The sequence below is a fragment of the Neopsephotus bourkii genome, unplaced genomic scaffold, assembly GCF_033783945.1.
Source record: "Neopsephotus bourkii isolate Nb327-2 ecotype Australia unplaced genomic scaffold, CSIRO-AGI_Nbou_v1 NB_1183, whole genome shotgun sequence".
Lineage (NCBI taxonomy): Eukaryota > Metazoa > Chordata > Aves > Psittaciformes > Psittacidae > Neopsephotus > Neopsephotus bourkii.
This window is the reverse complement of record NW_026901668.1, coordinates 1109482-1686197: the sequence shown is the minus strand read 5'-3', so window position 1 is coordinate 1686197 and position 576716 is coordinate 1109482. Positions and strand designations below refer to the sequence as shown.

The following is a 576716-nucleotide window of genomic DNA, read 5'->3' as shown; positions in this document are numbered from 1 at the left end:
TTTGTTTCTCTTCTCTGAACTCTCTCTAATTTGTCAATATGTTTTTGGTAATTAAGATTCCCGCAACTAAATGCAATGTTCCATATGTTTTCATGCCAGATCCCTACAGATTTTCAGGAGAGGTCACTGCTCACAGCTGGGGCCAGGTTTCCAAAAGCACTTTGAATGTTGAGTGCTTTTGAAAATATGGCTATAAAATATCATTATGGGAGCTTTTGGTTAAGGAGCATTTTGAAAGTCTTAGCTCTCATGTAGGTGTCTAAATGGAGTTGGAACTCTGTTAAAAATGTGGTACCATTAAAAATCTTGAGCATATGAATGTCTGTCTCCGATCTCTTTTGGAAATAGACTTACAGAGAATAACTTTTGTCTGCTTTTACATATCTTCTATTTCTGTTTCATGTTATTCAGATCAGTGATATCTGTTATGCTATATTCCTTTACATGATTTTAAGTAGTTTTCAAAATCTACTTAAATACATAATTTGTGAAATTGCATTAAAAGTAGTTAACAGCCATAGAAGAATGGTGCCCAAAGATGCCTACTTATAAGCTGTGCTAACTGTACCAGCTTGCCATGGGTTTTTTTGCATATCATAAAGAGTGCAGACATTGAGCAAAACCAAGTACATAAATCAGGCTGGATAGTTGGTTAACATTTTTTTCCTTCCTGTGAATTATCATCAATTTTACAAACCTGTTTTCTTAAGTATTTTCACAATGGAAAAAGGCAAAACTGTCTTTCTTCTATTGAATATACATCACTTAACCAACATTCTCTTGGCACTAAGATGCAGAGCTTCACACAGATGAGTTTAGTACTTAACTGGGTTCTTTGGGTCATTTGGGATTTTGTTTTTCTGCTTGGGATCAGAAGGAAAAACTATTCCAATCTCTTTTTCTAACTCTCCAGAGCACCCATATCATTGAAAGAATAGTTCGGATCACAAGTTTTTTAGAAATATACATTTACGAGTAAAAAGTGATTGATGTATGCTGTGGAACATGGTACTTCAACAATACTGTCCGTAGAAAAGTTCTTGTTTTACTTCCCTGTTACCTCTACTAAGCAAGTTTCATGCTGGACAGTACTGAGAGAATGGGAGGGAGGACAATTTTTCATTTTTGTTTGGGGACGGGGCTTAAAATGCAAAAGGACTGCAGCTGAAAAATGAACTACAGAAAGTTAAATAATATGGATCCACTTCTGTGCTGCAGTAAACATATTCACTAGACAGTTAAAAAATTGTTTATGATGTGCCTAATAGAGCTATTCTAGTTTATCAGTTCAATACGTATTCATAATTTTTAAAAGGAATATTATTTACCCAGAAGACCAGAACAGTTTCTAAAAGAGATTTTCCAGTCCATAATGTAAATATGTATTTAGGACAAGTGCTGTGTGTACAGTATTAAAAAAAAATCCTCTGAAAATCTCTTTGAAAAGTTATTACACATGTCCACTGCTGCAGCAAAGTTTTAAATATTCATATCTCAGCTGTTTCCTTTTTCAGACTTCTCAATTTGGTTTGCATACATTTTGGGTGAAGTGCTCTACAAGAGCTTCATTTGTTGAATGTTAACAGGCTTGTGTTCCAAAGGGCTGTTCATGTGTGTCAAGTTACATATGTGCTGGCCTTTACCAGATCACGGACTTCATTTTGTCAGGCTAACTTAAATATCACATTAATGTGTAAAGAACTGTCTTCCTTACACACTCACAAATCTCTGTCTCTCCCTCCCATTTTCCCTTTGGTGATTTATCTGCATACAACCTGTCCATTATTTGGACTCTGATGTACATAGGAAAGCTATCACTGCCTTACCAACCATCATCAGCCCTACATAAGGTGTTTCAGAGGTCTACAGCATACACTACTGGAAGATAACATGGGTGGGTGTAATAAGAGGTATGTATCTCTATCAAGATTTTGAGCTTGTTTTGTCCTTTCTCTGTGATACCAGTCATGTAGTGAACAGGCAAAACCAGGTGACAGGGAGAATTCTTGGAAGAGAGAAGGAAGGGAAATGACAGTGTCATAAATCCTCTTGGTGGCTGGCATAGGTACCAGAAAACTGTCTGTGGAGATCTACCATGTCTGGGTAGACATAAGAATTGATCAGGAAGATCACTGTCGTTTGCATAATTATGTTGGGGATCTGGAAGATGTTTCTACCTCTCTTTCACAATTAAAAAAAAAGAAAAAAAAAGAAAAAAAAAAGGGGGGGAATGAAAGCCCAGCCCTGTGTTTCTCAGTATGGACTTTGCATGTGTTTGCTAGAAAATCAGTTATGAAATAACAAAATTGTAGGGGATAAAAACGGGATTATCTCTGTGTTGCTTTGCATTTGTATTTGCGCTGTAAGAACAAAATGGGTGTACAGCAGTAACAAAACTGAGTTGGAGTATGTTGTATTAATTTAGCAGTGTTACATATGGTTATGCAATGTGACAGATTAATTAGAATATTGGTAGTGTAATATTGATTTATTTTTTCAGGTAACCACTCTAACATAGAATTGAATGCATCTTACATATATCTCCTTTCGTATGTGTCTGACCGTATGCCTGTGCAGAATAGCATTTACTATTAATTCCATTAATTGGAATTTTACATTTTTTTTCTCAATTTTACATCAATTTATATTTTCTTGTAGGTATTGCAGAGATTTAAGAATTAAGAGTTAATTTTTCTTGTTATTTTCATTATAAACTCATTTGAGTTTCTTTTTTCCTTTGGTAACATTGCAAATATTTGATTCTTCAGGTCATTGAAGCAAAGTTCCCATTGAATTCACCAGAATATTTGGCTTTCAATGATGACAAGGTTTTAACCAAAACAGCAAGCACAAATGCATTTAAATTTCAAAGATTTACATTTATAACAACATGGCAGATATAAAGAGAAAGCATGGAGTGTCTTAGCAAACATTTTGCATGTTTTCATTCTGTCACAATGCTTTAAAATACTGTTCAATTCTCAGTAAAGCAGGGTGGGATTTTAATATGAAAACTGACAGATGTCTTGAATTTAAAAAATGCAAATATAGATCCAAATTTTGAAACAGTCTGAAGTTCTTCCAATAAAATAAAAGTAGTAAAAAATTGCATGTGCTTTTGAAAAACAACTTTTTTTGAAAATGAATATATTTACGTACCGAATTCCTATCTTTTCCAAAATTCGTTGTGGAATCTGTCATGATATTTTTTGTCAACGTTTTTATAGAAATAGCTGTCAAGGCTTTTACTGAAAACAAAGTTTTAATTACATGATAAAGATGATAAATAAAAAATTTTATCTAAAATTCAAGTTAAAACACCTAAAATCATTTTTAGCATTATGTCAACGAGAAATCAGCATCTTCTTTACAACTGCTTTTCCATTTTACAGAAGGCCAGTTTCAGACTGGAATTTTCTTTGTTTTCTGTCTGTTTTTCTATCTGCCTTCTCCATATTTGACTGACCAGAGCTGCAATAAAAAAGGATCAGAAAATCCTCCACTATGTATCAGAGCTTATCTAATTACTTAATTGTTGCTACGGGTATAACTGGTTTGTGTAAGAGATTCTGTTTTCCAAATTTGATCTGAAGACTGGGAAATTGTTTAGGGTATTCATGTTTACTCCACCAATCTATCTTCCCTTTTTTAGAAGTCCATGGCCAGCAGCACCATCTGAATCTCTTCTGTGACTGCCAGTATACCTTCCTCATCATTCTGATTTATGCAGGTCAGAGGGAATACTGTGCTTTCAGTGAATATATGTAATAAGTTTTAAAGACGAATACGTATGTAAGGTGGTGGCTATATGCTGCAAGTTTAAGGCCTTCCAGTTAAAGGGGCGGAAAGGGGTTTATTAGCTAATATGAGCACTGTGATTGAATCTTGTTTGTTTTAGAAATGTTCCATTCACATACTTGCTTTTAAGTCACCTTTGACACATTGCATGGAGCTTTGTTTTAATGATTATCTTAATCATTAATTTTTAACCTGGATATTATTAATAATGCTACCAGCACCTCAGCATCTTGATATTTTTATGTCCCTTTAAAACTTTATCAGTGTTCTTATGTTTGATATTTCAACTCTCTCCCTCTCCTGTGGCTCTTGTCATGAGTTGGCTTTGTTCTTCCCCATTTTTCCCAAAGAGAGAATCTGCTTAGTTATTCCTAGGAGGTTGCTGAGCCTGCTTAAACACAAAGATATTGCCCTATTTAATCAGTTTCTTGATCTTGTATTTCTTGTTTTCTATTTGGTTTTGACTTTAGCACTTATTGCAAGTAGCCTGAGGAAATATTAAACTAGTAAAGCTCTTCTGCTTCTAAGACATTGGTTTTCATCTACATAAGGTTGATCACCATCAGATAGTAAATCCATACAGGAGGAAAGGTGATCTGTAACCAGTGGGTAGTGTGAATTTATATCTGTTAAAATACAGAGGTTGATTATAAGATATAAAGAGGTTACATTCACACTCATTGACTTTAATGACAAAACTTCATTTCTTCCACTGGGAGCAGGTTTGGACTTGACTCCTCAGATGACAAAAATTTTTTTCATTTTACATTCCTGGGAGTACCACATATTTTTAGTTTAATTCTTGCACAATACATAAAATTTAAAGAAAGTGCTCTTCTTCAAAGTCTGATTCTATTAACACCAGGCTTAACATTTTTCAGTTATTCTCTGTAAAACCTATAAATAAATCTATAAATGAAGTGTTTCTTTTTTTTTTTTTATTTTTAATTGCTAGTCTGACAAGCTCAGAGCTGTTCTTACCATTGCACAGCCTCTTCCCTATTAATAAGAAGGTTTTCTGTGCCAAATTAGACTGCTTACCGTGATAATTGTATTTCAGGATTCCTTACATGGCATATAGCACTAATGGCATGACTTCTTTCAGCATTTGATTTGGATAGACCTTATTGGAATGGATGCCATTCTGTTGCTATTTCTTAACACGGGGTAGAGTCTAGTCTGTTGGTATTAGCTAACTGTCCCTACAGAGGTAAGAGGGTACTATGAGTTTGTTTAATTTAATTAAGTCTGTAGAGTTTTTTTCTTTTCTTTTTTCACTGGAAAAACAAAGAAAGCTCACAAAGCTCCATGGCTTCTAAGACATATTTTGCTGTTGGTTTTGTGCTGTTACAGTCTTTTGCTGTTAATCAGATCAAGCCAGCTTGCTGCTGAGAAAGTAGCAGTAGTGCCACCAGACTGCAAACTGTCAAACTCCCAAAAAAACTTCCTTCAGTTTCTTTTGTAAGCTTACTGTCTCTTTACAGAGTCCCTGGGCTACATCACTGCTGCATCTTGATAAAAGTTCTCCTCACTCCCTGTGTAAATGTCAATAATTGCAGGAAAGCACAGAAATATCTTCTTGAGGGCTCCAGAAAGTGTCGTTGAGTGCAGGGCATTCTGCCACCTTTGTCAACCAACAAAAATAAAAGAGTTAATGACAGCTGTGAAAGAGTTCTTGAATGTGTGTGCTTTGCCCTTTGCCTCCTGGTAGCTGTTGCCTTATTTTCAACATAAAGCTGTGTGCTGAAGTTCAATATGACTGTCCCTAAGAAGTTCTCCCACATTTTACACTGCCAGTGTAAACAGTGGAGCTCAGTTTGTGCCATTTCAGCACTTTGGCTGCAGCACTGTCTCTTCAGAGAGAGCACTGGGAGGACTAAGTAAGGACTTACTTGAGCATCACAACATTTCATAACAATGGTGGCATCAAAGCATCTCATTTGCAGAAATATCATTCTTGTGATAATCTGCTTTCCCACTTCAACAAAGAACTTTTTATTCAATAGCTAATTTGACCTTGGGAAACCTGCAGAGCTGATTTTCTGCAGTTCAAAAAAAAGCCTTGGTCTTTTCTGTCTTGTTACTTAACAATCCCATACAATGTTTAAATTTTACTTCAGATGAAATATCTATTTCCATTACTTTAGTATATTCACTCCCCTATTTCTTATCACCTTTTTCAGCCAGGGGAATTTTGAATTGAATATATTCATATACACATACACAGAAGGATCTTTCTATTGGTTTTCAGGTATATGGAAAGTTAGTCAAATTATTTTTTTCACAGAAAATCGCAGCGAAGATAAAAACATACTTATTGTTAACACTTCTCCAAAAACGTTCTACTGGTTTGCTTTGTTTTTAAATAATGAAAATAAAACCGTTTTGGGTAAGGCCAGAATATTTTGATTCAGGAATGCCACTGCAGTTCCTCACAGTAGAATTCCATTTCAACACTTCTTATTGAGAGTCTAACATCTCAGTTTGCTACCTAGGGAACACATCTTAATGGAAATTCCATATTGTTATATATTATGGGAAAAGGCAGTGACCAGTCTTTGGACTGACATGGACTGTAGTTCTCTTGAAGTATTGTGATAATAAAAACCATTATTTTTAGATAGTAAGAAAAACAATGGTTTTGATGCAAATTAAAACTAATGCTTAAAGATTCATCTAGTTGAAAACATAATTTCACATAATAAAAAAAAGAAAGGAAAATGTAATTAATTTTAAAATAGACTTATTCATATTTTAGATGACCACAATGAGGATCTTACAAAATAATTTTACCCCTCTTTTAGAATGCAACAAAATTGAACTCTTCTTCCACCTCTACTTCTCCTTCACAGAAGAAATCTATACTGTGCCTTAACTCTCTATTCCTGACAAAAAAAAAAAAAACAGTAAAACAGTTTTGATTTTTCATCATGTTCTACTTTACTCCTTAAAAATTAACTTCTTTCAGTCATAGACTACAATAACAGTTATGTTCTTAGAATGGAAATTTCTACAAATATGCTAAGTTTCCACAAATGCTTAAGAATATCATAAAAGTACAAATACCTTTCTGAAAAAAAAAAAAAAGTTCCTCGCCATCCTACTTGCATAAAGGTGTATTATTCTCACTAGTTTATGCCAGTATGAATCTTACTGCACTTTGAAAATATTTGTGGCATAAAGAAGTGTCATATATCATTGGTGGGTTTTTCTGTAAACAGAAACACAATTTCATTTTTACAGGGTTTATATACATATATATATATATTCATGAATTAATCGAGGAACCCTTAATTCATTCTAGTGAGTGTTTATGCATTTTTGCACAAAAATAAGTACTTGAAAACTGAGAGAAGATTGCTTTCAGTGAAGATTAAAACAAAGGTATCTCACAAGTCTCTACGGTATGACCCTTACCAAGAGCAGAGTCCCCAGAACCTGGCAGTAGCAGAGACCTCCCATGAACTCATCTCTAAGTAGTCTAGCAACATAAGAACTACAATTCCAATGCATGAATATGACATATTTAGAATACATTTTGTGGTGTTGGCAATGCGGGTTTGAATTTTCTTGAGCTGATGAGGCCACCGGCTCCAACTATCACACTTTCAGGGAAGTTATCCAGTCAATGAGATATTAAAGGAAAGGGATGGTGACAATCCTCTCCACGCTTCTGAACAGATCTTTTTAATCATAGATGATCAAGTCATGTCTCCTACATTCAATATTGTCAGTATGAGTCAATGATTCTTGGCACATACTAAATAGAAAAGGCTTCACTGGACTCCTGAGTTGATGATCTGTGGTCCTCGGTGGCTTTATTTGATAGGGGATGTTCATGTAATCTGAGACATTCAGCTCAGCCAAGATGAGACAGCTTTGTTTTGTTCAGAAGAACTTCAGCAGTCTAAGTAAAAATTGATCCAGTTTAATAAAGCTATTAACCAAAACACAACTTCCTACCATTTCTCATACACCACACTGGAATACACAGAGGATTTGTGAACTCAAAACACTTTTTACCCAGGCAGAACAAATACTTTTCTTGGAACTAACCTACCCATCTCAGTTTCCCATCTGTAAAACAGCCATAACTGTGCCTTCCTGGCTTATATAGGTGTTATAAGGATAGCTATTTTAAGAAGGCATTTTGACATACCTCAGGAAGCAGAGCTTTGGGGCATACAAATTTTTAAGATATGATTTATCATGTTTTAATGTATAATAACACCTGTAGATTGTTCTAGAGGAAATTATTGTGTTCTGTGTTGCCAGAGCTTAGAGGCTATTGTAAGTAATTATATTTAGGTACAAAGATAATCAATTCACTTTGCTGCTGCATGTGATCTCTTGTATTGGTTTATTTAGGAGCCTCCAGGTGATAAGCACATTTCATTTTGCAGGAATCTCCTCAGGAAACAAAAGTATCTCAGGTGCTAAACCAACTGATAATACATTCATAGAACTAGTGACTCACAGGTGCATAGGCAAGAATTTGTTGTTCTGTATTTTATAAAAAAACCCTCAAAACAACCAACCTTTACAAAAAAGATTTAATAAAATAATTAGATGTAACAAATGGAACAACTAATACACCAACAGAAAAGGTGATTGACACTTCCACTGAGGTAAGAGATGCAATGCCATCTGACACCCGGTACTGTTTTCATTCTACAGAAGAACGGTAGCACTACTTTATAAAGACCAGTGTGGGAGCACAGCATATGCTACTGTTTCTCAACACAGTTGTTTGCTAAACAACCAAAAATAAATGCATAGTCCTAACTACTCTTTGACCATTCAAAAACACTGTAAGGATCTACACTCTTAAACGGCTCACAGAGAACAGGGTCACAAAAACCTTACAGGCCCTCAGCCCTCAGGCCATTTCATCTCATCCCCATGCTTTGCCTTCTGCTGTGTGTTTTTGGGGCTACTTCTGAACTGGGTCAGGGAACTCATTAGGTTACAAATAACCCAAAACCAACCCCAAACAGTTGCAAGAGCATTTAAGAGGGAGAGCATGTGCTAATGGTGGGCGGCAGGGTAGCTCAGAGGCTGTTTATCCTGACCTGTTGCTGTAAGAAATGCGCTTCAAACTACAACTTACGCTATCAGACTCTCTTCTGCCTCCTGCTCTGTACTCTTTCATCCTGTCTGCCATTAGTACCTCCTGCAGCTGTGGCTAAGCTTAAAAACTTCAGTTGTCCAACTGGAATCAGTAAGAACTCGAGTTTTCTTGGTAGTGGTGTTTGGCTTCGTTGGTTCTTTTTAAATTCAGTTTTCCCTAGTTGGCCTGTGGAATGTATTTCAACAGATGGTCATGGATTTTTAAGTGCTGTGAGTGGATTTTTAATAAGTCTGACTAATTTTATGATCATTGCAGTTCATGTGCACTCAACATTCCCACTGACTTCAGCAGGAAGGGTTGGATGTGCAAAAAACATGTCATATAGCACTCAGCCAATGTAACTCTGGCAGCATAGATAAATAAGGGAATTCTGGCCTCATGCTCTGGGCTGTAACAGTCAGGTTCAATTGTTTTCCTCCATTCAGTTGACTTAGATATATTATGGGTCTTTTTCCCTTCCCTTAGTAGCATCAGGTATCAGCCACAGCTGGAGGCAGAAGTTAGAGTAGTTGTCTGATCGGTGCTGACAAACACCATGTTTTTTAAAGTGGTGTGATTTGTGGGTAGCTTCAGCTTCTTCCTTCACTGCATAAAAAAACCCAACCATCACTGTTAAAAGCTCCTGTTCATTTTTCCTCTTTTCAATCTGAGAGTTTCTCCCCGCCTTCTTTAAATTCAATGAATGAGATCATGATGTCTCTTTGAAACCTTACCTGTTATTGTTTCTGTGCCAAAACACAATATGTCATGGAGAAATGGCCTACAGCTATGCCTTACAAAGCTGAAGGGGAAAAAGGTATTCTGCCCATTGTCAAATATACTTCCTGCCGTATTGCTACAGCAGAGATCCACTGTCCTCCTGCATTTTATTCCTGCTGACAAGTTCACATCTCAGACCATCTGTCCTGATTTGATAAAACGTTTGGTCATCCTGCAAGTCAGAGAGGATCAGCAGCACAATTCTCCCTGAACTGGCTGCTTAGAAAATTTCTATCAACAAGTTCACAAAGCAGGAAAATGTAATTGTTACCAAGAGAGTGCACCTTCACATTTCTTTTCTCCACGTTTGGTGGGGTTTTCTTGAGTTTTGTTTACTCCTGACAAGCCTAACTACACATTACAAACCCACTTTTGGCAGCCATAGGAATATATTTTAAACAGGTTTTGTTTGATATCTACAAGAAATCTCTGTTTGGTTTATGTAATAAGACAAATGTATGCAAATCTATCCTCCGATCCTGTAAATTAGATGCCTGGAATCAGTAAGCAATACAGTAAAAGCTCACTAAGTTGCATTTTACCTATTCACATAGCCCATAAAACTCACATGAAAAACAATGGTTCCTTCACTATTCTCAACAAATATTTGATACAGTATTTTGTAAGGTCTCACATTAGAGCAACTTTCTTTGTATGAAATATAGTGAGATTGATTATTTATAAAAAAAAGCCTGCATTTATTATTACTCTGCAGTGCAAGTACGAATAAATATTTTGAACTGTTACCAAGCAAATGTAGCTGTTGAGATAAATGCATTGGTTTTGTGTATTTCTTCATCTGCACTGCCATTTTTTACAATTCAGTAATTAACTGATAACTACTGAATTAATATTCAGTCTCTTAGAACATTTTCAAAAAGGGATATATGCCTAGGACTAGTTCTACAGCTCTCATTTAGGGCTAAATTCACAACAGATCACAATGCTGGTTGCTTCCAGCACCTCCAGTCTCAAATGCCTGCTTCCAGGAGAATGTACAACCCCAACTGGACGGTAAGCTGCTTAAGATGAGGAAAACTGGGTCTTAAAACTTGGGTCCAGAAAAGTGCATGTGAGTGTAAAGAAAGCTGGGTCATTCAAACTAGTCTTTTTAACCTGCTGTGGATGCAGATGTGTCAGACCCTGGTCCTTTTCCATACCTTGACCAACCCAGAGTCTTCTTGAGTTTGATGCCAGTGTCCACCCCACCTCCTAACACATATTGAAGAAAAAAACAATTCTGCCTTTTCTTTTGGGTCACATTGATAAATGCTCAGAGGACTTAAAGGAGCCAGTGGAAGACCTGGATTTGTATTCCTGCTTTGTGAAAATGGGTTTGAAACTGACCTACGTGAACCTGACAGCCAAAAGTGTGCTGCTGGGTGGATCTCTCACTGGCCCATCCATCCAAACCTGCTGTGATGGTCAAAAGACCCTTTTTGTGTTTGTCTCAAAAAAACTCAAAAGAAAGAATGACAGGTTGTTACCGCTTGGGCAAACAGAGCGGGGCAAAGCAGGAATCCACTCCACCAAGGTGGGCAGATGTTTCCCCGTGTTGTCTGCCTTGGAGCCATGAAGATCATCTGCCGTGGCAACAAACTGTCCGGAGACAGAGCGACAGACACCACGGCGCCTACCAGGATACAATGTTAACCTGGTCTAATGGCTTACCAGATTGCCTGGGAATGACTCTTTGCCTGTGGGAGGGCTTCAATAAACCATGGCCCTATGATAAGGTAGCCGTCGGGTTCACTGGCCACAGGTACCACAAGGACCACAAGAACCACAACTGAAAGAATTTCCACTCGCTGACCAAGAAGATGTCGATGAATCCACTGTGTGGTAAGCCTCTTTCTCTGTTTTCTTCTTTCTTCCTTTTGTTTCTCCTTTTCTCCTTCTACTTTGTATCTTTTATAAGAATAAGAACTTGACTTTTGTTCCACCTGACACCATTTGAGTGAAATTTACAATAAAATTAATGATGGTTTTGTTTTTCAAACTCTGGAGGGTCTGTTGCAGCCGAAATCACCTCCCCACGGACTCAGCAAGCAGGACAGGACATCTGCCTGTTAGAATCATAAAATCATAGAGTGGTTTGTGTTGAAAGGGACCTGACAAGACCATATAGTTCCAACCCTTCTGCGAAGAGCAGAGACATCTTCAACCAGATCAGGTTGCCCAGATCTGTTGTGAATGACAGCTAAGTGTTACAGAAACAGGCTGGGGGACAAAAACCAAGGATTGGCATGGTTCTTCTCTATTGGCAATAAGAGCTATTGGGAAGTAGGGAAACCTGAGGGCCACTCCCTATTCCAGTAAATACCACAGTATGTCTACAAATCTACACGTGTGTGTGGATGCACATAGACTTCTGTGAGTCTGCTAACCATTGGCTACAAAGTCTTGCTCTCGCATCGTTTCTCTCTATGGCCTAATGTATGTTTATTATTCCATACAAGGCTTCAACAAGAAGGACTGAGCAAGATCATCATTCCCGAATACCTGTTAGCATAATGGTTGGAGTTTTGCCCTGGAAGATGAAGGTTTGTTTATGCTCAAGAGAGAGAAAAGAATTGAACCCACATTTCCCATATGAATGCTCTAATCAGTGAACCCATTTAACAGAAGAATGGAGCCAATCTAGCAGGCATGCTCAGCGAATGAGTGCTGGGCAGGTCCTGCCAGCCAGATACACAGAACAGTGACTAGGTGTCTGCCTTCTACTGCTACTGAATGTGACCCTTATTCCATGCTTTGATCGGGGATCATTCCTTCCTTCACTGAATAAAGGTAAGAGTCTGTTTTGCAATTGCAGCATGTAAGAATTGACCCTACTTACAAGATTTTTCTTTGCTTCAGAGACTGCAAGGGTAGACTTAGAATCTGCTGCACACTGCGGCTTTTCCCTATTACTCCCTTCAGCATAATTATTTCAAAATAGTTGTAAGAATTAACATTATAGCTAGAGCCAGAATACTAGAGCTTGTCAACAATGGAATATCTTCCATTGTTCAAACGCTGTTTTGCCGAAACCAACATTAACATCAGTCAGTTTGATTGAAGAAATAAAACTAAAAAGGCTTCTGCTTTTCATAGACTTTTTTTGTTTGGTTTTAACAAAAGGTAAGGGTAATAGAGGCAAATAATTTAAAGTGGAGAAAAATGTGTTTCCTCACAACTACATAGGACTGCACATGACTGTGTCGTTCACCAGGTATATTTGTAGGGTGCCTTTTTCAGGGGCATCCTAAAGTAATTTGGGATTAGATACTCACATTTCTTGTCAAACTTCATTAAAAACAATTAGTTAGTTTTTCCCAACTACTTTTACTGGAACCTGTTCCAACAACTCCCACCAGATTTTTGTAGTTTTTCAGCTTAAGTTTTTTCAGGGACATTTAAGTGACTTTTTCTTTTCCTCTTGCCAGAATACTCTCAAACTTGAGAATTTTAACTCATCTTGCTCTTTGGTATTTACCCTTCCACTTCTGAATATAAAAAAATTCAAATCCTTTAACCATTGTGTTAGGCCAGTCAGGTTCAAAATTTTGGGAAACTTGTGTTCTCACATGTCAAGCTAATTGAGAAGTAACCAACTATAGTGGTGTAGTGTTTAGCCTAATGTACCCACCCTTATGGAAATACATCCTAGCTTGGTTTCACCACTGTATTTGTGGCTGCTGTGCTACAGAGCATCTTGGAGCCCAGACACACAGATTCTTAGAGCATTTTTTTATTTTCCCTTATGAAGTGAGGTCTCCCCCTCACTAGTACTTTGCTGTATCAGTTCCAACTTGCATTCATGTTTCTTGTATGAAAATAAGCTAAATTATATACAGCATTTCAGGTCTTACTAGGTATTGTATGCTTGTATGGTATCATTAATCACTTCTCCAGCTCCAATGTCTGTTATATCCTATGCCTGCTTCCTTGTCTTGCTGCATCACATAAATGGTTCACAGTCACTTTTCCTTCTCTTTGTCATGTTCAGTGCAGAGTGTGTAGAGCAATTGTTTGTTTGAGCTTCTAAAACCCTTGTACTTCTACTTGCTTGCTCATTTTTTTCTAGATGTCTTTCAAATCATGTTCCATCCTGTTCGTGTCTCCCGAATTCGCCATCATACTTCTCCAGTGTTTTATTTTTCTTTTTTTATGCTGGGTTCACCAATGAAAGCATGAAATTAAACCAACTTAAAGCACTCCTTACCAGAATAACCCACGGAAGTCTCATGATTAGCCACTACTCTTTGTACAGTACTATACTGGTAGAATGGCTTTCCAGTTCTATCTAAAAGGTACATTGCTCTTGTGTTCAAATCTGTGGGAAAGTCGGAGTGATCTCAGATCACTCAGTACATTACCTGTACTCAATACAGGTAGTAAATTCATTCTTTTATGTAAAAAAAAAAAAAAAAAAAAAGATGGTTTGCATTAATGTTCACTCCATGTACCAGCTTTGCTTCAGAGTCTGCCACAGGGATCCTCTGGTTCTCTTTACCTGAACATATCAACAACTTTAGCTTTGCTTGTGTGAGATACATTAAAATTTTCCTGCAAACCCTCAGCCACCCACTTTGCCCCTGCCTGCTCAGTGTTTTTACCATTACTGAGAGCTGATGTCAGTCTCTCACTTGGTTGATGGACTCATTTTAATTTTTTTTCACTGAAAAATTATATTTGTTTATTTTAGAATATCTGATTTTCCACAGAAAAAAAAGATTTAAAAAATTATCTTATAAAAATCTATGCGTTCAGAGGGAGGAAGGGCTGCTTGAAAATTAATAATTCCTCTTTCAGAAGTTTAGCAAAACTCAGGTTAGCACAATTTTGAGTACTATTCTGTGATCCAAACTTCTATGAAAACTTACAAAACAAACTGGAGAGGTAACCTGCTACCAAAATATGCAATGTTTGTATAGTTTTTAAGCAAACCAGGGAAGCATTCTATAGATACCTATTCTCTGGACTAACTTCTAGGAGATTTGATAATGAGCTGATCAGCTGACAACACCTACAGAAGACAGATGGTAACAATACTTGGTTACTTCCAGAAACCTATCAGCCCAGATTTGACAAGCTAAAGTTTTTGAAGTCAAATAACAGTCCCTGGAAACTTCTAGTACCCCTTTATATACTAGAAATGTTTTTGGCAGTTCCAAGAAGTGATATGGGAAATATTCAAATCATTGCACAGAGCTTCAGCTACATATCTTACATTGACTTCAGTGGGAAACACACAGTGAAATTCCCACTTATTGCTTTGAAAATGTACCCCTTAGTGTTTCATGTCATGCTGAGAGACAGAGCAATGATCCCAGGTCCAGATCCCCAGCAGGCAGCAGTACACATGATATGCTGGAATCCTGTAAAGCACCACTGTTTTAAAATATGCAGGCTGTAACTTAAAATGGCAAAAATCAAGGGCGTTCCAAATTAAAGTTCCTAAAAGCTTCCTCCCCCTTGTCCCATTCACTGACGGTCATACCTTTAAAGCTCTAATATGTAAAGTTATTTTTTCTTCTTCCTTTACTATTTTCTACCCTGCCCTCTATATGACCTCTCTCCTAATTGGAATATATCTTGTTTTTCGATAATAGAATTTCCCCAGGAGATAGTCAATTTTTAGAGCTGAAAATTAATTTACAGACCCTGCTTGATTGCATGCATCAGATATGTTTGTCTTTTACTACATAGTGACCTTCTCCTCCCCTCTCCCTTTACATCTTCATGGATAGGAATTCACTTTAGAGTCAGATAGCATGCCTTTTCAGTCTGTGAGCCAGCTATTTGTGTCGTGCTTTTCATGTGTTGATGTTTGCCTTCTGATAGTACTCTTGGGGAATTGTGTCCCAGTCAAAAGATCTGATTTTCTACTGTTTCTTGCACAGCAGCTTGCAGTACTGCAGCTTTCCTGATTTTGTAGTAGCTTCCACTTCAGGTATGTAGAAGTGCCCAGGACAGAGAATAGGGTCCATACCACTCAGAGACAGTTTTGACTCATAGTTTGGTACTTCAGCATGAATCTGAGGTTTCCTAGGACCTCTCTCCTGGGATGTTTGAATGAGCTTAAAAGAATAGGTCCATACAGTTTGTTGCCACATTGTGTGGATACAGGTTTGTGTGGATCTGTTTCCTTCCAGCCCCTCTAATATCTACCAAAAAAAAATAATAGATCTCTTCATACTGTTACATAAGAATGGTACCTGAATGTATTGAGGCATTTTATTTCACCGCTTAAGATTTCTATTATGCATTTTTAATCTTTATTAAGATTTCTAGTACGCTAGCATGTTTCCACAAAATATACTCCTATGCACAGCCAGTCTTTTATTCTGTTCAATTGATACACTGGAGTGCTCAATTTGAAATGAAAAGTTGAGCAAACACAGATGCTATTCAGAGCAGTGAGTTTGCTCATGCTTGGTGTTAAGGACACTTGTTCAATGTTCTTTTGACGAGTTTATTTAAGACAGCGAGTGTGGGATTCAGCTCACCTAGACTTAGATGGTCACAGCATAAATTTTTGCACCTCAGCCAGCCATCCTCAGTGCCCTTTCTAGCTGATAAAGAGGAATAGGCACATTGAACTCATAATTCGTCTGACCTATTTTAGACATTTCCAGTGAAAATAAAAGGAGTGTGAGTGGCTATATCAGATCTAGATGTCAGCAACTGATATGTTTCCCACTGGTTGAATGGATCCCACTCAAAGTTACATGGCAATGTCTTCCACAAAGTAAAGTCTGTGTGGAACCTTTGATTTTGAAAATTTGATCAGCCAATTATGTGGTGTCCATAAAAAGGTCTCTGCTGGGGCTCAGCTAAGAGCTAACGGTCTTTGGGTTAAAGAAGCTTTTCAGAACAATCTATAACAAATCTTATTTTAATGACTGTCTCCTCCTTACTTTCAAATGTTAATATGGTCACAGAGTCAGTCAATGAGCTTGTTCAGGTTACATATTGCTGTAAATTTGATCCTAGATTTTGCATACTTGTAGACACACCCATGCATACATGCACATACATGCACAGTAATTTGCAACTGTTAAGATCAGTAGGTCATCAAACAAGAGAAGTTTGCTCTTTAAATTAAATTATCTTGGCCTGTTTGAGTAGACACAGAATTTATGTCAGTATACCACATTGAAAGGAAAATCTTTGGGAGCAAGCAGACAAACTTTACAAATACCATAACAGAAATTTGTTAATGAGGTGAACTGGATAGCATCAATAGTCAAGTTGAAATAACACTGTAAACTCAAAGTGTAAGAAAATGAAGTAGTGTATATATATATATACATACATAGCCAAGAAAGATCTAACAGATCCAGGTTTCTAGGCCTTATTTTGGACATTTGTAGACCAGACCAGCCCTGTTCACTAACCAGAGACCTCTGCCAATTTGTGCCAGCTTAGAATCTTGTCCCTTGTTTTTATTCTGGAAGGAAGGAAGAAGAAATAGAAAAAAGAACCACAATAAAATCTCTCAGAGCAAACTTTTATCTGTTTACTGCAGGTGTGCCTAATCTTTTACAGTCCAAGAGCAAAGAAAATAAAATGTACAAAGTCAAAATGCTGCAAGCTTTTAAAAAGCACTTAAATTAGTATTTCACTGATATTTTTATTGGAATTACCACTAGAAGTAGACAATACAACATTAAATTTTGCTGACCTTCATTTGTCACAGACTTAACACTGATAAATATTTTAAAACTCATTTGTATAATGCTAGAATTTTATTTAATTTCTTTGTGGGTAACCAATTTCTATTGGGGAAAAATAGCAGTAACAAAATGTCAATGCCTTGCAAAATACATAGTAAATGTACAACTTTAGAACCAGTCTCCTGCCACAAGACCCTTATGTCTATTAACTCCACCCCAGGCACAAATTCCTGGCTTCCAGCTTTGGCAGGAGCCACAGCCTGCTGCTGTTTACGAGATATTACTGATCCCCTAAACTCGCCTGTCAGCAGCCCAGGGTGAGTTCAGAGTTCATCACCATAATGTGTCAGATGGCTTAGGTCCCATTTCACATTATCTCACTGGAACCATAGAAGAGCCTTTGTGAGAAATGAAGTGCTCATAAATATAAGAGCATACTGGAGAGGGATAAAATGGGTGAGTTATAATTTGGGTTGTTCTATGTTATCTACTATTTCACATCAGTTGTTATTAATGCTTTCTTCTCATTCAAGTGAAGCTCATAAGTAGGGGTGGAAGTAATTCAGCTCATAGTTTCTATAGTTTCTCCTGTGCAGGCTGAAAGAAACAGGGGAAGCTTCACAGGCATATTTATTAAGCTCCCAAGTAAAACCATAGCCTCTCTCAGTACCTCTAAAATCTCCACTGTGGTATTTCATCATCTGACATTTTCAGCACAGGTGATAAACTGTCTGTTATGCAAAAAAAGCGCTTCTACTTTTTCCTCACTTTCCCACCTGCTGTCTTCCCTTATGTCTGGGTTTTTTCTTGTCATAAATCTAGTTTTGCAATTCTGGCCCAAAGACTGTCTTCATTTGTAGACCACCTGGCATTATAGGGTCTTAATCTCTTGATTGCTAGTTCTCAAATGCTGCTATATTACAAAGAATTTATCAAACAATTTCAAAATAGCTGTCATTTGGAGAAATTACCTTGAGTGTGTTCAGATTCCAGTTTTCTTTTCTTTTTGTTGTTTTTTTTTTTTTTTTAAGTTCTTTAGAAATTCTTGTGGATAAAAATAAAATTAAAATTCAGTCCAAAAAGCTGATTTTACACAACTGAGTGTTAGAAAATATTTGCTTCTGGCTGACAATTTATATGCAAATGAAAACAACAGAGCTATAGCTGGTGCTCTCCTGTAACCTTCAGTGTTGTTCACTGGGTGCCTTTACAGTAAAGTGTGATGTTTTTGTCAGACTTTCCAACATTTTTAGAGAAGTAATTCTGAGTAGAATTAAAACAACCTTCTGCACCTTAAAAGAGCAATGAAAGGGGAGGAGAGGGAAAAGAGGAAGTAAATTGGTGCATTCTTGTTCATTATGAATATAACAATTTAAATCAGGCCACTCCACAGAGTGAGACATGAGCTAATACTTCGTTGCCAGTATTCTGAAAGCCGTGCTTCTCAAGGGGAAAAGCATTTCCTGAACAGCCGTTGCCTGAGTCCACTGTGACAGCATCTCTGTGCTATTTACAGAGAATTAGGTGTGGAGAACACGTACGCCTATAAATACCTAATTGTTCAGTTGTTAAACTGAATGCCCTTTACTTTGCACTGAAGACCACAAAGGTTCAAGACATTTTTTAACTCACAGGGGTTTGATCCTCAGGTGTCACCTTGCAGTAGTGAGTCTAGAAGTATCTGAGGGAAAATACATCATCCAAAATTTTCCTGGTGTGTACATCTCTTCCCTCAAAAGTGTCAGTGGCTGCTTCTTCCTTGTTTCATCCTACTGTATCCATTACTGACTTAGAGAAGACATACACTAGGATCCAGAAAAATATGTCTACAAGTTGTTATTAATGTTCATACTTCAAAACCAGCTGATACGTTTTTCCTAATGTTAATGGCTGGAGTGTGTTTCCTGTACCAGCTTCTATCTCACAACCAGCCAGACCGTTGTACCAATAACAGCAAGCTGGCAACCTTTAAAAAGACATACAGACCTAAATTATTTTGTTGTTTTTGTGGAATCCCAAAGAAAGATGAGTTCTTGAGGTTTAGGGGAGTTGAAGTCCAAATTAACAATGGATTACTCTGTATTGGTATAACAGCTAGTTGAACAGAGCAGGCTGTACATAGAGCAGAGTATTATCTGTGCCTGCTATTGAAATGCATTTAAAATAATTCGGTGAAAACTGTGCAAAACTTTCATATGGTTTAATGATAATCAAATTCTGCATTACACCGGAATGTTGATGTTCAAGAAAGACTTTGTCTTTCTGGAATTGAAATGCATGCTCCAGCATGCATTTCAATTATGATTTTGGCCTGATTTTGAGCTTTCTGCTAGCTGGCTAGCATCGAGTTAAGCCTATGGTCTGTTGTCAAAAACGGACTGAAAATCAGCTCTCAAAGGTAGCACACGATGAAGAAGAAGGACTAAGAGAGTTTTATTCTTCAGGCTGGGCTGAGTTATGTAGGGGACACTCGCCCATTCATGTTCCAGAGTGAAAAAGTTCTGCCCAGCATTTGCTTTTCAGCGTTGTTATGAATTTAGTGTGAATCGAGGTATTTTATGGAGAGGAGAAATTTGCCTTGCTTTTACATTCCTGCTGACACCCAGTGGCTTGCCAGCACAATTACACACTGCACTTCACACTGCGTAACCTCCTCAGTAGCAAGGAAATAATAAAAGTCCACAGTAACATTTCAGGGAGTTGCAGTGAATCTAACTGACATCGGCATCCTCCTCTTTTTCAGTCAGTTTTTAGAGGGAAAACCAGAGATAGGACAGACAAGAAACATGACTTGTTTTAAAACATGTTGCAGGACAGCACCCGGGCTGTGACAGTCCTGCTTCATCAGTGGGACTTGGATGCAGCTTTGGAAAACATAAATGGTCTTAGCAAAAAAAAAAACTCCAGGGGAGAAGCTCTGTCTGATTCTTGGCTTTTCATGCAAGAAGAGGAGAGGAATGGTTTTATGCAAAAGGCATTTGAGCATAAACTAATTTTTCACAGTACAATATTTCATCACCTCCAACCCCCAAAAGTTTTCATATACAGTTTGGGGAAAAGAAAAGGGAAAAAAACCTTCACAGAGCTTCAATTTTCTGTAAAATAAGGTGATTTCCTATAAAAACAAATTTCATACTCTGCCAAGTATGAGTACCAGCCCCTTGATATTGGTGGATATTTGATGTTTTCTTTCAGTTCCTCTCAGCCTTTGGTAAAAAAAGTCCCAAAATAAGGAGCCCTGCTAAGGACTGCTTAAGCTTGGCCTATTATTGCTTTCTTAACAACAGCCCTTTCTGCTCTGGGAGACAGCTGTCTTGTAACTTGTTCTGAGCAAAAGGGGAATGGGATTTGTATAAAATCCCAGGTATTTGTATAAAAACTCATTTATGTGCAGGATCCAGCTTTGTGAATGTAAACAGTAGGTAGAAACAGCCTTCATATTTTCTACTCCAGAAATATGGCAAAACAGCAGCCTTTATAAAACGTGGAATTCACTCAAACAAAATTGACCATCCAAGTGTATTAAAAGTAAAAAGAGTGAAATAATGAAGTAAAAGCAAAGTAGTATCAAAATCTAATATCAGTCCCCCCCAGTGGTAGTTCACAGGCTAAAAGAAGCAGTGGTGCAAAGAATGTGCAGGCAGGAGTGCACCCAGACATCATGCATTTTAAGGACTCGCCAGCTAATATTTCCTATCTTTTTCCAGAAGCCATACGGTAAACAGATAGCACTAACAAAGTCAAATATTAATAACCAAGAACTGCACATCTCCAAATCCCCTTCCCCCAACCAGCAAAACCCATAGAAATTTACACTGACCAAAGCAAATAGAAAATAAAAGTCAAAGCACTTACATGGTTGACATTTAGGGATAGAACCAAGTACCCTTTCCATCCTTTTGAATTTCCTAAGTTATAACATTAACAGAAAATAAATACACATTGAAATGGAGTAACTCATGATCATGACATATAGTCACTGAAAAGTTACAGTAATAAGGTCTTAAAACAGAACATCCCAAGAAGAAATCTTAAAATGTCTCCAGACAGCTCAGATCAATTTAGCGTTTTGTCACACTCTTAAGTGATCTGGTTGGCTTTGTCCACTCAGAGCAGGTTTCTCAGTGTAATTACTTTCTGGCATACAGTTCTTTCTTTTGAGAAGTGGCATATTTTCAGCTCTCTCAAGATTGATTTCTTGTGTGATAGAAAGAGATGGTTTGCAGAAGCATGAAAACAAATCTATGAAAATGCTGATGGAGGGGACATGACATAACCCTTTACCTAAAACCTGAATGATGTGTTAGGTGGTGGTGTAGAATTAATTTAGCAGGAGAAAAGAAGTTATTTCATATTTTATTGAAGTTTCTGAGACTTGTCCTGTTTCAGAAGCAGATACCCCAGAGCAATACATAGAAAACCTCAGCATCAAGAAACCACTCCTTCTAGCCCGTGTAACTAAGCAAATGACACTAAAAATGATCCCTGTACTTTCTTGGTTTTTCAAGAGTTAAAACCCACAAAGCCTGCTCACAAAAGTGGTTTTGACTACCAACAGCTATCTCAAATTCTTACACTTGAGTTGTTGAAGAGAGACTGACACTATGTGTTTCTTACCCTCCATTTTAACTCCTTCCTTCTTTTAATTGAAATACAAACTGTGTAATGTCTTGCAAACTTATTTCCCACTGAATGAAGATCAGTTCAGAATTCTCAGGCATTATTATTATTATTATTGATCCAACTAAGATTTTGTTAAGATGAAGGTTGGAGAAGGACTTGGGTGCCTCAGAGACTTGGTTCACTGTTCAGAAAGACGTAACTACCGTTTGCTAATATCTGGTGTTAGTTCAGGCAGACTAGAAGCCTTTTTGATAAAATAGATGAAAATATATGTGCCAAAAAAAACCACAAACTTTTTGTCTTAGTGGAGGTATTTACTTTGCTTCAACTATTTCCTCCCTGTTTGCTACTTTCTGTTATCCCATTCTATGAAGTACTTGTTTGAAAGGAGTAAATCTCAGCTTTTTACATCAAATGCAAGAGTAAATGGTGTAAGTATTTAGACAACAAAAAGTTACATGCTTTTATAAAAGAGATTTCAATCTTCAGAAGTTGTGAATTCTATAAGAACTTTCTGTTTGTTTCCTGTAGTGAAGGAGACTTTCCTGACTATTAGGTTAACTCTGCAATTGAACATAATCTTTTGTGTTTTATCCTGTGATAGGTTATACATTGCTAATCTTTGTCTGTGTGGTCTTGTGCAAAAAGGTTCATTTTGCCATCCATTAATTGTTAGAAAAGCAGTAACCTGGTGAATACACACACACAAAAATTAAGCATGAGAAATCCACACCTGAGAATGTGTCAGTGCTGCTCCTTGCTGCTATACGATACGTGCCAATCTCAGTAAAGAAACAGGGCCAGCCAGTAAAAAGATATTCGCACCATGGCTAAGCAAGATGTCTTCACACTGTCTCTTTTCTACCTTCTTGTTTATTACTATTACTGTTTTTCCCTCATTTAACATTGGTTCATTGCTTCATAATTGATTCCTTAGTTTGGATGGGATTGGTTCTACCTGAATAAATACCTTTTCAACCAGGAAAACAAGGCTGTAAAATAATAAGCACTCTTTTCTAGAGGAATACCAGATTATGCGGATGTGAGTGTTTACCCAGCAGAAACTGCTGTCAAGTCCAGGGACCCAGAGCAAGGTAAGTGGCACTGTGTAAGCTCTACTGAGTAGTAGACAGATGACTCATGTGAACTGAGAGTTGTGCTGCATCAACCAAAGGGCAACTGGTCCTCAGCTGAAGAGCAATTTAAGCCCCTAAGAATAACAGCTGACCATGCAACCATGTCAATAAACATTATTTGCTTGCAAATAACCAATACAAAGAAGTAGTCAAAATCAATACCATTTGTTAAAACACCATACCTAACTACTGGTGCACCATTTAGGTACTTCTAATGGTTTATGATCTATCAAATTCCTTGCTATATACAGGCATTAAGTATACTTTTTGTGCCCTTTGGCATTCCTGAAACCATGAAAATACCAAACAAGAAATTAAAAGAGAAATCCTGGACTCTACTGAAAATTTCGACTAAACTTGAAGAGTCTGTTTTTCTACTGAGCTTCTTTCTAATTTGCCCTTTACACTTGCAACTTTGCTCTCTCTCTGTGTACTTAGCTGTATTGGGGCAGTGCTTTCAAGTCGAAGTAATTCATGAGGACTTTTATCTGTGACCATAACTATGTAAAACCACACAAAAAATCACTATATGACTTCCAACATGAATATAAAATATTAAGTGGTGTATAGATACAGACACATAAGTGCAGAAAAGAGTAAGACTGCATAGTTGCATCATCCTTAAAATAAGGAAAAAAAAAAAAGCCCTGCTATGTCAGAATTTTCAGCATGCACTAAACATGTAGCTACCTTGACAGAATTCTGTCCTGCTCTCTGAAACTCCTAGGTTTCATGTAGTTTAAATGCCATTTTAAACTGTATTTGCCAAGTGAGGATTTTTTCTAGCATGTAGGACTTGTTTGGCCTAAACTGGAAATTAAGCCAAATATTGGTAAAAATTCGCCACAGATATAGTTGGCAGGTCATGTTGTGCTTATAGTTTTAGTATAAAGTATAAATTTCTTTGATAAACTTTTTTGGTATAGGAATCAAATTTTCTCCTGACAGAAGAATGATGGATGCCATCAATACTCAGCAAATTACGAGTAATTACATTCAAACTAACTCTGCTATCTTCAGTTAACCACACGTAGGAGATAGTAATAGTTTAGGGAAAATGTGTTTGATGTGGGCCCCATTTTAGGGAAAGAGTGTATGAAACTGCATCCAGTGTCTTAACAGGTGAATATATAAAGAGCCTGAGTAACTGCCTGCACAAATGAGACAGAACTACCCTGGCATTTTGTATATTGGACTATCTGCTTTTTTAAATCAAAACAACACAGCAGCAACATTAAAAAGTCCATGCATCCTTACATTCTTAAAGGACTAGAGAAATCTGTTGTCTCTGCTAAGCTGCTGTTGAATCTATTTGTCTGAATGTATTTGGCTAATATATTATAACAGATAGTGCTTTGCTTCTCATGACATGATTGAGATCTATAGCTGAACTGATTATGTATTATTTCAAAACCAAATAAATGGAAAGAATCTCTATTTCTGGGTGACAGTAGTCAGGCAGATAAGTAATAATAGGAGGAATGCATGTGCTCTAGAAATCCATTTGTTCAGAAAGATCCCATAGCACTTATTAGATTATTAAGAGAAATCACTTGCACAACCACTTTAACAGTAGCAATGTAACAATACTACTCAGGTGTCTGCAATGAGAAGAATGTCTTACCGTGGTGATTGTCCCACTGCAGTCTATAGATCATCAGTAACCCCTACAATAGTTACTGTTAGTAATTGGTTGTAAATACCTTTGTTAGAGCCTTAGACAACATATAGAAGATGAAGTATGTCAAAAGCTTGATCCAAAACTCCTTGGAGTAAGTATCCAGGGAGTCTCTTGGCTTCCTTTATTTCAGTGGGACTACTTGATTGCTAGAAGATAACTATTTTTTTCAGAGCAATACTGTTTGGATGTGTCATATAAACCATAGCTCAGAAATGTTTTGATTCAAAATAACAGTGGGAAGGAGGAATCATGTGGTTTCAACAGCAGAGTTGAAGTGACCTGGAATGTCAAAGCCCTGGCTGTAGCAGAGGATGATGCTCTTGAAACAGTGATAACACAGTAAGCAAAGTCAAATAAATCAAGAGCAGTATTTCCATAGGAGATAGATGCCAGGGGGGAGAGGTAGTATAATTCTTCCTTAACATAAGCAAATATTGGGGGTCTGCTGGTCATACGTATTTTTATTTTTCCTAAGGCTGTTTGTTACCCACTCCCAGCCAAAGGCTTTCATATCCCTTAATGCTAGAAGTAGAAACTGCATTCCCTGGAGTGCGTATATAGTTCAAGTACTAAAGACAGGAACTAGAAGCATATATGTGAATTAAAACTGTCACATTCTGGTTCCAATACATTGTTGTTTTCTAGAGAAAATGAACACAAATGCATAACTCATATGCGCCATTATCTTCCCTCTGAATCCCACTTAACTGCTTTACATTAAATCCTAGTTAGTATTTTTCTAGTACAGCATCAAGTCTAACAAATCTGAATGGTGACAGCGTTGCCTCAGTTGTATCATCCCACTGTGAGTACAGGCGCATATCAAAGGACTGTTAAATTATCAATGTCTCTCTGATGCCACTCTGATTTTAGAAGTTGGCATGCTCTAGAGGCAGTACAATAGTGTCAGAAAAAGACGTGAGCAAGGGCCCAGCTCCACTGTCCTTACTTGCATGCTGGGGAACTTATAGTGAACTGCTGATGCTGATTGTTGCACTCCCTCAGAGAGGATAACCTAGAGAGTCACCAGCCAGGTTTCCGAGCCTCTTTGTAGGAGAACCAGTGTTGGAGAGCAGCTTCCTCGCTCACCACACCTCATCTCGACAATCCATTCTCCACTTATGTGGTCTCTGTGTGGGGCATTCCTCCAGGTAGACATCCAGGTGGGTTTCTCAATCTGTAGGAGTGGTTGGAATCATGTTAAGATGTTTGGATGTCAATGAGACAAAGTAAGCAGCACTGAAGAAATTAAGTTAATTATCTATATAATATGTGATGGAGTAGAAGAGAATGTTGGTACTCTGTGCAAAAGATCCTGGAGACAATGGGGAAGGAATCATTCCAAGAAGTATGGAGTGATATGTAGATGAATTTGATCAAAATGTCCCTTGTAAATCAACTGACTATGTTAACGTTTCAGTAATGAATTTTGATTCTTTTGAGTGATTATAGCAGTTAAACGAACAGTGCTTCATTTAGCAGTGAATCAGCATTTCCATTTTCTTTCTTTTTCCCCCTTTCCAAACTTAAAAGAGTCTTGTGGAAAACAGTGAGACTACCAGAAAGCAAAGGCATGCATAGGTTATGCTGAAATGAATACACATTTGAAGCAGCTTTATCCATCCTTGCTTTTAATGGGTCCCTGAACTCCATAGAGACTGTTAGGTGCTTTTTGTAATACAGATTAACAGTAATACTAAAGTTCCTCCCATATCTCATTCCCCCAAAGAGAAACTTAGGCTAAGTTACTTTAAAGCTCTCCTTAGGCAGTTGTGAGTTCAGTGTGAAAATACATCCATTACCATCTCACGTTAACACTTATGGCTCTAGAAGCGGGGGCCTTTTGCTTTTACTGTAGCTTGTCAGATTATGGAATTGAAGGAACCATTGATCCCTGAAGGATAAAAATCAGCGGAAGGCTCCTTAAAAGAAAAATACAGTATATTCAAACAGTGTTAGAGGAAGTCCTCCCTTTGTAGTTTGAGATGTTGAAGGTCAAGGGGAAAAAAAAAAAAAAAAGGAGTCCTACATAAAAGTTAAGGGAAGAAAAAAAAATTTAAGGCAAAGCAGCTATTGGAAGCTAAAGTAGAAATAGAAGTAAAGGTTTTTCTAGTGTCTGTCCTTTGTTTTTACAGTGTTAGCTATTAAAAAACAAGAAGCCCTTTGCTTTCAAACTGCTGCTTTAAGGTGAGTAAATCAAGTATCTTATTTATTACTGAAGAGCAAAAATGTTGTATCCTTAAAAAAATAGAAAGAAAACATTACAAAAATAATTGTTCAGGAATTCTGGAGGATTTGGATACCTAACTGAAGAAAAATGACATCATATTTAATGGGAGCCATGTATCCACATTTCTCTAGAAAGAAGAGTGGCTTTAGAAACTTTAGCATTAAGCTGCACGTGTACTTAAGTTTTAATTGGGATAACACTTTGCAGTGGGAGTGAGGAAAGCCGGAGCATCTGGATGCTGCTGCTCAAGAGGTAATCTTATGAATTCCTCCTGTCTCCTACCTTGTGTTATATCCTAGTAAATGACATCAGTGAAGTAAAACTTGAGAATTTTACATCAGAGGCTTTGGTCCTGTCCCCCTGAAGGAAGATAAACCTCCCTCTGGCTCCAGTCTGTGCTGGATGAGGCTGGCCAGGTAGCATAGTTTGTGCCACAGTCATTGCACTTGGGGGATCCAGTGCAGAGAAAAAGAGGGTAAGGCACCCAGCAAAAACTACAAAACTCAAACAAGTGGGTTAGGACTCAAATGAGAGGTGGGGGGAAGAACCGAGTGAGATTTCACAGAAAAACGAGTTTTGTGTTGTTTGTGATACTTGCTATTTACCAAACTGGAAGTACACTTAAAACACAGAGCTAAAGCATTTTCTTTTGGTTTTCACATACTAACCTCTGGCTTTTTGCCATGCCCACAATATGCTCACTTTATGCCCATCAATTTAAATGAGTTGTGTTTTAATTTTTATATCAGATGAATTAATTTTGTGGTCTTCAAAAAGGCTAGGCAAAGAGTTTTCCAGAAACGTAGCATTTCCAAATAGCTTCTTCAAGTGGAATCAATTACTGCAATTTAAATATTCAAGCACTTTTGTTTCAAAGTTAATATTGTTTATAGGAAGCAAATGCAAATAAGTGGCAAAAACCTTTTGGAATTAGGTCATTAAAAATCTATTCTTGACTTCCTGCCCACAACTACATCTTTTTTCGGACCTGTCACCCATTTCATTTAAGCTCTTAGCTTTCTTCTAATGAATGAATTGGCATTTGATATTACCTTATTATCCTATAAAGCAAAATGCATACTCAATAACATTAATGGTAATTTCTCATAAGGACACATTATCGATCCGGGTGCTACCTGTAAGCATTGAAAATTGAAGCCTGCACACAGAGCTTTTCACATCTGGGCCTGAAGAATTAAGGAAAAATTAAATTTGACAGCAGTAAATTCACAGGCACAATCTAGGCACCAATTTATATGCAAAATGAAATGCTTTATGAAAATTTCCTCTATTTTCTCACGGAGATTTGGGAAAAAGATTTCACTAGATGCTTCTTTCTCTAATATCCCTCTACTTAAATATTATACTGCAGTCACTGCAGACTCCCTTTGATGTATAAATAATCAAGTTAAATTATGTGCAGCAAGGAGACTAGTGCTCTGCCATTCTTATTTTACAAAGTAATATCTACCCTAGAGGGTCAAATTTCCCTGACAAATTCTTAATTACTATGTTGCAACAGAAGCAGAATCTATTTGTGCATAAATCCTGGGCATTCCCATGTGGTAAGTAACTAATATTACCAACCATTTCACTTGGCCTGTTCACTGAACTCCATAATTAGATAATACTTTTGATGATGGTACATTTGAAGTCTTAATCCATTTAATTTTTTATGAGATTTTTTTTATTTTAATAGGGATATGTTAGTGACCGCTGCCTATTTAAAAATCATTAAAATTCTGTCCACAGCAGTAATAAAGATTAAAGATTACTAATATGGCATTCATAACCTTTCTGGTTTTCTAGAAATCTGGGGCTTAAGGTAAATGTTAAAGGTCATTTAATATGTTAGTCAGTAATTATAATCCTGGGTAATAGGCTCCTTTTCTAATTATCCTGGCATAAAAGTACTATTGTTTGGATCTGTTCTGATTTTCATATTTGGGTTTTTGGGGGAATGAGTAATCCTGGAATTAAGTTTCTGAACATTGATGAAAGTAGGTTATGCACAATGATTAACTGGATAAAAGCCATATGTTTGAATGCAGCATAATATCTTGCCTTGAAGTTACTTACAAAAGATGCAACATCCCTTTCCAGGAGACATAAAGCAGAAAGGTCACTGCAGAGATTAGTACCTTTTTTATTTTAATATCAAACATTGACAAATAAGATAAAGGCTTTGTGAGCAAGCTTGGAAGAAAGCAAGAGTGGTTAAACACTAGATGGGAGAAAATCTCAAATAATCTGCTGGTCATTTCAGAGGCAGGGAAAGGAAGCTTTCTCCTTGAGGCCCCCATTCAGGAAAACATTCCGGCATCTGTTTCATTGGATGCAGCACATTCTGCATGCTTTTCTGGGGTACAGCTTGGACATGCACGTGTCTATGCCCTGCGATGCAAGTAGATTTGCTAAGATTAGCTGAAGAAAATGTTCTTTTCCTTTTTGCTCATGCCAAAAATAATCTGGGTGATTTTGTTTTAGAAGTACTATCATTTTCTATGATATGGATATTCTGCAATGACTTTCTTCCCTTACCTGCACATAGATATATATCCATGATGCTTGTAGATTATGCATTAACAAAATTTACATACCGCAGCCTGAATTCTGGAGTGAGCATTTAAAATCACATCTAAGTACAAGGCATTTGATATTAAACACAGTCTTAAGCTCCCTTTAAGTTTAGTGTGTACTATAATGCTGTGTTATGTCACAGTGCTCTGCTGAATCAGCTCATCCCCTCCAAAGGGTCAAAAGAACAAAGGTGCACCTACAAAACCTGGGTTTCTGGCCAGACGTTTTCCTGCTGGCCTTGGATCTCATGCCACACACCGCAGCTGAGAGCCATCGTGCTCTCAGTGAAGGAGGAAAAATGTAAGAGAAAAGCAGAACAACAGTGAGGAAATGTCTTTGGGAGGTGACCTGGTCTTTATAGTGTTTTTCTATTTTAACACGATACAAATACATAATAGCATTAAAAAAAACCCGGTGTCACAAAGTCTAAATTCAGTGGTAATTATATCTCACTAGCTGGCCTTGGGTAAGTCACTGAGGTCACATTTGAAAAGCATCTGCAGGTCATGATTTTTCTCCATGGGCACTGAGCAGCTTGAACTACAGATTTGTGCTGGAGTTGATGTTCTGTACTTCTGAAAATCAGGCCCCAGTGTCTTAGTGTGGGAATAGAAAAAATGTTGACAAACATGAAAATTCTGGTCTTGGGATCTCCATTTTAAAGGGATGACAGTGTTATGGCCTGCTGAGGTGGTATGAAATTTAAATGGTCAGGTTTTATAAGGCACTTCCCTTTTCAAGGGAAAGACAACTGCTAGTACACGAGTTGATAAACCACTAAAAATCACAGCCCAAATCCTTTTCAGCAGTCCTTTTTATTTTTGAAGATGTACAAATTCACAGCCTCTTGTGCTTGGAGTTATTTCAAAGGAGCTAAAAAGCAGACTGATGAATGTAATTTAACTATGATTGGTGAATTTTCAAGAATGCTAAATCAGAATTGTATATAAACCCTTGATTAAGAAATTAATCTCTTACAAGCATTTCCTTCATACTGAAACCAAAGTAGCAAAATCTGAGGCTCTCTTGTAAAGAAGCAATAGCTGACTTGAGAAAAAGCTTAACTTCCTGATTTTATCAGTAAATCCATAAGAAAAGCAGCCTTCTTTCAGATCTTTTTTGAAATATAAGAGTGAAGACAGTATGTTAAAGCTCCTATTCTTTTCTACCTCTATTTTTTGCCTCTATTTTTTTGCTTTTTGTATCGCTGGAGCCTCCTAATGAGTCTTTCAAACCAAATACTACACAACATTCTTTTAAAGGAAAATTAAGACAGCAAGAGTTTTGTTTACACACTTGCACAAAATTCACCCATTCACCAATCTTATGCCAGATAAATTTCATGAGCGATTCTCATAGCTACATCTGATTTAAAGTGCCACCTGGATCCCAAATTAACAACCTTGGTTGAAATTAGTAATACCCTAGTTATTACAAATATTCATAAGAATCTCTGGATCAATTTCTACCTAAGTATCTGTAAGTGTCTAAGGAAAAATCACTGAAAAAGGAATGTGTTGTACATCACCAAATGGTCACTGAATGACAAGAGTCAGACTGTGCTTATCCTTTGGACCTGCATAGCACACCACCAGCACAACAGGCAGTCTCCAAGACATCTCGGCACCAGTCAGAGCTCTCCAGCCCTTCTCAAAAGTTGAAGCAGCTTCAAGACTTCATCTAATCTATATTTAGCTAAGATATTTTGTCTTCTCTTGGGTCAGAATGCTCTTCCTGTGCTTCCTTCCTACATCACATCTCCCATGGTAGTGATCAAATGTAACGACTTGATTTGCCTGTCCCGGATGTATTCTGTGGGCAGAGGACCCTTGTGAATAAACCACATCTTGCACAGCCACAGCTGTCTAAAGGCTGATGCAAAGTACCCCTGCAAAATGTAACAAAGATTTTGCTTATGGGATATTTATTTGTATTGTATTGAACTTTACTATGCTTCTTCAGAGAGCTATCCTAAAATACTTTCCATTATCCTGCAATGTGAATAAAAGGTGTAGGTAGAATATTTTATATTATTCAGTCATTTGCTGCTTAATCCTCACAACTGTGAAGAAGAGTGAGATTTCATGGGACTGGGGAGGAAAGATCCACAGTGAATAATGACTGAGTACAGTGGAAAACTGCAGTACTTTCAGCACCTTCTTTCCATTTCTAGCAGTGGGTGCAGCCATGTTGCAGATGAGTATTCACAGTAATTCCATCACCCCAAAAGCCAAACTGGTAAAAGCCTGTGGGTGACTATTAAGCATTAGTGGTGAACCACAAGTGGTATAGCTCCATGATACTTTCTTGCGTATTACTCCATTTCTGAATGCTGTTCTAGATACCAACAAACCCAAGAAGAAGTAAATTTCATCATAAGCAAGAGCTAACATTAGATTTCATCCAGTCATTTCCTTAGTACAATAAGAGATTAAATTTGTGGTCTAGGCCAGTAAATTTTTGTAACAGCTTTGTGCATTCAGTAAAAATTAACTTCATAGCATCTAAATATACCATGCCTGTCATTTCTAAGTTTAGAACTCTAAATGCTGATGTAAAGGGAGACCTGAGAGACTCAGAAATTATACAAAGCAATACTATAAAATTATTTTATGTGTTCTTATTTTCTCTCAAACATAGGTTCAAATTATTGAGGCAGAATGACAGGAAGGATAACATAATGTTTTAAGCAATGCTTTAGCACAAAGCTTTTTTAATATTAGAATTATTTTAGATCTATATATACCTTTTCACTGTTTGTTTCTTTGAAGAATTGTCAAAAGTTTTTCCCTATAAGCGTATAATATTTTACTGCACCTGCAAATATGCATAGTCTTAAGGCTTATAAAGCTATATAGGCATAACTTACAGTATAACCTGTCTTGCAGATCTGAGGGATAGTTCAACAGCACAGGGCAACATAATTGGAGTTATCAAACTGTTACTTTCTGTCACAGTTTTTTACTTGAAAATATTACAGAACAGAAAGGAGCAGATTCTAGTGCCCTATAGCCATGCTCAGAAACAGCAGAAGACAAATCTATATCTTTCATGAAAAATTCATGGAGATATATACAGGTTAGTCTGTTTTCTATCTGAAATTTAAATTCAGATTTGGCTCTGGTAGTTTTAACAAACAATATCATAATATATTATAAAATGGGCAATTTCCTGTTTTAAGCGGTGAATTACTCAAATAGGAAAAAAAATAGGACAAGATCACATTTAATTAAAAGTTTTCTTCTTTTCCTGCTTGAATTCCAAAATTAAAAAAAAAACAACACAACAAAACACATTTAATTTTAGTAAGTTGGTCTTTGATTTTCTTCTTAAGTTTTTTTTTTTTTTTTTAGTATATATAAATCTCCCCTTACAGTGACTGCTTACACTCTCAATCATCTTAGGCTAAATACTGAAACTAATTGCTAGAGCTGCATCTGGAAGGAGGAAAGCAGAGTGACATCTACCAGATACACAAACCTCCTGCTACTGCATGGTAGACTGTGATTCGGAGAAAACTCCAGGAACAAACTTGCCAACAAAGTTTTCAAGCTGACAAGCAGGTATTCTTTATTGCGGCGCCGGGAGACACGGGGGATAAATCCTCCTAACGTGTGTCTCTCTAATTGCCCCACAAGCTGTCCTTTTATAGCCCCTGGGCATACATACATATTCATGAGGCTACATATGGATTACATCATTTTCCAGAGAGTTCCCCGCATGCGTACAGATTTGTGGTGGTGGTCTCTGAGGGTCGTTTACTTCTTCCAACGATCTTCATCACTTCTGGCAGCCTTTGAAGCACGCGCAGTAGATGCTCATACCAGTTTAATTGGTTCGTTAGCACCAGAGACATAATAATCCTCCTATCCTCCTACTTATCAGTTAGTTTAACTGTAGCCCATCCTGGACACCTGCCATTCCCAGATACTCCTTATCCCTGTGTCCTGTTCTTCTAGACTGTTTTTCTTAAAACTAGGCCAACTATAACGATTTATCTTGTGAGAATTCTTAGTATGTTCTCTAGTTGTACTCTGTTTTTTTTCTCTATGTATCCTGCACCTCAGTAATTTTCCATTGCTACTGTTACAAAGCCATCAAACTTAACATTACTTAAAACTTCTTATAAAAGTTTCTATATCCCATTTTGTGATTTTGTGCCCCTTTGTCTCAACTGGTGTAGAATAACAAGGCTTGTTCCAGCAACAATAAACACTTGAGCTGGCTTGAGAAATGCAAAATTATGTTCCTTTAGTTAGCACTTAGCCTCTCCTCTGCTTCATGAGCCAGCCTGGGCTGTGATTACCTTTTTCTTTGTGGTTCTGGGGCAATAACTGGAGGAATACTGCAGGCTGCTCCTGAGCTCTGGCAAAGTATGCTGCCTTAGCAAACAGCTGGGACAAAGGACTTGGCTGGTGACACAAAGATCTCACTAAAATATATAATTCATGTTCTGAAATAATTTCGTGACTCTGGATACATCTGTCCTCTGTATGGATTTAGATAGAACTACGTTCATAATGTGATTTATTAATAGCAAATGGAGATGAATAGAGGTATCCAAGACATATCAGAACCCATAACACTGAATTAGGTGGTTTGGGGCTAGGATAGGAAACAGTAAACATTCTTAGTAGGAGAACTCCTTATTGCTGTTGAAAGGAATTGTTGAACAGAAAATTGTGTCTTAAATACCACCGGTCTTTGCGACTTGTGACAGATCTGGTAAGAGAGGATCATAGTGACAACTGAGATAAAGTAGGTAGGAATCACAATAAAAAATGCAAGATAAGTTACATGTAGAAATGCCAGATAAAAATAGGAAGAGACTCAGAGAGGCATAGGATGGAGGTACTGGAGTAGTGATAATGTAAAAAAAAAAAACCCAACATATTATATATATATATATATATGTATCTATATATACATATGCCTTTTGTTTGATAACTGAGTGAACTGCTTGCTATAACTGAATAGTCAAGGGATACCAGATAAGTGCTATTTTGCCTGCATTAGAAAAGTCATGGTTCTGCATTTCCTTTGTTTTCTACCTCTAATGTAATGCAAATAGCAGAAATGCAAATACCAGCCATCACCTTTGTATCATGTAAATGCCTTGTGTTTCTGGGGTTTGGGGTTTTTTTGGTATTGCAAGACCAATGGAAATTTACATCTTACTGTAAATTCATGTAGGTTATGCCTACGGAGATTGCTCTGTCTCTGTTATCACATCACAGTTGAGACCAGATTTTTGAATTTATTTTTTTTTTCTTTCTTTGCATCACAGTATTTAAAAATCACCTTTCAGACACTTTCTTAGTACCCAGGTTATAAAATGTTATGAGATTATTCAATTCAAATGAGGACAGAAAGGAAAAAACTTACTGATTAGAAGTTGGGATTCTCATCTAGAAGTGAAGTCATAAACTCCATCCAGTTTTTGATCATATGGTTGTGTACACATTTCACAATAGGGCACAATCCCTAATTGCCATGCTACATGATCTAATACAGTTACATTTGAGAGGTGTGGAAAGAACATTGCTTCTATACTGCTGCTATAATTAAAAATAATGCTTCCTGCATTGCTGGCTCTACTCTGGTGGCAGTATGGATATGTCTATATGAATATCAGTAGGTCTATATGCATATCAATAGGTTTGACTGGAGATCAGGTATTTAGCCACTGCTCACAACAATGACACCACAGGCCTTTGCTCTACTAGTCCCATGGTTCCTGTTTATCCTTCTGAGGATGGAAATTGCAGGTAAAACTTCTGAAACCCTTACTTTTAAAGATCCCTTCACTGCCCTGCATGAGCATCCAGTTTGATCATTGCCTCAGTTTCTGTCTGCTAATTAAAATGTAGCTACTTGTTGCACTGGAGTGTTATAAAGATTATTTCAATGGTTAGAAACTTCAGGAAATGTATACTAATAAGCATTATTTGTATGCCAGGACCTGAAAAAGAAGGTCTTTTGTATAATAGAGAGCTACTCTTTTGGATTTGTATGGATATCTGGAGTATATATATAAACTGAACTGGCGTATATATATAAATATATATATATATAAACTGAACACAGTTTAGAGAGCAAACTTTTAATAGTATATTGTGGTGCATGAAAAAAACACAGATGCATAGGTATATGCAGATGTGAAAGAATTAATAAACATTTAAAATAAAAGGGGAACCTCTGTGTTCAGAAATACCTGTACTCAAATATATAAATTTTATATAAGCATATTGCCATGTTCTCTTTCAACTAACCTTTTCATGAAAGAAACTTCTGCTGATGTAAGACAACCAGGAGGACATTAGCAACTGATATTGGTGCCTGTCGGGTGCTGTTGAGTTTGTCTCCCCACCACCAGGTTGGCTTCCCTCACTATTGCCACTGACCTTGCAAACAGCTCCGACAAAGGTCGGAATGGATTCATTGATCAGCCAGGCCAAGCATATGACAGTCTGTGCCTTAATTGAATCCCAGAAGGGGGCAGACTGGGTTTTTATTACAGAGGCCAGACGATAGCACTCATTAAAGCTCCACAGACTGTGTGGTTTACTAATTAGTTTATTATACAGACACCTTGACGATGGGCAAAGTTGTCATTTTGCCCTTTATCGCACAGGGGATGTTGTTAAAAGTTTAATCAGCTAACACTGACCAACTTAGCTTGGCAGGCTGTGGACAGTCATTACTGAGGTCACCCCTGCTGTAGCAATTCTGACAGGGTCACAGCATGAATCTCCAATAAAAGCACGTTACATAAGGTAAGAGTGCACCTGAAAGGGAACCAGGAAAAGAGATATGCTCAGCAGGGAGTAAGAAACAGATGGACTGTTAGGACAAGTGAAGGCTGTTACGGTTTCTCTTTGCTTACATTGTTTAACATATGCTTTTTGGAAATACGGGGAGCTCTGAGCTATTGCTGTGATATGTTCATTAGAACACAAGATAGCCTGAATCAAGTGGTGTGAGAACAGGCATTAAGTATCTCTGCTTTTGAGAAAGCAGAGATAATTTCACTGGTTAAGTAATGCCTAACACCCAGGTAATGCTCTGGTCCAGAGGTGTAGGAGAACTTGAACTGGGAAAACTGAAGAGTGAGACAACACAGGTTTCTCCCTAGCATTGCTTTTCCTTCAAACATACTCTGGGTCATTTCATAATGTACCCTAATATCTTTATTCCCTTCAGGTGTGGGTATGTGTAACAACTTAGAGAAACTTTTCATAAGGTCACTTTTATGTTTTATTACAGTGACATTTGGAAGTCTCAGCAGAGTTCAGGGCCTGCTAATATTCAGTCTTACACAAACAAATGCTCTGCATCAGCTCCATGTCAAAAGACAAGAGTATAACTACATATGTCAGATTAAGTCTGATATACAAAACAGCAGAAAAATGACAGAGGTTCTTGTTTTCTTTTCAGAATTCACTGACTAATCCATACTGCAACGTGAACTTTTTTTCTTAGGAAACTAGCTAAAAATAAAAATAGCTTGATCTGTCTGTTGGTCACACCTATAAGTCAAATCTAAGGGCCTCAGTTCCTTTAAGTCTTCTGGTAGTACTTTCCACAAATGCTGGTAGTTTACCATTTTTAATCATATTCTTGAGGGAAAGACAGGGAAAACAGCAGTCATCCCTCCTGTCTGGTCACAGCTGGCTGGCGTCTCAACTGGTCAATGTGACTAATGTACCAGATAGGCCATGGCCCTTGCTGTCTTTTATTGAGACACAAACAAACTCAGGTAGGGAACTCAAAGTGGATGGAGAATCTGTGATAGACCACATGGAGCAAGAGGGTATTTGAAGGCAGACTGGGGAAATATCACCTCACAGGAAGGAACTGGGGAAGTGGGTTAACACTGAGTTTAGTTTAACACATTAAACAAATTAGTTTAGAACAGGCTTTTAAGGATGGGAAAAAGTTAGTTTGTTGAGGCTCATACCTGTAGAGGATACAGATGTTTCTATAAAATGAGACTTTGATAACTCCTGCATATGGAACAAATAATTTCTTTCAGTGTAGAGCAGTGTGACATGAAAATCACTTTCCAATCCTTGAACAGGATCATGACAGAAACAAAGCAGAGATGACCCAAAAGGAAATCTCCTGAGCCTGAGTTTCAGTTTGCAGGGACAGGAGTACACCATTGTGTCATCCAGAACCTGGGAGTAACTGTTTCCAGATGCACACATTGCCAGAACTATCAACTAACAAAGATACCCATGATACTGGGTCACAACTACAGTGTGATAGAAAAAAATGTGTGGCAAATTTGAAGCATTTAATAATTGTAGTGACTTTATCGCCTTGATAGAGTGTTAGGATATTCTTGGCTCCAAGTCACATAGGACAGAATAAGCTGAACATGACTGCATTTTGGCATTGCCACAAAGCACCGTCTGTATTCTTTGTCTGACAAGTGGGCTAGGGTCTCCTGTTTCAAGCATAATTCACAACCAGCAGCTGTAACCCCAGAATATCAGAAAAAAATACTAGATATACAAGATGCGTTATCTTCTGGGAGCTAAAGCTAAATATTTATAATAAGATATATTTCATTTGTTTCACTTCTGATTTTAGCTTTTTTATTTGTAACCAGGTATCACCTGAAATTTTGGCTTTGATTTGTCAAGTGAGGGACTGGTTGGTGACTACAATAGAGAATATCACATGGAGTATCACTGCAGGTTTTTAAGTCTCACTTCCTCCAGCCATATGCCACTTATAGTTGCATCACATACCGAACGTAGGTGGGAAGTAGGAGACCAGTTTTCTAGTTTCACTTTAGCTTTTTCCAGTTCCAAATGTCCAGCATATCTACTTTAATATTCCATCATCATGGATGACATGAATGGCAGAGTCCATGTCAATCTTATTCAGTTCAGCATAAGCAAACCACTGTTACAGTCTCATTTAAACACAAAATGCAACCATGAAACAAATAGACTAGTATCTGTGTCTAGCTAAGGCATAAGCTGTGGTCCTGATTTTCCTACATGCAGGGTGAGAATTTTGTCAGACCACTCTGTAGCTCTGGCCCAGAAACCTTGGTTCCTCTGCCAAGAAAACAAGTTCTAATGAAAGGGAGCTTATATATATGAAAATCTTGTGCTGTTCTGGAGCTGAGATACGGAGATGGGCCTAGAAGGTTAGTGTCACCATTGTATTCCCAAATAAATGCATATGGGGATACAGGAAAGTAAGTCACAGACTGGTATACTTCAAAGTGTACTACTCATTTTCATTTGTACATCAGCATAAGGCACAGTGGCAGCAAATTTGTGTCTGTCATCATATAAAGATCAATGAGTGTGTACTTACAACATGTCCTTAGTGCAGTGCGTTGTGGGGTGTGCAATAAAGGAAATATGAGAGGAAGCCAATGCCATGACAAAGCACAACAGATGCTCTACAATTCACAACAACGTTACCTGAATGCTTAGGACAAAAATAAAAGAAGAATATTAGATAGACTATGAACCTGGTTTTGTCATCATAGTTCCCTTTAATTTTGACAAGCTGAGTTTGGCCCATGTCTCTATTCAGAATGTGGATCCACTCCTTTTTCTCATACAGGAACCTGTCCAGAATATATTGTAACACGGGAGAGAGCAACAGGTCATGTAAAATGGAGGTACCATTGCTAGTTAACATGTCTTGGTAGTCACTCCAGGAGCCTTCTCACAGTGACAGATTGCTCTGTTACAACCACACAGGCAAACGCTCCATCATTAACTCACTTTAAAAAAAGCTGCCTTAACTGTGAAACTAAAAGACTCCAACTTTTCCTTTTGCTGTAGCTCCCTCAGGCAATGAAGGAATTTGCGATGTGTGTCAATGAGACATTTGAAATCTCACACATTTAAATCGTTCCGACTTCAACAGCATTTTAAATACACTGAAACTAGCAGCATTTCTAAATTCAAACACTTACCAGTTTCCTTCCCACAAGCTTGCTCCTACGAGCCTCAAAGGCAGTAGAAAATGTTATTATGTGAACAAAGTGTCTCTTTGTAACTGAATTAAATATAAATCCATTAAAAAGATAGATAATATAATAATTAATACTTTGTACCACTGTATTACCTTTCTATTGCAGACTAAAGGTGTTAATTCAGCCTTAGTCCACCATTTCTCTTCCTATTTTATAAACAGAAAAATTGAGGCACAAAGGGTCAAAGTGATTTAATTAGGGACTCGAGGCAAATCAGTATTAGGACAGGTATAAAATCCTGAAAACCTGGTTCTCAGGGCCGCATCCACTGTTCTGGCACCAACTTAACCACATAGCAAAGATATAGTAGAAAAAAGGTACTTCCAGCAGCACTATCTGAAAATAGAAATAAAAATGACTACAATGAAAAACAGCAGTGAATCCTCAGTCCCCGAACCTCAGTCTCAGAAAGATGTATGGCCCAGTGGAAAGAAAGCTCTGAGTAGTGTGGCCATTGTTTCAAACAATCTACCACCTGCATTCAGGGCTGGGTAAATTACGATAACTTCCACCTCATCATGTGTAGTATTTCTCAGTGTACATGAAGAAAATCTCATAATCCTATCCTCCAGTCTTTCACCGTGCAAGTCAGTAAGGAGTTCCTATTAAGTTCAGCGGTGTGAGACTGCAATTAAGCAGTGATTAAGAGTCACACAATGCAGCCCACTGAAGGGATGAGCTGTGTTCTGGCTAACGCGATCGGCAAACAAACTCTTTTGAAGAGCTTAGACAGAGTGTGTTAGAGAAAGTACCCAGCACGAGGAATTACTGCTCTGCCCTCATGCAGACATGAATCCGAGCTTCACTCAGCCCTGTAGATGGATGGACCTGTTTATCCTCTAGAGGGACTTTACATGGCACCAGCAGGCTGCCCACAATGCAAAATCAGGCCTTTAATGATTGCTTGCGAGAACTGAGAACGACAAAGCATTTCATTAATCGTCCATTCCTCATCAGTCTCTTAATAGATCTATAAATGAATAAATACCCAAAGGAAATTGCTGCTTTAAAAAAGGAAGAAATTGGGTATCACTTCGAAAATTGGCAGACACAAGAGTTGCCTTTTAACTCTGGAGTCATTCAACTTTTGTTGGAGTGTTACATAAAAGCTTTTAATTTACTGAGTACCTTTTTGTGAGTCGAGGGGATCATTTGTGACTAATGAAGAGCAAAGAACATTTTAATAATAGTGACAACTGGCTTTGATATTAATATTGTCTCCAAAAAAGTCTCTTTTGAAGTTTCTGAGATTAGGAAAACCCTTTGTATTTTATCCAACTGTGTTAATAAAATTGCCTTGCCTACATAATGCTCTCTCCAAAGCGAAAGTAATTTTTCCCCATTTAGTTCCCTGTACTATCCTTCGGATATTTTTGTATATTTTTTTCTCTCTTATCATTTTCCTGTGCATCAACATTTCTAATTTTTTTATTAGTTTTCAGAAATCATATTTAAATGAAAACCCAAGTGTACTTCTTACAAGAACTTAAAGATATTTCATATCTTTAGAAATGGAAACCTTGTTGCACGTCATAGATATTTCTTAAGACTTTTTTAGGGCAGAAGTAGGACTATGTTCATGGTCCTTCAGTGTTCCTTAGAATTTCTGGAGTCTTATTAAAGGATCAAGAAAACCCAGGTCACCCAAGACCAATATCGTTAGGTGAAGGCCCCTTCACATGTTTGTGTAGGCAAAGAGATCCAGCTAATATCCAGAAATACAAAAATTTAATATGTTGCTGAAAATGGCATCATCAATTTAAACAAGACACCCTCCCTCTATAAATGCTGTAGGGATCACAACAAAAGCATAAATTAATAGTGGGCCTTTAGACTCTCCCTGTGTTCTAAGGAACATGGTTTTTCACACCCAGTAGTAGGCTTTCCGACTCCTGACCTCTTCTCATTTATTGTTTCCAAGATGAATTGCAGTACCAGTGTTACAGTTATTTGTTTCTTCAGATGCAAGGAATTACACTATACAATCTTTCTGAATTTTGCCACCGTAAAGTTTTCCTCCATGTCCCAACAAGGGCTTGTTCTCTCATCCTTTTCATGGCAAACTATTGTACATGTCTTTCAGTACATGCCATACTCTGCCCAGAACTGCATTTCAATTGTCTGTGTCACACAGGCAGGTATTTTTCCCTGTAGGAGTGCTGAATAGAAGTTTTCTTCAGGAATGTATCAGTTTTGCAGAAATTATGACAGAAGAGAAGGAAAACATTTGTCTAATTCTGTTCTAGGTTTGTTGTTCTATAAACAATTCCACATAGATGTTACTTACGCCATGACAGACCCTGAGATCATGCCATTCAGGTGAACACAGAGACGACCAAAGCTGAGAATGGGTTACTTCTGGTTTATGAGTTCTTTGTCCTTAAAAATTTTATTACATCTCACAGGCTTGTTTATGTCATAGTGAAACATGACATATTTCTGAACTGGAAGACACATTGATATTTAGTTCCACTGAAGGGGGTCAGCTATAAATGACTAATGTGAAAAAGTGTATCAAAAAAGGGTGAAAACAATACAATGGACTTAGTTCCTCTTGGCTTTGAATTCTGTCCGCAGTCTTTCTTTTTTGAATATTTTTTTGAATGAAACAGTACTCATTTTTCCCATAGTTTTCAGAGAGGGTTACAAGTTAAAGCAATACACTTGCTTAAGAATCTTGTTGAATCAGGACTGCATGTGATGTATTGCAAGTCGTGAATCATTTGAAGCATAAACCAGAAAAAAACTCTTTTTCTTCAGTTTCTTTCCTACTGCCCATGATGTATTCCCTCCAGCTCTTCCTTAATTAGGGAAGTTAAGACCAGTAATTTATCTCTAGTTGTTTCCTCCAGGCAGCAGCAGCAGTAGGGACAGTAGCATAGGCTGGGCTCCAGATGTTTTACCACGTGCTCTAATCATACTGGGTAAGTTTCCATCAGCCCCCAAAAGCATCAGTATTGCTTTTGGTATTTTTTCCAAAGAACAGACAGCACAGATAGTAGTCTACTCGGGATGCAAGCACAGAACAAAACACGTCTACAATCTTATGCTGGTTTCTGAAGATGCCCCATGTCCTTGATAAGTTAAATATGGCTTAGCTGTGTTTTATTCAGTGAGGGACAGAAGAGAGTGAACCACCTCTCTCTCCTTGGAGCAGCCCACCATAGCACATTTTTTAGTTAGTTCTGACCAAATCCAAGTTCAGGTTCCTATTTTGATTTTTACATATTATTAGCTACAGGAGAGACTGCAGGCTTTGTAACACCTTTTACCAGAAACTCTAGGCATGTGGTAAATATGTGTAGTTTTGACACAGAGAAATTTGCTACGAGGTAACTAAATGTAGGCCTACAGCTAATATTTATGGACAAGTTTCTAACAGAGGGATGGTAAGTCTAGGCTGCTGACTCAGCCTACACCATCTATATAGGGATGCTGTCACTAGAGTAAAGATAACTAGGAAGGTTACAAGGGGCCAGAGAGGTCCCTGTGATCTGCAGGAGCCAGGGTGCCCACAGAGACTCATTCACTTCTACTGCACCTCAAACTGGGAGAAAAAAAGGACCTTAGCGTTAGTTCAGATGAAGAAACCTTTTATGGGAGTTTCTATAATGCTTCATTTTGAATGACTATGTGGTAACTAGAGCTGGATGACTGCATAATAAGGCTCACTGGCTCTCTGATAGAAACTTTCATAAAGGAAAAAGTTCATGATGAAAGTGAACGGGATTTTGTGTGTGTGTTTCTTGTGCTGCTTGAGGTTTCATCTGGATTTCAGTGCCTGTAAAATGAGGGACAACAGGGGAGCAGGCCACAAACCTTAACTCCCTGTGCTCTCTTCCTGAAAGTAAAGGAAGAGCATCAAAGGGGATGAGAGTGACAGACTCTCGAACTGAAAGGCACTGTATATTCTTGCTTTAGGTCACAGCCATGGTTTGCATCACAGAGCAAAGTCTGTCTAATTTAACATTTATGAACTCCTCATTTTCAGGGTTGAGTCTTAAGTGGGCTTGAAAATGTAGGGTAATAGTGCACAGTTATAATTATGGTCTATTATTTGCTTTTTACTTTTGGCAAATTTTAAACTTTTCATTTATGCTCGGATGTTGGATGACTTCTTTATTACAGATCCTTTCCCTCCTTTTCCTTAGGCTCTCCTCTCAGAGAGCCTTTCATCAGGCTGAAAAAGTAAAAGCCCTACCACGTCACCAAGTTTATACCAACATTTTTACATATATACCTTCTTTGCTCATAAAAAGTACTAAAACTTTACATTGTACATGAATGTAGATAAACCAGCAATGAAGCATGTGTGCTCCACCAAATGCAAAGGATAACCTTTCCTAACTAATGTTTCTGCATTCATGTTAAATTCACTTTTGCATAGGGCTCAATAAATGAAAAAGTGTAGAAAGAAATGTGTGGAAAATATTATAATAGGTAGGGAACAACATGGCACAGAACTATAAGTACTGTATTTGTAGTGGTAAGATAAAGAATAAGCTATTTTTTTTCCAAGATGGTAAAAGGTGGTTTTGAAGTAGCTTTCAAGCAACTTCATCTTTTTGCTTATTTAACTTTTCAAGAGTTCAGTATGCAAATTGTTACATATATATTTATTTATAAGTGTGCTCATACCATAATCATGCCATCTCATTTATGAGATCAAATGGGCTCACTTGAGTAAGTGTTCACATTTGCAGTGCAATTGTGAACTGGTGTACTGTGAACATACTAAACTGGTGCTTCACTACTGTGTTCCTGTACCAGGCTTCAGCAATAAGGTGTCTTCTTTGAAATGCAAAATACCTTCTTTGTTTATACAGAAACAAAACAGGAAGATCAAATACACAAAGCTTTTCTAATCAGCTGACAGGATCGTTTGAAGGATAGAATTGATGTTAATAGAAAAAATAGTAAACTAAACCCCATGCCTTGTGTTAAATTGTTGGTGTGTGTTTTGGATAGATTCTGCCAGTTCTGATTCTGCCCAGTAGAGTATCCCGTTAGTTCCCTCAGTAGCTACTGGACTGATGATGTTCAAATTCCCAAGGAGTTTTTTCCCTATTCTTCACAAGTTCAGCTGTCCAGCACAAGGAAATAAGAGATTCATATAAGTAAAGAATAAATTAGAGATCATTTTGACAAATGTGAGCTTCTTCTGTTATTTCTGGATGGACTGAAGTAATCCAGAACAGGTCAATAGGAAAATGAGAGAATGTTCTGAAACCCAGAATACAGGAAATGAGCAATCATAGTATCTGATTTTTAAACTTGGAAAAATTGCAGATATATGAATTCTAGGCCAAATATATAAGGAGCAATGCTCAACCCACCTGTAAGCAAAGTATGTAAAAGCGATAACTGAGAACTGACAGATACATCAGACTAAGAATCTGTCAAACCAATCACATTTCCTTCAGTGGCAGGGTGACAGGATTCATGGAGTGAAGTAGTTGTGAGTCATGATCCGATTATAACACAATTTGAAAGATGTTACCATAAATAAACCAAGAAAATGCAGAACGGGCAAGTACTGTAAGAACATCAAGTTATAAAACTGAATATGTACATACACATATATACACCTATATGCATATATAAAGTTAGAAGGGGCTTTTTGCTAAACTGGAGCAATGCAGAAAAGGAGAAGAGTCATACTTTGACCTGTTCTGGTTTTCAGTAATGAAGGGTGGAATTGAGCATATATAATAATTTTCATGGATTGTACCTAACCAGTGTGAATCACAAGCCCCTTGGAGGACAGGATTAGAATTCAAAACAGTCTCGGTAAATTAGAACTGTAGTCTGGAAAAATAGGAGATGGTTTTATAAGGCACAATCAAAGGTGCTATGTTTATTTTGATTCTTCTTGACCAAACTCATGACTTCTGCACAAATACAAGATGAGGAAGAGCTGCCTATGCAGCAGTTTTGACAGAAATGGGTTTGGGTTTATAAAGGATCATAATCTGTACATAAATCAATAATTTTAACCCCTTGTACTAGGATGTATAAAAAGGAGTGTCACATATAAAGCATGGCAAGTAATCTCTTCAATCTTCTGGTAAAGCCCTCAACTCTCATCTGTTCAGGTTACTACATTTTAAGAGAGATGTGAAGAAAGCAGAGGCAGTCCAGAGGAAAGTGACAAAAATGATCAAAGACCTACAGAAAAATGTCTTGCAAGCAAAATTTTAGAGGACTGGGCTTGTTTAGTCTGAAGATCAGAAAACCAAAGGGAGAGGTAATAACAGTTTTCAAATTAGTTGATTCCTGTGAAGCGAATGGCAATTAGTAAACTTCAATGTACAGTGAAAGAAGAAGGGGAAGATGCTGAGGGTTATTAAGTGGACTGTCAGTGTCCTTTTCTCTCTATGATTTTCTGTGTCTTCTCAGAAAAAGGAAAGAATTCCCTTTCCTTTCCTATCTCTGTTCTTTCTAAATTAAAGTAATTCAGTAGATTTAAATCCTGGAGTCTAAGTCAGTATTTAGGCAGTTGTTAAATGAAAACTAAAAATAAAAAAAAAATCAAAAAACAATCTGGTCTGTTTTTATTAGAGATTTAATCATGTGACTATATTTAAGCCATTCAAGCCTTTTAATTACTGAAGTGATTGAAGTTGAGTGCTGTTTGTAGCATATCTGAACTTAATCTGAGTTTAGACTAATATTTGTCCCTTGCCAATTTAGTTCATCTATTGCTTAGGAATTTATACATATTTAAATAGAAAATTGATGCAGATGAACTGAGGTCTCAAATTTCTGAACACACATGCTCTAAGACCTTCATCTCTTTCCCTCTTCCCCTTGCCAGCAGGGGGTCTATACATCAAGATTTTGTGTTCTGACCTTATAGTTTGAAAGATATTGAGTGCTTTAGCCTCCAGTATTGAAATCATTGAATGTCTGTTGCTGACTCAGATGGAAACAAGGTTAAGCCTGTAAATAGTAACATTATTGAAAATCACTTTTAAAACTGCAATTTCCTGACTAACAGTGAGGCTCATTTTATCAAACCCCTCTCCTAAAATCATGTGTGAGGGCTTGTACACCTGCACAACTATTAACACGCTCTCGGAAAAGCAGTCAGCTTTGCCCACAGTTTTGGGAGAACAGTTCTGAACATGTAGCTATTAAAATAGTAATTTCTCTGTTACTCTGCAGCTGGGAGGTGATTGCAGCCCAGACCCACACTAACACAGCACACTTCAGGGGCCCAAAGCCACAGTTACCTAGGTTTTCTACAGAAATTCACACAAATGTGTTATTGCTTCTAATTCCTTCTTCCTTACTGAGAAGGGTGAATGGGTATAAAAGAATCACTGCATCCCAAGCCTTAGAAAATGCATGGAATATGTAGGTATGTGAGATAGTAGTTTGTAGGTATGTGAGATAGTAGTTAGGTGCATAATCTTTGTGAATCAAGTCCATGGAAAAAAGAGAATTCTAGGCAAATTCTAGAAAGCAGCTATTATAATTAACAATTCCTAAACGGTATTTGTTTTTTTAATCTTTAGCTCTGTAAATCTTGATGATAAATAACAACATATCCTAAATTACAGCAGTGGTAGAGAATCACATTCTCTACCTTGGGGTAAAGATCATTTTTCAATTAAAAAAAATCTGAAAAAAAACCCTAAAAAAAACAACAACAAAAAAACCCCAAACAATGCTGTATGCTTATGTATTGTTATAATTATTCACTTTAATACCTTTCTAATGGTTATTAAAAATATTTTGGTTCCTTTACACAAAAATGCATTGCAGCGCTCTCATTCTTCTATAGCATGAAACATGCATATGGCTTAAACCCAAGGTACGTTCTAAGTAGCAGAAATTGTTGTTCTTTGCCATTTTGGCATAATAATATTTGCTTTTGAGAACAAATATAGTGATGAAAAGGAAAGTTTGTTCCTTATTTGATATGAATCAGCTTTGTTCCAGTTGTTTCAGAGCAGTTATTGGAATTTGCACTTCCTGAAGCCAGTTACAGCTGCAGAAAACTACCTTTAAGAAGCTCTAGTCTCTGCTACTCAATGTAATGTTATGCAAAATCTCATGTTATACATATATTACAGTTCAAAATATGCCCACCAAATAGGAAAAATCTCTGGTAGACTCCACAGCTGTCAGCATAAATTGCGCAGTGTAAGGTTCAGGTAAAAACCTGGCTCTTGGGTTCCACCTGCCTGCAGCTGCCCAGCCCAAACTATTACCTTGAAACATTACTTATAGTCAGCTTTGGGAGCAGCTGATTGTAGGAAATGTTTTGGTGACATGTTGTGGAGAACCAAAAGTTGAAATGAACACTTCAATATCTGTATAATTTTGCCTATGGGAGGAATGTCTGATGATCTACAATGAGTTTACCTGTTCTTTCACTACTCACTACTGTCTCTTATAGTCATGCAGTTCATAGGCTGAATTTACACACAGTTTTGCACATATAAACAGATAACATTGATAAATCATAATAACAGAACTCAAGTTAATTATTTGCAAAGAGATCTGCCATACTTTTGTTTTGGTCTACTCTTTATTATTCTGAATTTTCTCCACTGGAGAAAAAAAACCCCGTGAGGTTTGGGTTTCTTTTAATTCATTACTTTTAAAAAATTCCCATTAATTGGATCTTTTTCTCTCTTACCTGACCTGGTCAAACAGATAAAGTCTGGTACTGAATGTCAGTAAATTCAAAAGCTGTTATGAATAGTGGTAGCATTGCACAGTGAATTTCCCAAGGTATTCCATAATAGAAACAAACATTTTCTTGCAGTACAATATTAAGACATACAGCATTTCAGCACTTTCTGTGCTTCCAACAATTAAATTACAGTCTACCATGCGCTGAGCTATAGGAGGAGGAGCAGAATTCTCTTCCCTTACGACTCTGTGGAGTATTAAACCTAGTTATTTTATTAACTAAAGGCTCTCTTGGGAAAGCCAACTAAAATTATCATATCCTCTCACACACATAATGTAATTAAGGCACCTATACAAAAAGGTACTTAAGCACATGCTTTACTTTAAGCACAAAGGTAGATGTCTTGATTCAATCAGGATTACTGCTGGGTTTAAAATTAAGTGCATGCGTAAGTACTTTGTACTGAGGTTCCTAACATCAGAATAGCTAGAGAGTTATCAGGAGATAAATTTGTCTTGTTATCCAGAACTGAAATGAATGAGCTATAATGCCTTTTTCCCTCAAATAACTCTTTATGCCTCCTCAGAACTTAATGCACAGTGAAACCTGCAGGATATCTTAGGTCTCATCTCAAAAAAAAAAAACCCCACACAATTAGGTTATCTTTGGTTTGCTGTGAGCACCACATCTTTATTTCCTTATTTGAGGCCTTTGGTTGGGACTTCATTGATTGCAAAGGCATTTAAAGGATATTATATATATTCATTGATTTTCTGAAATGACTGTCCTACATGAACAGCACTGAGAACGTGTAGCAATAATTGCTCTGGAAGTCAGCTTCTCAATACATAAATTTTTTTGCACGAGCTTTATATGGGCAGCACAAGGTAAGCCTCAGTCACCTAACACTGACAGAAATTTACATCACTTTCTTGTGAGACTGGAAGTGGGAGTATCCTTTCATATACTTGTGTCTACAAGCAATGGTAGTGTTCTTCCTCCAAATGAAAACTTCAGTCATACCTAGAAATAAGGCAGGAAACCTCAAATCAGGACTAAAGACAATACAACCAGTTCAGCAGCTGCTCTTAAATTACCTCTTCTGGATTTGAACTGTTCTGCTGCAAGGATGAAATAACCTCTAATCTGATGCTGGCATACTCAACCATGATTTTGTATCCATGTAGCAGTATATAGGAATGCATACCTGTGCTCTCCAACAGCATACATATAGACCTAGATGCTCCAAACCTGTGAGGTGATTGCAGCTGTGTCACAGTTGCCATTTCTTTGGTAGGGTTGTTTTGACAAATTCAGGAAATGAAAGCAATCATAACGCTAATATCCTTAGCAAGTTTCTTTAATTGCTTGGGTTTGGGGGTGGTTTTTTTTAAGATCATGGTACACCCACTATGGTAAGAGAAGACAAAAAGACCAACGGTCTGTGTTTGCTTCGTGCTCAATAGGAAAGTGCTGGAGATCAATTTAATATTAGCTTGGTAGCACTCTTTATACTTGTGACTTTCAAATGCCATGAAATGCCTGTAACCCAAACATTTCATTGCACTACAAACTTGGAGTAGCCAGGAGACTGCGCATGTCACCCCTCACTCCCCTCTTAAACACAACTGTAAGTGTCTGAGGTGTAATGGAAGTATTGCCATTCTCTGGTCATTCTCTGCTGGGTACCAGAAGTTTGCATCCAGTCAAATTTCCTAATGGTGATGACCTAGGGATGTTGTTGGTCATGTTTCACTTTACCTTTAGACATACCTGTTCTTCTGGGTTGTCAGAATGCTATATTCCTGGGCACTAATTTATGATAAAAATGTTGAAGAACCAACTAAATCCGTTATCTTTTGTTGCCTTTCCATCCACCTGCTTCTTCTCCCTTTACTCTTCAATCAGTCCTTACTGCATATTTCCTCTCTTGGCTGTTAAAGGTATCTTATGCTTAAACTATATGAGAAAATCCCCTAAGCCACAACGTCACATGTTCAATGCAATCAAAAGGACTTTGGCTTGTGTTAATTTAGGTGTGTTATATTGTATGCACCTGGGCGATGTGTGTGTATGTGCCATATTAAGAAACCATACATTACTTGTCTCTGAGCTGTAGCACAGAGAAATAAACAGCCATATGGCAAATTAACTTAATTTTTTATTGCTTTGTTTTATTTGTTTCAAAATAGCACAGTGCCACAAATCCAGAATATTAACAATGCTCCATCTGGAAAGTGGAAGGTTTTGCTGCTTTGCCATCCCAGCATGTTAGCTTTCTTGAAAAACTTCAGTTCCTTTCCCTGCCTCCCTGCCTCACACCTCAGGGATTTGCTGTACCCAGGGAGGTCAGTGAGAACAGAACATCTTTCTTTTGTCTTTGCTGGACTCATTAAAAACTCTGGTGCACAAAGCAGTATGTCATATCTGTAACAAAAGAGAATCAAGTTACATATATAGCTTGATGATTCCTTTACTCCGTGATTTCTCTTTCTTTTAAAAGAGAATGGAATGGTTTCTCATCCTGCGATTCTATGGCTGAAAGAGCTGTTGGAGAAAGTCAGTGACCAGCTCTATGCCTTTGTTATTCCAATATAAAATGGAGGGAGTTCATACTACTATAAATAAAAAGCAATGATTATTACAGGATGTAGCTATCATTAGTCATTATTCATATAGTGAAATGTACAGCTATATAACCAGACCTCCAAGGAACGTGTATGTATAATTTAACACGGTCTGGGTTACCAAACACTTTACTACTGTTTCTTTCCATGTCAGAAAAACTTTTTTCCATCTAAGTCACTTAAACTATTCTTGGCCTATATTTGTAACCATTATTACCTCTTGGGGGCATAAAGTCACAATGTCCATAATCACACAGTGATGTTCTGATGCACAGCCTGTTTTGTACAGTTTACAGGCTAACTTCCCTTATACATAATCCAGTTAACTTGTAATAGTGATTTACCCCTTGAGATACCTATAGGCAAGCTCCTAGCCAGTAACAAACATAATTGCTTCCTTTTCCAGATAAGTTTTTTTAAAGAATTTTTTTAATGTCTATTGTGACAGGCAAAAACTTTTCTATGGAAACTTGTGAAATTTTGGTTTTGAACTCTAAGTCAAGAGAAAAGTAGCAGTATCCCTCTTTAAAAGCAAAATTCCTCTTTAAAAACTAGGTATGGCCAAGAGGTATAAAAAACAAAGAGGAAGGTTGTTTGAAGATACTGATTGATATTTGCAAGTAAATTGGCTACAGTTTTTACCAGTTATCATTTGTAAGAGGAGCAGTGGCAACTGGCTGTGTGACTATACTAGTAATTGCGCATCTGCTGCAAACGCCTTGTACAGTTTAAAAGGAACTTCATGCTCAATATGCAAAAGGACCTGTGACAGGTCAGGAGCCAGCAAACAGTAACATTGCACAGAACACAAATAGAAACGTTTGTGTATGAAAATGCATCTGTCCATATGCTGGTTTTATGTTACTGAACACATTACCTAAGTTCAGATACCATCTCTCAACTCAAAGATCATTATTCTTTTCTTCTTCTTCTTCTTCTGTCCTTATCTCTCCTCTTTCCCTCAAATGGAACTTGCCGTTCCTTTCAGGTTTGGGGGGGGGGGGGGGGGGGGGGAATTACAGCTGTGTGTATTTGCATGTGTAGATTACATTTTCAGTGTTTTTAGTTCTTTTCATGGCAAGTCCATTTCATAGTTCTTTTCAGTGTCATGTTTCTTTTCATGGCTCAAGCCACAAGAGGTGTGAGTGAGTATATTAAAAATGTCTACAGTCCTGAACAATGTAGTTCTAATTATAGGGAAGTACCATACTGTAGTCAATCTCTCAGCAGTTCTAATTATAAGACATCATCAGATTAAATTAATAAATAATGAAAGCTAATTTAGAAGTTCTGCAAAAAATGTAAATGACATTTTTGCATACAAGTAGAATTTGTAGTTAAACTGAAAACTGCAGTACAACAACTTCATAGTTGTGTGCACAAATCTCTGAATTCTTTGCTTTGATCTTTTTCCTCAGATGTACTGCCGGATCATGTAGGCTGTCAAATGGACATGCTAATTATCCATTTACAAAATTTCCTGCACTCAATAACAGATATAAACTCAAATCAAACCATACCACAATCTATTCTAGACATGGACAGTGGAGCCGTGTCCTCTACCTCTGTACTCGTTCTGTCTGTTCACTTGTGGACTGTTTCACCTTTCTGTATTTTAAGAGTTACGTACCTTAATCTCACAAAAGAGATTTAAAATCTTTTTATTATGAAAGCAGACCTTTATAACACACAAATTACTATGCATTTTGTTTACCTCTCATCCAAACTTAGATGGTTTTCTTTATTCTTGGTTACTTGTCCTCTCCCAAAATCACCATGCACAGTTTTATTCTATTTTCATAATGATATTATGAAGTACAAGACATCTAATATACAAGACTTCTCTTTGGTGCCTGATTAGTTTGGTAATGTCATTCACTTTTTGTGTGGTTTCTCCTTTACCATATAGATTCCCGAAATCAGCTACTAGAAGGGAAAAGTAAAATGTTCAGAAATGACTAATGATCTGGGGAACCAGAAATTTTAGCTGTCCAATTTTATCTCCAGTGTTTCCTGGAAGTCAATTTCCTTTATTTATTTGGTGGCACTCAGATTTAAGATTTACTTCTCAAACTTGTGGTCAAACGGACTAAACATATTCTTATTTAAACATCATTGTCAAACAGGAGCTTTGCCTTTGGTTTTCATAGAAACAGGCATCAGGAAAACTTTTCACTTATAAAGGACTCGAGACTTCAGGCTGCCAAAATTCCTTAGCTTCAATTTACTGCAGCTTTTTCTGGGATCCATACTCATACTATTACAGTTGTCAGCAGCACAAGATATGAGCCTTCAGTTGATCACAGCCTCAGAAGAAGTGTTTAATGGTTTAATATAAAGGTATTAAATAAAAAGAATTTGTTTCTTATTTTTCTCCTTTAAAGTGGTGAAAGGAATAACAGTGAAACAATGGACAAAAATTTATAAAGTATGGCCTTGTATTAACTGCTTTACAATGGACAGCCTTGAAAAATATGTGCCTGTGGAATAACATTTTTTGAATATGGTTCTGTCCATGGCCAAGAATTCCCATGCTAACGACAGTGAAATCGAATAACCATGAGGAAATAACCACATTTATCTTCATCTCAATTTTAGCTACTCCTGTGTATTCTTAAAGCTCAACATCTAAAATCATGACAGATAGACTCTCTGCAACTGTTTACTGCTGTTGTCACCTCCATCACACAGTGAGATTAAAGTGGTCTTTTAGTTTCAAATAAACACTTTACTGTTCTAACATATTTTACAGAGATAATAAAAGAGACTCCACCTCCAGCTTTACTTTGCTCTTTCAGTGGCTTTTCTCTTAAAATTATAACTTGTGTCCTGGAGGTATTTTGTTTCTTTCCCAGCAAGCACCTTCTCTATTCCCACAGCTACTCAATTGTGTAACTGCCATGCTACACCTCCTCTTTCATCCGTAGCACAGGGTCCAACTGCTTCCAGAATAACACTTTGAATTTCAGGATATGGTGAACTCACTGGGAAATCTTATCTCTTGTCATGATTATGAAAAGCATCTCAAATAAGTGACTTAGCAAAAGCTGAAAATGCAAAAACTCGTAGAACTTGTTTTTCTAATGCCTAAACAAGTCAATGATTTCCATGGGGCCTAATTTATAGTCTCTGAAAACTTCGAACTGGCTATAGTATAAACAGCCAATAGTAAAACATTCATTCATTTGCATTAATAGTGAAGGATGCCTGATTGGCTCATTGTAAATTAACTGTAAGATTATCAAGCATTTTGCTGGATCTAATTTAATGCATAAACTAAGGAGAGCATGCGATGAGAAGCAGAGGATGGTGACATTTTTTTTCTTTTTCTTTAATAAGTACATATTATTACTATGAGAAACTTTCACACGTATTTTCAAGATTTATATGTAGTTGTTAGCATTTATATCTTTTTTGTAGAAGAAACCAAAACAGAAATTTGCAAGATAATTCAGAACACAAATCCCACAGTTGAAAAAATATCCCATGTTTTGAGTTTCAGTCTGGTGTTTTACTTACTGTGTCCCATGTAGGCTACATTACTTGAAATTATCACTATTTAAATTTAAATGAAGCTTACTCTGAAGATAGTTTTTCATGTGATTCAGATTATGCTGTGGAGCTCCACTATATACCAAAGACATAACATGAAATTAGATTAGAGTACCCTATACTTTTAAATGAATAGCTTTTCTTAATTTAATTACCTATAAAATGTGTGGGTTTACTTACCTTTTATTTGTTCCCTGCAAGATTTTGTTAATGAGTGTTTTTGGAAAGAGAGATTTGATCTTCTTAGGTTTCTATATCCTGCATGTTTGCCTGTTGTCTATAGAGTTACCAAGTATTTGTTTTAAGATTAGGGGCTTCATGACAGATTTGAGTTCTACCCTTTCATATACAGTTTTAGTTGAATAGCTTGACTTTCAAAACCATCTTGTAGGATTTCCTCACATCAGTCACATGCACAGGCTTTTGAAAGCTAAAGCTTCTATCACCAGCTTTGCTGAAGCCAAAAATGAACCAAACATGGTGCAACATAGAGCGGGTTTGGTTCTAGGTTGTCAGCAGACAGCAGTTTTAGACTACAACTATCATTCATGAAATGAAAATGTTTAAGAAAAAAATAGGTTAATTTTATAGAAGGTTGAAAAGTAAACAGTAAATTAAAGCAGAAATAAGCTTTTGTACTTAGTTCGTTCCTCCCTTTCTGCTGGGAATAATTTGGTATTTCTCCTGTGCGCATTGAATGCAAATTAATACTAACATCTACTTCTTTGTAAGTTTCCTAAAATTACTTTAACATACATTGTTTATCAAATGCATGCATTTTTTCTTTTGCTGTAATAATTACTGAAGAGTAAATCAGTGACAGTAAGTGCTAGCATAGGTGCTAATCTATTTCTTGAGAGTGTGCATTTGTGTGTATGTGTGTGAAATGCAGTTTGTAACCTAAACCTGGCAGGGGGAGCTGTAACACTTCAGTAATATTTGTGAGCCTAACTTGCTGAGATTTCAAGCCATATAGTTTGTTATTTCATAAAGAAAAAAAAAAAAGAAAAAAGAGTAAAATCAAGGCATCCAACACCCAAATATACTTTCCTTACCTCATACATCTTCCCTTCATGTTCCAAAAGGAAGCCTGTTCTCTCTGAGTGGGGATTCTTGTTTAATTTCTAGTCTTGTGGTTCAGCAAAATTAGAATTGTGTTTTCCTAGTGTTCGTTATATTCACATCTGGCCTCAGAGCAGCAGGTAAAAATCTACTCTGTACATTACCTGGTTTATTTCCTTTGGGTTATCAAAAGCAGAAAGTATTTGAAAGATAGATTTGTGTATGTGCCAGGATGAAGCTATATATGAAAATCAGAAATGGGATTTAATTTACAGGTATTGGTAAAAAATATGGTTCTTCCAAACACTAGGAAAATTAGAACTTGAACTTTGAGAATTCTGACTGTTTTGATAATAGTCCCTTGAACATGAATAACTTTAAGGCAAGATTTGCAGGGCGGATCGTATTTAACGTACATGCTACAATTCATGTAGGAATCAATACGTAACTGCTTACAAAGACAGAAACCCAGTGTGATTTCACTGGAGTCATAGTTTTTTTGTGGGAGCAAGAGAAGTCACAGAACACAAGATCAAACAAATGTTTAGAATTTGACTCCTGAACTTGATTTCTCTCATATTTTAAAACTTTTAAAATAGATTCAAACAATAACAGAAACAAAAGTTTTTAATGGATAAGGCTTATTTGTATATGCTAAATACACTTCACTATAGAAGCATAATAAACAAAACTATCCAGATTCAGATGGGTCCTTGCAGGAAAACACCAAGCAAAGTAGAAAATATATGAAGATATTCTTTGTTCCTCTTTCAATTGATTGTCTGCAGACCTTAACTTCTTTTCCTTCCTTTCTTTTCCTAGCCAGTCCTTACAAAATTAATAAGAGCAAGTTTTGCACATGTGACTTCTCATAAAGAATATTTTGGGATGTTTACTCTTGTCTTTATATTGCTTGTGCATTATATGAACAGCATTTTTTGGACTGCGTATTAAAAGACAGCCAAAAATCTTCCCCTCAATTGCTTAGGTTTCAAAAAGTGACTGTGTTGTAGTCCCACTAAAAGTGCAAGTGCATCAAAATTGCAAGATGAAAAATTGAACTGTACCCTCCATTTTACTTTTACAGCAATCTATGAGCATTACATGGAAAGGACAGCACTGGAAAGTTTGCTCGTATGCAGTATCAGGTGTGTTTTCACAACCTCTTAGACTATAGAAACATCCTGCATCCCACACATCTCACATGGCAAGAAAATAACGAGAATGGAGCAAATATGTACTAATGGGTAAATACGAATTTGCTCTGCCTATGCTTTAGGCCAGCAGGACACAGGCAAGTGGATCTGCAAAAATCTGAATAGTGGGACAGCTTGAGCTCTTACACCTTAGCAGGTGTTAGTAAAACAGGCTAAACAGCACTCTTACTTCGGAGCTGGTTTGTGTCTGGCTAATCTGGAGCACAGGAAGAACTAAACTGTGGCCTTCCATACACATTCTACATTTTAGAAACATTTCCTTAACTCTGAGAAAGTTACTTTTATTTTAGAAGAAAGTGAAGATCATCACCTAATCCCTTTACCACAGCTGCTGGAACTTTAAGAAGAACAACAAATATCACAACAGTCCCAAAGAAAACAGTGAGAGCTAGCGTTGCTGCTGTTGGCAATTTGAATTTACGAACAAAGTTCAGGCAAACTATTGGTTTTAGCCTCATTTAACATTCAGGGCAGTGTTGATTTTTGAGTACTTCTGTGGTTTGACCTAAACAGTTTTTACTATGCTAGTCAGGGTGACTATACCTTTGATGCAGGCTGTAGCCCTTGTGCTTTTGCACCCAGCTCAGTTTGGTTCCCTAAGATTCAGGTAAGAAAACATCATTTACCAATAATCACAATAATAATTTGTATATAACAAGCATACAAGCCTCTGTTGTCAAGTATGGTGGCTATACAAAGCCATAAATCTGACTGCATTTTTGCACTCAGATGAGACACAAATTTTAGACTCTCTCTGCTCAAAGTGCTTCTCTGTTTTCCAACAACTTTGATTAAAATTAAAGTTGCTTCTGTGATAAGGACACTAAACACTGATCAGAAGAACTTGCTTTTATTCCCAGTTCCATTATTGGCCTGAGAGGTAAATCTATTGGGGTAATTTTATTCTTTGCTACCATCTTTCTAGTCCAATTTTACTGATTTAAAATATAAATTGGAAATTATTGCTGACTCTAGACAAGGATGTACCCTTAGATCTAAGCACAGTAAATTAAGAAGTAGGTGTGCAAGGGAAATATTTATACAACTGGTTACCAAATATCTATACACAAATGCCATTTAAATTTGTGAATTCTGAGCTTTATTGACTGTTAGTCTATTAATTATTTTGTTTCTTATAAAAAATAATAGTGTCCTATGCTGCCATTTGGGTGCAAATTTCCTGCATGCTCCTGATTCTTTGAATAAAATATTGGCTTAAAAAATAATATTAATTTCCCATAAAAATATTAAGAATTTGAATATGCACATTATTATAGAGGATCTCAGCTGTGTATGTTGCCACAAAGTGTTGTTGACTTGGGAAATTATATAAAACAAAGGGAAAGACTGTCAGCAGAAGAGCTCAACAGTTTCTGTCATTCAATACAGAAAAAATAACAGTTTATAAAAAAAACCCAACACATTCCTTTAAGCATAAATGTTTCCTATTCATCTTTGCTAAAGAGAAGAAAACCTTCCCTCCACCCCCCTTTCAGGCTAATGCTTTACATTTGGGAGAGGTGGGTAGCTGTAACTTAAGTGGCTCCTTAGCAGCTGGAGTGCTAGCTGTGCTCTTTCACTCTTGTAAGTACTCTTAATTTTTTTATACTTCACCTTTTTATATCTTAACAGGGAATATATTGTCCCCAAAGGGAGAAGATACAAAGTCAGATTTTCAAGAACTGGAGTGACTTAGAAGTGTAAGGCCTCTTGAAAGGTATTACTGAGAGAAAAAACTTTCTTTTGTGTTTTGGATCTGTGATGGTTGTGTGGGATGAAAAGGCGGGACAAGCTATGGATGAGGTTGTTAGGGACAGCTGCTAAGATTGAAGGTTGAAGCTAAAAAATAAGGAAATAATGAGCAAAATGTGATATGAGTTCAAAACAGGGCAATTGTTTGTTGGGGGGAGGGTGGTGGTGCCACATTGAATTTAACTTATGCCTGCTTTATGAGTAAAGAAAATTAGTGCTGCTGAAAATATAGTCCCTTTCTAGGGCAGTATATAGTTTACCTTCAGTACCTTCAATGCTTGAAGTCCAAAGAGTTGGAATTTAGTCAGAGAGTAATTGAAGTAACTGTAATATTCAAAATATGAAGTGATTGTGTTAGCAACGGGATTGCAGGAGAGGAAAACTCAAGGGGAGGACAAATTCAGGCAGCTTTCTGGAAGTACCAATAAGCTTTTTCATACAGAAATGCTGTTTTTTTCTTTTCTTTTAAATTTGTTGGCAGCTTCCTTGTTAATTTATCTTCTCACTTGAGCCCTCTGCTAATACCATATAAACCAAAGTTTCTTGGGAAGGAGTGTCAGCAGCTCAATATGTTTCCCTAATTCTTGTCCTAAGCTGTTATGTGCTTTTGCAGTATGCTGTGAAACATGTACCAGTCTCCTGTGAGACAGTTGCATTTCAGTGATGGTTACAGTGATGATTACCCACGTGCTGGGGAAATCTGTGTATTGTGCTTCAGAGTTATTTGTAGGAAAAAATAAATCTTACATCTTTATGACTTTGACAAAAGTACCTCTAATCGAACTTACAAGCAATCATGAGAAACCCTAAACTTCCACTTTTTTTGTGTGTTTAGGGTTTTTTTTGGTTTTGCTTTTTTAAGTGAGGCCCCAAATCTAAAATTGATTTCCTTTGATAGGGAACCTTCCTACCTTGCAGGAAGGTTAATGATTAGTTTGGGACAAGCAAGCTGTTTGTGAATCAATAGTAACTAATTTACTACAATTAGAAATAAGGAACTTGTCATTACAGGAACAGAGATGCTCAGTGGCACATTTTAGCATCACCTCTTCGTGCATGGTGGCCCAATGTATGGGCTGTAAAAACGAGGTATGTTTGATTGATGATGACTGAGTTGAGTTCATCTAATGGCTCTTGAAGCTTACAATGTAACTATTATTTCCTGGTTAATGTCAGGCATCAAATTCACAGTTGCTAACTATGACCACCTATGCCAGGCTTTCTAGGTGCTGTGAGATGCAGGAAGTACTATTAGGTCCATTTAGATTGTATCAGCTTGAAGTGAGAATTATAGTTAGGTAATCAACTACCATGTGATCATTTTAACAGCTCTTGTGGATATTCTGGGTGGGTTGCCTAAAATTATGTGCCCAAGTTTGAGCAAGTCTCCTAAGGCTCCCTTAATAGTCATGGAAACACAATAGGTATCTCCAGAGTGTGATTTTTCTGACCTATTTTAGACACCCACATCTTGGGATAAGATAAATTGCTCTCTGGAGAGGCTGGTTTCTCTGTATTTATAGTAAAGGGAATGGAGGGTACCTGCCTCAGACCTTGGGCAGATGGTGCCTAAATTAGAGCAGATGAATCACACTCAGGAAAAGTAAAACAGGATTAGCTTCTTCATTTGGGTGGCAGAAAGGGAAGGAAGGAAAACAAGAACAGGGGTTTAATGTACCTCCAAATACAATGAGAGAGTTCCAACACTGTCAAATAAAAAGGTGAGTGGTTTATTTCACTTAAGAATCTGGTTAAGATTTCCAGATTAGCAATAGCTTAATCAGAAGAAGAAAAGTAAGGAGCAGTTGAGTGTGCAATTAAAGGCAAAAAAAAGTAATAGAAAGCAAACTCTTGCCCACAGACTTAATTTTCTTCCCAAGGCAAACATCAGTCATGTGAGAAAGAGAGCCCCTTAAGCTCTTTAATAACCCAAATTCATGATTATTTATTCTTACCTGGTGATTTTTGTACAAAACTCTCAAACCTTTTCAGAAATGGGGGTATTGCTGCCTTCAGTATATATTGGGAAAAACTAAGGTATAAGAGTGGATATAACATGTTATGTGGCTATAACATTATATGATTAAGAAGTATTGAATTTGAAATGGGAATTTGAATATTTTACTCCCAGTCATCGGACCTAAACTGGCTATTGCTGCTTTTGTATCTTTCTTCTATCTCCACTGTCAGATGCACAATATGTGCTTGTTCTCATGGAGTTTTTAAATAGCATTTTGGAATGACTCTGAAACTTTTTAAAGGCTCATGTACTTTTTTTGAGAAGGCCATGGAAAGAATTCAGCTTCTATGGGCAATAGGAGCTGCTAGTTGAAGGCAATCAAAGTATAAAATTGACTACTGAGAAAGTAGTGTGGAACCACTCCGAAGTGCAGCATTGGGCAGAGGAAAAGTTTCTGGAAAATTGTATTTGGGGGCATTTATTTTTTACCATCTTTTAGTTTTTTAAATAAGTCTACTGACACTTCATCAAGATGAGGTCCAAGATGTGTGTTGCTATTCTTTGTACTGCGAACAATTCTGTAACTGAAGACCTAGTCCTGTTCTTACAGATTTAGGCTAAAGGATGTTTTTAAGAACAAAATAAATTAAAAGTGGTTCACACAAGTGTCCACAAATGGCTGCAATTGGCATTTGGAATAATTCTGCAGGTAGCCCCCCTGATTTTAACAGTCATTTCCCCTCAGCTTAATGGGAGCACAACCAATCAAAATGACACTAAGAACTTCATATAGATTTCTACCACTCATGCCATAGTGGTTCATATGAGAAATGTGTGTGCATAGGCAAATTTCACTGTCCCAAGAGCAGAGCTCCTGCACTCTGAACTCAACATCTATTTGAGATCAGTGGTCACAGGATTGTTATTCTTTCTTTGTTTTCTTTTGCTTCCCAAAAAGACACCGACTCTCTGGTCCTGAAGGCAAGAGGAAGAGAAAGAAAACTGAAGTCAGGATATATTGTAGCAGCAAAACACTTTAATATGTGTGATTCCTAAACCTGTTGAGAGACCACAGCAAGATGTGCTCACAACAATATGTAAGAACCTGATTTTATGTTACGCAGCTTGTTCTAGCACTTCTATTTTTTTGAAGATGTATGAAAGTACTTAAAGGTACATCTGTAACTCAAAATTAAATTATGAAGCATGTGTTAGAAACACCAAATCTTAATTGAAACACAAATGTAATTAGAAGGGCAAGAACTTTGTAAAAGAAAATCTAGGAACTGCAAGTACTGTTGTCTCGAAAGAAATCCTTTCATTTCAAACTCCAAATACAAAATTTGGTAGAGCTATCAGAAATTTTGGAGGGGAGTATGTGTGAAGTGACACTTACCTGATCATTGTTTTTGGAGAGGAGGACTTTTCTGTAGCAGTTAGTGCTCCAGAAATAAAAACGAATGAAATGTCATGTTAAAATTAGAATGTTAAGTGGCCTGTAAAATCTGACAGAGGTCCTAAACAGAGACCTGAAATGGCATGTAGGCAGCAATGACACAAGAAGGTCTATAAAATTACTCTTGCAGAGCACCAGTGACTTCAATTCCATGTACTATAGACCTAGGGGTCTGTACGTGAGAAAATACGCCACAAAATGAGCAAGGACACCAGGACATCCAGGTCATCAAAGGGCAAACTCTCATGCACAGTGGTAATACATTGCTGGTCTGAGGCCTTGTTGGAATGTTTTGGAGGAATAGATGTTAAACCAGACAGGGTTTTCTTTATATAAAGAATTAATTTTTTTACAGCTCTGGAAGTCCCTGTTGGGTCACTTTCTAAACCAATGTACTGTTTATCCCCAAGTGCGTTAGTAGAAACAGCATTTTTGTGTTCTGATTCCATGAGATCCTGAGTTCCTTTCTACTCCTGTTGAAATCATTAAGTATGCTCAACATTTTTCAAAAAGGATTAAGCCTTTTATTTTATTATTTTCTATTTTATTTTTAGCTGGCATTATCTTCATAGAGAGAATTCTTAAAAACATCATCGTTTCCCTTGTGATAGTGAGGAAAACTTTTTTAAAGAGTTTTGATTTTCATTCTAAATTAAACATCAAACTGAGGAAAAAAAGGATCATGTTTTTATTTTTTTAAATAGACAGATGAAAGATTTTGTTATTAATAATTGACATGAAAGCCTTTCGTCTTGAACACTGGTGTATGTAAACCTCAATAAAATCCTAAAAGTGCTTTTGTAGAACAAGAACAGTCACAAAAATCTGAATAAAGCCACCTTTTCAAAGAACATGATGAGAAAGGGGAAAACTCTTAGATGTGCAGAGCAACACATTTTACATTCATGCCCTAGTTATTAGGAAGCTTTGAAGTATTCACTGTTATTGAATACAGTGTATACTGTAATTCATTTAGTGCCTTCATGTGGAGCTAAAAAGTTCTACCGAAAGTGCTTTGGCTATTTTTGTGAGTATGAGCATTTGGATGCAGGGATAAAAATGGTGTTCCAGTCTAAATCTCATGTAGTTCATAAGGCTTGACTATAGAAATTATCCTAGCAAAACTCACATGAAGCTAGAATAATAAATGCTGGGGGAGGGGGGGGGGGTGTTCAGGAGGTGGATTCTTTTGGGGTTTGGATTATGTTCTTGGTTCTTTATTGTAAAGCATAAGAAAATAACAGTTTACAGTGTGAAGCTAGCTTCCAGAAGATGATACAAAGTGAAGATCCTGTCTGTCTACAGAATAAAACAAAATCATGTTGTAATCTAGCACAACTACATTGAAATACAACTATTTAACTTTGCTCAGGGAAATTCTAGGGGTAGACTCCAGATTACACCCAGACCATAAACTAATACTGCCGTCATCTCAGTAAGATATGAAACATCTGGTATCTCTTAAACAACTTGTTCTTGATTGGTTGTTCTCATCTCCATAAGAAGTAAGGATGCTGCATTATAAAACATGAGAAAGCGACACTAAAACTCATTACTGACCCAAACCTGCTGTTTTCTCACATTCAGTGAACACCTGTAAAACTGCCCATGGGAACTTGATAAACATTGAGTAACTGTCCATTAGATGAACATTCCTTGGAGTTAGGGTCTACCTGTACCTGATAGTTTTTTTTCTTCAAACCCATTTCCTTACTATCCTCTAATGTATCCCAGACATGATCTACTTCAAGAGTTGACAACAGTATTTACTGCTCTGTCTCTATTCATCTCTTTATCTCTGAAGAAACCTTCTCCCTGCCAGGTTAGTTAGAATGCTTGCCAGTACGCAGTTGATGTGTGTATGTATTTGTGTGCACATACTTTCTGATATGCTGAGATTATGGCATATATTTTTTCCAATGTCATGAGATACAAACTCCATGTATTTTTGCTTGATTTCAGCTGGTGTCCCCAAGTAGGAATATGTGCAGTCCATAACAGGCCATTCAGATCTACCGATCAGGTCTGTTTTACTGGGTTTATTTCCTCCAGATTGCCTATGATTAATATGATATCAGTCTTTGTGTACTGCACTGTAAGCAGCTCCTATGGAAGTGAGTGTAATGGAGAAATCATTTGATTTCATGGGAACTGCAAGTAGCAGTAGGCTAAACCACAGAGAGAGCATAAAAGTCCGTTTCCACTAGATGCTGTGTGTCTCTAGTAGTGTAGAAGAAAAACAGCATATTCACTCTGCTCTGTCTCTTTAGCCTTGGATAACAAGACAGAAGGATTGGCTCACAGCTTGTTTTACTAAAATTCACTATTGACATTTTCAAGCCCCCTGTTGTAGAAGCAGCAACACACTTTTTGTTCACTCTGGGTTTTCCTGCATTTATTCAAAATAGTGAACAGAGAGATAAATTGTAAGGTGCAGCAACAGATTTGTTTTTTAACATCAGTTTAAATCTGGATTGTTTTAGACATAATAAAATAGCATTTTAGTAACTTCCTAGTTATTTCCCTAGTTATCCATAATAATTTCTCACGCAATGCCCCTGATTTGTTGCAAGCCTGGAAGGGAAGAAAGGGACACTTCAGCTTTGTTAATTTTTTTCTGGGAAATGGGGATATATTTCATTTTATTTTTTTTCCTTGACTGTGGCCTTAAACATATTATGCAAAATGAAGCATGTATTTTTAAAGCTGTTTGAATTATTGTGGTAAATAACTGAAACAACAGTGCTTCCTTTTAAGAGCATTGTGATTTCGAAACTGTTAGACTTCAAGCATAGGGAGTAACTAAATGCTTCCATAATATTGTTATAGAAGCATTTTATCAGAAAAACAAAGGACAAAGTTCTTCAGTACATCTGGCTCTACCTCTGGAAGCTTAAGGATATTTCCTGCCTAGGCCTTTAGTTCTCATCTGGCACTAAACACTAAAGTAGGAAGAAATGGGAGAGGAAAGGTTTATTTAGTTTGTAGAACTTTAGCTACTCTTTTGTTTTAGACGTTGAGTGCATATGTACATAACACAACCTTTTAGCAGTGAACTTGGATCGAAAAGTCCCTTCTTCTCACTCAACCTCTATCTTCCCCACTCACTCCTGTGTTGACCCTTCAGCTAGCTGATCCTGCACTGCTGACACAAGAATTGGAAACACCTTTTCCCCTCTGATTTATTTGTTTATTTATTTAAAAGGACTTTTCCTTCCACCCAGTTCTCTTCAGGGCAATACAGAAGGACCATCTCCATTATATGCAAGTAAGCTTGGTGCCAAAAGAAAACTTTGATGGATGGCTCTGCATATATGGAAAAGGTAAGCAACTTTAATGAGTAGGTAGCTATTTTGTATCTTTTTTTCTTTTGTTGACTATATGTACCTTCCAGATGGTAAATATTTTTAGTTCCTATTTTTTGTCTTTATTTCAAAAGAGATTTATAGATTTTGGAGGAAGCGTGTTCATTTTCCATTGTACCAGTTTAAAGTTTCTGATGAAGCTTGAGAGCAGAATTTGGCTCATAATACATAATTCTGTGTCTATGATACATATTACACACACCCCCACACAAACCAAGGAACTTCAGTAAATACACTTCTTGAACTACTTTGTCACTAACATATGGTGTTGGGCCCTTTTGTTTCTTCTACACTAGGAGGTTTCTGATAATTGTTGTTTACCACAGCATTTGTATAAATGAGAACTTAAATCATTAATTTATAAAATGGCATATGAATTCTTAATTTCTGATTGATCTAGCTCTCTCTGGATTTTTCCATGTCATCCAGTACTATAGCTTTTGAGCATAATGTAATTTAAATAGCTTAACATTCCACAATTCAGGGCAGATTTTGGAGAGATTTCCACCTGCTGAGTTCTTAACCAAGACTAAGGAATCAAAATAATTCCTTCTTAAATACCTTTCAATCATACTTAGAAAACAATAACTCTACCAGCTTAATTTGAATAGTTCATAATACTGGCTCTGAATGGATACTCTTTTGCAGACTGATTCCAGGGGCTTCGGAAAAACACAAGATTTCTACTACTGTTGCTAATGGAGTAGGACCACTAGGAGATGAAGGAAGGGGATGCGTGGCTGGGGAGGCGGCCTATGCTGATCCCTTTTAATTGTGCACCACATTTAACTGCCTTCCATTTCTCATATATGCAGGCCTTTCTTCTCCCCATCTCTCCGGTGGCATAAGGGCGTAGCAGTGTATTTTCAGCTTTTGGTTACATCTATGTTGTATTTTCTATCGGTGTGAGGTTTTTTTTGTTTTGCTATTGAAGGTTTGTTGCAGGTTTTTTTAACCCCAGAATCTGTTACTAAGATTTAGCATGGGCTATCAACCATTCCCAGATACCCAAACTGGGTCTTTGGTGGAAGATAGCAGGTGTGAACCTCTCTGAACCAGAAAATTTCACAAGTACCTCTCCTATGACGGGTGGAGACAGTCCTGGACCTCTCTGCTCAAGGAAAATAACCTCAAAACCCATCAGCATCTCAGGCAGGCATCTGCAGTCAGGAAGCCAACCAGCAGTGAAGTGATGCACAAGACACATTTGATCCATGCTCCATACAAAATAGAGTTGCCGTGCTCCTCACCTGAGTGGTCAACGGGAAAAGCTGAGTCTCCCTCCACAGCTGACATCTGTCCCAGGAGGCCAGAGCAGTGGCAGTGCCCCTCTCCATTCTCTTTCAAGAGGGCAAATGATAGTCTCTGTTAGACTAGGGCTGCTGGGTGCATCCTGTTGGGAGCTGAGCAGATGAGATGCAATTGTTCATTCAGTCCTGCTTGGAAGTGGTGGTTGAGAGATGCAGAGGGATGGAGAGGCCCTGGAACAGAGTATATAGTAGACCAAACTTAGGAGTTACATGTAGGCAATCGAAGGTGCAGGTGTGGGCTTTCGCTGGTAGTCTGCTCTGACATTCCCTCTCCTCACAGGCACATTTACTGTATTACATTTATGTTTCAAAATTCATCTTCTGATGAACCTCTTTTCCCCTCTGGCATTTCCAAATATGAAGGCTTTTTTCTTAATCTTAGATGTATGACCTGGAATTGTATACGTTACATATATTTTCTGCGAGTATAGTCCTCAAGGATACCACTGCTATGTCTGCATTAGCAAGTAGCACTGTGCAACAGGAGCAGATTCACCAAGTGAAACAGCTTGTGCTGAGGACTCCCATGCCCTAAGTCTTTGTGCTATGAAGTCAGAGGAGAACTGGCAGGAGGCCCAGACTGGCCCTGTGAAGCAAAGACCCATTATCAACTGGACTGCCTCTTCAAAGTTCACTTCAAGAGGGCAGTAAGTGCTCCAAATGAAAACACTAATGCGGACACAGTCCCACCTCCTGTTCAGTATTTTGATTCTTTTGTACATTGACAATATTTTCTGAATTCCTTGGTTCCAGGAAATTTCAGCAGGCCCCTTTATTGTGTGTAGGGGTATTGAATGAAAGTAAAGGTTGTTTCACAGTCATCTACTGAGAAAGTGTTTTCAGTTACCCTTGCCAGCCCTACTAATTTTTGTATTTCAGCCGCTTTCTATAGCTACTAGCTATATAGTCCTAACCCGTCTTCTCCCTTTTAACTAGAAATGCTATGTGTAACACAAAATCCACTGTTTTTCTCAATACCAAATAAATTAAGATCTGCCGCATTGCCCTTGTCTAGAAAATTTTGTCAAAGAAGGATGTCAAGTTTGTCAACTACTACCTTTAGCAAACCTGTGTTGCATTTTATCTTACTCTCTGCTTGTGTCACTGTTTTCTTTTCCTGCATTTCTCTTGTCAAAATTCTTTACTTTAGATTTCTTTCCTGAAGCTTTATGTACTATTAAGGTCAGATGATTCAGCAAGGGAAAGAGCTGCTCACTTCTTCCCCATGCTTTGAATACAGGTATGAAACCAGAGTTTCTAATGATGTCTCAGGCTCCCTGAATGTAAATACTTTTTAAACCCTTATGAAATAACTTGCTATTTCATGCCCTTGTTCTTTTCACGAAACTTGGGAAGACATTAGCTGGTGTTTTGACACAGATTCATCAAGCTCCTTTTTCTCCTACTTCAGATCTATGTAAGCTTACCCCTTTTGTTAGCTATCCTGCCTTTGACACCAGGTTTGGCAATATGACTTTTATTGAAAGCCAAAGTGTAGCTAATGAAAAATATCTAAATTATTTTCAGTTTCTGCTTCTCAGTCTTTACATAGCAGCAGCTTTTATTTTTTTTTTCTCCTTTTGATTTCATATGGACAAATAATCAGTTACTATTTATGTTCATTACTTTGCAAAGTCTGCTTGACTCAGGTCATTCTCACTTAATTCCTATTGTCAGTTACTCTCTGGTATAAATACCTTCTTTCACTTCTTGAAAGCTTTCTGTTTCATTTTAGTACTCTTTAAAACACTGTTACTAATCCTGTTGTGCTTGGAGTCCTTCTCAGTAATTCTTCTCTTGTGCAATATATAAATTCTACCTAATCTGTGTGCTTTGAGGGGATATCAAGTGGAGAAAGCTTAGGTAGACTGTCTGTAATTTCTTACCTGAAAAGGAAAGAACTGAAACACCTGAAAAGTCCAACTGGTTTTACTAACTGGTTCATCAACCTTCTCAGTCTTTTGAAACCAGAAGCCTTGGTTACAGATCAGTGAGGGAGGGGGGTTTACTTCTTCCATTCAATTTCAGTTTAATCAGCGTATTACCACTCAAGCCCCACTTACTTTCTGAAATGTTTTATAATTTATAACAGCAAAGTATAAATAGCATCACCTGCTGTTAGCTTTAGGGAATTTCTGGCTATCCAAGGGCTTCTGGAATTTTCTATAATTAGTCTAATTTCTAATTTAATCAGCACATTAATTTTATATCTTTTAAGGAAAACTAGTAGGTGCAACAGGTCCTCAGAAACAATTTCTTTTTTTTTTTTCCTAGTCAGATCCTGAGTGGTTTTGTGACCTGAAATGGCTCACTATTATTGCTGTCACTGGAGCAAATTTGCATAGATGCATCCACAGGCAATAGAAAAAGTTGTTCTGCCATTAAGAACAAATTATATTTAAAACTTTCCTGTGTTTTAGAGGCCTGAAAAATGGACCTAACAGGGAAAAAATGTGCAAAACTGTTGAAAAGCTGAAAACTATTTCAGTTGTGACCTGACAAGAAAACAAAAGTTAATTGGACTCCAATATTTGCATCAGTCTACCTAGAAACGTGGAAAAAAGATCTCTAAAAATGAAACAGATACATAATAAACTATATTTCATCAGATCTATAACAGTGTTTGAGACATATACATCACATAGTTGAGCAAGATAAATTGATGTGCTTTAAGCAGTGCATTTCAAGTAACTATTAAAAACCAGCTGACTTTCTTAAAGGAGCCTTGAGAGAATCCAAGACAGTGAAATGCAAAACCCATGTGCCTAAGACTCCTAACCATGTTCTAGATTCAGAGCTTTAGCACCCACGTTTCATTCTAACCTCAAAGCTGCACTAAGTGAAATAGAGCATCTGTTCAAGATCTGAGTGGTACAATCAGTGTTTTTTCTTGTTCTTGAATTGTTGAAAAGGGCATATTCCAAAACCTGATTGCAACCACAAGCTGACTACAAAGAAACTAGGAGGCAGTGGTTCAGTAAAATGCAAACAAGCTGAGCTTTATTGTTATTTATACTGTTATCTGTTTTTCCTTTTTTTTTCCTTTTTTTTTTTTTTTTCTGGTTGCATGAAGCCAGAGCAAGTTAAAAAAATATGGTGGGAAGTTATTGTGTTGGCAGTGGTAGACGTATTTTCTAAACCAAACAATTTAAAGGCCCATTAAACAAACATCTCTCATTCTTGACATAAGATCACAGTGCTGCTCTCTGCTTTTTAAAACCTGATTTACAACAGAAGGTGCAAGGTGGAATAAAAATGTGTGAGAAGCACCTGCTTAGTGCAGTTGTAAACATTCCCTCTGCCAAAGAGGTCTTTGTTTGTTTTTTTAATCTATAGGTAATGGGCAGGACCATGTTGTCTGCATGTTCTTTCAGTGGCATTATGCTATTCTGACCAGGATGTTAGAAATACAAGTTTGTTGCATTGTTTTCCTGTGATTACTGTATGAATAACTCTTGCTGCAGATTTGCACTCATCATTTCGCAGGTAATATTGGCAATGATCTTATTTATGACGCAGGAAACACTGTATTTGTGTGCATATATTCCATTTTATCTATTTATTGGTGACCCAACTGATTGCTGATGGCGCTATTGTAGCAGCTAAACAGTGGCAGGTGTTTACTTATGAGTCTGGAATACACTAATTTTAAGTCTTCCTGAATTTGTTCTTAACCACAGCAGTCTATTATTAACTCTCCTGCTTGCAGTCTTAGGTAAAAGGTATTAAGAATTGAAAAGTTTCACTGGTGGAGTACCAGTAGGGTAGTTACTTGAGGTCTGGGACCAGGACAGCTAGAGGGTATGAGACACTGGGGAGGGATTTGTAGGTACCTGTATCTTTACTTTTGCACCTTGACTGAGATTGCATACTCAGGGAGGCAGGGCATCCTCTGTGGTCTTGGTGACTCGACTGGAAAAAATTAAGCTCAGCACATCAGAAATCCAAGGCCATATTAAATAGCAGGCATATTTTAAGGGCATGCTCAGCTCCCTCACCAGCAGGTTATTCAGCTGTTTTTTCCAGACTCCTCTCTGGCCAAGGGAGGGCATGTTCACACTGCAGGTGAAGCCCAGATGATCCCCAGGTTTGAGGACTGAACTGCTTCCTGTTGACTTTGTTAAAACCAGATTTGAGTGCTCCTTTGCTCTGAGTTGTTCTGAAAATTGCTGTGCCCTCAGGAGTCAGCACAGTGAAGTGCCTATATGCAATGTAAATATACTTGAAAGGCTGGGTTTAGCCTTGCTCAGCCTGGGATAGCTTGGATCTTGGGTCATTACAGTTTATGAATTTCCCAATCCCCCACACTGCTGCTGTGGGAATCCCAGCCTCAGCAGTAGCCAGCTCCTGCTTCACGAGTTGTCAGATGATTGCTGAAGCACTAGAAAAATCACAAAGTCCCTGTAGAGTTTCACTTATTGTTAGCAGGTAGCTTAAAATTAGCCTGCCTACAACTATGCTGAACACAATGAAACATTAACACTATTAATTGCTTTTAAAAAAGATTGGGATGAGGGCTGGTAAGAATCACTGGGAGCTGTCATTAATCATTAAAAGAGAAATGCAGCACAACAGTGAAATTCCCCTCCACCCCACTATTGAAGTTGCATGGCTACCTTATGTAGCCATGCAACTTCAATAAATTTGGTGTGCTGTTATCCTGCTGCAGGAAGCCACCCCTATAACAGAGCCCTGGCAGGGGTGAGGAGGTTCCCACAAACTAATTAGTCTTTATCCATATTGGCTTTGCTACCCGGCATCTAAATGAATATGGAGATTTGTTGTGTTTCTTTGTGTTGGAAAGTGTCTGCAGAAGAAGGTCCTGATGAAGGTCACCAGTACATGTAGGGGGCATCCTCTGAGTTGATTTGGAGTCTGCAGTTAAGTCCCTGCCACAAGTTTTCTCCCTTTTTCTTTCTCACTTCATTTACTAGGGGTCTAACAGTTGTCAGTTGACTGGTGAGCAATGTAATTTTGCCATTTGCTACTTTAGGGGGTAATGCCTGTGGAGGAGTCCTGACCTGCTCATCATACCACTGGTCCTGCTCTCCACTCTGCATCTCTCCCCCTGCTCCTCCCAGTGTAGTGTTTCCCCTTTGCTTTTGCAGAGTGTTTCCCCTTTACTTTTGCAGCTACCATGGGTCTACAGTGCAAGCTGAACAAATTCACTGAGAAGTGAGGTTACTGTCCCATAGTATGCATTTGTAAATGCCGTCCAATAAGGAAGACTGGCTCTTCACTGATACTTGGGTACTAAAACCTGGTCTGCTTAATAATCAGAAACAGAATAGTTTTTTATCAACTTGCCTAACATTTAATCACAAGACAATATGGCACTTGACTTTTCCAGGAATTATTATTTTTTTTTTACCTACATTTTCATGCAAGCAAGGAATTTTCTCTTGCAATTCATGGGCTCTGTGTAGAAATAAATAAACACACTGACCTCCCCTTTTTCCTTTCATTCACAGAGCTGCTGGATCAGTAAATATAGGTGCACCCAAAAAGAACGTTGAAGGTTTATGTCAGAGACAGATCCTGTTTATCATGGTATAAATTCAACCATTAAAGCACAGTCCAAAGTGGATTGACTGCTAAAGATTAATTGGCCTGATTTTCCTTTCCCTATTTCCGCTTCCCTCAAGAATTTCAATAACAGTGCTCTCTTCATGATCACACACAAAATTTTAGACCAACACATATTTTGAATTGCTGCAGGCTTATAGCGTAAGTTATTTAGATAATTATATTTTCTCCCTCTTTGCCATTCCCTTTTTGCTTTTGGCTAGTCCAGTGCCTTTTCTAATGATACAACTTCAGCTCTTTTTCTTCTGTTTTAAATCAATAATAATTCAAGGAAAAGAACTTCTTCCCATCTCTCATTCTAAGATGTCTTGCTGTCAGGAGTTTATATCCAGTATTTATCTTCTGCGCACTTGTCTTAATGTGATCCCATTACTTACAGAAATAATCCAAGTAGTCATTTTCAATTTATTATTCACTCTACTAGAAATTCTGCAATCACCCTCATTCCAGTCCCCTAATATTAATGTTACTAAAGAGAATTTAAGTCCATACAAACAAAAGGATGTTGAATTTTGTTACTGGGCACGTAGTAAGGGAGACAGCAGAGGAAGAAATGACTGATAAGGTTGTTTATAAAGAATTGTCTGAGATTATTACTGACGAAAGAGAGAGTTAAGCAGTCAGATTTGTGTTGAAGTCTGTAATCCCCATTGCTTTATTTTGTTATTACTATTGTGGTTGTTGTTACTATTAGTAGTAGTAGTACCAGGAAGGGCAGGGGATTTTCTTGGTTTTGCTTTTTCCTCTAAATATGACTGTGCTGATGGACAAGGAAAAGAAGATAAGCTTGGATACCTTTGCCATTAATGCAAAGAGAAAATTGAAGGGATGGATGGTTTGGGTCTTTCTGTTAGGTTTTTGGTTTGTTTGTTTTATTTTTTTTGCCATGGAGCTTCTTTAGATTATAGCTCTACAGAGTTGCAGTGGTGGAGCTGAGTGGGTGGGGACTATGGGAACAGGATGAGCAGGAATAAGCAGTAGGGCTTGCTGTATGTTAGTCCAGACTAACTGGACTCTACGGGCACTCTATCCCTTATGAAGCCTTTCATCAATTTGTACATTTTGTATCCCCAGCCTCTTAAGCCAAACTGGTACTGATTTAAGTGATCAGACTATTTTTTCAGTGTACTACCACACCACTTTTCTGGAAAGGTGCACAGGAAAATGTGGTAATGACTGTGTATTCTAATCTCAGAGAAAAGGAAAACCTGAGGGGTACACTCAATTTTCTTTCATTTTGCAGCTTATTCTTCTCCATTCCACCAAGCACTTCTTCAATCTGAAGGCTAGAAATCCTTCCTCACTTCAAGGAGATCAAATCCTAAGGTGTGCAGGGCCACATACAAGAAGTAGGTTCCTCATGCTGCTGGATTTTGCTTCCTTTCTACCACCATGTCCTCGCAGACACTGAAAAACTAAGAACTAAGGTCACTCTTTCTGATGTCTTTAAGGCAGGGAAGGATACATGTTCTCTTCTTCAATCCAAATGCTAAAAAACAAAGTGGAAAGGCAGAGCAGGGTTCATTCATAGCTGCTGTGATTCAGTATTTTTCCTAAAGTATCTTTAATTTTTGAATTTGTTTTCAAGTGGCCTATTTTGCAGCTGTATTTTTCAGAGCCCCTTGGCCACACCCTGGATTTCAGTTCTTAATGTGGTGAAATCACCCAAAGGTCACCTCTCTAATGAGGCTTCATTGACTTTTGAACAACTGTGCTGCTCATAGGGACAACAGTGATGAATGTCTTGAAAAATGACTTCAAGTATACATTTCCCCCTGACTTAACAACCACTTCTGTCTCTTGAAAAGTTGTAACTGGTGTGTAATATTATAACATAATGTCAAGCCTTTATTTAAAGTGAGCAGTGTACATACAAGTGCTGTATGATGACTTTCAGACAGCCAGATACCTTTTTTGCTTTTTAGTACTAAAGTTGGTTCAAATTTCCTGAGCTATTAACAAGGGAAACAGAATGCTTGTATTTTTGTATCAGAGCATATGGTTGCTAGCTAGCCGTCTAATTTATCCGTCTGTCCTTGGTAGCTGACTAGAGGAGTGATTCTTATCATTGGGAATACATTTGATAAAAACCCACAATATTTGAAAACTTCACTTAAGTGCTCTTCCTCTGTACGGTGTTAGCAGAAGTGGTGCTGTTTACAGATGTTTAATGCTTGTCCATCTGAGCGTTAGTCCATGTTGGGTCACTGGATGTTCCAATGCAATTATTTAGCCATTGTTTTTAATGAAAAATTGGGGAAATAATGTAACCCCTCAAGAAGATGAAGTGTTAAGTGCTGAGCTTTGGTCTTTTTATATATTTTAATCCAATTAACGCATATAATAAGAACTGAACAGAGAACTAATTCACCTGTACAGATTTCACCCTTGATCCTATACCATAGCAAAAGATGACCCTCTTCTGTGCTAATGCATTCCGTATTCTGAGGTTTGCCTTGAGAACATAGTAATGAGTTCGTAGAGATTTAGGCACCACAGTGCTTCTGAAGTGCTTGCCCTTTTGCTGTCTTTCTGACAATCTCATTATAAATATCCTACATGTTAAGGGAAATAAATTGAATAATCTACAAAAGTACCTTTAATCACTAACATTTCATTAGAAGGTTCATAACAAAGATTGAGATATGAAAATTGAACAGAATACGAGTCTTTTTTTTTTTCACCTGTATGTCTGAATTTTGTCTGACTACAGGATCAGATCTTTGATTTCCTGCACACCAGACTCCAGCTGGATCTTGCTGGCAGGGATGTTTCTCATGATCTGATCTTATTTGAAGACCTGTGCTGTTTGGTTTTGTTTTTGAAAAGAAAAAAAAAATAAAAGAAGTGCAATACAATCTCCTCATAGTATATGCAGTTAGCAACTGACCCTGTGGTTATAGTAGTACCACAGCTATGTCTTATGCTGCCACCCCAAAGTCCCCCTGTTATGCTGACTGTCTAGATGCTTAGAGTCAATGTAGAACTGCTGCCATGTGTTCCTCCCCCCTCTGGGCATGGTTGGAAATCCACTGCAACAATTGGAGGACCTAAAGATTTCTGAGTCAGCTCTCTGTAGCCTAGCCTGATGAAACAGGGGGCTAGCACTCCTGCCAAACTGCAGCAGTTCCTTAATACTGCTGCTCCCTGCGGTGACTCAACAAACCATGAGATGAGGCTATTTCCCTTAACATGCAGTTACCAGGCCACATCATACTCCAAAACAAGTGACTGCTGAGCACACAACTGCCTATGTGAATTGATATCTGCATGTGGGAGGCCAGGGTTGTGTAATAGCCTTTCTCCTGCAGAGGTCCAGCAGATAGTCCAAGGCTGGGAACAAAAATTGATTTAAAAGATACATCCCACAGTAATCAATGTCTTTGATCTGTGTCTGTGCCTCAGTCTCTTCTATAGATAATATTCTCTTTCCTCATCCAGTTTCTATTTCCAACATGTAAAATGACTCAGCACTCAGCTTCCTGCTCATCCCCATATGATGGGTGATTGCTCCGATAACTGAGTCAATGCCAGAGAAGGTGCTTGACAAGTTAACTGTAGCCCTGTGATGATGAGCTAGGGCAGATGGTGGCTTACCTTTAGCCTGCAGCAAGAGGGAGGCTTTTCTGAATGTCTTCACTGCAGGTCTCTCTGTTCCAGACTCTCTTCCCTATTCCTCCTGTGGGATCTATCCAGTAAAGATAGATTCTGCATGGGTATCATGCATTCTTTACCAAAACATTTCTGGAGTGCCTTTTAGCCGAAGGACAGTATTTGCCTTTCTTGGTACTGCTTCAGTTTTGTTTCAATTTCTTTAGTTTAGTCTCATACCAAAATGTCTTAAGTTCAATACATACAAAGGTGTGATCCCCACATTCTCCTTCAGTGAGAGGATGAGGGCACAAGTCTGTTTGTGGGAATACCATCAGCTTTGCCTGACGTGTCCATGTGCTTTCACATGTTTCTGCTTCAATGGCAGGAGGACGCCTTAGAGTCAGGTAGAATGCAGGGTTGCTTTACAGAATACAGAAGGGCCAGTGGATTAAGGGTTTCTTGGCCACATTACTTTTGACAAAGGCTTTTTGATTGCAGTCAAGATCCTTACTAGGAAATTAGAGGATTTGAGAGAGAGATGTCTAATGCCTTCTGCATTCTAGTGTGCGGACCTCTAATTTAATTGACTAAAACCTGTATAGTATGGCTTTTCATTTCTTGTCCTCCTAAAATGTAAGAGGGTTTGAAGGAAGAAGGGTTGACTGATTGGTTTGTACTGCCCCTCAGATGGCTTTGAGAGGCACACACACAAAATAAGAGAGGATCTTTCTCTTGTTACAGACAAACCCAGGAGAGGGAGGGAAGGGCGGGGGGGGGGGGGGGGGGGCAGAGGGGAGTATTTTCTTTGTTTGAAAACTGTAGCAGATGTCTGTGGCAATAAAAAGGCAATTATACTCGTATTATCATGAGAATTTCCAGCAGGAAATCTTGACAAACTCGAAGTTTACTTAACTGAGATAAATACAGTAGATAAATAGCAAACTGAATTTAGTTTACTCTTGTACACAGGTGTACTACACATTTCCTCAAGCCATGATTCACAGCCATAACCTTTCCTAATCACAGGCACAGCAAGATATGTCAGGGGTAGGAATAGGCTCATGTTATAAAATACAGCTATAGACCCAAACTTTCTCCAAAGTTTTGGTATATTTGGAGCTGATAAACAAGCTTTGGCTTATTTCAGTATCCCTAAAGGGGAAGGACCAAAGGGCCCAATTCGTTTTTCAGGCTAGATGTTTTATGCTGCTCTGAGGATGCAAGTATTTGATTGAAAATATCTATAGAGTGTCTTCCACTGGCATAGAGCCCATGGCACAGCTAAGAATTTATTTCTTTCCCCTCTTACAGCAGCCTGGGAAGCAGCTACTCTCTAAGGCTGCTCTGATTTATACTGGGAGCAAGGTAGACCCTGGCAACACTTAGAATGTGGAAGGGCCATAGATAGCATGAGAGCAATAATATAAATAAGGGGTAATACTCTGGGAATTTGGAGAGTTCTTTTCAGGAAGAAAGGATGCCAAGCAGTACTTCAAGAAAAATTCTCTGTTCAATATTGTTTTCAGGCAGGCGAGCAAAAAATTTTGTAAAAGCCAGCTGTACTAGTCCTTTCACCTACAAAATCTCTAGATACCCGTCTATAGCACACCAGATTTGTTTCACAACTTTAGGTTTGTTGAATTAGTTCTTTTCACCTCAGTGAGACTGCATTTGTATATCAAAGGTAGACTTAGCTTGAAAAATCAAATTTGAAGAAACTCATCTAGGGTTCCCATTTTCTTTTTTATTGAACAGCAGCTCAGAAATGTGTATGCTGTTTACTGGTTATGCTGCTGTACTTGCTTACCCTCTGAATAATTGGAACCAGAAAAGCCAATTCACTTTAGGACCATTGCTGAATTATTGAATAATAGTTTTATTATTATGATCAACTACAGCAGAACTGTAGATGAACATCTAATCTTCTCGACTATCTTCTGATTCATCAAGTGGTATTCAAAAAGTGGAGACTTTTGATTAGATGGGGAAACCCCGACCATTTTATGGTAACTTAGAAGCTATAGCACTTTAATAAAATATGCAGACCACTGGAAGACCTGTTTTGTCAGCAGCTTAATCTTGTTTGAAATACCTCATGCTGTATTGCTTTAAAAGACTACAAATAGATTGACACCCTACCAGGAAGGATGGAACATTAAAACTGTCACTCAACATTTCTTCTCACTGTTCAGTATGTGTAAATGTATCTGCAGCTCTGTTCTTTAGGTCCTCAGATGCTGCCAAACCATGTGCAAGGATTTTAAGCCACCTCAATATTTGTGCTGTTCTCAAGGGAGATGTTTGGCTGTTGAAGTATAAATCAGAGCAATTTAAAGGCTATTATGTTTTCTGGCAACTGCTGTCAGCACTGTTTCTGTAATGTGGGGCAGCTAACCATGAAGATCTTCCTTCCATATACCATTTGCCTAGCTGAATGTCCTGTACCACCAACAAGGAGAAATATCAGAGGTGTCTTTATATCATGTTAGACTTCCCCTGCATGAGGAAAATCTCTAGATTGTCTTTTGAAGATGCCTTTTTCGAATACAGATAACAGTCCTGGAAGCAAACTTGAAGTCTGATCATCATCATCATGACCTGAGATGGGATCGGCTGAATATTGACTGTTGTTTGCCACATCCTAGCAAGAAGGAATGGTATATCCATACTTCTGTGAGATTGAATCACTCTGTTGAATGCCATTTTTCATATTTAGTTTAATTTCTTTGTTAGGTATCACACTCTTCTCAGATTGTGGCCATCTTTAAATTGCTGCGCTCAGTGGATCAAATAAACCTCCACTCAAGGTACTCCATCATAAGCAGAATTCATCCATGAAAGGCTGAAATAAAAAACAATTTTCAAATTGAGCTGTGAAAGTATTTAATGCATTCAGTCTTTCAGAGCTCTACACTGGAGTGTTCGTTATAGCACTTATGCTTGCCAACTCAGGGAAAAAGAGGTTACTTGTATAACTGCCATATGGAAAGAAACCTAGCGAACTATAGAGCAGTACAAGTAATTATATATACTATATATTTGTTATATGGTTTTTATTAAAATCTGTCAATAGACTGAAAAATGTGTGTTATGCTGTAACAATAAATATAGTTTATGAAATTTACATTTATTTATTGATGTTCTGTGTGTGATAACGAATGTATCATGTAACTCTTCATAAGCCCTTATTCACATAGAGCTGCAAAACCAGCAACAAAACCCAAATGGAACTTGTAAGTGTTGCTCCCTCTCAACTTGTATGTGCTTGCTCTTGTTTTTCTTGCTGTCATACGGACTGGGTAAAAAGTGTCAGTCTTGGTGCTTGTTGTCAAGGCCCACTTGCATGACTGAATCACGTATTCCACTCCTCTTATAGTGAAGAAGTTGTTGAACGCTTAATAAACTCTGTGGAAGGGAGGGAGAGCATTAATAAACTCTGTGGAAGGGAGGGAGAGCAGAGACACATAAGGTGTTGTTCACGCTTTCAAAAGGAATGAGCAAGAAGTGGGCACTAGGCAGAAAAACAAAAGTTGTGGCAAAGGTCATTCTTGTGCTACTGAAGCAGGAAAAGCAACAGGAAAGATCATGATAATTAGCAAAATTACAGTGAGTAATAGTAGGCTCTGTACCATGCTGAAAAAGACAAGCAAAACCCAACCAGACTAACTAAACCAACAACATTATTTAAACAAACGAACTAAACCTTTCTGCATCACCCACTGCTATGATCTGAGAAGGAATACTTCAATCCACTCTCCATACTCCAGTCAGTGTAATGTGAGATACAAATGGTACTTACTAACCAGGCACCTGAGAACTCTGATTCCCAAGGGATAATGGTGCATCCTGCAATTCTGATAGGGTGGTCTTTAGCAACAGGACTTTAGCTTTGTCCGCAGTTACGGTGCACATCGATCTGTGGGGGCTTCTGGTTTGTGTAGCAGAGGGGAAGGAATGGGAAAACTTTTGTGTGTGTACAGGTTTAATGCCCTACACAAGTAGAACAACCTTTGGACCAACTCTTTACCTACAGCACAGGTAGACATGAGATTTAAGCTGCTTCTCCTTTTTGTATTTCTGAGAGTCCCTTTTGGCTGCCCAAGTTTCCAATCTAACCCACGGCAACTTTAAAGCTGTTCTAGAGCACTTTGGTTGTCTCCAAGATGCTGCTGCTGTGCAGCGTGTGGAACAGCATGGTTCTGGCATCCCCACCCTGTGTTTGGGAAGAGGATGCTGCGGATTCAGCTTTACGAGCTAACTGCTGAGGCCTGAATTTGTGGTATTTGTACTCCACATAAACATGGCATAGACCAAAGTGTGACTCACAATTTATGTCTGAGTTTACCCACCATTACAACAAAGAAGTGTTTCCCCCCTGCTTTCCTAACTCTGGAGCCCAGTGGTGCTTAGAAGATGGGTGCACAGGTGTATTGCCTAAAGATCAAAACATGGCCCTATATTTTTCTTGGTGTGAGGCAAAACAGAAGGAAAGCCAGGAAAACTGTTGGGTAACAGATTGTAAAAGCATGTTTAATTTTGTTTGCAAGAGAAATAGTACTAGCTAAACCCCTGCAAGTTGTAATTTCTAGTACATTACCGCTAATTAGTAAATGTATTATAGCCTAATTTGATCTCTCAGAGAAGGCACCTTTCAAGAAAAGAGATACTTTCTGTGAGGTGATCAAGCAGGCAGGATGTTATTGTCAGGTTTTTTTTTCTTATTGCTGGCAAAGCACAGTGCTCTTTTACTGTGACTGGGCTTGTCCTCAGCTCTTTTCCTTTCAGAAAAAGTTGTTCTATGTTATTTTTTTATCTGCTGGTTCTCTGTTATTTTTTTATCTGCTGGTTCTCTTATTGTGCAAATAGCATATGCATAAGCCTGTTAATTCTGCTCTGTTGGAGGAGGTGATGGACGGTATACCAGGGAGAGGAGGAATTTTGAGCCATGCTGTAATTGCTCATTCCCAGTTTCATTGTGAAGTTCCATTTGTGAAGCTTCCCTCTCTTCTCTTCCATCCCTACTGAGGCTGTGCCTGGCTCTGTGCTTTCATCTCACTATTTGTGGGACTTTGCTGAATTAAGGCAACCAAGTCTGTGTTTGTTCCTGTATTGTTCCAATATTAGTTCATTCCTTACAACTGCCTCAGTGAAGTCACCATCTACCCAATGTGTACTTTTGTGTACCTTAATGTACACATGTACCTCAATGTATATCCCAATGTCATTCTTACCATACAATCCAATGTTGTTAATGTAGTTTCTTTGAGTGACTTCTCTACTTGAAAGTTTTCTAAGCCTCTTGCTTTACTGATCTGTGTTTGCAAATGACTGCTAAGCGAGAAAGACTGCCTTAATGATGTTTTGCTTTTGATCAGACAGCTGTTTAAGGCATTTCCAGAGACGCCATTTTTTTGTGCTGCCTTTTGGTGGAGACAAACCACTATCAATAAGTAATTTTTGTGTATTGATGTCATAGTTTAAGCCCAGCCAATAACTCAGAAGCGTGTTTTTTCCTTTTCTGCCTGAAGTGATTCTATCTGCACTTAAAATACACAAATGTATGTGTGTGTGGACACAAACAGCCCCAAGAAAAGCAAGAACCAAGAACTATATAGAAATTACTTGCTGTATATCTGTTTCACTAGAAGTAGATGATACAGGGTAACATTTTATCTGTGATTCAAATATTTTTTAATTCAGTGGGATTACTCACAAATGTGAGGTTGCTGAGGCATGGAAGCTTTTGTAGGTTTGGAGCTCGAGATTTGCTTTAGTTCAGTTTTTCCTTTGTAAAACACTTCTTTCTTTTAAAAAGAAAGTATGCAACAACCTGAAATATTAGAAAAAGTAGCATTATTGTTAGTCTTTTTGTGTTTATGGTTTTTAGCTGTATTGATTTATCTTGTAAAAGACTTCCTCTCATTTTAGACAGAACTGAAATCAAATCCCTCAGGCTTTACCTGAGAAGCTGGAGAAGCTTATTAGGATTTTTAACATTCCAAGTTGCCTTCTGAACAGATTGCACCAGCTAGTTGATGAAACTTGAGCTAATTATTCTAATGTTGACAAATGCACTAGCGCAAAGTCACATTTAAAATAATAGCAATAAAAAAATTCATCTCTTCAAGAAATGCTGGGTAGGTTCAGTGATTTGTGGGTGTAATGGAGATATTTTTGCAGATGTTTCTTTAGGAAGAAAAAAAAAGAGGGAAAAAACCCCACAACTAACCCAAACTACTTTTTATAAAGAACAAAATATGTCATGATTGATCATTTATGTTAATGAAAAATGCTTTTATACAATTGAAATAAATAAATCCAATAGTTGGTATGGTGAAAATCTTCTTTCACAAAGTTGTCTTGCTGTGTTAGGAGGTATTAAGAATTTCTACAGAGCTTTTTGGTCTGTAGCATCATATCCAGGAGAGTTGGGTCACCATCACTCAGGTGCAGTCACAAGCTCCGCAGGGCTCTCCTGTGTGTTAGTTGGTACTACATTGAGTTCCCTGAACTTCCATTACCAGAGACAGGTGAGCTTAGCTTATAGAATAAAGAGGAGCTGCTACCACTGTAATCCCCTCTGTGCTGCAGCAGCACACACACTATCACATCTATAGATTGGGTTAAATCCAATAACTATATTGGAATAACTATACTAAAATCTAGAGAGATCTGTAACTCCTGACATAAGGAAAAGTTCTGGCTTGTACTCATCAATTTTTTTTCTTTAATTTGTGTTTGACTACGTAGATGCAAACTCATGGATGGGGAAAAAAATAGTAAGTATATCATACTATATTACACTGGTTTTAAGGAAAAACTTTGCAAGAAAGAATGTGAATTTTTAATCGTTAATATGTGTGGAAGTAACTGAAATATGCTTAACCTTGCCCATATTTTACTTGTCAAAGAACAAACAAAAGTGCTTAACTAATTGCTAATATTGTCATTCAGTGTTCTTTTAGCTTAAACAAAAGCAGTGTGATGATGACATTAAGTCTTCCTGCCATTTAAGCTTACTGTGCCTCAGAGAGAAATGTGCCATCTTCTCTTTTTTTTCACTTTTATTATTTACTTAATAGTTTTGACCTTTCAGCCAATTGTCCTTATCCATCATTACAGTGCCTGATCAATCATTTCATGCCTTGTCATCTATAAAATACCATCAAGAGGGAAAACTTTTATGTTCTCTTTCCTTTTTGAGGTGTTTTTTTTGTCTTTTCTTTTGTTTTGTTTTTTATCAGAGTGTCTTCTGTTTGTTAGGAAGATGAAACAAGTACTTCAGGTTACACTGGTTTAATCAACTCCATGGACTTCATGAGTGCATGTTTAAAGGTTTAATCAACTCCATGGACTTAATGGATGAGTTTGTTGGAAGCTTATTGTTTTATTTGTTACTTTTGGTATCTGCTAATTGTCAGTACTTTAAAATGCTCCAAACAAGCCATGTTTCAAAACCCGCTTAGTAAGGTTCCATGCGATATAGCCCTAGAGGGCAGGAGGCCCAAGACTGTTGGTTGATGTTCAAGGATCACCTGCTACAAGCTCAGGAGTGTTGCATCCCAACTAGAAGGAAGTGCAGCAGGAGGGCCAGGAGACCTCCTTGGATGGATAAGGAGCTCCTGAGGAAAAGTCAAATGAAAAAAGAGGCTTATAAAAGATGGAAGCAAGGACAGGCGGCCTGGGAAGAGTACAGGGATGTTGTCTGGGAAGCTAGGGACCAGGTTAGGAAAGCCAGGGCCCAGTCAGAATTAAACTTCGCTAGGGATGTTAAGGATAACAGAAAGGGACTCTACAGGTACATAACAAATAAAAAACAGACTAGGGACAACGTAGGCTGCCTCAGGAAGCTCTCAGGTGAACTAGCTACACAGGATTTGGAGAAGGCTGAGGTTCTACATGACTTCTTTGACTAGGTCTTCACTTGCAAAAGCTCTGACCGCACCACGCAAGTCTTGGAAGGCAGACGCAGGGACTGTGAGAATGATGATCTTGGGCCCACTGTAGGAGACAATATGGTTTGAGACCACCTTAAGAAACTGAACATGCACAAGTCCATGGGTCCTGATGAAATCCATCAACGGGTCCTGAAGGAGCTGGCGAATGAAGTTGCTAAGCCACTGGCCATCATATTTGAAAAATCATGGCAATCAGGTAAAGTTCCCAACGACTGGAAAAAGGGAAATATAACCCCCATTTTCAAGAAGGGGAAAATGGATGACCCAGGGAATTACAGACCAGTCAGTCTCAACTCTGTGCCTGGCAAAATCTTGGAGCAGATTCTCCTGGAAGGCATGCTAAGGCACATGAAAAACAACAAGGTGCTTGGTGACAACCAGCATGGCTTCACTAAGGGGAAATCCTGCCTGACCACCTTGGTGGCCTTCTATGATGGGGCTACAGAGCTGATGGACAGGGGTAGAGCAGTTGATGTCATCTACAAGGACTTGTGTAAAGTGTTCAACACTGTCCCACACGACATCTTTGTCTCTTAATTGGAGAGACATCAATTTGATGGATTTACCACTCGGTGGATAAAGAACTGGCTGGATGGCCGCACACAAAGAGTTGTTGTCAATGGCTCAATGTCCAGCTGGAGACTAGTAACGAGTGGTGTCCCTGAGGGATTGGTGTTGGGACCGGTCTTGTGCAACATCTTTGTTGGTGCCATGGACAGTGGGATTGAGTGCGCCCTCAGCAAGTTTGCTGATGACACCAAGCTGTGTGGTTTGGTTGATACGCTGGAGGGAAGGAATGCCGTCCAGAGGGACCTTGACACGCTTGTGAGGTGGGCTGATGCCAACCTCATGAAGTTTAACCATGCCAAGTGCAAGGTCCTACACCTGGGTTGAAGCAATCCCAGGCACAGATACAGGCTGGGCAGAGAAGAGATTCAGAGCAGTCCTGCGGAGAAGGACTTAGGCGGGCTTTTCAATGAGCAAATGAACATAAGCCAGCTTCAGTGTGCGCTTGCAGCCCAGAAAGCCACCTGTATCCTGGGCTGCATCAAAAGGATCGTGACCAGCAGGTCGAGATGATCCTGCCCCTTTATTCTGCTCTTGTGAGCCCTCACCTGGAGTATTGTGTACAGTTCTGGTGTCCTCAACATAAGAAGGACATGGAACTGTTGGAATAAGTCCAGAGGAGGGCCACAAGGATGATCAGGGGACTGGAGTACCTCCCATATGAAGATAGGCTGAGAAAGTTGGGGCTGTTCAGTCTGGAGAAGAGAAGGCATGCTCATAGCAGCCTTCTAGTATCTGAAGGGGGCCTATAGGGATGCTAGGGCAGGACTCTTCATTAGGGACTGTAGTGACAGGACAAGGGGTAATGGGTTCAAACTTAAACAGGGGAAGTTTAGATTGGATATAAGGAGGAAATTCTTTCCTGTTAGGGTAGTGAGGCACTGGAATAGGTTGCCCAGGGAAGTTGTGAATGCTCCATCCCTGGCAGTGTTCAAAGCCAGGTTGGATGAAGCCTTGAGTGACATGGTTTAGCATGAAGTGTCCCTGCCCATGGCAGGGGGTTTGGAACTAGATGATCTTGAGGTCCTTTCCAATCCTAACTATTCTATGATTCTATTCTATGTTTGTATGTCACTAACTTTCTCCTGAATTTTTGAGCAATAAACAGAGGCAGAAGTGACCAGTGACTCTATATAGTTGTGCACAGATACACACATGTGTATGCGTATGCATGAACATGGTCTCTTTGCAGATGACCCTTCAGGTACGACAGCGCTTCAGGTTTCTGGAGATTGAAGTAACCTTCATTTCAACCAAGTCATGAAAAGGTAGAATTTTTCAGAAACCATTGTGTTGCAGGTGCCTGAATTGCATTTACAACCCCAAATATCACAGGGTATTTATAACAGGATATAAATATAACAGGACTTATCTGCTGCAGAAAGCCAGAATGGGGCAAGGATCATGAGGTAAGAATGCTGTAATACACTGTGACACTTCAAACATTTCAAAACATTTGAAATCAGTCTGCTGTTCTCAAAAAGGCTTCCCTGAATTAGGTATAGTCATATGTGAATATGTCTAATGTTTCTTTTTTCTAGAAAAATCCTGTAGGTTGCTCCCTGGAGAAGCACTCTGCTGTTTCCAGTGAGCAGTGTAGAAGAGGCTGCTGACTTATCATACTGTCCCTGGAGCACAGCACTACATTGCTTGTAATGAGGGTTAAGTGATTTAGGATCTGAAGTACTTTCCCAAACCATGCTATTTGCTTCTACTCTCTTCATTTTCATGATTGTAAACCAGACATAATAGCACTTCTTGACTTCCCATGAGGTATTCAGAAGATGAGTATGTGAAAGATTGAAAGCTGTAGATACTGCATGGTGACCCAGTAATGGGGTGCACCTGAAGTGTCTTTAGGTAAATAACTTCAGCATCCCTAACATCCACTTGTATCCCTAAACTGAAAAGTGTCAAATGTATGTTTAAAACTTCTCAAATGGGTTATAGGGTAGTGGATTTTTGCAGAGCAGGGAGTTTCTTTGTACTGTAATTTCAGGGAGGCAGAGTAGTCATGCAAATGATTTGGAGAGAATGAGAGAACTTGGGGGAATACACATCAGAGCGCAAGAAGGAAGGAAGCCAAGCTTGTAAAACTTCAGGCATGTATTATTTGTGTGATTATTTGGCATTCCTTCTTAACTGAAACAAGTTAGTCTCCCCAGTGCCTGTGAACACCAAGGACATCATTCATTATCTGAACCTTTAAAGTAAGTCGGTTTTATTTGGAATAATTGGAGTTGTTCTATCAACATTTTTTCTGTGATCCTAACACAGAGCATGAAAAGGATAATACAAAGAAAGGTGAAGATACAAACATGCTACTAAGGTTTGGGGCTTGTAAGGCAAGTTTTTGCACAGCTCTAGCTGTAATTCTTTAAAATATACATATGTCCCTTTGATGTTGTATCGAAGTAGAAGCTAGACATAATACTAGCAACTTAGCTGCTGTTCACTGCTGAAGCCAATGAGCAGTGGAGAAACAGGGCAGTGTGCTTTGAAGTGCTTAGTATTAGATGGGAAAATATGCACTTCAATGAGAATGTACCATGTGCAGGAGGCTGCCTTTGAGATGAGCTTTAAAGTCAAAAGAAGGGCAGGAGCCAGAAAGTTCACATTCAGGTTTGTATCTGAACCTTCTTGAAGCTTGTGGACATATTTATATCCTCCACCAGCAACACTGATAGAAAGGAGAAGAGTTTGAAGTTGAGGTCCAAAGCAAAACTTTTGTGGATGATGGATCTATGTCTGCAGTTCGCATCTGGTTTTGATCTCTAATACCTTGCTCTTCAATGGCTTTTCAGCAGTGCAGTTCAAAGGGCTCAGTCAAAAATGGAGGGGAAAACTGTATAATTAACTTTGTTTTGCAGAACAGAATCCAAGACAGAAAGCCATGTCCCAGGGAGGTGGTTTGTGCATGCAGCCCCCAGCCCTGCAGTGGGACAGGTAGATCTCCACCTCTCCTGTTCTAATCAGAAGGGCAGAGTATTGGTAAAGTCATTGTGTCTTACTGGGGTTAGTTCTCTTAAAGTGATTATACGGGTTATACAATGTATATTAAAAAGTCTAATGTATACTGAACACAGGAAAGAAATAGTCTAATAAACGCACAATGTTCATTGTTCACTGGTCAAAAGATCAAAACCATTTTTTAACTTCCTAATATTTGATAGCTCCTTCTCCAAGAAGAGTCACCCTTTATAGCTTTGTTCTAGCCTTTTATTAATGTTCCTGAACTCAAGTGTCTGATTCTATTATATTGTACTTCCTACTGTTGCTACTTACAGCACTGCGGCATGATACCAAATACAAACGTCTTTGACAAGGTGGGGCAACAAGCCTTTTGTGTAGTTTTCAAATGGTGTGTCACATCAGTTTGTGTATTGGAAGGTCTGAATAACTTGATGTTCCTTATGGGAGTGAGGTGCCCATAATTTTACAGTCTCTGTGTTATTAAATAGACCTTGCTCTAGAAAACACTTTCTCAATCTTCCTATCCTTCCCCTCCCAACGTCCAAGAACCATCAAGACCTTATAGCATTTGGCAGCTGGACATGGTCTTACTGACACATGCCTATTTTCATAGAACCCACATTTGGCAACCTTAAGAAAATGCACATGAGTATTTGGGAAGTTCATTTTTGGTGAAAACGGAGGCTCTCTCTGGCCCGGTGTTACACCCCTGGCAGTGGCCACAGATGACAAAGCACTTACTGATGTGTTTGAGGTTTTACATCTTTGTTTCAATAGCACCTGACTGATAATGACAAAAAGTTTAGAAGGGTTAAAAAAAAAAAAAAAACGAAAGAATAAAAAAAATACATAGAAAAGGAAACTTAAGTAATACACACATGCAATCCCCCCATGTCTAGTTCCAGTGAGCAGCTTGTTTTGTGGGGTGGGGCAAAAATAAAGGAAAAAGGAAAAAATAAAAAAACACCCTTTTTCTTCCTTCAGTCTTTTTAAGCTTAAACTGAGAAATTGTGAACAATCATCACCCAGACACTTTGTGATGTTTATTGCCTTCTTTCTGCTACCTCTTCCTTTATGAAGAATCCTATTAAATCTCTCCTTCAGCAGATGATGTGCAACATTTACTAGTTCTTATTTCCTTTCTGCCATGACTTTTATCAAATTTGATTATATCTTTGTTGAGAGAGAAGACTGGAACTACGCAGATGATTTGAGATGTGAATGCCCAGTGTCATGACAATGTTTTCTGGTTTGTTCACTGTTCCTCTCCTACTCATTCTTAACAATGCTTGTTTGATCACTAGTGAGCTCTGAGGTGACATATTTGCAGAACTAGCAAAAATATCTCCAAGATCTTGTTCCTAAATGGTAATAGCTAGCAGTCACTATGAGATGAGGAGATGGCTTATTTTTCACACTGTGCACAGAATTTAGTTTGCTACTTTATTATGTTTATATATTACTATTATGAAATTGTTTCACAAATCTTTACAACTGAAATTTGGTTTTGCTGTCTCTCAGTTCAGTACTGCCAGCAAGTCATTTTTGTGGTGAACACTCTTTGTTATCACCATTTGCCCCCACCTCCATTATCTCTTATGTGCCTTCTCCTCTCTCCACTGTATATAGTTGAACTCCAACCCAGAATGGCACAGGGAATAATGGAAAGGGAAAAGAGAGACTGTGGGGAGATCATGCTATCATCCTGCTGTACACTTAATCCTGTTTTGTAAGATGATAGTGCTCTGAAATAATGTATTTGCACAGGACCCCAGCTCGTCTTGGGCTTTCTCTCCCCTTAAAAACCTTGTATCTCCCCTTAGTCTAAAACCCTCAGTAATATGAGGTCTCCAGGAGTGACAGGATTTGGGAGTGATTTTTTTTTGTTGTCGTTGGTTGGTTCAATGGTTGTCTTTTGTTTGTTTGTTTGGGAATTTTTTTTAAAAAGCAGTTTCAAAATGGCTGCAGCTACCAAAAAAAGCTAACTTTCATTGAGATTTAATTTTAGTATAAGGCTATCGATGTAGACACACTGCAGAGATGAGTTCGAGTGGTAAAAGAAAGAATCTGCTTGTGCAGATAAATGAATTGGAGTGGGGAGGAGGGGAACTGTGACAAAGAAAGATTTGAATGGTGCAGCTGAGCTATGCCTGCTTGGCACACGGGAAGGAGATAAAAATAATTCCTTTCCCTAATAAGCAGTAACACAGTTCACTGTTACAAGCGGGAAAACTTTAACTCCTCCCAGTACAAACTGCTGTTTGATTTCCTCCTGGGTTTCAGGACCTTTTGTGATAGAATTAGCTTTCACAGACAACAACTGGTCCACCTCTTAGCTGTAATTTTAGACTTTCTGGCCTTTGATGCTTACCTCTGTTTTACATCAGGACCACCGATTCCTGCTCACTTAGTCTGTGAATAGTCATCAAGGAGTAAGGAGTTAATTTACATCTTAGCACAAGCGAAAGAGTGGGAATTTCTAAGGGGAGAATGGGAAACAATAATGATTTTCTGATCAGTTATTTCTTGTGCTTAGAAAGCAAAATGCACGTCTCTAGTCATGAAGGATTAGATGCTTTTACTTCTTAGGTTGTTCAGTTTTCATGCACCAGCAAACTACTATAATGCTTGTTTTTCAAAATGTATTTGTGTATTTATCTACTACAAGCATCTTTTTCTGGGAAGGAAAAAAGTAAAGAAAAAACAACAGGTCTTGAATTTGAAAGGGTTTCTTTTGGGACTAATTTACAATTCTACTTGTTAATCTGTTTAAGTAATGCACACAGATGGTGGAAGAACTATACAAAGATAATGGATAAAGTATGGGGGGGGCTGTTTTAAAAGAAAAGACAACCATAACATTTGTATCTAATCGATACATAAATTATAAGCCAGCTAAGCTTAGCCTTATGTCTCTAGCCAAGTGACTGAGCATAAGTGTATTTTTATATGGCTTTTTAATGTTAAGTGACAAGGAAAGGCAGCCACTTAAAAGTATTTGACATTCATAAGCATCCAAAAGACTTTCTGTCATCTTCTATTTATTCATTCGCTAGACTAGATGAAGCTATAGTGCTTTGTTTTTTTCCTTTCTTTCAGGGCAGCAGTCAATGAGTCTGTGTCAAACCTTAGCTCTTCTCATCTGTGCTTCATGGTGTCTATATCTTTTGCTTCTCTTTCTCTCTACTGTCACCAAACAGCTTTTGTGTGCCCATTAACAGCAAGGAGTGCCACATTTCGAATTTCCAACTCCCAGTCTGAAAGCATTAAAGGGGCACATCTGTGTGCTCCTGACCCTCCTGAAGTCAGCAGCGCTGTCTGGAAAAAATACCCATCTTAAGTGCCTTTATTTTATGCATCTGCTTTAAGTGTATTTTGGGTTCTTTTCTGACATAACACAGAAAGCTTTCAATTTGAAAAATACTGAGAGTGTTCTTCAACACCTGCAATTTTAGCTGCTTTGTATATTCAGCTTTGCGTGTGAAATATATTCACATTACCGGTAACATTCAAAGTAGAGTATAGGAAAGTTGTGGGGGTTTTAAAAATTAAAGCAAACACTTTCTTTTCTAAAAACATTGCATACACTCAGTTCTAATGTTTAATAAAGTCTGTCCAAGAGTATTTAGGCAGCTGAGTTACTAAGCTAATTGTGCTGGAAAAATTTCAAGTTTTTGCCATAAGAAAATAAAAATATATTATTTTGAAATTGAGAGTTAAAAAAGAAAAAAGGCAAATAGTATAACTGGCACACTAAAAAACCCCAACCCCAAACAACCTTGTGCTGTTACCCATAACCAAACTAAAAGGCTTCTGCAAGTCAGAACATTTTGACCCTTTTTAAGCTGATCTAAAAAACTTAGGCTTTTGGATTCCTATCTATCTGTCTGCCTGCCTCTGCTAATAACTACTGAACACACTGTCTAATTTTAACCATGTTTCAGTAAAGAACAGTTTTAAGGACACTTTTTGTCCCTACACATTTCAGGAGAGTGGACAGTGTCCCACAGGTGTGCCTCTCATGGAAAAACTGTAGTGGGAACTTCAGTTTTATTAGCTTGTAGAGATTTAGTACCTGAAAGTGTTGGAGGTGTTGCAGGGTCTTTAGAATCACTGTGCAATGATACAGTTAAGTGACTTGCTCCTGAGGTGGACAGGAGCTAATGCTTTGAGAGACAGAAAAGGAAAACTAATAGATGTTCTTCCAGTTTATGCAATGGAAGTGGGGAAGAAATTCCTTAGTACAATGATGCTTACTTTGGAATGACATATGTTAGTTAGCGTTTCAACTGTGAGGTTAATACTACAAGCAACATACTAACAACCGGGGTCACATTTACATTTCTTACCAACTTCTGCCTTGCAGTATTTACAATGTCAGTGACATCCCCTTTTGTAAGCACATAAAGCATAATATAGTAATATGCAGCAAGTTAGCTAAAACTCGCATAAACAAATTGTGTGAGCAGACAGAGTTTGTTTATAAAGCAAGCACCATGCGTGCTTGTAGCTAAATTCTTCCTTGTATATTTAATTCCAGCCTTAGTCTAAACATTCTGGTTTGGACCTGGGAAAAACAGGAGCTTAACAATGGAAGTGCTACTGATGACACTGTTGCAGTTGCAAATGATGCCATTTTAATACTTAGCTGATATTCAGGAGCTTTCAGTCTTGGGTTGAAGAGATCTGATTGAAAATCAGATACAGGCATATATGGAGAATTCCAGGTTCCCCAGTTGCCTTGAAGTTAAGTGGAGTGGGCACTTGATTATTATGAAGGTTAGAATTGGATTGAAGAATCATACTTAAAGGTGTAATAGAGCTCAGAAAGTGTCAGACCTTGGAAGTACCTAGCCCTTGATTGTAGCAGCTGGAAGTGATTTAACAAGTACTTGAGGTGACAGAATCAAATGCTTTATGTGATGAATGGGCTGTTTCAATATAGCAAATGATTTTGCTCTTTAAAAATCAGAATTAAACAGTTTGTTTTTTGTGAGGAGTGAGATCACGGAGCAATGAAGTATATGTGTGCACGTGCCCAGAAATACAGCATTTCATGTTTATCTTGTCTTTACAATAATAATATGTTCTTTTAGTTTTGAATTTATTGATATGCAGTGGTCCTTCTCTGGGGCAGGGCACGGAGTGAGTGTTTATTTTATTCCTGATGTTGTCCTAAGAAGCTGAAATAGCATGACCTAAGTGGAACCAGCTCTTTTCCTTAGTGACTTATAAGATGAAAAATATATTCGTTGGACAATGTTATCAACCAAAATCAAGAGGCAGATAACTTCAGATATCTGTCACATAACAATATTTGGCAATTGGGTATCCAGATGAATGTGTACAGAACTGGCTGCAGAGTAGGGAAGAGATTCCTTAGATTCACGCAAGAGGGCCTTTGTCCAAGTAGTGCTGCCCCATCTTAGATTCAGTCATATGGCTTGCTTAACACTGTGGCACCTATAATTCAGGCATCCCGTCTTAGAAGAAGTTCCATTCAACTTCATACTCCCACAGCATGAGAGTAAGATTAGTTCTTCCTTTCACTGTGGCCAAGACTTCAGTACTAATCTTCCCTTTTAGAGAAAAAGAAAATCCCACAGACCCAAACCTTCCTTAAAGAGGAAGTCAAACCTGATACTGCAGCTGTTCAGTGAGCAGAACAGTTAATTATAATGTTAATCTCTCTTGCACTTTTGTATAGGAAAAGTCCAGAGAGGAAATTTCATGTTTATTTTTGCTCTTTGTACCAATCAAAATTACCTGGGCTGTTACTGCTCTGCTATTCCTGAGGTGCAGTTTTGAATGTGCTGAGTAATGGACACAGCCAGGTTCAAAGGACAAACAGAAGAGAAATTGCTTTTTTAGGATCAGTGTTCTAACATAAAAACTCCAGGAACACCTTTGGATGTCAAGGTCGAATTTGTATTGAATTGGAACCACACATGCATGATTTATTCACTGCTCCTTGTGATTTGTGATCTGATGTGGGATCTATGAGGGTTGCAGAAAGCTGGAGGTTCTTGTAGAGAACATGACTGTGATTGTTTTAGAGATAACCAGTTGGCAGCAAATTATCTTAATGTCTCCTTTTGGTTCCCTTGTTAGTTATGAGACAGACACTGATCTTTGAGCAGATTCTAAGCTCTATCCAGCATTTAGATGGATCCTGCCTGGGCTCACAAATGCTTGATGTTGTGTTTCTCACTCACGTCTTTTTGGTTGTATATTGACTGCTGACCTGAGCATCACTGAGCAGAAACAGCAAATCTCTGCAGATTCAAGGTTTTTAGAGTCAGCGAAGAAATGCCTCTGATTTGACCGTTCCCTACATCAAGTGTATAGAGAAACAATATTCTTCTTTAAATCATGTACTATCTCTTGATCCTTTGTCTGCCATGCTCAGAACTCTCAAGTGCCACCTTCTTTTGCACATGAGACAACACCATATCTGTGCACAGATGGAGAGAAGTCTGGCACATCAGGTAGCATGGTATGGCAATTCCTGGAGCACCCCTACACACAACATCTTCCTCTTTTGCTAAAGAAGCCAACACAACTACTTCTCTTTTCTTATTTGGTTTCCCATCCCAAACATGCCTGGTATGTGAAGCTAGGACATATAATTACAACAGAAAGATAATACAGTTCCCAAAAGTGTAGATTCAAATACAGCCAAGTATCTCCTAAGTAGTGAGATACCACAGAATAATCAAGGATAGAAGCAGTTACACCAAGTCCAACCCCCACCTCAGGGGAAAGTGAACTTCAGTGTTAGGTCAAAGTTAGATTTAGGTATACAAAAAGGTTTGCCACACTGATGCAGGGAAACTGTTGTGTTTAAATTAATGAAATGTCATTAGTAGTGGTATGTTCATAGGTGCTATGTTTCAGTGTCTGAAAAACATGTGTTGTTATTACACTTCCTCCAGAACTAAAAAAACAGGTTTGAAATGAATTTTCTTTTTCTTCAGATATATTTGCATAATTACACAGAGAGTGAGTGTTAATGAAGAGCTAGTAATAAAACTGGATGAATTAGCATGACTGAGTGACTTAACGCAATCCTGTTGATCATAGAGTTTGGGGTGGCTTGCATTTTGCCAGACCTTTTTTTAGTAATCTCTTGCAATTGCACATTTGAATTTGAACTTTCATTAATTATAGCTTTATTTCATGAACATGAAACTTCATTGACTTAAGTGTTTACATCAGTAGAACACCTATTCTAAAATATGTGCACCTGAAAAAATTGTTAATGAACACCTCACCACCACCCCCAGCACGGGTACATTTTGGAGGCACTCCAGCTAAGGGAAGCAACATTTTCCTTTTTTAATACTTAGTATGCTTTTTTGTATGCTTTAAACGTACAAGCTAAACTCTTATTTCAAAATTAGAAATAGCAAAGCCTGTAATCTTGAGAAGAGAAAAATGCTGTAGAAGCAGGGTACCCCTACAGTAACTACGTTATCCCTCTTCCATCTCCTTGTCTCTCATTACTGTTTGTTACTGGTTTGCAGCTGAGCTGGCTACCTCACTTCGGAAACAGGTAGGTGAGGTGTGTAAGGACATTTAAGAACAGCTGAGAAAGATGAGCTGTAGCTAAGACAAACCTCTTTGTGTGGAAGATAAGACACTTGTGGGTTTTGTGCTTCTTACTCTGTTAGGGGTGTAATCACTAGAAGTTAGTAAATGCCAGATTTAGGGAGAGGTTAATGTCTCAATCTCAGCAAGAATATAGCTGTAAAATCAATTGAACACCTATTGCTTTGGTTTTTACATACATGTAAAATCCCTTGTTTTCAGTGGAGCTTGATCTTGGGGCCCATAATCTCACCAAAAGCCAGTGTTGTGTACCTTTACCTGCTTAAACATGACTGAAAATGTCACAAACCACCAATGTGTATTGTTAGATGATGAAATAACTTAGATTTCCTCTCCGTCCTCTCCGTCCTCAGTGCCCCAGGCTCCCCTACCACTTTGGGCAGGCTTGAAAAACTTACCCTTAAGCTAATAATTGCAGCTGGGACAGGGAAAAAATATTTCATTATGATATGTTGGATTTTTTTCTGTCATAATAATTTTGTTAGAGAAATGCTAGAAGTTTCAGTATCAAGTTTGTAGGAAGGACACCTTTGCTTAAAAAATTTGCATGTTATTTCAGTCAGAAATCATGGGTTTGGGTACGTTTTTTTTCTCTTTTCACATTTCTAAGATTCCTCATATTGTCCCAATTATAGGACCAGAATACTGAGATCATCAGTCCCTGAGGCTAGCTGCTAAGTATTCAAGCACAAAGAAAAATGCTGAAACTTAACAGTGAAAGCTTTCCTACCCTGTTCCCATTCTGCCTCCAAAGATGGAACAGGCAAGAAGATATACGTATCATCTTTGTGTTTCACTTATTAAGTGTCAATGACAATTTAACACTGAATATGCACACAAAATATATAATATAGAATCATAGAATCATACAATGGAAAGGACCCTAAGATCATCAAGTTCCAACCCCCCTGCCATGGGCGGGGACACCTCGCCCTAAACCATATTACCCAAGTCCTCGTCCAACCTGACCTTGAACACTGCCAGGGATGAAGCATTCACAACCTCCCTGGACAACCTATTCCAGGGCTTCACCACCCTAACAGGAAAGAATTTCCTCCTTAAATCCAATATTAATATTATATAATACATTGTGAATATATAAAAAGGTATAATTATTTAGTAAAACAAAAGACAGATTTTGGTAAAGGATGTGACCTGGTATAGGATTTCTTATAAAAATGTAGAAGATCAGTTTATAGCTCATGGATGATTTGAAGTGAAAACCTTCATAGGTGTATAGGAAGAAAATTGGAATTCACTCCGGAGTTTAACAGCCAGGAATATGTATATTACAGTACATACAGCTTGTGAGATTAATACTGTCAGAAAGTCACATGGAAGGGTGAAGCCAGCTTGAAGTGAAGTTGAAATAAAGTTGGCAGGCCATATATTTTTTTGACAGCTAAATAAATAAAACATTTTGTATGGTTAATGCACTGTAAAATAGCCAAGTCCATCCTGAATACCAGGAATTAAGAGATTCCTTTCTGCCTAGTCAAGTGTATCTGAACACTCATAGTGTTATTTGTAGAAATAGATGGGCTAAGCTGGTTTAGGAATATTCTGGTGCCTAAGAATATAGGTGAAGGGCACCCCAGCTCAAAGCAGGACATCCTCACTTAGAGCACTGCTAATCAACAACACAGGCAGAATTCTGCCCCAAAGCAGACACAGTACTCTCTACATTTAAAAATGGGACTTTCCCAGTATTGCCTTCTGGGGTTGTGAACCAAAATTCACATCTTAAAATCTATGCCAATAAATTACCATAATATTGCAATTCTTGAAGATGCTTGTGCCAGACATAAATACGGAAAGAACACAGAGCAGAGCGAGGAAATGGATTTAAAGTTTAAGAATTTATCAGAAGAGCATTGTTCTGTTTTAAAAATAGAAAACGTAAGCGTTTTCTCCTTTTTTCTCTCTGTGAACCTGTGCCTTTCTTAAGTTTATAACTTATTTCTAGAAAATAATTTTGATTGTTAATATGTAGATATAGCTTCATAGATTTTTCAACTGCTACTGCTTTTGCTACAGATTTATTATATACCTCAGTATTTCTATGCCCAGTTCAGTCTTTTTCCTACCCTTTCATTTTGTTAACTAATTAGTAATGCTCTTTTGACTTTTATTATTAAATGCACATAATGATCGGTAAGGAGTCTCTACAAACAATTAGCAAAATTCTTAAAATCATATTGTCTTGAAATGATATACCAGAAAAAGTTGAAAGGCACTAAAAAGAATGGCATTCCTATGGGTGCTCCTTCCCACTAAGGGCCAGGAGTTTTGCCTCTCAAAACTCTTGGTCTAGCCTTGTTCCCCCTCCCAGTATGGAGACTTCCACTGAAGTCTTGCAAGCATCATGTTAGCCAAAGAAAGCTTACACAAACAGTGACATTTTACAATGCTATTTACCTGAAATCTGGTGAGCTGGTAAAATGTCATTGATGTATCTGTGACAAAACAACAGCAACAAAAAAAGAAGGCTTTTGGTACGGGAATAGGATAGTACATAATAGGCAACAAGTGAAAATGCTGTATTTTAGAGGATGGAATAGGCCCTGAGTAACAGATTTGACAGGTTCATACATGAATTTCTTCACAGCTCTCTGAAATTCAGGCTGAGAGTTTTAGCGCATCTTTGGAGAACTGTTAATCTGAAAGCAACACTGCAGGACCTCTCCCTTCTTCTGTGCGTCAAAAACTCCTTTGCTACTTAGAGTTTTTGCCTAAATGCATTTCAATCTTTCAACCCTTGAATCTGGTCTTTCCGGTTGTGTTCCATAGGCTAAATTATAACCCTGCAGCTTATGGCTGGCAGGGATGCCAAATACCAGTCAGTTGTCTCCCACTGCTAGGTGTATCTAGTGTGGGAGCGGAATGAACGGAGACATTGGCGCTCTAAAGCACAGTGCCACCAGGAATGCCTGAAGAGACAGGTTAAGAGCACCTTTGGTTATCTGTACAAAAATGGCATGCTATCTTCTCTCATTCTTGCTGATTTGATCTCACAACAGTTGCAAATGAAGCACATGCAGCTAAGCACCTCTGGTGTTTCCTATAGTGCTTCCTGGTATTTGCCTTGATCAGCAAAAGGCAACTAGTTTAGTAAATTACCTGTCTCTAGTTAAGTTACACAGGGACAGCCATGTTTTATGGCATCTTGACTTCTGCTTTTCCATTTGAGAATTCAGCAGCTGTCATACTTGGTTTTTCCCCTTTAGCAAACCCAACATTGATCTTGCAGATCATGCACACTGCACTTTTAGACAAGATAGATAATGACTCGAACTGCAGCAAATGGGACTATATGACATCACACTTTTGTGAGCAGACAAATCTGTAATGTTATTTAGTTTGACAGGTATAAAGGGCATTTCAAAAACTATCTGCTGTGATTTTTAAGAAGGTCTGAGATATGACTGGAAAATCTTCACCCGACTTACTCCCCAAGGAACAAATTCTTCAAAAGAATAATGCAATACCACTTACTTGGGGCACTAAAATACACATTTAGCTTTTTTTTTTTTTTTAATATTGTGGAAAATATATAATATTACCCCTGTGAAGACTGGGTGAGACTGAGGTGCTACAGCTGAATCTCCATCAACTCTGGGGAGCTGGATCTGCAAACAAGCTTTGCAGATCAATGTGAAAGAAAGAGCTGAACATGAAAAACATCTGAACTGTTTAATGAAAATGTGGATCTGTGCTGATTTTGCAGATCCATCTCTTATTGTGAAAGCCCCATCGCCAGCTGGGGATAAGATTCATAAGCATTTTCTGAAGTTTCCATTAATAGTTCTACTAAGACCAGCTGTGACAAGACTTGTGCTGCAGCATCAGTCAAGGTCAATATATGTAACAGCACTTACCTGCAGTGCCCCACCTTTTGAGTGGGATGCACAGACCTCAGCTGTACCTTAATCTCACAGAAGAAGGCTTTTGTTAGCACCCATGCCTGCCCAGCTGTACCAGGGGAAAGGCTGGTGAAAGAAAATTGTGAAACCCAATCTCATCTTCCTGGAACTCAGATCTAAAACCCAGAGTTAGAAGCTGTGGGGCTGGGATTCACAAAGCCATTTCTGTACTTTAGATGTCAAAACTGCCACTTCATATGTGAATGCCACATTCAGTGTTTTTGTTTTCAAGCATAGCTGGCATAGTTGCCCATCATTTACAGAGGGGACTCTACCTCAGATAACTTGCACAGGCAGAACACCTTGGTTATAGAGAGCCAGGCCTGCTGCTGCCCGCATCCGACAAAGCTAGCCACCAGCACCTCCGTTCCTCTCTCTAGAGATATACCTCTGGGAAGGAGGCCAAAGCAAAGGCAGGCAAATAGAGAAAACGACTTCTGGCTGAGGGATGTGGGAATCCTAAAGACTGTCCTATGACACTAGGGGGTTTTACAGTTCAGGTAGGATTTGAGGCTAATCTCAGCCTTGCTCTTTAATCCTGTCGCTGAGCCACTCAAGTGCTTTTCTTTTTGCCCAGCCCAAAGCTGCTAGGAAGTGAGCCTCTGCTGGAAAATGAAAAAGTTTAATTTCTCACTCCATCTGCATCACAACACAGTTTTCTAAAGAGTAATACTGAGACAGCTTCTCAGTGAATTAAGCATGGCTTGCATGTTTTTCACCCTAGCTTTGTGAGACTTTTGTCATGGGAAGGTGACAACAGTTGTCAAGATGCCTCTGATGACAAAGGAGGATGTTTCTGCATAGTCCAAAGAAAACGTATTTAAATATATTTTTTTAGCAAGCCATAAACCATTAGAAAGTGCGGTCTGTCATACTGATAAATGCCTACATGTGTCTCTATGGCTGAAATGACAATCCTTTTATCTCTGGTTTCTGGTCAAATCTTTACAAATGCAATTTTATTGTAAATGTTTTTGTTAATTCCTCCCTTCTGGCTTTTGACATTAACTGTGTGCCCAGTTCTGCTCTCACTAGATAAATGGAAATACTTTTCTAATTATCTCAGTGAGGACAGAACTGTGTGAGGGTATGGCTTCCTAATTGTCATACTATGAATTTTAAGTCTGTGTACTGTGAATATTAGTGAACTGATAAACTTCCTATAAAAGAGATGCTTCTGGACTATATAATGCACCTTGAAATTGGGCTTGATTTTACACCGTTTGGGGTTTTGTCAGGTAGGGTTCTTTCTATTTTTCCTCTTGGTTTGTGCAGTCGGGACGTTCCTTAGGTGGGTCAGGCCCATATCCTTAAACATATTGTGCTGAAGAGCACTGCCTCTTAGCAGTCGCTCCTCATCTGAACAGCCTGGAAGCAAAGCAAAAGCAAAGCAAGTGTCACCTCTCTGCTGCAAAAGAACAGTTGGTGCTGCCAGAGTCCTGATGCAACATGTCTTCGACAGAAGGGTGTGATTCAGCTGCTGGCAGAAACAGTCTTGACAAGTAAGCTCTTAAGTTAGTCTCTGTATGACAGGGGTTGAAATATCAGTCCTTGAAGAGATGGACATGTATTTTGTTTGCCTAGTATTGCATGTTAGAATTGCTTTTAAACTGGGGGAGAGGAGGAGAAGAAATCAAGAAAACCAAACATAAAGACACCATGAAGAATATGTATGATGTCTTTAAGAAACTTCAGCTTTGAAAAACGTTAATTGCTGAAAGCTGTTCCCTGCAAATTCCCTCTTATTCTCATTATTTTGTAAGCTCTGAACAAGGGGTAGCTTTGAATGCACTTACTACTATATAGTTTGAAACATCCTAAGTCACTTGGTAATTGTAAAGGAAGAAACAAAGCATACATGTTGGTCTCTAACTATTTCACTACAATCTGATTTTTTTAGTGACTTTTAATTTTGGATAAGAGAAAGAGACTATGTATCTTAAAAATAAGAGTCTTTTTCTGCCCTTTAAAAAAATAAAAATCCCTATTAAGGGGATACACACACACAACATTACCTGTTATTACAAAAGGAAGTCTATAAAATGGACACTGAAAATCAAACCCCAAAAATAGTTTTAAACGTTAGTAGTGCCCCTTCTTGTGAGGGTAAATAACCTATTGTGTTAATACTAGCAATGAATAATCATATTAACATCCATATTAATTCTCCTTGACTTTATTCTGGCAAAAGCCTCTTGATTCCAGTAATACTTTTTATTTGGAAGGCAATTTAAGAACAGTCTGAATTATTTTACTGATCAAGTCTTAGGTATTTAGATGAGCAGAAGAGAGAAAAAATTGCCTTACCCATGGAAACTCAATGGTGTTTTCCAGCATTTGTGTGCGTTATGTGCACTTTATTTCAGACATTGAAATGAAGGTGCTAGCTAATATACCAGACAATACAAGGTCTTTAAAAGTTTGTCCTCAAATACTATAGTAATATTTGTAAATAATTTCATTTTATATGTATTTTATTTTTATTTCTCTTCTTCATTATCCCTTCATGGGTTTTATAATTATTTTTAAGCAAACCTGATCTTCTATGTCAAATTTCAAATAAAAATATTCTTATTTTAACTTAGTTATCCCTGGGTTTTATAACACAAGTGTATGGCCAATGGCTAATTTCTGATCAGCAGCCACTTATTAGTCTTTGTGGAGAAAGGGTTGTTTTGCCAACTCATTATTGATGTTGGAGGGCAGTCCTTGGTGCTGTATAAGCATATAACTGATGGGTTGATCTTCCAAAAGAAGATTCTGAACCCTGTTTTGTGGGTTTTCTTGGCGTTTTCTTTGGTTTGGGTTTTGGTTGCTGAGAATGTTTGTTTGTTGGGGGTGATATTTTTATGAATTGGGGGGCAGAGGGTGGGTGGGTTGGAGTTTTGGTGGTTGTTTAGGCTCTAGGCTATCCCTCAGCCCAGCCTATTTTACCCTTTAAAATTGCTTAGGTTTTCCAGAGTATTCCTGGAAGGGACTGAACTTCTACCAAAGAATTTTTAATTCCCTCAAAGCTTGTCAAGTGACACACTGTGACAACAGTACTTTTTGCTTCTGTGCTTTTTCTTTCCAAGTGTTAATAAAATAGTCCCCATGAGAAAGTCTCAGTTAACAGGCTTACATTGAAAAGATTTTAACATAAGTCTGTAGTCAAGCATGAATTTACTTTTTTTTAAAATCCACAAACATTTTGATCTAAAATAAGACAAACAGCTGTCCTACTTGTCTTCTTTTGCCCATCACTTCCTTGGTTCAGAAAATATGAATTAATTACTTTTCAGATTTACAAGTTATTTTGCAAGTCAACAGTCCCAGCAACTTCCTAAATCTATATGAAACTGGCTGTGTCTGGTTCTGGTAGAGGGCTTAACACAGTAAAACTGCATGGATATATAATATAATGGATCTAAACACTTTTTCCTTTGAAGCCCTTGATACAAAACCATGGCAGGCTTCTGATCTGTGTTCTCTGGATGACATGAGCTCCTTGTGATAATTCTCCATCTTTGACCTGTAAATCACTGAAGTCACTGTGTGGCGGAGACCAACATGTATGCTTAGTTTTACACCATGTACAGTGTTATGGCAATTGTGGGGACCTTTGCCCAAACCTTTGTAGGTACTGGACACAAAAGGAAAGATTCTTAAAACAATTAAGGGTGTGGAAACATGACAGAACACCAGGGAAAGACAGGAGCAAATAGGCTTGAGCCAAACTCCTTAAGAGTCTGGAGTCTGATACTCCTTACTTGCTTGAAAAGAAAGGAAAACCAAAGTTCTGGCTTTTACTGAGGGTGGTGAGGAGAGTGAAAGTTATTTCAGAGAACACTTTCCAACTTTCCAACTTGTCTTCTGTAAAAGTCTATTAAAGTCTCTTTGGAGCACCTGTCTGTTATGAAAATAATTCATTTTGTCATGCTCAGTAACACTTGTAGTTGCTTTATGAGAGCTTATGTAGCAGTTTCACCTCTAGCTTTACCCTCTGTTATACTACATCACAAACTCATTTAAATAGTGATATTAATGTTTTTAGAGATCACTACAAATGGTTGGCAGCATCATTGCAGTTAATGTCTCATGGGAGCTATACAAGGGAATTTTATCAGCTTGAGGCTGAGGCATTTGATGAAGTAATAACAAACTAGCTTTGAATTGTCTTTCATTACCCTTTATCTCTCCTAGAGAGAATATAATCTTATTCAAATTATAATGGCCTCTGTTATCAATGTGGTTTACTATTTATTTACCTGTACACAGACATGCAAATGTACATGCATTCTCCTCTTTTTACCGTACCTGTAATGAAATTCCTCCACTATCAGAATCGTGCCTGATCACAAATTACAAACTAGTTACTCAGAAGTGTAATTTCCTTAGCATTAAAAGCATTAAAAATAAAATTAAAATCCAACTTTTTTTCTTTCTTTTTCTTTTTTTTTTTTTTTAATAAAAGGACCTCGATAAGGAGTAAAATCCAATCATTAGACTTTAAATATACCTTTATTTATCTTTAAAACAAACATGATATTCTACCTCAGAAATACATTGGGTGCCTCATGCCTGGGCAAAGAAAAAGACAGGAAGGAACGTTGAAGTAGTGCTACAAGGGAAGGGAAGTCCTGGCACTGGATCAAAGAAAGAGATCTAAGTGAGATCACCTGAACCTTTCTGAGACGAGGCTTATATCAACCAAACAGGTCGGAATGTGAGGCATGTGTAGTATGATTGTATATTACTTTCATAGATAACTTGGTAGTTGTTGAAGACTCACCAGAAAAGGAATAAATAAGTGTAGAGTTAGGGCATGACTGTGAAGACAGGTGCAGGGAAAATATTTTGGTTTTGTAAATGGACAAAACTATTTTGTAAATAGGCAGCAAAACAACTGGATATATGCTGGTCCCCATCTGTGCTGTTTAGCTTAAGTATATAGTGAAAAAAAACCCAAAGCCTACAAACTTGCTCCACTGGCTGTATTGTTGAAAAGCAGTAAGTCAGACGCCAGATATCCAAACATTTTGTTACTCATTTTTCTCTTGAATCATTACTAGGGTAAAACCAGACAGGTGGCCTGTTAGGCATGCCTTTTTCTCTACTGTCAGTTCATCTTATTCATGTGCTTTTTTTTCCCTTTTTGTTAGTATTACAGAATCTAAATTCTTAGCTTCCAGTCACAGGCCACATGACAGCCTAAAAACTGGCTTTTTTGGCCTGATCTTAACTGATGCACTAGATTTTTCTCTGCCAGTTTGCCATAATGCCATTGATTCTGATCGATTACTAGTCAGTGTTTACTTACTGTCACTTTAATTAAAGCCAGGCAAAGGGAAGTGATTATTTAAGCCTGCCTTATCAGACTAGTGCTCAGAGTGAGGACAAACACTCTGCTGCAAATGACAGATATTTTTTACCATGTAGTCTTCAGGCTTATGTCACAGGCAAGTGCTAAATATGATTTCTATTCATTCTTTTCAACAGAACTAGATAGAAACCAGGCATGTAACTATAAACAATACCCGATAATATTTCTAGCAGTATCTATATTAAGCTTTCTTTGTAACATGAATAATTTGTTGTTGCAATGTATCTGAAACAACCAGATGTACATAAATACTGCATAGACAATAGGGATATTCAATCCTGAACAGATAAAAGGCTTACAGGGCAAAGTGGAACCAGAATTTAAGGGCAATACACGTACGCTTAAGTAGACTTAAAATGAGAAACACAGTTCAAAGTTTTGCTGAGTTACAGAGAAACAAAGATGCTCAGCAGAAAGCATAGAAATATCAAGTGCGTAAAAGCTCATTAAGCCAGATTTTTACTTAAATTCAAACTAGAAATAGTCAAGAATTGAGAGGTAGAGCTCATAAATTTTAACCACCTTGCCAGAAGATTAAAAAAATCTTTATTTTTTTCTTAATGAATAACAGAATAGTTATTCAAAATGGAAGCTAAGGTGAAGCTGGCTACCACACTGCTTAGAGGATAATTCTTTTCAGTTGTGAAGGCAGATAAGGTTCATCAAAATAGTGTTTGCCAGATCAGTAGATCAAATATTACCGGGGTGCCTGGGTTAAAGGCTGAGTAATAAAAGAAAGAAATGGTGATTTCCCACAACAAAACAAACACACTCAAAGGCTATGAGATATTCCATACAGCTCTTGATAATCTGGCACTTCATCCCCCTCCCTGATTTGGTAGGAAGGATATCCTCACAGCAATGGCAGATACAGGTTGGTGCTTTTTGTAGAGGGAAGAAGATTCTAGAGATACGACAACTTCCTCGAGAATGTCAGAGACGCTGGAACTCTGGAATAGATACCAATACAAAAAGGGCATAGGGCTTGTTGGGGGTTAGAGCTTTTTGGATACAGGATTAGACCCAAACCTTGAACAGTGCAAAGTAGCTCAGTGTATCCTTTTAGTACATTAAACAAAACGATGAAATCCTGCCTGTTGCTTTTGTTATATAAAATTTTCTTATTACTTGCAGAACAGGCATTTTAACCTTTCCAAAGTAATCCTGTGCAATCCTGTTTAATCACCCCTCTACTCTCAATTAAATTTGACATTGTAATTCCTATCCTGTTCTAAATTGTTGGGAATTGTTTCTGTGTGTGCTGAAGTACCCTCAGTATTATACTCGCCAGTGAAATTACCTTTATAAGTCTTACGCAAAGACTATAAAACAGCTTAGTAAATTTAATAAATATTATGTCTTGTCAAAGCATAATCAATTTTTCTAATACCAAGTGACAATTTTTAAAATTTATTCTCTAAGAATGGAGAGTTCACAAGCTGAACTTAGCTTGCTTTCTTGCTTTGCTTATTTACAGCATTATAGTCCTCACTGAATTTTCAGTATTCAGACATGGTACTTAGTGAGAACACTAATCGGGAAAATTTACACATTTAATGAATAATATAAACAATAAATAATAAATAAATTTAAATAAACATTAAATAATTTAATAAATCAATAAATAGCAAGAAAGATTCAAATCACAATTTGGAATTACTTGGCTCACTTGAGTTTCTTAACATTAGATCCTGAGCCAGATTTTTGCCTGGAGCCTTTCCTATAACCAGTTACAGTTTGTAAGCACTGCTCATTTTGTAAATACAAAGAATTTTAACTTTTACTTAACAAAAATGATATTCCTAATTAGATGTTCATGTTTGTAGTAAAAGCGTTATTAAACAGGTGGCAGGGAGCAAGAAGCAGCCAAACCTGCCCCCTGGAACTTATATTCCCTTCAGGCAGAAAAAAAATCCAAGTCTGTTGACCTTTCAAGATTACCTAGAGGCTTACGAATATACTCAAAACTTCTGGTGGTTAAAGAATACGGGATTTTGTCTTTTAGCCTTTCTTGGCATTTGTGATTTCTGAATACTGTGTGCACTCTTTTACAAAATGTTTACCTACTTACACATTTAACAAGAAAAGTCTTTCATAAATCAAGAGAATAAGCAAATAACCTTCTAGGTAGCCATAACATGAATGCATTCCAGGCAGTATGTCCCAAGACCAGAGTGTATCCAAAAATTTTTCTCCTAGTTCATCCTTCTACTAAAACACAGGTCATTTTTGTATTTGTTTCAAAGTGTTGTTTTCAACCTCAGCCTTCCTTGTGTACCAAAAGCAGATATTGTCTTTCTCCATTACAGTGTTGATCTCTTATCTCAGTTGATAGGTGAAGAACAAAAAGCATTATAACTTTTAGTAGATAAACTAGTTGAAAGATCAGTCTGAGCCCCAGTAGGGACTAATGGAGAGGAGGACTTTTTCTGTAGCTGTAACAACAGGTTTGGAGTAAGGTTCAGAATTTACATCCAGTCTTTAATTGAACTCACTGCTGTCTATGCTAGGGGGAGTGAACTTTATTGACCCTATTGTTCTACTTATTGGCAGTAGGTCTGTCCATGTCAGATGTATTTCACAGTTATTACAAATGTTCCTAATTATTGTGACAGTGTTGTTACTGTTAAACAGTGCAATGCAGAAATATATTTGGATTTAGAACAAATGTATAAAGTTCAAAAAAATTAGTTCAGATACTGAACTGTCTGGAATGCGGAGCATACATAAGCACGAATTTAGTTTGGATTTTTACAGAAAAAACTTCCAGTCAGGAAGTTCTGCTCTTTGTGAGGACATGCATTTTCCAAGTTTTGTGATGGACAGTAAGAGGATTTTATCTGACCTAGGTGCACAGACTGTTCCCAGTGAGGTGCTAGGCACTTCTTCACATAAGTTAAGGGTGGAACTAGTTTTGCTAGCTAGGGACTAGCAAAAATCCTTCAATTCAATAGGCATTATATTGTGAAAAAATGGGAAGTAACTGATCACTTTGAGGACTGACTGAAAGTTTCAGTGCTTTTCTTGCAAACTGCCCCTTAACACCCGTCCTAGTAGGTTTTTATCTTTGAAATTTTTTAAAGATCTATCACTGTGTATCTAATGCAGGCAGTGAGCTCTTGCTCAAAAGAGCACCCAGGGGCAGTGGCATTCAGCTCCAAACAACAACACTAGACCTTCTCTACCTCCTTTGCTTCTCAGTAAATACCTAGCCTGCGACAACAATGTTATGTGTTGAATTAGCTGTTCAGTTCTAGCCCAAGATATGAAGAATGCAAAGAAAATTGGTTTGGCCTCAGCTAATCTGGAATCATCATGGCCCATGTGCGTGCACTGATTCCCCTTCGTGTGAATGTGGTTCTGTGACTAACCTCATTAGGTGACAGTTATGGGAACTCCACTTCTTTTTCCACACATCTGAAACAAAATGTCTTTGTAAACCCAAATGCACACAAGGTCTGTAACCCTTCTTTCCAGCTAATCTTCTCCATCCCAGCAGTTTAGCTAGGAACTCTGGGAGGAGGTAATGACACACCTGTGCATGGCTACTGTTCCCATACTTCCTCTGGCAACATTAAGATCCCTCACCCGAATGGTAGGTGCAGCTTTCACTTTGAGCTCACCTCACAATAGCATATCCTAGTACCTAGTTCTTATTTATAGAAGATTATCATATGTAAGAGTTGGGGTTGTTCTGTCTGGAGAAGAGAAGGCTCAGGGCACACCTTAGAGCAGCTTTTCCGGTACCTAAAGGGGGCCTAAAACAAAGCTGGAGAGGGACTTTTTACGAGGACATGTTAGTGACAGGACAAGGTAGGATTGCTTCAAAGTGAAGGATGGTAGATTTATACTAGATATTAGGAGGAAATTCTTTCCTGTGAGGGTGGTGAGGCACCAGCACAGGTTGCCCAGACAAGCTGTGGCTGCCCCATCCCTGGCAGTGTTTAAGGCCAGGTTGGATGGAGCTTTGAGCAAGTAACCTGATCTAATGGAAGGTGTCCCTGCCTGTGGGTGAGGGGAGTGGGGCTGGAGCTATAGATGACCTTTAAGGTCTCTTCCAACACAAATAGTTTTGTGATTCTATGACATCATAGAATTAATCAGTACTCATGCAGCACAACTAATGAATTCTGCGGCTACATACCCAATGTCAGCAGTGAATTGTTTGTCACAGCAACATACTTGGTGGAGTAGTGGTGAATCACAGCTGAGTATCTCTAAAGAAACTGGCCATTTGGTATCGAGTGGCTCATTTTTAATTACTGAATTGAAATGAACCCACAAAAAGCTAGAGACTGCATGAGTATATACCACGAGTGGAATAGTTTCCTGCAGGTGTTTCATCTCAAAACTTGAATTTTCTGGCACTTCCTGTGCCCACCTAATTTCATCAAGTCAGTCCTATGAGGCATTCACTAAGGGGCATTCACTTCATTTGCAACATGAAGAATCATTCACCTGTGCAGTGTCTTCAGATGTAACTTATGAAACTCCCTGTGTTTATGTGCAGTTTGCTCAGACTGTGTTGCAGTTAAGAATAGAAATCATAGAATCATAGAATAGTTAGGGTAGGAAAGGACCTCAGGATTAGCAAGTTCCAATCCCCCTGCCATGGGCAGGGACACCTCGCTCTAAACCATATCACCCAAGGCTTTGTCCAACCCAGTCCTGAGCACTGCCAAGGACGGAGCATTCACAACCTCCCTGGGCAACCTATTCCAGTGCCTCACCACCTTAACAGGAAAGAATTTCCTCCTTATATCCAACCTAAACTTCCCCTGTTTAAGTTTTAACCGATTACCCCTTGTCCTACCACTACAGTCCCTAATGAAGAGTCCCTCCCCAGCATCCCTATAGGCCCCCTTCAGATACTGGAAGGCTGCTATGAGGTTTCCATGCAGCCTTCTCTTCTCCAGGCTGAACAGCTCCAAATTTCTCAGCCTATCTTCATACAGGAGGTGCTCCAGTCCCCTGATCATCATCGTGGCCCTCCTCTGGACTTGTTCCAACAGTTCCCTGTCCTTTTTATGTTCAGGACACCAGAACTGCACACAGTACTCTAGGTGAGGGCTCACAAGAGCACAGTAGTGGGGCAGGATCACCTCCTTTGACTTGCTGGTCACGATCCTTTTGATGCAGCCCAGGATACATTTGGCTTTCTGGACTGCAAGCACACACTTTAGCCATCTCATGTTCATTTTCTCATCGACCAGCACCCCCAGGTCCTTCTCCGCAGGGCTGCTCTGAATCTCTTCTATGCCCAGCCTGTAGCTGTGCCTGGGATTGCTCTAACCCAGGTGTAGGACCTTGCACTTGGCATGGTTAAACTTCATGAGGTTGGCATCAGCCCACCTCACAAGCGTGTCAAGGTCCCTCTGGATGGCATTCCTTCCCTCCAGAGCATGTCAACCGAACCACACAGCTTGGTGTCAGCAGCAAACTTGCTGAGGGCGCACTCAATCCCACTGTCCATGGCACCAACAAAGATGTTGCACAAGACCGGTCCCAACACCAATCCCTCAGGAACACCACTCGTTACTGGTCTCCAGCCAGACACTGAGCCATTGACCACAACTCTTTGTGTGCGGACATCCAGCCAGTTCTTTATCCACTGAATGGTAAATCCATCAAATTGATGTCTCTCCAATTTAGAGACAAGAATGTTGTGTGGGACAGTGTCGAACGCTTTGCACAAATCCAGGTAGATGACATCAACTGCTCTACCCCTGTCCATCAGCTCCGTAGCCCCATCATAGAAGGCCACCAAACTGGTCAGGCAGAATTTCCCCTTAGTGAAGCCATGCTGGTTGTCACCAAGCACCTTGTTGTTTTTCATGTGCCTTAGCATGCCTTCCAGGAGAATCTGCTCCAAGATTTTGCCAGGCACAGAGTTGAGACTGACTGGTCTGTAATTCCCTGGGTCATCCATTTTCCCCTTCTTGAAAATGGGGGTTATATTTACCTTTTTCCAGTCGTCGGGAACTTCACCTGACTGCCACGATTTTTCAAATATGATGGCCAGTGGCTTAGCAACTTCATTCCCCAACTCCTTCAGGACCCGTGGATGGATTTCATCAGGACCCATGGACCTGTGCATGTTCAGGTTCTTAAGATGATCTTGAACCAGATTCTCTCCTACAGTGGGCCCAAGGTCTTCATTCTCACAGTCTACCTTCCAAGACTTGGGTGGTGCGGTCAGAGCCTTTGCCAGTGAAGACCGAGGCAAAGAAGTCATTCAGAACCTCAGCCTTCTCCAAATCCTGTATAGCTAGTTCTCGCTTCACTATATTTTTTTCAAATGCTTCCAGTATCAGAGCTCAGTTTCTGCTGCAAAGTGGACTTTAATCATTTTTCTCAGAAAGAATTGAGCTGGGAGAGCAGATCTGTTTTGTCATCCATCTCAAACCGTTCCTGCCGATGAATGCACACTTCATTGTACTGCTGTGGAATGAATTAAAGGTTCATTAAAGCAATTATACTTGAATTTATAAATTATCACTGGAAATCTTCTAGTCATCCCTGTGGGAGGTTCTGGGATATTTGAATTGGTCTTGGAATACATCAGAATCACAAAACTAGGATCAGAAATCAAGACAGTTTCATTTTTGTACCTCACAGATGAAAGAATAACCCAAACCAAAACCAGCCTGACACTGGTTGGGCAAATATTCTGATGCAAAAAGGAGGAGAAAAATTCTCTGAAGCTCTGATGGAAAAGTGAGTAAAAAAACAATACTAGTTCTGTTATTAGAAAAATTTTATCACTTTCAAGTGCCCCCATAATGTTCAGCCTTATCAAAGGCATTAAGTTGTCATACCATCTGAAGCAAAAAAAAAAAAATCCCAAACCTCCACAGTATACCAATATAAGCGGTTTTGCAGAGACCACAAGCATGAAATGCAACTCTTCCTGTACACCACTGTTGCTTATTTTAATAATATAAATAAATATTTCATGCTGTTTTCCTTTCAGGATCCATTCACTGAGGGAGAGAGCCTGTGGTAGGTAGCATCTTTTCCTTTTACTCCTTAACCACAACAGAATTGTTTATTTATTTTCAATCATTCATCATCTAGAAAAATGGTTATGGTAACATAATTTCCAAAATGTTACACAATCTATTATTTTGTCTGCAGAATTTTTGTTACTTGTACTGCTATTAATATTTATATTATTATATAAATATTAATATTAAGAATAGTAATCCCTAATATTTAGGAATTTATAAGTTAACTAAGATTTTGCATGTTGTCCAAACAAGCACTTTCATTAAAGGACAAGTGTGTACACTAATGAGCATCTATACTACACTGATGTGTGAGATGTATTCTGTTGCTTTGTGTCTAAAGTTGGTAAAGCCAGCAATTGCCAAGGGTGTTTATTATAGACAGTGTTTATAACTTGCCCCATTTCAAAACAGCAGGATCAATGTATGATCTAATCTAACCACCAGCATAGCATAGATAGAGCCTCAATAAGGAGTTTCTACATTAAGCCCATAATTGCTGTGTATCTGTATAAAGTTAGTATGTCACAAATTTGGAAAGAACCAAAACCAGTTTGACACCAAGTTTGAGAAACATTTTACAGCATGATTTAATAAATATTGCATGATGACAAATTAAATGCTCAATGAGAGAGCAGATAGAGCTAGTGTTACTGAGCAATTTAGCATGGAAAAAAAGTGTTCGAATCCCTAAAAAAAACCCAATTCCCTCTCTTCAACAAGGAGAAAAGGAGCAGACACTGCAGCCTGCTGAGTGCCTGAAGTCAAGAGAATCTCCCATATGATGCTAAGTGACACCGACCCCTTCTTGTCTTTCACTACCAGAACTTTTAAACTCCTTCTTATCTCTACTGCCAGTGCAAAAAGGTAGAAACAGTGTTTTTCACTGGAAAATCTGGTGCATGTTAAAAAAAGAAAAGAAAAAGCAATATTAGTAGAGTACAAAATACTTTAAATATGTTACTTATTAAAAAGAGCCATATATATTCACTTTGCTACTGATTTCAATATTCACTTCAATACACCCTTCACTGAAATCTGTGGAATTTTTCTCGTGGAAGCTAGGAGCGCATGACAGAGTTCAGTGTTGAACTCTTCAGGATCCTCAGGCCTTAAAGCATGAATGTTTTCAAGTTGTTTTGTGTTTCCTCCTCCAGGATCCAACCAAAACACACCAAAACAAGAATTTCAGTGTACAAAGCTGTTTCCAGGGTTGAGGCCTTTTCCATTGATCTTTTTAAAGGCCTGGAGTAGACTTAGAAAACAAAGGTAGAGTAGTGAAAGATTTTTTTTTTGTTACTGTTATTATTAGATAAAACACAACCAGCGCAGTCATTATTGATCACACTCACCCTGTAGCAAGCTATCAGCCTAGCAATCATGTAATGGAGGTGGTCTTGCATGCAAATGAAAATCGTTTAATGACACAGAGGAAGACAATGAGAATCATTGTTTCCAGATAATTTATACAGCTATCGAAGCATTCTTTTTCTTTTTTTATGAATTGAGTTCACAGGAGATTTGTGAAAGTTGTCTGTCAGGTCAAAGGCTAGTGCTTTATCCACTTAATCATTCATCCCTGCTTGATTAATAGACTTTTTAAACAGAATCATATATTAATAATGTAGGCTTTAACTGGGCATCTTGATCAAAGAGCAGATTTTAGAAGTTGATTGGTTTGTATCCTCTAGGCCTGTGATAAATGTGTAGAGATTTCTTGTAGTCATTTTTTTCTTGTCATTTTTTCATTCTGATATTCAATTCTCTCTTCAACATTGTCACATGAATATTTAAAACAAGAAATATAACCAGTTCAGTGCTTTTTCTCCAGTGCCAGGATCATAAAGAGAATAACTGTCATTCAGTACAAAATCTCTTTATTACAATATTTAAGCACTGAATGTTTTACCTTGCTTGTTGGGAAGCATTAGCTGAAAATTTTATATGCATCAATAGGATTATGAATTGAAAGTTATTCTTCAGATTTAGGGTTAGGTGGGATCAAGGAGAAGAAAGACTATGGAGTTAATAATCAGAGGGGGGTAGAAAATTTTTAGCAAAACATTTATTGTTGGAAACAATTTGTCTCAACCACTGATGACTCTGAAATGTTTTCTGGGAATAGTTCAGTGTTCAGGAAATTCAGATACATTCAGTTAAATTAAACCAAAATGCACTTTTCTTTGTTCTGAAATGATTTTTTATTTCTAAACCTTAATTTCTTCAGAACTCAAAATCTGAGGTGGAATGGCTTCAATTGGAAGGAAATACTGTAACAAAGATAAATATTTTTGGAAACATTTTATGAACATTTTCATTTCTCTTAATTTTCATTATAATCTGGAACAAAATCAGTACTCTGAGTGAAAAAGTAGCCCCAGTTCCAAGCTTCCTGCAACATTCCCTTTAGCAGAAGTAATACATTTACTTAGGATGCAGGCCTAAACAAAACAGATCACACTTCTGATACCCTGATCTGCAAAGATCAGTGGAGGCTGGTATTATTCACATGTAAATAATAGCCCCTCATTTCTAATTCACAGTGTATGCCTCTGCTTCCAGTTCTGTACTTGTTGCATCTTTAAAAGTTCCAATGACAACAAAAGCATTTCCAAACAATTATCTCCCATGTAAGACAGATTTAGGGAGCTTGCCATGCTTTGCTGGCCCCAACCTGGCCGTTAATGACGGACACGGACCTGTTGGAACAAGTCCAGAGGAGGGCTGCTAGGATGATCAGGGGACTGGAGCACCTCCCGTATGAAGACAGGCTGAGAAAGTTGGGGCTGTTCAGTCTGGAGAAGAGAAGGCTGTGTGGAGACCTCATAGCAGCCTTCCAGTATCTGAAGGGGGCCTATAGGGATGCTGGGGAGGGACTCTTCATTAGGGACTGTAGTGGTAGGACAAGGGGTAATCGGTTAAAACTTAAACAGGGGAAGTTTAGATTGGATATAAGGAAGAAATTCTTTCCTGTTAAGGTGGTGAGGCACTGGAATAGGTTGCCCAGGGAGGTTGTGAATGCTCCATCCCTGGTGGTGTTCAAGGCCAGGTTGGACGAGGCCTTGGGTGATATGGTTTAGTGTGAGGTGTACCTGCCCATGGCAGGGGGGTTGGAACTCGATGATCTTAAGGTCCTTTCCAACCCTAACTATTCTATGATTCTATGATTCTATGACACTGAAAATGAAAATTTTTGGATAATGTCTTGATCAGGATTAGAAACTGGATTCTGCAAAATTGTATGGGCATGCTCTTCAGGAGCACTATTGCTCTTTACCAGCTTTTACGCTGCTGAGAACTTGGAGATCCATGTACTCACCAGAGTGAAGGACTTCCGGCAGGATCCAGTTACACAGCTACCAATCTTGGCTGTTATTTGCAGAATGCATTTCCAGCTTCAATTTAGCATAATGAAACTGGTAGGTTTTGATGCAGTTACTTTGTATTGTTGTAGGTGTTGTAGTGTCACCAGTTTCAGTAGGGGAGAGATGTTGCCATCTCCCTGCACAGTCTCCTTTCCTCACTCGCTCCATCTGCAAGTGGTAGTTGCTGCCTGGCCAGTGCAAACTATGGGATGTGTGACTCCTGAAGGGCCATGGTATCTGAGGCTTTTGATGTACGGAAAGATTTAAAGCTTTACCTTGTAGAAAAGTTCTGCATAGCTGCAAAGCAAGAAAGTCCCTCTTAGAAGTTCACCCTCTTCAGGTGTGGGATGAGAGCCACTCCAAGTACACCTCAGTCACGTCACAGTGCAGATGGAGATAAGGTATTCCAGACAGTGTCATGGAGTACTTCCTAGAAGTGCTAAAAGCTTCATCTAAATATCACAACTCTCTCGTTATTCCTGTGTGTGGTGCTTCTTGGCAGAAGAACAGTCGTTTACCTCAAAGTACTCATGGTGATGGCAACTGAGGGCTGCTTGATAAGTGCTCCTAATATACCCTGTGGACGAACTGTGCCATCCAAGTTGTTCCAGTCTTCCTGTAATGGCTTCTGCTGTTCATGTGCTGTTGGGGGGGGGAGTTTGGACCAGAAACTGTCAGGATAACTGACTCAAGTGGAGGGGTTTAAGACATGTGTGATTTGTTGTTTAAGAAGTTCTCTTCAGAGGTCAGAACGACTGAGTGTTTTGTATAGATATGCAAAAATAATAATATGTAGTAATACTGAGATCACAGGAAGCCTAAGCCCAAGTTTACTGTGGCTTAATCAGGAGCTGGGTATATATACACTGATATTAATGACAGCTTACTTACACTATAAAAGTTTCACCTCCATGAATATGGGTTGAGTACGTTGCTTCCTGGCTTCTTTTTTCATTTTAATTCATCAAACATAATGTCGCAAGGATGCAGTTATCCCACTTAATAATGGTAACTTGTAAACAACATTATGTTCACAAAGTTATCCATTCCTGTTCTATGTCCACCCACAGATTTCTGGTACAATCTTTCATCTGAACACTGCATGGTCCAGTTTGTTTAATTGTTCCTGAGGTTTTGATTATTTTAATGAGTTGGTTTGAGTTTAATGAAAATTAAATTAATGGGATGAAAAAAAACAACTATCCTTCTACTCTTTTCCTTATTTAACAGTCACAGTGGCAAAAGTAAGGTAATGTATTTTCCAACAATTCCATTACTTTGTGAAGAATAGATTTCCAAATACAGAAACAATTTTTAATTGTCCTCCAGATTTTCTTTTCTCATCTTCTGTTTTTCCCTTGCTTTTGGCTGTTCTGTTTCTGTGGGAAATGGATTTTTCATCTCTCCTCACACAAATACATGTTTTTTCTTTTCACCCTCAGTGAATGTTTCCTCCGGTCTTATGTCACACCAAGGACTGCCCTTTCTGTCCCATGCTAGCTTCACTTCCAATATTATTTCAGGGACCACAGTCTGTCTGTTCCATGAGATCTTTTTGTCCCATTAAATTCATCTTCCTCCCCCTAAGCTAGTTGCTTGGCAGCTGTGCTGCAAGACACACATAAGCCATTAAGATGGATGGTATTGACATCTTCTGCTTTCTTAGGGATTACAGCAAGCCTACCTTTCAATGATCCATAGTTAGCTTTGTTTTTTTCTACTAGTGCAATCCTGTGCTACTGAGAGTGCCACAGGCAGAGACTGTGGAGAGCAGAGTTTTGAAAGCCAAGGTGGCCAAACCAAACCTTATCCCTGGTACAGTATGTGCTTCTGCCAGAGGATAAATGGAGGAAAATATTAAGTAAAGTCACATGAGTCCTATCAAGTCTACAAAGATTGCAGTAATCATGAGAAAGGAGCCCAGGGCAAGATGTGAGAGACAGCACACAAAACACTGGATGCTGCCCTTCTGGGCTTCTTGGCTCCTAGTGCTGTTGAAGCTGCTGCTAATCCAGCAGCATTAGGATTTCTTTCAGATACTGCTAAAAGCAACAGAGTAGACACATTAACTTTCTTAATGGTACAGTGCTAATTGACAATTTCTGCTGAAACTGTGGGTAGTGGGTAATCTACTGTGTTTAGCACTTTGACAAGCAATACCCAAGGTGATATCGCAGCTAGATTCTCTTTTAGTTTCAATTTCTGTCACCTACGATGACAAGGAGTTAAAAAAAAAAGAAGTGTGTTCATGTGAGTGTGTACATATATGTGTGAGGTAAAGATGTGTTCTCTATTTCGCTTCTGCTCTGAGACAAAGGAGAATGAACAGCCTCTACATGGCTCTGTCAAGTCATTAGGGATGCATGAGGGTACCCATGTACCACAAGCTGTCAGAAGGGAGAACAGAGAAGGTTCTCCTTTCAGAGAGATGAGAGATATTTCCAGTCAGTAACTGGAATCCTGACTGGAATCATCCTAGATACTGAGATGGAGCATTAGGTTAAAATTCAAGTCCATGCCAACACCCATAAGCATTTATTTGTTTAAATTTCAGTGTAAAAAAAAAATAAGAATTACTAGTTAGGAGACTGAAAAAATCAGTTTTTAAAATTTTTAGACATTCATAGGACCTTTAGGTAAAATTACCTTTGTGGGGTTTTTTTCCTGATGATGTAATAGCAGAAACATGAGCAGATAATGTGGGAGCAGAAAAGCTTCCACTTCCCTGACTATGAGTCATATGTGGACTATGAGGTGGCAAAACTGCTTTTGTCCTGGGCCTTAAAGTAAAGCCCATAAAATATACATGTTGAGCTCCTGGAGACCTTCTTTGTATCAGGCAAATGCTTGTTCAGACTTAGATGTAAAAAAAAAATAAAAATAAGACAATTAAAGAAAAAAAAAAAAGAAAAGGCAAGGGATGGCAAGAGGGTTTCCACAAGGCAGTTTTTCAGCTGGTGAGCCTTCAATAAAGAGCACCTCGTCCCCACAGAAGATTTCAGGAATGTCCCTCAATGCAATGTCGAACAAAGTTCCACTGCTCATTTTGCAATGATACTTCGAAAATTCGATCTCCTTCACAGACAACTTCTATACTTCAACTAGATCTACTGTTTCGTGCTGAGGCACTGGAATGGGTTGCCCAGGGAGGCTGTGAATGCTCCATCCCTGGGAGTGTTCAAGACAAAGTTGGACGAGGCCTTGGGTGATACGGTTTAGAGTGAGGTGTCTCTGCCTATGGCAGGGGGGTTGGAACTTGATGATCTTAAGGTCCTTTCCAACCCTAACTATTCTGTGATTCTAAGATAATCTTCATGTTTCTTCCATGACATTAACCACACTGCAGCCACCATGAGTAAGCCTCTGGACCTAAGGAAAAACGTACAGGGCTTGGAGGGAGAGGAGAAACTAGTGGTTTTGTCTTCCAGTTTCACTTTAGATTTGACCCCTTTCTTTCCACTTCTAGGTGACCAAGCATATTGAATTATCTTCCTTTTTTAAAATTTTTTTAACATTCTCAGAGCCAGAGCAAAGCTTGATAGCCTATGCATTGAACAGTAAGAAACTAATCCCGGTTTATCTGAAATGTTTCTAATTCTCCATTGTATTTGTTATCATCTTAGTAGCTTTACATTCATTTGGGCATGGGACTATATACATGGTACCAACTTTGTTTGCAACTTAAAAACTAATTTACAGGAACACCCATTGCATAAACAAGTTTAAAAAAAAAAAAAAAAAAGACAGCTAAAAATTCAGAAGGATTTTTAAGCTTGTCAGAGCTCCTTAATGGAAGTCATTGCTATTTAGATGGAAAGGTATAATATGAGTTTAGCTATTAGGCATTTTCCAAGGCCTTTGGAGTAGAAAGCAAAAGCTGTCATAAGAAAGATGTCAGAGATGAAGGTGCTGCTAATGGAACATTTCTGTATTAAGAAAAAAAGACTTAAAAAGCTGTGAATTGTCCTCAGAAACAAATTGTCTAGTCATACAGACAAGTTTGAAAGACTTTAGCTTTTCACTAGAATTAAGAAAGTTCAAGTTCAGACAGTGTTGGGCTGTGCAAAGACTCTGTACTGAATTTATAGAAAGGCTGTATTTTCAAAATTTCATTTTGTCAAGAAGAAAGGAATTCTGTAAACTGTGTGAAACAATGCAGTTACAGAATTTTTCAGCTAAAACAAGCGGGTTTACTGTTCTAAACAAAATGGTGCATGTATGAAAAATGTGATAATATTTTCGAAGAGCAGAGCAGATACGACCAAGTGAGTGGTAGCTCATTTCCCAGATGAGCTATGAGATCACCCTCAGTTACAATGCTGCTGTTGGCAGCAGAGGAGGGAAGTGGAGGTTCAGTGAGCTCCTCCCTAGTGGCAGGACTGTCGGCTGCTGTTCTGCTGGTTCTGTGATGGACAGGATTTTCAGAAGCCATATGAAAGCTGGTGCCTCCTGCAGAGTGAAATCAGCAGGATGGCTCCTGTGCACCTGAAAGTTTAGTGGGTTGTCGCATTGAAGAAGCGGACTTCCAGGTTTTTTACTGACAAGTGGCACAAGATTAACACTTGAATTACCTATGTAACAGAAGTTTTACATAGCTTTGGTAGAGGCGGTTGTTTTTATCATCATTAACAGTAGCATTCCTAAATAATAAACTATAAGGATGTAGCCAAGTGATGAAGGTTTGCTTTGGAACTTTTTTCATTAAACTTTATCAGGATTACATAGGTGTTATTAGATTGATGCATGTCCTTTAAGAGTTAGTTTATATGTCTTTGGAAAATCAGGTAAGCACTGTTTCAAGGGTATTTTATGCAATATGTTAGCCATCAAGACCAGTTTCTGACTCTATATTAATAGAGCCCAAGATGTAGAATGTTTCTATTTTACTATTAATATTAGTAATGTTAAGGTCCCAAAGCTGAATTTTGCCCATAGTAGCAATGTCTATAAAAACTTTTTGAAACAAACACCTTATCAGTTATGGAACTGTCAGAGAGATCTTCAGTTAATTTTGAGAATAACTTTGTAGTCATTGCTGTATGCCAAGTAATGCTCAGAGTTACAAGATTATATTCAAAATAAAAGAAGAAACTTTAACTATTTTTCCCTGAGACACCAAAACATAACCAGTAATTATTCCACAGAATAGAAGCTTTAATTAAGGAAAAAATATGACACTTGAATGCTGGGGTTTTAAGCATAGTAGCATAACCGCTAAGTAAGTATTTACTAGGCAGTTGAAGGCCTTAATTCACAGAGTATTTTACTGCAAACACCAAACAGTTTTTTACTGCAAACACCAAAAAAAAACAAAACTGTAAATAGGAATCAGGATTGTGTTTTGATAGGAGTGTTAAGATTTATGAATAAAAAGCTTTGTAAGAGTTGTCAACTATTATTAGGATGTTCTTTTACTGTTTGAAGTTTTGCTCCATACAACATGGGACAAAATTCTGAAAGATGGCACCTGCTGTCATAAATCTTGGGGATTCCTTTAAGAGATGTTACCATAAAAAAATAAGAAGCTCACCTTACAAAGTCACTGCATCAAGAAAAAAATGATCAAAGTTCTTCATGACATTCAATCACTGTTTCTGTTTTATATGCCAGAACAAGAAGCAGAGATGACTGATAATTTCTATAATCATTCTTAATAATTCCAAAAGGCAGAAGAACAGATAATAATAATAATAATATGCATTCTTGTGCTAAGCTGCTCTTCCTCCTGTGCTTTTTAGATTTGGCCATTGTGCTCTGTCTATTGCAGATAATCTGTCAGGTCAACAATGTCAATAGTTTTTATTACAGAAAGCAGATGTTATCAGCATCCTATCTGTCCATTTAATTAGAAATGTGGTACTGCTGTTAAGCTAAGAACAATATGAAGAAAGAAAAAGAAAAAAAATACATTTCAGAGTTTTTAAAGAGGCCTAATATTTTCAAAAGGAAAAAAGTAACAACTTCTTTAAGAAGCCATGTACAAGCTAAACATATGGCTTGTGGCATACTATAATAATAGCTTAATGGCTATTTCATTCCCATGTGAGGTGACTGCAAATTGGTGTAGCTCGATTTACTTCAGGAGTATGAGCATTTTCAGCAGCTAAACTTTGTTTTTCTCCTACAAAGGCCTCTCATGACAACTAGTGCTCACAGGGTGGTTGAGGAGCGACTGGACAAACTTCAGACTTTGGGAATAGAGATTCCAGAAGTGTACAGAAATTAGCACCTTTCCCTTACACCTCCATTTTCACCCAATCCCATCATGCTGACTGCCAATGTCCAGCTTCCTGGTTGTGTTTGCTGCTCTTCCCCCTGCCTCCTACGCATTGCCTTGCATCACTAAATCCACTGTGGCCCCAAAACTGTAATTATTTCTGTTAATGCCTGGTTTATGTTCACTGAGCTGTCCTGGTGGACTTCATGCAACAGTGTGGCTTTTAGACTTATTTACTCTAGGATTCATGGGGTTTAAGTTCTTCCCTTCCCTTTGTCTGTATTGAATGCTCTGTCTTCGTTATCAAACTTTGTAACTAGTGCATTTTTGTTTTGTTTGGTTTTATTTTATTTTATTATTAATTTCATTTTCATGTGTGTGTGCTGTATCGCCTATGTGCATTCTGTGAACATGCAGGGGTGCTCTTGCTCCAACTCGGAAGTGTCCTATAAAAAAAACCCATTTATCATGATGTGAACAGAGTTACCTTGTAGCTTTATTTTCGTGCTGAACAGCAGCCCCAGAAGTGAGCAGTGGCATAGCTAGGTAACTTAAAGTCTTATGTGGATTCAGATTCAAAAAGAATACATTTTGGTGGATTTTAGCTTAGATCATCAGCACCCACAGATAAATGTCCAGGGGAAAAAGAGCCATTTGACCTGATGATCAGGGTTGATTGACTATGCTAAGAGATCTATATAAATTAACCCTGAATAAATTTAGCTTGGAAACAAGGGGAATGCGGCCGTAGAACAGACTTTCAAATGGATGGGAGGTGAAAAAAAAACCCTGAATTAAGTTTTTTTAAGTAAGAGAAAACAGTGACCTAGCGAATCACTCTGAATCTTGTCTTTAAAGGTATTAGATGTTTTTGTTTAAATCCTACCGAATCCCAAACCCTCTCCTAGGAATATCACTGTGCTGCAGTTTGTTTGATAGATTGAAATAAACCCCGTTGCAGTATTAGGTTTGACTGTTCTAGAAGGAGCACTGGCAATTTCTAAGGCTGGAGGGCTTTGAGTGTGTTTCAAATACTGATGAAGCAACTTGAAAGCATCCAGATATTTAGAACATACCATAAAGCTTTTCACCAACTTGGGGACATAAGGTGAAAAGTTCAGGTTTTGCCTGGTTTTTGCTCTAAAGGCAATAAGGTAGGTGATGGGAAAGATTCTGGGTATGACATGTTGGTCTGCAGGCTTAAATGATAACTGGAAGCAAACTAAGCCTTCTCTAGAGGGAAACTCTCCCACAAATGCACATTTGAGACAACATTATTTATGCCATCTCTGCTAGCAGCTGGATGTGTTTACAGTGAAATGGTGGTTAAACTATGGTGTATGATACCATTGCCCCTATTTCTCCAAGTTATATTTTCTTTTTATGTGAACGAATATTGAGTATCAGAAAAACTGTTGAGGTTTGTTGGAGCTTGGCTTTTACCTTTAGACAGACTAGGATATTTCTTATTTTTGTTGTGAAAGATACCCTTTGTTTTAGTTATCTGTGGTTCTGTGTACTGACACCTTTGAAAAAAAAGGTAAGCTGAACAATTTGGGGTTTTTTGCCTTGGTCTCTGACTGGAATCAATTCCCAAAGCAAAGCTGTTCCTCTGACTGGCATTAGCATTGTGCTGGGACTGCAAACAGAAAGAATTTCACTGTACAGTATCTAGTAACAGTGGATCCAAAATACTTCATGTGGTTGTCCAGTCTGTGCACAACCAATTCCTCCCACATAGCCAGGGGATCCAGCCTCAAGTCTGGGTACCATCCCTTTGAGAGGCAAATGTGGGAGTGCACCAGCATCACACACACATAGACATACTCCAGCACTCATGCAGAAACATTATTTTCAGGAATTTAGAAAAAGCTGTACTATAGCTCTACAACAAACAGGTTAGACCATTTCTAGCTCTCAGCAAGCTGACAGGTACAGCTATTCCCCCAGGCCTCACCATTAGTTTGTCTCTTAAAGGCAAGCATTTCTTTTGGTTTATGACCGCAGGGAGGGATTCAGCCAGTTTTATAGAGAAGCCTAAGGAGAGCAATAGCGAAATGATGATTTAGGTATTGCTTCACAAATATTCTTAGTGGAACCCAAAAGTAGGGTTTAAGTGGAACTCAAGACTGCTACCAGGTGAGTGCAGTCTACATTAAAAAAATGATCTCTTTACATTCTGAAAGTTCCACCATCCCATGATATTTTTGATAGTGTGTCCGTGCAAGTACAATGTTCCTTATGTAGCTGTTGCCAACATCGAATGCTCCAGAGGTGTCAGAAGAGTTTCTGCATTGTCTATCAAAACTGGGAGGCAGTAATTTCATAATTGCTGTTAAAATAAAATAAAATAAAAAATTGAAACAAGAAGCAAAAGCACCTCGTCTGAGGGAAAAAACACTTGTTGCTTAAAAATAAAATATAAGCCCCAGAAAATTCTCAAATGTTTCTTCAAATATTGATATTTTCCTCATTTCCTGTCCAAAAACAAAGAAACAAAAAAATCAACAAAAACCAACAAGAAACAACAAGAAATGAGCTTATGACTGAATAGGGAGCTCTGCTGCCATATATATCTTCTGCTATGGTAGATAGTTGTTCTCATCTTTCCCTAGCTTTTAATAGCTAATCCATAGTCATATTACTTAAACAATACTGTACCTTTTCTACAACTACCATACTATGAAATGTGTGCCCTTTGCAAACTGCATTAACACAGTGTTCTTTTAAGTCAATACAAAGACTGCAAAAGCAAAGACAATCCAGTTTCTGTAAAATTGCTTTCTATCAGTAACTCGTCTTGCTACACCAAGATATGGGCAGAGTTTTCAGAACAGTGTGTGATCCTGCATGCTATATGCATTGTATGATTTCCGAGCACAACAGGTGGTTTTTACAGCTGATGGGGAAAAGAAATGTAAAGCAAAACAGACTGTCAGTTTCTGTTTTTATTCTGGAAAAAAAATATATTACAGAAATCAAATGATTTGTTGCTTGTCATTACCATGGACAGATAATGTCGCTTTGGTCTTTGTTCGTAGTCTTGTGTATCTGGAACTGCCCACTGGAAACAGCTGTAGAGCATCAGCCACTTATTCCAGTGGCTCAGAATTAACAGGCTTTTTAAATTATCATAGCCATTTCAAATGCAGCTTGATCAAAATACTGCTATTAATTTACAGTCTCAAAACAGAGCCCGAACTCATCTGGTATGTCCTTGAAGGAGGCAAACTGGAGGGAAAAAGCCAGTGTTTTCAGTGCTAACAGCAGAGATGGGACTAATTAGTGAAATAATGACACTAGTTCTGTTGTGCTAGCAAAACCTACTTCAGCTTTAATATCACAGGACAAAGAAGAAAAACTCCAACCTATCTGCACATCTGAAGGAAAATGTTTTTAGATACTTGAGAACAAATACGTTTTCTTACCATTTCATTTAAGTGTCCTCTCACCTTCTATACCTTCCACATTAAAATACGTGTGCTCTATTTTACGTTTATTCAGAATGAATTCCAGTTACAAAGTGTTAGTTTACAAGGTCAGCCAAGGACCACTTAATGCTCCTTGTGCAGAGGCACAGATCTTGTGAGAGTCTCTGGCAGATTTCTATACCCCTTTCTGATTCTGCACTCACTCTTCACTGGTGTCAGCTTCCCATTATGCCTGGAAACTGTTCAGGCTTCCCCTAGCAGCTAGTGAGCATATGGGACTTTTCTGGCAAGAAGAATACAAGGACTGTTTTCTTACACTTTTCATCAGCTAGAAGAACTCCATATTAAAAATTAAAAGTTATTAATTTTTTGAGGTTTTTCTTCTCTTTTCTTTTTTTTTAAAGTCATCTTTCAATTAGTGTATTTTATATATAACTAGATTCTTCTTGTGAGGAACTTGTCAAAGGCTCAATTGATTATTTCAGTGCATATCTTCACTGCCATCCTGCTGATACAGATTTGAAGGACATGACTTACTTGTACAGAACTGTACAGAATACTGGCAATCAATCAATATATTTTCCAAGCGCTTTCCTTTGCAATTCTCTCTCATCGTTTCATCTAGTTTGGTTGATGCTAAAATTAATGATTGACTATTTGTTGTTCCTAAATTCTCACCTAAAATGACTTTATATCCTAGAAATGAAAATACTGAGTTCCCAAGTCTAAGAAGATTATTGGAAATACTTAGCTATGTCCTTGTAAAGCTGCTAAAAATAAAAGATGCAGGGATAGTAATCATGATTACAAAGATAAATGAAATATGGCTGAATTGAATGCATTCTATATTTTATTCTTTTTTTCTGAGCTTGTCCTGCAATAACACCATGTGTTTTCAGTAATGTTAGGACTTTATTATCTAATTCTGTAACATTTAGGAAATTACAGCCATCTTCTTTCTGAAGCACTTTTAAAATTTCTCTCATGAAGATGGTTTTATTATTGATAATTCATATTTGTACGTGTGTCTTCCAGCATATACATGCATCAAAATTTTGTTAACTCAGTATAATTTCCTAGCATTTTCAATATTAGAAGAGGTGTTTGTATGTAAATACCAAATAAAATGGATTCTGGGTTAGATTCACATAATACATAGCTTAAATACATTTGATCAAAAGAACAAAATAACCAGATACAAAATAATCTTTTGTGAATGAGCTGTAGTTGGAGAAAAGGTAGGCCAGTATTAGTGTCCTGAGAGGGGGCCTTTCTGATTCCAAAGCCAGGGACTAGACAAACCACACAAATAACCACTGGTGTGGTATGGACTATGGGGGCATGGCACCGGGTGAGTGGGTGTATGTGTTAATGTAGGGGGTGGAGGAAAGACTGCAAGACCTCATCCATGTTGGTTTCTTCATCATCATGCTTTGCAAATAGCCAGGCACTCCTCCAACCCTGTATTTGGAGTATCCAAGGTACTCTCAGGAATGCAAAGTCCTTGTATCAGATTGGAGTATGGATTTCACTTTCCCAGTTCATTCTCCTCATGCAAAATTCAGTTACTTTAGCTTCATGCAGTTTAAATTAATTTCCTTCCATCAGTATAAATAATGTCAGGGGGATATTACATAATACATCTGTGTCTTCACAGCCTGGGGAGATTGTAGGTTACCAGTTCTAGGGTAGCAGCTCTCGGAGCATCTGAATGTGTTCTGCAAAGGGGACTTTTTTATATGGCTACCCCAAATTGTTACTGAAGGCACCTCCAGGATCTCTTTCAGTTGAACCAGAATTGGGGTGAATAAACAGTGTGTGTGGGTGGACAGAGAAAGGGAGAGGAAAAGGAAATAACAGGATAAATCTGCCAAAGAATAAGGGCCCAAAGAGCCCTGCCACCAAGGAATTGTAAGTACTTAATCTTAAGCCTGCTATTTTATTCCTTGCTATCGGTTTACACCAGAAGCTACTGTAACACCTCTTTGAGGAGCACTGAATTGGTAGGGCTAATCATCTCAAGACAACTCAAGCTACAAACACAGGACATAAAAGTATTTCTTGTCAGAATTACTTTTGATGGATTTCCTGTTCAGAAGTCTGACCCACTAACTTGCCATCCATGGATAAGATTTTAGGAATCTCTGTCCTTTGGATTCATCCCTCTGACTACTCATTCCTTTACAACTTTTTATGATCAAACCATTTTTTATTCCTACTTCAAGATTCATGTTCAAAATAAACTTTTCATTTAAAAGTTAATAATTTTAATGACTTCTTTTAATACAACTTTCATGACTTATAAGACTATAAAATATTTTCCTTATTACATCTCTTAAGAGAAGTCAGACCATGCTATACTTAGATAAATAAAAGCCTAGAGACATAGATTGTCTAATGCACAGAGCCTAATTTTCTGATCTTGCAAATTGTTTCACATTTTCATCTTATAAAGTGCAAATCTAATTGGGATTTGGAGGGCAAGGGGGAGAGTATGGATGAGTGACTTTCATGAACCATGGGCAATTTGGAAGCCACAGCTGAACCTAGTGTTAACTTCTCCAAAGTTCATGTACTTTAGATTTGAATTCTATATTAGCAAAGTGAATCCAGTTGTGAAATTCAGAAAAAAAATTAAAATAAAGGAAATGGTCTCTTTCAATCTGCCATCTGCATTAAAAATTCTGAATAAAATAAATAAGGAATAAAGAAAAGTGAACAAACACCAGTGAATATATACAATTAAAATATAGTTAGATTAAGCTATAGATATCATGTCACTCTTCAAGTGGAATATGAGGTTCAGAACACAACCTAAGTATATCTTGTGTTTGTGGGGTTTTTAAATCATTACCCTACTAACACTGATATCAAGACAGGCAGTAATTCATCTCAATTCATCTTACTACTCTTGGTAGTTGTGAAGGAATTCTTCTGAGAATGACCAATATAGTCTTGATAGCCCCAGTCTTCTCACGCAGAAGTGAAAAAAATTATAGTGATATGCAAACTTGATGACTAAGAAATGCAAGCAGAGTTACGACCACTAGTGCTTTCACCTGTGGCAGCAAGAGAATCCCATCCTGAACATTTTTCCTTTCCAGTGGTGATGAGGTAGGACCATAGCATAACAGGAGACACCCATATAGTTACATGATATTGAGCTTTTAATTGCTTTAATCCACTTTCTGATGAAATGTATGTATTTCTCAATAGAGTTGGACCGAGGTGAATTTACTCTATACCATTTATAAGAAATACTTGTGTTCTAAGTGTTGTAGTGTGAATCTAAACCTGCCGTGCACTGAATTTAGAGAAGGCAATGCACAGCCCTATCCAACAAGATACTGAAGATGCAAAGCTCTTCTTTATGTTACAATTCAGGGCCCTAGTTACTGTAGCTGTAGAATATTTGTCATAAATTAGAATACCAATTACATTTATGTACTCTTCGTATCTGAGAAAATAGATTGGTTTCAATATATTTATTATTCTATATATGCTGTATTAGGACATAACCGTACTCTGCAACACTTCCAGAGTATTTGTTCAATAGACATTAGGCTGTAAAGGTTATTGAAAAAATTGTTGAAACATAAATCAAACAAGAACAGAGAGATTTCTGATGGCCTTGGGACAAAAAGTTTAGAGGATAAATAATATTTTCATAGGTGTAGGCCTTTCATGTTCTCCGTATAACAGGATGAAAGGCTTGGACTTCATTCCCAAGTTTGATTTCTCGCTCCATAATTTTTTCAGATGAATTTGTGCAATTTTCCCCTCTAGATCAGATACATAAAACCAGGATAGAAAAGATTTGGATTGAAGATGCAAAAGAAATAGCACGAGTTTTGTCTAAAACCATTGCTTAGTTACAAAGTAGTTTGTAATTTCTGTGTGTATTCCTACCATAGTGAATTATTTGATGGAAACATGACTGAAAGACATCAAAGAAAGTTTTGGGAATTCCTCATCTGTGGCATATCAATGTACATTATACCTCAGTGTAGCATCAGATAAAATTTTCAGTACCCTCTTAGGTGAATGGAAAAGCAAAATGAATGCATGTATTCCCTTAGATCATATTGCTGCATATATCCATTAAGTTTATCTAGACAGTTTTCAAAAGGCGTGATGATTCCTTGGTTACATCTTCAGTTTTTCACTGATGGCTATGGTCAGATCAATTATTTTAATAGTTTTGTACTGTTGCATAGCAAACTTTCACTTCTCCTAAATCAAGTTTCAGTTGAGCATCATGAATAAAGGCTGTGAAATATGAATCTCCATGTCTCATGACATGGAAGTAAGGCTTGTTTTAAAATTTTTAAAAGTAGGCAGGTGGCAAAGGATCTCAGAGTGTATTTGCATCACCCTAGATATATATATTAGAAATTCTAAGCTAGCTCTGAATGGGCTGGCCTGTTTGTATCAGGAAATGCATTACTGCACAAAGATATTAATTCAGATCCTGGCAGTAGCAGCACCAAGAGTGAATTTACAATGGGAGGAATCAAGAAGTTTGTGCTTTCCTTGACCCATTAACAGTGTCTGGTAGAATCTTCATTGCTATTCCTGTAATACAGTAAGATGTATGTATCTGCATGGCCACAAACCAATTCCATGCAGTTGGCACAATGTTTAGTTCTGCTTGTATGCAGGCTAACAGGAAACTGGGCTTAGGCAAATTAACCTTGACTCACAGCAAAGCAAAGTAGCTTTCTTCTGTCCCAGTTAGTGCTGCCAGTTCCAGAGCTAGTTAGTTCAAAACTCTCTGATACCACCTGTTTCTGCACAGTCTTGCGATGAACACAGTAAGTATACTTAACATCCTCTCATGTGGATTTAGGCACATAAATCACTGTGCAGCATCAGAAAAAATTATTCATGATGACCAAATAATTGTTAAATACTGTGATTAATTTTTTTTATTATCATTTTATTTCTAACTGCTGACCACCAATAAAAATTTCTGGAAAATGAATGCCCAATCCCACCCTCTTCTCTTTTGAAGGCTTTATCCAATAAAGCTACCACACCCCTGCCCAGATCCCTCATATTCACATCTAGATCTTGATAAATTAATAATTAGCTTAGGTTTACTTTAAAGCTAAGCATGTATGTGGCATTTCCTTGAACAGGCTCTCCAAGGATCTGATCTTCCATCACTTTGTACCTCCTGTATAGTTTTCCATATTTATGCCACTTTCAGTGGAGCAGAACTATGAAAGCAGCAAGATCTTCCTGCTTATTTTCTGAGTGCTGGATTGAGATTTCTGAGAATTTAAAAAGCATTGCATCAATCTAACAGTTCTTGATAAACTTGGACAAATCACAGGAAACAGCAAAAATTGTCCGTTAGCATTTGACCAGTTTTTGGACAGGGTAGGTGGAATTCTAGCTACTAGTTCCTGTGGAAGCAAAGAGAAGGCCAAGCATTGTTTCAGCCAAAGTTAGGATAGAAAATTTATGAAGTTTTAAAATCCCACAACTTACTCTCTTAGAAAAGTTTAGAGGTAGAAAAGGTTATTCTAGATATCCTGTAGATAAAGTGGCTCCAACAGATCTCCTTTTTTGAACTATGGTGAAAAATAGAGGCAATATGTCAAATATGAGAATTTATTAAAACAAATAAATCTTTTAATTCCATCAGTACAATTCTCTTTTAGTATGTGCAGTTTCTTCTTTTATTCTGTCATCCACAATTACAACATTTAGTTAAAATGAGCAAGGGCAGAAGGACAGGTCTGAGATCAACTCAGTTTCAGCATTTAAAAAGCTCTAAATTGCCCAGCTATTCTCAGTCTTACCGACAGACCAAACCAGGTCTTCATATCATAACATATCTGGGAATGTGGGGAAGTCCAGATTCATATGTTGTAAGCTTGTATCGTGTCATTGGAAGAGTTGCACACAATGGCTGCATTTGTTACGTTTATTGTATAAAACATCACACAATATTTTCAAAACCCTTTTCCATTAAGCCCTGGTTTTGATTTCTTCTGCAAATTCATGAAGAAGAGTTGAGTGAGATCACTTGGAATGTCTGAGAAGAATAGTCACCCAAAACACGAATTTTTTGGTGATATTCTATATGTCATTAATTAATTAATCTGGGAACTATATCTGAAATAACTTTTACATAGCTTAGAAAAGTGTTCTCCTGTTGCCAGCCTTCTACATGACTTCTTTACAGCCATATGAATCATGCATCAGAATCTCAGTGCAAAGTAATCAGTAGAACTTTAAAATAAAATAAAATGTACTAAAACTTCCACTGAATTCAGTTATTTGCAGGCAGAAATGGGTGATCTGTGTCCAAAGGACAGCCATAACTATTATAAATATTAGCATATCTCCATGGGAAAGGTGAAGCAAAAATTAGGAGTCAGCTGCTATCCTTTTTGGTGAGAAATAGCCTCTTAGTCTGCAGATTCCCTGGCACATTTCATAAGAGCAAAATGGTGTGTCTCAGGTGCCATCCCAACTCCTGCTTCACTCAGTGTACTTTTAATGCCTGAAAGTCAGGAGGTTTACAAAGGGTGAGCTGTTCATCCCCTCTCCTATGCTATTGTGTTTTGTTAAATTGCTGTGTTTTTCAAAGGCTGTTTTAGCATGCTTTCATTTACCCAGCTGAAATTATTCCAGTTTTGCAATTAGATTTATGAAGTTTTTCAAATGTACTAGGTCTATAGGATAAAAGATGTTTCATTAATGTAGCAATAAAGATTAACACAAAAATATTGTTAACATGGCTGTCCAAGTTAATGATTTTAGAAGCTTTACTGACTGGGAGTTAAGCACTCGGAGTTAAGTGCCGAGTTTTCTCACACTCCTCCATTCACATCAGCCCCTAGGAACAGAGTCTTGCCGCATATATTTTCAGCTTCTGCATGGTGGTTAACTGAAGTGTGGAGTTCTGCAGGTCCTCCTGTGATAGCAAGAGCTAATGAAGCTGCTCTATTTTAAAGAGCTTCTTAATCTATGTTAATACAGTGAAGATTATTATAGAAGCAATAATAATCATAGAGAAATTGATAATGACTAGAAATCAATGTCTGGCTTGTTAATTATAAAGCTTTTACTATAAAAAGAAATCATTTAGCAACTGCAATTAACCAGTTAGGAAGAATTTTTATTAGAAACTCCATTTAATAGGTCTTGTGGTTTTTAATGTACTGGCTGAACCATTGCTATTTTTACTCTAAGTCCCTTCACTATTTTGATGGTCAGGATGCAAAACCAAGTGAAGATTAAAATGTCTGTATTTTTGTCTTAACAGAGCATGCTTTCATGTACAGCCATTCACCAGGGCACATGGGTTGTCTTTTCTCTGCTTTGCAAAAGTACATGCATAGAGCTCATGTACAACAGGCATCCTTCCCTTCCTGAGGAGTTAGGATTCAGTGCTGCTGAAAACCCAACAGAAGGGGTTCAGGAGGCAGCCAAGGTCTCCAACCTCCCATAAAATAATTCAAATAAAGGAAATGGAGCTTGTTGTAGAGCCAGTTTATGCAAAAGTGTTTGAATTGCTGAGGTTTTTTCCCCTCCATTTTTGGTGAAGCAGAAATAGGCTGTTACTCTGCTTCAGTTCCAAAGAAGGGCTGAGTGTCCAAAAGTTGATCTCATTTTTCCAGCTGTTGAGTCTAATAAAATGTGTTCTCTGTCTTCAAGTTTTTCCTTTAAAAATATATGACTGGTTCTGCTATAAAACCAAAATGCTGGTCAGATTTGCTTGATTTCTGCAATTGTACGTATTGTTTAAATCACATCTCAGTCCCTTTTCCAAACTTCTTTGTTTATAATATTTACCCTGGAAAATTTCAGGTTTGACATGGGGTTTACATAAAATGATGACAAAACACAGAACTGTTGCTTTTCTTTTGGCTCCTCAGGTTTATTAAAGCCTCCAAGCTGACAAAACTGGACTGGTAGTAACCTTGTGTTGAAAATGTCTAAATGGGTCACAAAGAAACTGCCCTCCTATAGCATTGCTTGCATCATTTTGAATTATTACTGTGCTTTCTGCCCCAGCCACTTGCCTTGGATAAGTTAGGAGGTGGATCTAAGCTTGCCTGAAATTTTAGTTTGTTCCAGAATAATCTGTGAGATCTTGATGGAGGATGGAGCTACACTTCAAATACCTGACATCAAAGGCTTGGAAGCCTAGTCTCTCTAACAAACAACAGTGCTCTTGAACAGAGCCTGAATGTATCACAGCATAAACACTGCTGAAATGGATAATATACCTGACAGATAGCGTGCCCCCAAATCATCCAGCTGCAAAGTTTTAGTCTTCAAAGGCTTTGCTTGAACTTCTGTCTGGACTTGATTTTAAAGGTCTTTTCCAACCTAAACGATTTTGTGATTCTATCATGCTTCTGCTTTGTTCCTGCAGAGTTGTGAGGGGGTACAACCTTTTTCACATTCTAACTGAAGCTACTCATGCAACCTTGTTATCTCTTTAATTTAAAGCTTTGATTTGACACACACTGGATTCGGCTTGCAAATCTACTTGTAGCCTACTTCCCTATCTAACTTCAGTGTTTAGAAATACCCTGGGCACGCTTATGTTAAGCCAGCAAATACTGGGCTTCTGTTATATCACTCCAGGGCTCACTGCTTTAATAGTATAAGAGGTAAATTGCAACATCTATAAATAAAGACATTCTGCAACACAGACCAAAGCTCTATTCATAAAAGGCCATGTAAAATTTCCAGGTGTTTTATGACCTATTAATTTTTTCAAGGTTGGCTTTTTGTTCGTTTTTGCTTTTGTGGTTTTTGTGGGGTTTTTTTCTCCCCTGGAACTGCTAATCACTTTTATTTACCCAGGGGATTCATGTTAAGAATTGGTGTGTCAAAACTTAGTTTCCTGAAAGAGAGATGTATGAGAGAATCTGTGAGATTTCCACAGAAAAAGAAGTGGCAGTGTGTATGTAAGAGTCTGATTAAGAAAGCTAATGCTAAAGGGGTTCTTGCTGATCTACTGAAGCGATGACAAATGCTTATGATGAAACAAGAAGCTACATGAAACTTGTCCAAGTTTTCTTTTTCACCTGTAGTGTGAAACTGATAATGGGTCTGACAAAAGGTTCGTAAATCAATTAAGAATATTTAGTGTCAAGTGGCTTTTTTTTTTTAATTACCCTTTCTTATAGGAAAAAAACTCCAAACAAAATATTCAAGAAAGACATCTATATAATTATTATCTCATAGACAAAAAGGAAGACAAATATTGCTTTGGGGTCTTAGCCTCTGGTGTTCTTTTTTGGGGGGGGGGTTAATAATTAAGGATTGGTTATATTATCACAGGTATTTTCTTGGAATTATACCATAACATTGATACTTATTAATATATTCCTGTTTCAATTATTTGCCTCATGCTACAGCACAATTCTAAGTATAAATATTTGTCCCTTCATGAATCAGACATTTAGAATAAGTAGCTGAATTAAATATTTTAGGTAACATCAACAAAATGTGTGTTCATATATTTGCTCATTAAAATGATATTTATTTTTCAAAAAATGGGAATCTGACATACTCTTATTTTCTGCAAAATATTTGAAAATATTGGGCCAACAGCTTTAGCAAGGCTGCTTATAGCAACCCCAAGATGTATTTTGGTTCCTTGTCAGATTTCTTTTTCAGGTGGTTGTAATCTGCTATTCAGTACTTTTCAATTTTATTGTATGATTTTTTAAATCTGAAAACAGAACATGCAACCAAATCCTAAATGATCATGCAAATGATGATAATGATAACGTTCCTAACTTACAGTATTGAGAGCGCAAAAAAAGCTTAGCGTTTGTGTCTTTTTTCTCAGACACTGCTCCAAAGAAAGTATTGAGATAGCCTAGTCTTTCTGATGAATTTGGAGCTGTAATGGTTTATACAAACTGTATGATGGTATGCTTATGGGGATGTTTACTATCAAAATATTCTGCAGGATGCTGTCTGGAAAAACTGGTATGAAATTATTAAAATTGTTTCAAATCATGCATCTTTCAGAAACTCAGAAGCTTCTCTGTGTAGATGTCAAAATCTTAATGAATAATTTGTACCAATTTTCAGGGAGGATGCTGCTACATAATATGGAAGCAAAAGCAAAATAAGCACTGGGAATGAGGACCTGAAACAGAAATGCATTCATCTGGGTTGGAAGCAAATAGGATGATATCAAGTTAGTGTGACTAGATAATCTCCATCCCAAAATTGTACAGGAAATGGTGCATGACAAAGTAGGTCCAGTAGAAAACAGTTTTAATAAACCATTTGAGCCAGCAATGGTACCATCTGACTGGAAAACAGCAAATGTAATATTCATACTGGGAAGGATTATGAAGGGATAATGCCAGTATTATTATCTTTGAAGATTTTCCCTATCTCTGGCCAAACTATAAATCTGCTTTGGACCAGAGTAGGAGAAAGCCTGCCAGCAGAAAAGAACAGTAGACCATAATAGGACTAAAGGGACCATGATTCAAAAAAGAAGTTGTCTGAGACTCAGGTTCTCTTCAGGGAGAAGGTATCTGAAAAACAAACCTAGGGCCATCACTCATTGAGATATGCTAAGGTTTTGTAAATTAGGTATTTTTGACAAATGCTTTTTGTTTCTAAGTAAATTTATCACTACTACATTTTTTGCAAGACAAAAAAAATGAAAAAGAAATAAAAGAAATCATAAAATCCCAATCTCTTAGATTTTGGAGGACTCCTTTGACACTGTATATCGGTATTAAAACTCCCTGAAAGAAGGAAGAAGTATGGGTGTTGAGACTCTTTCAGTCATGCAGTATAAAAATAATAATCCTCAGAGTGCAGTAGCCCAATCCCTCTTCTTCACAGAGAGCTGTGAGCACCACTGCTCCAGACACCCGAGTAGGGACAGGAAAGGAAGCAGCAGTAAAAGCATCCCTGCTGCCTTGACAGTACTGGCATTCCAGCTTTCTACTGTGCTATGTCAGGTATGCTTAGAACAGATCCTGTGACACTGGCTTTATGGTTGTTATGATATACAAGATGTGCCAGTACATAGCAGGTTGTTCTCTATGGCTTCCCTCAGAAAACTGTGGATGCTATTGAGGTTTAGTGGTTGTGTTGAGGAATTTTCTAATATACTGATGCTGATATAATCCTCTCTGTGGATATCCTTGTTCTGATGTAGCAGTCTCCATTTGGAACCTTACCTGCTCATATAACTTCTAGACAAGACCATAGTCTGTAATGTGCCCCAGATGTCCATCTACAAAATGAAAATTATGGCACCTCCACCCCTCACAGAGATGTCATTAAGATTAAATGTGTTATAGATTATGAGGCACTCAGGTATTGTAATGTAGTCCTGGAAGTACGATAAGAAGTAAAAAATGCATGCCTCCATAAATCATAGCTCTAACAGTTGCATGTCAGGCTCATGGGAAGCAATCAGCTGAGCTCAGATCAAGGCTTGATCATTAGTGATCCAGTTTGTGTAGGATGTTTTCATGAGACTTTTTCCATCTTTGAATCCTTCTCCAGGGTTTGGATGGTGGGGGAATGAGGCAGAAACAGTTGGAATTGTCTTTCACTTGTACCTGATGCTTAAAGAGGGTGAACAAGAGTAGAAGATTTCCCTGTTAAATGGGTGGCCAGATGAACTATAAGGAACTGTAAACAACTGTCCAGAGGGATGCTCTAAGGATAAATTTAAGTCTTAGTGACTGAAAGGATTTCCAGTCCTTTGGATGCTGTAAAGTTACACACAGAAATTCTAGTAATTCAAGAAGCACAAGTTTAGAAGAGATACCATAGACCACAGCAATAACAGTGTGTATCCCTGGGGGCCGTGGCTGAGCAAGCCACTAACAAAGAGATCCAAAAGATAGTGAATGCCACCCTTCTGACAGTAAGAACATTGAAAGAGGAGAGATTTGGTTTTCTTTTTATGAGGTGAGACAACAGCTCGGGATCTAAAGATCTGAGGGGCCAGACAAAGAAAGGAAGAAGAAGGAAGAAACTTGACTTTGGAATAGCCAGAGGAGATCAGAAGAGATCAGAAGACTAACCTCATGTACTCATGTAACTCTCCAAAAGAAAAGAAGTGTTTGTTGCTGTATGCAAAGCCCTCACTATGACATACAACTCAGTTACCCCTAATTTTCTCACCTCTCAGAGACCTGAGTTTGGTAACTCAGTTTGGAGGTGAGTCAGATGAGCTGCCAAGATGATGGCTGATGGGCACTGAGTTTTGGGAAACAGTTTATCTACTGTGCCTTGATGTTGCAGAATGAAGCAATGCTTGACAGGGGTGTTGTGCTGCCACTTTAGGGTATGTAGTACTCCACCAGCCCACTTAAAACAACTGTTGAAAAAACGCTTCTTCAAAACTTGTAAAGCCTAGCTACCAGGGGGATGGTGGTATCTGTGAAAGAGTCCATGGTTCTAATCTGCATTACAAATCTAAAACTGGGATTATTGGAGACACATGAGAAAGCAGTAGCACATACTACTTTAATATAGACTATACTGGTTTCACTCCATGAGACTTCATCCAGATATGGGACTTTCTCCTTACCTTGTGGTTTTGGGGTGGTTGAAGGTGTGCTGGTTGAATTTGGTTTCAAATGTTAGAAATTATGAGCAAGAGCTATTAGAGAAAATAAAAATCTATGAAGCACTGACAAAACAGGAGAACATAAGTAATGTGTCCTTTGTTCTGTTCAGCAGTCTTAGTGGAACAAAAGCTGCAAAAGATGTAAACTTGCACTACAGAGAAGTGCATTTACAATCTTCCAGTCTGTTCTTCAAGCCTTATTTTCTTCAGCTGCCTGTTCCTATTTAGATACCTTCTCATCTAGTGCTGATCTGTGTAAATAAAAAATTCTGTCTTTGGCTTACCTCTCTTTATTGGTTTTATGAAAATGGAAAGTCCATTTAAATTCACTTCTTTGATAGATCTCAGCCCCTTGCTGGGGAAGCTGTATGCTAGGTGGGGCTCAGCACACCCTCCTGCCTTGAGCTCTGCAGGTAATCCTGTTAAACAGTGGTTTGAAGAGATGGACTTACTTTTAAAATGTTTTCAGTGGAGGCAGAAAGCATTTCCTGTCACAAACAAAGGGACCTGATCGTTGTTGGGAACAGCAGAGGCAGCACAAGGTTTGGCATCATTCTCCATCCCTCTTCAGTAGCAGTGTACAGTTGGCAATGGTCACTCCATTCTATACAGAGGTTTTGGCCCTAAAGTTCATCCTGGCTTGAAGTTCAACCAGGAAGGTTCAGTTTGGATAAGTGTAGGGGAAAACAGTTCCCATACTGGCTCTTCTGGAAGCTTTTCAGAACAAGTTGGCAAGTGTCTGCAAGGACCATTTGCAAGTGGCCAGATAATATGCCCTCTCTTGCTGCTCCTAAGCTTGTGTTGAAAGGTGAACCAATGCTTTATGCATTTTGCACATCAGAAGTGGTTTCCTTTCATATTATTGTGAAAAGATTTCAATAATTAGGTAGATACTTGAGTTAAAAGTGATATATTTTTCTATGCTTATTGTAAATGATACATAGGACAGCAAGCAAGAAGCTGTTCAGAAAGATGTTTACGTGAATGTGTGTGTTCATATGCTTCTGTGATTTGGCACTACTCAAGTACTGAAAATGGAAATATATTATAATAGAAGATATTTTAGCCTCTTAAAATTGATGCAATAATGTTAAGCTTGCTTTAAAGCTTCATTTATGAGCACACTGAGAAAAAAACTTTTATCCTGCTAAAACATACGCTCTGCAGCTCCAAATTAGAAAGAGAGACATATTAATAAGGTGAAACATTAACTCCAGAGTGTGAGAATCGCTACCCTTGGACATGTTTGTTCTTTTAAAACCAGTGTTTTTATTCTGTCAGCAGCAAAGAAGCTCTTCACCCATATTGTAATGCTGAGGATAGGAGAGTTCATTCAAATTAAGCAATGCTGGTTTTTAAAAGATGCTGTCAAGTGGGGGCAGAGGCCCTTTGATGCTATATTACGAGTTTTCCTATTTCTGTGTGAACTTAAGTGATAAAAAATACAAGAGAAGAGTATCGGGTGTTTTCTCTCTTCATAAAATTTCCTTGCTTTTGTGTCGTGACCCGTTTAGGAGGTCTCAGGAGGAGATGCATGCTGAAGCAGGGAAGGAAAAGCCTGCTTTCATCGAGCGTTTTAACCAGCCGCTTCCACAAGGAGGAAGGCCTGCGCGCCGTGGTGCCGCAGGGGGGCGCTTCGGATCCCGTTACAGAAGGGCCCCTCCATGGCTTCACCCAGCTCGGGACGAGGGGTGGGAGCGATGGCGTTACCTAAGGCTGTCATCTTCCCCTCTGGAATGACGAAGGGCATCCCAAACTGCATCCCTGAAATAATGCTAACTTTATCAGTTGTGAAGTCCACAAAAGTTTGCATTGGGTGTTTTTGCAACTAATTTACAGTAAATTTTGGTCTCCAGGGGTTCTTGCCTTCAAGCTTGCATTTAAATCAGGACCCCACTTCATGGAGTAAAGCAAAATGCATCTCCCCTAATAGCTCAATCTGTTAGGTTAAAACTATGCAGAACAACACAGCTATTAATCAGATTTGCTTCTACTGTCCCTCGCAAGCCTAAATGCACCATGAGAGTGCTGACACTGTGGCCAAGCACCGCCAGCCTTGGCCTGAGCCTTGGCCCTGCTTAGTTTCTGGATATAGACATACTGCCTGAGCCTCGTCATCCTCAATGAAGTTGCCTGTCATTTGTTGTGCAAACTGTAATGGTGGCTTTAATTAATGAAATATCTCAATGCTTTATCTCAGGAGAGTGATGAGAGTGTGCTTACTGTCTATACAGCCTGTGTATGATAAGAAAGGAAATACACGCTTCACCTGAAGCAGTTCCCCAACAGCACCATAAAACTCTTAACCTGGTCAGTTTCAGATGCCACTAGGCCTCCGAACTACTGGTTTTCATTCTATCTTGCTTCTCTAAAAGTTTGGGATGTTACTCTGCTGGCCTGCTAGGGGTGTTCTAGCACACAGTTAGGTGTGAGAGCAGAATCAGCCCCCTGGGCTTGTAAATGTTTTAGCTGTATATTCAGAATTCAACACAGTTATATAATTCAAAATAGTAGTGAGCATTTGCATGCGTGAAAAGTGCTAGGTGAGATGTCTCAGAGTGTACCAGACACTGTTTCATTTTATGTATGTCATGGAATAATTGAAAATGTCAGTGATGTGATGTACATAATGTGAGTAGCCAGGGCATGTAGGGAATAGCATCTTTTTCTAAAGGATGTGCATTTTTTTCAGCTAATCAACCTAGGCGTTGTGGATATACCTAATTTTTATTAGATTCCTTCCTCTTTAATTCTTTTGTTCTGCTATAATATTTTTATTTTTGGCAGGAGATATTTGATATGCATTATATGTAGACAAATGTGTATATAGTGGAAAGTGTGCATAAAAGTGATCAATATTTAAGCCTTTATATCTAAGAAGTAGGAAAAATATCCTTATCAATTTTACCAACATCATCCCCTCTTTCAATACCAGGTAAGAGGTTTTCAAAGTAGCCTGCAGGTGTTGTGCAAGCAGCTCCCAGAAGGCAATTCCTCTGGTAAGCTCAGGGAGTTCTGTCAGCTGCTGATCTTGCTTTTGCTTTTCATGTTTGTAGACCAAGTCATTTGGGCTGCCCAGCACTTTTATGTGCTGGGTGCAAACCACGTCCAATGTCTGTGTCTGTTTGGCTTTTTGTGTCCCCATGGCTTGGTTCAAAGTTTCACTTAGTAAGGAATGTATAGGCCCATTAAACTGTTTCTGAAGGACATAGTGATCTGTTTTCTATTCAGTTGTACAAACTGGGTTTTGTCAGGTTTGAAAATAAGAGACTGGCAGGCAGGCTTTTGTTGACTTGAATTTTTTTTTTATTTCAAGCCATGAATTGTTTGCATTTATATTAATTTTGAAGAATAAGCATGCTTTTTCTTTACAACATGGAAGTGTAGAATTCAAAATTATTTAACAACATCTAGTAAGTTACTAAAAAGACTGAAAGATTAAATACTAAAGGTATAATATACACAGGATTTACCCAAATATTTGGATTACTGTTTTGAGAAGCTCAGAGCCCCCATGGACTGCACTAAGAATACAAGTTATATAACTAGCATATTCCAACCTCCAAATGCCTTTCATGTCAGTATGAGAGATACCATCAGGCACTTTGAAAGCACCTACCTATTTATAAAGATACTATCAAAAAACCTGCCTGATGCAGCTGACTTATGAATCAATTATCTGGACTTCACCAGTGATATATCTGTTCTGAATTTTAGAGCCATATGTTTAGAGCAACACCGTACACAGGCAGGTTATTCAGCATCCCAACAGAGCTCTTATCTTCAAGTATAGGCTTGTCAAAAAGAGGGAGAAAAATATCCTAACTCTAGGACCTGTTTCCCGGAAACAGGTGGTTAAGGGGAGGGGCAGGGGGGAAGTTTGTGGATATCAAGTTATATATAACTGGAGGCAGAAAGAAAGGATTGATCAGGAGCAGTGTGTATAGGATTGGTGCCTATAGCAGACAATAAATGTAATTTATCTGAATACTGTTGAAGTTGATCAGTTAGATTTGTGGTTTTAAAAAAGCTTGTCTTGAGTGTTTGAATGACTTAACAGACAATGTTTTAGCACAGCATTTATACTGTTGTGGGAAAACATAATCCTACAAGCAAAGGGAAGCAAATAATTCTGCAAAGTTTTCTGTGGACATTAGAGTCTATAATGAGGAATTCCATAAAGTCACCATCTAAACTGTTACACCCTGGCTCTTTTCAGTTCAGGCACCTTCATCTCCTTGGGCTCAAATCCTCTTTCAGTTTCTAGATACATCTGTAAATTCAGTACCTTTATATTAGTATGCTTGTGCTCTGCTAGAGATTTGCTACTGCTTTGAAAAGTTAGGGAAAGCTGTATTGAAAAGGTAGATGAAGGGTGTTTATGTAACTCTCTGAGTGCAGGACCTTATTGCCACTTGTTCCTTCTTGGACTGTCCTTGCAGCCAGAGGCTCCAAGCTACGACCACCTAAACAGCTAAGCACCTTGTCCTAGGCTGCCTGCAGAATAGCCAGTGCGTCAGTTGAGGTGGGAAGTACAAAATGGCACAGGTTGCTGAAGCAACTTATCCAAGGTCACTATCTCTCTGTTTCATTTTAATTTGTTTACTTCTCTGAGGAGATTACGGTGTTGAGCTGTTAGACTGAGTATTAACATTTTCAGAGTTCTCATGGGAAGTCTGGGTTGTTACACACCGACAACTAGAAGTGACAAAGCTGGCACATCGTACCAGCCCACAGGAGTCCGCTCATATTCCTTCCTGTGAGACCCATATCTGCACTTAATCAGTCAGGAAAATATCCTGACGTGTTACATGGTGGTGTTACGTGGTGTTCTTCACTGATGACTAGAATAACTCAGAAGAAAATAGTGGGACTGTGTGGATAGTTGGCAAGTGAACTTAGGAAAATATGGCAAGTTTTAGATTGGAATTTCATATATGACACTGAGATGTATTTTTCTGAACTTACTGTTTCAGTTTGAGACAGTCTCAGAGAACAAGTGTTCAGTACTTTGGCAAATCAAGCCTCCTGAAAGGTGTAGCAAATGATGCATCAGCCTGCTTTTCCTCCTTACACTCCCCTTCTCCAAAATAGCAAGCACATGGAGGTTGTATCACCAGTTTTCTGAAGATCTGTGTTGCTAACCAGGTATAAGTGGCGACTTTTCCTCTCTTTTTATGATTGCTAATGGTATTTGGGATGGTAGAAGAAAAAATGGAAAAAAAAAAGGCTGCAAATCTTAATTTGTTTTGCTAATGTAACAGGTTGCTGCAGATTATAAAAGGGATATGGGCTTACATTTGTAAATATGAACACACTGATCATTTGAGGTAATTGATATTTGGGTATGGATTGGAAAATGTGGCTTGGGAAAAACTTGTTCTTTCTCATTAAGTAAATGATGTCAGATTCCTGGAAATACTGGTGATAATAGTGTCATAATCCCGCAAAAAATGTAAAAAGCAAGATGCCATATGGTCCTATCCATTCTGTTTCATTTACATGTAACTTTCTACAGGCAGGAACTTTAAAGAACCTCTGGCTAAAGAGAAAGTATGTCATCTAGTGACCTTATCAGCACATAGAATTCATCATTTATGTTGAAGATTCTTCCTTGTGGATGGAGCTTGTCCATTGCAAAATCTATGGAAATTGTGACTGTGATCTGAAATGGGTCCTAGGTCATGTCTTGAGCCTTTCTGCATGGGGTTAACTCTAAAATTTATTAATTAACTGGGATTTATAAATGGTGCATGTGTTGTATGAGACAGGTTGGGCACCTTCCATCTGCAAGGTGCTCTGTACCCAAGCTCCTTCCAGAGTCAGCAAGAGGCTGCAATAATGCACCTCTGCATTCTGCCCACTTAAGCATTAATGGATTTGAGGAATTAAACAGCATCAAGTATAGCAAATACTGACCTCTTCTTAGAAAATATTTACCATCTCATTTATTGTTGTATGTCCCCTGCACTTGGATAATATGTTGACATTAGCAGCTATGATTTGCTAGGTGCATTAATGTTCTAAATTGATAAACTCAGCTATTTACTTAAAGGCCCCCAAGATTGATTTCTAGATGTGTAGCTCACTGTAAAGGCACCTGTTCCAAGTTAAAATGTCACTTTGGTTTTAGATATTTATGGCTTTATAGCATCATTTTGAACCTCATTTATTTTATATTAACAACTTGCCAATCTTGTGAGTAATAATATGGCAAGTGTTCATATACATGAGGCATATTGTAAGATGAATGTTTCCAGGCCTTGTTTAAAGAAACATGTGAAGTAGCACACAAATTTTGCAAACTGGGAAAATGAGGCATACAGCTGTAAAGGAATCACTTTTCATAGGTTTTGCCAGAAGCTAATCCTCCTTTTCGTAGACGATGTAAGGCCTTACTCAGTCACTTGAAAAGTGGGCTTCCATGTAGTCAGGAGTTCTGAAACACTTATTTTCTATACAGAGCCCGGATCTATGATCCAGCTAGTGTACATTTCCTACATCTCTTTCTCTGCCTGTTGCTAGAGCTCGTAAATATTTCTTCTGTAGAAGAGTTAGAAAGCAGAAGAATATTCTTCCTGTGGTAACTGTTTGTTACCTGAACAGAAAAAGGTTTCTTCGATTAAACCTCTCCCAGTTGCCTTGAAAGCACCTGTTTTCTTTGTTAAAGAAGAGCTTTGAAAAAAGTGTTGAAGTAACCTAGAGACAGAATCACGCACAAGTTGGTACACAGTGTAATTATTGAGAGCACATGTTTTAATGGTGATGGCCTATTAATTTTTATAATCTGAAATCAGTGACATTTTCAATAATTATTATTAATAGCCCAGTTTCTTACTAGGCGTATGGAGCTCCATTTAAATGGAGCTTTATGGCTTAACTAACTAAAGTAATCAGCTTCCAACGGTGTATTATATTAGCCCAAATCATAGAACACTTGGGTTTTAAGATGTGCATTCTGTAGCTGTCTTTAAGTACTTATGCTGTAAATAACGTAAAAATAACTCTCAACACCTTGATTTACCTTAAATTACTCACAGGTCACTAATGGAAAGCCCCACTGAAACCCAGATGTAGCTCTCCAAAAAGTAGAAGGAAAGATTGTGGCTGTAACTCTTCATTGAACCTGATATTACGTGAGCTGATGCACAGCACCTTGATGCCAGTCAAGAGATTTTCAGTGATTCCAGCACCTTGGAATCAAATCTCTCACCACCTTAACCTTGTATAACACCTTCCCTTGATGTTGAGCCACATCTGTAGTGCTGACATCTTTCCTGTAAAGATTGCTTCTAGTCATTGAGAAAATAAATGAGATTCAAAGCAACAAGAATAACGCAGGTGAAACAGAGGCTTATGAAAAATGACTAAAGCAAAGGACAATTTAGAAAACTCCTCTCAGAAATGAGTGGTGGGCAGAAGTGGCTGTCATACCTGGCTAGGACTTGAGAACTTCACGTAGTTTTAAATTGTCTAAGGATCCTGCAAAAGCTCTTTTGATGCAGGAAGAGCCGATATGCTTTAGGGAGCTACTGAGAACAGCTTTTCTGATGAGAAAGTTGACACTTTAAGAGCTTTGTTTTTCTTTTTAAACTGTAATCATTCTTTTATCAAAGCCTTTCCTTAGAGACTGCTGTTGTGTTTCTTAATACCAATACAGACAGCATTAGCTGGTCTCTTTTAAATAGTTTAAATGTTAAATTCGAACTAAAAAGTTTTCTATTCTTTGGGAGTTTTGTTATGTTTGGGTTTTTTAAAGGACGTACAACATCCAGAACTCTTTTCCTAAAGCTATTGCTGGCTTAGATATAAGCAGAGACTATCCATTCAAAGAGAGAGAGCAGAACCTTTTGTAACAATAAGTGAAATAATTCTTAAGAGGTAAGAAACTAATAGACTCTTCAAAGACACTTTTCTCAAAGGAGTTAACAGCCACAGGATGCATGAAAACAGATTATGTTCTTTCTTCACCCTTACTAACCTGGTATCTCTTTATTTTTTAACTTGCCCATGTATGTGTTTTGCACCTAAGTGATTCAAAGGTGAGCAATTCACTGAAGTAATGCATTTTCTGTCTGGCCATTATCACTTGTTTTCTCAGTGTGTTTTGCAGATCCATCTACAGAATGGATTGTGTCATTGCAAAAATCAATTGGTGTGTAAGGTGGTCAGCATTTGTCAACAACAGATAGTTAGCACTGTAGTAAATACAGAGTGTAAAGAAGGTACTCAAAATATGTTTTTGTTGGTCTATATTTTGGTCTTTAAATGGTGCTTTGTGTTACAGGTAGTTGGTGAATGTCAAGATTTACATTCATTCTAGATATTGCTACAATGCCTGTTAGTAGCTGTCTGCCTTGCACATCTGTCAATTTTGTGTCTTGACCTCTGTGTCTCTTACAAAAAAAGTATGCTGTATGCCAAATATAAGCAGAGTGGGACAAGACTGTGTTTGGAAGACAAATGTCAGAGTTGAAGTGAAAGCACAGTTATCCTATCACAGTGGTTTTATAATATGTAATAATTGATATTCTAGTTAAGTCGTACTTAAGGCATACTAGTTTAGATAATTTTCATCTTTTCACCTTAGTTTTCATTCAGACTACACTGAAATTCTTTATAAATAAGCTTGCAAGAGGATATCACAGGGAGGAGGAAGTGTGTAGCTGCCGTATGATCAGACACATCTCCATGACTATTCTTAAGGACTTGCCAGTGACTGTCAGTATTGTCCAACCTGGTCCACAGAAAGTATCCTTCTAGATCACTGTCTTTCTCTTAGGCAGAATTTTGCCACTAGAGTGGAGCTTAGAAGCTGTGCCACCTCCACTGCAGCTTTGAGAGGTGAATAAAGGAAGGATTTATGTAACATATAGCTGATCAGGGTAGCTGGAATTCACCTAGTCCACTCCCTACTCCAATCAAGGGTAACTTTAGAGTTAGTTCAAGTTGCTCAGAGCATTTCACAATCGAGTTTTGAACATCTCGAAGGGCAGAGGGTTCGCTGTCCACTCTTACTGTTATTTCCTTATATCCAGTTGGAATTTCCCTTACTGTGATTTAACAGCTGTTGACCCATGTCCTTTTGCCCTGCACTTCAGAGAAGAGGCTGGTTCTGTGGTCTCTACAGACCTCTAGCAGGGCAATGAAATCCCATCTTATCTTTCTCTTTTCCAGGCTAAATAAACCCATCTCCTTGTGCCTCCACTTGCATGTAATATACTTATTATATTAACTTAACTATCTTCAAAGTCTTGAGTTGAACTGACTCCAGCCTGTTTCTCTTGCACTGGAGGGACAGAAATTGCAGTCTTCCAGAAGCAGCCACACAAGTGCCAAGTAGAGGGCAAAGTGCAGTTTCCTTAATCTGGTGACTGTTCTTACTAACACAGCTCAGGATGCAATTGGCCTTAACAGTGACAAGAGCACACTGCTGACCCACATCCACATTGTCCACTAGGATCACCAAACTCCGTTTCTGTGGACTTGCCCTCTAACCTGTTCAGTCCCCAGCTCATACTGTTGTATGGAGTTATTGCATCCTAGAAGTAGGGCTCCCTATTTGTTTTGCTCAACTTCATGAAAGCTCTTTGTTAGCCCAGTCCTACAGGTTGTCTCCTTCCAAGGGTCTCTCAAGCCTTGAAACACCTCAACCCTTCACCTGCACTTTGTGTCATTTACAAACTTGCTGAGGGTGCCTTCTCTCTTAGTGCAGGGGCTGTCAATGAAGATGCTACATAATAACAGACCCAGTGTCAGCCCCTGACAAATGCTTGTAGAAACAAACCCAGACAGATTTTGAACCACTGAACACTATACTCTGAGCCTGACTATCCAGCCAATTTTCCATAGTCCTCATGTCTAGTCCATCTGTACAATGTACTTTTGACTGTGTTAAAAGCCTTGTGAAATTCAAGGTGTAAATTACATCCACTGCTCTTCCTGCACCCACACAGACACCATTTTTCATCATAGAAAGTGATCATGTTGGACAGGAACAATTTTTTCCTTGGTAAATAAGTACTGGCTGTTCCTACGTGTGTTCTTATCACTTACGTGTCTGGAAATGGCTTCTTAGGGAGACTTGCTGCATAATCTTCCTAGGGACTGATGTGAGAATGGCCACCTCAGCCAGGTGTCCACCTTCCCGGTGCAGCTGTTACTGAGGAGAGCTGGGAGTTGGAGGAAAGTGGATTGGGATCTTAGAAGAGAATCTTGTAACTTCAGCTGCAACAAAAGTGCAAGAAGTATGAAAGCACATACAGTTAGCTAAGGTGGATTCAAGTGTGCAATTTCCTCATTAGTAAAGGAAATAGTCAAGATATACCCTAGATACGAAGTCAACTTTAGATAGTCATTTCAAATTGAAAAAGAAATATTTTCCGGGTTTACAGTCCATCTGATTTCTTTGATCACCTCTTTTCATGTACCTAGGGTGAAAATGGAAAACCTCGTGCATCAGGAATTGCGGGTTCAATTCCAAACCTGGCTTTTCTTGCTTACAGAAGTATCTGTATAAAATGGAGATCATTTTGTGACAGTGAAATGAAAGAAAGCTGAAAATTCTAATATTGGATAGTTAGAAAAATTGCCATCAACAACTGATTATTTCAGTAGAACATTTCTTTTTCATTGCTAAAAGTATTATTAATTTCTGCTGTATTTTTTTTCTCCCTTTGAAAAGTACAAAGCCCTTAAATAATTTGAGTTTTCCCTTATTCCTCAGAATTCCGGCATATGACTGATAACTGCCTTTAGAACTCCTAATAGCTAAATTACAATTATTATGCAAAGACCTACAATAGACAGTTATATGGATTGTTAAATGACTTTGCCTTTTTTGCAAACCATAATCATTTTCCTTTATTAGCTGAAGGATTTCATAATTTAAGGAAGATGAGAACCTATAAGTCACACTTTCAAATAAGGAACATGGATATTGCAAACATTAAATTCTCCCATAAAAATGTTAAGGCATCATTAAACTAGGATCAGATTAATACAATTCAGTCAACTCTAGATAGATATCTCCTGTAATAGGCTGAAACAATACCTAGTGATATAGGATGTATAAGATTTTACTACAACCAATTTATAAACCTATAAAACATACAGGTATCACTCAAAGTCATCATTAATTTTGCATGCTTTGTATTAAATCAAGTGAGTTTGGTAAGGAAAAATTCCCCTCCCTTACTGTATCTCCCTTTCTATTGTTAGCTGCTATCACAGCAACTTACTTCTACTGTGAGATGAGAGATGCCTTCTGGTAGAGGTTGACCTGAGAATCTGTGCTTGATTTATCCATCTGTTTATGTGTCTGAAAGACTTTAAAATGAGTTTTCAGGGCATAATTTAGTTCTCACTTTTACCACTGTAAATCTGGAGTCATTCTGGTTTTGTTCCAGAATAACAGCAAGCAGGATTTGACCTCAAGTTTAGTCAAATTAAAACCAAAGACCTTTATCTGTTTTACTCAGCTGGGCAAAGGAAGGGGGATTGCTGAGGAAAAAAAGCATTTGGACTAACGGCTCTGCTGTGTTCCTTACAAAGATACAAGGTAGCTCTGTAGGCCTGGAGAAACTGCAATTTCAGGCAAGCGGCAGAACCAGGGAGGCAAATGCTTTGTTAGTCAGTGCACTTTCCCAGTCCTTTGAGTGCATACCTGCTGTGAAGGGTGCAGTTGAGACTGGACTGGACTGCTTCTAATTTCTAACCTGCTCATTTGGATTTAGTTTAGGTCAGTTTTTCATGTGATTATCAACAGGGCCCATGTGGAATATGTCTGTGTTACTTGGGTGGTAATTTTGGCCCAAAGCATAACCTAGTGAGTAATTGGTACAAACACAATCCTTTCATTTGGATTCAATGGGAAGAAAACATATGGGTTAAGTGTTGCTGGCTACCATGTCTTCTTACTAACAATCTTCAGAACTTCTCTTACACCAGCATCTCTCTCTTTCTGTTTCCTGTTCTGCACGTAGGCATACATGCTCTGTGGAAGTGCAGTTCTGATACATGGTCTGTATTACCTATACATCCTGTGACTTGTGCCTGACAAGTGCTAGTATACACATTTAAAGTGCCCTACTTTGACCTCAGTTCAGGTATACCTGTATTTGAAAATGTTAGCATGGATTTATGAAAGCAGAAAAGATGTATCATATGTGCATTTGTGTATGCATATGGAAAAAGAAGAGAGGGAAACATTCCTTCCCTGTCTTCCACTTCCCCAGACATGAATCAGTGCATTCTGTTAAAAATAGATCAGGGCATGATAATAGGACGGACTATATCTATTCTATGGATTAGTAATCAGAGTATACATACCCTCTGCTATTAAATTCATCAGTAAGATCCAGAGGCTCAAGCTGGATTGAGAAGGCAACAACAAAAAGGAGAAAGAGTAACTTGTTGAGCTGAGCACAGCTGGTGTGGCTCCTAGAAACTTACAGCAGCAGTACAGACAAAATATTTTCAGGTCACTGTTTAATGGCTAGATGGGAAAAAAATCAGTTCAACTAGTTCTGTGAAGCCAAACTGGACCACTCAGGACAGGAAAACATGCTGGCTTTTTTGTTTTAACATAGGCTAAACTGCATACACTGTTGTATGCTCAGAAACACCTATATGCACAATAGTATTTGATTATAAAACTGTGTCCATGATCAAAGGTGCAAGCAAACAGAAAGAGATTTCAAACATTATAAAAGATAAGTATAGATAAGTTCTTTTGTAAAGCTTTCCATTTGCATCTAAGTTATGTGATTTAGCTCAGTATTTGCAGTATTCCCTAAGGTCTGTATAGGCCAGATCCCAGACTACCTCAGTAATTTACCGAATCATCTAATGCAATTGAACTCTGAGTGACAGCCAAAATTATATGTAGTTAGTAAAAAACGTTGTTGTATTTAATCATATAATTGTGCATCCATTTAGATCAGCCCAGCAATCACAAGAACCCTTACACACAAGTAGCTTTACTTATGTGACTTGTCATCAGTAAGTAGGAAAGCTTACTCAGAGAGTATTCTCATGCACAGAATTTGAAGAACTAGGCCTAACTATATGCTAGCAAGATACATTTCTAGTAATCCATTATTGTAGATGAGGATTGTGTTTAAATTAGGATTTTTTGCATGTAGGCATCTTGTTGCAAATTAGAAGATTCTACCCTGCTGATACCTCATGTGGAAGAAATTATGAAGGAATTTATCTTCTACAACTTAACTGTATAAGTAGAAAAAAAGTATAAAACAATATTACAGCTCAGACTCCAGACTAGAAACCCACTGAACCTTTTCTGAACTGCCCTTTCAGTATATTCTTCCACTAAGAATTTCTGAACCTGTTAGTAAATATCGGCCAAATATGAAGTTTCAAAATGCATTGTCTTCCTCTAAGATTAATGAAAGAGAAATCTCTGAATATAAGACAGCAACCAAAAATAGCACTCTTCAGTGAGAAAAAGGCATTTTACAATTCGTCTGCTGTATATACTCTGTAGTGGCAGCCATCTGGTCCATTAGCAACATGCATACCCCTGGGCTTCTCATACTGTTGTTTGGATACTGGAATGCTCTAATAGCTGGAGATGTGATGAGAAACTGGTGTGACTGTGGCCTCACATCAGTGGTCTAAAGGAAATAGCGCACTGGTTTATGAAATGTTTTAAGATTGGAGCTATTTGATGCAAAATCCTCCAGCTACAAAGAGGAAGACTTTCAACAGCAAATCAAGGCATATATGATGCAGAGATTTTATAGTGTCCATTTGCAGGTATAATGAGCTTGGTTCATTCATATGGCTGGTAATTGCTATCAGAATAAGTCACAAAGTGAGCTATTACCTTCGCTCACACACAGATTGTTGAAAAATATTTTCCAAGTCAGAGAACAACTGATCTGTTGAATCACTAGCTTTTGGGAGTCAAGAGACCTGATTTATCTTTCTGCTCCACTTTAGGCTTTTGGAGTTAGTGTAGACAAGCATTTAAAATATGGCTTTGCTGCAGACTGCAGTGAAACATCAAGGTCTGCTAGTTAGTTTCTAATGAGCTAGCTTGCAAGCAATCTATGGTGGTACTCACTTAACTTATCCTCAGCTTCATTTCCAGTCCATCCATTAATTTAACATGTGACAGTTGGATTTCAGGGTGTTTTGTGAAGTTCAGCAGGGATCAAATATAATCCAGCACCCTGATCAATCATATGAAATAAATTTAGCGTTAAATGACCCAATGGTCATCTCCAGTTAGATGTTAATTGTAGAACCATAGGGACTCAATTGACTTTGTAAAGTAGGACAGATGGGCTCTGTAGTGCTGAAGGTGAAGGGCAAAATAGCTAGCAAAGAGCCCCAAGAGGCCATATTTGGAACGTGATTCATCTCACCTAACTTTAGAGATCCCCAAATCTAATTACCTTTAAAGTTAGTGGAGAGTTTAATGACTTTTGGAGAGCGATTCATCTGCGTTATTTGAGGCATCACCTTGAGATAAGTTGTTTGGTAGAAAGGCATCTAGCTAAGATGGGAATCTAGAAGCAGACCTGCACTGGGCCAGATGAATGAAACTTGGCATCTTCCCAGTAAGTGACTTTGCTTATTTAAAGATTGAAGTAATGTATCTGTACTACAGCTTACAGACACAAGAAACAACACTCTTGCCTAACTCTGCTTTAGCTCTCTGCCATGTCTCCCTGTCATGTTCTGGGGATAATACTTTCAGGAAGCTGCAGAAAGACAAGGTGGAGGTCAGAGGTGTAGGTGGAAAAATGATAGAAGCTTTCAAGCCCTTCTTGAGGATATTAATATGCATGGATGGTATATTAACAGGAAAACTTTCAGCATCACAGATGAGATAGCTGAACTTTATTTCAGCGAAACAGCTGAGCTCAGGATTGTCAGCCGTGAGAAAAACCTTATCAACATTTGCAGTTTTATTACTAACAATAGTTTTAAATGCAGCCTATGAAATGTCATATTGTTAAGCTCAGCATAATCGATAGCAGAATTTTATGGTATTGGAAGGCAGAAGGGTTTTTACTTGTACTTTATGATCGACGTTCTTGGGTTTATTAGCATTGATATTTCAGCCTAAGGAGGAGAAGCCGAAAGGCTTTGCTGCTCGCCGAGATGAAGTGTGAGCAAAAGACCACGAGAGGGAGCTATAGGAAGCATAAAGCTGCCGGGTTCCTCCTCGTTGAGCAGCGTTCAACTTTCAGAGGCTCACAGCACCTTTAAAATAGTTTATTCTGGGAGGGAATTCACCTGAAAAGTTAGGAATCTATTCTGGGAAAAAAACCCTCAAACCCAACAAAACAAAAACAAAACCAATAATAACAAACAACAAACCTAAACAAACAAAATGCAAAAAAACTAAAATCACACAACCAAAATCTGCTGCAAAGCCTATTTAAAAAGTTGTGTTTATTAAAACTGAAATCTTCACTAGATACCCAAATGCCTACTATTTTAAGGTCAATTGTTTTAATTTCTGTCTCCTTTATATTTATTCCAAATAATAAGACTTATTATGTGGTGCCATTTTGATGCTGAATATGAGTTTGGGAGTGTACGAGAGGACAGACCTCAGATCACTTGGCTCAATCCCCACAATGAGAACCCCGTTCTCCACTTGTCTTGCTTGTAATACATATTTCTTTGTGCTGTTAGAGGCCTCCACTGTAAAAACTCTGGATGTTTTACAGAGCATTGCAGGAATTAAACACATATCTGAACTCCTAGCCAGTCTTAAAAATGAATGCAGCAGTAAATGGCTCAAGTCATGTCAAATATATAGGGCTAAACGTGGATATTAATTATGTAACCAGAGGGACTCAATTTACTTTGTAAAGCAATTAAAAGAAGGCAGAAATTTACAGTCTGTTTCTGGAAAAGAGTAATGTCTACCTAAAAATAGCTTCCTACCCAGAATAGCCTGCCTGTCTTGCATAATATCAACTGTCAGGAAAAAAAAACACAACCCAAGCCAAACACTTAGGCATTTACAGCTCTGCTTTTTTTAGAGCAATATCAAACCCACTTTTTAAAACAATAAAAGTTGGCAGTTAGGTGCCCAGACCCACATTTAGGCATGCAAACAAAGACTTTGCTTTTCAAACGGGCTGAATAGCCCATCAACATTTAGCTTCCTTGGTTTATTGCGCATGGGCAGGTTTAGGCTATTAAGAGGCCTGTGTTCCTGTGACCAGGTTTAAGGAGGTGTAGAGTGTTCATTTTTTTTAATATAGAGTACAGTTTCATGTTGCTCTGGATTATTCTAGTAGCCTGATAGTCTGGGTTTTGTTTGGTTGGTTTGTGTTCATTTTAAATTCTTTTTAATGTCTTTTTTGCCTCAGAGCAGATAGGCAAGGATTCCAGTCAAGCATAGTAATCAGAGCTGGAGTTTGTTCCTCTGTCTATAAGCAAAGTAGATCTATATGAAAACTTCATTAGCCTAAAGCACCTGCCCCAGCAGACACTCTGATAGAAAATTAGCTTATTCTTGGATACTTGCTACACTTTGGTATTACTTTGAATGGTATCCATAATGCCCTTTTCTTTATAGTGTGTCCTCTGAAAAAAAGCTATTAAGCGATCTGTATTCAGCTGTCAGTGAAATCATCATACTTGTTCAGTGTGATAGCCACAGTATCCATCCCTCTCCCTGCCTACTAGATGGACAGAATGCCAGGATCAGACATCTTCAGGTATCTACTGGTGCATCATCTTCAAAGCAATGTAGTCAGACAGACAGAAAGGAAAGCAACAAGATTGTTCCACATGACTCGCTAGGTCTTTGCACTTCAGTGTTCCCCCTTCCATGATTTTAGAAATCAACTTCTAGCAATGGGCTAAAAAACCTGCAGTAGTTTCTTTTGTCCTCAGAGTATATTACGGCATCAAAACTTCTGATCTGCCTTTTTTTGTTGCTATCCTGATTTAAATATATTAGAACCAGCATGTTTAGTTTGTCTACTCAATACTGTACCTAATTATTCCTTCTTCCAGGACTATCATGCTTTAAGTTTTACTGTGACATTTTCCCTTCTGCCCTGTTGTGAATGTGACTGTGGTGGGATTTACAAAAATAAGCGGTTTAATGCATAGATGTAAAAGCAGGAAAAGGAGCTGAGGTAGTATTTGTCTTGATTATTTCAAAACTGTAGTGAGAAAGAGCTTCAAAAAACACCTGAAAGCTCTTTGAGAGACAGCATTTGGGACCCAGGGGCTGTTACCTTTATACTTCAGTAGAACCTCTCTGCTTTTATGTCACTGTTTCTAAAGTAAAAACAAGCTGAAGACAGGGGGAAAAGAACATCAATTCTGAGTGCCTTTCTCAGGCAAAATTTTACTGAAACTAGAAAGTTCATATAAACAAGGACATCTAGATATGACAGCAGGAAACTTTTAACTCCTGTACAGCGATTTCAAAATCTTTTAGTGAGAAAGGATGGTATTATATGCTGAAGCAATCTGTGGCAAAATAAATAACTCCATTTCCACTCTTTTTAATGAGTTCAGTATGCTCTAGGTGATGTCACTGTCAAGGGTGAGCATCAGACACCACTTACACCGTTTACTTTGCTACATTTTCAAATGTGTCTGAGCAAGTAAGATATTACCTTTTGTGCTACAACTCCAAGAATACTTAGTAATATATCAGCAATCTCAGTCATTTAAGTATCTTACTTTTCTTTTAAAAGCCCTGTTAAAAAATGCTAACAAAACACACCTAGAAAGGGAGAACATTATCTATCTGCTTTAAAATTTAATTCCTTCTCAGATTCTGCACTCTTCTTCATCTGCATTTACTGGTAATAAAAGGCAAGCGAAATCCTGACCCTAAGAACATCAACTTGTGTCTATTCTGGGTGCTTTAGTACGCTCAAGTCCAAATGCATCCTGTAGTTGTTTCAGCTTGTTTCAGGTGAGGGCAGCCTGTCTTCTGGGCCAGAAAGTAGCTGGTCTGTGTTCCAACACTTACCCCATCTAGACAAAAAAGAAACTGTGGGGTATACTGAAGATTCTGCCTGTCTGGAAGTCCACATTCCCATAAATAGAAGCAAATCAAAACTAATTAGCTGCTGTTACTATCTCATTTTTAAAGGATAATGAATTTCTAGTAAAAATTACTAGTATTAGTATGTATTATCAGTATGTAGTACTACTAATACATTAGTATGTAGTACTACTAATGTACTACTATGTATATATAATATATATATTATGTATAATAATATATATAATATATATAATGTACTATGTAGTACTACTATGGAGTACTACTAATACATACGTTAGTATGTATTATTAGTATTAGTACTTGTATTAGTAAAAATTACTAGTACTAGTATGAATTTGTAGTAAAAATTACTATCTCAGTTTTAAAGGATAATGAATTTCTAAAAAGTTCTCTATTGTTCACTGGATAAAGGTACATGAAGGCTTCTTCACTGTGCACAGGAAACACAGCTAGAGGCTCTTTTCTGTGCAAGTGTCTGATTCCCAAATTTCTTTTTGTAATTTGAATTCCCGATCTGCATGGTGCTTCACTTTCACAGTAGCAGTCAAAACAGGAAGTCTGCAGCTTGATGCCACAGTAAAACAAAAAACAAAACAAAAAGAAAAAAAGAAAAAAAGGCATTAATACATTCGTCTTGCATCCAGTTTATTTAATACCATAGCAGTAAATACAGTTAAGAGTTCTCAAATCTGGTAATGGTAGAGCTGGCAAGATACAGCTACCTGACAGATCAACAGTCTTATCAGTAGTTCTGGAATTCCATGTGTGCTGGAAAGCTGAAGGGTATACATGAGTAGTTTTAAAATTCAACCTCACAGATATTGTTAACAGTTAAATATACTACTCCTGATATGGCAGAGCATCATATGCATAGAAATAAAGCAACACTGTGCCTGTCAACACTGAGAACTAAATTCCAATATTGGTAGTATTAAAACAAGTGAAATAAACAGTATCTTTTCCTTAAGAAACAGAAGTGATCTTTGGTCAACACTTATAAAATTAAAGCACATTTTAATAACAGTAATGCTAAGATTATATAGGTTTTTTGTATTATTTTAATGGGGTGGACATTTGAAAATTGGTATTCTGCTGTGACTGATAAAGTAATGCTACAAATTTCAATGCATGTAAAATTTCAGAGCACAGGTAGGCTTCAACTCTGCAGCTTCCAAAGACTGAATCTCAGCTGTCCTGTGAAATGGTTAGGAAGCAGTAATTCATCTTCAGATCACTCCCCTTTCATAATTTCTGTACAAGCACAGCATTTTCAAATGCCCTTATTTAGTTGCCTACAATAAGAGCTCTGTATGTCACCTGACTACATATTTAGATCCATCTGATGTTTAATATCCACATTTGAAAGGTGTAACTAACATACTCCTTAGTGCTCTCTCAAGTGGCATTTCAATACAATAGTGATGACTTGAAAGCCATTGGTCCTTAGAAAAACACTCTATGCAATTTAGGAGTGCAGGTCTTACCAGCAGGCTGACCTTTAAATCCAGGCAGACATTCTAAAGAACTTGTGCTCTTTACCAGTCCATGTGCTTTTCAAGCCTCCACTCCCATCTAAAACTGAGTAGGCACAGGAACATTTTTGCAGCCCATGAAAACCGGTCTCTGAAAGGGATCAGCACAAGATGTTACCCTGGCCTTAACGCTGGCCATAGCCATAAAATTATTTCACTAATGACCTTGCCAAAACAGTCTGATGCTCACTAACATTTCACTAACTTTTCAGTTCCCATCCTGCTCAACCTTCTCTACTTTCTTTCACCACTCAAAATGAAAAAAAACCCACCAAAAAAAAAACCAAACAAACCACCAAACCTGAAACAGAAGACAACAGTGCTTTGTTCTTCTGCTTTGCTACTTCTGGTGCCTTTGCAGGTAAATACCTCTTGTAGATTTGGTGTCTAAGCATTTAATTCGTATGAATTTTAGCAGGTGCTAGGCACCTTTAAGCACACAAGGATCCTACCCATCCTTCCTTCAGTTCAATATATTATTACATGAAGCAGCAGTATTTTGCTTTAGTATAAGTGTTCTTGCATAAAAAAACCCAACCACATCTCAGAATTCTGAAGTAATATTTTAATCAGCAAGGCTGAGTTTATTGGAAATAACTTTTCATTCTTCAGTTGCACCTAGAAGTCCTACCCAAGACCATGCTGGTGTTTAATAAATACAGACTAAAACTCTCCTCTGAGGAATTTAAGATAAAGGATGAGAGAAGCAGCTTAGTGACAAAGCCCTAACACAGTACATCTGTAGTAGAACTGGAAAAAGAAGGTCAGGTCTTCTAGGTCTAGACCATGTCCACTTGACTTTACTATATCCTGCCTTTGGTTTCTTCTGTCTTACTCCTCTAGACACTGACCTTTGGAGGAAACTGAATTCTTAAAACTGTCTGTGTTCCATTATTTCATCTTGTTCCTACCTCAAAAGTAACCCAAATTTTACACAGATTTCCTTCTCTTTCCAAACACATTGTTGATTAACTTGGCCATTGACTTTGATCCGCTTGGTCGTCTCTTTTCCTTCACTTTGAAATTTGATGTGATAGTCCTCAGGACTTTTGTGAACATTGCCACAACTTCCTGATAATGTTCTGCTGCAGACAGTTCACAGAATTGGCACTTGTTATCTATTGCCAGCTTCTGTCCTTCATCCCAGCCAACTTCCCTCATGTGGCATAAATCTTGTTTATTACCAACCAATAATACTGATGACTCAGCCATTCTGAAACAAAAAAAGCTCCAATTAAAGATATGTTACAATACTGTGCTGTATGCTGTGCTATATAGATTGTGTATGAAAAGTACGTGAGGATAATAGGCATTTGAAAAATCAACCAAACAAATGAGAACAAGCCAAATCCCTAGCCTTGCCAGGTGGAATTATAGTTTTCCATCTGCCATAGTCACATGTCAAGATTTTCCAGACAAGCTATTCTCCATTAGTAAGTTTTCATTCTGGTTCCTGTACTCAGTGTATTTATGTATTTTCAGCCACTGTAGTTTTCATACTCTGTACTGTTAGGTATATTGTCAGCTTCTGGACTTCATGAAGCAGCAAGCTGATCACTATCTCCATTTGTAGATAACAGAATATAGTCAAAGAGATGCATCAAGATGCACAAGAAAAGTTTTTTGATTTCTTTTCAATCAGCTTCTGATAAATGTGAAGGAAATCCTTTCTTTATATTTAGGAAGCACCTCAGCTGACACAGGAATAAGCACCACCACATGTACTCAGACTTGCAGTTTTGGTGGTTCTTTTTGAAAGTAAGTGGTTTGTTTCTAACTATATGGTCATCCATGTGCACAAATAATGTTGGGGTCACTGCTAAAGACAGTTTAGGAGACATTCATGGTATTAGATTAATTTATTGTGGGAAGAACTTCCTTCAGCCCCCACACTGGTGCATCCCTATTGGTAATTGAGTGGGTGAGTAAAAGCATAGACTGACTGTGCTGCTTTTTACCCCTCCATGTAAATCACAGCAGAGATTTATGGCAGTTATTTAAATAGTAGTGCTATAAGAAATAAGAACAAAAATCCCAATGTACTTGGCTTTGGATACAGTGAAATAGATTGCAGTTTGCAACAGTTTACCTTCCAGTACATTATTGTTGGTACTGTGTTACGCCACTTGGATGCTACTGGATTTTAATTGCTAGTAGGATGCCTACAGCTCACAGACAAGTTCTCAGCTTTCGTGTATGTTTGCCGAGGGAAAAAAATAAAAATAAAAATAAGGCCACTTACTTTTTACAAGCTCCTATGTGAGACTCTCGGATCCTGTACAGCAATGCTTTTGCAAATGCAAATGATGCTCTGTCACTGATGTCGTAAACAATGATAAATCCATCAGCCCAGTGGAGCTCATCTGTGAGGGAGAGCTTCCCCCGTTGTGGCTGAAAGATGTTCAAGTTCACATGCAAAAAGAATGTTACTGTTATCACTTCAGAGCATTTTCTTTTTACTCACTGTGAATGTAAGAATGATGTATCTTTTATTGCAAAAGATATTAATAGGTCTAGGTGCTGGCTTTGAATTCAGGTGAGTCCTGCTGCAAAAGCCTAAGAAATAACCAGCACTACAGATGGCACCTTCAATCACTGACAAGTTCATTACAAAAAAAGTTTGTTTAAGCATTAAAACTGCATAACCTGTACAGCCATCACTTATGCTGAGTATTTTGTAGTTATATGAGAATGAAACATACAGAAGCCATCAATATTTGTGCAGTTTCTTGTTATAGCTCAGTTTTGCATGTTCCTAACAGTCTGACTACAGTTACCTTTCATTTTGTTTGTTTCTTCATTCATTTTGTTTCTTTACTTTGTTCAAGTCTGAAAAACTGCTTCCCCATAGGATACATTTCTTAAGAGCTAAGAAAAAGATCTCCTTTCAATCTGCAGTTGACTTTAAGAACACTTGTGACAAGTCACTCAAGTGATAAGGGGGTTAATTGTCCAATCACCCCAAGGAGAAACTGTTGCACTTGTGATTTCTAGAAAAGAACAGCTGCAAACTGTCCCATTAAGCTAAGGAACGAAATTTCAAAACCATTTTAAAATAACCTATCCCTGCAGATAATTTGGCAATGCCTATAAAGACCATGTGACACAAGACAGGTAAAAAACTGGAAGTTTACCAAAATAAAAAAAAACCCAAACAACCCTTGACTTTTGTTCTGAAAACCCCACTTTGAATTGCAATTTGAACACCGTTTTAAGTTATTCTCTCACTAGTTTAGTGTTTTGCCATTTACAATGTATAATCTCCCTTGACATCCCACCCTAGTTGCCTTGATTAGCTCAGGATCTGAGCAGCACAGTAGCATCATAAGCTGGACAGGGAAGGCTTTAACTTCTCATGAGGGATGGAATGCTGGCAGTGAAAGGGAATGCATTAGAATGACGAGATGAAACAAGCTTCCAAAACAGTCTGAAGACTTCAGTATTTTGAATCCAACAGGGTTTTTTTTAAATGTTATGGTGACTGTGCAGCAGGTTTAGGGGCAGGAAAGATGACTTGTGTGTGTAACAGCTGTTTCACAGACAGATAAAAGGACAGTGAGCTTCGCAGAACAGGGATCCAGCTATTACAGAGAAACCACAGGGAGCAAGAAGACTTCAGGAAGCAGAAACAAAAATGGCAACTCTTCCTTCCGCAGTTTGGCCCCCCTGGGACCTGCTTTTCTTTCCCAGGTACCGTGGGATACAGGACCTCTGTACCCCATCCATCTCTTTCTAGAATCAGCAGTCGTATCAGACAAAAAGCAGTACTACACTCTTATTTGCTACCTACTCCTCTGCAGGCACTTAGAAGTCAGGAAGAAAGCAGCAAACAGCTAAAGTTAGGCCTCGTTCCTAAGGAAGAACTGTACAGGACAGCTCTAGAGTGCTGGCAACAGGGGTTGCCCTTAACACAACTGATCTCTGGTCTAATTGAAAGGAAAAAGGAGCCCAAACTATACCAACCAAAGCCTCTACCCGTAATGTCATCTAATCTGCTTTATACTAGCTGCCAGTCTCACTGTTTCAAGTATCTTAATAAAGAGTTGTTCATAGGCCACAAGATTTCGTATGTGTCATGATTTAAGCACAGCTTCCACAGTAAGGCTTAGGAAAGGGGACCAAGATAGGTGGAAGCAAATCTGCAGTACATTCTGACAGATTGTATGGCAAGGGAGGACTCCATAATGTTACATGGCACAGGGGCTATTTCAGGATCCCCAGTGCCCTGGGACAAGCAAACCTGTTGCTTGTCTCTGGGAAGGCCGACTGGTTTTGGTGGTTTATTTTACATGCTGTCTGGGTTGTTTTAAGTCCTTGAATTTAAGCCTGGGTCAAACTTTCAGTGCTTTGGCTTTAGCAGTCAGTAAGCTAGTTAATACAAGGCAATATCACTGCCCAGAAGGGAACCTCGCAATCTAATGTGATTAGTCAGATAGACCTACACAGGCCTGCACGTGTTACACAGTACCTAACTTTCTCTATTCCTCTTATAGCAAGAAAGAATACAAAAATCAAAGCTGTTTACTATGATCAAAGATAAGCTTTCAACACATGCAAGCCTGCATTAAGGCCTTCCTTGGATCAGTCCTGTGAATGCAAGCCTTACATCCAGGCCAGTCTGCTCTGACCATTTCTGCAGGCATTTAATAAATTGCTTGCTTTATAAGCTAAATTTCATCCTTTTAGGGTATTTGAGAAAACTGCACATAACCCTGTAACTTACTTCTGTGTTTACTTATATAAGGCAGAAGTGGGAAAAGCTATTTGCTAGTAGTATTTCAAAAAACAAAATCATTTACAGGAAAAATAAGCAATTAAGGGCTTCTTCCATGAAACAGGAAAGTACTCAGCAGTTCTGAGCCACAGCAACTATCAAACTTCATAGAATCACAATAGAATCATAGAATAGCTAGGGTTGGAAAGGACCTTAAGATCATCTAGTTCCAAGCCCCCTGCCATGGGCAGGAACACCTCACACTAAATGATGTCACCCAAGCCTCTGTCCAGCCTGGCCTTGAACACTGCCACTGATGGAGCATTCACAACCTCCCTGGACAACCTATTCCAGTGCCTCACCACCCTAACAGGAAAGAATTTCTTCCTTACATCCAATCTAAACTTCCCCTGTCCCCTGTTTAAGTTTTAACCCATTACCCCTTGTCCTATCACTACAGTCCCTAATGAAGAGTCCCTCCCCAGCATCCTCATAGGCTCCCTTGAGATACTGGAAGGCTGCTATGAGGTCTCCATGCAGCCTTCTCCAGGCTGAACAGCCCCAACTTTCTCAGCCTATCTTCATACAGGAGGTGCTCCAGTCCCCTGATCATCCTTGTGGCTCTCCTCTGGACTTGTTCCTACAGCTCCATGTCCTTTTTATGTTGAGGACACCAGAACTGCACACAATACTCCAAGTGAGGTCCCACAAGAGCAGAGTAGAGGGGCAGGATCACCTCCTTCAACCTTCTGGTCATGCTCCTTTTGATGCAGTCCAGGATACAGCTGGCTTTCTGAGCTGAGAGCGCACACTGAAGCCGGCTCATGTTAAGTTTCTCATCAACCAACACCCCCAAGTCCTTCTTCACAGGGCTGCTCTGAATCTCTTCTCTGACCAACCTGTAGCTGTGCCTGGGATTGCTCCGACTCAGGTGTAAGACCTTGCACATTTCAGTCTTTATCAAAAAAGCAATCAGGTATTCTAAGAACAGAGAAAAAGTTTGTAACACAGACATGCCCCTCCTGACACTTTTTGCCATTACATGGGTAAAATGACGAACAGCCTGTTTTTGCTCCTGAAAATTCTTACCTGTGAACAAGGGTCATAAATTTCCAAGTGTATCTGCCTCCCATCCAGGCATAAGTGTTTAGTGTAGATGCATTCTAAAAAACATATAGTATGCAAAGAAAACCAGCATTAGTGACTGGGAATGGTGGTGAAAAAGCAGCAAAAGTGAGACTGCGTAATACTGAAGGTTCCTTGAGTATTGTCTAGATTTTTAAGGAGTCTGGGTGGTTTTTGGTGGTTTATTTTTGGTGGTTTATTTATGGGGGGTTTTGTTTGGTGGTTTCCTTTCATTTTTGTTTGTTTGTTTGTTTGTTTGTTTTGTGGTGGCATTTTTTGTTAGGTTTGTTTCCAGTGTGTATTTAAAACAACTTCATTTGCAACACCTTAACTGCCCGGCCCCTTAAGCTGACCACCACCATTTCACTGTGGTGTTCCATCAAAATGTTGATGTAATGAGTATTTCAGATCCTAGTTTTCCTCTTCTAAAATCTAGGTAAACTGGAGGTACAACATTTATAATCAGCTAAATGCGGATGATTTCTCAGCTTGATACCAAGACTCAGTGTTATGAAAGTAGCAAGCAGGCTATGTGTAAGCTCTGATTCTGTACAAAAATCATCATTTAGTAATAATGTTTATTTACCATGAAATCTGGTGCTTTAAGAGTTTTCATAATAGGTAGCATTAAACCAATACTATTTACAGGATCATGTCCTTAGACCAGATCCTAAAATATTTCTGTAGTGTCACTTCTCAGATTTAGGACTTTGCAAGAGCACTAGCAACAATTGCAGAGCAAGCATAACCAACTTCTGTTCATGGAACTAGTCATCAATAGGCTGTCTACAGTATAATTTCTCAGAGTTACTGAACTACAAAGACAACTGGTTTTGGCACTACTGAAAATACACTTTAAACTGTGTATTAAGTGCACTGATAAGGTCTTCAGTCTCTGGATTTAGCATCTTCAGTACCATGCTCATCTTAAGCATTCTCCATGTGCATCGTAAGAGTTGATGGTGAGCTACCAGTTCAAATCATCTTAGGGTATTAAAATATGCAGCCTTTTGGTGGTTTCCATAATTAAATATTTAATACATACTTTGACTCCACTAACAATGAGAGGTTCTTTATCCCCATATTCCCACTTTACTCCCCCTTCCTCCTCTCTAGAAACAGATCTAAACTTATCTTACAACAACCATTTGCTAACAAATGAAAATGCTTTGGGGGTTTTACGTGCCTTTTCTGAGACTTGCAGTACTGGAGGATCAGAAGAAGGAAACCTGTTTTTAGTTTAGATTACTTAAAACACAGAAAGCACTACATAACTTCACAACGTACACATGACAGCTTAGAACTGGATAAGCCATCTGGGACACAAACTGCCCTTTCAGTCTGTGTTTGTGTAGTAACAAGTATCAGTAGAGCATTTATGCACAACTCCACTTTCAGAATAAGTTCATTTGGGTATTTTCAATTCATTTCAGCTTAGTACTTCTATTTTACATTTCATTTATTAACCTTGGGAAGCTACTCTTTTCGTAGAAAAATGGCTTTGGAAAGACCCCTCCGCTTTAGCAGGGAAAGTGAGGCAGGCAGCAATCTCCATGCCCTGTTAAGGTTTGGGATATCCCATGCCCTAGAAGCTGGAGTGGCAGACTTACAAAGGTGTATCAGTTAAATAGTACTTCCACCCAGGATGCGAAAGTTCAAATCCTGCTTTGACATCTCCAAAGACCTCAGAGGTGTCTTAAGAATCAGTGTATTTGTTCTGGCATGAATGAGAAATTCTATCCTCAGCATGGCAAGGCTTTCCACAAACCTGTCAAATCAGTCCACTCCTGCAAAAGCAGTGGGCTTTGCATTATGCTTTGATTAACCAGTAGTGCCTGATAAACAATCAGTTTCACCTCTCCTCTGGAGCTGAGAAGATATGCAATAGAACAGGGGGCTGTTTGGTTTTTTTTCCAGTCCATTTCTTTACTCTCTTCTTTATCTCCTCTCAGATTGAGTTTACTATAATCTACCCACACCTCGCACATGCAGCCTTGTTATCTTTCCTTCCTAAGCCCCTCCACAGTTGCTTTGTGACAAGCACCGCATCAGCTTGCTTGTACTCACTGGAGTTTTAAGTGATCTCTCTATAGATAGCTGGCTCGCCTTTTCCCGCCTTCAAGCTCACACTTCATTAGGAACTATCACCGATAAGCAAGCAGAAACTTAAACCTTTCCGAGAAGTTCTGTGGAACTGCGTTTCCACCCAATTCCTTGTTCAAGTGTTTGAAGCTCCGCATTTTGCCTTTCCCCCCACACGGCACCACCCGCTCTCGCCGCCCCATCCCCAGAGGCTCACCGGTGTTGGACGCGTACTCCCCGATGAACCGCCGCGTCAGAAACCGCACCGCCAGCGCTGCAGGAGGGAAAGAAGCACACACCACATTTAACGGGGTTCCTCCCGCTGGCCGCCCCCAAACCCAAGGTGCGGTCAGGCTGGGGCCGTCCTCCTCCCCGCCTTACCCGACTTGCCGGCTCCGCTGCCACCCAGCACGGCCAATTTCACTTCGGTCATACCGCCACCAGGACACTCACCGTCGCCTCCATTTCTTTATAGCCGCTGGGCCGAGCGCAGCTCCTCCGGTGACACCGCCCAACAGCCCGCCTTCACCCCGCTCCCCCCGTTATTCCCTGGCCGCTTTCCCCGCCCCGCCGGCGAGGCCGGTAGGTACAGCTGCTTGCGGGGGTTGGTGGTTTTCATCCTCTCCGACAAACATCCTCCTCCTACGTCCCACGGCCTTTTTCTACACCGCAGAAACTTTGTTCAGGCGGCCTTCCTGCTGCCAGGCCCGGTCCTTTGCAGGCTGGCGGGTCCCTCGGTTTCTCTTCTTTCCTGCTCTTCTTTCCGGCTTCTCTTCCTTCTCTTCTTTTCCCCCCTCCGCCCCAGGCCTCACAGTGCGCAAAGCATTTTTAGAAACTGGGGCAAAAGGGGAAAAGAAGGAAGAGACATTCCTTAGATGGGCGGTGTGTTTGTTTATTTATGCTGTAAGTTTGTTTGAATATTGCTCCAGCATCCAAGTTACACTTGTGTACTTACTCTGTTCATGTTTATTTTATTTGTTTATATAACTTGAATATTTAATTCTGGTATTTTTACTCTCTTCTGATGAAACTGTTGCACACTGTATAAATGGCTTCAATAAAGCACTACTTCAGTATGCTTGCTAGTGGGTATTACAGCTACAACAGGTTTACATGAGCTCAAAAAAAAATAGACAAGGTACTTGAACGTATGTTTGTTATAGCTGAAGGAAGTGCTTAGTGGAGGAAAATATATTTAATAAGAAACATGTAGGCACGGCTTGGCTCCAAGGCCCCTGACTTACAAATATCTAATGGATTTTTTGGTAGCTTTCTGCTGCTGCTCACTTACAAGAAAAGTTATGGTTTAACAAGAACTTTAGTTATTTTAGTTTAGTTTTTTTTTTTAGTTCTGCCCTTTTTTGGCTATTTTTACATTAGTTTTTGAAGTCGTGTGGTGCCGAGATCACTAGGCTGGAGTCAATATTGGTATAACTGGCACAATTTAGTATTTTACTATTTCATGTACATTGAAACCACTGCAACAAAAAATCTAAAACTTATCCATGTGCACCATTATCAATGCTGCAACTTTTGCAGGCAAATAAATGGCTCTGGTGTGATGTCTGAACCTGTCTCACAGCTTGGGAACATACTTTAGTTTCTGTTGGAGTACGTGCAGATGATGACTATGCTATGGAAAGGGTGATTAAGGCAGTTTTAACCCTGTAAACAGGCCATGGTACAGGAGAACAGAAGTTAACTCCTGAGGCGGATTTGGCTCAAGATGCGCTTCTCAGGTTGACTTTTTCTCCTCCCTCTTTTTTTTTGCACTGCTTATTCATGGCAATGTTGGGCCTCATTCCCGCCCTTGAGGCATGGTGGGCCAGCACAGCTCTTTGTGGTGTCTGTTGTGATACTGAATAGGGAAACAATTATATTGTTTCAGCTCAGCAAATTCTGTGGTACAGCCATAGTAGAAATTTCCCAGCAACTATGGGAAGACTCGGGTCTGTTTCAGATGCTCTTGCAGCCAAATGACTGCAAGTGAGATCAGAAGGTAAGAGACTTCACTGTACAGGAAGATTATGCATGAATATTAATGATATGGCAGCTTGTTCAAAATTAAATGCTGCAGTACTTGGGATGTAGGTCGTCCAAATAGAATCCAGCTCTCCTGTTCACTTTACAGGGACTTAACTACATGAACACTTCTCTCACCTAGACAGCAGATGTGATAACCAAATTAGGGTGTTGCCCATGTTAAAGAATATATTGCCTGGAACTTTTATTCTTTTAGTAATACAAAAAATTTCTTAAGAACACTGAGACAGTTTATTGTGTATATTCTGTATGTATATACATTAAAGCACTAGAGAAATCAAGCTTTAATTGCAGATGAAGCAACATGAATGTTTCTGTCCTGAAAGACTTTCTCCATTCAAATCCCCTCAGCCGCTTGCTTTCCTTCAGCATGACTGTCCTTACCTGCAACTTACACAATTGTCTTTTTCAGTTCCTTCCATTACTGACTCTGTGCTGGCCGTCCTTCTGTACTGGAACAGGTTTACTTTCATTACCTATGGGTGTAAATGTCTGTACAAGGGTAGAGGTGCATAGAAAACAGTTCAGCTCTCTAGTGAGAACAAGCTTACGTGTTAGTTTTGGGTTTGGTAGTCAAAACCGAGTCAGCTCTGTGCTGCTCAAGTTAGAAGTGATGAAACCTTCTTTACATACTACGAAAACAATAGGCTTCTAATAGATACACTGTAAATAAATCATTAACCAGATAAATTACTTTTGCAGTGAACATGGTGAAGGATTGATTTTGAATTGTTTAAGCTGAAAGTTTTCAGAAGTCTGAAGATCACTGGTGAGATGAGATCACTTTGCATTTCATTCCCAGTTTTGTAGATGAGAATTTCTGTGGCTTGATGCCAGTATACCTCTGGGAGTCAGAACTGCTTATAGGAAAAATTAGCATCAGAAAAACATTTACTTTCCTTTTAAGTGTTTTCTTTGGTGCATCTTAGCTGCTGGAAAGAAGGTGAAATTATGAGTATTTGGCTATCTGTACTCTGTGTGCAACCATAATGGTTTGATCCAGAAAGCACAATTAGAAGCTGCTGGCTGAAGCAGGTGCCAGCCGTTTGCTTTGTGTGGCACAGGATTTCTAAAGCTTGCTTAAGTTTGCATCCCTGTGGAATTAGACCCCTTTTGGCTTAGGAAGTAATGTTTTCCAAAGAGGACCTGTCTTTTAAAGCCCACTTTCCATCAGATCGTCAGGTAGAGCACTGTAAATTATGCATCTGGTGCTCTAATTGCTTCCGTAGCAAGTGAACTGGCCAACTAGAGGTCTGAAACCACAGCAAAACTAACAAAACTAGAAGGACAGGATTTTCAGGTAAATGTGATGTTTCCATCACCTATATACTTGGATACATTCCTCAGAGGGATACTCAGAGGACAGAAGACATAATTCAGCATAGTCTCAGTTACTTTGTGTTCTCTTTTCATGGCATAATGGAAAAAATGAAAATTGCCATTTTCCCCTTGAAAATAGCAAATTTTTCTTGGAGGCAAGTTGTGATATTCAGTGATTGAAATTTTACCTTGCTGACCATGAGAAAGTGTGGGGTGTTTTTATTTAACAGAAATTACAAATTTTGTCTGTGATAAAGTACCATTAGTACTCAATTGAATGAGTACTCAATTTTCATACTGGATGTGAAAAACAGGACTTTAGTTTCTCACAGCTTTCTCACAGACCCTGAAAGCACGTATCCCTCATGGCATCATGGAAGGATTCTGCACTTTCATGGAATGCTTCCTAGCTGATAACCATAAGGTAAAGACAGTATGACAGAGTTAGATCTGTTACAGCTGCTGTTACCCTACACCCGCCACGGCAGTACACACAGATGTTGAAGCACTTAAAGGACTCTGCTCCAGAGTTGGGACACCACATATTCTGGTGATAACAGCTTGTGGTTAGTGTTGTGGCAATGAAATCTAAGGCATCTAGACTTCAACATTTATATCATGTATCACCTATTGTTGATATAAATACATATCTTTTATTCATAGCATGAGAATTAGAGTCAGAATCTTAAAAAAAAAAAAAAAAAAAGAAAGGTTGTTTGATTCTTGAGTAAACAGTGTATACTGGGTTGTGGAAGTGCCACACCAGTGTTACATTACAGTAAGATAAATCGTCAAATTGATTTTCCATTTCTTATTTTAAGTACACAAATGGTCTATTTGTTTAACATCTGTTCTACAGAAACTTTGAGACACAGATTATCTTCTGAATAGGTAACTGTAAAGTAACTAGCACATGATAAAGCCCTCTATATTTTACTGTAATGCAAATATTAAAAATAGTCTCATCAAATGGCTTGGACTGCCATATGGAAGTTAGAAAAAAATTTTTTTGAGTAATTAAGTTGTTAATGACAAGAAGCAAAGGTTTTAAAATTATATTCATCTACCTTATGTAATTCTACTTTTAGACAGATTTTTTTTTTGGCATGAGTTTCATATAAGAGACTTTTCCCAGAAAACGGAAAATTTTCCTATGTAGTTAAATGTTAACCCAACTGCAGCAGCATCTGAGTTGCAAGGCTAAATGCTTGCAGAGGGTGCTTATATCTAAGTCCCAACATAAAGGTTACACTTTTTTGTATTTACTGCCTAGTGGAATGTTATCTTATGTAGAATTATTTGGGACAAAAACACAAAACACATCTTTAACTAAGGCCTGTACTCAAATTTAATTTCTGTAGTTTACATTAACAGACACTGTATGTAGAGGAAGTTATTAATAATCTCAGAAGAAGTAAACAAATTGAAATCTGTTTCTGAAATTATATTGGCCAATATTGGTTGTTGAAATAATGCAATGTTGAAGACTTTTCCCTTTTTTTAACATTGGAATCAAAATAGATACTCTCCAGAAATGCTCTGCAAGAGTTGTAAAGTAAGGCAGGGTATCATCCTAGAATAATTAAATAATCTGGTCATTGAAGAATATTTTTTAAGATTTAAAAAAATGTTCAAAGGCTGGAAATGACACCTAACCTATTTCTGCTGTGCTGGCAAATGCTTTTTAGTCGTCATTGATGTTTGTTCAGTCCATATTGTGATTAGAATCCTACTGAGAGTTCACAAATAACTTACAGGGAGATAAACTAGTGTTTGAATTTGCAGCATTTTAATAGTCTTGTAATAAAATGCCAACACATATGTTCTTATCTCAAGTAAATAGGTGAGATATGTTGATCTATAATGGAGGTAAAGTCTTTCTGTGTAGTACTTAAAGTGTTAGTGTTGAGCTATAATGTCTTAGTCTCTGCTTGGGGCCCTTCAAGTTTAATGTCAGCTCTTTCAATAATCAGCAGAGGCTTGAGATTGCTTCCATCGTTTTGGAGATGAAGCAGGACTCCAGCTGAGCGTGTTCCTTGTCATCTACAATTCTCCTAACTCTCAAAATCACATCTCCTGCCTTTTTTGATTGTAGATATGTTCTGCAAAAACCTGTGTGTTTGCACAGTGTATATGAAGCAGAGCAGAGGGCGGATTATTTTTTTTCCACAGTGAGGCTTATCTCTCTGTAAATCCATGACTTGAATCATTATGGGATGTGAGAAGGAGGAACACATTTCCTTTTAAAAGGTTTTATGTTTTAAGTATTTAGTATTTTTTCTCCTGTTTTCGTGTGCTATATATGTAGTAATGTTTGTCTGTGAGGTATATGCCACCTCATAACAGTATCTTCTGGATGAGGTTTTTATTAGATCACAACTTAAATAAGCAAATACTAAACTCCTAATTTCTACTATATTAGTACTGTGAAGTTCAGAGTGCTTTCAAGCTGAAGTTGTATTATGACCAACATGTATTAGAAGACTAAAATTGGAAATTAAAATAGTAACATTTATTCATAATGTGCAGTCTCCAATGAGCTAAGTGTATCAGTGTATCAGAAGCTAAACATTGCAAGAAGCTACAGCGCTTGGTGCTGGGTCCTGGTGGACAAGTTGAATATGAACCAGCAACATGTCCTTGGCAGCAAAGAAAGCCAACAACATCCTGGGCTGCGTTAGGAAGAGATTTTATCATCACCTGATGGGAGGGTGTAAAGAAATGGAGCCAAACTATCCTCAGTGGTGTACAGTGACAGGAAAAGTGGCAATGGCCACAAATTGAGGTACAAGGAATAAATTTAAGACATTTAGTTTTTTACGCTGAGAGTGACTGAAAACTGGAAGCGGTTGCCCAGAAAGGTTGTGGAGTCTTCATCCTTGGAGATACTAAAAACCCGACTGGAGAGAGTCCTGAGCAAGCTGCTCTAACTAACACTGCTTCAAGAGGGGAGTACTAGACAATTTCCAAAGGTTCCTTGCAACTGTGCCTAGGATTCCTGGCATCTAACAGTTCCTTCACTTATTCTATAATTATGTAAGATTTGTCTTTTTTAAAAAGTGTTTTGATAGACAATGGTGACAAATGCAAATGAAGTGCTCTTGCTTACAGTACAGGAACTCAGTTGACCTGATTACGTTTAACTTTGAGACTGTTTATAGATATTTAGTTTTGTAATGCTGTGTCTGTGTATAGAACTATGCTGGCTGGCCCTTTAAATCTAAACTGTGTTAAAAAAATAGAATGAGTTGGACCACAGGATGGTTAGTTTCACTCTCTTTTTTCAGGTAATATTATGGTACCTGGAATTCTAAAACTAGAAGACAGTCCAAAGAGAAACAGTAATATTTGCTTTAGTACAGTTTTTAATTGATGGTGAACATAGTTCAGTATCCCTCTAAGTTCATGCTCATCGCAGTTATGTTTGAGCCACAAAAAACATCTTTAAAAGACCTTGGAAGTTCTTTAAGGTACTGTTATTGCAAGATGTAATTCCTACGAAAAGGTGCTGAGCACTCCAGAACCTATCAGCCAGAATAGTCAAGTCATAATATTGCTATGTGATTTTGCTTATACTCTCTAATAGGCTTGTGCACTTTTAAAATAGTTCCAGAGAATTTGCAAGTAGAGTATAATTAGAATTATTTATTAGTGTGTTGCAGTGTGTCATTCTAGTGAGAACATTCCAGTGGCTCTCAGTAGAATTGCGCTTGGGTAACTAGCAGTTAAAGCCCTGTATTTTTTTAATAAGCCTTCTGTTACTAAAGCCTATAATTTGGTTTAAATTTTATGGTCAGTTTTTCTAATTTAATTAATCATATTTTCATTTCAGGCCACTTAATATTTTACTAAATGTAGTTTAACCAGAATGAGATGCTTATAGTCTAAGATAAGGGTTCAGACAGAGTTCTACTGCAGATCAAAATGGTAACAAGTAATTATTTTGGTTATGTTTTGTATATAGATAAAGACAGAGATTAATCTGATGTGATTTTTATGATCCAAGTTACTATTAATAATTATATTGTTTATGTAGTTTTTGAATTTTTCTCTGGGCAATGGAAACTGTTACAGTTTAGTATGGTCAGTATTACTTTCAAGTTCTCACTTAGGGGTTTTGTTTTGCTTGGTGCAGAAAAGAATAGAAGCATTTCAGGGCTAGAGTTACTAATTTAGAAGCATTACAGTTAGAGTTAAGACAAAAGTCACAGAATATTTTACTTGGTCTGAAATCTAGTAGGAGCTGGTCTGACTTAAAATTGACTTGACAGTGTCACATTAAAAGTGCATCTGAAGTGTATCACATTAAAAGATCTGAAAAGTATCTGTTTTCATTAAAACTTACTGAGCAGTAATGTACTGAAAACCACTTTTTTCTGTAGTGCATAGGAAATCTTGCAACATTGTTACTTAGAAATGACAAGTGGAAAACAGCATGTTCACAGAAAGCTTTTGGGTTTGGGCGACAATTGTGTTTTTTTTCTTGAGGGCAATGTGTAAATGTATTACTGAAACATATTTTTTACTTTATTTGACTGTGAGAAGTTCTTGCATGTAGACTCTCATGAGAAATTTATAAATGATTTTATTCTCATGCATATAGTGAGGATAATAGGAGGGAAAATTAATCAAAGGTAGCTGTAGGATTGTGGAACTCAGAAATAGAAACAAGCCCCAGGTATATAGCACTACAGAGCATATTGTAGAGGCACTAATGGGGCTTATGACTGTGAGGAAAAAATACCTCAGGATTTAACATCTGAATCTTGAATTGTTACAGATTCTTTGTATGCCCACAGCTGTTGACTGCTGCTGAAAGAAGCAGGAGGGAAAAGAAGACACATACATCAGCAGGTATCTGCATAATGTAAATACCTAGTTACAGCCAGTTTGTTTCATACTTAATTTGTTGGGGGTTTTAATTAGCTCAAGTTCTATATGAAGCTTTAATTAGTGTACAGAAAACTGTAACTTCTCGGAACAGTTGATACAGTGATGACAGCTGAGTGTGTGGGCTGGGAAGAATTTCTTTGTTTCAGAAGAGCTAGATAATGTGAAAAAGATGTACTAAAAGGCAGGAACAGACTGTTAACTGAGTGGATTTGCAAGAGCAGGCAAGCTAAAGAGGTGAAAAGACATCCATTTTGGCATGTTGTGCTGGGGACAACTTTCTGTAGTAAAATGTTTCAGTGAAGGTAATGATTTTTTAATTTGAAACTTAATAGGAATTGTCTACTTCTTTACTTGTCGTTTTGTTCTTTTTCCCTTTTGAGGCCTGTTGGTGTGTCAGAATCAATAGTTGCCTGAAGGGCAGTGAAATAGGAGAGCTTTAGTGGTCCTGTGGCTTGATTTGCATTACAATATTGCTGCTTCATTTAAAAGTCTCAAGTGTTTTCAATGTAGTGGGATTAGGGGTGGATAGTCTGGTAAACAGTTTGGTAAACAGTGTTGTGGCTACTTAAGCTAATTTAGAAGAAGGTAAGGAGTAGCCTGGAAGCACAGGTGGCACATCTTGACACATTTGCAGTCGAATGTTCATTTTTTTCTGTGAGCATTCTGATAAATGAAGAATTATGTTGACAGAAATGATCAGGTCAGGAGGAAAACTGAGTGTATTCCCTTGCAATTTATTAATTATTATGCATCACAACTAGCAAAACTGAATTTTCGTCTGTAAGGACCATGGAGCATCTAGGAAATTACTTAGGTTTAGAAATGGTTGCTGCAACATTACCTGTTAGATAGAAAAAGTATAATCACCGACTTTTCCATACACTTAGTTATGTAAGTTTCTTTATTTTTACAAAGTAACCTAAATAACTGATCTTGATTTTACATGTCTGAATTCTTTCTTAAAGGAAATAATGATCACATTTTGGTTCACATGAGAACAGCCAAGCCCCCTGCAGCCCACAGATCATAACCTTAATATCAGGAGTCATAAACTACTGCCTCACCTTTGGAGGGCAGGCGGGAATGGTGGTTTGAGAGCACTTTAGAAGAATGATATGAAAAGGAGTGTCACTGCTCTATCACTGAACAGGCTTGAGTATGGCTGTGCTGGGCATGTGAATGTTCCAGATTGACCTCGGCAATGTCTTCTGCATCACTGCTCCCACAGCCTTGAATTCAGATTGCCTAGAACCTGCAGGTCAGTGTAGACCCATTGCAGCTTACAAAATGCAGCCTCTGTCAGGGGGCTATGCTTGCCTGCTAAATATGCTTAACATCCAGAGATTTTCTACACTGTCGCAAAATTGATGTTCAGATTCCACCTGAGATAAAATAGGTTTGTTTTCTACCATACCCTTGGCTTGGTTTATAAAAAAATAGAAAAATAAAAATCATAAACCCTTCCATTTGTTGAAAAATATATGTAGGTCTCTAGTGATCTGAGTTGGGTCAACAGGGATGTTTTCTGTCTGTCTAAATCATACTGAGATTTTTTTTATGGTCATTTTGTGGGTTGTAAGGCTATCATTTATAAGCTAAGTGCTATCAAAAGCCTTATGCTGTTCTGTTGAAATCAATTGGTGTTTTTGCTATTGCTTTTCAACAGTAGTAGGATTGATGACTGAAACTGAGCAGCTGTTGAAAGGTTAGTTTTAAAGTAGAATTGTGGTCAGAAAAGCGAAGTGACCCTGTCAAACTGGCATGCTGGGAGCACTACATTTATTTTTTCTCAGTGACTTCCAGACCAAATCTTCTCAGTTTATGAGTCAAACATTTTTTATTGACTTCCAGAATTGCAAAGTCAGCCTCAGTCTGAAAAATCAAAACTGTTACTTCTGCTTCAGTCTGCAGAAAGCTCTTCATTTAGAACTTGGTTGACATGTCACTGATGCATGGCTCAATCCAGCGTGCCTTTCTATGTCTGTCCTAACTCTGTAAGGTGAAAGCTGCCACAGTAAAATTGTATTTGTTAGGAGAGTAAACAAATATGACTTCAGAGATAAGGAGATTTATAGCAGAAGTCAGGGCCATTTTTATATCTTTCTTCTTGTTCCATCTGCACTTTAATCCTTAACTTCAGCCATGATAACAATTTAATGTTTTCAGATTTCTTTAGTCTGAGACTAGGGAATCTAAACTGTCTTCATGCTAAAAGATATTTTCCAGAAGTGCTTAAGTTTTATGATCAAAGCAATGATTTTGAGATCGGTTTAAGACTTCAGAAACCACACCTGAATGAGGTGACTCCTCCCAGGTCGTGCAATTCCCTGTTTACTCTCAAGGGTTTGCCAGGTTACACAGGAATGTGTGTTGGAGAGCTAATTCAGTTTATTACTGAAGAGCTCTTAACACTATATAGTCACAGGAGGGGCTTCAGCAGATGCTCACCTGTCATAGCTGTGCCTTAATCTCACCCTGACCTAAGAATCTTGATGTGGCTCCTCAGGCAGCACATATATCATCTGATCTTAATTGCCTATTTGATTAATATACTATAGTTAAGATATATGCTCAGTTGTAAAGTTAAGGCCAAAGCACTTCCCTTCTGTCACAAGTGCTGCAAGGGCAAACAGATTCATTTAGAGTCCAGAGCAGAACATCTTTCTAATAAGGAGATTAACTAGAACTGTTGTTTCAGAGTTAAAAATGCAATGTTGTTTTAGAAGTTCCTCTGGATCTTTATTTTGTCAGTTATCAGAAACAACAGTAGTCATTCCTGTGCCAGAATGTTTGTGTGCACGCTTGCTTATGATTAAGTGCGTATGACAGATGCACAGTTTTTTAAGACATGCTGATTTCTACCATGCTTTTACACCACACATACTGTTTTGAGTAATGCTTTGTGGAACTTCAGTGTGTGGTCTGAAACAATAGCTATTTTTAAGGACAGCCAAGCATTAATGATTCTTCTGAAGTGTGAGCATATGCTAATTGAACTCCTTGGGTGCTACAAAAACTTGGCCAATTTTTACCATGGGAGATTTTTTCATCTTTTCTCTAGTTTGATTTTTTTTTTTTTTTTAATTCCTCAAATTCACGACCTGTGAAAGATCATAAAAGTGTTGGTGTTTGCCTTCATCTCTGGAGTTCTTCCTTTCTTCTGTAGATTGCAGAATTGTTTAGTGACTTTGTTAATCTACTGCAGGTGAGGCTTTTTTGTTCTAATGAGAATGTGATATAGGAGGAGCTGCCTGTTGATCTTTCTGCTTCCTTGGTTGCTAGTAAGCTTTTGAAGGGTAGAGGAAGATTGCGCCTCTCAGAGTAAGGCTGAGCATGTATAGATCAGAGAAATTTTTGTGAGCTCGGTGTTACAAAGAGTGGGATAGAGAAAGTAAGGAGTAGGGAGAAGGCTGGAGAGTAAGAAAGTGAAGTGAAGGAGGAAGCTTCTCTACAGGAGGGCTACAGCAATATTTTTGGAGGTGGTAGAAAGAAAGAAGCTCCCTTGAACATCTGGAGGGTTATTTCAGCCAGAAGCTGCCGAATGCGACTGCTGGAAAAGGTCCAGTCTTCAATATTATCGTCCTTGAAATGGAGGTTGGTTTCAAACCCAGATCTTTCTGTTTAGTGTCTTGCCCTGCAGATGTTTTGTCTTTTTGAGGCTTCTTCCCTCCATTCTTTCTTTTGGGTACACTCAGGAGAGTGTCAGAAATTCTGAGTGTTTGGTATTTGTTGATGTGCTTGCTTTTTAAAGAAGTTAGCAAGTTGCTCTTACTTTTCAAATTGTGGTATGATTATATTTTCAGATGGATCTAGTGTTCCCTTTGTATGGAGTTGTGTAATTTCTTCAGGAACTGGAACCATGATCTCTTTTCAGTTATGTAAAAAGCCTATGTGCAAACATATAGTAAAACTAAACCGTTTATGTATCCAAATAAATGCATTGAATCCATGATCCACTGTGTTCTACTTTGCTGTTTTGCTGTGTGGGCCTAGCTCAGGTTAGTCGTACAAGCAATGAAGTTCCTTTTCTAGAAATACCCACCTCTTTAAAACAAAAAACAAACAACAAACAAACAAAACCAAGAAACAGTCCAGCAGAAACAACAAAATCCTCTCCCCATCCTCATTTGGGTAAGCAAACAAACAAAACCACTAGAGTGATTTGAAGTACTCAAGTAAATGACATATTAACCTAAGCTCTGCCAAAGGTTCTTCTCTTTGGTAAAAGAGCTCCCACATCTTTTAAACAGCAGTGAGCTTATGGTTAAGAGGCAGCTTCATTGCAGGACGTTTTTGTGCTTGAGCTTATTGACTCAAACTTTTACCAGTCTTCAAAGAAAGGTAATGTATATTAGTTGTATGTAAGTGAAGATGATAGACTTGAGGTCTGTAGTACAAAAGTTGCATATGTCTTGTATGCTGTTTATAGAATTGGAGAAGCCCTAAGGAACTGGTTCAGGTGTCAAAAGATTTTATGCCTTAAGTTGTTCTGCAGAAGGCCCTTTTTTAGTAGTTTATAATGAAGTTCAAAACTGCATGATGCAGTTCATCCTCTTATATGTGCCATTAAACTTAGTATGTTTTTCAGGAAATGCTTATGAATAGGTACAATGAGGACAATATGGTCTTATGAGTTTCCTGATGAAATAATTTGGTTACAAATTACAGCAGGGACACTAAATTAGTAGAGCTGAAGTATTATCCTAGTTTAGGAGTGAAGATAGACATCCTCAAGTTTTCTGCAAGGGAGAGAATTAGAACTAAGAAGTTGGTGCCATTTTACTTTTCCATGAGTATGATATTCCTGTTTCTCATAATACATAGGTAGAGAGCTTGGGTTTGTTATTACGTTGCTGATGCACAAATTACGGATAAACACTGTTTATCTACACTTCTGGCTAACATTTTAACAATAATGCATTCTTCCTGTACACTATATAAATGAGTTTTCCTGATTTTTAGTTTACACCTGATTTAGGTCTTGGCTACTTTCAAAACTGAATACTGTTCTTAAGCTAGAACTTGAGAAAATGTGTATGAAAGTAACTGTATGGAAGTATGTGGGGGGGATGAGAATCCAGGTGAGAAGTTTACTGCACTAGTGAAAATCATATAGTTGTTACAAAAATGAAATAGTTTGGATTTAGGCCTGCTTGCATGTTGCCTCATTTCCCAAAAACATCAAGAATATGTAGTTCTGCTGGGTTGCTTTTTAAGTTGTGAAAGATTACCTCTGTGAAACTGTCACTCTTTTATACAGGTGTCTAAATAAACAGGTAAAAGCTGAATTTTGCTATCTTGAGAAAAGGGTTCTGTGCCCTCTCCATGTATATCTCCTTCATGCGTGATCTTTTTCAGTAATTCCTGCCAATACGTTCCGTACCATATGAATCAATGTAAATATTTTGTCATATATTATGGCTATTATGTGTACCTGTTGATGTAGCGTTTTCAATGTGTAATCTTGGTATATAAAGTTGCCTTAGGTTTAGTCAAGCAAAGCTATTCGTATCTTCCGGAAAGGCTTTCTGGCTTGGTTTTGAGATAGCCAGAAATGGTGATACTGAATTATTATGTGAATTAGATTTTTCATGTTAATACTTCTACTTTACAGTTTTAAAATACTAATGATTATTCATTTTGACTTCAGCTTCTAGCAGTCAATTCTGATGAGGATTTTGGTGCACCTGCAGTACCATGTCAGTTAAAATTGGGCATGCATTTTGAAAAAAAAGCCTTTGTTAAAAGTCAGCTTAGTACATAGTAACTTCTGTCTGTGAAAGTGTTTACATAGTGTGTTGTAGCATGGTGGTGATGATGATATCTTGGATGATCTAAAAAGATTGCAAGCTCTTTTGCTAAAAGTGGGGTTTTTTTGTTGGTTTTTTTTTTTGGAGGGAGTGTTGTTTTTTGTTTTTCAGTTCATGGTTTTTCTGAGAACAATTTTCTATTTCTTCAGAGTTATTTTAAAAGAAGTCTTTAAATTCATCTTAAAATAACTTTTAAATATTTTCGTTTTATTAAATATATTATTCTTTTATCAGAATCAGTACTGATCAGAATATCATGGGGTGCTAATTCTAATGTGATATGGAGGCAAAGGATATTCAGTTTAAATCATAGAACAGTTTGGATTAGATGGGACTTTTTAAAGTCATCTAGTGCAACCATGCTGCCATGAGCAGAAACATCTTCAACTAGGATTAGGTTGCTAAGAGCTCCATCCAACCTGGCCTTGAACACTTCTAGGGATGGGGCATCCACAAAATCTCTGGGCAACCTGTTCCAGTGTCTCACTATATTCTCGTAATGAAGAACTTCTTTCTAATAGCTAATCTAAACCTCCCCTCTGTCAGTTTAAAGCCACTGCTGCTTAACTTGTCACTATGCCATTATTTCTTTACTTTCTTGTAGGCCCCTTTTAGGCACTTGAAGGCTGCTGTAACATCTCCTGAGAGCCTTCTCTTCTCCAGGATGAACAACCCCACTTCTCTCAGCCTGCCTTCGTAGGAGAGGTGCTCCAGCCCCATGATCATCTTCATGGCTCTTCTCTGAATTCACTCCAATGGGCCCACGTTCCTTCCTGTGTTGGGGGTCCCAGAGCTGAACGCAGTGCTGCAGCTGGGGTTCTTGCGAGAGCAGAGGGGCAGGATCACCTCCTTCAAAAACCTTCTGGTCACACTCCTTTTGAAGCAGCCTAGCATGCATTTGGCTTTCTGGGCTGTGAGCACACACTGCCGGCTCATATCCAGCTATTCACCTACTTGTATAAATCTAGTCGTATATAAATCTAGTTGTGTAAAGCACAATGAAAACAGAACTACTTTTTTATTTCTTTCTGTAGGTCAACATAGCCTTCTTTTGACAGGAATATGGTGCCAATTATTTAAGTCTTAATTTATTGACCTCATTACCTTGTTTAGGATTGAAATTCAGCAGAGGAAGGTGGATTTATTTAGTGCAGGTATTATGCTCGCAACCAGGCTACTCTTTTGGAATATAGGTAGACTTTTAGGTTTGTTTCAATCATGGAAAATACAGTTTATGTCCTGAATACATTAGATTTGGATCAGGTAGGGCAGAGAAATCATCTGCAAATATATTTCAAATATTCGCTGGGGGTTATCTAAATATACTAATTCTGAGGGTGTTTATTTCTTGTAGATGTTGTTTAACATATTACTTAGTTACTAATGGACTGGAAAGTACTTCATCATCTTCTTGTGATACTAGCCTGTCATCCTGCTTCACTCCAAGCATACAAGAAAAATGTACCGACCCTTTTGCCGATTCTACTTCATTAAAAACATTCTGATCTTCACAAAGGTCTTTGTCTAACACTATGACTTCTTCTCGTTTTCCTCATTTAGTTCAGATTTGCCAGCCAAGTTATAGCAGCATAAGATTAGCTATTAAGAGTTCAGTTAAAATCTTTGTCTCCTCCTCAAGTTCCTGGTTAGCCTAAGACAATAAGTTTAGAGTCAGATTTTAAAGGCATTTAAGTTGCTACAGATTTGGGGTTTTATATATGCATATATTTTTTTTTCTTTGCTTAAACTTCTTGCAGTCTTCTGTTGTTTTTATTAAATAAAACCAACAGTATATTATTATGAGGGGAGAAACCACAATCTAAAAAAACTGTTAAGACTCTGACATGGACAACTTTTGCTAAGAATTTATTGTATTTGCCTAGAGCATAATTAAATAAAATTTGAGCTTGGTGTCACTGCAAATAGGAGAACAATAGTCCAAACTACTAGTGTTTGGGTTTGGTTGCTTAGGTTTTTTGCTGCTTTACTGAATAGGAATTGAGCAGGCTACCTTGTTTTTCTGCCGATGTAGCGCTTAGATGTATGTCTTGTATTCAGGCTGCAGCTACTTAGATGTACACTTGATGTTAAATTGATATTTCTCTTAGGTGTACACTTTGAAGTCTTGGGAGATCCTTGTTGACAACAGAACTCAAAATACTCATTCACCAAAGCTCTAATTTAGAGTAAAAATGTCGTGTTATTGATAAGTATTTTGAAAATTGGCTAGCAAGCATGCTATCCTTTTTAAAAATCTTTAGAAAAAAGTGGTTTCATTTGCGTCTGTGTAGTTCCTGGTTCTGAAGAAATGCTACAAACTGTGAGCCCATCCTACTTACAGCTGGCCTTTCTTTCTACAGTTAACAAAATTGACTGTGCCTCATTTTAAATACAACTTGGCTGCCTCCACTGTATTGTTCTTTTGTAAAGAGTGTTCTTGACTTCATTGACATTCAGTAATGTTGAGGCATGTTGCTAATTATTGCCGGCATGAATGCGTGCTTATAATTGCAATTTATGATGAATGCCTAAGATTTGTTAATGATTTTTTTAAGCATTTTTTTTAACTGTTTTTTAGTTGTTTGGTTTTCTGTGTTTTGTTGTTTGTGGTTTTTCTTTTTTTTGCCTCGGGTCTTGAGGGTTTTATTGTTTCTAAAGCTGCTGAATAACCTGCTGGTTTGAAAATAGCAGTTAATTCATACCACCTACTGGTAATAATTACATCAAAGCTTTTTGTTCCTTTTAGTGTGTTAATACTGTAGAGCTTTATGAATTATTTCCAGATGGAGAGCTCAGTTTTTCTTCAGTGCATCAAAGTTAAGACGAGATTTCTACCAGAAAGACTGACTTTCTTATATACCAATCAGTTGAATATGTTGCATCTAACCCCCCAAGAAGTTCCAAGGCACAGTAGAGGTATTCTCTGGCAATACAGTACCTACATAACCCACCTCTTAACATTACATAGGCAGTGAAGAGCCCTGAAACAGTTCTGTCAATGCCACAGCAGTACAAAGGAGATGGAAAAGTTGACGTCTCTAAACTAAATAGTGGCAATTTGCATGTGTGGTGGATATGTATCTGACTATGGGCTTTTTATGAGCTGGGCTTTCTTACAGCTTAGCTCAGGGCTGTGCTAGATCTGGTTTGGTTTGTTCAAGCTTATTCCTGGAGCAGTTACTAAAAACTTGCTTCCCTCAAGTTGTGCTCCATACTGTAGTTCTGCATTTCTCCTGGGATTAATTCCAATTTGGTGAGTGGCGCTGGAGTTTTGTGCCTGGAACTGATTGCACGTCACACATCCCTCCATATTTCTGGGTAGAAAATGTCCTGAGAGGGAAGTAGCAGCAAATAGAAATATTGTAAGTTCAGTTGATAAAGAGTAACTGTGTGTTTTAAACTGTAGACACTGAAAACAAAATTCCTTGACTATTTATTTGTAATATTGCTCTTGGACTTTCATTGGAATAAAGTACAATTCTCAAAGACTAACCAAAGGTATGGTTTGGAGAAACTACTTCAGGGTGTAGTTGCTGCTGGTAGTATGGTTAAGACTGTTACAGGTTTGACTTCCTCTGTTTTATAAGGTCCTCTTAATGCTACCCCTGAAGACCCTGGATCCTCAAGTACCTCCAGCTCATCAGAGCATGAAGTGCTTGCTCTTAGCATTAGGCAGTGGAATGCTGTAACAATGATTTTGTTATTTCAACGCAAGGTCCTTGGAAGACCCAGGCCAAATGTTGTGTGATATTGATGGGACCTGTCTGAATCAGAGGCTGTAGATGATGAGGAGCACAGATGGATGTGATCACTCCTAAGGGTGTCTGTTCTTAGCAACATCTGCTAATGTCTGCTGTTACAGCTGAATATAGTTTCAGTGCAAGTGGAACTGCTATGTGATGAGGCAGGTGGAAGTAATGGGTATCCCATTGACAGGTCTTTTCTGTACCAACCTAAATGCCACTTTATAAACCGAAAGTTAGACTTAAAAACAGTTATGATAAATACTCACTTCTAGAGGAGAAGAAAGCAAGAAGAAAATATTTGGGTAGGGCTTTATTAATCATTAAACTCTCAAATAATCCTATTACATGTTTTGGACTTGCTGCTAACTGCTGGATTCTTGATACTGCTAATTGAATTCAGGGCATAGGTTTTCAAAGAGCTTTAATTCTCATTATATTGTCTGTATTTGAAGTTGTGTGGGAGAGTCACTGAAATGTGCAAAGCAGAAAGGCATATAAAAAAGGGAATTTCGAGTGACTAGCCAGATTCAGAAAACAGTTATGAAGAGGAAAGACTCATTTGTACTCTGTAACTTCTTGTCACAGTGTAACTTCTTATCATGACTGTGACTTTGAAAGTGGCATTTCTACTGCCTGACTGTGAAAGCAGCTTCTTTTTCCCACGTGTGCTGATTAGAAAAAGAAGGGGTGGGATTTGCAGAGCAACCTTTGTGATGTTGAAACACATGTCTCCAATTAGTTTAAATACTTTAATGTAGTGTAAAAAAAGATGAGAAACTCTGCATGTTAATCTTGGGTTATGTGTTCCTTTGGAAAGGGATTTTTGGAGGGGTGGAACTGTACGAGTGATGGAAATATTTAGTATCTGAAGCTGTGTAAAATGTTGAGAAGTAGCTCCTGTCTAAAAGCCAAATGCTACTATTAGGATGAGTGACAGGAAACAAGAGACTGCCTACTAGCCGCCTAATCACTGCATGCTATGGAGTTACTGCCTGTGATTTACAGCATAGCTTGAGTACACCTAGACTCCATATTGATGAGCTCTTGCCCAGAAGGTCACAGGTGTGAAAGGCCTGGAGGAGCTGCTACTGTTTGATCTCCTGTAGAGAGATATAGGGCTCAGCTGTGAGGAGACTTGCAGAACTGAGCCATATTGTTGCCAGTCACTTCTGAAAAGACATTTGGAATATCAGCCATCTGAGCTTGTCTCTGTTCAGAGAAAAGGTGGTTTTCGTCTGTTTTACCTAAATAAAAGGTAGAGCAAATAGTATGAGATACTTTTCTTCTTTAAGATGCTTTGTGAATATTGGGGAGGAATGTGGGGTTTACTTTGTGCACAAATTGCTGATTATCTTGGGAACTGTAAGTTTATTTTGAATCAGTTAAAATAGCTGTAGTATGATCATCCTTTTTTAAATGAAAGCCCAGTTGAGACTGAAGGCGGGGTATAAGTTGTGGCTTTTTTACAGTTACGTTGAGGTGTCTTTTGCATTTCGATGGTGGTGTCCATTAGAACAAATGTCTTCCAGAGGGTACCTGCCCTCTGTGCAACTCAGAATAAAGTTGGATAAGCCTCTGTGCCTGTCCTGCTTCCAGAGCTGGCCATACAGTGTGTGGGCACAGGGAAGGAAATTGGGGTGGAGGGTCAGGAACTGATGTGCTAAGCATAGCACACACTTGCTGTGAGCTAGTGTCCCAAGCATGCCCAGAGCTGATCCTGTCCATGTTATGGACCAAGCATGCTCCTGAATGACTGTGCCACAAAAGTCATGCCAGAACTCCTTTTCCTCTTTTCATCTTCCTCCTGTTCCAGCTGCAATTTGATGGATGGAGGAAAATGAAACACAATACTAAGTGATTTATTTAGGGTCACAGGCAACCACAATACTTAAGCAGATTTATTGTTATCTTAAAAAAACAACCCCAAACCGCTGAAAACTGGACTAATTTTAGACCAGTCTGTCTGCTATTTTAATCCAATTTATATTTCTCTAAGAAAAGAAGGCCTAGGTTTTCCCAGAAATATGACCTTTATGTTTTGATATACTTGTGGTATCTGTAGAGGCTGAATGCAGACAAGTAAAGCAGTTAATACTGGCCTGTGTTGGTGTAAAACCTGTAGCGTCTTAGTAAGGAATAATTCATACGGCTAGGTGAAAACAGGGTCAAAACTTAAGAATCATGATCTCGGTGTTTTGAAGTGCTAAAGTAATTCTTGTTTTGCAGTTGTAATAAAAGGTTCAGGAGAATGTTAGTTTGTATAAGCTCAGTTTGACCAGGAAAAAATTATTCCCAGTTTTAAAAAATTTAAATAATAAAGAAGAAATGGTGTGTGCTTCTGTTAACACTTTGAAGTGATGGAAAAAGTTAGTCTGTAGTTCACTTAAGTTCCTGGGATAGGCAAAGGTGATCTTGGTGCTGTGGCTTGCTGCAATTATGTGTGACAGGAGATGGAGCAGGGAGGCTGTAGGTCCCCTTGCCTAGACTGCCATCATCAACTCTTCACACCAGTTAGCTCCAGGGCATGGAAGGGATTGTTGGCTGCTTATCAGCCTCTTGTGCCAGGGAGGGGTTTTAGTCAGAGCTCTAAATACAAGGCTGAGCCCTGTTAATTCAGGATTAGCTCCAGTAACAAAGTCTGGCATACATGTGTGGGTCATCTTTTGGTGACAAAGATAAGGGGAAGAGGTGCTTTGTCTGGGTCAGGACATAGCACCCAGCAAACCTCGTGGGCATATGGAGAGTTGGTTTCGGTTTTTTTTTTACCTCCAGCCACAGCCTGAGGAAGCAAGAGTCTAATTGAACTTCTTAATGCTGTTCAATCAGAGACTGCCAATCCTGACATGCCGTACACAGCTCTGTAGGGAAGACTGAGATGAAGTGGGGCTGATGGCTTTTACTTCTTGCCCTGCTCATACAGATATTGTATTCAGAAGCTTTCTGTTTTCTTTGGTAACAGCCATTGTATGTAGTTTAATTTCATCAAACTTATATTAAAAAAATAAATTAGTGCATTGTTTAATTTGTCATTAAAAATGTTCTCAAACAAGGAAAAAAAACCCAAACCACAAAACTTTTGCTGCTTTTGATGTCCTGCTGTTACTCCCCAGTGTTCATGTCTGACTTAAAGATTAATTAAAATAAATATCAAGTGCTACTGAAATAATTAATACATTATTTAATTTACATTCGATTGTAAGTGGAAGAATGTCTTACACTTCCCTTTAAAAAATCAGCATGGTTCCAGAAAGGAAGGAAGTATGCTAATTACAATGCCTCCATGAGACTTTACAATTCATGGATGAGAGTTGATCAGAAGATGCAAAGGAGGCAAAGCAAGCATTTTAATGTTTGATACTTCAGTGCTTCTAATCCCAGAGTTTGCTATTAAAGCACATAGCAAACTTTGTACTGCAGTTTGATATTTCCTGAACTTTTCTGTCTAGAAGCATTAGAGGCATTTAGGATTGGATGCTGATCCTGTGCTACTTTTGGCACTGACGTAACATGGCTGGAGTTTCTCCCAACTTAGACTGGTTAATGTGAAATCAGAATTAGTTTCTGTAGCTTTTTACAAAATATCCATATGTTTCATAGCACTTTCCTTAACATACATGCTATGGCCAGCATTTATGTACGTTTTCCTGCCACACAAGGGAAAAGAGTAGAAGTTCTGCCTTTGGTAGAAGCAACAAATACGATATGTTCAATGAACAGTCATAATATCTAGTGGTATTTATGTAATAATACGAAGATGTTAATGCATCTCTGAACATACTTGTTAATGTGGAAAGTACTAGTATCTGTTAACGGAACAGTGAAAGGAGGAAGGATGATAGAGAATTCTGTAACAGGGCTAGGTATAAAGGTATTTTCTTCTATTAATTATGAAGCTGTCTTAAATACGCAATAATGAGAACAGTTGTGCAGGGTCAGATTAAACATCTTGCTTGGAGGCCAGGAGATGATGCCCAAGAGACCAGTGGAGGAGCAATAGAGCAATACAAGCATGGTATTTTTTCTCATAGAGACTCTGGGTCTCCAGCCCTGTGGCTTCTGAAACCAGAAGGTATACTACCTTGTCTTTTCACTTAACCTTTGCATTGCCTCTCTCTTGCTTCCGTTTCTCTAGTGTCTTACCATTCTTCCTGTTCCTTTGTGATACTGAAGCAGTAGTACTGAGAATATAGTGGAAGCAGCCTGGTTGCTCATTTTTTTTTTTTCTACTAAATAACAGAGCCAGCTGCAGTGAAAATCCAGCTCAGTTTTTGGCTGATTAGTCTGTGCTCCACATGAGGAGCTGAGAGACTTGAACATGTGGGCTGCTGTGAGTTGCTGGAGATCAGAACAAGTCCTACAGTGAGAAGATGTAAGATTTTTAGGGTAGGGAGAGAAATGTAATTTTCTTCAGATGTGTAGGGAGTTTCATGGGAGCTATGGAAACTCTACATTTCTGAAGTAGAGGCCTTTGCTGTTTGCTGCCAACCTTCAAATCCCTTTTTAATAGAATGGCAGGTTTACAGCTCCCATTAAAATGTTTTCACTGGATGATTTTGGTGGTTGGTTTATTTTTACCCTCCTCATCTTATTACTTGAAACTGTGAAAGTATTTTAAGGGGAAAAAACCCAAAACAACTAAAGGGGGGAAGGCCAGGGGAATACTTGGGAAATATGAACTAAAATGGATAGTCCAGGAAAGTCTTACGAGTGGTGGAGTAAGGATTTTGTAACTGGAGATTTTGGGGTTAGTCCTGTAGGAGTAGTGCTGCATCTTCTGCTTTCTAGATGAGCCTAGGCAGAAGGTTTCAAACTTTCATCTCAAAAATAGCTTAAAGTACAGCAGTTAAATTCTATATCAGCATGACCCAGTGTCCTGTGCTAGTAAATAGCTTGCCTAATACAATCTGTGTTATAAATGCATGCTACAGTTAATACAGTAACAACTGACAGGAATTATTTTAAGATGATTGCTGTTGTATTTCTATAGAAAGGTTTCCTGGAAAAAATATAAATATTTAATTTAATTGTTGATGTTGTCTACGTGGACTTGTGCGAAGCGTTTGACACTGCCCCACACAACATCCTTGTCTCTGAATTGGAGAGACATCAATTTGATAGGTGGACCACTCAGTGGATAAAGAACTGGCTGGATGGCTTCACACAAAGAATTGCGGTCAATGGCTCAATGTCTGGCTGGAGACCAGTAACAAGTGGTGTCCCTCTGGGATCGGTGTTGGGACTGGTGTTGTTCAACATCTGTGTCGGTGACATGGACAGTGGGATTGAGTGCGCCCTCAGCAAGTTTGCCGATGACACCAAGCTGTGTCGTTTGGTTGATACACTGGAGGGAAGGAATGCCATCCAGAGGGACCTTGACACGCTTGTGAGGTGGGCTGATGCCAACCTCATGAAGTTTAACCATGCCAAGTGCAAGGTCCTACACCTGGGTCGGAGCAATGCCAGGCACAGCTACAGGTTGGGCAGAGAAGAGATTCAGAGCAGCCCTGCGGAGAAGGACTTGGGGGTGTTGGTCGATGAGAAAATGAACATGAGCTGGCTTCAGTGTGCGCTTGCAGCCCAGAAAGCCAACCGTATCCTGGGCTGCATCAAAAGCAGTGTGACCAGCAGGTCAAAGGAGGTGATCCTGCCCCTTTACTCTGCTCTTGTGAGACCTCACCTGGAGTACTGTGTGCAGTTCTGGTGTCCTCAACATAAAAAGGACATGGATCTATTGGAGCAAGTCCAGAGGAGGGCCACAAGGATGATCAGGGGACTGGAGCACCTCCCATATGAAGATCGGCTGAGAAAGTTGGGGCTGTTCAGCCTGGAGAAGAGAAGGCTGCATGGAGACCTCATAGCAGCCTTCCAGTATCCGAAGGGGGCCTATAAGGATGCTGGGGAGGGACTCTTCATTAGGGACTGTAGTGATAGGACAAGGGGTAATGGGTTAAAACTTAAACAGGGGACAGGGGAAGTTTAGATTGGATGTAAGGAGGAAATTCTTTCCTGTTAGGGTGGTGAGGCACTGGAATAGGTTGTCCAGGGAGGTTGTGAATGCTCCATCAGTGGCAGTGTTCAAGGCCAGGCTGGACAGAGCCTTGGGTGACATCATTTAGTGTGAGGTGTTCCTGCCCATGGCAGGGGGCTTGGAACTAGATGATCTTAAGGTCCTTTCCAACCCTAACCATTCTATGATTCTATGAATTAAAAAAAAACAAAACAAAAAAACAAAGAACAGCAAACACAAACCCTCAGACTAAAACACCAACACAAATCAGCATTTCTTTGTTACTGTGATGTGTGTTAGAGCAGGGAAGTGTATAGTTGCTCAGGACCACCTGGCCTCTTTAATAAATCTTGTTCCCTCCCCATTCCCCATAATTCAGTGCTCTAGAATGGTGAGATGCAAGTGAAAATAAAGTTGTGTTTGTGATGTAGGCATTTAACAAATAATCTCAGCAGATGTAGACAACCTACAGAAGTTCAATAAAGGGTGTGTCTGTAAATTTTGATGGTCATTAATATGTTGACTGCCCTGTCCTGGTTTTTGAGTTACCGGCTGGGCTTAAACCATGACATGTCCTGAACCGTGAGCTCTTGTAACTTGGTTTGTTACTGAAATCTAGGCATGTAGGCATTAAGTACTTATTTTACTTTCAGTGCATGTTTTTATCACATACCTCTCTTCCATTATAAACAGTATCTTTTCATTCTAGTTGCCAAGGTATTTTTTTGAGGCAGAAAAGTTTGTGCACTTCCAAAGTATAGAACGGGCTAACATCTTGATTATGGCTTGGAAGAATCACAACAATGCATTCATTGTTCCTGGTAAATAGGTATGTGATTTTACAGGGACTCTACAGTGTGTGTGTGTGTGTGTGTGTGTGTGTGTGTGTGTGTGTATAGCATTCATGCTCAGGAAAAGTATTCTCTTAAAAGGGTTTGTTTGGCTTGGTTTACTTTGGTGGTTGGTTTGTTTGTGATTTGTTTTAGTTTGGGGTTTTTTTTTTCCAATTTGGATTAAATTTTTTTCCTAGGGAAAAATGAAGAACACAACAACAACCATCAAAAAAAAAAAGTTTAATTTGATAATGCTGATGACTATTGGTTTTTGACCTAAAGACTCATTAACCTTTGTCCCCAAAAGATTATCTAAATAATCCATGATTTATACTGGGAGTGGAAGAGCAGAGGATGTAGTTTTTTGAACTTTTTTTGGAAGATCACTGGCTCTGCATTTAGAATAGATTTGACCTTTCTCAGGCCCAGGTCCTGGGTTCAGTGTTCACCAGACTTTCTCAATGGATTTGTTTTTTTTTTTTTTTTAGGAGGAAGTCAGCACTTGTCTGTCTTGAGAATGTTTCTAACAGAGGTTTTTAGCTTGTAAAACTAATACCTTCAGAAAACAGGATGCTTTAGCTGAATGTCACAGAAAGAAAATGTTCTGCTCCATAGATAATTTTGTGGAATATGCATTGTTTCTTGCATTCTGGGGGAAAGATGGATGATGTTGGTGCTTGTGAGACTTCTTTGAAATTATTTCACTGCATGCTTGCGTTCTGAAGAAAGGCAGAATAGCAAGATAAAATGCAGTGGAATATTTCTCTTCTGTCAGTTTTATAGTACTAAATGTCTGTCTTTACAGGCAGCAGCATAGCTGACAATTTCTTATCGCATTTCGTGAAGAGAAATGAACATATCCATGGTCACTTTTATTAGTCAAATGTATGTATGTAATGCATACACCATGCGGTTAATTTAGTTTGTTATATAATTTAATATTTTATCTTCACTTTCTTTAGGAATTGGTTCAAGTAAGGTAGCAAAGATTAATGTGTTAGAGGCTATTTGTTTCTATTCATTTCTCTAATGAAAATTTGCAAGGAATTTTCAGAAATGGAGAGCATTATAGGTTTTAAAATGGAAATTTGTGTCAGGAACAAATACCAACTCTCTTAAAATCCTCTAAAAACAGACAAAATAAAATTCAGGAGTAAGTTATGCAAAGGAGAGATTCTTATCTGGAGACTGAATTCAGTTCTATGCACAATTTAGAGGAAGTCTGGGAATTACAGATGTGTCAGAAAAGGACATTGTTAGTTTATTGCTATGAATTGCAAGATCAGTATAAAAAAAGCGAGCATCAAACTGACCATCTAAGGAAATAAATTCGGGCAGATTAGCCCTCACGGCATTAAATGTTGAACGTTTTCAAATTTCAAAACAAGTCATAAGAAAAGTGTTTCTTCTGTTAGGAAGTGTTAAGGAAATAAGCCTTAATTCTAAAAATTTAGATGGTGTTAGATGCTTTATGATTGGGTTTTGTTTGTTTCTTCTGTGGTGTTAATCACAATTTTGAGTTGTAAATATCTTGACCACTTGTAGCTGTGAAGAAGTGCTGGATCAAGCTACTACAAGTGACTGTCAAGACATCTACAGCACAGCTGAAAATGGGTGAAGTAACCCATCTGCCTGAATAGCCTAAATAGCAATTGATTACATATGTTTAAGTGCTTCCTTTTGGGGTAATTTCCAGGCTGAGATGCTCCAAGATCTTTTTAGAAATGCTGCACACTTGAATGTTTCAATTGAATGTCTGTAAACTGGGGGGGGGGGAATCATATGCAAGGGATAGCTGAGATGCGTCTTGACTGAACTTGTGATTCTGCTTTGTATTTTCCTGTAATGAAAGCAGAGGTTGGGTTCTCTGTGTGGTCAATGAACATGAGAGTGTGTTTTTGTTGGCATGCCAGGATTCCCATCCTAAACTGTCTGTTTCTTTCACTTGACTGAAGGAAGTCTAGACAACTAGATCTGACCAGGATGTAGTTGTCTGAAGCTAGCTCAGCTGAGTCCTATTTTCTATGCCTAACTTGAACTACTTAAAAGTGCGTAGCTCCAAAGTTGTTCTTTGATTTGTTTTAAATGTTTCCTTAGAATGGCTTACCATTGTCATAAGGATTCACTCAGATTAGTGAATAAAAGTAGTAGAACAGAAATGAGAACAAAGTGGTTGCTTTGACTAAATCAGCATCTTAGAGGTTTGTATTAATTTTAAGGAATGTTGATATATTTTTAATTATTTTTTTATAAATCTGTTCAAAATTAAAGCTCTGAAATTTCACAAAAAAAAAGGCTTCTCCCCTTGGCCTTGATGTCCTGTCCCCCCCCTTTTTTTTTTTACCTCCAGACAGAGAAGCTTAGCAGACAACTGCCATGTTGTGTTCATGAATGATTTCATAAAATAAGCAGATGAGTAACTGTTTGTAGTGTGAGACTTTGGGAGTTGAGGTTACAGCAAGAAATGCCAGGAAGTTCAGAAGAGCTTGTTCTTGTAGGATGAGATGGTGCCAAGCTTTCTGCCAGAGCAGTATATGTAGGGAGGAGCTCTTGCTGGAATTAGCCAGAAGAAGTGTTGTTGAGGAAAAAGACCACTTCTTGTCTAAATGTTTGAACTTTGTTGGTTAACCGGTGTTTGGTTTTCAGTGTAGGTTTTGGATTTAAGGGTTTTTCAACCTGTAAACAATTAAAGTGAATGCTATTTCCATTTGCAAAAGAAAGGGTTTATAATTGCAGGTCTGCAAGCATAAAGCTGGATATTGGAAAGCTGATGCATCTCTTGCTCTTCATGCTATGGATCTTTGCTAATGCTGCTTTGAAATTTGTAGATGAAAAAGTCTTATAGCAATGTAAATGACTTATTACTTTGATTTGTCATAACAACAGTAAGACTTCAGAGAAGCTGAGCACTACTCAAAATGCTTCACTGAGAAGCGCATATCAAAAGCTTTTTCTTCCTCCCTGCAGTGCACCTCTCTGGCATTTCCTGGTTGCACTGATGTGAGTTCTTGCCAGGCACAGAGATAATACATCTGTAGTCCTACAGTGTCGTGAGTTCAACTATAAGTTATTTTTCTCCTTCCTAGTGCCTGGTCCAGTGCCGTGTCTGAGAACCATGCTGCTTAGCATACCGGTGTTTTAGCTGTTGCTATGTAATGCTTACTTTGATCAAGGACTTTTCAGTCTTTCTGCCAGTGAGGAGAGGCACAAAAAGCCAAGAGGGAGCAGAGACAGGACACCTGATGCAAACTAGCCAAAGAGGTATTCCATACCACAGCACGTCATGGTCTGTATATAAACTGAGGGGAGTTACCTGGAAGGGCCCAATATCTGCTCAGGTCAGACTGGGTATTGGTCAGAGGGTGGTGAGCAATTACATTGTGCATCACTTGTGTTGTCTGAGCTTTAATTTCTTCTCTTATTGTTTCCTCTTATTATTGATGGTGGTGGTATTCTTTTTATTATCACTATTTTTATTTTGATTATTAAATAGTTCTTATCTCAATCTGTGGGGTTTGGATTCTTTCAGTTCTCCTCCCCATCCTGCCTTGGAGTGGGGTGGGCAAATGACTGCAAGGCAGTGGGTTACTGGCTGGGGTTAAACCACAACAAACAATCTCTGTAATTGCTTGGAACATTAATAAAATTCAACAACAGCATAGTTTTGTCGTTTAATTAAAAAAAACACTAGCTCACCCATACAGAATTAAAATCCATAAATCCTTGAAAGTATAGTTGAAATATACAGGCTGGGCAGAGAAGAAATTCAGAGTAGCCCTGCAGAGAAGGACTTGGGGGTGCTGGTCGATGAGAAAATGAACATGAGCCAGCAGCGTGCGCTTGCAGCCCAGAAAGCCAACCGTATCCTGGGCTGCATCAAAATTAGTGTGACCAGCAGGTCGAATGAGGTGATCCTGCCCCTTTATTCTGCTCTCGTGAGACCTCACCTGGAGTATTGTGTGCAGTTCTTGTGTCCTCAACATAAAAAGGACATGGAACTGTTGGAACAAGTCCAGAGGAGAGACACGAGGATGATCAGGGGACTGGAGCACCTCCCATATGAAGACAGGCTGAGAAAGTTGGGGCTGTTCAACCTGGAGAAGAGAAGACTACGTGGAGACCTCATAGCAGCCTTCCAGTATCCGAAGGGGGCCTATAAGGATGCTGGGGAGGGACTCTTCATTAGGGACTGTAGTGGTAGGACAAGGGGTAATGGGTTAAAACTTAAACAGGGGAAGTTTAGATTGGATATAAGGAGGAAAATCCTGTTAGGGTGGTGAGGCACTGGAATAGGTTGCCCAAGGAGGTTGTGAATGCTCCATCCCTGGCTGTGTTCAAGGCCAGGTTGGCCAAGGCCTTGGATGATATGGTTTAGAGCGAGGTGTCCCTGCCCATGGCAGGGGGTTGGAACTTGATGATCTTAAGGTCCTTTCCAACCCTAACCATTCTATGATTCTAATTACAGCAGAAGAGCTTCCCAATTAAAACAGTGATTTTTATTTTTTGCTGAGAGCAGTTTTAAGCCACTGAGTTGGTACTGTTCTCCAGTAGGGCAAACTGACAAGGATATAATTTCACTAGCTTCAGTTGTCTTTCTCTGTTGCAAGAAAGAAATTCATTGTTGCTGTAGAGAAGACATATTTTTTTTCCCCAAAGGAGACTTAAATTTAGCGCTTATTCCTTTAAGTCAAAGTTATACACAGACTGACCAAAATCGTGTGAACTGATACAACCAGAAAACAGACACAACAGGACTAGCTTCACTTCTTGAAGCTGTAGCAGAGGATCTATTTGTACTCTGTGCTGAATGTGAGCATGCAAAATATCCTGTGGAAGGCAGTTGAGGTAGTCTGTGCTCTTTTCTCCAAATGCACTGGGAGAACTCCTTGTAAATTGGCAGTTTAACAAAGTTAACTGTTTAAATTGTTGACTGTTGTTGTAACCAGGTTCTCAATGGCAACTTTTACATTTCTCTACCATGAAAGTCTGTCATTCCAAGTCTTTGAACTGACCTGCATGTTAGATTACATCTCTAGGAGCCTTGAATACCAGTTTTTCATAACACCCAGCCTTCCTCTGCTGTAGGTTAGAGAAGGAGAAGAAGGAGCTTGCTGTAGGAAATGTTGTCTTTGTATTTCTTGCTGTGTATTAAGTTGGATATGAATCAACTGTGTAGATGCTGTATAGTTACTAAAGTGGTCATTAACCGTGACTTATGGCTGGGAGATTACTGTGTTTCATTGTTGATGTTGGAAAACAGTTGTCATGGGGATTATTGGGTTTGCTCATCTTGATGGATGAATTGCCAATTCTTATCTTGGGACCATTAAAAGTACAAGGAAGAAGATTTCAACCTGAAATCTTCAACTTATTTCGAATGGGTTGCCACAATTTAATTTTTCAGTGTTAATTAATAGTCTGAAAAAAAGTTGTGATCTGTCTCCTATGAGACTGAATGTTAGCCTCATATAGAAGGACATGAGCACATGACACTGAAGACCTATGTAATGTTTATTAATATTGGAGTTACATTCTGATGGGCATGTGGTACCTGTGGTCCCCACAGTCAGTGAGGGAAGAAATAATAAATTTATAATGGAATTCTTAACCAAGAGTCTGAGTATGGAGCTGTTCCAGGTAGCCAGGAGGAAATGCCAAGCTTGATGATTTCGGGTAAATCCCCATTCAAGGACCCATATGGTCAACTCTGGACTACTGATATCTGCATGCTTTCACTATAGTGCTAAGCTCTAAACCTTCCCTAAAAGAAAGAAGTTAAAAATGTATGTTCTTTCAAAAATTACAGAATCTTGGGTTTGTCTTTTTTTCTTGCAGAGAACAGCTGAAAATGGAAGTCATATTCCTTCTTTCTAATGTTGTATTGTACGGTCCTTTCTAAGTCCTTTCCTCTTCCAGAGGATGCAAACCCATGCCAGTTTCTTCACAGGTCTCATCTTCTAACCCAACACTGAAAGAACTTGGAAGGTTGCACTGAGCAATTGCTGCACTGAATACCTAAAACACTTCTTGCAATACAAAGAAATAAATCCTCCTTCCAAAGAAGTAACCGGTAGGATAGAGAGATTCTTCCTTTTCTAACCCTGTGACTGTTTAATTATTCCATGTACAGCAGCACAGCACAGCTTGAAAAGCAGGCTGAAGGCTAGGTCCTTGGTCTCTGTGTTTGTCAGGAGTAACTTAATGTTGATTAAAATGTATCGGCAATTTTCTTCTCTCAGGTCAAATTCCAAACTTGATTGGAATTTTCCATATTCACATTATGTTCTTTAATGATTGTTGTGAAGTTGCTGTAGTACACTTTATTTTCCCAATCTTGCATAAACAGATGTGGAGGGTATGTTTTCCCTCATAGAGATCTGATTCCCTCTATCTCTGGTTAATGTGCTGTGTGTATAGCAGATATAAAATTCAGGGAAGAAAAGTTGCCTATCTTGCATATGCCTACAGTTCTTGGGGAAAAAGGTGATAAGATGCTCAGGTTAGCAGTACTGAGGTAGTTCTAAGCATTTGCAGGCAAACTTTGGGTCTAGTGATACTACCTGGTGGGAACAAAAATGCCTTTCCTTAGGTCCCTATAGAGACATCTGATGCTTGTTTAAATTCAGTGTCTCACTATAAAATTAACTGTTCCTTAAATGTTGGTGACTAGAAGGAAAGAAAAGCCTAATTGAAATTTCCTACACAATATCCTATTTCTTTGAGGTTTTGTTATATGTTATATGTTATATGTAACTTCATGTTTTTTCCTGGTGATGACCAGAACACCAGTACCTGACAGTTAGCAAAAGGTAATATTCAGTTATTCTGTCTCCATGTGTGTGTGAAATGTCTTTGCTTGCCAAATCATTGACAGAGTATACTTTTGTGAACTTTATATTTTAAAATCTTGAGTTGGTTCAGTTGAACTAATGGGGTTTTTGTTGGTTTTTTTTTTTCCTCTGTATATTTTGATAGCAAAGCTATGTTTTTAGTGAGCATAATTTATAATAATACAGGGTACATCATCTTAATTCTGGAAGACTGTCCCTTTCCAACAGGAACATTCCAGCACTATAACATAATCTCCCAACTTTTTGCTTCATGATTTTAACTGCCAGAATTATTTGGACTGTGATGTCTTCATTTGCCAGGTGCTTTTGCTGCCCTTCTGTGCCTGGAGGTGAAGATAGCTTTCAGGTCCCTGCATCTTCATCACCATCTCTGATCCACCCTCACTCTCCTACTTGTGATTGATTGATCTGCTTCCAAAACAGCAAATCATGAATGGCAGTGAAAAACAAGTTTTCTGTGTGTACATCTCTACTGCTTCCACTAGCTGAGGTATTAATCTTGAAACCAAGAAACATTACACCAGAAGCAAGATGCTGGTGACAGTAAACAGCACAATTTTTTCAGAAAGCATTAAATTTTTGTCCACTTCAATACAGATTTCCATATCTTCTTGGTCTGAATGACAAATGTAATCTGTAATAGCTAGGTCAAGGACCTATTGGAAGAAGAGTATTCATCTTTCAGGAACTATGCATTTCATAGCATCGTCTTTTAGTTTTGTGTCTAGCTTTACACTGTTTCAGCACAGATATAAAGAAACTAGAAAGTAATTGTTTTAGAGAACATAGGTCCTGTTTTTCTTGGAATAGTGCTGTTGCACTTTTCCCTGCTCAGTCAGTAATTTTAAAGAGAGCAGCTTTTAACTAACCTTCTGCATTCTACAGTGTTCCTCTGATCATTCCTTAGTTTCTGAGTGTTTATGGGTTTGAGTTTGGTTTGTTTGGGTTTTTGGTGTAATTATTATTATTATTACTACTTTTATTTTTGAAAATAATATGTTTGTTGCAACTTAGGGTATGTTTGTACCTAACATACTGAGACCTTGATTAATGTAATGTGACACAGTTGCTCAGTTGCTATTTCAATAACAGAAAATCCATTTCTGGAGTGCATCAGACTTTTGAGCAGTCTTAGCTATGTACAGGGTGCCAAGTTAAACAAACTTCTCAAAAGAAGTACTTTTTGGTCTGTATGGGAATGCAAAGAATATCTTTGTCTTTGCTTCATTATCATATATCTAAAATTTCTGTTTGCCTTCTCCCCAACTGCAGTGCAGAATCTGAGATTAGTTTTTCAGTGTGTTATACAATTCGGGTATGTTTTCTTTGAGTTTTGTTCCCCAAATGCTTTGAGTTTTTGCAGCTTTGCCTTTGTTTTCCTATTTTTTTTATTTATTTTTTTTTAAAGGGAACAATCATTAGGAACGATAGTTAATGAACTGAGTTGAGTCTAACAGTTTATTTCTTCAGATGAACCTGGTTTTAAAAGATTTCCTTAATAAAAACAAGGAGAAAGAAGTTGGAAAAAGAGCAAAAACAAAATGAAAGGGCATTATGGTCTTTATCTAAATGGCTTTTTGGAGCTTTTTGTTTTGGGGTTTTTTTTCGTTTGTTTTTTTTTAATACGTATCTGAAGGTTTTAAATTAAATTACTTATGTAAATACATGTTTGTAAAATTGGTTTAATACAGGCACACAGAGCAGAGAACTTGGTGGAGGGGATATTATAGGGGAGTCTAAATGGGTCTTGCACCAAATCTAAATGAGCAATACCTTATTTCTGTAAAAAAAAATATCATTCTAGGGTATGTAAATAGGAGTATAGCCTGAAAAGCAAGTGGTGCATTGTAGAAGTTTTATCTGGATCATTATGTCCACATTTAGGTGCTCTGCAGGTAGGACTTACTGAAGACACAGCAGAATACATGGGCAGAGATCTACTGGAATATCGAATGGGCCTCAAGTATGCTGGTTAGCTTTGAGCAGGCTGCAGAAGGAGGACAAAACAGTGTTCACCTATGCAAATAGCTGCTGGAGAAGAGAGCAAGAATAGTCTATATGCTGAATGGAACAGAAAATAATAGGTATTTCAGTAAAGATGAATTTAGAATAGAATCATAGAGTCACAGAATGGTTTGGGTTGGAAGGGACCTTAAAGATCATCTAGTTCCAACACCCCTGCTATGGGCAGTGACACCCCCCACTAGACCAGGTTGCTCAAAGCCCTGTCCAACCTGGTCTTGAACACTGCCAGGGATGGGGCATTAAGAGATCTTGTAAGAATTTTAATTTAAAAAAATGAAACTGCAAAGCCCCAAACCATAAACACCAAAAAACCCTCATTATTTGATCTCATGCCCTGAAAAAAGTGAGACCTTTAAGAACAAGTTAAACAAATGCCAGTCAAGAATTGCATGAAATTAATTGATCCATTGCTAGTCCAAGCAATGTATTAGATTATCTCCTGGGCTCCCTTTCAGATTTTTGATTTTATGATGATGAATTTATGGTGCAAACCATAGATTTTCAAATAGGGAAATAAAAATAAGATGGGAGCACAACAACTGGTGATAAAAAAAAAAAAAATCACCCAAGTGATTTCACCCAAGGGGAACTTAGGTTTAGTTAGTCATGTTTTCAGTGTTTGACTTCCATGAACCTGTGAATGAGTGAATTTTATTAGGATAAATGTTCACAGGAAATAAATTTTATATTTTCACACAGACCTCTTTCAGAAATCAAATCTCGAGTTTGCATGCATGTTCTATGTAATGGCAGCCTGTAAACAGAGTAAAAGCAGTGGCCTGCTAACTTTTTCTGACAAATAACCAGTAAAATGCATCTTGAATTTTGGCTGTCAAATAAACATAATCACTTACTTGTAAATTATTCACAGTTAAAAACTATAAAAGAGAGAGAAATTATTATCAATAAAGTCTGAAAGGGACAATTTATTTAATGAGCAGGAAAAAGCCAAATTATCAGCTAAAATGGATCATTCTCCTGTAAAGTATCAGTCTAGTATTTGAGAGTGATTATTTTCTTTTGGAAAGCTAAATTCTACTGAATAGTGACTAGAAGGAGCAAAGCTGGTAAAAAATGCTGGTATGAAAAGGAGCTTATAGGTTGTCTGAAACCTTGTAAAGCGGTCTTCACTTTAAGTATTCATGCTAATTTCTTAGCAGTGTGTATTTAACTATCAGTTAATCTGCACTATTCAGAATTGTTTGTGCCTCCTGTTTTCTGTAGCTGCTTATCCAGTACCTGAGTCAGGTTTGAAGAACTGATTTTGTAAATATGGCAGCTGGAAAAGACTGAACCTGCAATGTAAACAGGCCATGACTGACTTATTGATGTGAAGTTACTGCTGCTTTGTTTAGTTGCAGATCTCTGCAAGATGCGAACTTCTCATGCCTTCTTACAAATATTTTATATTGTTGGACATATTAAGCTCCTTTTGCATACGTTATCTATGCTGCAGTGTTGATGCCATGATGAGTAGCAGCAAAATAGCCAGATGGTTTTAGTTGTAACAATTCCAGTGCTATACCAGATTTCCTTACATTCGAGCTATCTTGAATGTGCAGCATTTTTTGCTTTTTAATTGTTTTTTTGTTTCTTGGGTTGTTGTTTGGTTGGTTTTTGTTTTTTTTTTTTTTTCTTTTTAATTTTTTTTTGTTTGTTTGTTTTGCTGGTCATCAAACCAGTAAATTTCTATGTACTGGACATAGTAAATCAACATCTAGAGAATTAAGTTAAATGTTTTAAATCAAATTCCTGCAGAATTTGTGATGATGGATCTGGATTCTTTTTTAACTAAAGAATTTAGTCACACTCTTGTGACCTTGCTACAATGAATTGGACAAAGCATTACCCTACAGCTTTGAAGAACATGCCCATCCTTGGCAATAGCTCCGCAGCTGCCGTTTGGACATGGCTGTAGTTTGCAATCATTGTTTTCTCTCAAAGCTGGCACAACATTGCTATCACAAGATGATGGCAGCTTCTGGAACTCTAAATCAAGCTGAGACTTTTATTATATTTGTACCCTTAGGTGTTTGTAAATCCTCAGTAATTTCAATATAGGCTTCCAAAGATAGATTTTATTATGTTGTTCTGCTATGTAAGATGCCAGCATCTGATAGCCTCTATTGTTGGTACAGTTCTGTAATTTGACAGCATAAGTAAAAAGTCCAATTTGACTCCAGTCTGAAGGAGGCATTTACTGTGTTGATATGGCTTTCCATGAGGAAAACTAGTTGTTTTTGTCTCTAAACTGAAGCTCTGATGCAGAAAGCTTTATGCTATGCCTGCTGATATATAGCTATTGTAAGGGTTATTGTCAGATATGCTGTATTAGCAATACTGTTATCTGGTTATGTGGTTACTGTGTTTAGCTATGGTATTTTATGAGGCTGTCTTTGAACAGTAGGAATCCACGTAGTACAATGTAGTTTGGTGGGGGAGTTGTTTTCCTCCTCTGTCACGGAAGTCAGATTGTTACTGCTTTACCTAATGGGGTGAGTGTGGTGGTGTGTTGGGGTTTTTTTTGTGTGGTTTGGTTGGTTGGTTGGGTTTTGTGGTGGTTTTTGGTTGGTGTTGTTTCTGTTGTGTGCGTTGTCATCTGCCCCCATCACAAATAAGGCTTTTTTTCTAGGCTTGAACTGTAGATAATTTAGGTTTTGTTAATTTGTACTTATATGCTGCTATTTATTCTTTAGCCACATCTTCTGTGATAGACCTTTCCAAAGGGAATCTCTGTTTCACCCATCATTGGCCGCTTTTAGGATGGCTTCAGAATGGCTTTTTCTTTTTTTTTTTCTTCTGATACTAATTATCACTGGAGTTGTCAGGCATCGCAATTAGTCAAAAGCCTTTGCATCAGCCACCAGCAAGTCCCTTCTAGCTTTTCCTTGGTTTGTTTACCACTTTCTCAGATCTGTAATGGAAGTTGTACATAAAGAAGAGAGAAACCTACTGCCTTTCACTGTCCATAGTGATCCTCCTACACCAGCATATTGTTAGGAGCTTGTGGCTATCAAGATTGCAGGACAAGAAAAAAAAACAATGGGAAACAATACTGGACAGATACAGGAAGTACAAGACCATAACTGCATAAGAAAGCATTGCTATGTTTATCTCTGAGTCTACAGTCTTGTGGTGTGAACAGGAAGTCTATTTCAGCTACTCTCTAATACTTGGTGCCTGCCACCAGGAAACTGACACCGCTGTGCTTTGACGGTTTTTTTGACATACATTTGCAAGATCTTTGAGACCTTGAAATCATCCAGAATAGGTTGTCAGTGGTAGATTTTGGTTTGGGGTGTGGGATCTCTATTTAAAACTGAAAAGCCGTGGAGAAGCAGCATAAATGTTTTTGTACTGCATCAGATGCTGGCATCTATCCATGTATGATTCTTAATACTTTATGGCATAATAGTTGAGTGCTGGTAGGTCTGCTAAGATCGCTGACTCGTGAAGGTCTGTGAAGCTGTATCTCCACTAGTCTCTGGGCTTGTTGTCATCCAAAACATTCTGGGCAGCATTCAAGATTCAGTGTTTTCTGAAACCATAGATGGGCATATAGTCCCAACTACTTCAGGCAACATGAGGGTCATAGAAACCAAATATATCAATGATGGATGTATTCTGGGACACTTAGAGGTACTCTTGTATCCCCTTCCTACTCTTTGGCAGCCACAGACATGCCAGGCATCAAGATGATTAACATGTATGGCTCAAAAGTTTATCCTTCCGTTTCCTTTTACTTTGTGTTTTCCAGTGTCTGTCTAGATCTTTTCTGACACACAGATCCTCCTTTTTTAGCTCTCCACTATAGCAGATTTTTGTGTTTGTTTGATGTCAATGGCAATGATCAGTATCTGGTTAAAAAGCTGGAAAACTTGTTGTCCTGTAGATGCTGGTTGCTTTTCACCTGCACCTAACTAACCAATGGAAACACATCACACAACAACCTATTTGGATGTCCTGGCTTAATGTCTGTGCCCAAGAGTCAGATTTCACAGGAGCGTATCCCATTCTGGAGTCCCCTGCTGTAGTGTAAGTGCAGGTACAGAAAAACATGGTTGCTCTGCTCTAGGAAGTAGAAAGAAATTTACATGGTGAAATAAAGTTTTAGTTGTGTTTGGGTTGGGCTGAAGAAAACAATGCTAACACTTGAAGAGGACAGTTTGATATGCACAATGCTGAAGTAGTTCTTAACTTTCCAAATGTTAAAATTTTATCGGTTGGTGCTGGCTGGCCACCTATAAGTAGTAGTAATAACAATCATTTTATTTATTGGGCACCCTTCCATTGTTAATGCCCTGTTAGATGGCTCACAAAAGATATAATCTACTGTTAATGTCCTACTTGGAGCCTCATAAAAGAAATAAAATAAAAAGGCAGTTATATGCTTAATGTTTTATGCTTTTTCTTTCATGTTGATGTAGAAGATTACAGTAAAAAGGCCAATTTTGTATCTTCATTGAAATTAATGGAGTTTCAGTGACTTATCTTCATGCTGAAATGGGTCCAGAATACATTAATGCTGGTTCTTTAGGTTCAGTCATCTGATGCTGGAACATTCCTGATTGATTTGCAAGGTACCTCAACTGGTTTAATTAGAGGAGAAAAATACTGTTTCCCCCTCTAAAATCTACTTCCTGCAAAACCCACTTGCTATAAAATGTCAAGTTAGGGAGGCTCCTTTTCCCCACCTTCTGACTAAATTGCCATTTCTTGTGCTCTTTCTTTTCATCTTTTATGTCGTTCATTAAAAATGTTACGTTTTATGCTCTGTATTGTTCACAGTCTACAAGTTTTTTATCACTTAGATAAAAGCAATCTGCTTGATGCACAGCTGGTCTCCAGAGTGATCTGATTGCTTTTGTGATAGGCCTTAGACACCTAATTCTGTGCAGAGCACTTCTATACTTTTCTCAAATAACTAAGTTAAATTACTTGCAAATGAACTTGTTTTATAACAACAAATTCGAAGAAGATTTTGGGGTTTATGGCTGGTCTTTGTCATGCCTTCTTACATTTAGTAGCGTTGTTTTCTTCGAGTGGTCCCCCTGATTTCTTGAGGAACAAGGTACAACTCAGCTTAAATATGACTTTCTTTTTCTCACTCCTCTGGTGGAGCGGGAGGAGGGAGGAAAGCTTCCCACCTGTGGAGAGGAGTCACAGCTGTAACTCTTCAGAGGAAATGCATGCTTCCCTGTTAGTGTGGACTTGGATGTGGAATTAGTTAATTACCAAAAGTTGATGTTGGGCCTCCTCACTGAATATCATATAGCCTGGCCCACATACTTCTGTGAATCCTCTTTTTAAGGTCCCTGATTTTCTGCATGTCTCTGAGACACTGGCCACTGCAGACTCAGCTTAGGATTTCAGTGGATAACAGGGCACCTTGCTATTGGGTATTGGAGTATGATGCCTAAGTTTTCTTTGCTGATTTAGCCTGAAGACAGTTGGCATCCTTCTTCTCTCCAGCATGATTCTGCTTTAACTGTATGGAACCTACTGGCTCTGAAACAAACAAAAAACTTCTTACAGTAAGTTACTACTTTTGCCCCATCCTGCAACATGTTTTCCTATAGTCTCAGCTTATAGTAAAGCAAACAAGAGGTTTTTAAGGAAACCCCATATGTTTTAGTGCACATACTGAGACCACTTAGCAGCTTTTTCTTCTTTTTATTGAGGTTTTTTTTTTTTTCTTAAGCTGCCAGCCTGCTTCCAGATGGTATAATACATGGGTGGTAACAGTCAACTGGTACAAAATATACTTTCATCCACACTTCCCTAGGAATATAGTATGTAGTTGGCTTTGGTCCCAACCAAGACAATCAAATCCTAGGTTATTAGGCTTCATCAAATTCTGGTTAAAGTTAGACCTGGTCACCCTGTAGCTAAGCCAAAGTCATCAGACTTTTTGGTCATGGGAAATGTAAATCCTATTTAGATTTTATTAATTTTTTTAGAAATTTTAAACCTATTTACTCTAGTAAGAAATGTGTCATCCTCTGTGGGCTTGGAACTGTTTTACAGTCTCTTCTGTTGTTTCTTAAGCACTGCCTGGCTTTGTCCACACTTCATTAAAGGCATGTAGTGGCTCAAGAGGATTAGGATTACTCAAACCCAGCATTTCTACTCCCAGCGGAAATTAATCTCTTGAAAAGAAAGCTCTGCAGCTTTTGTTCTTGCTTTATATCTTAAACTGCCTGTAGCTCTATCATCAGTTCAGACAGTGTTTAAGGACCCCAAAGCAAAGCCCACTATAATAAAATGTTTGATTATGGCTCTCCCTGATATAGTCTCATATCAGCCTAATTACTATATCTTTGGGCTTCCTAAATCTTCTCTACAGTAGCAATGCCTATTGCTGTAGATATTGCTGCAGGTCTACCAAATCTAAAAGACTATGAAATTTTATATTGCTATGCGTGACACAAGATAATTTAAGCTTCTTTTCCAAGTATTATATATAAAGTTGGCTACCTCAAGCTCTAGTTGTTCTCTGTGCTAAGAGATCTTACAGCACCAGATGTGTGCACCCCTGCTTCCAGCTGCTGTTGTGGTTCCCTCTTACACTTCTTTCTTTCTTTCTTCCCCAGAAAGAAAGGATATCAGTAGTTCTTTATAAAAGCTTAAAATTTTCATGACTTTTTTTTTTTTGTGTGCAACAAATATGTCATGATTTATCATGACCTCTTTATAAAAGATCCATTGCAGTGTATCTTAAAACATAGTCCATAGATACAGATGTAAAGGGGAGGCTGAAAATAAGGAGAAAGTATTACGATCAAGTTGTGGCATTGTTCTTGGAAGCAGTTACATCCAGAAAACTGCAGAGTTTATATTCCATTAGTCAGCAGCAGGCAGTCCTCAGATTTGTAGCATTATGGATGTGAACTCAACCCAGCAGTGGTATATGTCTGTTACTGATAACCATCACTATGAGGTGATGGTCATCAGTGGTTTAGGCTAACCTGTTCTAGTTCATGCTGGGGTGGCCTGTGTTCACAGGAAGCAGGACTGGTCCAGAGCAGGTAACTTCTTGAGACTTTGTAGCTCATCATCTGTTTTTATGCTTTGCAGAATTCTCTTTAATTTTCATGAAACTGAAATAAGATTTCTTCTGCTCTAATCAAAAGGCGATGCCTGGCAGTTCCCTGTGTAATCGTACTGTAAACAACTGTGGGTAATTGTTCTTTATTTTCTTTTGTTGTTTACTTCATTTCAGTTTTCTCTACTAATCTGTTTTATACAGCACTGTACAAAGTAGTAATCAAAGAAGTGGAAATACATTCAACATCTGCACTTTTTGTTTTCCAAAGAAGAAATAATCCCAGACTGTACTTTGGTTGTATATGTTCATATTCCTTTTATTCTGGGGAATCTCCTTACCTAAAAGTTACCAGTACAGATTTTTGGTTTGGAATTCTAGACCATTTGGGAACAGGAATCTTCACTGTTTGAGTTCTGTAATGATACATTTTTACAAGCTTGTGGAGAAAAGATAAAAGCTGAGCTTAATAAGTATTGAGACTAGACTTGAGACTTAGCTGGCAAGGTAGTAAAGCTGTGCAAACGTTTGTTGTAAAACTTCACCAAGCACTGGGAAGCATCGTATTTGAGTGTGAAAGTAAAAATCTCATGGTTTTGATGCCAAACAAACCTTACATTTCACGTGAATGGTGGTTTGATTTCGTTTAGTTTTGCTTTTCTTCCCTAGGTGGAAATTACTGGGTCATGTTATTACTCATGAGACAGGACCTGGAGTGGTGCAAGCATTTAGAATTCATTTTCTGTGATTTTTTATTATTTTTTTCTCTGTGTGGGGGGTTTTTTTGTTTGTTGTTTTTTTAATGAAACTCCTGCAGTTTTGATAGACATGCTTCTTGCACTTTTCTTATTTCATACATGTACACATACACATTTTCTTTATGTCAGAAGAGGACTTAAGGTCAGCATTCTCTTTTTCAAATGCTTTAATGAAAACTGCTTTCCATCACTGCCCCAGGCACTACCATACAGGAGATGTTTCATAATTCATTCAGCATGTATGTAGATACTGCAGTTTCTCATGCTGCTTTTTTTACCGTTTGGTTTATTTTTTAAAGAAATCTCTTGACAGAAGTTGTAAGTAGAAGTCAGAAGAGTGTCTGTGGGGAACTTGGTTGGGAAGGGTGGTGTACAAGTGTTCTACCACACAACAAAAACCAAAATAAACCCAACCCCCTAAAAATGCTTGCATTCAGCAGCATTTTCATTAAGGATGGTTAACAGCTCCATGACTGTTCAGCTGTTGTCAATAGCATTTTCATATTGCACCTTCTGGGGGTTACTGTCTTGCTATTTAAAAATAAATAGACTGATATATAGGCAGACACATCAAAAAGAGGTAGTATTACTGACAACTCCACTATAACTTTCAGCCCACTAACATAAAACTCTACCACTAAATCTCTCAGGGAAAACTATGCAGAGATAGGAAAGCCCGAAGGTATTGAGTGATTTTGATATAAATTCCAATTTTATTTTATGACCGTTTTACAGCTGCTTCTAGATATCTTCTCTCATAAACTAGAAGGTACAAGGCAAATGTTACCTCTTTTTTTTTTCTGCAGGGTTTTAGGCAGTTGGTTTATTGTGACATGTTAGCAGCTTTTTCTTTGCACTACACATTCATAAAAATGAATTTTAATGACACTAAGCTAGCAGAAGACCCATAAAGAAGATGCAATTATGTTTTAAGTATTCATAAAAAAAGTTACATTAAGTTTACACATTTTGATTTTTGCCTGTGACAGTCAAAAGAAACAGCGAGCATATGAGGCCATGTAAATCCATATAATTGAAATGACATTACAGTATGGCCTGCATATCCTGAAAACGTTTCTCCATGCAAATAGGAAGGCTTTTTGCTGGGGAAGGTCAGATTTGGGGGGGGGGGAATAAATGCAATACTCTGGACCTGCCCAGTGGCTTCCTAATTCCTATTAGCATCGCTGCTGAGTGATATTATTAATGCACATATAGTTACAGAATGAAACATTTACTTGGTCACTGAGCAGCAGTAACAAACAGTAAAATAAGTTCTTGGCATCCTTATTTTGAACTTCACAAGGAAATTTTAGGCCTGTAAAAGGAAGGTTGATTTAGCAATGTATAGCCTGAAATTTGGAAATTTCTGTGATGAGTGGGATCTTCATCTTTAAACTGAGGGAATGCTTTCATACATTAGCAGTAGCAATTAGCAATAGGCTACAACTTTAAATAAAAAATGCATGAACGATGAGGAGTTACAGTAATGGGAATGCCAAATTCTATATATATAGAAGGACATGAAACTGTTGGAGCAAGTCCAGAGGAGGGCCACGTGGAAGATAAATGGGCTGGAGCACCTGTACAAGCTAAGTTGGGGCTGCTCAGCCTGGAGAAAAGCAGGCTGCCTGGAGACCTCATAGCAGTCTTCCAGTATGTGAAGGGGACCTACAAGGATGACTGAGAAGGATTCTTCATCAGGGAGTGTAGAGACAAGACAAGACGTAATGTGTTAAAACTTAAACAGGGGAAGTTCAAGTTAGATATAAGGAAGAATTTCTTTACTGTGAGGGTGCACTGTAACATGTTGCCCAAGAAAGTCGTAAATACTCCATCCCTGGCAGTGTTCAAGTCCAGGTTGGACAGAGTCTTGGGCAACATTGTCTAGTATGAGGCATCCCTGCCCATAGTAGGGAGGTTCAACTGGATGATCTTAGGTGATTTCCAGCCTTAAATATTCTATATTTCTACAGTTCTATATGAATTACATATAATGCGTAAGTAGTAATTTCTTCATGCTAGTATTTTATTCATATAAACTGATGTTGCTAAAAATATACCCCTCACGTTTCTCATTGGAAATTGGTTAAAGTTTATGGGACACTCTGAATTTTAGTTTAAAAGTTTAAACTCTTGTGTTGCTAATAGTTTAATTCGAGGTTGCTTAGTTTTCTTCTCTTGCATGTCTTTTTTTACAGCTAAGTTCGACTGCCTGTCAGATAGGGAAAAAGTATTCATAAGGCAAATAAAAATTTCTACTACTTTTAAGGAAAAGGTGTTATTTCTTTATAAGAAATGCTCTCGCTCTTGCTGCAAAGATGGTAGTGCTACAAGACTTTTCATTTTGATATAGTACTACCAAGCACCACGCTAAGTTTTCTTCTTCATATGAAGACATAGTTAATTGACGTCTTTGCTTTATGCAAGCAGGTCAGTAAATGTTAAAAATTATTTCATAAATGTTGTGCATATATATTTGTGAAAAAGCCAGCAGCATACTTGATTATTCTTAGAATTCAGGCTTATGGCCAAGACCCTGATGTGCAGAGGGAAAACAATGTTAATTGTATTACTGTAAGTTGCTAATTCCTGCCTAATAGCTGTCTTCTGTCCTCACTGATACCATTCCCTACCATTATGTTTGAAATGTGTGAGCTGAAATATTCCCCACTCTAACAACTCCAAAACTTAGTTGATTAGAATTGCACTTCTTGTGCAATTTTAGACTATATTTTTTGCTGCATTTATTTTGAAATTCAAAGTAATATATTAAATATATAAAAGGTAAACATTTCACATTTTCTAATGTTATTTTTCAGCATTGCTCATCATTGAGATGAATGAACTTCTGATTAAAACAAAAAAGCTGACTAAAAATGTGTTGTTAAGGGAAATTAAGTCTTTGTTGAAAGTTTTGTTTGCCATTTGAGTTTGACATTTGTTTCCCTGCTGGCCCACTACAGATAGTTTCTCAGATCTATACCGTGACCCTTTTGAAGTCTGCTGGAATGTAACAAGACCCAGTAGAAGTTAACCACTGATTTAGTTTGCTTAGAGTATGGCAGAGTGAATATGGACCCTATTTTTATCCAGTTCCTCCTTTGATTGCAGTTTTATTCAACTACTTATTTATATCAGTTTATCACAGTACAGAAATTCTGCCTTTTTTTCCTGCATTATTAGGTATAATGGGATTTTTATTTGACCTTTACATCTTTACAAAGAAAAAAAACCCCACACGTGGTAACTAATTTCTGTTCAATCCCCCTAACTCCCAACCAGTTCATCTTATTACTAATGTTCAGAGCCATATTTTGCTGTGAACAACCTGAAGTTTCTAATTTATGTTAAAAACTCTTGTGAATTTGAGACTGAAAGGCACAAGAGTATTTGATAAGTTCAACCTTGTTCAGTTTTTCTAATGGTTGAGTCAGAGGGAGTAGTTGGTGAATCCTGCTCCATCGACTTAGTACCTTTGAAGTTCTTTGCTGGTCCCATGTGGGAGCCTGCCTATTACCAGGCTAAGTATCAGTTTTGCAGTCTAATGGGCATGCATGCTCCTCCAGGCTGGAGGTCTTTAAAGTACTCCAAAAGATCTCTTTATTTCCATGGACAGTGTATTTGTTCATAGACTGGACATTTAAAGAGCAAATAGTTTTGCTTTGAAGTCTGTAAGATCTTACTCCCTTGAGCCCCATTCAGGACTTTCAATTTTTAGTATAGGATTAAATTTTCTCTAGGTACAGATTAGCTCACCATAAGTATAGTAATCAATGTTGCATTATGGAGCATACCAGCTAGTTTTATTCTGAAAGAACTAAGCAACCTTAGCAGTGGGAGCCTTTGAGCAGCAGAAGCCAGCTCTTCATGGCAGGGTACTAATACTCAGTTTCAGTTTACACTAAAATGTAGTTGCCCCTTGCCAATTTGAGTGTCTAGATGCACAATTGTGTCAAATGTAAGCATCAGTTTTAGAAAACTGGATTTTGTATTTTGAAAATACTTCACTGTGGTTTAGATTAAAGATATTCTTGATGAGGCAGTCTTTCTACAACTTATGTAATTTTTTCCACATCAGCTAGTCCAAAACCTGTATTTCATATAAAATTGATACTTCTTGACTGTAAGCAACTTTACAAACACAGTGTTACAGAGGCAATGGTGGAAAATAGTTTTCTGTAGTAAGTAGTTGAAGTATAGACTGGTTATATCTCAGATATCCAAATATTAAAAAAAAAACTGTTTTTGTTATGTGTTGCATTCCCATGTATCAAAGAAAAAGGTATGAAGTACATGACGCCATAGTAAACAATAAGTGATGTATAGATCATTAATTTTCCACTGACTGTCAAACAAGAAAAGCAATTGAGCAATATTCATCATTGCAATAAACTAAATTAAACAAGATGTTTCCTAATGTGCTTTATCGTGAATAACAGGAGCTTGTGAAACGATTCAACAGCATAAGGCAACGTTTAGTGCTTTTGCCCCAGGCGAATGTGCTACTGATACCATCTAACTAAATTGATGTTGTTAAACATCAGACAAACAGGCTCCTGGGGGGATGCTTACTTGGGTTTAGACAGTGGTTTGTTTTGGTTACAGCTTTTTCTGTTTATAGTCAATTTAAGAGGAGCTGAATTCTGTTATTTGTGATCTGGGAGAAAATTGTCCATACTATAATCTGTTTCCATTGATTTAACCAAAGTTATAATCTCAACTGAGTATTCATATAGAGCATGTATAAGGAACAAGGTAAGCAAATACTCTGAGTTTATGGTACATTCAGATCTGGCTGACTTCTTTCTCCCCTAAGTTTCTAAGATCCTCAGTAAATAAGTAGATCTTGCCCTGCTTTTCTTCAGTAGTTAATACCATTATTCAATGGATAGATGCTGTAATTCACAACAAAGTTTGGGGAAAGCATTTTTATATTTTCCTATTGTGTAACTACAAATAGCTCCTGGCCAAGAGGCTGTAATGGTTCATAATAAAAAAAACTTCTGACATAGGTGCACAAGAATTAGGAACTTCTTCTCTTTTGTTAAATGCAATGAAATTATGGTTAAAGAAATGCTGATTAAAAACTACATGGCAACTAGAAATATTTTCCTATTTCGTTCCTAATAGGGTCTTTCTTTGTTCATGCATCAGACCCACTGCAACCTCAGTCTGCTAATTTCTCTTTTTGATTAAATTGAAACATGGTTCTGATAATAGCTGTTAAGTATTTTACTGTAAAAATAGCTCAATTGAGTGATAAGGACTTCTTAATTGATAATTTTTTTTGGGGGGAAGAGAGGCTTCTTGGTCAGAAGAAGAGCAGAGAACTAAGAAAAATTTTCATGTATAGTGTAACAATATCCAGAAAGAGACAGAAGAGAATGATGACTTATTCAAAGATGGTAAGAATAAGGTCAAACACATTTTATACCATGAAAAGTATCAGATCACACTTTGTCACTGTAACTAAATGCGTATTCTTTATTTATTTTCATAGCTCTGGGCACAAGACTTCCTTATTAACACAGATACAGTATCATCATGTAGATCACCTTTTGTATCACTGTTTTGTTCATATTATCACATAGAATCATCTGCATACCTATTTTTATGTAAACATGTCTATATATAAGGATGGAAGTTGCCCTCATTTCTAGCACTCTTATTAAATACATCATAACTATAATTCTTACCTTATTTAACTTCCTTATCTTTGCTGGTTTTTAAGCTTACTGCAGGAAAGGAATTTTGATCCTCCTGGTGGTGCTGCAGTGAATGAAAATGTAATCTGCCCTTAATGCCAGAAAAAAAATATTGGGTATGGGTTGGGGGTGGTGAGTGTGTGATGTGGTTTTATGGGGGTCGTTTGTTGTTTGTTTGGTGTGTAGGGTTTTTTGGTTAGTTGGTTGGTTTAAGTTCCATCCTTCTTATTTGATGAACTGCCTAGGTTCCTAGTTTGGGAGTGGATGGGGAGAAGCTTGCAGTACCTGGTAGTATTGAAGTATAAATATAATTATGCATTTGTGTGTAATATGGATAATGCTCAGATTATCTTTACTGATTCTCAGTCCAAACATGCATAATGGATTTTCATGAAGCACTGTCAATTTGTAGATTGTCTGTGGATTTTGGGTTTTCCCTAATATATGTATACACTATCTAAAATTAATTTTGGATTGTCCCTAAAGTAAATTGTTCAAGACAGTTTTGTCTGCACAATTCAAAGCAGGTTAATGAAGTACTATTCTGGTTTTGGTCCTAGGCAAATTGAGAACCTGTTTCTTCATTTGTGTTTTCAGTAAGCTTCTCTTTCAATAATATATAGAAATAGAATTAAGAAGAAATAAAGACTGGAAAAGCAATATGCAGTCATCTGTGATTGTGTTATGGTAAGGTTGTTGATAACAGGCAATTTTGGGTTTTGCTTTATTCTATTTTAACTTTTGTGTTATAATCAGCTTCATTGTACAGGGTCCCTCACTAACACTGATCCTATACTTCAGTCAAATTATAAATAATTCAAAAATTCTGAGTGTTACAGTTAAAAACACGTACTGATGCTTCTCATCACCGTATCTGTAGTAAACTGGTTTTCTGAAGTTAAAATGTATGCAGTTGTCTCTAACACACTTGAGGTATACTCCACCAGCCTGTTACAGAAACCAGTGCAACACCTTGCACACAATGGACATGCTCACAAAGGTTAACATTACCTGTAGTTGACCGTTATGGTTGCGCCGTTGTGCAATACCATCACATACTAGGAAAGCATGACCTAGTTCATTAGTATGGATGAAATAAATATGTGTTAATATCAAGTGCCTCTGTGACCACACTAAGTGCATAGTAATTGGTACTTACCAGTCCAGGTAATACTAAATCAAGATACTGTTTGTAGCTCTGCAGATCTGGTCAACAGAAAACAGAGCAACAACATTTAACATGAGTTATATTTATAGGTAGTAACCAAATCATGGAGAAACAAATGAATTTATAGATTTTCATACTGGGAGAATAACACAATTGCTTCATATGATGGATGATAGTATAGCTAACGTAAAGAAACATTTCTAAAATGAGCTTGTGGTTCTCTTTTCTAAATATAAGTTGTGTTATGTGGGCTACAAGACTTAAAAACTTCATACCAGAGAAGTCTAATCCATGAAGTTAGAATGAGGTGTATTGCTAACAGAGCATGTGTATAGTAGGTATCATCTGCAGAACTGAAATACATGTATTGCACTTACTGTAACAGAAAAATGATTCCAGACTTTCAGTATTGATAAGAAACGTAGCTAAGTTTAGAGAAAATTATAAGATGAAATACTTTGCTGAAATTAAGGTATTAATTTAAGAATGAAGAACTCATTTTCTAATTATAGAATCGTAGAATAGTTAGGGTTGGAAAGCACCTTAAGATCATCTAGTTCCAACCCCCTGCCATGGGCAGGGACACCTCACACTAAACCATGTCACCCAAGGTTCTGTTCAGCCTGGCCTTGAACACTGACAGGGACGGAGCACTCACAACCTCCCTGGGCAACCCATTCCAGTGCCGCACCACCCCTACAGTAAAGAACTTCTTCCTTATATCCAATCTAAACTTCCACAGTTTAAGTTTTAACCCATTACCCCCTGTCCTTTCACTACAGTCCCTAATGAGCATCCCCAGCATCCTCCATGCAGCCTTCTCTTCTCCATGCTGAACAACCCCAACTTTCTCAGCCTGTCTTCATACAGGAGGTGCTCCAGTCCCCTGATCATCCTTGTGGCCCTCCTCTGGACTTTTTCCAACAGTTCCATGTCCTTTTTATGTTGAGGACACCAGAACTGCACAGAATACTCCAGGTGAGGTCTCATGAGAGCAGAGTAGAGGGGCAGGATTGCCTCCTTTGATGCTTCTGTTGATGCAGCCCAGGATACAGTTGGCTTTCTAGGCTGCAAGCGTACACTGAAGCTGGCTCATGTTCATTTTCTCATCGACCAACACCCCCAAGTCCTTCTCTGCAGGGCTGCTCTGAATCTCTTCTCTGCCCAGCCTGTAGCTGTGCCTGGGATTGTTCTGACCCAGGTGTAGGACCTTGCACTTGGCATGGTTAAACTTCATGAGGTTGACATCAGCACACCTCACAAGCGTGTCAAGGTCCCTCTGGATGGCATTCCTTCCCTCTAGCATATCAACCAAACCACACAGCTTGGTGTCATCGGCAAACTTGCTGAGGGCGCACTCAATCCCACTGTCCATGTCAGCGACTAAGATGTTGAACAAGACCGGTCCCAACACCGATCCCTGAGGGACACCACTCGTTACTGGTCTCCAGCCGGACATTGAGCCACTGACCACAACTCTTTTTGTGCGGACATCCAGCCAGTTCTTTATCCACCAAGTGGTCCATCCATCAAATTGATGTCTCTTCAATTAAGAGACAAGGATGTCGTGTGGGACAGTGTTTAAGGCTTTGAACAAGTCCAAGTAAATGACATCAACTGCTCTACCCCTGTCCATCAGTTCTGTAGCCCCATCCTAGCAGGCCACCAAGTTGGTCAGGTAGGATTTCCCCTTAGTGAAGCCATGCTGGCTGTTACCAAGCACCTTGTTGTTTTTCATGTGCCTTAGCATGCCTTCCAGGAGAATCTGCTCCAAGATTTTGCCAGGCACAGAGGTGAGGCTGACTGGTTTGCAATCCCTGGGTCATCCATTTTCCCCTTCTTGAAAATGGGGGTTATATTTCCCTTTTTCCAGTCGTCAGGAACTTCACCTGACTGCCATGATTTCTCAAATATGATGGCCAGTGGCTTAGCAACTTCATTCGCCGGCTCCTTCAGGAACTGCGGATGGATTTCGTCAGGACCCATGGACTTGTGTATGTGCAGGTTTTTAAGGTGCTCTCGAACCACATCCTCTCCTACAGTGGGCCCAAGGTCTTCATTCTCCCAGTCTCTGCATCTACCTTCCAAGACTTGGGTGGTGTGTTCAGAGCTTTTGCCAGTGAAGACCTAGGCAAAGAAGTCATTCAGAACCTCAGCCTTCTCTAAATCCTGTGTAGCTAGTTCTCCTGATAGATTATATTCAGTTGTCACTGAACTACTTCATGTAAAATTGAAGCGTTGCATGCAGCATCCTCACAAACAATTTTTATTAGTCAGTTCACAAAGTGAGTGTTGCATGGCACTAGGCAATAGCAGGATAAAGTGAGATCTCCCGAGTCTGTACTGTGCCTTCCAAGACGACATTGAGATATTTCAAGATTGTCAAGAAGACAAAGCAAAGTAGCTTGAATTGCTGCTCACTGCCCTGTTGATTATCCTGCACTGTTTTTAAGAAGTACTTACTCCCATTTGTGACTTCTGCCAGGTAGCTGAGAATGAAGTAACTACGCCTCCTTTTAGTACTCCAGGGAAAAACATAGGAATTAAAATGATCCCAAAGTACTTTCTTCAAGCGAAAAGCATCAGAGAAGTGAAAGAATCACAATCTTTTCAGGTTGATTTTGTGATTTCTTTAGTTTTCAAGTGGTGACTAGTTTTATAAATAATAAATAGGTCTTTTTGTGGGGTTTCTTATGCAAACTGCATTCAAAGTTGCTAGATTTGGTGGTCACCTTCTGGCTTATCCTGACTGGTGTCATCAGCAGTACCTGGTCCATAGCACTGCATTTGCAGGTGTGTCCTCAGAAGAGAAAAAGGGAGTCTTGGCCTAGTTGTCCCTCTGCCTCTGATCTCCTTTACTGTAGCTGAAATGGCTGTTTTTTTATCTTTGAAGCTTGTGAGGACTGAGGTATTGTGTAGCACATAAAAAAAATAAAATACGCAGAGGGTTTTTTGAGTCCATAAATCATGCTTAGTAGCAACTCTTTTTTTTTTCTGAAGAGAGAAAATAGGAGAGAGGAAGGAGAAGTAGAAAAAACAAAATGCAGCCTTGCCCCCTACCATCTTGTCAAGAATAGTTCCTTATGTTTTCCCCTGTTCAGGTTAGAAAACTGAGCCCTATTTTTAATCCCCAGTTCACTGCAACAGAACACCAGGTAGTTATTTCTAGCAACTGTTTGTCATAAAGTGAGGTATACTCTAAAGAGACACTCTTCATAAACACTGAGCACCAGAAATACTGTTCGTATTAAGTTGGACCACATGAATAATACAGAAGTCATGAATTTAAATTATTACTGGCATTTGGAGAAAATGGTAATATTTCAGCCATTAAATAACAACTTTGCTTTATTTCTGGAAACAGAAAGTTATTAAGTTGTAAATCATACTGATGCTATGGCTTAGATGTATTTCTGGTTCTCAAACCATCCAGACATCTCAACAGTACTGTGTTGCACTAAATTGTTTCCTCAAAGGTCAGCAGCCCACTCCTGTGAGATGACTGGGCAATAGCCATGCTACAATGGCATTATTTTAACATCCTAGGGCTAAAGTGCAACTGTTTGTGGAGCCACCACAGAGTTTTTGAGGTGGATTTTCTAACCCACCTTGTGTTTATTTCTGCAGTTCTGTAACTGGTGGTGTTGGAAAAGTTATTTATGTAAAGCTAACTGGGGTACGGTACACTAAGTAGTATTGTCGCAGGAACTTTTTCTCCCTGATTTTTTAATTTTACCTGTTTACGTATCCTTAACAGAGTAGGAGAAAATCTTTGCCTGATGATGACCTACACTGGTAAATAATTATGTTTGTATTCTGCAGCACTCATAATTTGTGTTTCCCATTCCTGCTGTTCCTTCACCCTTCAACCTGCTTTCACTATTCACTAGTGAAATTGAGGTAAGTTGGAAAAATAAGTGTAAACTGTGTAGATGAGGCCCTTACTGACTTGGTTTAGTGGTGGTCTTGGCAGTCCTGGTGTAATGGTTGAACTTGATGATCTTAAGGGTCCTTTGCAACCTAGTCGATTCTATGATTCTGTGTTGTTTCATAGAAAAACTGAATATAGTGGCTGTAAGAATAGAAGAAAGAGTCTCTTGCTGCTTCATTTGTTACTTCAAAAGGGGAAACTCAGGATAACACAAAAAGATGTGGTAAGAGAAGTCACCTGCACTGATAAGCTCAGAGACCTGAACATGCAGGGGTTTCACACTTCTCTTCATCAAAGATACAAGAGACATCAGAAACCAGAATGCTAAGAAGGAAAAACCACAAAGAATTGCAAATCCAGCATGACAAAAATAAGCTCCAAGAAGAAAACGCCTTTGCAGGTTGAAAGAAGCACTGAACAGCACAGGAGGCAACATGCTAGGGCTTAGGCTGTGTACAGATAAGATTTTATAAAAGTCAGGCTGTCTTAGAACTTGTGAAAGAAGTCAAAGCAAATAGGAAAAGGTTTTCCAGCAATATACATAGAAAAAAAAAGACTAAAGAAAGAAAAGCCTTCTAGGTTGTAGGATGGGATAAGATAAAGAGTAAAAATGGCAAAATAAATAACATGCTTCAGAATCTGTAGGAATGATTAGGTTGAGTGTGGGCTCAAGACAGGAGAGAACAAGGGGGAGAGGGAATGAAAGCTGAGATACAGAATATTTTATAAAAGGAAGTTAATGACCTTGAAATAAGAAAAAGGAGTTGAGGTTCAACAGTACAAACTCTTGCATTTTTATTTTTTTTTTAAGTATTAAAACCATAACTTTCTGTTACAAAGTTCAGACTGCTGCTTTTAGAGAAAGCAGAGATGGAATAACTTGGGTGGAGAGGACACTTATAGAGTACTTCTGAGCTACCAGCACTGTGGGGTGTCTTTGGGACAGGAAAATGCAAACTGAAATGGAGGCTATTATTTCCATAGACATAGGACAGTTGGAAACTGGAAGAGCTCTGTTTTTTTCGGTCCAGTAAAACAGAACTTGAGAAAGGTTGTTCTGGTAATGGGCCCCTAAAATATGAAACATCGCTGCTACTGAAATTATTACGCAGGTTGAAACTCATTGAAATGGCTTTGGGTTTGGGTGTGAGAGAAAGGGAGGTTAAACCTATCCTGTCATTAGCAAATAAGCTGGCTTGCCTGAAATCAAAGGGCTTTCTCCCCCCCCCCATCCCCCTAATATTAATATAGTATTCATATCCAACCTACTATGACCACCAGTGAACCACAAATCATCTTAGTCATTTTCTGCTGTAAGTGGCTTTATTTAAGGAAAGTAAGTATCCACACATACTGAAAATAATTATTCTTTTCCTCCTTCACGCCTGCCTAAAATTCTGGCTTTTGAAACACTGGAAGAAGTTCTTTACAGTAAGGGTGGTGAGGCACTGGAATGGGTTGCCCAAAGTTGTGAGTGCTCCATCCCTGGCTGCGTTCAAGGCCGGGTGGGACAACAAGAGCCTTGGGCAACATAGTTTCATGTGAGGTGTCCCTGCCCATGGCAGGGGGGTTGGAACCAGATGATTTTAAGGTCCTTTCCAACCCTAACTATTCTATGATTTTATTATTGGAAAATCAACTGATTTTGAGGTTGGTTTTTTTTTTTTCTGTAGTTGTAATACTCTGTATTAAATAGAGTTGTATGATCCACGTGAAGACAGCAATAAGATTTGGGTTGTTCCACCACAAAGTGTAAGACAAAATGGAAAATCTTAATACTTCTTCAGGCTAATTAAATCAAAGATAAACAAGGCACCCACAGTTTAGATTAAGACATTTCTCAAGAAATCAAATTAAAAATCGGATAAGGCTCCCTTTTGGTGTCTCGTGATGTAAAATATTGCTAAAGCCATGTTCTTTATCCTTAGATTTCTTGTGCCATTTCTCAATTAATCTTCTCTTCACAGAAATAAACATTTAAATAAGTATATACAATTACACCAATCACTGATGGCAATTACTCTAAGTAAAATAGCTACTTTTATTGCAGCAAATATAAAATGACAATTTTAATTATGTAAAGTCTCTAATGGCGTAATGATTTTAGCCCATTTACCATGTTTGTACATGAAAGCTGGCTCCATATTTTTACTGTTACCAGAGTTACAAGAGGATGTTATTGGGCTTTAAATGTTTATTGTCATCTTAGCAAAGTGGCTTTTATTTTTTGTTTATGTTCTAAAAGCTTGGCAGAGTAGTGGCAATCCACACACTAATGGCTAATCTGGGTTTATGCCAGAAGAACAGTAATAGCTGCAAGCACAGAAAAAACAACTGAAGAGTAAATGCCAAATTAATCCCTGATGTAACTTTTTTGCCTTAGTGTAGTTACACTAGAGAATATATTTTTCACAGTGTGCATCCTCTTATAATCCTTTATCTTCTAAGTGATCTTGCCTATATTGGGACAGTCGAGCACACTGGGCCTAGCCATTGCCTTTCTATCCAAAAGAATCCCAAATCATACTGCCATTTGTGGACTGTGTGCCTTGCTATTTGAAAGAGCTAAACACATTCAATCTCCCATTGAGAAGCCTAATGAATTACACCTTTACAACTGAATTTAGCATGTTATAACTGCCTCTTAAATGCCATAAAACCTAAAGAAACAGGTAAGTCCCGCCAGAGTCAAAATGGGTGTGTTTTTGATGGTAACACTGTGGTGGTTTTTTGGCTTTGTTCAATACTGAATGTTGCCATTTTGACACTTGCTGTATTTCATCTTTTAACCTGTTAGTACGCTTATTTATTGCCACAAAACAGGAGAGTTATTTTCTTAGAGAGACCGTGTAGGGTTATTTATACTTGCTATGAGCTAAGTTTTTTTCTGTAGAGAGCCCCTACTGCTGGGTTTTAAATTCATCATGCTCCAGCCTTGGCAGGGTTGGGTTGGTTGGGAGGGTTCAACCTCCATACAAGGAGGTTTCGGTAAAGTTTGGGAAAATATTATCTCTTAATAACAGTCTATTAAAAAAGAAAGTTTGTATAGGCTGAGGCACCCACTTCAATAGCCTATCATTGATAATAATTTGATTTAACCAAGCAATGGGACAAAATGCCTCACTTGATTTAAAGTGGATACCAGTAGAATGTACCTTGGAGCTTTTTTCTCCTCCACCCACCTTGTATTCTCTTTGTAGTCAGGAGTGTAATTTCTCCATGACTTCTCTCACCATAGTCAGATGTATTATTGAATATAGTGTAAGAATCTCTTGGTTGTTCTCTGTCTGCATGGGCTTTCCCTGCTGGCAGCTGTTAACCATAATTGAATAGCTCTGTTAAGTTCTCTGATCACTGGTTGTGGATGTGGTGCTTTCCTGGCCAGGTGAAGTCTGTGAGATCTCTACCAGTCTTTTATTTTTTCCTCTGCCTTTCTAGTCTGCTTTTGATAATTTTTATAAGTAGCACTGTCATTTCTAAACAAGGGAACCAGAGCCTGTAACAGCTGCCCAAATGTGATGTTCACATTCATGATTTCAGTTTTCTGTCTGCTACTGATTACAGCAATCAAGCTTACACATTATCTCTCAGAAGCTTTATCCAGTCATAGCCTAGACTTAATTCATCAAAATCCTAGCTACATTCTTGTCTGGGATTGCAGTCATCCCTGTTTTGATTTGTTTTTTTATTGCAGCATTGATGCTGTTGCTTAAGGAATATTTGTGATCTCCCTATTGTTTTTTAGAGATCATGATATCATATGTATTTTGAGCTGCATGTTCTTTGTGGGTTGATGAACATTTCAGCTGATCATTCCTGTTATATTCCCTGTGTAAGTAATAATTTGTACCGAATTCAGAGCATTCATAACATGCAAAAGATTTTCTTTGGAGATACCTGCATTACCAGATATCATTATTGAATGTACCAGAACCATCTAGTGCAAATGCCATAGTAAACTCAGATTTCCACAGTTGTTCTAATAATTCGTTAGGTCTTTATCTGTACCTCTTGGGGAATGAGATCATGCTTATTCTCTGGAAATCTGTATGTAACCCAGTGACCTGCCTGGTTTGGAAGTCATCATCACATCTTTTTCTAATGGCTGTGTTACACCGTTATCCCTTAAACTTTTTTTTCTTGCAGCTTAATTCAGCTTTTTTAAAATAGTGATTTACCTGCAAGACACTTGCTACGATATGGTCAATATAGTAGTTGAATGAAACTCATTTCTTATTTTCCATAGACCCCTTGAAAATGTTCTGAATTATTTCCAATCATATTCTCTGATTGTGGGTGGGGTTTTTTTGTGCTTTTCCTGCTCCCTTGCAAGCAGTGATGTTCTTGATTTCTTATATTTCAAGATTTTTCTTGCCTTTTACTGTTTAAACATATACATATTTCAAAGCATGGAGTTTACAGCTCTACAGTCTGGTTGATGATTGCAGTCAAGATAGTCTACTAAGCCTGGCAGGCTCACTGCATCCGATGTGTTCTGCTTGCCACTTTGCTGTTAGCGAACAGGAGGATGGTGGGAATTGAAAATAACCCTTTGTCTGCATGCCTGATGCTCTGTGTATCTTACCAAATTGTTACATTGACCCATCTGGGCTGCTTCATCCAGAAATCAGTTAGTCATTGACCCAGTAAGCTCTCCACATGCCCTAGGCTTTTCAGTGTGGATGCTTTGTGTGACTGTCTCTTGCTATCTCCTTTCATGAAATATTTGCCTTCATTCTTAGTTCACTTTCCCTTGAATGCTTACTATATTGGACTCTTTCCTCTGTCATCTTGAGCATAGTTAATAAACGATCCATAATCATTGCTTCCTTCTTATGGAGGTAGAAGGCATGAGAGCAAGAAGTTCTTTCAGAACTCCTTTGATTCCTAGTTCTATCTCATTGGTTTGAAAAGGAGGGTAAAAAAAAACCTTCCATGGGTTTAGGGAGTTTTTTTCTCAGTAAAATGCAGAAGAATTTAGTTTTTCAATTTAGGAAGAGATGTAGGAGAAATGAGAATAGCCTCCTGTGAAATGGTTGTGTTCCAGCTAGAATTAAACTGAACCCACACATTTCTAGCTTACGTCAGAAGCTGTAGACACTAGATGAGATGCCCAAAACCTGAAATGGAAATAAGCAGTGGCTCAGCACACAAGCTAGTTGTACCACCCAAGTGCTGTTGACTCTCACATTTTTAATAAAATAGTTCCTGATGTCTTCCATCTTGCTGTAAAAAAAAAATCTGTTGGCCTAACTAATGTGAGGAAGCACTGCTACTACGCTGAAAGAAAAATCTGAGCTACACTGAAAAGCAGAGTTGCATTTTTTTGTAATGATTTCTTCATTTGTGAGGAATTAACCAGAATTTATTCCTGGGTGTCTTGAACAAGATTTTGATTGGAGATCACATAGGGAATGAGGAGGTGGAAGAACACTGTGTCTTCTCTGACAACTTAGTGCTAATTCTTATGAAAGCAACAAGTCTTTTAGATAGCTTTATTGTTAAAGGCCTGCATATTTTAACAGTGGAGAAAAAAAAAAAAAAAGAAAATGAATTATGATAGGATTTTTTCTTTTATCACTTTAATAAACTTCTCTGGGGTACGTCAGTAATCCACTCCACAGCTGCTTCCCCCCATCCCTTCAAATCCACGTATTCCACACTGGCTGGTGTAATGTATGAAGAATGGTACTACAAAGAGATTCAGAAATATGTAAAGATCCCTATGCCTTCCCTGAATATTTAAAATAGTCAACAAAAACATGGTAATTTCAACTCTATTTCATTTGATCTAATATTAAATTAGCTGCTCTTGGGATACCCTCTTTTTAATCAGTCAGAACACATTTGTATGCTCACATTTTTCTGTGGGGTTCAGTTAGAGTTAAGGAATTTAACATAACTGCTTCAAGTACAGATGAGAGACTTCCCCTTCCTTTTGCCTAGATCATTTTGACCTTCTGATATTTTGGGCATGAAAGGGATAAAATCTACTTTGCTGTTTAGAACCAGGACCTTCACTGCTGTCAGCTCTCCAGTACAGGAATGAAAACTCCATTATTTCTCAAAAACCCACTGAGTCAGGCATATCAGAACTAGAGCAAATTCCAGGTTCTAGTTTGGGAAAATGAGATGTAAAATTCTTGGAAGAAGCAAAGATAAGATGAACTTTCTTCTGAGAAGACTATATGAGAAAAGGAGAGGAGTGAGCTTGTGGGAAGATAAAAGTATCAATGACACATATGTAATTGTGAGATTATTTTCTTTTGATTTAACAATAAATATGAAAAAGGACAGAGATCAGCAAGATCAGAACGCTTACGGTATTGGAGGTTGCTAGTCATGCTGCTGTGATCTTCTAATTTTATTTTTTTGTGTGTGTGAGGTCTAAAAAAGAGAAAGTTATAGATGTTTTAATAAAAATAAAATAAAATATTAAATAAAATACCCCAAAACCACCCCCTCCCCCCAAAAAAAAAAATAGAAAGAAAACAAAACCAACCAACCAAAAAACAAACCCCAAAACCCCTTTCAAATGAAAAAAAGTCCAGACACACTCTTTGGGGTATGTGTGGGGGAAGCCCCTTGAGTCCATTAATTGCACTGTGTGCGATTCTAAAAGAAATAGCTTTGGGTTAGCTAGCAACTGAAAATCCCACAGGAACGGGTTAGCTCGTGTACATGCTACCCAAGAGAAAAAAAAAAAATTGTCACGTATTTTGCTTAAGGTGTGGGAGGAAAAAATCAAATCAAATAGCATTTTACAAGCGCCTGTAATAACTTGAATTTAAAACAAGATATGTATTATTCAAGTAATTCTAAGCATGGTATAGTAAATTTTTCATGAGGGTTAAGAAAAGAATGACAGAAATATCATTTAAACTGAGTGTTTTTGATGCTGAACTTGAAAGTGGGGGATTTAATGGAACTTTTTTTAATGTGATGAGTCTCGGATAACATCATATTTGGCAAAGTGCTTTATTGGGTTTTGGATTAGAGTTTTTTCATACATTTTTCTCTTCGAACTAATAAAATTGATGTAGCTGTCAGTTTGGATTTGATCCCTATTTTGTTTTGCCTCAACAGTGTAATCTCAATCAGTCTAACTTATTTTTATGCTGCATTTACAGCATATAAAAATGACAAATCACTCATGTCTCAGTGCTGGTATTTTATCAAAAGTTTGAATGAATATCAAGGCTCAGGACAACAGAGAAGGATGAGGTTCAGAACAGCAACAGCTGTGTGACAGCACAGGCTGAACAGATTCTGACGTCGTTACACCACTGCTCAATAGTGCCTTGTGTTAACAGCACTATATAAATCAGCTTTGCGCTGGCAAAGCGCAGCTTCGTTTGTTCTGAGCAAAGGTAGCAGAATCCTTGGGGAAGAGGGATAATAGGGAATTGGTGAGGTCTTTGTTTTAACTTTCACCTTGCTCCTGATTTGAGTGTCACTTCTAATGCAATCTTTGCATCTTCTTTTTATGTTAGTTTGCTTCCTGACTTGTGCAAAAGGGGTGGTGGTGGTCTTGAGATTCATCATGAAAGGACCTCAACTATACTGAGTAAACTAAGAGCAAGAAAACTGAGGACTTTCTATTGTATTGGGTCTATATAGATTTAAAACTTCTAAGAGCATGGGCTGTTTTTTCCACTATGTTTTCATGCAACACATGTCTCAAGTGAGACATCTAGGTGGCACTGTAGAATGTAGAAATGTAAGAAGAATTAAACTCTGATAGCTTGAGAAATGAGAGTTTGCTTTCATAGGAATTTTTGTGCTGCTTGTTTTTTTCTCAAAATAGGCTTTACCTGAACTTTTTTATTCAACAGTCTTTTATTCCTGGCATGTAAGATGATGTTGAGAAAACAGAAATCCCTTGAGCATCCTTTGTTGACCAGGCAAAATGTTTCAGGGGAAGAACTTGCAGAGAAGCGTTTTTCAATTAGTTTCTTAGTCGCTAACTTGTGATGAGTCACGAGCAGGCAGGAATGTTAGCAGTGAATTTATCCTCCAAGGTTCCATCTCATGTGGCATTTGACATGATGAGAGAATTAGGAGGAGGGATTAATAAGAAATATCAGGCACAGGAGCTTCTTGTGCCAGAGTTGGAGGATCAGATATCAACCTTTGGAAATGAATTGCAAGCGCTGAATCAGAATTATAATCCTCAAAATGAGAGCGCTGAAAGGGCTGTGCATTAATCTGTAGCACTGGTAAAGGATAACCTGGGACGTCACAGGAAAATGAAAGTTATACAAATCAAATTAAAATGAAGAACTGGATATAACTAAAGACATAATGTAGGCGTTGCTTGATCTCTGTGTTTCAGCTGCAGTTGATGAAGCACAGAGTTCTACTGTGTTCCTCAAAGCATTTTTTGCATTGTTAAATATATTTGACAATGAAGTTTTTAGTGCAACTCGTCTTATTTCTTCAGAAGGGAATAAAGAAGCACTGCTGTAAATGGAAAGTACATGACAAGAAAATCACTGTTACTGCACAAGGAAGAAATATATTTTATCCTCATATAAACTCGTTTTGGGGGAGTACAGTCTGCATCTTAAAACAGTTTCTTGCCAGTACAGGCTTCTTGTATTATGATTGTTAAATTGTCAAACTTTTGCTTTCACCATCTTCCTAACGTAAATCTATGAGTATCTAAAAACAAATTATAAAGCTCTTTGTTAGAGGAATATGGTTAGAGCCTTCTCTCAAACGCATCCCTTGCCAGTGAAGACTTCTATAATGTTATATTTTCTTAGAGACTCTACAAATGTGTTTGCAATTTCTGATCTTTTTCCAAAATGTGTGAAACCCAAGCAGAAGCAGATAAGGCTGATGAATGTGTGCAATGTCGCATCTCCATTGATAATGATGCCATCCAAACATACATATATCCCTTTTCATATAGAGATCAGAATATAACTGGACATGGAAGCTAGTGCAATGTTTTTATTAAAACTGGAAGTGCTTTAACCTAAACTTTCATCTTCACATGAGGATTTTTTGACATAATCTATTTCACTTCAGGAGCATGCAAGCTTGCCCAAGTGATGCAGGGGAGTGAAGAAAAAAAAACAAGCCTAAAAGTACCACAGCCAGATTTCTCAGAAGAACGTGAACAGGAACTGAAAACGTTATAGATGATAAATGGCAAAAAAACATGTCAGTGATAGGAAGAAGTTCTAGAAATAAATTCTTTGGGTGTGTGGAACGGATGAGCAGTAAATGCATGTAAAGTAAGGGTAATATTAAGATGTGTACAGAATAAAGAATATGGACATTTCATTTCAGGTTCTGCATTATAGTTAATGGCAATAATGAATATGTGGCATAGTGTTTAGGCTCATCTCTTGAAAAATCTTTACTTCTTACTAGTAAAGAATCTCCAATGTTTCTTTACCATGGGTGAGTGGTACCCTATCCAGTACCATTTGGTTTGTGTTTGATCACTTACTTACGTGTTACTAATGAACTGTGATTGAATTTTCTAGGCAAGTCCTCAAAGTCCTCACTTCCCCTTTTCTCTCCCAAGCCTCCCATATGTATGTTCTAGTTTTAACCTTCTACACTATCAACAATCTCTAGAAATAAACAAATGGAGCAATTGAAGCACAGAAAAAGTGACTTAAATTCACAGACTAGATCCCTGATCTCTCGAGGCTCTGTCTAGTGTCCATCACTTACGGCAACTTTTAGGTGGTTTTTAGAATTTCACAAGTTGAGCTTATGTAATTTGCCTTTCTCTGAAGGTAATATAACGCTTTGTTGCCAGGAGTTTGTTCAGCGTAAATAAAATGATTCAGTAGTCTTAGTCCTTCTCATATGTTTTGTTGGGGTTTAATTGTGTTAGAAGTATGTTGGAAATTGCATCTCAGTAAAGAGATGACAAAGACTGAAAAGGTAGTAAAGACAACTAATGTCTTTCAAAAAAGAGATTCCCCTCACCACTGGGATGAGTTATATTGTCAATATTAAGGGTATATTAATATATGGCCAATAATATGGGTATATTATCCATACCAAGCGTTTTCAGTGGGTTGAAAGCACTTCAAGCTCTTGGTTTGCCAACCTGGCTTATTTTTCATAAAGTACTGTTAAGTAAGAAAAATGTTAAACAATTTTTATACCATCGTTTCATTATTTAGCATGAAAATGAATTTACTTCAAAGAATCTTCTTGCTATCTTCCTAAAATATACTTTTTTTTTTTTCTGAGGCCAAAGACAATTTATAATTTCACTAGCTGTGAAAACCCTGAAATCTCTAGCTGTATTGAAATTAACAAAGAAAACAAAAATCAGTGATGTTTGTTATTTTTGAGAAAGTTGCTATCTCTAGATAATGAATTAGGCACAACTAATTAGCTAGATGCCACAACTGTGAAGATTCCTGTTAACTGAACTTCAAAGCTTTCATGCTGACTGTTTGCAGGAGAGTGTTCATGCTACGATCATCACTGCTCTTGTCTGTTGCTTTTAATAGTGTCAGCAGTAACATGAGATATGCACTTAATTCTTTAATAGAAGCTGGAGGTATGAGAATCCTAGTGATAGGAATAGGCTTTCAAAACCTGCCTGAAGCATGTACATATCTTAACTGATACATAGATATGGTCGAATTTCATAAAAATTTCCAGTTATGAAAACTGTGACTAAAGGTATATTTTGAGTCAGCCAAAAGGGAAGACTTTTTAGTTTATTGTTGCTTCAGTTTATCCTGGTAATAGGGACTTTTTCCTTCAGAGAATATTTAATAAGGTACCAATGTAAGAAGAATCTATGCTCTGTGTTTCAGTGTGGGCCTGTATTTCTCTCACAAATGTGATTTTGTAGATTATTCCTGTGTGCACAAAGGTCTCTTAATTCCCACTCTAAAGGTGTGGAAGTCCTTATAGTTATTCATGTGGTGGCATTTGTTTCCCCAGAGTGCATGCATACCTAATGCTCCAGGTGGGAGGTAGAGACTAGACTTGGGAGTCAGCTAGCAACAAACAGGAGGAGAAGGCCTAGCAGAGCAGACAGGGCAAAGATGTATGCGAGCTTACATCCAATCATGATTTCAGTTACCTTAGGCGAACAACTAAGCTCTGGCGGTATGCTTCCTAGGAGCTTGGTGGTTCAGCCAGAGGTAAAAACCAAGCCAGAGTCCCTTGCAAATAGTTATTTTTATTTTCCAGTGAGCCCATTATTTCATTATAAATTGTATTATAGTATTATAAATTGGATATAGTATTATTTCCAAGTTGAAAACTTCTTTGCTCAATTGGTCAATTTCTTTAGGTTCTTCTTTACTCTGAATTTTCCTTAGAGGTATTTGCAATGTTTTCCAAAGCAGTGTTGGTTGCAATTTTAATTAACTTCCTGATTATTTTCCTTTCTGACATTTGATATGAATTTTAATATATTTAGCATTAATAATAGTCTCTGCCGTAAGGAATTTACAGTAGGATATGTAGAATATGTGAACGAGAATGTCTTGTTTACAATTATAAATTTGCCTCTTGCAGCTATTGTGAAAGCACTGTTTTGAAGAATGGGACTTGAATAAAAAGCAATTAATAGCTTGGCTTTACAGGTTCTTCCTTATGCTAGTCAACACCTCCAGAAAAATAATATTGATAAAGACAGTAACTGCTCAGTGTTCACACAAAATATCTGAAACACAAATATCTTTTCCTCCTTTACTTTTTCCATATAGCCTTTATTTTTTTGTACTTAAATCGGTGCTCTGATGAATGGATGTATACAGAGCACTGATCCTTATCTTAATAACCTCCTGGATCTGATTTGATCTTACTTAGAATTTGGTGGCAACTCAACACTTGCTGTTGTCAGATGTGTTACCAGGCATACTGAAAGCTACTTTGCTATTGTAGTGGATTGCTGTACTGGGGACCAGCTCATCCCTGTTCAGCAGAGATCTGAGTAATGCGCATACTTTTAGGAAAGTGTCCAAGCTGTTGACCTTAGTGTTTGCTGCAGGGATAGTGTGCCCTGATAATGCTTTACTGAACTTGTGCCCTCTTTGTTTATTGAGCACTGATGATTCCTTCTACCATAGCAAGCAATTTTGGGGGATCAGTTTCATTCTACAGTGCTGGGCTTTGGCCAGTTTGCTTCCCATTACAACTCTCATAAGAATTAAGTTTTACAAAACCTTAAAACACTATTAATAAGAGGACAATTGGTTTCAAACAGGTTCTTTTTAACCAGGGTTTTTAAAAACTATGCCAGATCTAATCTACATGCACTTTAAATACATGTAAACATGCTTATTGTTAGAGATCAGTGAGACTTCCATGCACAAAAGAATTGCTCTGACACAATAGCTTTCACTTTACAGAGCACATCTTGGTTTGTAGTTTTCATGCTTCTGCAAACTTGGAAAGTATCAATTTTGAATTTACTTGCATGTGAATATGGATATACAAGCAGAAACTTCCGTAGGTGAACCTGGCAGAAAAGGGAGTACCTTGTGTGGTGCTCAGCTGCACAGATGGTACTTGTTTCTACTGATGATCACTGAGAGCAGTTTACAGTAGGTTGGATTAACACAGCTTAAACTGAGATGATGTTGTTTTAATATGATGTTATGAGATCATTTAATATGAGATCATAGGCTATAAAGTTGTGGTAGTTATTAAGGAGTTACGAACAATCTTGTTTGCTTGAGTTTAAAATCTGTAACCCCTGGCATTTAAGGCGCCCTCCATTGCTCTAAGTTAATTGAAGTTTTTAGCAATGATTGGTTTTCATACTCGGCAGTTCCCTCTGTCCATTGCTTTGGTGGTTCACTAGTATGGTATAACTTGAAAACTGTAATATTTTTAAAGCTTACTTTTGAAGAAGTGTTAGATCAGAGGCCACATGTGGGTCAGCTGCACTTCAGCAGCACAAGCAGAAATGAGTATGAGTGGGTGCTGCACGCCTGTTTTCTCTGTGGGAAAACTTGGTTACTGAATCATCCCTGCCAGGTGATTTGAGCAGCTCTGGTTGCACAGTTGGACTTTCCTCTTGGACTTTGAGTAGCGAGGCTTACTTTGTGCCCGGCTGTCAGAATATTTTACGGATCATGCCTGTAATTTTTCACTTGCCTGAGTTTTCTCCTGTTTAACCCTCAGTTCAGTGATCAGGGCTGCAAGCCTTTTCTCGTTTCCTTTTCAGAAAATGCTTGCTTCATCTGAAAATCTTCAAAAGTATTTTTCTATACTAAGCTGAAATGCTCTTGTTTTCCTGTTTGCTTTTTAACTTCTCCTAGAATAAAAGCCTGCAGTGCTGGTTCCCACTCTGTCTCAGCATGATCATCCCCTGGTGTGCTTTCTCTGGTTTTGACTAGGAAACCATCACAGAGCTTAGAAACTCTTCTGGTGGAAAAAAGTAATTTAGCAAGTTACATATTCTCAGAAAAGGTTTTGGTTTTGAAAGATTAGGAACAGCAATTGGGTTGAAAAATTCATAGTTATCTCATTCAGAGATGCTCACCTTGATAATGGTGGGAGTGAAACAGGCTTTATCCCACTTATAAAGCTGCTTTCACATAGGAAGACACCAGTTTTAGCTGTACTAATGCATAACAGTTATCACTGAAACAGCGAGTGTCACCCATGTTGTGTGCTACTCTGGGAAGAAAGTTTCTGAGAGGCAGGGCCTCTTCTTGCTGCCCGTGAAGGATGGGGCAAGGCAGTGTTTGAAATGATGATGCCCTTAGTGTCATGGTTTAGTGGTGGACTTGGCAGTCCTGGGTTAAAGGTTGGACTTAATGATCTTAAAGGTCTTTTCCAACCTAGCTGATTCTCTGATTCTATAATTAGCTGTTCTCCTGCCCCTTAAATCCACCCATCATATACTAAATACAGTGTGATAAAGCTACATCAGTACAGTGTATCAGTTGGTATAGCACTGCTTAGATCAAAATCCCAAACTGCAAGTGTCATGGTCCTGCCCCTTTTTCCAGCGAGATGACTGTTCATCAGGGAAATGTTATTCCCATGAATAACATTTAACAGTATCATGTTCACATGCATACCATTAATTCTTGAAGTGCTTCATTAGTGGTCTGAGTCTGGTTTGCTTTCCATTCTTCACAGCAAAATTGCTAAGGGTCTGCTTTGCCAAAGCAGCTTAGTTTGCTGAACTTCCTTCTTCTTTTTTGTTGTTGTTATGAAATGCTGAAGTTCAGATTAAATGGTATTGGAACAATAGAGTCAAATCCAACGCTTTTGAAAGCATTGCAGTCATGGCTGTAAGATTTTTATATTCTGGCCAAGTATTTTAATGTTAAAATGGGACCCAGTTTTGCAAACCTGCTAGTGGAGTTGGAAGCTGTTTCCTGATTGCTGATTGGCTTTTGAGGGGCTAAACAAGCATATCTGGGGCAGCACTGCTAAGCCCTCAAAATCAGTTTTAGTTTAATTATCAGGGCTGTTTATCTACATGCTTTGAAGTGTTTTTAACATTTTTGCCCATGAGAAACTTGTAATACTTGATGTGTGGATGAGTATGTTTAGCCAGAGTTGGCAGTGTAAAAAATACTGAATTGCACTGACTTTCTGGCTTCTTGTTTCTTCTTGATGTATTTTCTTTTCCTTACAATTGTTTTATAGCTTTTGTGGATAGGCTGTCATCTTTCAGTCAGCTACTGTTAGAAACAAGTGTTCGCTATAGTTGTCCTTTTAAATCAAGGTGAAAAAAAGCAAGCAAAAAAAGTGTAACGGGAGAAGGATGCAGGAAACAGCTAGGGAGATAAAGTAAAATGTTGGCAAAAATGTTGGAGCAAAAACACCGAAGTGAGAAATCTAGCTTGCCCAGAGAAAGCCTAAAAGCATTGAAAGGCAGCTTGTAATGGTGTTATCCAGAACCTATGGCAGTTAATGGGATTGGGAAGGTGTTAGGTTAATACTTTTAATTTTTTCCTTAATTTCCTGGGAATTTGGTCAGCTAAATGTAGGCCTCAGTTCACTTCCTGATTGGAATTAAATTCACCTCTGGAGGTCTTTTCTTATTTTCTTTCTCTGCTTCAGCTCCTTTTCTTTACTTGTTCCTTTTTGTATCCTATTTTCATAAATTACCAGTTTGCTCTCTACAACTTTGTTTTCTGTTTCTGTGACATCTCTCTCCTCCACTTAAATATTTTTTTTGCCTCCACTGCACTTCTGCTTTAGCTAATACCTTCCTTCCTCTGCTTATTTCTTTTTCCATCCTCTGCTGCCCTCTCTGATGACTTTATCTCTTTTGCTCCACTCCTTATTTGCTGTTCTTTCCTTTGCTCCTGATTTTTTGATCCATTGCTATACAACTTTGCCTGCTTTATGGCCCTTTTTCTTTCTTAGTTTCCTTTCTTTGTTACATCTGGTAGTATTAAGACAACCTATATCTTAATGGGTTTTCATACCACTGGGATCAAGGTAAAATATTCAGACCAATGAAATTATATGTGAGTTGGAATTAAAGGCAGACTTCTGCATTTTTCCTCTTTTTCCTCTCCAAGGATAAGATAGAGGATCAAAAACCTCTTGTATGTCAAAACTGTTTTTCTATTTGTCAAAATTAGTTTTAGCAGTTGATAATTCCTGACCAAATGTGCTTCCAATAAATTTGTGATTGATCTCAAGCTACATCAGGTTGTTGGGGTTTTTCTATGTGTTACATTAGCATCCTAAAATCTAAGTGAAATTTGAGAGCACCATTAACTGTGATGCCTGTAAAACACATCCCTGAAACAGAGACAAGAATCACAGTAAGACGTATCCCCTTAGATACAAGATCAAGTATATAAGATAGATCTGAAGACACGTTTTTAGAGACTTTTAGAGCCAAATGTTTATTAAAAGTCTTCCCCTGGTGAGGTGAGCCATCAGGAAGTCCAGAGATGGAAATGGATTTACAACAAATCTTGCAGGAGCCCTGACCATGTCAGAGACAAGGAAGACTGAGAGTTTTAGTCACCAGCTCCAGTGGCTTTTTGTCTGTTCAGCTGTGGAAGGTCTTCGTGGTGAGGCTGCCCCATTACATTATACAAAACTGTTGTTTTGGTTTTTGTTTTTCTGCTGTGGTGCTGTGCCTTTACTGAGGAAAACATGTCTTTATTATGTCAAGGATTAGGACTGTTTTGTGTTGCTGAAGTGCTTTCTGCCTCGAAATGAATATAAAAATCTGTAGTTTGGTCAGAAAGCTCATTTTTCCCCTCCATAATAGATTTGAGTGGAGAATGTAGCTTTAGGGGTAACCCCTTCAGAGACTTAATATCCTTAAGATAGAAACTTTTAGAAAGTCTTGATTTCTTTCAGTCTAGCAGTGGAATATCCCTATTACCACAATCTTACGTAGTGCATTCCTTCCATACCTTTTGAAGAATTTTACAAGCAAAGTCAGTATCCTTGTTCACATTTTACTGCCAGACTCAACCTTATACAATAAATGTTTAAATCTTGTAAAACATTTTTCTGCTTTTCCCCGAAGCAGTGGTGTGAAATCCTGGCCTACCTGAAGTTGGTGGCAGAAAGCCCCATTAACCTCCAGTGGAGCTAGAATTCCACCCTCAGTGCCTGTCATCTATTTCACTTTCTCAGTTCTTAATACTCTGGAAAATTGAATTCACTGAAGCAACATCCCCTTCAGGCCAGGCTCCAGGGAATTCTAGCTGCAATTCAGCCTTTAGAGATGCAGATGGATCATAAGCTTTTGCTTTTGACAAATGGAGGAACAAGGGGGACCTGGAAAACCCAGTATTCTTCCTGCAAACTTTCTAAAATATATTATTCAGAAAAAAACTCAAAGCAAACCAAAGAATGTTTCTGTAAGGGATCCTTGTTTTGAGCGTGCCAGTTCTCTTTCAACAAGCTGTGTCTCACTGAAAGAGGATATCTCTTGACTCATCCAAATGTTTCAGTGGTTCAACAAAAGGGTTCAACAATATGGGACAGATAAAGATTAGTAACTGAACTTCAGCGGTTCTTTTGAGCTTATAGTTTCAGATGTGAGGTAAAGAGCAACTAAAAGAAATCAAAAATGCTTGAACTACAAAAACGCAATAGAGAGTTTTCTTCATTCTCTGGTATCTCTGTAGGTTGTCAGTAGCAGGATGGCTTAAGTTTCTCTCTCGTAAATTAAAAGGGGCACCATCCATAACTCCATGTTTCCTACTTTGGTATAAATGTCTACATAAATGTGTATCCAGTGGTTGCCTGTCGTCTACTCTGACTGGAAAAGGCAAAGTGGTGCTTTCTGCAATGCAAGCACAGGCTTTATGATTAACCACATGCATCTTAACTTTTTACATGATCTTCTAGATGCTGAGGTTGAGTCAACTTGGATAGTCAGATGCTCAGAATTTCTTAGCTCTTTCCTGTTGTAAATTCAAGTCTCATGGCCCTTCCATGATTTTCTCTGCTTAAAGCTGTGTTTGGGTACAAAAGCAGTGACCATAATTGCTCTTAAAACAATTTGGAACTCAGGAGGCATGGGTTTATTTTGCAGTCCTAATTGTTTCTTCTGTGTTAATAGTCCCCTGGGTGCTGCTCTTATGTGCAGAAATTTGGGATCAACATCAACATATGGCTCCAGGGCCCACAGACTTATCTTATGGCCATCCTAAATACCATAAAGTAGTTACTAAATTTCAAACTTCACTCTTACTATTTTCTCAGTTGCCTTAATCTATCTAATCTATCTTAATCAAATCTTGCTAATATGTTTTGTTATGTTTTATAATTGCCCAGAGACTTGTTTCTGATGGGCTTATTTTCATAAGAATTACCCACCAGTTTAAAGCAGAATCACAGCCTAACCCAGAGAAATCCAATCCGAGCATAGAAGTTGGCTGGCTGTGTAACAGTGCAGCAAAACCAATTCAGGTTTCCTTATCCAGGCTTACATCTGCTTCCTTCTTCCCAATTTCCTTTAACAGTGTGCTTAAACCAAAGTCACACAGGTGTATTCTCAGAATTGTCAGAACCTGGGTGGATAACTGAGTTTCCATGCCTGTTCAAGCCACTCAACTAATAACAAGAAAGGTGGGTTCTTTTGGTTTTTAGGACTGAAGATTTAACTGTTTGATTATAGCTTGTAGGTTTGTGATCACTTAATCCTGACCCCTCTCTGTTTACTAAAATGCATGTGTATTGCCTACTGCTTTGATTAGAACTCACTAAAAAGTCTTTGTTTTACTGTAGTCCTTTTTATTTGGCCTCACAGCAAGTTCTGTGTAGCAGTTTCCTGAACCCTGTATGGAGGGTCCCTCTCCCACCCAATAATACTTTGCATGTAAGTGCCAGTTACATTAAAAGCAGAAAGAAATATATTAATCAAAAAAGTGAATTTGGTTAAAGTACTGTTCACACTTGGCTCCATCATGTCCACCAACTTTGAACACTGCAAGGACAGCAAGACTTTTTCATATTCAGTTTAGTTTGAGTTTAGTTTAAAATTGTAAGGGTATCACTTCTCATTGTAAGGGTTCAAAGGATTAATAGGGATTTTCATTGCATTGAGCACAGTACTTATAATAGTCTTGATTTAAACTTTAAAGGACAGGTGAAAAGAGAGCAAGGGAGCTGAATACTTGCCTTATATGTTGGAGAAATTGTTCATTCATGTGAAATGCTGACCTCTGTCATCCTGCCAAGCTGACTGGGCCCTAGGGTGAGCGGCTGCTTGAGTGCTCGTTGCAAAAGTTAAAGCTGCCTGGGGAGTACTTTAAAAGGACAATGTCAAGGCTGGTATACCCAAAATCTGACCTATCATTTTTTTTCCTCCCTCTTACATCTATTTGAAAAGTTCATGTCATTTGTTTTTATGTTTTTGTTTTTTTTTTAATCTTTTAATCTAAACCAAAACGCTTCAATTGCTATTGAAGGCCAGTGATTAGGAGGAGAACTTGTGAGAGGTTTGGTGTAGCAATAAAAATAACATGAAGAAGGAAAAATCCTGAAATAAAACACAAGTATCTGGATTACCTTTGAATTAGATGATAGTTAGTAACAGAGAATTCAGGTTGAAATGGTAAAAAGATCAATGAAAAGGAGCAAGGATAATCTTTAGTAATGAAAATACGAATGCAGATCCAAATTGAAGTTCACAGTAAGTTAATTCAAAACCTCCATTTATTTTTATTCTAATAGTTTTTATTCTAGTTGTATGTGCTAATTCTTTCTCAGTAATCAGTTTGTTATCTATAATTTGTCATAACTGAAATATACCCATCCCTCTTACTTTCTTTGCCTGATGGCTTAAATAAAAAACACATTATATCAGTATCATTTTTTTCTATATGGTGTAGTATCCCAAGACTCCCATCACTGTTATAACCTTGCTATGCTACTTGCTATAGAAGTCTCACACAAGCACTTACTCAAATAATTCCTAGCCTAATTGGAAAATAGATGGAACAACTACATGTGCAAGTCATAAAATGAAAAAACCAAGGAAATGGTAAAATCAAAATAAGGAAAATACTTTTTTACATAATTGTGATGTTTACAAGAAGATGCAGGGGCATGTGGGGGAAAAAAAAAAAAAATCCCCAAACCTGGACTCTGAGGATTGCAGTTCACCTGTCGTTTACCTTACAAAATTACAGAGAACTCAGATAAAATGATCTTGCTATATACTTGCATGATCACAAGGGGGCGACGAGATTAGGTTTACAAATTCGCTTTCAAGTTAAACTTTTCAAGTTTTCATGAGCTTATCCTGTTTTTAAAAAAGTTCCTGTGAACTGTGACAATCACTTCTAGTTTCCTTCTCAGTTCTGAAAAAACCCACACAGCTACCAAGGAAACCCTGGAATGTCACAGTCTCTTTCCTAGCTCCAAAATAGCACCCTTCCCTCTCTTTATGTTGGACAGGCTCCATCCCTTCCCACCTGAATTGTCACAGACCATGCTGTGCCTTGGGAATATCACTTTTGCAAAACCTCTGGAGGATATGTCATATTCTAGTACTTGCTAACAAAGATGATGACTGAAAAAAAACCAACCAAACACCCACACCACCTTTTTGCAAGACAAACCTCTACAATAATAATTTCTACTTTCTCTTTGTAGCTAAGATTTTACATGATTTCTAAAGCAGGCTAAATACCCAGGCAGCAGTAAAGAAGCCGTCTTGGTTAAAAGATACTCTGCCTCCTGCCAACAAGGCTATTTAGTGTTTATCTCTATTACAGCCATCTGTAGCTAATTGTATAGTTATGGTAATAGTGCCCTCCAGAGGAATTTTGAAGGAATTATAATACTCGGAGCTCATAAAAAAGATGTTTTAAAAATAAGCGCAATAAAAAAATGGAATATTATTAAAATGATAAAATACTTGAACCTCAGGGGGAAAAATCTCAATATCAAAGCTCTTTCTATTTTGCATGTACATTTACATCTAAGAAAACCATATCCTAGTTACAATAGGCTTCTTCATAGCCTGATAGCAAACATAAGTTTGCATAACTTCATTTGAATCAAGGATATAAAAGTAGATCAACCAAGCGAAGAATAAGATAATTATTTCTAGTCTGCAGCAGACGTGAACAATGTATTGGGTGGGTTCCAGATTTGCTATAGGATGTCTGGAATTTTCTGGACCTGCTGCTATAATGTAGGCATGACATGGTTAATTAAGGAAGTCAGAAGTAAGTGCAGATGTTCAAAGAGTTCTGTGGATAAGGTTTATTTTAATACAAGCAATGTTTATATTCTCAAATTCCAATATAGAGGCTTTTTTCATGTCCATTGATTGTAACATGCTGTGACTCTAGGCCTCAAAGGAAGGGCATGTTACTGCGGTTCAATGTGATATCTTATTTTAGACCATATCCTGGATGCCTGCAATACAGACTTCTGAGACGACACGTCAGCACCTGAATGTCAGATGTATTTAAATTTTCTTGGTTTTCTTTTTTTATGCTCTCAACCTGTAGGGTCAGGTTGCTCTATCTTACTTTCTGAAACCCCTGTCCCCTCCTCCTCCAAAAAAAAAAACCCAACCAGCCCTTAATTAAAAGTGAAATGACAGTGAGATTTGTATTCATTTGCTTTTAGGCATACCTGAGGCTCATGTTTGACCTGAATGCTGCAGGTCTGCAGTCAGGTGTCCAGGCTTGGAGCTTTCATTAGGACAGTTCCCACACTAATGCTGCTAGAGCTGGAAGGAGCAGTCTGGTGTTCCTGTGCTTGGGATCAGATGAATCTGGTAAATCCAGCACTTCCTTGGGAAAGAAGGGAGATGATTGTGCTGCTTGTGATGTATCTCTTTGTCACCACCATCAGTCTGAAACTTCTAAGGTGAGGTTTCTTATTTTGCATGAACTTCAAAGGAGAGCAAAGTAGGCTAGGCATAGGCTGGTAGGGAAGGGTGACAACACATCACTGCTGAATGTAGGGAATGTACCTAACCCCAGAGCTTCTTGGTTTGTTTGTTTGGGGTTTTTTCACTTTCCCAGCAACTGTGGTAAAAAGTGTGTCTCTCCCTGTGTGCATTCATGTCATCAGTTCATGGTGGTTTTGGCCATCTTGTAGGCCATGGTGATGGATGGCACTACATGGGGGCTTTTTATAGGAATTATCCTCTAACCCCCACCTAAAAGTACCAGGAAATTACTGCCTATGTAGAGACTATCGAACATCTTGAATGAGGGGTTTCCATGGGTTGGTGAGTGGGTGAAGATAAGCAGAGGACTCTCTTGCTTCTCTCTCTTCTTTTCCTAACCCAGTGCTTGCCAGATGATTTGAACTCATTGTGAGCTGGGAACCTGTCCCTGGAAGGTGGCAGCTACTTGTAGAGGTTTATTGTGCATGGATACAAACTCCTTCTCCTTCATCTTACCCTGAAGTATCCCTACTTCAGTACAGTTTTCTCTTGCCCTCCCCGCCTCATCCTTGCAGTTCCTCCCCAGTTGTATATGCGCAGCGGTTCATCTGTGATGTGAAGCCATGTGCTGCTGACTCCCTTCTTGGGATCAATTTATTACTGCATGTGATAGGAAGACAGAGCAAAGTAGAAAGGCCAGAGGATCAGAAACAATAAGGGTTGTCTGAGCTTCCCAAAATAATGTAAGGCAAAACAGAAATCAAAATCGTAGCTATTGCAATGGGATTAATAGAGTGTACTTTTATTACTGCAGAAGTGCTGCAGTGTAAGTATTCGGCCCAGCCCCCAGTGGATGCATCTCAGCCATTTAATCTGCAGGTCCAGTGAATAGGGTCTTCCCTGTTGGTACCCTGGTTCATAAATACAAAACCATCATTCGCAAAACTAGCAGGTTATTACAGGACCTGAAGAAGCAGAGACCAGTTGCTATTGCAAGAAGAATCTGTGTTGGTACCGTTGATGGGGAAGGTACTTTGGAGTGATAGATGAAGCTGGATTCTCAGTGCTGCAAGTATCTCTTTGCCAGCCATTCATTCCTGGTCAAGTCTGGTTGTGGTGGAGGACTGCTGTGAACTTAATTTCCATGTAGCAGTTTGCAGGAATATGTTTTATTTCAGGTAAGCAGTCACTTTTAATTATTTATGTGAAAACTCAAGTTGGCTTTCATGCTGCAGGTAAAGTTTTAAAGAAAACAGTATTGAATGCTTTCCTGGCATGTATATGCAACCTAAGTATGCAGCAAAATTAGCTATGTAAGCAGATGCTTTATATCCTGGATTGCGCATAAGGAATACTGTACTCTTGGTTTAAAAAACATGTATACATAGAATCATAGAATAGTTAGGGTTGGAAAGACCTTAAGATCATCTAGTTCCAACCCCCCTGCCATGGGCAGGGATACCTCGCACTAAACCATCTCACCCAAAGCTTTGTCCAGCCTGGCCTTGAACACTGCCAGGGACAGAGCACTCACAACCTCCTTGGGCAACCCATTCCAGTGCCTCACCACCCTAACAGGAAAGAATTTCCTCCTTATATCCAGTCTAAGCTTCCCCTGTTTAAGTTTGAGCCCGTTACCCCTTGTCCTGTCACTACAGTGCCTAATGAAGAGTCCCTCTCCAGCATCCCTGTAGGCCCCCTTCAGATACTGGAAGGCTGTCATGAGGTCTCCACGCAGCCTTCTCTTCTCCAGGCTGAACAGCCCCAACTTTCTCAGCCTATATTTTTTTCATTAAACACTTATTTTTTTCTTTTTTTTTTTTTTTAATAAACAAGTGTTTTAGTTGTACTGTGAGCAATTATGAGACTAAAATTTAAGTCTGAAGAAAGATGTAAGAACCTACCCATGTGCAGGAAGTCAGGAAAAATTCAGACATTGCATTATTTGGGATCTAGCACTGTAATATGTACACTTGAAAATGTAAGCAGAACATTCTTGTGGAAGGGCAAATGGAGACAAGATTAATTCTGTGTAAGCAAGCTACTATTTTGGTTTTAGATGCCTGCATTTTTATGCTTAAGCAGTTATTAATTTGTTTTCTTTGATAAAGACAGTAGAGCTGATTCAGATGTTGTACTATGTTTACAGTGCATACTAGGTTATAGTATCATATGTATTGGTTTAGAGTATAAACCTGGTATAAAGTTTTATAATTTCACTGAAGGTACCTGTGGCATCAATAGGAGGAAAGAAAGGACTCAGTTCTACTAGTGCATGTGAATACTAAACAGCCACTGAGCTGACATGTTATATGAGCTAAAGGTCCGCTCACAGCAGAACCCTACAAGGAGTACAATGGGTCTTTATTACTATTTCTACTGCCTTATTATATAGGTCACTTAGGAGTTGAATTTAAAGTCATATTTAAGTTGGGTTCTCTTCAAGGCAGTCAGAGTATTGACAGCTCAGCTCCTTGAGGCAGCATGGCCAGGCTAATATAGTGAAGTCACCCTGGCTCTGGCACCCCAGCTGAGTTCTGCTGGAGTGGTTGAGCTCTGTGCTTTGGGGTGTTCTCTGCTCTGTTTTCACTCTAGTAATCCTGTAGAGCCCCATGCACTATGAGCTGCAGTGGAAGGAGGGTCTTAGGAATGGTGGTTACCATGACTAAGTTTTCCACTGGAAAAAGCCTGCTGTAGTTGGCTAGGCAGTTTGTCTTAACAGTGTGCTAGTATCACAAGGCTGTGTTTTTATATTTGTACAGTCTATGATATGAACAATTTCTGGAAAGTCAACAAACCCTATTGAATACACTGGAATGACAAAGCTGAATTTCACAGAAAGCCATTGAGCGGGCACGCTGGACTGGGGAGACAAAACGAGTAGCATAAGAAAACAGTGGAGAAAATCACAAAAGGTAAGACAAATGGAATAAACCAGTGCAAATTGAAACGTACAAAGCCTTGTGAACAAAAGTTTTGCCTTGAAGTACTATTCAGCTTTGTGATGTTTGACTCAGCTGCAACTTCTGGCTTGACTTCTTTTCTGAGGTGTTTAAGCTCTTTTCTTGGGTCACTTAGTGTTTATTAAGCATTTATATGTATGTATACACATATTAGGCTTTTATAGAGAGCTCCTTATAAACAATTATAAACATATATATGCATGTATGCACATACATGTATGTTTAGGTACATATATTTATATGTAAGCCTACATATATCAGAGTGTATATGTATATATACAAATAAAAATCTGCCTGCTTGTCTTACTTAATTCTATATTTTAAGGTAGTTGCGATAGTTGCTTCACTTCAACACTTAATTTTTTCAGCAATTTGATTGTTTTTAAGCTGGATTGTTTCTTCCAGAAACAACTGCTAAAGTGTGCTGTTCCCTTCAGAGGATCAAAGTACAAAAGATGTTCAAATAAAAGGAGAGATTAAAATCCATAGTCTGCATTTAGTCATGGTTAGCTTTGCAGTCGGTGCATGCAGGCTGTGGAGGTTGCTTTTTCACAATAGCATATTTCAAACCTCAGGAGAGTGTTAGTAAGTTAGTAATGTATATTATATGTAGGTGTAAGTAGAGCCTGTGAAAATGTTTTCGGAGTAAACCAAAATGTTTCCTTTTTTTTTCCTTAGAAAAGTGAAACTTCTCTTCTCCCCCCCCCCCCCCCCGTCCTTTCCCTGACTTGTTCTGTGTGAGTAAATAGTGGGTTAGGACTGATTTTAAGGTTGAAAAGTACTTCTTGCCCTGTAGAACAAATGTCATCTTTACTGATGAATCATTTGACAATGACTCAACTACTGTATTGTGTTTGTTGCAACTTCTAGTTTCTTTGCCCAGCAGCATCTAATCTGCTGAGTTTTACTGAACTGGTAAGAGGACACAGTCCCTGCTTGATGAAGCTTCTAAGTGAGAAAGAAATAAGGAGCTGCAATACAGAAAAAAAACCACAAAACGACAAAATAACCAATGTGCCCAAAACAAAACAACAACAGAAACCACACAAAGGTACCACCAACCGAAAACACCCTGAACAGAAAAAAAACAAACCACAACAGATCTTAACTTTTTTAATTATTTTTTTAACCAGAATTCTTGTTTGTCTGATTCTTCAGTGCAGCAAAATCTCAACATTTGTCTTTACCAGCACATGTAAAACACCGTGTTGTACCTATGTAATTTTACTGATACCTTGTTGTTGCAATACTTTGCAGCAGTGATGTAAGAGAGGTAGTATCATACAGTTTTCAAGCAGGATCTCAACAATCATCAGTCATTCCCATCAGAGTGACTTTGACAGCGGTATTTGTCAGTGATGATGGTAGATACGATGACATTCCCTGCAGCCGGACATAAAGTTTATTAATTTCCGATGTGCTAGTCCTTTCCTGACAGTTCTGGGGAAATGACAGTAGGTGTCACTGGAGGAATAGTATCACAGCCGCCTGGATCTGTTACGAAATGGAGCAGTTTCCTCCCTGGCTCTCCGTGTAGCTAGTTTTCTGTCCCCACGGATTGCTGAAACACTTCGTTGCATTTCCTTTGCAAGCCTGTTATTACTGGAAGCCTTAAGGCTTCAAGTGCAAGGGCGTGATTTGGGAAAGATCCTAACAGTGAATGGAGCAACACTGAGAGCAAAAACCTGCTTAAGATGCTGTGTTTTATCTTGGGGGGTGTTAGAGTGACTATTTTGATAGCTCTTTACATGCAGCTTTATATCTGACCTTGTACAAGGTAGGTCTGATAAAAAGCTGGATGTAAAGAGCTAGCAAAATAGCAACCCATGGGGACAGAATTGTCAGTCCTGGCTTGTACGAGCACACTCACATATGGTTAAATTGAATATATAATTCTTCTTTAATCTGAGTAAGATGTAGGCTGCTGACAGTTGGTGGAGCAGCGAGAGTGTCTAACTGAAGGAAAGGAGGTATCTCAGTATCCAGTTTCCTTTGTCTCTAGAGATTTTGTCCCACATGCCAGCAAAAGAGGAGGAGACAATTCTTGGTAGTTCTAGGAGGAATTAGAGTAGAAAGTGACTCAGCAGTTCCCTACGTACTACTTTGGCGGAAACAGAAAAATAGTGGACATCTTAAAAGCCTAACAAAATTCTGAAAATGTTCAGTTTCCCAAAAAAAACCTTCATAACCATGTCTTAGCACAGTTCATATTAGGAATATAGCCTTGTTTGTTTGCTTGGGAATACAAGCTCTTCCCACTCATATTTCCTCTATTTTCTTGATCCTCCTCCTTTTGCTGTGTCCAGTCTCTGTGAGATGAAACAATATCACACTGCCATAAACTCTGAAATGACAGCTCCTAAAACTGGTGTGTTCCTTCTCTCAGGATTGCCCCACAATAATCACTGGTAACAACTACAGTTCAGCACAAATGCCACCAAAGAGTTTGTGGAGCAAGTTGACATTTTGAGGGTTAGAGAATAGATGGGAAAAAATGCATCACCCTTCACCAACTGAAATAAGTTTTGTCCTTGGCTAACTGCTTTTAAATCACAATGACATCACTGACAGCTTTTTGTTGTACTTTGAAGGGCAGAGTTTTCCCTGTAATGCTTTATCAGCTTATTGCTTCATTTAGTTTATCAGATATAAGGTATCTCAGATTAATTATTAACTTGAAATGCTTTATCCTAATCTGTTCACTTTTACTGCATGGCTTTTTATATATGAAATATTGTTTTGTTGATACTGACTCCTTCACTATTTTTGAGGATGTTTTTTTCTTCTCTGTAACAACCTTGAAGTAGACCAGGATTGGGATTTTGTGTAAATTCTGAATAGCTCAGTGGAGCAATTTATACCTTTTTAAGGAATGGTATGAAATGTGAAAGCAGATGGTCCCTGAGGGAATCCTCTCTGCCTTGTGCCTGGAGCAGACTTTGCTGCTCCCTTTTATGGAAGGTCTTGGGATCCTTAAAGTCTGGGAAGATGTTTGTGAACAGTGCTGTATTTACTCCAGCTCTCCAGCAGGCCTTTTGCAGAGGGGCAAGGCTTCATCAGCCATTGAGAAATGCCCCAGCATAGAGAGGTTCTTCTTCCATTAGATTGTCCTGGCTCTGTGTACTGAGGGGCCAAAGCCAGAGGGCCTCTGCTCTGCAGGATTTGTACCATCCCCTTCTCTGGTGAGCAGACCTAGGAGTTCTTTTCAGAGCATGCACCACCAGTGCAGACAGATGGAAGCTGCATGAAGATGGAGTAAAATTTCTGAATCCTGTTCTGGTGCACAAGTCTTGAAGAGGCAAGTCTTTCCTTTAGACAAGTTGTCTTGTTATTTTAAGCATGTTTGATACTTGTACTGAAAATGTGAGATCATCTACCACCATTTAGGGGAAAGAAAAAAAAAGAAAGGTTGAGTTCCCGAATTGAGAAAGAGAACAGATAAGTGTTACCTTTTAATTTACTGCTGTTTGAAATTTCCCTCAAGGAAGACATGGGAAAGAATCATTGCCACAGTAAACCGGTTAGACAGGAAGGAAAGCTTCTGATGAAAAAGTTACACCTCCTTGATACTGAAAGCACATAGGTCATCGGAATGTGTCTATGAGCAGGAAGACGTAGGAGACTGTATTCTTCTAACAAATTATGTGTTTCAGGTAAGAGGTTGCAACAAATATTCTTACTGCTTAGCAAGTTGCTCAGTGTCATCTCCTGGGTTCTGGTGAAAAAGGGAAACCCAAGCCCATGGCATTTCAATCTTTTATACTAGAATGTATGTGCAAGGAAAGAACTCAGTAGCTACAATGTTGTGAGCATTGTGTCGTGCTGTCAAATCTCTTGATTTTTAGTAAATATTTTACATAATTTGTTGGGATTCTCTCTTAAAACCCCTGACCCGAGAACCGCATGATTATGTGAAAACACAGCAGTCATTTAAAAGGAAAAGGAGAGCTTCTTATCTGTAGAAGAAAAAAGCCAGACCCTCCAATATATGAATTCAGATACCACAAGACAGAATGAACCTGGAAGCTTAACTTTTTTTTTCTTTTTTTCTTTTAATGCATTATATTTTCATTAGTGATTTTTGAAAATTCAGTGGCATCGATGCACTTTGTACAATTCAAATGGAATAATAGTGGCTGCCAAAGAGCCAAATCCTTTCCCTAACTTCCCTGAACTGTGCTGTTTTGAAAAGGATCAGGCGTTGGCCCAAATATGGGGCCTAGTCTTACTAACCAAACTACCAGGTAAGACTTAAACCACAGAGATTTACAGCACGGCACGCTGAGTTTCCAGTGTAAATGGTTAGTTTTAAACGCAAGCCTGTGTTAACCAGAGACAGCACTACAATGTGGTACAAAGGTCTGCTACCTGCAAGGCCCCCTCTCTGCCTTGATCCACGCTGAGAGAAGAATTCCGCTGCATCATGCAGACTTCTTGTTACGCATGTGGAATTCCTAGGCCACTAAGGAGAACAGGGGAGCCGAATGTACTGACTCGCTTTTGGCATAATAGCTAAACTCCATGCTTTTAAAAAAACACTAGGAAAGCAATGCTTTTGCAGAGAACTATGGAAAGTGCAGGAGATAAGCATTCATATACCAATGAATGGAGGTAGGGTCTGTGTGTGCGTGAATATTTGTCTGTTGGAGAAATATGAGATGCTATACACATAGAAGTCTTAATGGTGAATAAGCAAGGTTAGCTGTTAGACATTAATGTATCATCATAAACAGAATTTGTTGGAAATGCAAAGAAAATATTTTAGAAGTAACTGAAAGGGTGTAAAAGCTTTATTTTCTTTGCCTGATCTTCCAGGTAGCCAGACTTCCTTAAGGAAGATGAGGCTGTATGGAAATATCATTCTTTTATCTCTGATTTTTCCTGAAACATTCATATTTTCAAGATGGGTGGAGGGAATAAGAGACGTTATCTTTCTTGATTTAATGGATATATCCTTTTCATTCAGGTTGGTTAGGTTTCTTGTTTGTTTTTTATTTAATTGCTTAAGAAATGAGAAACAGAAGAAGTTGTAAACAAGGATAATTTCATAAAATAAAAAACGTCTTATTGCTATGCTTATTTATTTTTTTTCCTCCAGAAAAGGGTGTCAACTTAATCAGGATGATTAAGGTGATAGGAGTAACTCTGAGAGAAAGGTCCTGAGACTTTGAGAGTCATGCTTAGCTCACCATTCAAAATGGTGTGCATCATTTTGGTTATCTGGTTATCTGGCTTAGTGTTATTTCATAAATGTGTTGGGGTTTTTTTTTTGTTTGTTTGTTTGTTTGTTTTTGTGGGGTTTTTTTGTTTGTTGTTTTTTTTCTTAACCCAGAATGGTTAAAGGAAACCTAAGCACGCAACACGTGGAATTGCTAAATTGAGCCCTCAAAAAGTAGTTCAGCCTCTTAGAGATTTCATTTAATTTTATTTAACTTTTCATTTCTCTTCTCATTCCTCACTGTGGGTGACAGAAGCCTATGTCACCTAGAGTTTGACTTCAAATGAACCAAAAATAAAGTTATGATGAATACCTTCTGTTGTAATATAGATTTTCATTGCAAGGAGCTATTACCTAAAATAATACGATATAGATCTTGGGGACATATTGGAAAAGCTGGTTTTGGAGCTTAGCTTTAGCAATTTCTAAGCGCACATTTATCTCGATAGCTGGTTTGTTTGGGCTTTTTTTTTTTCCTGCTAGGGAATAATTATTTTCTTTATTGCAGCATTAAGTGAGATGTTTCTTTTTTTCTTTTGTTTTTTTCTCTTATTTTTTTTGTGGAATAAAGTACCTAACACAACTGTGTACTTTTTGTAGTACATTTTGTGTTTCAGGCCACGTTTGTATCAGTAAATGAAACAGGCCAAGGCCTTGAGGGCAAGTGGCCTAGAATAGATTTTGGTTTTAGAACTAAACTCTCTTCCTAAAAAAGACAGCCTCATGCCTACTGACAGAAGTCTCCAGTGCATGCTGCCCATCTGAACGATAGGACTACTTGGCACATGCCAAAATCATATCAAGAAGTTTGCTAGTAACAGCATGAGTGATGACGAGTTTCTGCAGAAGCTCATGCATGTCCTTGCCTGTTAATTTACTAAAAAAGATACAGGCATTGAAAATATAACTGTTTTGAAAAACAAAATGAAAAGAAGTCTGTAGTTCATTTATTTATATTTGGGTTTCTTTACATATGCTAATTCCAAGCATTTGGGATGTAGTGTTTCGAATATTAGTTGGAGAGCCATGTCTTAAATATTCTTTGATTTAAATGATTACATTAGGATAAAAAGTGGTAGAATATGAAGACATCAAAGGCACAAAAGAAGAGGAAGATGTAAATTAAACTGCCACTAAAGTGATAATGCAAAGCTTTCCTACCAGCTTGTTTTAGATGCCTGCATTGTGTGCTATACAAACATAAAATAATTGATAATACTGAGGTTTGCTACAATAGTTGTTATAATTAATATATTTAGATCAGTTGTTTCAGATATTCTGTTGCTGCTGTTTAGGGGTCCATAATAAAAAGTTTTTATTATTATTTGATGATGATAATAATAAATATGTACTTGAATGAGGATCAGGCAAAAGACTTTTCAAGCTCTAGATTAAAAAAGCATTTTCACCATGTGGAGAAAGTCCTAAAGCAAGAAAAGACCAAAGAAATGTATTGCTTTCATTATACTAGATATTTTAGAGTTTAACTTTTATTCTGTGCTTCGTTTTAGTGGGTTTGTAGCTCCTGTTCGGAACATTACTGTTAACCTTGGAACTATTGTAAGATCTCCCTGAGGAGTAATAAGACTGAAGAGAAGAATCAGGCATGGCATACTTTGAGAGGCTGCCTTTCTCATACAAGGAATTTGATGAAGGACATCCTGGGAACCAAGCATCTTACCCGGTATACCATTCTGGTTCTGCTGGAGAGGTCAGCCTAGGATTCGATCGAATATTTGATGAAGTCAGCAATGAATATTTTTTTTATGGTTCATCACATTCACATCATCAGGAAGAAATTTTTTTCCCATCAGATGTCTTTGGTCTGAATGTGCCTGACCAGCAGTTTTGTGGTCAGCCTCTAGTTCCTTATGGTGAGCTTTACCCTAGAAATCCTGTCTCTCACTGGCAACAAGGCACAGCGTCACCAGCAGTTGGCTTCAGGCCTGATTTACTGTCTGATTACGAAAACTTCTCTCTAGTGGATCACTACCCCTACAGTCAAGAGAGAGAACTCTATGGAGGGAATAATTTAAGACCAGTCACAAATGTGTTTGATTCAAATGTGGGAAGAGGCAACACAAATCTGAATTTTCAGAGAGGCTTTGATAACATAGATGCTCGAAGTCCCATTTTCTTAGACAACTATCCATTTGGACAAGAAGTGAAAGATGAAAGTGGAAATGGAGAAGTTTGTTTAACTGACACTTCCAGAAGATGTGACATAGAGCCTACCTGGCCCAGCAGCTCTGGACATGACAGAGAGGTATTTAAATTTTCTCATATTAACAGTGCCTAAGGTTCTTGATTCTTATTTGTGTCCTTGCACTTTTTTTTATTTGCTCAGGCTGATGCAGCATGGATTAGAAGCCCTTGATGTAAAGACACTATGAAAAATAAAACATTTAGGCCTTGTGTGGAAGCAAAAGCATTTTACACTAAAAGAGAATCTAGATTATGGTCTAGAATGCTCCAATGGGCTCATTCTGTGGCTCATTGAACCATGAAACTGCCACAAAGAGATAAGTACAGGAATGTAGAGTAAGACGTGTTTGAACGAGAGAAGATAACAAATCTTATGGTCTGATATGAAACCTGAGATTCAAAATAACAATGTGTTATCCTGAATCTCTTTTTCTGTTCAGCCAGACTGTTGTCTCTGTGTCTAGTTTGGCTGACATATCCTGATCGTGAGAGAGAAAAATACTGTGTCCTGCCTTCATGTTCTGCATATATAGTTATTTTCTAAAAATAGACGAATTTACTGTAACTGCAGAAGCTGCATCCTATAACACAGACTATCATTAGCTATCTTTGTGAAACAAATGCTCTACCTTTTTTTCTTCCTTCCATCAAGTGTTCTTAGCTCCATTCATGGTTTTGCAGCTTTTAATAATGATGTCTTATGGGACTCACATGACACTCTGATGTTATATCTCTCCTCATTTTCTTTCTTTCACAATCCTGACATAGAGGAGGGAAAAGAAAATTATAAATCCTCCCTTTTCTCTAATCCTTGTTAGCATTCCAAATCATTACAGGAATCCTGAAATAGCCTACAGGATATCTCTGCATCTGCACCATGAATATTAAATGACAGTTTAGGTTCACTTTCTGCTTTTAACTTCCAGTGATCATAGTATCATAAAGTAAAAGGGAAGAGACACTTGATTGACTTGTGTTTATGTCTGTGTATAGGGAGAACTATAGAAATGAACATATGCAGACCCAGAAAGATGGGGAGGCAGGAGGGTAAATATATCTGAGGACAGGAACTCTTAAGACTAGTCCTGGGCACCACATTTTGGAAGTTCAGCGATGAATGCAAAAGAGAAGGGGATGAATAGGTGGTGAGACAAAAGAGTGGTATTGCTTTTTGCTTATGATAGGAAAACTAAAGCATAAGAAAACTAAAGCATCATGATGAACAGCCTTCTCATAGGAAAAGTAGAAAATAGTAGGATACAAAATGAGCAGGAGGAGATTAAATTCTGGAATGGGAAGAAGAGGTGCTGGAGGAAGCAGACACAGAAGAACAGGCACAAATGCTTCTTTGACAGAGGAGTTAATTATAGGGAGGAAAGGGAAGAGATGAGTGACTCAAGGGTGACTACAGTCAAATGGGTGGAAGGATTTGATTAAGTCAGGGAAGTATTTGAGCAGTTTAGGTAGAAGAGGGAGATATGGGAGAGAGGAAAGAATTGATTTGTACCAGAAAAACCAGTGTGGTCACAGGAATTCCTTCAGGGAGAAACAGGCAAGTCAGGATAGAGAGCCAAGACAAGGGGCTAGCAACTGAACCTTGAGATAGTAAGAAATGGAAAATGAGAATGAAAGAAAGTTGAGATAGGGAAGGGTAAAAAAAGCCTGTGAAGTAACTCATTGCTACTGAGCTGGGAGTTCTGGAGAAGAAGGGCTGTGAGACCACTGGGCTAATGCAGAGTAAGACTGTCAGACAGCTGGAAAAGTGGAGCACCACAGAAAAAGAAAGAAAATTAGCAAAGATTGGATTGGTGAGGTCCAGGATGTGTAAATGATGCTTCTGGGTAGCGGGAGGTGAGAACCAAGACTGCAGCCAGAGCGAAATTGAAACGATGCTGCAACATGGAAATTAACGAGATTGGTGATAGGTATGCAAAATGAAATACTCACATAGCTGAAATCATATTGTCATTCTGATCCGTAGTTCTTGGATGAAGTTGTATGACCGTAGGCTTTATTTAATGTGTGATAATCAAAATATGTCCACTGCAATAAAGGTAACATTAATTTTCTCTTGCCTTGTCATCACCAAGTCAGATGTTCCAAAATACTAAGGAAACTGTCTTCATAACATCCCTGTAAAAAGAGATTTATTTTCTCCATATTAGAAAGAAAACTAAAAACCAACCTATAAACTATCAAATATATTTGGCTGCTCCATCTACAATATTTGGAATCCATTTTTTTCAGAATAACTAGCAAAATTCACTTCTTCACCCAAACCCAATCATCAGATCAAACTTCATTATTTCAGTTTGTGTGCTTCAGAAATGAGAAATATGCAATTAGTATTTATATTTGGGAAGGATGGTTCAGGTGACTTGATTAGTAGCATAATGTGAGAAATTTATGGAAGTGAAAAGATAGATTCCAGTCATCCAGGGATCCACTGTCTTAGTTTATCACTGTTGTCATCAGGCCTCTCCATACAGAGCTCCTTTTTGCCATCCTTTAGTAACTATTTGATCGCATTCATCTTCAAGCCATGAATTTGAGGATCCATACTCATCCTCATGGCCAATTAGCCTTCACATGTGTTGGCTCTCTCCTTGCTTAATCACAATCTGTTCCTTGTTTTTTTCAGTTCTTAACAGTAGTTTTGGTCTTTTAATATCTTCAGTCCCATTCAGTATTGTGTCCCAGCCTCACCTTTTCTCACCTGTGGTCTAGTTTTCTCAGCTTTTTATTTATCCACTCTCTCTCTTTCTCCATGCCCTTTTCCAGGGCACTGTGCTTGCTCTGTAATGACAGAGCTGCAGGTGGGAGAGGAACCTTTTTTTGTTGCTGAAAGCAGCAGGTTTCCAGCCTTCCCTCCTGTGGGAGTCTCCACCACTGCTCCTGTAGGGTAGTCTTAAGTTGTCTTTCCTTTGCAGCATAGGGCTTCAGTGGTCCTTAGTTCGGTAAAGCCCTTGTCAATATTGTATTCCTCCTTTTGGCTGTTAACGTCTGCATCTCCTTCACTGCAGCCAGAGCACAGCTCCCACCAGTGAGCCCCCTGACATCCCCAGCCCCAGGGAGAGGCGCCAGGCAAACCATGCAGCCAGAGACTGAATTCCTCCATCTGGCACATAGGGGTACAATAGCATCCCAAATGCAAACTTTCTAGAGCCTTGTCAATGTATCTTTTTGTAAAACTATCTGCTCTGTGTAAATGTGATCAGGAATGGGATTTTTTATTATTGGGGTTTTTTTTTGTGTGTAGTGGGGCTTTTCATGACATCATACTCTGGGGAGGCTGTTACTGTAACCAAATCATTTACAATTTCTAAATAGTGAACCTTATTACCGTCTGCTGAGGTGAATTGTAAAGCAGGTGTCTAACCAAGGTGGAATGAAATGAGCCAGTGGAGGTGCTATGTTTTCAATGACTCCTTGTCCTGGTTTTAGCAGCAGCAGTCATTTTTTCTCTTTCTTGGTAGCTGGTGCAGTGCTGTGTTTTGACTTTCAGCTGGGAACAGAGCTGAAAAACAATGATGTTTTGGTTTGGCCAAGGACTTTGTGAGCCTCATGCTCTGCCAGGGAGGAGGGGAAGCCGGGAGGAAGCAGGGACAGGACACCTGACCCAAACTGACCAAAGAGGTATTCCATACCACAGCACGTCATGCCCAGGATGTAACTGGGGGGGACCCGGAAGGGGCTAGAGTGGACTGCAGGGTTGGAGGAGGTATGGGTCGGTGCTTGGTCGCGCTGGGGGGGGTCAGCTGGTGATGAGGTGTTGTATTCTCTTCCCTTGTTATTTCCTTTATCATTACTATTATTGGTGGTAGCAGTAGTGATTTGTGTTATACCTTAGTTACTAAACTGTTCTTATCTCAACCCGTGGGAGTTGCATTCTTTTTGATTCTCCTCTCCGTCCCCCCAGGAGTAGGGGGAGGGCAAGAAGGGGGGGGAGTGGGTAACAAGCTGTCTGGCTGGGGTTAAACCACGACAGTTCTTTTGGTGCCCAACGTGGGGCACGAAGGGGTTGAGATAATGACAGAGCTGACCGGATTAATAGTCACTCGTCACAATGCTGACTTATTGGCTCTCAGAGTTGTTCCTCTTGATCTCACAGCTTCAGAGTGTTGTAACTTACTTAGAGCTGGTATTTGCTGTGTTAGTGTTGTCAAGTGTGGGGCTTGGGCTAAGGTTCCTGTCTCACTGTACTTTATGTCAATGGCTTGTAATACGGGCGGGCTCCAGCCGCCGGACAGGACGGACATGGCCGTGGACTGGTCCCTGGCCGTCCGGCTGCTCCTCACCGTCCTGGCCCTGGCCCTCGCCTCCGTCTGCGTGAGGCTCTGGGAAGCCGAGGGGGAGCGGCCCCGGGAGAGCGGCCCCGGGCACCAAACGGCGGCGGGAGCGGGGCCGGAGGCCGGCAGGGAGCGGCTGCCGGTGGAGGAGGTCGGGGCGCTCGAGGAGCGGAAGGAGGCGGAGGAGCCGAGCCCCGCAGAGGAGCCGAGCCCCGCGGCCGAGCTCAGCCCCGCAGAGGAGCCGAGAGCATTCCCCGGAAGCCGCCTGCCGAGCCCCAGGAGGACGCAGGAGACCCCGCAGCATTTCCCAGCAAGGCAGAGGAGGAAGATCTGGACTCAGGGAAAGAGAAGCTGGTGGTGGGAGAGCCGGCAAGCACAGCAGCTACACCAGCCCCAGTGACAAGTACAGCAGCATCGTTTGAGAGTTCTGAAGGTTTTGGATGGCCTTTGGGTACCCTTGGGACCTGCCTGCTGATTGTGATGGGGATCAGCATGCTGGCACACACACAGAGTGTGTTTTACCCACCACCATTTTGTCTGATCTCAGAAGTTAAGCAGAGTCAGGTCTGGGTCTTGTCTGGGGTTAGACAACGATATGGGAGGACCAAGAGGTTTCCCCCAAGGCTGGACAGCCATGAGTGGCAGGGTGTGTGGGACAGTAAGGGCAAGTATCTAGTCCACTGGGCCCCTCTGGTGCTTTGGAAACATTGGAGATGGAAGGACAGTGAATTATTTTGAGCCTGGTGGGCCCATGACCCTTAAGGCCATCAGAGCAGAGATGCAACATCGAGATGGACTCATGATCGAGGGGTGGACCTAACAATGGACACTAGTGCCCAGGTTATTCACAAGTGTGAACACTGCACACAGTCTCTTCTGTTACAAGAGATGGAGCCTGGCATCATGGACCAGATGGACTCAGCAGCTTTATAGGGACTGGCCCATGCACTGATGAGAGTGCACTTAGATAAGAGTGATGGTATATTGAAAATGTGGGATCTGAGCATGACGTGAATGGTATGGAATAAGGGGTGGATAATGTCCTGGTTTTAGCAGTAGCAGTCATTTTTTCTCTTTCTTGGTAGCTGGTGCAGTGCTGTGTTTTGACTTTCAGCTGGGAACAGAGCTGAAAAACAATGATGTTTTGGTTTGGCCGAGGACTCTGTGGGCCTCATGCGCTGCCAGGGAGGAGGGGAGCCGGGAGGAAGCAGAGACAGGACACCTGACCCAAACTGACCAAAGAGGTATTCCATACCACAGCACGTCATGCCCAGGAGGTAACTGGGGGGGACCCAGAATGGGCTAGAGTGGACTGCAGGGTTGGAGGAGGTATGGGTCGGTGCTTGGTCGGGCTGGCGGGGGGCGAATTATCGGTCGGCTGGTGATGAGGTGGTGTATTCTCTTCCCTTGTTATTTCCTTTATCATTACTATTATTGGTGGTAGCAGTAGTGATTTGTGTTATACCTTAGTTACTAAACTGTTCTTAACCCATGGGAGTTGCATTTCTTTTTGATTCTCCTCTCCGTTCCCCCAGGAGTAGGGGGAGGGCAAGAAGGAGGGGGGGAGTGGGTAACAAGCTGTCTGTCTGGGTTTAAACCACGACACTCCTGAAAGAGCTTTTTCAGCTGTCCTTAGAATCAGGGATGAGGGACCACTGATTTGTATTGCTAAACTTAACTCTCTTATTTCAGCCCTCAGGCTTATTCGTTGTTTTTCCTACCAGACATTTCAATTTTTCCTTCCACTGATGATGCCCCCTTATTATCTTTACATTTCATAAGCATTCTCCTAATGCTTCTGCTGTTGTGGTTAATGAAAGTACTACATATGATGAAACCCCAGACTGATGGTATCTATAAAAGGTTTGTAGTTTTAGAGGTTTCTGTTCTGGCATTGCTATCTCCCCACTAGCCAGCTCCCAACAGATCTTTCATCTTTTATAGTCATCCTATCTTTTAAACCGTAACTCAGATTACTCAGCCTACGTCTTCTTATGCCTATCATACTTCGTTGTTCAGGGAAAAAAAATGTTGAATTTGGTATATTATTTTTTTTTTATAAATTTACATGCTTGTATATACATTATTATTAAAATGATAAACCTTTCCACAACATCTCAGTTTCCTCTTCAGTGACATGTCATGACATTTTCATTCATTTCTTCAGTGGCATTCATGACATTTTAAATCCGTTCTCTCTCTGAAGGGGTTTAAAAGTTGGTGTCTCAGGGGAACATTGCATATGTCTCTATGTACAAGAATAGAATGGGCTTTATTTCAGATGCAATGGTATTAAGCTCTTTCCTGGATCTAATGTTGTGACTAAAGGATACTATGGCAAACAGTCAAGGGAGTACTTCAACCTAAAATAGTGGCTCAGACCTGTGCTCTCCAAGTTTAGAGAAATTATCTTGAGATTTTTCATGTTGAACATAATACAGTCATTTCCTGTTACCTGTTTTAGGGACTTACCTGGCAGGTTGATGGAATTTGAAGGGATCCTGAGATTCCTTCCAGAGCAGAAAATGTAAAATAAGGATTAAAACTCACTGCACCATAAGCTTCATTTTGTCCCCTCTCCCTTTTGTAAACTAGGCATACATCTTCTGCATTTCGAGTGCAAATACAGGTGAATTTTGAAAGCTTTATCTGCCATTCCTTGCATTCTGCACCGGGGGGGGTGGGGGGGGGATGATAAAAAATTGGTTAAACCCAGTGTAGTTGATTCTTTGTGACTTTGTGTTTTTTCTCTGAAAGCATTTAGAGTGCAGTCAAAATGGGGCTATTTGTGCTTATTTTGGAGCTCCATCAAGTCAGGGGAGGGATAATAAGGTGTGAAAGTTCTCATGGAGGCAAATGCAGTGTTAGCCTTATACTGCTTCAGCTTCTGTTATGATCTAAATAACTTAGCTCTGTTCCTTCTGGTGTCTTTCTGGTATTTTTAGGCTACAGGTTGGTCTATCCAGCTGGTTGAAGCAAATCAAGGAAGTAATGAAAACACAGTTGCTTTTTGCAACGCAGTGGAGAAGTAAGTAATGAAAAAAACTGTATATTGTGTCTGTCTGAGGTGGAGCTAATTTTCCCCCTAACAGCTCTCTGAGTGCAGTGATTTGTACTGGTGTATTGTACACCTGGAAAGGTGTTGATAACACACTGGTGTCTTGGCTACTGCTGAGCCTTGCAGTAGAGCATCAATGCTTTCTTTCCAACAGTTCCTCTTCATCAGTAGGCTGAGGGTGGGTGAGGTCTTGGGAGGCGACAGGGCCACCACTGCTGACTCAAACTTACCAAAGGTATAATCCAAACTACATGATGTCTGCTCAGCAATAAAAGCTAAGGGGGTGGGGGTAGAGGGTACATAGCTACTACGAAGATTTTCTTCTGGAGCAGTTGCTGCATGTACTGAAGCCCTATTTTGCAGGAAGTGGGCTGGACACAGAATCATAGAATAGTTAGGGTTGGAAAGGACCTTAAGATCATCTAGTTCCAACCTCCCTGCCATAGACAGGAGCACCTCACACTAAACCGTGTCACACAACATCCCCTGCTGATGGGAAGTAGAGAATAAATCTTTTGTTTTCTTTTGCTTCTGTGCATGGTCTTTGCTTTTGGTTTTCTTGGTCTTGTTCCCCTTTTCCCCTCTTCTCCATCCTGTTGAGGAGTAGAATGGGAGTGTCTTGATGGGCACCTGATGTCCAGCCAAGGTCAATCCACCACACCCTGCATTTTGGAACAGAGCCATAATTGTAGTACCTACTTAAATATGAAATGCTCCTAATTTGGGTTTAAAAATTAAAATTCACAAGGTAATGTTAATTCCAAAAAATATTTTCTCCATTACCTGTTTCTTTTATCAGTGATAAGGACACTTAACTCTTCAGTGTAGATGGTTTATAGTGTGTGAATCTTAACTTCAATTTCCTGCCGCTGTCTTGGACAATATTAGTGCCTGTATAGCTCAGAGCAGGAAAAAATCGTTGGAGGGACTGACTGGCAGGGAACAGAATTACTACATGCTGTCATGATGACAAATCAGACTTAACAAGGGGCAGAAAGTCCTTTAATTATTGTTTACCATTACAGGTAATAGCATAGCTTAATGGAATAGAACTTTTTTTGCTTAATCTTCTTTGGAAAAAGCAATTGTGTTGAAATCCAAGAACACTTAAACATGCAGGGTTTTAGACCATCTGTGCAGATTCCTTTTCCTTGGTGAGGTATTCACTGGTCACACTATGAAGTTGTTAGCACGAATGCATACTTTTTACCCCAGCAAAGTGGAAAATGGAATGCTGGGTTGTTTGGGGTTTTTTTGATTTTTTTTTCTTACTTTCTTTATGTATTTCTTAATGGAACTGAAAGAAAAATCAAGTTAGATGTTACCCTGAAATTAACGGTGAATCTATTATATATTCATATGGGGTGGATGGATGGTCAGCTTCAAAACATACTTATTCACATACATCTCAGTTTTCTTTATTTCCCCACAGTTCATCAGACTGAACTCTAACCCAATTCTACTAACATCAGATGCATGAAGGTGCATTCCACATAATGGCATATTCACTTCCTTTTAATGTTCTAATATGATACATTTAACTTTTCACTCTGATTATAGCAAAAAAATTAATAGAATTAAGTCATTCCTGTTTTGAAGTAATGTTCTTAAACAGAAAATAAGAGCAACTTCTGCTTTTCTTATATCTTATAAATGTGAAAACATTCCTAGGGCAAAATGTCACAAGCAAGCAAAAGACAGCAAAAGTCATAAATTTGTAAATAATGTATTCAGTCTTGCCAAATGATCATCCTTTGAGTCATAAAGAATCTCAATAACTGGCTGTTGTATATTGGAGGCAAGATGTATAATTCGAACTGTCTTCCAGACATGTACCTCCAGCATTTGGCTCAGATAGAAACCTATCAAGTGTTTCTGTAGGTAATATCAATACAGGTAGGAATCGATAATTGAAACATTTCATTGCACAGAACTGTACAGCAGTTATCCAAATGACTTTATCAGGTTACTTCTGCAACTATGGACATAGCCTATAGTGAATGTTCATCCGTGGGTAGCTTTCTAAAGTGAGTTTGATAACAGAAGATGCCAGTTTGGTAGCCTTAGGGTTCAATGCTGCAATATGCAGTTTCCTCCACCTCCTACTGACTCCAGGGATGTGCTCTGCACCGCAGAGAAATTATGAAATGCTGTGGAATAACAAATCTCTCTAAATGTTAGTACTTTCCTCGTACACTGAGTTGTTGCAGCACAGAAAGGAAGTAGCAGAAGATTTTATTCATGAAATAATTGTGTAGTACTTCAGTTATGCCCTGAAAGACCTAACCTTTCAGAATTTTGTGATGGACATGTTTCACTCACCTGCTCAGGCCAGGTGCCCTTTAATCACTTAAAAACAACAGATGGCCAAAATGAGCAACACTTTCTGAAACTGAATGCGTCTTTATTTGAAATGCATAAAAACCAAATTTCTTTATGCACATTATTCTAAAATATAGTGTGTGGGCAGGGAAGGAGATGAGGTTTGCTTAGTTTTGGAATGATAGTCAGAGTTCAGGAGGTGATTTGTGCCCTATGTGTGTATGTAGCCCATTAATTTGATGCTGGAGAAAGAGTAGTGAAGTTTCCAGTCTTATTCAGTCCTTGGCCTTCTTACAGAAACAGGTTACAAGAGTGAATTTTGTGATAAGGGAAAGTTTTATGTGTATCTTGCTTGCAAAGAAAATAGACTGACAATGGCTACATAGGTCACCAAAGCAGCCTCTGTAATATAATGATTTTTTACTGTAAGTATAAATCTATCTCATACTGAAGGTATTGTCAAGCCTCATTTCCTTCTACCCCACTGAAACACTATGCCCCCTGGCTTTTCATTATAAGACATGGGCTGCTTCATTGGATTATTAATTTTGGAAGGCTAGGCTTTTTTTTCTTTCTCATGCTATAGAAATACATGACATAAAACAGTAGTTCATACCGTTGTTTAAGAGAGTTGGGCAGCAGCCCTGAGGCAGGAGGTAACAGAGTGATGAAGAGCTTTATTCAAGAGAACTATGGCTCAAAATGCACTGTAATCAGAGATGATATAAAGTGCTGCCAACTCAGAAGCTGCAAAATGCTGCTTGAACTAACAAACAAATAATGCAGTATGCTTAGTACGATATATTTGAGTTAGCTGCTAAAACATTCAGGCCAGTTAGTGAAATATAAAGCTTCATCTGGACCAATATGTACCCATACCTGCAGCTGTAAAGTATATTTGCTTAAGAAGCAAGTTTAATCTCAGATGACAGGCATAATACCTGCAACCAATGTTCATTAGAAAATGGTACCCCAGGAGGAATTAGTTTCTGCAGGTCTTTGGTAATTGGAAGAAGGAGGGGCAATATATTTTATAGGTAATGGTATATCAGAGGGACTCAATGACTGTAATAGTTACTGCTCTCTACAGGCATTTACATAAATACCCAGGGTTTTAGTAATGAGGATTTCAGATTGGATTCTAGAGCACTGTGAAAATAGGGACTTCTTAAGATTTTGCATAGAGAGCGTGTGTCTGTATCCATTTTGACCAGCTGTCCTAGTCTCAGCTCTCTGTGCACATGCTCTTGGTTAGTTTTATGTTAAAACTCTTCAAGTACATATTTGAGTTCTCTTATTTCTACTGTGCTCAGTGTACACTGAAGTCTGTGTTTAAACTCCTTTTGGCTTCACTGAGGTCAAGTTCATGAAGATTTTACTGATGGTTTTCCTATGTTAGTAGGATGTAGTTATATGGATGTAAAAGATGTAGTTATATGGATTCTGTCTGATCTGCAGTTATCTCACTAAGTTTGAATTTCTACCATTTCACTCTCGTTTTGCGCAAAATTTTATTCCTAACAGCTCTCTATGTACTGTGTGTTAATGGTATCTTGTAGATTTTTTATTTTGTTCTTAGGAGAGTTCTGAAATGTGCACTTATTTGGACATCAGTTTATCACATGTTCTTTTCAGAATAAGGAATGCCAATCCTGCTTTTGACTTGAAGACAAACACTGGGAAAATCTGGAGCGTTGCAACAAAGTTCCCCAACCATATCCTTGGTGAATCAAAATTCAGAATCAGCATTTGGACAGATTCTTCACCGCATGCTCTGCTTCTTACACCATGTGGTAAGTGATTGAGGTGTTCATACCCTTCCACTATTCAGTTTCATGGAGATGATAAAAAAAATCATTTGTTATCTGGAAATATACTGGGAGAGCAAGCCTTATGTGAGTCTTGAGTACATACTTTGTCAAATATGGTCACATATTTGCTGTAAAATTAAAATCCTGTTAAATATCAAACTTTGTTAATGTATAGATCTCTACTTTCTTTAGTCAGAACTGGGAACAATTCTGGCAGTCTCAAACAGGCCATCATTCAGACTTGGATCCAGAAGGAATTTGAGCTTTTGCCTCATTTAAAGTGTAGGAGTAGTCCCCATGTATTTGCGGAACTTTTTACAGCTTTGACTCTATTTCTGAATCCAAGACTTAGAGTCTATAGTTTCTAAGACTCCTCTGCACCCAAGGTTATATACAGGTCAGGGAAAGTACATGATGGTCAAAATACGAAAGGAGAAATTCCAACTCTGTAAGAAGAAAATAATTAAAAATTGGTGGTGGACTCACCATCACTGGAGGTTTTAATGTCTTACAGGACAAAACCCTGAACAAGCTGGTCTGAATTCAGTGTTGACCCTCCTTTCGGGAGGACACTGGACGTCTGAGGTCTTTCCAACCTAAATTATTCTGTCACTAGTGACTGTGGGAAGGTGCCGATGCTCCTGTGCATTATGTATTATGCTGAATGGGAGAATCTTTGATTCCAGCTCTGGTAATTTTCACTTTTCAAGACAGATATGCAAAAATGAAGTGAATTAAATCCTCTTCCCCCTCTCTTCTTGTGCTGCTTCATTAAGGGATATATTTTATTTATTTATTTATTTATTATTATTAAGGGTCTTTTTTTTCTGCTTATTAATAATTTTTTCACTTGTCAAGAAATTATTTGGCTGTTAGCAGGCTAAGTGTTAGTTTGACAGGTTCAAAGCTGAAAATCTAGAGCTTTACAAAATGTCAGTCAACATATACATATACATCTTTTAAGTATTTTCATAAATATATGTTTATTCATACAAGTTTAGTTGCTTGATTCGGTGCTTACTGGAAACACAGTTACTGGAAAGCCTGGATAATAGTAGGCTGTATCATCTTAAACTAGCAGTTTGTGGATACTATGGAGAAAAGGACCAAAGATCTTGGGACAATTGGTCCACAAGGTAGTATTTCCAGCACTTATGTCAGCTAGGCAAGGGATCTACACTGAAGTTCCCTGTAATGCATATGTTTTACCATATAGGTGTCATTTATACTACAGATCATTCAATTTTCAGTCTGCTTAACTTATTCACAGAAGTGCTTTAGAAGGCACATCTAAAACTGAAGGGCATATAAGAAACACTCCCTATCTAAACTTGTTTACAGACAATCTAAACAATTAGATATAGTTGAAGTGGGGAAGGAAGTCCACTCTTTTGCCCCATATAATACAAAGAATTGTTCAGTGATGCAAAAAATTTTGGCAGAGTAAGGAGAGAAAAATATGTTTATGGAGTGAAAATTAATAATACTAGTTTCAGATTTTGTCCAGTGAGTGACCTGAGAAATGTGCGTGTTACAATTTTAATTCAAGATTCTGTGCCATTTTCTTCTTCGAGTGTGTATAAATTTAGCAAATAGTCACTGTAGTTTACATGTCAAACCTCCTGCAAGGAGTCACTTAAAACGGAGAGCTGTCACACTGCTAGATGTTTAGAACTGGTAAAAAATGTTTAATTGAATTGGCTTTCAGGGCAAAAGAAAAATGGGTTTTCAAAGAAAATTAGATTTTTCTGAAGGAACTTTTGAATCCATTGATGCATTTGCTTTTCCCTGGGGAAGAGCAGACCAAAGCAAAACCCAAGCTAGCTGTGGTAACCAGCTCTGGTTTAATTCAGCTTTGATTTTGTCACAGTCCCCTCCCCTAGAAATGTCAACTGTTCTCTGAAGCTGCTTTCAGGATCACATCCACAAAATTTCCAGACAAAAACAGTTTTTCATTTTTTTGTTTTGTTCTAAAATAATAGCAATTCTGAACCAGATTTGCTGCGGGCAACTGGGTAATTCAGGATGCCATTAAACCTCATGAAATGGGTTGGTTAGGCTCAGTTTAAACTAGTTGTCTAAACCTGGAGCAGTGTAAACACACAAGTCTGTGTTACCTGTTAGTTTCTGGGTATTTGTAGGTAGCTTCCATTTTTATATGAAAAAGTTCACTTAATGCTACTAGTAAGAGCTCTTGCAGCTGGTAATTATGAAGCAATAAAGAATTATCATGAACTGAAGAAATGAAAGGAAAAAATACTCTGGCTTTACTGTTCCCAGCTACAGACAATGAGATTGCCTAAGAACTGTGGAGGAAGTCCAGACTTTATTTTGCAATTTAAAACCATCTCGATACATCACATGAAGTCAGATCTTTTTTCTGCTAGGGAAAGGCATCTCAGACTTGCAGCATCAGTGCTTGTGCAATGTGATCTACATTGTTCTAAAGACCAAACTTAGACATGCTTGCAATTTGACTGCCAGATTATGCAGCTATTCCTTTTTCCATTTTTAACCTGTTTCCATTCTTCTAAAATGGACAGAGTGGAGGTGTATTGATAAGGTTGTAAAATGACTTAAAAGCTCAAGTAGTGCTTAAAATAATTCTCAAAATTCTAAAATATTTTTGAACAGCAGATTGTGCAAACTGACATAACACTTCTTTATATATATAATATGTAATTGAGATATATTTCTGTATAGTTTGGCTATACATAATATTAAACAATACTCATACTATATTGTATAAATAAAATGCACCTGAGCATTTATTTCTTGGTTATGGCTAAAAAGGTGGCACAGTAGAAACAATAACAAGTAAGATTCTAGAGCCTTCTTGTGTCATGAACAGCAACATTCAACTTTTGCATCAGCCCACATGGGAATTGTACCAAGATATTAATCAGAAAAATAAATTAAAAAAAAAATTAAAAAAATGCCATTTTCCTCTTCCTTTTTGCTTAGCAGTATATTAGGTAGCAAGTGTCTCGTTTCTTCTAATTGGGCAAAATTGACGTAGCTTCTGTAACTTGCTGTAAAGTATTTGAAGGAAAAAATCAGGTGTGCCTTGATCTAATTCCTCTTGATGGAGCTAGTCTGCAGCAGTAGTCAGGAATTGTAAATAAATTCTTTGCTCAAGTATCTATCCTGGAATTCTCTAAGAAGCTATTAATTTTTCTTGCTATCTCTATTTACAGCTGGTTGTATCACTCGTGACTTAATTGTAGAGATCCTCCAATGCACTAATCAATACCCAGTCCAGGAGGAGTGCCTTCTAAGTGTTTGTGGGTCTGATGAATTCTTACAAAAGTAAGTATCTTATTAAGAGTTGATATTGAGTATATATTGTGTAATATAAGCTGTGCTTTTAATGCACTCTGCTTACATGCCATGTAAACACAACCATAGGGAGAGTTAGGATTTTCTGTACCAAACAATGCTTAGTTTCTGAAACTCCCAGAATACACAGTACTTGAGTTCTACAGAAAGGATGGTGTGCTCTAGTGCAAGAATTCAAATCCTGGCTCCTTATATAAGGTTCATGCAACCTTGAATAATTCGTTTCACTCTGTTGCCCTTCTCATCTTTCGCATCTATAATAGGAGGATGCTGCAACTTCCAGTATCTCACAGGAGTGTTATAAGCATGAGGGGGTATGCATATCCTCAAAGGGGGAAATCACCAAAGAGAGGAGAAACAGTATTCTACAGCTGCACCGCAGGTGATTTGTCTTCATATCCAGTTGCAACAGCAGTAAAGCAAATGAAGTCAGCGCTTTGGTGCTGACTACAAGTTGACTAAAAACACATTATACATACAAACAGGTTTTTCTGAATGTATGTAGTCAACAAGTAAGGAACTAAATGCTCTGGTTTGCATTAATTCAAGCAAAATCTTGTGGTAAAAGAACTACTGGACTCAGGTAGCTGTTTCTTGCCTCCTGGCAGCTTAAATTCAGCTGTCAGCAAAAGTGAGCAGATTCTGTGTTGAAACAGCTGAAGTGCAGGCTCTTATCAGCTGTGCTGTAGCACGGGTGACTTTCAGCAGAAGGGGAGAAGTTGGCAGTTCTCTGTGTAACATGTTAAGTTGGCACTGCAGGAGTCACAGCTCATCTGTTAGAGACGTAAAAAGCGTTAGATAAAATAGTGTACATCTGTAATGGAAAGGGGAATCTCTAGAAGCAGTTGTATTTGCAGTATAGTGTAAAGGTTACCTGGACTAGCCCAGAGCAAGTCAGCTTGATTAATGAAACTAATGCAGTTGTGAGAAACAAGTGTCACACTGTAAGTTAGCTTTGTTCTATATCCAGCTTGGACACTTGTACTCTTACACAGGCCAAATGTTCAGATGTTTGTGATGAATTATGTTTTGCAACTAAAGATGGGAACTTCAATATTTCTAAGCCTGCTCTTCACTTGTTCAAATCTCCATAAAGCAGGAGCTCGTACAGCAGGGCAGTGTGTGAAGCATTTACAGTGCTAGAACCACTGAGCAGAGAATCATACACAGATCTCTTAATTATATAAAAAGGCCAGTGTTTGTTTTTTTTTTTGTTTGTTTGTTTTTTTTAATTGTTGTTGTTTTCAAGACTTTCTTCTCATTTCAAACTAATTACTGCAGAAAATGGGAATAATGAGTCACTGAATTGACGGTGAGCTCAGTGCATTTCCGCACAGTATACAGTACATTGTAAACAGTTTTATTTTCACTGTTGGGGAGAATGCATCAATAGTGGACTGTTTAAATTCTGGCACTTGCAGAATCTCTGCACGTCTCATTAGCAGTGAAACAAGGTCAATAATGTTCTTCATTTTTTTTGCTTTGCTCCTGCACTGTCATGCAGAGAGCACTCAGCTGCACTTCTGGCCTTACCAGTTTGTAATTCTGTGTTGCGCAGTGCTTCCAGCTTTCTTTCTTCTGTGTCCTCATCAGAGTCCTGTATCAAATTTGAAGCTCCAGACCATAATGATCCCTTGGGTACCTTAACACAGCCTTTGGAGTAGCCTCAGGGTGAGATTTTTCCTGTGTTTGGGCTATCTTTTACTGCAAATTGATTTCCTAAAGATGTTTCTAACAGAATGATTTGATGTACTTGTGCAGGGTTCTTCCCCAGAAGAGTATTTGGAAATCGTTCAGTGATGAATACCTGCAGAAGTTCCCCTAGTTATGAGACAGCAAAGGGAATAAATATGTTGTCGCTTCTGCTTTATTGTAATCCAGAAAAAAAAACTAAAGTGAAGCCAAAACGGTGACGTGCTGAATTGTTCTCACCAGAGTGTTTTAGTGAACCAGACTACTCTTGTGACGATCTGTCAAAAGCTTTCATTTACTGTTATGTTGACTATATTAATGAACACTTCACCCTGACTCCTGCAGCAGCACCTGAAAGACTTGATGATTTCTGGAATCCATTTAGCTTTGAATTAGATGGGGGAAATATACTTGTGTACTAAGGACCATTACACTCAGCACCACAAGATTTAACCATCCATTATTCCCTTCCTATGGAGATACCCTTGAGCTTACAACCTGTCTGACTCACAAGAAGAGTACCAATTTTGCAAATATTCAAATTTAGCAAAACAGAAGGCTGCGTGTAGACTGCAGGTCAGTCCTAACTAATAGAGCCATCTGTGAAATTCTGATGTATAATATCATTTGGTTTCTGATTTTAAGTTCATTTTGTTTACTGATCAGAAATCCTGGCCTTGCTTCTATCTGCAAGTTTCTTTTTTCTTCTTATGCTTCCTTTTCCTTCAGGTTTTCTTGCAGTACCTGTACAAGCTATCAGGATTCATTGCCACCTTGTCCCTTTCCCATCTTCCATTGTAAGTCGTATGTTACTAACTTCCCCAGTTAGCTGCTGCAGTTTGTTTTTTAGATTTCAGTGTAAGTGTATCTAGAGGCAGAACCCTGTCTGAAAGACAGAGACTCCTTGAAGGAAAAGAGGAGTAAACCCTATATTTGTGTCAACAATTTTTACCACTATTCATAGAATTTTCTGATTTTCATGTGCATCCCTAAACCCTCCTTCTCTGGGTTTCCCAGCTGTGGGTATACTCTCCACTGCCTTATGCTTGTGCTGTTCATGATAATCTTTTATTTCTTGGAGGGCCATCTGCTGTTTCTAAAAATTCTTTGCTTTATCATCCCATCATCCAGACCTTTTGCATCTACCTTGATAATCCTGCTCTCACACTTTCCTGCCTTTTGTAAAATTTAGAATTGATGCCTCTTCATGAAAGATGTTATATACAAATAAATTAAATTGGGTTTAAGCAGCTTGTGTCAAATAACTCCTCGCTCTCTATGCCAGCAGCAAGACAAAACCAACCCATCTCATGTGACAGCAATGAATCAATCCATTTAGACTTTTTTTTGCCTTTAGAACTACAGGTCACAAACTCAGGGCATCCCAAAACATGTAATAAAACAAGGTACATGGGTGTATTATAAGGATACAGGGCACTCTATTTTTTTTTTCAGTATTTATTTTTTATTGATCTGTTTGCAAAGGGTTCCAGTAATGCAGAACCAGCAAAGTAATGAAGTCCAAGGATATTTATAAGCTTTCTTCTAAACATCCTTTTTTTTTCTTTTCTTTTTTTCTTTTTAATATGGCATCATATATTGGAAAGGATCTTTCGTGCTATGTGTTTTTAATTCCATCCATGCTCTACCATATTGTAATTTGCACAGTTACCTTACTGCTTTGCAGTTTAGCCAACTGCAGTAAGCAGGGGTATAGAACAGAAGAGTCTGAATGCTTATTATTTCTGCTCACATGCTTACTGATGACAGGTTTTTGCCTTACTAATTCTATTCTCTGAGAATTGAGATCTAAGTAAGAATTTGTTTTCACTCAAAGTGAAGTTTAAGCTATTAATTATAGGTTGGGCAGAGTTCTCTATTCATGCAGACTGGGACTGTAAGAAGCAAGCACCTTCTGGATGAATATGTTCTTTGTAAAAAATAAACTTCATTTTCTCTTGTCACTGCATATTAAGTTTCTCATTCAGAAACACTGCTCAGCCTGAGTCCTTTAAAAAAAAAGTCTGATTGAACTGTGTTAGGATTTGGAGCTTATAGCACATCAGAGAACGTTGCTGAGGGGAAGCAAAATCATCTAGTGATGAGGGAGTCTTGAGAGACTGACAGATTTTCCATTGCTCTTCTTCTGATATATTGTGGGACCACAGGCAAGTCACTTTGCTTTGACTAGTTCATTAGCATGGCCCTTAAAGACAAACACTGCTTTTCACTTTGTCTTTTATCATGGCATTCTCATGAAAGCTGTATTCTCCACATAGTAATTTCAGCAAAAAATATGGGCAAACTGTTAATAATTTTGTAGTGTTTTTATTTGTGCTTCCTTTACAGAGCTTGGAGCACTGTAAGCCAGTTACTAATAAACCTTGCTATCCTTCAAAGGGGGCTATATTACTTTTATCATAATAGTACAGCTATAGGAGCAGATCCACAATAGCGTGTTACAGCCTGGGGTATGGCTAAAAGGTAGTCTGTCAGTCTATGGCAAAGCTGTATCTCTGTTTGTTGTAGTTCACCTTTCATCTAGAGCAGGTTTCCACATTTATGAGGCATTAATTAATTTTGTCTAGTCTTCTGTGTCACAGTTCCTGTCACAGTTTTTCTCTTTTGTGCAAATAAAATCCACTCATAGAGTCAACTGTATGGCCAGTACTTCTGACTGCAATGTTTCAGGCAGCACAGGTACGTCAATAAAGGATATGATGATGTGTAGTACCTGCCTGACACAAAACTAACATAAACCACTAGTGTAAAAGTAGCTATAACCACAAAATTCAACTTCTGTTGGTGTAGCTTGTTTCACTTGGAAGCACGATGACATGGAATAGTTTTACTTGGAAAATATGGGGTTTGTACATTTCTAGTACAAAATTGTAAGTACAGAGGAGAGTATTGCTATATCACCTGTCCTAAGGTTGAAGTTAAGGGAGAATGGAAAGATCAGGAATAATGGTAGGGTAAAAGGTGAAAAAAAAGGTGTGAGGCAGTTTGAAAGTTTACAAGGATTATGGGAAAGTTCATCATTAGTCACAAGGAGATGTGATTTACTAAAATGAGGAAAGAAGTTTCAGGAAAGCCATTGGTAGGCATAGCATAGCTATGTGCTGAGGAGAAACAGAAGACAATCTATGCATTGGTACAGTCCCAGGAACCAGTCACTTGGACTTGTGCTTGTAAAGGGATTTGACAAGGTTGAGGCATAACAGCGATACGTTTCCCACCAGTATAGATACCTCACTGCATTGGTGTTAACCTCTCTCACTTTTGTATCTGTGCTTTATGCTCTTCAAATCAGGCAATTTTACAAATATATAGAAGCACTATAGAAGGACATTGCTTTAGGTGTTTGCTATGTTAGATGGAAAGGTCTGTGACCTTTAATGTGTTTGTTTTTAAAAATTCCTATATCTACACTTTCACCTTTTGTGACCTCTAATGAAAAGTATGTATTTTACTTAACTACATTGTAGTGTAGGTGCAGAACATCTACGAGATATAGAAATTCCCTGCAATTGTGCTGAACAGAACTTATGTGCAGTACGTTAATCTAAGTTTAACCATTCATTTGTTCTGGGGACCTCTGCTGCCATGTGAGATATAAGTCAAGCTTTCTATGATTTATTCATCAGGTTAGTGGTTTTTTTGGAACCAAATCCAGCCAGTTTTAAAGTATTCCATCAAAATCCCTTTTAGGTAGAAGAAACATATTTTACACTTGAATTCTGAGTTTTCTATGGCGCTTGACAAACCAGAGAATAATTGTCTTTCTTTCCTGGCCAAGAGAGTTCTGAAATAACATATGCGCTGTAGATCTGTATAAATATGGAATATCCCTTTTAGCACTTGTGCGGCTGGAGGCTTGAAAAAAGCAACATGAATTTAATTGAAAATTCACTTGAGTTGTAACTAGTGAAGCATGTTAACTTGTTTTGGTGATGAATTTTCCTTTGCAAATATCAGTGTAATGCTTCCTACCCGTTAACCCTACAGGATTTTTAAAAATATAAAAATATGCTTGTCCTAACTCTGAAATAATTTTTACATTATTTCACCTGATTAAAACAAAGTGGAAGGGAAACAGTGAAATTATTTTTGTTTCAAGTAATTTTAAGAGTTATAAACTAAGCCTGTATATAACTTGGAAGAAATTGCCAAGAGTGATAAGTGGACTAGAAGCTAAATAAGAATGAGGAATTTCTCTGTCATGGACTGCTACAGCATACTAGCATACTTGACTATCAGTGTAGCTTGTAGGAACCACTCCAGCTCGGTGAGTAGAGCTCTGTCTTAGCTGGCGTGTGATTTGAGAAGGAGGAAGACTGGCTCACAGCTTCTTTGACCACCTCTCTGTGAGCTGCACAGGGTAAGAACTTCAATTTCTTTTGAGAATCAAGGGACACCTCTATTCATGTAGGTGATTTTCAAACTTATAATTAATATTTAATTTTTTTCAACTTAAGTATCAAGCACTGCAACTCATTCTGCAGTGGTGCATTCATAACCAAGGTACTCTGAATAAATTGTGCTGATTTGGTTTTGAAGAATGCACATGAATAATCTCTAGGTTTGGGAGCACATGCAGTTTCTTTAGGGTATTCTTTCTCTGTGTTTTTGTTGTTCTGTTACAGAACTTAATGGTCAAAGATGTAACTGAATACTTATTCTAAAATTGTTTCACCAGAAAATTTGCCAGAACCAAGCCCCACCAGTTTTCATGGTACTAGGTTCCAAGTATAGGATTTATATTATTCAGTCTTCTTTGTACTTAGGATTTAGACAGTTGGTGCTTTTAGGAGAAGGAGAGACGAGAAAAAAAAAACAGAATTGGCAAGCAGAGATAACCATTTGTTTGTGGTTTTTTTGTTTGTTTCCCTCCAAACTGCAGTAGTCGCACTTTGGGCAGCCATGAAAGTCTTCGCAAGGCAACCACCTGCATTCAGCTTCGACTACACACTGCTAGTAATTTGAAGCAAAGTTTGGCTAGAACGGTATGTCAGCTTCTTTTCCTCCATTTTATTTCAGCATCCCTGAAGGAATAAAATCCCACCTATCCTTTTATGTAGCAACCTGCAGTAATAATCAAAGAGAGATTATTTGCTTTCCTGAGAATGCATATATTATCGCTGAACTCCGGTTGAAACTTACTGAGGAACATCTCTGCTTTGCCCTTGTACTTAAATATAGTGAATTACCATAGAGAACACACAACTGAAAAAGACCAAGGGTTACCTTTCCAGAAAAAAAACCCCAAAAACAACAACAACAACAAAAAAACCACCCAAAAAACCCCCATTTTTTTCAGAATTTAATGCAATTTATTTGAGATGGTCAGTAATTTTTTTTTTTTTTTTCCTTTCTATGGTAAACCCATGCAAAGCACTGTGAAATATGAATTAGATCTGGATTATTGTTATCACTGAAAACTGGAGGAGGGTGATAAAAGTCAGAATCGCGGTTGGTGTGTTTGTGCATGTGTCATGCAAACTTGTGGGTGCGTGTGCTTGTCATAGACATGTAGAAATGTTGTCTGTAAGGACATGTAGTCCTTAGGAAAACATTGCTTTATCATCATCTTAAATCCAGGGAGATTCCTATTCGGATTATTTGGGTTTATGCATCCTTGCAGTGCATTACTGAGCTTTAATGGTGCTGACCTGTGCTATTAAATGTGAGTTTTATTCTCAGTGGACAACCTTGAATTACTTTCAACACAAAGTTTTCAGTACCACAGAAGCTTTGTTCTGGGCTGTGTTCACTGGCAGTGCGTTGATTCCGTTCACAGAACGTACCAATTACCAGCTTTGCACAGGTCTGCTGTCAGCCTGAGTCTGTCAATACGTGGGTCAGGTGACACATTTCTAACAAAAAAGGGCAGGGGTTTTACAGTATGTGACACCATGTGAAACATTAAATTCAACACGATGTATTAAAAAGGTCTATAATGAGGCCAAATATATATACACACACACATATATATATGTAATATTTTAACCAGGTTATAGACAAAAGCAGAATAATATAGTTCTGATATGTATAATCCTGGCTTATATTATTGGCATTTTTCACTGCCAATGTTATTAATTTAATTATTTAATTTTTATAATCTGTCAATTCTTCTTGGTATAGCATCATCCCAAATAAAGTAAATTAGGAAACATGGAAGCTTTCATCACCAGATTACTTCTTCAAAAATTATTCAGATCAATGAATTACCAAGTGCTTGATATCACTGTAGAGAAAATAGGTTGATGTTTGAATATACCTTCAGAATGGATGAGCAAGTGTCCATCTTGTGTGCTTTCTCACCCAATCCACATTACACAGCAGCAATAAGAACAAGCCCAGTGACCGCTGGAATAAGGTATTTTGAGGAAAGTATCTGTGTTACCTCATTGTCATTTAACTGCAAGTTGTTGAGATTGAAGCAGGAATCATCGTGTGATTTTCATTTTCTGCTTTAAACAGAGATTAGATGGCTATCATAGTGTTTCTGGAGTTAGATCATAGGTCCTGTGACAGAAGATGGGAAATGTAATTTTTCCATTTAGTTAATGCTGTCAAAGAAGGGCTTGAGAAGATCGGAGTGTTGGTTATGTGATATAATTATGGATGTCTGTAAATGTGTAATGATGGAAAAATTATTTACCTTTTTTAGGTCAGCATCTCTATTTTTTAAATAGAATAATGTGTTATTGACCCTTCTGCTGGGCAGTTGTAGGTATCCAACATTTTCTGTCCTGAGATATCAGTAAGATAAATTAGAAGTTTGGTACAAATGCATTATGCATATAGCATATGGTGAAGATTTTTTACATGCGTATATTGAAAAGAGGGAGCCTCAGACAGCTTTCTGCTGATCTTCTCTTCAATCTTCCAAGTAGCGATTGATTCTCTGCAAATTACTCTGCCTTCAAACAGAAACTAAAATATGGGGCAAATTACCATTTTGCTGTACATAGAGCTGCTATTACTATAGGTCTTCAAAATCATTTGTTTTGGAACCAACTGATATATTCAGTAGTCTCATCTGAAACCTTGAACTTCTTTGTGTGCTAAGGAAGCAAAACCTATACCAGTGCCATCTGGTGAACGCCTTCATGATTCTTGCTTGCCTTACATAACACTGTTGAAATTAGGAGACATAATTAAAAATATCTGTACCTGCAAATTACTATTATTTTACTATTAGGCTTAATAACCAATATAAGTGGATACTTCAAAGTAATGTGCAACTAATTTATTTTTTTAAAGCCAGACAGCTTATTAACTTTGCCAATAACTAAATGTTCACATTTCTTCAGTGAATTCCACTGAAAGATGTAATTTTTTTTGTTTGTTTTAAGGTGAATACTTGCTTCCTTTCCTTTTGTGGGAAATTGCCATACTGTTATGAAATGGTCATAAAGAGGAAATTGTTTTTAGCTCAGCAGTTGCAAGCAAGAAATATGGCCTGGGGCTTAACATGGAATCACGGGCCTTTCAGACAGTGGATGACCTTTATTTTGGTTTTGGGTTTTTGAGACAAATTGGTCAGCTTTAGCCCTCTGGAACAAAAGTCTTTTAAGATCCAAATTTTTGAGGTGCTGGATTCCTCTAAACTTATAATTTTATCTTATTCACAGAATATAAAGTTATCTTTGTAATATAGAAACATATTTAAGCTCAGTTTTATACCATCTAGCAAGATAGAACTTCTGGAGTAGGAATTCTGGTCACTGCAAATTTTTCTCCACACACAGAAATCTTGAGAATGACAATGAAAGTGGAAAAAATCAAATAGTCCTTTTGTCAAATGGTGGCCCAGTGTACAGAAGTTACAATAATAATAACAATTGCTATATTTGTTTATCTACTACTACACACCTATCCCACTCTGTACGTACCCAGTGTGGTCTCTAAGGGACAACACTTAAACATGAACTCCAGGAGATGTAATGGGTCGGAAGTGTTAAATTCTTAGTGGCTAGGTCATGTTTTGGAAGCAAGGCATAGTGAAACAGCATGGAAGGAGAAACCTTTGTCAGGATGCCGTTCCCAGAGAGTGCTGTGCCTGTCTGAGAGACCCATTTTTTCAGAGCTGTCCCCACATACTAGTTATGTGTGGAAAGAATTAACTTTGCAGTGGAGAGGCAGCAAAGAGTATTCTATGAGTTTCTAAAGAGAGTTTCAGTTGCCCCCAGAAAAGGATTTTTGGACTAAAGCAGCCAGCAGGTGATATTTCCTGAAAGTTCAGAAGCACTTTTATTTTCATATATACCAGTATTCATATTTTACCAGACATAATGATTTAAGTGTTCACATTCTGAGCATAATCACAGATGAAAAGAGCCAGTGAGGGATGTGTGTAGTATCTCAAATATAAGGGGGCCTTTTCTTGTGTTTAAGTAGCCCTTGAAACTGTGCTACTGTAAAATGCTTGATGTTGACTTAATATGTGCAAAGTCTCCTTTAACTGTTACAGTTTGACAGGACTAAATGAGGTTTAATACTCTGCAGTGCACTGTGGAGGAGAGACAGAGCATCTCTTGATGTTTCATGTTTTGGAAATGGTTACAATTACCAGGTAGAATGATTACGAACAAACAAACAGACAGGTAGCTGACAAGCTTGGGAGACAAATTATCAGTGTTCAGGCCATTAGAAAACATCTATTGTCTCAGAGAATTTGTGGAACTATAATAATCTACAACAGGGTTTAACCAGGAAGGGTGACATTTTAAGATATCTTAAAGTGAATTATTGATCACCTTGTTAGGGTAACTGACATATCTCTGAAAGCTTCAGGCCATGAAGTTACTTCAGGTTTCTAATAATAGCAAAGAACATGAGCAGCTCTTGAGCTGGCATAAGTCATAGATCCAGAGATTTCCTCCTGCTCCAGGATATGACAGAGTACTTACATTAGGAAGAAGTTCTGTTCACAGGCAAGTCTGTGAGCAGACAAAACCTAACAGAGGGGACAAAGACTATGGTGCACTGAAAGCTACAGTGTTGCCTTTCACTTTGGGCCCAGTTATTTTGGTCTACTGAAACCAGTGCTAGCAACACTGAATTCAAGGATCTGAGGTAGTCTGCACTGAGCTCACAACCAATTTGTTGTTGCTGTTCTCTGAAACTTGTGGCTTTGGTGAGAAAACGTATTTGAAAGTCACAGACCTAGAACCAGTTTATGGAAAATAAATTTCCTTCTCTCAGAATTCACATAAAAAGATGTAAAAATAGTGTGCTGCCTTTTTTTCTTTTTTCCTTATAGCACAAAGACTTTTAGGATTCTTCAGCTGTCTCAGACAGTCATGCACGTGTGCTGCTACTCTTTATTCTTGTGAGTTAATTGCACTTACTGTTGGGGAGAATTAGACTTGTGATCTAGTGGATCCTTTTTGAATTTTGAACTTTGGAATATGTTACCTTATAGAAATCTCCTCTGAGGCTGTAGTTTAGCTAGTGTCACAGAGTATCTTGACAGCCCAGATATATAGTAATAAACCATATGTGTTCCAGTGCTAAATAATTCACATACACTCACCTTTGCCCTAGTCCATGAGGTCCCCTGAAATGTCTAGATTCCTGTCAGTCACACATACCTAATTTCTCTCTAAAGCTTCAGGGCTTCCTCCTTCCACCTGTGTCACACTGTTTCCAAATACATCCCTCCCTGTCCTTCTAGTGCTGTCAGTGTATGAGATGGAAAAGGAAGTTTGTCATTTACCAGTCTTGCTCTGTCCCTGTGATCATTTAGTTCGAATGTGCTCTGCTATTTGTAAGGTCTCCAAAGGTGGTAGTGTGACGGCTAAGCATGCAGCGACATTATAAAAATGCAGGGTAGAATGTATACACTACTCAGCTGTAATGTTATTGGGGTTTAAAAAAGGGTATGATCTGCTGAGAGTCAAGATGAATGTGATTGTGGCTCTGTCTAGAAGTAGCAAATTCAAAGCATGATATTATAGCAAGTCACAATGGAGTGCTGTGTGCTATTTCCTTCATTAAATGCACACTTCTCATTATGGTAACACTACAAAATACTCTCAAGGCTTGAGATATTATACAAGTCCTCTAGCATGCATTGAAGCAGCATGACAGCTGTCAGAGGTCAGGTGCTCCAATCCTCAGAGTATAGTATGGGCAGAAGACTTGAGTTGTGAGCAAAACCAGCAGACAGAGCCATATGTGGCACAATTAGTGCTGCACTCAGGAAACTGGCAACAGTAAACTGGTTTTCTAACTGGTTATGTCTCACAGTCATTTTTGTAGGAGCAACGCAGTCGGGTTCAGAGGCATAATCTGAAATCATCTACTCTCAAACACATCCCCTAACCCCAAATACTTATTTTGTTTTCTTCTCACATGTTAATACACTGAGGTAAGGGACACAGGTGTTTGTGTTCCTTACATAATGCCCAGACACAGTATAGGTCAGTGCTTAGGTGTAAGATGCATACTTCAAAGGCTTAATGCATGAGGATGTTTTACTTAAATTACTCCTTCCGTTTCGTTCATCTAATTCATCTTTCACTTATTGCCGCTATGTGATAAAAGAGATAGTAGCGCTCCAGATGGGATTACTGCAGAACATCTGTAATGTATCTAGCTCAGCAAGATCCTGCTCCTTAAATGGTGCTATTGCTAAATCTCTTCATAGCAATTTAAAGCAGAATTAGTGTGAATTAATTCACATGTCAATTAACATATTTAAATTGAATCCAACCATATTATCAACACAAGTTGCTCAGGAATGTTAGCCTTAGGCCACAACTGTACTACAGTTAACTGGAAAAAATTGCTAGTGTGGTCACCTTTTTGTGAGCAATCTTTCAATATTTGAATTCAGTAACATTCAAAATATTAGGAGAAGGTTTCTTTACCCAAACAAATAAAAGAATTGAGTTTTGTTGGCTTTTTGTGTGTTTGTTTGGATTTTTTGGAAAACACAAATTTTCTTTCCAATTCTATTGGGGGAGGGAGAATAAGGAGCCATAATTCATCACTGTTGGATTATACTGTTCTTTTTGTTTGTTTATTGTATGAAAGCTTTATCAGTAAAAGATTAACAGATTTTTTTTTTCTCATGGATGTGTTGCACTTAATATTAAACCATTTTGTCTTGCCTTTACAAAGGACCTGAAAGTTTCATTAGTTTAGTCCAGCCTAAAATGGAGTCACCTTTCTGATTTTTCTGTATCCTTGGCCAGATACCATTTCTGTCCTCTGCTTCACCTTTGAGCAACCAAATATTTTAGATCGGTACACATGTAAACAAACAAGCGTTAGCCTGGTTTCCTAACCTATGCCCAACCCAGCCATCATCTGCATTTCTAGGGATACTAAGAAGAATAATGTCTGGCAGCTGTCCTAGCTGCACTAGATGCCTATGTGCTGTGATGCTGTTCTGCTTCTGTCTTATTGGAACTAAATGATCTTAAGGTCCTTTCCCACCCTAACCATTCTGTGATTCTTGAATTCTCTCTCATCCTCTCAGGGTTATACTTGTTCATAAGTGTCATTCCCTTTCGGAGCCTTAACCAGTGAATTTAGAATTGTACTTGTCACAAGCCCCTTAATAACTTTCCTTGTAAGTTACAGAGATATGGGCTCAGCCATGAATCAGGAAAAGGGCAGAATTTCCAGAGCATGGTGGTGCCTGCAAGCTGGCAGTGCACGCCTAGCATGGGTTGAGCTACCTCCACGGGGCGGGAGGAGGCATTAAAGGCAACAAATCCATGGGGCTGGAGAAAGGACTGTGTCTGAATGGGAACAGGTTGATCCACAGAATGCGTCAAATAAGGCAAAATCACAGAATAATTTAGGTTGGAAGGGATCTCATTGGATCATTTGTCCAGTCCCCCTGCTCAAGCAAAGTCAGCTGGAACAAGGTGCACAGGACAGAGTCTGGTCAAGTTTTGAATATCTTGGCAGATATTCAAACCTACTCCACAGCCTTCCAGGGCAACTTCTCTCTGTGTTTGACTGTCTTCACTATACTTCTTTTTCTTGTGTTAAGCTGGAATTTAACACATGTTAATTTGTGCTGTCTGCCTCGTGTCCTGTCAGTGAGCACTGAGAACATTCTGACTCCCTTGTCTTCATTATTTCCCATAAGATACGTGTACACATTGATAAGATTCCCCCTGAGCTTTCTTTTCTCCAGACTGAGCAGTCCCAGCGCAGCCTCTCCTCATACAAAACATGCTTTAGTGCTTTGATCTCTTAGTGAAGCATTACGGAGATGAAGTCCCTTCAGGAAGTGACAAAGGATGGTACAGATGTTTTCCATTCTGTTCTTTTTGTAAAGGAAGCAGCAGAGAGGTGGTGGATGCAAACTGATTTCTGCTTCATGACTAGTGTGTATTGCCATTGCAGAGGGTTTTCTGAGGCCTGCTATAGTCTTAGTTGATGGGTAGCAGGAAGGAACTATGGTGGCAATTTGGCTTTGCCTCCTACAACCCAGTGTAAGATTAGAGATTCATCAATTAAATTTTCAGACCAAAACATTCTGAACACTCTAAGAGTTCCTAAAGAACATACTGACTTGAAAATAGCAAGCAAATCTGTCCAACATACATTCTTCCATTCAGTATACTCAGTTTATCTATATACCTCTGTTCTACAGCATGAGGATGACCAAAGACACTTCGGTGCGAATCAGCTGTTAGAAGATACCTGTGCCTGGAGACTGACTCGGTAAGAACACTGGTATTTAATTTCTGTTTGTAATTGTTCATGTTTGTAATGAGCCTCCTCGTCCCAAAGGACAATTCCAAGACCTACTGGTAACAGAAATGGTACCAAAGAGAAAGAAAATCGGTATAAATGTTTTAGACTTATTTCCAGACCCGATTGCTTAGCGAAAATCAATAATAACTTATAGATCTGTGTAGTTTTCCCTGTTCTCTCTCTTTCATGTCATCGAAGGTTTTATTAGAGTTTTCATGTTTCCTAAAGATTGCCAGGATTGAAGGAGTCATAATTTTCACATGTGCATTGCTCTTAGAGAACTTTTAAGAGTAAATACTGTAAAAAATAATAGGTTTGCTCTTCATTATTCCTGGTTTTCACAGTTGAGTGATGTTTTATTTTGGTTTACTTTTTTAATAGAGTCTAGCTATGACAAGCTTTTAACTTGGCACTCAAAGTGCATCTGACTCTAAAGCTAACCTACCATGGACAAGCACTAAATGAGATAGATTCCTCATTCAACTTTCATTATGCTCCATTTCATGCACTTAGATAAAGAAGCTGTTAACAGGTTTTTGTGATGTTTTTCATCAGTATTATAAAGTGCATTGCCAAGAGCGGTCAATGCCACACCTGCCATTTAGCAGATGGAGGAAAACAGAGAGGTGGTGACTTGTTCAAGGTGAATATCTGGTGCTTACTGAGGACCCATCTGGTTTCCTAGGAGCATGACCCAAATTTCCATTTTGGTCTTTCTATAAAGAGATTAAACCAATCATACAATCCATGCACGCATTACTTATTGAGTGTTTTATTTCTTGTGATGTAAAGCTTGTGGCCTTTTCCATTGCAAAGAGAGTCTTCAAAGGGGATGTGTAATAAAAGATGTTGAGCTGGAAATTGACTGTGGTCCACAAAATTTCCTCTGATGCTGTAGGGCAATAAATACTTTCTCTCTTCAACCACAAGTTCAGTAAATATTGAAAAAGTAAAAGCTTGAACTATATTTGATTATTGTTTCCTGCTTGTTCCATGGATCGTTGACAGGTAGGAGAAAACATTTTCCAGCAGCGATGACCCAGAAAAATCAGTGATCAAACCCTGTGTTCTCAACTGTATTTCTAACTTACCTGAAGAAAAAAAGGGAAATAGCTAGGTGACAAAATTTTGCTATCCATAATGTGCACTGGAGCTGCCTGTGATGACTTGCAGAAGGATTTTACAGTGCTGAGTTGAGTGTGTGATAAAGTGGCAGATGAAATTTTGAGAAGATAAATGTGTAGATGGGAGGAAACAGTCTTAAATTCACAGATGAAATCATAGGCTCTGAGTTGCCTTTCACCACAAGGAGTGAGTTCTTGGGGTTATAATAAATAGTTCTGAATGTCAGCTTGGTGCACAGCAGCTGCAAAAAAGATAAAACAAATGTTGGAAATTATTATGAAAGAAAAGAAAAATGAAAAAAAAAAATTATTAAGCCACAGTATCAGTGTAGGGTGTTCATTTATCTTGAATATGGCCAACAGTTCTGCTTCCACCATTTCAAATGTGATGTAATAGAACTTGAAAAAGTAAAGGACAGCAAGGATGCTCTTGAGTAATGAAATGCCTTCCATATGAGAAACAAATAAATAACATTATTCTTCATCCTGATGAAGAGATAATAGAAGATGGGTAGTTTTATAGATGACAAGTCTATGAAATTGAGGAGCACAGAGAATGTCTGCAGAAAAGTATCATTTATTGTATTTTACTGGGCAGGATAAAGAGAGCCTGAAGTGAAAGTAGCAGATTCAAAACAGACAAGAGTAGGTATTGCTTTGTATAAGACCTAATTAAGCAATACCTGGACACAGCCTGGCTTGCCCAGGACTGTGTCCAGATGATTTCTGAATATGTCCAAGGAGAGGTGCTTCACAACCTCCCTGGGCAACTTGTGCCAGTGCTCAGTCACCCTCAGTACCTCCTGTGTTAAAGTTTGTGCCCCATTGTCTCTTGTCCTTTCACGTGGCAACTGAGGAGAGCCTGGTTTCATTGTCTTTGCACCCTCCCTTGAGGTGTTTATATACATCAAGAATAACCCCCATGGCCTTTCTCTTCTCTAAGATAAACAGTCCTAGGTCTCAGTCTTTCGCTATAGAAGAGACACTCCAGTCCCTTAATCATCTTAGTGGACCTTTGTTCGGCTCTCTCCAGTACATCCACATCTCTCTTGTACTAAGGAGCCTGAAACTGGACATAGCACTCCAGGTGTGGCTCACCAGTGTTTAGTAGGAGGAGAAGGGTCATCTCCCTCAATCTGCTGATAACACTTCTGATGCAGCCCAGGATACCTGTAGCCACCTCTAGTCTTTTTTGCTGCAAGGCCACATTGCTGGTTCATGTTCAGCTTTCTGTCTAAGAGGACTGCCAGGTCCTTTTCTGCAAAGCTACTTTCTGGATAGTCAGTCCCCAGCACGTACTGGTGCATGGGGTTATTCTTCCCCAGGTGCAGGACTTTGCACTTCCTTTTGCTGAACTTCAAGAGGTTCCTGTCAGCCCATTTCTCCCAGCTGTCAAGGTCTGTATTGGATACTGTTTCCAGTTATATATCGTCAGCAAACTTGCTGAGGGTAGACTCTACCGAGCCATCCAAATCATTAAGTAAGAAGTTGAACAGTAATGGACCCTGAGGTACACCACTAGCTACCAGCCTACAGCTAGACTTTGTGTCACCCATCACTACCTTCCAGGTCTGGTCGTTCAGACAGTTTTCAAATCTACCTCACTGTCTGTTCATTCAGCCCATAGTTTATTGGCTTCTGCATGAGGTTGTTATGAGTGACAATGTCAAAACCTATGATTATCATAATGGAAGGTTATCAGATTGGTCAAGCACAACTTTCCCTTGGTGAATCCATTCTGACTGCTCTGTATCACCTTCTTATAGTTCACATGCCTGGAAACAGTTCTCAGGATTAGTACTCCATCAGCCTCCTACGGTTCAAGATGAGGCTAATCAGCCAGTAGCTCTCTGGGTCTTCCTTCTTGAAGATGGGAGTCACATTTGCCTTCCTCCATTCTTCAGGCATTCTTCCAATTTTCATGTTTGTCCACAGATTATCGAAAGGGGCCTCACAATGACAGCTCCCTCAGCATTTGTGGGTGCATTCCATCAGAGAACATGGACTTAAGTAGGTCCAGTTTAAATATTCTCTAGCCTGATTCTTATCCATTTCCTAGTTTATTCCAGGGACTGCTCCCCGTAGGCCATGTTCATGAATGGGCACCACACTAGACTCCTTGCACACATATGCAGTCTTCCAGTGTTGTGCTTAAGGCTTGCTCCATGAAGTGCAATACATACTTTTCCATGTTATGGTATGAAAATACCACCGTGGTGGACTGCCTCATGGTATGTTGGGTGTTTTGAACTGACCCACTCCTTCCTAATGAATAGATAACCTACATGTCTTAGTAACAGTCATAGGGAGCGTGGAGGGAAGCAGGGAACCTGGCTTGGTGCCACATAGGGTGCACAGCTGATTCTAACTGTGGCTACTTCAAGTGTTGTGACCATAAGCCTTCATGCAGTCCTTAACTTTAGGGATCAAAAACTCACTTCTTGGAGCAAACTTCAGCAGTGTTCACATATTCTTTTTCCCCTTTAGAGGCAACTAGTTTCAGTTGAAAGTACTGATACAATTATGTTGACAAGGCTTTGAAGCACCACCAAAACTATAAGGTGAACCATACAGTGAAGAAAAGCCCTTATTCTTCTAAGCGTGCCCACTTATAGTACTTTTTTGTGAGTAGGCCAGTCAGTATCATACTTAGTCATAACAGCTGTTTATTAGGCACTGGTATGTATCTTTGCAACATAATTCCTCCATTCTATACCTGGCTAGGGTTGTAATAGAGGTGGAGTAGATGGATGCAGTGGTATGCCTATGCAGTAGAATGGACTCAGGCTGTGCAAACCTGCCTGGCACCTAGGAAGACCAGCAGATTACTTTCAGATATTGTGTCTTCACAGCTGTGAGTATTTAGATTAGCTAAATAAAGTAATGCTCAGGGTTGCCTGCAGGTACTGTAGTTATATTTCTGATCGTAGCACACAAACTTTTGTGTTTTAGAGGATGTATTGATTGAGATTCTCAGTCTGCTTAGATCTAGCAGAAAGAAAACGAGCTGTTTGAACTGGCTTGAGATGAAGTAAAAAGAATGAACTGGAACCTTACCTCTGGTATAATTGGGTTTGCTCTCACATGCTAATGTGAAAAAATAAAATCAGCAGCCGCTATATTGCTTGATGCACTGATTTTCATAGCTTGAAAACCAAACACAGTGTAAATCAATGACTGCATCAGAAGAACTACAGTCCATTGGCCCATAATCTCTGACACTGAGGTGCCAGGACTATAACATGATGAATAGCCTGATCCCTGCAGTTAGGCACAGCTTCAGGCAGCATGGTGATGAGCAGCATTTTAGAAAGGAAAACTAGCACTGCTCTGTGGTAGGTGCTAGTGCCAGGAAACTGAAAAATGAATGCTGTAAGCATTTGCTATATATATGATCTTCCTCCCATATAGACCAGCTGGGTTCTAAGAGTGACGGTTTCAAGTTGTTTATACTTTTTTTCTTTTCAAAATAATTGTAGCATTTGCCATACTAAAAGCTCCAAAACTTTCCTCAATGTCAAAGAAATCCTGAATGTTCATGGGCTGGTTAGCATTGCCATCTTTATACAAAGCTATTAAAGCTGTAGAAGTATGATGCATGCCTGTGTGATAATATATGGATATTGTTAATTATCTAGTAGTCAAAGATTGAGGATAGCATTAGTAGAGGTATTTTGATCATTGTTATAAGTTGCTGGATTTGTTTCCTGTTAATTATGTAAAATTATGGCTACTTTATACACAGAATTCTTTAGAGTAGAATAAACTGATGGAAAATACACTAATTTTTAGCCTAGTAGTATATTATATTATTATATTGACCTCATTTGGAGTATTATGTACAGTTCTGGTGTCCTCAGCATAAAAAGGACATGGAACTGTTGGAACAAGTCCAGAAGAGGGCCACGAGGATGATCAGGGAACTGGAGCACCTCCTGTATGAAGATAGGCTGAGAAAGCTGGGGCTGTTCAGCCTGGAGAAGAGAAGGCTGCATGGAGACCTCATAGCAGCCTTCCAGTATCTGAAGGGGACCTACAAGGATTCTGAAGAGGGACTCTTCACTAGAGACTGTAGTGATAGGACAAGGAGTAATGGGTTAAAACTTAAATAGGGGAAGTTTAGATTGGCTATAAGGAGGAAGTTCTTTACTGTAAGGGTGGTGAGGCACTGGAATGGGTTGCCCAAAAAAGTGATAAATGCTCCATCCCTCGCAGTGTTCAATGCCCGGTTGGGTGAAGCCTTGGGTGACGGGTCCCTGCCCATGGCAGGGAGGTTGGGACTAGATGATCTTAAGGTCCTTTCCAGCCCTAACTATTTTATGATTCTATAACTTTAGAAATTATTTTGAAGCCTGCATTTAGACCAAGCATGCTAATAAACATACTTACCTGTATGCATCAAGGCAGCAAAGCAGGCTCGTTATGTCCAGAACTACTTTTGAGCTGGGTAATGCTATGAAAAAGATGTTATGCATGGAGCTTTGGTCAAAGCAGAGCAGCAGCTTGTATTAGCTGTGATTTAACAGGATTACAGGAGGAATTGCCAGGCAGCTACTCAACACAGAAACTGCCTGGCTAGATAAGGCTAGTTCAGATTTGAAATAAAAAGCTGTAAAGGCAAAACCATGTGTAGGAGGAGGTGAATAGTAGGCATTTATGGGGAAATGCACTCTAGTATTAGCACAAGAAAGGCCACCTAACATTTCTTTATTCTGTATTACGATTTCAGTGCAATGACTCTCTTTCCTCCTCTTTCCGTACAATATGTATAATCAAAGTCTAACCATGTACCATAAAAACTGTACTTTGGACTGTAGTTGCAAATTTAATCTTTGGTTGCTCTGTTAGTCAAACTAAGATACAATTTCTCTGTAAACAATAGTCCATTTGCTCTGAAACGAAGGGGACTTTCACCTACCAGACTGCAAGGAGGGGGAGAAAAGTTCCTCCTAAGTCTTCCAAAGGAAGATCCCTAAAACAAAGTGTCAGTGTGAAATACAAGAGGGGAAAAACCGTCAAGAATAAAGTAATAGAGTAAAATAAACGAGCACTGCAGAAAGGGCGTAAATTGCAATTACCATTTTTTCATAAAACGCACACAGAAACCCTGACTACCACCAAGGACCATCAAGGCAATAGTATGTCCATTTTACAAATCAGTAGGCTAGGAAGGGTGTGGACATGGGAATTAAGGTTTCTGTGCCCCTTCCTGAAGATTTGACCTTGCAGAGAAGGCTGTCAAAGGAAAAGGAAGGTGTATTCCTGTGTGTAACAACCTTAGCCATGGTCTTGTAGGCACCTATGTGTTCCAGCTGACAAACAACAGCTAGGATTTCACTGTGCTTGAAACATAGAAAATTACACAAATGCTTCTTAAAAGCAAAACTCTGATTCTGGTTATCTATTTGGGATAGCACTTGGAGCCTGCAGTGCTAAAATGATGAGGTTTACAGCTGAAGCATCAGTCCAGGAGTTCAGTGTAGTGAGGTGTATACTCTTGCTCATAATCCTAATTAATTTACCCTTTGCTAGGGCACAGCAATTTGCCTGTGCAGACTTTATGGTAGCTTCTGTAGCATAAAAAAGGCATGGGACTATGGAGTCATGTACGCCTGTCTACAGAAGTAAAACAGATTCACAGCTTAGCTAATACTACGGAAAAGGCAGTTATTAAGACAGTGTGCACATGTAAACTTGTGAAATGTAAGCAAATTAAGTTTAATGAATTATGAAGCATTGGTTTCCCTGTTTAGAATACACAGTTTTATAATTGCGACAGTATGGGCTCTTGAAATGTAGTTTTCCCAGATGTTTTCCAGATGGTTTGCCTGATTCCCTGCAGCTTTAGTTTGTGAAGTGATTGAGAAAGAAGGCATTGTAGCATGTACTTAAGTTCATCCTTCTTCAAAGTAATATTTAAGCACTTGCTTAACCTTAAAGAGTAAAATAGATGGGATGTGGAGTTCAATAGACACTGAAATAGAGGATCACGTACTGGAGTACTTTTACTTGGGAAACTTGCATCCTCCAGGTATGAGTAGAAGAAGGTTTTTACATCTGTCCTTTGTTGCAAATGTCTACCAAAAAAACCCATGGAGATCCAGGCTCCATTACTTGACATTCACATAAGCACTTGTCTGCATTTTATGCCAACATAAAATCAAACTGTTCCAAATATATGGTGGGGGGTGGGGGAGAAATCTGGTCTCTTTATCCAACTGTTATTAAGTTGATGTTGGTTTCTTTTTCTGATTTCCAGACAGAACCTTCTATCAGTTATTATGAAATATAATGGTCAAGTGGGATGTCTATTGCAAGATGAGGTATTTGTTCTTTGTTTGTTATACCAGAAAAGCATAAACTTCTACATGAAAGGTGTCTAATTATTAATCTGTCTCAAATGCAATTAAGGAAGACTTTTAATTAAGGTTGTTTCACCTGATTTTGAAAGGATATAAATTATCTTAGTCAAACTTGTATTGAGATTAAGAAGAAAGTCCTACAAATTTAAATCTCAAAGGTGATTTTTTTTCTAAGTACCAAGGAACCTGTAAATAAAACAAGATTTTTGGGTTGGCAGTTTAATATTTGGATTTAGTGGAGGTATAAGATGGTACCTGTATCTGTAAAATTTGTCCCTGATTTTACAAAACCACAAGCCAAATGTTTATGTATTTAGGATATATATTTAGGGTCAGTTGCTGAGGTGAGTAGCTCTAGAGAGGATGCCTTGAACACCGGAGCAGGGGGAGATCAGAGTCCAGGAGCCTCAACTCAGAGCGACAAGAGCAGAGCCACCGAGGGAGCCTCAAGTCTTCGACAGGACCCAGCTACCCAGGAGCCGGCAGCTCAGCTGACGCGAGCAGGGACTCACCGGGGGCGGAGCCAGGAGGAACGGCGCCAGCCCTGATTGGTTAAAAACCTGCCCCAGGGAGCGCGGCGAACAGAGCGGGTCGAGGCAGCTCGCGCGGGCAGGCGAGAGGGGTGGTGAGCACTCGCCGTATGACCGAGGCCCGGTCTGGGAGCTCTGCTCTGGCTGCCCCGGCGGTGGCCACCGTAGGCACCCAGACAGAGCCGATGAGAGGGGAGGCTGCAGGGCAGACTTCGGGGTGGAGAGAGTGCCTGCACGGGTCTGGTGGGGGAAAGGTACGCAACGGGCAGGGCTGCGCTGGGTGCTCCCTGGTGGAGGCTCTCCTGCAGCAGGTGACTGAGCTGCGGGAAGCTATTAATAGGCTACAAGATGTCAGGGTAGCTGGGAGAAAACAGGAATGCTTGCTCCCTGCTCGAACTGTGCAGAGTCCTCAAGCTTCCCCTGTAGCTCAGGGAGGAAAGAAGGAGGTTGTTAACTCTCGAAGCTGGGAATTGGGGACAAAAAAAAAAAACAAAAAAAGGAGGAAAAGGACAATTAAAAGCAAGGGACTTCCTCCTGAACCTGTTGTCCCCACGCAGAAATGGTTTGCTGTCCTGCAGGGGGCTCATGAGGAAACGCACTTGTGCCAGAAACAGCCTGGTGATGCACTGGTAAAGAAGATTTCTACTGGTGCTGCCAGGAAAAAGCGGCGGGTCGTAGTGGTAGGGGATTCTACTTTGAAAGGCACAGAAGCACTCGTCTGTCGGCCTGACCTGGTCTCAAGGGAGGTGTGTTGCCTACCAGGGGCACGGATCAGGGATGTGGCAGAGAGGCTGCCTGCTCTGGTAAGCCCCATGGACTATTACCCACTTCTAGTGATACATGTGGGTGCTAGGGATATAGATAGCAGTAGCCTGGGGAGCATAAAGAAGGAGCCCTGGGAGAGGTGGTTAAGGGCTCTGGAGCTCAGATTGTCTTCTCATCTATTCTCCAGGATACAGGGGAGGAATTGAAAAAAACTAGGAGGATTAGCCAGGTTAATGAATGATTAAAAGGGTGGTGTCACAGTCAGGGGTTTGGGTGTCTTGAACATGGGACCCAAGTTTGTAGGCCAGGTCTAGCGGGGGCTGGTGGAGCTGGTCCGATAAAGAAGGGGAAGGGCAGTTTTGGTAGGAGGCTTGCCAGACTGGTTAAGGAGGCTTTAAACTAGATGTGCTGGGGGAGGGTGGCATCATTCCATCCCAACACTCCCAGTCAGTTGCCAGCACCTATAATAAATGCTTGGACCAATGCAGAGATATTCCGGCTGCTCCAGCCGATGAGCCAGCTTCATTTGGAGCTCTGCTCAGATGCCTCTATACAAATGCCCATAGCATGGGGAACAAACAAGAGGAATTAGAGATGTGTGCTCGTCTACGGGGGTATGATATAATAGGCATCACAGAAACATTGTGAGATGGCTCCTATGACTGGAGTGTTGGCATGGAAGGTTACAGACTCTTTAGAAAAGATAGGCCTGGCAGGCGTGGAGGGGGAGTTGCCCTTTATGTTAGGGATAGGCTGGAGAGTATGGAACTCTGCCTGGGGATGGGTGAGCAGGTAACAGACAGCTTGTGGATCAGGGTTAAAGGGAAAACAACGATGAGAGACATTACTGTGGGAATATGTTATAGACCACCTGATCAAGAGGAATCTGCAGATGAAGCACTCCATAGGCAGATAGGAAAAGCCTCACGCTCACAGGCCCTCGTTCTCATGGGTGACTTCAACCACCCTGACATCTGTTGGAATGATGGTATGGCCCAGCACAAGCAATGCAGGAGGTTCCTCGATTGTGTGGAAGACAACTTCCTTCTGCAAGTAATAGAGGAACCGACAAGGAGAGGTGCCATGCTTGACCTTGTGCTCACCAACAGGGAAGGGCTCATTGGAAATGTGGCACTGCAGGGCAGCCTTGGATGCAGCAACCACGAGATGGTTGAATTTGAGATCCTTAGGACAGTGAGAAGAGTGTGCAGCAAGCTCACTGCCCTAGACTTCAAGATAGCAGACTTTGGTCTCTTCAGGAACCTGCTTAGTAAGGTTCCATGGGATATAGCCCTAGAGGGCAGGGGGGCTCAAGACTCTTGGTTGGTCTTCAAGGATCATCTGCTACAAGCTCAGGAGTGTTGCATCCCAACTAGAAGGAAGTGCAGCAGGAGGGCCAGGAGACCTCCTTGGATGGATAAGGAGCTCCTGAGGAAAATTCAGATGAAAAAAGAGCTTTATAGAAAGTGGAAGCAAGGACAGGCGGCCTGGGAAGAGTACAGGGTTATTGTCTGGGAAGCTAGAGACCAGATTAGGAAAGCTAAGGCCCAGTTAGAATTAAACTTGGCTAGGGATATTAAGGATAACAGGAAGGGATTCTACAGGTACATAGCAAATAAAAAACAGATTAGGGAGAATGTAGGCCCCCTCAGGAAGCTCTCAGGTGAACTAGCTACACAGGATTTGGAGAAGGCTGAGGTTCTGAATGACTTCTTTGCCTCGGTCTTCTCTAGCAAAGGCTCTGACCGCACCACCCAAGTCTTGGAAGGCAGACGCAGGGACTGTGAGAATGGAGACCTTGGGCCCACTGTAGGAGAGGAACTGGTTCGAGACCATCTTAAAAATCTGAACGTGCACAAATCCATGGGTCCTGATGAAATCCATCCGCGGGTCCTGAAGGAGCTGGCGAATGAAGTTGCTAAGCCGCTGGCCATCATATTTGAGAAATCATGGCAGTCAGGTGAAGTTCCTGACGACTGGAAAAAGGAAAAGGGGGTTTGGAACTTGATGATCTTAAGGTCCTTTCCAACCCTAGCTATTCTGTGATTCTATGCTTCTGTGATTCTATTCTACACTGAAGAATGCAGTAGTCTGCAGGATTAGGTTTTGGCAGCAAAACTCGTAAGACTTTATTTGGATGTAGTGAGCTGCTAATTGAGTGTTTACATTTTTGAAGGAAAAATCTCTTAGAAAATCATCTCTGCTAATGTTGTAAGAACAAATGTCTTAAAGGACAAAAGAGTATTTGAATGACAGCTTCAAGAAACCAAATGGCTATTTGATCTGAGTTTCAGATTGCCATGCTAACTGACTTTCTAGGGTTTGGAACTGGAAACAAAATGAAGGACATTAGTAAAATCAAAGAATACTGATGTAGTGTGGAGATATTCCAGTGTTTCCCTTCCAGAGTTACAACTTACTGTGCTGAAAAATGTATTTCTTTGAAATATAAGTTAAGACATACATTTCTTACTCTGTTTCAGAAATCTGTCACATGAGTTCAAGTCCAGATTTTAATCTTTCTGGCTATTCTTGTTCTATTCTATTTTGAATACTCAGAAAACATACACGTACATACAAGTATGTATACATATATGCATAAATATATGCCTATATACATACAGATTTGTACATAATGTACATACATGAATACATAAATATATATCAATAGCTATGTAAATAAGTATATGTAGATAAAAATTCTCTACGTTTTCATATAAATCTTTGGCACTTTTCTTCTGCAAAATGCATACAAATTTAAAAGCTGTTGAACTGTGCCTACCTACTGTGTAGGTATTCACTGACTTTTTCATTTTTAAGCAACTTCTCAAAGAGGACTATTTAATGTGTAGCATGTGATACAGTCATAACCATTTGGAAAACTGAGGTCCCCGAGCTCAAATGAGCATTTATATTTCTTTACTGAAGCACACCCCTCAGTGTAGTTACTCACATTCACTTGAAACTTTAGGGCCTAAAGTAAGAAGATTCCAAATTCAAAGAAAGCTATAATCTCAACATTAATGAGGCATTACAACCCACTCTCTGTAGATGATGCTTTGTAGATATTCCTCAGACCTATAATGAAGCCCTCTTAAATTTGGTTTTGCTAAAGATTTTTACCTTGAGTAAGCAATTACTTGAGATCATTAAGTTTTTATAAAGGGAAGACAGGACATTTTTCAAATATTCATGCTATGCAGCAAATATGTGTGTGTTACTCTAGAGCTTAATTTCTCAGTAGTTCAGGGTTTTTTTTAACAGTGTCTTGTCTACTCAGGCAAACTCAGTATAAGTTCGTGTGAACTGCTTTAAAGAGTAGTATTGCAAGTTAATAATGTAGGTCAGATCACCATGCAGATGTTTTCAGAGGTGTCACAGTGTATGGAGCTTTTTCAAACCTATAATAATTAAAACTAGTGTTAGTACTTTGCCTTAATAAGTGGCTTGAAAAAACAACAGAAGCTGTAATGTAATGCCTTTTGGTCATAAATACATGACTAAAGAAAGCAAAAGTTGAGAATCCTTGATTTGTTATTTGAACATTAATGCGTTATTAGATTCCTTTAGAAAATTTAAATTTGGGATCTTTATAGTTGTTCCTTATCCCAGGGTTACACAGGAATAATTACGTTGATTTGCAAAGCCAGCACTCCCATCACTGTAAGGGTTGTTACCTGTCTGATTCACCACAGTCCACACTTAGCACACTCTGAACTTTAAACCACTGGGAGTTACTCACATATACTATATTAAATGCACACATATCTGCTTAAGTTCTGTACTCAGATAGAACTTCAGTTGTAATCAGACCTTGAGATTATCAGTTAAAAAAAAATAAAAATCTTTTTTTTTTTTTTTGCACATTTATCTACCCATTTCCAAATTTACTTGTTCAAGGATGTCTGTCGAAAAGCCTTGGAGAAACCAGTTCTTCTGACTTATGTGCCAAGCCCACTATCATTAGTAATGATCACTAAATGGAAAAATTTTATTTTGGATAATTCCTGTATAACATGAAAATTAAAAAGAAAAAAAAAACCAAACCAGGCTGCTTGGCACATGGTGAGGGTGGGATTGGTGTTGCTGTGGTTGAAATGTAGAGTGTTCCCAGGGAGTGTGTGCAGCCAGAGAACCAGCCATTTTTATTGCCCTGATAATCAGTTGGCCTGCACTTCATTTTAACTCTGTTCAGAATGTACTATTAATGTAGAGAGAAAACTTTGTAAATTTTTAATACAGCGTGCAGAAGTTCTAGAATGAAATAGCATTTTTTAATCGTCTAAATAATTTAAACACCAAAATATCCTTCAAAGGTTCTGTTGGTATTTAAATACGTGGAGGGAAAAAAAACATATACAAGATGTTGACTATAATTCTTTGGTACTTTCAGAACTGTAAAACTTCTGTTAGGAACGAATCTCTGTCTTTCATTCTTTGGGGCAAAAATAAAAAAAAATCAATATCATATGTCTACATATGGAAAACTCTTTATATGATAATATCCAAAAAGAGAAATTCGTAGTATACACTATTACAGAATTTTTTTTGCACGTTTACTCTTCCTGATCTGCAAAGCCGTTACTTCTTCTTAGAAGCAGCTGCCATATAAACCAAATCTATGGTATAGTAGCTTCTATAAAATATTAAGTACCTTGGTAATTTATCTCTAAATGGAATAGTATATTTTACAGAAAGAAGTACATTCCTCAAGATATCCGACTGTCTTTGTAGAACAGCACATATATGTAAGTACAAGAATATATAAAGTGCTGGGAGGGGTTTTTTGGTTTGTGTTTTGGTTGGGTTGTTTGGGTTTTTTTGGGTTGGTTTTTGGAATTTTTGTTTGGTTGGTTGTTCTGGCATGGGTTTGTTTCTTTGTTTTTCCTGTCTGGCAGTAGAGCTGTTTCTCTACTTAAGAATTACTCCTGTGTATGTCTATTGCTTCATGTGCTGCTCAGAAATTTGTCTGCATGAACATGTCTTTATAGACATAAAATCCTTTGGTTTAATAAACCATAGCTACTTGTGAAGGCGAAAAATGCTAAATTAGAATTATACTTAATTTATAATTTAATAAATATATATAATATACTTAATTTATGATTTAAAACTATATACAGTAATTAAAAATATTGTAGGTATATGTGCATATATATGCATTTTTTCAACAACTACGGAATAAAACAGCATGTATAATGCTTTGGTTTTGTCAGTGTTATACATGGTAAGCAAAGCCATGCCATTTTTACAGGTTTCTACTTCTACTGGCAATGTGTGTGTGTATAGAGAATAAATCCAGCAGGAGTTCAATTTAAAAATCTTAAGTGGAAGGAAAGAAATAGGAAAAAAAAGGAAATGGACTTCCTGTAAACTGTCAGAATGGTGAATCAACTTCAGAGCAAAGAAGGCTCTGAAATTCTCAAGAGATTACCAGAACCATTTTCTCTTTAGAATCTCCAGTACGAAAAAGTGTTGCTGTCTTTAATTACTAAAAAAAAACCTAACAACCTATATTTAAAATATTTCAGAATATTTTATGTAATTCATTCCCACTTTAGTTCTCCTCAGGGCAGATAATGTGGAATTAGTAACCTCAATACATTTTTGTATTTATTTATATTAATGATAGGTGGTAACCTTCTCAGTACAGCCTGCATATAGACCTTAAGCTTGAAAATAGAAAGCTCATCTTGGTGCAGCTTTTCTTTTTCAGGCATGAAATAGATAAGTTACAGAAATGGTTTTATCAGTAGACATGCTGTAACACGCTAAAAGGAACATTTATCAGTACAGAAACATGGAAAATATTTATAGAAGAGTTTCTACATGTTCAGTGAATGCATTTTAAGGTTTAATGAAGTGATATAACCATACAGGAAACATACAAATTTTAATTTATTTATTAATTTTTCTGAACATAGAGTCCTTGATATTTGAAGATTGCATTTTCCTTCCTTTGGAATCCAAATTTTTCTTTTTGAATCCTCCAAAGTATTTCTGAGATTATTCATCTAGAGGGTTTTTTTCATATGGTAATATTTAAATATCTAAATTTATTATCAATAAGATTTAATAATTTGAACTATATATACATTTTGCAGAAAAGCTAGTTGCAGAAGTACTCAATCCACAGGTGTCAGATTATGCAATCTCCCACAGAGTCACTATTTTTAGGAGGAACATGGCTGTTTGCCAGCTCTCACAGAGACGGGTAGGAGACAATATTGGGGATAAATTCACAGCACAGTATCATAAAAACCACAGTCAGTTTGTGAATCATTTAGGTTCATGTGTCCTCAGAAGTTTGCTTTTTCAGGGCTTCTACGCTTATGAAGTTAGAACAAATTGAAGTTTTGCCTCAAAATCAGTTTTAAATATCAAATTTGTCAGTTTTCAACAAGGCGCATTTTGTGGCAGATAATTGGACTTTAATGAAAACTATGCTATCCTTAGGTCATTAGCGATTTCAGTATAGCCAGACTAATGCCTGGTGTGTTTGAGTTTTGGATGAGCAGATACAATTTTTTGCATGCTCACTGGCATGAACTTTGCACTAAGGTGTTTCTGATAAATGGTATGTGTCTACTGTGTGCCTTCTCCCCCTCCACCCCACTTTTGTTTGTCGTCAGCAGCATAAAGTTGATAATGTGATTGAAGTAGCTAAAGCTATCTGCAGTGTCCTCTGTTTTGTGGAAACCAAAGACATTACTGATGCAGTCAAGAAACTCCGTGCAGTGCTGTTGGTGAAAGCACAGGTAAAAGCTGCAAGCTGATGTCTTATTTTTCTCTTTAAAACTGGACCTCGAATGGGTATCACTAATTTTATGATTGATCAAAGCCATTCTACTGTCTTACTGTGTGAATTTTCCTTCTTACTTCTTACTGTGTGCACACATTTATTTCCCCTCTGACAAGCATTAGGTAAAGGCCCTATCAAGTAAGATGTGTGACAGAGGAGCAATAGAGGACTTCTGCTGTGTTTCACTTTAACTGAAATGCTCCTTTGGTTGTTCTTTTTTAGTCCAACAAAATACACAAATCTCTGCTTTGCCACAGCACCTGTTTACCAAATCATGCAATTTCAAAGTATTCTATTCATAAATTTAGCATAGGTTGTTAACAATAAAAAAGGCTTCTAGAAATGTCATATAAGTTACAAGTTTTTCAGATAAAAATGCTCTGCTATTTGTGTAAAGAAGGACCAGCATCATATAGTCCTTATTTTAGCTGGAATACTCGCCCTTAAAACACTGAGGTGGATTTTTCAGGGGTTTCTGTATAGTCATGAACTGTCACTTTGAGGGCGGTATCTGTTCTCAGTTTTGTCAACAGCCACTTTGGTATGACCTTGAACAAGTCACGTTGACCTGATTTACAGAAGTTATGAACACCCAAAAATTCTTCTGAAATCAGCATCTTGGAAATACAGGTGCTCAGCAGATTTGAAAATCAAGCCATTAATCACTTGCATTTAGTCTGGTGTAACCTTAACTCATGATAATTCTTTCCCATCCTAATGAAATTCTGTCTTCATTCTTTTCTAAAATGTTCAATAATTTACTAAGGAATTTTTTTATTTCTTATATGGCCTCTGTCTTTTCATTCTCACACACCAAATATTGTTTAGAAAAGCATGCCAAGCTAGGTAAGGTGGTTGCTTTCTCAGTTACCTACTTATAAAACTTGTATTCTTTATTGAGTTGTTTTGTTAGGTTGTTAGGTTTTGGGATGTTTATTGGATTTTTTTTTAGCTGTTTGCTTTAATATGTGTAAGAACACTTCTGACAAGAAAGTAAACAATGGGATAAATAGTGTTAACTGAGGTAACTCGTGAGTGCTGATTAGAAACATGTTTAGCTAGAAAAGTGGGATTTAATTTGTTCTGCCTGATACGCTGTTTGAGGTCCCAAATGTAAGACTGAGGAAAGCTAGCATAATTGTTTTTGTAACATTTCTCGTGTTGTAGGGGTGATATGTGGCAAACCAATTATATATTGTCATCCATATAAACTTACTCTTGACAGGTTCAGACCCTCAAATACTCATCTTACAGGGGCAAAATTATTTCTAAGAGGTGAAAAGACTCACAAAAAGCCTGAAACTATGTTAGTTGAAGAGGCTCCACTGGTGCTCAGAAAACTTTTTTTCTTAAATATTTGTATTCTTAGTCTCTGTTTATTCCTCTTTCAGGTGGGAGGGTTAGGGTAATAGTTTCCAACTTAAGTAAAGTACAGGACCGAAGCAGATAAGCTCTATAACATCAGTGTAGGTCTCTGCAAGTCTGGGTTGTAAGTAAATCCCTGTACCATGTTTCTGAAACAGAGGACACTAGAGATCACGGAGCAGACATTGCTGCATGGCCCTGGGCAGAACCAGCTGTGACCTTCTGGAATTAGTTATATGTGTGCTGTCTGTCTGAATTTTGGCAAGTATTGTTAAGGACCAAGATGCAAGAAACAACATAGCTCTAAGGTTTTGTTGTTATTGTTGCTCAGAGCTGACCAGCTGATTCACATAAGTGCCTTCTCTTGCTTCCCTTCTAGGTCATGACTCACTGTAAATCTTGTTGCTATAGCATCCTCAATCTTTTCATGTCCACTTCAGCATCAATTTTTATAAGTCACTGTTCTGGGTAAATTCCAGCAGAAATGGGTCTGTGCGAGCATGCATTTTATCTGGCATGTTGTTGATTTAAATGGAAATATCTCCATTTAAGAAAAGTTATTCCTGTATATTAGAAGGCACATACAGTAGAGGAAGAGATAAAAGAAGTAACAAAGGATTCACATGAGCTGCTTTTCAGTTAAACCCCAGGCTGTCGTGAGAGGCGTTAGGCCAATCAGTATTTTCCCCTTGAGAAAAGTATTTTGTCAACCCAGAATCTTTCTTAAGAGATAAATAGAGCTTGGTCTAATAAAAATATACAGAAGACAGTAATAGAACATGTTCTCCTTTAGGAAGGAATTAGAGCAAAAGAAATATGTTGGTATTAATTTGTTAAAAGATTTCTTTGGGAGTTCAGAAAAATTTAGTGTATTTTCTCTTTGAGTCTTCCTGTCAGTTCTCTGAACCCAACATGTAAACTGCCTCATAGGGCTGACTTATAATTACTGAGTATCCCAGAGTCCATTTTCAGCTGCATTATCTCTGAATTCCAGCAGAGAAACAGATCAGTTCTTATTAGTGTGGCCTACCCTGACCAACTGGAAAATCCCATGTCATGCCATGAAGAATAAGATAATGGGATAAAACCCAAAGAGTACGGGTCATCTTTTTTGAGTCTAAGGTTTCTGTTGATGTTCACATTTGATTCTGCTTGTTCTGAGTCACTGTTATACAAGTATACACTGTCATACAAGATATGAAATGATTAGTAATAAGCCAGAAATTGAATTGTGAGCTGATCCATCCTGTTATAAAAACAAACCAACCAGCAAAATGCTCTTCCCTAAGTGTTTCCAGCTTTCCATTGCTTATTCTTCAGCATGTGTCCAATTTCCAGCTCCACTGTATAGTCTCCAGCATATACACGTTTTGCTGAACCGACTGCCATGTACTTCCTTCCACAGAGGAAGTACAGTTTCCTTTTCCTGATATTTAAATTATCAGCCCTGCAGAGCAAGGAATGCATCTCCTTATCTGTATGTAGAGTCTCCAGCACAGTAGAGTGTCTGTCCTGGCTGTAATTTTCAGAGGCTAAAAATATAAGTGGTGATGATAATGATGGTGTTTGCTCATCTGTAATGAGCAAAATGATACTGTTCTTGAGTATCCTCTTCTGAATGTTAAAAAGTGTCTGCCCTGATTGAATATTTTATCGCTAGTCTTAAAATATTTTTCTGTCCTAATAGTCACATAAGAAGCTGCTCCACATTTCTCTTGGAGACTACTGAGTGACTGGATTGTTACTTATTTTTCAGAGTTTTTAAGTTATTGAGGTGTCGAGGTTTATTTCTCTTAACATTTCTTTTCAGGCTTGGTTAGCTGAACTGGTTGTCTGTTACTTGAAGCCTTCCACTAAAGGCTGTCTGTGACCTTGAGTGACACTCCTATCCTCCTTACTTTCTCCTTGGTGAATCTCTAGCTAACAACTGACTTCAAACAAATGGAGAAGGGAAAAAAAATGTGTGTGTGTATATATATATTTATATATATGTGTGCGTATATATATTTTTATATTTATTTTTTTAAATATATTTTCCCTTTTTTAATATATTTTTCCCTTTTTAAAATATATATATATATATTAAAAAAAAATAAATTCCAACTGTTCCTGCATTAGCAAACCCTGTGGCTGCTGCTTCTTGGTTTTTACTCCTTTGAGAAACAAGTGCTAGGACAGTTGATTAGACTTCAGCAATCTAGAAGAAAGTCGGGTTTGATTTTGAAAAGAGCTTCATTTTTGTCACCAGCAACTAAGCCATAACATAAAAGCAGAAAAATATATTTCTTCAAGTTCTGTAACTCAAGTGCTGTTTCATTTTATGAAAATAGAGGTTAAACATTATATGTAACTGCCTTAACTACAGAATAGTATATGAATACAGCAAATCAGATTTCATTTATCAATATTTATACAAAGATAAACTCTTGTGTCTGTGTCAACATATGTAGCCAAAATTAGTACTCAGCAGTTGGGTGTTTGATGGAGTACCTGTTTCTCCAAACCTTTTTTGAGTTCAACTCATACTTGAAGTGTAGGGGAATTTTATGTGAATTCTGGGTGCTGACAAAATTATTAAATCCCACAATATTAGCGTATCTTGTCAGTCTGCTTGAATAGTTTCTGTTATGTTCAACAGCATAGTACCTCAAGACTTTCTGTTAGGCAGAAGAGAGGCTTTTTTCATTCAAGCAGGTAACTTGCACCACAAGTGAATGAATTGTTTGAGGGTACATTACATCTCAAGTGGCTGCAGTGTTTTGCATCAGGTACGAGAAAAATGCCAGAAAAAAAAGTTCTAATTGCTTTTTTACCATGGTTTCCTGATGCTTTAGTGTACTGTGTGGTGTGGTTTTGTGTGGAATACCTTTTAATGCATCCATTTGGCAAGCTCCATGTGCACATAATGCCTCAAGGAAACTGCTGCTTACTCCCTCCAATGTAAATTGCATAGAGTGCCAGAATATGTTTGTGTATACATATCTGTACATGTATGCTCACATAATTTAAAAAAATCTCAATGTGTTTTTATTTAATTCTGCTTTTATGAGGAAAGAAAAAAGAAAACCAGGGAAACTTACTTCCAGTCTTCTGTGTTTAATTAAACTGTACCTATTACCTCCTCACTGCCTTTTCAGTTCCAGTATTGTACATTTCTGTAACATGGTTAAAAGATGATGAAAGAAACCGGGCACCAGTGATACTGTCTTCTTAACTGATTGCATCTCTTTATAAATGTGATTAATTCAGACTCTAAGCAAGCTAACCCTGGGATTTTAAAATCTGTTCAGGGGAAATTCTGGGCCTGCTTGTGCAATAATGTTTTTCATTTCTTTCGTGTTTTTTTTTTTTTATCCCTTCCTTTCTTACAGCAGCTCACAGAAAGTCCTAGGAGATCAAATCCTGCCAGAACAGGCACTAATCCACTATATATTAAATGGGCTACACTATGTTGAAATTATAAGCACTGTTCCAAAAGGTTGTTTACTTTCCAGAATTTGAGAGAATTGAACAAAGGTCTCCTTTCCCATTTGTCTCACAGCATTATAAGGATTGTGAAAACATATTTCTTGGCATGGATGTTGCTTTTTCCCCCTCAAGTAAGCATTTGACTTTTCTTTACGTTTCCCAGACAAATGCTGGCAGCTCCAAGCTGGGTACTGGAGGGAAAATGTACATCTAGCATTGTACTTCTTATGTCACCTCTGCGTGCACTGTAATTTTAAGAAGCATCATGCTGAATACCTATGCAGTCACATGAAGCATTCTCTACCTGCTGCAAAGGGATTAGTGACTGTAAAGGATAACAAACCTTACAGGGACAGTGGCTCAATCAGTGTAAGCCACAGGAGATACTGAAAACCAGAATTAACTTGACAGTCTCTCTGGTCAAGATTTGCACCTCAGTAACTTATTTCTGTGTCACCTTGGCACATGTGAGTGTGATGTCAGAGCCAGGCAAAGACAGGGCAGCCTGAGCAGCCAGGGAAGCTGATTGCCTGCTTTTGCCCTTTTTACAGAGGCTGGGTCCCACCTTTGCCCCAGGGATGCAGGTGCCACCCATCCTGCCAGTAGATGCTCCAAGCTACCTACATGACGTTCTTTCCTGTGTGGATGGGGAGGCACAGGCAGTGTAGCAGCATGTAAATTTGCCCAGTGTCTGAGAAGCCTGGAGCAAGGTCTGATTGATGGCAGTTATTGTACTTGGGGATTTAACATGGCAGCTTTTTAAAAACAAGAAAAAAAGAAGTTTAATTAGGCTGGTCAGTTCAGTCTAAGCAACTGGCCTGACCTTTCAACAGTCATAAGCACCCAGCAGTTCTTGCTGACAGCAGTGGGATATGAAGTGGGAATCCATATGCTGAATTAATGTTAGGCATCAAGAGGTGTGTTTAGGCACCAAGGTATAAACACCTTCTAAAACCCTGCACCTAATATTTCCTGTAGCCATCTCTAGTTAGCTGCCTGCTCAAAGGTTTTTATGGAGCATAGTTATTTTTGCTGATTTGGCACAGGAGCATAGGTGAAATGTAGGCCACTTCAGCTTTGAAAGGATGCTGGGGCTCTGCCTGCTCAGTGTGGTTGTGTCTGAATATGGAAGGTATGTAAAGGGATGGAGAGGGTATTCTTATCTCTGTCATACCAGTGTGAGACTGAAAACGTATGCACCTCAGATGTTGAAAAGTGCTTCTTTGTATCCTGACATGCCTAAATACTATCAGAAATGGGGTCCTGAGTGACTTATCTGAGATGGTAGAGGAAGCAGCTGGAAAAGCTAGAAAAAGCAGGTCCTGGTATTCTGAATCCCAGCCATGTCTTCTGTAATCATACCATTAGGATATATCCTTCCCCTTTGTCACCTTATTTTCCATGAGTACCACTAAAACTAATGTAACTGCTATTCGGTCTTTTCTGAAGTAACTAATTGCTTTTCCCCTTGGGTTTTGTCTTTGTAGGATTCACTTCAAAGTGTGGAAAAAACAGAAAAAGGTAAAGTGTTATTTTTAAAATATGTTAGTTCAAGATGTACCATCAGAAAATACATTTTGCTTGTGTTGTTTGTTTGTATTAGTGACTTGCTATAGTTGCCATATTGTAGATGTTTACAAATTTAGTTGTATTATAACGTAATTATGACAAGTTAAATTTTAAGTGATCTAAAAATGGAAATGAAACGTAGCATTTCCTAAAACTAATCTGGAGATTCAAATATGGAGAACAAGTAGACAAGTAGTATAGTGAAAGAACTGATTGCAGTTAGTGGTGGTCATAGAAGTTGTTCTCAGTAACAACTTTTTCTGCAGAGAAAGGGGAAAATAAGGAACTTCATGAAAGCCTAAAGAAATTATTTTTGTGTATGGCTTTCCTACTCAGCTCCAATAACTTTCATTCCTCCCTCCTTATTCTTTAGTTCTTTGCTTCCTTTGTGTAAAGAGTGTGTTAAGTGATACACTGTTATAAGTAGTTTAACAGTAATGGACAAAATAATAGATGCTGCCGTACTTAATTCCTCAGTTAAAACTGGCTTAGACTCATTGGTCAATGTCCAGTACTGTTAGCGTTACTGCGGCGCACCTTGCAGGCTGATGGGTGTGCAGGAGACTGTTCTGTCGTGGATGTCTGTGTTGGGTTCCTTCCAGGGATGGCCACACTGATGCATGGGTCTTGCTCTACCCCTCTGTAGCTGGCTTGTGACAGGCAGCTGGGGGTGCTATGCAAATGTTTTCAAAGGGCCTTCCATCTGAACATTGAGGTGTCTGGGATGTGCTTTGGAAAGGTGGTGTCTCTCCGTTTTGTTTGAGGAAAAAAGTGGCTTCTGAGATACTTTTCTTCCCCCCTCTTTTTTATTTGTCTTCTTTTGTTGATTGCAGTGTACTCAGAGAGGCAAAAAGGTGAACCAACCACAAAGACTGCAGTAGTCTCAAACACAGAGGTGGTTGAAATGCAGGATTCCAAATGCCAGGCTTGTTGTTTCACCATTATTCAACTTCATGAACAGCAACCAGAGAAGCCGCAATTATATTTGTAAGCTGCCAGGAAAAACTAAGCAGCTGGAAGGCTGGGGGTAGTTGAGGGAGAACATGCAGGTGCAGAAGGGAGGAGAAAAGTAAATACAGTTTGTAGGATTCTTCTCCCTTGGATATAGTAATTTATCCCATGAAATTTTTTTTAACACTCTTAAGGATAACTAGTTGTTGAAGATGAAAAGAATTAATAGTTACTAATCAACATCTACCTTAGAAACATGTTCACCTGCACAGTGTTCAGATAACCTGTCTGGAAAGGATCTAAAACATTCCTCTATTTAAAGAGATTTCCAGACTTGGACTTGATTGCATCAGAAGTTTCCTCAATGAATATCTGAGTTATTGAATAACAGTAAAGGAATCTGATGTTTTACCTCTCTACTCTTTACCTATCTACTTATGACAGGAAAACTTCAGCTGTGAAGTGTGATGCTTCTGTTTGTTCTTGGCACACCCTAATTTCATAACAATGGCAGAATCCTTTTGGTAATGTAATGTTAGACTGTTCAACTTATTGATTGCAAGTCAGAACTTGCCAGGCCGTCAGTGTTTCTGTGGGGAAGCCTACATTCAAAGTTGTCCAAGGTAACCAAAATCCAATTTGACCTCTCATGTGCATTGATGATACATTTCATGTGTGTTTTAACATACTACATTCCTTATATTTGCACCTATTAAGCTTCTAAAAGCAAGCAAAATATTGAAAGTTAGGCTAATAAGTCTAGCTATCATATCAAAGCTGATGTTAAGGGCATGTCTGATAAAATAAATGCATGAGAGTAATGACTAAATCTGATCTGCTGGAACCTAGGCCTAATCCTCAAGAGGTGTACTTCAGTATGGTTACCTGACTATAACTGCAGGCATGCAAAACTTTGCAGGCCAGAGACTCAAAAAGTAAGGTAAAATCGCTAACTTAGCTCAGTGCTGGTAATTTTTCCAGGTCTCTGGGAAGCTAAAAACCATGTGCTTTGCTTTCTCTAGCAGCACAGTTGCAAATGAAGTCAGCATTGACAGCCAAGGAGGAGACAGACTGTATTTCCCTTTTGTACTGTTCTTTTCTGTCTCTTGTGTTTATCTTGAAGAAAACAGGATCGAATTTGACTGGCAAGAACAGCAATCAATTACTCCAGCTAATAATTTATTTTTCCTCTCTCCTTCCTCCCCCAGGTGATAGCTATTATCCTGAGTATCATAAAAGAGTTTTGGTTTTCTTCATTGTAGCTTCTCTACCATAAAAGAGAAAAAGAATACTATTAAAATTAAAGCCTTACTTAATAACCTGTTTGTAAGCTGCCTTGATCTTTCTTTTTAATAACAGATTATCAGAGGTTTAATATTAGTCATTCACCATGGCCTAAGCAAGTCAAAGACTGTATTCAAAATATCTAGCCTTGATTTAGTGTTGCAGTAACTGTTGAATTTTACCTCTGTAGACCAAATTATTCCATTGCTGCAAATAGAACACTGCTTATCCATTTATGGCTAAGTCTGGATCATGTACTTTTCCTCTGTATGAAGTCCTTAGAAGATTATACTAATATTGTAGTACTCAAAGGATGTTTTTATTTCTTTTTAAATGTGAGGAACAGTGGGCATTTCTAGACATTAACACCTTTCTGCATCATCAACTGTTCCCAGAAAATAATAAGATTATTCACGTTAATAAAGATTTAGCCTTGGAATCTGCTTCAAGCCAGGGTGTGAAAAGACAGGCTGCAAGCGGATACAAAACTGAGTCCATGCATGTTTCTCAAAAGCTGATGAATTAATGTTTATACAATGTCTACAACCTTGCTACTTCAGGCAGGGATTTCACTGGATCAGACATAATCAGCTTCTGGAATTGGATCCATAGTTCTCTGGGACCCATCCCAGAAAGTCTACAATGCACCACAAACTGACGTTAATGAATCAGCAGCCTGGTCCAGCTGAATTGCTGGACTTACTATCTTTTTGAGTGAACACAGAAATCCGATACCTTGATGATGATACATTTAATGAAGTCAACATTAGATTTAAGGCTGTAAAGGTTCACTAATTGTGCTTGCAATTTGATAGTTGCTTCTAGACCTGATCATAAGAATATCCACCACAGAGAGCTTAGAGGAAAAAAAAAAAAAAAAGGTAAGGGGAAATAATGGAAGGCTTTTTGAAGGTTTTTGTATATAAAATGGAAAACTCCACTTATTTCTTTTCCTAGCACAAAGCCATTATGGTTTTGTTTTGGAAAAAAACACTTTTTGTTTCAGAGTATGGAAAAATGTGAAGAGTTTTTTAGAGATTGCATTTCACCATGTCTTCTGCATTGCTTTCACATCTGAGAATGGCTTTTTACCTCTGAGTTGTTGCTGTGTCTCATCCTGTAACATTCTGAAAGCCAGCGGCATTTTTTAACCAAGACCAATTTTTAAATAACTGCAACCTCAGTAGTTCTCAAAAAAGAAATATTAGAAGTTATCAAGGCCTCGTAAAGCATACGGCAGCAGAGACGTTTTTGATACTAGGGCAGCAGGAGATTTTTAAGTGTCCTGCAAGGGATAATTCATAGGATTCTTCCATTAGTAGGAAGAAACAATACGATAAATATTGGTCTTGGAAACCACATCTGGTCAGCATTTGCATTACAACCTTTTCATGTTTTGCCTTTTCCATTGTATAATAATGTCCTAATTAATGCTGCTTAGCACCTTACCTAAATCTCAGGGGGATTTTTGTGGGGGGGAGTGTGTGTGTGTATAACCTAAACTGTATTTAGGATCTTGCTGGTTTTCATCTCCCTGAAAAAAAAGTGGGAAAGAAAAACATAAGGCTCCTGTTCTCCCAAACAGTTGTTGAAACGGTCTTAGGACTTCATTCCTAATTCTGTTCAACCAGATATTTGTCATGTTTTACCCAGAGAAAACGTGCAAACAGAGTGAGAGAGGGTATGTTCAGTATGTATTGAATTTGCATCATCTGCAAGTGCAATAACAGCAAAGTACCTACTCTGTTGGAAGGTCTTGCACTTAAAATGATGCATGAATTGTAATACTGGACTGAGAAAAATAAAATAAATGGTTTTCTATAAGGAATACAATAGTATGTTCCTTACTAAGTCTTGAAGGTACCTGCAGGTATAGTCATTCTTTCAGGAATGGTGTGGATTGTTCTGTTTCTCTCCAGGGGTGAAATTTATTCCTTCAGGCTTTGTGTACAAGGAACATGTGTAAGAAATAAGCGTATCTGGCAGCTGTAGTTAAAGTTCACTTCCCTTGGTCTCATGTAATTTCTGCAAGTCTCATTTCTTCTCACCTTTGGTGAAAAGGTGATACCAAATAATTTCACACCAGAAATAAATCAGGAGGTTTGAGTTGTGAGATTGTTAAACTTGGTCACAATTCACTTTATGGTGTATTCATTGTCTCCTAGATATTGGCTATGCCTGGGACACCTTTCTAGAAGATAAACTCTGGCATAGCTGAAGATGTGAATCTGCTGTAGGAAGTCCCTAGCCTGTGCTATGTAAATCAGTGAAACACTGTAGTCCTTTATCATCTAAGATTTATTAAACATAAGCATCATAAAAAGCAGTAAAGTTCGCTGGCTTCATGAATGGGCAATATAATTTCAGCATGCCAAATCCTATTCAGGAGCTCATAAAAGTACAGTGAAAAGATGCTGACCAGCTTTTGTGAGTAATGGACATTTACAGACTACCCAAGATGTTTGTCTCTAATTTAGTTAATTGCTACTGGGCTTAATAAGAGAATGGGGGTGGAAGGATGGGGAAGGGCTCACTGGCACAGAAACCAAAGAGTGTTTCTAAAATGAGAGCTGACAAGTTAAGAAAATAAACATAGTAAAAAATCCTGCAGCTGCAGTCCAGGTCATACTTGGATGGTTGCTTACACCTGAGGAACTCTGTTGCTGAGAATACGTTCATTCTGAACCTCCTAATAATTTGATAATGCTGAAGTTTCATTTGTCTCCCTTTTCTGGCAGCTGAACTGATTGCTCCACTGCTGTCTTCATCCTTGCCATTGTAATGAAAGGAACAGCTTGTATTCTCCCAGGCCCTGCTTCCAAACTAGCTCCATTTCTGCAGTCAGGCACAAACCCTGCAAGCCCACAAGGAAAAGGTTGAACTTTAAGAGGTAGAGGAACAAAATAAACAAACAAACAACGTTTCCAGGCTCCCTTCAGCAGAGAGTCTTGTGGACCTTGTCTTACAACTAAGTGAAGACTTAACCTTGCCTCATCTAGCCACATATACCTTGTTGGGTGTGCAGGGCCCTGACACCCAGGAAACTTTTTTTCACCTCACCACTGGTACACTGAAGCATGTTATAAATAATTGAGGCCGAATTTGTGGGATTCCTTTCTGTGGCTTATCTGAAATATAGTACATTTTCTCTTGTTTCGGAGCCAAAATTTGAAACATTAGCTTGCAGCCTAGAGCACAGATTGTGTAAAAAGCGCTTGTGGCCAAAGTGTATGTTTCAACACACAGCGGGAAGTTTACACAGATTCTGAACGACATTTCAGTCTCTTTTGGAGAAAATTCTGAGCAGGTTCCACTCAGCAATCATTGGATTCAGTAGGCCAATTTGCATAAATAAGAGGTTTGCTATTACACTACATCTACCTGTCTGCCACTTTGAACAAATTGGAGCCAGGGAGTCTGCTAAGTAGCTGTTTTTCCTTCATGTAAATAGCATAGTACTTTTCAGATAAAGTAGAAATACTGGTTCAAATAATAGTCCATTAATGTGCTCTTCTAGACCTCTTAAGAAGTGTTTGTGTATATGACCACAGGTAATTCCTTGGACTGTAAAAGAATTTGGTGCAAATTAAGCATTTTGTATGGAAGGTTCTAAGTTATTACATGTCCAAGAGAACTGGGTGTGAGAATGAAATGGTATTCTGGGGGAGAAATTCAAACAAAAGGCTTATTCAAAACAATTATGGTAGAGGATAATGAATGGAGAAAATACTAAAGAGAATAGATAAAAAGATGATTAAAATAAGTTCTAGACAGCAAAGTAGGCACAGGGAGTAACAGGATCAAGTTTTCTTAACCCTGCTAAGTCTCTAAAATGATTCAGTTTTCATATTATAGACTCATACAATGGTTTGTGTTGGAAGGGACCTTAAAGGCCACCTAGTTCCAAGCCACTGCCATGGGCAGGGACACCTTCCACTTGACCAGGTTGCTCAAAGCCGCCTGTCCAGCCTGGCCTTGAACACTGCCAGGGATGGGGCAGCCACAACTTCTCTGGGCAAACTGTGCCAGGACCTCAGCACCCTCACAGGGAAGAAATGTGGAAGGAGATTACAACACTGTAAGGTTGTAGCCAGTCTCTCATGGGTGTAGTAATTTGCTGTCAGTATTTCCAGTAGCAAACCCTAATATGTGTCAGATGGTTTTAATTTTATGTGTATCTCCATTGTTACATACTTAAAATTTGCCTGTTATAGATCAGAGACTGAAATAATTCCTTTGCACTGTTTGCAATGCATTTTGTAACTCAGTAGTTCTGAGTTTTAAGGGAAAAGGTGTCAAAGAAGGGAAATAAAATTCCAGACCCAGGATACGTTTTTTTGGAAACACACCTGTCAGGAAACTGACACAGCTAAGTCCAGTGAATTGTGGTATCTGTATCTGATGTCAGGCAGTATTCCTGCACCTATCCTGAGTATAATGAGCTAATGTAAGTCTCAGGCTTCCTGTTCCTGATAATTGATTCTTTTATTAATTTTATTTTTTTTCTAGTAGACACTATTAGATTGATGGTAGGTGGCTACGTCATACAGTGGCCAGACAAGCTTAGAGAGTGTGTCAGGAACAGGAGGAGAGTATGTTCTTGATCATAGTGAAATTGGTGAGTTAGAGGTGTAGGAAAAAGAGAATTTGGGGTAGTCCTCTTTGAAGACAAATCATCCTGATCCTAGAATGATACAATGTACTCTGACACTCCCTCTCTGGACTTGTCCCTTTCCTGAGAAACGAGTGTTTGTACAAGCTTTCTTTACTTGATGGAGACTGCCAGGGCTGGGGATTTTAATTTAAGCTGGCGACCAGGCAATTCCTAGCTGTTCCAAAAACACAGAGAGTGAGTGGCAAGATGGATAAAAGCCAGTAATTACAGAAAAAGAGCACTGCAGAGTTGAAACAAGAGGAAATAAAATAAGTAAAAGTGTGATATAAATGAGGGTACACCCTGCATTTCACATATATCCATACAGATATGTATTTCAGTGTTCATTGTTGCATAATGTTACCACCAGTCTATGACCATGTGAATGCCGTCTATGTCTGATTGTGGGTGCTACTGTATATATTTTATGACTTGTTTGAGTACAGTTGCAACAGCTTTATAGTCTTAAAATTTAACCAGTGCCTTTTCTCTGTTCTACTGCATCATTGCCAGTTCCCTTGAACTAAATAGCTACTTAGCTGCTGAAATGACAAAATACCTATATAACAAAAATCCTTCCAGCACAGAATTTAACACACTAAAATGGAGTATCTGAGGCGCACGCTAATTTGCTGTAGTTTAAAATGCTTACTTTGAAAATGCCTTAATTTGAAATCACTGTGGTGAAAGATTGTTAATGACACACCAGAAATGAACTAAGGCTAGTTTGAGAAGCACAGGTGGCTAATTGGCTTCAGTTGGTAGGTTATGTCATTTTAATTGAATTTTATTAGGAAGGGTTTCAGAGCTATAACTGATGGTTTAAGATAAATATGATTCTTTATAAATGACCTATTGCTAACCTTTATTTCCTTTTCTCCTCTCAGCATTAATAAAGGCTGCATTGACTGAGCTCTCCATGGCCATCTCTTGTCTCATCCACATTTACAGCAGCAGCTTTGATGCAAATTTCCAGCTTTCCAGCATACCTAAAATCCCTTCATGTGCAGACGTCAGCCTTGATTCCCAGCTCAGCTTCACTGTATATGCTGCCCATAACATCCCAGAAGCCTGGGTGAACAGGTAGGAGGAGATCCAGCAAGTGTTCACAAGAAGAGGTGTTGTCTCTTAGATCATGTATTTTTCACATATACTAGACTACATCTGTTGCTTTGGTGATACTCCGATATTAATGTTAGAGGCTGAGGAAGTGGGTGTATTAGCGAACAAGAGAGTGTACAGCATTAGATGTAACTATCAGTTTAATAACAATCTGAGAGAATTTTCATTACTTAAGGTAATAAATACAGGACTATGATCACTATGCTGATTTTCAGATGGTTATACCATTCCCACTGCATTTTATTTTACCAGAAAAATGTGAAATTACATGTGGCCTAAGGGCCACTGATGACTTGAATGCTGTGTTCAAGTATGTAGAAATAAGAATCTGTCTTCCTCCTTAATTTCCCTTTCCAGTCATTCCAGTATTCATAGCTAGCATGGGCTTCTTAACATGGACTGCTGCTTGGACACCTGCTTTCCTCAAATACTCTACTAGCCTCATTCACATGCATGCTCCCTCTTGTTATTACTGCACTGCATGAATTCATGCTGGCTGTGTCACGGCTCTCGTTTTCCCTTTCCTGAAGGTCATGTTTCATGATCTTGGTGCTATTCGTAATATATATTTGTAATATATATTCCTGCATATATATGTGTATTATGAGTGTTAGAATTTTGACATCCCTCACTGTCTGACTCGTTGTTTTTTTCTCTACACATACCATTATGTGATAAATGGCTTTCTTTTAATCATCTGGGGCAAGGGAGAATGCATTGTCATACGTTTTACAGAGTCATGCTGGTGTCCTGTCAAATCCATCTCAAGTTCACCTTTGTGGATTGGCTTTTTGTCAGTTTTCATGTTTATGCTCTCAATTTCTTATTCCTGTCTTACTGTCCTTGTGAAAAAGATAGGTACAGACATTACAAGTGCAGAATAATTTTGCAAAACTGATTACTTTTCTTTGTTTATTGTATTTTATTCCTTTTTGTTTCTTTTATCAGTTTGTTGGTTTATCTGATGTAAATCCCAATCACATGTGCCTTATTTGCTGCCAATTGCATGATGTTGCTAGCTTGGTGTTTGGCTGTATTTTTTTCTACAGCCCCCCAAAAAGCAGATTCCTATCTGCATCTGGGTGATAAGAAGTGGTTTTTGGGACAAGGCTATAGAGTCATGCCTTTGAATTCACAGTGAGACTACCTATGCAAAATGCTCTACAAAATCTAAACTAAGTTGAAGAGCATGCACTCTTAACAACCTTTTTGACTTCAGGCAACTGAAGTGTATAAGTCAGGATACATGCAAGTCACGTCTGTATATTGTGTATTAATACTTCTGTTTAAACAGCAATGATTAATCATTTGATTGTGTTAAAACCTAGTATTTCCTGCACTATTTTCCAACTGTTTGTAATGTTTATACTCTTGAGAAAAGATGCTATTCTGGAAAAGATCAAACATCATTTGTGTAACTAAGACAAAGCTAGACACTTTCAGTCTGCAAGTGCTTAAAATTTTCTGTTCAAATTTAAGTCTGTTCATCATTCCTGTATGCAAAGTGGTCTAAAGCTGAGAGTGGCCGGAAGATCTGGAAGTTGCAAGACTAATTAAGAACATTAGTTAATAATCTCTCTGTTTGGCTAAAATTTTACAAAATTTCAATAAGAAGAATATGAAATTAACAGATAGTTCCAGACCCAAGTTACACTATGAAGGTAGTCGGTTAAGTATGCATGTGAATGAAGTTAGTAAAGTATTTGAAGAATGCCAACACAGAAGGCTTTAATGCTTCTGCTGCAATGAATGTATAGGATCCCTTGAGTACTAACCTTTTTTTTACAGATCAGAAAAGTATAAATAAATTAACTGTTGACTGAAGTTGTATGATGAGCAAGTTGTAACACTTCAAAACTAATGTCCAAACATCCTTTGACTGTAATAATGAAAACCAAATTAGTCTTAACTACAAAAACATGGAACAGAATCTAGGTGTCTTCAGTTCTTTTCTTGAACTCTGACTATAAAAAAAAAAACATTCAAGCCAAAGTAAACACATGCAGATCCCCATTAATACGGGATTTATTACTTTAATTCCTTTTTCATGTAAGGATAGATTTTCCCAAGGTTCCGAATATTTAGCCCCAAATTTATTGTGCATTGCATTTACATGGTACATTGCAATTAATCATTTTTTCCTTTCCTTTTTCTGTTTTTGTAGCTACAAAGTTTTCTCTTTTTCTTGTTCACTAACTTATGCTGGAAAGACAATATGTCAAGTGAAGATACGCAAAAATATACCAGTTAAAAGATCTTTCTTTTTCCTGATTGACTGGAATGAGAAGTAAGTTTTGGATCTTCTGAGCAAATTAGAATTATTGATCTTCTGAGAAAATTAAATACATATAATTCAGAGTATTCTGCAAATACATGGGGAGAAGGGGGTTAGAAAGGAGTGGGATAGCCAGAGGAAGAGAATAGGTGTCATTCATTGGAGGCATCATGGAGGAATACTGGAAATGAAAGGAGGTGCAGCCAAAGGCTGTATTTGTATCCTTTTTTGAGATCTTCTGCCCTTTGGACCCACCTCTACTAGTAATGTAATGTTTCTTTAAGGGTTGGTTCTCTTTCTAGAGGAAACTGGCTGTTGCAGTGAGGGTTTTTTTTAATAAGAAAGATCTGCAGATTTAAAATGAGGACCTTAGTTTGAGACTGGAATTTTAGAATAAAGGCTACCAACAGACTGTCACCTGTTTGTCTGCTTTGAGGAAAATAATTCCGTTGAAAAGCAAAGCATACACTCAAATTGCATTAGCTTAAGGCAATGGGATGACAAAAAGCATATTTGTGATGCATAAGAGAGAATAAGTACATGATTTTTAATGATTTGGTGGTAATACTGTATTCTTCCAGCTTCCTGGGCATGATGGGTTTATATTTACAATCTTTGAAATTTTTTGGTGTTCTACTTCACTGTTTATTGTATTCCAAATCTGCAAACATCTTGATTACATTATAATTGAACAAAGGCTACAAGTAATCTGAAAGGGTTTTCTTACACTATAATTGAATACAGAGTGCAATTCAGAACTTCTGTTTGCCTTTACCTAAGACACAAAACAATTTGAGGCTGGTCAGATGGAAGACTTTTTTGTGTCAAACCTGCTACACCTCTACATTACTGGATATTTTTCACAGCTTTCTTATACAACGCTCCTGAAAAGATATGGGAAGCATAGTATGTCTGCCCTATGATTAAGAAACAAAATGGGTCGTTTCTGGTAAGCAGTATTAGTCCTATGATGTGCTCTGATGCCTCAGTTGAGTAGGTAGTTTGAGTGTTGAACCCTCGATCTTTTGTATAATTGGTAAGTAACTGTTATCCTTGTGTTAAAAAATGAATAGGATCTTTACCATTTGTGCTGTATGAATTTTCACCTTGTCCAGGAATTTGGTTAAGTACTATCTTCTAGTATCTATGGGCAGATACAATTGAAGTGTAGGGGAAAGATTTTATTGCTTATGAGCATTTTTGGCTTCTTTTGAATTATTTTCTCATCAGTTCTCAGTGACTGAGATCTCTTAATTATTTTATTTCTTTTGCCTTAGCTGTTTGTTCTGAATATATTCCACCATTTGCTCTTTTTCCATCCTGTGTAATTTATGTTAAACCTACAGACTTGAAATATGGAATTAACATTAAGTTTACCATTCATCACCTCAGATACTTTCTTGGCATTGTGTTTGCCTCTTTTCCATATTTTGTTTGGCCTGTCTTATTTTGTTTATACTTTCTCAGGGCAAAGCCTGGGTTGCCCCAGAACTCTTCTATCTTGAGTGCTTATATGATATTAGGGCCTTGGCCTTTTAAACCAGCTGTATAACTTTATCTAACATCCATGAATAGCACAGTGAATATCTTCTCTGTTCTTCTCAACTACTGTTGAAATTGTTCGCGCACAGGGTGTCTTATTTCTGGCCACTGTTCCATTTCCTCTTTCTTCTTCTTAGTCATCCATTTGATGCAGCCTCCTGTGGTCAGAAAGGATTATACCAACTGGGTAAGCTCATATGAGCATGAATTAAAATTCTTAAAAGCAATACAGCTATTCCCCTTCTCTGTATATCACATGTCACTGGAAGGGAAATATGGGACACCCTTGGCTCATACTTTAACTCTTGGGATATATAACTCTTGTAAAAATTTCCAGGTTCTTTTCCTATTGGTGTACATCTGGAAATACTCTATATTGTATTCTAGGAAACCACTGGCAAGCATTTGATTTCTGCAGTGAGGGTCCTATGAGGTTGATTCATTGCTCCAAGTTCAGAGTGTTAACAACTGTCTGTATTGCAAAATGCATGTCTCAATTTTTTATTTTTGTCTCTTCACAGATTTAACAATGCTTTAAAGTTAAGTATAACTCCTTGTTGAGTAGTTTTATGAACACAGGCAGAGTTGTGTGCCTGTAAGTGAAAAAGGCAGAACAAGCTACCTATATAGCATGTATAACAGTTCAATTTCCCAGTAATTGCTTCTAACTAATTATGAGTGAGGTAGAGGGCATGAGATAGGGAGAGCAGAGCTGAAAGTTATAAATAGGGACATGTGGGAAGACAGTTGAAAATTGCTTCTCAATTCTACTCATGTTAACCAGAAGGAGTGGGAAATTGTTGTCTTGCTGTCTTGCTTTAAAGAGAAAGAGGTATGCAAGTTTGAATAATTTCTAAATGTTTAGAACTGATCATCTAAAATTTTGACACTAATACTAATTGGGGTACTTGAGTATTTCAGCTGGAAACCTTCTACCTTCTTTAAGTGGCTCCTCAGTGCATCCAAGGAAACTTTCCTGAAGCCAATAGAATCTCGACAGATTTGGGACTAGGAGCAAAATCTAACGCTAATTTTCCCTTATGCTATTACCTTGTCTTACTTCTGATACCAAATAACCCTTATGTTTTTTATGCTACTGTAATTTTTAAATACAAATTCTACATTTGATTACTGCTTGAATATGACTACACCTTTTTAAAAATGCCAAGAGTCACATTGTTCTGCCAGTGTAGACTAAATATCTGAAAATGAAATGGTTTCTACGTGATTTAATTTATCCTGTAGTTTGTTTTCTTAATCTCAGGTTTATGCAGATCTTCTGTTTTCCTCTGAAGACACAGGAAGGCAAATAGCTATTGGTTTATAATTCACCCTTAGGGAATGCTTATTCTGAAATATTCCCTCATTGACAAGGTAATTCTAAAGCATAAGTTTAACAAAGCTTTTCCTGCCTTTGTCAAATCTAGTTGTTGCCACTGAAGTAAATGACTTTTTATATGCCTCTTCTCAAGTACTATGACCCAACTTAATGGTTAGCAGTACTCATCAATGTATTGAAGGGATCTGTCAGTTGTATTTCCTTCAGAGTACAATTCTTGTAATTTACAGCTTGATATCTGTGTTAAGGCATCTAAAAAACCAGTAGAACTCACTTATTATAACAATGCTCAGTTTTAAAAAACTTTTATTTTTCTCTTTTCTCATTTGCTTTTAGAATCAACTTTCCTCTACGAATAAAGGCTCTTCCGAGGGAAACTATGTTGACAATAAAACTACTTGGAGTTAACAGTGCCTCTAAAAATACGGAAGTGCTTGCTTGGACATGCTCCCCATTGTATCCAAAAGAGTAAGTTCAGTTTTGTATTATAGCTTAAGAAGAGACCATTCTTGAACACTGTTGCACTCAACTTGGGAGAAATATAAAAAGACAGAAATACTAATTTCAGGACTTTCCTGTAATAAGACTGAGACAGTCACTATAAACTGCTCTTGATGTGCCAGTAAAAGTCCCATCCATAAGTTTTTCTTTCTTTCCAATACATTGTTTTTAAACCTGGCTTATGTAACTGTTTAACACTTAACAGTAAAGTTCCCTGGGCCTGTTGAAAGGCCTTGCTGTACCCATTCCTGTAGCTTTGCAAAATCCTTCTCAGCATAGCTTCTTGTTCACAATGACTGGGTTTTTTTCAGTCTGCATTCCGGTCTGTCACCCATTCATTCTGCTGAAAGTGAGGCAGTTAGTGAATGCCGCAATGATCACCTTTCCCTTTACACACCACTTTAGAAGCTTTCTCCTCTTTTTTAACCTTTTCTTTCTATAAAGCACAAAATATAACAGTGGTTTAGCGATGCTGGTAGCCTTGAGTGTCCCTGCAGTGATGCACAAACAGAGATCTAAGGTAAATTTTCTGCAGTGCTCTAAATATACTTCAGTAGGACTGAGATGTCTGAATTTAAAACAAGCCTTTATAATGATACTGAATTTTTATTTAGACACCCAAGCCCTGCGTGCCCTCTAGATCTAGATGGATACATTGAAGTTCTGCAAGTTTATGCATTAGCATGCATCTTTAAGCTGTAAATCTTTCCTCATCTGAGACATCTCCATCCACTTCCCCATATGGTGGCAATCACCATTTAAAACAAAATAAACTGAAGAAATCTGATTGCATGTATGAATTACTATGTTTGAAAGACCTTGGGTTCCACTGAACTTTAAAGCTGAGAGGCTTTAAACACTGAAAAATAGGTTGGACTTGGCTAGAGGCTTTTTCCATCCTTTCAGAAGAAAATTCAAGATTACTCTGTTTAGAGAAAGAGAGCATTCTTCTGTGTCTTAATGATTAGAGGACTTAGCTTGAAGGAAGGAAAGAAACATATATCAAGTCTCTGCTCCAAGGATTGCTTGGGCAATTTATTCATAACTTTTCTTACATAGTTAGTCTGAAGTAGAGCACATCACTCTTCCATTGTGTCTTTTTAAACAAAAAGGACATTATATTTATTTTGAGTATTTCTATCATCCTGTTGCTTAGGGTAAAATTGAGAGAAAATCTTGACTGAGAATATAACTTGAGGTGAAGTGTTAAGATGTCCTCATCCCCAGCAAGCTGACATTTTCTGAGTATAATCAGAAGCAGAGAATTACAATAACTTAATTGGGGAACACTTGGGTACCTTTGCAGGTAACTGGAATACACAAGAATACTGTCCTTGAGGACCTCTGTTGTACTAGAGGCTTTCTATAATTCAAATCCCAAGGGAATGATTTTTAGAAGATCTGAAAGCCTTCAGCAACTTGTAATATACATATATATATATATTTAATATATGCCATTGGAGCAAGCATGTTGATTTTCATTAGGTAAATCACCAAGTGATTTGAAAATTTTACTGAAAAATGGCTCCATTCTTTCCTGGTACACACAATCAGCACAGTGAAGGGGATAGAAGGCCACTTCTCTTTCATCTGCTGTATAATTGTAGAGCTCATTGCTGAAATGACCCTTCAAAGCAGAAATAAAAGTTCAGTTGTTGGGGAGGAATGATTTAGGAACAGCATGTTCAACACCCCTTAATATGATAGCTGTGTCATTTACAATTACAGTAATTACTAACACAAAGAAGCCTAAATGCTTTTTCCTCTTTCAGGCAGCCACAGCTCCGCAGAATTATTCATTAACCATGATTACAATTGATAGTCTGACTGGTTTAAAAATAAGGATAGCTCTGAAATTTTCTGAAATGTGAAATCTGAAAATATCTGAACATTCACTCAGCCTGCTTTTCCTTTTCTTTGGAAGATGATTTTTTTTTTTTGTAAACTAGCTCTCAGAGTTACCTACTTATCAGCAGGATTAAAACTGCCAGGTAATTCTTAAAAGGTAATGCTATCAGTTGAAGTAATTGAGAAGCAACAGTAGGACTTTGAGAGGCCTTTTCCTGCTCCACAGAAAATGCTTATAAAAAAGTTTATAAAGGTTTTTATTTGATTCACAAATTTTGTGGAAAGCATAAACTGTTTGAAGTGAACCCAGCTTCACTACCCTTGCCGCTGGAATGGAACTAAACTTGGAGACTTATTTCAATAGAGTGTTTCTTAACTTGAAAGTATGTAGCAAGAAAAATTTGTAGCTATAATGTCATGCTAATGTTTCAAGAATACCTTATATTATTGCAGAGATTATGGTATTAAGGTCCCTAAATGAACAAACTTTGTAAATGTGTATAAAGAGATTAAAGAAATCTCACCAGAATATCTTTGACAAAACATTTCTAACTTGGAAAATAACACTTTCTCAAAAGAAAACTTTCCTTAGAGTTGAATTTGAGTTCTAAAAAGTCTTAACATTCTCATGTCTAAGATTTAATTTACAGGAGAAAGGACAGAAGTAAGCTCTTTGAAGAAGCCAGTAACCCTGAGATATTTGCCTGGGTCATCAAACATCCTTGTTCAAATTGTTGTCCCAGTTGGTCACTGAGCCATTCTTCTCAGGGTCAGCAAATATGAGTACAGAGCGTGGCCTCTTTTTCTCTATTCAGATGCTTGCTTAAAAAAAAAAAAAAAAAAAAAAGGAAAGAAAAATTAAAACACCGGAAAAAGAAAATAAATGTCAGACATTAAAAAATACTGTTACTCATTTCTGTCCCATTATATCTTGTTCTGATTAAAACCACAGGAATTCCATTTGATCGGGTTGTGGCTTATGTTAGAAAAAAAAGGAAAAAAATAATTGTCAGTTTTGGGTTATTCTCAGATATTATGAATCTTGATTTTTGACTGCCCTAGGGCAAAAGAACATTTTATTTTAAAGGACTCCTCTCTGTAAATTTGATATCTATGTTCTCTTCCAAAATGGTTATTGTCATTGTATGGCTGCTTCTCTCCTTTACACTCTTATTCCTTGTTTTACTTTGAACTGCAGATGAGGGAAAACCAACTTATTTTAACATACAAAGTATACAAATTCCTTTCATATGTTTCAAGAAGTGTGAAGAGTTTCTCATGCTTTTGGGCAAGACCATGTCAAAGTCCCTTGCCAAGGCTGTAGCTATTTTTTGAGATTTTAATTCTCCAGTTCTCTGAAAAAAATACTGGCTAAGCACAGTATATGAGAAATACAGAATAAAATAGAATCAAATCACAACTGTTTAAATAGAGCATATTGCTTACTATTTAGAATTTCATATTGAAATCTTTTCTCCATACCTGGTCCATGTTGAAATGACACAATACCTAAAAATGTTCCCAAGAATCTGGCCTGTTTAATTTTGGTGTTTGTTGTTGTTAACAACTTGTCAGTGAATAAATGTTTAGTAAATTTCAAATTTGCTAAATTTTCTGAATTCTAGTAATATCTCTCACTATTCTGGTGGTTGTCTTGTGAGTGTGCTGACTTATAACATGACTAGTTGGTGGATATACAGGGCAGCCACTAATTATCAAATGCGATTGAGATTGCTGCTTACCAGTTTTGCATTTTTCTGTGCAAATAGTTTCAGTCTTTACAAAACTGAGCTCCTGCAGATATTTTCCAATATTTGCCTAAATATAGCTGTTTACCTTAAAATTATAGCTTGTAAACTTATTTTTTAGCTTTATGTTTTGGGGCAAAATTAGGAAAGGATAAGGAACGTAACTGGAAATTTGTTCTGAAAGTCTGGAATATTCTGATAATTTTGTATTTGCTGTATTTAGCACCTTCAAATTTATGAAAATTACCTAAACTAGAAACTCTGGGGATGAAAGATGTGGTCCTTATAAATGTCCGTAGAACATTTAGCATTCCTTTGCAGATGAAAATTGTATCTCTAATTCAAATTTTCTAAAATTCTGTAGCATTTGTAATTAGAATAAAGTAGTTATGTTGCAATATCATTCGAGTGCAGAGTTAAGACTTCTTGGTCCATAAGATATGGGGGTTTTAATAGCTTAGAAGCTTTGAATTTCCTTTAAACACAACTCTGAATTTATGAGGCTTATAATGTCAGTTTTGGGGATAATTACATTATTTAACACTATATTTTGTCCTCATTTTCCTGGTATATATGATCTAAACAGTCCCTCTAATGTTATATACTCTTGGGAATTAACACAGTATTAACTATTGTAGCTGCCAACTTGACCAGTAGGTGAACTTCTATATCCACATTTCTCATCGTTACCAGGTAGCTGACTTCAGTGGGCCTGAATCAATGCCAATAAAGCCCTTGATGGTGCACCTATAGCAAGAAATCTTATTAGACAGAAGAGGCAATTTGAAAAATGTTTGAAAGCCAGTGTACCAACTTTGCATTCTTTCACATCAGAAAACTGTGTTTGTCTCTTGGGCTGAACAGTTGAGTGATCCAGAGCTAATTAACAAATCAGGAATCCATCACCTGGGCAATTTGGGAGTTGTAATGTCCCCCACGTTGCCCATTGCTCCGACTTGGCTGACTCTAACACCACCATTTATTTTGAACTGGTATTTCCAAACAGGCAGAGCAAGCAATAAAAATTTCCTCTTGTTGGGTATGGTGAGGGATGTGTTCTACATGACTTCAGAATACAGGTTGATTTTGTTAACTTAGGATAAAATTTGAGCTGTCCTTAAATAGCAGTGTTCTCTTCTGTAATAAGGTGGGGAGCTTATTTTGGTTGTGGTAAAAAACGAGATCTGGGAATCTGTGTAATTCCAGGGCTTTCCGTCTGCCCTGATTTTACATGAGCATATAAATAAATAAATGGCAGTAGGCACAGAACAGCAGTTGTTTATTCACCTTCTGATGTGCTTGATGATGAAATTTTACATGGAAGGCATTGTCTATGGCTGTGATTGTTATACAGTCTTTACAAAGGACAGTATGACTACCCTCACCTTATAGATGGGAAAACCGACAGGCAGAACAGGGAGTGAGCTGCCTGAGCTCATCAACAGAACCAGGTAACACAGAGGAATTTGTTCTATAAAGGTTATGGTTGTCACATTCATGATGCTACCTCCTTCCTTTACAAATGGATCCTGCATGTTCTCCTCTTTCTTTCTCTTTTTCTAAAAACAGTGATGCATCTTTTTATTGTTTCATTGACCTGTGTGTTTCAGAAGCAGACCCAGACCTGAAGAATGTTAGCACAGTGTCCCAGAGATTGCTAGGGAAAACTATGCTGCAAAAACACACACTGTATGTCACAGTTGTCGATGCTTCTTCACAACTGTTAAAACATGCCTCCTGTGTTTACAGACTAGGCTTAGTCCAAAGACTGACTTACTGATTGAAGATACATAAGTTGTTCACTTATTTATAATGTATAAATTAGGCTTCTCTATTTACAAGGCATAAATATGTATCTAGTTCTAAGAAACAAATCTGTACTATCAAAGTAGTTTAATGTCCTTGGTTTTACTCACAGTCTTGTCATTTGCTTTAACATTTGAAGTCTTCTCAGTCCAGCAAAGACTGGCTTTATTTGCTGTTTCTCTAGTTAGGAGTCTGAGAACCCACTTTATCTTATTCTTCCTTATCCTCCTGGAAAGTCTTTGGCCACATCTGTACTGGGTGCAAATGAGTTGAAATAATGAGCTCAGGAAATGCCTCAATTAAACACATATGTACAGTGCCTCTGAGGTCTGTGGTACTTCTTGTATCTGTCTATACAGGTTTCCCAGGAAAAATATTCATTATATGTATTCTTTTTCTTAAAGCCCGCTATAGTTTTAGAGCACAATATGAAAGTGATTAGTAGTAATGAGAGCTCAAAAGGATAATTTGGTATTTGCATCCATTCAGTTTTCAGCTGCTCCTCTCCCTTTTAACAGAAGTGCCAATTAGTTCCAATTATGATGTAAACCTCTGTCAACAAAAGAGTGGTTCAGGAGATTTGACTCGTTTATTAAAGGTCATCCGAGGACACATAACAGAAAAACAACTTTGTATCACCACTGATTAATTCCCTATTCACATTAGTGACCTAATTGTGGAAGACTTCAAATCACACAACTGCTTTCCCCCAAGAACTATCTTTTTCACATCACAGTTCCTTTTTCTACCTCCATTCCCCAGGAAATGTACCTACAGCTGCAAAAGAAACTTCAGAAAATGGTTGTTAGTAATCCTCCTAAGCTGTGTTTTCACAATAACATAAAATATTTGCACTAACTACATGAACAGAAATGAATAGCAAAATCAAAAAATTACCTCTGAATTAGTTTTACAGAGTGTTTTCTATAAAAATGACTTTGCAGGAGTTTCTTATTTCTTCTTCAGATGAGTTAGCAACAGTTTATTTTGGTTTGCAGTTCAAAGCTGCTTTCTTACCGCGATATTGCAAACTCATGTTGGGATCAAAAAGTCCATCTGGGTTCTCTTATACACCTAACATCCTCATCTCAGGTAAAAGCTGCACACTCAAACCTCATCTACGTGGCTGGCTGTTTCTGCTGCAGTGGACAGCAGGAAATCTTGGCTCATTTCCTTGGTTGTTTTGACTGAGCAGTGCTTGGAATGATCACAATAAAAATTATTTGTCAGTAAAAAAGATGTTGAACATAATAAAATTTCTGACCTCACTAAGCATTAAGATGTGGACAAATTGCAGGTTAAGTCCAGTGTACTGTATCTTCCTATATTCAGGTACTATTTTCTTACTTTGAGCGAATTAGTTATGATTAGAGTTTATACCTGAACTGTCTGGTTTTATTCAAGTTCTCTAGACTGAATTTTGTTGACCTACCAAATCATGCTGGTTTTCTTATCTGCAGACCACATGCATGCCTGTTTCTGATAAGACTCTTGTACATGTAGCGCTCAGACTGGTACTTCAGATCATAATCCTTCATCTGTCCAAAACCCCGTATGCAGCACGTATGGACAAACTACCCCACTCAAACTCCTTTCAGCTGTTTGGAGACTCTGATATCATATTCCCTTTTCCCTGCCATCTACACATAAAATCAGCAAAGGTCCTTCAAGGTTGCAATATAGGTTACCATGAGTTTGTTCTTTTTGTGGAATAAATTCATACCACTCCCCACCTTAAACAGTGTGTTGACATTTTGCAATCCTTAATATGTTTGTCCTCAAAATTAAATCTTGAGGTAGAAATATGGTGTTATACTTATTTCACACCTAACTTAAATGGCAAGTCCTGTCACACAAGAAGTCAGTGGTAAAGTGCAGAGTTGACCTAGAATGTCTTGGCAGCATGATTTTGTGTCATGATCCCTGTAGCTGCACAGATATGACTAGAGAAGTGAGGCCATCAGTATGCAACCTCTACTTATCTAGGCCAGTTTTTTATTAGACACATAGAGATAAAAGGTTTGTTTTCCTTTTGCTTTTTAAGCTATCCAGTTCCAAGTTCTTTGATGTAATTTCAGTAAACCCTGTTCAAATTGTCTCCAGTACCCAATGCATTAGTCTGTGTGTGTTGCAGGCAGCTTATTCATGGAACTATACTACTTAGCATGACATTGTACAGCACGCTTACAACAACGATGATTACCCCAGGCATCTGCAGTACTGCTACACCAACCTCAGTAACACTGCAGGTAAGAAAGCTAGAAAGCAAAGAGAAAGGTTGTTTTCTAACAAAATTCAAGAAAAAGGGCTGTTCCCATGGCTTATCAAGACCTCACAAATTACAAATCCTATTTCCATTATAGCTGCTCAGAGACAGCATGTTAATTTTAGTGGATGGAAGTCTGTAACTGCACAGTGGCAAATATGTACAATACTTTCCATATCAGATGCCACCTCTGAGGGCCAAAGAATATTTTTAAAGGGTAATTTTTGTTGGTATAATCTTAGTTCCAAAAATACTTTTGGCACAAAATAATAACTTTGATACCTGACTTATAACTGCCTTTTCAAATCTGAGCTTTTTTTCTGAGTTCTATTGAATTGTATGCCGTTATGAATATACAGCTTGCAATTAGACTGAGTAGCATAAAGGATTTGTAAAGGAACTGGCTACAAGCAGTTCTCAATAAGCATCAGTATAGTTCTCTCTTGATGACTACATGCTGAGCACCCACTCATTCTGGGCAGAATGGTGCTTTCAGTATTGAAAATACATTATATCTGCATGGTAGTTTTGTCACCTTTCCAGTGTAAATTAGCAACTGGAAACTTCAAGAACAAAGCCAATTGTTTTCTATATTAGAAAGCTGAATAACTGTTCAGAAATGACATGTAAAAGCAGACAATACAGATAAATGACGCTGTCCTAAAAATAGCCTATTTTTGATAGATGAGCAAATGGAGATTTCCTAGTCTGAGAACTTCAGTCAAAGATGGTGCCTTAAAATAGCTCCCCGTATTAATAATGAAGGGCAGTTGTAACAATAAATGGCTATTAATTTATAATCTCTCTCTACTGAAAGAAACAGAACAGGAGGATCTCTCATTCTCTCCTCTTCACTTTCAGTTATTCCCATACATGTGGCAGTATCATAATCTGTGAACATGTTGGAAATGTCATAAAGAGAGCTTTTCTGATGTGATTGACAGGACACATTTTGTATGGAATAACTTTTTTAACCTTTAGAAAAGAAATGCAGTTCTAATATGTATATTAAAAAGAATAGATACAGATGATTATGATGTGCATTAAAAAAAAAAACCACAAGAAACCAGGAGGTGCAAACTGAGCTGAACTTGGAAGAACAACCTGAATTTCTAGCAAAGTTTATACTTAGATTATCAATCACCTCAAGCTTTTTAATTCCAGTTCAATGTTTTATTTCTCTTTATCTTAAAAACGTTTTCCTAAATTTCTGACAGCTATAAGTGTAAGAAATGAAAAATTAGTAGATGCCATAGAATATGTATAAAACTTAACAACCAGAAGTTAAATCAGGAATCTAATTTCCATCTGTTACGCTGGCAAACTATAGATCAGAATTATGCCTACTTTTATGGAAAAAAAAAGGCAAACTAAAAAAAGAATCTACATTAATGAAAGATTTCCATTTAAGAACCATCTCATTTAAAATCAAGATAGGAGGAGAAAAAAAACAGGAAAAAATTATGTCATCTGTATGTTCTTACAGTTTGGATAAAATTGAAATACAGTGGATGAAATTCTTCCAGGAAGGTTAGTGACAAAACTCCCAGTGATTTTCATGGGCTTTTATCACCAACACATTTAAGTAATATATTACATAACAGTGAACGGCCTCAAAGAATTAACCCCTCTTCTTTCCGTCATATTCTGTGTGCCTCCTGTACAAATCCAACAGATCATTTTTTGACAGTTGTATCTGAGAATAAATGTGGCTAAAAGGACTTATGACTTCTTTTTGTTCTGTTTTTAAATAAAGATTGACTGTCCAGAAACTAATTTGGAGTTCATTAAACCTGAACCTGAAGAAAGAAGGGGTGATCTTGAAGAGCCAACCGAAGACTGCCTGAAGCATATTGCGAGACTTTCGCAGATATGCTCTGTCTTGCTGTAAGTTGTACCCCGCCACCCCTGCTGATTCTTGGCTTGCTGTACTTAGCCTATTGATCACAATTAAATGTATCCAATTCTGTAAAACCAAAATTTTCCTCTGAGAGAGTTTAGCTTGATTGATTTGAGTAGTAGCACCTCTAAATGGGAGAATAGATCGCAGCAAAGCCTAAATAAGCCCCTGGAGGTGGCATTGTATTTTACCAGTTTAGAAAATAAACTAATTTTTGATTCAAAGCATAAGATTTTCAGGTGATGTCATTAAGTCTATATCAGCATCAGCAAGAAATCTTTGGGTTCTGTGAAAATTAGCGTCCTTTAGTAATAGTATATTTGTAATTCAGATATTTTAGTTAAATGGTATATGATCATTAAAACAACCTGTGTCAAGTTACAAGCAAGGAAAGAAGTATGGAAATTTTAGCTTTCACAGAAAGTGGATAAAGACAGAGTGAAACAAACCACACTATATATTGAGGCAAATTAGTATGCTCAGCTATATGTCTGCTGTAATATCAATTAGGATTATGTACTGTGTATAATAACTTTGGATATAAACAGAGTGGAATTGGGAACACACATGATTAGAGAGCCATTGTACCAATCACAGTTCATTGTGTGGGTTAATCCTCCATCAAAGGCCAAAAGGTACAGTAGTTATGTGATTCAGAGCAGCCCTGCAGAGAAGGACTTGGGGGTGCTGGTCGATGAGAAAATGAACATGAGCCGGCAGTGTGCGCTTGCAGCCCAGAAAGCCAACCATATCCTAGGCTGCATAAAAAGGAGTGTGACCAGCAGGTTGAAGAAGGTGATCCTGCCCCTTTGCTGTGCTCTTGTGAGACCTCACCTGGAGTATTGTGTGCAGTTCTGGTGTCCTCAACATAAAAAGGACATGGAACTGTTGGAACAAGTCCAGAGGAGGGCCACGAGAATGATCAGGGGACTGGAGCACCTCCTGTATGAAGACAGGATGAGAAAGTTTGGGCTGTTCAGTCTGGAGAAGAGAAGGCTGCATGGAGACCTCCTAGCAGCCTTCCAGTATCTGAAGGGGGCCTATAGGGATGCTGGGGAGGGACTCTTCATTAGGGACTGTAGTGATAGGACAAGGGGTAATGGGTTAAAACTTAAACAGGGGAAGTTTAGATTGGATATAAGGAAGAAGTTCTTTACTGTTAGGATGGTGAGGCTCTGGAATAGGTTGCCCAAGGAGGCTGTGAATGCTCCATCCCTAGCGGTGTTCAAGGCCAGGTTGGACGAGGCCTTGGATGATGTGGTTTAGAGCGAGGTGTCCCTGCCCATGGCAGGGGGTTTGGAACTTGATGATCTTAAGGTCCTTTCCAATCCTAACTGTGCTATGATTCTATGATTATATAACTTAAAGTTACATCAGCTGTCCCGGTGCGGTATGATGTATTTGTTAAGAAGACTTTTCTGTGCTGTGTTGGTTTCTATCTTATAAAAAGGAGAAACAGTGATTAAAACCAGACAGCTGCATGGTTGACCAAAAGGCTGTTGAATCCAGTAGTGTTATGAATCCTGATTCCGCCATTAAGGAGGTGGGCTGTGTATCCCTGATAGGAATATCAAGAAATCAGTACAGGAAGAAAGCAGTACCTTACCAGCACACATACAAACATGCAGCACTGGCACAAAATGAACATGCACAGCCTGATTCTGTTCCTCCTGTCTTTCTGATCGCAATCAGCATCTGCTGGTGGAATATATATACATATAATATACATACACATACATATATATGGTTTTATATGTAGTGTCACAATAGTGAATCCTCCAGTATTTGTGCTAAGATAGTCTATCCAGTAGCTGGCCCCAGATCTCCCTATTCTCCCCAGCTGCTGGCACCCAGACATCCAAGCCCCCAACATTCACAATCACACTCGGTTTGGTTGCTGGTGCTTGGCCCTCTTCCTGTTACAGGCATCTGTTTCCCCAGTAGCTGGTCCAGATATATGGCCTTCCCAGTAGCTGACTTTCAGACCCCTGTCTTTGGTAGTTGGCTCAGATCACTGGTCACCGTGATGAGCCAACGTCTTTTGGCTGTTGATTAGTGAAAGCATCAATGGGACTGAAGGAAATTAACTTCACCATATGGCTCTTGTGCTCTTCACGGCCCTACACTGTATGCTGCTTTATGACCTTTGGCAACATCACCAAACCAGGCCAGACTGGGGGAACCAAGACCAAGAGAATTCATTTATTACTGCCTTCTTGACTGACTTCTGGAAACATTCCAGATGTGAGCCTTTGATTCCTTTCAGGATTACTGCATTTGAAATATAAAGACCAGAATACTAACCATCTGATATAATGGCTGCTCTTAGAACGTGATACAGCCTGCTTGTGAGCTGTGACTCCCAGCGTAAGGATCAGAGACTGGTTTGAAGTCAGGAAGATAACTGTCTTGTTTCTGCCATCTTTCTTTTCTTCGGTCATTATTTTTCTCCTACCTTTCACTGCTCTTTCAGCTTTTTGTCACTTAGCTGATCAGAATGTAGTTTGCCTACCAGCAGTCATGAGTGCACTGTTGCTGTGAATTATGATTAGAAATGCTACTTCTGAAGGGGGACTAGTGAAACAGGTCTAAAAAATTGCAGAGATGCTGCACATTTTGCTCGTCTGTTCACAGGAGAGAAACTTGCAAGTGAGAATCAGAGCTGGGGGACAGAAATTTCCATTTGCTAACTTTGCTGCTTTCTCCTCTTTTTGCCTTTTGTCTTGTTCTGATTTAGTATTGAACATGAACAACAAAACCAGCCCAGAAACATTTAAATTCATATTTGCCATTTCCCTCCACAAAAGAAATAGTTAAAACTATCTAACAAAGCTTTCATAGAAGCTGTTTTCTTCATTTAGCTAAAGGGATTAATGAAAACTTTTAAACTGAAAACCGCTGAATTATTTAAGTTTTGAAACTTTTTATTTGTGTTGAGAAGAGAGCTATATATTTTAATATAGCTGGTACATGGTGGGAAATCTAGATACACTACTACCTAAAAAACCAGACTGCTTTTTTATCAATAGAGGCTTCATAAACATCTTATCCCTATTGAGCCAAAGAAATGTCCTTATTAGCATAACAATCTTCAGATGCTGTACGTTTGCAAAGTACTTTTACCAATGTTCTTAAATGTCCTGCTACGTGTGTTACAACTAAGAAGCTTAATATCCAAAACTAAAAAAACCCATGCCCTACCATCTCTGATCTTTAAAACATGGAAAGAGAAAATGGTATTGCCTCTGGAGTGAAGTCAGACAGAGAAATCTGTTATTTAGAAAACCTGATACAAGGATTGATTTCTTATCTCCCTTTGCAAGCTGAGTAGAGGCTTTAGCTGCTTTAATCTGAACAACAGATTGTCTAGTTTGGAGGATGGTGTCTGAAAGCTTAAATTTCTGTTTCAAGTCAACATATAAAAGGGGTCGTTTAGCTGAACTGTCCTGCAGAATATCATCCAAATGCATAAGATTGCCAGACAGGCAATAAAGTCTCAGACCTACTTTTATCTCCTTTCTGTGTGTGACTTCTTCACACGAAGACATCTATTGTCACAATAGACATGCTGTGAATTCTGAAGCTGTTACTTGAAATGGTTACCAAAATGGCACTTTCCTTGAAATGATTACTGAAAGCCATGACAGAATTTGTATCACAGTTAGGTTCATCTTCTGCATAAGTTTATAAGCTTATTCTCCTAAAGGAATAAAATAAACATTCCCTCTTGTGACAATAAAAAACATGTCTATCTTTGTACCAATATTCTCAATTCCTAAATGCTTGGCAGTTCAGAATTGCAAAGAAAAAAAGCTCTCTAGTGCATGCAGAGCCAAAGGAACTCATTGCTATGAGCTGTGAAAGCCACAATCTCAACAGAGCAGGGGTAAGATATTTTTTAGCTAAGAATATCCCAAAACATTGTAAATAAAAAGATGACCTTGAAAATAATGTGAACACTTGGATTTTGGGCCCTGCTTACACATCTGAATAATGAAATGCTTGACCGAAAAAAAGCTGTTTACTTACTGCCTTCAACAAGGTTTCTCACACCTTGCTCTGAAGTATCTAGGTCCATTTAGTTATGTACTTAATTAGATGGATGACCAGTCTGGTGAAGTATGACCAAGAAAACTGATATTTCTCTTGGTTTCAATAATGATTTGTGTGAGATCAGTTTGCAGTCTCCAAGCTTGCTTTTGAAGGCTCTGATACCAAATTAAGGAGAATCAGCCTTAGAATTTAATATGCATGAGGCAGATATCTGAATTGTTGACAAATCAGAGGATATATAGCATAAATTATTCTGAGGCATTTCTTACTATGTTGAAATATAGTGTGAAGAGTGGCCATTTTATCAGTGTCATTTAGATAGCTAATATCTCTAGGAGGAATGTGGTATTGAATCCTTCTTTGTAAGTAAGTACAGCGAAGCTTGGTATGCTAGGCCTTGCAAACAGACATACAAGTTGCGGGGAGCTTTGTTTCGCTTTTGCAAACTCGTATCTGTGCTAGGGATAATCACTGTGTGTGTGCACATGGATTCATGTTCTCGTGTATGTGCATGGATGTGCCTAAACCTGATTTTAAATGTGAATATGCTAAAAATAGACACACCTGCACTGAACAGTCAAAACAAGGGCAGGAGTGAAAGCTATGGCTTTCAGTGTTGTGTGTCTAGCTGTTACGGTAGTTTATTAGAGATGATGTGTAGCAGAATGATGTAACAATAATTTATCTGGTGATAACTGCTCCTTTCTTTGTCTCTGTCAGAAAACCCCAGTAAAAACAAACAAACACCACCACCAACAGAGACAGTAGAGAAGAAAAATGAGAGTGCTTGGAAAGTGAAATAACCATATATGTGTGTCTTTTGACACTTCATTTTTATATGACCTAAGGCTGAAAGATCCAGAGTATAAGTATCACTTTTCTTATAAAAGCTGGTCTGCAGAAAATGATACCCTACCCCAAGGAAAACACGTACTTAGCTGAAAAGCAGTGTACTGTATGACTTGGCCCCTCTGTACAATAACTGTTGCTACACAAAGCTCCAGGTGGTTTTAATTTCAAACTGAATTTCTAATCTTCTCTTCCAGACTCTCAGAGCAACAGAAAAGAATCTTATGGTTTTATCGTTACTACTGCAATAATCAGAATTGCTCCCTTCCTCTGGTACTGGGCAGTGCACCCAGTTGGGATCGAATGACTGTATCAGAAATGTATGCCGTGTTGAGGAGGTGGAGATTTTCTAACCCCCTGGAGGCACTTGGGCTTCTGACCTTCAGGTAAAGGAAAATTAACCAAGTAGGAAAATAGCAGTAAACAAATAATCACATGCTGATTAATTCATCACCATGTCATGCTGTGGTTCACTGACTGTGCTTTCGATTCTGTCCCTGTGTCAAACTGAAGTTATAGTTGCAACTCTTGTGATGACCTTGAACTGAATATGCCAGCCCTGCCTTCCTGGCTGAGAAGGTTTTCTGTTCCTCAGGGTAATGAAGAGTATTTCATTCTCTGTATCAGGTTCAGTCAGTTTCTGGTAACAAGAATACTTAGCACTTTCATAGCACTCTGTATCTTCAAGCAACTGTACAGGCATGAAGTGACTAATGGGAGATAAGGAGGCCTGAATTTGCTTCTAGATTATGACACCATGTAAATACATACAGTCCCACCTGTAGCCTGTCTTTCTGAGGCAGATAGGATAAAACTTTGAAGTCAGTTCTCCACACCTGGAGTAAATTCTGTTGTGGTACCTTGTTCTACCCTTACTTCTTACACTCAGAGTTGATTATTGGAAGGCTTTCTTGATGCTGGAGATAGTCTTACCTGTGAGGTAATAGGAGATGTCAGGGGACAGAATCTGTGTCAGCAGTTGCTTCTCCTCCAGAAGGAGGAGAATACTTGGGAAGTACTGTACATTAGGTGACCTACCTCTGAAAATATTAAACGTGCAGATGAAAAGGTTGAGCAAATTTGGTCTATCAAGCCCTTGCTTTTCTGGGTAAGCACAAGCTGCACCAGCTTTGCAATCTCAGTTCTGTGTTATGCATTTAGAAAAATACCTCACCTAAAGCTTTACTTGAGAAAAGGCTATATATAATCACTTCCATGTTATTAAAAAGGAGTTATTTAATAGTATAAAACTGACTATAGGCTGTCATTTCCCTCTAAAAGTGATTTCCTAAGAATACCTAGTTTATATCTGAACTATTAGCAGTTTCATGTTTCTATACATGTCTTTTATATGTTTTGCAGGAATGACGGCAGGGAAGGTCCTGAAAGATCAGGTTCTGGAGCATATTACTGTTCCCTTGTTTACCATTACTAAAGTATTGTAATCCATTTTTAATAGGTAAAAGAGACATAGAAGGGAGTATATGGGCTGTGTGTTTTCTTACACAGCATGGAACGACAAGAGATTTTGAGTTTGTCAGAGCATGGCAGGCTTTCAGATTAGACCTTTTGTCATTTTTTGTTTCTGTGTATGGGTGGCATTTCTGCAAGTGAAGAACTGGATCGTTCTTTGAAGATGCAGCTCTGCATCAGGGTGTGGTGCAGAATATCAGTCCTGTCAGGTGCTTCACAGGATATTTAATATGACTCAGCCTGACACAGACCTTCTTAGTGCGTAGTAGATAGAGTATACACACTTCCTTCTGGCACCTGCAGAGACTGCTGGCATGAAAAGATGGGAAGATGTCATCACTTTGTCTCTCCTGGTGTCATCACTGGGAGTGGCTGGCACCTGCAGTCGTGCCAAAAAGTACTTCTGATCAGGATCTTAGCTGGTTTGTCCCTTTAGTTTCTTTCTTACAAAAGATAGCATCAGTCCAGTTTATTTGCTTCGTGCTAACAGTACAGAAAGAAGTTCTGTATCAGAGTGCAAATCCTCTTAAAAAAAAATAAACATGCTGCCCTTCAGGTATCCACAATATTTTGTTGGTGCATGAACAGCTGGGAAGCTAACCTTTGGAAACAGAGGGGCTACATTTCCTTAAGGATGTCTAGTTTCAGAAATGTCTGGGTCACATGACTTAACTACTGAGAGACATGTATATGCAAATAGAGTGATTTGAAGGAGAGGAGTACTTCCGTACAAATGTATTTCTGAGGTTTCTTCTCTTGGTTCTCTTTTTCTCAGATTTCAATCATTTTGAAAAGTAAAGTAGCACTGGATAGGGTCCAGCTTTCCTTCACCATTACCTTCACTGACTTTGGATTTTGAGCTTCGTAACGAGTTGTTTTTGAAGGTTCATTCAACTTTATCCTGTGTTATGTTTGGCACTGACAGTTCATCAATTCAGTTCCTCACTTCTGTCATCCACGAAACAGCTCTCTGATTTCTTGTTATTACTGAGACACAGCTGAAAGATCCAAGTTCATATAAAACACGAGTAGAATATAAAAGAAATTCTCTTTATATATTCAGGTCTATTTTAAGGACTTGTGTTACCATCAGTATCAAGTCATAGGTAAATATAACAAATTAGAGCTGATCTCTGCCTACATCTATTGTTAACACAATGCAAGAATGCAGGAGCAGCTGCACAAAATCAGCCCAAAAGTCATCCTAGTGCATCCTGTCTCCAGTGATGGCCAGCAAGAGTTATGTAGGGAAGACAATGAGAATGGGCCATAAAGACATGGTGGTGCTGCTCTCCTATCTTCCAGTAGACTACAGCTCAAGGAATTCCTGAAACAGAATTTTTAAAAGCCCTCTTGCATTTTTCTTCTGTGATTTAAAAAAAATAAATATAAAATTAATTCCACATAAATATTCAGCTTTCAGAACATCGTTTGCCACGAAGATCCACGGTTCAGCTCTGTGTTGTATCATTTCTATGTGCCACAGTTTGCCACACTGTTAACAATACCATAAAAGAGACTAAGAGTTTCCAATCACTCTGAATTTTGGATGCTTCCTCTGATGAAAGTTCAGTTTGCAGTGCCTTAAAGAGAACCTGAATTTCTTCTGCAGGCATAAGCTTGCTCTTTATACAGTTTAGAGAGGGTACTCAAAACCACTAGTCCCTTTTGCAGGCCTTGGGCTGGAGAGTAAATTATTCTTTTCCTCAGAGCAAGAAAGCAACATCTGTCCCAGTGATTAAGCTCAAGCTTATATTTGCAAGGATAAAGAAATGAAAATCACTGGAGGCGTTTCCTAATTGCCTGGGTTAGAAGACAGCATCACAGAGCTTAGGGGGAGATATCATGGCCCATCAAATCAAGCCCTGTTGTCATGCATCTGTGTTAGAACACTCTTTGCAACTATCTGAAACTTCTGAATTGTTTTGTTCATTACACAGTTAAATGTACAGTTTAATAGATGTTTCTTGTTCTTTGAGCATGTTTCTCTTGCTTATGCTCTTACACTTTATAAGCACATTGCAATGCAGCCAAATGATAGCATGTTTAAGCAGTGGAAAGAAAAAACTTTCATAAATTAGAAAAAAAATCATGATACATTTCACAGATAAGTTCAGTAGCAACCTTGCATCCAGTACTTGGAGTAAGTGCATTGATTCTTAAAATTCCAGAAGCCAACTCTTAAAAAAAATTTAAAAAAACAATGAAAGTTTCTTTAATCAATAAATACAAGATCGAAAGGATGGCAGGGAGATGGGTAGAAGAAGATTTTACACTCTTAGTTTTACCTCTCACTTCAGGGAAGGATGATTATAAGCCATTGCCTAAAAAATAGAATTTTCCCTAAGGCAGAAGTTATTAAGCTGGTCCCTCCTACTCAGCACTGCTTATGGGTGCCCTGTGCATTTTGCCATTGACTTCACTTACTGAGTTTGGTAAAAAGCCAAGCTTTAGTGGAGCTAGAGCTTTCTTTAACTTTAGTGGAGCTAGAGCTTTCTTTAACTTTACATTTCATGGCACAGAAGCCAGGGAAATAATATCAGTGTACTTGTTTATTCAGTGAAATTTCTTGATGCCAGAAAGAAACCAAAGGCAGTGTTAGAAACGCCATCATCTATGATGGCTGAGGTTTTTAATGACTTCTTTGCCTCAGTCTTCACTGGCAAAGGCTCTGACCACACCACCCAAGCCCTAGAAAGCAGATGCAGGGACTGTGAGAATGAAGACCTTGGGCCCAGTGTACGAGACGATCTGGTTCAAGACCATCTTAAGAACCTGAACATGCACAAGTTCATGGGACCTGATGAAATCCATCCACGGGTCCTAAGTTGCTAAGCCACTGATCATCATATATGAAAAATCACGGCAGGCAGGTGAAGTTCCCGGTGACTGGAAAAAGGGAAGTATAACCACCGTTTTCAAGAAGGGGAAAATGGATGACCCGGGGAATTACAGACCAGTCAGTCTCACCTCTGTGCCTGGCAAAATCTTGGAGCAGATTCTCCTGGAAGGCATGCTAAGGCACATGAAAAACAACAAGGTGCTTGGTGACAGCCAGCATGGCTTCACTAAGGGGAAATCCTGCCTGACCAATTTGGTGGCCTTCTAGGATGGGGCTACAGAACTGATGGGCAAGGGTAGAGCAGTTGATGTCATCTACCTGGACTTGTGCAAAGTGCTTGACACTGTTCCACACAACATCCTTGTCTCTAAATTGGAGAGACATCAATTTGATAGGTGGACCGCTCACTCGATGGATAAAGAACTGGCTGGATGGTTGCACGCAAAGAGTTGTGGTCACTGGCTCAAGGTCCAGCTGGAGACCAGTAATGGGTGGTGTCCCTCAGGGGTCGGTGTTGGGACCGGCCTTCTTTAACATCTTTGTCGGTGACATGGACAGTGGGATTGAGTGCGCCCTCAGCAAGTTTGGCAATGACACCAAGCTGTGTGGTTCAGTTGCTACACTGGAGGGAAGGAATGCCATCCAGAGGGACCTTGACACACTTGTGAGGTGGGCTGATGCCAACCTCATGAAGTTTAACCATGCCAAGTGTAAGGTCCTACACCTGGGTTAGAGCAATGCCAGGCACAGCTACAGGCTGGGCAGAGAAGAGATTCAGAGCAGCCCTGTGGAGAAGGACTTGCGAGTGCTGGTTGATGAGAAAATGAACATCAGCTGGCTTCAGTGTGCACTTGCAGCCCAGAAAGCCAACCGTATCCTTGGCTGCATCAAAAGGAGTGTGACCAGCAGGTCAAAGGAGATGATTCTGCCCCTCTCCTCTGCTCTTGTGAGACCTCACTTGGAGTATTGTGTACAGTTCTGGTGTCCTCAACATAAAAAGGACATGGAACAGTTGGAACAAGTCCAGAGGAGGGCCACGAGGATGGTCAGAAGCACCTCCCATATGAAGATACCCTGAGAAAGTTGGGGCCTGGAGAAGAGAAGGCTGCATGGAAACCTCACAGCAGCCTTCCAGTATCTGAAGGGGGCCTATAGGGATGCTGGGGATGGACTCTTCATTAGGGATCATAGTGATAGGATAAGGAGTAACGGGTTCAAACTTAAATGGGAAATTTGATTGGATATAAGGAAGACATTCTTTAATATAAGGGTGGTGAGGCACTGGAATGGATTAGGAAGTTGTGAATGCTCCATCTCTGGTGGTGTTCAAGGCCAGGTTGAACAGAGCCTTGGGTGACATAGTTTAGTGTGAGGTGTCCCTACCCATGGCAGGGGGGGGTTGTAACTAGATGATCTTAAGGTCCTTTCCAGCCCTAACTATTCTATGATTCTGTGATGTGCTACTAACATGCTAATATTTTGTATATGTATATGACAACTGTACTTACAATTTTGTGTCAGGTTATCTTGCTATTCAAATTATAAAAAATGAAAACCTGAATATATTCATGAACCCAAATACCAGAATGTTTTCTCTAATCTTGCTTTTCTGGCACATCTAAAGTACATTTGCAGCCCTGTGAGATATTATGGCTAGGAATCAGGAAATCATGCTAGAATCAGTAAACAGTCACCAAAGAAGGTATGTAATTTTCCAGCTTTGTGCATGGCTGCAAACATTCTTGAAGAGAGAACTTTTTGATGTAGACATTGGAGGTGAAGACATAACCTCGTGGTAGGCTTAATTTTTTCCTCAAAACTTCCTGCTAAATTCTTTGTCACAGCAAGTGCACAGGAAAGGACATGCCTTTAAAGCTGTGTGCCAAATCAGAGGATTTTGAGATCAGACATTAATGTGTCAAAGAGGTTTTGTACTACCTCACTTAATCCCCCATATGGAATAGGCAGAGTAGATAAATATATGACTCCTCCTACCTCTCCTTGACCAGAGAAGATACCCTTTTGCTTATAGCATCCCTCAGCCTTTGGTTCTCACAATATTATTGTTGATTTTTCATGTTCTATAGTAGACTAGCTATAGAGTTTCAGTAGTTAGGATATGTATCAATATATGTGAAACTCACTTTCTAATAATTACAATAAAGCGTGATAGCTTGAAGCCAGATTTTGTTATTGCACCTTTGAAAACCAAATGGATTTAGAATTTTTGAATCAGGTTGTAATTGTCTTAATAAAAGCAGAATTTAAACTGTTCCCTGAGCATCTACAATGGAATGCCGAATAGAGTATTTATCAAATAGATACAGCTGGGGTATATCTTGCCTGTTTGCATCTTGCTTGGTTTAAAAGGCTGTAGTTGTATATCAGTGAGGACAGCAACACAGGCTTATGCTAAGAAATAAGATAAGAACAAAGCAGCAGTCTATAATTAATTTGATGTACAGAACACACTACTGATAAAACTTGAACACTGCTTTGTAGTAACGTACATGAAATTTAGTGATAAATTCTGTGGGGATGTATGCATATATTCATTTAAGCACCAGCATGTAATTATTTCCTTCTTTTCATTTCCTCCACACCCCCCTCCCCCCACCTTTAACCATTTCTAGCTTTATTGGCAATAAATATGAAGTTACTACAACAGACGGCTATAGCAGGGCAACTAACAATGGACAGCTATGTAGCGTATGGCATGCTTTCTATACATAAATGTGCAATCTAATCAAAAAGCTGTCTCTAAATTATCAAATTTTCTTTTTTTCTTCTTTTGTTTTAATGTAACAGGGAGCAAACTTTGTGTCTTGGGTGGGAAGAACCTACTAAATCGTATAGGTTTCAAATGCAAAACTGCTTTCTGTTAATTTCTTCCTACTCTTGTTCTCTCATAGAATATGGTTCACCATATGGTCTCCATGACATCTTATTGATAGTTGTTTTAGTCACGACTTCTTATAGAAAATCTATGTAAGCATTACTTGAAAGTATTTTCTGTGAGTAAATTCTACAGATTGAGCAGGCCATCAGTCAGCCAAGGTAACACCTAATGTATCTGACCATGAACTTTGCAATGTGTGGGGACGGGGTACGTTCACATGTCTTATGAGGCATGAATATATTGCTCTTTTTTAACTGAAATTTTGAAAATCCAGTGTCCTTTTTACTGACAGTATTTGTTATCTTTCTGTACTTTCTTTCAGTCCTTGCCATTTTCTAATCTTCATACACTCACACAGTGTTTGCTTTAGAAGACCTCAAAGGAATGAAAACAATCACCAACAGGAAGCTAATAAGCCCTGCTAATGTGTGCTAAAAGTAAAGGAATTCCTTAATCATTATTCTATAAGTTTCTTCTCTCTTCCTGTCTAGTTTTAAAATAGTTAAATGGCCAACCGAAACTTATTGGTCTATTCTTTTAAACAGTTCATAGAATCATAGAATGGTTTGGATTGGAAGGGACCTTAACAATCATCTAGTTCCAGCTGTCCTGCCACGGGCAGAGATACTTTCCACTAGAGCGGGTTGCTCAAAGGTCCATCCAGCCTCGCCTTGAACACTTCCAGGGATGGGACATCCACAGCTTCTTGGGGCAACCTATTCCTGTGTCTCACCATCCTCACAGTAATAGCTAATAATAATAACTAACTTCTTAATAACTACTGTAAATCTACCCTCTTTCATTTTAAAGCTATTACCCCTTGTGCTATCACTGCTTGCTCTTATAAAAAGTACCTCTCCAGATTTCTTGTAGGCCTGGTAGAACTTCATAAGGTTTGCACAGACCCACCTCTTAAGCCTGTAAAGGTCCCTCTGAGTGGCATCCCTTTCCTCCAGCATGTCAACTGCACCACACACCTTGGTGTCATCAGCAAACTTGCTAAAGGGTGTGCTCAATCCCACTGTCCATGTCACCGACAAAGATGTTAAACAGCACCAGTCCCAATACTGACCCCTGATGAGCACTGCTCATCACTTTTTTCCACTTGAACATCAAGCCATTGACCACCACTTTGTGAAAGCAACCATCCATCCAATTCCTTATCCACTGAGTGATCTCTCTGTGAAATCCATGCCTCTCCAGTGTACAGGCAAAGATGTTGTGCAGGACAGTGTCAAATACTTTGCACAAGTCCAGGTAGATGATGTTAGTCGCTCTTTCTTTATCCACCAACACTGTCATCCCGTTGCAGAATGCCACCAAATTTCTAAGGCATGATTTGCCTCAGTGAAGCCGTGTTGGCTGTCACCAGTCACCTCCTTATTGTCCATGTGCTGTAGCATAGTTGCCAGGTGGATTTCCTCCATGATCTTACCAAGCACCAAGGTGAGACTGTCTGGCCTGTAGTTCCCCAGACCTTTTTTTTCCCCTTTGTAGAAATGAGGACTTTTTCCTCTTTTCCAGTCAGCAGGAACTTCATCAGGTTTCCATGACTTTTCAAATTTGGTAGATAATGACTTGGCCACTACATCCACTAGTTCTCTTAGATCCACCAGATGTATTTCATGCCCTTCCCCTTCTCTGGCTTTCTTTCCTGGACCAGTTGCACCCATCAGTGATGTGATAGCCTTTACTAAATCGAGGGTGGGTTTCTTTGTTTTGGTTTTTTTGTTGTTGTTGTTGTTGTTTTTAGGTAGTATCTTCATTCCAGTAGGTCTACTTGCTCAGACTCCCTTGTTTCTGCCAGTCTTAATAACATGCATTTTGTGGGACTAGAGTCTTTTTTTTTTTTTTAAAATGCAACAGAGCTTAAAATGTAAAGGGAATTGCAGATATTTGTGGTATGTTATAAGCCTCTAACTTAAAAGACGGGTCATGAAAATCCATGCTGTTCTCTACAGATACCCTCAAATGTGAGAAAATACAGTGAGCTGTATAGTTCCATCTACCTGACAAATATTTTCCAGCCTGGGGTTGAGACAGTGCAATAAAATTAGGACAATAAAGCTGTTAAAAATGAAATGCACATCTATTTCTCGTTCATAATCAAGTCACCGCTGGCAGATGCTAAAGTCTCAGGAGAATTTCACTAATCCACAAGATGCCTCAACAGCGCTTAGTTTTCTGTTTGAATCTGATTTAGCTGAAAAGTACATCTAGACAAATAGCTCCCTATTGGCTACCTATATGAAAAGAATTAAAGTTGTTGCTACCTCTAAAACATGTTGTAATCTGTGCTCATCCAGCTCAAAAGTGAATTTACAGAAACTAAGTCTCAAGGGAGACCTGACAATCTACTAAGGGAATTTGAAGTCATGCATAGCGTGACCTATTGCTAAGAACTGGACTCTGCAGCTATTATTTGCGTATTATTTTTCAATAGTGTCCCTGAGTGTGTAACTGGAAAAAAAACTTGTAAGAAGTCACGGTCTTTGTTATGGAGTACTCATTACCTGAAGAGAGAACAAATAAAATTGGCCAAAAGGAGAAAGCTACAGTATATTACAATGCAGACAAGCAAATAAATGAGGATCACTGTAGCTCTATTTACTTATTCATTGACCAGTAGCTTTGGTTTTTTTTCCAAGAAAAAAAATAAATACAGTAAGTGGAAACTTGGATGAAAGCTCCCATAAAGAGTGAGACATATAAGTATTGTTAAAGGTTTTTGGCTTAAGTTGCTTTTTTTTCTAGCTAAATTATCAGAGATTTTGGTAGCAACCATAAAACAGTTAGGGAAGAGGAGTGCCTTAATCTCCTGCCTCTGAAGCCATTATCAGCAGACACATGTCAGGAACCTGATAAATCCATGGTCCAAATCCTTTGCAAAATTGATCTGATACAGATGAGCTGTGATACAGATGAGCTTCTCTTTCTTAGAAGAATACCCTTAAAGAGTGGAATATTGAATTTGTTGTAATACAGTCATCTTGCTTCTCTGCTTCTAGAGTTTTCATTATGTGTAAATAGTTACGTATTCATTGTAGCAAGCCCTGGAAAACAGCTGTCCGCTAAAATGAAATGAAAATGTCCACCAAATGGAGGTGTTTTTCTCAGGCCTAAAGTAATGTCTCTTGCATTGAGTCAGAGAGCCAAAAAATCAATTAATTGCATCCTATAATTGAGACTAATTTATGGATTACTAAAATTAGATTTGATGCAGTGCTAAGAAGTTTGAGAGATTATTCACTGGAATTAAACCCTCTAGCCCTAATTAATTACGAGACTAAAAGATGGTGTAGTTTCCAGGCAAGTGAAGTGTAGGATTTTTTACTCAGATCTGCTTCTAGACCTTACCCTGTTATTGGGTTTTAGCAAATAAACTGGTGTATATAAGCATGAATAGCATAAGCACCATGAAATATAAGTTGAGTTTATAAGTATTTGCTGTAGTTCTGGTGTTCCTGATCATGTTAAATGTTTGCTCAAATTCAAATGTAAGGGGTAAACCAAACAAAATATTGTACCTGTGGCCCTTTCCAACACTGAAATTCAAGACAAGAGTGGATACTGCATCTGGGGCCTAACAAATTGTCAGGTAGTTAAAAGAATGTGTAAACTACCCATTCTTTCACAAATATTCAAAGCTGACCTCAGTAGTTATGAGCTGAAAGAAGCAGTTTAGTAATCATGACCAACAAATTACCAAACCCTCAGTAAATTTGCAGACAACACCAAGTTGGGTGGGAGTGCTGATCTGCTGAAGGATAGGAAATCTCTGCGGAGAGGTCTGGACAGGCTGGATCAATGGGCTGTGGCAAATGGTATGAGGCTTAACAAGGCAAAGTGCCAGATCCTGCGTTTGGGCCACAACAACCCCATGCAATGCTCCAGCTTGGGGAAGGGTGGCTGGAAAGCTGCTCACAATACCTGGGGATACTGATTGACAGAGCTGAACATAAGCCAGCTTTTGCCCAGGCAGTCAAGAAGGCCAATGGCATCCCAGCCTGTAACAGCAGGGCCAGGGCAGTGATCATCCCCCTGTCCTCAGCACTGGTGAGGCTGCAATTCAAACACTGTGTTTGATTCTGGGCCCCTCACTACAAGAAAGACATTGAGGTGCTGGAACAGGTCCAGAAAAGGGCAGGGGAGGTGGTGAAGGGTCTGGAGCACAAGTGTGATGAGGAGCGGCTGAGGGAACTGGGAGTGTTTAGTCTGAAGAAGAGAGGTGGGAAGTTATCTGAAAGGAGGTTGTAGTGAGCCGGGTGTCAGTCTGTTCTGAGTACAAGCAATAGAAGAGTTAATGGACTCAAGCTGCCGGAGGAGAGGTTTAGGTTAGATATTAAGAAAAATTTATTCACTGAGGGGTTGCTCAGACATTGGATCAGGCTGCCCAGGGGAGTGATGATCACTGTTTCTGGAGGTGTTCAGTAACAGTGTAGATGAGGTCCTTAGTGACACGGTTTAGTGATGGTCTTGACAGTCCTGGGGTAATGATTGGACTTGATCAACTTAAAGGTCTTTTCAAACCTAGTTGAGTCTATGATTCTATGAAAATCTCATTCAAGAAGAGTGACAAGAGCCATGTTTCCCAAAGGAAACTAGCCTGTAGGTGTTTTATCACAGTGCCTATGCGTTTGAGCTCATCATTATTTTAATCACATCTAGAGATACTTTTGCTAGCTCAGGTGTAGCCCCAATTTTGACTTGGAGCAAATTAATTCTAAACTAATCAAATATTAATGTTTGAATTTTCTGGAAAGGTTGGGATCAAAATAATTTTATTGTTCTTTGTTTAGTTGTAAAAATGTGGGCTTTTCATAATAGCATTGCATATATTCAAATGTTGGGTACTAGTAAAGACAAGCAGTAACTAAGTAGTATTTTTCTGCTTGACTTGGTGCCTGTATAGGGCATAATTTACTGTTCAGCAGTCTGTTGAACTAGGTGAGAAGGGAAAAGGAAAGACCTATATTTATACATGCTTGGCACACAAACCTGTAGAGCAGTCGTGTAACTAGAAGATAGGATGATATGAAAGAGATTTTTTTCTTTTAGGATCCAGTCCTCCTTCAAATATGTTTTGTTCCAAATAGCCATGTGAATATTCAAGTAACAGTTTCATGTTCCTAATAGGTTGCCTCAAATAAATAAATAAATAATCCTGGCAAGACAGGCTAATTTGGGGCTATCATGATAATTTATTTATAATGTATTCCCTCTATCCCCATCAAGGCCCTTTTAGCATTATGCAAACAATTATGAACTGTATTAAAAACATAATCAAATATGTACTACCACAGACAAACAAAATAATAAAGTTAGACCTGAGCTGCATGGTTAAAAGGGGGTTGGAAATTGCTAGAGGTAGCAGCTGATTTCAGCACTGAAAGCGAAGCCTTTCAAGCAAGTCCAACTGTTAGCTGTTTTTTTTCCAAATATCCACTTCTTTTGACAGCCTATAGTTAATCTGGTGATCAAAGTGTGCATACTGTTCTGCTTCAGCTTGTTTTATTGAACTTAAAAGCTCAAGTTCAGAGCTGCAGGTGCCATTATACTTCTGAGCACTTACCTTTATAATTTCTTCTCTTTCTCTCTTGATAGCAATGAGCAGTCATTGCTGCAAATGTGGTACTCTCTCCCACGTTTTAATTCTGATTTATTTTTCTAGTGGGTGTATTGTTGTCAAGAGGGGCTGGATGGGAAGCCTGGAAGAGAAAAGTCTGGTTTACTGTTGAGTTCATAAAGCAGTAATTCTGGTGGCTGCATTACACCTGCTGCCATACATGATGGTTCTGATTTCAAAGGAGTTTCTCCAGCATGAATTGACAGGGTAATCTCTGTCCTTCAGGTGTCATTATTATGTATGCCTAGACTACCAAATCAGAGATTTTCAAAAGAGCTATTAGCCATATCAGTTCAGAGGAAAGGCATTCACGGCTTTTTGTGGGGCAGGTACTTGCCCTCAGAGAACTGGATCAAAGCACAGCAGCTCTTTCAAACATCTAATTGATTGTAGTGCTGTTTGAAGACATTTTTGCTTCTTAGACAGAGATGACCATTCTTACGGCTCTGGTAACTAAAGGTCTGTGTAAACATTTCCAGACTGCTCAGGAGAAGACAGAAAAGATTGGATAAGCTTCAAGTGCTAACACATAGTTAAGGGTGACAGCACATAGCAGACATACACAGAAGAGCACGTGTTTCTTTCCGTGTGAAAGCAGGACAGTAGCAGAACAGCTAACTGTGAACCAAGGTAGACAACTTGTGTGTACATGAAAATCTCCCTTTATCACGATTAATGTCACAACTGCAACACATTTAAAAGGTGGAAATTGTTTTTGTATTTTTTTTTCAGAAAAAGTCCTTAAAAGGTTATTTTTCAGAAATGTATACAAAAACACTGTGTACATTTTGTCTTTTTTTCTGAAATGAGAACAAATGTTCTGTTAAGAGTCAGTTTTGATCAGTCAGGTTACATCAAGGTTTCATTCTTTTTCTTATTTAAAAACTATGTTTTGACCAGTTATATTTTCCAGCCTGCTGTCCCTTTTTTAATCATTGCTGCTACACTGTGTTTTCCTCTTTTATAATTTTTGTGGTTAGAGCTCTATCACAAAATCTATATTAGGCTACAGCTACTCTTGCTTCAACCAGCATTTGTTAAGACTACAGCTTATGCTGAATACTCAATCATTTTCCCATCAGAAACGGCTTTTTCACTGACTTGGTGTGTTTGTGGGGGAAGGTGTTGATTTTTCACTGAATTTTCCTTTAGGAAAGCTAAAAAGCAAACACGTTTTCCATTTCAAAATCATTTCTGTTTAAAAAATATTTTTTAATGTATTATGATATGAACCAGAAAAGCTGACATTGGAATAAATTAAAAGAATGAACCATTTTTGTGTTGGAAATTTTAAGCTTTTATGTTGTTGCCCAAAAAAAAAAGAAGTCCTCAGGTGACTGTTAAAAAGTTCCCATGGCACAGAAATTTTCTATTTCAGGTAAGTAAGAGCAGCAAAAGAAGATCCATAATTTGCTTCATATCCCAGAAAATTGTAATACATGATAGCTCAAATTAAAAAAGGTATTAGAAGTTAATTTTTTTTCCTCCTGTATGACACTGTAACAGTCAATCCAGTTAAGTTATCCGCTGTGTGTTTCTTGACTCTTGCTACAGTAAAACAAATGAATTGATTTTTTTTCTTACTTCATTTTGAGAAAAAAAGCTTGTTTTCTAACATTTTGTATCACTGAGAGCTCAGGAGAGTTGCAGTAGTTCAGTAGCTCTTAATGATACCTATTTATTTTGCTCTAGTTTTCCAGATAAAGATATTCGCAGAACAGCAGTCCAACAAATAGAAAATATGTCAAATGACGAATTGTTAGAATACCTTCCACAGCTGGTTCAGGTAAGGAAGAAATTGATAGCCGAAGAATTCTTCTGTCTGGGTCAATAACTTCATTAAATACTTCTGTTTGATTGATACATTGTAAGAGGAATAAAAAAAATGTTGGTCAGCTGATGCAATGATTGAATTAACTACAAGGCTGAGATATAGACTGTTTTTCACTCAAGAGAATGTGAGTGTATTGGCATGTTGATTGAGCTTTTCTGTATACTAAAAGGAGGTATTTTCAAGTAATAAAGGCAAATAAAAATGGTATCTGAACAAGAGAAATGCTTTTATGACCACTAAACCAGTTGCTGTTGGTCATAGGGCTTTGTTGCAGTCAAGGAAGCAAATGGTGTTTCAATAAATCACAGTTTTCTTAATATCACATATAAGTGGAAAATCCTTGTCAACACAGTAACCAGGGAAATTTGGGTATGGAATTGCCTCTTTGTAGATGTACATTGTATTTCAATAGACTTTAATGTTTTACAAGTTATGGACCCACTGCTTCCAAAGCAATCACTTCGTGGTTGAGTAGTTGTGTTGCAGTTAAGGAGAAACTATTGAAACTTTTATCCTCTTACTTTGTAACACTGTGTGCATGGATTGCTTACTATTTTATGTTCCAGAGTTCCTCAGGGGGTTTTATGCATTTTAAAACGTATGTTTATATAAAATACACATATATACACATATCTGTGTAGATGTACATGTATCTGTACATAGGTATATATGTATACATGTGTTAATATATATATGTAATCCACTAATCTGCTACTGTGAAGCCGTAGAATCTGTACAGCTTTATAGCTTTCACAAATTGGTACACTTATATGACCTTTCACTTTCCACAGCTTCTGTTTCACAAATAAGTTTATTTGGCAAACCAGGTAATCTGATATAAATTTAAATATAGTATTGATAGTTTTAAGTGAGGGAAGAAAAGCTACATACTTACAAATATGCTAACACAGCCAGAATCAGGATGATACCTGTCTATCTTACGGGTCAGTGGCAGACACCTGAGCCTGATGTTTCTTTCTCTTTGCATTACTAGGGAGTTCTCCATATATTGGATTACTTCATTCAAACTAAGGACTTTCTGATTAATTTTGTGATAAAGGGGGGACAATAAAGCCAACATACAAGTGATTCTTATTATTAATTTATCTGCTAGGTGCTCAAGTTTGAGTGGAGTCTTGAAAGTCCTTTAGTGCAACTCCTGCTGAATCGTTCTCTTCAGAGCATCCAAGTGGCCCATCAACTTTACTGGTAAGATCGTTTACCATTACCACCACAGTAATTTTCTGTTACAGAGAACTTTATCCATGATTCTTTTTGTTTAAAACAAACAAAACCTAAGGTTTTGCTCCTTTTTCATCTCCCTTTCAGTACTGGGTATGGGTAAATTATATAAAACACCTACGTGTCTCTACCTTCATCCTGCACTGTGTGGTGATGCATCACCCTTTAGATGAATACTATTGACCAAATCTAAGATTGAGAGGAGATCCAGCTGCACCTAGGTTCCATCAAGAGTTTAGAAAGCAAGGAGGTCTATTCTGAACCTCATGATTCTACAGGATGGTCTCCTTTGCCCTGTGTGCCTTTGATCTCTGTATCAATCATCTTTAGCTCAATTTTACCTCAGTTTTCCTCTGTATGCTTCATCCACCTAGTGAGTAATAGAGTGAACCCTTCACTGAATTCTGTGCAGTCATGCCTTTATAAATCATATTAAAATTGCTCTTGCTAATACCTCCAGTGGTCGTTCTTTGAAAGACTGTAAACCACTCATTTCATAATACCCTGGCAGGACGGAGGGGGGAAGTTCCGTTCACTTAAGTAAGATATCATTTGTATTTTTTTGCATCTTCTGGTTTGAACCAAGAATAATCTTCCTCAAACTTTGCAAGTTCCAAGCAGCATTGGCTTACTTAGAAAGGATCCTGCTTTTTTGATTTCACTGACCTTTCCTGAAGTTGTCAGACTTCTCATGTGTCGAAGTGTCTCTCTTACCCTTTGCATATCAGTCTGACTTGTGCTGGTAGAGATTCCAATAGGTCCTTTTCATGACTGTGAAGATGTACTACTCCTGACAGTAAGGGCTGTTCACCATACTTCTACAATGTAATGACCTCTCTAAATGTATTATTGCATGCAGTGGTTATTCTGTTTGCTGTGCTGTTATGTCAAGGCTCTCTGAATAGGAATGTGGCTTTCTGCCATCTGAACAACTGCCCTGTGATGTGAAAATCAAGCTCTTCGTGTTTTGGGGTTTTTTTTCCATGTTTAATAATGATGGATGAACTGAGCTTTCATTTACGGTGCAACTGGTTTAGACCCCTTAAAGCAAAAGCTTTCCTCCCGGCACAGGAAAGACAAGAACTTGAAATGTAATTATTTGGTTGATGAAGTGTGAGGTCGAAAAGAGCAGAGGTCATACTTTCATACCTGCATGATCTCTGGAAGTGTTAGTGGAGAGAAAATAGAGTTATTAATGTGTTTGTTTCACTGAAATGAGTAGGATAACAGCAACATGCCTAAGGAGCGTATCTGTCAAATAAAGAGGAAACACATTTAACAAGCCATTTTGCTGGCAGTGCCTGAAATAGGCCTGAGACGATTTCTACTATCTTATATTAAACTTAGTCATACTGGTTGTAAAATGTCCAGTCTAGGGTTCTTAAGTGTGCCCAAAGGTTTAGTAGTTTTGCTGTGCAATTAGAAATTATTTTGAGACTGCAGTGGACAGTGGGAATATCATCAGTTTGCTTCTGTCTTCTTTAACACCTCTCTTCTTTTTGGAACTAAAATGACTAAGTATCTGTGGTCATCTTCCTCTTTACTTTTCGGCACAGGTCTTTGTAGGTCCTCATTTCTTCCCTAATTTTGCTCAATCTGTCCAATACTGTAATCTTGTGTAACACAGCAGATATTCTATCCTTATTTATAGATGTCCTTATCTGCCACGGTACAGTTTAATGTGGCAAAATAGATTTATTTTATATATAGCTTAATATATTGCATAACTATTCATACAAGCATAAAATAGAATACTTCAAACTGTTCACTGTATTCTCTGCCTTTCAGCTGATAGTAGCCCTGTTCATGCTAGGTACCTCTTTTATTTAGTTTTTTTGTTCAAATGTTTCAGTCTAAACTGAGAACTTTAATATGGCAACATCTCTTAAAATTTTTCTTCTTTTTTGCTTAAAACTTCTCATAAAATTTTTGCTTTTATACACTTTTGTTTTCCTTTGGTCACTCTGTTCCATCATATTCTTCAGTAGAGAACTTTCTGCCTAACATTCCATTTAATGTAATTATTAATATTCCTGTTCCAGTATTATAAAAGGCAATTTCTCAAGCCATAAATTCTACTAACAAAATTTAACAGTAATTTCATAGTTCTTACTAATAAAGCCTTAATTAAGGTTTTCTTTCACAAATTGAATTCCAGTCTTCATAAAAGTAATGGAAAACAGAGGGCTTTTTTCTATTTACTGCTAAATAGATTTTAAAAGAAGTTTGATGATCTAATAATGTGGGGAACAGGTGTGCATGTACAATCATGTAAGATTACGAACTTTTAAGAAACGCAGTTATTCTCAAGTGTAACATTTTGTTCCATTACCAAATTAGCAATAAAGAAGCACGGACTGGGAAAACCAAACTTTAGTAAAAAGTTTGTACTTATTTTTAATTGTAGTGAATGACATTACTATCCCACTATTAAATGATACAACATTGTGCACAGTGTGCCCGCCCAAAATAAAACATGGAATGAAGACTCTAATGTAATTCAGAAAAATGGTGATGTGATTTCAGAACCACAGGGGAAAATTCAACTGATTTTAACTTCCATGTTTTACAACAGTACTGTGAATGCAGAAACTAGTTACCAGAAATGGTGTTGACTGACAACATTAACTTATTTTAATGACAAATATAATAATATCTCTGTGATTTAAAATTTACTCAGTTTCCCTGCACATCAGAGGTAAGCAGCTACACAACAATGATATACTGGCTCATCACCTTTTTATTATCAATGGTGGGTGGTAAATTGTCAGCTCCTTTCCATCAAGCAGTGATAAGTTTGTCTGAAGATATTATTTAAAAAATATGGGACAATAATAGGCAAAGAGGGACAGAACAGGCAGAATATTCAGTTTTGCGGTACCTCTTCAGGTGTTGTAAGTCAGTATAGCTTTAGTCTATTCTTTGCTTCCATTTGCATTTGCTTCCATTGATTCTGCTGAGTGAAAAGGTAATTGATCTTACACCCTCTGTGTGTGGTTTTTTTTCTTATCGTGTGTAACCTTTCACCTCTCTAAACTCTTGAGGAATTTGGGCCATCTGCTTCCATCAGTGTTTCAGTTCCGCACTGGTACTTTTGAATAAAAAGAGACTAAAAATTGCTCATGCATACGCTGCCAGCACAGGACCATTGTACCACAAAACCCATTTTAGTCTTATTTCAGAGGAGTTCCTAATGCCCATGAGGCAGGGGGAACATTGACCCTGCCCCACTACCTTTTAGAAATTCACTCTAATTCTAGTTTTGAACAAGTTTCCGATTCCCTGGAACTATGGTAAGAAGAGAAGTTATTAAACTGATTCTAGCAAAGCAGAAAAGTTGCTTGCGGGGAAAGAAACTTGCTTGAGCCCCTGTAGGCCCTCCTGTTTGCTTAAAGTCTCTGTTTATCTCCTTGCATTTCACACACACATGAGGGTTGATTTTTTTTTTTTTTGTCATCTTCTGTACTAGGGTTTTAATCCCCTCCTGTCTGTCTGTCTCTGGTAGCCTGCCAATTGGTTTCCCACTTGCTTGAGTGTTTTTGCTAGTTTCAGCTCTTTCACAGGTGGCAGCTGCAGCATACAGCTGGAACATCTGGCTGGGTCAGCAGCAGGCCAGGAGTGTGTCTCTCAGATGGTACCCTTCCACGGAAGGATTAGAGTAATAGGGAAAAGTATAGTGTCCTCTAGGATCTGTGGCAGCTGCTTGAAGGTGGTGCTAAAAAAGGTTTAACTGTCCTGGAAGAGTGCAGGTGTTTGTAAATTTTGGTGGAGCGTGAGAATCTGGTCTGGTATGCTTAGCTCAAGAAAACAAACCCAAAACTGAGGTGAAATCCTTGCTGAAGCCAAAATGTCCTTTTGTAGCTTCTCCTCTAAGTCACTAAATCTTTATAGAACTTTACTAGTTTATTGCATTTCTCAACTGTATTTTAACTGACAACCAAGAAACAAGGGAGTAGTCTGCTATCTTTGCCAGGACACATCTTGTATGATAAGTAAGAATAGAGATTAAAAAGGAATTGCTAGTGAAAGCACACTGAAAACAATGTGATTAGACTATTGATTTCAGGACTGGAACATAATATTTTAATTTAATTTTCTATATGAAAAAGAACTGTAAGAAGCAAAAAGAACATAAGCCATGTGTACAACTGTAAAAAGACCCTAGCTAAATTCTCTACTACTGGGAGCTTTGTATCTCAACAGTATGTTTTCAAAAACTGTTATTGCTTAGTTTCATTCAGCACCCCAACATTGGAGCAGTAGATTATTGCTTCATATTTTCTGAAAGGAAGTATATTTTTCACTGTCAAACTGGTCTGTATTAACCATAATTTAATTGAAGACTTCAAAAGAACAAATAAATAAACCAGATACTCATCTGTCCAACACTCCTAATTATCTGAATGGTAAACAGGCAGCCATCCTCCAGCTCTTTCTGGAGGACATTATGTTGTCTTTCTCCCACAGTCAGAAGTTATCAAGTCTGTTAATTATTATTGAACTTCCTAAATAGCTGTGTAGAGCAAGCTGAAAAGCCCAACCCATTAAAATGACATTAATGTAAATACAAAAGGTGTGTCTTTTGTTTTGTGTTAGTTCAGTCCCTTTACTGATCAGAATCAAAAATCATATCAGTAACTGTGAATAGCCACCTTGATCAGTTGTTTTGCTACTCTACATTAGGATTTGAGTCTGGAGTTGCTCAATGTTACAAACGTTCTGATGGTAATGTGTCGTTCAACCAAGAGATGATTATAAATTTCATCTAAATTCAGAGTACTTGATGTGATCATCATTGTGGTTTGGACTGCAGAGAATCACAACCATAGAAGGGATTCACATTCAGGGATTTTAGTTCTGAAATTATAATCCTTACTTATGAAATGCCAATAATTTGGAGACCTTTTTTTCTCTAGTTACTTATGTTCATAGTAAATAACACCATTAGAACATCATTTTTGTGAGATAATGACTCAACCATCTACTATGCTAAGTGCTTCATTATTAGCCATGTGGGACTTGGATTATTGCCTTGGAAAACAGGCAGATAATTGTTTTGTTTCCTAATATACAGACTTTAAATTTTGTCAGACTCCAGTTTTAGAATAAGATGGTGTCAAATGAGACAACGAGATTTTTTTGTGAAGAAGCACAAAGAAGTAGCATAGCTCTTTGTTGGCTTTGGCTTTTATAATTTACAGACTGAGTGGACAAATGGTACATTTAAATCAACAAATCCATGCCTTACATTTAATTCAAATATTCTAGATTTTAAGAAAAAAATGCTATTTTAGACTTACTTTCTTCTGGCTCTAAAGAAAGAGGAGTAAACTGGCTGTGACCACAGCTGGAATTGATAAAAGGAGGTACTAGCTGCTGTCAGTGTCTACCTACCCTGGGTCTGTCAATACTGCCCAGTACAAAAGGACTGAGGAGCAAGACCAAGTGCTAGACCTTTGGTCTGCCATAATTTGTAACTGCTGCCTTTCTCTCCTGCACTGTTTTCAACTGCTTTCTCCAAGATAGATCTTGAACACAGTTTGTGAGTTGCTCACCCCAGGAACCACCCCTATAAAAGACAAGATGGGCAAAAGTGCACTAGCTCTGACATACTGTGTCCTAGAACACAGATCTACCCATACTTGCATGCTCATGTGAGCCATCTGAGGTAGATAACACTGACCTTCAGTCTCTTTTTATATCTCTACTATTCATGCACCATAACATAACTATCACAGTACTTCTGAAGCTATGGGCTCAAATGCACACACAGAGAATTTTATCTCATTGGTCATGACCACAGGGTGTAGTCCACAGAGCACGAGGGAGACTCAAGGTCCAGTGGTGAACAGTAAAGATTCATTCTGTGTGCTGCAAATACACTACATCTATGCCGTTTGGCTCCAGGTCCAGCAAGTCTCTTATTTAGTCGTGTAAGTGCACCCTAAAGCACAGGCTGACTATGACTGGGCTAATTGAAAGGCCTGGATTGCATGCTAGAAATAATACATTCAGGCAAAGCTACAGGCAAATTTGTCTATACTGTTCCACGTACAAAGAAGAGAAGTCTGAATCCATACCTCTTTGCAGTTTATGGGACTTTTTCCATTGACTTTAGTGGCCTTTTAATGAGGCATTTATTCTCTGGAACTAAGAGCGTGATATGTTTTGCTAGAACTAAGTTCACTTATTTAATTTAAACGGCTTTGCACTTAACATTTGTTTGCCAAAGAGCAAAGATGCTGCAGATGCTATGATTTTGCTTTCTAAATTTAAATATTCTGACTAAAATAATAAACATAATTGCAAACACTACTGGGAAAGGTTAACAACCTGAACACGGTATTTTATGGTTTTAAATATAAAGAGTTAGTTTTCCCACCCTTCTAAAAAAATGCCACTTTTAAAAAAAGAAATCCATGTAACCACTAACAAAGCAATCAAAGCTATGCCTTTTTTTAATTTAGTGAATATGATATAATCTGGTGAATCCTTGACAAAGGGCATAAACAACAGATGTGTCTGGTTTTAATTATTTTAATGATTCTTAGTAGAATGAATGTGTTCTTGAATATTTAGAAATTTAGGAATGCTATGTGTTTTTTCAAATTGGGTGCAAGCATGAAAAGAAAGAGTTAAGGCACCACCATGATCATACATCGGGGTAAGAATAGAGTGAAGCATGATCGGTCACATCATCAATTGTATTTGTTCAGAAAATTATTCATTTGTAGTTAAGTTACTGAACATAGAGATAAATGTGTACATGTGTCTCCTTTGGAACAGGGGAAATTCCATGCCAAAAATCATACTTGAAGAGGATTAACATTGTCAAGTGCAACATAAAGAAGTCTGTAAATGCCAAAGTTATCAGTGCATGTTACTGTAATGGAAAAAACACCACTATGTATGTGTACAAGTGAACCTACTTACAGTTGAAAAGATAAACTAAAAAACAGAAAACATTTCAGTATAAGAAATTTAAAAAGGAGCAACTGGCCTTGACTCTTTTAGCTGTTTTGTGATTTATAATGCAGCACTGAGGAAAACGTTTTTCAGTACATTGTTTTTCCAAACACTGTTTGGCTGATTTATTTTTGTTTTGGCTCCTTTTACATTTAAAAATGTTGAAGCTGACAAATCCAATTTTTCACTTATGCTGGAAAACTCCCTATTAGCTTCAAGTCATACCTGTCATAATCCCTCCAATGCTGTAACTGAATATGAAAGATGGCTGTTGTCTTTAGGATATCCACTGTAGAAAGGACTGAACAAGCCATTTTGGTGGTCTGTTACAATGTCGCTTATGCTAGCATTTGATGGATCATAATAACCTGCTTGTGGGGTTGAACAGGACTGAGGAAGTGGAGTGGGTGTTGCTGAGAGAGAGATTCAGAGCAGGGCTCTGCAGATGTCACACTAGGCTTTCATCTGTGCCTTTCATCTTTTTTTCCATTAAGAATGTTTTATTGTTGCTTCCCTCAGAAACAAAACAGAGAGCCCAAAGCTTTTCTGGTGGACACCTCACATAAACTTTGCTTGTCCCAGAGGAACATTTGGGGATGTAAACCAGAGTAGCAATAAATCAGGAAAGCTTTTGACAAAGCATTTATCTGGTTCTGTCACTTCAAATGGATAATTTTCAGTCATGAATTTGATAGATGTGGAGAAGTTGTTTTGGTTTTTACACTATGAAGGACTGCTGGGAAAAGATGACTGAAAGAAATCCATGAAGCTGTGTCTTTACTCTGAAATTTGCTTTAGGTATCCATTGAGCTCGGCCAATATATGAAGAGTAACCAATTTTAATAACCTGAAATGTCCAAGTCATAATTAACAACAGTAGCTGCAATTTAAAGATTATGCAAATTTCCCAAATCAGGCTGTAATTATTTTGAAGAGTACAATCCTCAGTGGGAAAGCAAACAGCATGGAGAATCTCCTGTGGTTCTCACCTGAGCAGCTGGTGGTGCGTTTCACCGGTTAAATGTTGCCTTGTTCACCCAAAAGCAATCCTGCAGTTGAGAGGGATACTCCAGCAGGCTGTTTCTCTGCTACAAAGCCACTGTACCTGATTCTGATTGCTGAGGTGAAATACTAGGAGAGGATTCCTCACTCGAAATTTGTCATATATAGCATCTAAAGAGTTTATTTTCTTCATATTTCATGCTTGCACTTTCAGCTTTTAACTTTTGTGATTGTTTGGAAACTATTTCATTGTGATCTCATTTGTATAGAGCTTTTTCTATAAATGGCAATTATTGTATGCAAAATGAATCTGCAGATGTTTCAAAATTGCATCAGATTATGTAAAACATTTTGTAAATCTGGCTCTGTTATCGGTCTTTTCTCTTTCCGGCTTAGCAAGCTTTTGTGTTTTAATTATGGGTGTTTGAACCAATTTTTGGCAAAATTTTTTTTGAGCTATCCTAGAGAGTTGTTTTCAATCCACTTTTCTTTGAATGTGTGTTGCATGGCTCTTACTGCGTAACTTGAATAAATGCAGTGCAGGCTGATTTTCTTGGATTGGTGTATTGAGAGTCCTCATTTATAGTTATCATACAGTTGATCATGGCCTTGTCTGACAGGATTGAGTTTAGTACATCATTCCCATTTCTGATCACTTTCACTTGACATCTTTTAGGGAAATTATGAATAAACAAAGAGAGGCTTCAAGTGGATACAGGACATTCGGTGTGATGAATTAATGGTCATCTTAATGTTGCTGTCAGTTGTGTATTTTCGTGGTTGATATTTCAAGGTTTAATGATCATTCTCCATCAGAATGAAAGCTGAGCCTTGGACCAGAAAAAGGAGAATCATGGATTAAATTTTGTTGAATATGATCCATTGGTCCATGTTTTACTAGGAAATTACTTTGTGACCAGTGGGAATTTTTCTGAGGAAAAAAGTCCCTTATGTAAAACCAAATATAATATTAACAGTTTTTTAAATAAATGAATAAATAAATAGAATAAAAGGCAGTATTTCCAGGGAGGAGAGAAAAGGTCTTGCCAGGTCAGCGTGAAGAAATCATATTATAATTCAGTATTTCTAGTTATTTGCACATGATGACTATTTCAGTATTAAATTCATAAAACCCATTTGAAAATATTTCCTTAAGGATTAATTGCTTTCTGAATGCTCACCCATACTAAGTGCTATATTAGTCTGTAATCATAATGTTGTCATTTGGACGGGGACCAAATTAAAAATAAGCTGAGAAAGGAAAGAAAGAATTGTCAGACGACTTGTCTTTGCGTGGCTCTTTTGCTTGAGCACTGCTAACATGTTGTAATAACCTGCTTTTAAGCAAGAGAATTATGCAACAGACCATGTCTCGCATTGTCTCATTCAGTGTTTCCTTGGCAAAGAGCCTGCTTCATTGAAACTGATGTATGTTGAACCCTTGAATTAAATAACACAGTGACCAGTGAATCTAAAAGGATTAATATTTGTTCCAAATCTAAAGCCTGTAAAATTATACCCAGTAGTTCATACAAGTGGTAGACATCTCAGTCAAGAGACAGCTGAATTGTTCTTTAGCTTTCTCTGTAGTGTCTAACAAATACACAGAATTCTGTTTGGTAAAGTTCATGGCATTATTTCTTTGTTTCAGAAAGAAATTCAGGCTACAAGAATTTACTTTTCTCCTTGAAAAGTCCCATTATGCCTGTATAAAGATATTCAGAGATGTGTTATCACAATATTATATCAATAACAGGTGGCTGAAAGATTAAGGTATAGCAGTTACAAATCTTTGATTTTTTTTTTAAGAATATTCATCAAAATCAGAGCTTTTGACAGAAGCATTGAGCTCAGATGCAAACATTCAGATGGTATATGAAGTGCCAAATGAACTTAAAAAAAAAATCTTGATACTTAGTCACTGAAGATCTGAAAATAGAACTTGGGACTGAGCTAACCCTGTGAGTGTCACCTTGAGCTATTTGAATTATTTGTCTTACCCCCCACCATGTATTGCTAAAAGTTATCCCATTCATTCTAAAGCAAGTCCCAGCATTTTTTCAACTCAATTTTAGAGAGATTGCAATGCATACTTTAAGACAATCCCAGATATAAAGGTTGTTGTATCAGGTACATCTCCTTTTGGTGTTCACCTGATTTGCTCAGTGATAAACCACTAATGGCTTGTCTATTTCTTAGCATGAAAAAACACCATCTTTTAAACATAAGGATTTGTAAAATACCATTGGTATTTCACCTGTGCTGTTTGTCACCTGGCTGCTGTTCACTGATGGCTGTTACTTGAGGGCAAACCTATTTGCTTACGTTAAAAAAAAAAAAAAAGTTATTAAGAGGAGTGTAGGGTTTAAGACAGTATCAATTGCTGGCAGCTTGTATACAGGAAATTATTTGGCTGTAAATGTGATCAAAGCTTCAGTGCTGGAATAGACACTGTTTTTTGTTTGTCTGTCTTTCTTTCAAAGAGCTAACACAAATTGCCTCCACTAAAAATTTTAAGAGGCAGATACAAATTTGTTTCTATTCATACTTTGTTTCTACTCAGTTCAGATTTTAGTAGACAGTAGCAAAATAACACTCTGGCTGTTGTCTTATCAGAGGAAAAAATAGAGGTCTGAATTTCAAAGGTACAGTCGAGCAACAGAAGCAAAGTGCCATGAAACATTTGCAGTTCATGGTGCATGTTCTGTTGTGTGGATGAACAGACATTGAAGTAAAGCCAACATCTTTTGTTAGTATTATTAATGATGAGAATTGCAGAGGTGATCAATTTTAAGATGCTTTAGGAGATGGCTTTCAAAGATAGCATGACCCAAACTAGATAAAGGATTTCTCTACTGCTGACTGTTCTAGCTTCCCTTGTAAGGTTCTAGATAAACTGTAGTGAATAAGCATGTAAGAGAAACATCCTATTAACAAAATTAAGAATAGTAAAGCCCTCTCCATTAAAAAGGAGCAGAGCGCTGAAAAAGCTATTACAATAATAAAACTCAGTAACAAAAATTAAATAGTCACTTGAATAAAGAAGCAATAGGGCATACACAAGTGGATGATGTTTTCAAATTGGCACCATCACTCTCTCACAAACTGAGATTTCCTTTATCATCTCATCTAGTAAATGGTTTGGAGAGTTCAAATCCTTAGGCATAAAACTCCTAAGTATGTCAGCATAAACAACAAAGCAACCCTCAACATATCTCTTAGTAAAATCCTATTCTATGTTTCTTACTCTTATTTTTTTTTCAGCTTGTGTAGCAGGGCTTATATCCAAGTAGATTAAAAAAAAAAAAAAAAAAAAAAATGTATCTTTTTTCCCTTACATTAGTGCTTGGTTTTTGTGTTCAGCTTCCCCCAGCAATTGTTCACAGACTGTCATCCAGTAAAATTAAAATAACTGTTCCCCCACGTCCTCCTTCTAGTCCATTCCCAGACCAATGCTTTCTCACATGTATGTAGTTGTCTTCTTATGTTTACAGGTATATGTACACTGGTGCACATGCTTTCCTGCATGCAGCGCTTATAATCTAATCCTTGGTGTTTCATGCTTGGAAATGGAAAGTTTTCTTCAAGATTCACTTGGAAATGGGTAGAGGATGTAATGTGCAAAGCAGCATGCTTCTGGCAGTTGAAAGGGTTGAAACTGGGAATTCCTTCCACTTGGCTCTGCAAACTTTTCTGTCTCTTCTGCTTCAGTCCCAGTTCTCCCAGGCTCAGAAGTCTGAGCAGTGTTTACTGTTCAGTGAAGTTTGGTTTGGAAAAGGAGGGAATCGCCAATATTTTCAGTGACTGCACAGAATTGTAGAACTATGAAGTGATGAGAAAGAGGCAGGCTAAGGGGTAGAAAGTAGTCCCTGATGGAACTGAGAAGGATAGCAAAGCAAAATATCTTTGTAGGAGGAAAGATGCAGAAAAGCAAGAGAGGAGCAGAGATAAGTAATATACGAAGTGATATACTTCTGTTCTCTAGGAAACAAAGAGTTAATTTTTCCCAGATGTGAAGTTCAGATTCAGCTGAAGAGCTCCTGAGACAACTGGGAGATCTAGAACCACTTCCACAAAAGAAAATTATTCCCAAGTATAACCTGCCCCATTACTTTCCCTTCTCTATATAGTGTAATTTTGATTTGATTGCCTGTGTTGCCGTGAGTTCCTCTGGAGACCCTTGTGCCTAGGTATGTAACTGCCCTGTGCTTCTATCTCAGTCTATGTTATTGATTCTAGAAAGCAAGCAGCCATCAGCCATTTCCTTTCAGAGGAGCCACTGGAGACTCGTACTTGATCATTTCACACAAATTCTGACTCTGACTGAACTGTTCTCCTTTCCCTGACAGCTTTTTTAAGAACCTGAAAGACTGTATGGCAAATAGTGGTAAGTAAGTAGTCAGCTGTTCATTCAGAGAAGGAAGCTGTTACATTTTTTGCATTGCAAACACACAAGAGAATGTTGTGCAGGCAGTGGCACAAGCAAACCCCTAATCTCTTCTATTCTGTACCCAAGGATAGTCCTGGCTGATGTGATTTAGAGACTGTAAAGGATAATGTGGAATCTTTGTTCATACCCTAAAATTCATCTGTATGAGTATTTGCCGTTCCTGCAGCAGTTGGGATGCAACTAGAAGTGCTTATAAGATACTGGTTTTCAGTTGCAGTGCAGTTGATGAGACTGAAGGCAGACCAGAGTGACATTCACATGTCACTGACATGTGAATTTCTAAGTTATTAGAAATGCAGTTTTTTGCCCACTTATTCTTGTTGCTATTTCCAAAGAAGTTATGATGGTCAACAGAATTTTGTCCTCCTAAGGTGAGCCACCATATCCTTGAAGGCCTGCCTGTCATTAGGTTGTATCTTTTGAAACTGCCTCATGTTCTGAGCACCCATCATCATATGGTCAGATTGCACCACTGTTCCTTTCCATCTCAACAACTTTGCTGACCTCCTGCTGAGGCCAAGCCCTCTGAAGAACCTGATCCAATATCAGAGCTAGCTCTGCTTTTGGGAACAGGGAATAAAACAGAGGACCTCCTGAGGTTCCTCCTGGCATCAACTCTTACATGTTTCTGTAGATTACAAATGAATTCTGTAACAGTTTTGGCTTGTTTACTGATTTAGTTTCCTCAGTCCTTCAATTCTTGAGCCATGGGTGGTCCTCAGATAATGTATTGTAGAAAGGGTGCTCTCATCTTAGGAAGGACTGAGAATGATATCAGTGTTTCCTAAATAAGCAACTTGGTAATAGGTATCATTTTTTGGATGGAGACTTTCATCAGTTATTTTATGTTTTCATCAGCTGAAAGATAGTATCATGGTGAAAACCACAGGATAGAATCCCAAACAGGCAAGAATGATCAAATGATCTGTTCAGCACCAAGAAACTACTTGCCATCAGTGATGACAATGTTGGGTCACTCCAAACACTTCATCACACAAATATTAATACTGTCTTTCACCCAGATTGTAGTGAAGTACGTTTCCTCCTACCTCTGGTCAGTTCCTTGATATATAAATACTGACCTTCAACTGTAGCCAGTGAGGGATTTTATCTTTTGCATTAGAATAAGAGCAAATGTCATAGCAGTAGAGATGTGCACTTTCTTCTGTAACAACTGAAGAAACCAAGCTTAAAGGCATGCTCAACAAACCCAGAATTCTTTAGCTGATATACAAACAAATAAACAAAACCACAACAAAACCTCCAAACACCAGCAACAAACCTCCCCCCCCAGAAAACAAATGCAACAATAAACAAACAAAAAGAAGGACTAAAAGAGTTGGGTTTTATACTTTCATTCATTTTTCTCAATCAGAAGTTTTACAAATAGATAATGGAAAATGCAATGAAAAATTGCTGAAATGGAAACCTGCAAGAGAAATTACCCAGTTGTTCCAATCTACCCACATCATCATTCACATGCTTGGATATAAAATTTCTGCAGCTAGGCAGAAAACACAAAATTTGATGATGATATTATTTGAAAAATAGCCGTATAAAAAGACATAAATTCTAAGTGACAGGAAATACTCTTTGGAATAAGAAAACAGTAGTTTTCAATTAGTGCTAAATGAGAAATTATGTCATCTGATATTAAATGGGTAAAAATGTCTGGATTAGTACAAAGTTATCTGACGTCTGGTGAAAAAAAAATAATTTACTGAATTGATATTAATCAGGCTCATTAGCTGTAGTATGGCAGCTGCCTTCTTGGCTAATAAAGAAGGGATTGAACAGGGATTTCCAGAGCCTAATCAGTGGGTGTGGATTCATTTAAAGTCCCTCATTGGGAGTGGTGTAACACATTCTGCACTTTTAACTGAGGGAAGACCTTTTTTTGTACATCAACAAAGGAAGTGGAGTTGTGGCTTTGAAACAGGGCATTGCTACCTGTAACAAACATCCTGTGAGCACTGAGCAGAGTCAGTAAACAAGATTTCAGTGCTTCTTAGGGCTTGGCTTAATGACAGCTGATAAAACTCTGCTTACCTAGTTCAGCTATTTCTGCTTTGACCTGAGTAGTTGAGTCTGGTATTAGAAATCAGGATTTATTCTTTTACTTAGCCTCCTCCACATCATCATTTCATTGTGTACAATTATTTATATCAGGAAAAACATTTCTATTAATTAAACTTTTCTAATGGGCTCTGCTTAGCCAGCTTCTGAGTGACTCGCATAACCCCAGATCTCACGTATGTGTTTTTGTTGATAGAGCAGTTTGTCGAAATGAATTTAAGTAGCCATCATGGCAAGTATTCTTGCAACCTCCAGTGCTTTGTTCTGTGTGTTACTCAGAAGTACATTGCTTGGTCATGGTATGAAGATGAAAAGTCACTTGAGTAACAGCCCATTTTAATATCTTTTTTTTTTGCATCTGTTTAAAGCTGACACATGCTTCCTCTGCTTTATCATTAGTTTTTTTAAACAGAATTTAAAGGAGGTTTAAATAGCAATTTACCTTGCTCTGTAAGTCTCACCCATGGCTGCCACTCCATGAATACTGCCACTACTTTGCCGGTAGAAATCATATGGCACTTATCCATATCAATTTTTGGCACACACAGATTGTTGCTCACTTAGCAGAGTAAACATCTGAGGAGAAATGTGGTCAATTCAGGGGTATTCAGGCAATAAAAATGACTGAGCATGTGTACAGTGGGAGAAGGGAGAAAAGTTATGATTTCTGCCACTCAGTCCACTATCCAGATGTACCTTCACATGGACTGAGCATAAGGACAGCACTCTGAGTGCAGGAAAGACAGCTAAAGCAGAGCCAGTAAACTTCAAAGTCCCATCAGCATTTTGTGTCAGGTGGCTGATCTAAATTTTCTCTGCCAGTGCAGTAACTGCCCCTGGAGAGACTGCTCCACTCTTTACCTGACTCAGGACATACGGAAATATGATGTCTGCTTACTGCAATAATACTTCAACAAATGCAGTTGTGAATCTTGGAACTAGAGCTGAACTTTTCATCACAACAACTAAACCTTAATTCTGCTTTTCTCATAAGTGAAAAAATGCTCGGGGCTGTTATTTTCTCCCATATGATAGAAAAATGCTGGCTATAAGAGTACACATAGGAAGGAGGTGGAAATGTTATTTAACAGACCTATTTGCCTTGGCATTTGCCTCGGCATTTGCCTCTTTGACATAAGAGAAGCTTAGAAACAAATACAGCATCTAATGGGAAGGTAAATAATCCTTTCCCCTTTGCAAAGGAATCCAAAGCATAGAAAAGTTAAAGTATTTGCCAAGGTCATCCAGAAAGTACAATCAGGAATTCAAGACAGATTTTCATTCTTGTATCTGCTTTAAATTCTTCTCACATTAAAATCTATGAATTTTAACCCCAAGACTATACAGTTTGATCTGAAAAGAGTCACGTAAGATTTCCTTGATAAAAGCTTAAGTATGCTTCTTGGTTAGGGGTTCATTAAAAGGGAATTTGGCTTATTCAAAAGTTTATCCAGACCTGGTCCCACAGTTGAACATATCTCAGCAGAGCTAAGATGGACTTGTAAACTTAGATGAAACAATGTAAAGCAATGAAAGAGCAACAAGCTGTCTGAAATGAGAGATTAATTTCAGCAAGCCTCTGTAAATTAAGCCAACCTAATTTCACATAGGTCTATGCCTCACTTTCCTACTGTGCCTGCCCTCCAGCTCTTCTTTCTTCCATGGTAACTAGGCCAACTGCCGACTAGGAAAATACCCTAGGGCCAGCTAAAAAAAAGTTTTCTCTTACTAATATCTTACAGCAAGCTTTCCCTGGTACATAAACTTAGCTTCAAATTCCCACATCTCTTTTTACAAAGCCAATATTTGGTGGCAATAAAGGAGTGAAACGGAAGGAAGATCGAAACCAGACCAGTATTTAAAAAAGAAAAGAAATCTAAAGATATTTCCTCCTCTGCTCTGCTCTCCTCTCCTCTCCTACCTTTGCAAAAGCTACCATTGCTGTATGGAGCAGGGAGTGGAAAATGAAGAGAGACCAAGGAAAGTCGAAAAACAATAAAACTAGAGAGGAAGAAAGAAAACAGGCCTAGAAAGAATGGGTATGAAGATAACAGAAACACTCTTCTTTACAATGTAAATGCTTGTTCTGCTACTGACAGCGATGAGCTGAGAAAAGCCATCTTTCATGGTCTCCTCCACTTTAATTACATGAAAACATGGTAGGTATCATCTTGTTTGAAGGAGACTGCAAAGTGACCTTATGCATAAGGAGTACTGTAGTCCGAAGAGAAGTCTCGCTCAGAAGAGTCTGAATCGTAAAAAGATAAAAACGTGTTATTTGGACTCTAGAGACTCCCCTCTTGAGAAGTCTGATTCTCTCTTCTGTTCCCTGAAAGCAAATGAGTTTCACTAGTTATTTTTGAAGTGTAAAGGACCATATGTCTTCATGATGCCACCTTATATGAGCTCTGGAGATTCTCTCAACGTTATTCAGTTGATAAAATCATACACAAGCACACAAGTACCAAGTTTCTGTGATCTGATCCATGCATCCTTTGTTGTGCAGCATGAGATGCCACATGGCACATTACCAGAAAAAGAAGACTCAGTGTCTTACAGAAAACAGACTACGTGAGATACAAGAGGTCTCCTGAAAACAGTGGTTTTTTATGTTGTAATTACTCTGAGATACCATCATTGCTGAAATACCTAAAGCAGTACCTGCTGAAGCCTCATTATACCTCCCTTTTCCTGTATAACTCTGGTAATTTGAAAAAAGTTTCCTTTGTTAGAAACTGGGAAAAGAGGATAAGCAGAGACACTGATTTAGGGCAGAGATGTCCACATGAAAGTGAAAATCCAGAAGAGACTGGCACATCAGGAAGTAATGTGGGATTAGGATCCTAGTTCTTGTACCTGTATTACCTGCTCTTAAAACATAATGGTTCTACAGATAGGTTCTTCCAGAGAGGTAGAAGTGATGCTGCCTTAAAAGAGGTGTTAAATCTGCATATACTTGGAATGTATCAAATCCCATTGTTCCTTCAATTGCCATCTGAGCCCCTTGTCTGTAAAAATCTGAGACTCTACTTGAAAGATAATAGCTTTGGCTGTAGACATTGTTAAACAAAGTGAATTCTTGAAACTGAGGTCAGAGGAGTGTTAAGAGGAAAATTAACAGCCCATCACAAGACATACTGTCTGCAGAGTAAATTCTTTTGAATTGCATAATATTTGCAAAACAAGGTCACTTTCTCATCCTATTCCTTCCCAAAACACTAAACCACTTCCTCACAAGGCCCAGAGTGAGTCATAAGAACAGTAATCTGAAAACTCTAGGATTACAAAGTACAGATCTGGCTCAGAATATATGAATGAAAGCTTGAACTGCTCCTAATATGAGTTGCCATAACGACCTTGTAGAAAGACAATTTTAATTTTCTCCTGAAACTAATTCTGTATTTGTATGTGAAAACAAACAAGCATAACAACAAAAAAACAAACAAGTGCATATCACAGAATCACAGAATCCCAAGGGTTGGAAGGGACCTCAGAAGATCATCTGGTCCAACCCCCCTGCAAGAGCAGGGTAACCTAGAGTACATCACACAGGAACTTGTCCAGACGGGCCTTGAATATCTCCAACATAGGAGACTCCACAACCCCCTGGGCAACCTGTTCCAGTGCTCTGTCATTCTCACAGTAAAGAAGTTTCTCCTGATGTTCACATGGAACCTCCTATGCTCCAGTTTACACCCATTGCCCCTTGTCCTATCACTAGACATCGCTGAAAAAAACCTAGCTCCATCATCCTGACACTCACCCTTTACATATTTGTAAACACTGATGAGGTCACCCCTCAGTCTCCTCTTCTCCGAGATAAAGAGACCCAGCTCCTTCAGCCTCTCCTCATAAGGGAGGTGTTCCACTCCCTTAATCATCTTTGTGGCTCTGCGCTGGACTCTTTCAAGCAATTCCCTGTCCTTCTTGAACTGAGGGGCCCAGAACTGGACACAGTATTGCAGATGTGGCCTCACCAAGGCAGAATAGAGGGGGAGGAGAACTCTCTTGACCTACTAACCACACCCTTTCTAATACACCCTAGGATGCCATTGGCCTTCTTGGCCACAAAGGCACATTACTGGCTCATGGTCATCCTCCTATCCACCAGCACCCCCAGGTCCCTTTCCCCTTCACTACTTTCCATCATGTCAACCCCCAACCTGTGCTGGTACATGGGGTTGTTCTTCCCCAGATGCAAGACTCTACACTTGCCCTTGTTGAATTTCATCAAGTTTCTCCCTGCCCAACTCTTCAGCCTATCCAGGTCTGGCTGAATGGCAGCACAGCCTTCTGGTGTGTCAGCTGCTCCTCCCAGTTTAGTGTCATCAGCAAAGTTGCTGAAGGTACACTCAGTTCCCTCATCCAGGTCGTTGATGAAAATATTAAACAGCACTCTGCCTTCTTCCTTTCAACCAGCTCTTGATCCACCCCACTACCTCATCATCAAGCCCACACTTCCTTAGCTTATCTATGAGGATGCTGTGGGAGACAGTATCAAATGCCTTACTGAAATCAAGAAAAACCACATCTACCTCTCTACCATCATCCATCCACCTAGTTACTTTCTCATAGAAGGCTATAAGTTTGGTCAGTCATGACTTCCCCTTGGTAAAACCATGTTGGCTGCTCTTAATGACCCCTTCATCCTTGGTATGTCTGGAGATGGTGTCAAGAATAAGTTGTTCCATCACCTTTCCAGAGATGGAGGTAAGGCTGAATAGTCTATAATTACTCAGGTCCTCCTTCTTGCCCTTCTTATAGACTGGCGTGACACTTGCCATCCTCCAATCCTCAGGTACCTCTCCTGTTTCCCACGACTTACCAAAGATGATGGAGAGTGGCCCAGCAATGACCTCTGCCAGCTCCCTCAGCACCCGCAGGTGCATTCCATCCGGACCCATCGATTTATAGATGTCCATATTGCTTAACTGATCCCTAAGCCAATCCTCATCTACCAAAACACACTCCTCCTTTATCCTGACTCCTTCAGGGGCTACAGGAATGTGGGGCCCCTGGGGAGAGTCTGCAGGAGTAAAGACAGAGGCAAAGAAGGCATTCAGCACCTCTGCCTTCTTTATATCCTTTGTCTCCAGGGCACCCACCTCGTTCAACAGTGGGTCTGTATTGCCTCTTGTGTTAGTTTTATTTGCTACGTATTTGAAGAAGCCCTTTCTATTGTCCTTAACCCGACTAGCAAGATTAAGTTCCAAGGAGGCCTTAGCTGTCCTAATTGCCTCCCTACATCCTCTAACAACTGTCCTATATTCCTCCCAAGTGGCCAGCCCCTCCTTCTACAATACATAGATTCTCTTTTTCCGCATGAGTTTGCCCAGCAATTCCTTGTTTAACCATGCCGGTCTCCTGGCTCCCTTACTTGATTTCCTACCCATTGGGACACTCTGATCCTGAGCTTGGAAGAAGTGGTCCTTAAATACTGACCAACTATCTTGAGCCCCTTTACCACCTAATACCCTTTCCCATGAAACTTCCCTTAGCAGTTGATTGAAGAGGCCAAAGTTTATATTTTAAAGTGAAATTAACCAAAGTGTTGCAGTGTATCTCAGGTCTAATTTTGCAGTTTTGTGTAAATCTGAATTGCCCGGTGCATGCAGAACCACACAGAATTATTTCTGTGTCATACTTTTTGTTTTGTAGTGTCACAAGGGGTTTTTTTTGTTCCAGCTGTAAAGCTAATGGGAAGCTACAGAAGCTATCCAAAACTATTTTGGTAGACATGAACTACCTAAACAATAGGCAGATGAGGAAAAACATTTTCAGTTTCTCCTCAATGAATTGCTGCTACAACTGTGGCGTAAATTGTGATATAGTACAAAGTTTAGCAACTCCATTGACTCTAGTGAACCTGGATTAATTTTGTGGTTTATTTATATGGTTTGAAAGTAGAGTAGCTTAGTCACCTCCTGTATCCAGTTAATTGCTGGCATATTTGGACATCATCCCATTAAAGCCATTGGGTCTGCTTATTTTAGCAGTGATTATCCTGTCTAATCCCATTCATTGCAAGCTTCCAATGCAAATACCCACTGGGAAGAATACAACAATTTCTGTTGTGCCTGGAATGAATGGCACATTTCAGTTCCCATGCCACGAATTTACTCTAAGCTATTATAAAGATAGGTGGTTGGTAGCTTTCAAGCTTGCTGATTCTGGTGTAAGACACTGCATGAAATTCTGACAACAATATAATATTGTTCTGAGGAGAAAAGCCACAATTTTGAAGCAAGCACAGACAAGGATACACCTTGGCATTTGAAGGAAACACTGGCAAAGATGGAACCAGACTTTTCAAAATTAATGCCAGACTTGAATGCTATGTTTCTTATTGAATGCAAAATAATACTGCCCCATAGATAATCTTCATGCAGATATTAGATGCAATACATTTGTTAAGCAGCTTTTTTATTTTAAATTCAGAATACTGCTTTTGGAGGGCAAAGTTAATCATTCTTTTTTTATTCTCTTTACTGAGACAATGGTACTTTTTTTCTATTAATAGTTGAGAACAGTTGGGCCTATAGTTGCAATCCTGAGCTTATGTCATTTGATATTAATGACAGTTTAGGATGAAGGCATTTCATTCCTGTATTTTTGGATTAACACTTTGTTAGAGTGGGGTCTTTGGTGGACTGTGAACCTTCACTCACAGATTTTGAAGTTATCCAAAGTCAGCGCTGTTGTATTTAGATGCCATTGGAAACAACCACTTGTGTTGGTGTTGTGCTACAGGTCGTTTTTGTGTTCATGATAGTTTGTTGATGAATTTGGTCCCCTGCTTCTTGCAGACTCCACCCAATGGAGCAGACTGGAAAGAGACCGACTTTGCTAACAGTTTTATTCTTCTTTTCTTTCTTACAAACTGAGCAGAAAGAGACTGACAATGACAGCACTTTTTACTAAATGATGCTTGTAGCACTTATGCTGATGTTAACATGTCCATTCAGCAAATTAGAGAAGCCATGTTATGACGCTGATCAATTCTTTCTCAGACTTTAGACCAGGTAGCATATATCTACTATCTGGTTGTTAGAGTGGTGCCTCTCCTATTAATTCTCAATACAGTTAATTTTCAAGGTAAATGCTTTTCTTCTCTGGACAAAACCAGTTTGATCTGGGGTTTATTTTCTTAATACATAAGTGTGCACTGTATTATGTATCAAATAGAATATTTTTCTGCTAGGCAACCTTAGCAGGGTTTGGCAACTTACTTGCATAGCGTAGCATAGCCTTTGTTTTCACTGATCTGCTGTTTTTGTGTGAGTCAGCAGGACACGCATTCCACAGCTAAGACATTCAGCAGGAGTAGGGGGAACTGAGTTGACTGAATCTACTGTTATTTTCTGGATGTAAATTGTATGGGTTTGTTCATAAAGATCTTTGAAAGAAAGTTAGCAAATACTGCCAACTAGTCCTTTGGCTCCTGTAGAAATGCTGTGTTTCTCACGCTTAACCAGCATATTTCATAATATAAAGTCTGCAACATTTTTTTTGTTGTTTAAGGGAGACCATTGTTTAGACATCTGTTCTAAATTAGTTTATAAAGAAAGACTCAGAAAAACAAAAGCAAATGTATCGCGTGTCCTTTTAAAACAAAATTTCACTTTAAGCAGAGGTATTTTCTCTTCAAGGGTAATGCTTTGAGAATTGAGTCTGTTAAAGCAGCTCTATTGTAGGAGAAGCAGCATGTGAAACTGACTGCAGTAACTGACTCTGTAAAGAGCCAAAAGTGGACAGGTGCTGCAAACTACCAAACAGCTGCTGCTCATGCATCCTGGGACTTACTTGGTTAGAAAGATTCAGAGAAAATATTGTACCGCACTTCACTCTCTCTGCTAAAGAAATGTAAATTCATTCTCTTCTTGTTCTAGAACAGAAGGAAAGAAAGGATAAGCAGACAAGGCAGAGTTCTGCCAGCCCTGTTGTACCTCTCCTGCTGGCTTTGTACTTGGTGAAGGAAAGGAGTGCGTTCTTGGTCCTTCCAGTCAAGTAGATGGCCTCGCACAGTGTTTCAGAAAAACTGTGGAAAATGCAGTCACTTGGGAGAACCACTGTGTCCCTTCCATCTTTGTTGTACATTAACTCTTCTGCCTAATTGACTTTGCTTACCATTTCCCCCTGCAGAATAGGTGTTCTGTGCTTCCCAGTTGTTTGTTTTTACGTCTGTTACCTTGTTGATTGTGATGCTCCAATAGGTCTACACAGAACGGTGCTGCATTTGTTTTCCTTTCTGATGTGTAGTACATATGTCACACCTTTCTAGAATTTGGGGCTAGTTTAAAAAGGGAGGTATTGTCCTGTATCTATTTGTTAAAAGAAGTTGACAGAGATAGCCTGTTTCTTTTGAGTAACAAAGGAACATGAGAAAAGAGCTACTTTAAGGCTTTCCAGCCAGGTTAATGAAATTAAATTTTGCTGTCCACCGAAGGCTGTCCACCAAGGCTGTGAAGTAGGCTAGGAGCAAAGATTACATTGCAACAAGCGCACATGTTTCTGTTCTCTGAAGCAATAGCTGCCATCCTACAGGCACATTCCTAGAAGTTTCAGCAAGTTCAATCCTCCATCCTAGGCACTGGCAAAGAGATCAGAAAAGCCACAGTCCTATTTGCCAGCTTGGCACTCTACTGCCTAAGAGTTTGGCTATGTCTAAAGAGGCCATGCCTGAGCAGATCAGCTAGCAAGTGAAAAAGTAAGGGGAGTTGTGGGTGTAGGGGATGAAGTATGACAGGTACCTTGTTAGTATGGGAATTGTTGTTAGGGGGTGAAGAACAACTGTGAACTTCAGCATTGGAGTTCACAGTATCTGTGCAGTACTTATTGTATGGGCATCTCCATCAAAGGGATTATTCCCATTGTCACTGGCAGGGAAATAAAAGCCTTGTCCAGTGTGGAGAGATTAAAAAAAAAAAAAAACAAATCTAAGAAAAGTTTTACTTGCACGTGAGTAACTAATAGCAGCAGTTGCCCACTCATCCTTATGGCTAGACGGAGGTATGAATTTTCAGCGACACATCTTGGTCATCTCTCTCATCCTTGTGTCTGTGGGTAACTTGCAGTAGGACCTAAGAAGCCACAAAGCCCAAATGCAGCCCCACTGGCAAACAACCCCTGTTACTTATTCTCCTGTTAAAGAATACAAACAGTAAAATGGTTTCTTCAAGGAGCTGAAAATGAAATTGGTCATATGCTTCAGGTGTGTGCCATAGCTCCATGGCACAGTAAAGCACAAGGGACAGTGTAGAAGTGTTGCAGGATGGCTAATTAAAATCAAAGACAGATGGCAACCTCAGACATGGAAACTGTGCAGTGGTAGTGTGTTTCTGTGCTGATCTTTAATATGAAGGGCTGTGGAGATTAATATTAAAACAATTATTGTTATAGCAAGCAGCAGTCTACTACTAATGTTCTTCTGTGACTCCTCCTGCCTCCTGCTTAGTAAAATAGAAAACAAGCACGAAGTATAGCAAGAAACCATATTGACTTGTTCAAGTTTACCAAAGATTGAACAATGGAGTAAGTACTTGTGCCCTCACCTTAAAACCCTAAGGCACCTCGTTTTCATTTGAATTCTCTGAACTGAAGGCATATTAAGCAAATAGTATACAGTGTGTGTTGGTAGGCACAGCTTTTGTCTAATAAATACCAGACATTGTTTGGAAATGCAGTAGCTACAGTCACCACTTTGACATCACACATAAATAGTCCCATCAAACTGTGTCTTGCTCTTTTATAGCAGGTGGGATTAAACCTACAATAAAATACTGGAGATTTCGCTGTTTCTTGGAGTTTTTGCTCCGATGCAGTTTAACAGGCTACCTGCAAGCTAATCTGTCCTGTCAGACCTGTCCTCTGGTCCACCCTGCTCCCCTTTCTGAAGGAGACAAGGAACAGATGTTCAAACAGTAGAGTTGTCTGAGCAGCCTCACTCTTTCACTTGACTGCCAAATCCAACTCAGAGAGCAGACTGTGTCTGCAGCGAGGCCTTTTGAGTATCAAATTCCCTCCCTCCCCGTGCCACAGAAGCATAATGAAGCCAGATCACCTGTTTTGGTATCAAGATCCATCTAATCTCGTTCCTTTCCTTCCTTCTTTTTTTCTCCCTCACTTTAAAAAAATAGATAAATAAAATTCATTTTTCTCCACAGCTGATGGTTTTAGCCCCGTTTCTCCTCAGAGACAGCAGCCAGCTCAGCCTGATTCAATCCCACTTTCCCTCTGGCCTCTAGCAAAAATCTTTCCACAGCACTTGTGTTTCTGTACCCAGGAAAACACACACACTTCTGCAACTGAGAGTGCCAGAAAAGGGGGCTGGAGTCACCTTGCAGCCATGGAGTGGGTGCATGCAGAAAGGAAGAGAATGAGGTGCTTGCAGAAGTTGGGGGCATCTTTCAGCGGGCCCCAGCACCTGACCTGGACCCTCAGACTGCTGCTAAGCAGTGTCAGCCTAGTTTGCTTCATTGCTAAATTTCAGGTCAGCATCCTTCTGTTTCCAGCCCTGTTGTGCTATTTTGCGAAAGTGACCTTGGGATGGTGTCTAAATTCCCCTGGTCTTGCTGAGAACGAGGGTGTTTGTCCCACATCAGAGAACCCTGAGAAGTGAGGAAGTCTCCCTCTTAGAAGCAAGATTCTCTGTCTAGGCCTGGCATAAAGCCAGGCATTTATATTGAGTTCTGTCTTACAGAATCCTGTGAAAATTCTCAGGGAAAAAAGCCATAAAACCCTTCAAATACTTCCTTACTGGCAGCCATGAGTTTTAAATCTTTCCAATTTTGTCTTCCTCTGTCACAGCGAGGCATCCTGTTCTAACTTGAAAATTTCATTAGTGTCTTGAGCATTTCTCCATCCTGTAACCTCAGAAGTTGCAGATTTTCCTATCTCCGCTGTGTTCGCTCAGTGGCAGGGTGAAGATGTGTGTGCCAGGAAACTGGGAAGACAGAATTACAGCAACGTATTTGTTCAGTTGTTGAATAAACATTTCAGCAAAGCCTACAATGAGTCATCACATTAAAAGCTGTCATTTGTATCCTCATAGGGACTGCTTTTATAAAATGAATGTGAAAGTCAGACCCGGTTAATCCAAATCATTTTTCAAATTAAGGTCCACCAGCTTTTAAAAGCTTACCTACCCCAGCGGGCCGCCAGAAGGAAGCTGTGCTGCCTGTACTGCAGTCACTAGATGCATTTTGAGTGGAAAGCCCCTCATGGGGCTGCTGGGGAAGCACATGCACTGTCAAAAGCTGCCACGTGGGTTCAGACTGTGGAGTGTGTGCTGGGCTGCAGCTGGCATGGAAATGGATTTTACCAGTGAGATCGTAACTGCCTCAACTTTCCCTGTGGATTGGGCTCATGAGAGAAGCACATGAGAGAGGATTCAGACTCTATATGTCCTCAGTCCTTTTGTGCAAATTATGCATGAGCTATCTGAATCTAGCCCATAATCCTTTCTCAGGTTGAAAAGAAATCTTTATATTGTATATGTACATAAGCTTATTTTCTGTGAGCACTCAGCCATAAGAATGATCAAAAAATATATCTTCTAAGTAAATCTGCCTTATGTAGGGAGTAGCTCTGTTTAAAATAGAAAACCATTTTTGTTTTACTATTTTGCTTCCTGTATGTGAAATCCTAAGCCTTTCATTTTAGGAAAATAAAAAGTTGGTTTAATGTTCTGTATATCTGAAAGGATTAAAGGGACATGAAAAGGGTTTTCTGGATTCTAAATATGTACCGTTAAAAATGGTGGAAGTGAATGCTCAGGAGATGATTCCGATGCAAGCCTAAGTGCAGACAGAAGATTCTGCACCAGCATAACCTGGCCAGTTCAAAATAGGTATCACAGTGGTGTCGTCTTTTCTTAGGTTCACATGTCTTTGCAGGGAAGAAGTGAATAAGTTCATTCTGCCTGTGCTCCAAGAGAAATGCAAACTGTTTAGCTGGACTGAGACTGAGCTGTGCTCTGCTTGGTAGACTAAAATTCCTGCCCATGTGACGGTCTAGACTGTGTCAGTAATGCTCTTGTTTAAAAAATAATCACCAAGCCTGTTCCTGACTTGCTGATGAAGTGCACAGAGTATGTTTTCGTTCTAAGTCACCTTGTTTGCCTACAGCTGACTTAAAAGGCCACTGCAGAATGTGATTCAGTACCCTAAACATAGGCTATTCTAGACAGCATAGGGCATCTGAGACATCTGGATGGGAGCATCACACAGGAGATACTGCCTCTAGTGGACCAATGCCCTTCCAAGGCAAAGGCCAAATAGGATTTCCTGGGGTATCTAAAATGGCATAGGACATCTACATTTAAGCAAGTTAATCCCATCCTGTGGGATCTTGGACTTAGTCTGCTTGAAATCTGGAAGGATTAGTCTATCCACCTCCATACACGCATGTTCCCTCAGCCTTCTTCAGTTTGGGGAAGGTTGAGGATAAGAATACAACTGTCTCCATATGGTGAGGTTTGCCTTCCACCAGGCACTGCAATGACAATTTCTATTTCTTTCAGATCCAAAAAGTAATTATTTGTTTTTACTAGCCTACAGGAAAAAAGATGTCATTTTTGTCAGTCTCCTCCAGAGAGTGGTGATGATAAATTCTCATATCTCTTCCCTTTCATGTCTGGGCATTTCTGATAGAAACACCACACATTCTTTTAAGATTTTCAGTACTTATAAACCCTTAGATGTTCAGAGATTCTGTGTTACTGGAGAGGCTTTTCAGAAGCTGGTAGGTAATATTATTCTTCATTGAATTATGTAGGAAAAGAGGACCTAGAAGGAACATTGCCTTATAAAAGATGTCAAGAATCCCTCATCACCAGAAGATGCATGGACTGCTGTAGCAATACTGTAGTGCCTCATGTATGATTTGAAGGAGTTGAAGTGTTTATAGGAATTATTATTTTAAACCTTTAAATATCAGTGCTTGATATATATCTTGTTCTTGCTTTTTTACATGACATATTCATATATGATGTGCCTTTAAAGTCAACAGCTTCTCTGATTTCCTGTGAAAACTAGCATTATTTGTTAGGTCTGAATAACCTCTTCAGGTTATGCATTAAAATTTAGACATGTACAAGGAATTTAAGGTTTGAGACATACTTAAGGATGAAGTTGTGGGGAAGAAAGTTTGGACAGAAGCAAAGAGCAGCTCATCAGTCCTTCAGGCAAAAGAAAATCCGGGGCAATGGGCAGGATGTTAGTAGCACTACAAAGCTGGTGATTACATCTACACTGATAAAAATAAATCAAATGTGTACTAAACCTCTGGCCCACATATGGAAAAGATTTCCCAGTGATCAGTTCAATTAACTAAAAAAACCTCCATAAGCTCAACAGTTTTCCTGGCCTAAATGAGTGTGTAATTAGAGAAAACTGAAAAAAAAAAAAAGGAAAAGTATCTTTCCGACTTTTTCTTTCCGACTTTTATGTTAGTAATAACTCCAGTTCCAAAGCTTTTATAAACTGCAGTAGAACTGAGCTGAGCTTTTGCTTTAGACCAACACTTACCAGTAAAGAAAGGAATAAAGTGGGCTCATTTCACTCTTTTTAGAACTATAGTCAATTTCAGAAATGTCTCCTCAATTTAAAATAGAGAAAGTTTCTAGAATGATGATGTCTGAATCTAAAATAGTCTTTAAATGCACCTCCTAGATGAAAGATATGCTTAGCTATATAAGTGCACTGGCAGGAGCTGGGGGGGGGGGGGGGGGGAAGGAATAATAGATTTGGGGATATATATTTAGGGCTGGACTTCAAGAAATACAAGTTATTTTCATTTTGTAAAATTTTCTAGCAGAAATAAGAAGCAATACAGGCACAGAACTATGTTTGACAATGCATAGAATTGGTGGGTTCCTATTGATTCAACACACTCAGAATCTCATTAGTTATCAAATGGGATTTGAGTACTGACAGCAAATACACAACATTTTGTTTTCATTCTCTGCTGCCCAGAGTCACCAAATGCAGATTAGTCTGGAGTCCATTTATTGTTTCTGCTAGAGGTGGTGGAAAATAAAAATCAGTTTAAGATACACAAATGTTTTTTCCCCTCCCTCCTTCAGGCTGTTGAAGAATGCACAGAATGAAGTTCATTTCAAAATCTGGTATCAGAAAGTACTGGCTGCTCTCCAGTTCTGTGCTGGAAAAACCCTGAACAATGAGTTTTCTAAGGAGGAGAAACTTACCGGAATTCTGGAAGACATTGCCAAAAAAGTAAAAGCTGCCAGTGATGCAAAAAGAAAGGTTTGTTAAAAATACCTTCTCTACCATCTAAGTTATTTTTTCTGAGGTAACATCTCTTACCTATAGCGCCCTTTACATAAATAAACCCAAGATTTGACTGAACTTTGTAAAATTTTGTGCTGGGCTGAAAACAAGTAAAACATTTGTATTTAATGGGACAATTCTCATAACTATTACTTTGAGGTCAGTAGATCTGTTAAGCCATTTAAATTCCTTCTTTGGTTGTTCCTCAACCAGACTTGGAAGTGGTCAGAAATAACAGCAACAAAACCAATTAGCATTTTACAGCAAGGAATGCTCACATTCAGCACCTCATCTCAAAATATTTGACTCCTGTAGAGCTGCTGTGCTTCTTGAAAACCTTGCTGAGTTGTCCTTGACAGTCTGAACATCCTCATTTCTTAGTAAAGCCAACCAGAGTGGGCTGTACTTAATATCTTAAATACAGCATTCAGCAATTAATACTGCACACATATCTGCAGAAATGCATTGGTAGCAGCAGGCTTGTAGTCCTCTTCTCCAGCAGGCTTGTAGTCCTCTTCTCTTTTAATTTTCCAAGACAGCTGTTGTTACTTACCTGATGTTTAAAACTGCTGCTTGCTGGGAGCTCAGCAAGACAGACCAGAAAGCCAAATAAAAATATACCTGCCACTGCTGGTTATCGTGACAGTTACCATAATTTCTTTTTTGCCTTATTAAGGATTCAAAGATTTTCAAAGGATTTTTCAGAAAACTCTCAATATTGCTACTGAGAGCAGCAAAGCAAACATGGGAGTATATAGAGGAAAAGGTATGCAAAGGAAAAAAATCTGTGCAAAGAAAGAGTGATACATTATATACTATTTATGCATAATTGGGATTTTAGAGATTAATCTCAAAGCTGCAGTTACACTGATACCAAGAAATTCCTAAACCTTGCAGTTAACGCACCTACAGTTAGGTGAGGGAGATCACAATGTTGAGGCAGCAAGCAACAAATTGTGAAGTTGTCCATCAAGGCAAAAACAATATGAGATACAGCAAAGCAGGTGCAAGGCTAATCAGCCTCTAATGAATGGTGTTGAATCTGAATCGACATGACAGCGTGAACTGGTAGTGTACCTAGTCGGAAAAAAACATGAACGTGAAGTAAAATCACAGTTCTTATTTTTAATAGCTGCACCTCAGCATGACCTCATTAGCTGTTATAAGCTTGCATGGATGCTGCTAGCTCCAGAAATTGTACTGCTGGTTTAAAATACAGAAAGACAGTCAAGGGTTTAAAAGCTGCTGCTATGTTCTTTCATGTTGCCATAACGATTCACATGTTGCAGGAGGTGTTAAAGGTGGAACTCAACAGACTTCAGCGGTTCTTCCAGGAGGTAAAGGTTTGTCGGCTTCCCCTGAATCCCGCGCTTGTTGTCCAAGGCATAAAGGCAGATGTAAGTCTAGCTCATGCAATGAATTATGGTTTTAATTGGGTCTTTTTATTTGGGTTTTTTTAGTATAAAAGGGGAGAGGGATTGAATGGTTGCATTGACTAGGAAATACTGGTATAAAGGATGGGTCATCTGGGAAACTGACACTAGCCTAATCCGCTTTAAACTGGAGGCCTTTGTTTGAGGGAGAGGTGAAGTGGGTGTTGCAAACACGTGTCACCTTACACAGCAGTGGCAGCAGAGATTTCAAACTCTGAGCAGCCTGCTCCCAGCTAAGCTACCCTGTGGTGGTGTCAGGATTGGCAAGGTTACTGTCCTGCCCAGGCAGCTTTTGGTGGCAGGTTTTTTTGTCATCTATGACTCCCTTGTCAGGTATGAGAGCAGCTAAAGGTCTAAAGATAGCTCCTTTTTTGCTGAGGCAAGACTAGGCAAAGGACTGAGAATAGCTAAAATATTAAATATTCACAATAACTTACCTGTGTCTGTGACCTTTGTTGAAAATGACTGAAGAAAAAAGGAAAAAACAGTGTTCTTCGGTGTTACTTATTTTGACCACAGTACTAAGGCTCAGTTATTCACTGTTTAGAAATATTTTCATAAACAATACTATGCCAGGAATAAGGTGTTCCATCTCTGGAGAAAGCAAAGGTATCCAGCAGCAAGAGAAAACAAATCTGAACACCCATATATATTACCAGTTTCAGCTGCCTAATTACAGCAATTTGTGCTCTATTTTTGTTCTCTGGCTCATTATCCACAGTGGACCTGATTCTAAGAGGTGCTGATCCCTTCAGTTGCCTTTGACCCATGATTCTCCCAGTAATTGCTATTCAGCCTTGATCTGTTTCAGAACAGAGGTCTTCCAGCACCCTGCAGACCTGGGCCAATTATGTATGGTATAAGTGAGAAGAATTTGAAGCCTGCTGCTTCTCACTGCTTTCAGGCCTTTTTGGAAATAATGGCTAATGGGAAGGTATTTCACCATATAGTCATGCTATTTATACTGAACCAGCTTGGCTGGACAGATACAAAATGTTTAAATAAAAGTATCTGAAGAGAAATACTTTGGGGGTTTTTTTTTTTTTGGTTTTCTTATATCATTATAGGCCATTATCTTGCTATAAATACATGCAGCTTCTTGATTGAACCATATGTCAGTATAATCATGCAAATTAGAATTTTTAAGTGCTTATAATTACCTAAATTTAATTCATTTTGGTGTCATCTATTGATTTTACTAGTTGCAAGTACTGCTCCCAGCTCTATTGGTAATGCATTATCTCACAGTAACGTTTTGAGCACTTAATGAGACATTTCAATTGGCAAAATTCCATAGGGGACTAGGATTTCATCGTCAATGATAGCTGTTGCATGTTGCAGAGATATGATGTGGCTAAGACAATATTTGCATGCTTGTACCATGTTTTGAGGTGTTTGGATGAAAAGCAAGAAGCAGCTGTGTCTAGTACTGGTTTTGTTCAAATTAGCCTCCATTGCACTCCACCCAGTAAGGACAGCACTGGCTCCTGTGGGGAACTCATTATTTCTAGAAACCAGGCCATTAATTTACCCTTGTCTTTGGTTGTTTTTTTGGTGGGTTCCCCCCTCCTTTTTTTTAATGATGATAATACCACTCTAACACAGGATTTGCAGTGCTGGGCTCATTAATCTGTTTTGAAGCCCTTTGAGGTCTTCAGGTGGAAGGAGCTGTAGGGCATGAGAAGTCAGAGTTTATGTGTAATTAAGATAAATTCCACATAAAATAGATGAGGATTTTTCAGAATTTCCTGTATCCTCAGCCAGAGTGAGGTCACCAACGAAATTAGCAGGTTATTTGCTTCCATAAAGGTTGCATGACTGGGGCTTTGGTTTTTTTTTCCCCCCCAGAAAATAATAGGACCAAAGGCTTTTCAATGCTTTACAGATTCTCGTTAGATCAGTCTTCTGTGCTTCATTCACTTAGTCCCAGCCAAAGTTTGTTGTTAATAGGCCTGTGTAAAAATGAAAAACAATTAGTACAGAAAAAAATTACCCATTCCTATTGAGTGAAATAGTCTGGGAAAAAGAATTTCTCATTTTCCTGATCCAATTAAACAGTCAATAATGTAAAAGTAGTATTTAAAGATGGTAGTTTTTTTTGAGTAACGGTATTATCCTGATGGTTTGTATATATGACGCTGTTGTTCTTCTCTCTCATCTTTTTTTCCCTGAAGTCATGTTCATATTTTACGTCCAATGCTTTTCCATTAAAAATCTCCTTTGTCAATGCAAATGCTCCAAGTGAAAACATCAATATTATTTTTAAGGTAAGTTATTCCTCTAATCTGCAGTTCCTTTTGTATGGAAAATGTTGAAGTTCACCTAATTTATATTTTAAACCTTGAGCCTGAGATGGTTTGATTTGGCTCTGTTGTTTGCTTTTCCCAATTATTTCTGACATATAACTTATAATGGAATACATTAAGGGAATGCACTGAAGTATCAAATTTTTTGATCAGCAGAGAATCAACTCCCTGCAATTTTTCTTTTTCTTAGTGGAGACAACCAGGCTAAAACAATCTTATATTTTAAACCTAGTTTATTTACCACAATGAAGTCAGAGGGCAAATCTCAGAGAAGAGAGCTCTGAATAACTGAATCCATTAGCCTTCTCCATATAGCTCTAAAAAATAAAAATACTGGAGTATTAGAGGGTGCATTTGCTACACAGAACTATATTTGCTCCTATCATCCAACATGGGTGAATTGGCCAAGGAAGACGAAGGTGGAGGGGACAGCAGGGTAGCTCTGGTGTCTCCTTGGAGTTACTTGGAAGAACTGACCTCTGGAAAATAAACTCTGGTTTATTCTCCAATTGTCACCTAAAAACAACTTCAGAGATCAGGACAGTGCTGTGTCCATCCACAGAAGACAGTACATGCAATTTAAAGTTACTTCTCTTTCAAAAGAGCAAAGATCTTACATAGCAGTGGATATTGTTTTTAAAGGAGAATACTGAAGTTTGTAAAATAGCTGATGAGTATGGTCGGTGTTGCGAAAGACATTATTCCTAGATCTTTTGCAGTATAATTTTTCGAACCAGAAGTCTGTTAATGGAGCTATCAATGTTACGTTTTCCTGAATATTCAGAGATCTGGTTCTTGTACTATTTAATCTGAGAATCAATGTTAATTAGATAGGTTCCTACTTACCTAAGTAAATGCCTGCTTAGGGGGTATTTAAACATTTGTGCTGGTTCTGCCTAGACTGTATCTTCCCTGCCCAGTAACATTCAACAAACTAACAACCATCCGGTTACAGTTTTAGCATTATTACAGCTGACATCACCATCTCCTGTCAGCAAACCATTGTGTTAATATATCTTGTACTATAGTTTCATTGCTTAGTCATTATGGATAATGTGTATGGAAAATGATAAGCATTGATATCATGCTACATTATCTACTGACTTCATATGTGAGAGGAGAGAAGGTAAGTGGAGAGAATAAGATTTTTCACAGGCTTAGGTACTATGAAGGGTTAATTGGAGTCAAGATTATTTTTAAATAAAAGAAAAATATATTTGGATTTTTTCTTTTTAAAATTAGTTTACGTGTTCTCAAGTACTCATTTCATGGCAGTGAATGTCTGTAGATTGGAATGCTTGTATAAAAAGGATGTAATAAAAGAATAAACCACTTAAAAATACCAGTAAAAGTTACTTGTATTTAGATGGGGTGGGAAAGGGGAAACAAAAAAAAAAAACCACAGGGCTTATTTTTTCACAGGCCATTTACTCAACCATGGTTGAAAATAATCTCATCATTACTTCTTGTGGCTATAATTAAAGCCCCATTTCACTAAGATTATTGTTTGACTGACTTCATGGGCAGAGCAGTCAACACCACATCACTGTTTGAAACTGAATATGAATCATGTAATGGATAAAATACAAATTCATGATAAAATTCCCCTTCAGCCTGCTGCAAATGCCAAGTTGTGAAGCTTAACATTAGCCAAACACTGTCATTTATGAGAAGGGATCTAGCATTAGGTAGACTTCAGAATGTAACTAAATTAGGATCCTACCTCCGGATTAAACTTTCAAACTCCCATAATTACATAGGAATAATAAGCAGCAGGGCTGCAGTGAATCAGGGATCATTTGTAACCATCTCAGTGGCTGTCAAAACTGTTTCTGCTTATGTGCGCCATCTCCTCTGTCCTCTTCCGACATGGAAAGATAAGTAGCAATTTTGAAGAAAAAGGAGACCGATTTACTGCAAAATGAATGTAGCTATTTTGGTGGGGGAGAAAGTCCAAATGAAATAGGAAGTTATTTCTATCTGGTATTGGAGGAGAAACCTGGATTTCCTGTGCAATTTTCACAGATAGGCGATGATCTACGTCAAGATATGCTGGTTCTGCAAATTATTCGAGTAATGGACAGCATTTGGCTCCAAGAGGGACTGGATATGCAAATGATCATTTATAGGTGTTTATCTACAGGAAAAGACCAAGGTCAGTTTTAGATTATAAGTGTTACCTGTATTACATTATTCATATTTCATGTAAACAACAGTATTCAAAAATCCTCCCTGTAGCTTTTATTTTCATGGATGTCTCATTTGTCTTCCTCTTTTAAAAAAAAAACCAATGCTCAGAATTTCAGTTACTCCAGCCCTGAATTTTAATGCTCATTTTATTTATTCATTCTGCCTCTCCAGAAGAAGTGCAACCAAACTCATTGAATTTTGTAGCAGCTTAGGCTAGAATTTTCCAAAAGCCTTAACACCATCAGCTTGCACCAGATTCTTAAAAGTAACTTCACACATCAAGAAGAGAACTTTGGAGAATATTTGCTATAGCTGCTGAAGTTTTAACCCGGTGTGACCCTGCATAGGTGCTTAAATGAACCTGTAGCATGTGGCTACAGAAGGTAGCTCTAGATAAATGATGACAGCTTCACAGTGTTGATTTAGAAACATTATTATTGCAATTTATGCTGCTAAGGGCAGGTCTGACTTATCTGAAAGCTTTTTTTTTTCTCTCTTTTGTGGTTGTTACAGCAGAACTGTAGCTGGGACACCAATTGCTTGCTAAAGAAATTTACTGACAGCCATGAGCTTACTATTTTTTACTGACTCTCCAGTCTTTTACAGAGAATAATCATAGAACAATCCTTGCACAAATAGAAGACTGATGTATCCAGATTACCTGCTGTACAAAACTATTAAAATTAAAAATTAAAAGGAATCATTGCTTTCTGAGCTACAAAGAGAAAATGAGAGAGGATGAATGATCTGAAGGAACTAGGAGAAAGTTTAGATGAGTTCACATGATGGGTGTTAAGGTGACCTGAAAGACTCGTTCTTTCTTTGTAGAGATGGGGATCAAAGCTTAAAGGCTTCTGCTTCAAATGCGCATAATACAAGAACAGTGTTTCCAATTGTATTATAGTCTCTGCTAAATACTAGCACTTAATTTGATGTTTGCCAAGAAAGATGCAGGGGTCATCTGCAGGTATTCTCTGCCTGACAGTCTCTTCCTTTCAGGACCATAGCAGCAGAAAACCTCTTGGTGTCCAACAGATTTTCCACACAGTGTCTTTCTTATGAGCTATAAAAGTGCTAATATAATTGATTTACACTTAATGATTAGGGATAAAAGGACCAAGGGACTTCCCTGTGGTCATACAGTATATGTGCTTAAGTAAACTTGTGTACCCAGGTCTTCCCAGGCTAATCTCTTGCTCTGTGGGCTAGCTTTTGCATACAAGGAAGTGGGAGATGATAATTTCATAGACATGGGAACAATTAAATTACTTTTCACAGAAATGCATCAGGGGACCACACATGGGGACAGGGACAGAAGGCAGCAAACAGGGTCTCAGTTCCAAAAGAGGGATTAAGTGCATGAAATAGAGACAGAGAGGACTCAAGTGAAGCATTACAAAATGCTTGGCTTCTCTGTACTTCAAAGTCCCAGTTTATGTCATATTGGATCAGACTTATTTCTGCATTATCTAGTATCCTTTCTCCCAGCTGTGATTAGCATCACATACTGAAGAAAAAGATATGTAGCATTCTAGACAGTAAACAAATACAACATATTTCACAGTAAATAGCTAATCCTATTTTTTACAGATTTTTGTTAATTTTGTACATATTTTACCCACTTTGAATCTCATTAAATTGTTGTCCTTATTTGTACCTTGAGGCAGTTATGTCCACAATATTTTTATTGGTTTGGGTTTTTTTTATTTCTGATTCACAGAACTGCCATTTTTTACTGTCCTTTGTGTTTTGTTTCCAAGGAGAAAGAGAAAACCAATTCTGATCTATATTTTCTATTGCATTAATTATTTTTTCAGCTTTTTTGCATGTATTTTTTTTTGCATGGAATGATCCAACAATAGGCAATATGTATTGATGTTCTTATCTTTTTAAAATTAAAGGTTTTTCATGCAAACTCTTTTCTATCTGATTAGGGTTGGTACAGATGGTGCCAGATGCTACCACACTAGCGAAGATCCACAGGGAGTCTGGACTGATAGGACCATTGAAAGAAAACACAATTAAAAAATGGTTCCGCCATCACCATCCTCTGGAATCAAGTTACCAAGAGGTAACATCAAAATGAAGCTTATTATACATTCCATGTTTTACCATGGGGAAAAAAGAAACCCAAATGCCAGTAAGAAGCAAAAACAAATGACTCAGACACAAGACAAACAAGTCACATGCATAGAAGTCAGGGAGTTGACTTGAATGCCACTCTCTTTCTAAGGAGGTGCTGCTCTGGATCAGGTGTACTGCAATACATTTTCCATAAAAATGTGTCATAGAGATTTTTGAAATTTAGTAGTAAAGCGAAGAGAAGTAGAAATTAAGTATGGAACTCTAAGCATTTATTTTTTAGGTCAGCTCTCTAAATACTTTATATAAACCATGCAAAGTCTCAGTGGATTTCCTGTAGTTGGAAAAGCCCATGTCAGTAGACACAGTTTTAGAGAGCTGTTTTATCAAAACTACTTAGTCATATGACACATAAAATCATGCTTTTCGTATCACATTGTGGGATCACACAGTATCACAGTATCACAGTATGCTAGAGATTGGAAGGGACCTCAAAAGATCATCTAGTCCAATCCCCCTGCCGGAGCAGGAACACCTAGATAAGTTTACACAGGAATGCGTCCAGGCGGGTTTTGAATGTCCCCAGAGAAGAAGACTCCACAACCTCCCTGGGCAGCCTGTTCCAGTGTTCTGTCACCCTCGCTGAGAAGAAGTTTCTTCTCAAGTTTAAGTGGAACCTCTTGTGTTCCAGTTTGTACCCATTGCCCCTTGTCCTATCATTGTTTGCCACCGAGAAGAGCCTGGCTCCATCCTCGTAACACTCCCCCTTTATATATTTATATACACTAATAAGGTCACCCCTCAGTCTCCTCCAAACTATAGAGACCCAGCTCCCTCAGTCTTTCCTCATAAGGGAGATGCTCCACTTCCTTAATCATCTTAATTGCCCTAATCCTATGTAATGCATCTCATTTTATGAAACTAGACATTGTGCATGAGCCAAAAAATTAGAAATTTTATTTATAGAAGCAGATGTTTCCCAAACTAACTTATAAATTCTTTGTTGGTTGAGCATGTTCTGAGGCCCATGAAAAACCTAACATTTATGTTGCTGAACAATTCTTAGAACCCTACTCTGTGCCCACAGTAGATTAGTAGCCAAAATCTTGAATTTAAAGAGGACCTTTGAGTGTTTACCACTCTGAAAATTGTTTCTATAACAGTTTATCAGACAATATACAGCATAAATATCTTTGATAGGTTTTAATAATTTTGTAGCTATTCCACAGGCATTTGTTCATCCTCATTTTCATAAGAACACTTGAATTCCTGGTATCTCGATTCAATTAAACAGGAACAATCTGTCAAGATTATTTTTTTAAGTTTGTAAGTTTACAGTGTTATGGTAGAAGTGCAGCCAACATTTCAATTGAAAAGTTACTATTAGTTATTGATTACAAACCTGATTTCTTGCTGTTGCTGCGGTTTTTAAAAACTGCCATTAATGTAGAATATTCTAAAACCAGTTATCCATTTTCTTTCAGTTTTTTTAAACATAAAATGCAGTTGGATCTGATTGCATGGGGCATGCATAAAATTGGTACTGTGCATTCACTTTGCACTCTTTGGTGAATGAACCTTTCTCTTTTTTTACTCCTTCTTGATTTTTTACTCATACAATATCTAATGTGCTCAATAAAACTAATTCAGAATAAGCTTTAATATCCTTATTTTACAGTTGGGTGAGCAAAATCACAGAAAGCTTAGTTTCTTTATCCAAAGTCTTCGAAGTGAATAAGTAGTACAGTCTGACATAAAACGCAGCTAATTCCTGTGCTGTGACCTAAGTTTTCCACAGTGCTGTCACCTGTATCAGCCATCGCAGGTGGCACCCTACATCTACAGGGAAATCCTGAATGCCTAAATAATGATTTCCCTTGGACAATGTAGGTTTTGTCCAAAAAAGACCCATATAGATACTGAACAGTACAGTGGATATAAAATAACCAACTTTCACTACAAAACAAATGGTTAAATTTGTGGATTTCCAAGTATTTTCTAAACAATGGTTTTTGCAATATACATGCTATTGAACAGAAAATGTCAACTTCCTGCCAAGAAGCTTGTTTTTCTTGCATACATTTCACCTTAGAAATTTTCTATAGAATTCAAGTATCCATAATACACAAGGTGAAAATCTTATGCATAAAATTGTTTTTGTATCGTAACTTTGAAATTTGTGTATTACTTGTATGAGTACCATTCCTACAACATGCATAGCATTTGTAGAAGTCCAGTGTTTGATTTTCTTGTTAGCGTTGCAAACAAGTAATTCTGACTATTTCCAGTAAGTGCTTTTGTTTTATTAACTAGGCAATAAGGAATTTCTTTTATTCCTGCGCTGGCTGGTGTGTTGTTACCTTCATTCTGGGAGTCTGTGATCGACACAATGACAACATTATGCTGACAAATGCCGGACACATGTTCCACATAGATTTCGGAAGATTTTTAGGTCACGCGCAGACATTTGGAAGCATCAGAAGGTTAGTATCTATAGTAACGCACATAGTAAACTTCAAAGCAAGGTTCTGAAATTTCACAGCCTTATCTGCTCCCTTGGAAAAAATACAAATGAGGTCATGCTTTTTTTTTTTCTTAATTTTCCAAAACAATGTCTTTTATTGTTCACAAAACCTCTAAAAAATATAGGAATGACTAGAAAAGGAATTAAGAGATGTTGGAAATCCCCTTTCAGTCAAAAAAAGAAGAAATAAGATAAATATAAGTCCTTGTTTGGTCAGAGACTGGAATGATGCATTTCAGTAGTGACCAGAATAATAGAGTAGTCTATGCCAAAATAACTCTGATGTCTGTTGTTTTTTTCTAACAGAAGATTGTTCCTATGATGGATCCAAAATCATAGATGTATCTAAATGACCACTGTCTTCCCATATTCAGAGAAAAACAAATAATTTTCACATAGACATGGATAATAATTACATTATTCCTCTGTGGGTAAAATTGCAAACTTTTTCATTATCTTTTGAAGTTTTACATCTAACCACACTGAGCTCAGAGACTGTTTTGTAAATATGATTTGACCTAAACAAGACTGTGGTTTTTCTGTGTTTCTATCTGTGATGTAACTTTCCCATAATAAAGATAAATAAGATAGTGTGGTCATGTATTCAAGAGGGATTAATTGGGATGGAATAAGAATGCACAAGATAATGGCAGTATGTGCAAAACACAAAGAAGCTGTTAGAGTAGAGAATGAATAAATGATCCCTAATACTGACAAAATGAGATGTGTGTGGGGGGAGTTGTCTTTCCTCCATGTTTCCTAATAATTCCAGAACAAGTCCCAGAATTCAGTTTGAGCTAACTTTTCCTTTCTTTCTCTTTTTATTTTTTATTATTGTAAGCTGGCCTTTGACTGTTCTAGGCTATCTCAGTGTGTTAGACAGAAATAACAGTGTGGGAGTATTGATATCAGGGAAGCCGATGGGGATAATAAGTACTTCTAAGTCAGGCAGTCAAAAGATTTAGTTTTGGTATTCGGAATTATCATCAATCATTCAAGATATGCTCCCTTAATCCTACTTATTTGCTGTGAAAAGAATAAAGCAGAACAGAGCAATAAAAATAAGATGCTTGTGCACATTCTGAGTCAAGTGCTGCATCCTTCACTTCAGCAAACCTCCTGAAGCCTAATAGGAATTTCCTTGAGCAGTAATTTTGCATGTGTGAAGAATTATCTAGTTTGAGTGAACAACTGGATGAAGCAAACACAGGGGGACACACAACAACCAAATTGAAACAAAAATAATGTAATAGCAGTAATAAAAATATTAATTTTACTGTTTTACAACTACATCTTACTACATCTTCTTATTAAGTCTGTGAAAATTACTTAAAATATAGTCACTTCTATAAGCAACAACAAATTTTTTCCCAGTTTCTTTATGCAGTATATTACTTTAAAACTATAGGCTAAAATAATGCATTTTAGGACCTCTATTCATGGAGTGCTGTCATGGTTCCATAGTAAAACTAAGACACTTAGCAGTTTGTGAACATCATGGGATAATAGTTGTCTTTCTTATACTACATGCAGGTGATAATGACTACAGTTCTCATGAGCTGTACACACCTTCATGAAATGTAACATGTTAGTTGTAACGCAGGAACACAGGGATATCACATTTCTACATCCCATTTTTCAGGCTCTCTCAAAATTTGAAAACCTCAGTGCTATTTGTATCTACTCATTCCCACAAGAAAAGTCCTGAAACAGGTTAAGCCTCTGGTTATTTTAACAGCTCTTTGTATTAGATTTCTATTTGAGTTCTTATTAGATTTTTTATTTGAGTTCTTTGCACCCCCAACAATATTGTACATCTAAAGAAATATTAATAAAACAGCAGTGCAGTGCTTTCAAATCTTCAGAGTTATTAATGCTGACCCTTGAGGTTTTGTACAGGAGATACTGTACATAGGATTGTAAAGTTCTGTAGGTGGCTTTAAAAAATGAAAGTCATCTGATGCAAATCCCTACACATGCAACTGGTCTTTACACACATCACACAAATAAACTTGGTTTTATTTGTAGAATAAAATCTGTGCAAATGAATGAAGGCTTATAGAAAAGGAGTCCATGTCTGAACTGTTTTTCATTCCTTCAAGATTTTAAGAAGCTGCTTGCCACAGCTGCCCCTTTGCTGTTCTCAAGGAACTCTTTTTTGCCATTACCAAACTTACTCCTCATACAGCTTCATGAGGATAGGTCCTCTGCAGTATTCTGCATATTTCTGATGATGTAAGTAAAGTGAAAGGCATACGTGGCAGTTTTGAGACTGGCATGCTGTCATGCATGGTCTGCAGTTCTTTCTATCAGATCTGAGTCTTCAGAGAACCCATTGAAGCTGGTATGGTTCATGCAGTCATTAGCGCTTTTGTAGTCATGACTGTGTAACACCACAACACGGGATTAGTTAACTTTCTAATTCCTGCCCTCTGTCTTTTCCACTTTTGTGTACCTTCATAGTGCGGCAAATATGTTAAATAGTACTGACTTTACTTGGGTATCGGAACTAGTGTTTCAGAAGTGTGGAGGGAGATGTATGCTCTATCTAACCAATAGCATAATAACAGAGCTTGGCAGGAGAATTATTCCCAAAGTCCCATAGGGAACTTTCCTACTGAACCATATGTTTTCTTTTTTTTTGTTTAGTTATACTGGATGACATATTTTTTAGTGGTAATAAAATACTCTTTCTTTCATTCCCTTATCCAGCCACCGCATTTGACCCTACATTCTCCTAAATCAGTGCATTCTACAATTATACTTCAAACTGTATGAGGAAATATTTCTCATTTAATTTCATGTCATTGTCCTGTTTGTTATATAACGTGTATTCTGTGGGAATCATCTTAGACCCATTCCAGCTCAAACAGGTGTAATATTATCCAGGTAATCATACAGGACTAGGTCAGTTGTTATATGGTACAGAAGAAGGTGTCTGGCTCATGGTTCTGCCTGCTGTGCTTTCCTTTCTTTTGTTTTCTTCTTTTTGGTTCTGACCAGTGCCTTTTGAGAATTTCTTCTTTGGTGAATTAAGAAATAAAGAGATTTAAATCCTGTGCTAACTGAACTCATCTTGACTTCATCAGTCTCATCTGCTCCACTACCAATCACTTCCAGCACTGTCACACATATTTTCTCAGTCAGTGAGGTATAGTCTGAAACCTGAGGCAAGATACGGAGTAGTCCAGCTCATGGCACACTGTGAATTCACCCTTTGATAACCTAAGTGTCTTTTTTTCTTTTTTAAATGCCAATCATCCTGATTGTTTACAACACTCACTGGCCTTTATTTTCCCTGATCTGAATCACAGACACACTCTTGTCTCTTTGCCAAACTAATACCTCATCTTGGTGTGGTTTTCCCAGAAGTTAAATCTGCTAAGCTGGTTTTCTTGTACGAAGGTAATTAATAGAGGCAGCCTAACTATTCCATTGAGAAATTCCAGTTTTTTTAAAGGAAGCTTCAAAAATATGGGAAAATTATATTTCCCACACTTTCTTCCTATGTGAGTGTTTTCCTATACGGAAAAGCACTGAAGAATGTCTGAGCATGTGAAGAAATAAAGTGCCACTTTGTATTTTAAAAGTAACACATTTTATTTTTAGTGTTAATAACCTAAAATGTTAATAACTACAGTAGCTACTGTACTGGAAGTGTTTATTCGAAAAAAAAAAATAAAATTCAGGTCTTTCTTTCTAAAGCGGAAAAGTTGGCATATAGATAGGGAAAAATAACTTGTAGCTACATTCTTTAATTACATTGTATCTACATGTGTTCTACCTTTTTTCTAAAAATGAGAAAAGTGGAGAAGACGGAAGATAGGAATTTAAGAATTTCACTATTTTTTTCTGTGCCTTTTAGGGTACTTATCAAAAGAATTGACTAAAACCTGAAGTAAAAAAACAGAATCACTTTTCATTTTCTAAATTTGTACATGGAAACTGTTGGAGAAACCTGTATTATCTGCTGTGAGATTTCATTAGGAATTCTCACTATGCCTATTTATTAATTTGTTTTCTGCAGTTCAGATTTATTTTTCTGAAATCATTGCTCTGGAGTTCCTACTTTATGTGAACTGGTAACTCCTAATTCTCTGCCAGGATCCACTTTTAACACTTCCTGTATGCCACCTTCCAAAAATCTCTAGCTGAAATCCTGGAAAGATTTAATTCCATAAATTAAAGAACTTTAGTAGCTTCAATGATCTTAATAGGATTATACAGATGTTTAAAGATAGTCATATATGTAAATCTTTGCATAAAGACTGGAAGATGAAATATGCATGAAGACCTAAAGGGGAAACAATGTCGCCTTCAAGGTGATAAGGCCTAAAGGGGCTTGAATACATGAGGCATGAAGTCCATAACTTCTGAAAGTCATGTGTCTGTAATTGCCCTGAATTAAACACCAAAATCACAAGTCAAGTCTGAGAACATGTGAACAGCACAAGTTGCAGTCATGAGTTTCAGATGCACTTCTGTTATATTTGCCTGTCTTGAAGTGTAGGTGTTTATTGTTGCCATTCTGATGCTTTCTTTAATTATCAAGCCTGGACAGTAGTTTGCCCTTTACCACTGTTACTTGTTTTCAATAATAGACTTTTCTGGAGGGCATTCAAATAAACCTTTTTGGAATGAGAGTAAATTATGTTCACTGTCCATTTTGTACCCTTAATTTTTTTGTTATCCTTTTCAAAGTACCCGTACAGTGAAGGGAGGTGCTGTTTATCTCATACAGAAAGTAACCTATCAACTTCCTGCTTCAGAGATTTTATTCCTGCCTGCACCCCTTCCCTCCTTCTCTTTGTATTAAGTCACCCTGTGATTTTTCTGTAGAATGTAACTCTAGAGAAGGGAAGTTTAACAATAGAAGAGAACTAAAAGGGGAAAAAGACATCACCTTCACTATCCATTTTGATTATATAATTTTATATGTAACCCTTTTCAAAGTATAACTGTTTACAGAGTCAAATACTTTCTCTTTTCTGCTCCCATCAGAAACATCTTATTGTATTACCTCTTTCTCCAAAAGTTTTCTATACATACCTTTTTATGTTCTGACACACAGTCAGGTATACATCAAGCACTTCTAAAATAATTTCTGTTGCTTGATCCTTGGTTTCTTTTTCTGCTTGTTCTGCACACTGTGCCTTTGTCCTTCATCCTTTACTGGGAAGTATACTGATTTAATTCATGTAGGATTTTACCCCCTGCCCCAGGGATTTTCTATGCAATTCAATTTCTTCATCACGGGTTTATTTCTCTACTTCGCTTGGCGACATACAAATCTCCTGCAACCATTACTGTGTTTTCCAAATAGCTGTCTCATACTGAAAAGACCTGTTAGCTGAATACTTGATAGCTATGAAATATAACCCCACTTGTTTTACTTATTTTAAGCCAACTTTTAAGTCTGAGTTTTTAAATTTTTTCCACTAGTGAGGGTCGGTCAGAATACAAAAAGTAGTTGTCCAGCAATCTCTATTAACAAGAGGAATTGCTCCAATGTCCTTGTGAATTAAGCCTCAAGTGTTTTATCAATAGGGTTAGTAGCGAACTCCTAACAAATCTGGAAAATTTGACAGGCTTAGAAAGTGATCTAAGGTATCATGCTGTACTGAGCACTTTCACATATAGGTATTGAACATGAAGTATATAAAGGATATAAATCCACCTTAAAATTGATATGCAATAACAGCGTGATAGCTGGTGACTGAATGCAGGCTGCCTAATATGTGACTGTCTGAACAGGGGATCCTAACAGAAGGTGCATAAGCTGGACACGGTGGTGCTTTTTAACCAGTCAACATAAGATGTGCATGGTTGCAGTAAGATAGTGTTTGAAACTATTGAAGACATGTATGTTCTTAAAGCAGAGTACATCTTCTTTCAGGGAGGATATTTTAAAAAATATGCATTCAGCTGACTGCATGAAGTGGTTGAAATTCTGTGACCATAAGAGAATAAATTCTGTGGTCAGACCACAGAGTAACTACTGATTGCTGCACAGACTGGGTCAGTGCAGCCAGAGTGAAAACCATCAAGAGACACCTCAAATTGTCTTTGCTTTCCCATCATGAGTCCTGCCAGTTTTCTTATTGACAAGGTAAGGTTCCAGATGAGTCCCTGTGGCAATACATGCTGCAAATACTAGGTCTGCATGAGGGCCTGTAAACATCTCTGACCTCACCTGTCAACATTTGTGTTAGCTATACTGTCATCGTAACAATCCTGTGGGACCAGGTGTGATCAAATCTCCATGATTTACAAACTCACTAACTTCAGTTGGCCCACAATGAAAGGGATTTTAGTTAAGTCACGTTCCCTTGCACTTTTCAAAAGGGGAATAATAGTTACTGTGGTTTAGTTTACACGAGGAAACTACATGTTAACAGAATGATGAATCAGAGCCCTTAGCTTAAGTGAGGGTTGTAGCTTGTTTTCTACCATATCCGCTAAGCATGATTAAATCTCAATGTAGCTAATTCATTTACTGGCAGAAGCAGATGAATCTTTCAGAATAGGTCCATCCAGTGTGTGAAACATTTACTACTGATCAAAATAGCAGGTATGTTCAACACTGTGATTTTACTGGAAAGATAACATTAAGGCTCTTACAGTGAAAAATAATGATAATAGCAAAGTTGATATATACATAAGAACTAAATGAATAAATAAGGCCATTATGGATTAACAACTTTTGCCAGTAACCTAAAGAATTCAGGACATTCTTTTTAGTTTCATAGAATCATAAAATCATAAAACAGTTAGGGTTGGAAAAGACCTTAAGATCATCTAGATCCAACCCCCCTGCCATGGGCAGGGACACCTCACGCTAAACCATGTCACCCAAGGCTTTGTCCAACCTGGCCTTGAACACCACCAGGGATGGAGCATTCACAACCTCCCCGGGCAACCTATTCCAGTGACTCACCACCCTAACAGGAAAGAATTTCCTCCTTATATCCAATCTGAACTTCCCCTGTTTAAGTTTTAACCCATTACCCCTTGTCCTACCACTACAGTCCCTAATGAAGAGCCCATCCCCAGCATCCCTATAGGTCCCCTTCAGATACGGGAAGGCTGCTATGAGGTTTCCATGCAGCCTTCTCTTCTCCAGGCTGAACACCCCCAACTGTCTCAGCCTATCTTCATACAGAAGGTGCTCCAGTTCCATGATCATTCTCGTGGCTCTCCTCTGGACTAGTTCCAACAGTTGCATGTCCTTTTTATGTTGACACCAGAACTGTACACAATACTTCAAGTGAGGTCACTGTTTCTGCCTTTAAATATAGATGTTAATATTAAAATAATATGTGTAAAATTGTAATCAGAAATTAGATTCCAAATTCATAGTTAGAAACCTTTTTATGCAGTAGATAAACAGCAGCATAAAGGGCAGCAGATAGACTTGAAACCATGTTATCTGGTAAGAATATATGTAAAAAATATTAAATGCCATGTTTTGAATGTCCAGGCCATGTAGTTTATCTGAGGCAAGCCTGCTCAGGGCATTCAGGCATCTTTCTGTCTAAGTATTAATGGAATAAGGTCAACACTAAATTCAGACCAGTTTACCCAGGGCTATGTCCAGCTATATCCTGCCAGGGTAATCTTGCCAGGCAACCTGTTTCAATATCTAACTATCCTTACAGTGAAGGCGTTTTTTTCTTATGGCCAGTCAAAACCTCAGCTGTTTCAATTTTCTCCCTTATTCTAGGCTTTTTAAAAGCTGTTTCAAATTTCCCAATTCACATTTCTCTTCTGTTCCTATTTATAGCACTGTAATTGCTATCTGGCAATTGAAATTCAGACTGTTGTGTTATTTAGATGTGGATGGATATATATCAGGTCTGGCTGATTTGAGGAATAGTCTCAGCTAGAGCCTGCTTACACTTCTCAGGAGTAGACGTATCAATGAAACTCTTGGCAAGATTTCTTTACTACAAGAACTAGAAAGCAGAAAAGTTATCTAAACAAATGTGAACATAAATTTGCAATACAAGCCAGTGAAAATGCAAGTGAAGTCAGTAGGAAAACTTAACCATCAAGTCCAGCAAGTGTTCATATTTAATACAAAGCTCAGAACTACTGCTTTATTATGAGGTCACTTAAAATGCATTTACATTATTTAGATTCTAGACTTGTTGAAGAGACTGTCATCTCCTGTGACAATGACCAGAAGAATAAGCACTATAGAGTTCTTCTGGAGCATTTGTCTTATTGAATGGTCATTTTTCCAGGAGAGGATCGTTTTGTGAAATAGAGGAGAAAGAACACATATCATGTAGCTTGATGCAAACTAATGTAGCCTTAGTACAGCTCCTGTAACTTTCAAAAATAACATTAGCATAAGTAAAGAAGGCACTGCCTAGACAGAACCGTTACAGTACAGCCATTTGTGGGGGGTACCTACCTGTGTTCCAGTACCAAGAGGGAAGGATACACCAAATGGCAGACATTTTGTGATGGGACTGATAGTTTTCAATATTTTCATTAGTAATCAGTATGATGGGATAGAGAATATGTTTGCTCATATTTTAGTGGAGGCCTATTGTAAAAGTTTTTGACTATGATGAAAGTTGGGATTAGCATTTTTCAGAATAATAACTACAGAGAAGTTGAATGTGAGTTGATAGAATATTGAATTGGGAAGCATGAAAGACAAAGCAATCCTTTTCCTTCACGCAACACTGGTAAAACTTCAGCTGGAATATTTTCAACATTTTACTTTTAGAAAGATGTGGATAAGGAGTCCAGAGAAATTACATAGTGCAGAGAAAAGCAATTAAAATTATCAGACATCTGGAAAACAAGACTTATGAGAAAAGGCTGAAACAATTGTCTACAGAGATTGAGGAAAGACATAGTAAGTCTGCAAATACATTAGAGGCTGCTGTAAAGAAGATGTGATCTTCATGTTCCCTTAGGAAAGAACAAGAATTAATAGGATGAAAATAAAGCAAGGTTAAATTAGGCATTAAAGAAAAAAACTCAGCAAGGGGAGATACTGGAACAGAAATTTGATAGGGAGTTTAGAGAAGAACTTTGTCACTAAAAATTTTGAGAATAGGCTAAATAAGCATGTTTATGGTTGATCTTGTCCTTGTAAGCGGAAAGATGGGAGTATCCCATGTTCCCCTTTCCAGGCATTTTTTTTAATGATCCTTTATGTGCTTTCTGGGGACGGATCATGTTCTGCAGTTGTTCACTGTTTCATTTTTTAATATATGAAAGGAATATGCTTGCTCATGCTTTTTTTTCTGTGTCAACAAATATATATGATTACTATGATTAGATATTTTGACTTGGCTTAGAGAAATAAGCACTCGTGTTAATTTGTTTTGTGAGTGTTCTTCAGTAAGCTTTTGGCTTTTGCTACAGAGCAAAGGATGTCAGCATTCAAATGCTTCCTAAAAGCCTTTCCTATTTTACTGGATGCATCCAGTATCTGAATACTATCAGTTACTCTTGACTCAGTCAAAATGGTTTTAAAGCAGTGTCGTGGTTTAACCCACAGCCAGACAGCTTGTTACCCACTCCCCCCCCTTCTTGCCCTCCCCCTACTCCTGGGGGAACGGAGAGGAGAATCAAAAAGAAATGCAACTCCCACGGCTTGAGATAAGAACAGTTTAGTAACTAAGGTACAATACGAATCACCACTGCTACCACCAACGACAACAATGATAAGAGAAAACAGCAAAGGAAAGGAGTACAATACCACGCGCCGAACCGCCAGTCCGACCCGGCCGACCCCCTCTCCTTCCGGGTTCCCCCCTCGGCATGACGTGCTGTGGTATGGAATACCTCTTTGGTCAGTTTGGTCAGGTGTCCTGTCTCTGCTTCCTCCCGGCCTCCCCTCCTCCCTGGCAGAGCATGAGACTCACAAAGTCCTTGGCCAAACCAAAACACCATTTTTATCAGCTTTGTTCCGAGCCCGAAAGTCAAAACACAGCACTGCACCAGCTACCAAGAAGGATTAAAAATGACTGCTGCTGCTAAACCCAGGACAAGCAGTCAAGGAATCTGTGGGGGTGTAGGCTGTTGAGCAGCTGATTTCTAAAGTGCAAACAGTTCTGCATGGTTTCTCATTGTGTTACTCTGTGTGACTTAAACTTTTCCATAACTACACAATTAGGAAGTTTAGACTGGCTGAGACTAAAGGTCATTTGTTGTTCATCATCTCGTACACTTTTCTTAATATAAAAGGAAGTCAGTGTATCATTCTCAAATGTTTTGTGCTGTGAGATTCATAGTAGGAAAAACTAAAACCATTGCTGACCTTACAAGCTTTGTTAATCAGTTTACATCTAGTGTTTCGTAACAAATCCTGATGATCTTACTGGTCTTCTAGGAATGCACCATATTTCTAGTCTATAGTGAAGCCTCAGTAAACGTTCCCATCACCCCAGACTAAGTTTGTTTTTGCATGATGATCTTTTTAGTTGCTGAGGTTTCCTTTATTTCCTCCCTCTCATGACATGTCATCCAAACATCCTTAATCTCCAGAGGAACTGCAAAACACATTCCCATGAAAATCTTAAATCTCTAGAGCAGTACAAAATAAGAAAACATAAAACCACCATAAAACTAGCCTTGCTTCTCACTGAATCACTTGAGTAAACTCTTTTGTCACAGCCATCATAAAGTATAAGTCTTTAAGGTCCAGGACTGCAATCAGACTCTGCCATAAACAGGGATACTGCCTTTTTGACTGATTTCTGTTATAAAAGCAAAGGGCTCATTAATCTCATCGGGGGGGGGGGGGGGGGGGGGGAGAGAAAGAAAAAACCCCCAAAAGAGTGAGTGAGCTGTGATAAGGTAGCTTTAATAATTTTGGGAAGGTTATTGACCGTGCATTTTTGGTCTATCTCGAGCCACACCAGTTCTCTCAATGAAGTTTTTTTTGTTTCCCTAGAAATTATGATACCCAACTTTACCACTTTACTTTACCAGTAGACGTCATTCAAGAGTTCTGCATTTCTTTAGCACACCATAAAAAAAAAAAAGGCAGCTCTTCTGCAGAGATACAGTAGAAGGCTTTTACTTGAAAATACTTCACCATACGAGTTTTTTTGTTTAATTAATACTAGTCATTTCATTAATTTGATGGAGGCAGAAAGCTGTAATAGGTGCAGATTTTAGGCCAAGGGGCTCTTTGTCCTGTTGGCTGTAATACCAATACAAATTGGTCTTTGAACAGCCTATGGATATAAAGTACTATAGGGCTTAGCTGTGATCTTGAAGGCATGTTTTAATTTCATGTTTGTATCTTTTAGATAACTTCATGTGAGCAAGCTATTTAATAGGTGTATGTTCAAGTGAATGATGTCTTTCATAGTTATCGTCAAGCCTTTGGACACATTGCATATCTTCTGAATAAATGCCATCATATAATATGATCTTAGCTGTATTCTGCAGAAGGCTGTCAGTTAGAGATGTACTAGTTTAAATATAGAAATACAGGCTGTGCACCAGGGTATGGTTCATTTCCATGTGTGTGTGTGATAAATTAGAATCCTCATGCATCACCAGGGCATGCACTGCCTTTTTTCTTATGCAGGCTAAAACATCCTCTGTTTGCTGATGTAAATTTTCCCATTCAGCATGGACGGTGGCTTGACTTGGCTGTTTGTAATTTTGCTGGAGTAATTTTTAGACTATCTTCTTCTATGTTTTTATATTATTCCCTTCTATGTTTTTATATTCTGAAGGAGTTTGTGAAAGCTGCAAGGAACATTTTGCATCTATATGCAGGCATTCAGTCCTGTCACTTGGGTTTTCAGAATCCTTTATGGTACTTTTCAGTGAGTAAGCATCTCCTCCCTCTGAAACTCTGCTTTTTAATATTATCATGAGAAATGACTGTGTTGTTCCTTCTAGTGGGTGTTGTCTCCTATACTACATTGGTTTTCTATGCATTTTTTATTTCAATTGCAAAGTGTTCCCCTCAGGAGCAGCTGGCTTAGACATGTGCAGGAATGGAGCTTCAGCATCTGACTGATTACAGGAATTACCTTTCAGGAGGGGCTCTGATATCACAAGACCTTGAGCACAACCAGGGAAAGCAAACTTCTACATCATATTTTGCAGGTTAATAATGGAGGACAGGTCTACGACCTTAGAAATTTAAGAACCTTGTAAAACTGCTTAAAATTATCTTACAAATAAAATTAATCTGCAAGTAATATAAATATCAATTATATATTCAACTGGATCCTTTAACAACAACAGTAAGGGAACTGACTAGCACTGCAGTCATTGCATTATGTGGAAACTGGCCCACAGCCCAAACCAACAATGTTAACACCATATTTCTCCCCATAACGAAATTTCTGATTGCAGTATCTGTTTTCAGCTCAAGTGGCTGAATGCAGGAGACTTGGACTAGCTCAGAAAAGGCTGTGTTTTTATAGTGTAATTGTCTCTCTTGATGTAGTTGGACATCAGAAAACAAATATTAATTTTGAACAAAATACCTAATATGGAACCTTTACAACAATAGTGTTGACTTGGAATATTTTAGCCCCAAAACATAATGCAGGTGAGAAACAGATTTGGGGTTTGTTTATTCTCAAGATGATAAAATGCTTTCAAATCAGGATTTGGTTTGGACTTCTGGCCACTGCTTAGTGAAAATGTTAACATTGCTGATTTTCTCTCTCTTTCTTATTTTCTTCAACAAATTGACTTCCATGACCCTAAATGTATTAATTTATTTAATACTGAATATCTATTTTAAATACCACTGCTAAACCAAAGATAAGCTAACGAATGAATGAAAGAAGATTTTGGGGAAATCTTGCTCTCTGAAATCAGTAATAGACACAAGTTTTTAATTCTCTTAGAGCTACAGCATAAAACTACACAATTCTATGTAACATACTATAACTGTCACACTATGAACTCAGGCAGAAAAACATGGTAGGAAAGAACTACTATTGTGGAACTACTATAACTTCATCATTCCTAGTTCTACCTATCTGAAATCATATAATATAACTTGTTGTCCACCAGGACCCTCAGTTCCTGCTCTGCAGAACTCCTTTCTAACAAGTCAGCTCTCAGCCTGTGCTGAAACATGGGATTATTCCTGTCTAGATCCTTCTGAACGACAGCACAGCACTCTGGGGTATCAGCCACTTGCTGAGGAGGCATTCCATCCCTTCATCCAAGTCACTGATGAGCAAGTTGAACAATACTGGACCCAGTAGGGACCCCTGGGGGACACTTGTTCAGCATGCACTTCCTGGGCTTGCCTACGAGGATGCCATGAGAGTCAAGATGATCAGGGGGCTGTAGCACCTCCCATACAAAGACAAGCTAGAAAAGTTGGGGCTGTTCAACCTGCAGAAGAGAAGGCTGCATGGAGACCTCATAGCAGCCTTCCAGTATCTGAAGGGGACCTACAAGGATGCTGGAGAGGAACTCTTCATTAGGGACTATAGTGATAGGACAAGGGGTAATGGGTTCAAACTTAACAGGATAAATTCATGTTAGATGTAAGGAAGAAGTTCTTTACTGTGAGGGTTGCAAGGCACTGGAATGGGTTGCCCAAAGAACCTGGCAGTGTTCAAAGTCAGGTTGGACAGAGCGTGTGAGGTGTCCCTGCCCATGGCAGGGGTGATGGAAACTAAATGATCTTAAGGTCATTTCCGTCCCAACGGATGCTCAAAATGTCTATCAATTAGTTCAAAATCATTCTGATTTTATGACGGTGTCAAAAGCCTTGCTGACATCCAGGTAAACAGCACCCATCACTCTCCCCTCATCTATCCAGCCAGTTGTACCATTGTAGACAGCAGTCAGTTTGGTTAAGCATGATTTCCCTTTGGTGAATCCATGCTGACTACTTCTGATATCTTTCTTGTCTTCTGTGTACTTGGAGATGGCCTCCAAGGTGAGCCATTCCATCACCTTTCCAAGGATTGAGGTGAGACTGACTGGCCTGTAGTTGCCACGGTCTTCTTCTAGGGCCGATTCCCACAGAATTCTTTCAAAAAGGTCCCTGAAGAGGCCAGAGTTATCTATCATGAAATCCATGGTTGCAATCTTATTGCCCTGCTTCCTCCTTGAATGATACTGAGCTCCATGATCTCATGGTCACTGTGTTCCAAGCTACCCCCAACTTTCAAATCAGCAACCGTTCCTTCCTTGTTTCTTAGTATAAGGTCCAGCAGCACACCTTTCCTCATTGGCTCATTGGTTTCAAAGTTAGTTTCAGTGTGAATCAGGAAGATTTTCCAAACATAAGAATGTGAAGGCCACCTGAACACTTCTTGTAACTTAGACTTCCAGCTGCAGCCTTGAGTCTCACAGCAACTTGACTTTCTTTCTGTATTACAAGGCAGGTGTTTTTATGGGAAAATGAGGAAAACTCCTAGGAAAACTTCTCTGTCTCATTTCTGAATGAATCAGTAATCAGAGTAAGTTCAGACTCAGCCTATGTTTGAGGTGTTAGCAAGAAAGAGAGATCTTCAAATTTGTTTCTGTATTCAGGCTTCCTAAGAATATTTCATTTATTCAAGTTCATTTAGAATTAAGGGTTAATATGCAGTGTATGCTTCCTTGGAATATAGCCCTCTAATCTGTTTACATGCCTCTGTATACACAATTGTGATGAGTAAATCACTGCAGTAGTTCTGTCTGTGAGGATGCAGTATATCATGCCTTTCTGAAGCTATCAAATGATAGGATTGTTAGCAGAAGCCTGGCTAATCAGTTTTCTTCTGCAATAGCATGCCATAACCACAAACCATACTAGTGATAAGAAAAAAAGGCAAGGCACTATGTCAGATTCTGCACCTCATTTACTGTAGAATGAATATAGTAACTGCACAAAAAACAAGACAATGTATTTTAAGTTTATTCTGTTAAAACTTGGGTCAGAAATATCCCTTCAGTGCACATAACGATAGCATCATATGTTGTATTTTTTTCTGTCTGGACTGTGTTGTAGGATTTTTTCTTAAATTCACTTCTTGCCTAGTAGGGAGTTGGTATTTTTATCACATCCTCTTTGAGAACTTGTTTCTAGATTTACTTTCAGGCTGAAGTTGAGAAATTAACACAATGAGAGTTTAAAAAGAAAAACAAAGAAGAGACAGAAGAAAGCATGTAAGCTCCAAACTTGTTCAGTTGTGGTATTTCTCACTAGGAAGCTCTTGCTGTGAAACGTGTCTCTGCCCCAATTAGTCAGTGACACCAGGCACAGCAATAGAGCTGTCCACACTGAGGAAGGAAGAGATGAAATAACGAGAAAGGTAATACTGGAAAAAGAAATGTGAAGAATGAGCTACAAACATCAACTATCTTGCATGATTAGCTATTTTTGGTGAAATTTCTCATGTAATTGTTCTCTTTTCCAGGGACCGAGCTCCCTTCATCTTCACATCAGAGATGGAGTATTTCATCACAGAAGGTGGAAAAAACCCACAGCGTTTTCAAGAGTTTGTGGAGCTTTGTTGTCGAGCTTATAATATAGTCAGGAAACACAGCCAGTTACTCTTGAACCTGTTGGAGATGGTAAGAAGTTTGAGGATGAAACCAAAAATCAATTTCCTCTCGTGTCCTCTTCCCTTTTGCCACTTCTCTGCTGTCTCCAGTAACACTGTGATTTAAAGAGGTATCAGCTGCACTGCTGGAAATGTTAGTGCTGGTACTTCCTGTGCAAAGAAACTATCCAATTTCAGTACTAATTTCTGAGAGAAGAAAAGCTAAGCTGCTTGGGAGTTTTTTTCCATTTATTAATGCCCACTTCTTACAAAGCAGTAGAAAACTGCAAACAAAGCTGGGTGCAAGTTCCACATTCAGGGATTTCACTCAGACCTTTTTCTAGGTTTTCAAGAAACCATTTACCAATTCTGTTCATGGTTACAGCAAGACAAAGTAAACTAAATATTTTGCAGAGTGGATGATACAACAGTACCTAGCAGCGTTGAAGCTAACAATGACACCATTAGAATGGTTTTTTTTTACATTTCCATAGTCCCTTCTTAGGATGGCAAACACAGGAAAGAAAGATCACTTCATGTATTGACAAAGATTTAAAAATCCTTTTGTATAGGATTTTCAGATCTCTAGAAGTTTTTGTCTCTTGAGTATTCCTACCAATTCACATGCTGTGGCAGATTCCATAACTGCTTTATGCCTCTGTTAATTTGTTTGTTCATAGGTAGAATGAAAATATTAAATTAGCTAATATTTGCTAAGTTGCTTGGCTAAGATACTAATCCAAAACTTATGTCCAGGGCGCCATGCAAAGCCTAGGTGACTAGCCTGTGCATGAAAAATCAACACAACCTTAAAAACAGAATGCTTGCTGAGGCTGGGGTACAGCCAACAAGTTGCTCTGTAAATACTACCTTTTCATTTCCAACTTCTGCAATGGGGAGAATTTACTCATCTTCTTTTTTTTCTATCTTGTCCATGGATTCTCATACAGTGGCAGAGTGATTTCCCAATATGAAACAGGAAAGATTGCCCCAGATCTCTTAACCCTGCTTCTAAGTAATCACAGAAGATGCAGCAAACCTGCACTCCCATCATAAAGCATAGTTTTGCACTGAAAGCAATGCAGAGCGCAGTTGCATGAGGTACTGTCAAAGTTAAATAGCCTCTGGAATACTCAGGAGCACCCCTACTTTCTCATCCTCAGCAGTAATCCCTGAATTTCTGAAGAGGCTGCCTAAAACTGCAAGCTGCAAATATAGCTACATCTTCTGCCCACCTTCTTGTCCCCAGTGCAGTCTCTTTTGTGCAAGCAGCACAGATAATGATGTTAGATTACTCTGGGATAATAGAGACAGATTGTTAGGAAAATGTTCCCAGCAGGAGCACTGAAATAACTAGCTATCACTGCCTGACTATAACTCAGGTTTGTCTATATTCAGGACATGCTGTGTCTTCCTCTGTTTCTGCTGATCTTTAAGGAGGGGTAATAGTGCTGAGCTAAAACTCATACAGATAGGTTTTAGTATTTGTCAATAGGCTGCAGTTCAGTCAATTGTACTGCATTTCATAATTGAAAAATAACTGGCAGTGTACTCACACCCCATCGATGAGCACTTCATATCAAGGGAAATTAAACAAACAAGAGAGGTTTGCCTTAGTTTTGCCAGAGTTTGGAAGGATGAGTCTGGCTCTGCAGTTGAAATGGGGTGTTGGTCAGAAAGTGTAAGTATCAAAATGTTTTAGTTCCATGGCTCATTTCTAGAAAAGTAAACAGAGTGTGAAAAAATTGCACTTTAAATTGATTTCCATGCAGAATATCAGATATCATCATGAAGGGGCAAGATAAACTAACCACTGCTTATTTGTAACAATGACAGCTTAAGGTTTCCTCTTACTGTCTACATCTTTCCTTCCCCCTCCCACATCCTGTTTTCTGAGATGCTGTTTATAAAGCATGACTAAAAAAATCTAAGCAATAAGGCTATTTCCAAAAATGAGTAGCAAACTGTGCCCTGGATGGTTGGTAACTGTTAGTGCCTTCTAGCAAACCATGATTATGAACAGTTTGGGGGTTTTGGCCCAGTCTGGGAGTTAATGCTTTTTCTTGGTGGTGAGCAGCATGTTTCTAGAGCTGTACTGACATTTGCTGCTGGGAATAAGAAATAATCCATGAAGTTTTCATCACTTTTGAAAGCAGAAACATCTGTGGGAAACCCAAGAGTCTGCTGGCAGAGTTCAGCTATATAAGCACCTGTAGTTCATCGGCTTTGCTCTCTTTAAAGATTTGATGTGAACTGTGATAAAGAGGGTGATTGGGGGACACAAACACATTTTAACTAGTTTAAAGAAATGCAGAATCCATTATTGTTACAGGTACGAAACTATTAAAAGCGGCTTAGAGATGACGCTAGACAGCAAGTAGTTGATCCACTTGCCTCCGTTGTGACAAGAAATAGGTTCACAGTACCTAGAACAGAGCACATCTAAGAGCTGAGAATCCTGTGTCCCCTGTAAAAAGACATACTAGTCTTTTCACCCTTCTAAATTCAGGAATGCCATTTGGGAAAAGAGAATCCAGAAACCTCCATGTTTTGTAGGTCTAACACATGGCAAGTACATGCCACTGCTATTAATTTTTCATGGGATGATGGGCTGGGTGTCACACACCACGTCTGAATCCAGGCCCAAGGAGGGTGTAGGCAGCTTCACTCAGTAAGTCAGAACGTCTGGGATAACCAAGTGTGGTAGGTCAGGACATGTGTGGCCAAATGAGGGGAGCAATGAAATCACTTAAACTTAGGCATCTAGTGACATTTGAGTTGCCTTAGGAGACCTGTAGTTGTTTTCAGAACAGTTGTTTCATGTCTTCTCTAATTAGCATCTAGTATCACTAGCCACAGTGTTCAGAAACCTCCTCCATCAAGGGACTGGAAACATGAACCGTATGCTACATGGAATAAAAGGGAGGAAGCAGTATAATAAGCCTCTAGGACTCCCTTGCAGACAGCAAAGCACTATGCAAGTATTGCCCAGCCAAAGACTCCTTGGTTTTTTGCTTCAGCAAATAGCTTTCTACCTTCTACAATACAGAGAACCTAAAACCCATACCATACCTTGGTTTTCAGTTTCACTACAGATCATTTAGATCATGTTCATATCTAGTATTGTTCCCTTTCCTAATGTAAGGCAAGAAGCTTAATTTGCCTGTGCAACAACTCTTTTTTTTTTTTTTTTTAAAGGGACAGGAGCTGTTATCTTTTATAAATGGGTTGAGGGCATTTAGATAGATGGCATTCTTAAGTGCTGAATGCTATTACCCTTGCTCTCACCTCTCTTAAATCCACCTCATTTAGCTTTTTGCCTCTCTGCTCCTTGCTAGCCAGACCTCTGTGGGACAGCAGTCTGTCCAATGGTGATATAGATTTGGGGTGATATGAAGCAGGATTTTTCTCATAATGCCAGGAAGAAAATATACAAAATATTGAAACTTGACTTAAAAATATTGAGAAGGTTTGAAGGCATAAATAAAATATGCCCCCCCCCCCCATTTCTTTTCCCCTCGCTCTATTTATCTCTCAACCAATCCTTAAAATAAAAGCAGTGCTTTCTTCTTTCTTTGCTGTTACTTGCAAAACTTGGTGGGTCTTTATGTCTGAGCTAGGCATAAATATCAATGAAGAGTGCACAGCAGTGACTGCAAATTCAGATAAATTTCCTTCTGAGGAATGTGGAGTGATTTTTTCTCCATTACACACAAAGCATTGCTCTCATCTTACTCTGATTGTTGAGAAAAATCAATAGGTTTTGAAGTAAGTAAAAATTATTTTTGTTGCTGACATTTTAAAATGCCTAGAGAGAGCTGTATAGGCAATTGGGTGCACTCAGTTGCCTACCCTCCTTGTGTTGTACTTGTTCCCTAATTTGCAAGGGAAATATTTGCATTATTTGTCTTTCAAACCTAACTTGACCAACTAACTAGAATAGCACCATCTGTCATTGATGGAGAATGATACCCTTCCCAGAGGGCAGTTCTCAGTGCCCACATTAAGGCTCCTGCTAAGAATCAACATCTCAAAGATCTTTTCTTCTCCACTGACTGTAAAGGGAGTGAATCTATGATCCCTATGCAGGAGAAGTCCAGAGCGGTGATGGTGGAATCAGTAGTTACAAATGAGAAGGTGATGTTGCGCTAAATTGGAGTAAGAGTATGGTAACACTGTGAGCATAACAGAAATATGGTTACTATTGTTCAGGTTGCTGAATTTGGTTGCCTTCCCTTTATCACCATTAGAAGGCTGTGAAGGAAGTTTAGCAATGCAGACATTGAGATTGTGAAATCCAAAGAGAAAATAAATAGCTAAAATGGATTGGTAATTTTAACCCATGCCTCAGTACTGGTACCTCAGTGTGAAGGTTTATGATGCAATATATTCACCTTAGTATTGAAGGCATTGCTTTTGTAACAGAAACACTTTTCAAGACAGCAAAACTTTGTGTTTTACAAGACCTTTTGACGTAAACTTTTATTTCTGAAATGAGTTAGCCTCATTTCATTTAAATTTCTTTTCAGTAGGCCAGTGGCTAATGATATTTCTCTCCTTTAAGATGCTGCATGCAGGACTGCCTGAGCTAAACAGCATTCAGGATCTGAAGTATGTGTATGATAACCTCCGTCCTCAGGACTCGGACCTCCAGGCAACAAGTTACTTTACAAGGTAAAACCAGAAACCTTATGTCCTTCAGGCATGAAGCAAAGCTGTCAAATTAAAAAAAACAAAACAAATCGAAACCAATCGATAAAAAAAAAAAAAACAAACAGAAAAAACAACACAGCAGTTTTTCTGTTATGTTCAAAGCTCCTAATCAGTGAAATTACACAAAAGGGTAATTGGTCTTCACATGTTTGCTTTTGAAAAGTCCATTTCTTATGCACATTATAACCAATCTCAAATTTCTGGAAGAAACAGTTGTGCATTTGAGGTGCCTTTGTAACAAGTCGCTTATTTAGCACCTAGAGATTTGTTTGGCTTTTATGTTAGAACCACCCTGACTTACATCTTGTCAATTTTGCTCCCTGCTTTTAAAGCAGCAGCTACATGCAACAGGATTTGGACTGCATAAAAGGGTTCAACTTGCTAGTGGTCTGAGTGAAGACCTGGAATTCCTGCCTGTTAGTCACTTTTCTGTTCTTCTTTTGACCTGTGTTGCCTCAGGCAAGTTACTTTTCCTGTTAGCCACAGTTTCTTCATCTGCAAAATGGTACTGATTCTTCCTTTTAAGCACTAAACAGACCTTGTGTGAATATAAGTATGATCAAAGTTTGATTTGTGTAGGATGATGAAACTTTTCACTTGTTTGTGATAATAACTGTATATGTGTATAAAATCAGTTTCAGGCCAGGCCTATGCATTGCATATATTTTCAACTGTTGATGTGATTATGCTCCAGATGGAGCCAGTGGAGACTGCCTGGATTTGGAAATTCACTTTTCCATTCTGAACACAGTACAAGAAAAAAAACTCCTTATCAGAGCCTGTCCTGTGCAGCACCATCATTTCCCAAAGACAGTGTATGAATTCATGCATCCTGGACACACAGGCAAAGCAAGCCAGACTCTTCCGACCTTCAGTTCTGGTGCAACTGCAGGGCACATACGCAGTTCACAGCACTGGACTTTGAGTGAAGGGCTCCTTTCAGATTCAGAGCCCTAAAAGAGCCTGCTATAAGGCAGCACTGTTCTTTGTACATGCAAACTGCCCTAAGGCAAGAGCAATCCCCCTACACTTCAATGCAGCCGGAGGGCACATTGCAATGAATAAATGAGATGAAAGCTTGAACAGCAGCTGAGCTGTTGAAAGCTTGAACTGGCAGCTGAGCCAGTTATTACAGAGGCCTATATGAAGATTTTGGGTGATTTGAATTGTGCTATTTGCATGTTTCCTTTTTGTGTATTAGAATCAGAAACTAAGGCGGCAAGTTCAGAGAAGGCTGGAACAGAGGCCTAGAGAGTTTAAGGAAGATTCTTTGAAGACAAAGAGGAATTTCTCAAACAAAACTATTGTTCAATTACTTTACACGCAGCACAGCAAGAAGTTCCTTCTCTTTTAACACTTGTTTTTTCATATGCTTTCACTCTTTCCCCTTAGCAAGATTGTTTTATTTTAAAATTTAATTACAGCTTCACATTTACTGTCAACTCCTACCTTATCTTTTCCCTTAAAATTTTACGTATTCCCAAATGATGGGCTTATATTTCCACTTCAAATAAGAAACATGCAGTTTCTAATTAAATTGTAAAAATCTTGATTTTGTCAAACAGTTTAGATGGTTATATCTCTCTCTCATGGGTAAAAACCCCCCAATTCATTTAATTAGTGAAAAAATACTAGGCTATACATAACAGACAGGGAAATGTGAGTCTTGAGAGTGAAAATTGCATTAGTGTCAAGGAAAGCTCAGAGCTAGTGCCCAGTGCTATTCTGGAGGTGGAGAGGATCAGTATGTATTGCAGTTGGGTAGGACTAAGGTTATAGATAGGGCTAATATCACTGCAGTCTTGCTTACCTGGAAGACTAATGATGAAGGCTGGGGTCAGGACAGAGCTCTAGCTCCATGATCTTTCTGCTAGTTGGGCAAGGTGATTGTGGTATTTTGAGGGTTAGGGTGAAGGAAGTGAGAGACATGAGAATTTGGAGTGGGAATTTGCCTGCAGTCTTTCTCAGCCAAAGCTTGTGGAATAACTCCTGGCATTAAGATGTCACTCAGTGCTGTTTTGGAGGTAGGAAGAGTTAGTGTGCTTTGTTGCCTGGTAGAGGTTCATATTAAGGTTAGGAAATCCTGTTTAGCCCAGACTGACTATAGGTAGAACTCAGAGACCCGTATGTCCTTCTTCCCACTAGGTATCTTGATAGGGTTGGTGTTAAAGAAATGAAGGTCTTCAGAGTGGAAATGCCATTCAAGTCCTGCTTACTGACAAAGCTAGTATCATAGTGCAGATCTGTACAGTGCTGTGGGCTCTGTTATTTGAAACTGTATTTTCTGCTAAAATTATTTTTGTGAACTCCAGAGCTATTGTTCCAATTTCCTTTGAATGGCTGAAGTGCAGATTTGTTATTGTCCACAGAGATTATTACATCCCGTAGAAAAGTCAGATATTGCTAATGTTCATATTTTATTCTTTAATAGTCATACTGTATGTTTGTATTATATATCCTAATTTGCAAGACAAAAGTCTCTTATCATTAGCTCATGAATTTCCATGGATCTCATTTTTTTTTGAGCCTTTTTTTTTTCCTAATGTCTATTCATGTTTGAACATAATTTATGTTAATTCACTGCATCTGTTAACTAACATTTCTACATGTTTAAACATAGGTAGGACATCAGGCTTCATGTTTAGTGTATTTTAACTTCTGGAAAGTGTATCCAGGTGCTTTTCAAAATAAAATTGTAAAATATATAATATAAATAAAATAATTCCTTCCAGTACCTAAAGAGGGCCTACAAAAAAGCTGGCAAGGGACTTTTTGTAAGAGCAACTAGTGATAGGACAAGGGGGAATGTCTTTAAACTGAAAAAGGGTAGATTTAGGTTAGATATTAGGAAGTTCTTTACTGTGAGGGTGATGAGACACTGGCACAGGTTGCCCAGAGAAGTTGTGGCTGCCCCATCCCTGGCAGTGTTTAAAGCCAGGTTGGACAGGGCTCGGAGCAGCTTGGTCTAGTGTGTGGTGTCCTTGCCCATGGCAGGGGGTTGGAACTAAGTGGTCTTTAAGTTCTCCAACCCAAACCATTCTTTGATTCTATGATAAAGACTTTGGGAAGGCCTGATAGTTGGATCCATGCAGAACTTATCCCTCTGTAAAAGCATTTTCTGACCTGCACCCAGAAATGTTGAGGTTTTTGTGAGCTTTACCTATATCATCTTTATTCCCATCCTTTAGAGAAAAAATTTCCATATCTCCTTGTTATACAAGATGTCAGGGTGAGAAAAAAATCCAGTTACACACTTCTCATGATCACTCAGTAGCTTGGTCACTCTGTAGCTTATTCCTGTATCTACTTTTCAAGCTGCCCTTAGAAAGTTAAAGGAGGTTGAAACTTCTGGTTATTAGCATAACTTCCAGTAGCTCCCAAATCCTTTGCAATTTGTAGTTCCTTTTTCTCCATAATTCCAAAACCACTTTATTGTTTTTAAAATGTTCTGGACAAGGCGTGTGGCCATTGGAATGTTAAACACTGCCAACAGAAAGTTATTTCTTGTCCTAAGCACAAGGTAGTTATTGTAATATTTCAGATTCAATCATGCACTATATCTGCTATAAACCCCAATCTTCTGCTAGTGGAAATACAAGAACAGTATTTCTCTGTGTTTCTGTAGGACTAGGTTGCCTTTAGCAATTATCTGAGTTTGGTTTGAGCAATAATACTGACATTGCCTCTACTGTTGTTTAAAAGAAACATGAAATGATGAACAATGTCACAAATATTCCTGGCAAAACAACGTTAATTTGTTCTTTGCCGTCACCTTTTGAGCCAACAGAATAATGCTAATGGAGTTCGAACTGTAACGTACTGGCCCCTTTCAGGATTGTAGAGTGTTCTGTGTTTTACCAAATTCCTTTACTCTCATTCTTGATTTAAGGCATGTTCAACAATCTGTGGTCGCATTTGTGTACTGTGTTCTTCTCACATAGGGTCAGTTCACTGTTATGAACTGACAAGCAGCAGTGTTAAGCCTCACAGCTTACAGCCTTCTGGAAGGTCATACCCTCAGATCGTAGATAAACAATGCACCAATTGAGAGTTAAACAAGAGTTTCTGTATTTGCTTGTCAGTTCTGTGCACCTAGTGCCAAATGAAACATTGTTGTCTCTCCAGCATCTGCCCTGAACTCAATTTGATCCTTGAAACTCAGTTTGTTCCTTCCCCTCCCTCCCTTCCTCTTCTCCTGACAACATAGTTTCACCAGAAACTGGAAACCCATCTTACCTCTGGATATAACTTTCCTCTTTGTTTTCTGCAGATGTCTTCAAATGTCAGCATGGTGTGTCATACTGGCTGGCATTTTGAATGTGCCTGTAAAGGGATGTATGTTTAGAATTATTTTTAAGGGATTAAAATTAGTCTAATGCAATGAATAGAGCTGATTTCAATTGATTGCAGTATGCAATCTAACACACTCATAGAAACCTATGAATAAGAGATACACAGCCGATCTGACAATTACTAGAGAAGCGCCACTGCATATTAGGAGATGTCCCTGCCCATGGCAGGAGGCTGGGAACTAGATGATCTTAAGGCCCTTCCCAACCCTAACCATTCTATGATTCTATGATGTTCAGCAGCCTGTTTGAGGGGAGTGCTGTGTGGGTCAGCTGCTGCTTTTACCTATTTATTAACAGAACTATTTGGTAGGTACCTGTCATTGCCAAGGTGAGGCATATCCACAATGCAAATCACAAATGCCCACAGTTGCAAAACTGGACAATTCACAGTAACTCCTTTCAAAACATGACGCTGCTCTCAAACTGATCAGCCAATATCTGTTTCTCAGGTGGCTGCAGACACTCCAGCAAGAAATCTCTGGAACAGCTGAAACACCAGTGAAAGCTAATGAGTTCTGAAAGGGCACAGGCAAAACTACAGTACTAAAATTTCTTTCAGTCACATTCAAGTAATTTATAAAGATATTGGTATATGTGCCTCAAAGGAACAGAAGGCAGACATCCTCCTTGAATTTATGTTATTTGAGGCATTCATACTGTTGTATGAATCCCACATGCCACCAGTTCAGGGGCAAGGAATGTCTTCCTTCCGTCCTGGGAGAGGCACATAGGAGCACTGTAGGGAAACTGGACTGGAAGATGCGCTGAAGGAGAGTACCTGATGTACTCAGCCCATGGGATCAGAGTTAGTCTGATGCCATCAGGAACAATAAAGAAAATGATTCTGAAGTTTGGGGTGAATATTTATTCTTACATATATACCAAAACTAAGATAAGTCAGTAATAATGAGTGTATATGTTCTTAAAAGGCTATGGAGAGAGGCTGGTGTGTCCAAAAAGCTCTAAGCACCAGCCCTCTGAATACCTGCCCCATAAGAATGTCTAATTCCTAAAAATCAAGGCACCAGCTATCACTAGCCATTCTTGAAAATGTTAGCCAATCCTTTAATACATCTCTGTTTACACAAGCAGCTAGCCAGTCTGTGCGTGTTTTACCTGATGCTGTAATTTGACAGTCCTGTGGAAAGACTGAGGCAGATCTGAAATTCAAAGTCACTCCAGCAGGTGGAAAGTGGAAAGTAATTACTTTTCAATAATCCAGATATTTAACTCACTGTTCTGAGAAATAGGTCAGGAACCAATCTACGTGGTAAACAGATACTGTCTTGTGAAAAAAAATACTTTTCCTGCCTGAAAACTGTGTGTTAGCAATGTTATTGTTCACAATCAATGTTACTTTAGTTAATGGCAGTTTTCTGTCCTTCTGATTAAGCTGTGCTTTTGATGCCCTTTGTACAGCTCACTTTAGTTTTTCCATCTCCCACCATTAAGCTCTAATTCTCTAACAAGCTTGGGCTAGCAGGCTCTAAAATAACTGAAAAACTGGGATGGTAAAGGCCTAGGGAGCAAGAGCATCCCAGCAACAAATACCCGTGACCGTACCAGCTTCTTCTCCTATAGCTAAACTTAATGTGGCTGTAGAGAAAAGAAGGTTTATGGGGATCCTGGAGAGTTCAAGGAGAAAGTTCCACCACTGATCCATCGGATGAACTTTAAAAATGCTAGCAGAAAGGGTAATCAGGTACGACAATGTGATAAACTGAGTCAGCAAAGTAATCCATGCCAAAAATGAACTGCAAAATTTAAAAAGACAAGACACATGGGGTTGATGTACCCCACTGGTCCATGCATAGTTAGCAACCAGCTTTTTGGAGGCTGTGGGAAAGAGGGTTTCCTTAAGCCAGTTTGCCTTGAAGGTAAGTGCAGAGAATCGTAATACAGTTGTTCTACCTCGCTGTTAAGACATGCTCTGAGATGTCATCAGAATAGCAAAGAGGCCTTTTCAATTCTTTGTTGATAACATGATGTAAGGATTGCTTAGTGTTCCCTATTCTAACATAGAGGACAACATACAGAGAAGACAGAATAGCAAGAGAGGGAGAAAATAGCATGTACTTCTGGTTTTATTTTATTTTAAATGTAATGATTAAATTAACTCACAGGGAAAATCTTCAACAATGACAACAAAAGCCTCTATTTAGGTTTAAAGTATGTCATTAGCAATCTGGATGTTAAAAGTATTTTAGAAGCTTAATGGACCCATGGAAAAAATAGTGGTATTCTGCTATCAGCTGCTCTGCACAGTGATGATATCTGAATTAATACTAGTTTATAAGCGGATGCATGCTTTATGCAAATTAAAATGCACTGTATTTAGCTACAAAGTTAACATGCCCCTTATAGTAATTTTGCAAATTCCCTAGCTGCTTTGCTATAATGCAGCCCAGTTGCAGTTTCTATAGCCTAAATTATGTCTTAGTGACTGAGGAAGTGTTTAAACTAAGCATGGAATTAAATACATAGGAGAAAGTTCACCACAGATGCAACCTAATTAGTCAGCACTGAACTAATTCTGTACTAATATTTTGAAATGAGATTTGTTTTCTTGTTTTCCATTTGAGTGTTAATTTGTGTCATTTATTAAATAGTCTCTGTGTTTGTGTTTCTGGATAATGTAATTAATAATTAAGATAATTAACAGAATCAATTCAAAGATACCTTTCCTCCTGTTACATTAAGAAAAACACATACATCTTTCCTCAGTTTGGTATGCCTAATTGGTGTATGATAAATTCACACAGTATTTTGAATGAGATCTCACGTGGGGGGAGAGGAGGGAGGCAGGCTGGGGAGCTATCTGCAGGTAGGATGTTCTTTTAGGTACAGTTGCATTTATGAAGCTACAGACTTTAGCCAGAACATCAGAGATCATGAAAATTAGGCTAATGTGATGAATGGAGTTGATTTCGATTGATTACAGTAAGCAATCCAACCCACTCACAGAAAACCATGAATAAGAATTTAATTTAAAATGACAGTTGAGTCATTTGCTCAGCTTTGAACAGGGGATGATGAAGGTGGCTAAGGGTATTGTCAGCCTTGCAAGCTAGTTAGATACAATCCAAAACTGGAAGAGAAAAAAATAAAAACAAAAACCCTGTAGCAATTTGGTAAAGGTTTGCTGCCATATGGCCTGACACTAGTGCTCTGTTGTTCTTTAACATTAGAACCTATCCAGAACATCTTCTGAGAGCCATAGAAATATGCAGGGAAACAGAAAAAAAGGTAACATTGCAGTTAAACAGATCTTAACCATCAACTGAATTCAGGAGGGCAAGTGTTTTCTAATGAGTGCTACATCTTACTCTTCAAAGACCAGTGATTATCTTCTACTGCTATTTCTTGAGTTCACTTTGATGTTAAAACACATCTGCAGTACATATCTACATGTATATCTAGTTATATTTTTATCTATTGTGTCTTTTCTGATGAAGGATTTTTAAACTCCAGGAAATGAGAAGTGTGTTCTGGCACCCCTTGTACAGGGGTGAGATGGTGGATAGATAGGTGGAGAATATTTCTCTCTTCTGTTTTTTTCATCATAAGCAGCTCCACAGGGATAGAGCATTTAAGAACTGGGTAGAGGATTTAGCAGCACATCATGCAGAGCTAAATCAGAAATTGGATGCAAGAGCCTTGCACAGGCACGTGTAAGTCCGTGTGAGGTTACTGCTAAAGAACTCTCTCCTACCTGTCAAAGTGAATACACGTTGTTCTGTCCTGGAACTCCTCAAAACACATATGGAAATGTTCTGTCTGCATCTGTTGTCCAAAAGAAGGCTGATTGTATCCAGCTCATGAAGAATAACTACCCCAACATAAGCCATGAGACATGCTATGGCAAGAGAACTCCTTTAAGCAGTTGAGTTCAAAAGCTGGATATGCTGCATTGCCGTAAATAGTGATGACTGGCATGTACAGGGCTACATGTTTGTGTGAGGTAGGTTTCAGAATTTAGGTTTTTTGGTTCTTGCATCCCAGGAAACCAAGGATCAAGAAATGGAAACAAAATATCTGTAAATAATACCTCTTTTGTTTGTTTGTCCTTCAGGAAAATAAAGGAAAGTTTGGAGTGCTTTCCTGTTAAACTCAATAACTTGATCCACACGCTTGCACAGATGTCAGTGACAGGCTCTGCAAAGCCTCCAGCTCCAGAGACGGTCCCCCAAGAGTGGATGATGTTGAATGCAGAGAAGTCAATTGCAAGAGCCACCATTTTGGGGTTCAACAAAAAGTCTGACCCCGTATGTATTATGTTCTTTGCTTGCCCTCATTTGCTTGGTCTTTGATGACTCTTCTGTGAGCTTATATGCTCCCCTTCCTCCTTTATAGAAGATGTGCTTGTGCCATGTTAAAGGGATCACAGGATGAACAGCAGTTCCATAAGCAATGATCTACAGGAGAAACAGAACACCAGCCAGTTAGCTATTAGCAGGGAGCCATTAAGGAGAGAAGTTCATGCCCTATAGTGAAGAATAAATCAAGAGCTAATTAAAGCATCCAGAAGGAAAGCATGGCACAAAATTAGGAAGCCTAATAGAAATAGGAGGCTGTTATGCGACGCTTTAATGGTGCACTATTAGTTTTCACACACTGCAGTGATCTTTCAGTGTTTGAATTGTATGCTATCCAGGCAAGTTTCTCTTTCTATACAGCAAAGACTATAAATTACAAACTGAATTCTCTGGAACTTGGCAGTATATTAAAGAAAGGTTTTTCTTTGTTAAAATCACCTTGTATTTTCTCACGAACTTTTTTTTTTTTTTTAAATGTGCCTTTCTGATCATTTCTCTTTTTGGTCTCTCCCTTTTCCCCAATACAGCTGTACCTCGTCCAGGTGGTACAGACCTGCAATGTGGTCACTTTTGTGGAAAAATCATTTGACCAGTTCTCCAAACTTCACAGCCGTCTCCAGAAGCAATTTCCATCGTGTGCCCTCCCAGAGTAAGACAGCGTATTAGGGGATGTTATTCTGCTATTTAGTACTTCTCTCTGTGCACAGATGAAAATGTGAGAAACGTACAGCAGGCATATTTTTAGAAACACAAAGACAACGTGACATATTCTATCAAGCCTTCTATTCAGTCCCAGAAGAAACTGAATCATAGGCCATTGTGGCAGTCTAACTTTTACATATTTTATTGTTCTTTTTTTAATGGGATGAGAGGGGGGGAAACAGCTTGCACCTGACACAGCTATTCCTGAAATAAAAGGGTAAGTGGTATTGACTTCATTAAAGGCCAGTAAGGCTTCTTATAGTTTTTATTTTCTGCATGATGCCGATCAAAACACATAGCAAAGTCCATTTATTAAAGCAATGTAGGAATATTCACAGTGGGTTGGAACAGAAACAAACCAGTCTCTGACAGTGGCAGGCATGATCAAAAAGATGCACATACTTCCCAGCTGAGAAATATGTAATAATCTTATTAAATACTATCCTGGCCCCAAACCCTGATACTTTGTGCCTTGCAACATTCAGTTTAATATCTCTAGAAAAACATGCTATCATTAGTTGTAATAATTCTGAATGTTGTATTTTAGCCATGTGCATGTCTATTCCTGCTTTTCATATTCTGAGACTCATTTCTTCAGTTTCCTGAGACAGTGAGTCCCACAGTTTCTTTCTGTCTTACGTAAAATAGCTTTGCCTTATGTAATGACTGTCCATGGCTTTGGTAATACGAGTGGAGTTATATGTTCTACAAATATCATATGCATTTTACTGCATAGACCATTGAGAACAAAGTAGTCCTCTCTTAAACAGTTATGCTGTCTTACCTGATACAAGGCCCTCTTCAAGCTGAATCTACAATAAAACATAAAGCTGGCCAAGAGGACAAGCAGTTTACTTGAACCAAGCTGAGATTCAAGAGATAGGCTTGAAAAATAGACAGATCTTAGAGGTTTGACCTGAATTAAGGAGCCACAAGCAATACAGTTTTGACTTAAAAAATAACGTCCACAAAATTCAGATCCAAATTTGATATCCCCCCCAAGCTCGTGAGAGGCATCCACATAACCACATAAATGGTTTCAGGTTAGTTAATTCTAGAGGATCTTTTCCTGCCTGAGGGGGATTTTAATTGTCCTCAGGTTGACTCCTTATGACTGGCTCACATGAAAGGTTTTGAAGCAGCTGGAGAGAATTGTAATTTCACAAAACACTGGAAGTGCTAGAATCATGAGTTTGATTTGGAGATACTTGCACGCTAACTATTAAGTTATAAAATAAAATGCTTAACAAGTAACTATTTATGATTTTTTTCCTGTGGTGAGAAAGCCCTTTGAAGGAAAATACAAATATTTTTTTAGAAACACATAAACCTCAGAAACCCTGCAATGAATTTGAAAATTATTACCAGCCATTTTTCAGATTTAATAAAATCCCTCACAACATTTTCACTGCAAAAGAGAGTTCCAGGACTTACAGAGAGTTAGTCTGAGTATACCAAAGCCCTGCCTAAGAGCTCCAGAGCTTTATTGCCATAATTCAGTCCCAGCAGTAACCTGTCACTGTGTGATCTTTCCTCAGGACTTCGTTAAAGTAATTCATTTTATGATGTTTCTTTACATGTATGTTCTTTAATTTTAAAGTTTTTATCTGTTTCCTAACAGAACTTTATCAGTTTGAGGCTTTTGATGTATTCCAGTTTTTAATCTAATAATAAAGAAATTATTAGTTTAGAGGAAGCTATTACTGAAACTACCGTACCATATCAGGATATTTGTCTGTATTGCAAAGCTCCAGCTCTGGCCAATGACAGATACTTCAAAGGAAGGAAAAAGCCTTGTTCCATAGTGTAACCACAAGAGCAGTTTGAAGATGTATGATTTAAAAGGAAAATGTCTGATATTACTAGAATAATTAGAACTGCTAAAAGAAATTATTTGGTTACTGCTTTGTATTGATTCGTGAAATTGTATTTTTTCATGTCTCGTTAGGAGGAGACATCTCATTATCACACAATATGAGTCTACTTCATACAAGTACTAAACACTGGCTGTATCTCAAGAAACTGATTTCAAAAGCTCAGAGTTCTCAGTGTCTGAAACATTCAGCCCATTTTTATAAGACAAAGCACAGTTGCCCCAAGCAAGCCCTTGCACTTTAGCACCTTCCCTCTTATTTGTTTCAGACAGAGTATTAATTGTGTTCAATTTTTTTTTTTAAAGCCAAAAATCTTTTCACCCAACAAAGCATTTAAGTGACATAATTTGCTTATTATTAGCTTGATGAACACAAGATGTTCTTCAAGCTGCTAAGAAGGAAATGGAATCTGCTATGCAGGATGACTGTGCGTGGTGCAAGTTTATACTTTTCTGATCTATTTAAGGTAGATACAAAGCTCAAAGTCATCTTGGGAAGTTAACCTTTTCTGACACAAGTGTTCACAAGTGCAAAGTCAGTTTCAGTCAAAGGCGTAAGTCAGCAAAAGCATGAAGGCCTTTTAAAGAAGGTTCCTATTGTCCTTCACTGCAGCAGAGTTATTGGCACTGTCAGTCCGCAGTTTCTCTGCCCTCTCTTTGGCCACTGTGCTAAGGTTGCATCTTCCGAGGGCCTACATTTTACAGCCAGAGTCCTCTCTTTGTGTTATACAGCCTAATTAATTTTAAGCTGCTTCCAAACAGAACCTCCCTTCCGTCTCTTGAAAGAAGTCCTTTTTGTGCCCCAGAGGAACCCAGAACATTCACAGGCTATCTATGTGTGCCAAATGACCTGGACTATTTTTATCTGTGCAGCTCTTATATGTCATGGTCCTGGGTCATATCACTTCCCCCCCCCGCCCCATTATGTGCCCTGCCACTGTAATTTTGTTAGGCAAGAATTGCCTCTTAATATTCATTATTACAGTGCCTAACTGTACCCTGATCTTTCAGTGATATAGGCAAAAATAATCGAGAGGTCATACATACATACAGTGTGCTGTTATCATCCTACCCCCTTACTTTTTTAATTGTAAAATACATTGCAGTTCTTCTGCACAGTATTACACAGCTGCCTTTCTAAAGACTGGCCAAGTGTCTCTTTTCAGTATATTGCATGCTACGAGGCTCTTTACTCATTTGTCTGAAGCTTCCAGGGATCTCTTGAGATCAAGTGGATAAACAAGGTTGTAAACAAGACATGGTTAACTATTTACAGTAGTGGTGTAACATGAAATACACCTAGATCAAAACTTCCACCTTTCTATTTCACAGAAGAGTAGAGGACATAAAACATAATATTAGTTATGAGCCCCAGTATAACCAATCCATATCACAAAATGAACATGGGGCAGCTTCAGTGTGCGCTTGCAGCCCAGAAAGCCAACCGTATCCTCGGCTGCATCAAAAGGAGCATGACCAGCAGGTTGAAGGAGGTGATCCTGCCCCTTTACTCTGCTCTCATGAGACCCCACTTGAGTATCGTGTGCAGTTCTGGTGTCCTCAACCTAAAAAGGACATGGACCTGTTGGAACAAGTCCAGAGGAGGGCCACGAGAATGATCAGGGGACTGGAGCACCTCCCATATGAAGATAGGCTGAGAAAGTTGGGGCTGTTCAGCCTGGAGAAGAGAAGAGACCTCATAGCAGCCTTCCAGTATCTGAAGGGGGCCTATAAGGATGCTGGGGATGGACTCTTCATTAGGGACTGTAGTGATAGGACAAGGGGTAATGAGGTAAAACTTAAACAGGGGAAGTTTAGATTGGATATAAGGAAGAAGTTCTTTACTGTAAGGGTGGTGAGGCACTGGAATGGGCCCAGGAAAGTTGTGAATGTTCCATCCCTGGCAGTGTTCAAGGCCAGGTGGGACAGAGCCTTGGGTGACATGGTTTAGTGTGAGGTGTCCCTGCCCATGGCAGGGGAGTTGTGAGTAGATGATCTTAAGGTCCTTTCCAACCCCAACCATTTTATTTCTATGATTCTGTATGGAAGCAAGCAGCAAGTAAAATGAAAAAATATGATTCAAGTGAAAAAAAAAAAAAAAAGGTTTTGGCATTGTCAATCACCAAAGCCTTTGAAAATTGACATCAGGCCATTCTATGATTATGTGGTTTATTTACTAAACTGAAATGAAATTAATCTTAATAAAATTCAGCATGAACATTAGTAATATTATTGTTAGTGCTTTTGTTGGAATTGATTTTAATTTTGTGAAAATAATTTGTTTTCATATACTGTTTTTACTATGCTGGCTTCTGAAATTACATATGGGATCAGGGACCTGCTCTGAAAAGTTTATCTATACTCTAAATAGCTGAGGTAAAAAAGCAAGCAATGACATATTCATAAAATGTCACATTATTACTGTAAGGCTTTGGTATTCAATATTCTATGGTGAGGGTTTGCATAGCGTTGAGTCCTGGGCTGAGATTAGAGATCTCATGTGCTGTAAACAGTGCAAAAACTGGGGAGGGTAGTGGTTTCCTGGGATCATAAAAAGCCAATTATTTGGAGGTAGTAAATGCCATGAAATGCAAACAAGTGCCTTTTGGGGGTTTTGAATCTTTATTTTTTTAATTCATGATTTAGACAGAAAAAGAGGTACAGTATGAAACAGAATATCAGCAAATTATTGGAAGAACCAGAGTCAGAGGGTAAACAGTCCTCTGGACACTGTACATGTCCCCTGGCCAACCTGCAAGATCTCTTAGAAACTGTTAACTTACTTTATTAGGTAGAGCTGGAAATATTAACAGCAAATACAGTACAAGAGTTATACTTACAAATATTCTTGTTTTGCAGGTTTCCCTACTCGTGGCATTTACCTTTTACAGATCTTGAACATAAAAGAGTGAAGGATTTGAATCTCTATCTGAAACAGCTATTAAGTGGATCCAGGAAACTGGCTAATGTGAGTACTTCCTGTATTTATTTCATTTGCATATGACTTTCAGTAGCATTGTACCAAAAGATTCAGGAAGCTTCCAGTGGCCTCATTTGAAGAAAAAAAGTGAAAAATCACATAAATGACATATGTTCTAATGCAGCTGTTTTGAGATGGAGCCATTGTAGCACTCATCAGAACCAGTGACTGAAAAATTGTTTATTAGACCTGGCAGGGCATTTCTCAGAAAAAGTTCTCTTCCTTTGCTGCCATTCAAAAGTAGTGATTCACTGAATTTCTGACAGTAAAGGAGTAGGTTCTAGTGAATGTAATGTCTAAAAAAAGAGTAAGTTTTAAAATATTGAAAAGTCTGATTTTGACAGTTTTAAAATGAAAAGTTCCTTTCTTTAAGCCCAGAAATACCCTTCCTTTCAAAATTTAGTTAACATGTAGAAGAAATTATATTGCAGACATAAGACCAAAATCAGAATGTTTCAATATTATTAGAATGATACATTGTGTTCCCTTAAAATTGGTGTTTTCTGATTTTTTATTCTTTATCATTTTCTGAGATTTAATGGACTCCTCCTGTTTCAAAATGGAAAGTTGAAAGGGTATCAAACACTAACTCTTCATTTCCTGGCCCAGGACAAAGCCTTATGCACCTCAGCATCAAAAAAGCCAGGCCTGAGAGCAACTAACAGGCACCATGCAACCCAGGAAGATGTTAAATCATTACACTGCATCACTTTGGAAATTACTGAGAATGAAAGGAGGATCTGAGAGGAAAGAGCATCTTCCAGCAACCAGCCATTGTCAGGAAAGCTGTCAGGCAGGAAAATAAAACAACAGTGGTTTACGTTACGTCCTGGGCTTACACAGAGGCGGGTAAGCTCAAGGGAGCCAAGTCACAAAGTTCGTGCATTGACCCTGCTGTGTCACTGTTGGCATGTTAGCAGAGCTTGGGCCTCTGCCAGGTGAGCCATGTCATGTTCCATGGCCTCAGGGCCATAGCACAAACTGGAGCTGGTTTGGTTTAATAGCGTAAACAGTCCAGGATGCCAAAAGAGGGTATGACAGCATGGTCTTTCTCCAAAATTTCAAACATCTTGCAGGAAGAGAAAAATGTTTACTGCCTAGCTATATAAATTTCCCAGCTGTGACTGTGTAATAGAGATTAAAGAGCAAATTGTCCATATGTGAAACGAACAGGAGGGTTTTTATTAATGTGAATATAAATTCTGTGCCCTGAGTTGAAATGAAGATTTCCAAAGAGGATAGATAATATCTGTCTCACAGAGTTATAACTAATTTGGTATGGACAGCTGGCTTGGGTGCTTGGCTCCCTTGACTGATCTTGCCAGATAAACTGCACAAGCTGGGGTAAATTGTTGTGCAATTTCTGTCACTCACATTAGGGTTGTGGGTTTATTTTACATTAGTGCCTTTTGGTCACAGCTGAGGAAAAACTGTGACCTAGAAATGAAGGGCTCTGTATCTTCTGCTGTGTGTCTGGGCTGCTGTAAGGTACATGGATTTTCAATTTGGGCCAAGCACTCCTGTGTAGAAACTAATTCACAGCTGAAAAATTAGACTGCTTAAAACCCTGGGAAAAATAATAAAAACATTTCCCAGTCACGTGCAGAAACTCTCTTTCTCCTGCTCCATGGTCTGTGAATGGGCTAGTAATCAGCCAGAGCATGCTGCTTTGCAATGGGCTTCCTAATGCTTTCTTTCTCCCTTTATGGTCCTGCAGGATGCACCCACGTAGCTGGGTAAGTTCTCCCAGCCCGTTGCTGCAGGGACACTGGGGCACAACCACAAATAGGGTATTCAGAGGGAACTGTGGACAGGTTTACTGTAGACATACGCTGGTGTGGATCATAACCAGCCCAGTGGGGCTACTCAAACACGATGGACTAAGCAGCTGCTGAAAATCATTCCAGTCCAGCCTATAGTGCTGAACCATGAGGAGATGAAAACAATTTTGTGCAGTTGCACAGCTGCTGCTGTGCTGGACTTGGAGGGGACGATAATGAATGGAGTAATAAGTAGATAGTTTCTATGTGTAAAGTGCTATTGCATACAGGAAATCATCTTGCTTACCACCATGCAGCTAACCTGCAATTCTAGATGATTACCTTTAAAGTTATTGATACTTGACAAACATTGAATCATTATTTTTACTTCAACATGCTTCTCCTGCTGGGCGATAAGAGAAGTTTAGAAAATACTAACGTGTTCTGACCCACTTAGAACGAGGAGAACAGTCAGTGGGTAATTTCCTTTGTGTTCCAAACTGAAGGCTTCCTATTTTACTTTTCTCTTTGGTGTGACTCCATTAGAAGTGTCATGGTGTCCTCATGGTTTTACTCTGAGCAGAAGGCCAAGCGAGGAGGCTTTCTTGATAAAAATAAATGCAATTATTTTGTCTCTTTTTGTGCCTTGGACAACTTTGCAGTCAAATTTGTCCTTCTTCTCAAAATGCTAGGGAGCCTGACTGAAACCATTGCATGAGTTGTCTGTTCTCAAGCACTACGAAACTGTCATTCCTATGAAATAGTAAAACTATGTAGGAATAAATAATTAAGTAAGAAATTTGTGAAGAAACTCTGTAAGAGCAGGTGCCTGTACAGCAGTGTTCCCTTTACTCTCTTGACACAGTCATTCCTTTCTGCTGAATGATGCCTGTTGGGTCTTCTAGCTGTATTGTAGCTGTACAGGATGCTGGAGTCTTGTCTGAGATGGAAAGAAAAGCTTTTATTTCATTATAAAATATGCTTGCTATCACTGTAAACATGTTACCTTGATTGACTACACAGTTTTCAGCTCTGAAAAGGTTTGTCCAGTCCATACAAGGCTGACTACATGCTTGGTTCTACCAATCAAGTAACTGAAAATCTTAGAAATAAAGAGAAAATTGGATTATATCCAAATTCCTTCCCCAGTCATGCCTTAAGTGACGCTTCTTAGTCCAGACTAAGTTCTGATTATGAAAATTGTGGTATAATTAAGCATAGGTCAGAATGTCATTGACCTTTTCTGCTAAAGGGTTTGAATGAAGGAGGAGAAGTGGAAAATAGCTGCCTTCTCATTTGCACTGCAGCTCAAACATAATTAAATGTTTCTTTAAACCCTTCTTTAAAGAGCTCAAACCACCTTCTCTATCTCTCACTTTTAGTAAATCAAATCTAGTAATTGCAGAAATATCAGTTGATTTCCTGTTGGGCCATTTTAAATGCTTAAACATGCTCATGCCCATCCTGTGCAAAGCAGTTTTACATCATGCATATGCCTCATTCATTGTCTTCCCCTTAGAAATTTATTGAAGAGCTGCCTGGAACAGGAGTGCTTTTCCTAAATTCAGGTTAACCTTCAGTTATAAATAACTACACCACCAGATTATACAGCTGAACAACAAGCTACGTTTCTCACATCAGTCACTAAAATGCAAAAGTTGATGCACCTTCATTGTCATAATGAGTCATTTAGGACAGGATCAAAAGCAGGTTTCAGCACCTTTTTTTAGTTTCATTCTACTCCTTCCAAAGCAGTGGCAATATATGGGATCACACTGTAAGAATATTTAGCTTTGTGCCAGATGCACCATTGCTAATGGCACTGAAGTGCCTGTGTCTTCTAGATCAACAAAACAATATGCTCAAGAGTGCTTAGACATCTGGAGTTTTGCTTCATTAAATAAATGGCAGAACAACCAAGTGATGCCACCAATAAGGGGTGAAATATCAACTAAAAATAAATTAAAGGTTGGTAACATGTAGGAGAACAAAAAGCACATTATCGAAGTGTAAATCACATTTGTGAAGAAAGGCAGGGGCTGCTGGCCACTTTTACATTTTTCTCTGTTTCACTCTTAACTCTAGCTGAGTGATGGGCTGAGTGGAGATTGCAGCCCAAATCTCATAACATATCATGTAAATTAGGGCTGCCCTGGTGGTTTGTCACTTTACTGCTGTACTGTAGGAGGGTTGCACACTCCCTTGGGACACAAAAGCAAGGTAAAGCTCCATTAATTTAGGCTGTGCTTGGCCCTCGTGTCAAACAGCAGCACTCACAAAGCTAAATGTCTTCATGTTTATCTTGAAAAGACAGCTTGCACCTGGCTTGGGCATTACAAGAGAAAAATCTAAAACTGAATCTAAAGCAATGTTTTATATAGCAACCATGCACACTCAGTACTGGCAGGCAGCTAATATCATTCTATAGAAAATTCCCATCTCTCATAATTTAAAGGAGGTGGCATTTAATTTGTGGATATTGTTATTGGTAACACAGCTCAGAGACTAGGTGTTCATACTGATCTTGCAAAACTTCATAGCCTTAAATAAATACATGATGTTAGTCCCACATCTTCCACATAAATTGGTTTCGTGCGCAAGTTCAGTGGGCTTGGATGTGTGAGGAGGTTTGTTTATCATGGTAGGAGCAGTTGGCAAATACAACAGTGCACAGTAGGCTAAGCAGTAAAAAAGAAATTGGGCATATTGTGGTTTGACTTTATAAAAATTGTCTAAGTATCCAAATTAACTAAACACTTAGGGCCAAAGTGCAAGCAGGTAAGCAGTGACAGTGTATCAGCTATGCATAGGTTCTATAAACTGCTTTATGGTGACTTATAGGCTGTGTAAAAGGGCTTTAAAGAGGGGATATAAATGGAAATGATTGTAAATTAAGTTCACTCATTTTCAAGCATACGGTGAAAACCAGAACCACAGCATTGTTCTAGAGTGACTAATGTTTTACAGTCTAAAAGTAATCAAGTTTCATAACAGCTTCCCATATTTCATTTGTATTTTGTTCACTGGCACTACTTGGGATTTGCAGAGATGAGAAAATAACTCCTGCAGTGCCTGTATGGAGGCACATAATACAGTGGTACAAAGTGCACCCGAGGTATGTGGGTCCCTTAAACTCCCACAACTCCTGTACTCCTGCAGTAAGGCATCCTGCGGAGCCAAAATGGGAAGGGTTCAAAGTCATGTCTTTTCCACTGTCCTTTCCTGAAGTTATAATAGCTCCAGCAAGGTCAGCTTTTTCTGGTTTCTTTCTTTCCTGCTGATTCTCCATCCTGTTAAAGTATAACAGGTACATGGGTGTTCTTTGACCCCAAATCTACTCTAACATAGCTGAAAAGAAAGCTGAAAGCACAGGAGAAACTGCTTTTTTTTTTTTTTCCCTAATGAAATTAAATCTGGCTTGAAATCTGGCTGTGTCACAAACAGTAGAATGCTTTTCTAGTTAGTCTCTGATGGACAGCAGCAGACAAATTTTACCAAGGTACAGTGGTGCAGGGCTTTGCCAGCTCCCTCAATGCCAGTGAAGTTGCTTATTTCATTTGTATCCTATTGTGAGGGTAGAATTTATCCCTTTTGAGTTTAATGGCTGAAAACAGGTCATGCATGAGTTCTAGCCAGACCAGCGCTGATGCACCCATACATACCTGGCTGCTCCCCAGCAGACTAATGTTATGGAGTGACCTGGAAAAATATCAGCATTGCATATTAAAGATTGTTGTCTTATTAGGTAAGAATGGAAAGGAGACTTTCCTAAAAATCCCTAAATGGGCAGTATATTAGGGAATTTCCATTTACTGATTTAAAGGTAAGAATTCCAGGCGTTCAAAAGGCAGATGAGTACTTGTGGTCATCCTCAGTGCCTGCCTTATCTGCCAAGACTGTCATGGGGTCTCTAAGATGCCACCTATGGTCATAACTTTCTAACAATTGCTTGTTTAGAAGTGGACTCTTACCTACCTGAATACAGCATGCTTTTTCTCATTCATCTGTTCAAAGCCCTGATATGACTGTTTCTATTTAGCAGTGTAATTAGATGCACGCTAAACTCTAAGCACATGCTTCAGTCCCATTGACTGGGGTCCAGTTGATTGAAGTCCCATTGATTTAGGAATCACCTCACAGTTCAGCATGTGCTTTGGTGATCTGTTCACAAAGGGTGAACTTAAGCAGGTACTTGCACACTTTGATGGTGGAAACCTAAAAGATGGGCTCCTGCAACAGGCAGATTAACACAGTTCAGGAAGAATTTATTCTGGTTTTTTTTTGCATAAAAGTGTGCAAAATGCTGATTGCCACAAACATGTAGGAGATCTTCCCCATTGTTTGTGAAGCACATTGCCCTGGATACATGCTACTCATGCCCCAGTAACATGACCTGTTCAGTTATGTTTTTGTGTTCCATTTGTCAGCATTAGCCTTGCTGCTTCCCCACATGCTTCAATACCTGTTGAGTACAATGGACACACAGTCAGGGAAAGCTTTGAAATCAGTACTGCAGCAGCAGCATTGTGTTCATGCCTGATGTAAGATTTGCATTAATTCCACTTCTGTACTTAAACAAGTGTCATTTTTTCCCAGTGTTGTCTCCATTAGAAATTGGAACTATCACCTGAAACAATCTTTGCACCTCCTGTTTACAAACATCTGTGCCCATATATTTCCATTTATTGCTGAAAGAGTAAGTGGAGAGGAAGCAGAACACCAGGCTGCTCAGTGTGGAATACTTCATTTCTCTTTCAAGTCAGTTAGTGTATCCTTCCTTCCACCTCCTGCTCACTTCTCTCAAGGTCTTTGAACTGAAAGGGCTACTAAAGTTTCTCTGATTATTTTTATGCTGTCAAAGAAAGACTGAGCTGCCAAAATACACTCTCTTTCAACCCTTGAGAATTCCTACACTTGGGACTTGTGCTGAAAGAGCAAATGCTGATCCCACAGGGAATAACTCAGCTGTTTAAAGCTACTGGAAGCTGAAGCAGGTGTATGTGCTTTCTCCTGTAAGCTGTCTGCATGAGATGAGAGAATAATTAGTAATACTCAGAACAGACAGGTATATTGGCAGACCACTGCTAATAGCTTAAGGACTTGTCATTCAGTTCAAGGAAAACAATTCTGTTGGTTTATCCTTTTTTATTTTGGTTTTTTTTCCCCTGATTTTTCTCTTAAAAGAAAGTATCATATGGGAGGAAAAACTCCAAACAGCAGAATGAAAAATAAAAGGTAACTGCTAAAATAAATCCATATTGATAAACCTTATCTCTATGGTGAACATACACATCTTGTTCCTCTGTCTGCTGTAAACCCATGTTAGCTCCTCACTAGCTGCATTTGTCACTAAACTCTTCCTTTTCTCTTTTCCGGGCCCAAAATCACGGTGCATCCTGTCAAATTGAAACAAGACAAATGCTACGTGAAGTACAGCTTGCCGATAAGAGACACATTATTTTCCATGGCCTGGAAAAAAAAAAAAGTGACATCTTAATGCTAGAATCTGAAAAGTCTCTTGTTCTACCCATTCATTACAGTGTCAGTCCAAGTAACATCAGTATGAATATAGCAATTCTAGCAGTCTTAAAGAATGGCCATTCTGAAATACGGCTTTATGAAAAAAGCTAACAAAATACAATTACTGTCCACCTTTGATTCAGAATCATAAGAGTCCATTTCAGAATTCACAATTTTATTGCCTTGAACAGTACTCAAATCTGGGGATTTAGTTTATTGTTTTAATTCTCTGCAGCTGAATGTAACTACCTGTTATATATGTTCAGTAGAGCAGCACAGGTCAGTACATAAAAAGAAAAGTTATAGTGCAGTACATAAGGTGGATTACTCCTTTGAAGAGGATGGCAAAATATGATCATCCCTTTCACTCCCTGTTGGTTTCTGGTGGGGGTTAACACTCTGTGGAGCTTTTCAGTTTGAGTGTCCGTTAAGCCTCCATGTGAAGGAGGTACTCACAGTATCTCAGGCACGTGTCAGGTCAGATGCTTGGGGTTGGTTCTGTGCCAAGGGCAAATTGCATGCTGACTGCACATTACACAGTAAAGATATTCTCCTGCATTTGTTTCAGATGGGGTGCTCTGTAAAAGTAGTTGCAGCTGCTAATACATATCTCAAGACACTGGAGATCAAGCAGGAATGCAAATGTGCCCATGTGCCACACTGCTGTTTGCAAGTGTGCTGATAGAAGGGGACCAGATAGACATCAATGCTGCATCCCTGAGCCAGTGCTAAGGGGCATTAATGTCCTCCGAGTGCCTCAGTAGAAATCATTCTCTGGTATCCTTGTCCATGATCAGAGAGGAAATGCTGCCCTTTATTGCTAATATATACATTAGAAACCTACCAGAAATCTACTCAGAGATTAATAATTTAAGGAACAAAGCACAACATATGATATTCCCTAAAGTATTCTTATTTTCTTTCAGAATGAGCTTGTACTTGGCTTCTTCCTGAATTGGTCCAAAAACACCTTGGCAGAAGATTCATCATCTGTGACCTTAGGTATGTGGGTTACCAATCATATCTGTTTTCTAAGGACTTCTTAGAATAATACTAAATTGTTAGAACATAAATTTCTAAATTATTCGAATAATAAATACTAAACATAGTAACTCAAGGTGAGTCTAAAGTGTTCGGGTGACCTTTTGTTTTAAAGATACCAAAAATAATTCCTTATTTCTCATGGTTCTGAAAATGTGTTCCTAATGTGACCCGTAGTTTCCTTCACTTCACAATATTCTTCTCAGCCTTGCTTCATTTCTTTTAGAATAAACATCTCTATAAGCATAGTGAACATTTATTTACACAAACTGCAGCAGGTTTCTTGTTTCACAAAACAAAATCTTCAGAGAAGAATCTGGAAGAAAGTGTCTGAGTCATGATAAGGCCCACTGGGTGCTCAGGTAAGTGAAGAAAATAAGGGGTGACTTCTAAAGTAATTTTCACAGTAAGTGGACCAGGTAAATAACAGAACATTATGTTAATGCCAAGGTGTATGTTATTAATGATAGTGGTAATTCAGTTCTTACTACATGATTCTGCACTGTTCCCTTACCCTATCTAAATACTTAACCCATTTCCCTCTTCTGTCCAGCACCTAATTTAATCTAATCTTTGGCATTATAGCATTAAGAACCAAAGTGTAAATCATAAAATGTAAACTGTGAATGTTTATTTTCTTCCACTGCAGTAGCTCTGGACTGAAAATAATCTTGTGTAGTCAGTTTTTAAGCAAAATAAATCTCATAAAGAAGCCTGCAGCTGCACTCTGCACCACAGCAACTCAGCTGGTTGTTATGTGCTCCAAGTGATAGGATAGTTTCCAAGATCCACACTTCAGAAAGGAGTGCAAGTATCCGTGCATATTTAGTTTGCATGTCCATTAAGTTAATTTAATCTCTCTGCAGACAGGAGCTTTGTTATATCTTTTGCTGGGACCACTTTTTTTTAATCTATCAAAACAAAATAAATCCCATTCTGTCTTCTAAGCCTTTGGAAGATTCCCCTGCGTAGAGTTTATTTGATTAGGGCATGCCATTATCATATTAAATCCATTATGACTATTGGAAATTGCTAATGGTTGCTCTAACTTTTACAAGGGAACGAGGAGATAATGCAAAAATGTCCTAGGTGTTAGGAATATACAAGGCTAAATCTTGTAATAGAAAATCCAAACCAGAGTTCAAATGTAACATGTAGTCTGGCTCTGTAGACTGCCTCTCTCTCTAGATTCTTTACCAAAGATGCAGACATGTGACAGTGAGCCAAGGCATAAGGGAGTTAAAGTCCCGGGTCTTCAGAAGGATTTTGACATTTCACTAATATTAAGGTGCCTAATTATTACAGAGAATCAGTGTGTAACTGTATTATGCAAAAGCACAAACTGAATTTGTAATAAAGTTGAGAATTGCAGCCTCCTAATTCCTACTGTGGTGTCCTGAGCCAATATAGTCTGAAAGGTACACCTTGTTTTGTTGTCAATGACATAAAAATTAGAGAAGAGGATAAAGAAATAGAGGTAAGAAGGTGTTTAGTGGGTATTTGATGAAAGCTGTGTGACAGGTACCCCAATCTGCTTGTTCACGCTACAGTTAGTGGAGGTGAAGGTCTGTCATGGTTTAAGTCCAGTCAGTAATTCAGTACCCTTCTGGGTAACTGCCCCAGTTTATATACTGGGCATGACATGCTGTGGTATAGAATACCTCTTTGGTCAGTTTGGGTCAGGTGTCCTGTCTCTGCTTCCTCCTGGCTTCCCCTCCTCCCTGGCAGAGCATGAGACTCAGAAAGTCCTTGGTCAGAGTAAACATAACTGAGCAGCAACTAAAAACATCGGTGTTATCAGAGCTGTTCCCAGGCTGAAAGTCAAAAACACAGCACTGTACCAGCTACTAAGAAAGAGAAAAATGACTGCTACTGCTGAACCCGGGACAGTATCCACTCCTTATTCCATGCCATTCACGTCATGCTCAGATCCCACATTTTCAATATGCCATCATTCTTATATATATACATATATATACACCCACAGAGAGAGAGAGAGAGAGAGAGAGATCATTCCTTAGTGCATGGACCAATCCCTGTAACGCTGCTGAGTCCATCTGGTCCATGATGTCAGGCTTCATCTCTTGTAACAGTCTTTCAGAACAGGAGAGGCTGTGTGCAGTGTTCATACTCGTCAATAACCTGGGCAACAGTGTCCTTTGCTAAGTTCACTCCTCAATCATGAGTCCATCTCTATGTTGCATCTCTGCCCTGATGGCCTGAAGTGCCATGGGCCCACCAGGCTCAAAACAATTCACTGTCCCCTTCAGCAGTTTTTGCAGCTTGTTGCTGGGGACTCCATACAGCTGCCTTCCATCTCCAATGCTTCCAAAGCACTGGAGGGGCCCAGTGGACTAGATACTCGCCCATACTGTCCCACACACCCTGCCACTCATGACTGTCCAGCCTCAGGGAAAATGTCTTGGTCCTCCTATATTGTCATTTAACCCTAGACTCTGCTTAACTTTCGAGGTCAGACGAAATGGTCGTGGGCAAAACACAATCTGCATGCGTGCCAACATGGTGATCCCCATCACAATCAGCAGGCAGGTCTCAAGGGTACCCAAAGGCCATTCAAAACCTTCAGAATTTTCAAATGATGCTGCTGTACTTGTCACTGGGGCTGGAGTAGCTGCTGTGCTTTGAGCTGGAGTAGCTTCACTGTCTGCTGCGATCAGAGTAGTTGCCGTACTTGTCGCTGGGGTTATGTAGCTGCTGTGCTTGGAGCTGGAGTAACTGTGTTATCTGTTGTAGTCAGAGTTTGAGTAGCTGCTGTACTTGTTGCAGGGGTATGTGGGAATGTCTCCCTCATAGGCTGACCACCCGAGGAGGGGAAAAAAGATGTGTAATTGCTAAACACTTCTATTATATACCTCCCAAAGTATAGAGGTGGTGACCAGACTGGAAATGTAAGCCAGATCAGTTTCATGATCAATGATTCTATTGTATTGCAAGTCATTACCATAAAGTACAAGGGAACAAGAACCTTAGCCCGAGTCCCTCAGCTGAAAAACACTAACACAGCAAATACTGGCTGTAAGTAAGGTACAACATACTGAAACTGTGAGATCAAGAGCAAAAACTTAGAGAGCCAATAAATCAGCATTGTGACGAGTGGCTATTAATCGAAACGATGGATGCTTATCACAAATGTGATTAGACGCACTCCAGTCAGATCTGTCATCATCCCAACCCTTCATGCCCCATGTTGGTGCCAAAAAGAACTGTCATGGTTTAAGACCAGTCTAATTCAGTACCACACAGCCGTTTGCTCACTCCCCCTCTTCCTCCCCTGGCTCCCAGAGGGATGGGGAGGAGAACTGAAAGAATGTAACTCCCACAGGTTGAGATAAGAGCAGTCCAGTAACTAAGGTATAACACAAACCACTGCTGCTACCACCAGTAATAATAATGATAAGGGAAATAACAAGGGGAGAGAATACAACCGCTCACCACCCGCCGACCGATACCCAGCCCAACCTATCAGTGATCTAGCCTTTCTGGGTAACTACCCCCAGTTTATGTACTGCACATGATGTGCTGTGGTATGGAATACTCCTTTGGTCAGTTTGGGTCAGGTGTCCTGTCTCTGCTTCATCCCAGCTTCCCCTCCTCCCTGGCAGAGCATGAGACTCAGAAAGTTCTTGGTCAGAGTAAACATTACTGAGCAGCAACTAAAAACATCGGTGTTATCAATGCTGTTCCCAGGCTGAAAGTCAAAAACACAGCACTGCACCAGCTACTAAGAAAGGGAAAAATGACTGCTACTGCTGAACCCAGGACAAGGTCACAACCTGATCGAGGGAGATTAATGTGTCTCTGTCCTCAAGACGTATGGTTATAGAGGGATGTGGTTGTTTTTCCCTGTGCAGGAACTCTACCTTTTAAAGTTTGGACACTTCAGTTCTAGACTGAGGCAAAACCTTTGTTTAACACAGAGGAAAAAAGCAACCAAACAAACAAAAAATAAAAAACTAAAATGCTCCCTTTGGCCTAGAAAACTCATTGCTATCAATTATTGATAGAATACCAGTAGCACACAATGTCCAAATCAGGAATCGATGAGTTAGGCTCTGTAAAAACAGAGAACACGAGTGATGGGTTGAGTTACTGTGGCTGAGTCTCTTTGGTCTCTCAGCCTTTATGCAAGCAAATCGTCTTACTCTCAGTGAGGATCAATATAAAATAAAATGAATGCCCAGTAGAAGCAGGTTATGAATTTTGATCAGACAGCATCTTTCTCTTACACTGCTTAAATTTATAAATGTTGTAGGTAATTACACTTACTAAAGTAAAATAAAAATTAAAATTTATGAATTTGTACTGTGCTCCTAGCAATGAAGAGATTAAAAATCAGCGCTAAATTTACTTTGACAAGAATACTGATTCAGTACGCCCAGTGGGGTGAATTCTGAATTATGCTGAATATTATCAGCATTTCATTATACCAAGCTCACTACAGGGGAGTGAGAGCAGATATCAGGAATGATTTCACAGACAGCCTTCTATAAAGGCCCTTTAGAAAAAAGGAAGAAAAAAAATGTATTAAAACCATTTTTATATCAATCTTGTTTGTTTTTCTTCTCTTGAGATTCTATCTCCTGAAAATATTAGTAATTCAGACTGTTTAGCCAAAGTTATGAAATCCTTAAGTCTTTGCCCTTGGTTTTAACAGGGCACAACCCAGGTCCAGTTCTGGCATGTTTGATTAGTGCTCCATGTATTTCAAAGGGCTTCTGTCCATTTAGTGCAGTAGAGAAACTGGCTTTGTGCCCTTTTAAAGGGAAACAGATATGGTATGCCTCTCCATGCAGAATCGTGGTCCTCATGGACTGTCCCTGAGTAGAATTGGCTATTTTGTTTGTGTTATGTAGTGTTGCAGTTACTTATTCTTGATGTAAAGTTTTTTGCCACAAGTTGCATTCCTACTTAAGTGCCATTCATACTGTTTTGCTGGCCCTAAACACCTCTTGATGCATTGCAGGATGAAACCTTTGAGATGGTTAGTTAATGTATTTACCACTGAAGTTGGGTACCTTGGAGGCTTATAAACCCAAGCTGTATCTAAAGCAGGCAGATGGTTGGCCTGGGGCATTCAACCCTGGCCCTGGAAAACCAAAAAAAAAGGTCCAGTACCCTTTGATGCCAAACATCAAAACAGGCTGCCACTAAGAAGAAAGATCTAAGAAAAATCTGAGGGTGCACAATAAATTGAAAAGCTTAACTCCATAATGGTAATGCTGTTATGCTTATTTAATTAGCATTTTAACATTGCTTTGCAGTCCACGTGTGAAAAGCAATGTGTTATTAAGTAGTAGTTTTCCTGTTGATTTTGTCAATCTTCTGTGTAGCATCTTCTTCACTTTTCGCATCTTATGCATTGTGCAAAGTGTAATGCAGATCTAATTTTAAAATGCTACTAATGAAAACATTGCACAAAGGATAGATTATAGAGCTCGTAGTTCTCCAACATGTAAGAAAAGACCATCTAGATGAAGAACTTCATCCTTTGATGCAGGCATTGAGCAACCTGGTCTAGTGGAAGGTGTACCTGCCTACAGTAGGGGGGTTGGAACTAGGTGGTCTTTAAGGTCCCTTCCAAACCATTATGTGATTCTGTGATCCTAGACTACTCTGAAGATCATTCCCCAGTAGAAATCTGAACAATAGTTGTCTTAATTTTGCCATTCAAAAAGAAGAAAGGGCCCACAGATTTCTAGTGTTTATGTTCCTTCATAAAAGAGATTATAAACTGGCACAGTGTTTGAGTTTTTCTGCAGTTTTCTGGCTTACTTCCACTGCAGAGTGCTGGGACACACAGGCACAGTTCATACAGAAAAATTCTATGAGTGCTCCAGGGTCCTCATTTGGCATTTGACAGCTTTTACATTGACACCAGTGAGTGAAGAATCAACCCCTGTGAGGGAAATCTTGCTTCAGCTGAAGTCAGCAGAGTTTTGTCCTCTATCTACAACAGACTAGCATTTGGTCTTTGCCTATAATGGAGTACAAGTAGAGCATGACAGTTCCTAAAAACGCAGGGTCTGAGCTCAAGTCCATCTGCCCAAGCTGGGAAGTAATTATTGTATGTGTACTTTGTTATGATTTGAAGCTAAAATCACCTAGACTTCAAAAAGGCAATGATTTAGCGCTGGATGTGGGAAAACCTAAAATACAACAGTTGGATATAGCTACCAGTAACTGTCTTTTATTATGAAATACAAGCAATAGAAGTTTCTTCCTTTTATCAGATTCTCTGCACTCTGTTATTTTTTTCTTTCCCTTCCTTTTATTTTTTATTTTATTTTTCCATTAGTACTCAATTTATTACATAGCAAGAGCAAATATTTTCATAATAGTCATGCCCATAGTGTGTGGTTTAGACTTCACTTTACACACTCTATTAGAAATGCATTTTCCCCTCCCCTGTTTTTCATTATTTTCAGCCTGGTCAGAAACTTATTTACATTTGTTTTTTTTCCTAAAGAAATGCCAAATTCCTTGACTGAGTATGAGCACTTGCACTATAAGACTTAAGTAATGCAGAAAAAGGCACTGGTATTACTGGTGGGAGAGGAAAGGCACAGTGTTCAGCTGAATTCTAATGATGTAATTTAGCTCTGAAATCCACTGCTCTTGCTAAAGTGCTCAGGGTGACCCACTGCAATTCACAAAATTAACAGAGCCCTGCACATGTTTTGTGCCCATATGTTAAAACACAACTTCCCTTGTGTTATGCTGTGTTTAATGACCTAGGAACCTACATTTTCTGTTGCAAATTAAAACAAAAAAGAACTCACAACTTTAAAAAAAAAAAAAGAAAACCCACATATGGTAAAATGTCTTTGCATCATGTCAGGAAGGACAAATTTTTGTGAGCTTTTTGTTATTCAGCATTGCCTTGTTCATGGAGTTTTCATGCTTTATCTCTCCCTTACTTTGTGTACAACAAGAAATGAACTAAAGTATAGTCAGGCTAAGTGATTTTTCAAAGTTCCTAGAGGAGAATAACAAATGAAGAACTGCACCTCAGTCTGCCAAGTCCCAATTTAGTGATTTCTTCATAAGATTTCAATTCTTTAGGAGTCTGTTTCAGACCCTTTTCTAATTAGGGTGTGATTAAAAATATATTTTTGTAGTCCCTAAAGGGAAGAAATTGGAGATGGATTTGTATTCTAAAAATCCAGTTCAAACATCAGAAACTTGGAAGTGTTGATATCCAGGCTGCCTGGAAAAATTATATTGTGGCAGTTGTATGTGCACGCTGCATTATTTTAAATTCATTTTAGTTCCTTTCCTTAGGATAAATGACAATTGCACTAGCTCTCTGGCTGTCAACAGTGCATGACACCACTGTAATTGTGTCAGCTTAGAAGTTATTTTAACCTCTGTTCACTCCAGAGGTTAGATATTTGGTTACTTCATACAAATACAGCCAACATGTCTTATTTATTATAACTTCCCCTCTGCTGAACAACAGAGTAAAGGCTAAGGAGAGGGACTGTGATTTTTTGCTCTTACAACCCTGACTGTAAGAGCTGCAATGTACATGTGGAAAAGAGAGCAAGAGCATGACAGAGAGTGCACAGGTGTCTGCTAAGGCTGAAAGGAAGACATGGGAATCCTGTCTGCTATTGAGAATGAACAGTAGCAATACTCTCTAAAAAAGCCTCTTCTTGCTAGTGCATAACCCTTGCTTGTGATAGTAACTTTCATTATCATCCTTTCTCATTCATTCCTCTTCTTAAAAGATATGTTTCTATTTAAAGAATTAATAATGACTATACTGTTCTGTCTCATGTCATTACCTCACCCTGCAGAGGGTTTAAGACTGGTGTGTCAGTGGCAGATCCCAGTGTGCATGCAGGGGAGCAGGACTTTTCTGTCTGAGGTCTCAAGGTTAGCTACTTCTTTAACAGGGAGGCAGGCAGAACAGAGCCCAGCTCACGGGGAATCACTATTGTGTTGTAAGGTTAGCAGGATGGAGTTCTTATTTCTCTCGGTATGATGAATACATAATAACAGTTGTAACACATCTTTGGTCTAATTGAATGAAACCCTATTTGCATAAGTAAAACCAGTATAGTTCACACAGCAGTGTATGGACTGTTTTTGATGATGACCACATGTGGAGAACCCTAGGTCTATAAGCAAGTGGCACAAAATGGCTTATGTCCACCCTCCTCCTTGCTTAACACTGCAAAGAAGGTCAGATAGATATTGAGGAGAGGTTGTTGTGTTCTGCATTACCTGGCATACTGTGGGGAAGGCCTTCTGTATTTCCACTGCTGTCTCTGTGGGGCAGGTAATTCACATTACTTACCCAACTTCAAGGACACACCTTTTTAGCAGTGAAGACAGCTGGCTCAGTGCCTCCAGCAGAAAGAAGGAACAGGATATGCTTAGTCATTTCTTCCACATTATGAGACTGATCTTTCTGGCTTGGAAACTGAAAAATGTTGTGTTTTTTTTTTTCAGTGGGAACATAATCAAACTCTGTAAATGCATCTTAGTAGAAAAATGTATGATAGCAATGGGTTGCATGAAAAGCAGCCTGGAACAGAAAAAATACAGAATGAAGAAGGGAGAATTTATATGTGACAGATATAGAAGTTGTTTCTATAACTGTTGTTTTGCAGTTGGTCTGGAAGCCTGCTTTTTTTGCATTTTTGCCTTTTTTTTTTTTATTTCTGTTAGAGAAGAATAAAAGAAAAAAGCCAGTGTTTTTAACCAGAGAGAAGACTTGCAACAATGCTGCCTCGTGTCATGAATGATTGCCAGCCCTCCCCCTCCAATTATTTGTTACTCAAGCATAAATTTCCCACTGAAATTCAGATTGATGGCAGTTAGAAAACAAACAACAAAAAAATCTCACTGAGAATGTATAAAAATTGAGCACTTCCTGTCAGACCACTTTCTTCCACCACACTCTTTATCCACGTTTTCTAATTTCAATCCTGCTTTAAGCACACAGTCGATTCTTTTTATGCATTAGTTCCTGTGTAGTGCAATATTTTACAGATGAACTCCTGCTGTTAACTCTAAAATCAAACTCTTTGGCCTTTTTTAGGTCCTCAGTCAACTGATCATAAGCCTGGAGTACAATTAGTCATATCCTACGAGAACACCCGTCTGACAATAATGTTGAAACACATGAGGAATATTGTGAGTATTTTTATCACTGTCTGTAACTTATAATAAGTCCTTGCATTTGCAGAGTACCATGAAAACATTAATCCTCAAGCACCCTTTGTGGGGTAACTTAATTTTAACTCAAACTAACGACAGTGCTGTTCTGTCATCATTTAACGCTTGTTTTCTTCCTTTGAGCTCATTCAGTACAGGGATGGCACAGATACAGAAACTGGTTTTCCTGAGTGGTTGGTAACGGCCTTTTCCAGCCTACACAGAAAACCATTTTGTATCACTATTTTGGCCCTTTCAGCTGATGCATTTTGATACCAGACAGAAAAAAGGCATCATGCAGTGGCATGACTTCTGTAGGCTACCAGTCTGGCATTATTGATTGTATATCCATATATTTCTCTCAAGTCCAGCATGACATCAATGAACAGGGGAGAGCTCAGCAGAGTGGTGTACTTTAAGAAGCAATGTAATTTGGTGGGGTGATGCTCAGCTTTGTAAGATGCTCTCTGTCACAAGGCTAAGTGGTAAATGCTGTATGTTCCTGGAGCCAGACTATGAGGGGGAAGCTGGCAGCAGTCCTGCAGCACAAGACAGGTGAAACTGGCTCATGAGGATGTCTTGAGAGATCTAGCTGGTGCCGTGTGTGAGCTCTCGGCTGAAGCAGCACGTCTGCTGTTTCATAATGAGTTTGGCTGCTTAGATGTGCTCTTGAATTCCCAGTGGCTCAGGTCTCAAGTAATGGCTGTGGCAAAAAGATCCTTCACTACCTTTGTCTAGCTAGGAGCTAAAAGCATTTATTAACTGTTGTGGGTTCTGGCATACACTGATGCCATCTCCATCCCAAACTGGATTACAATTGCTTTCCCTAAATAGGGCCAAACTGAAGAGCTTATGTGAGCACCAGCCAGTAATGAAACAAGGCTGAATGTTTAATTAGTTGTATGAGACACATGAGGCTTACACAGCTCCAGCTGTTCTCTATTGGCTGCTTCAGCTTCTGTTTTGCAATTCAAGCATGTTCATTTTGGTCTATAACATCCAATACATCTCTGTCCTGAGAGACTTGTCTTTTGTTTCATGTGTGCCACCTTGACAGGTAAGATCAGCCTCTACTGACAGGTCCAATTTATACAAACTTTACCTTCTGGATATGGTATAAAACCCTGCTTTTTTTTTTTTTTTTTCTGTTGTGCTTTTTACAGGTAAGTGACTTTGATAAACATCTGTGAAAGTTCTAGTTGCTGGGAGGGGTATATTTAAATGATTGCCATGCTGATGACATCACTGCGTGTCCAGGCAGGTGCTGTAGAGGCACATACAGAGACACAGATATCAGAAAGAGTCTTTCTCCTTCCTTCCATAAGTTAAAACCTATAGGTTCCTAATTGTGTTCTTTAACTTAGAAAGTTCCATCCATTTAATTAAATGAAAATAAATTACAGCATAGATAGCTGTGTTTAGCAAACATAAAATCCAGGGAATCATTATGGAAAGGGAGAATACAACCTTAAGTTATGGTGTCGCTCTTGAAAGTAGGTGACTAAAATCCTACTTGCAGAGAAGTGGTAGGGTCCAATTCAGTAAGACAGTGATTCATGACTCAAAAATTAGGTCATTGGTTTAGAACCCTAACTTAGGCAATCATGTTTTTAAATCCTGGGATTTCAATTCCTTTTTTCCATCTGGCTATCCATCTATCATCATCTGATCTGAAATATGAAATAGTAGTGCTTTGGGCTACTGTGATACTGGACTGCCTTCAGACTAGTAACCTATAACATAAGGTTTTTTATCCCATTAGTAATCTTCTCAGCTTTCCAGTCACATAAAGCAATCTCTCTGGCATGCTTTTTCCTTTTCTTTTTTCTTTTTTTTCCTTTTCTTCCTCTTTCTTTTCCCTTTCCTTTTCCCTTTCTTTTCTTCCTTTCCCTCCCTTTCCCTTTTTGCCTTTCCCCTTTTCCTCTCTCCCCTTTCCCTTTCCTTTTTTCCTTTTTTTGGTTGAGCTGAACAGGGATTTTATAAATATGCCAAGATTGTATCTTATTCAAGACATGTTAAAGCTATTTCAGGTATAGTCAGTCTTTTGCAGTGTCTCACTAATTACATTTTAGTGGTTCATCTGCACAGAGATTACTTTGCTATCTTGTTTTATTTCATAATTTATAGTAAATAATTTTTGTGCTGCTCTTCCCCGTTTAATTTATCTCTTTTAGAGATTTTATGATATGTTCAGATGTGAAAATAATTGTAGTGGGCCAAATTAATCCCAAATGTAGCTTCACAGAACTGACAAGAATTGTGATAGAGACTTTCGATTCATGCAAATAAATTTTATTTAGTATTTGTATATTTACTTCTAAGGGGTTTAATACGAGATCTACATCCTGCTGTGCAAATTGTATATTAGTGATGTTCATTGCCATTGTCAGGTGTCACATAGGTTTTTTTAAAGGAGGAAATCAGAAGAGTACAATGCTATTACTTTGCAGGTCGTTTTCATAAAGGCAACCCCATTCATGTGGGATGTCAGAGACAAAAAATGCTATAGCAGTTGAGTGAGTATTAGTCTGGTGCAGACAAGCCAGAGGTCTGTGATGTGAGTGCATGCATGGACTCCACAGTGCAAGCACTTTTGATCTAATGCATCCACATGAGCCAGTTTTCTTGCAGATCAACAGGTCATTCATCCCTAGATCTGCTTCAGAATCTCCTCTCCCTTGCCACTGAAGCATTCCAGTCAGGTGTTACGAAAGCCAGTCCTGCTTGAAGAAAACTCTATCAAAAATTCTTCAAAGACCAACAGTAGAGAAGAACAGCCTTATAGATTTTGTGACTGGAAAGGACCATTAATCTAATCTAACCTGTAAAGCACAAGCTATATTTTTTCACTGAGAAAATCCTTTCATCTAGACCAGCAATGCCGCCAAAGAGACTGAGCACAGAGGTGTTAAGACTGCTTGTGAATGTTTGTCTACAGTTTAAGATCGGGTGCACAATGAAGATGGGTTCTATTAATAGACATTTATAAGATACTAACGATGCTTCAGTCTCAAAAGTTTCCTCAGCAATTCATAGTTCTATTTGAATCCTGTGATTCTGTAAGTCAAGTGACTCACATCAGACTGCTTCCACTTATGATTTGAATGGCATCACCAAGATTGCTAAGGAAAAAAACACCTTTAAATCCAATTTTTGAACATACAAAAGCCACACTGCTAATAAAATGCAATTTTCCAAACATATATATCATATAATTTAAAATCAGCTTCTTTGGGCATTGTTCGCTCCACTCAAATGCAGACAATGCAACACTGGGCACTTCATGCATAGGCAGTACAACCAATATTGCCTTGATAAAGTGAAGCTGGGCTAGAGGAAAACCTTTGTGTAGGGATGAAAACCATAGGGGTTATATGGTAAGACCAGGAGAGTTTGCCTCTGAGGTCACAGAGGATGTGGCAGCTGGAGAGGATGAGACACAGTGGGCTTCTACAAACACTATATCACAGTACCAGGCAAAGTGCACTAAGTGGTCTTAGGAGGAAGATACAGGAGAACCAGGGGAGGTTTGTTTTGCCGTGTAAAAGGACTTGTTAGCTAAGAACAAAAACTGTGTGTTTGTGACAGCACAATATCCAGAAAGGCAGGAGTAAGATAACAGGGTTATTGCTAGGAAGAAAGCCTGAGAGTCTACCCTAAAAATGTAGGCTCCTAGATCTGTGTAAATCTGTGGAGGTGGATTTATGAAAATTGAAAGACACATAGGTTTTGAACTCGATCCTCAGGACTAGTTCCATTCATCTGTATTAACCAACACAGAGAATGGAGGATATCAAGACCATGCCAAATCATACACAGAGCAGACTATCACAGTATCACGGTATCACAGTATGCTAGAGATTGGAAAGGACCTCAAAAGATCATCTAGTCCAATCCCCCTGCCAGAGCAGGTACTAGCTTAGTACTGCCCAGCCAGAATCAGCCAGGCTATCTACTGCTGCACTGCTGGGCTTGCTCATCTTCTCAAGAAGACACCAGAGGAAAAAGAAATAGCCATTTCTGAAGTTCAGAAAAGGTTGGCTGATATATTTCTTTTTCTGCTTCACAGAGAGCCAGAAGGGAGCAGTGGTTCCGTACTGGCTCAGGAGGAAGTCTCCTTTGCCTGCTGACTTTATTGCCATGACTTCAGGCATGCCGTGTTTTTCTAGATAAGCAGCTAAACTTCCAATCCTTGCTGCTAAACATCTTTGCCCATTTCTTCTTGTGGACAGAATAACTCCTCAGGGTAGTGGGGAGGAGAAACAAAGCCAACTTATCCTGAACCTCATGCCAATAAATGTAAAATGTTACTAGAATTCAGGAAAGCATGTGTGGGTGATGAATTCGCAACCAATTTTATAGGGGGAAAATTTGCTGCAAGAAAAATAGACTCCTACAGTACTTTCCAAAACTACTTCCATCTTTCCTTTTAGAAAAGCTCTGAAACTGTCATGTAGCGCTCTCTGTGATTAATGATTTTGGGTTAGCTGATGTGTGGGTGACGGATTAGCAATCATCTTTGGGTTTACACAGACATCCAGCCTCTTTCCATTTTGTGTCCTACACCATCTGAGTACAAATGGCTTCCAAAAATGTTGTGAGACATGACGGCTTAAATGCATTGGGAAGAAAGGTGAGAGCCAAGCTTTTCCTAAACCATGGGGATGAAATCTGTTTCTAAGCCTGCAGGTGCAGGACTGTAGGGAAGTTCCCATGTACAGTACAGGTTGATGCTTCACTGCCTTTGCTGGGTTTTGTCTTTAGCTTGAGGTCAGTAAGGGATGGGGATTTTTGTTCAGTCTCAGTTCCCATTATTCCTTTCATTGGCCCACTAACTTTTATACTTTATGAATATCATTATATAGATTAAAATGGAAAATCTATTACCTGCCAGCAATGCAGTGCCTGCCAATTAAATAAAAGCTACATTATCCTTTCAGAATATTATGAGTGTATCCTGCTTTTCTTTACTATGGCCCATGGATCACCCAACAAGTATTGGGAGGAAGTTACACAGGTATGCCAAGCCTGGTCAGTCATCCAGGAATGGAAAACAAGTGGAAAAATTCTCTCTCAGCTGAACAAAGGTTATTCAGAAAGTATTGATGACAGAATGAAATCAGTAGCTTGGCTGATGGAGGGAGGTAACACATTCAGATGGAGTTCTCTGTAGACTGGCAGAGAAAAACAGAGTAAAACACTATGGAAAGAAAGCTCTTGTGCTAACTCTAGTTCATCGTAGACTCTGGATTTAATTTTATATTCATAGAAAATGCTTTTGCATTAAAATTTAATGGAAATTAGCTTAGATAGACTATGTCCTCTTTTGGACTGAAATATAGCTGAACACCTGTAAGCAAAGTGTACTACTACTCAGCAGTAGTTTAAATTAGAAAGGGATGAGGTCTGTTTTTTTTTGTGACAGAGGGATTACTGTTGGATTCCAATATATTTGTTATGAAAGGTGTTTGACAAATTCCTGTTGTACAAAAAGTTGTGTTATTATTTCGTGTTAAACCCTTTAATCTGTCACAGTCATAATACTGCCTCAGCCCTAAATTCTAACTGCTAATTTTTCAATAAGTAATTCCCTGCATAGCTGATAGATGTTGAATAAGGGGGGAAAACACAAAACCCAAGAGTGAGTTCTGTTTAGTAATGTGAGTGATCTGGTAGATGAAGGTGAACATAAATTAAATTTGGCACTGGTTGCAAATGAAGAACACATTAAAAATAGGGTAGACAGAGCAAGATCAAGAGAATAAAAGTAACTTCCAAAAGCCTTCAACCAGCTTGGATAAATGAGAAATATTTCCTCAGGGAAATATAGATCTATATCTCACAGTAATGTGAAGATAAAACAAGCAAATGGTGAGATATGAGGTTGCTATGAGAGATGCCAATGAGATGCCAGGCCAGATCCTGGTTTCATGGTGCAGAAAGAAAGTGGTTCATCTTTATAAGGCTTTGATAGTAAAATATTTCTCTCAGGACATTTTTATTTTAAAGTAGAATACAAGTTCAAAGAACAGTGACTTGGGAGTGATTGATTCTTAAGAGTGATTTATTGTTGCTAAACTTAGTTAAGAACAGACTAACAAGAACACAAGTCAATTGTGAAGATATTTAAGGGAAAAGACAGCAAGGTTCAAGAGGAATTATTTAGAACATCGAGCAATGGGGTCAGTAGAAATCATGGCAGGTAATCAAGGAACAGAAATCGCATGCATTGTATAATGAAGGGTTTTTTTCTTACAAAGGGAAATGGCAAGCTGTAGAATAGTCTAAAGGAAAGCGGAGGGAATCTCCATACAGTTTGAGGAATTTAAAACAGTCTGGACCTGACATATATATATTTCCTTAAATAATTAAGAAACTGAAAAGGAAAAAAGGGTGAAGACACTGATAACAGTGTCACTATTTCTTTATGTGTTTTTATATTCCCTTACTATCTGTGCCTAGGCAAGAAAAGTGTATGTATGTGACAGAAAGATAGAACAACAGCATTTGCTTATGTTTCTTTTCTCAAAGGCTGATTTTTTTCTCATGCCGTCTAGCAGGCAATGGTGTTAATCTGGACTGATTTCAAAAGAAAAGAGAAATGGGGATTTGTCTTAAGTATTTGTTCTCCTCTGTGCTTTGTTCAAGAGACAAGAAATTCTGGGCTCTGTGTTTCTTAAGGCCCAAACTAGATCAGTCTTATCTCAGCCAGTGTCATAGAATCTGCGATTAAATATTTATCTGAAAATTAAGTGTTCTAAGCACAACGATAAAGCAGGGTTGACAGCAATGGAATTCACCTTCTTTTACAAGCTTGGTGGCAATTCTGGAATAAAAGTTTCAGAGACTCGTTCATGAAACCTGCTCTCTGCATTCTATGCTCTGCACCAATATCACTTACCTGTAAAATAATGCAATTTTAAAGCATGACTGAACCTTGATTCCTTTCATCTATGCAAAAAAGGAGAGTTTAAATGGCTTAAAGATAGTAATACAGCATGTGGTTCAGGATTCTAGAACACATCCTGTCACCTCCTCCTCTTTTGGAAAAAGTCTTCAATGTGGTTCTTGTTCAGATCTTTTACTGGGAATTGTACGTATAATACATTCATACTTCTAGTTATACAGTCTCCTTCTTTTACATTATTTTTGCAGCCTTCATAGCTTTTGTACCACATGGTGCAATGTGGAGCACCCAGTAGTCTAGTCTTAGTGAAATATCAGAGGGGTAACAAGAGCTCATGAACTAGACATAAGCTTTAAGTGAGCTGGATAGGGACACAAGCCATTCTAAGATATCTGTTGTTAATTCAGGAACAGTAGTAAATGCACACAAAGCTGTATCATTGCTTGCTGGAGCTAAACTCTAGCCTTCCTTGTCTGCTACTGCCAGTGGCCAGTAAAAAGCAAGAGGCTGTTTTACCTGACGGTTATAGTCATGTGGTTGTACAGACTGCCCCATTTCTTTCTGGATCATCAAGACAATAAATCGTTCTCTTGAACTGGGCATCAGAGCTACATCTCACTTCCTTTCTTCACCTTTCTGAAAGCATTCAATTCTGGTTTCAGAGCCCTATAGAAATAAAGGCTTATCAAAGAAACCTTTATGACCTTTTGGGTGTCACGGGCCAGTTTTCACTTTATTTCCTTCATTTAAACAGAGTTAGATGGCCTTTCCTCTAAAATGGCTGAAGTAGATCAGAAGCATTTTGCATAGTTCTTAGGAAGCGCTGAATCTTTTGGGTCCAGCATGCTTCCCCGACTGTCTTTGTCTTTATGAGAAAAAAAAACCCAACAGTTTTTGTTAAATATTTAATGTGTTCTTTTCAAAAATCTCACAGTCTATGTGCCTTGGCCTAATGGGAGTGGGATTCAGTTTGAAGCTAAGATACATAAATATATGACGTGATGGAATTCAGTTGCCTAATCATGGCTATTTCAAATACCATGAAGTATCTTGCTTGACTTATGATGACCGCTCTAGAATGGTGTCAATTTTCTATAAAGCCTATGTTGCATTTCCAACTCCATAAGCACCTTTGTCATCTGAAGTGTCATGAAGCAGCAGTATTGTAGAAACTGGGTTCTAGTCTAGGTGCCTAAACTCTCATTTTGTTCGCGGGAGACTTAAGTCCTGGTTCATTTTCCTAAACATATAGGACATGACTTAACACCTCCCATCTGGCCTTCAGCTGCCACTGCAGAAGAGGAGAGCCTCAGGAAAGGCCTGTTTGATGTCTGACAGTTTATACAGGTATTTTAAGCATCTTATATGTCTCAAACGGTGCCAGACACTAAGTATGGGCAATTTAACCAAGCCACGCCAGGAGATGTCTATAGTAGGGTAAACCAAATCTCTTTCTGGCCTCCCTGCTTGACAGGATTATAAAGATCTGCTTAGACTTTTCTGGGAACTTACATGCCTGTCTCATGTATGGACCAGGATAGGTCAACACCCTGAGATTTTGTCCAGAGCTGGTGTGTCCATTGCAGGGCATTAGCTGTGACGTTTCCCTTACATCTTGGTGACTATTAGTTTTACTCATCTCACAGCCAGGAGGACTTGGAGAGTATTGGTTAGTTCTTGAGAGATTTTGGGATTCAGGACAGCTCTAGACCCTATTTTTGCCAGCATAGTTCTCCCTGCTAGGGATGCTATGTATCATCTAGTAGTACTATGCTAGGAATGCAGTGTACCATCTTTTATTAATAGCTAGGCTGCACAAGTCCGTGCTACTCTGCTACAAACAAAGCCAAACCAGTAAACCTGCACTTTGTGTTGGCCTAAAAGCCTTATTTCACTTGGGAGAGAAAGGGATGGAATGAACTACAGTGACAAAAACACTGTTTTCCTTTGAATTAGCAGTATTCACATTAGGCACTGTTGACCCATTTGGTGCACTGACAAGCTGCATGCAGAACAGGCAGTTTGATCTTGGCATTGAAGGTATTGGGCTGCACAAAGTGCATACGCTGTATTTAGAGATTCAAATCAATAACATGGATAGAGTACCTTTGTATTTTTGTCATAGTAAATGACACAGTCATCTGGAGGCTTGCTCCTCTGACCCTAGTGGATTTCTGAAAGGTATAAAATGCCTGCTCAAAAAATGCATTCCTGAACTTGCCTCAAACAAAATCTGTGTTGCCCTAAAATGCTATATCTTTTTATTTCCCTGAATTAACATGAGAGAACCTTCATGCTTTTTTTGTTGCTTTGCCACTGACCTCCATGTCAGTGACCTCTGTCACAGTGTGTCTTCTGTATTTATATATACACTCAGGTGCATGCAGAAGTTAGGAGTAGGAATCAACTTGTTCACAAAGAAGAAGGAAGGGAAATCAGGATCAGAAAACATAATAAAATTTATCCTGCAGAGAAGCAGTTAAACGTTTTCAAATTTTAGGTGAAAAAAGAAAGCAGTTCTTGGCATAAAATACCTTATTAGTGCACTCACTTTTGGCTGGTTGCTTTTCTGTTTTGTCTTGCCAGTAGCAGACAGTGCAGAACGCACCATAGAGATACAGTGGATAATCTTCTTTTGTAATTATTATTTAATTACTGCAGATGTGATTTTTTTTTTAAGTTATTTGAAAATATTTTGTGATAGGAAAGCTAAGGGCTTGGTAGCAATGTAGAATAGAGGTGTTCAGTGCTTTGGGATATGCAGAGCTCAAAGGAAAAACAAGGAAAGGTCTTCAGTCACATGGCAGGATTTAGGAAATAACAACACAACCGCCCATTCACACAACAATCCCATTTGTCCTGAAGGCTTATATATCTTATTAATCTGTTTTTGAAGGAGCCTCTTGCTTTGTAATATCTTCTTACTGCTATAATATACTTACTGTAATATTGTCTTACTGCTGATTATTTTCTCAGCTCTTTAAATTTAGAATTAGCCCAGAGGACGTTATCTTTTTCTAAGGCAGAGGCTATATTTGTTAATTAAGCTGCAGCCTACAAAGACGGGGTTTAGCCATCTCTGCTAAGTTACTCAGGGACTCCGAGAAAGTGAAGGGCTATGTAGCAGTTGTGATGTTTTTTCCACATTTCATACTAGTTTTAATTTAGTCAGGAGGCAGCTATTAATTTACACAGGTTGCTGGGGTACGAGGCTGATTTCATCTGTGGATTTTTTTCTAATCCTCCTTTATGGAATAATAATCAAATCTGCCTCATGTCTACACTTTATATTAACATTTTGCTTTGTTAAAAGCAAAGGAAGGTTTTGTCTAACCATTTGCTATAGTGATAAGATTTTTAAAGATGTAAGCATATCTCTGTTAAACATTAAGGAATATTTTGTAGTCCTTTCACTATGTAGAAGATAAATTCTCATGGTGGTACATGGAAAAGGAGGGAAAACTGAGAGTTAGAGGAAATGGAGCCTTTCTAAATCCTGATTTGTTTGGTTTTGGGTTTTTTTTTGGGGGGGGGGGTAGGTGGTGTGTTTTTTTTTCATTGAAGAAGACAAAGAATGCAACTTGGATTTGAAAATGTCCAGGAAATTAATCTGGGGAGAAGAAAGGAAGTTGTTTATAGAGCAGGAAAGGTAGCATTAGTTAACAAAATTACCTCTGATCATTTCTTTTTGTCGAGATGGTTGAAAACAGAAAAATGGGAAAAAGAGAACAGCAGCTGCAACTGTCAAATGTTCAAGAGCCATCAATCTGTTTCACTCTAGGACAAAAGGTGATCTGCATGTCTATCAGTAAGAGAAACTGGTGACATGATTTAAATTTGAGGCATTAGTCACCAAAAATATTTGATGTCTTGTAGGAAGAGGAGAGCTTTGTAAAGCTTTATGATAAATTATACCTAAAGTGCATTTTTAAAAAACATAAACCTTTTCTTAAAATTCATATGAGTAAGGCCAAATATTCATATTAGCTGCTAAATTGCAACGTTTAATATATGGCAAATTTTGAAATAGTTAGGCCTTTCATAATGCTAACAAGGAATCCATCCTTAAGGAGAGTTGCTGATGGTTAGTAATGATCAAAGGAGAAAAGTCATTAGGATAATGTAAGTCTTGTGGAAAAATTAATTGAATTTAAGCCATTATTTCCCAGCTACAGCTAGTATATTTGAAATTAAATTAGACAGGACACAACCTATCTGTGTGGGTTTCTGTAAGTAAATATCAATATTTTTTTGTTTTGGAAAATAAAATTGGAATGAAAAATGGAACACAGCCATAACAGATGTGTGTCTCTATTAGTTTTTCAGGACTGAATTACGGGTGCAGAGAGAAGTAAATCAGAATATTATTTCCTCTCCTTCACTTCCCTTCATTCGTAAATATTTTCATCACCTTCTGCCTGACTTTAGAGGAAAATAACGTTTCAAAAATAAACTGCTTTTTTAAACATATATACAGCCAGTAGCGACCGACTTCCTTAAAAACATTAGTTATTATCACGGTCAGGTAGGCAGGTCATTCTATGAGGAAACTGTTTAGTTGTGACTTACTTGTATTTGAAGTAGCACAAGGAGTCCGCTTCTCAATTCAACTCAATGTTTTTTATTGGCAGGTCAAAATCGCATGGGTTCTTTTCCCCATAGGCAAAACAGGAGGAGCTATGGCATGTCTATTGAGAACTTGGTTTGATAACTCTTCAGCCTTACAGATTTTTATAGCTTCAATTTACTCACAAGCATATGCAATTGAAGATTTAAGACAGTAATTTAAATTGGGAGTAAATTCTTTATTTTTGTGTTAATGAAGTGACTACAGAATTAAACATAAATAAATACAATCTAAAACTTTATGTTTTTTCTGTTTTCTTGATCACAAGTCCATTCAAGCTATAAAGGTTTTGCAGAGGAGTTAAAATGCGAAATGGCATTCCCAAGGTACCCTTTGATTTTCTTCTGGCCTGGACTGTGAACAGAAATCAGTAATTTCTGAGCCACTAATAACAGCAAGAGAGGTTTTTACTGGATTTCAGAGTTACTCATAAGCCCACTAGAAATCTTTAGTCCATGTGTATAATGGATGCACCAGAACAGATATTCTTTGGTGCAAATGAGACTGGCATTTTGGTCAGGTATTCTTCATGTTTACGTAAGTTTACAAATGTGCAATGCAGATTGAGTTAGAAGCAAAAGATAATCCAAGGGTTTTGTTCACTAAATGTGACACTGTAATATGACAGAAGACATAATCTTTAGAACAAAAAGAAATTATGTTTTCTCCATTCTCCTTTATCCTCCATTCTCCTTTATTTCAATGCTCAACTCATATATGAAAGCCTGAGAAAAGTCTAGTTTGTCCAAAAGCTTGGGATTTTTGCCTGCCTTGTTAGCTGCCTTAATAAAACAGTTTACTTCAGATTTCACCTTGTTTAGATTTAAAAAGATAACTTCTGCCATGTTAATCCCAGCCTTGTTTTTGCACTATGATTGTCAAACTGCTAAGATCCCTCTTTGTCCCTGCTAGGTAAGGGTCTAAAAAAGTACAGCTCCTTCCACAGCCATTGCAAATCTTATCTCAGGAAATCCTTCAGTGAAGCAGGCTCTTCACAAGAAAAGATGCAACTATTGTACCAATCGGAAGAGAAGGCATGCACATTCATCATACAAGCTATCCACACTCTGCTCTTGTAAAGCCATGGCTGATTTATACCTGCTTGTAGTTTTGAATGGTGTGTAGTGGGACAGAAGCTTTTAAACAGACACCCTTGCTAGATATATTGTGTCATATGAAGAATGAGGGAAGGGCAGTTGAGAAGTGGAAGATGCAATCTATCCTGAAGAGTGCTTAGCTGAAGCTTTTTACCACTCGATGGCATAACAGTGGCACTGCAGGTGGAGATCTGGGGCAGTTGTGGAATTTAGAGTGGCCTGTTTGCCTTGTCAAGGGAAGATGAAGTGGAAAAATGTTATCTGTAAAGCAGGGGAGAAAAAAGGCCAAACAACCCAGCAAGCAAAACTAAGATCTCTAGTTGGAATTCAGGTGGCTGCAGTTTAAATTGCCTCTAACAGTCTGGCTGCTGATTACTACTATTCGTGAAAAGTGTCTTTGTTTTAGTGCTGAAGTATCCCAGAACAACTGCTCTGCCTTGAGTTTTCTCTCTGACTCACTGAAATAATCTCTTTATTTATTTTCTGTCTTGACCCTCTCCTCTCACTCACCTCTTTCAACATCTTTGTCGGTGCCATGGACAGTGGGATTGAGTGCACCCTCAGCAAGTTTGCCGATGACACCAAGCTGTGTGGTTCGGTTGATACGCTGGAGGGAAGGAATGCCATCCAGAGGGACCTTGACACGCTTATGAGGTGGGCTGATGCCAACCTCATGAAGTTTAACCATGCCAAGTGCAAGGTCCTACACCTGGGTCGGAGCAATCCCAGGCACAGCTGCAGGCTGGGCAGAGAAGAGATTCAGAGCAGCCCTGCAGAGAAGGACTTGGGGGTGCTGGTCAATGAGAAAATGAACATGAGCCGGCTTCAGTGTGCGCTTGCAGCCCAGAAAGCCAACTGTATCCTGGGCTGCATCAAAAGGATCGTGACCAGCAGGTCGAAGGAGGTGATCCTGCCCTTGTGAGATCTCACTTGGAGTATTGTGTACAGTTCTGGTGTCCTCAACATAAAAAGGACATGGAACTGTTGGGACAAGTCCAGAGGAGGGCCATGACGATGATCAGGGGACTGGAGCACCTCCCGTATGAAGATAGGCTGAGAAAGTTGGGGCTGTTCAGCCTGGAGAAGAGAAGGCTGTGTGGAGACCTCCTAGCAGCCTTCCAGTATCTGAAGGGGACCTACAGGGATACTGGAGAGGGACTCTTTGCTAGCGACTGTAGTGATAGGACAAGGGGTAACAGGTTAAAACTTAAACAGGGGAAGTTTAGATTGGATATAAGGAAGTTCTTTACAGTAATGGTGGTGAGGCACTGGAATGGGTTGCCCAGGGAGGTTGTGAATGCTCCATCCCTGGCAGTGTTCAAGGACAGGTTGGATGAAGCCTTGGGTGACATGATTTAGTGTGAGGTGTTCCTGCCCATGGCAGGTGAGTTGTAAGTAGATAATCTTAAGGTCCTTTCCAACCCTAACTATTCTATGATTCTATGCATTTAGCTACATTCAAAGGGATAGCAAGAAGTCATTTTCTCTGTGTGTTTCATATGGCCACAGCAGTACTGCAAAGTGCCGCCTTAGGTTTTGGGAGGAGTTGGCTAATGGAGAAAGGTTAGTTGGCTGAAGGCTAGATAATATGCCAGCATTGCTAGCAGGGAAGAAGGCACAACTCAAAGGCATACTGACAATTTTATCTGTTTTTTTTTTCCTATTCATCGCATGTGCTTCTGGATACCCCATCCTGTTAAACAATCACAAGGCAATCAGCTTGGATTCTTTCCCTGGAAGATGAATGTCAGATTGAGCCTGTTTCAGATGCAAACAACCATGCCTTGATCTGTGCCTTTGTTGTCTTGAGGTGCACAGTGGGGCACAGCACTTGTGATTTGCCATCCTATCTGGCAGCTCAAAGGGGAGCAGAACCAGATGGATGCAGCCATCCTGTTACCTCTGTAGCCCATTGCTTACCAGATGGGCTCCTCATCCCTGTGCCCTTTGTAGCTACAGCTAACCTCAGCTTTTGAAATTAGCTCTGACAAAGTGTCTGGTTAGGAAAAGCGCTGCTGGGATGATTTATAAAGCCTGATATATTGCAAGACTCTCCCTGTACTCTATTTCCATGCTTGTACCGGGCCACAGCAGTTGAGCTGGTAAGGTCTTCTTCAACAATGACACCCACCCCCACCCCCGACCCCCTTTTCTTTACCACATTCCTTTTTTTTTGTCTGAAACAACTGAAATCTGTTGACCTTCAAGTTGTGGTGATACGTACCTATTCATTGAGAAGGGAAGAGCTTGATTACCATGAAGATGGTTGGACTTGTATTTAAGGCTACATTTATTTCTCCTTCCTGATTTTTAAAAGGGAGTGCAATTTACCGTTATTTATAACCCTTGGTTGAAGTTTTAGTATTTTCCTCATCAATAGAGGTGAACCTTCAAATGGACAATGTAAATTAAAAATCTTGCATTACCATTGTCGTATTCTGTCCTAGGAAAATATCTGTTAGTTTCACTGCAATTTAATGGCATTCTTACTTTCACCATTGAATGCCATCTATCTAAAGCCCATGTACATTTTAAATCAGATGGACTTTGGGGAGCTTAGTATGGATAACATCAATAGTTCACAGGGCACTGACAGTATGTAATGATTTGAGTAGTGCATCCTTTGATGCTGTATAGTGTTAACAATAGCAGTAATAAGCTTTAACAGTTGACCATATCATCTGCCTTGAAGGATCATTTCAGATAACAAACCCCAGAGATTTGTTGTGCAAGAACTGATTGCTCACACACACAAGCACTGTTTTTCTTCCCATAGAAAAGTTATTTATTGCTAGGACACCAGCAGTTTCTCCTGTCACAAGGGTATGTTGTTGATAATGCCTGGAGACAACCACAGTTTTCTAGACACATACTGTGAATAATCAAAATCCAAGAAATTACTTTATTCTGTGCCAGGTAAAATTACAATGAGAAATATAAATGCAATTGCCTGCGTAATGCTGTGGGTTCATCAGTTCCAAACATTTTAAGATCACTTCTTTTTGCCCGTATTTGCATTTGCATCCTGTCACTGGATTGCCTGTGAGCTCTCAGGTAAACTCGCTGCCTAAAATGCTGATAATACAATTTCAATTGCTGATATTTAATATGCCCTATTTTATGCTTTCTGATTGTATACTATGTTACCAACACAAAGGTTTCTCATTAATTATAAGCTAAGCACTAAGTGACATATGCTGGCAAAATACATGTTCCACAGTTTTTCATTATTATGTTTCTTCTGGATTCTTTTAAAGCCTCTCCTACTACCAGTGTGGTTTCTGAGTCGTTGTAATGTTGCTTTAGGAGTGACCTTACAGCTGTTCAGAAGCTATCAAAAAACTCCCCATACACCAGCATTAGCTTATAGCTGAGCCTGGTTAATAGATTGGCTCTGCCCTCAAGTAGCTGCCATAAAATGGAATGTCCGGAATAGAATAATAGAATCACAGAATTGGAAGGGACCTTAAAGATCATCTAGTTTCAACCCCTCTGCCACGGGCAGGAGCACTTCCCACTAGACGAGGTTGCTCAAAGCCCCATCCAGCCTGGCCTTGAACACTGCCAGGGAGGCAGCATATCATTCAGTAACCTGAACTTGAAAATTACAGCTGAGTGGGGGAAGAGATCTGAAAGACTGTTATTGTAAGAATTCTATTCTGCCCATATTGCTGCAGGAAAAGCTCCTGGCTTTTCTATAGTAATATGCTTTATGAAACACCCTTAGAAACAATCAGTTCTCCTCAGCATCAGCACTGTTATGTAGGGGTTAAAATCAATAGGAGCTTGCTCTCTAGAATCCAGTTTCTGTGCATTGCTCTGGAAAACGGAAGGGCTAGACTTTGTATCAGATTAAGCACAGTTAAAGTAGACTGAGGCTTAAGGGTTTTTCCATCAGAACATAAAATATTAAAGATAGGCCATTTTATCTTGTTCTTGTATCAGTTTATTTCTATTTTTCTGATTCAATGTTAAGCTGAATTCTGAGAATTCCTGTTGTTTACTCCACTAGCACTCCAGTTTAGCCAAGAGAATACTGAGAATCTAACATGTTTCTGTGTCTGCTTAAAGTCCACATTTAATTTGGTACTTTTTATTTGTTTTCTTTGCTAGAACATGGGCATTCATATTTATGAACACTTTGTTTTTCAGCGCCTCCCAGATGGCTCTGCCCCAAGTGCACATGCAGAATTTTATCTTCTGCCGGATCCTTGTGAGGTCAGTCAAAGGAAAACAAGAACAGCTCCAAAAAGCTCTGACCCTACTTACAATGAAATTGTGAGTACCAGTCACTTTTTTTCCACCGTTTCTCACTTGATTTTCTTTGCCCACTCCTGAAGTAAAATAACAATACAGCATTTTGAGCTGTTGCAATGAGTAAGATCAAAAAGGAGGAACATATCATAAGCTGAACCACAAATAGGGACAGTATTCTGCTTTCCATCTTGCTCAGAAATGAAACAGTCTCTTTATGTCTCTCTCTTCCGGAAAGCAGTTGGATTATTTCACTGCTTTATCTTACCCCATAACCACAGTTACATGCTAGCCATATGGGACCAAGCGTTGTTGCAGCAAAACCTAGGCTGTTTTCAATGCAGATTTTTACAACATAAAAAAGTACTAATTGAATGGATGCTATTATTCATATTCACATTTGAAAATCAACAACCAAATTGGTTGGCACTGTCCTAAATGATAACACAATAATAAATAGCCAAGTTCTTTTTATGTGAAAAAGCTAGCATATATAATTCCTTCACACACCACTGAAATGCTCACGCCTCTGGGGTGAAAAGAAATGGTTGTATAGAGAAGCATTTACAACAGAATGGGAAGTGGCATAAACTATATTCTTTTGTAAGGGCAGGTTTGATTCAAACAGTAGGTGAAATTGGAGATTATAATTGTTGCATATAATGAATCTCCTAAAGACCTCAAAACAATTTACAGATGTCTTTGAACAGGTTTTAAAGTGCAAGGCATGGAAAATACTACCACTCCACCCTTTTTCATAGATAAGGTATGATGAAACATAAGTTAGCTGAGACTGAGAGTCCTTATCTCCTCATTTCCCAGTCCTGTGGTTTTAATATTTTTCTTTTCCCACATCTATTTGATTACAAAAGTTAACTACTTACTAATGACTTTCAGTGCTTCTGTAAGAGTAGTATTGCTGCTAACAGCCAAGACAGATGGTATCAGAGGGTGTACCCCTCTATGGTACTGCAGTAGAATAACAGAGAACTAGGATTTATTTTTTGTTATGTTCTTTCCTCTTTTTGCAATCAAAGAGACAGTGGAATGAGTCCAATTGACCTGTCTGAAGAAATTCCTTTACATTTGAAGGGTATTTAAAGCAAAGAAATATAATATGATTATATAACATTCATTGTAAAGTATCCCAAGTGTACTACAGACAAGAAACAGCCAGCAATGGTGGAAGTCAATTATTGTGCTAATCATTTTTATCTCAAGTTGAATGCAAGAAAATCCCAAATCAGTCAGACAGTAGTCACTGGGAGGAGATTTAACTGTGGTTGAGGGGCATTCCAATGCTGTTAAGAGAAATTCCATGAAAACTTTAATATCCTTTGCTCAAAACTCACAGCCTTCTTCACAGATGCTCAATCTTTTTCACCAGGAACTGCTAATCGCAGTGGGGACATATGGTTCCGTTGAACTTGGACATTTCAAACCCAATGCTTGTGCTGTTAGCAGCTCTGTTCTTCCATATGTGATGTAATTCTGTATGCATTTTCTGTCCAAGGCTGGTAGACTGAGGCAAAAGCCACCCCAGGGAAGAAAAACTACTAAAAATATAAGTCAGCTGTCTTTTAAGTTAGTTACTGTCCAAACGCTGTGTACAGAAATGTACTAGCCTTTTTTATGAGATCATAAGTTTTTATTAAAGCCAAATCGCTGGAAGGAAGCTGTATATTAATTTCTTTCTGTGTTTGAGACTGAAAAAAAATCTGAAATGTGTTTCTCTTGGGTATTTTTGGTTTCAGTTTTGTACTTCTATTGCTTTTGACTGCCTACAGCACATTATCAGCCTTGCAAAAGTACATTTTATGATTTTTACTCATGTGTGTAAGAGTAAAGATGTGAAAGTCCAGGAGGGCTGACAGTAGGATGAACTATGCCAAATGTTTTGGAGTTGCTTTGAGCAAGCACTCCTTTATTTTTCTTGTTCCTTTATTTGGATTTGGGAGTTTGTTGCATTCACGTTGGTCTAACATTGCATTAAAAAATGATGGTTGAGAAGAAGAGGAAAATGGAATGCAATGTGAAGAGAAAAAAATATATATACTTGTTTATAGATCAATATTAGGAATCCATAAGAGTTACTCAGGAGGTTCCAGAGTAGCAAAAGACAGTAAAAAAACTGAAGATAAATCTGAATGATTTAAGCTTAAACTCTTGCCAAGAAAGGCTGCAATGGTCAGAACCAACAGCAGTGGGGTCTTGCTCATATATGTAGCATTTGCCCCGAGACATGATTCAAGGTCTCAGTTATCCCCAGTTTGTACACACACCCACAAAATAAGCAAACCTTGAAGACAAAGCAGAGTGTGTATTGCCAGAATGAAGTCAGAACAAGAAAGACCTCTCTCAGTCCTGCCCTTGGGGTGTGGCCAAATGTGAGCAAATATACCTGGGACACATTTGCGTGTTGGTGTTATTGCAGTTGCCCTTGGAGCAGAGGGGATGCTGGCCTGCAACACCCAGAATAGCCCCAGCAAGCTTGATGGAAGAGGAGGGGAGAACTGCACCAGGAGCCACAGCTGCTCCCTCAGCACCATGTGTCAAAGATAATTTGGACAATTAAAAGCAAATCTAGGAACTGTGCCATGGCTACCTAAGGAGAAGCAACTGTCCCACATTTACAATTAAAATGTCATTAGACTCCTGTAGGTCAACAGTACTCTTTTTGGAGCCAGGTATTCTTGAATTCCAGCCTTAACTGTCCCACTGATTTGCTGCATGGCCACATATAACTCACCTCCATTTGATCTGGCTATATAAATAGGATGCAAAGATTCTTAGTACACAATCATTTCAGTACTTAACTGTTCTGATTATGAAATGCTGCTGCCTGTTTTATCCACATACTAATTCAGCTATCTCGAGACCTTTCTTCTGTCCCTACATCCTAACGATTTATACCTTACTCCAGCTGAATTTGCAACACCATTTTAGGAAGTTGTTAGGGATCATTTGAAAACTACATGCCCTGCACTGTAAGGTATGTCACTGCTCGAAGTTTAAAGCTTCCTTTTGTCCAAAGATTGAAATTTGTTAATTTCCCCAGTTCACACCTGTTATAATCTACTATACTGAAGATTTCTTTACTCTTACAGCTTACATGTACATTTTTTCTGATTTCAAGCAACAGCTGAAGATTATATCTTTATTATATTGGCAAAGATATTAAGGCATCTTTCTACAGTAACCTTAGTATCACTTCAGTAATCAAATCATAGATTTATCCTAAACTGTATTATTGCATCTTATACCTGTCCTTGCTTTTTGAATTTTTGTTCATCATTTCACTTTGGTTTTGATGGGAAGATGCCACTGGGAACAGAGAAGCTGGAATTTTTCATTTACATACAGTTTGGTATGTGGTAACCATCAGCACCGAAAAGCACTGGGTGTGACTTTCATGGAAGCTATTCCAAATTATGTTTTACAAAGGTTTATAAATGGAAAAGGAAATATAAGACCTCTCTAGTAAAAGCAAGTTAAAAAGAGTGAGTGGGGCAGGTTTTTCTCCCCCCCCCCCCCCATCCTATGGCAGTGTTCATCCACACAGCACTGATGATCCACTTATATCATGTATCTTGGTATCCTGTCCATTGTGCTTGCTGACAGAATAGCTTGATGTCCTGCTCAGTTTGGCCCTCTCTGCAACATCTCTGTAGCTTGCTGTGCAGACAGAATCGCTCTGCAGTCCCACGAGGGCAGCCGAAGCCATAATGATCCACTCCTTAAGTTCAGAAGCAACCTTTGTGTTGCCAGGAAGTGAGAGGAGCATTGCTGACGTGGAGCCTCTGTCAACTCTATGCCTGTCTGCAGAACATCTCCCTTGGCCATTTCTGCTTCCTATAATTGGAGGTACACAGAGGTCTCAGTAGTCCAAGGTAGAAACCCAAGCTGCATTCGAACTGCAGAGTAAATCCAAGCAGGTTGACTGGCAAACACCTTTTAGGCAGTTTCACTTTCCCATTCTCCTGAAGTGACAGTATGTCACTGTGTTTGCTTTCTAAACTGCACAGGGAGATTAAAATTTAAAGCATTTTACATTGCAACTAAAATAGAAAATCATTTCCAGCCATACAAACTTTAGATTAAATGTACTTCCCTTAACAAAGCTTACCTTTCAGGCCTGAAACTAGCTGAGAGCATTCTTTCACATTTTAGCAACCCACACGCAGTTCACTCAGCAGTTTTTGGTTAATGCAGAGACTGAAATGTAGGAATCTGTTCTGAATGCAGCTTGTTCTTGTTAGCCTACCACTCCAGACTGGGTTTTTTTTAAAATTCAGGAAATACACCATTAACCTTTCATAATTAACCTCAGTATCTTCTCATAGTATTAAGGCAATTTCAAGGATGTTTTAAAAACTATAGGACTTAGTAATCTTCTAAAGAAATGCTAAGCAAGCTGGCTCATTTAATTTGAGAAGTATTAACAGCACTAGTCAAGTAACAGAAACATCTAAATTTAGTAAATTCCACTTGCTAAATTGGGTCCAAATAAAGAGATGTTCGAATTCTACAACTTCTACTGAGTGGGATGAGCTTTCTGTCATGTTTAATATTTGACAACCCCATTAAAAACTGCAAGCATTTTTATAATGGGCATACAGTTAGCAACCAGAATCACGCATAAAGTAATTTGTATTGAAATAGTAAAATTTATAGAGGTTTTTTGATCTAGAGCAGTTATGAAATTTTATGGAAATTTTGCTTAAGAGAAATATGGTTTTACTTTGGCTTGATCTTTTTTAATTCTGGTATGTAGCACAAGGTTTAATCGCAAGCACAGTACTGAGGAAAAACTCTGAGGTACTGTGCATTGATGTGATACACCTGTATAAGACATATCAATGCAACAGAAAGTTGATTTAAGGTACTACTAATGAACAAATGCAACATACATAGGTTAAAAAAATTGACATCAGCACTATTTTCCTCGGGTTTTTTTCTGATTTTTGCAGAAGAGCAATGCCATTTATCAAAGCATCTGTTATGAAAAGATAATCTACACTTCTGCAGAATTAGCTATCTTTTGTTTTCATGCTGCTGCCCATGATGAGAACCTTCCACCTGAATCTCTTCTCCAGAAAATCAACTGTACTATCATTTTCTGGTGAACTTCATGAAGGAACTGATATTCACATTTGAATTCAAAACTCTGCTTAAGTTAGGGTTTCAGTTTTCATGGGGAAAATTACATACACCTATTTTTTTCCTCAAGCATTGTGCAACACAGGTTTCAGTTTTATTCACAAATGCTTGGTAATCAGATTTCACAAGGCTAAACTGGCAGGATCTCTTTCATATAAACTACATATGGTCAAATATATTTCTGAGGTAAATTCACTGAGTTAAGTGAACTTGGCTGATGGTTAGTAGTTTATAATTATGGCCGGCAATTCAAAGCAATTCTCACAAAGTTGTATTGGTTATCCTGAATGCTGTACTAAAGTAATTGTTTTACCTGACAAATAGATTTACAAATTCATATAACTGTTTTCTGGGTTTTTTTTTTATTTCACTGTATATTATTTCAGGTTGTGTATGACAAAGTCACAGAGCTCCAAGGCTGTATACTGAAGCTTGTTGTGAAAAGCAAAGGAACATTTGTGGGAGCTGTTAACATTCAACTGAGCAGTGTCCAGTTAAATGAAGAAAAGTGGTATCCGCTGGGAAACAGTGTAATTTAAATGTTTTCTGAGATAATTCAATTATTTATCCACTGATGTTTCTTTATCCCACTTCCCGCGGCACATTTTGTCTCAGTTGCCCTTGAGAATATGCAGTCATCTGCTGATCACATACCTCAACATTTCTAATCATAAGGCTATTATCTTAAAATTGCTACCATCTTCCTGCAACAGATTCCTGTCAGTGTGAGTTTAAGAAATCACATGCTAGGAACCTGTAGCAGCATGCAGGAAGTTCTTATGACAGCAATAAAGGTTTTTGTTTTGTTTGCATTAAGTAGTACGTTAAGAATGTTAAAATCTGTACACATTGAAGTGTGGGGCCTAGTTCTTTGCCCATTAATTTACTGTGTTGAAACAATGCTGATAATGGTGTAATTTGTCAGCATTCTCTATGACCCCACTGCATATAATGATTTCACCAGAGAACCATGGGATGGTTCCCTGGGTGCCAATGCATTTCAGATGTCTGGCAAATTTTACATTACATCTTATACAATCAATACTTAAAAAAAAAAAAAAGAACATAAAAACTGTGCACTTTACACATTTTGGGCAATATATGTTGCTGCGTTTTTAACTTCTGATGTAGTACCACTCAATTCAGGATATTAATTTGTTGATATGTCATTATTTCTTTTATTCTGTCATTCAAGAAGCAGATGTAACTGGTTATTTGTGGGAAGACAGGAGAAGGCAGGAGCTAATATCACAAATAGAACATAGTGAATGTGAGCTTTCAGTGTGGTATTTGTTAAAGATTACACTCTAAGGGATCTTTGTTCACCAGTCTTAGTGTATTTCATTCTTACTGCTGCGTAAGGGAATCAAGTCAATACATGCATTGACCTCAGGGCTATAAAACGTACATATACATATTAAACAATGAATGTGAGTGGTTCCTTTGAGCTCACTGAGGTAATTATGGACTCTGTTCTTCAAAGCATTTTTACCTAAATTGAGGAAGCACTTAAGCACATCTTTAAACATTTAGCATGTGAGCAGCCAGATTGAACTGTCCATTACCGCCAGCCTCTTAGACACACATAGCTGACCATGTATATGTACCTTTCCAGGATGAAGGGCACATTTTTAAGGCACAGGAGACATGTTTATTTGAGATCTGATCTGCTGTAAAATTTTAAGTTTCTATATACTGACAAGGTCTGACATTTGTCCTACCAGGTAGAAAAGTGGTTAACAGAGGAATAGTAATGGCAGAAGCTGAACGTAATTGCCTTCTTCTCTCAAAGGATACTCACAAATAAGTCTTCAGAAGGTAGTGTTGTATAAAGCTTCTGAAATGGCACTCAGAATGTTATTTAGGAAGCTAAATAAGCTGGAGTTTTTCTCAGCATCAAACCAATTGACCATGTCACTTGGTCAGTTTTTACCTAAGAATAATTTCCCCAGGCAGTCTGGTGTATTAAACTCCTCAGTAAAGAGAGCTGTGGGGAACTTTGCTTGAATATTAATATTATTAATATTCTTCAGAGCTGAAAAAAGATATAAAATATTTACTACATGAAAGGGATATTGGCTAGCATACAAATATGATCACTACAAAGATCAGTAATTCTGACATTTTAGATTATAGGCTTTCCTGGGTAAAGAATCAAGTGTCTTGTCACTCAAGCACAGAAAACACATTGAGGCCAGATTAAACGTTATCAAATTACCTGACCTTACAGCTCAATATTGATTTTAGCATCTTCTTAGTCTACTATCTTGGTTTCCTTATTATAACTATAATGTAATTTTCTAATAGTCTTATTTCCTGTGACATTTTCTAATCATTGTTTACTGTGTGCCCTGATTTTCCATCTTAGAGCAACATTACATAAAATAACATTAAAATGGCATTAAATAAAAAGAGCATTAAAATGTAATATTATTAGAACTGTCTGCAAACATCAGCAATGCTTTTCAGTATTAAAGAAATAAACCTATCAAAATAGCATCCTTTAAAAGAAAACCCCACGTTTGAGTAACAAAGCTGTGGTTAACTGGATAGATACTTTCCTATGGAAGCTCAACAGGGCTTCAGTTTTGTGAGGAAGATGGGAACATTGTGTCTTATGGGCAAGATCTACACCAATAGCTATATCAGGCAAGAAGTTGTCCTCAGAGAACTTAAGTCACACAATCAGCCCTTGCCTGTTCAAAAATTCTTCTAATTCACCTCAAAGCATTGTACTTCCTATTTCCTGAGTTCACAGTCAGATGTATCCTGAGCGCCCTGCTGTTATGAGGAACATAGCACTTCACAAATCAGTCTGTGAATTATTTGTCTGTCTTTAGCAGCAGGGGTTTGAAGACTAATCTGAGAAAAGGTATTGATATTAGCATCCGAGTTTTTATCATTTTAAGAGCTGTTTTTTTCCTCAAAACTATTTCCCAGGTAGCAAAATTACAGTGGACATAGGCGTAGCCCAAACAGAAAGGGTACATAGCATGTGTAATTTTTCCTGTTTTCTTAGAGAGATACAATGGTAAGAAATTTTGTTCAATACAAATAAAAATGTCAGTGTAACGTGCTCAAAATTTTGCAGTCTCAGATCATAAATATTATACGATTCGTCTCAGTAATTAATCATAATTTTGAAACTACCTGAAAGTGAAATAAACTTAATTTAAAAAATATCCAAAGAAGTCCAGTCTGTGTGAGTAATGGTAGAGCCAACAGCAGTATCTGTTACTTATTCAGGATACTATTTACTCACACAAGAAGTCCCATTAGCTTAATAAAACCTCAAGAACATACCACTCTGGAAACTAGACCACTGGGTTGTTGCAAGCCAGGTGATGTTGCTTTATTGAGAAGGGAGTGATCATTCAGAACTATTACTGCAGACTGTCGTTAGTAGTACCATATATGAACAAACAGTGATGCAGGTTTGAGACTTGTGCCATATTTGTCCAACAGGGGAACATTACGGTAACCTGTAAATATAATGACACTTTATTAGCGTCTTAACCACAAACACAAAGATTAAGATGGAGTGGTTTTATGATCTGTGCAAATAAGGAATAATTTGTGATTCTCTAAATAACTCTTTAAAATAAACTGAAATTATACAAAGCCCATATCCCATTTCTAATGGTTTTCTCCTCTACACTTGCAGTATTTAAATTCTGGTATGTTCGACACATAGTGAAAAACTCCAGTGTATTTCAGGATGTGGTGTTTTTTTTCAAACTAAAGACTTTTAGCTCAATGATGTTTAATCATGGAGAAAGCATGCATTTTAACATCCAAAGATATGTGCTGCATGCATTGTTCTGACAGCAAATTAAATAGCTTGTGAATCAAGAGTGCTAGTGCATTAGAGGAGAACGGTGTTGCAGCAGTAAAGAACTGTCCAGCAAAGGCAGAAAATAAATGTAATGTAAGATCTTCTGCCATGAAATCTTAAGTCTGTTAAGCATCTCTTTTTATATATGAGTGATTCCCAGTATCAGAAATAAGGCATGCCTCAGAAACTACATGTTAATCTGTTTGTCAAAGCAGTTGGAGAAACTATAGTTCTCAACTTCACACTTAATTTACCTCTTCAAAGAACAAAAACCCTTCTCCAAAACTCAGCCTGTATTTCTTTAGAACACTGTAAATGTCTATTATTTCATCATAATAATGTAACTTTTGATTAAGAAACATGTTCTATGTTTTATCTGTGTATATGTAACTGCAGCTATTTAAGTAAGTATCTTCTGGGCAGCAGATATTAAAGCCAAGGCCAGGCAATACGCGTTTGAGATAACTTTTAGAAGTTGATCTCAGAAGTATCAAGAAGACATAATTTATTTCCTATCCAAAGATGGGACAAAGACTCATTTCTAAAGACCATGTTCTAGCCCCTACTTAGAGAATATTCTCCAAAGCATTCTGAAAGGAGTAAAATTTTTTAATAGTATTAAATAATTAACTGTTAATTGATCCAATGGTAATAGCAGTAATAATTGGACTCCTGTCTACATGGCAGACTCACTAAACAGGGACTGTAACTCAGGACCCCACTACTCTTGCTAAAGATTAAAGACCGTTCAGTTAGAGAATTATTCTCACTTTCAGCCCTTCTGAGTATACCTACTTAATCAGAGCATACCTACTTAATCACTGCATGAAAAATAAAATACTGGTACGTGTAGGCAGCAAGCATTCTTCCCCAGTGTATGCTACAACTGAGCTGGGAGGCTGCTGCTGGGTAAAGGAAAGCAGTAATGATATACATTTGAATTCTTTCAAGAGAAAATCCAGTGGAGGGTGGCAATGGCACAACTTTGTCCCACTGCCTGTCAAAGAAAATAAAGATGTAAGCAGTGCTCAGCTTTTGGAAGCAACTTGCCCTCAGGGATATGAATCCCAGGGAAGAAGGCTCAATCTTGTAATAAACATTAAAGCAACTGGAGCCATGAAGAGTAAAACTGAAATCCTAAATCACTCTTCAGCATGGTTTACACTGTTTTTCCCTAAGAAGTCTAGGCTGTTGTGACTCCCTCTGTAAACACATTTTCCCTTTTCACTACTTAGGTACCTGAAGCAAATCCATGGTTGCAGACCTGGAATCCAGAGGTCTCAATGTTAAGCATTGCGATAAATTTTGCAATTATCTGTCATTTTCATCTCTTAGAAGCATTTTTATTTATGTCTCTGGGCATCTTCAGGACATCTTATATTTTTAATGTTGTGTTAAGTGGGGGTTGGGCAATTTGTTTGGCACTGTTTATACTTTTTGTACATATACTCATTTTCTAGCATTTTGAAGTGCTGCACTCAAAACCTTTCCTGTAGAATCAGCTTGCTCTTACATTTTCAAAACATGAATTCCCAATTTTGACTGAAATTGCTACAGGCACATTAGAGACAAATTGATGTTTTTTTCAAGCATATGCAAGCCTCAGTGTCTGCTACATAGGTTTGTCTCGGACATCCTGATTTGGCATGGGGTCTTAATCTTTAATCTGAAATATATAAATAAAAGGAAAGTAAAAGGTGATCAGTGTAAAGATTTATGTTGGAAAAAAAAAACAAAAAAAAAGTGTGCTTTAAGAGTAATGTCTTTGTTCTTGTGTAACTCCTTAACCTCAGCTAAGAATCACAAACAGCTTTATGATTTCAGAACCTGGAAAGAAAAAGCCATTAAAAATCCTGTTAACCTTAATAAAAAGCACAGTGCCGGTTGCCTGTTCCAACATTTTGCCTTCACATCTTCATTCACTAATAAAAGTTGGTTGTTTGTTTTGTCAGAAATAGCTTTGGAAATTCAATATAGTAAGTAGCCATTTTACATAAGCTTTTCTCCTTGGCCTGCTGACTTCTGTGTCTGCTCTTTATGTGCTGCCTATTAATCATGTACAACTCCAGAAGCTGTACACTAAAACAAACACTAGAACAAAAAATACCACAAATATTTTCCTTAATTTATATTCTTCATTCTCTACTCTGAAAAATTGAGCATTTTTACCTGGTTACCTGAGCATTTCGGGGGGTTTAGTTTTTGGTTGATTTGGGGTTTTGGCTTTGGTTTTAGGGTTTTTTTAATTTTGCTTGTATTGGGTTTTGAGCCTGAGTAGAAAGTGCACAAAAATGTTGCCTTTATAGTGCTTCTGACTAATCTCTTTTCCTGTTTCCTATTGCAGTGTGTTAAAATACCATCTGAGAAGTTGTTATCTAAAATGGAATAGTGCAGTGGAAATTATTGAATGTCATTAATATCCTTTTGATTTCTACACTGTGTACTTGCATTCAGAGACTACAGTGACTTAAAAGAGAGTGCAATTTTTACGTATGGTTGTGCAATTCTCACATATGGTTGTGCAAGTCTCCTTTGGGACATAAACATCTAACAATCTTACACTAATGATAAAAGCCAGAAATACTGTTATTTTTCAGTTTTGGGGGTTTGGTTTTTTGTTTTGAGTCATTATAGGTGTCTCATATGAAAATATTACCTTTGTTCAGACTGAGCACCGGTAAAGTGTATTGACCAAGGAATTCATTTGAACCCAGAGATACCTCATCCTCCACACAGAAGCGTATCAATGCCAGTTCTGGAACTTGGATAGTAAAAGAGAAAGTTTCATCCCATCTAGGGCTCAAAGCTGATGAAAAGAGAAAATATGCTGTATCAAAATACTATTGCATTCATTCTACTTAATACCTGAATTACTGTACCTCCTATCAATAGTCTGAACTGGTAAAGATTCAGTCTTTTTCCCTAGATTTCTGTGCCCATTTAAACAAATTATGAGACTTCCACTGACTGCAGCAACATGTAAGTCATACTTTTTGTGCAGATTGTGGACTATCAGATGTAAGTTCTCAGAATGAAGCAAACATAGAGAGCTTGAGACTTGCAGGCCAGCCCCTTCTAAGAGTTTGTCATATATTAGCTACATAATAGTGTAAATCAAAAGCCTAAGAAAGTTACTGTCATCTCAGAAGAGAGTAAAGTTGGACCAATAGCCAGGTTAAAAGCCTCTGGTCAACTAAAACTTTCCTATAGCCATACCAATTTCATGGTTTTGCCAAAATTTCTCCTTTTACAGCACTGAAAATGAGACAGGAGCTAAACAAATTAAGGTATCAAAGCTATCACTTGACTAAAAATACAAAAAAAGTATGTGGAAAAGGAGGGAGGTGCTTTGTCTTGAGAAAAGAAATTCAGGGGCCAATTTAAAACAGCAGCAGACATCTACAAAAAGGAAAAAAATAAAGGCATGAACTCTAAGAGATCACAGGGAACTTTTCATCTGAGGCATAAAGAATATCTATATAATAAAGGTAAGTGAATACTCGAAGACAACTACAAAGAGTACACTGTCAAGCAATTAAGGGACTAGTCCTACTAGAAACTTCATATGAGCTAAGTGGTTAAGTCACAGAAACTTCAGAAAAATAATTTCTTTAAATTTAACAATTTGTGTGCTGGTTTTGGCTGGAAAAGGGTTAATTTTCTTCATATCAACCCATATGGTTCTATGTTTTGGATCTGTGACCAAAACAGTGTTGCTAACACACCAGTGTTTTAGCTATAGCTGAGCAGTGCTCACATAGTGTCAAGGACTTCTCTCTTTCTCATGCTGCAACTGCCCCCCTCCCCATCTCAGCAAGGAGGCTGGAGGTGCACAAGAAGTTGAGAGGAGACACAATCAGGACAGCTGACCCCAGCTGACCAAGGGGATCAGTCAGTTGCTGATCCCAAGCTCATAGAACATCATGCTCAGCATAAAAAAAGCTGGGAGAAAGGAGGAAGATAAAACATTCACAGTGTCTGTCTTCCCAAGTAGCCATATGACAAAGCCCTGCTTTCCTGGAAATGGCTAAAAATCTGCCTGCTGACGGGAAGCATTGAATGAATTCTTTTGCTCTGCTTGAATGCACAGCTTTTGCATTAGCTATTAAACTGTATGTCAATCCAAGAGTTTTCTCACTACTGCCCATTCCACTGAGGGAGAGTGAGCAAGCAGCTGTGTGGGGCTGAGCTGCTGTCCAGGGTGAGCCCACAACAGTGAGTAAAGACAATGCATTCTAACTTCCTGCAGGAGAGTACTACTAACTAGGAGAGTTCATGCTTCCTTAGCCTACTAGTCTACAAAAATGGAACATAGCATGAACTTCTGCTACAGTTTCTGTGCCAGAATATCCTAGTCTAGAGAAAAATAGTGGCAGTCTCTATCAGTACGTAACAACTTCTTCAGATAAAAAAAAAAAAAAGGTAATTCATTATAAAACATTATGCTTTGTTCACAGTCAAAAGAGTAAGACTGATGCTTACCATTCCTTCTTATAACACTAGATTTTTTTTTTCTTTGATCTTCTGGAACACCATAAATTTCTATCTGCACGAAAGGGTCAGCTTTGTTAGTCTTCGCCATGTTACTGGGTGGTAACTGATGACCACTGATGAGCTGAAAAATTAAAGTTGTAGTTTACTGAAATAACTCTAAGAATGAACTTTAAGTAGTAGCCATGTAGTAGTCATAGTAGCAAAAACTGTTACATCAGAAACTACTATAAGAAGCATATACCAGCCATAAGATGTTATACATATTAAAGGCAATGAGATTAAGAATATGGTGCTTCCCATTTAATTTAATTCTTGGCTAATTTCATAGAATAGTTTGGGTTGGAAAAGCTGACTTTTAAAGGTTGTCCAGTCCCACCTCCATGTGATGAGCAGGGACATGTTCAGCTAGAGTGAGTTGCTCAGAGCCCTATCCAACCTGACCTTGACCGTTTCCAGGGTTGGGGTAGCCACAACTTCTGTGGGCAACATATTCCAGTGCTTCCTCACCCTTACTGTAAAAAATAGATAAATAAATCTGATACCATGCTTTAAAGAAAAATTTTCTGGTTTAAGTTTTTGTTCAATATTTAGTCGTTAAAATTATACTTGATTACCATGCAAAATAATAATGTTGGGGAAATCAGTCTTATGATTTTTGGATTTTCTGAGATCAAGCTCATAAATTCTTATTAAAGCTGTGTCCAGTGGACCAGCACTAACACCCACAGTAACATCAGCATTATGTTACAGGGTATGTAGCAGACTGCCCTACCTGTGTTCCTTCTCTATCACAGTAACGTATAAAACCTCTGCATTTAGTAGGCTCCCTGATGTTTTTCTCCTTAATTTAGTTAGCTCCCTGGAAATTTTGCCTCGCACTGCCCTGTAGTCTGGCACCCAGCCTAAGAAAGGATTTATGAAAGTCACAACTTTTTCTGCTTTCTATCTACAGTTCAGGACATCTAGGAGAGAATAACCATCTGTACTGCAATCTGCTTTTAGAAATAAACACATGGAATATATCAAGAGAGATATACAAGCCTGCCAGCCTAGGTGAAAGATCCGACTCGCTGTCCAGATCTCAGGACTAAGCATCAAAATTCATGATACAGTTTCTTGTTCCCCTGTCAACCACCTAAAATTCAAACCCCACAGATTCTACTTTTTGCTTGGGTATTTTCTGTATCACCTTGTTCTAAAAAAAGTTCTAGCCTGAAATATTGAAGCACAGTGGCTTAGCAAATCCTGGTGCTGTCCATTTCTTTCCAGAAAGCAGCTAACACCTTCAGTATGTAAGATCCAAGCACTAATGGACTGCCCACTTACAGCAGAGGCCCTTTGACATGCTCAAATATCATGATGAAAATTCAGACATATTGCCCAAGTCCTGCTTCTCAATCTTACCCCACTGCCATATTATATCTAACTATATTTCCCACAGGGTAGGAAAAGAGGGAATTTTTTTCAGCACACAGTGACCAAAATCACAGTATCACAGTATCACAGTATGTTAGAGATTGGAAGGGACCTCAAAAGATCATCTAGTCCAATCCCCCTGCCGGAGCAGGAACACCTAGATAAGGTTACACAGGAACGTGTCCAGGCGGGTCTTGAATGTCTCCAAAGAAGGAGATTCCACAACCTCCCTGGGCAGCCTGTTCCAGTGTTCCGTCACCTTCACTGAGAAGAAGTTTCTTCTCAGGTTTAAGTGGAACCTCTTGTGTTCCAATTTGTACCCATTTCCCCTTGTCCTTTCATTGTTTGCCACTGAGAAGAGCCGTAGGTCCAATTAATTTTTGAGACCCAATGTGAAGGAGCCATATAGAGAGAGTAATAAATAACACAGTAGGCTCAGAAGGTTTCTTATGAAGTACCTTGCATATTTGTATTTCTGCTTCAAAGGCTGTATGCTTCTTGTTGATGGGAATTGTGGCACATCATGTTAAGAAGGATATTGAATTCCATAAAATTGGGCCCTATGCGATTTTTGTGTTCACTTACATTCTTCACTCAATTGCAGTCAGTTTGAGAAATTTGACCCCCAGTTGTTTTATATCTTTGGCTTCTGATAAGTAATTTTCACAATCTCTTCCTTAGCAGAAGCTGGTTTTCCTTTTACTGCTGCCCCTGACTTTTTGTCTTCAACCATTCCCTGGGTTTTGCTGCTGACTTTATCAATGGGGCTCTCTCCACCCTACAGTCCCTCAGCTGTTAAGATGCTGTTGCTTCTTTATATCCTTCACTACCCAATCTACAGTCTCAGTCTGCATCCTCAGTCTATAAAGCTGCCTTTCTCTTTTCCAACTTCTTCCAAATTCAGAAATTTCCTTACAATTATCAATGATTTTGTCTGTCTCTCACATTACAATTGTGGATTTTTCCTCATCTTAATTAATTCCAGCTTTATACAGATAAGGGCTAAAATAACTGCTGTATATGCATGGGTGCTTGAAATCATCCAGTAATGTCTATTCATAATTGGTATATTTACTGTTAGGACACTAAAGTGTTCTTGACTAGGTGCATATATTATGTAAGTATTTTATAATGGTATTTAACTAATGCTTTATCTCTACCATTTATTTTTCTGAAAGAAACAAAATATTAATTATACACTAAATTTATGGTAATTAAATGGCATTTATGCCAATAGTGTACTATGTAATCAGAAATAGCACTTTTTCATTGGAAAATGTATTCTAAATAGTGAACAATTGCAAAACATCTACTTGAACTCAATAAGTTTTTTTCTAACCCATTATTTTAAAAGGGGGTATATTTCTAATATTTTTAAGAAGTAAATCAGATTTTAATTTGAGAGAAGTAGGAAGTAGAAATAATTCAAAGGCTTATTGATTCAGCACACTTTTTACACTTATTTATATCATCTTAGGATGATAGCTCTTTATGTATTCATGGGAAGATAATGAAATTTAAAAGAAGCATAAATCTTCTTATTGTACCTTTAAACATTTCCATTTGTCAGTTAGCATTATAATAGTATATGTGGTACTACTCATACTTAAAGTAACAACAAAAGTGCACATTCGATTTTTATTCAGATTTCAGTCCCCACAATGGTAACTGACAAGTCCCTTTGTCAGCTACACTTGAAACACAGTGAAAGTTACATTTCTGCATATAACACCGTGAAAACTCATGTATTTTTACAAACTCTTACTACTTTTGAACACCTACGCATTTTTAGCAAACATAAGTGAACTGCATATGGGAAACCATCCAAATAGCAGTAGATACTATATGACAGTTTTAACATGTTAAGAAAAAAGCATTAAACTTCCCAACAACCAGAAATGGGGATAAAATGACAAACCAATAATACATAAAAATAGGTCTGAACTACATACATGACATTTGTTTTCACATTTTATGAAACAAACCAAAACCTACCCTAAGCTTACCTTTATTGACAGAGACATGGGTTTACTGTATCTTCCCACATTGTGTGGGGTAAATGATGAACCTTGATTTCTCAAGAATTCTGGTTTCAGAATATAGCCAGAACCACCATTGTCTAGGAATTTTCCATTTTGCAATTCCATTTGCACTCCCGGTGTCTGAAAGTTTAAGGCCACTATAAAATTAAATAAATATTGATTTTAGTGATTTACAGTCCACGTTACTTTATAAAACAGCTTTCTGACAGTAAACTCAAAAGCAAATAAGATCAAAATAAAAATCTTTCAACTCTTATGTAAGATTCTGTTATTTCTTTTAAATTCAGCAGTATTCAATGATGATTTATTCACGTGCAAAGGAAGTGCACTATTTAGAACTGCACCACGTTTTAAGAATTACTCTATAGTACTTTTTTTCACAGTGCAGTTGTGTTGCATGATTTTCCTTTTCTTTCTAAACTAGACCTTGGATAATATGAAATGAGAGATCTTTTTTCTCCATAAGGACTAAATTCACATACTCTTTTCTCTACAGCAGCAAGACCCTGCAACCCTGAACCTGCTTACAAAGTTTTGGTGCAGAAGGCAAAAACACAGGTTTATAACTAACCACAGTTATGGTGCAGACTTCATAAAAGCATGTCACCCTTAAGACCAGTAAGCTTTAGTTTAGAGACAGAATATTCAGTAAAAATACATATATGTTTATAGAAGTAAAAGAATTTAAAAAGTGTTCTTAAATTTATGAGTGATCGCTCTTCAAGCTTAATCCTCTCGTCCTATTGTTTGCTGTTAGTATACACCTGATAGATTTTCTTTTCCTTTCCTTGGCATCTCATAACACTTCTGGTTTGCTGCAGGAGCAATAATAAAATAACACACTTCTCATCAACAGGATATTGTAATTCATGAGATAAAGCCGATATTGAAATAGACCTGTTTAATGAAATTTCCACCTATTCCAGTACACTGGAGCTTCTTGTCACATTCAAAATAGAAAATGCACAAGTCAAATCAGTGAAGTGATAACATGACATGTGTTAAGTAGAAAATGATAAAAAGTGATTTACTTGATCTCTTGGTAGGAAAAAAAATGAAGACTTTAAACAGTACAAGTGACTCATAATAATTCAGGAGGACCTTATTACATGTTCCTATGGAGATAATCTAAATACACTGAATGAACATTTTTCATAAATCAGAAATCCTTATCTCATATGGAAAATGCAAGAAAATTAGATCTGTTTCACTGCAAAAAAAATATTTGTTTCTTCACTGCTTTGATGATCCTTTTAAAAAAATCTGCAGTAAATGACACAAATAGGAACAGATCTGTAGAGTGAAGCAGCTGGTATTATGGATGGAATGTTCGCGCTACGCATGTTTTCACTGGGGTTACTTCAGAGAGAGCTCTAGCTTGGTCCCATGACCTCAGTACCAATTAATAGCTGGAATACATCAAGTGCTTCTAGAGTGCCATCCTCTATTTCATCTGAAAGGAATTCCATCTGTGCTAAGATTGCTCTGCAGCATGACCCAACATACAATAAGGAGGAACAATTGGGAACCTTGCATAAAAAAGCCCCAGAAAAACAAAAACAAAACAAAAAACCACAACATGCACTCCTGTTTCGAACTAAATGCTAATGTAGGTGCAAGCACAGATTCTGTGTCAATATACAAAGCAACTTTAAGTCTATTTTACCTTTGACAACTGTAATTAAACTATTAAGTGTTCATATTACCCACTGCACACCGCAGCCTTTTTTAAAGAGGTTAAGTGTTCTCTTGTATAGTTTAGCAGTGGTTCACAATTTGTTTTTTATGACTTAACACATCATCCAGAAACAGCCCCGAATGCGGTGCTATATGACCCTTGTATCTCAATACACTGATTCAAGCAGTGCAATGAATGTTGAAAAGCTGCAATCCTGAGATGCGTTGAAGCCTGGGTCTTGGTATGATCTACAGATAACCCAGAATCTCTCAGTCCAGGGGTAACTCCTAGGCATACTTTCAGAATATGTGGTTTAAAAAGTGTAACTGAAATTAGGCAAATTGAACAGTCATAGCTTCAAATAGCAGCTTCCACATGATCAAACAAATTACATGATTGCACATAATGAGACTGTTGCTAAATTTGCCAAGCTTTATAGGCTACTAAGCAGGAAAATCTGATTTAACAACAGAAACAAGCAGAAGAGAATACTTTGCATTTTATCATATTAGGAAAATTACTTTTGCAACACAAGTGAAGGGTGATGTTATCATGGGCTGATATCTTCAAACATCAACACTATATTTTTACATCACTTAATTTTACCTTAGAATAAGTTAAAAACACACTGAACAGTAGTTTTAATTTACCTATTGATTTCCCAGTTGTAATCCGATTAAGGTAAGCAAATTGGAAATTTTATATTATATTCTCTGAGATGCTTACTTCTACTATATCTGTTTGCAAAATTCATAGCTGCTTGGGCATCCCAGGACACTTTATGGAGTACTGTTGAGGCATAGTTTTTCTTTTTAATAAGATGTATTTATCACCCTTACGCTTCTTGAGAAATGGCAGAATTCATAAAGTAAAACCTATGTTTGCCATTGTCTAGCAGTGTGGTTTTAGTAACATCTTTCTGCAAAGAAGACTGAGTTTCACCCAATGTTTTATTTTAGTTTTGCTGAATTCAAGAAATGAACTGTCAATAACATGCTTTCTACTGTTGTTTTATGAAACATTAGAAATTTAATGCATGTACAAATAGAGCTTTAAACTGCTGGTTTCGTTTGGAAAGAAGCCCAAATAGGCTTACTGTTAAAACTTCTGAACAGTGCCTAATCTTAATGTATTGTTTCCATGGGAAAGTAGAGGCACCTGAAGTTTAGCACTGTGTAAGTTAAACTTTCTCCTCAGTCCTTTCATTAAGCACCAAAAGCATCAAAACAGCAGAGCAAAACATAGGCTTGGAGGACAAGCTGAGCAAAGGATTCCTGCATCAGATCAAACTTTTCCTGAAATCATGAGGCCACAACTCCTTCAGAATATTTAATATTCAAGCCTTCTTGCAAAGTACCAAAGCTGCCATGGCTATCCCTGTTGGCCCTGGGTTAAATAACTTCAGTAGCAAATGCAAGTTAGAAATAGCCTAGATCTGAAAAGGTGAAACAATGCATAATGCACAGATGAATACAAAGGGTGTATTTCATCACACACCTATGTATCACAAGCAGTTAACTGAAGTATACGGATACAGTACATTCCATAATCACTACTGTTCAAGATGTAATTGACTTTTAGACAGAAAGCAAAAGCTTTTGAAAACCAAAGTGAGGAATAGGGTTCTTAGATTTTTAAGTGCCTATGATTTGAAGACGGTTGAAGAAAACTGCATGTCTTTTGTCTGTGATGCTGCCTCCCAATTAACATTCCTATTCGGACTTTAAAACTATCATTTTTTTATATTTTATTATTTGCCCTCTGGTTCTATTAACTATATTACGACCCTAATCTTTAATATATTTTCTGTATTTAAAGGGGAAGATTTTAAAATGGATAAGCACAGATTTGTCACCCATTTTCCTTAAAATGTGTTACTTAATTGCGTTTTATGCCATTTAAAATCCATCTCAAAATGTCTGAATTTTATGCAATCTCCAAAATACCATATGGAAAAAGCACTCAGTGCCAATATTTCTATCGCTATGATTTACTTCACTCATTTGAGTCTAAAGAGATGTAATAGATCACACTTCCAAACCTTTGATCAGTCTTACTGCCATCCTTTCAGGTTTTTTCAACTGAATATATTCTTAAAATGGGCTGCTCACAGTGAATGCAATGCATCTTTTGTGCCTTATATACCAAAAATTTGAATTAAATTCCACACAGACTGTGAAAATGAAAACAGGACCATATCAGAATGTTCTGGTGTATTTTATCATTGGCTATGAGATGATCTATGTGATTGGATTTGAAGACATTGCATTCATTCCACATTAGTGCTCCCAGATAAGTGTTGACTCTCTATCCTTTCTTCTCACATGCAGGTTGCAGCTGCTCCCAATCCATCACTGCCCAAACCTACAGAAATATTTTCAGGCGGCCTTGTGTGACTGGGTAGCCCACATTACTTTCTCCAAAAGGGTATAGGTGCCTTTTTAAAATTTCATCCACAGCCAGAATAAAGGTCATGCTGAGTATGAGTTGACTCAAAATGTGGATGAAAAGGGAGGATATTCCATCCTCAGACTACCAACTTGAAAACAATGAAAGACATCTGAAGGAAAGATAAACTGTAACATGATGACAAATTACCACCTGTTACATATATCAGGAAGCAAACATTCATTTACAGAAGCAGCATACACAGCAGGAGGACCTCTTGTCAGTAGTAAATAAATTCTATCAAACTAAAATATGATTATATTTTCATGATCTGAATGTTAAATATAACACTAACTTCTAAGCCCTGTATAAGCATTAACTATCACAATATTCTCAAGTACAAATAATACTGAAAATATTATTCCATCTCATATGCTATCTGATGGAGTTTGGATAAGAGAAATCCAGTGCATACTATAGTACTCTGTAAACCCTTTCCACTAACAGCAGATATAGGGAAGATCATGTGCTCTATCACCAAGCGGTCAGAACATGTAACCTGGGAAAACGGTGTAAGGTGGTGTTTTTTAGCAGCTTTTTTATCTGAGTCTATCTGAGAAACTACAAAGACTTCCAGCATAAATAAGACTGCCAAATTACAACAGGGAGGTTCTAAGCTTGAGCATTACTTGTTCTGGTCCTGTCTTGACAAGTTGCTCTGATCCCCACTGCCACCTCTGAGTGCTTGTTAATTCAGGCTCAGGGGCATACTGTCCAAAATCAGTTTTATAAGTGTCCTCAGGATCCCATTTGCTTTAGACTTTATAATTTTTTTAAATCCTTGTGAAGCTTTAGCCCTCTTGCCAAACCAATGAATAGGTGATATTGCACCCAAATTTTATGAGGAAACACATCTTCTAGGAAAAAGTATAGAGTGATGATTGGTTCCCTTACAGCACACAGCAGACTTAACTGGTTAGCAAAATTTTTGCATACAACTGTCTTTCACATCTTTTTCTTACCAAAAGCTCAATGTATTTTTTGACTCTCCTTGCCTAAAGTGAGGCTTTAGGTATTCAGACTCCAAATTTTATTAAGCTTAAGTATAAACTCTGGCTTTGCTTATCACTGATGCATTTTGAAAAGGGTGCTCTTATTCTACAGAAGCTTAATTTATAAGTGGTATTCTGCTGTAGTAAGAGGGACTGCTCTTCTGAGAACTGAGTAACATCCATAACTGACACATCATGCTTGGCATGTGCAGTCAGTATGTTCTTATCATCTTTGGGCTAATTCAATATTATTGCTCTAAAGACACTGTCACTGTCATTAGAAATGTTAATAATTCAGTCATTCTAATATTTATAATTGCTGACATTGTTCCTACTTAATTACAAGTAGCCGTACTGGAAAGAAAAAAGATGTCAGGTGACTAAAAACCATCCATTGTCCAAATATATTTGCAACTGGTTTCAATTAGATATCCTCTCTTGTGAGGCTGTCATGGGTAAAGTACCCAAAGCATTTCTGATAAACTGTCAAATCTAAAATCTACATTGAATTTTGTATTTAATTAATGTGTCAGTCTGAAAGTTACACTTCAGTAAGCCTGAGCATCTTTTGCTTGTCATTTCACTTATTTCACACCTGAAATACATACATTTCCATAATCATTTTAAAATTTATTTGCCTTGTGTTTCTTGGTAGAACAGCAAACATTATCAGCTTCCCTTTCCTGTTTTAGTCTGGGTCTCTAACACAGGATTTAGAGCAGGTCATCAAGGAGTTCAGAGACAATTGTGTCCCTGCAAATTTTTCTGTTTTTCTTTAAAATTGACTAGATTTCAGATCAATGATTTAGTGTTCTATTACTTATCTAAAGTTGTGGATTTTGTGCATATAGCTGGAAAAATTAATGATAAAATTTCCACTTTTCTTTGCTTTCAAGTGAAATTCCGGTATCTATTACTCACACACACACACACACACACACACACAAAAAGCAACCCAACAAAAAACCTGCCTAAAAAAAAAAGCAGTCTCCAGAGTAGCCCAACAGCTTTATCTCCTGCAAGAGAAACATGATGCCATTATTCAAAACACCTCCAGCACTTGGAGCCATTCCAAAGGAAAGTTGAGTATATTTGGGTAGCTTCATGTATCAGGGTGGTATTCTCCCACCTAAATTGTAGATCCCTACACAAGTTAGCTGTCCCACTACAACTAGTGAGATCTAGTCGATGAAGTTCAAGCACAATGTAACCAAAAACAGGTCCACACTTTTAAGGATGAGATTAAGCGTATCCCTAGAGTCTGCAGTTCTAATAGCTACTCCATTGGGCTGAGGACTTATGGGAGCAAACAGTAAGAGGTAAAGCAAAACTTTTTTTAAGCTCCATAAATCATTATGCCCATATGGCCTATTACAGCTGTGGATTTTTTTTTCTGACTACATGACTTCATTCATAATAAACACATTTTTTTGTTTGGCATCTTAGTGTTATCTTTCCACAACACACTGTTCAACAGTATATAGTGAAATTTATGTCGGTTGTGCAAGATCTAGTTTTCACTTCCTAAAGATGAATATTTGGACTGCCAAAAGCATATTAGGAAGACAGTAATAACAGACGTATTGACCCCTGCACCTTTTCTGCAGCTGACCTATTATGACTAGGCTTGTCCATGAAACCTTAACAAGAGAGTGTTCAACCAAGATATACTTTTCTAACCCTTCTCATTTCATTCTTCCAGGGCATTGCTTGGCTTCGGAGCTATTAGGGAATCTTTCTTCTCTTTCTCATAGCACATTCTCTGTGACTCAGTCGTGGGATAAGGCCACAGCCACTGCAAGCCCAGACAACGAATGAGTTCTAGACTGGAAGAATAGTTGTACAGAACACCCTGTGCGTGTTTTTGCCATGAGGTGTATGATGTGTCAGACCTATACTCTGCCTTTGAGCAGGTGTTTCAGTTTGCAACAAAATCTGGAGCCCAGTTTGGAAAAATAGCTGAAGCTTTTTTTAGTGTCTGGAGACTAGCTATGTTATTCAGGCAACAACAATTCAAAGCTCTAATATAATGAATATTTTAAGTTTGTTTCAGATGTCACATTAGCTGTTGAAAAAAGACGTGCTATAGAAAATGCTTGCTTTACCCTTTTGCTGTGTTATAAAAAATTTTCCAGTAAAATAATAGCCAAGAGTATGAAATTATAATGCAGAAAAACTAATTATGCCTGTAAGAAAAATCAGTATTCCACAGTCTTTTAATAGAAGAGATTGTATTTTTCCTTAAATTCAATTTCATTAATTCATAAATTCCCTTACTAAATTTACCACTCCATCACATATTCTAAAATGCATAATGTTCATTAAGATTGTGAGAATATCTGAACTTCCTATGATCAAACATAAGCTCTCTATTTAGGCACACAAAAACACTTGATCAGTCCTGTTGTTTCCAGTTTTGCCATTTGTCCAGGGAGAAAGGAAAAAACAGCTTCGCAGAAAATACACAAAAATAAAAAATTCTGAAGTTAAATTACTAATTTGTAATCCTATGTCCTCTTTATGAGGGCATTATCCTTGTCTTTATGAGGCTTTCCAAAGTCTGCCTCTTAAGTTGTCTCTCACTTAAACTGACCCAAGCAAAGTCAGACTTGACGGTCATTTTTAAGTTGCACAGGTGATGCATACCAAGATCTAAATGAGTGGGTTCCTTTTCCCTTGGTAGCTTCAGAGGTTAAAATCAGAACTATCTGAAGAACTCTTTATGACTCATCTCTTTGTGCATTACTTTTCATAGTACTATTGCGCACAAGATTTGGCAACAAAACACATGTGATTGATAAAATTGCCAAGCTGCATTTCGATGGCACAGGCCAAAATGAAAACTACAATGAGAAAAAAAGTCCATCATACAAGTATTGCAACTTTCACAGCATCATATAGATTTTTATGAGTGCTCCAGAAAACATATGCTTTATATAGCCTATTGTAAAAATTCTGTACCTGCCATATCATGTTTTTTTCATATAAAATATGGCATATTTTAGTCATTCTTGTATATTGTTTTGATACATAGACAAAGTTTTCTACTTCATATAAAGAACATATTCAAAGGATATTTGAGTCTTTCTATTTGGTTGGGTTTTGTTTGTTTGTTTCCCACGGAGGTTTTTTGGTTGGTTGGTTGGGGGTATTTGTCTTTGTTTTTCTCAGTCAATATAATACAACTGATATCTGTTTATTTAAATAACCATCCTGAATTTTCTTTCCCTGCATAAATATTCCCATTCCATTTTATTTGATAAATAAAAAGCAGAAATGGATAAACCAGACCAGTTCTTTCCAGTGTCACACTGCAGTTATATGCAGGAAGCATACTAATTTTCCCAGACTACAAAAAGTACTTTTCTTACCTCTCTGTTCACAAAACCTATCCTGTTCTTTGAGTCTCAATATTCAGAGAATGGTCACTGAGTGCACAGTGATATACAAAGCGATTTTGTGGAAGCTGTACTTTATACTGTGGCTTCTAACTTGCCTTCCTCTGGAAATTAGATTTACACAATTACATAACTCTCATCCTCAGCCCCAACAAATCTTCAGCCTGTTGAACCATATTATCCTGCTTTAACTGAGTGCCAGGTTGCCCTAAGTTAATACATTCCAACCAGTTTAGAGAAAATTGCTGGCAGGGTACAGAAGAGAGCACTGTTTTGGGTCTATCACTAAGGGAAGTGAAAGAATAACTCAGTTATCATAATTTACATGATTCAGAGGCCTGGCAGGGAATATAATATGTAAATTTGAACAAAACCTAATACATTTTCTTTGTCCAGCCAGAACAATTATGGAAATCAGAGGAACTTAAAGGTGAGAAGGGTAAACTAGCAGGTGTAGGGGGGGGTGAAAGGAGCTGAAGAAGGCAGATGCATGACATACATAGGAGGAATCTGAGTCCTGTGAACAGGTTTAGGAAAGTGGTTGAAGGTATCTGGATGGATTACTTCTGTGCATGGGGTGCAGAGAGACAAGGGAGGGTATGTGAGCTATATGGACACAAGATAGACATAAAACTAAAAAATCTGTCTGGAAGGATATCAGCAGAAGATTCACTGAATGGAGCTTTGGGAGCTCCATTGTGAAGCTATATTTCTGCCAAACAGTTATCTGAAACAGATTAGGGAATCAAGAATAGAAGTGACATGCCTTGGAAACAATATATATGGAGAATTGCTTACAACATCATCTTTTTCCCATGAGAAAAATGTTTCTTTAAAAGAAGATGCAAATGATGTGACCAAGAGGGCAGATCTAACCACTTCCTGCATATTTTTAATTCTTCCAGGAAGGGGCCCAAGGCTCCTATACAGCAGAAATCATATGGTTTTTACACTAATGTTTAGTTTGACTTTTCATTAAAGTTTACTCTGAGTCAACAGTCAGGGTAGTTATTCTGAAAGATTTCAGTCCTGTTTGAGATCTAACCGGTACTCTTCAGAGGTCAGTGTGGAGATTTACAGGCTAGAAAGAAAACTAGTTAACTGCAGTATGATAAGCCTGAGATATGAATTCAGTGTTAAATTAAGTACCTCTGGCTAGCCATTCCTCTAAGCATTAAACAAACTTGACAGTTTTTAATAGCAATGTAGGTAGTATACGGAGAGTGCACCACCCCAGCTAAATAATCCAGCAATAGCATGACATCAAGCTAAGTGAGGATCAACAACAAGGTGAGAATATAATCAAACCAATTGCAAATGGTATTGGAATGGCAAGATACTTCCAGCAATAGCCTAGCCCAAGTCCAAATCTCTACTACCAATAAACATTTATAAGGACACAGACAAAATGTAGACTAACTAGTAATTGTTTTATTCCTGCTGTACTTGTAAAACTATATCTCAAAGCAACAGTCAGGATGAGAAGCAGAATTTATAACAATGTGACAACTGTAGGGGTTCTGAGTACATTTCTGTTCTTTCATGGAACAGCCAGCACTGAGTGTCCAATTTCACACTATCTACCTAGTCATGGTTTCATACATTCTCTCAACACGTGACACTGATAACACAGTTTGGGGTGGGAACTGCAAATGATAAAAAGCTTAGGCCTGAGGACGTCCTCCACTGCTTGTGGTCATGGCCACAAACATGGCAACAGCAGTCTCCCAGTGAAAGCTGAGTCATGATGCTCCTTCTAAATTCTATAACTGTAGGAGAGTATCTAGAGTAATATTAGAGGTTTAAATAATAATATGCATGGGCAAGATTGATTGAAAAAAAGCACCGTTAAAACCATTTCTGAGAAGGTAACTTGAAAGAGAAGATATTCTGGGAGCTGAGAAAAGAAACAAGTGAAAAAGAAAGCCTGGAGCAAGGGCACATACAGAATCACAGAATCATAGAATCATAGAATAGTTAGGGTTGGAAAGGACCTTAAGATCGTCAAGTTCCAACCCCCCCTGCCATGGGCAGGGACACCTCGCTCTAAACCATATTACCCAAGGCCTCGTCCAACCTGGCCTTGAACACTGCCAGGGATGAAGCATTCACAACCTCCCTGGACAACCTATTCCAGTGCCTCACCACTCTAACAGGAAAGAATTTCCTCCTTATATCCAATCTAAACTTCCCCTGTTTAAGTTTTAACCCATTACCCCTTGTCCTATCACTACAGTCCCTAATGAAGAGTCCATCCCCAGCATCCCTATATGCCCCCTTCAGATACTAAAAGGCTGCTCTGAGGTCTCCACGCAGCCTTCTCTTCTCCAGGCTGAACAGCCCCAACTTTCTCAGCCGACCTTCATATGGGAGGTGCTCCAGTCCCCTGATCATCCCCGTGGCCCTTCTCTGGACTTGTTCCATCAGATCCATGTCCTTTTTATGTTGAGGACACCAGAACTGTACACAATACTCCAAGTGAGGTCTCACGAGAGCAGAATAAAGGGGCAGGATCACTTCCTTCAACCTGCTGGTCTCGCTCCTTTTGATGCAGCCCAGGATACAGTTCGCTTTCTGGGCTGCAAGCGCACACTGAAGCTGGCTCATGTTCATTTTCTCATTGACCAGCACTCCCAAGTCCTTCTCCGCAAGGCTGCTCTCAATCTCTTCTCTGCCCAGCCTGTAGCTGTGTCTGGGATTGCTCCGACAAATCAGGTGTAGGACCTTGCACTTGGCATGAGGTTGGCATCAGCCCACCTCACAGGTGTGTCAAGGTCCCTCTGGATGCCATTCCTTCCCTCCAGTGTATCAACCTAACCACAGAGCTTGATGTCATCGGCAAACTTGCTGAGGGCGCACTCAATCCCACTGTCCATGTCAGCGACGAAGATGTTAAACAAGACCGGTCCCAACACCGATCCCTGAGGGACACCGCTCGTTACTGGTCTCCAGCCGGACATTGAGCCATTGACCACAACTCTTTGTGTGCGGCCATCCAGCCAGTTCTTTATCCACCGAGTGGTCCATTCATCAAATTGATGTCTCTCCAATTTAGAGACAAGAATGTCATGTGGGACAGTGTCTAATACTTTACACAAATCCAGGTAGATGACATCAACTGCTTTACCGCTGTCCATCAGTTCTGTAGCCCCATCATAGAAGGCCACCAAATTGGTCAGGCAGGATTTCCCCTTAGTGAAGCCATGCTGGCTGTCACCAAGCACCTTGTTGTTTTTCATGTACCTTAGCATGCCTTCCAGGAGAATCTGCTAAGATCCAGAACCCTTCAGGCAAAGTGAAATCTGTGCCCATCTCTGTATGAGTGTGTACCATAATATAACAAGGTGAGACCATATTTTCATCTCTGAAAACATTGAGCCTATGGCAAATTGCCCTGCTCACCTGACAGTCTCCCTTGGGTGGCCGTGATATGGACAGAATACACATGTGGATGCAAAAAAACTTGGTCATCATCTAAGGCTGAAGAAGGTGTAGCAGACTGCCAAAGATTCAAATATTCTGTAAATGAGAATCTTATAAAACAAAGACATGAAGGCAAGATTGCCTCTAATGCCATTAAAAAGGGGAAAGTGTTTACAGGTGACAGGTTTTTCAAAGCCTGCTGAGTACAGAAGTAATGCTTATTTTTAATGAATCTATCTTGAAATGAAGAGAAACGAAATTATTGTTATTTCATTGCTCATAAAATTAATATGTTTTGTACTGGAAGTTAAGATACTAAACTCACACTGCATCTATGCAGTCACTGAAGATACCCATCTGTTCCTTGGTATTCTGCTGACCAGGAGCATTTGAGTGCTTCTTTGCAGTAGTATGTCATTATCTAGGAACTGTTGGCACCAATATTAATTGTTGTGCCCACATCTCCTGCATCTTTGCTGCTCCAGTCGCACAAAACGATTGAAAACCCACACATCCTTCAGATGAGGCTTCCATTGCTGTGTAAAAATTCCTAAACCACACATATATATCTTTCCATTGCCTATTCTAATTCAGTGCTATAGATCAACATTTGGAAAAAGCAAATGCAATTGCATTGCAACAATATCCACTTTTAGCTAAACAGGCAGGTGCTTCCTTGTGCTTGCTAAACTATAAAGACTGCTAAACCTCAGCTGAAAAAGAATTTCTTTCAAAGAGAAATTAGACAAAAAGAAAAAAGATAAAAAAAAAGAAGAAGAAGTAGCTACTATTGCCATTTTCTCTTCTAAGCGTGCTCTATTTACACCTTAGCCACAGCTGACAAATAAGCACAGAGGTTATGGGATATGATAGATAGAGCATGCAAAAAAATTATAATCTATTTTCATTTTTGTGACAGGCATATTGTAATTTTTTTTTTCTTTTTTGGCAGTACAATGCCTAATGCAAAGCACACTCACTTTTACTTCAAAACCTAAGGTAACATACTTAACATAATTTCAGCCCAAACAGGGAGTAAAATGCAAATCATTTAAACTCTCCTTACAGACACCTATATTTAAATATCATAGAGCTATTAATAAAGAAGGAGATAATACATAAAGGATAAAACTCTGGTTTAGCTGTTGAAAGCTGTATATATATGTGTTTTTGCTACACATCCATGAAAAAAAAATAGTGCGTTGTTTAGTCTTAGGGCTAGGAATAAAGCAAAATGAAGTTCAAAGCTTAAAATGTTGTGTTCTTACTACTGTTTTTCTTATTATCAAAAAACAAAAACCAAAAAACAAGTAGTTTAAAGAAATTAATGCATTAAAATAAACCGAGATATTTGGGATAAGATATAGCTGTTTAACAGAAAGTGATATTTGGAACTACTTAGGGCCTAATTGTAACTACTTCCTAAAGTAAACAGATGAAATTAATATTCCCATTAGTTATTACGTACCAGAATTCCTGGATTCTAGGATAAAAAGTTATTCTAGGTATGTAAACTGAAAAGAAAGTTTAGATAACACAAAATGAAAGTGATACCACTAAGGGAAAATGTGTAACCCACATAACAGAAAAAATACTAGAGGAAGGAAAACCATTATCTTCTCTGCAAAGCCTGGAATGCAGTCTCTGCAAATGTACATACCCATTTGACACCCCACATTCCAGAACTCTTGAGGATTATAATTTGAAGACGCTGCTCTTGTTCCTTTGGGATAGATTCTTGTAATGAATTTTGACGTATGTAAAACAAAATCTCTAGCTGAAAAACAGAATGATAAAACCTTGGTAAGGAAAACTTTATTAGTAAAAAGATCCTATTTGAATAAATAATAATAAAAATGTAATAACCTGATCAGCATATTTTTATTTGCACAATGAGCATATCTTATCAATGTATTTCTATTTTAGGACATTTATATTAATGGTAATGTTTGTTAGCGTATGGGCCACTGAGCTATGGCTAAAATCCTATTTTTAAACCAGAATATTCTGCGTATATTTGAATCTGATAGTATATCTGTGTATAGTGCAGTGTTTTGTTAAAGTTTCAATAACCAAGAATCATTACTTTATGGAAATATTCTATGATCTTAAGGTCCTTTCCAACCCTAACTATTCTATGACTCTATGTCTTCACATCTTCAGTAAATGCATGATCTTTACTTTAAAGCCCACTGTGTTCCCATGGAAAACTAAGAGACGCAAAATTGGATAGTGGTAAAAAAGCCCATTCACTCTTTAGTATTTCAATAGGAAAACAATCCTCCCAAGATGATCTTAACTTGTTCTGAGGTTTAAATAAAAACCAGAATAATCTGAAGACCATTGAAGAGTGCATCTCTAAAACACAATTTATTCCTTCAAAATCTTCAGATGATGTTAGCTATTCAAGTGAGGTTTTTTACTCCTAGCAGTTTTCCTTCACACAAAAGTACAAACTACACAGATGTGTAGTTCTACGTACACTATTCCTGTTTAGTAATAAAAAAGGAAGCTTTACATTTGCAGGCTCATCACTCTGATCTCTTCCATCCTACTTTTATGTTCAGTAGATTGCTCAAGGGACCAGAGGGGACTCTATAATAGTCTGAAAAAAAAAGCCTACTAATTTTGATGATGTTTATCACCATTCATCTAGTCAACCATTGAATCATCTCCACAAAGTGATGGATGGCAGCTGGGATGACCTTAAATGAATGAACCTATGGCAAACTTCATTCTCATGGTCAGTGATGTCTGTTCTTAACATTCCCTTATGGTTGCTGGTAGACAGATGGAGTTAAAACATCAAAGGCTGCACTGTATTGACTGCACAAATGGAGAAGCTCCACACAGATTGAGTTTTGAATAATCCAACATGATTGGTATGAAAGACCTGGACTAATGGAGCAAGCTGCCTGCTACAGGGTTTATTCTTTCCGTCAATGGAGAATGTCTAATTTGTGCTTATCATGAAAGCCAGGATTACTGCATGCCCAGCTCCAGTGGCTACTACAGACTGTACATGGGTGGTATGTGTGTGTGAAACGTATTCCACACACTTCCAAGTGCTGACTGTAACATCTAAATTATTTGATGCAGAAAAAAATGAATCAGAAGTTATTCATACTTTTTGTATACTATGTTAATATTTGTTCTAATAAAACTGCAAGGAATTAAAGCTGGATCTCAATTTTCCTTACAAAACCAACTGAATTATAAAAACACAGTTCAAATAATTAGATATTTCCATAACAGTGTTATAAAGACAACCAAATAAAATTGGGCAGCATGCATTTCATAAAATTTTAACCCAATGCCTAAGCAGTGAATCATAGGCACATTGTTACTTTTATCTGATTAAATCAAAAGAAATTACCTGAATGTTTTACAAATTTTCGTGCTCGAACTTCTCCAATTGAATTATTTTCATAGAACTTCTGATGACTTTGGGAGTGCTCAAAGCTCACAAACTTCTCAGATTTGGTATAAATCACAAGGTCCGACAATGCAAGGGCAATTTTTACCTTTCTCATCTGATAATCATAGTATAAAATAATGGAAGAATAAAAAAATCACAAAATACACATATTTCATTACTACTAACTACAATTAAGAAGACAGTATAATTTTAGATACATAAAGCATGGAAAAATGTGTCACAATTAATGAATATTTGAGTTTAAGATATGACTTTTGGTACTGAGACAATTAAGGTTGTTGCCTCTATGTTCATCATTGCAATTGTAGGGTGAAAAGAGAGATGCTTCCAATGCTTTCTAGCTCAGTATTCTGTTGGACAGCCTTGTAATTTTCCTGATTCTGAGATTGGTATGTAAATTAATATAACTTTTCATGGCTCTTAACATTACTCATTAAAAACATATGTCCAACTTAATACTCCTCAAGAATTAAAAGTACTAGAAAAGGTATTCTGGTAGGAAATATTTAAAGAAAAAGAAATCATAAGCATCTATACATCAATAACAAAAACTCAAATAAAAAAATATGGAATAACAGGCAAATCAATCATAGGTATGGTCCTCCAAGCATTGCTCTGAAATTAAGAAAACTCTGTTATTAATCAAGATGGAAAACTCTTTCGCCAAAGTTTTTGTTCAATCTTGTCCCATTTCCAAATCAAGCAAAAGCAAAGGCTGCTGTGCATTGCAGTACACTGAAACTTTAAATCTTATCTCTTAAACTGGTACTATGTGACATCTTCATTTTACTTAGCATGAACTTGTGAGCTAACTAGTGGTAGTAACCAGCAACAAGCTGATGTTGCTAATAATATTTACATTCTATTAGAGCTTTTGAAGGCAAATTCTCCTCTGACAAAATAGTAGGGATTGCCTGCTTATGGGTCTTCAGCTACATAAAGTTCAAGTGCATTCCTTATTCTGAGGCTGTGTCCCACCAGATGCAGTAAAAGTCTGTTGTTACAGAACTGAATAATACAACTCTCTAGACGTAGAAAGCAGTGACATAGCCAAAGCCAACAGTATCACTAGGGTATTTTGGGTATGGATTCAAATGATCTCCTACCCTTCAAGACAGCAGTAGAGCAAGACCGCAGAATAAATGCTCCCACTCCAATAGCATGGGTCCTCAGAAACCATTTTCCCTTCTGTCTATGAAACATGACCAGACGTCTGTTGTTACTGCTGTTGATCAAGATGTATTATGGTGCATATTCTGGTCTGTAACATGACGTTACAAATACATGTGACCCCATTATTTGGAAATTTGGCCTTCCCTGTTCAAAGAGGGCTCCATCCTTCCTAAGAATTTGTCCTTCCTATCTCTCTGTATTAGATGGAAAGAGAAAAAAACCAAAGATCTTGACCTTTAAAACACTTAGAGAAAACAGACACAGAGGAAGAGACACTGGCTCTCAGCAAAAACAGAGCTGTTGGGAGCATTGCCAGTTTACTCGAATTCAGACAAAGACAGCATGATGTGCAAAACTGACTGGATACTGGGAGCTTCCGCCTGCTTAAAAACCTTAAACATAGCAGTTTGAACCTTGATGAAATAGCAGATTAACATGGCAGAGAATTACTATTTGCTTGAAAAAATTAGTAAGTTCAATTTGACCATCAAAAACAAGATTGAATGCAGCTTTTACGCTCTCCTTCAGAAATAATATTTAATGTTAAGTCTTCACAAGTGAAACATACAAATACCTTTTATATTTTAAGTGGTTAAAAATGTTTCAGCACAACCAGAATTCTACACCTAATTTCATGCATAAATCTAGAACTGAAGAAAATATAGGAATGGAAACTCTTCAAAGTTTCCACAAGAGATTGGTGGACTGCAGGAAGAAATAGTTCATTTTATCCTTCATCATCAGGAACTGCTATCAGTGCTCTCCATGCATAGCCTTGAGACCAATAAAAAGCAGTTGAGCAACTTCATTTTAGTTCTATTATGTTACTGAGCAGCTGGGGCAAGCACAAGATTTGAAAGTAAAAAACATAGGTGGAGTTTAGAATGGGACCCAAGGGAAGGTTTGTTTTTTGCTTTTTAGTTGGATACTAAAATATGCTCTAGTTTGGAGTGTCTTGTCAGAATCAGGAAAACTCTGAAACCTTGAATTAAAATGTATGATTTCAAAATACATTGCTCTAAGTAATTTTGAAGCCTACCTTTTAATTTTTTACTCTAAGATAATATATTCCTTCTTTTTTAAAAACAGCTGGCACACATCTATGCATTTTCTAAATTCAATTGAGACAAAAATTACCTTTGCTTTTTTTCTGGATGGGGCTGAAGGTGCACTGTCACTTTTTCTTTTTGAGGAAACACGCTGTGTGGAAAGAGAGGCTGTACCAACACTGTCGTCTTCATCATCGGATATATTTTCAGGTTCAGAAGCTTCCCCTGTCTCACCATGAATGTCTAAATCTCTCCTGAGCATACTTTCCTCAACTGTTCCAACTTTTTTGTTTTTTATTAGAATTTTGAGTTTTAATGCCTGTAGAGAAAAGATTAAACAGTAGTAGCTAGAATTGTATGTGGACTAATTGTAGGTTTCACATCTAGTTGTTGTTTAATCCATGCTCAAAGCTGTTTATTAAGTATAATGTAGTGAGGTAACACAGTGAAGATAAATACTGGTGGCAGAAGTCAAAAGCAAATAAAATAAACAGAATCTGGGGATCAAAGTATATAACACAATGTGAATATCTAATCCCTTGACAGGAAAAAAAGCTGTCCACCACACAGATAAACAAATGCTGAAACTGTAAACAAGATTAAGGTAGGAAGTTAAATATGTGCCGGAGATGATGGCCAGGTAAGACATAGGAGGTATACTTTTTTACTATGCATGAATTAATTTTTCCATATAGACTTATAGACATGTATCTGATATTAATTTGATTTATTTTTAGTGATCATTGCAGCCTCTAAATATTTGGTACCTTTCTCTTAGTGCATTTGTGCACATCTGTCTAGCATACCAAATCAAAACTTTTGTTGTTATATCGTTTTGCAGTGGACCCTCATGTTGATCTTACCTGGTCAAGGAAATTAACAAAGTTTGGTAATTTCTTGCCTAATCAGTCTTTCTATTTTTAAATGGGCATGTTTCAATTTCCATAATATAGAAGTGGGGGAGGGGAAATCTTTAGATACTATTTCTAGTAAGATGGCTTTCATCTATGCACCTGAATCCTGAGTATATATTTCACTTAGACTTATGAAGTAATATTCATAGTAAAACAGCTGTTATGTAGCAGACATTCATTTCTACCTCTGTACACAGGAACTGCCAGTGAGCAGCAGGACTTGCTTAGATTCTTGAATAAAGTGTTCCACAAAAATATTACCAAAGTTTCATATGCACTAATGAAAAGGAAGGCTGTACTACTGGGAAGGTTACAGAAGCAAGGAACAAATACTTCCACATTAAATAAAATATGCATTTTAAGGTATCCATTAAGTAAATATGAAAAGTATGGATGATAAACATATATATATCCAAATCTTCATATTACAAACTAGAGCTGTAGGCAGAGAAATGAGCATTCAATCTGTTTATATTGCAGTCTCCATTGCTGATAATCCTCTTATCACTTCAGATCTTATATTAGTATTTTGACAGTGTGCTACTGGAATGAGATGTCCTATGCTTAATACCTATCAGTGCCATGCTAGTGTAAGATTTGATTTGTCTGTCTGCATTGGTGATTCAGAATAAGGATGCCCTTTAACATTTCCTTCATTTCTTATTGATGCACTCTTTTTTTTCTGTATTATTTTTACAAGAGTTTTATATGAGTATTGGTACTCATATTTTTAAAGAGCTTCTTTGCATCTTCACATTTCCCAATATTTAAAAGCAATTCTATCCATTTTTTGTCTCATATTTTGTTATTCATAGGTAGGTTTTAATTCTACATTTTGGTATTTTTTTTTAAATACCTGGTATACAAGGGATGGAAAACTTTTCTATGGGTATATCACTGCCTCCTATATGTAAGCTTCCTTTAAGTAAAAAAAGCTCATAGTCGGTGTCATCATATAAAAATGGGCCATGATGTTTTAAGTCAGATTGTTTCTAAAATTCTGTTTATGAAATATTAGCAAAGATGTAAATACCCTAAAGTAACACAAATATTTCTCTTTTTTTTTTTTCTATAAAGATAACATGTTAAAATCTTCTCAAGAACAGTTACATAAAATACTCTAGCTCGAAGAAATTTTGCTATTTTTTGGCCGGAAGAAGGTTGCAATAATTGTTAACCCAAATTACTGAAAGTGAACCATGAGCCGAAAAAAGACATACCACAGACTTCAAGTCTGAGCTTCAAACAGCTCTTAAAAAAAAAAGCTTATAACAAACATATAGTTACAGAATCAATGACTATGTGAAATTAGAGTTCTAATTGGTAATCAGCAGTGCTCTATGTGTGGCATTTGCTTGTGCAAGTGCCTAAATCTTTTAAGGAGATAATGACCTGAAACTGAACATTCACTATGACTTTTTTCTATTTTAAATATAAAATACAAAATATTAAAAAATATATGAGTACTTAGTACTCATATATAACCTGTAAGCACCCTAAGAAAATAAAAAAAGTAAATAAGTGAAGCATCTTCCCTAGGGGATAATGGGATTCTAATGATGGCATAAGCAAAAGCCTGTAAGTACAGTCAATGGGAACAAATATTTAACTGATTAAATGGACAATTCTTATTTCTTGTACTAAATAAGCATCCCAGTTAATGTGAAGTATAACACAATTCAGAGCAGCTGAAGTAATACAAGACTCCAGGACAAAATCACAAGTACTTTGGAATTAATCAGGCAAACCCCCCTTCTGATCACTGCAATTAATGTAAAAAGGGACAAAATTCACTGCTCAGAAACATAGAGAACAAACTTTGGATTTGGGTCATCACTATTAAAAAGAGAATAACCCCTTATATAGATTCAGCATAATGTCCTCTCTTCTCTCCTGCCCAGCTGGTAGGTGCTAGAATCATAGAATCATAGACTGGCTTGCGTTGGAAGGGACCTTAAAGATCATCTAGTTCCAGCCCCCCTCCATGGGCAGGAGCCTTGCTGAGTAACAAGGTTAAAATGAGTTTAAAGTTTTACATAATATTCTATTTCAAAAATTAAATTATTGTCTTAAATAAAGATATAAGGTAAAGATGAGACACATTCCATGAAATCTACCATAGCAGAAACTTTTCAGGTATTAACAAAATTTATCTTGAAAATAACAGGACACCATTCTTAAGTACAGCTGTTAAAAAAGCAAAACAAAACAAAAAACACCCCACAACAAAGACATTCTTTAATTAGTCAGGAATAGAATCACGCTTAGTAAAAGTGTAAAAGAACTCTTTGTGGCAACCTTATAAATCACAGTTACTGAGATATTTCAAATCAATACCACCAGTAATCCCTTAGGTCTAGTTAAATGGATATTAGTTATATCAGAAATACCTTTTCATCTCTTTCATAACAAGTTTATACCTTTTCATCTCTTTTATAACAAGTTTTCATATGACACAGTTATCTAGTAAGAAGTCCCCTACATTAAAAATGACAGTTCTTTGTTGTGCTGTGTAGTAGACACAAAATACATGAGAGGATCTTTCTAACTGTTATTTTATTAAAAATACAAAAAGGAAATATATGACTAGAAGAGGAAATTGGAGGGGTGACACTGACATGCTGGTTTTCTGGGTGAAGTGAAAACTTACACAGTCCTGGATAAAAAAGCTTTCCAAGGAACACTCTTTCCTTAAAAACAATTTTGCAAAGTATATTTCTCATTCATCTACTGGAAAGAGTCCCACTCAAGAACCAAACTCCGAAGATAAAAGAATCAATTTGCTAATGGCTTAGAGGATTGACCTATTATAAACCATTGGCAGCAAGTTAGATTCCATAGAAAAACAGAAACCTTAGCTGGCAATTCTTTGGCCAGTTTTACCTAAGGACTCCATCAGTCAAAAAGACATCTGACAGTAGTCTTGGAGAAAGTTCTAGTGCAGATGATTTTGCATTTATTTGAGACTTTTAAGGAAAAAGAGGGGAGTGTAACTGCTCCACCAATATGCTGCAAATAACCCTATTAGCTGACCTGCTGCTCATGGTTCAAGAATCTGCAACTCAGAATCTGGGTGACTGTGGACAGAAATGTTTCTGAACATCTACAGTATAGTAATTAATCATCCAGATCTGTGGTAAAGATTAAAGATGACTTGTAAAGCAACAGTAATTGCTACTTCAATTTCAGTTAACGATGCCTCAATATTTCTTTCCAATTCTGTGATAGGAAACCTGCAAATAATGAAAAATTCCTTAGTTCATGTACCTATCATGCCAGCAGTATAAGGTACTTTGATGTACTACAATGCAAAGTAACTGAGGAACAAACATTCATCAAAAGCATCAGTGTGTTTACAACATTTTTTGTGTGCTACATTTGAGGCTTACTTGTTTCTTTCAGTATCTGTCAAACACATTAGAGAGTAAGGATTCAGCAGGGTAAATAAAAATTGATCTCATTTTTAGGATTCTAATATTTTCTAAGTTCATCTACACTGCATAGGCGCTGCACAAGACACCACATTCTGTCACTTTATATCAGCATAATACAATACTGGTGCAATCATCAGGAATCTCTGGTATCACTCAGTGATGTCAAATATAATCTAATGTGCAAACTGGCTCAAAGGGCCTGATATTCCAGAAAATATTAAAGGAAATTCATGAAGTCTTTTTAGAGGCATCATCACAGCCAAGACTGTGAGGAAAGGACTGTACTGAGCCTGTTGATTTGGTTGGAAAAACATATGCATGGGAAAGAAGTAACAGGGTAGATACAGTAGAAGAGATTGATGAAACTCAAGGGTGGCCTCAGTTTTGATAAGGGCTGTGTGAAAGAAACAGTGCAAAAGCCCTTTCTTTCCTTTACTCCACATGTCAAGGGAGAATTGTCCATTGGGATGCTGTAGAATACAGTAATATTCCAGGGAATTAACAAGACTAGTATAGCTAGCTGCAGAATGAACATATAACTGAAGCCAAAGGATTAAAACATAATCTTTCCCTGCAGTTTTATGGGGTTTGTGTTTCAGTGCAAGAAGGTTTTGTAACACAGAAGAAAGAAAAAAGAGCAGAAAGCAATAACATTCATGACCATCCAATATTTTTCTGGATCTCCTTATGATTTTCTCTTAGGCATACATAGAATCATAGAATCATAGAATAGTTAGGGTTGGAAAGGACCTTAAGTTCGTCAAGTTCCAACCCCCCCTGCCATGGGCAGGGACACCTCACACTAAACCATGTCACACAAGGCTCTGTCCACTTGGCATGGTTAAACTTCATGAGGTTGGCATCAGCCCACCTCACAAGTGTGTCAAGGTCCCTCTGGATGGCATTCCTTCCCTCCAGCTTATCAACCGAACCACACAGCTTGGTGTCATCGGCAGACTTGCTGAGGGCGCACTCAATCCCACTGTCCACGGCACCGACAAAGACGCTGAACAAGACCAGTCCCCGCACCGATCCCTTAGGGACACCACTCGTTACTGGTCTCCAGCTGGACACTGGGCCATTGACCACAACTCTTTGCATGCAGCCATCCAGCCAGTTCTTTATCCAGCGAGTGGTCCATTCATCAAATTGATGTCTCTCCCATTTAGAGACAAGGATGTCGTGTGGGACAGTGTCGCACGTTTTACACAAGTCCAGGTAGATGACAGCAGCTGCTCTACCCCTCTCCATCAGTTCTGTAGCCCCATCATAGAAGGCCACCAAATTGGTCAGGCAAGATTTCCCTTTAGTGAAGCCATGCTGGCTGTCACCAAGCACCTTGTTGTTTTTCATGTGCCTTAGCATGCCTTCCAGGAGAATCTGCTCCAAGATTTTGCCAGGCACAGAGGTGAGACTGACTGGTCTGTAATTCCCTGGGTCATCCATTTTCCCCTTCTTGAAAATGGGGGTTATATTTCCCTTTTTCCAGTCGTCAAATGGTAGGAGACATCATGCATGAGCTGTGGTCCAAGGAAGCACCTAAGAATGGATTTGCTCTGCATTTTAAACCATCTTCCAGACACACACAGTCATCTCAACTGGCAAAGGTGCAGCTCAAAATCTACATAGAAAAGGAAGTAGGGGACTGATCAGGCAACAGAGGAGAAAATAATTTCTGTGGAGATCTCCAAATCTCCAAGATCTAAACATGAACCTGTAACTGACAAATGATTCTGTGGAGTTGTTTGGAAGAATCATGTGGCATTCCTCTTCCTTTTCAGACAAGGGAACCATTTGATTCAGATCTTGAAGAACATTGAGAAGTTGGTATTAAAAAGGAAGCCTTGCATGAGCTGCATTTACCCCTTCACAGCAAAAGAATAACAGCAGCTGACAGATGAGAAGGATTTCCAACCCAAGAAGCATAATGTTTCAGTCTTGTGTGACAGGGAGAAGCTGAATGTTAAGAGTCCTTGCCAAAGAAATCTGAGAGAAAAAGGGAGGGCTGGTTAGCCCAGAGTTAGGTCTTTGAGGAATCTTATTAGCAGGTTGTTAAAGAAAAAACTGGCAAAGGAGGCAATAACACAGCTTATGAACACAAGAGGTGACAACTAAGTGATAATTAACTTGCTGTGACACAATCAGAAAACTCAAGGGACAGAAGGATGCCCATTACATTTATAGGCAGGTGAGACGTGTATCAGTAGAGTTTTGTGCTGTGCCTCTAGGAATATTATTAGATTGGACTATTCTCCAACAAAGCATATTATAAAAATGTCTCTGTGGTTATTATTAATTTCAACTAAGAGCAAAAGACTTCCTTCCCATCTTTCTTGCTAAGATTCATCCAGAAATGTGGAAGGTGGAGATGAACTCAAGGTAGACAAAGATGACAAAAGAAGGTAAACAAGATTGTAGGGGAAATGGAAGTAATGCACTAAAACTCTAATCCCAATACCTTAATTTTGTAAATCAGAATAATTAAATTCATCCCTATACACACACAGCCACAGGAAAGTGACTTGAAGTATATTCACCTTAATACTGCGCTACTTTAGTGTGACATCTATGTCGATTTAGAATCAAGATAAGTAAATATATTAGCATATAAACAATTTATCACCTACTTTCATTTTGTTTTGATGTAAGAGTGTAGCAGTCTAAAAAAAGAAACAACACTGAAAACAACATAATTTTAAATAAATATTTAGAACAGAATTTAAAAGCATATCCTGTACAACATGAGTAGGAAAAAGCTAATAACCTAGGTAAAAGGAATGTATGCTGGCCACAGAACATGTTGAACAGAACTCTGCAAAGTAAAAGTAAATCAGACAGTGTGATTTCTTAAAAAAAAAAAAAAAAAAACAAACAAAAAAACCCCTTGCTTTTTGCAAGTAGAATACTTTTGTAGCCAGGTGGACCAGTTTCCCAGCCTGCATTTGGGATAGGAATTTATTTTTTATTTTTTCAAAGCTAGTTATTAGGCTATTGGTTGTACAAACCTCTGAGCAAGTGTATTTACTGCACCTTAGCTATGCCAATCAACACTAACCACACGAACCAATCTCACATCTCAGCAGTTACAATGAACATTAATCGTCCTGAAATTTACTATATTTCACTACACTTACATTAGAAATCAGAAAACTGCTATGTTTAAATAACAGTATCTTTACTCTGTTATTGGTATTAACATTTCTGATATATTTTTTTTTTCCTGGGATGGCTTTATCAGCTGGGTTATTATAGAATCATATCAGATGCAAGTTTCTTCCCTATTCTTGCTAATGCTCCATCTTGAAAAAAGTGGAACAGAAAATTATGTAGGTTACAACTATGGTTTTTACACTAACCTAGCATCCTTCTCGTGAACATTTTAAATGCATCATTTATGGTTCAGTAACATCACATTTGCATTGCTTACGTAAAGCAGGCTTAAGACTAAGTTCAGCATCTGTCTCACTCAAAGGATAATTAATTTACCCAGCCCTTGAATGTGCACAAGGTCCCAAGCTGTAAGGATGTGATGCCAATAAAATAATTTTGAGCATGGACTAAAAGTGGTTCTTCTAAAGGATGCTATCCAAAACTCAAGATTAACACTGTATTTGCAGTCATAGCTACAAATTTCCACTGCAAAATAAAATCTTAATGATTTTTCTTACATGCTTGATCAGAGCAGCTAAGAGAAATGGACATGATCCTAATTCTTGTTCATTCTCAATGTAACAATTTATTAAAATCAAACTTCTGTAAATCAGCTGAGGACAGTGGTATTCAGGTAACTTTTACATCTTACAAATATGTGGAATACATCCCACACAACTTTGAAAGATTAAAAGTCCTGTGGAATGAATCTCACCTGAACAGCATACATTTAAGCGAGGGGTAAGTATGGAATCCAGCTATGCATTTGCAGACAAGCTTGTATAGAGGAAAATTATGAAAACTACAAGCTATGGAAATATGAAGTATGAATTCCATGTATCACAGTAAACTTATGGTAAGGGACATATTTCATAGAAAGTAACATTTTTAAGTGTCTGATTTAGTGAGTCTGTGATTCAGACGTAGTAGACTGATTTTTTTTATATGGAAGACATATGATCCTTAGACCTCTATCAGACTGAATGCAGCTATGCTTTGAGAAGCTTTAAAACAAACCATCATGTTTAATACAGTTTATATTTTTTTCTAATGTACACAACAGTTTTCAAGGATGCAAAATGATATTGAACGTGATATAAAAAATATTATGCTAAAATCTAAAAAATGAATATGATGACTTAGTGAGAAATTTATAATAGTATGGTAATACTTTAGCAAGTCTTTGGCCATACCACTTCAAGTGTTTTTTCTGTAACAAATCCTTTACAAAAATACATCTCTGTGTTCTCTTTCCTTATGACAGTGCTTCCTCCCCACTTTTTCATTTGCATTGTTTCTTTTCAGCTACTTATTAAAAAAAAAAGATATAAAATATATCTGATATATCACTGATAACAGTGAGAAGCCTAAATAACTGTTTTATATGCATGCATACATTTGTGTTACAAGATATAAAAAAAATCTTTTGTCCTTGAAAGAAAATTATGTGCAAAGACTGGAACAATAGGAATCTATTTCTTTGCGTTTACAATAAAATTTTCAACACCCATCTAATTGCCTTTTCTGACTTCATACCCCAGGTGTCTCAATCCACCAGCTGAGAAACACTGCTTTAGGGAGAAACACACTGAGAAAGAGTGAAAGTAACCAAAGTTGATGAAATAGTTTCATCAAAATTGTCATTAACAAAAACAATGTAGATTCAGGTTTCCATTTCAATAACATTTTTAAAATTCAATATTCATTTTTTAAACTAAGGAACAACAAATAAATACACAGAAAACCAGATACCCTAACATGTTCAAGGTGAAGATTTTTTAATTTTGGATCAAAGTTTAATGTTGTTTAAAAATTTATACTTTGTTTCCTCTTTTAAAACTAGCACACTGGAAGCCTCATTTCAGAGAAAAGGAAGAGGAAAGATGAGAGAAGGAGAGATTGTTCAGTTTAACCTCAAAATGTTGACTTTACAGGTCATCAGGAACTTTGAAGCTGTTCATTATAATACAACATATCAATAACTTGAAAACTTGAAATCTCTGAAAATAAATTACTCAGGTCTTTACATAGCTGTCAGATTCAGAGTTCAAATTCAGTAGTGCTTACTTCTACAGTCCTTAGCAAGGTATTCCCTGTGTATAAATCCACTCTCTTTAAAGGCAGATGCCATTTTCTGTGTTTAGGCTACTGTGTCTCCAATATAGGACTACTGTAGATGAACCACACTATAACTTAATTCTTAATAAGTAAGTAATAATTTACTTAAAGTAAAACCAGAGTCATTTCAGTATTGCTACTCAGTTTTTAATATGCAGTTAATACAGTGTTAATAAGTATGGTTTAAGAAAGCAAGATGCCACACAAAATAAACTTCAACACACAACTTTTTTTTTCTTCCATATAAAATAAAACTTTTAATGCATCCAAAACACCAGAACTTGGTTTGATATTAACTAGAAGATCTAAAGCTTTGCAAAAATATTAGTATGTTAGCTTTAAAAAAAAAATGGTTCAACATTATAGTAAAACCTGTTTTCCTTTAAACAAAAAATTCCATATATCAATACACATGATTGAGTTTTTACCTTTCCTTTTTAGTTTATCAAGTTATTCTGTGTGTGTGTATGGTCTAATTATTTTTTGTTACTGCTTGAAGTCTATTTCAGACACCAGATTAGCAGTTTCATAAAGTCAGTTTCAGAAGATCAAAAGAAAAAAAAAAACTCCAAAAAAACCATAAAAACACAGTGCTTTTTTTCCCCCTGTCTTACAGAGGGAAAAATGTAATTACCTCAGGAGATGGCAGTTCAGTCACCCTTGCTTCATGAAATGTGGAAGTCAGAAGTTTTTCACCTAGAATACTTTTTAAATAGTCTGCCATTACTTCCTGTTGCTGAGGGCTGCAGTGGTTCTCCAAAGACAGTACAACTGGATAGTCAGACACCTGGAAATATAATTTAAAGGCTTTTGTTATAAACAAATAAGAGAGGACTACTTGATTTCCCCACAATAACTTACAAAAATCTTCTCGGTAATCTGTATTTTCCTTTATTTTCAAAACTTTCATAATATAGGTTACTTGTTTCAGGTTAGTAGCAATAAAAAAGCTCACAATATTTACAGAATAGAGAAAGCACAATTGAAGAAGGGAAAAAGTGCATCTTCAGGAAATTAAGAGGTGACTAAAACAAGGTTAAACATATACAGAACTGAAAGAACACAAAACCCAAACAACTAGTGAAATTGAATGAAGATCAGTTACTGACACAATACTTCGTTACATAAACCAAGTAATATCTGTGCTGATCTTTGGAAAACACATGTTGAAGTTTATTTGTTCAATATTCTATAGAATATAATTTATCAGAGGCATTTAATGTCCTGATTAATGTTGTATGTGAAGAAAGTAGGAGAGAAAATAAGTGTTTAATCAGCTAAAAATCAGGCTGATTCAATTGCACAGGTCAGAGTATAATCTGGAAGGAAAAAACACTACCTCTTATGGAGTCATTGGCTCAGCTGACATACAGAGCTTTTAAAGAATGATGCATTGGCTATCGTGTCTGAAAGAGTTCTTATCAAATGAATTTGCAAGGAAAGGGCAATGAGGTAAAACTCCCAGACATATTAAAGCATAAAAAGTTATTTAGGTTAATTTCAAAGGTGACTTCAAACATTCTGAATTCTAAAAGCACCACATTTTGGACCTTTTTGTGTTTTTCAAAATTAAAGAAAACTTCATATCTTCAAACCTAATATACGCTCCTTATTCTGTACCTAAATATAATGTCACAACTTCTCTGAAATTTTGTTTCCTAAGACATCCCAGCAGGGAATTATTACATTAGGTAGATGATTTTTTTTAGAAACAATGACTAAGTTTTCTGAAAAATAATTTCAATAAGGGGAAATAAAGGAAAAGAAATACAGAAAACAATATTATTCCAATTTTTATGTACCTATAGAAAGACCTTGTAAGCTTTGACATGATTGTGTACCTTTAAATTTACATCTGACATATTTTAGTGATAGTTCCTTTAGTGCCTGGCATTTATTGTAAAGGACAATGAAAAAAACAATGATAAACAAGGCAAAATTGGTTTTTGGCAAAATTGGCTTTCAGTAAAATATAAATTGTAGCCACCAGCTTAGTGTAAGGAACATTGACTTAAAACTTTTCTCTGCTTTGTGGAGATAGTGTTTGTTTTGTGTACAGAATTTCCTTCTTTTTTTACACAGTTTTGTTATGAAATGAGACAATTTTTTTGTTTTTAAAACATAAAATCAGATTCCAACATTGCAAATGACAAAGTAACAGGACTTAAAGTCGTTTTTTTTTTTTTTTATGACAGGTTTTAATTAACTGCATTCAAGTTGGCAGTACCCTTAAAATTTGCTCAGAAATCATTGCCTTCACATGAACAAGCTATGTGTATTTTTACATACTGCAAACTTTTCTTGGGACTCTACACCTTATTCACCAGAGTACTCAAAAAAGACAGGTGAAATATGAGAAATTGAGTAAAAATTAGAGAATAAATCAAATGACACTTGTCCATTTAGACTGTGTAAATAACTCCCATAAATTACCAGTAATACTGGTGGCTACTAAAAACAAATACTCTGAATAAAACCTTTGCTTGGGAAGGACCTAAACTATCAGTTCCTAACGGAAGTACCCTTTTATGTGTACCCTGGTTTTACTCTTTCCCCTGAACATCTGTTATTGACCACTAATAGAAAAACACCTTAGGCTGGTTATGCAGCTATAAAAAACATTACCTATTGTGATTTTATCTTCTTATTATAACTTGTGCCTGCTAAAGTTTGTAGTACAGTTATGTACAATATACCATGAAAGAGCAAAAAAAGGAGAGTTATATGTAACAGGTTATGAACGAGTGAAATAAAAGCATATTATTTTTTCATTATCTTTTAAAATGAGACTAATTACATTTTATATAGAAATAAGAACAGAAAAAAATAAAAAAAAGTTTTGCATAACTCTGAGAAGTCTATAAATATATATGTATAAAGCCCCATATAAATGTATGACCACAAGTGTATATATTCATATATATATTGCTGGTCAGAATACAGGAGTTATCTTAATATTCTTTCAGGACTTCATTTGAGCAGGAGTTTTGCCAAAAACTGGTACAAAAGACTGACATAGCACCAAAAGCTGCCCAGCTTTCAATCCTTTGCCACATAGGCAGAAGGGACATTGCCCTAGTGAGTCACCTGATAACAAGGCAGCAGTAGATGGTAATCTTTATCAGGGTTGAATTCAAAATAAAAAGAGAAGAAATGGAAAACAGATTAAGTCTCAAACCCAGTTATAGTCTAACATTTTTCTCTATTTCATAAATTCAGGCCTAGGATGTAAGACAGACTGATAGCAACATAAGAATAAGTGGAATAAAAACATTAAAAGATACTAAGGAGTAAACCAGACTGATTCTGAAGTAGTTGTTCTGAAGTAGTTTATATTTGGTCCTTCCTTAAATGACCTCAGGAGACAATTACACCTCACAAATGTAGTAAGATCTTCTGAATTCCTTCCACCAAGTTTGGTTTATAATAATTTTCAGAAAACTATGTTTACGCTTCCTTAAATAAAATTAATGTATATTAAATATAATATAATGTATATTAAATATAGTATAATATATATTAAATATATATTTTTTTATATGTCAAAAAGAGATAGAAATTTTTTCCCATAATTTATTCTAACAGTGCCTACTGCCAGAAACACTGTCTCTGTCCCATATTTTTTCACCCTGGAGAATCCCTGAAAACAACCATGTCATGGAGCTTTGCTAAAGCCATCATCACTTTTCATACAACATTTATTTATATATACATACCTCAAATGCATACTTTTCTATTATTTGAATTACAGAACGAAATGAAATTTTGCTCGTCAAAGTGCGACCATGATAGACAACAGGTTCATTGTTTGGGCCATCCCAGCAGTCAATTTCCAAGCAACGACATCCTTTTAAGAGAGCACTTCAAAAGAACAAGAGAAATAATTTTACAGTCAAAAGAAAGATACCATGCTTTCTCTTAGAAGTCACTGTATCTCTGATTACAAGCACATTGAATTATTACCAAAAACCCTCACTTTTTCATCACAAAAGAAATCCTATAGAACTAAGATTATACAGATATGAGACAAGGCTAGATTTTCTGATATTTATCTTAACTTAGATAAACTTAGAACATTAAGGAATAAGATGGATTATCTGAATAACCTTATAAGCAACAAAAAGAGAGGACCAAAGATTCAAGTAAAATAAATCTGGAATAATGGCAATTGTTGCTTAAATTAGAAGAAGAAAGGTTTTAATCGGCCAACTAAATGCTACATGTCTGAACTTTGAGCATCATTACATAAAACTAACAGCACCATGCTTACTTACAGAATCATGTTGTGCTTGACCTTTGCATAATCAAGTTGTTCTCCCCACCTTATTTCTAAGACTGAGTGCTAAAAGTTTCTTGAATTACTTAAATTTACTCTGGTTTAATTTTATTACTTTAAGGGCATCCCTTAAAGTTCTTAGGCTTCAACATTTAGCTTGTTATTAATTTAAACATTCTTGTAGACTATTTCACCTAATTACTAATCTGTCTTTTACATGATGCCTTTTACATGCTACAACTATCTCAAAGATACTTCTAGCTTATTTTTTAGCATTTTATATTTTCCTTACACAATCAGTAGATAAGGGGGGAGGGATATACCTTGTTTGCATTTACTTTTGGCAATATAGTATCAATGTCATATCATTTCAGATACTCTTAGAAGCAAGTTCTCTAGTGTTTCTCATGGTTGGAAGCTATGAGAGAATATCCAGAGAACAACCAAAACAAAAAAGTTTGGGTAGATAGTGGTTCTGGCTGCTTTCACTTTACTGAAGTAGGGCAAAGTAATAAGAATGATGGACACCTGTCTTCCAAGTTCATCATGCTCTGTCCCCCTCTGGGTTGCGTTTAATACATAACCCATTTTCTCCTTTTCTAATCATTTCTTCTAAATGTGTCTTGGTAGTAAGGCATACTGGTCTCCTACCCCTCTTGGAGTCATATGCGAAACTTTCAAAAACTTTCTTCTCTCTCCTGGCTACTTTACTGCCCACAGTTTTTTTTTATTATTATTTATTTATTTATTAACTGAACACATTGCAACATATACTGATCACAGATATCTTCGACATACTCCACTATACTATGCCCTTATATCCTGTATACATTTATTACAGAGAGTTATTTATTTTAGCATGGCATGTTGAAGTTAAAAACTGACAATCTTGATCATATTCCGTGCAGCATACTATAGATTTCATTTGCTATAAGGCTGATATTTTCAGATGCAAGTGAAAAAAAAACACAACAGATTGTTTCCAGACTATGAGCAGATGGTTTGGCAATTATATTGAAAAGTGTACACACACAATAAAATACCACTCCCTTGTATCTGTGATAAAATACCATTCTACTTGTATCTGTGATTTTTTGCTCCTTATTGCTAAGCAGGTTTATGTATGACTTAATATTCACTGAAAAAAAAAGAATACTTAAAATATTTTAAAACAGTTAACAGTCAAATAAACATATTTTAAAAGCTAAATACCTGGTATATCCCCATAAATGACTGGGTCCTATGAGTTGGTCAGATATCAAGTAAGTGTTGTGAGAAGATGAAATAAAGTAGTCACATAATGGGTAGTTCATATCTTGGTAGACTGTCCTGTGATGGCTTTTAAATACAGAACACTCTTCAGAAGCCATGTACCTTATAAATCCTTCAAATGACAGCTGCCTTCTTTTTCTCACTGAACAAAAAAGAAAGCAAAAATTTCTGGGGTGAATTTAAACTGATGATTATAGCTGTGTACTTTCCATAACTTTTAATAGCCAATTCTGAACATTGCTACAGGGTATACAGCATAACACTTTCCTGCAATTTTAGAACTCATAACAAACAATATAAATAACAAACACCAGATATGTGCAATTCTGTAATTGAATTGCTTTGGTTAAAAATTATGACAGGAAATAAATATGCTCTGACATTTTTATTCCTCTTTGGGCACCAGTAGGAAGAGCTTGCAGTAGTCCTAATTAAATATAAAGGAAAATATTTTAGTCTTAATTTTGGAAAGTAACATGCCAGTCAACGTATAAAGATAATCTTCTGCTCTCTGTAGAAAGAATAGGAATTATTCTCCAAAATGTCAGTTGGAGACTGTCAAAGCAATATTGCAGAAACCATAATTCCTAGCACAAAATGTCTTCTTCAGTGATGGAAAGTTCCAAATAAATACTGCTGAAATAACATCAAAATTTAAAGTATTTGAAATAAAAAATAGCATCTAAACAATATAAGACACTGCTCACAAAGATGAATTGCAAATCAAGCTTATTAGAATCATAGAATAGTTAGGGTTGGAAAGGACCTTAAGATCATCTAGTTCCAACCCCCCTGCCATGGGCAGGGACACCTCACACTAAACCATGTCACTCAAGGCTCTGTCCAACCTGATCTTGAACACTGCCAGGGATGGAGCATTCACAACTTCCCTGGGCAACCTATTCCAGTGCCTCAGCACCCATACAGTAAAGAACTTCTTCCTTATATCCAATATTCATATGGGAGGTGCTCCAGTCCCCTGATCATCCTCGTGGCCCTCCTCTGGACTTGTTCCAACAGTTCCATGTCCTTTTTATGTTGAGGACACCAGAACTGGACACAATACCCCAGGTGAGATCTCACAAGAGCAGAGTAGAGGGGCAGGATCACCTCTTTCGACCTGCATTTATAAACAAACATGCTAATTGCTGCCATACCAGCAATAGTCATCTCATTTGTTTTGTTTTTAATTCATTTAATGACAAACAGATCTATTATACTGCCAACTGCTACTCCAATGTCATGCTTCAAATGTAGTAATTTTGCAAATGGTATAATTTCGGAAGTCAGCTTTACTTCAAACATAACCTAGTTTGAATTAGTCAGGGATTTTGCCCAGTTCCATCTCTAAAATAACCTTATTATTGTCACCACGGTAGGCTAGTGATAATTAAGCAGTAAGTAATCCAAGATTACTTTCTGTTAATGAGAACTTAGAGATCAATGTATGCAAACTTCTGACAAATAACCCCAAGCAACCCAAAGCCAAAACCCGAAAAACTTACTGGACCTGTTAATTCTCAATAGAAATATAAGAATCACAAATTGCAGATTAGAAGTGCAATTATCAATCTTCAGTATGTGTACAGACTGAAAGTTTTCTATCTGAATTCATGAAAATCACTCTGATAGTAACACGAATAAAATAAGTATTTCTAAATTATGTCAGTTTTTGAACAAGGAAACGTTGCAATGTTTAAAAAGGCTAAACGGGGATCGAAAATAAGGATGAAGGCCCTCCAGGCATCATATATACATACACTGTTGTCCTTAACCATACAAATGTCTCCCTACCAGAAGTTTGTAGAAGCTATTCTTAAAGGCATTGATTAATGAAGAATCCACAGACAGCTACATAATCCCATTTCAGCACCTAAGTAAACCTATTGTTAGAGTGTTTTCTACAATATTTACCCTGAAACTTCTTTGCTGTACAAAATATTTATTCTGGTTTGTACTAGTTCCTTTTGGTTCCACAGTCTTGTGCATATATGAACACTGCTATTACACTTCCCCTCATTCCACTTCTTTCCAGAAGAAACAAATCCAATTCAGTGCATCTTTCTATTCAGGCTATATTTTATTATATTTTTTGATAATTTTAGTTATTATTTTGCAACTCTTTCAATCTGGTGAACTTCCTTCTTAATGTTTGATGCTCTAAATGGAACATAGTTCTTCTCCTTTTGAACTCTACCCTTCCTTTCTATATCATTCAATTGCCCAGATCACTGATTTCTAATCTTGTTCCCTATTATACTTGAAGTTTTGGTGTAAAACCTAAATAAAATTAATTTCTATTCCATCATCCAGATTATTGATGACATAATCGAAGTCTGGATCCAAAAGAATGCTCAGTGAAAGTGTAGATTGATGTAGCCTTTCATTTTTCACTCTAACTCATGGATTAATAACTTCTCAGAGTAGTTATCTAATGAATTCCTTATGTACCTTGTAGTTATTTTGCCTGTTTCCTCAAGTTGTTTTTTAGAATGCAAGGGAGTGTTAAAAAGTATGGTTTTTCTTCTATCCACCATCATTTCTACTCTCTCATAGAAGAAAACTGCGTACTATTTCTTTATGGTAAGACCTGACAAACTGTTACTCATCCTTACCATCTTAGAGGTGATTACCTGTCCATTATTTTACCATTTTTTTCCTGGTAATTGACTGGTGCCTATTTTTTTGGATGGTCCCTTTCTAAAATAGATATTAGATTTTATCTTTACCAGTCTTTCAATTCATTATTCATTCTCCACAGCTTTTCAAAGGTAACCTGTATTAGCCAACCTTGTTACAATCAATTTTCTAAGAACTCACATTTGTCAACCTGTTTTCACTGACCTGATTAAGCCATTTAAGCATGTCCTACTCAGGGTTTTTCCCCAGTTTTGGCTGAGATCTTGCTCTGGTCACATTAATAATATTAGCCATCCAATAGTACTTAGGTAGTGCATCAAGAATTTCCTTGGTCTTTCTTTTAATTTATTTGCAAAATAACTTACTGCTACCCTGATGATTCTTGATAGTTGCATCATCTTTAGTATATTGACATTTTAGATTTATTCACATGCACATGTTATATTGTTTTAAACTTGTAGCAATAAGATTAATATTCTACTTTATAGGTTTTTTTTTTAATATTTTTAATTTTTTATATATGTTGCTCAAACCAGAATACATTAATTCCATATGTTTTATCTCTAATGAATTAAGTGAACTGTAAATTCGATTTGCTTGAAGCGAAGGCTTTCATCAATAGTATCTGGGTTTCATTTCTGATTAATTTCTTTTTCATGTTCTGTATATTTCTCTATGTAATTAGAAGTTGGACCACTAACTCCATTTCCTTTTTTTTTATTTGTCTTTTATATTAGTGAAAAATACTAGAATATTTGTATTTTTATACAGCTTATTACATAGCCTTATATTACATTGGCTTATAAAATTTATTCCCAGGTATATGTAGCTGCTGTCCTTGAACTGCATACAACTAAAGTGTGACAAAGCTGAAGTGGCAGAAAGAAATCTATAAATGCATTGACCACAGCAACATGTAAGACCTGATTCCTCACTGAAGAAACTGAGCACAGCCTGCAGTTTCAGACTATGAGAGATGTATGGCCTGAAGTAAGACTAGGAAATGTGGAGGAGAGGAAAATGATCTAAAGTTGAGCCTGGAAACAGGAGAAAAGTGTTTTCCCTGGTATTAAATGTGTGTATGCTTTATATCCTAATAGCTGAATTAGTAATTAAATGCTTATGTTACTTGGCCATCAGAAATATCGAAATGAGTACAAATACATCTGCTGGGAATTTTAGGGATGAACTCTTGAGAAATAATTGCACTCAGAGACAAGGGTATTATTCTGCTACACTGGAAGAAGGAAGCTTTCAATAATTGTTAAAGGTATCAGGTAATAATATAATCAAGACAGAAATATTGACAAATTGGATTTAGTACTATGAAATCTGACTACTTAATATCAGACTAAAGCATTTATGCTTTAAATGAACAGTAAGGACAGAAATATTGCCTTAGCTACAATAAGGATATAGTTTAAATCTTTTTTCTGATTTCATGCAACCTTTTATGAAATCTGTAGAAGAATCTGCTCTGTTAAATTTGGTATAGAGTGGCCAATGGGATCAAAAGTTTTCTCTTACAAAGGCATGCTCTCTGTCTTTATCTGTCTCACGCAAAAAACAAGCTTAAAAGAATTTATATCCTTCGAATAAGCTGAAAACGAGGTTTTAAATAAACAATATTAATAATATTATATATTTATATATTTTGCATATAAATATACAATGCATCTTTATATTTTTATATTATTATTATACAATTGTATAAATACATTCTGGATTGGGGGTTGGAACTAGATGATCTTTAAGGTCTTTTCCAAACCAAACCATTCTATAATTCTATGATTACTCAAATTCTTTATCAGACAGATGCACCAAGCTTATATTGTTATTCACAAAGTAAGCAAGTTTTCCAAGACAGGATTGCATTTTTGAGCTGGTTTTGTACAGCCTAGCAGGAAAATAGGCAGGAGTAGAGTCTTTGAACAGCATTACATTGTAAATAATAGTGGGATACACCTTCTTATCTTCACTCTGATTCTAGTTGCATCCACTCAAATACTGAATAATGAGCAATACTTTTTGTCTGCAAAATGAATTGTAAAATGGAAACATAACCAAATGAAAGTATAGAACAAAAGTCACATTTGGATCTTCTCTATATGTACACTAATGTTAGGGATGCACTAAAGGTTATAGATGGACTTAAAAAATGTTGTATATAAAATCTAGTCACTGCTTTCTTATTAATATTGACATACTAGTGCTATCAAGTTTAACAGATAATGCTTGTTACTATTAGCAAACCAGGTAATCAAGTGTCAGTCTGCTCTTTTTCCTTTCTGCAATACACCGGACAAGGATAGCAGATGAGTCCAGTGAGTCATCCTCATGAAGAATATTCCACACCAAATTCAGAATAACAGTTACACAAAATGGGTGTGGTGTGCCTCAATACCATATGAATGAACTGCCATGTCAGTCATAACTGGAACTTTCCAATAAATATGTTTGAGTGGGAGTATTAGTTCCCTTGAAGGAGCATGAATAATGCAACTATTATTTCATTCAGTAAGATTATTTCTAATTGCAAAATAAACAATTTTATCACAGATGAAGAAACAAACAAGAATTTGGCTCAGCATCTGAAATTTAAACCAGACATTGAACTGAAAAACATAGAAAGTTCAGTTGATGTTTACAAATGTGTTTTCTAACTGAGTAAAGAGTCTTCATAGTTTAACAACTTTATAGCTATTAACTTTCCCATACAAATAGATAAACCATTCACTTATTGTATAATTAATTAGTAAACATTAGTTCTCAGAAAGAGTGGAATGGATTCAGTAAATTATGTTCTATTTGAAAGGCTACCTCAAATAGCAATGGCATAAGGAATCAAAGGTCCTGTAGCTATTAGTGAGTGACTCTTAATGAAACTGAATGTTTTCTGTTTCTTGTTGAAAGAGTAATCCAGTTTTCCCTTTCAACCACAGTGTGAATGCTCAGAGAGATCTTCCAGGGCTATTATCCCAAAAGGAAGACTTTCTCCTTCTTGGGTTTTATTTTTCTTAATCAGTAATCATTTCCTCCCATTATCAAAGACAGAGAACCAAAGGAAACTGACAAAGCTAAACATCTGAGCTTCATGTTCTACTGGCCAAAGTAACAGCTTGAAGTGAAATTCAGTTAGCTCTGATTTCCTTTACTTAGCTTAGCTGAAAATTTTGCCTCAAGTTATGTTCAGTGAAGCTCAGCAGAAATGTTACACCATAACTTGAGGCAGTCTTTTGTAGCTGGAGAATATGCATATTACTTCACTCATCTCGGAGTTCTTATGCTTCAGAGAAGGTGATTAGGCACCTATGAGGATCTTACACCTTGCTGCTTCTGCAAGTCAGTTACGGGGACATATAAGTCTTTGGGTGATGGAGGAAGAGGGTGTGCATTATCACTAAATGACTCGAGAAAAGACAGTAAAATGAGTAGACAAGTAAAATGGCAGATAAGAACCCAGAGAAAACTAAAGTAAAAAATGGTGTGTAATGACCAAGAGTGACCTGAGGAACAGAACATACAGAAGGACAAGGGGAAAAGTTAACTAAAGGACAGAGAGCAGAGAAAGCAAACCACCATGAAAACAAAGAAATTGAAACACAAAAAGAAAACAATATATAAAAATAAAAGTCTTTTAAAGCAATAAATGTATGAAATGCATGTGGTGAAACAGAAGAACAGGTTGCCCAGAGAGGTGATAGATGAGCAACCTGATCTGGTTGATTATTAAAGGGGGGGTGGACTCAGTGACCTTTAATGGTCCCTTCAACCTAAACCACTCTATGATTCTATGATTTTATCATTAATTTCAGGAAACTGAAAGTTTGCCAGTTATTTCCTCGTGTAAGAACTCTTGGAAGCCATTTCTGGGTACATGAAGGAGACTACGGATCTCTGTCCTCAGATGTTTTCAAGTTTTGACTGAAAAAAATATCCTGAGAAACCTATTTTAAAGTCATTGTTAACCTTGCTTTGAACAAAAAGCTACAGTAGCTGCTCTCCAGAGGTCCCTTTACATCTAAACAGTTCCATGACTCTGTGATAGTAGAAGTCTGTGTCTAGAGACCTACTCTTAGAGACTGATCAGAAGAGAAAATGGAAATGGCATTTTGGCTTGAGATAGTATTATTAATTAATTATAGTTTTAACCCCAATACCATGGATAATAACATCAATGTATATATAATGGGACAGATTAATAATCAGACTCCATGCCCAGTGAAGATGCTGAGAATCCACCACATCTGCAAGACTGCTTCAGTGCATCCCTGATGTCATTATTAATCATATCCAGCTGAGGGCAAACCACAATGTAACTGTCTAAGGTTTCAGTCTTCTCAGTAGACACATCCTTAGAAGTTGTTTTCCACCATATGACACTCAATTATACCAAGTGCAAAAAGCATGATTCATGGAGAATATTCTATTAAATCATAAGTTTCAATAGTACAAAATATAAGTACTATAAAAAAACTCTATTAGCATGCATTTTTTTTCCATTTGTAAGATAAACTTCTGGCAAAAATCTCTACTGTATCAACAACGCTGTAAAATTTATGTGACTCTGAAATAAGATTAGAAGGACCTTGGTTGCAAAATATGCTTTGAAATGCAATGGGTTTAACTACATTTATTTTCACTTTATTACGACTGTGAATCACAGTAGTCAGTAGAGTTATACTAATTATATTAAATTTTATCATTTTCTAGTCTTCAAAAATGATATCGTCTTCAGATTTTAATACTGAAAACTCAAAAAATTAATTCATTAATACTGATTTAATTATGATTGATTTTCTCTAAGACAAAGATCCTGTGCTGAACAGACCAGTTGCTAACAAAATACAATCTATTTTTTTATCTTTTTAATCCAATATTCATATTCCTCTAAATTATTAAGCAAAATTATTTTTGAACAATTTAGCTCAAAAAAAAAATTCAGATTGTTTTCCTAATAATTGTCATTCTCAAGTTTCAATAGGCATTAAAAAGATTTACTGCAGTTTGAAGATTAGTGTTTTGTTTGAAGCAATCATCACGTAGATTTTGAACCAAAGTGTTGCAAACAGAAATAAGAATGATGGATCTGGTATGCAATATGCTATCACTAACCAATAGGCCATGTAAATTTATTGTGCTTTATTAATTTTTTTTGGTGTTATTACATTCACAGTGTTCAAAGATACGAATTTTAAGAAAACCAGCATTTTTACATGTGCTTACAAAAGATATTGTATAACATACAGAATTATAATATAATTGCTTACATTCATTTTCATTAATTTTCAGTTTGCATTGTCAGGTAAGTATTCAAAAATATAAACACAGTCACTGACAGTAATAAAATAAATAAGAATTAGAAATCAAATACTTAAACTATGCCTACCTTCTTGAATGGGTTCATACTTTAAAATTATTTCTAAGGCAGTTATTTCACACTCTTCAGTTTCATGTTGTTCTTTCTTAAGAAATTCAACGACCTGGCCACGAGCTAGAGTTTGGTTGTTTGGAGAGTAAGCACAGAAAAGTTCAAGGAATTCAGGTCTGTGTACAATGGTTCGATAAATTGCCCTGAACTCTTCTATGTTAATCATATGGTCCTTCCGTTTGTCAATTATTTCCTGGGAAATAAAAAAAGAAAATAAAAATAAAAATAAAAATAAAAATAAAAATAAAAATTAAAATTAAAATTAAAATTAAAGTTAAAATTAAAATTAAAATTAAAAATAAATGAAACCACAACCAACACAAACACCAAAACGGTGAAGACAAAGATATGCAATGATGCAAAGACACACACAAATCGCTATTAGGAGTGATCATAAGAGCAAGAATAATAGAAAAAAAACTCAGACAACAGTGAGTGCTATGCATTATCAAATAATATTCTTCTATATGCAACTTTTAGATTTGACTTTGTGTGTTAAAAATATTTTATACAAATTAAAACGTACCATATGACATCATTGGCTCCTAAGTAATCTCAGTAAATTTCTATCTAACATATATGTAATATTAAAACACATTATAAAAAATTTCTAAGGTGCTATGCAGTAAAATAAACCTGCAGTATGAAAATTAGTGAGTGGAAAATGTATTTAATATACTGCCTCTCCAACAGCAATTTAAATCACATTGTAAATACTGCCAGTTAAATTTACAAGCAACACATGGAAAATAGTAGTCTAAAAAATAAAATAAGAACAACCAAATTATCATGAGATCAAATTCTTTCAATAAATCAATTTATTGGTTTTGTGTGGCAAAGTTTCGGTAGGATGGGGGCTGCAAGGGTTGTTTCTGTGAGAAACTGATAGAAGCCTCCCTTATGTGAAACAGAGGCAATGCCAGCTGGCCCCAAGAGCAGTTAAAATTGAAAGTTAAGCCTTGGAAGAAGGGAAGGGTGGCAGGAGTTGGTTTTAAGATTTGGTTTTATTTCTCTTTATCCTACTCTGATTTGATCAGTAATAAATAAAACTGATTTCTACAAACTGAGTTTGTTTTGTCCATGATGGCAGTTGGTGAATAATATTTTCCTTTTCTTATCTCAGTCCATAAGCCTTTCATTATACTTTCTCTCTCCTGTCCAGTTGAAGAGCAGAGTGATAGAGCAGTTTTGCTGGGCACCTGGAATCTACCCAGGGCCAACCCACCACAATGAAATAAGAAACACTATTAAAGTTTGAAGACATGATATTTTATAATAGCCTATGACATCATGTTCTATTCTTAATAAGCCAGAATGTTTAACTCAGATTAATCATTCACACTTTCAGAATTCTTAGACTGTAAGCTTGTTTTCAGAGTTTACAAAATGTTAGCACATTAATTAATTTCAGTATTTCAGCATAAAAGCCACTCGAAAAATCAAAAGGGCAAAAGCATTTCAGTAGTATAATACTTTTTTACCATATGTGCCATTTACCTGTTTCTCAGGCCTAAAAATTTTAATTATTCTTCAGAAAAAATCTACAGGAAATATTTGTAGTTTGTGCATATGTGCATATGAAAAATTATGCATATAAAATATAGATCGTCCTAACATTTCAGCTTGCATGATTCTTAAAAGTTGCCAAATTAAGAGATATTATGGATACTTACCAACAAAAATAAATAAATGGAAAATCATTGCCTCATTTTTTTTACTGTAAGCTCATCAAAATTTATGATTGTTGGCTCTTTAAACTGAGACTAACAAAAAGGCTATGTTTTAGCATCTAATAAAATGACAGCCAATGTGGTTAGTATAGCAGCTCCAAAAGTGTCTATAAACATGAAATGGTTTACTTGAGTCCTGGCTTCTCCTTGATGAAGAGTTTTGATTACTATTATACCTTTAAAATCTTAATGTTCATAGTTCTGATAATGCTCAAAGGAGCATTGGAGCATTACAGTGAAATAAATTCAATGAGACTAGACAAGAAAGAATCAAGATATTCTTTAAAAAATGTTTTCTATAAAAATTATTGTCATGTATAACCATTCAATTAATTGTTGGTGCATAATTACTGACAATTATGCCAGTTAAGATTACCTTCCAGACTGCTTTGGATTTTTACATATTATTATACTGATGAACAATTTGAGCCCCGAAACTACTGAATATACTCCAATCTCTCTCAAATAGCAAATACCTAGCAGTACTGCTATAATAAATAACTAAATCAGACTGTTGAGTATATTATAGTGTTAAATATAATTAAATCAGACTTGTTCTATGCAGGTCACTTCCTCATATAATTACTCTTTTCTCTCTCCACAACTGATCAGCCATCTATCTCAAATTTTTGTCAGAAAGTAAAGTAGGTAGAAAATACCAGAAACACTGAGAAATGTTTTCAAGTTCTCATGAGATTCTCAACGCTGGAAATTCTTTCAATGCAGTGCAAGTTCAAAAGCCACAGACAGCCTCTTTAGCAAGGCCTGAGTTCACGCTGCCGGTTTTACCTTGGCATGATAAGGCATAGAACAATGAGAGAGGAACAAGACTGAGGAAATTTTAATGCCTATCCTCTGCCTGCCTGCCAGCATGATGTGACCTAAAAGTTTCAGACTTGCCATAATTAATTTTCCTCATAAAATCTTGACAGAATCAGCCAGCTGGTTACAAAATTCTCAAAGAAATCACATATGTATAGCCCTTGGCTTCAGTCCCTTAGGAAAAAAGCTTTGCCAAACAGCTAATTTGTTAAAAAAATGAGCTAAAAGGAAAAAGTCATATATTTTGAGGGGACCTGAGGGAACTAGGGGGGACCTAAAGAACACGAAAACCAAAGCACTTAATTTTGCAGTATTTTCTCACTTAGGACTGCGTTCATTTTGTGGTATTTTGCTTACCTACACTAAATTAACTTATTAGTAACTCAGATCTCTAGCTGTACCGTGTACCTTTCACAGAAATCTTTTAAATGTTGCCCACATTTCTCAAACCCACATCATTTCCCAAGTGTTAGAGTGCTAACACCATCCATTCCGGCATACCTCTTACATGGTTCAAAGAAGAGGTATAGTGAAAAATTGAATTAACAAGTGTGCTGGACCTATGTTGACCTGAAGCCTGAGAAATACAGAGAATTTCATATTGTCCTCCCAGCAAAAGGATTTCTAGGAAGTCACTCTAATGGGTTCTGCCCAGCATCAGACAGGCATGTCTGGGCTTGTTATCTTGATCACAGAAGGATGGGATGAAACCAGAATGTTTTAATTTTTCTCAAGTGAAGCTATGTTACAAAAAAGCTGGGAATCAAAACCTGTATGTTTTCTATCACAGTACAATATTATGGTGTGGTGAAAAGTTGGCGTTACTTGGGTGTCCTTCTGCCAAGTAACAAGTGACAGGACAAGACAAAATTACCTAAAGTTACACCAGGGGAGGTTTAGGATGGATATTGGGAAAAAATTCTTCACAAAAAGGGCTGTCAAGCATTGGAACAGGCTGCCCTGGGCAGTGGTTGAGGCACCAGCCCTGGGAGTATTAAAAAGATGTGTAGATGCCGCACTTAGGGACATGATTTAGTGGTGCACTTGTCAGTGCTAGGTTAATGGCTGGACTTCATAATCTTAAAGGTCTTTTCCAACTTAAACGAGTCTGTGATTCTATTCTATGATTCTATTGCAACTGTTCAGTTATCTGTTTTACACAGAAGCAAAAGACCTGGATAAGACAAGTTATTTGCTGGTTTTACAGATCCTACTAGCACAAGATTCACTTCTCAAAATGATAATGTTTATAAATCAGCAAAATAGAACTGGACTTTTAAATGTACTTTATTACTCCATCTACATATTCCTCACCTTGAAAACATGTTTTACATGTGCATAACTAAAAGGCAATTCAAATTTTTTAAGTGACTGCATTGTATTTCCTAAATTGATCTTCCCATCTACAAAATCATCCTGAATGGTGTTCAAAAACCATGTATGAGAGATCAGGTCAAGGAAACTTCTGGCTCATGCCATTGCCTTTTAATAGGGAAAGGGGAGAAATGTTATTGGTTTTTTAGCCTAAAAAGCTTGCACTTTGCTATTTTCATACTCTCGAAAATCCTTCTGAGATTTCTGAGAATGTAGCAGTCTCTGAGACACAAATACATTTTTGCTCCATGCCCAGAGACTCTGAGGGCAAAGGTAACAAAAAGGTTCACAGTAAGGGAAAGGGAGGGTATGAAGGAAAACAAGGGGTGGTCAGGGTGAAGAAAGAGGTGTAGTGAGAGGGGGGAAATGCGGGGAGGCTGACGTGATTCAACAGCTGTGGGCAATGGTGCGAAGAGGAGTGCCAACAGCAAGCAACAGAGAGGACCAGCCCTGTGCTACCCAACCAGCCTCAACAGCACTGGCTGGACCAGGCCAGACCAGGCTGCACTGGCTGCCACAGGCCCTCCCATGCAGCCATAGGCCATGCACAGGCACGGAGGTGGGGAAGTCACACAGCAGCAGTTGCCACAGGGCAGGGAGGGGAGAGGAGGAGGAAGAGAGAGAGCAGCAAAAGGAAGAGAAGGTACAACATCAGAAGGATATCGTTTCTCCTCCATGGTGGCTCAGGACTCCCTGCTCAGGCCTCTTCACTGCGGTGGTATTTGGCAGGACATCACCTTGCTTGGTCTAGTTCCTGATGAGGCCTCCTCCCTACTGGCACAACTCTCAGCACTGGAACCCCACCAGCGTTGCCCTGGTGACGCTGTGAGGTCACAGACTGCAGGCCCTAGCACAAGCCCCTTCCCAGGACACACCCTCTCTTCCCCTGCCACCATGTTGTACCTTATCCCTCCATCATGAAGTGCCCTCCCCTCAGCTGCAGACCCCTGCCCTTTGGGTCACTGTAGCCCCCATCATGTGCACGAGGCAGGACCTGCGCAAGCCAGAGAAGGTGTCCCTCATTTGCAGCCTACTATGACAGTCTCCTCCTGGGGAATTCAGCCAGGTTGTCCAAGATATCTCTGCTCTGGTGCAAGATGAGCAGCTGGTGAGGCAGGAGGCTGCCTGCATAGGGGCCTGTCACAACAAGAGCAACTTTACCCCATCAAAATAAATGGGCACACTGTGCTTCTGACCCGCTACAATGACCTCGGGGGAAACCGCTTCTTCGACCCTCAGGACAAATTCTCTTTTGAGCTTGACCACCTGTGTCGGGTCACCAGAAAACCTCAGGTGCATGGGTTGATGCTATATGAGGGGGAACTGTGGAGAGAAGCCCTCCACAAAGGCTTGTAGGCATACATAAGTTTACAGAATCACAGAATCCCAAGGGTTGGAAGGGACCTCAAGAGATCATCTGGTCCAACCCCCCTGCAAGAGCAGGGTAACCTAGAGTACATCACACAGGAACTTGTCCAGGCGGGCCTTGAATATCTCCAATGTGGGAGACTCCACAACCCCCCTGGGCAACCTGTTCCAGTGCTCTGTCACTCTCACAGTAAAGAAGTTCTTCCTGATGTTAACGTGGAACCTTCTATGCTCCAGTTTACACCCATTGCCCCTTGTCCTATCACTGGATATCACTGAAAAAAGCCTAGGTCCATCATCCTGACACCCACCCGTTACAAATTTGTAAACACTGATGAGGTCGCCACTTTACTGTAGTGAACTGCTGTGTGTTCAAAAAAAGCCTGGGGAAGAGGCAGATGCTTGTGGCTTGCATTGAGGCTCATCAGTACCAGCCTTCAAATCAGTGGAACAGCCTTTGGAAGTCAGACTGGACTTTCACCCTGACTCCATTTACCACCCAAGTTACAGGGATCTTTCTCCTCCAGATACACTACTTCAAAGATGCCAACCTCCATGTAACTGTCAGCAAATCTGTGAGTGATACTTTACATATGACAGACCAAAGTCAGTTTGCCACAGATTTTGCGAAATTTCTGAAAGCTGAGGACACCAGGTTCCATACTGCCATTCTGGAAAACCTTCAGGCTTTCTCAGAAGATATATGGGGGAAAAATCTGCAAAGGAAACTCCCTGTTACTCGCACTTTTATCAACTGGAGTAAACTATTGAATGACCAGCATCTGAACACTAATGTCTCCAATATAGAAGTGCCTCCAAGCTTACTGAAACGCAATATTTGATATGGTGGCCTAAATTAAGAAATTAAAAAACAAAACAAACAAAAAAACCCACAAACCCAACAATAGAAATAAAGAAAAACAGGCAAAACAGGGTTGCTTGGTTGATTTATTTTGGGATTACTTGGGAGAGTTCAAAAACCATCAACAATCACCACTTTGAAAATATTTCAGGTCTGTAGCTACTGAAAATAATTTGCTGCATTTTTTACATTTTCTTCATGTACTTTTCAACTGCTTCTAGAGTTGCTAGAAATGGTCAAAATATCAAAGTCAGTAGAGTACTGCAGGTGACACAGCAAGCAAACTTTTGCTTTCCTTTGTAATTTTACCCAATATTATATTTACTTAGGTAACTTCATATTATACATATCATTGGGTATAAGGAAATCGGTAAGGTAGGTTGGCAAATATATTGAGGCACTATTTCTAAGTTTTTCTGAATACTGAAATGCAGGAAACTCAGCCTTCAGGCTTTGCTTGCGCATGCCTCTTCATATACACAAGAGACATCCCTAACATAGTCACAGGAACAAAGGCAGACCAGTACACAGGAGGAATAAATTTCTGATTTTACAGTGCAAAAGATATTTCAGGAGTGACCAGGGCTGTGTGCTGGGTGTTGCAGCATTACAGAACAAAGCAATGCTGCTTCCTGTCTCCCAGTGTTTATTACAAATGCCAAAAAAATGTATGTGATTTTGTTTTACTTTCAAGCTATGACAGTGATGTTTTGCTATCATACTTATTACAATAAATGAAAAGCCCACTACACTTTCTGTGCTCTGTAAACAGTTTAATTTCAAGCAGTAAACATTAAACTTTCTAAAAATAGTGTCATGAACATTTAAACATTCTTACAAATGTCAGATGCTTTTAATGTAAACATAAGATTTTGCTTTTTCTCACCACTACCAGTGGCAATTGCGCTGTTACATGGATTGTGCATGCCCTTTTGTGAATACTGGTTAGTGGCTTTACTGCTAAGACTAGCTATGTTTGCTTTCATTGTCTTTGCTTTAAAAAACAGTATTATGGGTTTAGGGATAACAAACATTGTGCAAAAATACCATCTTCATATTACTTTTATGATACAAAATAAAGATTTTTGCACCTCTACTCACACCTGTTTGGGAGGTTCCTTACTCTATATATCTGGATATGGTAATTAATTCTCCAGAGAAACTAATAACCAAAGGTGTCTAACATAAAACACATCATTCTCCATCATTCTATGTTGTTCATAACAATGTCATGTGCTTAATTTTTATTAATAAACCTACCAATTTACAAAAAATAAATTTACAATTTATTGCAGATGAGGTTGTAGTGTTGCAACTATTTGAATGAAACTAAAATAAATATGTACATTGATATATACTGAATTTCTTCAGATTTGCATAGACTAGAACACATTTTTTCATGTGGTTATTATTTATGGTCACTCCACACAAAAAATCCGGCCATGTTGTATGAATCTATGTGCAGAAATGTCCTCATTACATAAGGTTTCCCTCCTGTAAGCAGACAGCAGACTTCTGCCCTTGTAAAAAGAGTCCCTTGACAATGCCTTTTATAGATGCCCATTTGTTAGAGAATCTGCACCATGAACTTGAACAGGGAGAAGGATGGAGCATAGAGAGTATTTTCTGTGCTCCTTCAGTTCTTCACAGGAAGCTGCATTACCTATGGGTCATTCTCTTTTCACCCCACAGCTGTTACTGAGGTCAGTCCAACACCAATCCAGCATATTTAGTGCCTATGTTGCTGCTGGAGACCATTCAATGAGTAAGCAGCTGCTTTTACATAGTATTTATTTGAATATGTGATTATTTCTTCATTGAAAAGAAGAGTAATTTTATTTTAAATGCTATACAACCCAGGGCTGCTATAATGAAGATGGCCTGTAGTGAATGCAGTTCATGTCTATGGTACAGAATAATAGAAGAAATTTTGGACATAAATTTAAGTCCTGATAGAAACAGGGACATAACACTAGAAATTCTGTATTGTGAAAAGAGTACTTTATTCAAACACAAATACTGAACATGAAGTAACAATGAGGAACGGTAGATAACAATGGAAAGGCTAAGCAGTTAGAGGATTTTCAGTTTGAACATTTATTCCACAAGATCAATCCCTTATGAGATGCAAGTATATGACATTTTGCAATATACTGTTCTGCTCTGTAGAATTATCTCTTCCTTAAAATGCAGGCATTTTAAATAAGACAAAACTGTAACAAGGAGTGCAATAATAAAAACATTTAATATTGTAAAGTTTGTTATCCTATCTTTCCTATCAGTCTTCCTTTATGAACTTTCAATTTTTTCTTTTATTTCCTTTCTCTATAAAAGAGGGAATAACAGCTTTTGCAACAAAAGCTGTTCAGAGGGTTGGAGTTTGGGCATTTACATGTTAATTACAATACAGGGGTTTTCCCTCTACATTCTCCCTGATGGGCTTGGACTTTATTCTTTCTTTCGGGAAGTTGAAACTTAGAGTGGAATAAATATAAGAAGAAACTGAAGGGGTAAAACTCCTTCAAAAACGTCACTGAACTTTTGCATATACACTTTTGTGACTCTGAATATCTTTGAAATATAGTTGCAATGTCTTACTCTTTTGCCCATATCAGATTTTTTTTGTTGCATAGGGAATACTTGCCAACTCACATTATCTTTATTTCTAATACCCACCTCCCTTTCGGTCTACTTCTTTGCAAACCATTCACATTCTTATAGATGGCTATAAATCCATCTCTTTTTATTGGCATCAGTACCTCATATTTTAAGAAAATAAATGAAGAATATAACTAAAACAAAAATTAAAGTTCTCAAATGGTATCTTACAATTACCTTCTGCTTGGATTATAGCATACCAAGACTTGAAGCTATATCTACCTATTCACAATCATAACTATCCACTTTTAAAGCCTTGCTTTGTGCCTGCAAAAACACATTGTCATCAAGTATCTTCCTGTAATATGCTTCCAAAACTTCTTTCTTGTTCTTCTTATCTTTGGTTTTTACTCAGTGGCTATGGTTCTTTATCTCAAGGGGAAGATCACCTACTTTATCAGCTCAGAACTTTTACATGATGGAATGTATTTTTCTTTCAAGCAAAAATGGGAATTTTTTTGAAACTGTGCTACTCTATTTACAGGCTTGCAGACACACTGGAATCATGAAGTTGGTACAAATGTACCTGAGCCAAATTGGCTCTAATTTTTGATATGTGAAAGAAATATTTTATTTACCATTCATTGAGGCTGCAAAGAAAATTATCATTTTTATTACATCAGTAACATTGGAGCTTAGCGGGGACTTCACTGTTAGCTTCCATCTGCACTAAAATTGGAAGAAAATCAGAATATTAGTATTTGGACTGAATATTTAAGGTTCGCATTATAAAGTTTCTGCATGTTTTGCTAGTGCTGCATCAGATGGAAAACATATTAAAAGGAGGACACGGGGCAAAACAAGTTTCATAATTTCATTTTAAATTATATATTTAAATTATAAATTTAAAATTAACTTTATTTGGATATTTCAGAACAGATATATCTTTAAAGGGCACTAAAAACTCAAGTCATCTGTTGGCAGAAAGCAAGGTCTATCAATACCCCTAGTTATTGAAAAAAATTAATGTTTCCCCCCAGAGGGGGGTTTCTCCAAAACAAGTACTAATTTCTTACTTCATTCATGGAATGAAAATTATAATATTGTAAAAAAAAGAAAAAAAGAAAAAAAAACCACCCCTGACTGTACCTTGCCTAGGCTGTAGTCTGTGTTAAAATCTCCATTATATTCCTTACTCCCTATTCTTTATAAATGTGGGGAGAAGAAAGGAAAACATTACTTTTAACAGAGGGAATAAAAGTGAAGGAAATACAATGAACATTATGTCAGGTGTATATCTCTCTCTGATTTCAAACAATCAATGCATTAATGCTCCAATTATAGTGAGACCAAACACAAGGATTATTCTCCCTTTTGCATCAGGAATGGTTAATATGTTCAACAAATCTGAAAAAGCGGATACATTATATAGCAAGTACAAGATATTTTCTAAGTCTGTATATCAGTATGCCATTCTTACACAAATAGTTGATTTTACAATTCTTTTTTGATGAAAGATTTGGAATTACAAAAGATGTGGAATGGTTTCAAAAAGTCACTATTCAAAACCTTAAATATTATGAAATATTCAAAGCATAGTACCTGGAATTCTCCAATGCTACAAGAGGTATTTGTTACAGTAAGACTTAGGAATTGCTACCATACAGAGCTGAGGGAATAAGAATTAATAATAATAATAATTAAAACAGATGACCCATGTTATACCAAGTAATTTATGTAGCAAATTGTCTCTGAATGGAACAGGAATTACTATGCAACCTTAAATTCATACCCAGAAAATATCCTGAGATTGTGAGATCTTGATAATGGAATCTGGTTGGGTTTGGTGGTGTTTGTTGTTGGGTTTTTTTATATTATTGTACATAGAACAATATAAGAGTGTGGATCTCAGCTTTTTTCTAGATGTAAGTATAGGTCTTTCAGTCCTGAATCTTTATACGTAATTAAAGTTTTATATTTTGCATTTGCTTTACTAAGAACATACCAACTCTTAAATACACTGCTACCTAAATGGCATTCAGAACTGCTGTGCTGGTAACAAGAGCAGCTGAAAGCCTTTCTAAATATTCTTCCAGGACCAGAAGGCTAAAAACTTAAAGTCTGCATGGCAATAATCATAGCCAACTTTTCAATATGCTGATAGTGATAAAATGTTAGAGTTTTAAAATAAAGATTGCAGAACAGACCTTAAAAAAGGCTATATCTATGTATCCCACCAGAATTGCACATGAGACAAATGTCTCTGCTTCGGGGAATGGAAGTCCATTGTCGCATATGACATTAGAGAAGAACTAGCAAACTGGAATAGGAGCAATATGTGAAAGGTTGCAAATGGGATGTTGAAGGAAAATGGGAATAAGGCAAATTCACAGTTGGAGAAAAGAAGATAAAAGAGTCCAGTATTATTCTTCCTCTGCTCTGGAACTTGATGAGACTGTTCAGTAGAGGAGGACTGAAATCTCAGCTCCCTCACTGCCTTTCTTTCCTTAACTTTTGGGCAAGTCATATGGATCTGGATTCCTAGAGATTTCAAATCAGTACTCCAGCATACGTTATCTTCAGTCTTTCTGTGACCAAGAAAGCTAAAAGTTCTTCCTGATCTCAGAGGTATCCTATGAGAATGAATTAAAATGATGAAGCTCCATGGTCTACCTAAACAAATCACAGATCAGTGCATCAGTCCTTTCAAGCCTACTTAGGTATGCTCATCTCAAGCTTCACTGGCAGGGAGTTTATGTTTCAGGTAAGAAGAGCCCTCAGGGACAGATTGGTGGTAAAGCAAGGGATCAAAAGTCTTTGCTTATTCACTTATTCATTGTTTATTCTTAAATTCTTATTGCTTATTCTTAAACACAAGAACTTCATAGGCCCAGGAAAGTCAAGAAGACATTGAGTGCAGTGCTGCTCATGTAATTTCCCTGCTATCCGAATTCTGAGACCAAGTCTGGCCACTGAGCAGTTGGACTTTAACCCAAGTGCATGGTGCAGGCCATTCTAAGTCCAATGCACAAACAAAAAAAGATGAAAATTTGAGTTTGTGTTCATAGTCATTCATATTTCTGACTGGAGACCATCACAGTGGCCCATTTTGACATTAGTCCCTCAGTCATTCTGCCTGGGCACACATTGTTTGCCCACAGTTCTTTCCCTTGGAAGTGAATGTGTAGTTTGGGGTTGTCTGCTGACAGGAAGTTGGGAAAGGCCTGGCGAATCACTGGTTGAAAGAGGGTTCCTCAAAGGGTTGAGAAAAATATATATTCACCCTGCAAGCCACTTGTCTTTGAGTGGGGAATTGACAGCTAAACCTCCTACAGAGCGGTTTCAGTGGAAAAAAAATAGATTTCAATACATGTGTTTGGTTTCAGATAGAAATACTTTCTGTCTGTAATAAGATAATCAAAAGGAAATTGAAGATGCATGAAATAGTAGATACCATTAAGAGAACGCTGTCCGAGTTCATCACTCAGAAGTCAGACTCACAGACTGAGAAACAGAAACTCTTGTATATGCCTCTAACAGCTGTGTTGTCCTGCATGTATTGTGAAATAGTTAGAACTCCATTAATCTTGAAGCATGTGCCATAGATAACTTACCTTTAAAACTAGGTATATTCCAAGACATAAAGTTTCGTTATGCTGTCTTTGTTGCTTTACAGCATTCAACAGATGAGAAAAAGCATTTTTTGTTTCTAATGCATGAGTTCATTATTAAATATCTTGTACAAATCCCTGTGATTATTCCCGATAAAAACATTTTTGCCAGTTCACTGAAGATGTTATTAATTTTACTTAAGAACTTTATTTCACACAAGACTTCCCATTTGCAACTTACTTTTAATTATATCCTCATTAGAGACAGATATGAGAAGCTTATTTCAAGTATTTATTATTCATTTTTGTATTGTTAATGAATTAGTGCATGAAGTGCATCTGTAGTAAAAAGTCACCTTCTTGTTCATCAGTTTTGCACCATAAAATAAATGTGATTGCTTCAGGTATTGTATTACATAGATTCAATACCATTGCTTTCCATACATAACATTTACATGCAAATTTATTCTGCTGTTCTTTCTTAAATAATTAACATTATCTGCTAATATATTCTTGTTCAGACCAGTTTCTCTAGTAATTATAATAGCGTGTGCAGTATATATGCACTGAGCATCTATAATTCCATTTTTTCTGTTCCCATCAAAAGGTCATTTTGAAGACACATGGACAACATGCTTTCTATGATCTGTAAAACTCTGCAAAAATCAAGCTGTTATTTCAGCCTCTGGGCTGTAGCTCTGTATGCCTAAATCCATTACAAAATATGGATTTAGCTGAAACCAATGAAAAGTATAATTAACATTTCAGTATTCTGTGTGCAATAATTTATTTTCCATTATCAAATTTGCATAGGCTGCCAAATATCTGAAACTGATTATGAGACAAACAGTGCTTAAAAGGTTTTTTTGTTTTGTTTTTTTTTTTTCCCCCAAAACAACGTGTTATGCCCTTTAAAGTATTCATGGGGAGAAAGAGAAGATTACAATGCATAGGGTCTATTTTGCCTTCAGCTGTTTTCTGGCTCTTCAATTTAAGTCCCAGTTCAACAAAATACTTACTTGTTTGATTAATTATAATCATTTTGCTATTTCCACTGGAAGGAACAGAATGATAAAGGTACTGAAATGCTACATCTGGTTAAATTGTATCGTACAAAACTGAAGGACCTGATACAGAAGGTACTGATAGAGGCAGAAAGATTCCTTTCCCTGTGAGCTTTAGACTAGCCTGGACAAAGATCCTACAGGAAATTTTCCAGCCTTTTGCTCCAATGACTCTTATAAATTAATTTACATTATCTTGTTTCATTTTGTTTTCTTAGTCTATGAAACATGTTGATTATGAAACAATTCATTTCTCTAAATTAATTTTACTAGATCCAGAAATGAACTTAAAAGCCTAGGATTTTCAGTAAATTAAATGAGAAACATTTATTCTCTAGTGAAATAGACAACAGCCAAGTGAAGCAGCTAGGCAGCCCATGGGTACATTGTCTCTGAGCTACAGCAAACTTATGCCCTGCAAGTGCTCAATGTCTTCTTAGTTTAAGGAGGTTTAACTCTGTGTCTCATTCTTCCAGTGGAGTGCCCTTACAGCTATGTTATGGACTGGCACTCACAGGAGAAAAGTTCCACTGCACCTATAAAAAAAGTGTTGATGTGTACCACAGAATGCACAAATTGTGAGCATAAAAAAGAGCAAGATTTACACAATTCATGACTTGGATGGAAGGTAGCTGGAGAACTGCATTCTGATCACTTCTGCTGTACTATGGAAGTATAAAAAAATTGTTTCAACTTTCCATACTGTTTTTGTGGATTCGGTAATGTTTAATTCTTTTTTGATGACAAGGTAATTGACCATTGTGTATTGGGAAAGGAAATACATGAAAGACTGTGAGATGCTGAGATTCATCAAGAATGGGCGTTACTTACATATCTTCAGATAAAAGGAGGGAGGGAAGAAATTAAGTGCAGAATGAAGAAGACAAGAAATCTTGGATTTTTGCCTGCCATTAGCATCTTTATTTTAGACTTTGAGATTATTTACACTACTAAAAAAAAAAAAAAAAAAGCCCACCAATATAAATTTAAGAATTTCCTAAAGGTATTTATTAAAATAATTTCTTTAGATCCTGTAAGCACATAGGACCATACCAGAAGAGGTCAAAGCATTTGCAAGTTTACCCCTATAACTGAGTAGGTAATTATAATGTCTATCTTCTTTTGTTGTTGTCACAATATTTTTATAAGCAAAAAGTTAGAGTGGCAACAAAAATAACTCAATATATTTATCATAAAACTGCATTCAGAAGTCACTTTGATGCTTCTGTTCCTGTTTCATTAAACCCCTCATAGGCAGCATGATCCTGATTTAACTCCCTAGAAGAATATTCATTTTCATTCTCTATTATTTCATTTTATTCTAAAAGACCAAATTATTAACTATGTCATACTGTAAAATATCATCTAAAGACATCATGATGTGCTAAGAAAGAAAATTGCCAGGGGCTGTAAGCTTTGGGTCAAAAGACGGTTGTTTGTAGCTCATTAGTATGATGAAGTAAAATCTGAAATTATGTTAAATGTTTGTTTAAATTGTAATTAGTGAGGAATTAATGCATTTTCAAGTATTCCATACAAATCTGTAGTCTCAGATCACCAGCGGCAGAAATGCTTTCTTGGAGCCTTTATTTGTCTCCTTCAGAAGCAGAAAAACAATGCAAAACTCAAAATATATTGCTCAGCATTTGTTTGCTTTTACTCTTTTTGCCACTTCTCTCACTTTTCAGCTGTGCAACCCTGAGTGCCAAATTATGATTTCACCGAAAAGCTCAGCAAAGCCTATCCTGTTTCCTTTCTGCCTTTAGATACCTAAAGAAAATTCAAATGAAAGCTGAACTAGCCTCATGACTTTGGACCATGGATGCCAAAAGTCAGCTTCCAGGTTGGTGTGATATGAGTACTACGTACCTCAAAGGCTGTTTCTCAGGTGCACAAGCTGTGTGCTCAGGTTGGTCAAAAGGAAAATAAAGACTTCATACATGAGACTTCAGCTGGACTCATTGTTTTTGATGTCAGAGAAATTGGTGTGAAATAGGAGATTCCACTTCCTTGGGAAGTTGGTCTTAATGCCTTTCTCCTCCCTGGTATATACTGTGCAACCTGTGATGCATGCTCAACTTAGAGGTTCACCAGCTGTCCAGAGTGCTGAATAGCTACAACTTCCTCTCTTTAAAGTAAACTCCAGACTCAGAGCTTCAGACCAAAGTCTGAAGATAAAAGTCTGTAGAATGAAGTAGAAACTCTCCTTCAGTGTGTTAAGGGAAAGGGTGAAGAACGTGTTTTCCACTGGCACATAGAAAGGAAAGGGGGCTTGGCAAGCAACACAGTGAATGTGAGCACCCACACATAAAGGAGAAGGAAGAAGACAGAAAAAAGACTAAGTATTGGGGGTGGGGTGGGGGAGTGGGAGGTTGGAGTGTTTGTTCTTAGTGTAGACAAGACAGAGAATACAATAGATGCAGGACTGATACACTTCTATCAGACTGTCAAAATAACAACTAGTGAATCCTGAGATAGAAAAACCTTAAAGAGCAAAAACATGTCAGAACGTTCAGAGCGTAAATATGATGTCCTTTAAGTGTATGTGCTTTGGAAAAAAAATGCACAAAAATAATTCAATGAAATCTAGTACCTGTATGTTTTAAATAAAAACATGAAACAATATTTCCTATCAGCATTTAGACATTATTTAGAGTGAACACCTGAAGAAAGATACAGTATTAAATAAAAAATCCTATATGACCTATATGGTTTACTAATGTCAAAAGACGTGCTAACTAAATATAGTACACTAAATCACAACCATGTTGCATTAAGTATTAGAAAAACATGTCCATTACTTCAAATACCGTTTTACACTTAAATCAATTTTGAATATTTTCATCACAGTTTAGCTACTCATTTTTTTACCAGGTGAAAACCTAGTCTCAGGATTTTATTACCTGTAAACTACTAGCTTACAGTAGTGGCGAGTACTGATTAGTGTCTGGATCTTGTTGGTTGGTAGCTTCTACCAAGTAAGAACCACCCATCCATTTGGTATTAAACCCATCTAAAATGTTTGCACAATAGATCTTTGTTACTGGGATGTCAAATCACCAGACAGGGTAGTTCTGAAACAGATTAATTACAGCTCTGACAGAATTGCTAAAACCCAGGCTAATGAGATCACATGGAGCTACTGCAGCTAGACTGATTTTACAATTCATGCTCTATCTCTGATAGAATCCCCATCAGTGATGCATAGTATAACTGTACCATCATTAACATTGCTACTTGAGGGGTCACTGCAAATGCTGCATATAGGACAACACAGACCTGCCAAAAATATATTATTGGGGAGTAAAAAAAGGCGTTATACATATATAAAAAACACAAAGTGTATGTGTGCATATATATATGCACACCTTAAGATGAAATAGAGCAAATAAAATTAGGAGAGCTAAAAATCATTAAAGGGCTAAGCTTTAATTCACATACAGGATCCAAGCTGTAGCCACTTATTTCGTGTTTAATGTTTTACCATTCAAAATTCATCCTATGAAGATTTTAAATAATTGTCACAAGAAACAAAGTTTCAATGAAAAGTACGTTTGAGGAATTATTGAAAAATAAATGTATCGAAGCAATATGAAGCTGAGTACGCTTGGTACATCTATAGCTCTCTACGCATTTCATCATAATCAACCTTTTCCTTTGAAATAAAATTTAATGATCCAATAATAATTGGTTGATTGCTAAACTTTTTCCCTGGTTGCCAAATAGATTTACAAATATGCAGTTAGAAGTACTGATTTAGCTACTGTATGTAATATAATTACAGAACATTGAAGCTTTATGAGCAGCATTTGTTGGTTTTTGCAAACTTTTTATAAAACAGCAAATGCTATGTTTTTCAGAATAACAGCCTTTTCAAATACTTACTGATCACTTAAAACATTGGGCTTAAGACATTTTTGATCACAAATTACTGTAAATACCTCTGAAGCATAGTTACTATATATTAACTTCTATGCCTCATGGTAATATTATGCCTCATTAAAATACTCCTGAATTTAATCTAAATTGTTTACAAAAAGACATCACATTTACAAGTGCAAGCAGTGACAGGACAAGGAGGAATGGCTGTAAACTGAAAGAAGGGAGATTTAGATTACATATTAGGGAGAAATTATTTTCTATGAGAGTGGTGAGGCCCGGAACAGGTTGCCCAGTGAAGCTGTGGATGCCCCATCCGTGGCAGTGCTCAAGGCCAGGTTGGATGAGGCTTTAAGCAACTTCATCTAATGGAAGGTGGCCCTGGCCATGGCAGTGGGGTTGGAACTAGATAATCTTTAAGGTCCTTTCCAGCCCAAAGCATTCTCCATGTCTATGATTCTATGAAATAAATATGGCTTTAGAAATAATATTTAACTTTATACTTTTATTTATTTTAAAAGAGTATTTAAATACCTTTATGATGTAAAATCATCTGAAATATCACCAAGTGTGAGTATCAATGCCAAAAATCTTCCAGACTGAGTAAAAGCTTATGTATGTATGATTTTTGTAGCTATGACAATGCCCGTTTAGAAACCTAGACAGAAGGAATATAGTATTGATTAAAGACATGTTTATCCTGCTTATAATAGTATTGCATATTCTCATAGATTCCCAAGAAGAAACCGTACTTATACAACACATCTCATACCCTGCATCCATTATATGGGAAGCCACATCCTAATGAATTAATGCAATGATACAGAAATACTTTTAATTACATACACAGACCTGTCAAAATAAAAATTAGTAAGTAAAGTACAATTTAGTTTCTTGAACAAGGACAAGGACCATCAAAAAATCAGTTTCCACCCATAAGGGGAATAAAATTCTAACAAGTTGCAATTCAGTCTTAGTGAGAGAAACAGTAAGTCCCAGGAGACAGAATACAGTCTGCCCAGAGAGACAAAGCAGAGCACACCGGCACCCAACAGAGAAGAGCTTGAGGCTGAGCTATCATCCTCATTCCAGGTGGTACCAGTTTTAGCAAATGCACAGTCAGATCAATGAGTATCACGTTTCCTGCCCATGCTCACACTGCTCCTGGGAAAGATTAGGGATAGGTATGGGCTACTTCTTCATGTACCTTTCAGACAGACCATTGCTGTCTTTACTCATCCCTGTGTGCCTATGCAAATCAGGCTGCAGGGGAATGAATGCCTGCAGTTATGGCAGGCTGCTGCTCATCTTTCCATAAGGGCATTCCACATCACATGGAGTGAACATGTGCTGTCACATGACAGAAGAGGCAACATCTGACTCTCAGGAGAGATGGTGGCTAAAAGTAGCCTGCTGTTGTTGAAACAGTTTAGCTGAGTTCCCTGGGGGGTTACTGGACGTACATCCTGGCCCTATAAACCAACCTAATGCCTGTTTGCTGAACTTACTTCAGTATGTGTCTTTAATGCACTGAGGAGCCCTTAACTGGACTTAGAACTAAAGGTCCAATCTTGCAAGTGCTGAACAGAGGGGAGGTCTTCAGACAGTCCATCCAAGCACATTGCTTCCAGGTTTATGAAGAATCTCCCTTGAAATTGCATCTACATGCCACTGAAAGCAGACAGATAATCCCTCCTTTGTTTTTACTGTTCTTATGATTGCAAGCCACACAGCCCACAGAAACAGGAATTAACTGAATTATAATGCAGAGGGGTAAAAAGATTTTGAAGGATAGAAGAGGGATGACAAGGGACAAGAAGTAAAAAAAAATGGGACTTGGATAAGGACTGGAGGCAAATGTATTCTGTAGCCAGCAGACTTGACCATAGCTCCCAAATATTATTCTGGTTTTTGCATGTAGGTCAAACGCTGAATCTGTTCTACTGTTTGCATATAGCTCTGAAACTCAATGCCAAATTATAACATCCTAGCTTATGGATAGATCTCTGTATATGAATTTGCTATATGACCTTTTGCTTTGTTTATTGAAGTGACAGACATTTTCACAGTGTAGCTAAATGATCCACACTTGAAAGAAATATTTATGTTGTTTCAGGTTTCAGGATTCTATTTTAGTAAGTTTGCTCTTTCAAACTTAAATTTCATTTTCTATTTAAAGAGCAATATATTGAAAGCAAAGTGATGTTTACTTTTCTGTATTCATATTTTCTGAGGCATTATTTACCTGCACAATCATACATTAGTTAATTTCAGCTTTTATGGCTAGTGTGTTGGTTAGTTTGCTTTGTATGAATTCTGTTTCATTAATTACCTTGTTCCATTCCCTTAGATAAACTGGGGATAGAATTTAAACTTTTTTCTTTTTTTCAAAATGGAACATATTAAGAAAGAACTTTATTTTGAGGTGGGCTATTTTTGAAGCAGATCAAATAGTGTGCTATTGCTGTACAGAATGCACAATAGAATGGTGCATTATAGAATACTTCATCAGCAGAGTATCAGCCTCAATTCGCTATACTTAACTGTTCATCTTATGTCTTTGCAGAAGTACTTGAATGGCCACTGCAAGTTCTCCTTTCTGTCATCAGTTAATTGAAAAATTCTGGACTCAGAAGAAAGGCAGTTAAACCATTAGACCTTCGGTGACACGCACCCGCTGCTTTTCAGTTACTGGATGTTTGTTCCCAGTCTCAGCAAGATGGACTGTGTTTCAGGAAATCGATTCTGTCCTCATTTAAGCTGAAGGACCTTGCTTTTGCTGCGTATCCTGCTCCTTCTTGAAAAGATTTATTACAAAAGATGTAGAAATTCTAATAAGGCTCCCTGGAAATTTAGATTCCCTGAAGGCAAACTGTGCAGTGTAAAGCCTCACTCCTGCAGTAGTGCCTTATCACACGAATCCCTAAAAGTTGCTACAGATCTTCACTGGGCTTTATATTAGAGCACTCAGGACTGTGGCCCAAACACAAAGAGCAGTCTTTGGCTGCACTGACTGCTGCTTTAGCTAAAGCAGGAAAATCTATATTTCCTCTGGAGATTAAAATCAAAAGCATGTTAAGACTGAAACATCTAATCTACATAGTGCTAAAAACACACATAAACTTCATAGATTATTAGGTCATGTACCAGAGCAAAGGAGCAATAACATATCTCCTCATTTAAACAAGTGAACTAAGTAAAAGGAATTAATCACCACAATGTCACTTGCTATTACTTCCAAATATATCCCTATAGGGGTAGGGACAGAAGGAAACAGAAATTAAATATCACTCTTTATGCAACATAACACTCTCTGGGAAAAAAGTATCACAAAGAAACCCAGGATACAGTCACTGACCAGGCCTTTCTCTCTGCACTGCTGTAATACTTGCTCTGAGCTGATCAGTAAGCTGGACATGCACACCTTAGCTTACCTGTCCTGCTTTGTCAGCTCCTAAAAGGGGAAGAAAAAGCATGAACTGTAACTTTACCATCTCTTTCGGCTGCTATTTCTCTGCTGAGAAAACAAGGTGGGAACAGTGAATGATAATAGAACGTGTGGATATGATTTAATGCTATATGGGGTGTACAGCTGAAAAACCTCCACTAGTGTTTGAGGAAAGACTAGTAGCAATCAAGGCTCATAAGTTTTAAAAGCCACTTTCCCTTAAAATATAAAGTAAGTGCTTGTAAGAAGTTGACTAACTGACATAAATAAATCTCATTTTCCCCAGGGGCTAGCAGGTTCAATTTGATGTACTCTGGTCCTGTGAACCAAAATGTACGGGGCGGGGGGGGCCCCCCCCCCAATCCTTGGAAATCTTCAGAACATAATCTCAATTTTTTTTTCCTTGTAGGTATTTGGGAGACAGGATGTTTTGGCTTTAATCATAAGGACTTGAATAATGAAATTGTGATTTTAAACTAAAGGCTGAAAAGTTGGTACCTATGATCATTTTGGGATCAATATTGAGAAGGAAGAATTTAATCATTCCAACAGATGATCTCTCAGAAGTCAGTTCTTTGTTATTGAATTTCAGCTAGTCACCAAACCTTTTGAACTACAGCCTTCAAAAAGTTGTATACTCACTTACTACGGACAGTCACGGATCAAATAATAACAAGAATAATTGATTTCCTGTACTTAAGGTTACCAAAGGCCATCTAAAATATATGAATGTCTTTCATCAACTTTTCAATTCGTCAGTTCCCAGGGGTTTCTATCCAGAGTACTTTATCTAGCACTGCTGTCAAAGTGGTGAATGAGTCTCCACTATTCATAAGGCAGGTGACATCATGCTGTTCTGAGCACTGAACAGAAGGTTGAAGCAAAGCCCTGATTTTAGTCACTTTTGCCTGCCCAGCTCCTTTTACAACATCTCCGTGTTGTGAATCATGGTAGGTTTAATTTGCACATCTTTGCTCACCCACAATAGTTCAAAATGCAATTTCAATTTGAGGTACAAATACAAAGGAAATCCAAATAGAGTTAAATTGAAAACCACAACGGGTTATTTGAGTTATCCTTTTGGAGTTCAAATTATATGTATAACCCTCACATTTAGTTTTACTAAAAAACTTGCTTTCACTCCAGTCTTTGTTGACAGATCCCCAGACATGTTGTAGCGTTGTGATATATTTACCTGTTTGTTGTGATTAGTCATCAGCAACTTGTTGAGAATGTACTGTTTCCCTTCTGTCCCTGATAGATGATCATAATTCATATGATCAGAAGGATAATTTATAATTGAGAGAAGCTATCTCTATTTTTGATGATGTAAATCACATTTATGTCAAGCTCAGACATCTTAGAAGCATTCTAACTCTCTTTAGCTGTGTCTTTCTGACTCAGTCAGATCATATCCTTGCAAATTTATTGTCTTCTATAATTTTTATGGAGTCTCATATTTATTTAATATGAGAATCTCTGTTTTTCAAGGAAATATAGTCACAACTTTGTATCAGTTGATGGTCTTGTAGCATCAAACCTCATCACATAATATATTACACTGTACTAGATGCAATTGCTGTACTTTTTTGTCTGTTTCACTCCCCCAATTAATGGAGCATTATCCTAAAATTTATAATTAATCATACTATTCACCCAGTTTCATATCAGGAGTGGCCTGTCCGTTCCCTTGTATCTTCAGACAGAAGTATGTAGGACTTCTAAAATAGTACAGAAATGCACTGCTGGCTGCTTTCCCCAAGCAGGAATAATAACACACTGAACCCAGAATGTCCTCAGCCATGATTTGCATTTGGACAAGCATTCATCAACAGACCATGAACAGCTCAGCATCCAGTAGCTGCTTTGGTGGAACCCAGCACCCCCTCCTAGAGTCTCACAGGTCCCAGTATCTCTTCTCTGATTCTATTACCTCTGTCTCTCCAGATGAAGCAACTTACTTTACGGAATTTATTTCTCTGAATAAGTTCTGCCATCCTCAACTGGAACTGTGAGCTATAATCCGATCGATCAAAAAACTCCTCCACAGGGAGCTTCTGTTCTTAACACCATCTCAAAAATTGGCTGTTGCTAGGCATGTTTTTGACAGAAAGTTGAATAGCTTTTTAATAGGGTGTTAAGGGTAGCATACAGTTAAATATTTCTTATTTCAAGTTAATATTTCATATTTTTGAATCTTTAACATAGATGAAGAAGATGTATCTGATTGCTCTCTCATAGACAAATTCAATAAAACATTGAGGAATTAAAAGCTACTATAGTTACTGTTGTTACTTCAGCAACTTTATACAGAAACACTTTGCATTTTTTAACAGAGATAGTATAAACCCAAATATCTTCCTGAAACTAAATTTACAGTGATAACTTTCTGAGATAAGGAGAAAACTAGTTAAAGTTGATGGATATGATGGGATGTGGAACATTATGTATTTTGCTTCATGTTTTCTGTCTGTAAGGCTGCTAATAACACTTCACAGATGAAAATACTATATGCATATATATATGTATGTATATAAGTGTATATGTGTACATATATGCATATGCATATGCATATATGCATTGAAAATTATCTTTGTATAGACAACTACATGATAGCACTATATCAGGAACTGCAAAACAAATATTATGGGGTTTGTATTAGGTATAATGGGCACTGATTTGGGATTGAAGAGTTCTGATAAGGTAATTTGCAAACACAGATATGTGGGCAGACAAGTTATATGCATCCTGAACAGCTCTGCTCTGCCATACTCTATAGAATTATTCTGGGTATAAGTGCTCGATAGAACAGTAAAGCACCAGTGAAACTGATGTCTATAATTAGGTAATAGGATTCTTTTTTTAAGGTGGCTGGCAAAATAAAAGCTAGCTTGCTGAATAATTTGCCTTAAATTCGTTAGAAAGTGCTTGGAAATTGTTACCTCCATAATGAATATGTTAACTGAAATTTGCTATCCCCTTTTCAATATAGTTTAGGATTTTTTTAAAGTATTTTGCTTGTGTTTTGTAAGTCTCTCGGACTTACATTACAATGCTACATACTCTTGCAATCAATGTAACCACAAATTCTGCCTCCAAAACCATTCCCAGTCTGCTGACTTTTCTGCTCAATAGACTCATTATTAATCATAATTCATGTATCATCTTCATACATGAAAAATGGAAAAAGTAAGCAAATATGGTTCATATCCAAACCAAAACTTTTAATCAAATTTTCAGATGGAAAAATTTAAACATTAGAAGCTGTTGTTGACTTCATTTTGAGTTGCAAGGGTGAGAGGACAGATTATGCATCAGTTTAGAAATCAGCAGATCTGATTAATTACAATTATCTCATTGGCATGAGAGAGACCAAAGTTTAGTGTTATGTCTAATACACAAATTTTAACAGGTGACCATAAGTCTACTGTTATTTATCTAGTATTATATTAGAAAATGGGAGCTTATATACCAGAAAAAGCTCCTCGCTTTTCTGTTTTTTTAACAGAAGGGCAATATTTTCTGCAGTAATTTACTTCGGTATAAATCCACAGTAATTATCAAAAGTGGATCATAAAACTTTGCTAGCTGTTGGTGCGTATGGTGTTTTACCTTGGTTTGTTTACCAGTTGGTATATCTGTGTTTAACTTCATAGAACTAAGGTTTGCCATAGATGGGGGAATCTTCAGCCCTATGGCAGCCAATGAAATAAAAAAAAAGAACTCGATAAGTTTCAGCTATGACACAAATCATTCCTTTTCAGAATAGCTGACTGTCAAGGTTATGGTAATATGTATCAGTTCAGTCTCTTCTGAAAGGTACTCATGGAGAATGATTTAAATCTTGATTTTAAATCACATACTGTCCTATAAATGCTCTATTTGTGTGATAGGAAACTTACATGTCTATGGGATTTCTCTGCAGAATGCTGTGATTGATGATGAACAATGTCTGCTCTCAAGTACTCATAAAATCCCACTGGCTTCCAAATTTGGCACAGAATGTACTTAAATTTTTGAAAAGACGTATCAAATTATCCTCCCATTATTTTTATGTCAGTTAATTAACGCATATTGAGCAAGCAAGTTTGTACTTCAAATTGGACTCCACAGATGGAACAATAAATGGAAGATCTGGATTTCCAAACATTCCTGAATTACTTGCTGATTTCTTTTTGTCATGTTCTGTTCTAAAACTTTGGTGTTTATGTACTTTGTAAAAAAGTCAGATATTGATATTAAATTATGAGTACTTTTCTGTAATACCTAAACATGTTGCTATTTAAAATATATTAATAGTCAGTTTATTCCAAGTGACACAGATAAATCTTGCCCCAATTTTTCCACAGCACACCTCCCATATAATACATAATGAGATCACAAGTTTTGGGTCTGGGGAATCTCAGGCAGAAGTACAGGAGGTAGAGGGGAGCAGCCAATGATTTTTTCAGTACAGAAAATTGTTTCATTCTTCATATGAAGATTAAGGCTAGCTAAAACATGTTGATGCAATATTTAATGCTGCACAAAGCATTGTTATACATGTTTTGGAAAGTATTTTTAAAATCTCATTTAATCAACACGATCACAATGTATAAAACTAATCAACCCAATCATGCTACATAAAACTTGCATACTGGACCTGCAGAGTACCTTACAAATACTGTCATTCTGAGTAGATGTTTAGGGAGAGTTTATCAAGTGTAAATATAAGAGTTTTGTTTAAGTTTGCTATCTCTCTTCCCTGTTTTTCCTGCCTCATGCATTGTATTTCTTTTTGTCTTATTGCTCTGAGCTGTGTTTCTAATGATGGTGTTAACTCTGAGGGCTATTTAGGTTGTTTCAGTTTAAGTGCATAAAAGTAAGTAATTTACAGTTATGTAATTATCATCATTCCAAATAGCTGCATCTTTGTGATTTGCTTTATAACTGCTGTCACTTTTCAGTGACTACCAGGCATTCAAATACCTGTAGTCTGGCTGAGAGCCAGACTACATTAGCAAATAAAAGCAGATGTATTTGCATATGTATTTTTTATTCTCAGGCCTTAGAGTTGTCTGTACTGCTGCTACTTTAGCTTTTGACTCCTGCCAAACCATTAGTCTGTCTAGTAGCCAACATTGTTTTGTCTCAATATTGAGATATTTTAGCAAGTACATTGCTTATATTATAGACAAAAAAACGGTGTCTACAGTGGACCTATACAGCCTTCAAGAAAGCCCAGCGGCAAAGCCATGATTCAGCATAATTTGTCTGAGTCATGTCCTGGAGAGGCTGCCTTCATTCCTGTTTCCTGGATTTCATCCTGTGCCACAGAGCCTTCTTCTCCTGAGTCAGTGGTGTCTGATCCTCGTTCATTATGGGAGCATAATAAATTTGCTCTTAGCAAATGTTACTGTTTCTTAGTAGAATAGCTGTTGTCAGTTAGATTTCTTTGCCTACTACATGCAACTTTCATACAAAACTTCTTTTCCCTTGTTTAGTAGGAATCTTTAGCATGGAAAAACTGTGATTGAGAGTTCTTGAAGTGAAATGTATGAGATGTGATTTAATAACTACTTTCACCAGAGATGTGAGGAAATGACCCACACATTTTGGACCACAGCTGTCTGTTGAATGAGGACAAAACAGTCTTTTTAACTTTTTGTCATCTGTTTAGATTGTATGCCCCTTGAGATGCAGGTGGTGCTTTGCAAAGCATAGGTCCTCATTTCAATTGGGGAACCTCCATGAATGAATTCATTACAAGGGTCAGGAAGAATAGGGATAGATATTAAGCAGATCAAACACTGCAGAAGCGTCAATCACTGAAAGGGTGAAAGATTTCTAATAGCCAATTTTCACTGTAGAAACAAGAGGAAGAAGAGCATGTTTCTATACAGTCATATCTGTAGTGAGGTGGACTGTGAACTGGCTGAAGGAGAGAAGCCAGAGAGTTGTAGTCTATGGGGAGGAGTCTAGTTGGAGGCCTGTATCTAGTGGAGTGCCTCAAGGGTCGGTACTGGGACCAGTATTCTTTAATATATTCATCAACGATTTAGATGAGGGAATTGAGTGTACTGTCAGCAAGTTTGCTGATGACACTAAGCTGGGAGGGGTGGCCGACACGCCAGAAGGCTGTGCTGCCATCCAGAGGGACCTGGACAGGCTGGAGAGCTGGGCGGGGAATAACTTGATGAAATATAACAAGGGAAAGTGTAGAGTCCTGCATCTGGGCAGGAACAACCCCAGGTTCCAGTATAGGCTGGGGAACGACCTGTTAGAGAGCAGTGTAAGGGAGAGGGACCTGGGGGTCCTGGTGGACGACAGGGTGACCATGAGCCGACACTGTGCCCTTGTGGCCAAGAAGGCCAATGGCATCCTGGGTTGTATTAGAAGGGGGGTGGTTAGTAGGTCGAGAGAGGTCCTCCTTCCCCTCTACTCTGCCCTGGTGAGACCTCATCTGGAATATTGTGTCCAGTTCTGGGCCCCTCAGTTTAAAAAGGACAGGGACCTGCTGGAGAGAGTCCAGCGCAGGGCAACTAAGATGATTAAGGGAGTGGAGCATCTCCCTTATGAGGAAAGACTGAGGGAGCTGGGTCTCTATAGTTTGGAGAAGAGGAGATTGAGGGGTGACCTTATTAGTGTATATAAATATATAAAGGGGGAGTGTCACGAGGATGGAGCCAGGCTCTTCTCAGTGGCAAACAATGAAAGGACAAGGGGTAATGGGTACAAATTGGAGCACAAGAGGTTCCACTTAAACCTGAGAAGAAACTTCTTCTCAGTGAGGGTGACGGAACACTGGAACAGGCTGCCCAGGGAGGTTGTGGAATCTCCTTGTTTGGAGACATTCAAAACCCGCCTGGACACGTTCCTGTGTAACCTTATCTAGGTGTTCCTGCTCTGGCAGGGGGATTGGACTAGATGATCTTTTGAGGTCCCTTCCAATCTCTAACATACTGTGATACTGTGATACTGTGATATCTACTAACTAACTCAACAATAATCGTAACTTTGTCTAGTGAACTCTTTGCATTTCAGACCTGGCTTATTTTTTTTAGCTGAGGCTAGTTGTTATCAAGACTCACTCCTCTCTCCCTTGTTTATTTTTCAAGTTCATTATAGTGATAGAACAGGTTAATTTTTGCATCCTTCTATGCCCGTCATGCACCGTGGTCATCAAATTTGCGTCACAACTTTATTTCCTACTGTTAATGCTGACATCTGGAGTGTGTAAACCACCAGTGTGCTTTATTTTTTAAATTTCCTGGAATACACAGTTTTGCAATAAAACACGAAGATGGGGGAAAACTCCATCCTGATATATTGGGAAGACATATAAAAACCCAAACCCAATTTAGGGAACTATTAGCTTTAATAGAAAATAAAAATCTGCAATAAAACTCTAGGTTTGGTGGGTTTTTTTGGTTCTTTTGTCAACAGCTGCCCTCAACAAACAGTGTCGAGAAACTAGTGTCTTATTCTAGGATATGGAATAAGGTTCTTTATAGAGTGAAACATGGTGGAAGAATATAAGACTTTATTAATTAAAATGTTACTTTTTTTTTTTTTTTTAAACTAATAAACTGATCCCAGTATGTGTTTTGGGACAGGAAGAGAAAAGGTGATAAATAGGTAAAGAAATAAATACCTTAGTAGGAAGAAAAGTATTGAAAACAGAAAGGACAAAAAAGGCAAGGTCAGAAAGACAGCAAATAAGTAATTCTGTGGAATGACAACTATTAACCTGATTCATTGTTGTTTTGGCTACTTAAAGTCCCATTTTTACACAATGTCTTGTGCATTGTATACTGTCTTGTAAACAAAAGTAGAACAGGTTGCTCTGTTGCATTTAAAAGCTTTCAAATTCAAAATGGCTATGCAGAGTTCAAAACACTGAAGTGATCTTAAAAACTGCCTCTTTACAACAAATTTCTTTCAAAAATTTGTTTTTGTAGGGCAGGTAAAAGTTATAAACATAAATAACATTCAATATTTATTGACTTTTGCCAGCAAGAAAAATATTATCTCAACAATATTTTGGAAGACCTTTTAATAAAAGCTACTGCATTATATATATTTAGGTCTTTTAGCCATTAAACGTGCCATTTAACAACATAAATACTTTGCTTCTGAGCCCCACAAAAATGTATCTTCAAAAGGACAATAAAATTGCAGATGAAATGTTTTATTAGAGATTTGGGTATTGTAAAATTAACTGCTATAATTACAGTGGTGACTTAAGGGGTTTGGAAAGCACACTAAAACACACTTTACCGGCACTAATTGCAAGTCCTGTTTTTTCTACTGTTCTGTGCTAACTTACCTTGTAAGGATATAAAATGAAAGACTTAGCAATTATCTGTGGTGACAAACTGCAATATTCTTTTAGGCAGAGTATAAAAACCAGAAGACTAAAATAATATTGTGTAACACTCGATATTTAAGAAGTGCTATGTAAATAAATTCTTATGAATAACAGCTTCCTGACACAATTTATATTTCAAGTTCTCTTCCATATGGGTAAGCAGCAGACAAAGCTCAAAGCCAGTAATTAAAACTTCAGGCTTTGAGGAAGTTCAATGCAATACCTCATGCAAGTGTTCAGTAGACTGAAATGTGTCCCTGTATTAGGAGCATTCCTGCCTTGTGAAATACTTGAATTAGTGTCAAGGCATCTCAGTTATTGTAACACACACACACACACACACACAAAATAAAAATTGTATGGTGCCATATATGTATATACACCACATATATAAAGCTATACACAAATACAGGCATCTAGTTAAGTAGTCAATATTATACAATGTACACCTTCCTTTTTCTCCAGCACATGGAAGTCTGTAGTCAGTTTGCCTGAGGTCAGTTTCAGTGTAGTACTTAAACACTGAACTCTGAGTGCTCAGGACAGCATAAAACAATCCTAAGAGGTTGTTGAAGTTAACATTGATACTGGACTTTTAGAGTGCTGAATTAGATTTACTCAAAATGCCTCCCTTGCTTTTAAGAGGTGTGTGATTATGATAGAAGTAGAAGTAACTGAGAAACTGTAACTGGTAGGATGTGAGAGTCCCATTTTCCATTCACAGCATTTGTGACTGAACTGAACTATCTTCATGTTTTGATTGATAGATGACTATGATAGAAAGATTAACCATGAAATTCAAAATAAGCAGTAGAGTCATCCAATATTGTGTTTGTCCATGGTAGGAAATACAAAGTATGCAGAACAGGCTAGTCTCAGCAGAAAGAGCACAAACTTAAATGATACGTTGTTGGGATTTTATTGTCTCAGTTGTGTAACAGGCTACAGTGTGATAGCGAAAGGATATCCTCCAGCTGTCCTGAAGACAGAAATAGAGATTCTATGGTGAGTGCATAATAGTGAATGTGTGATTCATGCTGTCAGTTATTTGCTCTGTTCGTAGAACACTATAACATGCTTCTGGATAGACTAACAATACAAATAACATTCTGTTTTCAACTACTAGGAAAGTAATGGCTACTGTGTTTTCTTCATACAGATTTTATGCTCTAATGAAGCATGTATTATCTTTGTTTATAACAAATGAACAGTGATAGCCACAATGAACATGTGAAATAACTCAGATGTATATTTTCAGAATAGTACCCAAGAGTGACCTATTCACTGCCTGACTAGGTGAAGCAGGAGCATTCCCAACTCATATCTAGTGTACTGCTTAAAAATTGATGCTTTGTTGCTTCATATACAGTTCATTTGAAGAAGCAGCAACAAAAATGCTTACTTGGCAGAGATACAGCACATCCTGACTAAATGGTCTCCATTATTATTTGCTTTATTAATAAAATGCCATTTTTGCAGTTACCTCATGTTTGCCAGTGAATATCTTCAATTACTGCAATTTGACACTGTAAACAAACTATATACTGGTTAAACTGGCCGAGCAGATAGGAAATGGTGGTGTCTGTTAGCAAATCTGGTTTTTGCTAGTAATTAGAGGTCAAAGTAAAGTTAAAAAAAAAATAAAATCATTGAGTAGATCAGAAATGGTATTAAGTTAAAGACAAAAAGGAAAGAGAGAGAAACTATAGCAACACTTCTATTGGAAATTAGTATGGCCAAGTAGAAAACCCATGGGGAATTGATAAACAACTGTTCCTGAGACACAAAGTCCCATCTTGCCCCTGGCAAGTCCATTTTGTCTTTATAAATAGCGTCCAAAGGATGTGGGTCATATGTAGCAGTCTAGTTAAGCAGTCTCTAATTCCAGTCATCTAAAATTCAGTCACATCAGAGTCTGAATTAAGATTCATTGTAAGGATTTCACTGACTCCACTGGAGCAAGAGTACTGAGGAACAATCAGACAATAGTTTTCCCCTGTCACATTTACACAGGAGTGAAGAATAGACCTGGGCCTTTCTTAAGTTGTTGGCCATTCATTACTTTAAATATGCCTACTGAATAGAAATTCCAAAATTAAGTCTCCAAATGGAAAGGAGGACTAATGGGGAATGGTGCACTCTTATTTACTGTCATAAATTGTGCAGAAGTGAGGCCACAGCCTGGTATTTAAAATGTTCTTGAGCTGCTTTTTTGAGTCATGAGAAGAATAAGATACCAAATTAATGAATTTTATTTCACTTCTGTCTTGTTCTCTGCTGTGCTCTTTCATGTATCTCAACGAGTGATTTTAGATTAGCCTTTATGTGAGCTGTGGAATGGTAGTCAAAAAATTAGTTCTCCAGTGGAGTTCAAAGGACCAAATAGGTACAACTTTTTTTTCCATCAGACTTGGTTTTCTTCAAGAGATTGTTTTTAGAGAGATAAACAAGGTTGTCATACTCTAAATCACTTATGCCAAACTTTTAGTTCCAAAAAAAAAAAAAAACAACAACAACTTAATAAATTTTTATATAACAAAGGTTGGTAAATTCTCTCCGTACTGTCACCATTCATTTACAGGAATGTTAGCTGTCACATCATCTGTGGTCTTTATTTTGAAACAGTGCTAATGCTGGAGATCAAGCTGGCTAGCAAGCAGCTTAAGAACACAAAAACTGTATTTTGGAGGGAACAATAAAATTCCATCTGCCTTCAGATGATCAGTGAGCTCTTCCTAAAGGCAGAATGGTGAGTGAAGTGTTCCTAGATGGCCACTGCATAAGTAGTGGCAGAAGAAATCAACCTCCCCAGGCTGTCAGATGAATGATCTGTTTCCCATTTAAAGGCCTGAGCCAAACTAGTGGCAGCCAATATAATCCTGAGACAGGTAAAAAGAGTGTCAGCATTTTGGGGATACTTTGGCTTGAATAATGGAGCACAAGTTTTATGGTTCTTACCATGATGAGAGCTTGTCACAATTTTTGTTTTTGTATCACAGTATCTTTCCATTACTTCATACTCCAGTATGTGATGTTTTCTGTAGAGTGAGCTATATCAAAATTGTCAGCATTAAGTGCAACTTAGTCTGTGGTTGATCTTGACACTAATGTACCCATCTATTCTTTACTGGTCTAGCACCACAACTTTCAATGGGCTCTTATAACATTCTCTTACAGCCATCAGCAAATCCCAGTTGATAGAAAGGCCAGAGAAAGCTAGTGAAGTATCTGTTAGACTGTATACATGCTACATAACTGATGATATGTCAGATTCCAGGTAACAGAAAAGAGCAGTATTTAGGCAATTTTATGTCATGCATCATGACTATATCCATTTTATCCATTAAAAGGCATTTTTTGTTGCTTGTTAATTAATCCTGTTTTGCCTGTCCAAAACTAAAATAAATAAATAGATACATACATACATTAAAAAAAAAATAAAAATAGAGCACTAGCTGTAATAAACTCAATGGACAATCCTGGCCTCTATCAAGTTATCTTTTACTGTTTTCCTGAAGTGGTGATCAGTATTCTAAGTCAGGCCAACCATTAATTTTCTCACAGAAAATATGGATCAGGCCTTTCAAGGAGCAGATGAAACAAGCTGATTGTTGCCAGCCTTGATAAATTTTGCTTAATTGGACCTGGCAAACGCACAACAAACACTGTGATGTGGACTTAATATAGCACTTACTCTTCAAAAGCTTCATCTGTAGTGTAGTTGGCATAGCATACAGAAAGTTCTATATACATTTAGAGTGCCACAATTATCTGTTCTAGAGATTCACAAAGAAATTCAATGTTTTTTTTATTTCTGGGGGAAAAAATGAAATTAAAAAAAACCCACACAATCAAACCAAAGCCCACAACTCAAAATTAATTTCTTTTTGCCCTTTTCAATCTGTTAACAAGTGCAGAGTCTTTGGGAACAATTTGTTCTGGAGAGATGACCCTGTATATAACCTCAATTAACCATTAGAAACCAGAAGAGCCCTTTAAGGCCTACAGTTATGTAAGAACCCTAACAGATGAAAGATAGTGATGTTATTCATTTCATTAAAAAGTTACAGTAGTAATGTTTTAGCTGTGCAAGAGCAGGTTCCTATTCTACTGATCTGTACCAAGCCAACAGGATACATCGCCTGTCTTATCATTAAAAGGAAAAATGACAGGAGTGCTAGATTACCTGAGCCATATAAGCATTTGACATGATGATAAACCAGGTATTACTCTCTAAATTTCTTCAGTCCTAGCACACAGTATTCATCCCAAGACCACACACTCTGCAGCATAACAAAGTAGAGACCAACAGCAGCACCACAGGAAGATGGCTGGCAGAGACTTTTTACATCATGTCAATTATGCACAGAAATAATTAGTTTTTTTTTCCTTTTTTCTATTACTTTTGTATTTATAAAGTTGTAATGTCTTTGTTGTTGAGCCTCTTGGATCATTGCAATAAAAAGGGACAAGCATTTCTGACTGGTTGTTAACATTTCATTGTAATACACTTAGGATTTTCTTATTGTAGCATACAGTCAAAGATAAATGACATTTAATATAATAAAACATAGAAGTTGACTGATTACTAGATTTTCTAGTAGTTTAAACTGATACAGCTTCACTGACTTCTCTAAAATTGATCTGTGATATATCAGAAACATTTGTTTCTACAACTACAGCACAGCCATTCCGCAACGGTGAATCCAATGACAGGATGAATCCAATGTCTACCAGGACAGCAATCATTACCTTTGCTTTGTGTTGGTGGTGTCAAATATACATTCTTTGAGGGATTCTGGGACTTCAAGCTTAGAGATTTAAAAATGTTCTTGTCAGTGACTACTGTGGGTTGACCCTGGCTAGATACCAGGTGCCCACCAAAGCTGCTCTATCACTCTCCCTCCTTAACCTGACAAAGGAGAGAAAACATAGAGAAAGGCTTGTGGGTCAATATAAGGACAGGGAGAGGTTATTCAGCAGTTACCATTGTGGGAAAAACAGACACAAATTGGTGAAAAAAAAAAAAAAAAGCAGCCTCTCACAGAAGACACCTCTGTAGCCCCCCTGCTACCAAAATCTTGCCACACAAAACCAATACAGTGGCATACTTCATATTGCCTGCTCTCACATCCTTGTACTAGCACTAGATTATTTTCTTGTGGCCTTTCCTCAGATCCTTGCTAACATATGCAGTTGACAACCACTTAACACTAATTTACTTTGACAGAAAGACTGTATCAAACACACCTCTTAAGTAATTTGGTGGAAGTAAGGGGAAAATATAGTGGCCTAAGGAAGGCAAGTAGCATATCCCTGAAAATGCTAGCAGCATTTGCCCATGATGCCCAAGATGAGTACTTCTTTCATAATTGCAAATTCATGATTACAAGGGGCCAGACCCAGAGAAATATGATTTAACTATGTATTTTTAAATATATTTTTGTTCACTTTCAAGAACTTCTGGTTTTAAAGTAAATGAAAAGCTGCTCTTCTTCATTAGGCTTGTGAAATCTTGGACAATCTCACTGGATTCTGTGCTTCAGGATCAAGGAATCATATAAAGCAGGTATTTATAGCTGCATATTTAGGTGAAGAATCATTGGCAAAAGGAGTTGTAAGAGACAATATGGGGTTTTATGGGGTTTTTAAGGAAGGGAGCAAGGATTCACTTGGTAACTTTTTTATGGGGGGGAGGTAGTCTTTGTTCTGCTCATCCATCATAAAAAAACTGGGATGCTGCAGGGGCTTGCTGTGATCTGACTCACCAGCTCTGATCAGAGCTTTGGGTAGAAATGGTCTTCAGAGAGCAGATTAAAGGGAATAGCTAATGGCAAACCAGATTCACAAGTAAATGTAGTAGCAGACAGCCTGTCCATCAAGATCAGTAGCTCAAAGCTGCACCTGCACTGACACTTCCACTTCTTAGTGAATGCTCACTACTGGGGGTGTTTGCATAACAGCATTCCTAAACCCGGATCCCTGCTACCCCTGCCCTTAGAAGAACAGATCCTTCTCCTCAGGAGTTGAGTTCATACACAACTGGACACTAGTGAGCATGTAGGGTGCTGACAAGTGTGGCTAATGGCTGGTTACTTTTGCTCTTGCTCATTGTACTTTGAGGTGTGATGGTCTTGCACATTTTGGGTTGTTTGGTTTTCCTAGCTGTTAGTCATACTGAGTTTCCCTTTCATATCTGCTCTGTGATAATGTTTGTCTTCTGTAAATGAGTTTAACCCATTGCGTGCAAATGGAGATTCCCAAGCACTTCTGACCAAGAAACCAGATAATTCATATTCATGAAGGGCTGAAATGTGGTTTCATGTTTTGCTTGATACTGCTTTCATCAGTTTGCCAATGAACCTGTCCATTGTTTTTGCCAGTCAGGGCCTGTCAGAAAGGTTACAGCAGCTTGCAGAAATCTGGATACCACTTTCCTGGATGTAGATAACTGGATTAGTGAATTCACTGCACAATAAGTACCTTTGATTAGGGCTTTTGCAAAGTTTGGAAGCACTGGCACAGCTCCTGGTTCAATGTAGCTATCTTTTCACTGACTTTAATTGGAGCTGGATTAGGGCCTAATCATTAAAAAAAATCTTCATACTGCAGCAATCAATGGTCACATTTGACCTCGAGATTTCGGTAAGAAGCATTGGTAGGGGAAAACTTGAACATAAGAGATGTAAAAATAAGATTTTCCTGTCAAACAATGAATGACAGATAACTCTGTGTAGTAGAGTGACTATATGCCTCAAATTTGTCTTGAACTCCACAATTTTTTTTCTATGTACGATCTGTCCAATTTTGATTTTTGGCAGCTGCCAGAGCACAGTGGAAGAGAAGACTGTTTGTCTGCCTTTAGCTGGTGTGGGATTTGCTGTTGGCAAGCACAGATGACAAACACTTCAGTTCTGTGACCAAATGTCTCTGCCATTGTTTTTATTAGATTGTGAGATGTTTTGCCTTATATGAGACAAGATATTTTGGTCAACTTATTGCAGTGTAATAAATTAATACAATATCAGGGAATAACATATTTTATGTGTATGCACATGTATGTATATTTTTATTTATAAAAGTATGATATATTAGTTTGTGGGTGTTTTAGAAATTATTTTACAGTTCAGAAAGCCAGTTATTATAGATTTGCAGTGACTGCCCATCTGTGTCTCTTGCTCTTTGCCTCCAATTTCTTTATACTGTCTGTGTACTATAGATGAGAGGTCCCATGCTTCATGCCCTGTGACAGACCAAATGGAGCATTTGAAGTGTAATAGAAGTGCAGCTGAACTAAGCCAGAAAGATTAGTAATGCAGGAAACTTTAAATGTTTTAATATTATTAACTTTGTTATAATCAATTTCTGTATCTTAAGTCTATTATTATTTTTGAGGAATCAATCTTTTGACAATCCTATTAAAGAGGTGCATTTTGGTTTTGGGTTTGTAATGTATTATGTAAGTTGCCACTTTTTGTTGCATTCAAAACATCTATTTGGGAGGCATGAGAAGAATACTGTCCAATAGCTTTATTATAACTACCAATATAAGATATGAGGTCAAGAGGATATACCAAAGAAGATTGTGTTAATTTATGTACATCAGTAACCCGTACTTATGCAACTTGTGAAACAAGCCTGTCTGTTTGCTGCCTTAAAAACCTAAGTAGTATTCTGGTAACACTTGAATTAAGGAAAGAAGTTTCTTTAGCAGCTTTTTATCATGTTTCTTCTTAAGCACTGAAGATTTTTATTCTTGCCATTCAAAATTCTAGTTGGGTTTTTTCTCTTCTTTCTCGTCATGAAAACAATATTATTTGCATGCAGTCAGATGTGGCAGACAATTGCATAAAGCTGGGATCAATATTGTTAAGCCTGGAAACTTGCAGTTTATTTGGTGTTCCTACAACAAGGAAAGGAAGTTGCTGCAAAGAAAAGTTTTCTCTCCCTTTTATTGTTTTGTGTTCTCCTTCTCTTCAAGGCAAATAATTTCAAACTAGTCTTTTTGATTCACATACTTATGGACAAATGTGTCAAAACTGCTGTAAGCGAATGCTGCAGGGCATGTGTTTTAAGAGGCTCTTGATTCAGTTATATGCTTCTAGGTTTTCTATTTTTATTCATGGTGAGCATACTTCACTACCCCTGTTACACCAGCTCAGAGACTGAACTGAACCTTTCCCTTTAATGGTTTTATCTTCTGAAATATCTGTAAAGCATATCAGATAGTTGTGGGTTTTTTACAAATCCCTACTGGATGCATAACTAAGCATCTGTTTTAATTCACTGTGACTACAGCACATCTTTTCTATCCTCAAAATTGTCTACTCTTGGATATACCAGAAAAACCTCCTTTTTCAAATTAATAATAGGCAACATTTTGACATCAGTGTTTACCAGCCTTCTTTAACTGTGTTGGGTGTTTTTACTGTTGTGCTTAGTAGCAGTTTTACATCTTCAAAGCGTGTCCTTGCTGTTTTCATGCCCTTGCTTCATGTGTTTTTTATGTACAATGAAGCTGCCTGGGACACATTTTAGGTGTCTAAATAAGAAGTTAATGGCCACATTCTTTGGCCTTATCTGGGGAGTGGCTAGCTAAGGTGACCTAATTATATTTCTCTGAAGAATATGCTGGAATACACAGAATATATTTTAAGATTTGACTTCTATTTGAGGTGACAAAAATTCCTTTTGCCTTCAAGGAAAGTTGGTCAAGACCCTTTTAAAGAATACTAACCACCTAAGGCTATGAAAAAGTGGGAGTGGTGAAGAGTCCTTTTGGGGAAACAAAATCATATACATCTGTCTTGGTTTAAGTCTAGCTGGTAACTCAGAACCATGCAGCCACTCTTTCACTCCCGCCGTACTTCTTTCCCCCGTTTCTGGAGAGATAGGGAGGAGAATCAGAAGAATGTAACTCCCACGGGTTGAGATAAGAACAGTCCAGTAACTAAGGTATAACACAAACCACTGCTGCTACCACCAATAATAATAATGACAAGGGAAATAACAAGGGGAGAGAATACAACCACTCACCACCCACCGACCGATACCCAGCCTGACCCGAGCAGTGATCTAGCCCTTGCAGATAACTGCCCGCAGTTTATATACTGGGCATGACATTCTGTGGTATGGAATACCCCTTTGGCTAGTTGGCGTCAGGTGTCCTGTCTCTGCTTCTTCCCGACTTCCCCTCCTCCCTGACAGAGGAGACTCAGAAAGTCCTTGGTCAGAGTAAACATTACTTAGCAACAACTAGGAAAATCAGTATTATCAGCGTTGTTCCCAGGCTGAAAGTCAAAACACAGCACTGCACCAGCTACTAAGGAGAAAAATGACTGCTACTGCTGAACCCAGGACAACATCATTCTGGAAATGGGGGAGAAAGATCTTTTGAAGGAAACTTCAGTAGTGGAAGATTATGGGACAACAAAAGTAGAGGAAAACAGCCATTTTCATCTTAGAACCTAGGTGTTTCTCTTAGCTAACAGAAAAAAACTTTTGGGAAGGGATTAAACAGTTGGACAAACATTGTACAATGAAGTCTCAAGCCCTTCTCAGAGGTGGCCTTTTTTACAGAGTTCTTAAAGCCAAGAGTAGAAAAATTAAGAAAGAGAATGCCAGGAACTATCAAGCTGTGGCAGATAGGGCTGCAAAGAACAGCCCTACACAATATGCTTTTCAGGGAATGGGGAACTTGTGAACTACAGAGGCTGGAAAAAAAAGAAAGTGCAAGCACACACACACAAAAAGAAAGGAACAGAAGATCAGTCCTAAGAAGAGGTGTAAATGCAATGAAATTAAGTCGCAGAAGTAAAAATTAATTTTGCCAGAAGAGAACATTGTTTTAATTATTTGGAGCAGAAAAGAAGCAGGGCACCTGCAGGGTTGTTCTAGGCCTCAAAGTATTTGAAGACACTTTTCATGAAAAGCCCTACAAATTCTGAATGGATGTTCATTCAGGCTATGAAGTGTGTTGCATCCCTCTGTTGCTTGCCTCTTGGTCTGACTGTATTTCAATGTTAACAGTTTCTGCTGTATCTCCATCACGTCATTTCTTGGTAACATGCTTGCTGTGCAGATGCCAAGGATGGCAAACTGCTTTCCAGGATTAATGGAACTCAATATTAATGTAATAAATGCCATCAGGAAGCAACCATCCTATTAGCTGCATGGCTTTGACTTTCAGCTATGTACATGGAAGACCATAGATTCTGATATAAGCGCAATTTCTTTATGGATCATTTAGTGATATGTTCATAAAGTCATTGGTAGACTTTTCACTTTCAAAGTTGGGGAATACAGGGGAAGATAAGGTAATAAATCTGCCATGTGTTATAATACACATCGCCTTTCCCACAGTTATTTAACTTTCATCCAAATATAAATTTCAGCCACTTGTGCTCCCATCAGGACATGGGCTGAACTGGTGCTTCCAAGCCTACATAATGAACATCATGTAAATCAACTCTTTTCCATGCACCATCCAAAACAAAACTCAGATAGAGAACTGTTAATTTGTTCATGTAATTATTTTATATGACAGCAGAAACTTCTTGCTTTGTTAAGCAAGGTAAAATATTTTTGTCAAATTGAAATCTGCAGAACTAACCAAGCTTACCAAAGAACTCTGTAAATATGTGCTTATTTCTTCTCTGAAAAGGCTGGGCCTATTGTCCTGCTTCTAGTGCACGAGTAAAAGACATGTTCCAAAAGACTAATTCCAAAGAATTAGTACAACTGCTTCTTAAAATCTAATAGTAAAAGTAGATTATAGTAAAAATAGATTAAACTATATTTTCAAAGAGGTATTTTGAAACCAGCCTCTAGTTTTGCGCGCCTAGTAAGCTATGTGAAAATCCCAGAATTTGTGTGCACAAACAGGACAGGATTCAGCAGACCATGACACAAACTGCCTTAGTGTACACAAAATAATGTCTTGGAACATGTTTTATTTTTCTCCTGTAGCTCTTTATTACAGCCATTATGGTCATCTCTGAGCCCTTTGCAATCTTCCCAGAGCCAACTTCAGGCTTTCTGAATTTTGCTTCATCACAAGGCCAGGAGCTAGGGCTGGTGTTGCACGGCTGCCATCATAGCAGGGAAAATGAGGTGAGTGAGAGTACAAAACTGAGATAAGGAGTACCCTTGGGCATTGGGTGTCCTGCTGTTCCCCACTGGGGCCAGCTCCAGACCTGGCCATAGCTACTGTCCCCCGCCTCCCCTCACAGCAGGAGGAAGCAGCCTGTGCCCTGACACAGCACCAACCAGAGAGCAGGGCTGTGACATCCAGCTAGCCCCTCTCAGCTAGCGTGCGAAGTGCTGCCTGCCACCTGCAGAGCCAGTGCCACGATCTTCCTCCAGCTGACAAATGGGGCTATGTGACCATCTGACATCCCTCGATGTCTGGCCCGGCAACAGAATCACTTAGTCTTGCTGCTTAATAGGTAGTTTTTGGCAGGTCAGCAGTCCAGATGTCAATCACAGAGGTGAGCTTTTTCCAGTAACTGTAATCCAGATGTTAGCTTTTTTAAGTTTTCTTATGCATCTTTCTTAATGTTCCTGTTTAGTTCCACTGTTGGCTCTGCTGACAGCTGCAGTGCTGCCGGCAGCCTAGCACAAAGACTGCAGAATTACTGTGGTAATACTTTGTCTTTCTGAATGTCCTCCTGCTTTCAGTCTTATAGAATGAAGAATGCGTGCTTTGCCTTGCTGAGGTCAAATCCATAAATTCTTCAGGAGCAGAAGAGTGTAAGACCTCGTCAGAGCTATCAGAGTACATTTACTGACACACCCCACGCATATCCCCAGTGCTTCTCTTATAATGACGTTTGGCATTACAGTAAAAGGTAGAATGTATTACTGTAGATATTTCAATTGCAAACCACAATTTAAACATCATGAAATCAGTGACTACAACAAGAATGGAAGGTGAAAGCTGCCTTCAGAAGATTATTTAGTGCCCAGAAGCATGTGCATCTTTCAACACACAGATTTTACTCTAGTCAGGTCTCTAGTTCCTTGCTAGCTGTTAAGAACAAATAATTTACCCTCTCCTCTGCCCTTTGCTGCAGCCACCTTGAATTTTCAGTGGCTGCAATGTTGTAAATGTAGAAGGGGGGGGGGGGGGGGTGAGGGTGTCGTGTCAGGGAAAAACAAGTTCTTCAATCCCTGTGGGAGGGTGAGAGGGACTACACAGAAAATACCTATTTTTCTCTTTTCCTTCTCAAAATTCTCATATTGTGGATGTGTAGATGTACAGTGTTGTGCTATTGACAATGATGTTGGAATAATATGATACAGCATGTCCTTAAGTACTCAGTTTCTGTGGCTAAAATTAAGAGTCCTGTTTCTTTAAATGCAACTATTCTATCTATATTTGTTACAGAAGTCCTCTAAAGGTGAGGAAGCTAGGAGCCTGATAACTGCACACGCTGTTACCAGATCCCACTGGGAAGTGATCAGGTGTTCCCTATAAGGAACTAAAAAGAGACATTTCAGGGAGTATTTTTTTTATTTTCAGAAGATTCTGAAGCTAAGGAACTAAATGCAAAGAATTTGGTAGAATAGAATAAACTGATGTCAACGTATTGACATGTCAAGGACAAAATCAAGAACTCACAGGGGCAAGACAATAACAAAACTGTTGTTTTGTTCTGCGGCACCTGGCTGGTATTTTTACTGTACACTTTAAACCTCCTTTAAGCTGCTGATCTACTACAATCCTTTGCTGTGTGCAAAGCAAAAAAGCAACCCAAAGACTGTTAGTGTACTCAGTTCTCATTTAAGTCACTTATATATACCAGTGCTATCTCTCTAGCTGTTACCTATGGGTAAGCATCATCTTTTTGGCAGTAAATGTGACAGAATGAGTCCTTGACTGATGTTCTGGTTGCAGGCCACATCAGTGATAATAAATACACGAACTTTATTGCAGGTGTTTTCGCCCAAGTGTTCAGATATCTCTAAGTGCTTTGATTCTTCCTATGTTTGGATTTTGCATAGTTGATTTTGGGGGTTTCAGAAAAGTAAATGTGCTTTAAAGAGACGTGTACTGTACTGTATTGTGGCACAGTATTACTTAGGGACCTTCAAATTCCAATTAAATGTGTATGGGTGATTTGTCTTAAATAGAGTAGGCTTTTGAGAACCAGTGCTAAGTTCTGCGCATGAATTCTGCTGGTTATAACATTTTGAAAACCACAAATTAGTAACCATTGTTTTGGCAGAGAAAACTGTACCTGAAATTTTTAACTTCTGTATAGAATCATAGAATAGTTAGGGTTGGAAAGGACCTTAAAATCATTCACTTCCACCCCCCCTGCCATGGGCAGGGACACCTCACACTAAACCATGTCACCCAAGGCTCTGTCCGACCTGGCCTTGAACACTGCCAGGGATGGAGCATTCACAACTTTCCTGGGCAACCCATTCCAGTGCCTCACCACTCTAACAGGAAAGAATTTCCTCCTTATATCCAATCTAAACTTCCCCTGTTTAAGTTTTAACCCATTACCCCTTGTCCTATAACTACAGTCCCTAATGAAGAGTCCCTCCCCAGCATCCCTATAGGCCCCCTTCAGATACTGGAAGGCTGCTATGAGGTCTCCACGCAGCCTTCTCTTCTCCAGGCTGAACAGCCCCAACTTTCTCAGCCTATCTTCATACGGGAGGTGCTTCAGTCCCCTGATCATCCTCATGGCCCTCCTCTGGACTTGTTCCAACAGTTCCATGTCCTTTTTATGTTGAGGACACCAGAACTGCACACAATACTCCAAGTGAGGTCTCATGAGAGCAGAGTAGAGGGGCAGGATCACCTGATTCATAGAATCATAGAATTATATTGAACTCTGCCTAGTCCTATTCCTTTTTTCTGACCGATTGTTCTGTTTTAAACAAAAAATGTATTTTCCAGTAATTCATGCTTCTCTTAAGAGCTTTAGCTTGAAAGCATAATGGCAGTGTGTACGTATTTCTCGTTTGCTGTGGTATTCACACATTTTATCACAGGCTAGAAAATGCTTTAAAAAGTGAAAGGCTTGATTGACTATACAGTCAGGATTGAATGACAAAGCAATAGCTAAAGGATAAAGCATCTTCTTGGTCAAGCTGATGGAGTTTTAATCTTTTACCTAAATCCACAAAGCCAACAGCTAATTCGAATTGTACAGTTCACTTATATAAATCCTTGATACACATGGTGCATTTTGTCACAAATCATGGTAGTAATTCAGAATTGTATCATTCTCTGTAAAATAACTCACCCTTGTGATCTCTGATATAAAAGACTACAACACTGTTGGAAAGTGAACAGGTGCAGCAGGGGATATCAGATATGCAGACTTTAATTACCAAAATTTTGCCAACAACATATCACCTGTACTTTAATTAAAATAGTCTGTGAATCCTTTTTAAGAAACAAGCAAACAGCTTCCCCTTCATCCTAAAATCATGATTAAGGATGTGGAGGTGGTAGCATTGGCAAGAAGCGATATTTATTTTTGTTGGAAACTTCCAAGATATCCTAGCAAATGATTGACTAAGGATACTATTGCATGGTTCTATCCTAATTCACAGAAAAAAAAAATACTTTGTTGCTGTGGCTTGTGAAAGTGTAGTGGTTTCTGTACATGGTGGTCCAATACAGTCCTCAGAATAGTTGAGTAATGATGAAAAGAGCAGGGTTCAAGTCAAGATTACTAATGGAGACAGAAGGATGAGCTACCATAAAGCACACACAATTAAGAGACCTGGTAACATTAGGAGTCAGGCTCACAGATGCTTTGGAGCAGGTTTTGTAAATCCTAGCTTCTTTATCCTGTATATCATCCTTATCTTTATTCCCAATACCACATCAGAGAATAGGATCCTCTCCTGCAGCAAAGCACTGGCAGTATCTGACAGTAATGGCTTCCTCCCTAATCTTATCATTTATTTGATGTTTAACACTAACCATGGTTTCTAGATGCTACAGTCTTAACCTCTAACACCAGTTTTAGCCCTTGTCATGCTTCATAGCCCATAGATATTTACAGGACCTATACTTAAACAGTAAAAACATTTATTGCTGCTGTATTTAGCATTCTCTGCTGTACCTTCTCAAACCACAATACCTCTCATGTAACTTCTAGTTCAACATAGAAAGGGAAAAGAGTTGACACAGGGAGCAGTTACTTATGTGAAAGACAGGAGGCTACTTCCTGAGCAAAAGGGCACTGAACCTACCTGGTTGGAGAGAGCTGTCTTCTCTCAACTAATATTATTTAGGCAATGTGGCCTCATTCTTTCGTTTCTGGTGGAGGAAGATGATGACAGGTTAAACTCTGAATTACTGTGGCATTTACTGAGCTGGCTGGCTAGCTACATATGGGCATAGGCAAAGAACATGTCTCCTACCTCCTGTCAACAGTTTCACAAAGCAACTGCCTATCTCCTGTGTCAGTTCTACTAGCAGGTCATTTGCCTGTTTAAAAAAAAAAATAAAAAATAACAATAAATCCCCCCGCCCAACATTCTTTGAAGGACATGTTTGCATTTAAGCTATTAGTGTTGTACTCAGAGAGTTAGTTGGCTTGTGTGTAGTTAACATGAGTCATTTAATCCAAAAATAGGATTTGCACACACGGTTTGCAAATCTGCTAACAGCCCACATTAGTTCTGCACTCAGTTGCATTTGCAGCAGTGCTTTCTGGGTGCATATCCTGCTTTCTTGAAATCCATTTTGGTCTTTTTGATTTTCCACTTTTTCATACCTCATCTTTTTCTGTTCAGCTGATTAAAAAGATGTGTTCAGTCACAGACTTCAGTTTTCATATCAGGGTGACAAGGGAAAGTCACTGTTTCAATATTTCTGATATATACCAAATCTTCTTCTGTGATAGCTTGGTATCATAACAGGAAAATTAAATTTAAGAACACTTACAAAACTCTATTCCCTTGGAGTACTAGAAAAACAGGATTTAGTAGTCCAAAAGCTTCTACAAAATGTTGCAGGTAAGCATACCTGTGATATATCAGTTCAGATACAAGAGGTCTCGCAAAATATAATCACTTGGAAGACTAGAAACCCAACTGCATTTATATATATATATATATATATATATATATCTCCTACAATCCTTAAACAGGATAGAGGAGGAGTCTCAAAACAGTGTATTTTGAAACAGATATGGGCTTGATGCCTTTGTATTGTTTTAGTGGACAGAATGGATTCAAACCTAGTACTCATGAATTACAGCATTTAAAATAGCAAATGAATCAAAAATGCTGAACTGCTGATCATTTAAAAAGTCATCTGGGTTTTTTTCTAGATGAGGACATCTTATTTTCTGATTCAAAGAGAAGTTTGGGGCAATTAGAGATTGTCTTTTGGTGGTTGTTGGTTGGTTGTTTTTTGTTTTGGATTGATTTAAGAAAATTAGAAAGCTGTTCTTGAAATGTAATGTTTGTGGTCTTCCATTGTCACAGCAATTAGAACTGTTCAGTTTCCAAATAAAAGCTATGCTCTTGGGATAAGACTTGTACAGATCAATAAAGTGCCAGACTGTTTGCTGTGCAGTAAGGTATGGAGATCCTTTGGCACACACACAGAAAACTAGAGCCCTTCTCTATTTTGGAAACCATTACCATAAATACTCCACCAGGTCATTGACATCTGCATTATAAAATCCCCCTGTGGGGCTAGATATTCAGCACTTAGATCATGCTATTAGTCTATCATATGGAAATGAAAGAATCAGCAAAAATTCATGCCTAAGAATTCCTGAGTTAACATAGAACCAAAATAAAAATAAAATTGCACACAACTCTTTATAGCTTGGTACATGTTGTATAGTGGATTACTTTAACATCCTAAGCACCAAGCTTTGATTCGTATTTAGAGTGATCCAAAGACTTAAGTGTGAGAGGATCCCACTCAGCTCATAATGCTCTTTACGTAGCTAAATTACACACAGTGACTGTATAACAACAGCAATTGCCATAAAGCAGGTTCCATAATTCTATGCTCTAACCTTCGCTGGCTGGATTACATCTCACCTCAAACATAGAATCATAGAATAGTTAGGGTTGGAAAGGACCTTAAGATCATCAAGTTCTAAACCCCCTGCCATGGGCAGGGACACCTCGCTCTAAACCATATCACCCAAGGCCTCGCCCAACCTGGCCTTGAACACTGCCAGGGATGGAGCATTCACAAGTTCCCTGGGCAACCTATTCCAGTGCCTCACCACCCTAACAGGAAAGAATTTCTCCTTATATCCAATCTAAACTTCCCCTTTGTTTAAGTTTTAACCCATTACCCCTTGTCCTGTCACTACAGTCCGTAATGAAGAGTCCCTCCTTGATAAGGGCAGTTAAAAGCCATCCACTGAAATTTTCTGGAGGAGATGGGTAGGGGACAAAGAGGAGACAGGTACAGGAGCCCAGAAACTCCTTAAGTTTTCTTTGATGACAAAGACTTTGCCTGAGAAGTAATTTTAGTCAAAACCCCAGAGATAGAGGTCAATATGTCTTGGGAGATAGAAGACTGCAGAGGCTGTTTAGGCATCTTTAATTTTCATCTTACAATTCTCAAATACTTTTGTTTTAATTAATCATCACAAGACCATCTGTATCACGAAGCCATTGTGGGAACTGAAATTTTTCCAGGTGTAGAAGCTAACCACAACTCCTGCAGGCTGTGAATGTATATATGCTTTAAATGATACAACTGCAACAATTAACCACTGGGGAGAGGTGTCAACATGAATTTCTTGTTCTTCTAGCCCGGTACAAACAAAGCCAGCCATAAATTGATCAGCATACATGTCTTGCCTTAAAATCATATTTCGCTACAACTATTTATGGTGTTTGGTCTGATATGTCCTATTTCAGAATGTTTCTGGGAATTAACTTAAGTAAGTGTTTTAGTGGAATTAATCTTCACCTAAGTGCCCTGATTTGACAACTTAACGACTGTGGAGCAAGGGATAAGGTTTATAACTGTCTTTATCCTACTAATTCAGGCCAGTGTTATTAATAAGGTTTATGAGATTCATAGGAAGACCATAGGAGTTAGATTTAAGTTTAATAGCGAGAAAAACTAAATTTTGTTTGCCTTAGATTCAAGGCAGAGAATACTAGATTATTATTATTATTTTTTTACTTTCCAGTAAGCTACTTTACAAATAACACCATCTATTTTACACTATGGCTTCAATTACCAAAGTTTTTAGGCACCTGAATAGAATAGGAAATTTACATGCAGATAAATACATGCAGCATTCCTTTAAAACAAAGAAATAAAATGCCATATAATAAATAAAAATTCAAGATCCTCCACAGGTAAAATGTGGGTCTCAGGTATATTGTGATAAATATAAACAACACAAGGAAAAGGAACAAACTCATAATTCTTTCCCAGGAGTAACACCTTACAATTTTAGGTATTTATGATATTTAAATAATATCAGTCTCTGCCATTTCAAAGCATTTTCTTGATATTAAGTTTCACAGAATCCTTGTGCAATAATATCATCTTATGTAAGCGATGGAAATGAAAAGGTAACAGTAACTGTTACTGAGGGTTTTGTGAGCTCTATACAGATGTCACCACAAGCCCAAATTGAAAGTAATGATATGATCATTTCCTCCCTTGGAAAATTCACAGCAAGGTGGAGATACTCAGCATTATTGAAAGTATAGCTATATGAAAGTATATAAAGCTACTGTAAGGTAGCATGTTCCTACATGTGGCATCTAAAGTTTCCTAGGAAACCTGATGTTATTCTGAAGTATTTGCCCAACATGACCCTGTTCTGTTTGTGAGATCACAGCTCACAAATAAACAAGCTGTAGCAGCTTTAGGCATTGATCTTATTACTGCAGTACTTTATAAGAAGGCTCTATATAATTACTCTATAATGATAGAAGGAACAATTTAAAAATGCTGAAAAATATCAGACAGTAGACAGCACATTCTGTGTTGACGCTTCCTGTCACTAGATTGTATTGATTGTGTTGATGCTTCCTATAACTAGATCATCTACTTAGCAACTCATGACATCACCAGACTCTAACCATTTTGGCTGACGTTTTCTACACTACTTGCCACTGGCAGATGTTGCTGTGGCTCACTTTCCCTTTGTAAATAGGAAACCATAAGGCCATTTAGCTCGCAAAAGTGTTAGGAATTAGTTTAATTAATATTGCTTAGATGCTTAAATATTGTAATGAAAGGAGAAAAGCCCATCTGGAAATGAAAAAATTTTGTTTTCAGAATGTGGTTTGACTTTCTGTGAGTCCTGGAGCTGCACACTGAACCAAATGTTGAAAAATCCTTAGGCAGCAAGCACCATTCATTCTGTGCATGACTGAGTCTGGAGTCTAGAGAAAAAATTAATATGTGATCATGTAATTAGACTGTAGAATAATTAATATACATAAGGGAATGATAGCTTCAAATACAGGTAATCTTAATTCAATTTTTTTCCTGTAGTTAATTTTGAAGCCTTTATTTCCTTTCACTGTAGGTTTTCTCTGTGTGATGTCTGGTATAAAGGAAAGCAGAAGTGCAGTACTATCAGCTAATTTTATTCCCCTTTATTAAATGTTAATGTAAAATCTACAACAAAGAATGCAATTGACCATTTACTATTCTACAACAGTTCAGCCATCTTTCAATCAAAGAGAACTTCTCGGTCACTTAGCCAAAAAAAAAAAAAAAGTCAGAATCTTTCACCTTATCTCCAGGCTTCTAACTCTCTTAAGTGTGTGCTTCAACTTTGAAATTCCCAACACTGTATGCAGAATTCATTAATTATTTCTAGTTCACCAGAAAAGACATGCCTCTATTACAAGTATAGCTGTGTTAGGTTATCTTTTACAGCACTGTTACGCTTTAACTTGGTTTCAACTGAATTACAATCTGTAGAGTGTTAGGAACTAATTGTGTTGGGACTGGGCTAGTAGATAATCTTTCAGATTTATTATTAGCTATATCAACCTCCCATCTGCAAGTTCCACCCAAGCTCAGACCTTTATTTATGGTATGAGAATACAATTCAGCTTTCAAGTACCATTCATAGTTTGCCCTTCCTAGGATATACTACAGCATATAGCTCATCCCACTGAGAAAGTGGTCACGAATATGCCTTTGTAGATAAAATAAATAAGCAAGCACACACATAAAGACATACCTATAGGGAAGTCTGTATCTATATTGGTATTAAAAATTAGTACACTTTCCTTTCTTCAAGTAAGCTTTGTTCAATAAAATTGCATTGTGAAAAACCCCAGAGCTATGTATTCAGTAAGCAACAAGCACTTCTTGCTTCTCAATCATTAACTCTCATTTTATGCCTAGTTCTTAGGCAGTTTCATGCTTCCCTGTATTTCCTAGAGCTCTGGTCCTGCTGTTTATGCCCATGCGCAAGCCTCATTAACATTTCTCTTCAAAGGCTGCTGAAACAAAGCATCTGTGTGGATACTGCATAGTGTAAATTCAACAAACAGGCTTGACAGTAAAAGTAACCGTCCCAAAATACCCAAAGTATTGTCATAATGTCAACAGAATATGCACAGCTTCGCTGGGGGAGTGGGGCTAGGGGACCCAATTCTGCCTGCTTAGAAATGAAATGCAGAGCATGTAAAAAGATCATTCTCGCATGTAACATTATTACAGACAAAGATAACCCACTAAATGTAAACACTTGTTTTCTTCTAAGGGCTTCAAGTATAGACATTGGTGATCATGGCTGCCGTCGTTTTCCTGGTCACCTTTTTCTCTTCTTACAGGCCTGGAAATATGACTCCACTGAAGCTGCAGCTTCCAGTCCTGGTTAGCTCAGCTTGGAAAGAGAACAGTTTGTGGTTTATTTTTCGTTAAACATCAACACATCTCTCAGGAGTCAGAAGCAAATCTCTCATTGAATTCAGTTATGGGAGATCAGGCTCTAAATTGGAAAATTCAGCAGATATACACCAGTAACTGAGAGAAGAATCAGCGTGCTTACCCAGACAACGTTGAAGCTCTTATTTCTGATCTTCTATCATCAAAAGCAGGCACTGTGGTAATTCATGCTTCTGGCTGAGAAACCATTTGTTTAATAACCTTAAAAGAGGTGAAAATGAAGACCTGGAATGTAATATCACAAACAGAGCAAGAAATGATCCTGACAATTTTGAACCGTTTCCTTTCTAATGAATGAAAACTTTGATAAACACAAAGATTACTTTTTAAAATTCCAGTTCTTTGTTCAATAAATTCAGAAAATATTTCTGACTTAAATTTAAACCATAACTGTAGAATCCAAGGTATATGACTCATCAACAAGGTTAAAGAAACACCATACTGTACTTCTGATGTTGACTTACAGTTAGAGATGAGAAAGCAAATCAGGTTAACTTCTTTGTCTAATTCCATGTTTTTCACATTAGAAAATGTATATGCCTGTCTAACTATTTTTGTTGAAAGTCGGTCATTTTATAGCAGTGTTTTATAATATTTATTCTGACTAGTTGTTAATATTTGACCTATTTTGGTTGTTACTGCACACACAGATTACTTAGAATGATTGTCCTTCTGCTCCTTCTCATTTTTGCATGAGCTTCCTGAGCTACAAACTAAAGAATTACTGTAAGATGTCAAAAAGCAAAGTCATTCTTTAAGGATTAAGAATGGGAAAGTATATGTGTATGTCATATAACTGTTCATGTTCTTTTTGACTCATGATTCTCACCATTTGCATCATTTGCTTCAGGAGATCTTTGCCCTTCAGTTTTTCCTCAAACTATGACATCATCTTAAATGAGACCTACAGGATTCTCAAATGTAGACACAATCATTGGGAAAATACAACTTACGATAAGTCTCATAAGAAATTGAGATAAATATTGATAGAAAAAGCATTGTGGCATCTGCCAAGCTATTGTTGTACTGTAAAATCAGCATTCTCTAATGCCAACCCAATCAGTAAGTCAATTTTTTCTCTAAATGTAATGCTGTAACACAAACTTGACACTTCATCTCAACCTCCTTGAAAATTCTGGCTAAGCTTGTGACATGAACTTAATTTTTATTTGGGAATTGTAACAAAATCTGACCCCAAGTAAGTTTCATGTCATTTAGGAATTTTTTAAGGAAAGGTTGGAACAGAACTGAACAGGAATCCATTTTTATCTAGAGTATAAAAGTAAAAGACTTCGATAATTCCAGTTACAGTGGGGAGAGACTCTTTCTTATCATGGATTGCTATGGAAGAATAACTAACCAAAAAAGAGACCAAGACTGTTCTCAGCCCCATTTAGAAATACAAATGTTTATTGGCATCATTTATAACCATGAAATTATTAAAAGGAGCCTGTCATGATATGGCCACAGTCTTTGCTAAGACTAGAGTCTATGTTAGCCCCTGGTGTTGTTGTCCTAGATACATGGTAAGTAATGCATCTTGTCGGACACACTCAATTTTTTCTGGTGAAACTTACAGTTCAAAATGTGACAGCAACTGATTATCAGACAAGTATTTGGTAGTTAGAAAGAAATACCTAATTCATGCAATAAAATGTCAGATTATTACTTCTTCATGTCACAGAGACTTTATTTAACAAAGGTTTATTCCCGTTACCAGCCATATTACTGGATTTGCAATTAAGGCTTTTGTTTAATTTCTTTAAAACATCATTCCTGTTTATACATCTTCTGCAATTCCATTTTTAAAAGTAATTGCTTCTAAATCTCAGAGGATATTAATAGCTGCCTGAACTGGTATGTTTTAATACTGAGAACTGTTATTTAAACTACTAAAGCAAAAACCGAACAAAGCAAACTAGACACAATTCTAATCATGTTCTGGCAGATGATTGTTTTTCTTTTCTATCTGTACCACTTATTTTAGTGTCTAAGATTCAGCTGCAGGTTTCCATTTCCATAAGGCTATCCTGCCTGTGTTCGCAGCTATGATGTGAAAATTTGAACAAGACATTCCTGCATTAGAAACCACCATTTCTTCACCCTTACTTAGGGTGAGGACACTTTCTGTTGACCCATACTATTGGAAATTGGATTGCATATTCATGGTCACTTCACATACTTTTCTGGAGTACTATTCTGACTGTGGAAGCTATCACTGAGCTTGTAGCTATGACTACAGACAGCTCTGGTCAGTAGGAATTTAAGCAATAAATTTTTCAATGTCTGTCATTAAAGGACATCTCTGTTGCGCAGATATCCTAAAATGGCAGTGGAAGGCTCTTTCCTCCTGTGCTAAGTTTGGTTTTCTATTTTCTTCATGTTACATGGTAGAAATGATAGTCTTTGACTTCGAGAATGCCTGCAATGTGTTTCAGGAGCTGATGAGACCAATTTCTTACTACAGAGAAACAGAAAAATTACACCCCCTCCAGATTTGTTTTTTTCCCATTTTCTTTCTGTCTGAATGAATGTCAGGCAGGCAGGAAATGAGCCCCCTTCATTTAGTGTATGTATTTGTTGTCTCCAGCCACAACATTTCTTATAGTTCCTGCTCTATTTGAAGACCCCGATGACACGATTTTTACAGATGTAGTAGCATAATCTTGAGAGACTGAATCTTGATACAGGCAAAGATATATCATAAGTGCTGCTTTAGTAGCTGTAGGATTCAATGAATCTTTTCCATACTCTAGCTACTGAAACTTCTAGATTATGATGAGTTTTAGAAGTACATCCTCTCCCCAGTGCCTTGCAGTTAATAAGCATAAAACTCGGGGGGGGGGGGGGGGGGATTATGTTTTATAAAGAGTGCTGATCTTTCATGACTGACTTTTTTCTCTCCTATTACTGTTCCATATAACATAACGTTTCACAGTCTCAAATACAGGTGTGTGTGTACATAATATATGGTCGAAATTATTTTAATAAGTGTGTTCTTCAAAGCTTCTAATGAAGTGTTCTGATGCCATGCAGTAAGTAATCTCAGAAGCGTTTCCACCTGTTCTACTATTAAGACCTTGCTGGTGTCTGAACGATCAGATGAAAAAGCATTTCTGTGTTTTCTTCCTTAAACAGATTTCCTTAAACATTAGCTCATTTTTTTTCTCTTTCAGAGAGCATCTTATGCTCACTGAGAAATATAACTGTGCCAAACAAGAGCTGTATGTAGAGCAGCTCAAGAGAAAGTGGAGAGGTAGCAATAAACAGGCTGAACACTTCTTTGTCACAGATTAGAGCAGTCTCGGTTACCCCTAATTATGCATAGCTACCTATTGTTTGAGTGAGTCATTTCAGCAACCAGGGATCAGCACTGGAGTACTTCACCTGCTGCCCTTTCCATGAGACAAATCCCCTTTTTCAGATTTCCAAAGAAAGCCTGGCATAAAATGTTTTCATGCTGCCTCCAGCACCTGTGAGTTTAGGCAGAGTCTGTAACGGCTGAGTCACAAGTTCTACTCTTCCTTTTAGTACAATTTTTTTTCTTTACCATTCCTTCTCTTTAAATCTACAGCTACTTTCAGTCTCATATCTGTCCTCTCACTGTCTCTTCACTTGTCATCTAAGTTCTTTTCCATGGCATTGCATTTTTATGCTTCCTGCTTTTTGACAAACATGCTCAACACAGCCCTGAGAGAGCTGTCTCTTCCAGTTCCATCACAACAATCTGTTTGCTTCCTTTTTTCTCGAGCGATGCTTTTCTTCTGCGTGGTCATCTTCTGATCTACTCTGCCTTACTGCATCCTGACTGTGCTTTCAGAATACAAATGTGGTTGCCTTGTAGTACTCTTTCGTTCCTTGGTATATTTTCAGGTTGTTCATAGTTTGGGGACCTGACTCAGTGATCACATACCTATTGTCCAGCAGCCCTTCTAATTATGCCACACTAGGAACTGTGTTATGAAACCTAGACTAATTAACAGATTTTTCTATGATGTGTCTATGTAACCTAAGTGGAGGCACATCAGTGAAATTTCCCAGGGTGGAGACGCCACATAAGAGCTCAGACTCAAAACTACCTGACAAATCCTGTAATTCTCAGGTCAGTAAGATCCTTAATTAGCCACACAGGGATGCATTTAAGACATTCCTGGTTTTACTTTGATTATGTCCATCCTGGAGATTTTGCCCAGGACAGCTGTAAAGAAGATAGCTCAAGAACAGAAACAACCCAGCTGTGACAGAATGGAGTTACATTTAGATTGATTTTCCCACTTGCTATTCACAGTTACATGGGGTGTTTGCAGCCAACAGTGTAAACACACCACTTTCTTTTCCAGGACTGCTAATCAAGACAGTAATTCAAAGAGTTCTAAATCCTGAGTGGGTATAACCACCCAGGTTTTATACTCACCTCCCTCTTACAGAGATCCATTGTTCTCTCCACTGAATTTCACTGAGCTGTTGTAGCCAGTCTTACTAAACAAGTTAGAAATGTGAATTAACAATGCTAGCATTAGCAGAGGCTTTGGAAAATGGAAACAAGTAAGAGACAAGCTGGTTTCCAAAACTGGTGTCATGCTACCTGTAATTAGCATTTAACAACGAAAACTTATAGCAGCTTATGAAATACTAAATCTAAATTTAGTGTAATCAGTTCACTAGTACTTACAGAATTGATTTGGCTATTATGGTTAGAAAACTCTTATTTCCCAGTATGAATAAGATTTGGGGTGCAGGAGAAAATTGTCTTAAAAAAACCACAACCCAAGAAACCAAAAAAAAAAACTCACCACAACAACACAACAGAAAACCAACACCCACACAACTTTCTTCTTTCTATAATAGCAGAAATAATATGGTTTAATAAGGTTTTAGTTTTTCTCTATGATTTACTTGCACAAAAAATAACCGTTGACAGGATCCAGTTTAGCTTTACATTAAATCCCTAAATACATCTCAGTATGACAACAAATGAAAAGGAAACAAAGTGTGGGTAAAAGTGGCCAAATAAGTAACTAGTCCGGTGGTTTTGAACATAATTCAAAAAAGCCAGAACAACAAAAAGCCAGAACAGCAAAAAAGCCATGAACTGTCATTGTGTGTTTCTAATGATATTCATCATTATCCTCTGTGGTTCATGGGTTGTTATATCTTGAATCGCCAATGATCCTTTTGGTTTGGACAAAAATCTTGTGCATTTACTAGGAAAGCTAAGCAGTCCAGGTATTTCTTTCACAGTCTTTTTCCTGCCTTCACTCCCAACTCAATTTTCAGTTTAAGTTTTTTGTTTTACAGACTAGTGTTGAATTACTTGGGAAGTTTAGAAAGAAAACACTTCTCCCGTTACCTTTTCTTCTGAATAACGTAGTGATAGGAATGGTGGCCAAAGCATCATTTACAGCTGACCGAAGTATTGCAGGGTGGGGCAAAAAACCTAAATCAAAATGAAAGAAAAATTCTGACAAGGAAAGAATGAGTCAAAGAAAATATTACAAAATCAAATAGTGAATACATCTTTGATATATCACTTCACTTCAAACCAGCTGTTTTCTTTCTTTTTCTTAACCATTTTCTTTTTCTGGTTGGGATCTCCTCTTCTGCAAATAGACACTTTTTTTTTTTTCTGAGTGTCTTTCACTCAGAAAACACCCTCCAACCTTCAATCCAGCACACCACTGACTTATTCTGAAGAATTCATCTGACTTCAAGTGTTCTAATTCAGCAAGTATACTTTCAAAGCAACTGAAAAAGCTCTCATTCTCTCCAGCTTCCTAACTTCAGTTGGAATTGTTCACAGAATTAATGTAGCAAGTGCATCAGACAGAATTCACATTTGTTACAATCTCAGGAGCTGGAAAATATAAAATTATTTTCTTTTCCTATAAGTTCATAACTCCAGTAGCCTATGCTGTTTCTTCCTGTACTATACAAATATGCCGTGTTTGAGCAAACTTTAGTCACTCTGTCCTGTATCTATAGCCTCTCCACAAAGGTATAATGCTGATAATTCTCCTTCCAATGACATTTTTCCTCCTGAGGCAGTTCCTTCTTCATGAGAGTGGTCAGAACACTAGCAATAGCTTGGAACTTTTTTGATGAAAGATATCATGGTTTCCAGGATAATTACCACAGTGAACATATGTCATATGTTACTTAGCATCTGATATGGAGTGAAGCCACTCATTTCCTCCACTCTCAGGCTGAGCAATGTACAATACACCCTGACTACCAGAAGGATCATTTCTGCCGTTTAATATAAAGCATTTGGTGGCCAAAAAACAGGAGAGAATCCCAAGTTTCCTGGAAACTGAAATCAGACAGAATTGGATGTTGCCATCAGAAAATTCATTTGCACCCTGTCCATACCTGGCACCTGCCAGGCACCGTCTTTCCAGGAGCCACTTGTCCATGTGTGGAGACCAGTATCGCACATATTGCCTGTTCACTGTTTGGGAAAAGACCAGGGCTACTGCTCACATATAGCTGGACTATCCTGTGGCCAGCTGCATCTCATGAGGAGGTAGGAGAAGGGCTAGCATGTACAGTGTGTCCCCCATTTCTGCAGTAGCTTGAGCAATCTGACCTGGAGGGCTTGGCATAGCTGATGAAACATGAAACAGTTACTGCACATCAACTATGAATATGTCACATGGGGGGAACCACTGACAAATGTTCCACCAGACCAGGGTACAGCTGCATTTAAGAAAAACATATGGCATTTCAACATCTGAAGAGATGGGACATCAGGAACACAAAGGTATCATGATAACCCACACCAACACGAGGAGCGGAGGAGCGGCTGCGAGCAGCGGGAGAAGGCGGCGGAGGAGCCGAGCCCCAGAGGAGCCGGCCCCGCGCCGAGCCCAGCCCCACGACGGCCGAGAGCATTCCCCGGAAGCCGCCCGCCGAGCCCCAGGAGGACGCAGGAGACCCCGCAGCATTTCCCAGCAAGGCGAGGAGGAGACTGGACTCAGAAAAAGAAGCTGGTGGTGGGAGAGCCGGCAAGCACAGCAGCTCACCAGCCCCAGTGACAAGTACAGCAGCATTGTATGAGAGTTCTGAAGGTTTTGAATGGCCTTTGGGTATCCTTGGGACCTGCCTGCTGATGTGATGGGTCACATGTTGGCACAACAGAGTGTGTTTTACCCACCACCACACCAAAAAACAACCCAACACAAACCAAACCCCAACACACCAACACAACAAACACCACCCCCCCACAACAAAAACAAAAACCCCCAACCCAACACAACAAACAACATCGAGATGGACTCATGATCAGGGGTGGACCTAACAATGGACACTACTGCCCAGGTTATTCATGTGTGTGAACACTGCACACAGCCTCTCCTGCTCTGAAGACTGTTACAAGAGATGGAGCCTGCATCATGGACCAATGGACTCACAGCTTTATAGGGACTCCAGCACTAGAGAAGTGCACAGATAGAGTGAGGTATATTGAAAATGTGGATCTGAGCATGACGTGAATGGTATGGAATAAGGGGTGGATAATGTCCTGGGTTTAGCAGTGGCAGTCATTTTTCTCTTTCTTGGTAGCTGGTGCAGGCTGTGTTTTGACTTTCAGCTGGGAACAAGCTGAAAAACGATGTTTTGGTTTGGCCAAGGACTTTGTGGCTCATGCTCTGCCAGGGAGGAGGGGAGCCGGGAGGAAGCAGAGACAGGACACCTGACCCAAACTGACCAAAGAGGTATTCCATACCACAGCACGTCATGCCCAGGAACGGAACACCAAAACCCCAAACCCCAACCCCCACACAACAAACAAAAACCAACAAACCACCAACCCACACACCCCCCCCCCAAAACAAAAAAAACAAACCACACAATGTGTTTCCATCAGCATCTCAGTCATCTTGTAGAACCAAATATTTCCAATTTTGCCCACTTTTTCTCCCCATTTTCTGACCCAGATATCCTTTAATTGTTTGTAAGAGGATCATCTTTTGGCCACAAGGCTTCTTGTTTGTTTTCCTTGCCTGACCTCCAGAGGGATCTGTCAGGTAGGGATTTTTATCTTCAGCCCATAATCTCTTTAAAATCTGTTCTATCTCATGGCACTCTAGTGCAGTCTATTCAAAGAGCCTAATAGCTGTATTAGGTTAGTAGGCTTTATTATTTTTAGCTGGTTATTAATTAACTTTACATGAGATTTTAAAAAACACCAGGGGAAAAAAAGAAAATTAAAAAACTCATACAAAATTACACACTTTCTCTTTTCTATGCAAGTAAAATTCTGCAATATACTATATCTGTATAATAATAAATTTTAAGTACACACTAAAGACAAAGCCAAGAATAGCTCTGGATTTCAGAGTTTGCTTGTAATTTTCTATTATTGCAAACTACTCTATCAGTTTAATTCTAGATGAGGATCTTCAGAAAGACCTGAATATGTATATACAGCCAGTTCAGACAATTGTATTTGAGTTCACAGATAATGATGATTTTTAGCTTTATGATGACTTGGAAATCAGGTCAATATTTAAATATTGGAGGGGCAGTTGTCCCATATGAGTGGATTCTACAACTATATGCTCTATCTGTGAGATGTGGGTTACAATTCTGCCTTATAAGCTAACGTTATTTTTCAGTACTTGTGTCTACCTAAGTTAGGCTGAAGCTATAACAGTCTTTGCCAACTCACTCCTTTGCAAAGGGAAAAAAATCCACTTGTGGAAGGCACCCTTTTGAGTGCTTTAGCATGCCTGGACATACCTGTACAGGACAGTGAATAGTTCAAATTTGTTACTGCATTAGGCTTGCATAGATAAGCAAAGAAAAATAAAAATCAAATATAGATGTTAGTTGATGCTGCTGTTGTGATTTTGCAGCTCAATAAGTCAGAATTATTCCATAGCTTATAAACAGAATTTTGTCCTACTTCCACCACTAATAAATAAATAGATGTTAGACTGATCAGCAAATCCAATTGTGGGCAAAACATCATAATACAGAAGTGCTTGCCAAATGCAATTTGGACACTGACCATAGTTCACACAATTGTTCTGACATTTTTCTGTTCAATGAGAACTGACACACCGTTATTAAAAAATCAAATATTTGAGAAGCAACAAACAGAATACACAAGAATGGTAGTCCCCTTTGGCACCAGAGGAGAATCAAGCACAGTCCTAAAGAACTGTATGTCTCTCTCAGACAGTACTGAATTATGTACATATTTTGTTGTGTGACCTCTTTTAGAGCATTTCCACAGGGGATGGACTTGTGTCAATGCATGCTGGTACTAGAGAACAAGTGATTCCTACTGAGCATCTTCTGAAGAAGGGTTTCCAAAAGAAACTTCCAAGAACCCCAGACACTCTTGTAGAGAGACAGAACCAAGGAATTAGCTTATTTTTCCATTTAATTAACTATAAATGTAAAAAGACAGCAACACACTGCAATGTCATGATAATGATACATGTGCATATGGATAGATACAGTAACTTCAGCTTTATTAGGCTCATCACCTTTCATTCCTTTAAAAATAGGTGATGAAAATGAGAAAAAAGGTTGGAGCAGCTTGTTCCAGTAATGCAATTCTCTTCTGCATGCAACCTTATTCAAGCAAGTTTAAGAACCCTCTTATATCTCTTTAATAAATAAGCTCATGATGTATATAACAGTACAGTAATAAAAATGCTAATTATTTAATATTGGGAAATAATAGATCTGTTTGCAGTAACCCCGTGTTAATTAGTAGGCTTATTCTTTTTTTTTCCAATGCAGGTTTATTTTCATGAATAATACTATGCTGTTTCAACAGAAAGTGTTTCATCTTCTGGATTTCACAACTCTCCAGGGCATACTAGAGAGTGAATCAGTTATGCCCAACATGCAAACATTAAGCAAACAGGAGACTCATTAAAGTTACTTTGGTGCCTTCTCTTTGATTTATGCGGAGTAATTTCAGCAAAATATCCTATAGGAGGAGTGCAAAACTTTTCTGTACATTATGTGCTGAATTAGACTTACTTTGGGACAACACTAATGTCATGTCCAGTATTACTGTGGGGTATTAATTTATTTAGGAAATGATGCAAAAGATGTTGTGACTAAAAATGCCTGAAGAAAAGAAAGGCAAATCATTACAGCATTGGTACATATTCTCTAAGGTTTTGATTACACTTTAATAAAGCTTTATAATACCTCTGTTACGCAGATATTTTTGTTGACATCTATATGCCTTGTAAAGTCAAGATTAAAAAAATGGACCTACATTATACTGCCAGTGTTGAAGCTGTCTTTACTTCCCTTCCAAGAATCTAAGCAATGGGGTTCTTCATGTTGCAAGCAGTCTCTAAATTCCTGTACACTTTTGGGAAATTCTCTCCTACGTTGTAAGAAATATTAACATCTAGGACCTCTGCATTAAGATCCTGGACTGTACACTAACATTTCACTGGTCAGTCCCTCAAAACACAAAGTCCTTACCCGTTATTCATGTTATATTTCTTTTCAGAGCTAAGTGCACTGTACTTATGTTAATTTCACATTCTGCCTTCACATTTTTTCTCTGAGATGGTGCATAACATTTGCAACTGGTTTTCCTCTACCTATATTTGCTTGACTTGGAAAGGGCAGGGGCAGAGAGAGATGTTGGTTGAAACAGAAAAACATTTAAGAATGCAGCTAAGATCTTTAAACAGAGCTGTGGCATACAGCTCTCAATGGTAGAACAAGTGTGCTTGTTTCACTGTAATCTTGCTGACTTGAAAGACAAACTACATGATCTTTTCTGTTGTGTAGATTTTGTCCCATTGTGTGATCTGAATAAAAGCAGTCTTTGAAAATGTAACGTCATAGTGCCTTTCTCAAATGATAAATTGTAGTGTCAATTATAATTTATTCATAGAAGGAAAAGATAATATAGTTTCAAATGAATCTCACAGGGAAATCTTCCATAACAATCAAGTAATATATATATATTATGAGTGACTGATGGTAGCATTATTATTAAAAGTATTATGCTTATTATTACAATTGCCAGGCACTATCCCTTATAATACTTTTTTTTAATCTGGCAGTCTTTTAATGAAAGGGCTAAAATTTGCCATTGTAGATATCTGCCTCAGTCCAAATGCTGAGTACAGCCTGAGCTACATGATCCAAATGTATCAATGAATAAAGTTAATGAAAAATATTTTTTTTCAAGTTATGTGCATTGGGAAACTTAAATGCATTAGTGTAACTGTCAGTGAACAGTAGTTCTGCCATAAGGGAAGAGTTACTGTATGAGGAGACTGAAAATGTGGAGAAGGGAGCTGCAGCAAGTTATCTCAACCTGATGTAGCACTGAATCCCAGAGAATATTTCACAGGCACAAGAGAAAAGACACAGGGCAGAGCACAAGAAAGGAAAATCCCCAGCAAGCCACAAGAGAGCCTCTGTGGCTGGGAACAGCATAGGGTGGAGAGCATGGGAACAAGGGAGAAACAATCCTGGTAAGAAGCTGGGGGCAATGGACTGGAGGTTGACTGGGCAAGGAGCCCAGAGGAAGATCTGGGAAAGAGCTGGGCCTAATTAGGGTTGTTTCTGAGTCTTCCCATTTTTCTGCTATCAGCAGATAAAACCCAAAGACAAAGTGACCCATGGCTCTTCAGAACAGCTCGGTTCAAAGTGCTGGAGTACACTGCTGCTTGGTGACTCTGATGCTAGTATTCAATTAAATGGAATTCCCTTTTTTCAGTTTATCTGAAGAAAAAAGAAGGGGAGTGCAAATTTCATAGAGTTTTTTTCCTTGCCTTGCCATGTACTCAGGTAATGTGTCCTTCATTCATATATTATGGTCCTTTGTATTTTTATTTATTTATTCAGCATTCACAAATACCACGGCATCCACAGCTCTCAAACTGTACTTCTTGTCAGCAGAACAAACTAATTTCCCCTTTGCCCCAGAGAAGTCTGATGAGCTCCATGCATTAACAGAAGCAGAAATAAATTAAAAAGGTGATAGGAAGCAGGTTGCCTAATAAAAGCATCAGAGAGGCTGGAGCCAGTGAGGGTCAGATGGGGACTCAGAGTGGCTCAAAAGAGCAGAGAAATCAAAAAGAAGTTAAAAAGCCAGAGCATCAAAGGAAAAACAAGGCAAAAGAATGACCACAGTTATGTGAATGAGTCATCAGAAATGGCATTTGACTGTCCATGCTCAGCACTGGCAGAACATATATTAGTTTAAAAATGACATCATTGTACTACTTTATGAATCTGGTAAAATGAAAATATAAACACGTCCTGACCCATCATCAATGGCATCAAACAAGGATTAGTTATATGAAAGGAACAGATTTACTAAGGTGTTGTGGTAGGTTGACCCTGACTGGACTGCCTCTCCTCATCTGGACAGGAGAGAAAAAAATATAATCAAAGGCTCATGGGTTGAGGTAGGGACAGGGAGGTCACTCAGCAACTGCCTCATGGGTAAAACCAACTCAACTTGGGAAAGAAATTGATTTCATTTTTATTTCATTTAATTACCAGTCAAATCAGTGTAGGATAATGAGAAATAAAAACTAAAGAAACACCTTCCCCTAACCCCTCCCTTCTTCCCAGGCCCAACTTTACTCCTGATTTTCTCTGCCTCCTTCCACCAGTGACACAGGGGGGTTGAGGAATGGGTGTTGCGGTCAGTTCATCACGCGCTGTCTCTGCCTCTCCTTCCTCCTCAGGGGGAGACCTCCTCACACTTCCCCTACTCCAGCTTGGGGTCCCTCCTACAGGAGGCTGTCCTCCATGAACTGCTTCAGTGTGAGCCCTTCCCAGGGGCTTCAGTTCGTGAACTGCTCCAGTGTGGGTCCCTTCCATGGGTGCAGTCCTTCAGGAACAGGCTGCTCCAGTGTGCATCCCCTGCAGGGTCACCAGTCCTGCCAGCAAACCTGCTCCAGCATGGACCTCCATATGCTGTAAGAGGCACAGCCTGCCTCACCATGGTGTGCACCATGGGCTGCAGGGGAATCTCTGTTCTGGCACCTGGAACACCTCCTCCTTCCTCCCCTTCTTCTGCACTGACCTTGTCTGCAGAGCTGTTATTTCCACATATTCTCACTCCTCTGTCTGGCTCCAGTTGCTCTTGTATAGTTTTTCCCCCCCTTCTTAAACACATTATCCCAGATGCGCTATCACCATCACTGATGAGCTTGACCTTGACCAGTAATGGGTCCATCTTGGAGCTGGCTGGCATTGGTTCTGTCAAAGATAGGGGAATCTTCTAGCAGTTTCTCACAGAAGCCACCACTGTGGCTCTCCCACTATTAAAATCTTGTCATGCAAACCCAATAGAGGTGTCTTGATGCCTAGCTCAAACATTTACTGTGCTAGACAACTCTGAGTATCTTATCCTACATGCTCTGTTTCCAAAACAGGGAGAACCAAGGACGATCTGCAGCCCTTACAATGGATATTCTAATTGTATTTTCACATATTCAAGTCCAAATGCCAATCATACAAATATCTGTGGCATTTCCACTGGCTAGATATTTTAAAATGAAATTATTTACACAATGGAATGTAAATGATTTACACAAAAGGCTTTGAACAGTTCCTTTACAAACATTATAGCCTATTGTACAGAAGTGTACCTTTTTCAAAGTGAAATTTTTACACAGTGGCTTTCAGCAGCTGCTCTCAAGCCTCTGTGGTGCATTGTATGAACTCTGCCTGCAGTACTTCATGCCTCATTTCCTCTAACTTGACATTGCATATATTTGTTGAATAATCTGGGAAAACATATCATCGTTAAAAATGTTTACTGTTCTAATCTAATGGGAACAGCAATAAAAAGGCAAGGGCAAAAATATATCATCTTACACAAAAAGCAGCACAACTGTGCCCTTCAGAGGGGCCTCACAAGGAACTATGAAAATCGTGCTGCTGAGAAACTATTTGGCTTCTGTCAGATTTTCTTACTGCTGCTTTCTTTCGTGAGGTGGATGCTTGCATGAAAACAAGAGGTCAAGTTCTGATCTCAAATCAGCATAAATTTGAAATTCAACAGTTACTGTAAACAAATAGCAGTGCAAGCAAGAGAAATCCCACACTGGCTTTCTAAGTGTGTTTTATGGCCAATGACCTAGATGTTGGAATGAATTTTTACCCAAGCTGCATTGCACTCAGACCTCTGGAATTATTCTGCTTCAGCCTGAAGTTTCTTTTCAGCCTCTCAGTTTCTTTTCCTTCCTTCCTTCCTTCCTTCCTTCCTTCCTTCCTTCCTTCCTTCCTTCCTTCCTCCCTCCCTCCCTCCCTCCCTCCCTCCTTTCCATTTCATTGATAAAATGATGAACAGCGAGTGCTGTGCCTGGAAGGGTAGAAAATGTGTTCTAGTGCCTCTTTTTGCCCGTACATTCTGTCTGACAGTGGACAAGTCAGTTAATATATTTGTGCTTTGGTTTTCTTCACCTCAGTAGGAATGTAGAGTAGCTTTAGCAAAAGTTCTGAGGACCACTTAGTGATACCTGAAAAGCACTTTTGTTGGAAGGGGCTACTGAACTGCAGAGTATCATTACTAGAGCAACAGCAGAATAGTTTCAGTCAGTTTTTATCCAAAGCATCAGAGTAAACAATACAAGTTGGAACAATGTGCTGCTTCCAGAATGTGGTTTTAAAGAACGTGTTATGAGATGATGATGATGTTGCTATGGTTACAGATTCATCTAAAGAAGTGATTGTACTAAATACTATAACGAAAATCAAGTAAATATTAAGCAATAGTTTAAAAAACAGGTGTGTAGGAGTAAATGTTTTTATTTTTGCTATTTTAATTACTTTTAATATTTGTGAAAGTGGCAGGCTGAAACAGCTATCCAGAAGAGTGTGATGCCTGGTTAGTGCTTGGAAGGCAGATCTCTAGGGAACATCAAGATGTTGATAGCCGCTTTGTGGAGATCCAGTACTCTTCACCAGTTCTCTCCATTTTCTTCCGAACTTATTTAATATGCAATAGAAAATCATGCTATAGGAAGAAATGTGAACACAATGTTCTTCAGTAAGAATTGTTATATTAGACTCAAGAGTCTTATACGGAAAATGATAAAAAGATTGCTTTTTACAACTTACAGATGAGAGTTAAGAAGCTCTTCAAGCTCCTATAGTCATGGAAATTGTAACATGTTTGGTTTTTTATTATCTATCTGACTGTGGCAGCGCTTGCAACCCTTAGTCAGTATAGGAAGACCACATGGTATCCTAAGGGGCTCCTATGATGTTAAGTGAGCAAGCTCCACAGCCTTGCTTGCTGGTTATTCATCACATTGCAGGTATGCCAGGGCCTGTCAAGTCCTTTTTCTGAATGAATAAACTTGTTTCCTCCAGGAGGAAACCAAGGCACAACTGGCACAATATTTTGCTTCAGGGTTCACTCCAGGCAGAAAACATGAAATAGATGGTGACAAAATGGGCTCTTTCAGCCTGGGACAGACTTCTGACATGACGCCAGCAGGCCTTGTGCCCACAAAGACAAGCACATGCCCCCAGGACAGGCTGCAGGACAAGCAAAACATGCATTTGGCATCACGCTCTGCAGACACTGCTCTGGTAGGCTGCAGTACAGATTTCACTTTTTTTTTTTTTTCAGATTATCTCACTTTATTATCACTTTGAAAACACAAAATAGTCTAGTTATGTCTCAGGGCCGCAGAGCCAGGAATTGCTTCCTGAGGCAGAAGAGTTTAATAATACAGATATAGCCAGACATAGTTTGCACTTGTCTTGAACATCATCATTAATGTATTCCCTTCTATCTGAATACCAACATTTCAGGAAAAGATGAAGCTATAGATTATTAAAGAACATTGAATGTTTTGTATGAGTGTTCATTTCTGCAATCATGACGGGACATGCAATTTATAATGCATACAATTAAGTACATGACAGGTGGTTGTCTGTCAGAAACTTGTACATTCTCTAAGAGTTTGTCCCTTAAAGAGTTGAGCTTTGGGAGAGACTCGGCATATGGTAAGGAAAGCTGTTTTTAAAATTGTACTGCCACTATATCTAAATATAATCCTAAAAAGTGAGAGGGAAAAAAAATATCAAACCCCAGAACTCTAATTATGCTTACCAACCTACTTCATTTATGAAAGCACATTGTAAAATGAGCAGAGAATTTAACTCGGGGAACCTATATTACTTCCCATTATCAGCCTTATAAATTACACAAACAGTGAAAGGCAATGAGATCAAAGACCCTGAACCATTTGATTTCCTTACACACGAGTGAGTGGCTACTGGGCATATTGATTACTCACCAGTGCTGAATAACTAGGACGATATTGAACTCTATACATATGGCACAGCTGACAATGGTGGAGAAATGAACCTGCGGATACTCCAGAGGTTTGTTCAGCCACAGAAGGCTCATGTACAGATAAGCAAATGCATGAATGTGCTAATGAGTTTGCCTTCTAACCCCATCAACTAAAAGCACTAGGGCTAATTTATTTTTCTCTGCCTCTTTAGCATACGTATCATCTCTCTAAACTGATATGCAATCTCTTGAGTGTATTAAGAACAATTTCTAATTTCTAGTCTATTCAAGGCATCCTTCAAAACGTGGATTAAACCAGTACTGGGTGCCCTATATTATTTCAGTATGTATGTCTTACAGACTATTCAACTTCATCCTTTCACCATCTATCTGAACAGAGAGGTTAGATGATTTGCCACTATTTATGAAACAAATTTCACAGAAGCTTTAGGAGAAATGATAGAAAATACTGCCTTTAGTTATGGGGTTGAGCCAAGCCTATTAGTCTTCCTGTTTTCTTCCAATAGCTTTTATTCAGGTCTTAGTTGTACTATTCTGCTTTCGTTTTTTCATGTACGCTCCTGAATAGCTGGGAAAGAAAGCACGGATAAAAGAAGGAGGAAAGAGTCTATATGAAAGCCTTTTCTCTCCTGTCCCTCTGAAGTGTTTTGACACATACCTCACAGGCTAAATAATCTTTGAATATCTCCAGCAATGATGATGGTACTTTTTCCTATGCAGGAATGGAAATGAGCCCTGTAAGGTGTACAGGCTGTGCACCAGCCAGCTCCACTAAGTCAGTTGTCAGGGTTTCAGCTGATACCAACTCAGCAGACAAATCCTTCCTTCTCCTCCTCCTCCCAGTAATGACAGTAAGTGAGAATTCGCAAGTCCATCCCTCGGCTCGCCACAACAACTGTGCCTCATTCCTAATTTATGGTGTACTATAAATTGAGAAGCTAGCCTTGTGCTTTTACCTCAGACTTTGACCTTGTTTCTTTTTATGTATTTGCTTTTACACATAAAGATGGAGATTTTGCTAGTCACACAGCTGGTCTGTGTGAAAATCTGTGTGTGCCAAACTCAGTTTCTAACTAAGAAGAATTTTAAAGCTAAGAGTAGACAAGAAGAGGCAGTTCAACTTAATTAATGTCAAAGTTTGTACAACCCACTGAATGTATAAAGCA

At 38.1% G+C, this 576716-nt stretch overlaps 4 protein-coding genes and 2 long non-coding RNA genes across 8 annotated transcripts; 3 read left to right on the top strand and 3 right to left on the bottom strand.

Moving 5' to 3' along the window:
• The first annotated feature begins 58835 nt into the window (after positions 1 to 58835).
• Positions 58836 to 90727, top strand: LOC133218027 (uncharacterized). The gene is made up of 4 exons (XR_009727033.1): positions 58836 to 58889; positions 65112 to 65210; positions 85460 to 85535; positions 90340 to 90727. It is a non-coding gene; the product is annotated as an uncharacterized LOC133218027 (long non-coding RNA).
• Positions 90728 to 156858: 66131 nt separating this feature from the next.
• On the bottom strand, positions 156859 to 164769 carry RERGL (RERG like). Its single transcript, XM_061363900.1, has 5 exons — positions 164617 to 164769; positions 164453 to 164509; positions 162118 to 162191; positions 158557 to 158705; positions 156859 to 157527 (listed from the first exon to the last, which is right to left on the bottom strand). The coding sequence occupies exons 1-5, from the start codon at positions 164666 to 164668 to the stop codon at positions 157245 to 157247; spliced, it is 615 nt and encodes a 204-aa protein (XP_061219884.1). The 5' UTR covers positions 164669 to 164769; the 3' UTR covers positions 156859 to 157244.
• An 82519-nt stretch (positions 164770 to 247288) lies between these two features.
• Positions 247289 to 457763, top strand: PIK3C2G (phosphatidylinositol-4-phosphate 3-kinase catalytic subunit type 2 gamma). Of its 3 annotated transcripts, none has more exons than XM_061363896.1 (33): positions 247292 to 248124; positions 255298 to 255380; positions 259368 to 259525; positions 262741 to 262852; positions 269478 to 269580; positions 277203 to 277273; positions 284690 to 284753; positions 290782 to 290835; positions 292723 to 292845; positions 299210 to 299243; positions 307068 to 307263; positions 309467 to 309589; positions 312795 to 312926; positions 320496 to 320610; positions 322384 to 322514; positions 327627 to 327815; positions 341962 to 342055; positions 343218 to 343312; positions 371923 to 372103; positions 373417 to 373524; positions 375735 to 375827; positions 377892 to 378021; positions 379991 to 380127; positions 382452 to 382621; positions 398034 to 398190; positions 402724 to 402833; positions 411297 to 411489; positions 412068 to 412189; positions 416975 to 417083; positions 425302 to 425377; positions 434487 to 434581; positions 451386 to 451511; positions 457034 to 457763. In XM_061363896.1, exons 1-33 carry the CDS (start codon positions 247465 to 247467, stop codon positions 457184 to 457186), a joined length of 4497 nt encoding a protein of 1498 aa, XP_061219880.1. In that variant the 5' UTR covers positions 247292 to 247464; the 3' UTR covers positions 457187 to 457763. The 3 variants fall into 3 exon arrangements, with proteins under 3 accessions (XP_061219881.1, XP_061219880.1, XP_061219879.1); XM_061363895.1 differs by having other exon boundaries at positions 292720 to 292845; XM_061363897.1 differs by lacking the exons at positions 434487 to 434581; positions 451386 to 451511; positions 457034 to 457763 and adding an exon at positions 433722 to 433863 and having other exon boundaries at positions 247289 to 248124; positions 292720 to 292845.
• Positions 278051 to 282919, bottom strand: LOC133217975 (uncharacterized). The gene is made up of 2 exons (XR_009727023.1): positions 282820 to 282919; positions 278051 to 278672 (listed from the first exon to the last, which is right to left on the bottom strand). It is a non-coding gene; the product is annotated as an uncharacterized LOC133217975 (long non-coding RNA).
• A 2207-nt stretch (positions 457764 to 459970) lies between the features above and the next one.
• Positions 459971 to 513287, bottom strand: PLCZ1 (phospholipase C zeta 1). Its single transcript, XM_061363898.1, has 12 exons — positions 513136 to 513287; positions 509228 to 509462; positions 501139 to 501340; positions 499367 to 499511; positions 496285 to 496437; positions 486123 to 486353; positions 483750 to 483906; positions 482034 to 482150; positions 468399 to 468571; positions 464965 to 465097; positions 463139 to 463288; positions 459971 to 460129 (listed from the first exon to the last, which is right to left on the bottom strand). Exons 1-12 carry the CDS (start codon positions 513196 to 513198, stop codon positions 460047 to 460049), a joined length of 1842 nt encoding a protein of 613 aa, XP_061219882.1. The 5' UTR covers positions 513199 to 513287; the 3' UTR covers positions 459971 to 460046.
• Positions 513288 to 513998: 711 nt separating this feature from the next.
• CAPZA3 (capping actin protein of muscle Z-line subunit alpha 3) lies at positions 513999 to 515454 on the top strand. Its single transcript, XM_061364050.1, is given in 3 exon segments — positions 513999 to 514358; positions 514361 to 514561; positions 514903 to 515454. Coding segments are annotated over 3 exon segments (891 nt in total). The 5' UTR covers positions 513999 to 514171; the 3' UTR covers positions 515406 to 515454.
• The last annotated feature ends 61262 nt before the right edge of the window (positions 515455 to 576716 follow it).

What these genes read in the sequence shown, in the direction of transcription:
- PLCZ1 (XM_061363898.1), bottom strand. Translation starts at nt 513,198, where the DNA reads ATGCAGTCACTTAAAAAATTTGAATTGCCTTTTAGTTATGCACATGTA. An exon ending in AAAATTTGTAAAACATTCAG is followed by an intron (nt 482,151 to 483,749) that starts GTAATTTCTTTT and finishes TCTGTTTTTCAG; the next exon opens with CTAGAGATTTTGTTTTACAT. An exon ending in GGTGCTCAGTCTGAACAAAG is followed by an intron (nt 460,130 to 463,138) that starts GTAATATTTTCA and finishes TTATATTTACAG; the next exon opens with GTTACCGTAATGTTCCCCTG.
- PIK3C2G (XM_061363895.1), top strand. Translation starts at nt 247,465, where the DNA reads ATGGCATACTTTGAGAGGCTGCCTTTCTCATACAAGGAATTTGATGAA. An exon ending in CCAGAAGCCTGGGTGAACAG is followed by an intron (nt 307,264 to 309,466) that starts GTAGGAGGAGAT and finishes CTGTTTTTGTAG; the next exon opens with CTACAAAGTTTTCTCTTTTT. An exon ending in ACCTTCCACAGCTGGTTCAG is followed by an intron (nt 342,056 to 343,217) that starts GTAAGGAAGAAA and finishes TTTATCTGCTAG; the next exon opens with GTGCTCAAGTTTGAGTGGAG.
- RERGL (XM_061363900.1), bottom strand. Translation starts at nt 164,668, where the DNA reads ATGACCGAAGTGAAATTGGCCGTGCTGGGTGGCAGCGGAGCCGGCAAG. An exon ending in CAGCGGAGCCGGCAAGTCGG is followed by an intron (nt 164,510 to 164,616) that starts GTAAGGCGGGGA and finishes TCCCTCCTGCAG; the next exon opens with CGCTGGCGGTGCGGTTTCTG. An exon ending in CACATAGGAGCTTGTAAAAA is followed by an intron (nt 157,528 to 158,556) that starts GTAAGTGGCCTT and finishes TTTTTGTTTCAG; the next exon opens with AATGGCTGAGTCATCAGTAT.